The sequence below is a fragment of the Rhinolophus sinicus genome, chromosome 12 (assembly GCF_057876585.1).
Source record: "Rhinolophus sinicus isolate RSI-liver-muscle chromosome 12, RSI-T2T, whole genome shotgun sequence".
NCBI classification, from domain to species: Eukaryota; Metazoa; Chordata; class Mammalia; order Chiroptera; family Rhinolophidae; genus Rhinolophus; species Rhinolophus sinicus.
Window position 1 is genome coordinate 18,288,776 of NC_142512.1, and position 508,324 is coordinate 18,797,099.

General features: G+C 46.3%; 14 protein-coding genes, 2 non-coding genes and 2 pseudogenes across 37 annotated transcripts; 7 read left to right on the forward strand and 11 right to left on the reverse strand.

The window, feature by feature from the left end:
- Positions 1-271: 271 nt before the first annotated feature.
- Positions 272-33,655, reverse strand: SGSM2 (small G protein signaling modulator 2). 4 transcript variants are annotated; one of them, XM_074320898.2, is made up of 24 exons: positions 33,402-33,655; positions 29,221-29,296; positions 17,744-17,906; positions 17,300-17,461; positions 16,956-17,023; positions 16,713-16,858; positions 16,222-16,356; positions 15,571-15,695; positions 15,099-15,166; positions 14,719-14,879; positions 14,442-14,568; positions 12,704-12,838; positions 9,066-9,219; positions 8,185-8,249; positions 7,948-8,093; positions 7,302-7,430; positions 6,894-7,076; positions 4,753-5,139; positions 4,424-4,500; positions 3,846-3,928; positions 3,536-3,645; positions 2,733-2,829; positions 2,062-2,229; positions 272-1,859 (listed from the first exon to the last, which is right to left on the reverse strand). In XM_074320898.2, the coding sequence occupies exons 1-24, from the start codon at positions 33,456-33,458 to the stop codon at positions 1,771-1,773; spliced, it is 3,111 nt and encodes a 1,036-aa protein (XP_074176999.1). In that variant the 5' UTR covers positions 33,459-33,655; the 3' UTR covers positions 272-1,770. The 4 variants fall into 4 exon arrangements, with proteins under 4 accessions (XP_074176999.1, XP_074176998.1, XP_074177000.1 ...); XM_074320897.2 differs by having other exon boundaries at positions 4,376-4,500; positions 33,402-33,648; XM_074320899.2 differs by lacking the exon at positions 12,704-12,838 and having other exon boundaries at positions 4,376-4,500; positions 33,402-33,652.
- Positions 33,656-34,724: 1,069 nt separating this feature from the next.
- On the forward strand, positions 34,725-45,222 carry TSR1 (TSR1 ribosome maturation factor). Its single transcript, XM_019755463.3, has 15 exons — positions 34,725-34,873; positions 35,061-35,164; positions 35,482-35,701; positions 35,817-35,951; positions 36,343-36,767; positions 37,535-37,694; positions 38,464-38,621; positions 38,888-39,084; positions 39,795-39,957; positions 40,302-40,412; positions 41,149-41,281; positions 42,585-42,701; positions 43,071-43,211; positions 43,313-43,387; positions 43,511-45,222. The coding sequence occupies exons 1-15, from the start codon at positions 34,777-34,779 to the stop codon at positions 43,687-43,689; spliced, it is 2,415 nt and encodes an 804-aa protein (XP_019611022.2). The 5' UTR covers positions 34,725-34,776; the 3' UTR covers positions 43,690-45,222.
- Positions 40,558-40,652, forward strand: LOC141569057 (small nucleolar RNA SNORD91 family). The gene has a single exon (XR_012492451.1). It is a non-coding gene; the product is annotated as a small nucleolar RNA SNORD91 family (small nucleolar RNA).
- On the forward strand, positions 41,415-41,509 carry LOC141569058 (small nucleolar RNA SNORD91 family). Its single transcript, XR_012492452.1, has one exon. It is a non-coding gene; the product is annotated as a small nucleolar RNA SNORD91 family (small nucleolar RNA).
- Positions 41,887-56,493, reverse strand: SRR (serine racemase). 3 transcript variants are annotated; one of them, XM_019755465.3, is made up of 9 exons: positions 56,298-56,493; positions 52,851-53,080; positions 48,379-48,550; positions 46,884-47,010; positions 46,603-46,706; positions 45,463-45,582; positions 45,255-45,329; positions 44,569-44,778; positions 41,887-44,238 (listed from the first exon to the last, which is right to left on the reverse strand). In XM_019755465.3, the coding sequence occupies exons 2-9, from the start codon at positions 52,877-52,879 to the stop codon at positions 44,023-44,025; spliced, it is 1,053 nt and encodes a 350-aa protein (XP_019611024.2). In that variant the 5' UTR covers positions 52,880-53,080; positions 56,298-56,493; the 3' UTR covers positions 41,887-44,022. The 3 variants fall into 3 exon arrangements, with proteins under 3 accessions (XP_019611024.2, XP_074177004.1, XP_019611029.2); XM_074320903.2 differs by having other exon boundaries at positions 55,981-56,342; XM_019755470.3 differs by lacking the exon at positions 52,851-53,080 and having other exon boundaries at positions 56,298-56,436.
- Positions 56,494-56,552: 59 nt separating this feature from the next.
- On the forward strand, positions 56,553-245,716 carry SMG6 (SMG6 nonsense mediated mRNA decay factor). Of its 3 annotated transcripts, none has more exons than XM_019755458.3 (19): positions 56,553-56,685; positions 58,813-60,547; positions 61,343-61,535; positions 61,997-62,107; positions 65,145-65,251; positions 65,506-65,584; positions 70,296-70,406; positions 70,790-71,002; positions 97,378-97,439; positions 104,259-104,404; positions 142,922-143,038; positions 144,605-144,773; positions 156,129-156,330; positions 223,669-223,845; positions 227,542-227,688; positions 237,108-237,261; positions 240,225-240,436; positions 240,756-240,837; positions 243,987-245,716. In XM_019755458.3, the coding sequence occupies exons 1-19, from the start codon at positions 56,598-56,600 to the stop codon at positions 244,115-244,117; spliced, it is 4,236 nt and encodes a 1,411-aa protein (XP_019611017.2). In that variant the 5' UTR covers positions 56,553-56,597; the 3' UTR covers positions 244,118-245,716. The 3 variants fall into 3 exon arrangements, with proteins under 3 accessions (XP_019611017.2, XP_019611019.2, XP_019611020.2); XM_019755460.3 differs by lacking the exon at positions 56,553-56,685 and adding an exon at positions 56,798-57,379; XM_019755461.3 differs by lacking the exon at positions 56,553-56,685 and adding an exon at positions 56,816-56,938.
- A 170-nt stretch (positions 245,717-245,886) lies between these two features.
- Positions 245,887-250,493, reverse strand: HIC1 (HIC ZBTB transcriptional repressor 1). Of its 2 annotated transcripts, none has more exons than XM_019755464.3 (2): positions 250,359-250,493; positions 245,887-248,914 (listed from the first exon to the last, which is right to left on the reverse strand). In XM_019755464.3, the coding sequence occupies exon 2, from the start codon at positions 248,892-248,894 to the stop codon at positions 246,750-246,752; it is 2,145 nt and encodes a 714-aa protein (XP_019611023.1). In that variant the 5' UTR covers positions 248,895-248,914; positions 250,359-250,493; the 3' UTR covers positions 245,887-246,749. The 2 variants fall into 2 exon arrangements, with proteins under 2 accessions (XP_019611023.1, XP_074177002.1); XM_074320901.2 differs by lacking the exon at positions 250,359-250,493 and adding an exon at positions 249,249-249,423 and having other exon boundaries at positions 246,614-248,914.
- Positions 250,494-259,752: 9,259 nt separating this feature from the next.
- Positions 259,753-261,301, reverse strand: OVCA2 (OVCA2 serine hydrolase domain containing). The gene is made up of 2 exons (XM_019755531.3): positions 260,951-261,301; positions 259,753-260,605 (listed from the first exon to the last, which is right to left on the reverse strand). Exons 1-2 carry the CDS (start codon positions 261,132-261,134, stop codon positions 260,106-260,108), a joined length of 684 nt encoding a protein of 227 aa, XP_019611090.1. The 5' UTR covers positions 261,135-261,301; the 3' UTR covers positions 259,753-260,105.
- On the reverse strand, positions 260,467-269,682 carry DPH1 (diphthamide biosynthesis 1). Of its 2 annotated transcripts, none has more exons than XM_019755529.3 (13): positions 269,534-269,682; positions 267,630-267,782; positions 267,443-267,506; positions 265,843-265,964; positions 265,219-265,376; positions 264,981-265,102; positions 263,395-263,463; positions 262,833-262,989; positions 262,612-262,712; positions 262,009-262,087; positions 261,585-261,725; positions 261,308-261,412; positions 260,467-260,605 (listed from the first exon to the last, which is right to left on the reverse strand). In XM_019755529.3, exons 1-12 carry the CDS (start codon positions 269,592-269,594, stop codon positions 261,326-261,328), a joined length of 1,314 nt encoding a protein of 437 aa, XP_019611088.3. In that variant the 5' UTR covers positions 269,595-269,682; the 3' UTR covers positions 260,467-260,605; positions 261,308-261,325. The 2 variants fall into 2 exon arrangements, with proteins under 2 accessions (XP_019611088.3, XP_088658137.1); XM_088802011.1 differs by having other exon boundaries at positions 262,833-263,001.
- Positions 269,683-272,762: 3,080 nt separating this feature from the next.
- Positions 272,763-340,555, forward strand: RTN4RL1 (reticulon 4 receptor like 1). 5 transcript variants are annotated; one of them, XM_088802012.1, is made up of 3 exons: positions 273,742-273,873; positions 295,455-295,582; positions 337,430-340,555. In XM_088802012.1, exon 3 carries the CDS (start codon positions 337,522-337,524, stop codon positions 338,752-338,754), a length of 1,233 nt encoding a protein of 410 aa, XP_088658138.1. In that variant the 5' UTR covers positions 273,742-273,873; positions 295,455-295,582; positions 337,430-337,521; the 3' UTR covers positions 338,755-340,555. The 5 variants fall into 5 exon arrangements, with proteins under 5 accessions (XP_074175791.2, XP_019611084.3, XP_088658138.1 ...); XM_088802014.1 differs by lacking the exon at positions 273,742-273,873 and adding an exon at positions 291,943-292,157; XM_074319690.2 differs by lacking the exons at positions 273,742-273,873; positions 295,455-295,582 and adding an exon at positions 272,763-272,896.
- LOC109460276 (small ribosomal subunit protein eS10 pseudogene) lies at positions 316,912-324,275 on the reverse strand (annotated as a pseudogene). The gene is made up of 2 exons (XR_016022849.1): positions 319,458-324,275; positions 316,912-319,289 (listed from the first exon to the last, which is right to left on the reverse strand). The product of XR_016022849.1 is annotated as a small ribosomal subunit protein eS10 pseudogene (transcript).
- A 25,666-nt stretch (positions 340,556-366,221) lies between the features above and the next one.
- RPA1 (replication protein A1) lies at positions 366,222-411,807 on the reverse strand. 2 transcript variants are annotated; one of them, XM_074319587.2, is made up of 18 exons: positions 411,656-411,750; positions 411,191-411,285; positions 401,108-401,155; positions 399,937-400,015; positions 399,035-399,143; positions 392,462-392,550; positions 383,659-383,751; positions 381,606-381,738; positions 380,347-380,449; positions 378,789-378,857; positions 378,440-378,632; positions 378,175-378,314; positions 377,643-377,791; positions 375,242-375,374; positions 373,062-373,238; positions 370,760-370,867; positions 368,675-368,761; positions 366,222-367,219 (listed from the first exon to the last, which is right to left on the reverse strand). In XM_074319587.2, exons 3-18 carry the CDS (start codon positions 401,147-401,149, stop codon positions 367,115-367,117), a joined length of 1,809 nt encoding a protein of 602 aa, XP_074175688.2. In that variant the 5' UTR covers positions 401,150-401,155; positions 411,191-411,285; positions 411,656-411,750; the 3' UTR covers positions 366,222-367,114. The 2 variants fall into 2 exon arrangements, with proteins under 2 accessions (XP_074175688.2, XP_019611086.3); XM_019755527.3 differs by lacking the exon at positions 411,191-411,285 and having other exon boundaries at positions 411,656-411,807.
- Positions 411,808-411,937: 130 nt separating this feature from the next.
- On the forward strand, positions 411,938-449,915 carry SMYD4 (SET and MYND domain containing 4). Of its 2 annotated transcripts, none has more exons than XM_019755524.3 (11): positions 411,938-412,154; positions 413,106-413,251; positions 429,133-429,277; positions 432,879-432,968; positions 434,309-435,473; positions 444,421-444,603; positions 445,058-445,221; positions 446,421-446,553; positions 447,401-447,517; positions 447,724-447,847; positions 449,015-449,767. In XM_019755524.3, the coding sequence occupies exons 2-11, from the start codon at positions 413,118-413,120 to the stop codon at positions 449,166-449,168; spliced, it is 2,409 nt and encodes an 802-aa protein (XP_019611083.3). In that variant the 5' UTR covers positions 411,938-412,154; positions 413,106-413,117; the 3' UTR covers positions 449,169-449,767. The 2 variants fall into 2 exon arrangements, with proteins under 2 accessions (XP_019611083.3, XP_019611081.3); XM_019755522.3 differs by having other exon boundaries at positions 411,969-412,215; positions 449,015-449,915.
- Positions 421,656-422,162, reverse strand: LOC109460274 (large ribosomal subunit protein eL33 pseudogene; annotated as a pseudogene).
- A 1,142-nt stretch (positions 449,916-451,057) lies between the features above and the next one.
- SERPINF1 (serpin family F member 1) lies at positions 451,058-461,586 on the reverse strand. Its single transcript, XM_019755471.3, has 8 exons — positions 461,447-461,586; positions 457,658-457,749; positions 455,765-455,957; positions 454,921-455,076; positions 454,327-454,530; positions 453,107-453,249; positions 451,899-452,109; positions 451,058-451,454 (listed from the first exon to the last, which is right to left on the reverse strand). Exons 2-8 carry the CDS (start codon positions 457,739-457,741, stop codon positions 451,195-451,197), a joined length of 1,251 nt encoding a protein of 416 aa, XP_019611030.1. The 5' UTR covers positions 457,742-457,749; positions 461,447-461,586; the 3' UTR covers positions 451,058-451,194.
- A 5,391-nt stretch (positions 461,587-466,977) lies between these two features.
- SERPINF2 (serpin family F member 2) lies at positions 466,978-474,383 on the reverse strand. Of its 3 annotated transcripts, none has more exons than XM_019755473.3 (10): positions 474,235-474,383; positions 472,950-473,016; positions 472,759-472,797; positions 472,576-472,638; positions 472,086-472,287; positions 471,478-471,621; positions 471,127-471,330; positions 470,558-470,700; positions 468,669-468,873; positions 466,978-468,013 (listed from the first exon to the last, which is right to left on the reverse strand). In XM_019755473.3, exons 2-10 carry the CDS (start codon positions 473,010-473,012, stop codon positions 467,601-467,603), a joined length of 1,476 nt encoding a protein of 491 aa, XP_019611032.3. In that variant the 5' UTR covers positions 473,013-473,016; positions 474,235-474,383; the 3' UTR covers positions 466,978-467,600. The 3 variants fall into 3 exon arrangements, with proteins under 3 accessions (XP_019611032.3, XP_019611033.3, XP_074175689.2); XM_019755474.3 differs by lacking the exon at positions 474,235-474,383 and adding an exon at positions 474,188-474,211; XM_074319588.2 differs by lacking the exon at positions 474,235-474,383 and adding an exon at positions 473,672-473,733.
- Positions 474,384-475,119: 736 nt separating this feature from the next.
- On the reverse strand, positions 475,120-486,233 carry WDR81 (WD repeat domain 81). The gene is made up of 10 exons (XM_019755472.3): positions 482,310-486,233; positions 481,481-481,588; positions 481,024-481,214; positions 480,709-480,899; positions 480,268-480,433; positions 480,024-480,189; positions 478,660-479,349; positions 477,853-477,998; positions 477,390-477,569; positions 475,120-476,355 (listed from the first exon to the last, which is right to left on the reverse strand). Exons 1-10 carry the CDS (start codon positions 485,977-485,979, stop codon positions 476,035-476,037), a joined length of 5,829 nt encoding a protein of 1,942 aa, XP_019611031.3. The 5' UTR covers positions 485,980-486,233; the 3' UTR covers positions 475,120-476,034.
- Positions 486,234-497,518: 11,285 nt separating this feature from the next.
- TLCD2 (TLC domain containing 2) lies at positions 497,519-500,757 on the forward strand. 4 transcript variants are annotated; one of them, XM_019755477.3, is made up of 5 exons: positions 497,519-497,856; positions 498,070-498,152; positions 498,337-498,419; positions 498,976-499,215; positions 499,389-499,619. In XM_019755477.3, the coding sequence occupies exons 1-5, from the start codon at positions 497,681-497,683 to the stop codon at positions 499,392-499,394; spliced, it is 588 nt and encodes a 195-aa protein (XP_019611036.2). In that variant the 5' UTR covers positions 497,519-497,680; the 3' UTR covers positions 499,395-499,619. The 4 variants fall into 4 exon arrangements, with proteins under 4 accessions (XP_019611036.2, XP_019611034.2, XP_019611035.2 ...); XM_019755475.3 differs by having other exon boundaries at positions 498,976-500,757; XM_019755476.3 differs by having other exon boundaries at positions 499,102-499,624.
- Positions 500,758-508,324: the final 7,567 nt, after the last annotated feature.

Sequence of the window (508,324 nt, forward strand, 5' to 3'; positions counted from 1 at the left end):
GCCATTGGTCAATCTGAGATGGGACTGCTGGCTCTCGGATGAGGACCCCCCAAAGGGCCCTCTCTGAGTACCTGGGGCCTGGCTATCACCCCGCACCCCGACCAGCCCATCGCCGAAGTCCCTCTCTCCTGGAAACTTTGCTTCTCTTTTTGCCATCTTTGCCTTGTGGGGTGGACCCTCTTCCAGTTCAGTTGTGGAGCTTACAGAATTCCCCAACACACAGTCACTCGCTGTCCAGTGCCAGCCCACAAACAGCCCCCAGAGCCTCAAGCATTGCCAAATGCTGTGTTTATTGGTCTGTTACACTGAAGAGTATAGTTTCTGAGCCAAAAAACATACACACTCTGCTCCTCAAAAAAAAACAAAAAAACAGTCACTAAGGCAGGCACACAATGGCCACGGTGCTTGTGGAGGCCAAGGACTCATGGACAACAAGGGTGGGCAGTGGGGTGGGCTGGCCCCCAAACAGGTCGTGCAGTGCCCGAGGTTGGGGGCGGGGCGGCCTGGGAAGGCTGTGCTGGATGCAGAAGGGCTGCTGGGCCCTTTTTCGTGTTTCTCAAACGCAGGAAGTCTCCAGACCTTAGTGACTGCTGGGCAGGCCCCAGCCCCTGTGGCAGAGTAGCCGGCCTCCTGGCCCCAGAGCAAGGCCTCGCCCACACGTGTTGGACGGTGGGGACAGGGAGGACGAAGCAAGCAGCGTGCCTTGGCCTGGGATCAGGAGCTGAGCCCTTCCTCGCACCCCACATGAGTGAGGTTCTAACAAGGGGGTTTCTAGGTCCCTAGGCCTCTTGACACCCTCAGAAGCATGTGGAAAACTTGCTTCTCACCAGGGACAAACAAGGGAGATCCAGGCATAACCGCCCTGCCTCAGGTAGTTAGCAGATGCCTGGGATGGGCGATGGGCTGTCCCCAAGCTCCAGGGCCACCTTTGACAAGGCTGTGACAACACTGCCTCCCTAAGGAATCAACCCGGGATTCCTCTTCAGAGGAAGTGCTCCCACCACATTCCAGATCCTCTGGCTGTCAAAGCATCATTTATGCAGTTTTCAGGGATGCATCTAATGCATAAAGCAAGAGCAGGGTGGCAAGAGTGAGACTCCAGATACACGTGGGTGTACTGCATGGGCTGGGGGACTGCGGGGGGTCTCCTCAGGTGGCCAAAGGCAGTGGCGTGCTGCTGAGATGGGCTCCTCCACCCAGGGCCCAACTTCTGACCACCCACAGTCTCAGAGGAGGGCCCAGAAGCGGCCCAGGTTTCCTGTGACCAGGACACATACCCCACCTGGCAGCTGTGGGGTTGGTGTGCCCACATTCACAGGGCCTGCAAAGGGACTCTCAGAAGAAACAGAGCACAGAGGTCCCCTGTCCCACATGACCCTTGCCGGACGGGACCCAGGCAACTACAGCCTGGTAACTTCTGCAGGCCTCAGGAGAGGCTGTGGGGAGTTCAGGCTGAGGCTGCACGTGGCAGTGGGCTATTCTCAGGTTTTGGAGAGGGGAGCAGAGTCGGTGTTCCCCAAGGCAGCTGCTCCCTGAGGCCGACGCTTCCCATCCCGGCCCTGACCTGAGGGCACCCTGGCCCCTGACTCGCCAGCACTGCCCAGAGTCGGATCCCAGGCTCACAAGCACTTTGTTAGGAACAGTGGGGCAGGGAGGGGGGGGCTGGAGGTTGGGGCCGTCTCTGCCTCACCACCCCCGCCCCTCTCCCTGCAGGGGCCCAGGGACCGGGAGCCCAGGCTCTGGCTGGCTGCTGCCTCCTGGCCACAGCCCTCACTTGTTCTCAATGAGCATCTGCACCTTGTGGACGAGGTCCCGGGCAATCCGCAGGATCTCCTGGGCATCGTGACACTCAGCCCGTTCTGGGGGGACAGGGAGAACTGTGGGGGTGCTGGAGCGAGGGCAGTCGCCTTAGAGGAGCCCGGATCGCCCACCCTGCTCTGTTGCTACCTGCTGGACTCCTGACACCCGCTTAAAGGAAGGGACCCGGTATGTCTGAGCCCCTCCCACCCTCCCCAGGACAGAAGTGGAGGCCCCTGCAGCCCTGCCAGGCGCAGCTCCTACCGTTGAAGAACTTGATGACGTCGGTGAAGTCCATGTTGTTGTCGCGGACGATGTCACGGTAGGCCTCCACCAGGGCCAGGGCGATGAACAGCACGAAGTGCTCCGACGAGATGTGCCGGGCGGCCCAGATCACCTCCCACACAGCAAACACGTCCTCATACAGCAGCTCTGGGGACAGCGAGGGCCAAGGCTGAGCCTGGCCACCCGTGGGTCCCCAATAGCGCCACATATGGAGGGAGAGCTTTGGCCCCAGGGCCAAAGTCTTGGGGTCTCCCTACTATACACAGCCCAGTTCCGTGCCCCTGGGCAAGGCCCTGTCCTTCCTGGTAACCCCTGCACACGAGGCTCCTGCAGACCCCACACCACATTCTCTCCAGCTAGAACGGCTCTGCTTTTACAGACCTTCGTGCTCAGGAGATTTGGTTTGAAAACAGTTCCGAAAACCATTGCCTGAGGGTGATTTTTCCACCCGGGCTGCACTTTGGATGCACCCAAGGAGCCTTTAAAATCTCCACACCCAGGTAGCCACACTGGTGGGGCTCAAGGCACTGTTGTTTCTAAAAAGCTCCCCAAGTGGTTCCAAGTGCAATTAGGGTTGAGAACCAGACTCTGGGGACGAGGGATCTCCCAGTGCCCCTGCTCCCAGGCGCACCATCCAATCCGTCACTCACCTCTCTTAAAATCCAGTAGGAACCAGCGGTAACAGAAGTAGAAGTGGGTGTAGTCTCCATTCTGATGCATCAGTTCGAACAGCTCTGAGTCCAGGATCTTGTGTGAGTGGAGAAAGGGAGCCGCACTGAACCCAGGCTGCCTCTCCTGGCCGCCCCCAGCTCCCCGGCCGTGCTGCGTCTCACGCCTGGCAGCTGCGCTCTAGCCCTCTCCCATCTCCTGGAGGCTGCATTCTGCTGCCCTACCTGCTGTCTCTCTGGGTTGTACTCTTTTTGGAGTTACACCATTTTCTGGGTGTTTGACTGCATCCTAGAGGGCACAGCTCACCAGAACTTTCATGAGCACGGGCATTCACCTACTGATGTGCCTCCTCAATTTATAATATTGAAAACAACATGTTTTTCAGAAACAAACTCATAGATACAGAGAACAAAGTGATGGCTGCCAGATGGGATGGAGGTTAGGGGGCTGGGTGAAGAAGGTGAAGGGATTAAGAAGTCCTAATGGGCAGTCATGCAGTGTAAGGTACAGCAGAGCGAATACCGTAGTAACAGTATACAAGCCCGGTGGTGCTAGACTGATGAGGGATCACCTCATAAGTCACGGAAGGGTCTGACCACTATGCTGTACACCTGAAACTAATATGTCAACTGTAATTGGAAAAAGAAAACAATGTGTTTTTAAAATGAAAGAAATTAAGCTTATTCATAAAGGACAATTTGGGAATGCTCCCTGGCCTCCCTGTGGATGATGGACAAGCCCAATGGTGCCTGGTCACGTGCCCCTGGACAGCTACAGACCTCACCTGGATGAGGGAGCGCATGTTAGCAAAGTGGGTGTCCATGGCGCCCCCATTGGGGAAGTTCTGGCTCATCCTCTTCATGAGGTGGCTGAAACAGCTGTAGGCCAGCTGATCTGAGGGGAGACGGGAGTGAGGCCACAGGGTAGGAGACCCCAGCACTTCACAGGGGGTGTCCTGTGGCCCAGAGGACAGAGGTGGCTCACATCCCACCCTTCTAGACCTAATGGTCTTCTTTTCCTTTTTCCCAGCTTACGTCAGTTCAACCCTGATACCACTGTGGGGACACCTACCCCTCCCCAGCCCCATTCCTCACCATTGTCAAGGACGACCAGGAGAGGTGCCAGTAGGTCACACATGCCCTGCACATAGCCCACATCCAGGTGCTCCCACACGTAGCTGAAATGCCAGAGACAGAGTCACTGTGGATGTGTGCCGCCCTCCCCGCCCCTCAGGGATCCCTGGGGAGACGGCCCCTGGAATAGCCTGCTACCCAGAAGTCAGCCTTCTGGTAACCCTAAAGCATTGGGAGTTCAATGGTAAACAACCCACAGGCTCTGTCCTCAAGACACTCGGGTTCTCTGGGGAAGAGACAATGCTGGGGCAGGGGCAGCCCTGGGGTGAGGGAACCCAGATAAGGCTTCCAGAAGGATGGCTGAAGCTGAGATCTGAAAGGCCTCTAAGAATGAAGAGGGATGGGGCAGGGGGCACTGCAGGGGAGAAGTGTTCCAGACAGAGGGAGCCAAGCGTGATCCGGGTGCGAGGGGGGGAGCAGGGTGCCCGTGGGCCTAGCCTTTCAGAGCAGGGTCCCTGCCTCCCGCCCTGCGCCCTGCCCTGTCACGGCACCTGCACATGATGTCTCTGAGCCTCTCGAGGTTGGGGGGTGAGAAGTACCAGTAGTTGCGGTCACATCGCTGTACATCTTTGTCGATGCGGTGCAGGTTTAAGGCCACAGTGTCCAGGAGTTCTATCTGAAAGAGTGGAGAGCCCTCCGGGGTGAGCTGAGGCCACAGGTGACGCCCACATAAAGCAACGCAGCAAAGATAAGGAGCCAAGGGCCTCAGTGAACTGAATCTTCTGAGGATGCAGAGAGACAGGCCCAGGGCCCCTCCAGGACAGTCAGGGCACCCCCACCTTCCACCCGCCAGCCTGCCCCCAGGCCTGGGGATGGCAGGAAGGCTCTGGGGCCAGCTGAGAACAATGTCTGGGTAACGTCCACATACTGTGTAGGCAGCAGCGCACACAGCCGCAAGCTCCTCCCCTGCCTCCAGCTCGCTGGCCTGCGGGGCCTTCTCCTGGCTGGGATCTTGGGGTTCGGAGAAAGCGTGGACTGCAGGTACCGGCCTGTCAGAGCTTTCCTCCCCAACGCCATCCTCCTCCTCGAAGCCCATGCTCGGCCCTTCATCTATGCTCGACTGGATGCCCGACGCCATGGAGTAATTGCGAGAGGAAGGCAGTCCCGAGTCTGGAGAGTCAAACTCCACCGACTGCTGCTGTTCCACCATGGCGGTGCCCGGAGGCTCTGCTCCGGGTTCCTGCTCAGGCTTGGGTCTGGAATCTTCAGGGCCCGGAGGCTTTGGGGGCTCCAGGTCATCCACCGAGATAAACACCTAGTGGGGGTGAACAGATGCTGGGGCTCACACCTGCATTCCAGCACCTTCCCTCAGCTCGCCACTGTCTCTTTCCTGGGGTCAGGATGAGAGGGACGGAGAGAATTCTCTTCACACCCCCTACTCCCACCACATGGCCTCCAACACTGCCTCCCCTGAGCACCGAGCCTCCCCTTCTGACCCAGGCAACCACGTGCAGAGAAATCAGGCTCCGAGCAAACACCAAAATACCATCTTCAGCCCTATCCAGTCCCTGCCTCCGGCTTCTCCCTGGGGCAGGAGGAAAAGTGTGAAGCACTCCAGGCTTCCTGTGGCTGCTACAGGGAAGAAGGGGAACTGGAGGCCTGGACAGTCACTGTCCCTCGATGGCCAGTGTGAGCTGTGTCACTGTACAAATAGCTGAAGTCCTGAGGCGGCCTCAGGTCAGAAGAGCGTCCTTAGTGTCCTGGTGTAGCTGCTGGGACAGCCTGGAGGACAGCAGGCTGGAGGCCGTCAGAAAAACAAGTTCTTCCTTATTGTCAGTACTGAATGTTCAGCAGAACAAGGTAAGGCAGGAGACTTCTCTAGCAAGTACCTAACCAGTTATATTAGCTTCAGACGAGCTGAGGAAAAGTAAGTAAAAGGAAACACATTCTGCTGATTGGAAACAGTCTACCACCATGGACAAGTCACAGGGAAAAGAAGAGAGACACACACACTGTTTTGTTTTTCTATTTGGACTACGTAGGTAAAGGGATGCTAAAAGGAGTTTTCACGTAGGGCAAGAAGCATGAACGAAGTGGTGCTGGGTTACAGTATCTGGTAAGGCTGGGATGCAGGCAATCCAGAGCCTCAGAACTGTGCCAGCAAGGAAGGCTACTGCTGCCCGTAAGCTAAGCGGCTGGGGCACCGGTCTAGACACAGGATTTTGCAAAACCCAAGCCAGAGAGAAAGAGAATAGGGACGAATATGTTCATGGAAGGAGAGTGTGCCTGGTAGTTATATCCCTTTAAGTCTTGCTCCAGCTTGAGCTTTTTGTCAATGTGAGTAAGAATTTAGTAAAGAGAATACACATTATCTAAAGAGGCACTTTTAAAGAAAAAAATATGAAAGTTAGAAAAAGAGTGTCCTTAAAACTGAGACTTCTTATCACTTCTGGTTGGGCCCAGCGGCCACAGCCTGGGACTTGTTCCCAGATGGGCAGGGGTAATGCCACCAGAAGTAGGCAGGCTCTGAACGGGCTTTGCACAGTCGCTTCTGTAAGACGATGAGGACCATGGTGGAGACCCTGCCAGTAGAGACCGATGGGACCACTCTAAGTTCTCTGCTGGTCTCTGGCCAACAGCTCAGTGAAGCCTCTACCATCGAGGGTAGTAGAGCGGCGAGGGGGCACTGAGGCTCAGAGCGGGGAAGACAAGTCACTCATCTCATTAGCAGGGACCTGGGACGAGAACCCAGGGCTGCCTCTTCCTGGCCTTCAGCTCTCTCTGCAGGAGGGAGGGCTTCCCTAAATGCCCAGAAATTCATCTCGCCCTCCTAGTCCGTTAAAACAGAACACAGTGTGCTATCTCGCTGTATTCCTGCAAAACCGAGAAGTGGGCCGTAAAGGGGACAGTTGTCCCATTTTTCAGTGGAAGAAAACAAGATACAGACACATTAAGCCGTCCTCCCAGGGCTCCACCGCCAGTGAGTACTAGGGGTCGGGCTGATGCTCAGGGTCCTGCGTGTGACACTCGGGTGGCCCCCGGCCCCCCCCCAGGGCCCGTCTGGCTCACGTCGTTGCTGATGGTGGAATCCCGGTGGATGAGGCGCTGTACGTGGCTGTCGATGCTGCTGCCCGAGGAGAAGTTGGTGAGTGTGGTGGGGTGAGCCTCCCGCTCCCGCTGCCTCACCACCAACTCGCAGGCCTTCCACTCCGTCAACACCTGCTGGTACCTCGCTGCCACCACGGCGTCCACCTGTACTCAGACCACACCGTGACCATGGGGAGGGGTGCACCAAGCCCTCCTCTGTAGGGGCTGGGACAGCTGGAGACTGGGCTTGGGCAGAGGGGTGAGGACAGGGGTGCCGTTTGGCTACCACGTTCCTCTGCCATGTTTCTTTCTGGCTGGGAAGGGCCCTCCCTGGGGCCTGTTGGCCTGGCTCCCCATCTCCCTGTCCCCATAGGAAAGGGCTCCCCTTACTTGCTCCATCTCCTTCTTGCTCATGCCAAACTTGTAGTGGCCGAGCAGAAAGGGCCAGACGTCCTTGCGGATCTCATGCTCCACGCCTCCGTAGTAAACTTGCCTCAGCAGCTCCAGCTCCTTGTAGTTCTGAGGGACCCAGGCAGTGAAGACTGTGCAGCCCCTACAGTCACTGTGGCCCCACTGGGTGGCCCCAGCCCATGAGGAGCTGGGGCTGGGGACAGTGATTCAGTCACTCTGCTGAAGCCCCACCAAACCCTGCTGTGGGGTCGGTCACATCCTCCCCGCCCCAGGTCAGAGCTGGATGAGATCTACTTCAACACCCCCCTCCTTCCAAGGCAGAAAGAGAGCCCAGAAAGATGCAGAGATTTGCCCAATATTGCGGAGTAATGTGCAAGCAGAACAGACTCCCCATCTAGTTCGCTTCCCATGGAAACCCACAGCCCCAGCCATGAGATTCTACCAGGACCTGGGCCATTCCAAGGACCTCAGTCCTGGCCTGTCAATCCCACCACCTACTGAGTTTTACCTGAATGCCCATTTGGTCCGTGGAAGCTGGTCCCAGAGCAGACTACTCTGCATGCACTGCTGCCCCCCGCCCCGGCCTCTGGCCCCGCCCCTGGCCCCGGCACCCCAGAGTGTATACCTTTTTGTCCTTCTGATACTTGCTCCACACGTCCTTGGTGAGGCCCCCGGAGGCTCCTGGGGGCTGGGCGGGCGGGATGATGTTGTGATGCACCAGTGCTGACAGGTGGGTCCGCACCGTGGACAGGTGGCGGCAGTACGCCAGCCCTGGGGGGAGGACGGGGCACCAGGAGGCCATGACCACAGTGCCTCCCCTGCCCTCACCACCCCCCATGGCCCCACCTCACCCCACACTCACAGCCGTAGAAGGCCCGGGACACGATCTGCCTCCTCATGCTTTCACACAGTAGCCGGAGGGGCAACCTGTGGAATCGACCTGACTCAGAGGGCTATGGGCTCCTCGGGTGGGAGGAGAGTGAGGAGGGACATTCTGGGGGGTGTGGAGTTTGGGGGGCAGCTACAGCACTCAGGGTGGTGCAGGGAACAGGATTCACAGCCTGGCAGCACGTCACTGGGCTCCCCGTTGCTGTCAGCCACCCTGGGTAGAGTTGCTAGGGACCCAGCCTGACCTCCAACCACCCAGGGAACCTTGGGCAAGTAACTTCACGTTAGCGAAGTTTGGCTTCCTTGAGTGAAAAATGGAGAGAACCATCTCAGGGTCATCAGGAGTTAACAGGTAACAAATGAAGTAATAGGTAAAAGCGAGCAGTGGTAAAAGCATCAAGTGCTGGGACATGATCCTTACACAAACACCATTCCCACGCTGTTCCAAGCACATGGCAGATGCCCAGATACCTGTTGTGTGTTCCCAGACATAAAGCCCGACAGGAAATCTATGTCCACACTAGGAAGGGGAGCTCACAAGTATTGAGCACCTACTGCATAGTTCTGGGTACTCACATGGGTTATATACTTCATTCAGTCCTCACAAGAATCTTAGGAAGCAGGTGTTATGATCCCCATTTTACAGATGAGGAAACTGAGACTCAGGAATGTAGAGGCCTATAGAGACTCAGTAACTTGCCAAAGTCACATGGGTAGTAGAAGTGAAATTTGAACCCAGGTCTGTCCAACTTGAGGCCACTCTGTCAGGCGAGTGACACACGGCAGACTGACACATGCACACGGAAGGACAGACACCCTCACAGGGAGCTGATTTCCTGGACCCTGCTCACTCACCGGTCAGGGACACAGCTGCAGTGGCTGGGAGCTGCATATGGGGAGCTGCTGGTGGAGCAGGAGAGGCAGGAGGTGCCCTGGCTGCACAGGGGCTCCAGGTGCCAGGCTGGCAGGCTGGGCCCGAAGCCCTGCATCTCAATCATGTCTCCAGTATCTGAGGGCAGGAAGGGGGCCATGGTCAGGGCCTGGCAGGCTTTCTCCCCCAGGCAGCCTGCAGTGTGCCCACCTCTGTACCCAGAGCTGCAGCAAGAAGTCACCCGTTTGTGAACCACAGTGGTGGTGCCTGCCTGGTTCAGAGCCCTGAGATGACAACGGTGGAGGGGGCGGTGCCTGACACTTCCCAGCCTCGCACTAAAATACTTTGACTAAGTCATGGTTAAATGTGCCTTTTCTCTCTATCTTGCTATTAGCAATAGAATAAACACTTGCTTTTCTGGAGGAAGGAGAAAGAAACAGAAGGAACAACAAAAGCCTGAGCTCCCTATAATGCCACCAGCTAGCTTGGCCTTCGAGGTTTCGGCCTGATCCTCCTGGGTAAATGCTGAGATGCAGGGAAGGAGCCTGGACTTGGAATGCCGCAAACTTCAACCCTTCCTATGCGAGGAGTCTCCCCTGATCAAAGCTCCTGAAGACCACTGAGGTTTCTAGACCTGATGGCCAGTGGCTCCTGCCACCGCTCCCTGCCCAGGCCAGGTGACCCTGCTGCCAGCTCCTGTGGGTCCTTCCTGAGTTCTCCATCCTTGCCTAGACTGGCATCACTCAGCACAGTGGCCTCTTACAAACAGACAGGTGAGCTGGTGGGAAGGGCATTCCCAGGGCTGCCAGGCCACCGCAGGGATGTGGGTGGTGGCTGTGCACACAGTTCCACCATCCAGAAGAATGTCCCCAGGTGCTGCCTCAGAAGACAGCTCCTTGGACACGTCTACACCACCAGCAGATGGAGCCTTCTCAGCCAGCCCAGATGGTCTGAATCAGAACTCAAGACTCCTGAGAGCTTCTAGGGCCCAAGTGGGGCAAGGCAGTGCTCATAGGGGACTCTGGCAGGTCCAGTGAGCCACAAAGATGAAGCAAAGTGAGGGCAGGAAGTGAAAGGACTAGGAGATGATGCCAGGAGGAGGGAAAGAGCAGAGAAGAGTGAAGAACAGGGAAAGAGAGCGCTATATGTGTGTGATGAAGACTTCTTTCAATCAGTATTTCTTTCTGCGAATGGTGGCTTGAGCCCTGGCCTGCTGAGTCTGGAGCAGACCTAGGCCTGGTTTCTGTGGGAGCCAGACTCCCACTGGGTGTGCCTTGGGGGGGAAGGGCTGAGCTGAGCCCCCTCCAGTCCCCTCAGGAGCTGCCATGTCTCGGCCCTGGGGCTGTCTTCCCAGGCCCACGGCTGGGATTTTTTTAGAGATCTGGCCCTTCAGCTCCACCAGGAGGCAAATTAAGGGAACATTCTTGGTGTGGAGGGGCTGCGGCTCTGGGAGTAAGGGATTGCAAGCCATGCCCAAGACTGGGAAGAAGAAGGGGGGACAAATGCAGGTGGGATGGGGCAGGTGAGCCCAGCTCATGGCCCTGCAGCAGGCAGAATGCCAGTCATGGGAGGAGCCAGGGCAGGAGCAAGCCCAGCCAGGCAGGCAGCAGGCAGCAGGCGGGGGTGGGGTGGGGTGGTTGGGGGCTTTGGGGGGGGGCAACAGGTGCAGAGGGCAAAAGGTGGGCACAAAGGGACACGAGCTCATGCCCAGAAAGCAGGGCTCAGCCAAGGCAGGTCTCCTGGGTCAATGCTCTTCACCTTAATTCTCCAGGAAGGAGCTGAACCAGCCAGCATTGAACACTGCATTTCTGAATTAACCCAGTGCAGACAGCTGGAGCTCTGGAGTGACTGGGCAAGGGGCAGCAGGCTGGATGGGGGCTCTGCTGGGCCAGCTTTGACTCTCTCTCCTCTGGGCTTGAGGAAAGTCTGAAGCAAAACAATCAGGGTGCTTGAACCCCACAGCCCCTAAGATTCCGAGTGAAAGGTGCCTGGCCTGGAGCAGAATTAGAGTGAACAGCATCTCTGCTCTGTGGGGAGGAAGCAGGAAGAGAGGGAGGGGAGGGCAAGGAGAGTCTGGACACCCGCCACTTGAGTCACATGCACAAGTCAAGCATGTTGCAGGCCTGAAAAGCAATGGCTAGCAGTGTTGTCATTATGGACTGGAGTGGAGGGGGAAGCTGCCATCCCATCTCCGCAACCACCTGCCGATTCTGCCTCATGGCTCCTCCCCTTTCCCAAGGAGTGGAATCCCAGGGACTGCGTACGGGCACACTGGGTGGGTCTGGCCCCCGAGTTCCCCCAAGAAGATGCCCAGACAAGCCCTGGGTCTCCGGACCTGGTAGGCCGGGAGGTTTCTCTGACCCTGGAGGCCTCAGCATGAAGACTCGTCAGGGATGTGCTTCCTATCACCAAGTCTGTCAAGACAGGGGCTCTTCTGGGACTCAGCCCCCTGCCCGGCCTCCAGCCTGACTACCCTGGAGTGGGGTTAGAACGGTCAGCCCTGGCCTCCTTACTCAGCCTTTCCACACTGCTTAGTCAGTTAACCTGAAAATAAGCATCAGCCCCAAGCTCACTAGGAACCAGGTGGCAGGCTGTGTGCCGGCAATGAACCTCAGAAGTGAGGCCCCCCTGCGTTCCTACCCGGGCTGGCCTGTAGCTCCTACTGGAATGGCTGGGAGGGCGGGTGGACACGAAGGCAGGTATGTGGTGGGTTCTGTGGCGGCAGCTGGCAGGGATGTGCTGAGGGTGTGCCAGGTGTGTGTTCTAGGCCACAGACTTGGTTGCCCAGGGATGGGGAGACTCGTTACTGGCTTGGTGACTGGGCTAAGGAACTGGGCTCTTTGGCAGAACTTTGTGGAAGCATAATGGGACTGTCCCATATTCTTAGACACCCTCTGTAGGGTAAAGAAAGGGGAGAAGAAATTGATTCTGTGGCATGTGATTGAATGGGGATGGGGAAGTTCCCCTAAACGCTGAGAAAGCCGGCCCTCACCCCTTCCTCTGAGCACCCCAGCCTCGCCCCCCAGGTCCCCTGGCTAATCGCTCTCCAGAGTGGGACTCCCCCTCCACCAGCCTAGCTCTGTGCTAAGACGGGTAATGGACAGAGTGGCTATGGGCACTGTCCTGTGTTTACAATGAAGGGACCTCTGCTACCATGTGCTCTGAAGCCCATGAGAGGGCGGATCGCACCTGACATATCCCTGGCACATATTTCTAGATTTCACGCTAGAAATTTCAAGGGCCAGGCAGTGCCTGCTGGAGCACCCAGGTCTGCTGGGTAAACGGAGCCCTGGGTCTCCTTCCATGGTGGCCTCAACCTCTCACCTGACCACAGGTGAGTGCTGTCTACATAAGCTGTCCAGCCCCTAGCCCTGCCCAGGAGGGGCCTGGTTCTACCATCCTGTTTCCCCTGAGCCTGGAGTCAGAGGAACATGGCCCAGAAGCTGGTCTGCCCAGCCAGCAGGGGAGAAAGAAAGCAACACTCTTGGGGTTGCCCAAATGAAAACCACCCTGGGTGCAAGTCCCGGAATGCCAACACTGCCATGCGAGCCCCTGCAATGGGTGGCAGGGGGGCCCAGGGGGGGCGGGGGGGTGAGGGTCAGTGGGGGGGAGGGATAAAAACCTTTCATCGGATTGGGAGCTGTGAGGTTCCGCGAGCAGATCATTGACAGCATCGCATGGAGTTTATCCTCCTCTTCCTCATCATCGTCCACCGAGGCCGCCCGGCTGGCCGCTAGGTGGTGGTAGTTAATAGTGACTGCTCAAAGAGAACGGCGAGAGAGGCGGAGTGTGAGGACCCTAGGCCCGGGCGGGAGGGACCCGACTCCGTCCTCATGGGGAGCAGAGTGGAGTCTGGGTCACCTGGAGCCTGCAGGGCACGGAAGAGGGGAAGGGGGACCTGAGAGTCTTTTGATGATTTCCTGGGGAGAGTAGGGAAGAAAGTTGGGGGGGGGCGGGGAACGGCGGCAGCTACAGAGCTCCACTCATTGGAGGAGGCCCTCTCTAGGAAGAACAGAAAGAGAGAACTGATGGGGGGAGCCAGGGTAGTGAAAGGCGGGAACCAGCTGGGACATGCCGGCAGCTCAGGAGCCCCCAGGCCTGGGCACAACTGCTGGCGGGTGGGGTCGGATCCTACTCCAGCTTGCGTCATGGTCAGGCTGGGCCAAATCTTGAAGATGACCCCAAATTCCCCTCTTCAGACTATAAATCCAACCTCCTCCTCCCAGGGTTTCTCAGAGTTGCTCTCTAGGAGGCTGAGTCACCTCACTGGGTTTCAGCTCCTTGGTGCCCTGGCTTGCCCTCCGGGGAAGTAGTCCTTGAAGTAAAGTGACCAGAAATGGGAAATGCCAAGGATTGAAGACAGCAAGTGCAGACTAAATAATCGAAGCCGAGCAACATCCCGAGACTACATCCAGGTTTGCAAACGTTCTGGCAGAAGGTGTGTCTCCTAGTCAGGCACCTCAGGGAGGGAAGCAGGATCCCCACATCTTGTGCCCGCTGAGCCTGCTGGGACTACTGGGACTGTGGCTATGTGTTTGCAGTCTGGGTAATATGTCTGCTAACACAGAGACAACTTGTTGACGATTTATTGGCATAGGTTAGGAAATTTAGGGAGCAGGTGGTCTGTCTGGCAATAAATGCTCTGGGCTGGCAAATTCCCTGCCCTTCTCCCTCAGATCAGCAAGTGTCGCCCAGAGAAACCCGTGGGGAGCAGAGCACTCTGATTGCTAAGGGAACTCTGGTGTTGGTAGATTCCTATAGACAGGCTCCCTTGGGCCCACCTAGGAGGGGCTGGACCCACGAGGGCCAGGCCACCTGTCAGCCCCTCACCAGCTGGAAGTCTCATCCTCTTCAGATGCAGCCCCTACTCCAGTTACAGCTCCTCTCATCAGTAGCTGGTTTGAGGAGGGTTCTGGCTCTAGCAGAGTCAGTGAACAATTTGTGCCATCCAAAAAGAAACACCGATCCTGCACCCAGGCTGCCTGCACCTGTGGACGTCAGGCAGCGGGCCGAGGAGAAATGGAGAGCTCTCCACCTTCTATTTCTAGTCTTGCCACATTTTTTCCTCCTGGGGCAGGGCATGAAAGCATGACTAAGAGAATATTTTGCAGAGACGCCTGAATCTGTTAAGCCAAGAGTCTTGGGGTGACGAGGTAGGGGGCAAACAGCAGGCAGAAGAGAGGTTATTTCTCAGGGGGATGGTTTGCAGGGAAAAGGTCCAGCGAGAGGCTAAGTACTGAACCACTGCTCTTAACTGGCCTGGTTAGCTGGCTTTGCCTGCTGTCCCCTGGGTGGTGAAGTGCCCCCCCACCGCCCTCAGCATCTTCCTGTCCTCCATGGGAGAAGTGTGGGGCACTCACTGTGCTCGTGCCTGTGGCCGGGGTAAATGATCCGGAACACGTAGTCTGTGGCCCGCCCTGCGCCCACCTCCTCCACGTCCGCAGACCGCATGCTGCTGCGTTTCCGTAGCTTGGGGAACACCTTCCCCTAGGGAGGGAGAGGTGGGTGGTCAGCCTTTCCAGGGCTGAGTCCCACCCGTGGCTGCTCCTAAGAACTCCATGTGGGGAAGGAAGGCAGGTGGGCAGAGAACCCACCTCACACATCCCTCCACCCAGAGCCATCCAAGCCCTGAGGTACCTTCCCCTGCTGGGTCCAGAGCGGGGGCTCTAGCTGTCCTCGAGGCAGAAGCCCGTTCTCCAGGCAGGACAGAAAGGACAGCAGGTGTCCTCCCTGCGGGAAGTGCAGCGGTGGCCTCTGGATGCCATCCTGGCTCACCAGCACGAGTGTGCCACCGTTCTCTGGGGGATGACCATGGGTGAGAGAGGCTGGATCTCCCTGAGACCTCCCAGTCATCACTGCTGCCCCGTCGGCCAGGCCCCCAGGCCGGGTAGGACAGGGGGGCTGGAGTGTGGGGCTGATGAAAGGAGGACCAGACATCGGACGCGCCATGCCCAGTGCATGGCTGGGAGGCAGCAGTCTCTCCCCTCACCCCTGTGCCCAGGGCCAGGGAGGCTCACTTTGCTGGTGGCAGTGGATGCAGACGATCTGACTGAAGGGCACCACCAGGGCATAGTCCCAGTAAACGCTGAAAAGAAACCAGATTGGTGTCATTGTGTCCCAAGACCAGCCATCCTGTCTTTCTCATCTCGTGGCCCCAACACCTGTGAAACTACCCTGAAGACCGGATGACCATAGCCAAGAAGTGACCTCAGCCAGCCAAGTCCCTCGGGGCCCCGTGCTGCCCTCAGGGCACACAGCCTGGCAGTCTCAGCTGCCTAGAGCTTGGCTCAGGCAAACCTCTCCGTGCCCAGGCCTGGCTGAATCTTAGAGAGCTTGGCAATCTCTCCAGGCAGCAGCTCTGCAATTCTTGGCATCGAATGAGGGGTGAGGCCTGCCTCCTGGAGCAGGCTGCGTCTCTCCACCCCCCTGCCTGGGGGCAAGCCCTCACTTCCTTCCCTGGCTCCTGGGAGTGAGTCCCAAAGCCCCCACCTCTTTTCCAGCTCGGAGTCCCCCAGAGTCCCATTCATGAGCTGGTTGGGTGTCCACTTCAGAGTGAGGTTCTCTGCAGACTGGTGCAGGGAGAGGTAGCCAGGGACAGCCTCCATGTCCTCCTTCTACCGGGAGGAGACACACCAGGATAGAGATGATGAGGGGCTGAGCGGCTCCAGGGATGGCCTGTGGAAACCCAGCTCCAGGGGGGAGTGGGGGCGGCCAACCTAATCCAGTCAGGAGGTCCTGGAATGGGGGCTGGGTGGAAGCAGGGGGAAACACGAACCACACCCAGATGGGGGCATCTCCTCTTCCTGGCTGGCCAGGTGCCACTGGCTCTGCCCTGTCAACCTCCTGGATGCCAGGTGTGTCCTGGGCGGGCCATACCCAAGCTGGGAGTTCACCCTGCCTGCTGGCTGCCATTCCTAGCCTTGGATAACCTGGTTCTCAGCTAGCCAGAGCAGATGCCATTGCTGGCTCCTGCCAGCTCAAGGCTGGGCGTGAGGAGTATGAAACAGTGAAGTGGGGGTGGGGCCCTTCTCCCCTTTTCTCTGGTCAAGCCCCTTAGGAAAGGGACAAATGCAGCTGGAAGCTTGTGGTCCTGGGGTCCCTGGAGGAGGGAGATGCGGAACGGGCACTCGACTTCCCTACCGGCTGCACCAGCACATTGTTTTTGCCATAGAGCAGCCGCGTCCTCGAGTTCTGGTGCAGGGATTCCACATACTCCCGGGCGCAGGCCGCCAGCCTGTCTCCTGATGTGCTGCCACTGGAGTGCTGCTTCCGGATCTGCACAGGAAAGCCCAGCTCAGCCCCAGCCCTGGGAAGTCAATCTGGAAGGCTGAGAACCCTCAGCTTCCTTCCGTGGCTTCCTTCCATGCAGACTCTCTAGCTGACCCCGGGGGCCCTTGCTGCCCCTGGTTTGCTCTCTGCCACCCTCTGCTCTCTAGCCACAGACCAGTGGGGTGCTCCTGGCATTTATGTAAGTGCCAGTGTGGGAAAAGGCTTTTCGAAGGTGGCCACCACCTTGGGGCATGTCCAAGGCCCAGCCTGTGTCTGCAAGGAGCGTGGAGGCTGGCTGCCCCTCCCTAATGGCCCGTGGGCACCAGCTGGATGAGCACAGGGATGAGGAGAGGGACACCTACTCCTAGGGCAGGGCGCTTTGCAGGGGAGTCCTGGCGATTAGGGGGACCCCGGATACGGTGCCTCTGGACCAGCTCATCAGCAGAGGGGTCAGTCCAGTAGTGATCAGCTGTCTTGAGCTTGGTGTACTCCAAGGCACAGGGTCCCACTGTGGAGACAGGGACGGCCAGCTCAGAGGGTGCCCCCTCAGCACCTGCCCTCAGCCCCCCCTGGCCCAGCATAGGCCTCTCTGCTCTCATGCTCACCTAGAAGAGAGGCCAAGATGGGGCCAAACACGGGGTCTGCCAGTAACGCCTCCTTCTCGTAGTACTTGCTGCCAGGGGGAGAGACAGAAGTGGGACTGCTAGGGCTCCCAGACTCATTCCAGGGCAGTCAAGCTCACCAAGTAGGGACGTCCCCACAAAGACCAAAGTCATGTCAGTCACCAAGAAGAAATAACCCACAAGGACTGAGCTTTGTGGGGTGCCTGATATGGTCTATACTTTCAGGGTGCTATGGGGAGATGGGTTATGCCTCCAGAGTGTTGTGGACAGCCAAGCATGCTGAGGGGTGGGGCTGCAGGAGGTGGGTCCCAGGGAGGGGCACTCACCTGCAGTTCTCTACCAGGTACTGCACGACCCTATCCAGCACCTTCTCAATAAGTGCTGTGCGTACCCATATGTGTTTCAAGGCCTGTGGGCTGAGGCCTGGGGCCTTCCCACTGGCAGAGCCCTGTCTCCGCAGAGCCTCCTGGTTGCCGGCTGAGGGTTTCCTGCAAAGAGTGGATGGGCTTTAGGAGTGTGACGGGCTGGGGGTAAGCCCCGGACTGGGGGCACTGGGAGTGGAATTTGGTGCCACAAGTCAAGAACCCAGGAGGACTGACCGGGATGGGGTGGGGGGGGCTTAAAGTGGGGGAAAAAGGCCTTGTGCCCACCCTTAGGCAGGTCCTGAGAGGCCCTGCAAGAAATGGGCCCAGGAAGCCAACCTGGGAAGGAGCAAATGCCAAGTGAAAAGAGCAGAAGGGGGTGGTGGGTGGGGCTGGCCCAGGGCTCACCTGCCCTCTACTTGTTGCTGCAGCTCCTGTACCTTGTGGCAAACCTCCCCAGCCACTGGGCACGTCTTCCCCACCTTGGTGAACAGGGCTGCCATCTTGTCACTGCGCAGGAAACCAGCGGCACGGCGCTTCAGCTGATGCAGGAGGCAAGCCTCCACCACACCTGGGCCACAAAGGGAACCAGCACCTGAGCCTGGGCAAGGGGGAGCAGAGACAACACCCCTCTGCCCCATACCTAGGGAGGACAGAGGGCCAAGGGCAGGCCTGACCCATGCTAGGACTATGGGGCGGGGTGCCAGCCTAAGGCAGGCCAGGAAGATACACCGAAATCCCCCTCTGTCTGTCCCTGCCCGGGGTGGACCTGCGGGGGCTTGGACATACCATGCCATGCCGTTCCTCTCCCTCACCTGGTGTGTACATGCCGCCTGTACACCGCATTGCCCCTGGTGCTATGACGACCAAAGCTGCCAGTTGCAGTTGGCATGGGTGGCTCCACCCCCTGCCCTCAAGGGCAATCATGGACAGCATCTGAAGGACTGGGGGTGCAGGCAGCACACAGCCCAGCAGCCCTCCTGGAGTGCGTGGCTGATGTGGTTGCTAAGGAACAAGGCTCTGGAGAAGGAGCTGAAATATTGATGTAGCCATTGCAGAGATGAGACCTGACAGTGGCCCCTGAATTATTGATGAGTCCAGCAGTCGAGAGTGAGAGATTTCTATTTCCTATGCAGGGAGGGCTTCCTTCCATTCATTCATATTTTTAGGGGCTAGGCTTGCGCTCTCTGTCTCAAGCCCGCTTCCTGCAGACAGACCCCACGGGAAAGAAAGAAGGCTTGGTGGAGACTTACCCTGGCCATGTGCAGACTCTAAAAATATTAGGGTGTTATGTGTGGGGGGAGGAGGGGCTTGGTGATTATTGAGGCCAAGCTGACTGTTTTATAAGTGAGGAGGAAGAGTCCAGAAAGGGGAAGGGATTTGATTACAGAAACATGGTGGCAAAGTTGGGACTAGGACCTAGGGCCCCAAACCCTGGCCTGAGCCCCCCTGAGCCCCTTTCACCTCCTCCAGGTGTGTTCAGAGGGCAGGAGGGTGCAGGTGGGAGGAGGCACTCCCTTCACTTCACAGGTGCTCTTTTCACATTTTCACATGGATTGAAAACAGTGCTGTATTGAAGGTGGGGGTGGGGGTCTGAAGCTTGATGCAGCCACTCAAAACTATCTCTGGGGAACTTAAGTCACCTAACGCTCTGAGCCTCAGTGTTATCATCTGTGAAACGGAATACTTCTTAGGATTTGTATGAAATGTCCCAGGAGATGGGGTACCCAAAATCCCTCACACAGGGTCTGGCACTTGACCCCTGTCGGCGCCGGATTCCTCACCTTCTTGTCCAGATCCTGTTCTACAACTAACTTGTAGGGGCAGGGATTTTGCAAGACCTCTCCCTGCCAGGGAGAAGACAGGACGCATTGGAGACAGGATCATAGGCTGCCCCAGATGGGGGTAAAGATGCTGTTCTCTTAGAAAGAGGGGAATTGAGGCCCATCGTTTATTGTGACTAGTGTTAGAATATGAAATCTGGAGTTAGGAAGTCATTACGAAAAACAGAGGTTCTCACCTGTTTTTTACCTTCATTCTTAGTAACTGACAGGTAGTCACTGCTGTTCTATAACAGAGTTTTGTTTGGCCCTCTCTTGTACTGATGTCAAAAAGTTGGACAGTCCCTGGGGCCGACCTGGAGGCTGGCCCCTCGGTAAGAGCAGCCCAGGGGAGGGGAAACAAGGCAGGGCCCCTCCCTCTCCCGAGTGCTTCCTGTTAAAGCTCTTCCCTGTTCCGGCCTCACAGGATTTATTTTACCAGACACAGTCTTTCCTTCACGTGTGTTCACACATCTATGTGCCCATGTGTATACAGACAGATGTATCCACATGTTTGATGTGTGTATGGGGCCTGTGGGGGAGTCTTTGCTTAAAAAGGAGTATGTCCACATACTCCTTTCCATGGCGAGTCCCCTTGGTCCCTGGAGGTCTTGGGTGGCCCTGGGATGGACAGGTGAGTGACCCTTTTGTCCCAGGCTCTTGGTCCTTGAGCTGCACTCCCCAACCAGAGCAGGAGAGAAGCAGCAACTGAACAGGTGGCACCAGTTCTTCAGGGAATCACATGCCTCAGTGGTGTGACTAATGGCTGGGATAATGAGTCATTAGCCTTCCCACCTTCCCAGGCAAGTGACTGCAGCCGGCCAGCCGGGAAGCCTGGGGACAGCAGGCAGCGGCACTCCCATCCCGCCTGGCCTCACCCACCTTCCGAGGCAGCCTCGGAGCCCGGGCAGCAGGGTTCTCCAGGCTGAGCTGAGGCATTCCTTAGTGATGACTATAGGCAGGGAATATTGCAGAAGCCCAAATGTCATGCCCAGTCCCCCTTGCTCATCCTAGGGCTCCTAACTGCCTTCTGTGAAACCCAGGGAAGGTGCCCGGGCAATGTCTGGGGAAGGAGAAACTGCTCTCACCTCTCTACTTTTCAAGCAAAGTAAACAACCCTCTGTGCCAGGTATGGCTACCCCAGGTCCACGGGTCCTTGGCCAGTGATTGTTCAAATCACCCCTGTCCTTCCCCATTCCTACAGCGCTGTCCCCGCAGGCTATGAAAAATATTACTGTATGCAGCATGTAGGCAAAATAGTAATAATAATAACAACAACACTAATAATAAGTGAGACCTACTATTCTAAGAGGGCTTGTGGATGGGCTTCGGGGGCTCTAAGAACCCCCTGAAATCATGTGCAAAATTGCTGATGTGCTCCAGCATACTTAAGGTGAGCGCTTTTTTTCTGGATAGAGGATCCATGGCTTTTAGCTTCCAAAAGGAGTACTTGACCCCCAAAACTTTAAGAATCCTTGCTCTGAGATTTTGGGGTTGAGCAGAAACATAGACATTCCCATCAGTCAAAACTCAGAGATGCGAATATAAAAACTCTCTCTCCTCCTCCAATATCAGAGCTGCAGTTCCAGAGCCACCAGGAACAATGTCCACCTCTCCTCCTGTCCCTGCTCCCCAAGGAGAAGTCCACACAGAGGCCCGCGCTGCTCTCCTCCTGACTGAAGGCCCAGAGCACCAAGCAGGAGCACGCTCGAGTCTTACTCCTCTTCCTGCCCCAGAAAGCAGCTGAACCCATCTTCCTCCTAAATGAGCGGTCTTGGCCCTGGTCACCTAGACGTATGGGTTTCAGGACCTCCTGTCTCAGGGCATGCAGGCACCACCTCCAGCCCCTGTGGACAGGGGTGAGACAGCCCTGACATCATTCAGCTCATTTCTGAAAAATGCATACTAACTAATAAACAATCAACATTGTTTCTGGTCATTGTTTGGGGTGGAAAGGTTTGAATGAATGAGTCAGAACAGAGAAACAGAGACAGGACTCAAGCATGATCCCCTAACTCCCCACCCTGGCCTCCTGGTGGCCTTTGGAATTACGGTGACAGATGAGCCCATCCGTCTTCACATCCCACTGACAGGAAGGCTCACGGAGCTGCAACTCTGGGCAGGAGTGGAACTTGCTGTGGGCATCTCCCCTCCCCTCCCTCAAAAGAGCTGGCACCATCTTCCCAGGAAAAGGCTGGGAACTACAGGCCCAGACTAACCCTGTGATTCTCCTCGCCAGCCTCTGATGTGCCCCGAAAATCTATTAAGTCAGAGGGTTTAATAAATGCTAAATGGGTGGAGACCACAAAGCGCTAATGGATTCCGTTAGGGCCCCCTCCCACAAACCCCTTACACACCAACTTAACCATTCCAAGGAGTCCGATTTAGAATGGAGGGGACACTGGTAGAGATAGAAGGGACTTGGGAAGTTACTCAATCTTCTCATACCTTGCGGGACGGAAGGCTGACGGTAGCACCCCTACGGAGGCCATGCGGCGCCGTCCCTCAGCATTGCAAGTAACCTCTGACCCAGTAACCTTTCATCTGAGAGTCTCGTCTACAGATGTGACGGCAAGGTCACTTAGTTCTAAGAACAAAAGGCTGGAAACCACACACATGTTCATCGCAGAGCGGGTTAAGTCAACGTGGCGCATCCGCACGCTATGCAACTCGGAACAAGAATGAGGCAGCTACGCGGGAGCGAATCATGGCAGGAGCCAGATGCGGAGCTGTATGTAAGACTGAACGACACCCTGATTACAAAAACCGGGTAACCAAGGAATACGGGCTGTTTTTTCTTATTAGTATAAAAAACTTTGGAAGCATGCACAAGAAACGAAAGTGGGAGTGGCGGCCTGTGTGGGAACCAGTAGGTACGTGGAAGAGAAGTGGGCGAATGGGGGCAGGGAGAGGAGTGAGACTTTGCACCATATACCTTTTGTATAGCTTTGATGTTTGAACCAAGTAAACGTATTACCAATTCAAAATAATGATTATAATAATTAAGCAGATGGCCATCCAACCCAAGTACCAGTATTCCATCATGAGATGATGCCAGAGATTCTCTCCAACCTGGAGATGAATCAAAACTCACAAAAGTCAGAAAGGCGGGGTCCGTCCATGGCACCCACTCCTTCACTAGCTCTCTCAGCAGATAGAGTCTCCCGATTGGCTTGGTTTCCCATCCCCACAGAAGCATCTGCTTAGGGCAGCCATAGGTAATCTGAGCTGGGCAGGGACCAGAGAAACAATTCAGGGACAAGCCTAGGTGTCTCAGGAGCCCCCAAGAATGGACAAAAGCGATGGTTGCCCAGGAAACGCAGCAGTGGTTGAGAAGGGTCCTCGATCAGCCCAGGGGGCCTCAGAAACAATCCTGCCTCTCACGTGCATATCTATTATTAAAGCTGTGCTCAGCAGCCACCGGCCTGGACAAGCCCAGACTGGTAATATGGGGACCCACTGAACAGCCTTCAGAGAACCAGGCCAGTTGACTGAGGTGTAGAGACACAGCCCCCAGAGTTAGCACAGCATGACATGGCCCAAGGCTCTGAGCTGGGAGGCTTCGGTAATGGGAGCAGCAGGTGTGGAAGTCTTCCCTGCTCCCCTACCTCTGCCAGCTGCTCTCTGTGTGGCGGAGGAGCTTGGTTGTAGTTGTCATGGAGAACCCCATGAGGAAAGTACTGGGTGGAGCAGCCAGCCACAGGTGGCTGGTTTTGGTCCTGGAATTCTAGGGGACACTACTCAGAGCAGAATTTTTAAAAGCCGAATGCCTTGGATAATGGAACCAAGCCTGCCAGGAAAGGAGTAGGCTCGCTGGCGAGAAAGAAAATGTGGCCTCTTTTTAAGTTAGGAACTTCCTCCAGGCGCTGATGGAGGAAGTCAATGTTTGTCTGCAGCAGAGATGAGGGGGGAGGAGCACAGAGGCCAGGCCAGGCGTCATCCATCATCCGCCTCTCTCCTCCCCACTTCCCTAGCGGGTACTTACACCCAGGGATTTGCAACTGCTGCCTCCACTCGGAACAAGTCTTTTCTATGGTAACTAGAATACATTTTCTCTCAGCCTACACTGGTGATGCTGGCTGTTTGCTTCAGTTTTGGGTTGTTTTGTTTTTTTGGCGGGGGCAGCATTCAGCCTTGTTCAACGCCCTACAACAAGAAAGCACTGCCCCGATATTCCAGAACCAAGCAGGCGAGGGACATGCAATTCCTACCACACATACCCACCTTCCTGGATGTAGGGCTGAGTTTGCATGCACAGTGCCCACAGTGACTTCCCAGGGAGCCAGGCCAGGGCCGGCCTCACCCAGCTTGGCAAGGGACCACTGTCTCCCAGAGTAGCTCTTGGACACCATGAGTCCACTATTTCATCACCCAAGCTATGCCTCCACGAGGGCCAACTCCTCTTCAATGCCCCCCACCCCCAGGCTCCCCTTGTAGGCAGACCTCCTGGGCAGACCCATTCCTGGGCAGCACAGGCTCTGAAGCAAGACAGATGTGGGTTCAAACCCTTTCCTTACTAGCTATTTGACTTTATGCAAATCACTAAATCACTCTTGAGCTTCGGCTGCAATTAGGGAAAAGAACAAGTCTGATTTCAGTGGGTGTCGAGTGACCGAAAGCAACAGCATGTCACAGGTGCAAAAGGTTCCTTGATCTCTACTGCCTCACACCCTGACGGGGATCACGAATGCTGGTGCCTTCCCTCCCTGTGCCTCATCTGCATGCCCTGCTGTCCCTCCTGTACCCAAGACGGTCTGGCTGTGCTCCTCCTAAGGCCACCCCTTCCACCTGCGCACTGGATTCTGGCCCCTTTCTTCTGTCGAGGGCGTTGCTCCAGCAAATGTCCCTTCTCTTGCCTGTATCTTTAATGTTCCCCTATGAGATACAAACATTCTGTAATTTTTCCAACCTAAGAAAAAACCACCCACCACCTCCCTTGGCCCTACGTCCCCATGCCGCTGCTCCGCTTTATGTAAAATTCCTCAGGAAAGTTGTCTATATTCACTGTCTGTATCTCTTCCTTCTACCATCCTCTCCTCCTCCTCATCTCCTTTTTTTAAAAAAATCATTTCATTATGGAAATTCCAAACATAGACACAAGTGGAAAGGACAACATGGCAGCCCCCACGTCCTCATCAGCCAACGTAAGCCACGATCAAGTCATGACCAGTCTTGTTTCAGCTCCACCAACTCCAATCACTTTTTCGCTTTTCCCCACATTATTTTGAAGCAAATTTTAGATTAGACACCATACACTTTTATCCATAAATATTTCTGTATGTATCTCTAAAAGATGACTCTTTCAAAACACATGCATAATACCTTTATTGCACCTACAAAATTAACAGAAATTTATTATTATTAAATTTCCTGATTGAGTTCCTGGAGTTCCAATTTCTGGACTGTCCGGATGCTCCAAACTCCCAGAAACATGGATTCCCAGATGGAATCCTGGAGAAGGTCCCAGGAGGCTTTATGAGAAAGGTTGCAAGATCGCTTTCAAGAACAAAGCAGAATGTCATTGGTGGTGGAGATGACAGCCACATTCCCAAGCCCCTGCTGCCTACCCAGCTCCATGCTGTGTGCCTTACCTACCTCACTCCTTTAGTCCCCAAGTCAAACTTCTAGGGTAGGTTCGGAGTTGCTAAAAAAACTGCTAAAAAAACGGGCACACACACTTAGGGACCTGGTCAGGATGGGAACCCAAGTCTGTCAGACTCCAAAGCCTCAGCCATAGATCACCACCACACACCCTCAGCCACTCCCCAAAACAGGGTGAAGGGAGCCAGTTCCCCAGAAGCCCTTCCTTCTTACTACTTCATTTCCGGATGGAAGGAAGAAGCCAGATATCCTGAGAATGAGCTGTTTATTCAGTGTGGGTGGGAAGAAGAGAAGGAATCCCTTTCACTGGAAAGAGACAGACTGAGAACTGCCTGGAGTCTGAATCTCAGAATGTGCTAAAATCTCCAGCAGCAACATCCCAGGTGGGTGCAATCCTTCCGCAGCACCTGCTTCTCTCCCGGCTCATTAGCATTTCCTTGCCATTCCCCGGAGGGGCTCACCGCCGCCGACCTTCCTAGCTAATGACAGCTGCTTAGCAACAGGGAGCAGGTTGATAAAGCCCTGATGTGGTTCCCAGCTCCACAGACTCCACCCCTGTCTCCCATTACAGCTCATCCCTCAGTGGAAGCAACCCTCAGGTTGGCCGATCTTCTCAGGGAGGGCAGGGAATCTGGTGACTGAGGGGCAGGGATGGCCGCAGCGAGGCCTGGGCCCCGCCCCCAATGCCTGGGGGTAGGCGGGGGCGGGGCAGGGGAAGAAGAGATCCTTAGGAGTCTGAGAACCTGTTATGCCAGGCCAGGAAATTCTCCGTGAAGCTCCAAAACCCACTCCACCACCAAAGGTTAAAATCCAACCTCAGCACCCAATCAGAATAGAGCAAACAGAAATACAGGCACAACTCGTTTTATTGTGCTTTGCTTTATTGCACTTCACAGATGCGTTTTTTTAACAAACTGAAGGCAAGACTTTCCACCAGCAAAAAGATTACGACTTGCTTTATAGCGAGTGGTCTGGAACTGAACCCACACTATCTCTGAGGTCTGCTTATATTGTGGAGGCAGACATTCCCACACCTCCGGGGCGGGGGGGGGGGCGGGGGGGGTGTGGGGGGGTGTGGGGGGGGTGGCGGTCCAGAGCTCCTGGACTCCTGGGCTGAGGCCTAAATTGATTACGCCTCTTAAAGCACATATATTATTACTACAAATGCAGACTTCCCAGGTGAAACTTGGGACAATTTGCTGTTTAACCCTGACCTTGAGTTGCCCACAGCAAAAGTTAAAAGCACCTTACCCTGTCCGGGAGGGGTTAGCAGGAGATTATCAGTCTACATGGGTTGGTGGGGTGGGGGAGGGTGGTTCAAGAGGCCACAGGGAAAACAAGAAGCATTAATTTGATTTGGGAGGAAGTCTTAACATTAAAGTTTCAACGACCATGTTATGAAACAATGCAAACCTGCCATGACTTGACAAACCATACAGGTTTGGGCCTACTCTCCAAGCCCCAGCCTCCACCAGTGGGAGGGGGCAGTCACACAGATTCTGACCCTCTGGCCTGGACATTCAGAGGGAACTGCCTCAGACAGCACCACAGCCATGCTCTGTCATTGGAGAACAACACACGGAGAACCCCCTCCCTGCCAGCCAGGATTTGCCAGCAAAGCTTCCTCATAAGGTTTCTACCTGCAGGGGCCTGACCGGTTTCTGGACAGGCAGGTTTATGAATAACCACAGCAAACACACAACAAATACACATTTCTCACCAATCCTGGGAGTCTCACTCCTCCCCATGGATAAGGAGAACAGGGCTCTGGCACAACTTTCCTGGGTTTTGACCAAGTGTGAGGATTCCCTTTTCCGTGGGTCTCAGGTGCCCAGCTCACCTTAGCGATGCACTGTTGGCAGCCCCTCCTGCTAACGTTCCCCTCCGTGACTATGCACTGAGCCCAAGGCAGAGGCTGCAAACTGGCAGAGGCTTGTTTGGCCCACACAGTTTTTAAAAAACGGGAATTAGTTATCAGCATTTAAAAATTGGGAAATTTCATATAAAAACCCAGACATATGGCTTCTCTTAAAATAAAACAAAGGCCATGGCAAGCATGGGCCATCATTCCTGCAGGATCTGAGTGGTGGTTGCCCGCTTCACACAGGGCAAGCACTGTCCAGCTCAGCCCAGCCCCCATCGCTGCCCGTTGTCTCATACCCAGACAGCTTCCTGGAGGACCTTTCTCATCTGACCCTGTAGGCAACTGAGTTTGCATTCCTGGACCCAGGACACCTCCCAAGATCCAGCAGAACAGAGTTCCTCTGGCTCCAGGGCTGACTTTAGAACCCTGGAGACTTGGGTCTGTTTCATAAACCCTTTTTCTATTTCAGCAACTAAAACTGGCCGAAAGCAGAAGAATCATTTCTTTTGAAGGTGATACCCTGCCTGTTAGAAAGAGCCCTGGGCTTCCAGGCAGGAGAAAAAAGCGAAAGCCCCACTGCTTCCTGGGGGCCCAAGGATTGATTAGAGAGCTGATGGTTTTTTCTCACCCTACTTGGCCTAACGTGGGATGCCCACTGCTTTTCTCCCCACCTCTCCTCCCCCACCCCCCATGGCCACCCATGTGTGGCGCCCATGAACAAGCTGCTTGCACTAATTTATTCTGTTTTGTGTTTGCTCTGGACGAAGCCTAGCACCAAGCCGTGAAAAACTGGGCCGCCAGAAGAGCCCTTCTAGTGACAATAACAGACAGCGGTTGACGTCAGGGGAACAAACCCAGCACAGGTAGAAAGTAGAGTTCTAACACTCTTCCAAGCCACTTATTGCAAAACTAGCATGCTTTTTCCCTGGCACAGGTTCTGCCCAAGAAAAGATGAGGTCAAATTGCTCCTTGTAAACATGGGAATCATTACATCGTCTAAAGAACTGGGGAAACTTACCCAAAAGGGAGGTAGATGGTGGGAACTCAAATCCTGCAAAACTAACTTCAGCCTCAACACCCAAAGGAGAAGGAAAGAGGCATTTTCTGAGCTCTTATGTTAAGAACATTCACGTGCATCACCTCAATCCCCACAAAAATTCCTTGAGGTGGGAACCATCACCCTGTTGTTACAGGAGCAAACTGAGGGTGACAGATGTTAAGAAACTTGTCCAAGTAAGCAGAGCACCAGGATTTGTCTGAATCCTCAGTCTGTCACTCAGGCTCTGCTCACAGGCCGCCTCCCCCAGTCGCCCTCCCACATCTGTTTTATTTTTCTTCATAGCTATTATCATACCTGCCATTGCATGATATATTCATGTGTGCATTTGTTGTCTGTCTGTCTCCCCAAAGAATGTAAGCCCTGGGGCAGAGATTCTGCCCACCTTGTTATTGCTGTTTGCCTACCTGGGGAACAGCATCTGGAACCTGGTGGACCGTCAGTGTCTGTTGCTGGGCTGACGGGAAGGGCAGCTCTACCTGCCTCACCACACTGCTGTCAAAAGTATTCCTTCCCTTATCTGCTCCTTTCATTCCTTCCCCTCAGAAGTGCACAATCTCCCTTCCACGAACCCCAAACACCAATCTCAGAGGCTAAGGAAAACTACATAAAGATGGCAATGGCTCCGTGTCCCTTGGAAAGGGGTTGAAAAGAAGCTCAAATTTCTGGAAATCCAAAATATTCTGCTGTGCGTAGAGGCAGGCTTGCTCCTACAATGGCAGAAGTGTTCACACTGAGGAGAAAGCGATGGCTTATTATGGTCTTTCTCCTTTCTTTCTTTCTTTCCTTTTTTTTTTTTTAGGTATGGGGGCATCTTTATTTTTCTTTCTTTCTTTTTATTCTGTAAGCACAGTTCTTTTTTTTCCCCCTCACTTCCCCTCCCCCCCCTTTTTTTTTAGTTTCAGGTGCAGACTTTCTCCTTTCTAAGGCGGGAAGTCTTTGGCTATCTCTCCTATCCTACACTCATGTCATTTTGCATCCAATCAAGTGCCTGGAGATTTGGGATGCTGAAGCAACACCAATGGGATGAATTAGAAAGTAGGTGTGGCACCAAAAGCATCCCAAAAACACAAACCCTTCCTCAAAGATAAAGTAAGGCTAAGCCAGACCAGTGGCTCCCACACTTGAGTTACCTAGGACAATGGTTCTTAAAGTGGTGTCCCTGGACCAGCAGTATCGGCATCAGCTGTGCATTTGTTAGAAATACAAATCCTCAGGCCCGCCCCAGACCTACTAGAATCAGAAACTCCAATGTTGGGATACAGGAATTTGTTTTAAGAAGCCTTTCAGGTGACTCTAATGTACGATAAAATTTGAACAGTACTGTCTTAGGGGACTAAACATACATAAATTCTTGAGCCCTGGAAATATTCATTCGGTAGGCCTGGGATGGGGTCCCAGGAGATTTCAAAAGCTTCTGAGTTGATTCGGACCTGCAGCCAGATTTAAGAACTACTAACCTGAGGACTCATGTTTCCCTGGCCGCAGGATAGTTTTTTCAGTTTTAAACCCATCTCCCACTATCCCCCAGTCACTCACTCACCACACAGCGCAATGATGTGGCTGCTATCTTCATGCACAAACTTCCTGGTGACAGCCTCCTCCATGATTTGCTTCACCTGTAGACAAATGGGCAGCATAGTCGTTCATTTATTTTTCTGATCAAAGGCCTGTGGGCAAGTAAATAGCTTGACTCTGCCCTCCTGTCTGGGTTCAGATACTTGCACAGTATATGATAGGGATGGGAGGGGTGGGGAAGTTTCTTCAGCACAGACAGCTCCAAGCATCTTAGAAAGGCAACCAGGAAAAGAGATAATATAAACGCACCAACCAATCAGTGCAGACATTCCAGCCCAGGAGGAAGTGCCCTGCTGTGGAGAACAGGGATAGGACGCTGTTTGCACATCTGTACTTAGCTGGAGAAGGGCTTCTGGGCAGACACACTGTCCTTTAGGGACAAACTGTCTCAGTATAGGCTGCAGATAAACAACTTGTCCCTCCTTTTCTCCCCCTTCTCTGAGATTAGGGGTAGGTCCATCCAGGCCTCAGGGACACTCTCCACATGCTCACAAGTCCAGGCTTCTTTCTTGTTTAGGTAAAAACCTGAAGTTTGGGCCGGCCTGGTGGCTCAGGCAGTTGGAGCTCTGTGCTCCTAACTCCAAAGGCTGCCGGTTCGATTCCCACATGGGCCAGTGGGCTCTCAACCACAAGGTTGCAGGTTCAATTCCTCGAGTCCCACAAGGGATGGTGGGCAGCGCCACCTGCAACTAAAGATTGAACACAGCACCTTGAGCTGAGCTGCCGCTGAGCTCCCAGATGGCTCAGTTGGTTGGAGTGCGTCCTCTCAACCACAAGGTTGCCGGTTCGACTCCCAAGGGGATGGTGGGCTACGCCCCCTGCAACTAGAAAACGGCAACTGGACCTGGAGCTGAGCTGCGCCCTCCACAACTAAGATTGAAAGGACAACAGCTTGACTTGGAAAAAAGTCCTGGAAGTACACACTGTTCCCCAATAAAGTCCTGTTCCCTTTCCCCAATAAAATCTTTAAAAACAAAACAAAACCCTGAAGTTTGGGTTCCTACCTGAATGTAAGTTTCTAAATACCTTGTGAGGTAAGCAGTCACATTTCTAAGAAAACAGTTAAACACACACACACACACACACACACACACACCTTTTTTAATTGACATATAGTAAACATACAGAAAAGGGTGTATATCATAATTATACAGCTTGATAAATTTTCAAACTAAACACACCTGTGAAACCAGCATCCAGATCAAGAAATAGAACATGTGACCTGTACCCCAAAGCACCCCCCATTCTGCCAAGTTTCCTTCTAGTCACTAGTGGGTACTCAAGGGTACCCACTCTCCTGACTTTTAACATCAGAGAGTAGTTTTGCAGGTTTTTGTGCTTTTACTAGATGGACTCACTCAGTGTGCAGTGTTTTGTGACTGCGTTTCTCTTGCTCCCCAGTGTGATTGTGAGATTTGTTCACATTGTGTGTAGTTGTGGATTATTCATTTTATAATGTGTGAACACGCCACAACTGACTTGCATTTCGGTAGTTTCCCATTTGGGGCTGTTATGAATAGTACAGCTATGAAATTCTGGACATGTCTTTGGGTGAACACAGGTGTTCATTTCTTTGGATTTATATTTTTAGGCAAGGAATTTCTGATGCATATTTTCCATTTTACTAGATTTTGCCAAATTGTTTCTAGAGTGGTTGTACCAATTTACACACCCATCAGCAGTATGTGAGGTTCTAGTTGCTCCCAACACTTAAACCAAGCACTTTTGATGTCCTGAGGGAACCTGCCAGGAGACAGATATTAATCCTGGAAGTTAGAGGAACGGATTAGCTCAAACCCAGTGTAAAATCTTCCAGATAAAGTAAGCCCTGGGCAGAGCCGGACTTTGCCATTCTTTGGACAAGGCATGCAGTATCCTGGTGCTGCCCTTGCTCCCAAGTCCCTCACCTAGGATTACAGAGTTTGGAGGGTGGTAGAGTCTCTAAAGTCTGGGGTGTAGGGGGAAAGGAGATGAAAGCTCCTCCCTGCTGGAAAGTGCTCATGGTTAGCGGTTAGGTAAAGGGAGTTCAGATCGATCCTGCACTCTAAACTCTAAACTCTTCCTAGATTACTTCCCAAGGAGTGTTTGCATTAAACAGAGCACAACGTCACAACTCAGAGACCTATAGGCATCTGAAGCAGGGCAGAATTTCAGGTTCGGAAAACTTACAGATGCCCCTAGAATTATACCAGAGGTCTTTGTGAAAGGCCAGCCTTGCCTACAATTAATTATCCACACTATCTCTACTTGTAGGAGAAGAAACGATAAAATCTCTTAAAATCAAGCACTCAAGGGGGAAGAGAACTAAGAGTTCAGCACAGGTGGCATATTCTGGACAGTTCTCACATTTGTTTAGGAATCATTCTTGGAGTACAGACAGCCTTCTCAGTACCGAAAAAAGAATCACCGTCTTCTCAAAAATCTTTCCTATCATCCCTGACCAACCCCAAACTTGGATCACATCAACAAACCTAACCCCTCTGTCCATAGTTAGGGGATGGCTACTTTTTCGTTCTTGTTTATACTGTTCATATAAGTCTCTATCACTAGATTGCTTGTTTCCTGAGGATAATCACTGAGACTTGAGACTTCTCTTTTCTTTGGGGAGATGGCAATTGGGGCTTACATTGTAATTTGATATACCCTTGGCCTAAAAAACTCTTTCTTGGCCACTTCACAGCAAAGGCACAATGGAGCTTCCCATACACTGCTAGAAAAGTGATGGCTTCAACCACTTCTTTGCCAACGAGAAGGAAAAGAGCAAGTGTTAGGGTACAATAGCTGGGCCATAATTAATGCATGAAAACCATCTAGAGCCTTCCGAGATTTCATGAGACTCAGTTTTCTCCAATCCTGAAACTCTAGGAGGGGGTAAAGGAACCACTATGGTAAACTTTTATATATGAGGCAGATATCATTATCCCTATCTTATTTTATTTTTAAACTTTTATTTATTTGTGTTTTTCTAGGACCCATCAGCTCCAAGTCAAGTAGTTGTTTCAGTCTAGTTGTGGAGGGTGCAGCTCACAGGGGCCCATCTCAGGATCCAACCGGCAACCTTGTTGTTAAGAGCACTGCGCTCTAACCAACTGAGCTAACTGGCCACTCCATTATCCCTATTTTAGAGATGAAATAATTGAGACTCTGAGAGGTTAAGTAACTTATTCGAGATCACATAGAGCCAGGGGCAGACTATTCTCAAATTTATGCATTCCCACCAGAGCTTGCAGTCTCCAAGATCAGATTTAGTTAATAAATAGCCATTGAGTGCCTACTGTGTGCTAAGCACTGGATACAAAAGTAGTGGACAAAACAGATGGTTTTCCTGCCCTCATGAAGTATACACATCTGGCAGACACAGAGGTAGGGGAGAGTTATTCATGGCCCCAGAAGCCTAATCTATTCTAATCTACTCTGCGGGTTTGAGCTCTCCAGCTCTCATATGGGGGTGAGTCATTCATATGCCCCCGCCCCTCTAACCATGAAATCGAAATGGGTTTAGGGCAGGGTCAAGGTAAAGGACGTTAGTAGAGAAGGACTCATCTCTTTCTGATATGGGGAGGCTCCTCAAAAGCGGGGGAAATCTGAGTCTTTAAAACCATTATCAACCTCGCCCACCGCGTCGCCGGGTAAGGAGGTGGGCGTGGAGCGAGAAGCAGTGAGGTGTACGGCGAACCCTCCTGCAGCCGCCACTCATTTCCCAGAAGGATAACAGAGTGGGGTGTAGGACAAACCGGAGCTAAGACCCGAAATCACCCATTCAGCCGCCCTAGGAGACCCGCGCGGTGCCCCGCCCCCTCCCCACGCAGCGCCGGCAATGAATGGGCAGCTCTGGCTCTCTAGAAATCGCCGCCACCCCTCCCCCGACCTCGGTCTCCCAGCGCTGCTGCCGTCACAGGGCGGGGAGCTGCGGGATCCCGGAGCAAACAAGACCCGGAGCACTGGCCTAGACCCCTCGGGCAGAGAGGGGTGTTGCCCCCTGATCGGGGAGAGGAGCAGGAGCCGCAGCCAGTCCAGAACTCCGCCCCCGCCCGGCCCAGGCCGGGGCCAGCAAGCGCCAGCGCGAGGGTGCGCACGGACCTTTCCGCCCCCGGGGCCGCGCGGGCAGAGACCCGAGCCCCCCGGGGGTCCTTGCCCCGACTTTACCTCCTTTTTCACGTTCCACAGCAGCTTCTCCTTAACTGCGTCCTCCGCGCTGCCCATGGTGCGGCGGGTGGCCAGTAGGCTGTGCCGAGCGGCCCCCCAAGCCCCGCGCTGCCCTCGCCGCCTCCGCGCCTCGGCTCAGCGCCACACGCGCAAGGCGGAGCCCCCGCCTACCGCGGTCCCGGCCCGCCGCCGCCGCCGCAGCCACTGCCCGGTGCTCGGCTCCGCAGCCATCTTCCGAACCCCGCACAGACGTCAGGCGCCTGGCCCGGCCCCTTCCCACAGCCGGGAGCGGGGGGTGCACTCAGCGAAGGGGGGGTCGGGGCGGGGGCAGGCTGCGCGCGCCTGGGGGCGGCCAGCCCGGGAGCGCGCCACGCGGGCCGCTGTCATGGCAACGCGCCGGCTCCACAGCCGAGGGCGCGAACCCGCATTGTGAGCGTCTGCAGCCAGGCTCCCACAGCGACCCGCGGGGAGGCGGGGCGCGCCCTGGGCCCCGCGGCTGAGGGGAAAGTCTTTCGCTCAGGAGCTGGCTTCTATCCAGCTAGACTCCCCCTGATTTCTATCCGCTCGTTTTCCCAACGGGTCTGGCCAAGGGGAAGCCAGGAGTAGCCCCCAGGCTGAGAAAAGCCGGAGCTCCATCGTTGCTCTAAAACCCCTGCAAGCCGGTCGCCCTCGTTGCATAGCTTGTTGGGGAAAACGAATGGGACCGCAGCCGCCCCGGACCTAAAGAGGCTCGGCAAGCTCTTCCTCCTCCGTGGGAATCGTTACGTCCAGTCCTGCTCTTCTTGCAACTATGTGGGAGGTGGGAGCGCCGGTTGGGGTAAAGGAAACCTGCGGGAACTTGTACCGAACCCGTGAAGATGAAAGAACCTTCTCTGCGATTTGCCTTATAGACTTCAGCAGCCCAATAAGGGAATCGAGGGACATATGGTTGCTCAAAGTGATAAAGAACACTTGTTGCTGCAAACTTGAGGGGCGGCACGCAGAAACTAGGTGAGAGGAGGGGCTCAGCCCTCTTCCACAGGAATGGAGAATCCTCCGATTGACATCTTCCTACGTGATGCAACTTGATACCGCAAACAATGAAAATACAGAGGAGAAAACACAGACTCCCCGAGACTTGAGAGTTCAAACCTGGAGTATACATCCGTAGTTCTAAAGCCCCCAACCGCAGACTACGGCGTGGGAAAAGTTTAGTACGCGGTTTTGTAGAGAGGCGGGAGCGTTGCTTTCAGAGGCTGGTGGGAAGGACCCTCGCGAAGGACGGGATCCCTGTCCCGCCCCGCCCCGCCACTGGGAGGGCACGCCCCAAAGAGGGGACCGGAAGCGCTCGGTCCAGCCCGGAAGTAGTGTTGACTTGGTACACGTGAGTCGCAGCATGGCGGCGCACCGCTCCGGCCCGCTCAAGCAGCAGAATAAAGCTCATAAAGGCGGGCGGCATCGGGGTCGGGGGTCTGCGCAGCGGGACGGCAAGGGTAAGAAGATAGGGTTGGAGAAAGAACGGCTGTTTAGTCGACTTTAACTGCTTTTCTCCATGCCCAGACACAGCTCCTACCTCCGGCCTGTACGCCGCGTAAAGGCTCTAAGGTGGGCGAAAAGGGGTCCCCTTTCTTGACCTTCTTGTGAGACCCTGCACAAGAGCCCTTTCTGACCTCCCTCCAGGCCGTCTAGCACCGAAAACCCTAAGCAAGAAGGTGAGGAAGGAGCTCAGCAGAGTAGACCAGAGGCATCGTGCCAGCCAGCTCCGAAAGCAGAAGAAGGAGGCGGTGAGAGAGAACAGGGATTGGGGATGGTGTGGCTTCACAATCGTTCTGGGCTGATAATGCCTCGAACTAGAAAATGTGACCCTGGGAAGGGACCGGAGATGGAGAATAACCCGAGCGCACATGTCAGGTGTGCGGGTCTGGACGCATGCTAGAGCATTCTTTGCTTTGGTCTGAGCTCCTGCCCACTCCCCAATCCCCACCACAAACTTGTCGCTTTTTGCTAGATGCTGGGCGTGGGGCATCTGTACTGTTGGAAATGCAATACTGGAACGAAGTACTGAAACACTGAGATGCTCTCTGATCCTTTCTATTTTCAGGTTCTTGCAGAGAAGAGGCAGCTGGGCAGCAAGGATGGCCCTCCTCATCAGGTACTGGTGGTGCCCCTGCACAACAGGATTTCCCTGCCAGAGGCCTTCCAGAGGCTTCAGGATAGGGATACTGGAACAGTACACTTGAATGATTGGGGAAGCACCCACAGCTTTATGCTGTTATGCCCCCGCTTGAAACATCGGTGGTTTTTCACATCTGCAAGGCCAGGTTAGCGTATACAACAGTATTTTCTATCATTATGTTTTGCATAGTGGTAATATTTTTTCGTATAATGTGCTGGTGCAGACCACCTCTTCCTGCTGACTTTGTTTTCTATTTCCAGAGGATCTGCACACTGTGTTAGACTTGGCTAAAGTGGCTGATACCATCCTGTTCCTCCTTGATCCACTAGAAGGCTGGGACAGCACCGGGGATTACTGCCTTTCCTGCCTCTTCGCTCAGGGCCTTCCCACCTATAGTAAGTGTGTGTGGAATATTGGAGGCCATGAAGGAAGTGAAATAGCATTCATTGCATGTATAATTTGCCAGGCACTGTGCCTGACGCTTGATTCGGGAATATAACTTGTTGTGTTCAGCTGATGGTGGGTTGTACATGTATGGCCTAAATTTGGTCCGTTATTTATAAATTGGCAGGGGGCCTTTTTATTTCTGTACTATCCTTTGCCCAGAGGAAGAAGGGTTGAAGTTTTACTGTGAAATTTCTTTAGCGTAGCTGAGTGTTGAATTTCCCAGTGATCTTTGGGCTCACAACTGTTAGCTTTTTATTGTGAACTTGTTTGTGAATTTGCAGGGGTTATTTTCTTATAGTGAATCAACAGGTCATGAAGCCCTTTCTCTTTTGCTCACAGCATTAGCTATCCAGGGAATTTCTGGCCTCCCACCGAAGAAACAAATAGATGCCAGAAAGAAGCTAAGTAAAGTAGTGGAGAAGCGCTTTCCTGATGACAAACTCCTCCAATTAGACACTCAACAGGAGGCAGGGATGCTGCTCAGGCAGTTGGCTAACCAAAAGCAGCGGCATCTTGCCTTTCGAGATCGGCGGGCCTACCTCTTTGCTTCTGCTGCTGACTTTGTGCCTAATGAAGAGAATAACTTGGTGGGCACCTTGAAAATCTCAGGCTATGTTCGTGGGCAGACTCTGAGTGTAAATAGCTTACTGCATATCATTGGACATGGCGATTTCCAGATGAAACAGATAGATGCCCCTGTGGACCCTTTCCCCTTAAATCCTAGAGTGGTCAAATCCCAAAAGGACCCAGGCATGGCAATGGAGGTAAGATTGATGTTTTTAAAGACTTTGTATTGTAGATTCATGTGTAAGCTGGTGTAGGATGGGAACTAACTTCAGAGAAGGTAGTCTTTGCACACCTAGACAACTACACTGGTCCCTGGGGGCTAGTTCAAAGTAAGGCAATAGTCAACTACAAATATGTTGCTATATTATATATTTATCCAGCATTCTGTAGATGTCTTACACAGCAATTGGCTCTGAGTTTATAGAAGACACAAGATGCAGTCTCTTTCCTCAGACGATTAGGTCAGAAAAAAAATGGCAAGCACCTGTGAAGTAAAGATTGAGAAAGTGGTTGAGGTACAGACCTGCTGTGGAAGTTGAGAAAACAGACTAGCAAGCTTCACAGCAGAGATCAGACTTGAGCCAAGAGTTGAGAAAGATGGATGTCATTTATGAGTTGAAGAGAGGTGAAAGACTATCGTAGAAGATAAGAGACAACATGAAGCTAGCACAATGATGGATCAAAGGGTTTCTTTGAACCCTGAAGAAATCCGCTTGATGTGAGTAAGGTAGGAGTGAGGCCAGATTATGAGAGGCCTCAAGAGCCAAGCAGAGGTGTAGAGTTAAAAGGCTAAGAAATAGAACCATTTGAAAAAACTTGACAAGTTGTGGCTTTCTATTTCATTCTATTTCATTCATCTTCTACCTGAGGACTATGTTTGTTATTTCTGGATCTTTCTGTTTACTATGTTAGATTTAGTAGATTTTTGGTTAATGTTTGACTGTCACGTGCTTTTGGTTTTTAGCTGTGTGATATGGATGCTGTAACTGACATGGAAGAAGACCTTAAGGTCCTAATGAAAGCAGACCCCGATAGACAAGAATCTTTGCAGACAGAGGTTATCCCAGATCCAATGGAGGGCGAGCAAACCTGGCCCACTGAGGAGGAGCTGAATGAGGCAAATGGTTGGTAATGGCAAACTTGTTTGTAATTCACCTGGCCTGGAATTGTGGATTTTGTCTAGCTGCTCACAGTCAGGAACCTATAAGGTAGAGTGGGATGAGGATGTATTTGGAGGTCTGTATCCTCTCACCCCTAAATGCTGTATGTTTGCATTAAGCAAACACTGGACACAGTTTTGCTGTATTTCTCAAAATTACTTGTTATTGTTTTCTAATGAACAAACATCTTTGGATTCATTACAAGGTTTATTAAGTAGTGCTAGATTTTTTTTGTTTTTTCTTTTTTAAATTTTATTGGGTAACTGTTTTTCCCAGGACCCATGAGCTCCAAGTCAAGTTGTCCTTCAATCTAGTTGTGGAGGGCGCAGCTTAGCTCCAAGTCCGGTCGCCATTTTCAATCTAGTTGCGGGGGGTGGGGTGGGGTGGGGGGTGGGGGTGTCATCACAGCACACCATCCCGGCGGGGATCAAACTGGCAACTTTGTTGTTAAGAGCACACGCTTTAACCAACTGAGCCATCCGGCTGCCCCAGTAGTGCTAGTTTTGAGGCAACTGAAGTAGTAGTCTGTTTTGCTCATAGCGACTGCTAGAGTTTTCGGTGTTGGCAGCAGTATATAGTGTCTTGCCTATGTGACAATACCTAAATAAGGGGAAAGGAGGTATATATTAGGTTGGTGCAAAAGTAATTGTGGTTTAAAAGGTTAAAAACAATTGCAAAAAACCACAGTTACTTTTGCACCAACCTGATAATTTACTTGTTTGGGCTTTTACAGACTTCTTGAAGGAAAGTTCCAAGGTGGTAAAGAAGGTTCCTAAAGGAACATCCAGTTACCAAGCTGAATGGATTTTGGATGAGGATGGCGAAAGTGGTGGGGAAGGAGATGAATATGATGATGTAGAACATGAGGATTTTATGGAAGCGGAATCTCAGGTAAGGAAATGGACCCTTACGCCACGTCTGTGTACAGCCCCAAAGGCAAGGCAAAGTGTATTCCTGACCCCAAGGGGTGTGTGGTCACTTTCTTAGGAATGGCTTTGTAGTTGCTGGGACTGAGACTTGTTTTATAACTGAGTCTCTTAGAATTGATACTGGTTTGGACTAGGTGTCCATTAAAGTTATTTTATTCTTAGCTTCATGGCTTTTAGGGTATAGTCAGGTGTGGGTTTCTTCTGAAACTGTAACCCTTGGTTTTACAGGATGAGAGTAGTGAAGAGGAAGAAGAGGAGGAATGTGAAACTATGACTGTAGGAGAGTCCGTGCGTGATGATCTGTATGATGAGAAAGTGGATGAAGAGGCTGAAGAAAAACTGTTGGAGAAATATAAACAAGAAAGATTGGAAGAGATGTTTCCAGATGAAGTAGATACCCCCCGTGACGTGGCTGCTAGAATTCGGTTAGTTAACAAGTCTAAAATCAGTCAACATGTTTTTATTAAACCTTATGTGGTTCACACCTTATCAGTGTGATGCAAAAGAAGGGAAATACATTGTCCCTGCTCCTGAAGGGCTAACATTCTATACAGGAAAATATACAGGAAAATAAGACATACGTACAGGAAACAGGAATGTATAATCAAGTTCCAGACTGTGTGGTATAGACTAATAACGTTACAGTACTTAATGAGAAATAACGAAGGTTAATTAACATATGCTTCCTCTGTGAACTAATACTCAATTGAAGTATATAACGTTTGGAGATTTTGGGGAGTTGGGGTAGAACCACAAGAATAAAAACATGAAGGTGTAGATGATCATTTCTGCTCTGAAGGTGAGTCTGATTAAACCCAGAGAGCTTACGTTGGATATTAGAGACGTAAGGTTTTTATCGAGGACCATGTTTGTCGGGTTAAGAAGATACTCCCTGGTAAGCACCAGGGAGCCACTGTAAATTCTTTGTCCTTTGTCAGTGAGAAGCTTGGATTTGGTTCTGAAGTATCTGTTAAAAACTGTTTTGAACTGTGGTCTTGACCTAGACTACTAGGTTATTTTGAGAGAGAGTGATAAAAGTTCTTGAAGTTAGAGCCATATTATTGACTTGAGTGAAACAGTAAGTAGCACCATATAAATTTAACTATTAACTTCTATAAAATTTCCTATATTCTAGATTTCAGAAATACAGAGGCCTCAAGAGCTTCCGGACATCTCCATGGGATCCTAAGGAAAACCTTCCTCAAGATTATGCTCGGATCTTTCAGTTTCAGAACTTTACTAATACTAGGAAACGCATCTTTAAAGAGATTGAGGAAAAAGAGATTGAAGGAGCAGAGGTATCTGCCTTCCTTTCTCCATCTCTACAGTTTGCTTTCACTGGCCAAGGTGCCCCTCCTTTACTCCTTCTCTTGGCAAGAGTCCCTTAGTTTCGTGCTGTCCATAGCTTAATTAGAGGAGCCACTGAGTCAGTGATAAGAATGACATTGCGAATAAAGACGTATCAGAAATATTAACTGAGAAGGTTTAATGTGGGTAGTTGAGGCATCTGTGAAAGGCAAATTTGAAGGGTGAGGTTTGGCTTTAGGGTCGTATGAGACTTTTAACATAGTTGGAAAAATGCTTCATCGTTATCGAGGCCTAAAGAGTAATTGCATGTTTGTTTTCTGCTTTCTTCTGGCAGGTTGGCTGGTATGTCACACTTCATGTCTCTGCAGTACCTGTGTCTGTGGTTGAGCACTTCAGGCGGGGAGCACCCTTGATTGCGTTTTCTTTACTACCTCATGAACAGAAGGTGAGTTAGTATGTTGTGGGAAACGGGAGTTAGAAAACTTTCCAATCCAACCAGTTTTGTCTGGCAATCTAAATTTTTACTTACGACAGACATTTTGCTCATTGGGATGTGAAAAATCTGCCTGTAGGATTAGGAATCGGGATGATAGAGAAGTCAGTGATGGTTTTACCCAACATGTCTGAACCTGTCTGAAGCATCTCAGTGATGCAAACTCTATGTGGTTCTGAGACTTCTCTGAGATAAGTATGTTTGTCATACCAGATTTTAACCAAGGCTTGCAGTCTTAAAAATAAAGAGGATTTATGCCAATGTGTAGATCTCATTTCTCTTGCCCAGCAGTCATGTAGATTGGAGTGTGTGTGAGAACTTTGGCCTTTGGGCAGTGTAAGGGTTGAGGAAAAAGGGGCTTGAATGAGTGTGGTTTTGAGGTGAGTGATGGGTGAGTGGCTTAAAGGCACTGGCCATCAAGCAGAGGTTAGGCTCTTGCATATTAGACATAGGCCTGTCAACTAGTATAGAAGGGTACATGAAAGCTCTGAAAACCAGCCTGTGTTCGGCTCAAATGCCAGTTGGTGGAGGTAAAGGATGACTGTCCCATCATCTACACTCCACCATATGTTAGCATTGGCAGTTCTTAGAGTGAATCTGAATCTGTTAGTTTGGTTTGCCTTCTTTTGGGTTAAGCTTTTCTACTCCTCGATAATGCAGTTCTGTTTTGCTCTTACTTGGCTCCCAGATGTCAGTACTGAATATGGTGGTGAGCCGGCACCCTGGCAACACGGAACCTGTGAAAGCTAAAGAGGAGCTGATCTTCCACTGTGGGTTCAGGCGCTTCCGAGCCTCGCCTTTATTCTCTCAGCACACTGCAGGTAAGCAGTGGGGAACCTTCTGGATTCTTGTTCATCTTACTGTCTTTTGGGGAACTGTGACTTTTGGTGGGGAAGCGCAGAGTACACAATTTCAAACTCTAGGTCCCTGAGTTAGGCATTTTCAGAATTCCGATTTAGGAACCAATGATGTATTTATTCCAAATGTCTGAACCTGTCTGAAGCATCCCAGGGATGCAGCCCCCGTGTGGTGCTGAGGCTCCTCTGCCATGTGTATGGGTTCCAGAGTAGGTTTTGAATTGGAGTTAGCAGCTTTATAAAAATGATGTGTCAAAGTGTGACACTCTTAGCATCTGACGTGCCAGTGGTAGCATTGCTGAAGGGTAGGGGTAGCCTACAGTTGGATAGAGCAGAGATGTGTGGCTTCTGACATGTTGACACTGGATGAGTTTGGAGAGTGGTGACCAGGGACACTTTTGTGGCAAAAGTTACTGTATTCCTACACATTAGAAGTGGGAATACGTTTTGTACTAACTTGGGGGCTTCTGAACATCACCCAGACACTTTTCAGCTCTCAGCAACGGCCAGAGGAAGACGATGAAGGAAGTATTAATGGGTGCTCGGGATAATTCAGACACCAGCCATGCTGTCTGAATGAGGGATTAACTTTTCTTTCCCTTAAAACATTTTATTTCCCTATAAGTACAGTATTAAAAAAGGAGGAGAGTTTCATCAAAGGTAAAAACACAAGCTGCAGATAGTCCCCATGATCAGAGGTCAGCAGAGTATGGCCCAGGGACCAAATCTTTGCCACTACTTGTTTTTGCTAACGTTTTATTGGAACACAGTTGTACTTTTTTTTTTTTTTAATGTATTATCAATGGCTGTTTTTGTACTACAGTGACAGTTGAGTAATTGGAACAGACTGTATGGCCACAAAGCCTAAAATATTTACTCTCTGGCCCTTTATAGAAAATGTTTGCCAATACTCGCTCAAGACTAAGAGCTATTGATTTAGTGGGCATATTCTCTATAAAGCACTGATTCTCAGAGGAGGTAGGGGTGATGGGTATCAGAATCACCTGGAGAACTTTTTTAAACGCAGAATATAGTCCAGGCTCCAAGATTCTGCCCCTAGTGGAAAAAAAATCACTCTTATAGGATTGGGTTTTATATCTTTCAGTTGTATTGAGACAGGAAAATATTTTGAGAACTAAAGGGGTAAAGAAACACTAGTTGCCTTGGGTTTAAGAGCTGCAGTGCTACAGCTTTTCACAGGTCTCTGGATTACCTATAGTTTCTCAACATGTTTTTGGTTTTTATTTTTTAACTTTCATTATGGCAGCGGATAAACATAAATTTCAGAGATTCATGACTGCTGACACGGCCCAGGTGGTGACAGCATATGCCCCAATCACTTTTCCTCCTGCATCTGTGCTGCTTTTCAAACAGAATAGCAATGGTAAGTTGTGTTACAGAAATAAACAGACCTGTAGGTCCCTAATAGTCTTAACATACTTTTCTGTATTTAGATTTGGGAGCCAAATTGGTATGAAGAGGTAATGATGGTTTTTAGAACATCCCAATCTCAGCCTCACAGTGGGTCTAAGGCAAGGATGACAAATGGGATTTGACCTTGCGTGCAAACTTCAGCTAATTGGTAGTGGCTGCTCAGACTGCTGCATTTAGGATAGATTCTGGGGACTGGCTCAGCAAGAATAGCACTTAGTAATCTTTGCTACGGGCCCAGGAGGGCAGCATAGTGCCACTCCTTTAAGGACTGGAACAATAAATGAAGGCTTTGGCTCTGTAGATTCCTTTTGTTCTTTAGGAATGCACAGCCTCATTGCCACGGGCCATCTATTGTCAGTGGATCCGGACAGAATGGTCATCAAGAGAGTTGTTCTGAGTGGTCATCCTTTCAAAATTTTTACTAAGATGGCAGTAGTGCGTTACATGTTCTTCAGTAGAGGTAGGTGTGAAGGATGGGACCTGATCGCCTTTGTGGGGTGAAGGTTGGGTTTACATTTTGTGGGGAAATATTTCATCTTGGTCTGTGTGTTTCATTCTAAGAGGATGTGCTGTGGTTTAAACCAGTGGAACTGCGAACAAAGTGGGGCCGCAGAGGACACATCAAGGAGCCTTTAGGTAAGAGAACGTGCTGTTTGGAACCTTGTCTGGACTTCCCCAGTGCTACTAAATCTACGGGGGTAGAAGACCACGGCTCAAATTCTGTTTCAATTTGACAAACTTGCTGTGTTTTCTTTCTAGGTACTCATGGCCATATGAAATGCAGTTTTGATGGGAAGCTAAAATCGCAAGACACAGTACTGATGAACCTCTATAAACGAGTTTTCCCCAAATGGACTTATGATCCATATGTACCAGAACCGGTACCTTGGGTGAAAAGTGAGATTTCTTCAACGGTCCCTGAAGTGGACACAGAGTAATGGATTTAATAGATTCCATCTCATTGCTACTCATTAGCACTCGAGGATGGGAACCTACAGGTAGCAATTGGGCAAAGTTTGTGTTGAGCCTAGAGGTCTGCTGCCCCTTTCTGCAAAAGGTTTTTTCTTGTCCTTGACAAGGTGTCTCAGTTAAGTATGGATGTTTTTCTATTGCCACTTAGTCCAAAAAACTACTAAATCTTATTGAAATATCCACTTTCCATTAGGATTTTGAAAACTGTTGAAGAGTAAGATAGGAAGTTGACAGTGACAAGGAAACAAAATTCCCAAGTGTCTAGAGACACTGAATCCCTCTTCTTTCTTATGCATAAATTAAACAGAAACAGACTGATAAGGAGCTGGCCTTTCAGCCTGCTTCATCCAAGTTACAGAGGTTAAGTCTACATTTCCACCACTGAGCACAATACAAATGTTCTTTACTTCTGGGGAAACTCTTTGAAAATGCTGAGACAGCACAGCAGCCACTCCAACACCAGCTGTAGGTTCAATAAGCAGTTTCATCCTCTCCCACACCAACTGGGTTGCATACTGTTGGTATAGAAGGGAGTAACAGTTAGTGAAATGGGAAAAGGGGAAAGAGCCTAGTTGGTTGGCCTTCACAATTAAAGACCAAATGAGGTATGTGTATATATAATATATATACACATACATATATGCTTGCCAGTGAAGAGTAGAGCTTTTTTTTTTTTTAACCTAACTCTGCTTCTATTGAGAGGGTTGTCCTAATATCTAGGACACCCTCCCACATGTCATGAAGTCACCTAGTCAATTCCCAGTGGATGAGTTGCTACTTCATTTTCTTTTGCCTAAAAAGTTGTTCCATTCTTTTTGTTATTTTCTTTCCCGTTGGAGTCTCACCTTAATTTCATCCTCTGTGACAGTGAAGACATCATCTACGAGGTCCCTTATAATAGGCCAGGTGTTTAAGCCAATGCTGGATCTGACACCATCTGCTATGGTTTCTGGAGGATAGGGGTTGGGGGTTAGTTCCCCTTTCAGTTTGGACTGGTAGCAGTCATCTGCATTCAAGGGTTCAGCAGCATACACCTTCACACTGGGTCTCAGAGCCTGGGAAGAGGAATATTAGACACCTTACCACTAACCACAGCTTTTGCCTGCAAGCCTGCAGTAAAATACACTTTTCTGCCCAAGTAAGAGCCTTCTCTGTGATGTAATGAAAATATGACCTTAAAGCACTTTACATTGTATGCCCAATACTGGCCTTTAGTTGCCTCGATCACATTTGGTTCTCTTGGTAACTTGGGAAAAGAGTAGCCCCTGACTTAGATAGTAGGTTGGTGAGATGGAATTCAGGGAAAGAACTGTGAGGGTGCCACTCACTGTAACTGTTTCTGTGCTGTAAAGTTGGCAAATTAAGAAAAGGGTAGTGAGGCAGAGAAGGGCCTTCCATCTCAAGTGTCAAGGAACGATGGGAAGGAAGAGCAATTTGGGGGGAATGTTGAACAAGTACTACAATGTACTATGATGTAAAATAAAGTCCTCTATGCTGAAGTGGGGGAATCCTCCAGAAGCTGTTTTCTCACCTTAACTGTGATTGCTATTCCAGCAACCATTCCTCCTCCTCCTACAGGTACCACCAGTGCGTCTACCAAGGGAACCTTTGGGAGAAAGAATATAAAGTATAAAGAGACCCATAATAACCAGTTTTATATACACATACAAAATAGTTGACTCTATAGATAAACATCAGGTTTACCGGTAGCTCAACAAGAACTGAGTAGGCCTTTTTACCTGGTTTAGCACTTCCATGGCGATGGTCCCTTGCCCAGCTATCACTGCAGGCTCCTGGTTGGGATGTACCATGATGCCTTCCGTTTCTTCCATAATTCTTCTGGTAACATTTTCTCTGGACTGAAAGAATAATGTACTTTATCTGTATTTAACAGAGTTGCCAACAAGTTAGACTCAGTCATTTAACACTTTATTGACCAATTACTTTTTTGAGACTGCGCACTGGGGCTATAACTGAACAAAACAGTCCCTGTGCTCAAGGGAGTTATGTTATAACGTGGGGAGGGGTAGAATAAAGTAAGTAAATATATGTTGTGTTTAAGTGCTATGAAGAAAATTTATATAGGGTACATAGGAAGGGCCTCTGATAAAGTAACATTTTAATAGATTTGAATCAGTCCAACCTCCAAAATATTCCAGGGAAAGAGTAATTCTAAGTGCAAAGACTACAGTGTAAGAGTGTTTGGCCTTTCTGAGAAGCTGCTTAGTGTGGTTAGCGTGGCGTGTTTGAAGGAGAATAATGGAGATGATGTCAGAAGGATAGGAATGGACCAGTTCATCTAGGTCTCAAATACTGGAACTTTGGTTCCACAAGTGTATGAGATGGGAAATCCTTGGAGGATTTTGAGCCGACGAGACAAGTGGATAGCTCTGGTTGCTCTTTGAAAACAGACCAGTGGGGAAAGGGTGGAAGCAGAGACCAGTCAGGAGGCTACTGAATCTAGGTGACAACTGATGTTGGTTTGAATGGTAGAGGCTGTTACAAGTAGTTGGATTATGGAAATATTTTGAAAGTAGGACTAAGATTTGGATGTGGGGTGCAAAAGTTATCAAGATGGCTCCAAAATTCTTCTTGAGCAACTAGGATAAAAGTTGCCATTTACTGAGATGGGGAAGACTGGAAGAGGATTAGTATAGGGGAAATAAGATCAGGAGTTTGGTTTTGGACATAGTAAGTTTGAGATGCCTATTAAGACATCCAGGTGGGAATATTGGGTATCCATTGGATCTACAAATCTGGGTTAAGTGCAAAGGTCAAGGCTAGAGTTAGAGTATAGGTGATATTTTAAACTATGAGATTAATGAGATTATCTGAGTGAGTGTAGACAGAAAAGGTTGGAATATTGCTCTCTCCCTTACCTCATCACTCTGTTCACTGTACACTATAGAGGCTCCATAGGCTTGTATTGCCAATTTTTTACAGTTGGGAGCTGTTTGGGGCACCACAATATAAGCAGGAATCCCTGAGATGGAGAAACACATTTAGTACAAATCATGAGAATTTAGGATAGAAATTTCTATATTCAGTTGCTTGTAATCAGATAGTTTATTTCCCACAGCTATTACCAATCTCAGTGAAAGTAAGGATACTTTTCCACTCTAATGATCCTACCCAGTACCCTAAGAAATTAACCAAGTACCTTCCAATTTGGCAGCATAGGCAAGAGCCTGGCCATGGTTTCCACTGCTGTGAGTAACAACGGCTTTGGGCTTCTCTTCGGAAGTGGTCGGCATCAAGCCTCGGATTGCGTTGATGACACCACGAATCTGGAAAAGAGGGATGGTGAATTTGTGTATTTAAAAGTTTTTTCCAAAACAAACTTTTCTAGATTTTCTCTTCATAACACTGCACATCCAGCCCATTACTAAATCTTACCGATTCTACCTCCTAAATATCTCGTGTGTCTTCTTTGTCACTACCTTAATGAGGCCTCATTTCTCAACTTGTGTGTTATCAAACCTCACAGATCCTACCTCACAGATCATTCTCATCTAATATTTCCACTAGTTTATGAAGGTGATCTTTTAAAAACAAATGTTGTTTCTTTGCCTTTTGTCATAAGTACAAATTCCTTATAAGTTGCAGCCTTTCAACATTATCTACTGCCTCTGTCACTGTTGTAGCCATCATAAATTGCTTCTAGTTTGCCTCCTACCAGTTTAGCTCACACCCCTGAGCATGCTCATACCTCTACCTGTAGTTCTTTCCCCCCAATTCCCTGAGTGGCTACACGCACTCATCCTGTAAAACTTGGAACATCGTCTGGTTCAACTTTCTTGATCTCCCAGGCAAAATTAGTCACTTCATTCTTTATTCTTCCATGGGACTTTGTATGTCTCTTTCTTAAGATACTTCTCATAAACCTTTTTGTTGACCAGCCTGTCTTACCCTGCAAGTATGGATACAGGGCAAGGCCTACTGTATATATGCCTCGTATAGTTAGTGAAAGTGCTTGATGTGTGATGTAAACCATGACTGAAGCAAAGGGCAAAAGAATGGAGAATTTTTTTGTTTTGTTTTAATATAAAAGCTCTCAGTGAATGGGCAGGGAAAAAGGTAGATTCTTACAATCTTAAATTTACTTAGATACTAATAACTCAGTCAACAATACTAAATGCATCTTTCAGATTCTTACCTGAAAGGATCTTAAAGCTCAACAAATGGTCAGAAAATTCTGGTAATGAATCAACATACAGAAGGCTATTTGCATAGGAAAGGCACTGACATATTTTGTAGAAAAAGATTATGAGGATTTAGCTAGGCTTAGGCCTTTTATATTCATAATAAAGTATCAATGACTAGCAAATTCACACAAAGTGAATCCTTTGGTTATACAAGATGATCACACTTGCCCATTTTTGCATTGCAACAGTACAGGGTGGTTTCTATTGTCTCTTTTCATTCTAAAACATGACCTAGTTTGGACAGTAAATTATATCATCACCCTAATTATAAGGAATTTTGAGATTGTGTAAAAGTGGCTCGAAGGAACCAGGATTTGATCAAAGGAAAAGGTCCTCAGCTATGAAAAGATACTAATTTTACCTACCTCACCCTGGGTAGTCAGGAAATCAAATACATTTATATGTGAAAGGGGTTTGAAAAGATATATAACACTCAAGAAGGATTGTTACCTTAAAAGATCCAGTTTTCTGGAAGAGTTCACATTTGAAGAAAAGATTACGCCCTGTTACTTGATTCAAAATGGAGCTTGTTAGCACTGGTGTGAGGTGGATAAAATCTTGAATGTTGTTATGAGCCTTTTCAACATCAGCAAAGGAGATGCAGTACTGAGCACACATGGTTCTGAAACCCAGGAATAAAAAAGGCGTCAAAGTAAAGTCCGAGACAATGTGTTCAATGAACATATTTTGAAAATGCGTAACACAGACCCATGGAATATACACTAAGAGTGAACCATAATGTAAACTATGGACTTTGGGTGGTAATGTGTCAATGAAGGTTTAGTTGTAACACGTACCATTCTGGTGGGAGATGTTGATAATGGGAGAGGCTGTGCATGTGTGGGGGACAGGAAAATTTTGGTAAATCTCTGTACCTTTCCATCAATTTTGCTGTAAGCCTTACTCAAAAAAAAAAAAAAAAAATCTTTAAAGAAAATGCACAACACAGGAAAACAGAACTGGGGCTTGTGTTATTATGGGAAATGTCTCCATTACCAGGGCTCCAGAATCTTTGTACAGAAGGGAACTTGTCTTGAAGCTGAGTTTTATAGTAAATGTAAGATTTTTCCTGGTGAAGCTTTATAGGAATTGGTGGTGATTATGGAAAGCTTAAAACCCACCCCTCACCCATACCATCCATCCCTCGACTGCCACTGGTCTCTACATTTCCATTATTGTAATAAACTAGGTTAAAAATCTGCTATAAATTTTTATTTAAAAAAATTATTTAATGGGGGGAAAATTGTCTACAATCCTACCATCTTAATGAATTGTTCATTTTCTATATTTCCTTCTGTCTTTCAATATACATGACAGTTAAAATCAAAGCAAAGATAACATTTTGTTTACTCCTACTCCATTTAGCCCAGTTTCTTCAAAGTTTTCATAATTATAATTTTCAATAACTGCATTATGCTTCCATTTTTCATTATTTTTATTGTAGCATTTAAACATGAAGTTTCTCTTTACTTTTCCTTATTAATAACAATTCATGTTCAACAGAAAAACAGAATTTAATCTGCTTTCTCCCCAAGATGACTGCTATCTAAGCTCTGGTGTTTATCTTTTCAGGACCACCTATACAGAGGGTGCCAAAAAAATGTATACACATTTTAAGAAAGGAAAAAATTCGAATTGTAATAATGAATACCAATAACAAAAGATGAATCCTAGTCACGTTTGACTTCTGCAATTACAAGAGGTGCTCAAAGTGGTTACCATCAGCATCTAGACACTTCCGATAACGGCGAACCACTGCTTAAGCCATGTTGACCAGTGTCCACTTGTATACATTTTTTTTGGCACCCCGGTATATGCACACAAAACTTTGACAGGTTTGGTAACATGCTTTTTTCAGACTAGAAAGTATAAATATACTTTTCAAAGATTCTTTCAGAATTTTTGCTTATCAATAGGTATAGTTATACAATTTTTAAAATGGTTTAATATTTTTTACAAAAATACTAGTTTTACATATAACTTTGTTGAACATTGAGATTTTTTTTTTTTTGTCTCAAATAATGATGTAATGAACAGCTTTATTGCAAGATCTTTGGGTATCTACATACATGCTTTGGGTAGATTCCACCAATGGCAGTTTTGCATCAAAAGTCATGCACACTGCTAAGACATTTGCTAGCCACTGCCAAACTGATCTCCAGAAGAGTTGTAGATTACTCCAATTTACACTCTCAACAGCAGTTTCTAAGGAATGTCCATTTTCCTTCCCCTTTGCTGTATCATTTTTATCTGTCAATTTAATGAAACGTCTGGTAGTTTGAATTTACATTTCTTTAATAGTGATTGAACATTTTTTCTGTATAGTTATTGGCCACTTATTCTTTAATGAATCTTTGACACACTGTTTACTAATCGAATCATCCTTTTCCTCTGAAATGCCACATTTATCAAAAATTAAATTTCTATTAATGCTTGGGGCTTTTCTGGACTTCTTATTTTGTTACATTGATCAGAGTGCCAATTCTTTTTCCAGTTGTTCATTAATGTTCTTCCCCGATTACTTTTTCTAAAATGTATTGGCTTTTCTCACATAAATTCTTTCAAAGGAACTTTAGAAATTCTTTATCAAGTTTGCAGGAAATTCCACTGTAAAATTTAGAAATGAATTGGGGGCATAATTGACATTTAAAAATAGTCAGTCTTCCTATCCATGAACATGGGTGTATTTCAGTTTAGTAAAGTCTTCTTGTTTTAGGTTTCTCAGTAAAGTTTTCATAGTTTGTATCCTATATAGAGACATTATTATGCCAAAGTACAATATATTTTTGTTGTTTTTAAGATATTTCTTTCCTTAGATTTTTACACTGCTTACTGACAATGTATATGAAAGCTATTGATTTTTGTATATTTATCATGTAATAGGGTACTAGATTACCTTGTTAGATCTAATAGTTTTACAGTTTACTCTCCAAATAATCACGCTATCTCCAAATAAATTTGTCTTTACCTTATAAATATTCCTTTGGTAACTTTTTCAGTGACTTCAGTTATTTGTTTAATGTGGATTTGCCACCTTCTCCTCAATTTCAATAACTTTTATTTTTTGGCAAAATCACCTAATTTCAAATTTCAAATTTAGTAGTATATTATACATATTAATGTTTCTAAGTATTCTTCCTATCTGTGGTATTCATTCATTTATTCAATCATGAAATATTGAGCACCTTCTATGTGTTAGATACTGTTTGGTCTGGGGATATAATGTTAGAAAAAGTCTTGTCCTTGCTCTCAAAGCTTATAATCTAGTGGAGAGATGTATAATAAGTAATCCAAAAATAAATACATTCTTACAAATAGTGATAGGTGTGTTATGATTAGGGAAGTGTGTTATGATAGGATACTATAATGGGGGCCTTATTTAGATCAGGGAAGGCCCTCCATGGAGAAGTGAAATTTAAGTTATGACCCACAGCTTAAGACGAATGAGCAGAGGGGGGAAAAGTGTTTCAGGTAGAGAGAATGTGTGAAAGCCTTCAGGAGGAAAAGATGTTAGCATATTCCAGGAACTGAAAGAAGGGCAATATATCTGAAAATAGTGATCAAAGGGGAGTGTGGTAAAAAATGAGGGTGAAGTTGGCAGGGTCTAAAATCATAAGGGACCATGATTCATTTTTTTTCTTAAGAGCAGTGGAATATCACTGGAGAATTTTGAGCAGGTGAATGACATGTTAGAATTCATGTTTTCAGAAAATCACCTGGCTACATTGTGAATGAAAAGTAAAGAAATAAGAGTGGAATCAGGGAATTCAGTTAAGAAGTATTACAGTTGTCCACATGAAAGACAAGTGGCTTGGATGGTGAAAGTGGAGGTAGAAAAAATCATTCAAGATACATTTTGGAAAAACAAATCTGACTTAAAGCATGGGTAAAGAACTTGAATAGATATTTCTCTAAAAATATACAAATGGCCAACAAGCACATGAAAAGATGCTCAATATCACTAATTATTAGGGAAATGCAAATCAAAACCACAATGAGATACCACCTTACATCTATTAGAATGACTAGTTTAAAAAAAACAAACCAAAAAAACCCAGAAAATAAGTGTTGGCAAGGATGTGGAGAAACTGGAGTCCTTGTACACTATTGATGGAAATGTAAAATGGTGCAGTTGTTAATGGAAAACAGTATGGTAGTTCCTCAAAAAATTAAATGTAGTATTATCGTATGATCTAGCAATTTCAGTTCTAGGTATATACCCAAAATGATTCAAAGACATATTTGTATACCTATGTAGCAGCATTATTTACAATAGCCAAAAGGTGGAAGCAACCCAAATAGCTAGTGACAGATGAATGGATAAACAAAATCTGGTATATACTTACAATGGAATATTATCCTTAAAAGAAGAGAATTTTGACACATGCTACAACATGGATGAATCTTAGTGATACTATGCTAAGTGAAATAAGCCAGTCACAGAAAGACAAATACTTAATGATTACACTTATGTGAGGTACCTAGAGTAGTCAAATTCATAGAAAGTAGAATGGGGGTTGCCAGATCCTGGGTAGATGTGGAAAAAGGGAAGGTGTTTAAAAGGTATAGCTTCATTTTGTAAGACAAAAAGAGTTCTGGAGATTGATTGTACAATGTAAATGTGCACTATCGAACTGTACACTTAAAATGGTTATGAGTTCATGTTATATGTATTTTACCACAATTTAAAAATAAAACAGGAAGAGTTAGTTACATTTTGGAGATTATAATTAGTTAGTTCTCTTGAAGTGATAGAACCCCAATCTGAACTGGCTAAGGCATAAATAAGATGGAGGTGGTGAGATTTACTGGCTCATGGAATCAAAGGAAAAGTTGAACCATGGGGAGGGGCAGAATATGGAGCTTCAGGAACAGTTGGAACCAGGAACTTGAGATTTTCCGAGACTCTCATTGTTTCTCACCTCTGTTGCTTTCTGCATGTCAGCTTCATTCTTTTTCATTGCAGACCAGCTGGTTCCACGTGGCAGGACGCATGGCTGCTGACAGCTCCTGTGTTTTACATTTTATAGCTTGCACATTGGAGAGGGATTTTCTTTCTTAGTTTCAGTTCAAAAGTTCTGGGTAAGGACTGTGATTGGCCCATCTTGGCCCAGGACCAGTGGCCAAGGGTATGAGGTCATTTAAGACAATACTATGCAATAGACAGAAGTATTTGTAGAAACATGAAAAAGAAACAGAGTGATTTCTATCACACAATATCGATTATGTACATTTAAAACATATACATACACAAAACTATGTATTATTCAAACATAAATGTATATCCAAGGACGTACTTCAAACGTGGCGACCTAACCAGGGAGGGTAGGAACATGAGTGGGAACTGGAATGAGGGAAAAGATAAAATGAGAAAGGCCCTGTTGATGATAATGTGAACCAAATAGTATGATTTCTCAAATCTCTGCACCTGAAGGAAAAATAGGAGCAATCGAAGGGAGTGACGGAGGAAAGAAAGAAGGTAAAAAGGAAAGAGAAAGACACACAAAAAAGTACTTCTGAGTGAGAGTGAGGGGCAGTTTTCAAGAGAAAAGGAAGCAGAGAATGTTCAGGTGATGAATTCCATGTCAACTAGAAATAGAAGAGACATACCCTGATACTGAATATGAAGAAAGATGAAATGTCGTGGATAACTCCTGGGTGTTGACTTAGATGGCGGTATAATTTGAAGACAAACAAGTATTTTAGGGGAAAATCAGAGACCTGAAGAGCTAAGTTTGAATTATGAGACATCCCAGAGGATGTCCTTTAGTTTTTTTGCCAGAAATGGGTTTACTTTCATGTCTATTTTATTTCTGAAGAATGAGCTCAGTTTATCAAGTAGTTCTCTTCCCCTTATTTTTTAAAAATTTTATATATATATAATTATTTAAGGAGGGCGCAGCTCACAGTGGCCCATGTGGGGATTGAACAGGCAACCTTGGTGTTATTAGCACCACGCTCTAACCAATCGAGCTGTCTACCCCTCCCTTATTAATTTCTGATTTTATCTTTATTTCTTCTATTTTTCTTTTCTTTTTCTATCCTTGTTGAATTTTCATTTTTAAATTAATAATAAAAGCATCTAAGGCTACAGATTTTCCTCTGAGTACTGCTTTAATAATATACCATAGGTTTTATGTGCAATATTTTCATTAATCTTAATTTCTAAAGAATCCATCATCTTAGTTTTGTTTACTTTTTTGACCCATGGGTTTTTTGTTTTTTAATTTTTATTGAGGAATATTGGGAACAGTGTGTTTTTCCAGGACCCATCACCTCCAAATCAAATCATTGTTTTTTCCCCGCAATCTAGTTGTGGAGGGCGCAGCTCAGCTCCAAGTCAAGTCGTTTTTTTGTGGGGTTTTTTTTCAATCTAGTTGTGGAGGTGTTGTTTTCAATCTATTGGTGGAGGGCACAGCTCACTGGCCCATGTGGGAATCAAACCAGCGATGCTGGTGTTATGAGCACTGCGATCTAACCAACTGAGCCAACCAGCCACCCCAACCCATGAGTTTTTTTAAATTGGTGTTTTTTAAAAATTTCCAAGTGGTTAGAATTTTTTGTTTAATTTGTGGTTATTCATTTCTAGTTTTATTACTTTGTGCTCAGCAATTTTTGGTTTTAGAAATTGAATTCCTCCCTCCCCCATTATCGAAATTTGCTTTGTTGTTTTTTGGATTACTCACATAATATGTGACCAAATCCCTACCGTAAGTATGTAAAACATTATAGAAGTATATAGACCTTTCACTCTCTACTATTAAAGCCACTCTTCTCCAAAGATAACCACTTTAAAAGTTTGATATGTATTCTTCCACACCTTTTCTGATGTATTTACATAGAAATTTACATATACAGTAGACAGTTTTGCTGTTTTCATATAGAACCATACTTTATATACTGTCCCACAACTGACTTTAAATACAAAATTCAACATATTGAAGACTGTTCCATGTCAACATTATTTTAATTTTTTAAACTCAGAAGTGTTCATTGTGATACACTTCTAAATATGGTTGGCTTTTCATTTATTTTTACCTGATATTTCATGAGCCCTTTAAATCTGAGGGTTGAATTGAAATCTTAAATTCAAAATTTTCCACCAGCTTAGTAAATTTTCTTCTATTATTTCTTTGATTATTGCTCCTCCTGAGTCAATTCTGTTACCACCTTCTGGAGTTCATATTTGATTATTATTTTCTGGATCCATTCTCCATGTCTTCTATCCTCATCTTTAACAGTTTTTATCTATTATATTTTCCCTCTGAGTTCTGCTCAATTTTCTTGAGCTGGTTTATTCTTTTGGCATATCTCACCTGCAGTTCACTGGCACTGTTGCATTAATTTGGCAATCATGCTTTTCCTGTTTAAGAAAGTTTTCTTTAGATTATTTTTCCATCTTTAAAAAACATTGATGCAACGTCCTCTCCAACTTCAATGTGAAAACAAATTAGTTTTGAACATTTCTTCCTATTTCTTTCATATCTGTCTTAAAGATTGCCATTTGCTCCCACCGCTCAAATTATTCCCCTTCTTCTGACCCACTGAATCTTTTCATGTATCTACTGACTTTCTCCATCTGTTTAACCTTCTGGTGGCGGAAGTGTCTGTCACATAATAGGAACTGAATGAGTTCTGTCACAGAGATTGTTCAAATCTTTTAGGCCCAGTCTAAGGAATAATTTGTAACTATTCTTTGATGGTGTTGAGGTTCAATAGACTATATGGGATTGGGAAGGAGCAACAGGCAGAGGGAAGCAGACTTGGGGGAGGGAGTTTCACCACAGCTCTGAACAGGGGCTTCTGAACAAAAAGTTAAAAGTACCAGTCTTTTGATCGAGTTACATTTCAAGGATGAAAAAAAATCAACCTGTAATCCAAATAAGTAATTTTTCCAAGAATACACAAATCGACTTATAATACCTCCTGATTTACTTCCACACCCCCGCCTCCCTCAGTAAGAGCCAAGTACACTATTTTTTTAAAGAAAAAGTCGTGAGGCTCGGGGATGTACTTTGCCATAAAGGAAAAGACTGATACTATGGTTCTTACCAACTTGTGTCATCCTAAGTAATTTACTACAATTCTCTGGGATTCAGTTTCCTCTTCTTAAAAAAAAAAAAAATGGGGATAATAATTACTCTCACAAGATCTTTAAGGTCCCAAAGTAAAAGCCTGGGGCACTAGTTTGGGCCTGTGGCGGGAGATCCTGGCCTAAAACGAGTGGAGGGGGCCGGACTGTGGGGTGTCTCGGTCAACCCGAGCCCCAGACCAGCACCAGCGTCCTCGATGGCTACCACAGCAGCAACATCAGCCATCACCGCCAACGCCGGCCTGGCCTGGCCTGGCCTGGCCTGGCCTCACCTCACCTCAGGCGCCGCGCCTCCAACTCCAGCTGCAGCTCACCTTCCCCCGATCACACCTCTGCGCACGCGCGGCGCCCGCCGTCCCCGCCCAGGCTCGCGTCCCGGCTCTTCCTCTCTCTAGCGGCTGAACGTGCGTTCGGCGCTTTTCCTCCCAGCGCGGCCACCGTCGTTTGGGGAGGAGGGCGAGAGGGGGCGGGGAAAAGAGTGGGAGGTGGGTGAGCGCGCGCGCCGCCCGTCCGTCGTGGTTTCCTGGCTGCGCGCGGCGGTGGTGAAGTAGCTGCAGCTCTAGCAGCAGCTGCGAAGATGGCGGAGGGGTTGGAGCGTGTCCGGATCTCCGCGTCGGAGCTGCGAGGGATCCTGACCACTCTGGCTCCGCAGGCCGGGAGCAGAGGTGAATCGCGCCGCCCAGCTCCTGGGCCGGGTTTGCCCGCCCCGCCTCCCTCTCCTCTCCCTCCTCCCCGCTTGGTCCGCGGCGCTTCGGAGCCCCCGCCCCTTCCCTCAGCAGTGGGGGCGGGGGCTGAGGGCGGTCCCTTCGCCGCTTTACCAGCCCCAGGGCCTGTGTGGGGTCCCGCTCTGCCAGCTCTGGCCCCCTTCGGGAGATCCCAACCCGAATCCCTGCCTCCGCCCCCTTTCTTACCGCGAAGGTGACTGTTCCCCATTGCCCCATTCCTCTCAGACCAGCTGGTGGATTCCCAGCCGTCAGGAGACGCGGAAAGGAATGGGCTCTGGGGTCTGGTGGAGGCCTGGGTGTATCGTCCCCAGAGGAATCATCCGCAGGCCTGCTCCGTCATCTCTTTAGCGTTGGAGAGAAGGACCTAGGAAATTGAGGAAGGTTTGACAGCTTGGGACTTCCTTGCTGAACTTTTTTGCCCAAGGCAGGCTTCTGAAGGCTGCGCCACTGGAGGGATCCAGGACCTCAGAGAGTTGACTCTGCTCTGGTTTGGCCTTGGCGTATGTGGGAGCAGTTTTTAATCAGAGAGGATGCTCAACTGGCAAGTTAAAGCCTCCAGCCACACCAGGAAAGCTCCAAGGAAGATTCTAGTGTCTCACCTCTTCTTTGTTAGGCAGTGGAGTTGTGTAAAAAGGTAGCTATGCTTCTGTAGACCTGTGGCCAAAGTCTGTGAAATTGGTTTTCATTGATCTACTGAATTGGATTATTCAGGTTGTTTTCTCTCTCTGCTCTGGAAAGTAGTAGCTCTCCTTCTTCTTTCCTCCACTTCATCTAATTTCAAAGGCTGCTGAGGGTGAGCTATTCTGGAGTTAAACTGCTTTACCTTTATTCATACTTACTGAAGCAGTCTTTTAAACTTCTGATAATATTGAGGCAGTATGTTAAACTTCAGGGTTTTGTTTTTGTTTTCTGTTTTGTTACACCCATGAGTGTAAATGGAGTATATGATCTCTATTATGGGTTTGTTTACAGTGGTGTTTCTAGAACAACATTAGGATTTTCTGTAGCATTCTGTTTTGTGTACTCTGTAATCTCACTAATTCCTGTCACTTTCCCACTGAAATCTTTAGTGGCTCTTTGTAGTAGTTTCTCCGTTTAATAGATAAAGGTAACAGAAACGAAAAATAGATACTTGCTTATCTGTCATTCAGTAAGCTCGTGGAGCCTGGAGGGTGGTTTCTGAAGTCCTGTGCGCTTATTCTTCAGTGCCCCAGGCTTTGGTATTTTGACAGCATGTCACAATACTTCCATCATCTTCTAGGGAAAGCTCCCTTATAGAACTTTTTCCTTCTCATATTCCATCATCATAGTAGCAGTTAGCCTCAGTATTCTAATGATGATAGTCTGAGCAGTATTTCCTTGGAATGACTGCTGGCGTGCTGTTAGAGAGTTGGTGAGCATGAGTGAAATTGAAGATTGTGGAAGAAACTGCTTCCTGTTTGTTTCAATAGGAGGTATATGACTGGGTAATCGGTTTGCTGAAGAAAAGGATTCTCCTGGCCAAGTTCAGAAACTAGAATTGTAATGTTTTTTCTCCAGAGATGTCCCGAGCCATGCATTGTTATGCATACCTTTCTTACGCATACCTTTCTTTGTATGACAAAAGGACTTAGCCACCCTAGAAGAAGAAAAAACTAAGTGGATCCAATGGCTCTATGGTAGAGAACAGTCTAATGCTGAAATGGTTAGAAATCTTTTATTCTGACAGCAATAAGGGTAGTTTAGGGATCCAAATATAACTTGTGTAACACGTGATTTTGTTTTCCTGTTTCCCTATCCCAGGTGGAGATAGCGCTAACAATTAACACGTTGCGTACGGATCACGAGAATCTTCACGAGGGATTTAAACCCCGCTGTACGCAACATGTTAAGTTCTTAGCCATGCCAGTTCCTGAACAAATAATGTAAACTTAGTAGAATTTCTGCTGCAGAAATTTCCTTCCTTGTCCATCAATAATAGCATTTCAATATGTAATTCTTGCTTGACTTTTCTATTACATTACCAGAATGACATTTTTTCTCTTTCCCTCCACCTTTATTCTTTTCTTCTACTTTCCAACATCACAGAAAACATGAAGGAGCCCAGGCAGCGGAAAGATAACAGACGCCCAGATCTGGAAATCTATAAGCCTGGTCTTTCTCGACTAAGGAACAAACCTAAAATTAAGGAACCCTCTGGGAGTGACGAATTTAAGGATGAAATTGTTAATGACAGAGATTCTTCTGCTGTTGGAAATGGTACACAGCCCATTAAAGATATCTGCAAGGAACTGGACAACCAACAACAAAATGGTCCTATAGACCCAGAAAATATTCAGGCACAGGAGTCCTTCCCTAGGAATGTTGGGCAAGAGGATCGAAGTCTAAGAATTATCAAGCGAACAAAGAAACCTGACATGCAGATCTACCAACCCGGAAGGCGTTTGCAGACTGTTACCAAAGAATGCCGGGTAGATGAGGAAGAAATCCTCAACCAGGTAGAACAACTGAGAGTAGAGGAAAATGAGTGTAGGGGACATATGAAAGAGGAGGTTGTGAATAAACCAGACAAAAATGAGGCAGAAAAGAGCCTAAACGGTGACAGAGTAAGGGCTGCAAAGGGAGAAAAAGGAAAGAGGATTGAAAAGGGGGAGGAGATGAAGAAAGTGAACGATGACCTAGCACAGGGGAAGCCGGGTTCTGCAAAGCGCTATTCCCGCTCAGACAAACGAAGGAACCGCTACCGCACTTGCAGTACCAGCTCAGCTGGTAGCAACAACAGTGCTGAGGGGGCTGGCCTGACTGATAATGGATGCCGCCGCCGCCGCCAAGATAGGACCAAGGAGAGGCCACGACTGAAGAAGCAAGTATCTATGTCCTCAACTGATTCCTTAGATGAGGACAGAGTTGATGAGCCCGATGGGCCCAGGAGGAGCTCAGAAAGGAAGAAACATGTAGAAGGAAGTTGGTCTGGCCGTGGAGAGGGAGAGCAGAAAAACAATGGTAAAGAAAATCGAGGCACTCTTCGTGTCACTTTTGACGCAGAAACCATGAACAAAGATTCCCCTACGGTGAGATTAGCCAGGGAGGATGTGGATAGGATAAAGCCTGACAAAGGCTTGAGCATTCGGGGTAAAGGCTCTGAGAAGCAGGAGTCCAAAAACCTGAAGCAAGAACTTCGGGGTCGCGGGCGTGGCATTCTGATTCTGCCTGCCCATACTGCCCTCTCTGTCAATTCAGCCAGTTCTCCAGAGTCTGCACCTTTGGGAACTCGGCTTTTATTTGGATCTGGTAATAAGGGCTCTCGGAGTTGGGGCCGAGGAGGCACCACTCGACGATTGTGGGACCCCAACAATCCTGATCAGAAACCTGCTCTAAAGAGCCAAACTCCCCAGCTACATTTCTTGGACACTGATGATGAAATCAGCCCTACATCTTGGGGTGACTCACGCCAGGCCCAAGCATCTTACTATAAATTTCAAAACTCTGACAACCCCTATTACTACCCCCGGACGCCAGGCCCTGCTTCCCAGTATCCTTATACAGGCTACAGCCCTCTGCAGTACCCAGTGGGCCCTACCAATGGTGTGTACCCAGGGCCTTACTACCCAGGCTACCCGACTCCATCAGGACAGTACGTTTGTAGCCCTCTCCCTGCCAGCACCATGAGTCCTGAGGAGATGGAGCAGCACATGAGGAACATGCAGCAACAGGAATTACATAGGCTTCTCCGGGTGGCTGACAACCAGGAACTGCAGCTCAGCAACCTGCTCTCCAGGGACCGCATCAGTCCTGAGGGCCTGGAGAAGATGGCTCAGCTCAGGTATGGTGTGTTCCATGCAGGCTGGAGGGAAATGGGGATAAACTGGGGGTGTATAGGCTCCTATGGCTGAGGAAGGTAGAATCCTTTTAGGTAAGCCACTGGGTGTTACCTGCCTTTCATATTGATTTTGTGTGAGAGAGGCAGTTGGAAAAAGCAGAACAGAAAATTTTGTTTCTAGTCTTAGAAATGATGACGCTCCCCACTTCTTCTTTAAGAAAAAAAAAAATCTTTAAGAGAACATGGAATCTGGAAATGGAAAAGGAAAGACTTTCCAGAATGCCAAGAAATGAACAACATATAACTTGTGGTGAAGATCTTATTTCAGCTGTTAAATTTAGGTGGAGGCATATGGAGAAAAAACTACTTTCCTCGACATAACTGTCTTCAGAATGACATTCTGCTGTGCAGAATGGAAACTAGAATGAGTACTACCGTGTTTTCCCGAAAATAAGACCTAGCCGGACAATCAGCTCTAATGCATCTTTTGGAGCAAAAATTAATATAACACCGGGTCTTATAAGACCCGGTCTTACAGTAAAATATTATATAAGACACTGTTTTATGTAAGACCGGGTCTTATAGTAAAATGAGATCGGGTCTTTTATTAATTTTTGCTCCAAAAGACACATTAGAGCTGACTGTCCAGCTAGGTCTTATTTTCGGGGAAACACGATATATCTGACAGCATTTTGGATTTCCACCAGGAAGATGTTTCATTTGCAGGTAGCTCAAATCGTGGATTTAGCCTTTTATGTGGTATATTTGGAACTAGAAGTTGCATGTATTTTATTGCAGAGCTGAACTGCTGCAGCTGTATGAACGCTGTATTCTGTTAGATATTGAGTTCTCTGATAATCAGAATGTGGATCAGATCCTGTGGAAGAATGCTTTCTATCAGGTGATTGAGAAGTTCAGGCAGCTTCTCAAGGATCCGAATGTTGAGAACCCAGAACAGATTCGGAACAGACTTTTGGAGCTCTTGGATGAGGTAAACCATTATGTTTTTGCCCTCAGGATAAAGGCTTCAGCATCCTGTAGTTGTGATGGGTTTTTTATTACCCGAGATACCATGTTTTATAACAGAACATTGACAGAAAACTGTATGCTCTTTCTCGGATTTAGGTCTACCCTACCCTTGTTGCTTTCTCGAGACTGTAACTTAAAATTGGAGTTAGTTCTGAGCTTGAATGCTTTCTGAATGTCTTAGCCATGGGTAGGGGGATTGCAGAGGGTGGGGAGAAGAGTGAGCATGTGTTCTTTTCTTTAAAACCATGGAGAGGCTCATGCGATGAATTTCTCGTTAGTTGGTGGCCCCTAAATACTCCCTTTACATCAGATGGCTGAGCATTAGCAGAACTGTGAAAGGATCACTTGCCCCAGTTTCTGGTGGGTAGATTGGATCAGAACAGGCTGATTGAGCTGTATCGTTAATTTTTTTTCTTTTTATAGGGTAGTGACTTCTTTGATAGTTTGCTTCAGAAGCTGCAGGTTACTTACAAGTTCAAACTAGAGGACTACATGGACGGTCTTGCCATTCGCAGCAAGCCATTACGCAAAACAGTAAGCCAGTTTCTTTATCTTAAATTGATTCATCCTTTTAGTAAGCATCTATCTAGTGTTGGTTATGTGCTGGGCACTGTGCAGAGTGTTGAGAATACAAGAATGAAAGGTACAATCCAGTGGGGGAACAGACCCATCAAACCAATAATTATAATGTAATGTCGTAAGTACTACCATTATGGTGTATACAGAGTATTGAAGGGACAGAGGAAAGTGGATCTGATTTAGATTGATGGAGGTCAAGGAAGGCTTCTCAGAGACTGTCAAATTGAGTTTTGAAACATGACTAGGAGCTGAAGGGGCAGTTTCAGTGCAGGGCACAGTGAGAGAGAACCAGGTCTTATTGGAAAGGTGCAAGAAGCTCAGTATGCTGACATCTGTAATGTGGAGTTGGGCTGTATAGGAGGTAGAGCTAATGAAGTAGGAAGGGATAGATCAAAAACTCTTGTATGTCATGCTGAAGTATTCGGAGTTTATTCTGAAAGCAGTGAGGAGCCACTGACTGATATCCAACAAGTGGATATCATAGATTTGGTCTTATAACCAGCCACTCTGGCAAACAGTGAATTTGGGTATCAGTGGAGGTAGGGGAGTCAGGGTGTGGGCCTGAATAAGGTAGAGGTAGTGGAAGTAGAAAAGAGAAGGGATGTTGGAAAGATATAAAGGAAATAGAATTAAATTGCTGGCTGATTTGGTGTGAATGATGAGATTGGAGGCACGAGGAGTTTAGCTCATCTCCCAGTTTATGGCCAGGAGAGTGGCTAGGAAGGAAGAGGTTAGTTCAGTTTTGTCATGAGTAGGTGGAGGAGCTTGAAAATGAACAGATGGATAATCGGTCTGTCTAGAACTCAGAAGAAAGAGCTGGGCTGGTGATACGGATTCAGGTGATAATTGAAGTAGAAGTTGGGATACTGGGAAGGCTGGACAGAGAATGGGGAGGGATCAAATTTCAAGGTGGTGATGGGTAAAATTGTCAAGTGCTATAGAAGCATCACATGCTAAGATTACTGAAAAAGTGTCTACTGGATTGGATGACCTTATCACAAGTTTTTTTCATTGGAGAGGATGGAAGCCAGATTGTAGTAAATGAGAAGTGGGGCAGTAGATATAATGAGAGAGTAATATAGACTATTCTTTAAAGAATCCTGGCTATGAAGGCAAGGAGGGGAGATGGTAGTTAAAAGAGAACATAGTGTCAAGAGAAGTTTCTTTGTTCTTAAGCTGGGAAAGACTTGAGTTTATTAGTATGTTGAAAGGAAAGGGCCAGGGAAAAGGAAGAGGTTAGAAATTCATTGGAGAAAGGAGTGTGATCTATGGAGCAGAGTCTTCCTCTTGCCTTTCATCTCCTTCTGATGAATTGCTGTGCACAAGTTCTTTTACTAATCAAGTATTTATTGAGTCCCTTCTACGTGCCAGGTGCCGTTCTAGGCACGCACAATTCAGTTTGAACAAGAATACCATGATCCCAGCTCTTGGAGTTTCAAGTTTGATTAGGAGTGAGTGTAGATGTTGGATTAGTAATTGCAGATGAAATGACTCCTGCAAAGGATGTTGTTGGGGTATATACTGTGTAGAGACCTAGAGGGTCATGGAGGACTGAAGAAGTCACAGTTAAGCTGAGGTTGAAGACCTGAGACGTTAGCCAGGTGAAGGTGTCTGTGAAGATGCGAGAACTACAACATTCTATGGAGAGGGAGGAGTATATGTGAAGGTCCTAAAATAGAAAAGATCATGGTGTGTTAGGGGAACCAAGAAAAGCCACGTCTGACAGACAGAGAGTGAGGAGGCAAGTGGTGCTGAGGAGGTGAGCAAAGGCCAGGGCATCTAGGACTACGTTCTGCAGAGAGCAATAAGCCTTTGGTGGAATGTTTTTTCCTTCCTTTCATTGAGATAACAAAGTGCCTGTAGTATGGAAACATAACTAGTTTTCTTGATGCTTTATCAGTTAAATACCAAGGGTTCTTGGTGTTCATTCCTAGAGAGAATGTGTAGAATTGTCAGGATTCTGCAGGTGTATGATGTAGTGATATATAAGTTTCCTGAGGTGCACATTTGAGTTATGTGTTAGGAATCTGACGTGCAGGAGCTAGTTATTTAGCTAGTAAGTGAGCCTTCTTGGGGGTCATTATGTACTTCTCTTTGAAGCCTTGTTCTTTATTCAATGACATGGTAATTGTGTGTGGGGTGGAATGGAATATGTTATGAAGTGTTGGGTAAAGGATAACTTACTGTTTTAGGGAATTACTATTGTTTTGCAAAGGGGATATAATGCAGTAACACAGAGCAATGATATTAACAGTTTGAGGAGAGAAAGAGTATGATGGCAGGAAAAGAACAGAGTAAACAATTATCTTAATATATATGTGTCACTTTGTAGCTTGTAAAGAACAGTGGTACCTTGGTTTTTTAACGTAATCCGTTCCGGAAGACCGTTCGAGTTCTGAAACGTTCGAAAACCGAGGCATGGTTTCCCCATAGAAAGTAATGCAAAATGCATTAATCTGTTCCAGACCTTTAAAATCAACCCCTGACGCTGCAAATTTAGTGTGAATTTTACTATCTAATGATACCATAGATCCATAAAATTTACGGCATTCGTAAACCAAAATGTTTGTCATCGGGCATGTTCGAAAACCGAGGTACCACTGTATTTTTATACTTATTCCCTCCATTTACCCTATGGAATAGGTAATTTCACATTTAGATGAAGAAACCGAGTCCCGAAGAATCCCAAAGACCTACTTGAGATCACACAACTATTATATCGAGCATCAGGTCTCCTGACTCTTAGTTTCAGAATGGTATCTTCCATTTGCCTGGGATTCGAAATAAGAATGACATCCCCCTTCCTTCTTTCTCTGCCACTCTTTCTCAACAACTCTTTTTCACCATTGTTGGCTTTGGCTAGTCAAGGTTAGATTGAAAACTTTTTACTTTGTTGAGTAAATCTGCTTTGTCATTTCGACCCCATCCCTGTCCTTTGGGGTTGAAGGTAGCGTTTCTTGGGTGTGCTATTAACTGATTGTTTTTCCTGAAGGTAAAATACGCCTTGATCAGTGCCCAGCGATGTATGATTTGTCAAGGAGATATCGCTAGGTATCGGGAGCAAGCCAATGACACAGCAAACTATGGGAAAGCTCGCAGGTACTTTTGCCTCTTGTTCTCTTCCTTGTGGGTTTAAGCTAAGCCCCATTAAGAGCAGTGTACAACCTGAGCTGTCTCCCATATGGGTGTCCTACAGTTGTCCATGTTGGTCTTTGTAGGCATACTTTACCACTCCGGGGTTACGTCTAACACTCCAGCTTATGTGTTAAGTACTAAGGACTGTCAGGTGATGAATTGAGAAAGAGTTGATATGGTACTAGCATTTTTTTTTCTTACTCTTATTTCTATTCCAGTTGGTACCTGAAGGCCCAGCACATTGCTCCCAAGAATGGGCGCCCCTACAACCAGTTGGCTCTGCTGGCAGTGTATACGGTAAGAAATCCTAAGGACGGGAAGAATTTTGCAAGGCAGTATCTTAGAAATACGGATTTTGATAGCATCAGCTCCTGGAGCTAGATTTCATCCGAATACTGTAATATCCCCTTCTGTCTCCCATCCTTACGCTCCTTTGTTACTGTTACTTTTTGAGGTAAATTGTCAGTGATCCCTCACTTCAGTTGAATCTGCACTTCCTCCATTTTGACTGCACTTAAGTTCCTAGGGGAATGCTCATGCTCCAGCCAACACCACTCTGTTTGACCAAGGCTTCTGCTCTGAATCTTGACTTGCTTCCCTTTCCTATCTCATTGAACTAGGTTACTTGTTTCTAAGAAGAAAGTGAGGCTTCCTTTACCTCTCCCCCTTAAAGTCCTCAACTAGCCCTGAGTGCTCAGATCCTTGTTTCCTTTCTCCTTCCAGATCATCCCCTTATTCCTCTTAAGCTTTTCACCTAAGGAGTCTAGGCAGGAGCACAGTAAATGCCAAATCGTATCTCTCTGGATCTTACCAAGCTCCTCTAAATGTGGCTGTAACAGAGAGCCTTGGGAACTGACAGAGCTCCTAGTGAGGAAGCTGGATTGGAGGGGGAATGGTGAGGGCCAGTGGTAGGTACGAAAGGTTCAAGTTAAGAAGCAGCTAAACATGCTCATTAGCAGGAGAGTTTTCTTCATGCTATAAAATGCCCAAATAAGCAGTGTTTAAGTGAATATTTTATTCCCTTTATTCCACAAAAGATTCAAATAAATACGTAATATTTAATTATGGGTTGAAATTGTTGATTAAGAAACATGGTTTATTGATACACTTCCTTCAGAATATAGAATCTCTCTTCACTTTTTACCTTTGTCCTATTCTCTTCGTGATTTTTTTCACCCGTCTTTGTAGCTATATTTTTCTCTCCCCTTTCTCCTTATCCATCGTCTAGTTTTCCTTCTTTCTCATTTCTTGTCTTCTTTTCTAGTTTTTCTTCTTTATAATTATTGAATGATATGTTTCTTGTCAATTAGAAAATTTAATTTTTTTCCCTCAATGGCTTTAAAAAATTACAGTAAAATTCACATAATATAAAAGTAACCATTAATTATTTGTAGAATCCATTGGCATTTATTACATTAACAGTGTTGTGCAACTAACAACTCTGTCTACTTCCAAGACATTTTCATCATCCTAAAAGGAAACCCTTGTATCCATTACTCTCTATTCCTCTGGAGCCCAGCCTCTGGCAACAACTAGTCTGCTTTCTGTCTCTGGACTTAGCCTATTCTGGATGTTTCATATAAATGGAATCATACAAGATGTGACCTTTTATATCTGGCTTCTTTCATTTAGCATAAAGTTTTTGAGGTTTGTCCATTTTATAGCACATACCAATATTTCATTTTTATGGGTGAATAATATTTCACTATGGATACAACCCATTTTATTTATTCATTCATCAGTTGGATGCTTGAGTTGTTTCTACCTTTTAGCTATTGTAAACAGTGCTTTTGTGAAGTACAAGTATTTTTTGAATATGTTTTCATTTCTTTTCAGTCTGTACCTAGGAGTGGAATTGCTGAGTCATATGGTAATTCTATATTTAACTTTTTGAGAAACCACCAAACAATTATTATTTTTTAATTAAAGTTTATTGGGGTGACAATTGTTAGTAAAGTTACATAGATTTCAGGTGTGCAATTCTGTAACCACCAATCTATTATTGATAGTGGCTGCACCATTTTACATTCCCACCAGCCGTGTACCAGGGTTCTGATTTCTCCACAGTCGCTCCAACATGTTACTTTTTTTTAATGACCAACTTAGTATGAGGTAATGTCTCATTGTGGCCCCCCCCCATTAGGGACATTTTATTTTTCTTTAATTTTTTTTTTAAGTTTTTTGATTTGTTTTAGGTTTATAGAAAAATGGAGCAGAAAGTACAAAATTCCCATGTACTCCTTCAATTCCCTCAATTTTCTCTATTATCATCTTGCATCAGTATAGTACATTTGTTATAACTAATGAGCCAGTATTGATATATTATTATTAAAGTCCCTAGTTTACATTAAGATTCACTTTTACTGTTGTACATTCTGTGGGTTTGAACAAATGTTTAGTGACATGTATGCACCATTATAGTATAAAGAATAATTTCACTGCCCGGAAAATACCGTGTGTGCTACCCTCTTCTCTGTTCATCCTTCTTCCCTCCCTTGAACCTCTTGCAATCACTGCTATTTTTTCTGTCTCTATAGTTTTGCCTTTTCCAGCATGTCATATAATTGGAACCATATAGTATGTGGCCTTTTCATATTGGCTTCTTTCACTTAGCAGTATACATTTAGGGTTGATTTTGTGGCTTGATAGCTCTTTTTATTGTTGAGTAATATTCCATTTTATGGATGTACCACAGTTTGTTTATCCATTCCCCTAATCAAAGGACATCTTGACTGCTCCCAAGTTTAGCAATTATAAATAAAAATGCAGTGAACATTTGTGTGCAGGTGTTTGTGCAGACATTAAGTTTTCAACTCATTTGGGTAAATACCAAGAAGTGTGATTGCTAGGTCATATGGTAAGAGTATATGTATGTAGTTTGGGAAGAAACTGCCAAACTGTTTTCCAAAGTGGCTGTACCATTCTGCATTCCCACCAGTAGTGGATGAGAGCTCCTGTTACTCTCCATCCTTGCCAGCATTTGGTGGTGTCAGCATTTTGGATTTTGGTCATTCTAATAGGTGTGTATCTTGTTTTAATTGAATTTCCCTAATGACATATGATATGGAACATCTTTCCATTTGCTTATTTGCCATCTGTGTGTCTTCTCTGGTGCGGTGTCTGTTTAGATCTTTTGCTCGTTTTTAAATTGCGTTGTTTTCTTGTTGAATTTTAAGATTTCATGTGTTTCGGATACCAGTTCTTTATCAGATATGTGTTTTGCAAATATTTTCTCTGTGGCTTGTCTTTTTATTTTCTTAGCAGTGTTTTTCACACAGCAGAAGTTTTTTAATTTCAATGAAATCTAACTTACCAACTTTTTCTTTTATGGATCGTTCTTTTGCTGTTGAGTTTAAGAAGTCATTGCCAAACCCACGCTTACCTAGATTTTCTCCTGTGTTAGCTTCTAGGAGTTGTATTATTTTGCATTTTACATTTAATTCTGTGTTCCATTTTGAGTTAATTTTTATGGAAGGTGTAAGGTCTTTGTATAGATTCATGGTTTTGTATGTGGGTGTCCAGTTGTTCCAACACCAACTGTTGAAAAGATTATCCTTTCTCCATAGAATTGCCTTTGCTCCTTTGTCAAAGATCTGCTGACTATTTATGTGGGTTTATTTCTGGACTCTCTGTTCTGTTCCATTGATCTATTTGTCTATTTTTAGGCCAGTACAACACTTTCTTAATTACTATAGCTTTACAGTAAGTCTTGAAGTCAGATAGTGTCCGTCTTCCAACTTTGTTCTTCTCCTTCAATGTTGTGTAGGCTGTTCTGGATCTTTTGCCTTTTCTATATAAACTTTAAAATCAGTTTGTTGGTACCTATAAATTTAGTGAGTGTGAGATGGTACCTCATTGTGGTTTTGATTTGTATTTCCCTAGTGACGAATGATGTTGAGCATCTTTTCATATGCTTATTAGCCATTTGGAAAAATGTCTATTCAAGTCCTTTATCCTTTTTTTCTAATTAAATTCTTTGATTGTAAAATACACATAAAATGAAATTTACTATCTTACCCATTTTTCAGTAGTGTTAAGTGTACTCATATTGTCATGTAACCAATCTCCAGAACTTTCCTCGTCTTACAAAACTGAAAGTCTGTACCCATTGAAACAACAATTCTCCATTCTCCCCTTCTTCCAGCCACTGACAACCACCCTTCTACTTTCTGTCTCCACGAATGTGCCTACTCTACATACCTAATATAAGTGGAATCATACAGTGTTTACTTTTTTCTGACTGGCTTATTTTTTCACTTAAAATTATATCTCAAGGTTCATTCATGTTACAGCTTGTATTAGAATTTCCTCCTTCTTAAGGCCAAATGATATTCAATTGTATGTATATACCACATTTTGTTTATCCATTTATCTCTCAGTGGACACGTCCACCTTTAGGCCATTATGCTGCTGTGAGCATGATTGTACAAAAACTTCTTCAAGGTCCTGCTTTCAGTTCTTTTGGGTATATACCCATAAGGGGGATTTCTGGATCATGTGGTAATTCGATTTTCAGTTTTTCTGAGGAGAGCTCCCATTTCTTCATCTTTAAAATGGGACTAATAATTATGGGTGGTATCCTTAGGTTTAGAGATATTATCTATGAAGGGCTTATCACTTTCCTCATATTTAATTATGATTAATCAATGATGTTGACCTTGTTATTTATAATTTTTAAAAATAATTAGTAAGTAAGTTGAACATTTTCTTTCTCTAAAAACAAAACATAATTGGCTTTTATATTTTATGAGGCTCTATATTCTTTTTCCCTCTGGTGAGTACTTGGCTCTTAGAGTATCTCTGTAAGGTATATAGTACTTTGCAAGAAGAGATCTGTGATATAATTGCCATGGTTTCCTCAATGGGTAGCATTCTGGTTTTCTTATGGAATTCCTCACAGCTTGGGGCACTGGTTGGGAGAGATAGTAGGGTTTCTTGGGTCAGCTGACTTAGCCTGGGAGTCAGGAAGAGAATTGGTTGACAGTGTGTGTCTGGCCTCTTTCCACAGAGGAGGAAGCTTGATGCTGTGTATTATTATATGCGCAGTTTAGCTGCCAGCAACCCTATCCTGACTGCCAAGGAGAGTCTCATGAGCTTATTTGAAGAGACCAAACGAAAGGTGAGTGGGAATGCAGGCAGAATCACTCCTTCCCAGAGGAATGTTTCTCGTAGTGCTTCTGTGTCCTTAAGGGAACGACTAATAATGTCCTCAGGGGGTCCCATCAGGCTTGCTGAGGGTAGTCATTCAGTCCCTGTGTAGAACCACTCATTTTTGGGAGAGCTCTCGGGGGCCCTTGAGTGTACATATATGTTCCATAGCATCTAGTTTACAGAATTAATAACTTTTACCAGACAAAGCAGATGATACTCTGCTACCATGTAACTGTGGGAAAGTCTTTATTTTTTACAGTCCTTGGGCAACAAACTCAGTTGAGGTGAGCGCTTCTCTTTATTAACTGAATCCCAGGAGAGTCTGAGCTTTTATGTTTGTATGTTATACAGGCAGAACAGATGGAAAAAAAGCAACATGAAGAATTGGAACTGAGCCCTGACCAATGGCGGAAAGGAAAGAAGTCTACTTTCCGGCATGTTGGAGATGACACTACTCGCCTGGAGATCTGGATTCATCCATCTCATCCCCGGTCCTCTCAGGGCACTGAGTCTGGGAAGGATTCTGAGCAGGAGAATGGGCTGGGCAGCCTGAGCCCCAGTGATGTAAGTTCCTGAGGGTGCTGTTACGAGCAAGACTAGCAAAGTACCTGTGGATACGTGTACAGTGCTCTGGTACATGCAGCTATGAGGCGCGTCATAGTCGTTTCCCAATAATGACAGGGAAGGGAAATCACTCGGGCTCCTGGATGTTCTTCTGGTCCATCCCCTCCACCTACACTTCTTTATCTTCATTGTGCGCTTCCATCTCTCACCACTATGTGGCACTGTAGAATTTAGTAAAAGTAGTTTCTGAATGAAGATTTACTTCGTAAAATAGTGCTGCTTTGGGTTTGGAGTTACCAATATGGTGCTTTAAGATTCTGTGTGGGATTTGGTGAAGCTAGGGAGAGAGAACATAGTATTGGGAGGACTGTAAATGCTGGTTCATTGTGCCTTGAGAGTAAAATTCATAGTGGAGTGAGTGGTGGGATAAGCTAGCACCAGCTCTTGAGGGGTCATGCAATAAATCATTTGATCTTTATGCTGAAAGTAGGAGGGAGCTATTGAATGCTTTAAAGAGTGAAATAACATGTCAGATATGTATTTTAGAAATGTAATTCTGGCTGCTTGTGAAAAATTTGGAGAAGAGTAAGACGAGAAATAAGAAGAGTAGGAGGGTGCTACAGTAATCCAAGATGTAAAAAGCACCTGAACCAGGAAGTGGCTTTGGAGAGGAGGAGAAGTGAACAGATACAAGGTGTTTTAAGGAGGTAGAATCCAAAGGATTCGATTGGACATGGGGAGCTGAGGGAGAAGACAGAGTCAAAAGTAGCACCTGGGTTACTGGCTTAGAAACTGGGTGGATGATGGTCCATTCCCTGAGATAAGGAATAAAGTTGGTTGGTTTTAGTGGAGTTGGTTTTAGGAGAAAGATGATGAGTTTAGTTTTAGACACGTTGGAAATTCTATAGGACATTGAAGTGGAGAGTTTTAGAGGCTAACAGATACCGTAAGCTGAGGAAAGTGGTCTGGGTCAGAGATGAAGATACGTATTTGAAGACATCCTCTTACAGATGATAATGAAGTCACGAGAGTTAATTCAGTTATTCAAGGAGAAAGCACAGAATAATAAACAGGTGAAGAGCTAAGAAAGAAAGGAGATAGATGGCAGGGAAAGGTCCTTGCAGAGGATGGGAATGGAATAGGATCCAGAGCACAAGTGAAGTGATTAGCCTGAACGAGGGTGCATGATCCCTATTTTCTAATGCTTGAGAGAAAGGAGGAATAGGTAATTGGGGATGCAGGGAAGTTTGTGAGTGTTGTAGGAGTACGATGAGGGACGGCCTTTTTGATGTTTTCTATTTTCTCTTTGAAATTGGAGGCATGATTTTCTGCTAAGAATGAGTCAGTGGTGGGATAGGAGAACTTGTCCTATGTGGTTTAATTTAAAATTTCCTTTTATCTTCCTGTATTTTTAGTCTTTAGCTGTTTTCTGAATGACTTATGAAGTAGTTATTGCTTATAAATGAAACTGTCAACTTTCTATGTGCTGTGGTGTGCATGGGGCCCCAACATGTTAAGGTGCTTCTGAGGAGTTGCTGCTGTAGTAGAATCCTTCACTGCTGCCCTCTTCTAGTTTGAGTATTACAGTTGCTGGAAACCTATCTGAAAAAGAGATAAATTGTTCTATTGGATTATCCCCACTATCTAACAATCTTTAAAATGAAAGCAATAATGACAGTGTGAGGAAGCATTTTATTGCTTTCTTTGGCGTTGGCCTTACAGTTGGGGAGTATCCCTCATAAAGGTCCTAACTAATCTTTTATAGATCTCTTTCTTCTATGAGGTGTTTATTTATTTACTTAAGTTCTGGTTTTTTGTTTTTGTTTTTGTTTTTAATTGGGGAACAGTGTGTTTCTCTCCAGGGCCCATCAGCTCCAAGTCGTTGTCCTTCAATCTTAGTTGCAGGGGGCGCAGCCCACCATCCCATGCGGGAATTGAGCCAGCAACCTTGTTGAGAGCTCGCGCTCTAACCAACTGAGCCATCCGGCCGCCCCTATTTATTTTTTAAGTAGTGTGTTCTTAAGTTTGTGTGTTTATTCTTATTTCCATCTCAGAGAAGGCATTTTTAGCATGTGAACTATCATTGGGTCAATTACAATTTTATTAATTATTTTATTTTTAATTATACAAATAACATAGGAATATATGTTTAGTAAAAATTTCAAATAATTACAGATGTATGTAAAGTAAAATGTGGTGATTTTTTTTCTAAACTATTTGTGAAGCTTTTTATATATTTTCAGCCTATACATAATCCTTAGGTAATTCCTTCCCTTCATTTCTTTTAAATTTACATCTGTGAGTTTGGGGTTTAGCTCTAGACTACCAGCACTTGAGGAAGAAGTCTGCAGTTTCATAGCTCTTTGTTTATCCAGTCAGGAAAGCACACTGCCTTTTTTACCTGCTTTCTCAGGCCCAAGTCAGCTTCCCATACATATATATATATATATATATATATATATATATATATATATATATATATATATATGGATATATATGGATATATATGGATATATATGGATATATGGATATATGGATGTATATAGATGTATATATACATACACATATGTGTATGTATATAGATGTATATATATGTATATATGTATATATATATATTTTTTAATAAGAACTCAGCTTGCTTTCTCTGTTCTTGGAACATACAGTTGATGAGAGTGGGGATTTATTCACATATGTTTACGTGATTAGGCGTTGGGGATACAGAGATGAAAACTACAAAAAAATGTTCTTTAACCTCAGGGAGCACTCAGTCATATGGGGAAGACAGAAACATAAATAATGTGATTATAATGCAGTGTGCCACGTGCTGTGATAAAGGTAAACATGAGAGGCTGCGGGAGCACGCAGTTAGCACACCTAATCCAGGCAGAGTTAGGGAAGGCTGGGATGAGGAGGCATTTTGCAGCTGAAGGATGACGTAAGGGCATTTCCATTCCGAGGCATGAAAGTTTGAAAGAGGCGTGAAGGCTTAGGAAACTAGTTCGTATGGCTGGAGGCTAGGATGTGAGAAGTGCTCTTGCTAGAGCCTTGAGTCATCCTTTACCCCTTCCTTCCCTGTACCCCCACATCCAGTCAATACCAAGAGCTGTTGAATCTGCCTCCTGAACATCATTTGACTCCATCTTCTTTTCTGTTTCCACTGCCACCATCCTAGCCCACGCCATCATCATTCAGTAATCCACGGACTATTGAAAGAAGGTCCCAATGGCCTTTGCACATTTATTTCTGCTCCTCATTAGGCCTTTCTTTTTAGACAGTAACCCAAATGAGCTTCAAATTACACATTTCTGATCATGTCACTTCCCTACTTTAAAGTCTTTAGTTGTTTCTGTTGGCTCGTACAGTCAGGTCCAGAATCCTTAACATAGTCTCAGGGCCCCACATGGTTTGGCCCCTGCTACTGCTAACCTTTTATCTCTCTTCCCCTCTTTGTTGTTCTCTGGCTGTACTGGCTTCTTCCTTGAAGGGCCTGGGCTCTTTTCTGGCCGTTTGGCTGTTGCACATTCTCTCTGCTTGCAGTACTCTTCTCTCTTTATCCAGTCCCATTCTTAGCCTTAAATTTTCAACCTAAATCTCACTTGCTTCTTCCCGGGAAACTTCCTGATCCCTGAGCCTGGCTATTTTCCCTCTGTAATATCACATTTCTTATTAAGTAATTTTAGGTGCACTTCTGTTGTAGTTAGTTAAGATCTCTCCTTGCTAGAGTCACAGCTCTGTGAGGGTAGGATTCATATCTAGTTGTTCACTGCTTTACCCCCAGTGCCTGCATATAGAAGATTCTAAATAAATCTTAGTTGAATATATAAATGAGGGGAGGAACAGTGGGGGATGAGGCTGGAGAAGATAGGAGGGGGCCAGAGCCTCATACATATTGAGAAGTTTGCATTCAAGCATTGAAGAGTGTAAGCAGGGGGTTCGCATAATTGTGTAATCACTTTCTAGTCTTTCTAGTATTGGAAAGATTTTTTGTTTTTTTAAATGGAATTTTTTAAATTGCAAAAGTAACCCCAATTCATTATATCTAAATCAAACAAAAATGTACTTAAAGTTTAGAGTGAGAGTTGCTTGTATTCTTGCGTTCAGAGACACCACTGTTAACTATTTGATGGAGGTCCTTGCGGACCTTTTTGTAAGCATTTGTAAGTGTGTATTTATGCATACATGCCTACAGACACATGAAATATATTTTTTAACAAAAATGGGATTATACTATATATACCAATCTGCAGTTTTGCTTTTTTACATTATTAGTTGGACATACAGTCTATATATATGTCTTCTGCTGTAACATAACACATTTCTAAAAATCACTGTGCTATGCAAAATCACACAATAAAAACCACAGAGCTTATGAGAAAAATGGGGTTAGGAGAGCAACACTCAAAAATTTCCACAGTGTCATATTAAAAAAAAAAGCTATGAACCTAATAAAACAGTCGTACAATTTTATACATGTCCATTGGTTAAGAAATAACATAAATACTGTCTTGAAAAAAACATGAAGTTTGCCCGTAGAAGTGGGATTCAGAGGGTTGCAGCTTGTGAGTTATTGTGAAGTGGTGGAAGCACTTCGTTATTATTTGATACTGGATGGGCAGGTTTAATACCAGATGTGGACAGGTGTGGCTCAGGACACGGGTTCACATGTGAACTGTGGTAGCTGGTAAATGAGTGTTTTATGTATTCCTATGCGGCTCAGTTCAGCTGGGTGCAGTTTTCTGTGTTCACCTGGTGTTTCTCATGAACAAAATCATACATAAATGTAAAATTTGTGTTGTGCTCATATTATTCCCTAATATGGTCACAATGGAACAAATTCTCAATTTCAAAACATTATTGTAAAACTGACTGTTTTTCCACTAAGAATACCTTTTCTTAGTACATTCTTAATATGGCTGCATGATATACCATTATAAAGATGTATGTCATTTATTTAACTTATGTGTGTAATTTAAATATTTGCTGTGCATTGCTTGTTCATTTCAGTTGTCCTTTTTGGGTGATTAGCCTTAATAGGAATTGCTCCTTTGACAACTCCCAGAGAGTTTCTAGCACAAACTACTAAAATTCAGATCCATGAATAAGAAACAGAATGTTTGGCTTCAGATGGTTGTTAGTAGTGATAGTAAATTCCCAACTAGTTTGTTCTCCCTTTGCCAAGCATGGGCTTTGGATCTCTCTCTGAATGGCTGCAGGAAGTTAGCTTGTGGGTTGTTGGTTTTCAGCCTTGAGATGTGGTTTGGGTTGAACATGCAACCTGGAGAGGGACTGCCAACCTCAACTGTTAAGTGACCTCCTCTTAAACTGTTAAGACTCCCATTTAAACTCTACCCCTGCCAGATAGGCCACTCAAATTCAATGTCACCAGAGTTCCAGGCATTCTTTATTTCTCCCCCACCCCCATACCCCCCCCACCCCAGTCCAAGCCGTTGTTTCTCAGTCTAGTTGTGTAGGACACAGCTCCCTGGCCCATGCTGGTGTTATGAGCCTTGCGCTCCCCCCTCCCCCCCGGCTGAGGCAGTCGGTTGCCAGTCATTGGTCGGCAGCTCACAACAGCTCATGGCAGCACACAGTAGCCGGCAGCAGCACACAGCAGCCTGCCGGCAGCTCACTCCGACCTCCGGCTGCTCACGGCAGCCCAGCTCCAGGGAGAGCTGTTCACATTCTTAGCTGTAGAGGGCACAGCTCACTGGCCCATGTGGGAATCGAACCAGCAACCTCGGCATTGGGAACATGGGGCTCCCACCACCTGAGCCAGAGGGCCAGCTGCATTCTTTATTTCATGGATGTGCCTTCTGCTATGCTTAGCTCCCTTTAGCAATCAGAAAAGGGTACTGCTTAGCAAATGAATTGTTGCTGGTAGTCAATGAGTTATTTAAGGATATTAAATTATAGCATCAGAAAAATAACTTTCACACTGAAAGGTGAAGGTCTCTGATGGAACTGCTGAGGATTTTTTCAGACTTGATTGCTTTATTAGCATCTTGAATAGAATGTCACACATATCTGTCTATTGGGGAGAAATGAGCAAATGAGAATGGGAGCTGTTGATAAATATTTGTCTCTCCAACTTTAATTAGAGTTCTCATGTTCTGGCATGATTTGATTTAGTATTCCCAGCATTTTCCCCAACTGACTATGACTATTGTACCTTCAATACGCTTGGTGCTATGTGTAGAAAATATATCTTTAGACAAGTGAAATGTCATTGTACATTTGGCCAAGCTCTTGCCAAACCTTCCTTCTTTTTGGCCCTTCTCTGTTTAGGGGTTCATACGAGACTGTACATCACTCAGTAGCTTCTAATATCTATTATTTGGCTTTTCCTTGTTAGAATTTCTCAAACTTTATTTCACCCACCAAATGATATTGTTTGCCTTGGCCTTTTCCTTTTGTTCCTCGTCCTTCTGTCACATTCCATTCTTTATTTCTTTGCATAGTATCTCTTTTCAGGACTTGTTCAGGTCCTGAATTTGGTGCCATTACCCCTGAGTTTTTGGAGTAGAAGTGACCCATGTCCAGTGCTTAACCAGACTAAAGTATAGTTTACCTGTCCTATTGTGCCAGGATTGTAAGGATGAAGATGCCATTGGTATTTCCTTTAAAAACTTAGCGTCTAGTGCATGGGTCAGCAAGCCTTTTATATAAAAGGCCAGATATTAAATATTTTAGGCTTTGCGGGTCACGTGGTCTCTGTCACAAGTGCTCAACTCTGCTGTTGTGGCTGTAAAGTAGCTGTAGACCGTACATAAATGAATGAGTATGGCTGTGTTCCAGTAAAACTATTTACGAAGACAGGTGGCAGGCTGCATTTGGCCCATGGGCCTAGTTTGCGAGTCTCTGGTCTAGTGGAAGGAACAGCTACATAAACAGAATGTTTCAGTATCAAGTTGATTATTGTTATTTGCAGCACTTATGTTCTATAAAGTTGCCACGGACACTGAATTAGTGAATATTGAACCATTGCTCCTAAGGAAAATACAGGGTTAGGTTCCTGTGAGCCTCTGGTTATAAGAATTTCATCAACTGACCAATACATCACCTTGTTTTAGTTTAAAGACACATTATTTAATATTATTGTTAATTAACATTGAACTCATGGCCAACAGCACTCAGTCGTGCCCAAACAAAACTTACCCAACACACGTTTTCTCCATAAGACACATCACAGCCTTCTTGTGCTTAGGAACGCTCGGCAGCTCTTCAGCTCTGCATTTGGGGGCCATTTTAATCAGCGAAATTACCTACACAAAGTACAAAAGTGTGAAAAATGGGGCACCAAATAGACCATGGGAAGGATTCTTGTCTGTTGTGTGAGAGCTTGAACAAGAAGTCGAAGAGGCATCCGTTTGACCTCAGCTGGGAACATGAGTATTGGACAACTCAAACGTTTTTGCCACTCTGCATGTCCACAGATGACTGCAAAAACACCATGCGTATTCATTTTGGTGTTACTATTAAGTTTTAGCGAGGAGGTGAATTCACAGATAGGAAATCCACAAACAATGAGAGTCCTCATTGTTTGTGGATTCCGTATCTGTGAATTCACCTGCATTGTGGAAAATGTTGTGAGGGAGGGATGTGTGGGTACCATGGAAGCACAGAGAAGGGCACTTGGTCCAATCTTGGCCGAGGCGTGGGTTATGAGGAGGAAAAGGAGAACAAATTCAGAAGGCTTCCTGGAAAAGTAAACTGAGCAGAGTGAGAAGAGAGTGTTTCAAGGAGAAGGAACAGCATGAGCAAAGATGGAGGAGGTATGACACAGCAGACGGTTTGCAGGGTGTCTAAACCTGTGGTCATTTGGAGGAGGATGTGAGAAAGTTGGAGTGGTAGAGAGACGGAGCGTCCACAGGAAGAGCTTTCTCATTTGGTGCTTGATATACGTGGGTGATGGTCAGTGGGCTGGCCCATATAATGTACTTCTGGATTCTGGAAATAATGTTTCTGGAATTCCTGATTGTTTATTGTCATGTCTGTATTGTTAATTCAACAAAAGCAATACTGTTCCATTCATTAAATTTGGTAGGGTGGCAGTTGACTGAATTTTTTGCCCCATAGTTTGCTGATTAAAATTTGAGGGCAACTCTTTTAGACAGTGCGTTAGGCATTCTGAACTCAAACGTGTAGAAGATACTAGTATCTCTTTGAGTCTTGGTTGTTGGAGGAAATTGCCAATGGCTTTGATTAAGTAGGGCAAAGCTTTTTTCGTTTTGATATTTTTATGTGCTTCCACGGTAACTTCCTTTAAAAATGTCACCAAAGTGGGTTATTGCAATCCAGTTTTTTAAGAGGTATTGAGTTGTTTCTCAGAGATTCTGTTTAACATTGGCAAGTCCCCCCAAACAGGCCTGACTTTGGGCACAGGGAAGTGTCTTAATCATTGAGCCATAGGTGTTTTGCTGGGATTCATGTCACATTGTCATTGGTATTGACCCAGGGACTAGTTAGCAGTATGTCCTGCTACCAGGCTGGCTCACTCTTTGTGTGCTATCCAATAGTGAGCCTGAGGAATCTGAAGGTATCACTTCTGTTTCCTAATGAAATTTGTGCTTCTGGGAATTGAGATCTACGTACAGAGCTCTGGGACAGATTCTTTCCTTAGCATCTGTTGCAACCAAGCTTGATGGAAAGTGAGAAGTTATACTGCTTACGTGTGTGAACTGAAAAACTTCCGACTATGTTTTGGTAAAGTCTGGATGCCACCCACCAAATCTGTTAGTTAGAAATCAACTTTTCTTGTCTCGTAGTTCTCCCTACCTACCCCTCCCCTCCGGCTTTTTAGTAGGTACCTGAAATCGTTGGCAGAGTGAGAACCTTGTCTCCTTGGATTTGGGAATCATGTTTTCTGCCTGAAATTTTGCATGCTGCCCCTGCCTAAATCTCTCGTGTCCATGTTTCCATGGTTGGTTTTTTTCTTCGAGGCTCTACTATAAGTTGAGAATGATGATTTTCTTTCTGACTCTGAATACTTGGCTCTATGAAGCTGGATAATATATGAGTATAAATTTTTTTCTTGCATTTCATCAAGAGTCCAGCAAAGTAAACATGCCAACAAAGGAGCACAGCTTCACTGTGGGAAACCCAGGTCAGGTGGCCTGTAGCATAGAGCTTACACGTGCTCAACTTGTTTTATTTGCTTGAAGGCTTTTTTTATTTTTAAGTGTGTTATACATGTGGCATTTTCTTCAGACCCATCATTTGTCGTGTGTTTCAATGCCCCTTGCATGGTTTGTGCACCTGAGCTGCTGCTGCTGCCGCCACGACCACTGTGGTGAAAAGAAAGCTGTGAAGTGTGGGTGGTACACAGTTAATGCCTTCACCTTACCCTCGCTCCTTCCCACCCCCTGCCCCGTGAACACAATTATAGGTCAAAGCATGGTTTCACAAGGCCTGTTTCCTTAGGCAAGATGATTTGCCTTGTACTGGAGTGAGTTCCAGTTGCTAGAGTTGTATCAGGAAACTTTAGGTTGGCAGTTGTGGAACTAGTGCCATGATGAAGCTCAAAAAAGCTTTTGACCCAATTTTCTTTGGATGACATAAGCATTGATTTAATCCATGGTGATAGAGAAGAAGTGAGTCTCTGTGCTAGTAGGTAAATGGTTTTTCTGTGGTGAGTCCATTATTTCATTGCCCAATAATTATATAATCATAGCAGAGAAAATGAGCTTAATTTTTTGGCCTGATGAATGTAAAAATTCCGTATCTGTAAGGTGAGTACCATGCAGTTTGTCAGGGTTGCTGTGGGGATTATATTAACTTCGTGTCATTCATATTGCCCGTTGCTTCTGTAAAGTAGTTTGCGGTCTGTACCTTTCATGTCATATTCTTTCACCCTGGAAGCTGTTTGAAAGTATTCTGTGAACTGAGATTTGGCAACGTGTAATGACAGGAGTTCATAATAGCCTCTTTCTATAGGAAGGGGCTACAGATTGGCTTTCTTGTTTCTTAGACCGTTAGAAACAGCTTGGTGAGATTTCTCTCAAAGATAGTCAGGACCAGGCCTGGGTTTTTCAGCTCTTGCTAATGTGAAATGTCGTGTGAGGAGCAGCCCCTAACAGGCAAGGACGGGGCTGCTTGCCAGGATGACTGCTGGACTCTTGGGCTGGTGTCTTTCTTTGTCTCTTTGTGGTTGGCAGTGAGTGGAAGTTCTCAAAGTACATTGGCCCTACCTACAAACCTTAACGCCACACATGACCTCGGTCACCAAACCACTTCAGGGCTTTATTTTTATCCTGGCCGTTTCGTTTCAAGATGTGAGGTTGGTTTCTTTCCTCTAACAGAGCAAATTTCTCTGAGGGAAGAAACAGAGTGCCAGGGTGCAGTTGAGGCTGGTTAAACACCAAAACCACACTCTTCGTCTTTCTGGGCTTGAGACGTGACATAAGCCATGCTACAAACACCAGCTTCCACACTGTGAGGAAACCTTGTCAGATACTCATTTATTTTTTGTGTTTGTATTTTTAGATAAATAAAATGAGGAGGAAGAAGAGACGTACCTGCCCATTCTGCTTTAGCCAGAAATCTAATTCCAAGAATGGACACTTTCTTAAAATCCAGTATTTCCCAGCTTAAGGTTTTTCATCTTCCCCAAGGGTGTTGATGAGAACTCTCACAACTCACCAGGTCTCAGGAAACCAGATTACCAACATATCCTGTTCGCGTGCATGTGTGTACTCTGTGTTACCCACAGGCCACTTTCCACCTCACGTGACCTTTAGTTACCATCCGGAAAGTCAGGACCCAGATACCAGTCAGAATTTCCAGGCTTTGGTTTGATTTAGACATTTTAGAAAATGTTACCAGTAGTAATTTTAAAGAGAGTTTTTGAGTGGCACAAGTGGTGAATAGGAAGTGATCTCCTGAAGGGAGAGGGAAAGACAGTGCCTATGTTCTTTCCAGTAACGGGTTTGAAAATGAACATTCGGAAGAAAATTTGCAACTGGAATGCACTGAGGAAAGGAAATGAGAAAACTATTTAATTGATTAAAAGTCAAGTACATGTCCCAATTCTTAGGTTTTAAGGCTAAATTCTGAAGCTCTTACTGTATTATTTTAAATTGTAGTATACATTATTGGAGTTGTTTATAACATGCTCCATCACATTTAATTTTAATCAACATCTCAATATAAACAGACTGTAATGAGTCAGGTAATACTCTAGAACAGGGGTAGATGAAGTCTGCCAGTGGCCTGTAAGCTAAGAATGGTTTATTACATTCTTACATACGGAGTTGTTTAAAAAGCAGAACATGTGACAGAGATTATATGTGGCCCACAAGGCTTGCACTGTTTACTGCCTGAGCCTTTACAGAAAGCTTACCCACCACTGCTCTAGAAGCTGGGAAGGGTGAAGGCAGTTAACGTGGAGGTCCTTCATTTAGGACATTAATTGTTAACGAGGGTGTTTTGCCTTTTGGGGGGACAGTCCTTCATTTTGTGGACCTGTTACCGCAGGATGTTTAGCATTCCTGGCCCCTCCCACTAGATGCCAGTAGTGGCTCACACATATTTCCAAGCACTTCCTGGGAGGGGCGGTACAATTCTGGTTGAGAAATACCAAATAAGAAACTTGATGAGATCAGAAACACCTTGTTAAGATTTCCTCCTTCATATCCTCTCAGTCGGACAGAGTTGGGATTTGGCTCTTCATGGCGTAGGGATCAACCATAATGAGAGAATTCGAGTAGCTAGTGGCATATGGCAAATTTTCAGTAGGGTAGAATGAAACGCTTTTGAGGAGACCACTTAATGAGCCTGTTTGTTGCTTGTTCCCCCATTTCAGGAATTGTTGAGATTGATGAAAGGTTTGTGTTGATGTTGCCCATGCTTTGAAAAGCATGTTCGTCTCTTTGTGAGAGGAAGAGTGGCCATCTCTGGCCTTAATGTCCAGATGATTTTGAGATCTGTGGGAATCCGTATGGTTTACTTACTTGAGAGACTTGTTCAAAGCCAATGTAAAGATGTAGTTTTGGCATCTCATGAATAACCTGATATCCAGAATTAAGCCAGAACTCTGGGGCTAGAGAATTTTCCAGCCTGGGAGAGTTGACTGAGAAAAGTCCTCCTTTGGCTCCTCACCAAGTTAGACAAGGGAGCAATCAGCTGCTGAGTTCCAGCCAACTGGAATGTATGTAAGGGTGTACTATAATATAAATCGTCCCTTAGGATCCGGCTCCTAGTCTGTGAAGAGCCTTCCAAATCAGAGTGAGCCCCATCCACTGGATCCTTGTTTAATCTGCAGCTGCTATAGGAAGGAGTAGAGTAGTGAGGTGATGTTTCTGTGGGAGCAGCTCACTTTATGTAGTAACGTACTGCCTGTTGTGTGGGGTAAGAGACTGCACCGACCTTTTTGTTTTCCCCATGTTGCCTCTCTCACCAATTTCCTAGACTGGTTTTTGTGTCTGACCGTACTCTTGGGGGAGATGTATTTGTAATTCTATCATTCTGCAATCCCTCTCTACTCTTAAAGGTTCCACAGTTTTATCTGCCTACTTTCACTGTCTTGGATGTGATGTTTGGGCTCAGACAGAGAATATGAAATAGTTGTTTTCTTGGCTCATGATCTTCCCCCAGTCGGCAGACTATTTGTTTGGCTCCAGGGGGAAACTCCGGGTTTTTCCCCATCTTGGAAGCCTTTCATTTTACTCATAAATATTTAATATTGAAGTTACTGCTCAGTTTTGTTTTCCTGAGTATTATTATATAGACGCTCTAGACCAGAAGGAGCTTAAAATACTTTCGAGACGCCTTCTGATGCTTGAGTATAAAATGTATTTACCACACATTTTTATTCTTAAGAGCTTCAGTAATTTTTCCAGTTGTTTGTCTTCCATCTATCCATTGATCCAAAAATTTATTGAGCATGTGCCATAGGAATCACTAGGCATCTCTCCTATTGTTCTTTCCATGTCATTCATGCCTAGAACCATCAGAGAGCTGTGTGGCTAGGTGACATGTCGGTCCCTAGTAATACTGCTTTCACTGAACTGTACTTTTTGGTGTTAGGACATCAGCCTATATTAAGACGAATAATAACAAAGAGCCTAGGGAATCATTGCTATTTGTATTACATGATGTCTTCTTAGTGAAAACTCATGGGAGAAATTTCTACTTTTAGTATCAGAGATAGTCATGCTGTGTTTTGATTTTTCTTTTTTAACTTCTTGCACATTTATGAATTTGTTATTTAGAATAATTCTCTTTTTAATTGTTCCGGAGGTTAGAACTGAACTTGTAACTTCCTTGAATAAGTGTGAAGGACTTCCTGGCATGCATTTGTGTTGTGTCCTTACTACTAGTGACCTCTAATTTTCTTCTCTTTGACTCCTCTTTCTTGTTTTTAATTTATTTTATCTTGTAGTACAGTATATAACTTTGTATATTGCTTTAACTAAGTGGCTTCACAGTTTTATAGGGGCGTTTTCCTCTTTTCTCTTGCTTATTCAGTTGTAAAACCTCTTTCTCAGGTCAGCTAGTAATCTCTGAGGGGATCAAGCTTCCCCCATCCCCATTCGAGTCATTTCCTTAAATATTTAGTGAATACCTTTATATGTTAATAATTATTCTAGGCACTGCATATAGAAAGCTAAATGATATTGGTTCTTCGCTCAAAGTACAGCTCACAGTCTACTAGGAAAAATGGATAAGTAAATAAATACTTGCAACAAAGTGTTCCAAGTGTAATAATAGAAATAATGTACACTGTACAGAGGTAATACAGAGAAAGACATTGACTCACGATGAACAGGGAAAGCTACCTAGAAAGGTGATCTGTCCTTAGTTTTGAAGGATGAAAGAAGTTCTTTAGGTAGATGTGGGTAGCAGACTTTCTAGCAGAAGGAACAACACGTATTAAAAACATGGTGTGGTTAGAAACTGCGAGTGGTTGCTTCTGAGATTCCTAGCCAAGAGTCTGTCATTAGAAGATCTTAGGCCCTGGTACAGATATCCACATTGATGGTGTCTAATCAATCAACTGGAACTGCAGATTCACCACAAAGTAGATACTTCTGGGCTTTTGATTTGGCTCAAGCGTAGAAGTGGATCCTTCAGATGGTCCTTCTCTGCTTTATTTTATGCATTAGCAAAGGTTGAGTCATCCGAAAGTCATGCCTTCCATCATTCTGGGAAGCTTTCTGAGCCAAGCCCCAGCTTGGCTTAGGAATGAGTTATGCTTTGTGTTGTAACCATTGGCAATAAGTCCTGTTCTTGCCTTTCACATGCACAGTAGGGCTGCAACTGCTGAAGCATATGGGAAAGAGGAGTTGGAAGAACATCCTCTGTGGATTTGCATTTTTCTGGATTGTTTCTTTCTTGGGAAAGATGTAAAACCTTATTCTATCTAATGAGATTTTGAGCTGACTTGTGCTACAAATCTCCGACATGCCAGGTCCTAATTTGTAAAGCAAACTATGTGTAGTCAGTTGACATTCTCTCTGAGGAATTTCTTTGGCAGATTTTCCTTTAGACTTCTGGACAGATCTGTAAAACAGTATGGCTTTTAAAGTTCTTTGAAGTGACATGTATCAAAAGGTTGAATAAGGCACTAACAGATGCCCTCTGTCCCTGAGAAGCTGTCCCTTTGTGGCTAATGCAGAATAGGAGTCAGATATTCTGGATTGTATTTCTGATTTTTTTTTTTAATTTCCTTGAACATATTTCTTAATCTCTTTCCTTGGTCCTACATCTATAAAATAGGAATACAGTCTACACCATCAACAGGTCTGGTATTTAACACCATGTAGCTTTCTGCACCTGGATGGAACCCCAAACTTTTAGCACAGTGACCTTCGTTTCTATCACCTCAGAGTTAGACGCTTGCTGCGGTATAGGGCATGTGGGGCAAAGGGCATTGGCTGTGGAATAAAGATTTTTTGTGGAACAGCAGAAAAGATGATGATAATTAACAAAATACCTTTACTATGGTATAATATGCATATAGAAAAGTGCACCTGTCAGAGCCATATGGATTGATAAATTGTCACAAACTAAGCATACTGTGTAACCAGCAGAGTGATTGGTTTTTTGACTTGTGCCACTTTCATTCTTCCTTTTTAACTCTATAAACTCAAATTTTTCTTATGCATTTAATAGTAACAGTGACAGAGATAGAGCATAATAAATAAGTTAAGAAGAAGTAGTGCTCATGATTTTCCTGCTTTTTGGTATGCCTAAGATTGATTTTCACTGTTGAGAGAAGATAAGGAGAATTGGATCGAAGATAAGAAATTTGAAGGTGTTTGCTATGTTTTTTGAACTAGGTATGTTGGGTCTGGGAACCAGCACAGAAAAGATATGACTGACAAAAAACTAGATGGAAGCAGATCTTGCCTCCAGTCACAGTGAAACTGAGTCTCTCACCAAAAGTGCTGTGGTTTTCAGCCTTAATGTTGAACTATCCAGCTGTTGAGGGAAAAGTGACATCATGGCCTGCCTGCTTCTGGCGATGCTTGGGTCCAGCTGGGATGTGGAATTCCACAAGCTCTGCATTGCCATGTTTACGGTCTTGTCTTTGGGGTCCAGGTAAATGCCAGGCTGTACCAGGTCACAGTGTCCAGTGTATTTTAACAGTTTTCTTCTCTTTCTGCTGCGAGCTGCCAGTGAGGTAGAGGTGCCTCTGTTGATAAAGAACAGATACAAAAGTTCACATCCAAACCTGAATAGCCATTTTTAACTTGAAACACTTTTCCTAGGAGTTGATGCGCCAGAATCCTTCCCTTATTTGGTGCCTTGCTTACATCTGAAGCTTGTACGAGGTTGCCAGAGCTCTCTGTATGCTGATTATTTGCTTTTTGGTGCCCACAGCAGAGTGGTTTGTGAAACCTTTGTGACCACATCTTTCTTAAACTTAAGCTTTGTTCTCCTTTGGGTTCTTAGATTAGTTCTTACCCCTCCCTTTCCTGAGAGATTCAGGGGTTTTCCTGTATTGTAGTAGGTGAGGAGGCAGGAGGGTATGTTTGCAGATGTTGTTTTCTGAACTGTGCACAGTCCCTTGGTGGTAGTGTTTGAATGCACATATATTCTTTGACTCTTGAAGAACTGTTTCCTTAATAATAGGCAGATTGTGGATTTCCTAAGAAAAATGTTAGGGATTTTATTTTGTTAGTTTTATTACTACTGTTTTACTGTTATGGAAAACAAGTGTTTGTTCACTTTTCTCACTTTTTTCTCTCTTCTGACTGGCATTATCCTGGGATGCAGGTGTAAAGTGCCTCCACCGACTTGCATGATGGGATCTGGATGGGAAGTTTCTACTTCCCTTAATCTGCAAGACTTCTCAGTTGGTTTGACCTAGTGGTCTCTCCGTGACTGACAGCTGTTACCATCGGTGGGTTTTTGCTTGGGGTTGCTTTAGCTTTTGGCCATTTATAAACATCGTCATGTCTTTCTTGGTTCTGCTAGAAAGGTTGCCTTTTTTAAAGGTTATAAGATGAAGAGCTCAGACTCTGGCGCCAGGTTATCTGGGTTGACCTTGGGCGAGTCACTCAACCTCTCTGCTCAGTTTCCTGATCTGTAATATAGAAATGATAGTAGTACTTACCTCATAGGATTGTTGTGAGATGAAATGAGTTAATAGACATAATGTGCTTAGAATAGTGCCTTACACATGAAAGTGCTGTGGAAGTTTTGACTATTATTATTCAGGTGGTTGAGTATGACACTTGCTTTGTTCAGCAGGGAAAACTTGAGCTTTTAATGTCTGAATTGTGTCTTTGAGCATCTTGGCGTACTGTTAACTTCTAACAGCGCCAGCTCTATAAATTCAGCCTGTCCTTAGTTGGGGGCTGCCCCCAAACTTCTGAAAAGTGCAACCCAGTAGTTAAAATCAGGTGTTAGGCCACACTGCCCACACTGTGTAGATTGTATATCTGAGCAGAAGAGTGGAATACTGATTGATTTTCCCAGTCCTTTGTATTTTAGAGTGTCTTTTGCTCCTACCGTATGGCAAGCTAGAAATTGTAAAAGTATTGATATTGTAATCTTGGGAGCCAACTCTCTCACGTCCATCCATCTCATCGTCCACTCATCCATCACCTATTGATAATTCCTATGTCCTCGGATATTAAAAAGAATCATTCTCACTAAAGGACATCACAGTCTAGAGCTGTGCTGACCAGTATGGTAGTTACTAGCTGTATGTGGCTGTTTAATTAAAATGAAAAATTCAAAAATTCAATTCCTCAGTCACACTAACCACCTTTCAAATACTCATTACCCACATGTGGCAAGTGACTATACTGTATTGGACAGTGAAGATAAAGAACATTTCCATGATCATGGAAAATTTCCATGGGCAGAGCTGGTCTAAAGATAAACATGTATGTATATAATTAAGATGTACTGTGGTGCCTACCATTACGGAAGTGTATGAAATATTTTCTGAGCCTTGAGGATAAAGTATGAGGTTCAGCCTGGAAGTAGAGGGTTAGGAGAGGTTTAAGCAAGGAAAGTAGGACTTGACTGGATATAGAAGGGAGTGCATGAGAAGGCATCAGATGGCGATTGGGCAGTGGAAAGAACGTGGTGAATTCAGGGCACCACGAATAATTTTTTGTTGTCGAAAGGTAGACTGTATCAGCAAGAAGGCAGGGGAACAGCCGAAGACCAGGCTAGAAAGGCTATTTGTTCAAGTATTTGTTGGTTACATTCTCTGCGCCCTCTGTGGTGAACAACAGCCTTGCTCTCAAGGTGTGTGTGTGCGTGCACGTGCACACAAGAGTGTAAAAATGGCTGATAAGTGCTATTAAAAACAGGATAAAGTAGAGCAGTGGTTCTCAGACTTTGCTGCACAGTACAGTCACTGGTAGCTTTTAAAAATCCTGATGCCCAGGTCTCACCCCCATGCCAAGTAAATCAGAATATTTAGCGATGGAAGCCAGGCATATGTATTTTTTAAAGATCTGCAGGCAAATCCAAGAAGCTGTAAAGTTTGAGGATCACTGGGCTAGAGAGTAAATACACAGGCCCCCAAGTGGGAGCATGCTTGGCACATTCAAGGAACAGAAGGCCGCAGGAGTGGACATGATTATTGTATTGGCCTTGTGCAGGCCATTGTAAAGGGTTTGGCTTTATTCTGACGTTAACTGTGGTGTCGTCCTGTCCATTCTCTTGGGCAGATGGAACTGCTGTTACTCAAGAGCCGAGTCCTTAAGTCCTGATAGAACGCTGTCTGCCTTTGAATACCTTTGTCTGGGTTTTGCTAAATTACCCTCCCCAAAGAGATAGACTTAAATTCGTACAATAAGTGATAAGTATGTTATTTTTCTACAGCATTAATATTAGTACTGTACTATTTTTCTTGTTTTTGTGTTTCTTGGATCATATATTTAATCACTATAAAATCTATATATTTGAGTAGGTTTCAACAGTCACTGAATATGTACTAAGTACCAAACACCATGCTAGGCCATTTAAAAATATTATTGAAAGAAAATAAGACATCCATATTACTTCTAAAAATGAAATCAGTGTTTCATTTAGTTTGAGTCTTTTTCTAAAGCCTCATACTTGGTTCTGAACCACTGCTGGTCTCTGTAAATTTAGTTAATTAGAACTGGAACCACTGGTAGGTAGGAACAGGGATCATAATTGTCTGAGTGTGGAATGATCATCTGTCTCCATTGTCATTGGATGATTGCAACAGCTTCTGGGCTGGTCTCCTGGCCTCCACACATTTGACCCCGTCGGCCCCCCACCTCCCCCCCCATAAAAAACCTAAAATTTCTAATTAGTAGCTGGAATGTCCTTTTAAAAATGGATGTTTGCTCACGTCACTTCCCTGGCTTTGATTAAGGTCAAACTCTTTAACAAGGACGTCCACAACTTGGTCCAGCCTATTTCTCCAGCCTGCCTCTTTCAGAATCACTCACTTGGCCTTGCCAGTCTCTCATATACCACTCTTGGAATTGTCACACACACTGTTCCCTTTGTTTATGACACACAAGTATGACTCCATACCCCTCCAAAACCAATTGATTAATTTACCCTACCTTCAGGTTTCAACTCAAGGGTCTCTTCCTCTGGAGATCTCTGATGCTCTTGTGGGAATACCAGCATCCTGTACTTCCCCAGTCACGGTCCTTTATAATTGTGTTACCCACGGAGCAGGGATTATCTCTGCCTTGTTCATAGTTCGCGCACAGTGTCGTGTACATAGAAGGTGGGGAGGAAGTTTTTGTTGAATGCATAAATGAATGGGTGGAAAGTGTGAAAAGGACCTCACCGTCCTCACACTCTGTTGACCCATTCATTTGTAAGGTAGGTTTGAGCTTGTGTGTGTGCCTTTGGAGAACTGTTTTCTGGTTGCCCACCTGCTAGCCGAGTGGGAGGGTCCGCCATTTCCTCTTGTCTCTCACTTGGTGCAGTCCAGACCCAGGGTATAGCGAGGTGGATAGGCTGAGAGTTCCCAGGCACTGAGAAAGATGAGTCAGAGAGAAGAGTCATTCAGAAAGCAACACAGTCAGAGCAGAGTGCTGCCCTTTGGGTGAACTTTCTCTCTTTCTCTGTATACCTGGAGGTACTAAGCCGGTGACATTTCTGAGTTGGTTGCTGTAGGTTGTCAGACTACAGCACAGGATTCGTAAACCTTAAACTGGCACTTTCCCTGGATTAGGGATGTTTGGGGAGATGTCCAGGGGCCCTCAGGCCTAAGTGAAATCTTTTTGGGCTGGTTGTGTTCTTTTTCTACCTGGTCACTTAGTCCCATCGTAGCTTCCAAAGTAAAAACCTGGAGCACCATGTTTATATTTCTCTGTAGCCTTTGGGGCATTTGAGTTCAAAAGCTTTGAGAGCAGCATTTTTGACCTTTGATGGGGGTGTGTGTGTACGTGTACGTGCGCGTGCGCGCACCACATAGAATAAGATGGTGCTTGCTCAGAAGCTGGCAAGAGGGTTAGCTTTAGTTAGAATTAGACGTTTGTGGGCTTTTAGAATTGGAAGGAATAGTGTAGATTGGTGATTCTCCTGAGGCGGTAGGAGGTAGGTAGGTACGTATCAGAATCTCCAAGGAGGTGGGGGTTCTATTAAACCACACTCCTATTCACCACCCCGCCTCACTGCTCAGCTCTTGAGAATCATTGCTGTTTCCATCCTGTGTGTGTGGTGGCCCTCAACTGTTGTGCAGGTACAAACATTTTTGAGACACCAGTGTTATAGATGACCTAGCCCAGAGATCAGACTTTTTCAGTAAAGAGCCAGATAGTGAATATTTTAGTCTTTTGGGCCATCCACTCTCCACTGTAGCTAATTAGCTCTGCCTTTGTAGGGAAAAAATACCTACAGACAATACCAGGGGTGCCAAAAAAATGTATACACGTGACTTGTATTTATCTTTTGTTCTCGGTATATATTGAGTATTACAATTTTAATAGTTTATTCCTTTCTTAAAATGTGAATACGTTTTTTGGCACCCTCTGTATTTAATCAGACAAGTGTGGCTGTGTTTCAATAGGACTTTATTCATGGACACTGAAATTTAAATTTCACATGTCATGAAATAGTCTTTTGATTTTTTTTTTTTAAACCATTAAAAAATATAAAATCCATTCTTAGCTCATGGGCCATACAAAAAGCCAGTTGCAGGCTAGATTTGACTGTTGGGCCACACTTTGCTAACCCCTGATCCAGCCCAGTGGTTCCCAAATTGGCTGTCTTTCAGAATTACCTGGAGACTTAAAAAAAAAAAAATGCTGAGAAGTCCCCTTCCGCCATCCCTGAGGATTCTGATTCTGTAGGGCTAGAGATTCTGTATTTTTAACAGGAGCTCTTGTGATGCACACATACTCAGAGTTATAGCATCACGGATACTGATCTCACTCAACCTTCTCGTTTTATAGTTGAATAAACAGCTTTAGAAAGATACGTGACTTGCTGATAGTTATATAGAAAATAAATGGCATAACCAAAATTTGAACCCAGGTCTTTGACTAAGGTTAGTGGTCTTTGTACCATTCTCTTCTCTTCTCCTCCCAATAAACAAATGAGCAATAAATACAGAACAGTCACAAAATTGTGGTTCCTTCCTTTCTGTATATGTACCGTGTTTTCCCGAAAATAAGACCTAATGGAAAATAAGCCCTAGCATGATTTTTCAGGATGACATCCCCGGAACATAAGCCCTAATGCGTCTTTTGGAGCAAAAATTAATATAAGACCTGGTCTTCTTTCGGGGAAACACTGTAGTGCCAGTTTCCCTCCTGAGAGCCTGCTGGGTTCTCTAAGCTCTGCTGCCCCTCTGCTTGCTGGCTGGGTTTTCTGGAGCTGACTGCTGATTTGACATTTAGCCCAATTTCCCTCCGGTCTGCTGGCTTTAAGTAGGAGAGATAATGAAATAATAGCCAGTAAATTGCTTTAATGTAAGACTTTGTTGAGGCAGCACTAAGCTGCAGTGTGAGGGTGAGAGCCGTTGTTTCAAGGGGTGCATTAGTTGGAAGTGGTGGTTTTAAGAGGCATGTTTTACACTTGAATTCACATGGCTCAGGTCCAGCAGTCTAAGTAGGACATCGCCACATGGAACTTGTGCTTAATTAGAGCTAATTGAGCTGTCATCCTGCCCAGAACAATTCAGGGGTGGAGAAACTAAAGGTGAGGAGTAATCACCATTCCTGCTCCACCTCAGCCTCCGTGTGGTTCTTTATGTCCTAGAAAGAGGAATGCTGAAAGTCTTCATGAAAAAAGTTGTCCTCTGCTACGTGATTATTACATTACTGACTTACTGATAGGGTCCCACATTTTGTGTGCCAGCCCCCCCTTCCTCACTTTCTTTATCACCTCCTTAGATCTCACCTCTCACAAAGTCTCCGGGGCTGAGGGACACTGCCCCCTGGTACCTTTGTAGCCCTCAAGCCTCCTCGTAGGTTTTGGAGCATAAATGAGAAGTTGGCAAACTGGTATGTTATTTATCTTTGTTGGACTACAAGTTCCTTAGCATTGGGGACCCTGTCTTGCTGGTTTGCTCTTGACTGTGCCTGGCGTGGGGATGGAGGTGGCAGTGTCCTCTTTGTGCTCAGATTCTCCTCCACCCTGTGATCGCAGTGTTTTAGGGAGACGAGAAGTGGCCTTTGCGTGCTCTGAAAGTCACGGACATTTGCTAGCAGGTGCCATTGAAATTTGGTCTCCACCTATGTTGTCTCACATCCAAGAGGATAGAGCCCCCTTTTTCAAACACACCAAGTATTTTTATTTTAATACGTGGTATATAAAAGGACCAGATGGACCAATTAAAGAATGATAATTTATGCTCCCTAAAACACTTTAAAAATGCACATTGGCATGTCTTTTAATACTGAGTCCTCTTACTATCTTTAAAATGATTCACTTTTTAGAAATCCAGTTTTCCACACAACTGTTTAGAAGCAGAAGCAACTATTTAGGAATTGAAATTGGGCATATTTTAGAATCTTCTTGTCTTGTATTGTATTTCTGCCTCTAAGCAGCTTCCTTCTCCTTCCTTGCTCCACAGTTTGCAAAGCACTTAGGCAGTTCTGAGTGATAATTACCAGGGCTTGTATAAAACATTTACTCCTCAAAATGCTTTAATTTGTATTATTTATTTTGTCCTTTTCAGCTCTGAGTTAGGTAATGTCAGTGACAGTCAAGGAACAACCCAAACCAGTTTACTCATCATCCCATAGTTAATGGCAGGACGAGGCTTAGCCATCCAGCTATTGCCATTAGTGTCCCTTTGGGTCATTGCTTTCAGATGGTATAATAAAGCTCAGGAGTCCATTGTGACTTGCGTTTGGACTTGAAATAAGGAGCCAGGAACCCTTTAATAATTCTGACACTGTCTCTCAGGGATATACCCAAGAAGCTTTTTTAGTTTCTGGTGAACAATACATAAATGTGCATGAAAGATCTGGAGACGGATAGTCTCCTCATTCCAGGAGCAACGTTTCTTTCTCTACCAGAGGGAGACCATCTGAGTGTATTGTTAAAAAACAAAAAGTTGCAAAAATGAAAGCCATTCCAGAGGCTTTCTGTGTTGCAGAGGGAGGAAGCTCAAACAGACTTTCCTCACCATGGACTTTGTGTCAATTAGCTTTTCCCAAAGTTCTGCCTCAGTTCTAGCGGGACTTCATATTGTTACGTGTGGTATTGCTTAGACCCATATTGATCAACGGGTAACAAACCTACTTGGTAACAAACCTACTTCCTCAATATAAGACGCCTTACCTCTCTAGAATGCATCTACATTTTTAGCTCCTTCCCTCCTTGAAGTGTTGGTGACGATAGAGAGAAACTATAGTTGACCCTTGAACAACGAGGGTATTAGGGGCACCAACCCCCTGCACAGTCAAAAATCCACATGTCACCTTTGACTCCCCCAAAATGTAACTACTAATAGCCGGCTGTTGACTGGAAGTCTTAACCGATGATATAAACAATTGATAATACATACTTTGTATGTTAATGTATTATACTTACATACTGTATTTTTGCAATAAAGCAAGCTAGAGAAAAGAAATTTTACTAATAAAAACATAAGGATGAGAAAATACATTTATAGAATTTATTTAAAAAATCTGTATAAGTGGACCCATGCAGTTCAAATCCATGTTGTTCAAGGGTCAACTACATATGTGTTTAGGGTGACAGATACTTTCAGACTAAAAGTAAAGCAGTGGTTCTCATTAACCAAGGTCAGAGAGAAAGTGTGTATAGTTTGAAAATGTTCCTAAAGATTCCCTTCACTCTCACAAGTAGAAATACAACGCATTGAAATCCACTTTCTACTACATACAGTAAAATATAATAATGGCAAGTGCGTATTCAGGTAATTAAGTGGGCTTCATCTGCTACCCTAAGGAAAGGATCTTTGGGAAGCATAGATGGAACCACAATATTCAGAAACTTGTTGGTGCTCCCACTTTACTGCAGGAGGCATGGTGGGTCACACAGTAGAGTTTCCTACCTAATGGGTAAAGAAAACTTAGAAGTAAAACTGAACTGTTTTTCAGTTGCTCTTACTCCATCAGCCCTTCAGGAATAAAGCTCACTAGTTCTCTTCCTGAGATAGAGGCCTCATAAGAGAAGAACTTCTTGGAATCAGAAGACCTGGGTACAAGTTCTAACTCTGGCATTTACTGATTTAAGTTCCTTAAGTTTCTGAGCTGCCTTAGGGTTTGGGGGATGATAATTGGCTTGAATGAGAGGGGGTAGTTTTCTGTTCCTCCCGGAGTATCCTGTATGTATAAATATAACCAGCTCTGAAGGATTTCTCCTGGTAATGGATGAGTTAACCAGTTTCTGATGGACAGCTGTGGAAAAAGGGATCCTCTAGTTAAAATAGGAATAGAGAGAATATATATATTTTACCTTTTTAGTTTGAAATAATTCCTTACCTGTAGAAAAGTTGTAAGAAGAATACAAAGAACTCACATATAGCCTTCACTAGATTCTCCAGTTGTTAACATTTTATTATCTGCTTTATCATTCATTGGGAGAGAATGTTCAGCTAACAGTTTAGTGTTTACAACATCTCAAGCATGCTTTTACTTGCCTTATCTCATGTACCAACCCATTAACATATGAGTACTGTTATCTCCATGTATAGAAAGAAAAACTTAGGGAGGTTAGGTCAGTTGTCTGAGGTCCCACAGCAGGTTAGTGACAGTGGTTTGACAAGAAAGTCCATGTTTTTCACCACCTTCCTCTACTAGCACCCTGTTCCCCTGAAAATAAGACCTAGCCGGACAGTCAGCTCTAATGCGTCTTTTGGAGCAAAAATTGATATAAGACCTCGTATCATATCATATATCATATCATATATCATATCATATATCAAAGACCCAGTCTTATAGTAAAATAAGACTGGGTCTTATATTAGTTTTTGCTCCTAAAGATACCTTAGAGCTGATTGTCCGGCTAAGGTCTTATTTTCGGGGAAACACGGTAGAGCTAGACGCGTTCTAGCCCAGGTTTTGCCACTAACAGTGGTCTAACCATTGGCAATTTATTTTGCAGCAGTTCCTCATCTTTTGCTTCTGTTCATGGCACCCAGTATCCCTGGCCCTGACTCACCTCACTGTAGAGACAGGTTAACTTCAGCGAAGTATCCTGAGCTTTTTAACTACATAATTTAATGTGTGATGTAGTATTGCTGATTAAATATAATTTGTTTAAGCGAAAGTAAAGGCCAAAGCTTATATGCAGAGTTTGCTGTTGAAGTCATTGTTAGGATGAGCATACGCTGTTTTGCCACACCCAGCTTCCACGTGAAATAGATGGAATGGCCATAATTTGATTGGTGTTCTGTTTTGCAAGGGGATAAACCAGAAAGGTTTTTTTCTGTTGCTCAAAGTATCCAGGAGTGCTGGACTGTTTCTTGCCCTACCCACCCCCTTCAGATCAAGATTCTTGACTGGCTGTAGGGCTCTGAGCATATTGCTTCTAGGAGACCAGGGAAGAGGACAACAAGGTTTGGCCTTTTATTATCTCCACTTTTTTTTCTTTGGAGTTTAATTTTTTCCCCACCCTTGTTTTGCTCAGAAGAATCTCCCCCTCAGTTTTAATAGAATTAAGTTTTTTAGAACATTGAACTGAGATTATAAATTTGTTAGCTCATGGGCCAGATGTGGCTGGCAAATTTGTGTCTTTGACTTGCCTAATGTTTAAATATTTTTCATTAGTAGCCAACATTTAAAAACCAGAGGATTTCACATAAAAACCCAGCTTTCAGCTTTTCTTTAAAAGAAAAAAAAGGAAAGGAAAGAAATGATAATACTGGGTCCACAAAGAACAGAACTGGAGTGGACCAGTCACAGATTGCTATTGTCCCCAGCAGCCAGCCTATTTCAAACCTGGCCCCTTATGGACACTTGAATTTGAGCTTGAACTTGAACTTTAGTCTTAAAAGATGGAGACGTATAATTTGATGAGTGGTGGGTCACCTTACCCTTTTCTACCAAAGACGAGTCCTGCTTTCTTAGGTATATAGAAAAATAGCTCATAACTAATATTAGGGACATATCCAGAGTGAGTATCAGCCCTGTCCTCGTCAGTGTTTCATTTCCATCATTTTGGGGCCAGAGTGACTCCCAGATCTCAGAGAACTGCAGGCATCTTCCTTTCGACTCAACTTAGTTGAGATTCAATGCTTCATTCCCGGCACACAGGCACCGCTGCCAGCAGAGGGTGCTGTTCGTTCACTGAGCCTGCCGTCATTTTGGCTCAGCTAAGCAGCAGCTGTTGGGCATGTGCCCTGGGTCTGTGTGAAAGTTTGGGCATGTCCATTTGGTTCCCATCCCTAGTGCCCACCCCTTAGACCCTGGCCAGGTTATTGTGTCACTAGGGACTCTGTTCAGTAACAGGAAACTGGGGAAAGTTTAATTGTTTTCTCCTCTCTTTTTCCCATGCAGCTGAACAAAAGGTTCATCCTCAGTTTTCTCCATGCCCATGGGAAGCTGTTTACCCGGATTGGGTAAGTGTGCAGGATGTTTATTTTATTTTCCTACATTACAAGTCATTTTGGAATTTAATATTGTTAGCAACTAGACTGTGTTTGTAACTGAGGGCACAGGGTGTGAATTCTGAGAGGCCTCCACCTTCTCTTCCCTTCACTCAGTCTCCTGCTGTGCTCATCAAGTTTGGGGAATGTGACTCTCCATCCGTCTGTGTCTTCTTTCTCTACCTTTACTAAAGCCCCCTTTTAAGCCCAGTCTTTTATCAACCCCCCACTCCTAATCCCTCTGGGTTTCTCTTTCCTCTGCCTTCCAGCTCAACCCCTAGTGAGCTCCTCAGAGAAGTCATGCTCAGTTCCTGGGTGCGCTGTCAGGGGTCCTCCTTGGGGAAAATACTGCCCACTTATTTTCTCTTAAAGAGAAGAATTACGTTTTCTTCCCTCCAACATTTTCTCTTCCTCATGACCCATACCCCTTCCTTCTGCGCTCAGGTTCTTGCATTATATTGCCAAGCTCGGTAAATGCTAAGACTTCTCCATGGTTTCACCATCGATGGTGGATTTACATAAATCTCAGGGAAGGTGATGTGGCAGAAAACAAAACAAAACTGTTACTTCACCCATTCAATCCCTGGAAAGAGATCAACCTTTGAGTGTTCCTTTGTTGGATCAGTGTTTTTCCTCACTGCATAAAACCAGTGACCCTCAAGCCTGACTAGTGGCCGCACACCAGAGCGGACGTGTGCTGAGTGCTGCTTCCGTCTCGGAGCGAACTCGGTGGCTGTGCTCGCAGACAGGCCTTCTGCTGCATTTTAATATTTTCTGAGTTGGAGTTTTATTGTGAGCTACCCTTTGAGGTGATTTGTTTTGTGTTATAGGTCCCCCAGTTGTTAGTGTTCCCCTTTCACTTTCTGTCATAACCTTGTAAGTTTATCTGTAATGCTCTAGAAGGTTGCCTTAGTGGGAGACGCTTTGTCCTGCTTGAAGAAACACTGTGCCATGGATGGTGAACTAGAAAGTGTGCCTGTTACATATTCATTTGTCGTCAGTGTGGGCAAGAGTGACAGTGATGGTCATCACAAGGGTAGTCTTGATTTTTAAATGACTTGGGAAACTTCGAGTAGTGCCAATAGACGCATCTCTATTAGTAGAAATAAGTGTGAAGCAATTCACTTAGGAAAAGTGAACTAGGTGCATCAGTAGCTCCCCTCTTACCACCTCCCTACCCCCGTGTGAGCTCTACTCTGGCAGTTGTCTTTGCCTAACACTGTTGTATCCCTAGAGCCTGGCATGTAGTAGGTGCTCAGTAAGTATTTGCATGAATGGGTGAATCGTTATGGAAATGGATAGACTGTGACAGACTGGAGAGAAGGATCTACAGTCGTATTTTAGTAGGTTACAGTGAACTCAGGCCCATCTTTAGTCATGTAAAGCTGCAGTTACAGGTGGGCAAGATACCAATATCGTTTTATAAAATAACACATCATAGCAAGACATACTGTTGAGCCGCACTTGAAATAGCTACTGTGGTTCTTTTATCTCTTCATCATCTTTCTTAGTTCCCGTTTTTAAAATCTTTCTTTCCATTCTTAGCTTTCCACTCAGTTTTTGTCTCCTTTTTCCCTTTTCCTAAGTGTGTTCTTTACATTTTCATGTGCCATGTTGCTCTGAGTCAGGATTTCTCAACCTCTGTACTGTTGATGTTTTTCTGTGTTGTAGGGAGCTGTCCTGTGCGTTGTAGGATGTTTAACAGCATCCCAGGCTTCTACCCACCACATACATGCCAGTGGCATCCCTTCTCCTCTCCCCTCGTCATGACAATTAAAAATGTCTCCAGACATTGTCAAGTGTTCCCTGGGGGTAAAATTGTTCCTGGTTGAGAACCACTGCTCTAGGTATTTGTTAGCTCTGTTAGAGACGAAAGAAGTTCTAAATCTTGGTCCAGAATATAGGAATATGTAGGATATATAATATTTTTTTATCAAGTTAAGCATTAGTTAGAACCTTATTTTTTCCCCCTTTTAAAATTCTCACATTCAGATACATGTATTTTGGAGAAGGTTTGGGAAAGAACCACAATAATGATTAAAAAGCTAGAACATGATTTCTGAGAGGAAAAATTAATCTTAAGAAAATTAAGGTAAAAGAACAATTATTTAAAGACAGCTGTGGATTCTTCTAACAGTGTTTAAATATAAAAGAGTCATAACCAGATACTTTTGATTTCTGTGGGATGACAGCAAGAGAAAATAGGCTTGTGTTGCAGCTGGAGAAATTTGGGTTCGGTGTAAAAAAAGTCACAGAGGGAAGATGTTCAGGAATTTTCTTCTCTGGAAGCTTGTGAAAAAGAATAGATTATCTCTTTGTAAGAGGTGGTTTGCTGTGGTCCAGATTATTTTTCAGTATCTCTTCCATTTCTACATATGATATGTTCTGTTGGCAAAAAGATAAGGCCAGTCTACTTCACCTTCATAAAAAATGAGTTATAGTGGTGTTCACATGAGGGAAGCGTATGTACGTTCTGGGCACTCCGGCCGCTCCATGAGTGTTCCTCTTATGCTCTCCTGGAGGTAAAAGAGAATCGAGCCCCATATTTATTTTGGAAGGCAGAAACAGCAATAACTTTTCTATTCGAGAAAAAAGAAGTATAGAAGCTGTAAGACTAGAAAAGCAATGAGCCCAAACCACACACAACAACATGGACTGTTGCCTAATTACCAAGAAGATGTGAAATGTGGGAGGCGTTGAAAATGAATTAAGAGTGAGGAGATTGTAATGGGGAGCAGCTGAAGACACATCCACTGTCCCGCCTGCCTTTGGAGAAAAGCCCCAACGTTGCTCTCCCAGTTTTCATCTTGTCTGTGCTGAGTGTTCCAGATTGCATCAGTATATTCTTGAATGCCTACTGTGGGCAGCACAAGTCTCCATACTCTCAGCATCCAGTGAAAAAGAGGCTCGGAGTGTTTGGTGGAATCACGTGCCAAAAAGAATTTGTTTTTCAACATTAACTAGTTACAAGGCCTCAAGGGTGAACAAGGCAAAGCCTCTGTGGGCTTTGGTTTCCTTATCAGTAGTTTAAATAGATGATATCCAAGGTCCATTCCAGTCCTGATGGTCTGTAGCACATACGGGTTTTTTTTTCTCTTTCACTTCTACACTTGTCACACAGATTAGTTGTTTTTTGGGTTTTTTTATTTGTTTGTTTTTTGCTACTGGCTTGCTTCTGTCTTGTTCAGTTTTTAAAAATTTAAGAATTTGAGAAGACTTAGGAAAGCCTGACTCTTCTCTGAGGAGAATGTTGTCTAGCTCAGCTGTGTTGCTCAGCATCTGAGAGGTTGCGTCTTGTGTCGTTAGTCACTGAGTCCCTCCCAGGTTTGGGTCTCAGTGTTGTATGAAAGATTGGTTTCTTGAAACTGCCATTCTAATGAGACAGGGTGTCTCTAGAGATCAATTCAGAAAGTAGTCACTTCAGTCAGTGAAACGCACATCCTGAGAATGATTGTATCTTCTGCAGTTTTAAAGGATAGGGACAGAATCCTCTCAGGAAGAGGAGTCAGTCAGGGGTGCCGAATGGCTCCTGACAGACACTGCCTTTCCTGTTGAGAGGCAGGCAGATCAGACCTGCGCTTGGACTCCACCGAGAGAGGCTGGGAAGCCGGCAGCCTGTCGACTTTTGATTTGTGACAAATAGAATAATTTTGCTTCCCATTTTTACCTCGGTTAAAGTTATTAGTTTAGTTTTTAACTTGCTTGCCTAGTCATGCTATTTGAACAGCTTCAAGGTCTCTTGGAAGTCAAAGACTGATATATTTATTTTGGACTTTGAATTGTTAAAAATATAATGTTTGTGTCTTGACTTACTTTTAAAATTATGTTTTATGTAAAAGCCAGAAGTATTCTTTATAGGGGAAATCTCTTTATTATATGCAGTCCTCATTGTAAAAGATTTAGAAAACCCAGCAAAAAGAAGAAATAAAAAATTACCCATATTCTCACTATCCAGAGGTAACTGTCTGATTAACTGTTAACAGATAACAACACTTGATGTATAATTTTATCTTTTTTTCTATATATCACCACACACACATTTATTTTTGACAAATATATAAAGGGATCACATTAAACTACTTAAAAACTGTTTTCATTTAATGTATGTTAAACATGATTTAAAAATCTGATACAACTTTCAAAAAATAGAATTCAGTTGTATAGATGGACCGTCTGAATCACCTGCTATTAGTGGGCATTTTCGGCTGCTTCCACTTTTTTGCTGTTATAAATTACCGTCCTCTTATGCTTTCTCTCCTCCTCCTCTTCTGTTGCTACTGGTACTCCTGCTTCTTGGCTAAAACTTCTATAATTATTACATAAGTAATATACAAAATCTCCTTATTAAAAATGTAACATTACTGCTGATGCTAAAGTTTCTTTCCACTCTCCCCCATCCTGTGCCCTCCAAAGAGAACACTAGGCATCAGGTTATGTGTTCTTCCAAACCTTCTTACTTGTATGTATCCATAAAAACCATAATTTTATTTTGTGGTTTTTTTCTAAACATAAATTGTATACTGTCATTATCACAGTTTTAGTATAGTTTTTGTTTTTAATATGGGGTGAAGCAAAGAGAAAGACATAAAACTACTTAGAGGTAATTTGAGGCCAAAATCAGACAGCATCTTAGTTACAAAATTGGGAACCAGAAACCCCATTACTGAGCTCTGAGGAAGAGTCTTTTATCTGTGCTGTGAGTTCCTCAGTTATCACCTGACAAAGCTGATTTTGTCTGAGTAGATCCATCTTCCCTCATAATCTCAGAATTTAAGTTATTCTAACTTATATCCTTACGCATTTGGTTTTTTCTTTTGTTTTAATCATATCAAACTAGTTCAAAGGTGAAGGGAGGATTTTTTATTTTTTCAACTTAAAAAAAAAAAGACGGTGGACATTTGGCCTCGTTTGAGACCTCAGTCTGACCTAGGAAGTGTTAATGGATCTATTTCAATTCCCATCCCAGGGAAGAGGCTTCCTCAGACACAGTTTCGAAGCAAGACTGTCCCACATGACATTCTGTCATGTCGTTCTGTGCTGGCTCTCTACCGCCTTTCAACACGGAGACACATGGCTCTGAAACTTGCCCAGTGTGGCTGCTTTTCAAGCAGAGTGAACTCTGCTATTCTCGTAATAAGAATTGCTAACCTCCCTCCCCACCTCCGACCAGAAAGAGTGCTGCACAGTATCAGGATTTAAAATGAAACCTTTGTTACAGCCCATGGGGAAAATGGATCCAGTCCAGCCCCAAACATATCACTCTGCCATTCTAAACCTACCAAGAGTTTTAATGGTTCTGAAACTTTTTAGAGCGAGACAAAAAATAAGAGGGTTTTTCGGGTGTGTGTGTATGTATACATTTTTTTTTTGGCATGTGGGGGGGGGTACTTGAAATGGAGTATGTGAAGGGGGAAGCAAATGCATGGCATGTTTTGTGCCAATGAAAATGAGGGCAGCTCTTCAGAAAATGGAACTGGAATATAAACTGTAACTGACCCATAGCTGTGGCATGACTTCTGGGTACCAGAAGGTCCATAATAGAGTTGACATCCAAGGGCAAGGAATGAAGATTGCCAGGATACTAGAAAGCTCTGGAGTTTTCTAACCGGGGGAGGGTACTACTCAGTGGGGAAAGGGCCATAGTTTGGGTGAAGCCAGAAACACCTTTCTCGGATTTGAAACTGTTTTGTCTCTTTTGAGAAGGATTCCCTTTCCTGTGGCATTTCAGAAGCTATTTATTAATCCAGCCTGAAGTTCTTCCTCACCCCACCTCCAGGCACCACAAGCAGTTTGTTGTGTGTGTGTGTGGGGGGGGAGTTGAAGATGGAGAAAAGATACTTTGCTGACCACGAATTGTTCAGCATGGCCCTAAGGCCCAGTGTGCCTGGTTTCTCTCTCTAGCACCAAGTTTGAATTTGCTTTTATTTCTGAGGACTTCAGCTGTGGTTTGTTCCTATTGCCAAAGGAACTGCAGACATGCACCACTGTTTGGGATCCAGTGGCCACATTTGGCAAGCAGTGGTTTGAATGACCTCTCTTTAGGAGCCCTAGGTCACTGGCTGGATTTCTACCTCCCTACATTACAGGCTCTTCCTGTATTGGGAGTGGCAGTTGGCCAGGGCATTATATTTCCACTGGCCTGAAAACATACAGACCCTGATGAGCAGTCTTGTGTGAGAGAGGGAAGAACAGCGACAGGGGAAAGGCTGAAACTGATCACTGGGGCCCTAGATCTAGGCATTCTTCGAGGGGAAATTTGGGATCCTTGGGTGGAGCACTTAGTGTGATAGTACCTAAGGAGACAACAGCAGAACTAGTTCTGGTTGCCCGAAGTAAAGCCTCAAGTAAAGAATCTTTAGATTAATGAACCTTTTTTAGAATACAGTGCTCATACCAGAATGTTTGGGGAACATGTAGGTCTTAGAGCTTAAAAGAAATTTGTTTGCTGTTTTAAAAAACCGATTGTTTCAGCATGAATCCAGTTATTGCCAGGGGTTAGGAAATAGCATACCAAAGCATAATAACTCATAGCAATTTATCCAAAATTGAGTTGTTTCCATCTCTGAACCCTGCACACTTCTTTCTCTTAAATTTGTTCACAACCTTAGGATACCAGGAAGGTTTGTGAAAGTAGCAAAGAAACGTCCTAGGCCTTAGTTGTCTGCTTGCCAAGAGAGACAGGTGTGTGTGTGTGTGTGTGTGTGTGTGTGTGTGTGTGTGTATGCGCGCGCGCATACGTACACCCAGTATTCTTGGGGATGTGCCTCACTGACGAGCTGGCTCTATTTGTAGGATGGAGACATTCCCTGCAGTGGCTGAGAAAGTCCTCAAGGAGTTTCAGGTGTTGCTGCAGCATAGTCCGTCTCCTATCGGAAGTACCCGCATGCTGCAGCTTATGACCATCAACATGTTTGCTGTACACAACTCCCAGCTGAAAGGTAAGGCATGTCCAGTTTCTTTATCTAGACAGATAAAGATTACTCTAGCTTCTTTCCTTTGCTACCATACGACTACACCCTTCCCAACTCTCTCTCTCTCTCTCTCTCTCTCTCTCTCTCTCTCTCTCTTTCTCTCTTCCCCCCTCCCCCACCCACCATTGCTTCTCAGATCTTTAATTTACTCTCTGAAATCTGTATGACTCTCCAGTGCTTGGGTGGGATGGAAGGAGGGAATCATGGGTATAGAACTTAATTTGCAAACCCAGCGATGCTGTTGCACATCTGGCCGTGCTAAAGGCAGCAGCAAGGCCTCTTGGAGTCTGCAGCCTCAGAGCCTCTCCCAGGGGAGAGGCATTGCTGAAATGTTTCATTGCAGAGACCATACGCTTGGCAGGGATTGGGAATAGCTGTTTCTGGACTCATGTACCCTGTTTGTTCAATATGGAAAAGTCTAGTTTTCCCTGTGGGATATCCCTTGTGGGAGCCTGCCAGGGAGTAAGAACAGAGAATTGATGAGCTTTGGTGACTCAAATCTGGAAGCACAAAAATCACCAGGCCCAGAGTTTGGCTAACATACTGGTGTGCGTTCTGAAATACTTTTCTGAACACGGGAGTTTTTTGATGGAGAGGGGGGCAGGGGAGTGCTGATTGGAAGGATTTTTAAATGTTCTGATGACCAGGTCACAGTCAAAGGATCCCTTCCCTTCCCTTTACCCCGTGTAGGTAAGGATCATGTGGTTTGACTTGATGGAAACATATAGTATAGGGGTGACATTATTTTGTATGTTTGTTTGCAAGAGAGATTTGGTCCATGGTGCCAAAGAATCATTTCCTGGCATTGACCAAGAGTAAAGTTTGGTTTCAGGGCTGAAAGGTTATTGTCTGAAATGCCAAGAAGTGGGAATTGCCCCATGGAGACTCTGTTATGTAACAGACCTGGCATTTCTGGACAGAGTGTCACTAGTTCTCTTGTTGCACCTTTCCTTGGTGCTTTCTCTCACTGTGGAGTTTGTATTTGTATTTGGGAGTTTCTGCATCAGCTTGCTGGAGGAAGGTGGGGGGTAGGTATTACCCCCCGGTGAGTAAGTATGCCACCGTTTCCCTTGGAACTCGGCTCTTCCTGGGATTCTGCAAGGTGCTCTGCTGTTCTGCCTGGGTTTGCAGTCCCATCTGAATCATAGAGGATTTCCTTCTCTCAGGCTGCCTGCTACCCCATTTAGAATTCCCAGCAGAAGGCAAGATGCAGAGGCTTAGGTGCCATTTTGAACTTGGCTAATTATTCCTGAGAACAGCTCTGAGGAAGCGTGCAGTCCTGAGGGGCAGTGGTGGTTTCCAGGAAGGAGGAAATAAAGTTTGTAAAGTGCTGTCCTGGTGAGACTGTGGAGTGTAAAGGGGTGGGAGGTTGATTTCTTCTTCATTACTCGGGTGATTCTGCTGCCACGTGGGAAGCTCACCGGACTCAAGAAATGGGGCCTCCCGAGGTGCCCTCCTGTTGCTTTTCTTGCCTCCCTCTAACAACAGCCACAGAGTTCAGTGAGCTACAGTCTCTGCCAAGGTATTGTTCCAGTGTCAAGTGACTTGTCTTGGGAGGTGTGACTGTAAAGGACCTGCCACTCTTGCCTGTGAAGCATCTGTTGTCAGCAGCTTCTGCTCCATGAAAAGGAATACCTTGGCCTTTTCATAGGCCACCAGTGGCCTTTTCCTGCAACAGTTGTTCGGTAAAGGTTAAGAAAATACGAGTGAAAGGAAGGTGAGATGGTGAGAACAGAGAAAGAAGGGAATAGGTGGTTCCCCCACTTGAGGCCAAGGTACCTTTTCTAGGGCTCCTCTCCATGGTTGGTCATGATGAGGACCCATAGCCAGGAAGGACATGTCAAAGCCTGGGCTTGAGACCCTGCTATTCATTTCTGGCCTCGTCCTGGTGCTCATCTGAGGCAACTGAGGCCCAGCAGAGTCTGAGCTGAGGTGCTCAGAAGCTCCAAGGGTGTTTCAGGGAAAGGCATACTGGGCCACAGGATATAACACTCAACTAGGACAGAGAGCTCTGTGGACATGCTGCCAAGTACCCGGTGTGCAGCTGAGGCGGCCGTCCAGACCCCACTGTGTGGGCTGCCATTGGGAGAGGGGTGAGCAGAGCACTCAGCGGGCTGGTTGGTGGGAAGATGCACTTTTCCATTTCCCAGCACATGAGTCATCTTCTCTGGGCCCCTGTGCTGTGCTTGCACGGACAGTGGCAAGAAGGGGGTGTTGTGGCTGAGGAGCAGCATCTGTGCCGGGGGTGGAGAAGGAAGGGGGCTGGGGAGAGGGTAAAGATTTAAATCCTTCACTAATCAGCAGCAGTTTGAATCACAGTTTTATGAGTAAGGAAGTGATAAATCAGCCCTGAGTGTTGAGCCCCCAAGTCCCGTCAGCCGGTGCCCTTCTAAAGGCTTCTCTCCAGGCCACTCTGCTTGCTGTCAGAGTCGCCACCCAGCCGCGGGACCCTGGCTGTCTGACACCAGGAAGCAAGGGCCTGCTGCTGCCTGGCCTCCCAGGTGCTGGGGTCTGTGGAGATTTGGCAGTCACTGCAAGTTACAGAACATCTGGGCCATCATTTTTCTTTCCATTCCTTCTTGGACATGTCCTTCTGGGTGGGTGTTTGCACATGTCAGTTTCTGGACTCTGTGGCGAAGGAACGTTCCAGCCTGAAGCAGAGGTGATCTGTGGCCCCTAAGGCATTGGATCCTCTCAGTCTGTGCCTGGGCCTTCCCTGTGGATGTGGCCCTAAGGAGTATGATTGGGAGAGCAGCAGGCATGTTCTCACTAAAAATAAAAAGTGATGCCTCTAGTTCATTTTTTGTGTATATTCAGTGCTACCCTTGTATAACTGTCCTCTTTTCAAAATACCAATAGTCCAGGGACGGAAATGATACCGACACTTCAGTGTGATTGTTTTTCAATTGTGCTTTCCTTGTGGTCAGGGGAGACAGAGAACTTTTTAAAAGCTTTGGACACCTCACAAGACAAAATGGAGGAAAAAAACTTAGATGGGAGTGAGAGAAAGGCATCTTTCCCCTTTTCCTAGTTTGTAATTTTCCCCAGAGCTCAGGGAGGCAGAGGTTGTGAGGTCAGATTTGCCCTCCTGCCCACAGGAGAAAATAAGTTGAGTTATGCCACATCGTTTAACCAACTAAATTTTCCAGTCTCAGAGTGATCTTAAAACTCATGGGTTCGGGGCTATTGGTGGGGAGACCTTTATTTCCTCCTCTCATGGGCCCTATACAAAAATCCTACATCAGTGGGAATACAGAGCGTCTGGAATCCTAATACTCTATGCTGAAGTTGTTGGGGACAGATAAATTTGAGGGGTGTTTGGGGTCCTTACCATTGTGCCTGGAATTTATTAGGCACTCAGTAATTATTTATTGAATGCATGGATGAAGAAGGCAAGCCAGCTCTCATTGAATAGTGTGTTCCTTACCTGGCCTGTGTCCAGAATTATCCTTTGGTGAGTGATGGGTTGTGGTGATAGTTGGTTCCCAGAGTGATGTCACAATTGGTAATCTCTATGGCATTCCTGAGCCTGAAGGGAGAAATGGGGCCTTCTCCACGTGCCTCAGCATTTAACACTTCAGTAGCCATCTGATTGGCTGACGTGATGCTGGAGGGTGAACTGCTGATCTAAACCACAAGCACTCCAAGAATTTTAATTTTTTAAAAATTTTGTAATTTAAGGAAATAAAACTCTAGTTTCTTGAAGAGGAATAATTGAAGCAACATTTGTGGTAGGGCATCACTGAAACCCCATTGCATCCCCCATCTGTGCCCAATTTGCTCCAATCTGGCCTTTTTTTCCTTCCTTTTTCTCTTCCCCTCTTGCTCTCTCTCTTTTTAAAAAATATGTTTTATAATTCCTGGAATCAAAACCATCTCAGGCACACACTGTTTTATTTTACTGTATTATTGGATTATACTTCCTATAAATCATTGGATGTTATTCATTGGCCACCACTGGAATAACTTCCCTTTTCTATGCCCTGGCCCCCTCTTTTTCCTCCTCTACCAGCGCACAGGCAGAGTAGGCCTCCATTTCAGCCTTGCAGAAAAGCGCTGGTGGCAGCAAGAGGGCACCCAAGAGACACTTCTTGTGTGTGCAGTTGGTGCTTCCTGCCCTTTGGGAACATTTAGGGGCTCAGATTGAGGCAGAGTTAACCTGGCATTCCTTTCATTATCATCTATGCTTGCTTTTATGGATTGTTAGTAATCCTGAGCTGCAGGAGGTGGAGGGAGTGCCATATGTTCACTTCCAGAGGGACAGAGAATCTTAGCTGTCTATATGGGAATGGTAGAGCTTAATCCAGATGTGTGGGATACTTGAGATGGGGACCTTACACCTTCCTGCCATTGTTGTATATGCAAGTTGACTATAGTTGAGAAGTTCAATTCACAACCAAAATTGCTTTGTCTTCCAGCATACAACCACCTTAGAGATCTTGAGTAAAGCAATTTGCTCCTTTGTGGCAATTCACTTCTGTCGGAGTCTCTTACCCAAGCAGAATGTATGAAGTGCCTAATCCTCTGCTTGTCAGAACAGTTGTACAGGAAATCCACCTTTCATAAGGGGTTAGACTTGAGTTTAGCTGAATAAACTGTCCTTCTCATTCCTCCTTCTGTATCTCTGGTGGTAGAAGCCCTTCAGCTTTTTCTCCTCCAGGGTCCATGGGTAGATTTCTACAGGTAATCAGCACTGCCTGCCCTTCATTTTTAGGACTGCTCATTTTAGAATAAATGAACAAAGAAAGAGCCAGACTGGCCAAGAAATTTTGTGACAAATAGATTCAAATGTCAGAAGAGGCTAGTTAGGCTTTAGAAGGCAGGCCAGAGGATGCATCCTTCAGCTATGCCCTCTGTTCCTTTGGGGGGAAGATAGAACTTATCAACAGGCTGCTTAGCATAGACTTCTTCCCTCAGAATTTCCCAGAAAAGAAGAAAAAGTTAAAGAAGTGAGCTTGTCCAGGGACACCCTGTCTTCCCAACTCTGAAATCCAGGGTCCTTGTTGTTTTCAGAATGAACCTCTTACTTTAGGCTGGGGGAGAAGCAGTTATGAAAAGCTAAAGAAATGAGACAGTTCAGTTATATCAATAAAATTAAGCCTCTTATCATGTCAGTTAAAGAAATGTGTTTTTGCCCCAAGTTAACGGTGTGGCTGCTTTGGTGTGGAGTAAGAATTGCAATAGCCCATCGTTGGCCAGTAGTTAATGTGGGCTAGATACCTCATTTCTTTGGCCATTTTATAGCTTCTCAATTTGATTTCCCCCCCAGATTGGACTTATTCTGCAAAAGAGACATTGGGTGGAGTGTTGGCAGCGGGACACTCAGCTGCCTTTGTGGGGTTCTTTTTAAGCTTTTCCTGAGGAGTAGAGTTTTAAATGGGTAGCTTGGGCGGTGAGGCCGAGAGGCACTGTACTGTTTGCTGAATTAACGGGGAGAAGTGAGTGTGTCTAGGGATAGAAGTTAGGGGCAGTAAGTTGCCCTTTGGACCCTAACCAACTAAATGTTGGTCTGGGGAAGAAGTGTAGCTTTCAGAGGTAGTGGCCAATAATGCCAACACTACGACACTGATAACACCTGGTGACATTTTATAGTTGCTTCATGTGAATTCCCATTTGATCTGTCAGCCCTTTGAGACAGGTGGGATAGATATTTCATGTCCTTTTTTATAGCTGAGAAACATATAAGTAAGGTTAAGTGACGAGCAATGTTGCACAGCTACTGTGCTTCCCTAAAAATAAGACCTAGCCGGACAATCAGCTCTAATGCATCTTTTAGAGCAAACATTAATTTAAGACCCAGTCTTATTTTACTGTAAGACCGGGTCTTATATAATATAATATATAGTATAATATAATGCCAGGTCTTATGTTTGTTTTTGCTCCAAAAGACGCATTGGAGCTGATTGTCCGGCTAGATCTTATTTTCGGGGAAACAGGGTAGTAAGTTACACTCAGGTCTCAAGTGTCCAGCCTTCTATATCAGAAGACACAAAAACTTCTCTGGACTTGAGACAGCTAAACAATGCAAACAATCCCCCCACCCAACCCCAAATCTGAGCAGCTGCCATTCTTTGATGAAAAACTAATCCTTGAATCTGATCTGAGACTAGAAGAGGAACTGAAGTAGAGATGAGGGAGATGGGGGAGTCAAAATTCTCCCAAGTTGCTTGAGGCTAAAGTGGGGGCCACAGGTAATACGCTGGCAGAAGGATGTGGTCTGAGCAAATCAGGGTTGTCCGGGATCCATATTTACTATTGTCATGGGTGGGGGGAATTTCTTTAGGATATGTAGAGTCTTTTAAAAAGGGGGGCAGGGGACTTTTTAAGAATGTTGTGTATTTTCACCATCTTTTCTAGTATCCTTCTTGCTTTTTTAAAAAAAGAGGCTTTCACGTGTCATTCTTAGACAAAATGGGGAGAAGGTGGGTAAAGCATTCATACAGAAAGGAGTATGAGAGTATAAAACATTTGAAAGAATGATTAAGGGAATACACATATAACCACCACCCAGGTTAAGAAATACAATATTGTCAGTACCTCAGAAGCTCCCTGTGTGTTTCATCCCCCTCGGAGCTCTCCCTTGCCCTTACAGGTAATTATCATCCTGACCTGTGGAATTCACTCCTTTGCTTTTCATTATAGTGTTACCATCTAAGTATACACCCCTAAACAAAACATAGTTTGGTTTTGCTTACATATAAATGAAATCATGCTCATCATATTATTTATATTGTTTTCTCTCTGGCTTATTTTGTTCCATGTATTGTTTGTGAGTACTGTCCATGTTGATGTGTGTAGTATTCATTTTCATTGCTACAGCACTACATTTTATTCATTTATTATAGTTTACCCATTCTTTTGTTTATGGACGTTTGAGTTTTCTCTTTGGGGCTATTATGAGCATCGAGTCCATTGACAAGATTGTAATTATTGGTATATTTGGATTATATACTATACCATCCTGTGTTTTCAAATCAGTTTCATTGATGTAAAGTGTGCATACAAGAAAATGCACGCATTTTAAGTGCACGCATTTCAAACACACGCATTTCAAAGAGTTTGGCCACTTTTTACCTAAGTAAGTAATTATTATCACAGTCAAGACACAGAACATTTCCATTATCCCATAGAGTTCTCCCTGTGCCCGTTGCAGTTGATCTTCATCCCGAGCCCTGGCCCCAGGAAACCACTGAGAAACACTGGATATGTCTTTTCTAAAGTTTTATGTAAATAGAATCATACAGTGTAAACCCTTTTGTGTCTGGCTTCTTTTGCTCAGCTAAATGTTTCTGAGATGTGTTCATGTTGTTACATGTTATTAGTATTTCATTCCTTCATATTACTTACGGTATAATATTCTATTGTGTGGATATACTATGATTTTATGTATTGATCTTGTTACCTGTTAGTAAATATTTAGGTTGTTTCCACTTTGGGGGTTTATGAATAAAATTGCCATGAACATTTTTATGAAAATCTTTTTGTGAATTGAACATATGTTTTCATCTCTCTGGGTAAATACCTAGGAATAGATTTCCTGGGTCATCCAGTAAGTGTTTATAAGAAACTGCTAAACTGTTTTTTCCAGTGTTTGAACCATTTTACATTCCCTCCAGCAGTATGTGATATTTCCAGTTTCTTTGCATCCTTGTTAACACGTGGTATTATCCGTCTTTTTTACTTTAGCTATTCTAATGGATGTACAGTGCTTTTTCATTTTAGTTTTAATTTGTGTTTCTTAGATAACTAAGGATGATGAGTGACTTTTCATGTGCTTATTTGCCATTTGTATATCTTTTTTGGCAAGTGTCTGTTCAACTCTTTTCCCCATTTTAAAAATCAAGTTGTTTATCTGTATTAAGCTTTGAGAGTTCTTTATGTAATTTGGATATAAGACCCCTATCAGATAAATGTTTTGTACATATTTTCTCCCCGTGCTTTCCCATTCTCCTACCCATTCTGTTTCTCTTCTGCTCCTTTCTTACTTTCTTTGGGATTTCTTTTTCCCTTCTTCTCTCCCTCCTCATCTGCCCCCCCACTAGATCCTTTTTTTCTTTTAGTGGTTACCCTAGGAATTAAAGCATGCATACTTACCTTGCCAAAAGGCATTCAGCATTTTCACTTTCCTCCTAAATAATACACAGACCATAGAATGCTTAAATTCTATTCATTCTCTTTGCAGTTTATTGGCCCAATTATATGCTGCTGCTGTCATATATTTCAATTCTTCTTTTCCTTTTAAACCCTACAAGACAAAGTAATTGTTTTTGTTTCAGTTGTTGTTGTTATTATTATTTTGATGGTGTTTGTTTAGACTCATGCATATATTTATTACTTTCTTTTCATTCCATTTTGCATTTCAGACCTACCTGGGATCATTTTCTTTCTGCCTTAAGTATATTCCTTAGAATTTATTTAGTGAAATTCTTTTGATAACAAACTTTTATTTTTCACTTGCCTGAAAAAAGGCTTTGTTTTCCCTATTCCTAAAAGATCTTTTATTGGTACACGCTGGTAATAGAACTCTGCGTTAACGGTTCTTTTCCTTTAGCCCATTTAAGATACTTGACTGTCTGTCTTTGGGCTTTCACTGTTGCTGATTAAAAGTTAGTTATGAGTCTAATTGTTTCTCTTTTAAAAGTAATCTATCTTTTTTCTCTGGGTGATTTGTAGGTCTTTTCAAAAACTTTTTGATGTTTTGCAGTTTAATGATTTGTCTGATTTATTTTTTATTTTTTCTGCTAAAGATTTTTTTGACTTCATGTATCTATGAGTTGATTTCAGCAGTTTTGGGAAATTCTTAGCAGCTACATCTTTTTAAAAAAAGATACTACATCTTCCCATGCTTTCTCTTCTCTGTGACTGATTAGACATATATTAGACCTTACTCAGTCTTAATATCTTTTAAACTTCTCTTTCATTTTTCCGACTCTCTGTGTGTGTGTGTGTGTGTGTGTGTGTGTGTGTGTGTGCTGCATTCCAGATAATTTCCATAGCTCTGTCTTTCAGTTCACTGAATCTTTCCTTGGCTATATCTAATCTGCTAAATATGCCCCACTGAGCTTTATATTTTCGTTATAAATTTTTATTTCCAGATGTTCTTTTTCCCCTCAAATCTGCTCCTTCTTTATAGTTTCTTGTTCCCTGAACATATTTGTGAGCTTGTCTTTTAGTTCTTTAAAATATATTAAACATGGTTATTTATTTTAGAGATTGATGAAGGGGTCCTTTTATGTGAGTTTCTGCTAATCTCTTGTTTCTGCTGGTTGTTGCTCATGTGCCTTTTAAATTTTTTCAGGTGTCATTTAAAATTTTTTCAGTAATCGGCTTATTTTCTGTGGGGTTTCATTAGTGAGAATTCCTGGAGACCTAGGGTGAAAATAGGAAAAGGATTTGAGTTTGCTTTTGTCCACAGCCTGGTGTAGCAGTCTGAAATAATTACTCTAACTTAAAATATCTGCTTGAAGCTTTTCAGACCACCGAGGTAATGTGAATTCAGACTATACACCCCTGTGAGGGCTAGTGTATAATCCATATTTTCAGTGCCATATTTTTTCTCTTCCAGTCAGCCCCAGAGTTGGAGGTAGTCAGTTTTCCAGCTGTCTTCTCAAGAGGCTGAGGGATATTTCTGATTCACCCCTATTCTTTGGATTTAGTTCTGTCAGATCCCAGCTTTATGGTAGAGATCTTGGGCATCTTCTGATGTTGGCAGTACCAGGAAGCTTTGGAAACCAAAGCTCACGTTCATCAGGTAGCAAATGTTCTTAGGGTAAAGGCTGGCTACGTTCCACACTTGAATCTCTAGTTTCCCGTCTTTATCCAATCCCTGACCAACAAATTCCTTTTTAATTTACTAACTCATCAATGCTTTTTAAAAACATTTTTAAAATACTTTTTGTAGGATAATTAGTTGTTTCCTTGAGAGAGTAGATCTAGGTACTTAAACTGCCGGCCCTATTACTAGGAGAAATGCTATGATTCCTTTTTTCTTTTTGCCGTCAGACTCGAGCAGTTTTTGAGCTCTGCCTATGAGCGGTGTGACTGGAGCACCTGCATCTAGGGTGGCAAGGGCATGGAAGCTGCTCTTTCAAAGGGTAGCTCCTTTTTCAGCTCCTCCCGCCTAGTTTATGGCAGGCGGTGTTACTGGGCTCATATGTTTTAAAATTTCCAAGAGGTATTCAAGTTATAGACTATTTAGGGGACTAATTGGGCAAAGGGAGGTGGGAGGGAGGCCTGCAGCCGAAATGATAGAAGCTATTTCTTACTAAAAGGGTATGAGCTAGAGATCTGGAAAAGAGCGCTTTCTCATTTCAGCCACATTACATTACATATCTGGTGAACCCTGTTGGCCCATAAAATCCTTTCCATTAGTCAGGGTGCTCTGTGCTTTTGTTCTTGACTACTTCTGTTCTTAGAGCTGTTTGGTTTGCTTGTATGTCTCAGTTTCATTTTTAGAAGGCAGTACTAGCAATTTATTTACTATAATTGGGGTTTTCTGGCTTCTTTAGTCCTCTCTTCAGACATCAGACTCCCATCTTGAAGGTTATTTCAGAAAATGCCCATGTGATCCCTTGCCCCAAGTGCCAACAGCAGATGCAGCAATTGACACGCTGCAGGGAATTTCCAACTGCTGGGCAGGTTTCTGAAATCCAGACACGTGCTGTTCACACTTTGGCTTCTGAAGCAAGGATCAGCGGTTGAAGAGGGGAGGGGCTGGCAGGGGACTGGAGGGAGAAGGATCTTATAATGCCTGCCCAGGGCTTAAGGCTGTGTCAGCTTTCTGCATCCCTTTTCCAGCTGGCGTTGGCAGGGTAGAGTAAATCACTGTAGAATGGTTATGAGCCGAACTCACTGGGGGCTTCTTTGAGGCACACCTGTGACGTCATCCTGTTATCACTCCTTGTTCTGCATAACTTCCTTTCACCTCTCCCCTGAGAGAGGGTGATGCCCAGAACTCGTGTCAGGGCAATGAGCAGAGAGAAATGTTTGGTAATCATTATTTTGAGATGCCTGCTAAGGACACAATTGCAGGCCATTGACACATTCTTCAAGATTCCACATTGGAAGAGAAAACCCTCTTTGCAAACATGGCTTGGATACCCTTTGTGGAGAAAACTTATTTTTAAACATGAAGAGAAAGACAATTCACCAAGACTTGAAAGTCCTAAGTAATCTCTTTGTTACCCCTGTGTCCCCCCCCAAAAAAAACATGTGCTTGCACACACGCACGCACACACTAGCCTGCTCTCTATACAGGAGTGGTTCTTTTAAAAGCATCAGGATCATGTCACTATTCAGAATCCTCTACCAGCTTCCCATTTCACTCAGAGTAAAAGCCACAGTCTTTGTAAGGTCTTCCTATATGAAACACCCCACTCCCCACGTTGCCTCTCTCTGACCTCGTTCCCTACTGTTCTTCTGTCTTACTTTACTTATTCCTTCAGCCACACTGGCCTTGCAGCTCCTCTGATAAGCTAGGGCTTCTCCCACCTTTGGGCCTTTGCATTAGCAGTTTTCTCTACTTGGAATGCTCTGCCTCCAGCTATCTGCATGGCAAATAACCTTACCTCCTATAAGTCTTTGCTTAAATATTACCTCCATGAGGCCTACCCTCAAGATCCTATTAACACTGTTGCACTCCCACCCTGTACTCCCAATCTCTCTTATCCTGCTCTTTAAATTTTTTTTTTGTATTAGGGAATATTGGGGAACAGTGTTTTTCTCCAGGGCCCATCAGCTCCAAGTCGTTGTCCTGCAATCTAGTTGTGGAGGGCGCAGCTCAGCTCCAAGTCCAGTCGCCGTTTTCAATCTTAGTTCCAGGGGGCACAGCCCACCATCCCGTGCAGGAATCGAACCGGCAGCCTTGTTGTTGAGAGCTCGTGCTCTAACCAACTGAGCCATCCAGCCCTCGTTGTCTTCAGTCTAGTTGTGGAGGGCGCAGCTCACTGGCCCATGTGGGACTCGAACTGGCAACCCTGTTATTAAGAGCTCGTGCTCTAACCAAATGAGCCATCTGGCTGCCCTCTACTTTCTTTTTTCATAACCCTTATTTTATAACTGCTAGATAACTTAATTTTGTGCATGTGTTTATTAACCTGTTTTCCCCTACTGCTTCTCTGCAAGAATGTAAGTTCCCTGCAGATAGGGATCCTTGACCTGTTTTATTCGCTGATGTATTGTGAGCATCTAGAACTGCCTAGTGTGCCATAAGTTCTCAATAAGTATGTTTTTAATTGAGTTCAACTCAAGAATAAAGTTTGTCAGCAAGTCAGTCTGGGCAATGAAGATTGAATAGCAAGGCCAGGGATATTTGTTATCTGGGTCATTGCTCATAATCTTGCTGTCTTTCCTTGTTTTTTTGTGTAGATGACATTTCTGAAAGTGTAATTTCTAAATGCATGGTTTGTATCCTGGTATTAAATTAAAATACATTAAATATGCCTTTGTATTTAGTGTTAATCCTGGTGTCAATGTCTTCAGGGCTCTGGAAAGCAAAATTTCTTTGAGAACAGCGTAGGTTCTGGTTTTTTCTGGTCTCCTAAATCTTTCATCATTTATTCTCTGTCCTTTCTTCTTGCCCATAAATATTCTTTTATTTCTCCTTCTGTACTCATTTACCATATTTTTACTCTCACCGTACTAGAGTGACTGTCCTGTTTATGAAAACTAGATTTTTTTTAAAAAGACTTAACATTTTGGGTTTTGTTGAGAGTACTAAAAAATAATAAAAAGGGTGGAAACCACCTGTAAACCAACTTCCCAGCAATGATGTTTCTTCCTGTATCTATGTATGAATATTCAAGTGTTTTTTACATAGTTGAAAGGATACTGAATATAAAATGTTTGATTCTACTGTTTTCACTTACTATAAGTATTCAGTTATAAAATTCTTTGTAAACATGTTTAATGGCTAAATAACATTCTCATGAATATTTTAGCATCATTTAATCATTAGCCTGTTTCCCCACTTTTCTAGTATTGTAAATAATACTATAATTAACATCTTTGTACGTAAAACCTTTGTCTGCATTTCATATTGTTTTACTAGAATATATTTTTAGAAGCTCAGATTTTGGGTTAAAGGATTTGAAGTCTTAACACTTTTCATACGTGATGCTGGATTACTTTCTTAAGAGGTTGTGCCAGTTTATACTCTTAGCAGCAGTGTTTGAGAATACCCAGCCACCACCTCTTGTTAGCAGTGAGTAGTTTTAATGTTTTATAGTCCCTGGCACAATGTAAGTATTCATATATTTGTTGAGTAAATAATGGAATAAAACCTATCATTTTTTCAGTGGGCTTTAATTTTTAGAGAAATTTTAGGTTCATAGCAAAATTGAGTGGAAAGTACAGAGTTACCATGTATCTCCTGCCCCAAACATACTCAACCTTGCCCACTATCAATATCCAGAACTAGAGTGGTACATTTGTTACAATTAATGAACCTATTCTGACACATCATTTTTACTTAAAGTCCATAGTTTACATTGAGGTTCACTTTCGTTGTAAATTCTGTGGGTTTGGACAAATGTGTATTGACATGTATCACCATCATGGTATCGTCCAGAATAGTTTCATTGCCCTAAAAATCCTTGTACTCTGCCTGTTCATTTCTCCCTCCCCCTAATTTCTGGCAACACTGATCTTTTATTGTCTCCATCGTTTTGTCTTTTCCAGAATGTCATATAGCTGGAATCACACAGTATGTAGCTTTTTCAGATTGGCTTCTTTCATTTAGTCATATGCATTTAAGATTCCTCCATGTCTTTTCATGGCTTGATAGCTCATTTCTTTTTAATGCTGAATAATATTTCATTGTTTGAATAATGTTTCATTGTTTATCCATTAACTTGCTGAAGGACATCTTGGTTGCTTCTCAGTTTTGGCAATTATGAATAAAGCGGCTATAAACGTGTGTGCAGGTTTTGTGTGGACATAAGTTTTCAACTCCTTTAGGTAAAAGAGTGCAATTGCTAGATCATACAGTAAGGCTATGTTTAGTTTTGTAAGAAACAGCTAAATCGTCTTCCATCCTATCTTGTTTTAAATAGCATTTCTTTGATTGGTAGTGAGAATGAACATTTTTTCCGATGTTTTATTAACCGTTTATGTGTAGTCTTGCCTCTAGGCTCATTTTTCTATTTCAGCCTAGTATTTTTTTTTTAAATACATTATATTGGGGAACAGTGTATTTCTCCAAGGCCCATCAGCTCCAAGTCATTGTCCTTCAATCTAGTTGTAGAGGGCGCAGCTCAGCTCCAAGTCCAGTTGCTGCCTTCAATCTTTAGTTGCAGGGGGCACAGCCCACCATCCCATGCGGGAATTGAACCGGTAACCTTGTTGTTGAGAGCTCACACTCTAACCAAGTGAGCCATCAGGCCGCCCCTCTGGAAGCTCAGCGGCAGCTCGTTGTCTTCAATCTAGTTGTGGAGGGTGCAGCTCACTGGCCCATGTGGGAATCGAACCAGCAACCCTGTCATTCAGAGCTTGCGCTCTAACCAACTGAGCTACCTGACCGCCCCAGCCTACTGTCTTTTGTATCAATTTATTTGAGCTTTCCAGATAGTACATATAGCAAGTCCTTTCTATACTCATTGGTAATTTATTTGTATTTGATTTTCAATGATGTTTATGTTTTTTAATGTATAAAAGTTTTTTTAATTTTATTTAGTTTAAAATGCCATTTTGTTTTCCTTTGTGATTAATTCCATTGCTCTTGACCTTAAGGTCTTTCCACTGGAGAAATTTTTAACTAGTTCTGCAACTATATTTTCATTTGCTTCAGCTGGAGGGAATTCCAGCACCATTTGTTAGGTAAGAGATGTGAGGAACCCTACATAATTAAATAATGCAGCATGTTGTGAGAGTAAATCTTTTGCATCAGATATAAAAGTTCCCAACCAACAGATCAGTCCATTTCTATGCATTCTTTTGAGTGAGGTACGTACAGTTGGAGTCATCATGGACTGATTGTCAGGGTCAGACCTTTCACCTCATCTTACTATAGGTGAAAACTTGCCAGCTGGGAATAGTTGAAGCTTGGAAAATAACATGGGCATGTAGGTGAGTGGTCGTGTGGTCTTGCCATTTCTGAGAGGAAGGGGCACGGTTGCCTTTGTGGCTCTTCTAGTTTTCACTAACGAATGAATCGTCTGTGCATAACAGAATGCTATGGGGGAAGTCCATATTTATTTTAGAATAAAAGCTCTAGGCTTAAACCATCTATTGAGCTGAACAGCAAGGGAGTAAGGCTGTGGCAATTAGGGGCCCATGAGCCACCAGCTCATGGGACCATACTCAGCCAGAGACATTTGGATACAAGTTTTCCCATAATCTCTGACGGCCTTTTTCATTGGTTAGTCTTGGCTTTGGAAGCACTGTGTATGGAGGGCAGTATTTCTTCTGAGTGAGTCCGCATACCTATCTTGGACTGAAGGATGTACAGGAGGATAGAGTATAATGAGATATCTTTGAAATTTCTTTGCTTTAGGGAACTCAGAGAGAGGTATAGGGATGGAACAGATGGCTGCTGCCTAGTATGGGGAACCAGGTTACGATGTTTCTGTTTTCTAGGTGATTGACTCTTGTGGCGGGGTCAGCGACTAAAAATGTGGTGTCCCCTTTCTCTGAAGGTCATGTGGTTCCATGGTTATAAACTTTGCAGTTGATCACATTTTTATAAAATTATACATATTACACATACATTCATAAATAGGCTGATGGATATTGATCAAAACTTAATCATGAGTCTCTATGATTGTGGAATTATGAGTGTTTTTAATTTTCTTCTGTTTTCTCTGTATTTTTGTAGTTTTCTGTAATGATCACAAAATTTTTATAATAAGAAATGTATTTTTAGAAATTGTAATGACCAAAAACTATTTGAAGTTAGGTAAAACTAGGTTCTAAGTCTGGTTGTGTTATTTGCTGTATCATGCAAATTACTTAACCACTTCTATATCTGTACTTTCTACATCTAGTGTCTTCTACATAAAAATCAATTAATAAATATTTGTTGAATTAAACCTCACCATAGTATGTTTGCTACTGATTGCCAGCATTTCTCTCCTTCCCTTAAGGGAAGATTCTGTTTGCTCTCTTGAACTTGAATTTCAACCAAAACAACTTTGGTTTTGAGGGCTTACCAACTGTTTTGTTTTCTTTTGACATTACTGATTTTTCTCTCTTCTTTCATTCCAGAAGAACAAACAACCTGAGAATTATGCAGCTATTCTAAAAAATGCCATTATTTTAGCTTCATAAAATGCACAGATCCCTCAACTAGAGTATGCACTCCATGAAGACAAGAGACTATGATATTTTATCAAATCCCTAACAGTGTTCAAGACTGACTTCAAAATTAGGTCCTTAATCAGTGATTGATTGATTAACTTAATCAGGGTCTGGGATTGTATAAAATGAGTTTAGGCATATAAGAAAGTAACAAGCTTTATTTCTTTAAAATCTATGTCTTTCTTGCAGCTAAGTAATTGTGCTCGGTAAAATATTAATGTGCTTTTTAAAAAATTCTTTTAAGACTACCTTATGCGAGCTCGCTCCATGAGGATAAAGCCACCAGAACCCCTTTGTGGTGATAATACTACAATCGCCTGCTTTGAGAAACCAGGATTAAAATCTTAGATATACTTTCCCCCCTTTTTTTTCTTAGCCCCAAACTATGGGGGCCTCTTTCTCCCTCTGAAGATAATAGGAAGCCAGACTTGTAAAGAACTTCCTATTAATTAACTAATGGCTCTTTATCCCACGGATGCTCCTTTCCAGAGGAGGCTGGAACAGCTCCTTCAGCCGTGTGGTACCTGCTGTCAGAGTTTCACCCTTGCTTTGAGGCCCTTAAAGGCAAAGAAAGTTGTATTGGGACGTGGTAGAAAGGCCTCCACATATGTGTGCTATTTCTTTAAAAGAAAGTCTAGCGGAAGTGATGCTGTAGGGAACATCTGCACTGGGGCTGAGTGGAGAGAGCTAGATGCGCTGCAGCTGGTGTAAGGCCCTGGCAGGCTGAGGCGCTGCTGTCTATTGGGGTTTACTTCTGTCTGCATTGAAACATGGCTTGGGAGGGGGTTAGTGGCCTGCTGCCAGCCTCAGTTAGCCTGCCCTTCTCTTTCCTCTTTCCTCCTCACCCCCCACCCCCACCCCCACCCCCACCTCCCCTCCCTCATGCTTTAAAGTCACATTTCCAGGCCAGACGTAGAATTAATCTCTGGGCACTTCACATTGCTGGCAGCTGAAAGCAGGATGTGGGATTTTTTTTTCCTCTCTCTCTCTCTCTCTCTCTCCCTCTCTCTCTTTCTCTCTCTCTCTGCGTCTTGGCTGACTTTTTTACCTCTCGAAGAATTTGGAAGGCCGTGAGATCCCCCCCTCCCCGCCCCCAAGTACTGTGGAGTTTTTCAGCACGCTGATCACCCTGCTGCGGCTTCACCCTAATAGACTTCATATGTTGATGCAGTTGACATCAGTATCAAACTATTTTACATGTGATCTGGTGTATTTCCTGAGGAAATCTGCAAGATATTTATTAAGAACTAATAAAATAAACCTCTCCATGAGTTTTTAGGTAGTTTTCAATTTTTCATGTCTCTCTCGTTTCCTCTTATCAATGAGTTGCTATTTTCTCTCTCTACTCTGACCATTGCAAAAGGAAACAAAAATAAATGTTTTAAACTGTTCCTGAAGGGACAGAGAGAATAGTTCTGCCATGATGTATCAGCCGGGGCTGTATTTTTAGTGCAGCATTGTAGAAACTAAAAATATCCTGTTATAGTGGATCCTTTTTATAGGCCTGTGTGTGTGTGTGTATGTGTGTGTTTATAATGTTGTACGCACAAGTGCCTTTGTGCATCAGCAGCCGCTCTTCCCATTACAGCTGGACTCCATTAGTCCTTGAAAATTAATGTAATCCCAGTTAAGAAAAAAATTAATTACTCTACCAGAGCTGCATTTTATCCAAAGCTAGTGTTAGCTCCCTAGCTGGCAGCTTAGTTTGAGAGACTCCAGGGGCCCATGGAATTGTGGCTTTGGTATCACAGCATTTGCTGCTGTGTTTTTCCCGTTGAGAGCATTCCTCAGTTCTTTAGGGTTAAACATGTGGCATGCAGAGAGTAACTGCAGACCTCTGCCTCGGTGAAATGCCATGTTCCAGTCCGGTCATCCCCAAAAAGGGATGTCTCCACAGGTTTAGCTCACCTGCCATAACAGGGTTTCTTAGCAGGATTCTTTAAGAAAGATATTCTTTGGCAATGGTGTTCTCTGGAGGAGAAATACCGTTTGTCCAAGTCCAAGAGATGCATGGGATTTGCTAGGAGGGTTATTCGTGAACAATTAAGAATGACAGTCCTATTTTCTCCTTACGTTGTGCCTAAGGTTGGACTAGTTTGTTTAATACACACCTTTTATTATAAATGAGTGTGTTGGAGTTGACTGCTGGTTCCTAATCAGACTTCTCAGCACCAGCCCTGGATGAGGGGCTGACTGGCTCAGTGTGTGAGTAACGTTTCCAGCGTTAGTAATCAGCGTTCTGGGGTGGGGTGCAGGGCACAGCCCAGAAGTTGCTGCAGTCGGCCTCACCTTCGTGATACAGCTGTTGTGCAGTTGTCTGCATGTGTTGTTGTTGTTGTTTTTCCTCTTTGGGGGCCTGGATTGGGGTGGAAGGAGAGAGTGGGATAGGTGGGAAGGATGGTTGTCTGTTTCCTTACTGGTCAGACTCTCCAGGCTCTGCTGAGAGCCCAGCCGGGATCCATCAGTCTTGGACTGCAAGTACTTTTTTTCTGCTGAGCTGGGGCGTGGGCAGCATGGCCTGTGTAACTCGTGACAGGCCTCCCCAAATGCCATGATGGCCTGGGTCCGCATGGTACTGCTGAGACCAAAAACAGGGTGAGTGCCCTTTTGTTTCTTTTTGGGCACGGGCTCTGAGACTTGTCTGTGGACCTCATGTTCTCTCCCACTGGTGACTCTAGGTCCTCCCCCAACCCCCTCCCCATCATCCCCTAGCTGACAACTGTTTGAGCCCTCGGCTTCCTGTACTTGATCCCCAGGCAGTGTAGTTTAGTAAAAGTAGTAATTAGGCCTTTTACAAATTTATTTTATTAGTGAAGAGAGTTGGTAGGTAATGGGCTGTAATTCTAACACAGCCAGTTTGGAGATTAATAAAAAATTTAAAAAGAGCAGTTTTTACCAGAGGCAGTGGGCCTGTTATTTCCAGTTCTCAGCTGAGCCGAAATCAGAGCAGCGTGAGACCCATGGCGGGCTGTGCTGCTGGGAGGATGCAGAGCCCGGTCCTTGTTGTTACAGCCCGTGCAGTGCCCGTCCTTGAGGGTGTTTTACGCTGGCATTGGAAAAAAGGAAACCTTGTTTTCCAAGAACTCTGCTCTCTCTCAGCTTGATAAGCATTTAAAAATAAAAGCTGCACAATTGAAATTGGCAGTGCATCCTCATTCTTTTGTCTCTCTGTTTATTTTTTTCCCTCATCCCTCAACATGTGTGCGACAGCCCATGGTTATTACACCCTCAAGAATGATGGCCTGGAACTCAGCAAACTTGCACCAAGGTCTGCCCGCCCTTCCCTGTTTGAAGCTGGCCGAGGCATCAGGGCCTAGCGCTGAGAGGCCTGGTGGATCAGCCTCAGCTGCTCCATCTACAGCAGATTTTCCTTCCCCCCTGAAGCTGCTGCCTGGAATTTCTAGCTCCTCCACAATCCTGATTGTCAACTCGGTCTTTCTTGTTAGTTTTGCAGTTAACTTAATTGATTTGTTTACCTCTCCATTGGAGGAGCTCAAAAAGAAAGTGCCTTGGCACTAATCAGGAACAGTCTTGGCTTTTTAAAAAGATTGTTCTGAGCTAAATTTTTATAATCCTGACCCAAGGAGAAGAAAAACTGCTGTGGCTTAGACTAGGGTGAAGGTAAGCCCTGGTTTGCCCAGGGATAGACCCTGTTTATGAGTTACTAATAGCACGCCCTTTCATTCTCACAAGTATTTCAGTTTAGGAGATCAATTTTAGCATCACCCTAGCTTACATGAATTTAGCACACACAAAAAAAACCCAAAGGAAAAAACCTCACTCACTACAACATGTTAATTCTTTGTCTAGAAATGTAATGGCTTTGTAAGTTAGCGCCAAGCCCTGCCCTAAGCGTTGCATGCAGATTCCACTGGAGTCATGCACATGTGACCTGAGGAGGAATTGCTTTATCTCTGGCGCTGGGAGTGAGGACTGGCCTTCTTGTTTGGGTAGGTCCTGGTAAAGCCAACTTTGAAACACCATGTCACTTGTTTTAGCATTTCTAGTTATCATTGCCTAGTTGGTTGAGTCAGAACCTGGAGTTAGTTTTTGGTGGGGTGTGGTTTCAGGTTTGTAGACTTCCCCGTTGATGGCTGTGAAGGGTTGGTGCCTGATGTAACTGAATAGGGTGTTACTTCAGGTTAGTAGTCCTTGTTTTTGCTTGGCTGGTTGGGCTGAACCTGGTATTACTGTTTCCCAAAGAATATTTTTGGTTTGAAAACTGAAGGTCAGCAGTTCGCAACTGCCGAACTTAAAGCCAACTCTGTGGTTTGTCTTGTGCCACTGGGCCAGCAGCACTGCAGCCCTGATCGATTGATCTGCAACAATATGAGACCACGAACAGCAACTGCCAGACAAAACTTCATCTCACCCCATTTCCCTGTCCAACCTGTCTCTCTGCCCAGATCCCCTTTCTTTTTCCTTGTATGTCTGTCTCACTCTTGGTTATGTATTTCACTTTTTTGGGTCTATCTTTTTCCATCTCCCTGTCTCTTTCCATAACAGTTTTTAATAATGTTTTAGTTAGTTCCAGCCTTTTCCCTGAATGGATCCCATTGGAAAATGCATTTGAAAGGAAACAGTTATACACTTCCCTTCCTTTGAAACTCTGTTGGCACCTTTTCCAGTGCAGTAAACCATACAACATGTTATTTTCAAAGTTTCCAAACACAGACACGCTGGCGTTAAATTTATGAAAAAATATTTTATTCAGCTGTATGGTAACTGTGACTTTCAGAGATGCTGATCAGATTTGAAATTGGTGCTGACTTTAGAAACTCTAACAGGTTTTCAGATCTCTGTGGGAAATACAGCCACATTAGGGAGTCTGCGATATTTTGTGCCTTGGCCTTTGATGGCAGGTTGGGCGGGAGGAGTTGGGACAAGAGATGTAGATGTGGGGATCCCCCCGCCACACCCAGAGGAAAACAGGGAAAGTCAATGAGTCATTGAAGAATATTACATAGCTGTGTTGGGCACAGGAGCAGACGATAAATTCCGTCTATTCACGGAAGGTAAATTCTTTTCTGGCTACGCCAGCCAAGGACTGTAGGTCAAATAACTCCTGCTGTGTGGTATGTCACTTACTTTAGGGTGCCATGGCTAACAGTTTGTTTTCAAAGCGTGATGATGTCGGTACTGTCTATAGTGATTACATCACTCCTCCCCTTTTATACCTGTGGTCTGATGCAAATATATGTATTTATCTATATATATCCCGTATGTCCCCAAAAATAAGACCTAGCCGGACAGTCAGCTCTAATGCATCTTTTGGAGCAAACATTAATTTAAGACCCGGTCTTATTTTACTATAATATAAGACTGGGTCTTATATCACATGATATAATAATATAATATAATGTAATATAATACCGGGTCTTATATTAATTTTTGCGTCAAAAGATGCTTTAGAGCTGATTGTCTGGCTAGGTCTTATTTTCGGGAAAACACTGTCTGTGTGTGTGTGTGCGCGCGCGTGCACGTCTGTTTTGGAATCAGTTTTTTGTTTTTGTTTTTTAATTTTTTATTGGGTAACTGTGTGTTTTTCCAGAACCCATCAGCTCCAAGTTGTTGTATTTCAATCTAGTTGTGGAGGGCTCAGCTCAGCTACAAATTGCCGTGTGGTTTTTTTTTTCAATCTAGTTGCAGGGGGCGCAGCCCACCAATCCCATGCGGGAATTGAACCGGCAACCTTGTTGTCAAGAGCAGGCACTCTAACCAACTGAGCCATTCGCCCGCCCCTCCTGCAGCTCAGTGGCAGCTCAGCTCAAGTAATAGTTACAATCTAGTTGTGGACAGTGCAGCTCACTGGCCCATGTGGGAAGCGAACCGTCAAGCTTGTTACGAGCACGCGCTCTAACCAACTGAGCCAACCAGCCGCCCCGGAATCAGTTTTATCTATTTGAACGTCTGTGGGTTTTGACTGAGGTTTGAATGTGCTCAGTAAGGAATGATCCTTCTCAAGGATCCCAGCTGTTTGTTCAGATAATCCCTGGGAATTCTCTTGAAAGAAGCCTTTTAGAAGGGGGTTTCTTCCAAATTGCTCAAGCAGCTGACCTCTGTCTTGGCTCACTTAGGTTTATGTACTGTGCCATTTCAGCTTTTCTTTGCTGAGCAGCCTAGCAGTGGGTCTACTTTAGGGCATTCAGATGGGTTGTGTGCTTGTCCTCTAAGACAGAAGCTGCTGAAGACAACCCAACAAAAGTTGAGTATCCTGCAGGCCACATATCCCACTCAGTTCAGTTAACGGGTTTATTAAGCATTCGTTGGGTGTTTCTTCTTAGCTTTTTGGGTAGCGTTTGCCTTTGCTGACAGCAGACTTGCTAGAAATGCTTTCAGTGATCATAACTCTGTTTTCTCTCTGTTTTCCCCTTCCTCTCCCGTTTCTTGGGTCTTCCCTTCCTTATCCAGTGTCCTAAATATCAGCACTTAACTAAAGATATTACCTTGGCCTTTTTCTCTTCAGTCTTTCCCCATTGGTGTACTGTAAAATCTCATGGTTTTAACTGTCACCTCTCTGGGTCGTTCCCAAATCTCTTTCCTGCCCAGATCTTTTTCCTGAGCTTTAGCCCACATTTCTAACTTCTTGTTGGACATTTTCACCTGGAATCTCAAGCTTATTAAAAATGGACTCATTGTGTTTTTCACATATTGCAAATCAAGTTCCCCAGGATGCAAACTCTTAAAATGGAGATTTGCACACACACACACACACCCCACCCGGAAGTTGGTTGGGGAATGTTCTCAAGCTCAACCTGAAGGGGCATGTGAAGGAAGCAGGATGGGGCAGAGGGCGAAGTTAAACTGCACTGCACCTGTAACAGAGGCCTTAGCCACTTCTGTGAGGAGCTCTGGAACTGGGCTAACCCTTCAGTGTAGTCCCCAGTTGGGCCAAAGGGGCTGAATCTTTATACCACCTCCTGCCCTCCGTCAACCAGTGAATGGATGAGTTACCCTGGGGGGGCGGGGGGGGGCGGGGGCGTGGCGTTGGGGAGATGGTTTTCTTCAACTGAGAGCAAGTCTGGGAGAGGGATCAGCTGGGATCTATTGCCGCCAACACTCTGAGCAGTTGGGAGAATTAGTGCTTTAGTCCTGGAGGTGATCTGGGCCGGGCACCAAATCACCCGCTGCCCCACCAGAACTGTTCCTGCTACATACAGTATCTGTTATTGGTACCAGTGTCCTCCGTATGTTTCAGCCTCACTGGTTCTATTTTTAAGTTGAGGTATAATTTACATAAAACAATAATGCCCAGATTTTAAATGTTCGATTTGATACATTTTGACAAATGCCAACCCCACTTTTTTCCCTTCTTTACCCTGTATGTAAGGGGTATTTGAAAATAACAAGAACCATCTTGAAATATCTGAAACAAGAAAGGAAATGTATTGCAAGGAATGTGAAGACAAGGATATGGCCAGGCCTGCAGAAGGGATTGGAACCAAGAAAGCCTTCTCTGTTGCTCTGCTTGCTGCGTATTGCTTGCCCCGCTTCCCCCTCCCCTTCTTGGCACATAGTGAGAGTTCAGTAGATAGTAGCTTTAATTACTATATCATTTTTACATACATGTATTTTTACAAATAGCATTATCTCACCCTTTTTAATGGCTATCTGTTCCAATGTATGTATGTCCCATAATTTAAGTAGTCTTCTACGCATGGACATTTAGGTTGTTTGCAGGCTTTTCCTGTCCATACGATGTAGCAGTGAATTTCTTTGTTCATATCATTTCAAACATTATCTCTGAAGATATCTTTCACTTTCTTCTTTGATTTATAGTTAACTACATGCATGAATCCTATTAGATTTCAACTCCTTGAGGGTCCAGTTTATACCTGGTTCATCTTTGAACACTAAGTGCCTAGCACAGGTTATGTAGTAACTGTTTAGTAAAGGCTGACTATGTGAATAAGGAAATGAATTGATCCAGCGCTTAGTGAGGTACTACTCAGAATAGACCAACTCTGGTGACCAGGCACATTGGTAAGTGCTTGGTGTTTACTGGAGTCTGCACTGTACACTCTGTTCTGGTGGGATTTCCAGCCTCGTTGGGAAAGCTTGATGGGTTGTAAATCCTGTGCTTTGAGCCACATGCCTGGTGCATGTTATAGATAGAAATACTTCAAGACCAGAGGAAGGAGGCCTATCAGGCAGCACAGTACAGGCTTAAAAAATATATGTCGGGTCTTGAAGGAAGGACTTAGATAATGGAGAGGAAAGAGGTAGGCTTTCCAGAGTGAGGGTGGAAGAATGGCCATTCAGGGCCACAGAGGCAGGCTTGCTATTTTATTTCTTCCTGGCTGTTGTCATTTACTATCTTGTGGTGGGGGCCCTTTTTAAGAAGCAAGGCAGTGCTCTATAAATAAATCTGTTAGGTCTTTTGAACCAGGCAGAAGCAGATCCATTCTGCCCTCCAAATGCAGGAAATCTCACCAAGAAAATGAAGTTGAACTGGTGCTTAAAAACTGTCTGTTTGGCAGGGGGTGCTAATCTCAGAATTGTAGAGCTTTGTTCTCTGTACCAGGGCCCAAATGGAAATTTAGCTTTTAAATCTCTTTGTTTTATAACATGCTGTTGTACTTTTTGTTTTAGAAATAGCCCCAAAATCTTCATAAATTGAATTTTACAGTTTAGACCATTTCCCTTTCATATCCCTACATCTATGTTTATATATGTATATACTTAATAGCATATATATTTTAATATATCTTTTGGCTTTTTTAAATAAGGATCGTATACAGTGTATGTCATTTTCTCATTTATCTAGGATTTTCTTAAGATTTTAGAATGCTTCAGTCTTTAGTAATCAACTGCATATAGATAGCAGTTGCACTTGGTTTTTCTGACCCTTAATCTCTCTGTCACATACTGAATGTTGGGTAAACAAATGCATTACACATCAGGATTCTCTGCTTAAAGAAACCCTTCATGGATCCTTTTGAAATAAGAATTATCATCTAATGTTATTTTAACTTTTAAAGATTTTCTTAAAGTACTGTATACCTATTAATATAGAAAATATTCCTATATCTATGTTACTGGGAAAGTATTCTTAGATTGTGATACATACATATTTTGTCTCACCACACAGATAACTAGGCTATGATTTCTTGGGTATCTTGTAACAATATGTAGTGTAAGGCTATGTGTTATAAAGACCTTTTCAAGATCATTGTTCTTTTTTCCATACAGTATCACTTGCATAGAGTCCATATTTTAAAAAATTATTTTAGAACTCAGTGCTGAGAAAAGATTTGTTTTTCCTGAGGAACTGATATACTTACTCTTTCCAATAATGACAACTATACAATTATTGGTGTTTCCTTTTTTGCTATGACTACCAGGAAAATCAGAGGCAAATTTTAAGTTCGTTCATGGCAGACGACTAACCCCCGTGATTGACATATTTGTGTTTCCCTGTTTCTTGGTCCTGATTTTCTACATGTACTTTAATGTTATTTCATTGTAGGTGGTTTTTGCCTTAGCTGTCAGAAATCTTTTGTGGAATAGGTATAAAAGAATAAATCTAAATTTTAAAATGTAAATCTAGTTTAAAACAACGTATATAAATTTCAATAAGTATTGTTGACAACTGACCAGTCAGCAAATTGAATACAAATTTGGAAGGGCTGTTACTAAAGGGGATATCCTTTGTAAAGCTTCTAAGTCAGGACTGCTCTTGCCTCGCTCACCGGATTTCTACACCTTCATTGAGTCCTACCCTTCGCACTTTCTTCTTTGGCATAATTGCTTTCTTTAGCTATTATTCTGCTGACCTCTTTTCTGCTTTCAAATGACATGTTACATGGTGGGTGGGGTTGGATGAAGTCATTACTTACTCACCCGAGGTTGGGCATTGATCTTGGATTGTGAAGCTTTGAGGAATTTTTAGGGTAAGTTGCTGGGGCAGAGCCAGATGAATGTGCAGATCTGCGTTTTCACAAGGAATCCACCCAAGAATTATGACTTATCATTAGCCTCATTTTTTAGTACTGACTCTTCAAGATTTGTTTGATGGCTCTAATCTTTGCATTCTAGAAGCTTCTGAGGAGTCCAAGAGATGCTTCCTATCCTGGGTACCTCTTTGTCCTACCTATCTCAAAATTGTTTTTATTTGTTTATTTCTTTGGGTTTTTTGTTTTGTTTTGTTTTGTTTTTTGGCGTTGTTTGCAAATTCTGTCAAACTCTTTAAAAAAAATTCTTCAGGAAGCCATAAAGTGAAAACAAATTGATTTAATCTGTCAATGTGGATGCTGAGCGCTTCTCTGCCCCTCTGCCACCCATATCAAAGGCGCTTTCTGTGAATCAGGATGTCTGCAGGCATTCTCTCTCATTAACTTTTACTTTAAGCCCTAGGTGCTCCTGAAACTTCACACCAGTACAGGCGGGTTTCAAGCTGTTTGTCTGCATCAGCTGCCAAATCTCTGCCTGCTCTATCAGAAGGGATGTAGCTGTATTAATTCCTTCTCACTGTTGCAGTAAAAGCTTCCTTCTAGGTTGGCTAATGGTCCTGCCTCTTAGGAAGCCTCTTTCACTTCTATTCTCCTCTGTAACCTTAAGTAACTTCTGTCACAAGACACCCCACATCTGCTGATGGAATTTCATAGGGACTTACCTGCCTGGTGTAATTGATAAGCTGCCATTCTTGTTTACTCTTCCTTTGATTCCCCCAAATATTGGGAGTAAGGCAAGCTTCCCAAAACTCCTGGCAAGCAATGTAGAAGCAGAAACTCTGTCCTACAAGGTCTACTTGTAACTCTTCCAAATGAGATGCTGGAATGCCAGGCTCTCTTCTGCTGGGCCCCATTCCTGAGGGACTCAGCTGCTGCCAGCATGCCATTTTGTTGGCAGCATCTCTGTTTACCCAAGAGAGGACATGTTTTTTGAATAACCGTGGAATGAGGTAGGAAATTCTGAGTGACAAAAATACCAATCCAGGGACACAGCTAAGATGGAAATGGCTAGAGTGTGTTTTGGCTGGTGATTGGTTGATTGATTGACTGGTAGATTGATTTCCCAGGAAATCTATAGCAGCACCATTTCTAAACTGCATGGGTATTTTTCTGGAAAAAGCTAAGCACTCGTTTGCTGTCTGTCTTGCCAAAATGTATTGATAGAGCTTCCAGGACATTTCTTGAGCCTAGAGTGCCATATAAAGGAGAAGGGAAAGCCAAGCTGTCCTGTGGAGAAGGCCTAGTACTTCTGTAGGTCATTTTCTCACCTGCAGAAGGTCGCAGTTGTGTTGTAGTGCTATAAAGAGCTTTGGAATCAACCAGGTCAAGGATCTGAGTTGTCCACTCAGCCATTTATCATCTGTGTGACCTTGACGAAGAAAGTTAACTTACCCTCTTTGAAGCTTAGTTTCCTTATCTATAAAGTGGAGAATGTCACTACCGGTTTGCAGGATGCAAAACACCTTACCCAGGGCAGTATGTATTAGGCACCCAGTAGATGTCTAGTTTTCTTTATAAAGTTAGCCTCTAATATGAACTCTGAAAATCTGAAATGATGAGTCAGAGTAGCCTTTCGAATATCATTCCTCTTTAAAAAAATTTTTTTTACCAGTTTTATTAAGATAAATTGATGTATTTTAGACAACAAGCATTTAAAGAATACAGTGGTGAATTTTGACATGTATGCATTTGTGAGACCATCGCCACCATGGAGATAGTGAACATATCCTTTACCACCAAAAGTTTCCTTGTGTCCCCTTGTAATCCATTCTTCCCTAACCCTCTCCTCCCAGTCCCCAGGCAACAACTGATCTGCTTCCTGGCACTGTAGATTAGTTTGCGTTTTCTAGGATTGTTCTAACCCCCCTGCTTGTCTGTGTGCCCCATAATGATTTTGACATTCAGCCATTTGTTGAATGATTCGGTAATTTCCTTTTTGTTGCTGAGTAGTCTTCCATTGTATAGATACACCACAGTTTGTCTATTCATTCCCTTGTTGATGGACGTTTGGGTTTTTCCCAGTTTTTAGCCGTTATGAATAAAACTTCCATGAACATTCAGGTGTACGTCTTTGTGTGGACACACGCTTTCATTTCTCGTGGGTAACTAACTTACATTTGGTAAATGTGTGTTTTAACTTCTTAAGAAACTTCACAACTGTTTTCTAAAGTGGTTGTATCATTTTATATTCCCAAAGCAGTGTGTGAGAGTTCCAGTTACTTCGCATCCTCACCAACACTTATTATTCTATGTCTTTTTTATTACAGCCGTCCTAGTGGGTGTGGAGTTGTATTTATGGTTTTGATTTCCCTAATGATTAATAGTGTTGAGCATCTTATCATAAGTGCATGTCGAACATGTACTTATTTGCCATCCATATATCTTCTTTGCTCGTTTTTTTATCTTAAGTTGAAAGGGTTCTTTATATATTCTAGGTTAGAGTCCTTTGTCGGACATGTTTTACAACTGTTGATTCCCAGTTAGAAAATTTTCTCTTTTCATTTTTATCTTTTGAAGAGCAAGTGTTTTTTATTTTAATGAAGTCTATTTCTTTTAAAGTTTGATCTTTACATGTAGATTTATTGGCAAAGGGGCAATTTAACGTGGTATTGCAGCTGATGCTGCCAATTTTTAAAACTTCTTAATACCCATCTGATTAATGGTCCAAAGTAATGCAGCACTGAAAATGCATAAGCAATTTCATTTATGAAGAAAACAGTGCTAAGGCTCATGTTTTAAGCAGTTTTTTTTCCCTGACTGCCCTTGTTTAAAGAATGCACATACCATTGGTTTGAGATTTATACCTTTACTTATTTTTTGAGCAGCAAGAACATGTTTAAACAGCTCACTTAGCTTCTGCAATTCGTTCTTCTTGTCATCTTTCTTCACTTTCTCATCACCTTCACTTTGTGCTGCTTGACATGGATTTTACTGATCCGATGAGTCATAGCCTTGATGATGAAGTTCTCTTGTTTTACTTCTTATTCTTTAGGCAGAAGTTTGGTCTTCAGTGAACTTTCCCTTCTTTTTTTAATTTTCCTTTTGGTTGCCCCTGGCAGTATTTCGCTTAGTCCAGATAAGGACCCCACAGCTGGGCATCTCCAGCAGCTCAGGCCAGGCAGAACAAGATGAGAACAAGGGGCTGCAGCATCTGCACGTAGCCATCAACGAACGGAGAAAGTGTCCCCAAAATGTCTTAAGTAGCCCTTTTCTAAGTAAAAAAGTTTCTGGAATCCTGTGTCAGATCTTTTTGGGGTTTGTTTGTTTGTTACTTGTATTTGTTTACGTATTTTAAACTTCTTATTTTGAAATAATTATAGATTCACAAGAAGTTGTAAAAAAAAATGTACTGGTAGGTCCTGTGCACCCTTCATCCCTCCTTCCATAACTTCAGCGTCCTGCTTAACTTCAGTGCAAAGCGACACCATGCAATTGACATTGGCACGATCCACAGACCTTTATTCAGATTTCACCAGTTATGCATGCGCTTGTGTTTGTGTGTGTAGTTTCAACGCAGTTTTATCACACATGTAGCTTCATGTAACTACTACCACAGTCAAGATGCAGAACTGTTCCCATCACTACAAAGCTGCTCATGCTACCCCGTTAGACCCATCCCTACCCCCTCCCATCCCCAAATCCTAACCTTCCTTCTCCACCTTTATAATTACATCATTTCAAGAACCTTATATATGGGCCGGCCCGGTGGCTTAGTCGGTTGGAGCTCTGTGCTCCTAACTCCAAAGGCTGCCGGTTCGATTCCCACATGGGCCAGTGGGCTCTCCACCACAAGGTTGCCGGTTCAACTCCTCGAGTGTCCTGCAAGGGATGGTGGGCTCTGCCCCCTGCAGCTAAGATTGAACACGGCACCTTGAGCTGAGCTTCCGCTGAGCTCCCAGATAGCTCAGTTGGTTGGAGCGCGTCCTTTCAACCACAAGGTTGCCAGTTCAACTCCCGCAAGGGATGGTGGGCTGTGCCCCCAGCAACTAGCAATGGCAACTGGACCTGGAGCTGAGCTGCGCCCTCCACAACTAAGATTGAAAGGACAACAACTTGACTTGGAAAAAAATCCTGGAAATACACACTGTTCCCCAATAAAGTCCTGTTCCTTTTCCCAATAAAATCTTTAAAAAAAATTTTTTTAAAGATTATATAAATGGGATCATGGAGAAAGTGACCTTTTGAAATTGGCTTTTTCATTCAGCATAATAACTTGACAGTCTATCCCATTACTGCACGTGTCAGTAGTTTTTTTCCTTTTTATGGCTGAGTAGTGTTCCATGGTATGATGTTCCATAGTTTATTTAACCATTCACCCATTGAAGGACATTGAGATGTTTCCAGTTTTAGGCTGTTAGGAATAAATCTGCTATGAACATTTGTGTACAGGTTTTTTGGGGGGTTTTTTTGCAAAAATAAGTTTTCATTTCTCTGGAATAAATGTCCAAGAGTGTAACTGCTAAGTCATATCATATGTGCATTTTTAGTGTTAGAAAAAACTGGCAAACTGTTTTCCTGAGGGCTATACCATTTTACATTCAGATCAGCGATGTATGTGTGATCTAATTTCTCTGCATCCTCACCAGCTTTTTGGTGGTACTAGTTTTTATTTTAGCCATTCTGGTAGATGTTTAGTGATTATCTCATTGCAGTTTTAATTTCCATTTCTCTAATAGCTAATGATAGTGAACATCTTTCCATGTGCTTATATTTCATCTTTGTGGTAAAATGTCTGTTCATATCTTGTGTCTATTTTCTAATTGGATTGTTTGTTTTCTTACTGTTGAGTTTTGAGAGTTCTTTATATAGTCTAAACACTAGTCCTTTGTAAGATGTATAATTTGCAAATATATTTTCCCAGTCTGTAATTTCTCTCTCATCCCCTTACAGAGTCTTTTGCAGAGTTTAAGTTTTTAATTTTTATGAGGTCCAGTGTATCAGTTTTCCTTTTATAGTTTGCACTTTTTTCAAATCTAAGAACTCTTTGCTTAGTCCTATGTCCTAAAGATTTTCTTCTATTATTTTCCTAAAAGTTTTATGATCTTATGTTTTACATCTAAGTCTTTGATCCATTTTCAGGTAAGTATTATATCAGATGTGAGAATTAGGTCAAGGTTCAGTTTTTGTTGTTGTTGTTGTTGTTGTTTTTGCCTGTGGGTATCTAATTGCTCCAGCACCATTTGTTAACAAGGCAATCCTTCTTTCTTTGACTTAACCTTGGGAGGAATGATTCTTCCCACTTTGTTCTTTTTCAAAATTGTTTTAGCTGTTCTAGGTCCTTTGCCTTTTTATATAAACTTTAGAATAAGCTTGTCTTTAGGTACAAAAAAAATTTGCTGAGATTTTGGTAGTTATTTCATTAAGCCTATAGAGATCTATGTGGGGAGAACTGCTATCTGTACAATGTTGAGTCTTCCGATCCATGAACATGGTCTCTCCAGTTATTCTGATTTCTTTCATCAGCATTTTTTAATTTTCAGCATAGGGATCCTATACATATTTTGTTAGTTCTATACCTAAGTATTTCATTTTATTTGGCATTATTGTGAATGGTATTGTGTTTTAAGTTTTGGTTTCCACATAGTTGGTATCTCAGAGCTTTTGTGTGGTTGGAGTAGTCTGAGGTTTTCGTGTTCATAGCAAAGGAGAACGGAGCAATTGGAGATTGAAGCTTGAATCGCAGGGATTTGAAAGCTAGGTATAAAAACTGTGGATACAAGAGCAGTCAGTCTCGAATTCAAATCCCAGCTCTTACACCTCCTGGCTCTGTGACCTTGCGCAAGTCATTTAACTTCTCTGAGTCTGTTTCCTCAACTCTCAGAAAGGGAGACTAATACTCCTTTGCAAATCATTTGTAAAGCTTTAAGATAACATGTAACTGTTTTGTGCCTAATGCAGGTCTCAGTGTATGTTGATCATCATTTCTGGCCACAGTAGAATCATGTTGTTTATGGTTAAGATTCACAAATGAGAGAGGCAAGTATACCTACCGTTATAAACAACAGACGTTTCTTGAACCCCTTCATGGTGCTAATTTTCAAGGACATGAAGCCTTGACATAGCTCTTTTCCTTAAGGGGCTTATAATTTTGTTGGGAAACATGTTACATGTATAAAAATTCAAGGAGAAGGTTATCACTTGTTAAGTTCCAAATGCATGGGGCAGACAGTGGGTACATCAAAGAACTTTCTCTTCCTGGGTTTTGTTTGCCCTTTTGTACCCTGTTTAGTGAGGTGGCTTCTGGATGTTGTTGATGAGAGAATGTGTGAGGGTGGGAGGGGGTGTGTACAGCTTTAGGGGAAGGGAATCATGTGGGAATATGTAATTAATTTTTATACTTTCCCCAGTAAACCATCGACCCTTTTTATGATGTCATGAGGGATTCCTTAATTTTGCAGCTGCTTCCTGATTACGTCAGAGAGGAGCCTCTCACCCCACAGCCTGGAGCTGCACTCATACAAGAATTAGAAACAAATGAAGTGCTGAATATCTAATGGCTTCCACAGGGAGAGCCAGTTCAGACTTCCCAGGCCTCCTTATGCAAGGTCTTCCTCGAGTATTTCTGACCCCCTGAAGTGTCTTTGTTCTGGAAAGACAGGACTGGCCCTGAGCCAAGTGGGCAGGAGCCTGGGGACTCCTTGATGCATACCTCCCTCCCTCCAGGTGTTCTGCAGTCCCAAGTTTCTGCCCATTTCCTGAATCTTGTTTGGTGGGTATTACCCTTCTGGAGGTCTCAGGATGCTGTGCAACCTGCCGAGATTAGCAGTGAGAGTCTTTGACCTATTCCAGTTCACCCCTTACCTCCCCCACCTCATCTCCACCTTCTTTTGATTTTCTTTCTGTGGCCTTTCTGACATCTGTGCACTCCTTTCCCATCCTTCTTCCACCTCTTGTAAGAAAGATGTTACATTTATTTGCTATTCTAAGCTTTATGAAGTACTCTACATGTAATTTCTCTTAATTCAAACAAGTTCATGCCCTCTTAGCTTCCCACCTGATCTCTGTCCCTGCTACCTTTTTCTAGTTACCCTAATCTGTCCTAAATGCTTTAACTGGATTAATCTTCATGAAATCCCTCTGCTTCGTTCAGAAACCTTGAGCCGAGTGCCTTCCTCACTGCCTGTGCAGTCCAGTCTGTCTCCCTTGCCGTGGCACCACAGGCCCTGTGCTTTGCAGTCCCCGTACAGAGCAGGCTGAGCACAGTGCTTGCCATCAGGGAACATGTTTGGTGTGTCCCCACCTGCTGCCTCCTGAATACACACAGTCCCTCCTTTATCCTGCCCATCCCATCATTACCTTAGGCGGCCCTGCTCAGAAGTGCTCTCTTTCACGAAACCTCTGATAGACACTAGCTGGGAATGGTTTCCTTTCCCTCTGGTGACAGAAAGCATCTTCCTTCCATCTTCCTTATGGCATGTAAGGCATTGTCATGAATTACAGTTATTTGGGTATCTATTCTTTCTGTCTTCCTCATTCGATTATCATCTTCTCATGGACAGGATCCTATTTTCCTTTATATCCTCCACAGTTGGGCACTCAAATAAATATTTCTGGAAATAATGGGAGCAATCACTTTGTTAGGAGGTTGGGATTTCCTTTGCTCCACATCTGCCCACTAAAAGTTAAGAGTTTTACAATCCTAGAAAATCCAAAGGGAGTAGCAGGCATGACAGTAGGGACTCTTAGGTAAGAGCGTTACCCTTCACATGCCTCTGTCTTGTCTCAGCTGTACCCTGTTTGGGGGTATGTCGTGGCTTGCCTTCCACTCAGCCTGTGTTCTGCCTTTGTGCACAAACAATTTGTTTGGGAGTATTGATGCTTGATTCTTCTGACTCATTTATTCTCCTCAGGGAAGGAAATTATGTCCTGATGGCATGGGCATCTCTGTTTTTGCTCTGAGATTTTGTCTGGTTCCTGTACAATGACTGCCTCCTCCACCTTCTCTTCAGCCAGCAGCTGCCACAGAGCACTCTGGCTCACACAGCAGCAGTCGAAAGGCCTCTCACTGCCCACTTCCTGTAGACAAGGAGGTCCGGGTGGGCTGCTGAGGAGCTGTGCCAGCCCTGTGTCTGACTGGTGACTGACTCATGAGAAAAGCAGTCTTATGTCTGAACGATAAGAGCCAACAAATCGCCTCCAGGTGGTGTTAGTTTGGAGGTGACTGACCATTCATTTCCTCCCTTTGGGAGGAGCCGGTGGGGAGGGAATCAGTGAATAAGTGGTCTTGCCTGCATTTTTCTCCAGCTATTAGTGAAGCAGCCAGGCAAATAGTTGGTTGGTTCTCTCTGCTGGAATGACTGGAGGACCCCAGTGCCCTCTGAATCCCGTCTGCTGCTGTCAGGGTATCAGACTTATGTGTCATCCATCCTGTGTCTTCCCTTCATTACTCTTCTCCTCTTGCCAGGAAGCTGGCTGTGTGCACCCGGGGAACTCTGCTTGTTCCATTACTGCCAGATGTGTGTGTGTGTGTGTGTGTGTGTATTTTTTTTCTTTTTTTGACCGGCCAGACCTCATCCCTACTGATACTGATTTCCTCCAAATCTCTCCCTGACCCAGGAGTTGATCAGAAGCGATGGTTCTGAACCATTGTCCCTTGGCTGGGCTTAAAGTGTCCAAGCAGGTGGGCCTGCCTCTCCCCTCCTCTTCCCTCTCCACCCCTCCTGCCTCACTCCCATTTCCTGCAGGAGGATGCTTTGCCATCCTGGAGCCGTCAAGCACAGCTTTGCTTTGGCAGCACCGTCGCACACACACTGGTGGGAGAGGGGACGTGTTTATCACTTTTCCTGGAGATTATCTGTTTAAGCACTTCTCTGACAGTTACAATAACAAGGGCAGTGTGTTGTGTTTCCCAGCAGAAGGACACTTGCTGTTGAAAGATGTATAGCACTAATTAGAAATACATAACATCCGGCCACATGGCAGCCTTCTCCCGGCCGCTCCATTTCCTGATTTCATACAACTTTGACGACAGTTGGTTTATGTTTTCCATGAATATGTTCTCAGAAAAATGAGAAAGTCTCCCTGTTACATAGGAGCAAGAAGAGTATTTCAGCCTGAGCAGGTATTTGGCCGCAGGAATAGTGGGAGCCATGGTCACCTGCCCATCTGAGAGCATGTGGGAAAGGGCACAACCAAGTTCAGACCTCAGGTGACTTTCTTGGTAAGAAATATTTCCATCTGACTTCCGTAGCCAGAACCATCCCCCTAAACCCTTGAGCAAACCTGCTTTTGGAAAGAAGGGGAAAGGCTGTCTCACAATGTTAATGAGTTCCTCAGCTCATGTCAGCCTCCTGCTACCTGACACAAAGCCAGAGGAACCCAGGCAAATACCAAGGCAAACAATGCTTTTTCCTCCCCCACCCACATCATTTGTTGGCCTGGCCCAGCCCTACTCCAGGGATATATATGGGCATTCATCAGACTGGGCCCCGTTTCCCAGGTCTAGCCCCAAAGTGGGTGGACTCTGGGAACCTGGATACGGTTTTCCTATTTACTTGTAAAAAGTGAATACTTTTCAAAGAATGGCATCATATGGCTTCTAGCCCACAGAAGCACGCGTGAGGGGAAGAGCATCTCCTGAAGCTACTGTAGCACTTAAGATATTTCTTATTGGAGGCACTGGGTCTTTGTTGCCATGGTTACGTGGTTAAATAACTATTTTTTTTCACCTGATTGAAATGTCCCACAGTTATAGGGACCCTGATTTATTTGTAGCCGTGTTCTCCACAGTACCCAGCATAGGGTTGCACATTGTAGATGCACAGGATATGCTTGTGGTACCGTGGAGCCATGGAGAAGAAGGGCAGGCCTTCCAGAAAGGACTCCATATGAAGTGGTCATTCAGAGGGCTGTCTGAAACCTAGGCGTTCTGACCCCCACAGAGCTGAGGTATTGCCACCCACTTGATCAGAGCAGTAAAACTTAGTGGTTTGTACCTCCCCATCAGTCGGACCAGACACCCATCAGGGAGTGCTCTCAGGCCATTCTGAGAAGGTGAGAGGTGGAAAAAGGGCTGAGGTGATCTAACCATGGCCAAAAACCAGCTGTCATGAAGCTGCCTTTCAGCTGCTCCTCTGAGAGGCCACTGAGCTCTTCTAGACCTAACAGCAAAGAGGCGCCAGTTGTTCCCCCACCTGGTCCCCAGGCTCTATTGCAGGAGGCTTAAAAAAGGAGCCAGCCTGGACTCCCCAGAGGCCACAGGTATCATTGTTCTTAAGCAGTTCATGCTTCGCTTTGAGCCCTAGCCCCCACTTTGAATTCTAAGAAATAGTCTAGCCAGAGATTGCTATATGTCATAAAAACAGAAATGGGCTTGGTGAAAGTAATTTCCCCGCCCCATCTTGTCCAGGCCAATAAGTGTCTTGTTGTAGCTTTGGGCTTCTCGATATACCAGTCTCTTGGAGCAAACACCCATTTCTTCTAAGGGCCTTCTGTGTGCAGGTAACTTCTACCTAAGATGCCTAATTGATGAGGGGACACCAGTGTGTACTCGGTGTGTCACCCACCAGGACGTAGCCTCCACTTGTCCTATCACAGCCTCCTCTGTTCCAGACTTATTCCTTCATTGCAGGCTATGTTGGCAGTTAGAGGCAGGCTGCTGGCACTGCTTGGCAGGGGCCTGGGCTGAGTTGGGATGGTACAGACAGTGCTGCCGCCTATCGAAGGGGTGGAGGGGAGACGTTGGCAACTTTTCTTGGGATGATTTACACATCTTCCCTTTCCTACTTTCCATCCTCCTTCCTCTTGGTTCTTAGATGCTTGTTTTCTGTCTCTAACAGAGTTTCAGGGCCTTACCAGAAGAATGAGAGTGGTGATCTAGTCTAATCACATGGATTGTTACCACTTCCTCACTGCCTGCCGCAGTTGAGTTGGAGAGTTAGAGGGTGACATTCGGAACCAGTGGGCATCTGGAAGGCTGGTGGGAAAGCCACAATAGAAGGTGCTATTCATATGTTGGGACCTTCTGAGCAGTAGCCTGCTCCTTCTCACTCCCATGGCTTTCTAAAGTGGTTTGGGGCTGGCTTTGTATACTCCAATCATGTTTGCGCCTGTGGTGAAGATGGTTAGGAATAAATGTGGTTGTGTAGTATCTCCTGGAGTAGAGACCTCAGTTAGGCCCATTGACAAAACTAGTGTCAGTGGAGACTGAGGGAAGAGGGCTCCCCCTTGACTGTCAAGGTTAAAATGCAGTCAGGGACAGAGAGCACAACATGTGGCTAATTATCCTTTTAACACTCAGAGATTTGAGAGTTCTCCTGTATTACAGAGGGAATTAACAGATTAGCTGCTGCCAGAGTAAGTGAGCCTGGCCCCTGATTTCATCTCCTGCGTGTATTGGGTGTCTCCTCCTCTGAGGTTGCAGGTTGGACTGCTGCCTTCTGTTTGTCACTGACTCCTCTCAAGTCTGGAGGAAGTGGCTCCCAGGGAGGGGCACTGACAAGGAGAAGGTGAGGCAGCGGTTTCGGGGTGCACATGTAGCTTTTGCCAAATAAGAGCTCTGGCCAGCACCACGGTGGGTCCTTTCACTGACCTGCAGCCAGAAGGAAGTTAGCCAGGCTGAGAAAGTAAGGAGGCAAGGGTGCTAGTATTAGGAGCCAGATTCATTGCGTAGCCCTAGGAGAAAGAATTTGTGAAAATAAACACTAACACGATTAAGTGCTTGTTGTATACCATGCACTGTCCTATATAATAGTAACTCATTCAGTGAAAATAGATTATTTATAAGTGTCATATGTGTTCTCCTAGGAGAGGAACACAGAGGAGGTTAGGATGGAACCAAAGGATGGTGATTCAAGAAGATACTCTTAACATTTGTATTTTTCTGTTCTTAATTGGTGATTGTACTCCTGCTATCTCTACATTAGAGAAACTGAATTAATTAAATATGAGTTCTTGTTACTATGGCTCCACATTATCAGTAGCTAACTGAAACAGAGAGCCTGCAGCTCCAGCTCAGACAGCACAGCTTGGAGTAACGTGCTGTGGAAGTGATGTGATGCAGAAGGTACACAGTTGATTCCTCTAATAATGTTACCATACACCAGGCATCGGGGTAAGTGCTCTGCGTGCGTTACTGTATTTGGCCCTACGACTATCCTTCGAGAGAGGGAACGTTACTCCCCGCAGTCTAAAGTGAGGAAAAGGAGCTCAGTGAAGTGACCAAGGGTGTGACTTAGGCCAGGAAGAGTAGCCCTGGGCCCCCCAGCGTACTGATGCAGTGTCATTTGCCTCTCCACAGACTGCTTCTCGGAGGAGTGTCGCTCTGTGATCCAAGAGCAAGCCGCAGCCCTGGGCTTGGCCATGTTTTCTCTCCTGGTGCAGCGCTGTACCCACTTACTTAAGGAGTCTGCCAAAGGTAAGCAGATGAGGGCCCCCCTGACTGGCTGGCCTTCCAGCTGCCTCGGCCCTATCCCGACAAGCTCAGAATGTCACGCTACTCTCGGTGTCTTCATCTTCCACTCTCCACTTCCCAATCTACCCTCTTCCTTTGGTCCACCTAACTAATCCCACCTCCTCTTGCAGTCTGATTACCTCTGGGGCCCTCTTTCCTCCTTGTGGAACTATTCCTTCCCTCTTTTCTCCTTTCGTAGTTGGCATTTTTTCTGTATCTATGAGCTGCTGCATGTTCCTGCCACTTTTAAAAAACAGAAAAATGAGTTTCCCTTTTTGTTCATCATGGATGTTTTGGTTTCTCCCCTCTATATACCCCCCTTTGTCTGGTACCTGGTGGGTGTTATAACCGCTGTGGACCAGCTATCTTGGGAGACTCACTGGACCAGAGCAGGGGCTATTTTGATCCCTTGGGTTGAGCAGTGTCTTATGTCCTTCAAGGCTGCCCTTAGAATTCCAAGCCTGATTGCTGAGCTGTGTAAGGCAGGGCTGGGCTGAAGATTGCACCTTCCTTTCAGCTCCTGGATCAGTATTGGTGAATAGTGAAGGCCCTCTTCATCCTCTTGCCACATCAGCTTTGTGAATGCCTCCAGCCTCTGCAGCTGCCTTTTTGGGGAGGGAGGGTCGCGGTAACTTTTAATTTTGAAACAATTTCAAATTTATAGAAAAGTTACAAGAACTATACAAAGAACTCTTTCGTACCCTTCACCCAGATTCCCCAGTTGTTAACATTTGACCATATTTGATTCAAGTTGTCTCTCTTTTTACACACACACTAGACTTACACTTACTATTTTACTTCTGAACCATTTGATTGTAAGTTGCGTACATGGTAGCCCTTTAGCCCCAAATACTTGACTGTGTATTTCCTAATAACAAGGACATTCTCTTACATGACACTACAGTTATCAAATTCAGGAAACCAACACTGATATAGTACTATTATTGAATCTACAGACCTTACTCAGTTTGTACCAATTGTCCTAAAAAAGATGTTTTTGTCTGGTCTAGGATCTACTCCAGGATCACACTTTGCATTTAGATGTCACGTCTCTTTAGTCTCCTTCAATCTGGAGTGGTTTCTCCATCTTTCTTTGTGCTTTACGACCTTGACATTTTTAAGTGTACAGGCCATTTATTTTGTAGAATGTCCCACAATTTGGGTTTCTCTGATCAATTTCCTCATGATTAAATTCAGGTTATGCAGCTGTGGCAGGAACTCTGGTGCCATCTCAGTACTGTGCGGAAAGAAAGCTAAAAGGGGTTGCTAGAGGCCAGAGTAGCAACTTCAGCCAGGCCACAGGTGGAGCAGAAACAGCTGTCTGCAGGGGCAGACCCAGTGCACTGGTTCTCTCTTTGTCCTGCTTTTCAGAATCCTCTTAGGTGCTGGCACTTGTCCTTCGCTTCGGGGCCCAGCTTTCCTGTCGACTTGGTCTCCCTTCCCTCAGAGCTTGCTGCCGTCCCAGCGCCCCAGGCCTCACTCGGGGGCCACAGCAGACATAGGCCCAGTTCTCACCCTTTGCCTCTGCAGCTCAGCTGTCCTCTCCTGAGGACGGGGATGACCAAGATGACATCAAGGTGTCTTCCTTCGTCCCGGACCTGAAGGAACTGCTCCCCAGCGTGAAAGTCTGGTCAGACTGGATGCTCGGCTACCCACACACCTGGAATCCTCCGCCCACATCCCTGGACCTGCCCTCACAGTGAGTCAGCTGCTCATTCCTTCAGCGCTGCCGCTGGCCTTGGCCCTCCTGCGTTCCCGCAGCTCCCTCCCCGTCCTCCTCTTCATTTCCTCTCCTCCACAGCCCCTTGTTTCTCTCTTTCCTCCTCATTTGAACTTTGTTTTTCCCCTTCTCTGAACACTTTCCTTGTCCCTTGATGTTGAAGGTTGTTTTTGCCTGTTCTCTGGTTTGTTCCTCCTCCTCTCTCAGTCTCTTTTTCTCTCCCTAGCGTGCTCTGTTTTGTTCTTTTTTCTTGCTCTTGTTCTCTCATTCACTTATATTGTTCATGTTCACTGTTTCTGCGCTGCCTTTTGACTCTGGATGTATATTAATGTGTGTGAGAGAGACTTTGTCTGTTTCTCTCCCCCCAAAACCCCTAAAACTTGTGGTTTATCTCTATGCATCTTTCAGGCTACTTCTCTCTGCTTCTCGTGCTGTCTTGCGCCCTCTGTCTCCTTGCCTTCCTCCCTCGCACGCACCACGTTGTAGTGTGTGGGGAGTGGGGAGCTCATGCACCTCTTTCCTCATTCACTTCTTTCCCTGTCTCTGTGTTTCAGTGTGGTGTCTGTCCAAGCATTTGTTGGTGTGGCGTGTGTTGGGCTAGGGTACTAGTGTGTATGCCTAGGAGTATCTATGTAGATCTGTTTGCGTGTTTGTGTGACTTTTTTCTTTCTTTTTTTAATCATGGTAAAAATATATATATAACAAAATTTGCCGTCTTACCCATTTTAAGTGTACGGTTCAGTGGCACTTTACATTCACATTGTTGCACAACCACATGCGGCTGCTTCTTGTGTGTATCTGTGGTGCACTGTATCTGTGTGTGTGCTTATTTGGGTCTGGTTGTCTCTGTGTATCTGTCTGTATTTGAGTGTGAGGGTCTGTGTTTCTGTCTCTGGGGGTCTGTCCACCGAAGGGTCTTTCATTTGGACCTGTCCATGCCTGTCGTGTATGTGTCCATAGGCTGTGTTCGTACCTGTCTCTGTCTGTCCTTGACTGTGTGGGTCTATGTGTGGGGTTCATGTGTCCCCATGAGGGGTCTGTTGCAATGTGTGTCTGTGTCTCTATGTCTCTGTGCCCGTATCCATGTCCGTCTGTGTCTGTGTCTGATGCTGGGCCCATGTCAGCCCATGTCTGCTTTGGTCCTTTCCATGTCTCTGTGTGTGTCTGTGTCCTATGGGAGTGTGTGTTTGTATGTGTGCCTTAATGTCTATGTCCAAGACCGCCTGTGTCTATGTTTGTCCATGACTGGGTCTCTCATTTGGAGGGGGGACTTCTGTGTGTGAGGGTCTGCCTGTACCCACCTGCCTCTCCCTGCTGCACCTGTGTCTCTTGCCTGCCTCACCTGTTGCCTTCTTGCCTCTGCCTACCCCTCCTGCCTGGCCCTGCCTGCCTGCCTCTGTCTGCCTCTGCTGTGTTTGTGTGTGTCTATACCAGGGAACGGCGAACTATGGCCCATGAGCCACAAATGGTTTACGTGTTTTTAATGGTTGGGGAAAAAAACTTTAAAAAGAATATTTCATTACTTGTGGAAATGATATGAAAGTCCGATTTCGGTGTTCGTGAAGTCGCATTGGAACAGAGCCATACTTATTTGTTCGTGCTTTGTTTGTGGTTGCTTTCACACCGCACCAAAGAGGAGTCGTAGTGGCGATAGAGACTTTATGGTCTACAAAGCTAAATATTTACTGTTTAGCCCATTACAGAAAAAGTTTGCCAACTCCTGATCTATATCCATGTTCCCATGTGTCCCATTCTTCTCTGTGTTAGTGTCACGGTGTGTGTGTTCATGTTTGCACAGTAGCGTCTTAATGTATTTGCATGTAGGTGCCCCTTTCTGGTCAATTCTGTTGACTGTTCAACTCTCTCCCTCCCTCTTCCTTTCGCTCTCTCTCTTCCTATCTCCGTCTCTCTCTTGGATTCTCTGTGTCTCTCTGTCTTTGCCTCTCTGCTTCTCCTTTCCTTCTACTTTTCTCCCCTCCCTCCCTCTTCCGTTCTCTGTATTGTGGTCTCTGGCAGGTACAGTGCACGCAGAGCTCCTTTCGGCTCTGTGTTGGGTATATGTACGTGTGTTTGGTAACAAGCGTCCATACCCAGCATCTCATCATTCTTCTCTAGTGCTCCTCTGGGAGGGGGAAAACACTGGAGAATACAGTATGAAGACCTAGGCTCCTGCAGACGGCACTTCTTGAGAGTGCAGAGGGGTGCTTCTCTGGGCTGGGGCCTAGTCATGTGAGCCCTGGACTTGGGAGTGCCCCACAGAGGGAATGTTACAGCAGAGATTTCTGGCCAGCAATTACTGAGCTTTCTTGTTCGTCACCCCAAGATGTGCCCCTGGACTGTTTGGCCCTCTTTCCCTCCCCCCCCTCTCCCCCCGGCTCTAACTCGAACCGTGTGAGAGATGTTCACAGCATCAAACAGTTCTCTGCATCCTCCTCTGTAAACTCTCCTAGGTTTCCAAAATGCACTCCAGGCTGAGGCCTGATGAGCCAGGGTTGAGCCCTGAGTAGGCAGCTGGGGCCACACAAAGGAACTGACAGATCTTCTGGCTAGGGGTCAGCTGTTTCCCACCATGTTCCCCAAAGAGTTAACATGTACAGCTTCAAACTTTTCAGGCCGTTAATCTATAATGCCAACTAGGCGATTTGCAGTTGTGGAAGAAAAATGACAAAGAAAGGCTCAGCTCTCCAAATATCTGAAGCCACTGCTTCTGAGCATGTGCGAGAATCACCGAGTGTTCTTCCCTTCCTTTCAGGGGGTGGGGAGGCAGACCATCTGTCCCTGGAGCTTGGGCTTTCCCTGGGTCACCTCACCACAAGTCCCTTAGATACGGTCCATCCAGCCCCTGTTTACCCATATCCTGGGCTATCAGGCCTGTTAACTCTCTTCTGCAGCCGTCTCCCTTCATCCCGCCTCCCTCCCTTGCTCTCTTTGGCTTTTGTTTGGCTGAAGAAATGGAAAGCTCACACAGGAAGTGCTGGGCCTCATTTGCTTGAGGTGCTGAGTCTGATTTCTCTTTGGATGCTGTAGCAAATGGCCCGTTGCCGGCTTATGCGAGCTGCTGCCCATCTTTGGGCAAGGGCTCAATCAGCAGCTGGGCACGTGGTCCCGAGCTACAGCCATCCCCAGCTGGGCTTCACCTCCTGGGCTACAGAGAGGCAGAGGGGGTTGGGACTCTTCAGTCAAATTTGCTTCGTCTTTTTAAATTTCTTCATGGGGGAAGGAAATCTGACCAAATAGTATACTGAATCCTATTGCCCAGTAAACAAGTTTCTATAGCTGTGGGCACCACTTACTCTCTGATGAAGCCTGGACGAGAGACGTCAGTGTGGTAGAGAATCGAGTTCCCTTCTGAGCTGTCCCTCTCTGCCATCAGGAACAGCATCTGGTTGGCTCTGGAATGTAAGTTTAAGCATAAAGGAGGGGCCTTACTGTCCTGGGGCCTGACCACAAGGCCTGGTGGTTTGAGGGCTGGTGCCACTGTTGGACAGAGCAGACCTAACCTGACCACCACTGAGTGTGGTTCTACCTCATAGCTTTCAGATCCAAGCATTGGAAAAGAGGAATATGAATTTATCTCCCTCCTTTCTAGTTTCTCATATAGCTGCCTAGCACTTACTGAGTAAATACTATGGTTGAAAGATTGGCAAGGTGTGGTGGTTCTGTGGGTTTCAAAGTCACATCTTATGCCTACTGATCTTTCATATATTGGAGCCTTTTCTTTAAGGCCATAAGGAATCACATACTGCAGATAGTTCTGTAGGTGTCAGAATAGTAATCCCTCTGACACTCTCAAGGTCCTTGTGTGATCTTCATTTTGGAGGGTTCAGGAATGCTCTCAGGAGAGGAGGAAGGAAATGGCTTCCACTCGGCGCCTCTACATTGTGTGCTTGCGTTGGTCTTTGCCTGCATTTGTTCTCTGTGAAGATAGATTCCTCAGTGATCCCAAGACAAGGTGGCCAGATAGCCTGCTTCTCCTCCAGAAACCCCCACCCCCAGATTGTCTCCCTGACACACTCGTACCCTTATTTAATCTTCTCCCTGTCTCTAGTTTGTTACCTCCCTTCCTTGTACAGTTTGAGAGTCGTTTCACAGCATCCCCTCGTTTCCTAGGGGAATTCCAGCGCTCACCCTCAGTCTCCTTGGTTCTCTCCTCTTGCCCATATTCCTCTTCTTTCTGGTCAGGTCTGCTTTTCTTAGGCAAGAGCCACTTAGGCACCTGTGCGACACTTGGGCTGACGTGACAGAACATCACTGACACTGCAGAGTGATGGGGGCAGGATTTCAGGGCCATTTGTGCCTTCCCACACGATGGTACTTAGTAAGTATTGTGTGCAGGGTCAACATGTAAGTAGGTTAGCTTCCCATTTGTACCTGTTAGGAGCTGTAATGAGATGGCTTTCTATCCCAGGAGATTTTGGTACAGAGGATTGTAGCAGGGTGTGGAAAGTTGCCTTGGGCCACTGTGAGAGACAGTGTCAAGTGCTTTGGTCTATTTAGAACAGACCACAGTGTTTGGAGGGGCCACCTACTTGTGGGGTGTGAGAGAGGAGGGGGGAGCACAGTTTCTGTGCCAGGCCTCCTGTTAGAAGGGAGAGGCAGCCATTCCCCACTTTACTAAGTGCGCATGAGTCAAGTTGTGAATGTCAGGTGATGGAGAGGAGCAGGGCAACAGTCTTCCAAGAGCCTAAGCTCAGTGACCCCTGGCATCCCAGGACCTTTGGCAAGGCAAGGGCAGTAGGACAGCCTACCTCATTTCATAGTCTCTGCTGAAGCCAAATCTTCCCTCATCTTGATCTCTAGTTCTCAGTAAGTGAAAGAGTCAGGGGACTTTGAGAACATCCAAACCTAGCCCAGCTGTGGCAGTTGGTTTATTGCTTTCAGCTGGTACTTGAACCCAGGTCCTGGTCTTGGAGGCTTTCCCAGGTTTAATCCCCAGAGCTTTCTCTGCAGCTGTATGACACTGCGCTGACCCCGAATGAGGATAGGAAAATAGAACCAGTGCCAAGCCAGAGTCTCTTTTTCATTTGGAGTCTGGCTGTCTGCCCATGACCAGGGTTACATAATGGGAAACATAGCTGGGGCTCTGGAGAGCCCGCGTTTCACCAGGCTGCCCAGACCTTCGCATTCTGATGCTATATATCTTCCTAATTGTAGCTCGGATGCATTTATCACACTGTTGGATTGGAGTACTGTAAAAAAAAAAAAAACTCCAGAAATTCCTGGACTTGCTGCTTTTCCATGGCTTGTCTTGTATAGTCTACAGAGCATGCTGGAAAAGACTTGTAGGGAGCCCTCTGAGGTGCTGTTACATAGGGAGACGTAGGGATACATAGGGAGTATGCAGTAAGCTCATTTCCTCAGGGAGCCTACATGTGTTGACCCTATGGATGAGATAGAAATTCTTGAGTTAAAAAACAGCTATTTCACTGGGCAGTTCTGAAATAACCAATCCCAGGTCTAATCGGCACCCCTTCAAGGACGCTTAATACGTCTTCCCAAAAGGGCATTTTAGGAGGTCACTAAGTAATAGTCCATCAGCACTTCCCTGAAGGAAGTGGTGGTGACTGTGGGAAGCCCCTTTGCTACCCTGGCTCCCCACCCAGTCTCCCTGGCTCCGTGTTAGGGCGTCAGCACTACAGCCTGGCACCAGGGGGTTCCTCTTCCTCCAAGTGCTGAGTGTGGGGCACACGTGATTGCTCCCACGGCAGGAGCCTCTGTCCCCTCCCCACTCCTCCCACAGGGCTCCTTGGGAGAGGAAGGGGTGTTGGCCTAAGGCTCCAGTCTGACCCCAGCAGGGTACAGCAGCTGACCCCAGGGAGAGTACTTTCCAGCTCTGGGCTGAGGTTATTTGGGTCCAGTGTGTGCTAAACTAAGAAGACGTGTTGGAGTGGTTACAGCTCAAAATTTAGACAGGCAGGAACCGTGAGAATCCGCACCAGGGAGGCCGCCGAGGGCTCCACTCATGCCGTGGAGATGTCGCGGTCCCCTGGGGGCTGCTCTTTCCCAAACACACAGGGCTGATGGGTTTAACACACCATAGTGATGCGACAGGATATACATATGAGTGCGGCTTGGGAGAACTGCAATCAAATGAGGCGCTGACCTAGATAGAGGTTGAGGGAGGCACAGTAGAGGTACTTGAGAAACCCTGGAATGAGGTTAGCGTGACCTGTTGTTAGCCGTAGAGCTCCAGCCGCACTGCTGAGAACATGGAGAAGTTTATGTTCTTGGAGTGGCGTGGGTAACTGAGCTTCAGAATTTGATTTGCTCCATTGGGCAGAATTAATTTAAGTTGGGCACGCTCCCAAGGGCCCAAGTTGACCTGTTGGAGGCAGGACCATTTTTGCTATTCTGCTTACCTCCTGCAATTTTCTCCAGTGGGATGGGAAGTCCGCCAGGGTTGCAGTGGTCTCATTTTGGCCATTGAACCATATGTCGAGAGTTGTGGGCTCAAGTATAATGGTCCATAGGCAAAGAAGTTTTAAAAAGAGGATATTGTATATCTTAAGACCATTTCTCTTGTTATGGCCTTTTATCTTTTCCCTTAGTGTCTATAGTCCATGGGCTTTCTCTTTCTCAGCTTCATAGTTTCCATGCCATCTTGGCTATATTTCCAGAGCGCCTCACCCCAGGAACCAAAAGACCCAACTCGTTTCCCATCTGTACTACTTCTCTGATCTTCCATAGCTCCGAAACACAATGCAGGGCTTCTTCTCACTCAACTCTTTCCGGGTTTGTTCTGCAGCTGTGGAGTTTGAATGTTAGTGTTTAAACAAGCTGGTATTACACAGGAAATGGCCACCTCCACAGGCCCCTGCAGGCTTGTAACATGGGGTCATTGTACTTGATATTAATCACCAGTCAGCCTGTTCCCCCAGTAAAAATATGAAGGGGTGTGTGAGGGCTCAGTCTTCCTTAGACTTGCCAGAAGGATGGCCGGAGCCTTGGTTGGGCCTGAATACTCCACTCTCCAAACTGTCTCCTCCCTTGGTCCCGCCCTGGATGGAGCTTGCCGAAAGGTTCCTACCTGACCTCTTCCCTATAAAGCTGGCAGATCTGCCCCTTTTTTCTGAGTTCTAGGAAGGAGATAGATTGTTGTGGTATTACTTGCCTCACATATCTCATACCTTTATCTTTCAGAGCATCTTATAGCTGAATAACATCTTGTATGAGAAAACTCCCAAAATTACAGAAACACAGAAATCCACTGGCCCACCGGACACCAGGGCTTCTCAGTTCCTTGGACTAAAGCTGTTTTTCTCATGCTGTTTGCAGAACTAACCCCAGCCTGAAGGGTTAATCTGATTCCCCAAGTCAATATCCCCCAAACAACCAGCAAGAGTGTGTGTTGGTTCATTTCTGTGAAATGTGTTTCCCCAGTCACCTGGGCTGGCCTGGGCTGCATTGTATCGGCCAGCAGCTGCACTGCACTCAAACTGACAGCTACATTAAACCTTGGAATTCTGAGGCAATAAAAAGTAAATTAACTCTTATTTTTTTCCTTTCCTGGTGGAGTAAGTAAATGCATGTCTGTGGGGAAGTGAGTGAGCCTTGGTCCTGAGTGCATACCTCTAACTAGCCACTGCTGGTCTGTCCCAAGCTAGGATCTGGTGTTCAGACTCCAGCCAGGGGTCTGCTTGCCTGGTGTGTGGTGTGTTCTGTGGGGTTGGGCCACTGGGTCACCCTGCAACTGCTGATCCCTGCTCACTAATCACATCACAGCTGCTAAGAGGCTCCCTTGCCACCATTCTGAGAGCCATAAACGGACTCATTGGACACAGTTTCATATTCTCTGGCTGCTTTGTGTCTGCTAGGTGAAGAAGGCACCCTAACTTTAGTGGGATTTCGTGGGCTCTGGGAGCTTCCCCAAAATATGACTTGGGACCAGAACAAGCCCAAGGGACTTGCTTGAGCCCATACCGCTCTGGAGGGTCCATTTAGAACCAAAAGTGGTTTGACATTATCTGAAAAACCTTTTGGGGAGTCATTTCCCAAGCATTTGTAAAACATTGGGAGCTGTTTCAAGTTGCTCATAGCCACCAGAATTTGACTTTGGGTTCCTTAGCCCAGGCCAACCTTGAATCCTTAGTATTCAAGGGCTGCTGTAGGGTGAAGGTTGGAAGGCACTCCTAACTGGGATAAGGAACTAGAGCAGGAAAAAGCTAAGCTTTTCCCCTTCTACTCAGGAAACCTTGTGTTCACCCACGGAACTGACCTCTCGGCCCGGAGGCCTGATTGGGGTAAAGCCGGGTGAAGTTGCCCAAGTTCCAGGAATTACCTCATCCTGTTGCAAATATCTTAACTTTTGAGTTCAGGCATCTCACCTAGTTTTTCAGAGTACCTCTTCCTTTTAGTATTTCTTTCCTAACACTCCCCTCTTCCCCGCCTTCTGGGGAGAGTCACCATACGGGCCATGGGTGCCTAGTTAGCTGTGTTCTTGTCAGTGGTGCTGAGGGAGGAGACAACTGATGATGAAATGTGAAGTGATCTTGGGCAATCCAGAGATACCAGAAGAAAGCAGCTACTCAGAATCAGAGTTCCAACACAAGACCAGTCTGAATGGATCAGGGCAGGAATGATCTATCATTGAAGCATTTTGTGTCTTCCCTTGGTTCTGCTCAGTGTAGCTTTATATTTCGGAGTTGGGAACTCAGGACACATCCTATGTCTTTTGGCACCAGCTGCTGTCTTAAAAATCCACACTGAAGTAGGAACTCTCATCCACCTCATGTTTGCAGTGAGTCTTCAGGTTTTGGCACAAGGTGGGTGGTAATGGGCAAAAGGCAAATGTGGGCAGGGGTCCCTAGTGGTGGCCAGCAATCTCTGGGAGGAGTCAGTTTTGGTTTATCTGAGCCTTAAGGGACAGGGGAGCATGGTAATGAGAACCACATGGTACCACATATTTCTTCATCTTGGATCCAAGATGGTAGGGGTGGGAGGATGAGAGAGGGATGTGGGGCCTCCCACTGTGGCCGCCGTGGGTAATTTTCTGCTGCCTCTCCCTGGCCGGGGATGCTGTTGCCCACACCTCCCACCCCCAACTGCATCCTGAAGCAGGCTTGACCTGCATAGCACCAACCCAGGCCCCCAAGCCAAGAATTCAGCTGGGAGACTTTTCACCTTCTTCCTTCTCACTGTCGTCTTTCCTGTTTATTTTCCAAATTGCTGCTCTGCAGCCGAGCAGTGCCTGTTGGCCAGAGCTCACCAGCGCTGTGGGATCGGACTCAGGCAGTGGGCTCAAGTGGCCAGCAGGGCACTGGGGGAGGAAGTGGGGAGCTGGAAGAGCCTCCCTGCGCGTCTCCCATGGGCAGCGCTAACCTCGGAGGCGGCCCCGAGCAGCCCTATCACATCCGGTGCTTGTCTCTGCAGCCGGACCGGAGGATAAACTATCAGAGCTGTGGGGCAGTGCATCATTCCTCTTATTATTTTCTTCTCTGCAGATGGGGTCGTGGAAAGTTCAGTTCCTTTTAACCCTCGAAGTTCTGTTTATTCTACAGCTGGTAGCCTGAATGCCGCGTTTCCCATTACATCACAAAGGGGCTCAGGCAGATCTCTGCACAGAAACGTGTTGCAACTGTTTATTTTTTTCCATATTTAAACATTTCTGACAGCCAAACCCGGCTGAGCCAAAAGATGGAGCTTTGTGAATGAGTCTGGTTGTTGGTGTCTGTGCAGAGAGAGGCTTTAAAAAACTCTCGTCCCTCAGGTGATTCTTCCCAATCATGTCCTTTTTCCTGGGCAAAGCCTGTGAAGCGAGTTACTTCTGCAGTACACGTGTGTTGATTATGTGCCGTTGTGTGATTAATGGGGCTGTGTTCCGCCTGGTTCCCAGGACACTCTTGAAAACAAGATGTTTCATTTCATTGCCTTTTCCTAGCGCAGTGATTACAGTAAATAAACCAGTGCAGGCTCCTTCCACCTGGAGCCAGTCAGGGAGTCCCCACACCTCTACTCCATTTTCTCCTCCAGCATCACCTTCAGTGGTATGTCCCTTGAATGCCCTCTTTTCTGCCACTTCCCAAAGGTTCCTAGTCTCCAGGAGAAACAAATTGCTTAGGTCTGAGGCCCCTCCCTAGTAGATTTGACTCATGCGCAGTAACTCGTCTGGGAAGATTCCAGGATGTAGGTCGCTCGTATAGCTCCCCTTGCTTCTTGCCTCTTGCCATTCCACCTCTTGAACCTAGTTGTAAAGCTTTTCTTTGTAATTCTTTTATGGGTCTCACTTTTTTTGGAGTACAGCTTAGCATCCATAGGGTACTTCCTGTTCCAAACTCCTTGGTTAGGTGGTCCTCTGGGGAAGACAGCCAAGTCTGTAGACTTGGCAGGCTCTGGATCTGACCACAGTTTGGCTATTTGAGCTACGTATGTCCTGGGCTGGAAAAAAGAAAGCTGTAGGGATCCTTAGTGCCCACCAAAGCAGGGATCTGAACCACAGTAGATTTTTGACAAATGGTGACAGAAAAATGAACCTTCTTTTTATAATTCTCCCCTGGAGTTTGAACGGGGGAGAACTGGCCTTTGCATTTTCAAGGTTTCTTCTCAGTTCAACCAGGACCTGGTGATACGCAGTTAGGATGACCATCCGTCCGGGTTTGCCCAGGCCTGAGGTGTTTCTGGGAATGTGGGGCTTTCGGTGCTAAAACTGGGACAGTCCCAGGCAAACCAGGACGATTACCATGTATCTCACCTTCCACAAGGGAGGGACAGGAGAAGGAACAGGATAGACGAGACGGCACTGATACTGGTTCAGCTGCTGGATGCTTAGGAAGCTTGGCCAGCCAGGGATGAGGTTTTTGTTGGGTGTGTGTGTTTTCCTGCTTATATATAGGAAGAGATTTCTAAAGCATTGGGGTGGGGGGGAGCCCACATGACTCTTTCCACAGCCAGACTCTTCCCTCTGGCTGTGCAAGAGGAGGGGAGATTGGCACTCGCTTGCTGTCTGTGTGGCATATACTTGGCTGAACAGGAGTGGGGGAATTCTGGGAGCTGCCTCAGGCACTGGGTGTCTAGAGTGTTTGAGTAAGTGTCGCAGGCACACTATCTGGAAAGGTGACAGGACCTGCATTAGGCAACTGATTCTCTAAATTCTTTTCCCTCTCTGGTTAGGATTAAAAACTCCTCCTAATCAATTTTGACTTTGCATAGACGGACACATATTCACCAGATTGCTGCCATGGGTGCAATTTTGTATCCTAGCTTTTGGGGTAAGATTTCCTGGCAAATACCTGCAGTAGATAACGTTCGCCACAAGCACCACCCTGCTCACAAGTGCTTAGTATACTTTACTGGTCCCTCTTTAGAGCTGCTCCTCTTTTCTTACCTTATTTCTCACAGGGTTGCTGTGGATGTGTGGTCGATGCTGGCTGATTTCTGTAACATACTGACTGCGGTGAATCAGTCTGAGGTGCCACTGTACAAGGACCCGGACGATGACCTCACCCTTCTCATCCTGGAAGAGGATCGGCTTCTCTCGGGCTTTGTCCCCTTGCTGGCTGCCCCTCAGGACCCCTGCTACGTGGAGAAAACCTCGGATAAGGTCAGCCCCAGGCCAAACATCACTCCCCATTCACCCTTCCTCTTAATTCTCCAGACTTTTTTATTCTTGGGAAGTTTTCTGTGCAAACGGAACATGATTAAGTCATTGAGAAGGGTGTTAAGGGAAAATATCGACCTTTTAGCCGCTGACATCTAGCTCTGTGTCCTGAAAAAAAAGCCTCTCGACTTCCTTTGGTGTGTGTGTGTGCTTGCTGGCATGTTGTATATACGATCATTTCCTCACTTGTTTAAATAGTCCAGCTTGTGTTGGCAGTGCTCTCACTCAACTCCAAATGGTTTGCATCATGCTTAAAGCACCCTCCTTCCTCCCCCCTTTCCTCCTTCCCCCCAGCCACAAAACTCTGCACTAGGAAAACAGCCAGGGCTTTTTCCCTTCTCTAAGGAGGAGAGTGATAAATAGGTGACTAGAGAGAAGCAGACACCATGTGTTAACTTACAAAAAAAGCTTTTAGGAATATGAAGCATTCCCCGCTGCCTGGTTTCTATTTTTCTTCCTCTGAGGACTGTGTTTTAACTTGAACTTTTTTCTTGTCTGTCTGTTTATAGAAAACAAAGCCCATTGCCTGTTGCCCTGGTGGGGACTATGCAACTCTTAGTCTCTGCTTAACAGTTGGGTCTTCGGCCAGGTGCAGAGAGCAAGGCGTTTCATTCTGCCTCGCATTCCCGTGCAGCGGTTGTTAGGCTGGGGAAGTAGCACCCACAGACCCTAGTAGCAGAGTCTCCTGTGCTGAGCAGGGGAACCCTGTGACTGAGCTTTCTGTGGCGTTGTTAGCGTCATGTCCCCTGGGAGAGAGGCTTTGGGGGAAGAACCCACAAATGGCTTCTCAGGAAGAAGTCTTTTGACCTAGATGAAGTATGTGTACAGACATGTAGGTAGATTTTGTTTTTTTAAATCAAGTAGTAAAAACTAAACTTCAAACATAAACTGCAAATATGAGCGGTTTTATATTAAACATAAAAATTTTAAAACTTGTTCGTAGTACACAAACTGACTGTAAGTTCATTGTAGACAAGTGAAAAAAAAATTTAGGTATAATTCCTCTACCCAAAGGTAACACCACTGTTATTTTTTGCTGATCATGTATAATCATATTTAATTTCTAGTATACGCATGCACTTTTTTAAACAAAACTGGGGGTCATATTATACATAATATTTGTAATCTGTTTCTTTTACTCAATACTTTTTAATGTAGTCTCACATGGAATCGTTGCTGATGCTCACTTAGTATTCTTTTATATGCCAAGTCTTTGCTTTATTGAACCAAGGGACTGTTCCCAATTTTTTGCACTATCAACAATGAAGTGATTTCTTGTAGCAGAATTTTGGTATATATTCCCTTTGGATACATTTCTGTAAGTAGGTAAAGGTTCTAGACATTGACATATCAAAATGCACTTAATGGCTAATGGATGCACTTAATGGCTAATGGATCTTGGGAATGTGAGAGCAAGAGGGATACTCATTTATGCTTTTCCAGTGCAAGGTGGAATGAAACCTTGCTCTTCCAGTTTAAGGAGATAAGAATAGGATTAGTATGTGAGGCTGAGGACAGCTAACAGTTTTCACTTTGTAGAAGATGTTCAGTTCAAGAGTTAGAAGAGAAAGTGGAGGACCATGGCTGGAGTCAGGGGATCCTGGTTCTCTTCTTATGTGATCACAAGGTGGTCTTGACTCTTGAGGGTAGTTGTGGGAGTTGGCTTTTGGGTTAGCTGCCTTTTAGTGCAGACCAGCGAAGGAGTCCTAGCCAGTTTCAGATTTCCTAAGCCCTGTGTTCTCATTAGCTCTCCCAGTGTCGGGGTCAGTGTATGATACATGTGTATGAGATAGTACATGATACGATACATGTATATGATAGAACATTATATATGGTAAGTATATGATCTGGCCGAGAAGAACAGAGCCCACAGCCTGTGGTAGTGATTCACCGACTACCCGGGGCAGTTACAGCTCATTGAGACTGAGGTAGGGCTCCACTTCAAGGACTATGAAATCGGTGTGCCAAATATAACATATCTAAATCCAAACTCCTGAATGTCTCCCCCCACCCCCAACCTGATCTTTCTTCAGTCTTCCCATCTTGGTAAATGGCAACTTTGACTTTTGGGTTACTCATGTCAAAATTCTTGGGGTTATTCTTGGTTCTTCTGTTTTTCTCACATCTCCATAACTAATCCATCAGCAATTTATGTCTTCTTCACTCTCAAAATAAATGCAGATACAATTCTTTCTTAATACCACACCCTAGTTCAATTCATCAAAATGCCTTCTGACTGGTTTCTCTCGTTCCTCCCTCCTCTTACTCCCCAGTCTATTTTTAGCACCGCAACTGGAATGATCTTTTTAAAACATCAATAAGATCATGTCACGTCTCTGTTCAAAACCTTCTGACGGCTGTTCCTCTCACTTAGAATAAAAGCCAAAGTTTTCACAACAGCCTACAGTGCCCGCAATGACTTGACGTCACCTATACCCTCTTAACTCTCTGACCTCAGCTCCTACTGCTCTCCTCGTACCCAATAAGCTCTAGGCACATTGGCATCCTTACTGTTCCTCAAATAAGGCACGCACTCCTACGTAAGGGTCTTTGCACTTGCTTTCCTCTCCACCAGGAAGAAACAGTCTGTCCCCAGATGACTATGTGGCTCTCCCATTCCTTCTAAATGTCACCTTGTTAGAGAGGTCTTCCCTAGCTATCCTGTATAAGGTGTTACTTGCCTTTCATTTCCTTTTATTCTGCTTTATTCTCCACGGCAGGGAAAAATTAACATCTCTTGAATATCTAGCACGTATCAGTCCCTGGACTAGCTATTTTATTAAGTCCTTACAATAAGCCTGTCAATTAGGTATGAGTACTTTCATTTTTTAAAAGAGATGACTGAGGCTCAAGAGAAGGGTGAAGAATGATGAGAAACTCATTTCTCCATGACTGACCTAGAAGATTACTATGAATGTGTCAGAGGGAATCTTTAGGAACTCTTGACCTTTTAGAAACAGGAAAAAGATAGACATTTTCTCCAGTTTCTAGTGTTCACTCCTAAGAAATGTAAAATATCTCAAGGACTTGATAGTAGCAGCAACATGAGCAATTTTATTGCTGGTCAAGATTAATCACATGTTCAGTCCAGCCTTGATGATCGTTCAACAGATAATTACTGAGAATGTCTTGCACACACACATGAGAGATCCAGACATATAAGACAAAGATCACCCTAATTTGGGAGGCAGTTTGTGGCATATATAAACGTGAGAAGAAACGTAAGTTAATTTGAACCTATAATTAAGGAGGAACTCTTGAAATTTTGTTGAGTTGATAGTATCCCCCTGAAGGTGTTGCTTAAGGAGTACTGATTTGACGTTAACATAGCACTGTATTTCCCAAGCACGTTCTATGGAATTCTAGTTTTGTAGGTTCTTGACTGTTGGGTGAAAGTTTTATGATCATATAAATTAGAGTAAAGTAGTGTAAAACAGGACCTAGTACTGCAGACTTCGTGGTGTTTTTTTATATAGTGTACATTGTAAGAAGGAGAGGCTTTGCAGTCTTTCCCATATTTGTTTTTACCCTTGATCTTTTTGATTTACTGTGAGTAAAATCTTGCAGGATTAGTGATCTGCCTAAAATAAACAAATCACAGTAGAAAACCCAGGCATGGGATGAGCAAGAGGTGAGAAACCAGGTTGCTATTGGGATTATTCAGAAGTAAGGTAAGGAGTACAGATTCTGGTAAAAGCAATAGAGTGGAGCTGGTTACATTTTGAGAGAAACATCACAGATGTTGAAGCCAATTAGAGCCAACCAGGAAAAAGGAAGTGATCATAGGTTCATTGAGTGGCTGCTAGGCACCTAAATCCAGAGGTTAAGTAGCCCACCCGAGGTCACGTAGCTAGGAAGGAAGCATAAGATTAGAACCCTTGTCTGTATCACTTCGGAACTTCACGCTCTGATGAGTGATTTGATGTCTAGGATTTGCTTCACCGTACCCTGGAGAGGGAAGTGGGCAGATAGGAGTATAACTGAAAAGAAGGCCAAATACTGATCTTTATTAAATATCGATCATTATTATTATTGATTAAATATTGATCGTTATTACTAAATCTGAAAAACGGGTACATTGAGTTCATTATAGTATTCTACTTTTGTATATGTGTGTATTGTTCATAATAACAGTTTTTAAAAGGAGTAATAAATAGCCATCCTGAAAGCAAAATGAATAAAACTTTGTGTCCTTCCTGCCACATTATAGTACATAAGTGATTGAAAAAGTAATCAAACCATAATAATAATAAAATTAAGCTCTTGCAGTCACTAATGATGTTCTAGGCACAGTGCTAAGCTCTTTACGTGCATTTTCTCATCAATACCCCAACAACCCTGTAGGCAGATAGGACAAGTCATAGAAAGGAAACTGTTTTAGAAGAAAGATAATGAATTCATGTTGTGTCTTAGTCAATATAAAAAAAGCTTAATTAATCATCTTCAAAATATATGCGTGTGACTATATAGCTATAGGTGGTACTAAACAAGGATCTATTCAGTGACAGGCCCTTTCCTTAGGCTCTAAAGCACTAGTTATTTAGTGGATACCAAAGCATTTATTTCATAAGCAGATATGAGCAATCCTCATTCTAGCATCCCAAGGTAGATTAATCTGTGTGATGTTCTTTGTCTTCCTCCATATGACAACTAAGTGAAGAACCTCCGAACAGGCTAATGCCAGGGCCACTCTGGCTAGATTAGGGAATACATTACAAGTCATGATATAAAGTCATGTTATAAGTCTCATGTCACATCCCATTTATTTTTATAGTCATCTTTGCTTTCTGTCTGGATATAGGATCCCAGGAAGCTTTGTCATTCATAAAATATATAATTGAGGTTAAAGATGAGGCTTAAATTGTCCAGCCTTTGGAACTACTGGCTTGTCAATTTGTTAAATGACATTTTTGGCATGTTGTTTGTTCATATAATTACCAAAAATGTTTTAAATAAAAAATATAGAAGAGCACAAAAAAATAAAAATCACCTATAAGCTGCCACCTAAAATTAACCAGTGTTAATAGTTTAGTATATGCCCTTCCTGTCTTTTTCCCACCATGCTATATGTGTGTCCTTATTCTTTTCCTTTCTTAAAATTGGGACCATACAATATATGCTTTGTTCTTGTTTTATGTTTTTTATATACCCTTGTTTTATAGTTGCAGTTTGGGGGTAAATGTCTTTGGTATTTGGTGGTCTGGAAAATATTTATTGTAAGTGCTACCAGTGACTAATTTTTTGAAAAGCATATTTGATCCTCTGTTCTCAAAGTATCAACATCAAGAATGAAAAAAAAAAAAAAGCTGTTGACTATCCCATATTTAGGTTGTGAAAATTAGGACAGTTTACAATATGCATTTTCTTTTGCACCCAATTGCATTATGTTTCTAAATTTAATTATTAAGAATTAATTTATATTAAGTGTTTTCAGAGCTTACCATCTGTCTTATTATTCTATGGCTTCCCATTTTTGTGTTTATTTTGATTCATCTGTTCTTCAAATGCAGCATGGAGGAATTTTTTTCAGCAAAGATGTCATGGATGCTTTTTTAAAATTAAGATGACTTGTAAAATACAGTAGTGATACACATATTTATTATGCAAAACAATCAAACAATTCACAAAAATATGTAAAGTCGTCAAAAGCCATCCTCCAGGGATAACCGCTACTAGCAATTTGATATATGTCTGTTTAGACCACTTATGTGCCCATTGAAACATATTTATACACATATATACAGGTGATCAAAGTGATAGTGTGGTGTACATTCTCTTCCTTACTTTGCTCTTTGCGTTAAACAATATATTAAGGACATTCATCATGACTAGTTTTTGAACATTTGTGTCTTGAAATTGTTCCTACTTTGTCCTTCCACATGAAAAGGCCCTTAGCTCAGGTTAACTTTTTCCCCCTTAAAACTATAGATATTATTCCATTGCATTAATAATTAGAAAAAATTGGAGGAAAGTCTGATTTTTCTTGTTTTGTAGGTAAACTATTTTAGCCCAGCATGGGTAACATAATTTTTTCTAACCTTGAATTTCAAATCGTGTGAAGATTTGTTTAATGTTGGGCTCTGTACTTTAATTTTTCATGGTACCTAATGAGCTTTTTTAATTTGCAAATCCAGTTCTGTCTTTGGACCAAAAAAGTTTTCATCTCTTATGTCCTTGATTGCTAATGGTCTGTTTAAGTTCTTTTGTCCTAATAGATTGGATCTCCATTCTTTGTCCTCTACATCTCTTTTTCTGTCATCATTTTCATCACATACTGCTTTGCCTCTACATTCTCAGAGGGCTTTTCAAGTTTGTCTTCTCTATAATTGATTCAGATTTTTATAGTGCTGATTCTACTCTTTAATGCTTCTAATTCAGTGGGGGTTTTTTCCCCTTCTTCCGACTTCCCTCCTCTTCCCCCCCCACCCCCTGACTTTGGTTCAAGTCATTGTTTCTCAGTCTAGTTGTGTAGGACACAGCTCCCTGGTCCATGCTGGTGTTACCAGCCTTGCGCTCCCTCCTGGCTGAGGCAGTCGGTTGGCCACTCACAGCAGCGCACAGCAGCTCTCACCAGCTGCCGTCTGCTCACACTGGCTGCTGGCCACTCACGCTGGCTACCAGCCACTCACGCTGGCCACTGGCAACACATGGTAGCCCATGACCACTCACACTGGCCACTAGCTGCTCTTGGCAGCACACTATAGCCCACGACAGCACACAGCAGCCCGCGGCAGCACACAGCAGCCCGCGGCAGCACACAGCAGCTCACACCCACCTCCAGCTGCTCACGGCAGCCTAGCCCCAGGGAGAGCCATTGTTCACAATCTTTGCTGCAGAGGGCGCAGCTTGCTGGCCCATGTGGGAATCGAACCGTGACCATGGCGTTAGGGGCACAGCGCTCCAACCACCTGAGCCACCGGGCTGGCCCCTAATTCAGTTTTTAAATCTGTTATTACATTATTTGCTCCTTTATATTATTTCTCTCTCTTATCCTGTAACCTTTATACTTTTTGCCTTTCATTCAGATCCCTTTTATCTGTCTTTGTTTTATCATTCATCTTTTAGCATACTTCACAGTTTCTGTGATTTTAAAAATTCAATTGTAAGAATAAGACAGACACTGTCTTCTTCATCTAACATTTTTTTCCTAAAAAAAATATATGTTTTGTCTTTCTGTCTCTTTGCATGCTATGATCTCCCTTTTTTTATGTTGCAAACTCTTTTCATAGGCCCCAACTTGGATTTCTACAATCTGATTCTGGCCATTTATATTTCTTCAAACAAAGAAAGATTTACCCAGGTCTGATAATTGGTCCAGAACAGGTTAAGTAGAGTCTCACTGGATGCCTTCTTTGTCTCCAAATATTATTTAGAATCTCCTTCTCAAGTCTAAAGGTGGTTGATACAAGTTTGAAATACCAAGTCACCACTCTGAAGGGAGTGGGAAGGAGGCCAGGTGGTACAATCTCAATAAATGAATTTAGTTTTTACATTTTCTCTTCTGTTTATAGTGGAGCTGCTATACCAAAGCTAGTTTCCTCTGTCCAGTCTTTGTTTCACATAAATGATAATGGCACTTTCTGACCTCCTTCCTGGAGCTGGCCTACCATTTTCAAGAAGAAATTCTACCCTCTGGCCACTTACCTTGGGCCCTCTCTGATTGTAAGTAGTACTGCTTTGTAGCAGTGAAAAGGCTTCCAAGTAGTGTTCTGCATGTGTCCTCAGACTTTGTGGTAGGTAGACCAAAGGTGGCCCTCGTCTTAATCCCCGAAACCTGTTAAATATGTTACCTTACAATGCAAAAGGAGCTTTGCAGATGTGATTAAATTAAGGATCTTGAGATGGGGAGATGTGCCTGGGATTATCCAGGAGGGCTTAATGTAATCATAAGGGTCCTTATGAGGAGGCAGGAGTGTCAGAGTCAGAAAAGGGAGATGTGATGATAAAACCAGAGGTCACAGAGAGAGAGAGAGAGAGAGAGAGAGAGATTTGGAGATAGCATGCTGCTGGCCTTGAAGATGCAGGAAGGGGCCATTAGCCAAGGAATGCAGATCTCTAAATGCTAGAAAAAGCAAGGAAACAGATTCTTCTATAGAGCCTCCAAAAGGACATAGCCCTGTCAGCACCTTGGTTTTAGGAATTCTGGCCTCCAGAACTGTAAGATAATAAATTGTATTGTTTTAAGCCATTAAATTTGTGGTAATTTGTTACATCAGCAGTAGGAAACTAATACATCCTTCCAAACTGGAGAATTTTGCCAGGCTCTTCATTAACTTCTCCTGCTGCTTTCTTTTTCTCTTTCTTTTTTAACCGTTTTAATTATGAAATACAAATACGGAAATGCATAAATCAAAGACTCATCACAAAGTGAGCAACTGTATAACCACCAAGCAGGTCAAGAAATAGAGCAAGACAAGGGTGATTAATTACCAGTTCTATTCAGCTTTGTTGGAGGTCCTAGCCAGTACAGTAAGACAAGGAAAAGAAACAAAGTCTTAAAAAAGATAATTGGAAAGGAAAAAAAATAAAGCTGTCATTATTTGCAAATAATGTGATACATGCTTAGAAAACCTAAAGAAAATAAGGATAAATTATTAAAATTAATAAGTGAATTTAACAGTTGCTGGATATAAAGTCAGTATACGAAAAATTAATCCATGTCTGCGAACTAACATCAAACAAAATGATGTTTTTTAAAAAGTTGCTTTCCTAGGAAGGGAAGCTGTGAATTGGCTCTTAATGACCTTCTTGCTATCCTCTGTCCATCTGACAGTAATTCTTATGGTTGATGGCAGATGGATGGCATTTCCCAGTAACAGCTATTGACTGTCTGCTATGCATCAGGCACCATTCTGGAGGATACCACAGCCATAGGAGTGAACACAGTAAACAAAGGAGGACTCATGGGGCATGGGGGATATACTCTGTGTATTCAGTTTGGTTATTTCAGTTGGGATATTGAAAGTAGAATTATTTAACTCAGAAGTCAATGCTTTTTACATTTTTTATTATAAAAATAATCTTTCTTTGTATTATGAAATAGATGTTAATTTTAGAAATGCTAGGGAAGTCAAGGTTAGCAATAAGGGAAATAAAGAGTCCTTGATCCTTCTATACTGATCGGATCGCTGGACAGATAGGTGGATAAATGTGAAGTCTTTTTCTTTTTAACAAACAGAATCAAATTGTATATACTGTTTTCTAATCTACTTTGTTCATTTAGCAATAAATATATCCTGAACATATTTCATGTTCACCTATAACATGAAGTTTAATGGCTACGTTATATCAACTTACATGTATATACCATAATGTTTAGTCCCCAGTCATTAAACTTTTTAGGAAATTACTAATTTTTCAGTTTATAAATGATGCTATCTCAAGCAATCTTATACAGAAATCTTTACATAAATCTTTTATTAGTTCACAGGGTAAATTTGCAAAGTGGAATTATTAGGTCAAAGGGGGTATACACATTTTTAACACTTTCAACAAATAATACCAAATAGCCCTCCAAAAAAGTTATAGCCATTTAAACTGCAGAATGTTGAGAATATCTGTTTTCTAGCATTCTCACCAATCCTAAATGGTTTAATTTTTTTGCAGCTTTGCGAGAGATGGACAAAAATGGCATCTCATTGTTTTGATTTTCATTTTTTGATTATTAATAGGGTTGATTTTTTAAAAAGTATTATGCTCATTGGTTATATGTATAATTATATTTATCATGTATTGCCTTAAGTTCTTTGCCCATTTTACCATTGAGATGCTCATCCTGTTTTTCTTTTTTTTTTTAATTAAAGTTTATTGGGGTGACGATTGTTAGTAAAGTTACATAGATTTCAGGTGTACCATTCAGTAATACATCATCTGTGTATCACATTGTGTGCTCACCACCCAGTCAGTTCTCCTTCCATCACTGTGTATTTGACATCCTTTTTTCCTTAATGATTTGTAAAAGCTATTTATAAATAACTTTTGAACTTTCTTCGGTTACCTTTGTACAAGACGTGTTTTATTTTTATATTGAATGAGATGAGAACTTTTGGAATCTTGGAAGGGAAGGGTGTAGCACTCTACTTTTTAGGCAATAAGAATATGTGTGTTCCTCTGTCACATCATGCTAGGTAAGATCTTTTGTTTTCACCCTTTCGTTTAGTTTCTCCTTACACCTCCCTCTATCAGTCCACAGATATCTAAGGAAAAATCATTTCCAGCCAGATATTTAGAAATGAACTATGGACTGTATCTATTTCCTTCTCTATTTTGCTTGCCTAATCGAAGGAGCCCTTAATATGGGTATAAACTTAGTAATAGTTGTCACAGTGTTTTTGGCAAGTCCTCTGGTTTATATTTAGAAAACATTATGAATTTAGATTTTTTCCCCCCTCTTCTCACTTTAGGTGAGTGAATACCTTGATGGGCTACGTTTCTCTCTTCCTATCTCATTGTTGCCCTCCCTCACCTTTTTAGTGCTCTCTCACCTCTTTGTTTATAAATTTATAAAATTGTTTATAAATATATAAAATTACTGATTACCACTTATTCCAATCCCTGATTGTATAAGTTACTGCCTAATGTATAAATCTAATTCCCCAAATGGACCCTGTTGAACTCAGTTATCTTTATGCCCTTGCTGTGGATATAGATCAATCACTAGGGTTCTTTTTGTTCTATGATAGTAATTCTCACACTTTAATAATCATCAAAATCACCTGGAAGATGTGTTAAACAACCGTTCTGGGTCCCACCCCAAGAGTTTCTGATTAGTCAGAAGGAGGAGAGACTAAAAAATTGCATTTCTAACAACTTCCCAGGTGATGCCAGTGGTCTGGGTTCCACACTTTGAGACCCACTGTTTTTAGGAATTTGGGGGCTGCCAGGGTTGCAGCCATCAGACAAAGGTTTTGGCCCAGGTAAAAGTAATAAAGATTTCTGGTATAAGTAATCTTCCTAATTTTATCTTTAACGTTGGAATGTAGAGCATATTACCTGAGAGTTCATATATTTTACCTCCATTTTGCCCAACAGCTTTCTGAGTCCTTCAGAATGAAGTTATGTTCAGAATGCTATAAATACATTTTTTCCTAAATATATATGAAGAGTTACATGTCTGGGTCTCCTTTCCCAAAAAGAGCCTCAGCAAAACAGCAGACTTTTAGTGAGTGCTTATCATCTGGTAGGCACTGGTTTAATGTTTTACATTATCTCATTTAAATTTCACAAAAGCCCTATGGGAATTTGAATTATAGGGCCGAACGTGCCCAGGATGACACAGCTGAGAATAAAGGAATCAAATCTGAGCAATTCAAAATCGAGAGCACACAGCCTTAATTGAATACAAATATAGTGGGGTGGCCGGTTAGCTCAGTTGTTTAGAGCGCGGTGCTCTTAACAAGGTTGCTGGTTCGATCCCTTCATGGGCCACTGTGAGCTGCGCCCTCCACAACTAGATTGAAACAACTACTTGGAGCTGATGAGTCCCGGAAAAACACACTTAAAGTAAATAAAAATTCAATATAAATATAGTAATAGAGTGGCTGAACAAACATATTGCTTAGTACATCCAGTTCTCTTCTCAGCTTTGACAGTTATTTTCACTGGGAGCTTGATTTCTCACCAGGATCTTGGGAGCTGTTGATCTGGTTTAGGTCGTAATTCCTGAGGATGAACAAAGAAGTAAAAGTTTATATGAGGGGAATGGATGATCAGATTGAATTTACCTGCTTCTTTCTCTGGGTTGAATGTTCTTCAACTCTTGGAATACCCTGGGTCCAGATACTCGGTCTAGAATATAAGTCTTTGGAAAAAGAGCTTGATTTATTTTTGACAAACCCATGAAAGTGTTCTAAGAGGGCCTGAGTATATGCACGGGATGATCTACATCACTTTGGAAGTGTGTGTAAGGGCACAGTAGTGGTAGTGTAACTTCCAAGGACCAGAAGATCAGGACAATGCCCTGGACTCTGAACTTTGCAAACAGGATTCCTTAAAGATGATCAGTGACTCTTGGGAGTTGGCTGATGGGGGTAACTGATGCATAAAAACCAGACGGTCAGCACTCTAAGCCTGCCTACCTATCGCCATGCAAACAGTCTTTGGCTCAAGAATTAATAAAATGAGCCATATGAAAAATAAAGTTGAAATTACTAAGAGGAAGATGTGCCTTCTTTAGCAAAAAGACTTAACTATTGACATAAACCTCTACCGGTGGTACTACCTGCACCACCTTTTAAATTTTTCTTTACTAATATAATCCCATGTATATATGAATATGTTATATATAAAAGAATATGCATTATGTTTTTACTTCATAACTTTTAGATATCTGAAAAAATTAATCTTTAGTTTATATCTTTACTTTTATTAATCAACTTGTATGCAATTTACATATAATAAAATCATACATTTGAATGTATTGATGTATGTGTACACCTAGGTAAAGACCACCCCAACCAAGACACAGAGTATTTCCATCTCTCCAATCCCATTCCCTGCCCCAGGCAACCACTGATCTCATTAATTTTGTTATAGATTAGTTTTACCTGTTCTAGAATTTCATATAAATGGAATCATACAGTATGTACTTTTATGTCTTTCTTCTTTCACGCAGTATAATATCTCTGGGATTCATGCGTGTTGTGTTTTTCCAGTAGTTCATTCCCTTTTGTTGATTAGTATTCCATTGCATGGATATTTCACAGTCTGTTTGTCTATTCACTTGATGATGGATATTTGGGTTATTTTAAATTTTGGGCTGTTATGGATAAAGATGCTATGTACATTAATGTACAAGTCTTTTTGTGGATATATGTTTCCATTTCTGTGGAGTAAATAGGAATAGAGTTTCTCAGTCATATAGATAAGTATGTATCTGACTTTAAAGAACCTACCAAACTATTTTCCAAAGTTGTCTTGTTCCCACTAGTAATGTACGAGAGTTCCAGTTGCCAACACTTCGTATTTCTAGTCTTTATAATTTTAGCCATTCTAGTAAGTGTGAAGTGGTATCTCAGTTTTGATTTGCCTTTCCCTGATTGATGAGCATCTTCTCATGTGTTTGTTAGTAATTCATAATATCCTTTCATGTGCCTTGTTTGGAAGGTGTCCATACCTGTCACCCATTTTTTAAAAATTGGGATAGTGATGTTGTCTTATTTAGTTGTAAAAGTTCTTTATATATTCTGGACACAAACCCTTGTCAGATGTATATCCTGTGACTGTTTTCTTGCAGTGTGTGATAAAGTCACAGTGTTTCAAAATTTCCCTGTATGATTAGTGCCTTTCTCTGTCTTAAGAAATCTTTGCTTTTGTCTTCTTAAGAGTGTGTGTGTGTGTGTGTGTGTGTGTACACCCTTTTTAATTTCTTTCCAAGTAGTTTTTCTAGGGCTAACAATCTGTATCCTTAACTTTTCAGAATACATTTAGGGTCAGTATTGTATGTTACACTTTACATCTTATACTTCCTATTTCCTGCTTCACATTTTACAAATGTAGTAACCTTAAAACAATATCATTCCATTTACCCATTCGCTCTTGTTTTGTGCAGTTGTCTTACCTTTTACTTTTTATATGTTATAAACCCTACTGTACGATATTTTTATTGCTACTTAGTTCAAGTAAATTACAAACAAAAAGAAAATACATACTTTTATATTTATCTGTTTACTAGTGCTTTTCATTCTTTTCAGTAGGTCTGAGTTTCCATCTGGTATCCTTTATTTTGAGCCTATAGTACATAAGCAGGTTGGCTGGTGATAAATTCCCATAGCCTTTGTTTATCTAAAAATGTCTCTGTTTCTTTGTATCTTTGGTTTTTAAGGATTTTTTTTTACTAGATACAGAATTCTAGATGGAAGATTTTTTCTTTCAGCATCTTCAAGATGTGGTTCTATTAAGTTGGTGCAAAAGTAATTGCGGTTTTTACAATTGTTTTTAACCTTTTAAACCACAATTACTTTTGCACCAACCTAATATTTTTACCTGGCCCCCACTTCTCATGAGAAACCAGCGTTCTTATGTCTCTCTAAGTAATGTATCATTTTGTAGGGGCTGCTCTGAATATTTTCTTTTTACCTTTGCTTTTCAGAAATTTGATTGGGATGTGCATAGGTGTGGTTCTTTTTACATTTATCCTGCTTGATGTTCACTGATCATTTTGGATTTGTAAGTTGATGTTCTTCATTAAATTTGAGGTGTCTTTCAGACTTGATTCTTTTTTCTGCCCCAGTTACCCTCTCTTCTTTCTGGAATTCCAATTATGTGTATGTGAGATATTTTGATACAATCCCACAGATTTGTGAGGCTCCATTTATCTTAAGTGTTTTTTCTCTCTGGTTTTCAGATTATTTGGTTTCTATTGATCTGTCTGCAAGTTCATTGACTTTTCTGCCATTTCCAATATACTTTTAAATTTATTCTTAAATTTTTTATTTCATTATTTTGCTTTTCAGTTCAAGAATTTCTACTTGGTTCTTTTTTATAATTTTCTTTCCTCTGCTGTCATTTCCTATTTGTTTGCTCATTCAGATCATATTTTCCTATAATTCTTTGAACATCTTTCCCATTAATATTTTGGACATATTTATAATAGCTGCTTAAAGTATTTGCCTGCCAGTTCCAACATCTGGGCCATCTCACATTTGATTTCTACTAAATATGGATTGCATTTTCCTGTTTCGTTGTATCTAGAGATTTTTGTTTAAAATCACTGGACATTGTGGATAATTTGTTAGAGAGACTCTGGAGCTTGTTACCTTCCTCTCTAGAGAGTATTTTTTATTTTATTTTAACAGACAGTTAAATTATTGCTTGATTATCTTGAACTTGTGTAGGCATGGTTTTGGAAATCTAGGATGTTTCCCAAGCCCCAGTAACTTGGTGATAGTCAACCTCCAAGCCCTGTCTCCCCTGCAGATTTTGTTTTGGGTTTTAGGATCTATTAGCGCAGATTTAGATTAGGTCTAACTCTACGGTGTGGCCTCTCTGAGGTCTCAGATTTTAACTCAAGAGGTATTAAAATCTCTTCACTCTGGCAGTGTTGGAACTCCACCTCCCCCAGTCCCTAGGCACCCTGTGCTATACCCCCAGCTCTGCTCTACCTCTGATACTTCTGTGTGCCACTCTCAACCCTTGATGGTCTTGGCCTGCCTATGTTCAGGCCAGCTTTCACCCCCTTATTTCCTGAGGGTTCTTACATGTATCCATGCCCTTCCTTGGCAGTTTCTTCCTGTCCATTTCCTTACTGACAGATTTCAGCCCTTTCAGCTGCCTCAAATTCTGCTGTCTGCCTCCTCAGCTCGGCAGGACCACCATAATTTTCTTGGGATTCAGCTTTCTGTGTCATGGTTGGAAAATGATTGCCAAGCAGAGGACTGTGTGATCACAGGCTCATTGCTGTCAGGGGTCACAGTCTTGCACTGCCTGTTGCGCACCACCTCAAACAGTTGTCTTATGTATTTTAAAGCTGTTTATGGTGGGAGGACTAGTCCTGTACCAGTTACTCCATCATGGTCAGAAACAGAAGGTGGACTTTTTAATTCCAAAAGTAATTTACTTTTTAATTACAAAATTAATGCAGGCTCTCTACAATAATATTAAAATAATATAGAACTATAGAATATAAGAGTACAAGTCCCTCCCTTCCAAAGATGATTTTTGTTATCAGTTTGGTAAACATTCTTGCAGACATATATACACAGAGCATTAATTTTTCTAATAAAATTAAAATGCATGCTATATATACGTTACTTTTTTTTTTTTGCTTGTTATACCTTGGAACTGTTTCTAAATCAGTACATATAAATCTATACCATTCTTTTTCAAGTTACATCATATTCCATTGTACAGACGTAATTTATCCATCTGTCTTTTAGGTGATATTTAGTTATGTCCAATTTTTGTTACTATAAACAGTGCTGAAATGAACTTCCTTGTTCCTACAAGTACTTAAATCTTTGTATACTTACACGACTGTTTCTGTAGAATAGATTCCTACAAGTGGAATTGTTTTGTCAAAAGATATACATGTTTGCTATTTTGACAAATACTGCCAAATTGCCCTCCAAAATGATCATACCAATTACATTCTCATTAATAGTATGTAAGTGTCTGGATCTTTATACTCTCACCAATTCTGTGTATTATTATTGATAGTTTCAATTTCTGCTAATTTTGTGGGTTAAAAAAAATCTCATTTTAAGTTGCATTTGTTTACTAGCAGAATAAAGGATCTTTCTGTATATTTATTGTGTATTTATATTCTTCCTCTCTGACTTGCATATTTATGGCCTTGCCATTTTTATATTGTTATTTATTATTCTTACTGCTATGTAAGCATTCTTTATATACTGTAGATATATTTTATTTTATATGTTGCAGATAGTTTTCTCCTGGTTTGTAGCTTGTTTTATATTCTTGTTTATACTTTTTACAGTGCACAACTTAAGATTTTTGTAGTCAAATCTGTCTTTTCCTATATGACATTTAGGTTTTCTTGTCATACTTTCCTCATCTTTGCATAAACCTATTGTTCTTGCTGATTGTTTAACTTGATTTCTCTAAAAAGAAAGGTATATAATTAACAGGATACACTGTGATTTACCCAGACTTCCACTGGAGTTTTGGCTGTAAAGTCCGGACTGCCACTTTTAAGTGCTCCACATATTCCAAAATTGCAATCATTTGGAACAAAGGCTTTTGAAAGTTTGATGTTTTTGTGGACAATTTTCTGTGATATCATTATTGTCAGTGACAGGAAAAACTAATCTTTAGCTGCCTAAGAGTAAATCCAAATGTTTCTTGACTACTAGTAAACTTAGAAATAACCAGATGAAATAATGGAAAACCTCATTTGTAGTGAATGCTTATCTAGCAATAGATTTTTTTTTCCTCATGCACACAGCCCCCTCTAAAGTGAAGAAGAGAAAAATGAGAAACTGTTCTTAATTCTAGAGTACAGTGGAAAACGTGGTTTGCATATGTGCAGCAAAAAGCTTTGGAAGGTTGGAATTGCACAATGAGTGTAGGTTGAGCAATTGCTTAACAAGGCATACACATGGGGGGGGGGGGGTGTCCTTTGCTCTTGTGCAATTAGGGAACTCCAGAGCTGCCTGAATAGGGGATTTCCTTTTATTCCTTACATGCCGTTTTAAAAATTCACGTTTTCCCTTCTTTTTAATATTTGTTCTTTTTTTTAAATTCCTTTGAATTCTTATTTGTGGTTTTCTTTTTTGCGTGTTGTTTTTTTTTTAAGGAAAGAGATTAATTAGCCAGACAATCACATGTCCCCACCTCTGTGATTGTGATTAGACATGAACCTGGGCCAGGTTCTACAGCGGATGGTTGTTGATGTTTTAAGGATTTCTAGTTCAGCTTCTCATAATTGCAATACTCAGCTGGTTCTGAGTGTTTGAAATATGGATTACTGATCAGCCAGCGTTCCCTGATTTTTTTAGTACAGTACTGGAATTTTGCAGACTTTATAATGAGTTTTTTGAGGTTTTTGCCTGTTTTGCTTTTAATGACGACTGACACCTCCTGATGAAGATCAGCTGCAGACTTTACTAGAAAGTAAAGCCAAACTTTAAGCTGAACGCATAGGAGCCAACCAGTTAGAGCCAGAGCTATACAGTACTTGTTTCTTTCTTGGCAGAAGAAAAGTCCTTGTTTTCTCTCTTCTTCCGTTTAGCCTACGCAGTTGCACTCATATTAGATGGTACTTATTTAGTAAGCATGCTCTGATCCTCATTCTCTTCCCTTTATGCTGGGGGTACTGGAATCTCTTTGCTCTCAACTTTGCTCTGTTCCAGAGGAGCAGGAGAGGTAGATGGGTCAGGGTGCCAAAAAGCAGAAGTTAAGTATGTGGATTTCATAGCTGCTTGTATGAGTGTTTGTGGGGCAGGGAACTTCTAATGGAAAACATTTGTGTTGCATCAAAAACAGAGCAAGGCCTGGTTACAGTCTGTCTGCTCTGTCTGTCAGTCTGTTCCCTACCAGCCCTAGTCATTGTTCTCCTGGGAGTCTCAGGCGTATTGTGGTTTCTTCTGCTGTTGCTATCCCCTAATCTTGCCAGAGTTTTTGTGTCACGGGTGGCCCCATTCGCAGTCCGGAGTGAGACAGCATGGGTGGTGACTAATGGTTTTGAAGGCCCTCAAGCCCACGTACTGGCTTGGAGACCCTTTCTGGGTGAGCCTGAGGAGAGGGGAGGGTCTCCAGCACAGACTGTGGGAGAAGCATGCTTAGACACATACAGACACTTTTTTAGTCCCTACTTTTCCTGCTAGCAAAGCACAAAACAGAAGAATGGAGACCAGAGGCAAAGACTTGCTGTTGGGGCTTGCCATTTCATTTGTAAATGCTCCTAAGGGATGCACCTGGGTGCCCAAGCTTGTCTCTGACAGGCTGATGTCAGTCAGGTTGTGTGGCTGGATCCCTTCTGAGAAACGCGCAGGAGAAAGTGCTAATTTCCCTGAGGATAATGTCACTCCAAGATATGAGGGACCTGTAACTTGAGCTGTTTCTTTTTTCCCCCCTCCAGACCCTCTGAAATTCACATTTGTTCATCATTTTTAAAAAAAGAAGAAAGAAAGAAAACAATAAAAAAGCAGCAGCTCAAAGTTTTCTGGGTCCCCAAGAAGGCACTTCACCAATGTGGTTTTCACATTTTCAGATTTTTGGCTGGTGAATAAGATTGAGCAGAAATGCTCCTTCCCCTGATAACAATACATTCAGATGCAGGATCAGGAGCGTGTGGATTAAAACCAGACGGTGGATGATTAATATTTTTGCTTATAGAGGTAGACATGGCAGCTTCCTCCATTTAAATGAAAAAGCCCTTTCTCTGCATTTGTATGTGTGCATATGCTTACATGCTTGTGCTCTTCGAAGGTAGGAGCTAAGAGTTTCTAGCTTAGTTATAGTTTACAAGTACTATTTCCTTCCTCTCACTTTGAAGCACCCAGGAAGTTCTAGGATTAAGCTGTGAGGCAGAGGTGTGAAGATAAGCCACTAAAATGAGAGTGGGAATATGTTGTCTTTTGGAAGCTAACTGTTTTCACAGCTCTCCAGGTACCGCTGTAACACACTTTTTTATTCATTCGACCTTCTTGCTGCCTCTGGTCCTGTGACCTCATTATAGAAGTATAATTTTTCTTTCAAGATACTACACCTTTGGAGTGCCCATCCCCCATCATTTCATGATTGGATAATAATAATATTAAAAGAAATTTTATTATTACAGGTATACTTTGTTTTTTGACCTCACTCACAGACAACATGATAGAGATTTCGTGGAGAATACTTTTAATTAGATGTCAGCAGGTGTTTGTTTATTATTTTTTTAAATGTTTCCGGATTTAGTTTTATTAGGTTCTGTGCACATTAATCCATTCAAGCCAAGAAGACTCCAGTTAGCCTAGGCCTCTGATTTTCCCCCGTGATGTTTAAACTTGCATACACTTTGCCCTTTGTAGAAACAGAGACTTCTGCCCAAATGAAACAGGAAATGAAAGGGGGAGGAGGAAAACCAGGCTGGGACTTGGTATCTTGTTATCTACGTGAAGAAGGTTGTATTGTCTCCGCAGTAATGAAAAATTTGGGAGACAAAGGGTACAAAGGTTCTTTTATTACAGCAGAAATTTGGGTCTATTTTAATGTTACTTCCAATTTCAGGGAGAAAGTGGGTTCTGTGTCATCCCTGTCTTACTCTAGCTGTATGCCTTCCAAGTGTCCACATTCACAGAATGGAGGGATGTTCCTCCAGTTCATTCCCTTCCCCCGAGACTAAGATTCATTTATTTATTTACATGCATTCACATCTACTTTTTGTTACAGAATTTTGACATTCAGTCACGTAACCATCACCACATTAAGATATAGAGTATTTCTAGCACCCAAAAAAACTCTCATGCAACCAACTCCCCCCGCCCCCCACTCCCAGGCCCTGGCAACCTCTGATCTGTTTTCCCTCCCTGTGACTTCGCCTTTTCCAAAATGTCATATAAATAAAACCATGTAGTAATTAGCTTTTTCAGTCTGGCTTTATTCACATAGCATAATGCATTTGAGATATATCCATATTGTTGCCCATATCAGTAATTCATTCTTTTTTGTTGCAGTGCGGTTAGTACTCCATTGTATGGATATAGCACAATTTTTTTATCCGTTCACCAGTTGATGAATATTTGGGTTGTTGGCAGTTCGGGGTGATTGTGGATAGAACCACTACAGACATTCATGTATAGGTTTTTATGTGAACTTAAGTTTTCATTTCTCTTGTGTAAGTATCTAGGAATGAATGGGTGGGTCATTTGGTTAAGTGTATGTTTCACTTTGTTAGAAACTGCCAATCTGTTTTCCACAGTGGCTGTACCATTTTGCATTCCCACCAGCAGTATATGAGAATTTCCGTTCATCCACATCCTTGCCAGCACTTGGTACTGAAGTTTTTGTTTTTCGTTTTTAAGTCATCCTAATAGGTATCTCATTGCAATTTTAATTTGCATTTCTCTAATAGCTAATGATGTTGAGCATCTTTTCATGTGTTTATTTGCCGTTGTATTATCTTTGGTGACGTGTCTTCAGCTCTTTTGACTGTTTTTGAATTGTATTGTTTTGATTTCTTACTGAGTTTTGAGAGGTCTTTATATATTCTGGATGCAAGTCCTTTGTCAAATATATATGTGTTGCAAATATTTTCTCTCAGTCTGTGACATGTCTTTTTGCTTCAGAGACTAAGTTTTGACTGATTAAATGCTGAGAGCTAGAGGTTTCAGGCTCTCCTGGTAAAGTAAGGAAATTGAGACCTTAGTCAGCAGAAAGATGTGAGGACCACCCCTTTTGAAACTGTTTATTTAAAATAAAAGAGGGAGGAAAGGGGTGGGCCAAGATTGAATTGTGCAGACAGATGTCTGAGGCTTTTTAAAATTTCTCTCTCCTGTCCCCACCTATGATGTGGGTTCTGGGCTCTTACCTTCAGCTGGTTCTTCAGTTTCTGCCATCACTCCAAGCTCATTGAGGCCTCTCCAGCTCTGCAAACTCCAATAGAATACCCAAGAGGGCAGTCCAGCTTTTTGCCCAGAGTATATTCCAGACTGAAGTTGTTTTTGATAAGTAATCATTCCCAAGCCCTGAAGTGATAGCCCCCAAGTTGTCACCCACTTTGAAGATCTTCTTTCATCTCCAGCTGGACTCTTTTGCAAACAAGCATCAGCAGAAGCTAGTCAGGGCTCTGCCACACAGGATTCTGCCATGAGAAGCAAATTGGCAGCAACAGGCAGCCCCCTGAGGCAATGGAATTCAATTTTCAGAACATATATTAAATGTGGATGAGATATTTATTTATCATGGGACGCTTTCATGTTGCATGGAATTCTTTCCACAGGGCAGCCCACTTAAGTACAGGGGAGAAAATGTATCTTGCCTCATTGGACAAAAGTCAAGGAAAGGTAGTATGTGCAATCTTGTCACTTTTTAATTGCTGACACTCTTACCGTGTTTTTCTTAAACAGTATTCGCCACTAGTTAGACACTAGCAGAGTTGCTTTTCTTTCCGCACGTGACATGGATCGCTAGCATTGCATGGGATGGTCAGAGAGGCCTGCCTTCGTCCTAGAGGACCGCGTTTCTCCAGGCGAATGCTCTGGTCAGGCTCTCTGGCTTCTGACCCCAGTACGAGTGATGTGTACAGAGAAGAATTTCTGACCCTTTACTAATCTCAGTTATTTGAATGCCTTTTTTTGTAAACAAAGCATCTTTTAGGCAAGCTTAAAATTTTTCTCTTTCTGCTCATATAGGTACAAAATTCTCACTTTACCAAGGACACATAAAAGCAATTAAAGATAAAACTGTAGTGTGGAATAATAGTTCAGGCTTTCAAAACAAAGGGAGGAGTTAAAAACAAGTTCTGCAATAAATCTGCAAGTGTGGAATCTAAGGGAAATGATCCCATCTGGAAAACTCTGCCAGTGGTGCCGTGGCTGGTCTGTGGAGCACTGTGGATCGTGGAGTGAAAAAAGAGCCTGCAGTCTTGAAAGATGACAGGCTCCTTAATTGATGTCCATTTCAGCTGGTGCTGTGCCAGCTTATGTTGGCTCCAGTCCAGCGTTCCTGTAATTTGGGAGCCAGGTGTGAAGCATTTTTGTTCCATCTTGTTCCCCAGCATCTACAGAAGCCTCACGCATCTCACTTGAGGCAGCAGCACTCTGTAGGAAACAGATGTCCAGGTAAAGGTGGAAGGAAGTGTCACAGCTGGGTTAGGGATGTTTTTGTAAAATCCTCCTCCACACTCGAGTAAGATTTGGGCCTAAGAGTTGGGGAAAGAGTGTTTCACAGCCTAGTGTAAGGTGTGACTACCAAGTACCCTGATTACTCAGATACTCATCTGTGATTTTTAAAAATATGTCTTATTACATTAGAGTTACAGTTACACGTTGTATCAGCAGAGATCTGTGGTGATCTGCTTTCTGACTCTGGAAACAGTAAGTGCGATATAAAGAACGTCTCAAGATGGCCATCAGAATAAGGTCTGATCACTTCCAAAGCATCTAAGAATCAAGAGAGCATAACCTTGTGAGAGGCAGCTACCTCTGACTAAGTGGGGACATAACTGTTTTTTGGGGGCCTTAATGAACACACTGGAAGGACACTAATGTCATCTGTCCCATGCACTGGTCTTATGCCCTTGATGCTCAAGAGTATGGATGCAGTTGGCCCAAGAAGGCCTTCTTCCCAGAATCCAACCTGTATTCGTTTTAGCCCTCAGGCTAAACTGAACACTAAAGAACAGGCAGTTCTGCCTTTCAGGATTACAAAACATGAGCAGGATCCTCCCTGTGGGAACATTCAAGTCCTGTGGACATAGAACTTAAATGTTGGAATTGGTGCTTTGCCGCTGGCTTACATTTTGATATAAGGCAAGTTTTACCCTTGTAGAACTAAGAGTCACCTCTGTTTCCTGGAGGGCCCTGCCCACAAGCAGACAACTGAAGGAAAATACTTTGTTGTTCCTTCCTTTAGCTCAGAATCTCACACAGACAAAGCTGAGGGTAGTTTTTGGCCTTGAGAATCAGACCATGAAGTCAAGGAATTCCTAGGTTGCTTTTTGCACCAAATGTGCCAGGGTCACAGGGCAGCCATTGGTTCACTCATAGTTTTAATCTGTTCTTCCTTATGTTATCAGTACTAGAAGCTGGAAAATGCCTGTATCAGAAAGTGTGGTTTTCCTCTCATGAAAGTTTTATTCTTTAAAACAGGTTCATTCCACTTTTTAAAATTGTAATTGTGGAAATACGCATAACTTTTTACAGTTTTTAAGTGTGCAGTTCTGTGGCATTAAGTATATTCACACTGTTTTGCAACCATCACCACCATCGATCTACACAGTACTTTTCGTCTTCCCCAACTGAAATTCTGTACCCATAAAACACTAACTCCCTGTTTTCTGCCTTCCCCACAGCCTCTGGCAACTACCATTTTACTTTCTGTCTCTGAATTTGACTACTCTATGAACCTCATATGAGTGGAATCATATAATATTTGTCTTGTTGTGACTGGCTTATTTTACTTAGTATAACATCTTAAAGATTCATTCTGTTGTAGTACATGTCAAAATTTTTTTTCTTTTTAAAGTTGAATAATATTCCATTGTGTGTGTGTGTGTGTGTGTGTGTGTGTGTGTGTGTGTATATATATATATATATATATATATATATATATACACACACACACCACATTTTGTTTATCCATTCATCCATAGATGGAGGACACTTGGGTTGCTTCCACCTTTGGCTATTGTGAATAATGCTGCTATGAACGTGGGTGTACAAATATCTGTTCAAGTCCATGCGTTCATTTCTTGGGGATATATATCCAGAAGTGGAATTGCTGGATCATGGGGTAATTCTGTGTTTAATTTTTTAAGGAATTGCCATACTGCTTTGCACAACGGCTGTACCATTTTACTTTCCCACCAGCAATGCACAAGGGCTCTGATTACTCCATATCTTCACCAACACTTGTTGTTTTCTGTGGTGTTTTTTTGTTGTTGTTGTTGTTTTTTAAATAGCCATCCTCATGAGTGTGAAGTGATATCTCATTGTGGTTTAGATTGGCATTTCCCTAGTAACTAATATTAATGTTGAGCATCTTTTCACGTGCTTACTGTACATTTAAAATATATAGTTTTTACTTTTCTATTTGATTGGCTTTAGGATGCCTAAGCATTAACTTTTTCCCTCTGAGGCAAAGGAAGGCAGGATGGAATAAAAGAAAGTGTCAGATGTGCTCTGATCCTGACTCTGGTATATGCTGGTTGTGCTACCTTGGACAATTCATAAGCCGCTCTAGGCTTCAGTTCTTTTCCAATAAAACTAGAAAATTTATAACTGCCCTATCCAACTAAAAGAGCTGTTGTAAAGATAAAAGGAGATCAGGTCTGTGAAACTACTTTGTAAAGATTTTACAAAAGTGGAGAAATGTGTGTTCAGATAGTTTGCCTGTTTAAAAATTGGATTATTTGTCTTTTTATTGTTGAGTTGTAGGAATTCCTTATATATTCTGGTGAAAGTCCATTAACAAATATATGATATGCAGATATTTTCTCCCATTCTGGAGGTTGATAGCTTTTTCATTTTCTTGAATTTTTAATGAAATCCAATTTATCTGTGTGTGTTTTTTCTTTTGTTATTTGTACGTCAGTGTTGCGAAGACATTTTTAAACAGTAGAAACTGGGAAAGTTTATCACCAGGACACCCTTACGAAAGAAGTTCCTTCTACCTGAGGTACCTACATACTTTAGAAAACTATCCCAGATGTAGGAAGGGATTGTTTGTTGTGATAGTAATTATAATTTTGGATCAGATTGATTATGAAAGAATCAAGAAGTTGGGAGGCCCTTAGAAGACATCACAGTTGGTCTTCTACCTAATTACAAAATAGTCTCCCAGTGTCCTCATAGCCTCTGCTTCGGATACTTCCCAGAGTTGACTATGTCATGAAACGGTCACTATTAAACAGTTCTTTCTGAAACTGAACACAGTCTGCCTTTCTGTAATCCCACTTACTGGTTTTAGAGAGATTCTCTAAGAGTCACAAAGTCTTTATTTTTCTTATACCTGACACATCTTAGTATACTTGAAATTCTCCTTAAGTTTACTATTCTCTAAGGTAAACGTTCACCAGCACAATTAAATAGGTTCTTGACCAGTGCTATCAAATAGAACTTTCTTTGATGATGAAAATTTTCTATTTCTATACCATCTTAGATGGCAGCCACATGTGATTGTTGAGTACTTGAAATGTGGCAAGTGTGACTGGGAAACAGAAATTTTAATTTCAATTAAATTTAAATATCCACCTATGGCTAGACGCTACTATATTAGACACTCCAATTCTAGATCATGCTCCTGGCCAGATTCTTCTGTACCACTGGTTCTCACATTGTGGTACTGGGCCCAGCAGATTCACCTGGAAGCATGTTAGGTATGTAATGCCTTCGGCCCTACTCCAGACCTATAAGGGTGGAGCCCAGCAGTCTCTTTTAACAAGCTTTTCTAGTGATTGCAGTGCCCTGGCACTTGAAAGCCAATTCGAGTTCTTCAAGGTTCTGTTAAAAGCAGTGCTCAGACATGGTCTGACGTGCATGGATTTCATCTGAAGAAAGTTTGAATGGCCTTAAAAAAAAGTTTGAATACTGCTACCTAGGTAGCACATTGACTATATTTTATAAAATAAATATGGCTTTGAAGAATTTTTTTTTGTTGTTAAATAAAGTGCCAACCACAGTTCAAAATGAAAAGAGTTAATGAGATCCCCTAAATCTCACATACAGTCTTGTAGTGCTGGAATTAGAACCCTGGGCTTTTGATTCTCAGCCTGGTATGCTTTCCATCCATCAGGCTGTTTCATGAAATAGGCCCCACTGTTTGTTTGATTTCGTGTCTCAGAAGAGAAAAATCTGACATGTATTCCTTGGCATTTATTTTGCCCTACTCACTTTGGGGGGCATTTCTTCCCACTCTTGTACCACTTCCCCATTGTTAGGGTTCCTCCATAGGTGCCCAGAGGACATCTCTACTTTTTAGGGTTTAACAGGCTTCACCTATATAGTTATCTTATTTTAATACGATTTTTGTCTTCTTATGCTTGAAACCTTGGAGAGGAGCTGGCTTGTTCAGTTGCTGGCCTTGAGCCAGATGTCATAACTTCAGGCAGTGCCACGCTACATATCTCCAGCAGCTTGAAATGGAGAACGGAGTTAGAGATAAGATCAGCAGCTTTAGGTGATGGCATTGTTTCAAATAAACCATGCATGACCCAAAGCTTCCACTTCAAATGGGGAATGAAATTGCTTCATCCTTTGACAGCTTGCTCCATGAAAGAAATTTATCTTCACTTAATTGCTTTAGATCCCAAGAGGCTACATACAGTAATTTCTAGGAGATAATTATATCAGATTTTTTAAATATGTGACGGTGAACGTGAATATGCAACTACAGTGGACAAGGAGGGAGAGCAGTGGGGGACCAAAGGTCCTGTTGAACTTGCTGATAAGTTTCTGTTCTCATTGTTGGGGTCCCCCTGGGTCCTAGACCACTTACTCTCTGAATCTGCTGATTGAGATACAGGGTCCTTGGTATAGCCTTGTGTTGCTAGGGTTAAACCATCTTGTCTACTAATGTAGCTGAGTAGCATTTTGCTCAAACTCCTCCCGAAGCTGGGCGGGGTCAGGCTGGCTGACTGACTTCCGGCTGCATGTCTTCATCTAGTCCGGCTGGGCACAGTCTGTCTACACTGCGGGCCAGAGCCACTGGGGGTTCCGGTCAGTGGCAGCTGAAAACCAGCAAACTTGTTGATTTTAAAACATGACTATTTAGATTTTGGGGATAAACTTCCTGTAGTTTGGGACAGGCTCCTTAATCTAGGCATGTTTGAATTTCCAGGCCTCCCTTCCCTGGCCTTTCTATTTGAGAGAGCCCAAAGCTTCCACTCTGTCATTTTCACTAATCCCAACTACTACCTGCCTTTACCCCACATTTTTTCTCTCATTTCTGAAATCACAACGTTTCTATTTCTCTACCCCCTACTAAATAACTCAGTTTCCATGTTGTGATAGAACAACCCCGAGAAAGACCGGAAGTATCTTCTGAGTGTAGATTCAGTTCTCCTGGGTCATCTCTCACACCTTTCTGCCTGTATCTGCCTTTAAGACTACACATGGACCCTTAGATTGTACGCTCCTTGAAGCTACTCTCTTACAAACATTCCCAAGTGTCCAGTGTGGTGGTGCTGATCTCATGAGGACTTGATGAATACTTCCTGTGGGAGTAAGAGCCAGTGGGACATCGCTGATGTCACGGCTTATAGGCACTCCTGACCTGAAAACAAGGGAGATCTGACTTGGTGGTCTAGAGGACTTTTCGATTCTGTACTCAGATCAGGAGGGAGGGGGCTGCTGAAATCAAAGTGGTCCAACTCAAGCAAGAGTCTGCAAAGCCAGAGATTTCCATTTCCCATCAAGTTCTGTCTGGGCCAGTCCTGGGGAGCCTTCTGCCCACAGAGGTCATTCTCCAGGTGTCCTTTGTCCCTCGTTGTCACTTAATCAAGGGCAGCCATCCTCATCAGATCAGTCAGAGGGGAGCATTGCCTTATTTTATAAACTCCTCCCCAAGAAACCTGACAGCTATAATGAGTAAGCCAATTTGCATTTGAAAAAGGTCATACTGGTATGCCTCTAAGGGAAATCTGCAGCAAGTACTGTCAGATCATTTCTTGGATTCACATCAAGGAGTTTTTGAAGGAATTAGACTTTTGCTCACATCTAAAACCTGAGCACCTGAGTAGCAGCTTGGAGGGGTCATCGGGTCAGGGTATTTGTTCTAGAGTGTATTTGGAGCTTGAAAAACATTTGTCTGTATTACCAGCACCTCTGGTACCCTCTTCTTCCTGGAGCTTGTTCTCTGTCCTGCCTGTCAGCCGCATAGAAGACACCTAATGGAAATTGTCCGGTCCTGAGCTGAAATAACCTGCAAGTTCAAGTGTCTGCGGTTGTCCAGGCAGGTGAAGCAGGCCAGTGAATTGATGACTGGTTGTTGAGAGGGTAACATTGTTGAGAGGCACCTGCCTTTCATTGGGGGGTAAATCACCTGCAGTATTATTTTAACCAACCTCCCATCCCCATCATGAAGATACTAATTCCTCAAATTGACAGATTGTTTATTTTGACAGCTTTACTTACTATACCAAGCTTTCCATGGTCAGTAACTTTGCTTCAGGCCATTTCTTTTAGTTTGATCTTCTCTTAATAGCAGAACTTGCCTGTTTCTCCCTGTTTTATTTAATTAAAAGAGCATACTAAACTTACGTTGGATGCATAAGAACTGATCAAGAAGAATAATTGAACTTCTGATGTCTTTAGACCAAAAAGCCAAAAAAGCAGTTGGCCTTTTCAGTGAATTAATCATCTTTGGTGCATTTGTCTGGTGAATTCCATGAATCCAGTTATTCTAGTGTATTCAGTAAAGCTTTGCCCTAAGATTGTCTCACTCAGGACCATGTATGCGTGCTGAACAAATAATGTCTATTCCTCTGGAAAGAAGATAATAAGCCCAAATCCCAAATAGGGAAATGGGGACTCCCCAAGGATTTAGGGCCATATCAGGGGGAGGCTAAGGGAAAGCATTTTAGCATAGCTATTAACAATAAATGGGATAAATCAAATAGGATGAGGAAATGACATACAATTTACTTCTCTTTCCTAGAGCTCACTCGATAGGCCATACTGTCCAATAACAGTAGCAATTAGCTGTGTGTGTCTATTTAAATTAAAATTAAACATAAATTCAGTTCTCAGTCACACTAGCCATATTTCAAGTAATTAATAGCCATATGTGACTAACGGCTACCATATTGTCAAGAGTAGATATAGAAGACTTCCCTCATCGCTAGAAGTTCCGTTGGACAGCTCTACTTTGTGGTAAAGTCAAGAAGTATGACTTGATTTTTAAGGTTGGGGGTAATGACAGGAAGGATGTAGAGAGGGAGACACTGGGATTTGAATGGCAAAAGCCATCTAATTAAGAATGAGTCAACATCAGAGATAGTGGACTCCAAAAAGTGGGAAATTAGGAGATTCTTACTGAGATAATTTAGTAATGTCTTTAAGCAGGATTCAAGATACAGGGTATTTTACCTTGCCTAAGTGATCAATTTTTATGATGTCTGTAAGAAATTTTTCTACTCTTACAAGCACAGCGTCTTTCTCCCGTGCTCTTTTCCTAATCCTTTCTTTGTCTTTATCTTTGTGCCCCTGTCATTATCACCTGCTTTTCCTTTCTGAGTCTCTCGTGTTTTCATTGATAAAAACTGTATTAACATTGATAAAAATTGTAACATTCTACAGAGCTGTTACAAGTTTTTTCACATGATTCCCACAACAATTCTGTGAGGTATTACCCATATTTTTCAGGTGAGAAAACGAAGATTTAGAAAAACTAATTTGTCAGAGATCATATAATAGTAATAGGCTAGACCACATATATTTATATCATTAAGTATTAAGTTTGAGTGAATATGAACCCCAACTACAGAGACCTAACCACAGAAGGTTTTATTCTTTCACATCGGTATCCAGAAGTAGGCAGTCCAAGGCTAGTGTGAGGATTCCACCAAGTTAGTTGGCAGGTACTGCGGCCTCTTTCATCTCACTACTTATACATTCTAGGATGTGGCCCCATCCCAGGACGGCTGCTAGAGCATCAGCAGGCAGCAGAATGGAAGAAGAGGACAGAAAAGGTCCCCCTCGCACTTTTAAAAAGATTTCTTTGAGGTTTTACATAAAACTTCTTACAGTTCAGTCACATGGCTATTCTAGCTGCAGAAAAGTCTAGAAGTACAGTCTCCTAGTTAGACAGTAATGTACCCAGCTAAAAAGTTCTCTTACTAAAGAGGAGACTGGGTATTGGGAGATAACTGGTAATCTCTGCCCAAACAGATGGTTTGATTTTTGGTCTGGTACTTTCCCACTGTTTCATGTTGTCTTTGCTTCATTAGCTAATGATTTAGTCTTCCAAGCCTCCAGGGCTAGCAGTTTCTCCAAAGAATTAAACGTAATTTCTCTCTCTCCCAGATGAATGGTTACAATAAAAGCTACCATTTATTGAGGACTTGCTATATCCTAGGTATTATTCTAAGAGCTTTACATATATTAAAATATTTCATCCTTACAACAACTTTATGCAGTAGGTGCCATTATTAACCTCCATTTTATATTTAAGGAAACTGAGATACAGAACCATTAAGTGACTTGCCCAGTTTACACAGGTAGTAAATAGTTGAGTCAGACAGAGTTCAAGCCCGGGAGGTCTTGCCCCAGATTCCATCCTCTGAACCACTGCTACTTTACACAGACTTGCGGGGAAGTGCTGTGATTGCCTAAATGTTGATGGCCTTTGCCATGGCCCAAGGGAAGAGCTTTTCCAGACATCTCCCTACGGGCATGCCGTTCTCCTCAGGATTATTCAGAAGCTGTGTTAAAGCAATGTATTTGATGTGTCTTCCTGTTTTTCCATCCCCTATGTTCTTGCTTCAATCCTTTTCCCAAACCTGAGGCGCTGGGGAAAAAGTTCTCCCATTCTACAGTTTATCTTTTAAATTTATTTATATATCGTGTTTTCATTTGTATAAAAAATTCTTTCTCTGATAAATTTATCATCTGTTTCCTTTATGCTTTATATTTTATTTAAGAAATGACATGCTTTAGGTTTTTCGAAAGTTCATATCCCAGAACTCATGTTGGAACTTGAATGAGAAGGTTATGCTAGGTAATTAATTAGGTGTAGGTAGAGAATTCCGAGGTTCAAAGTTTCTATATCTTGTTAATAGAAATGTTGTTTCCAAATGTAATTTTTATTTTTTCTTCACTCCCACTCCCCCTGCTCCAGTGTCCCAGTTCTAGCGGTAGCTGGTAAGTGCACCACCCATATATCATTCATTCCCTGCCTCTTTCCCATGGACAACTCACAGAGACTGGTGCTTGAACTTGCAGTCCGTGTGTAGCCTGAGCTCTCCGCACAGGTTAGACTTCACCCCTTAATTTACTCTGGTAGACTTGACTTCTGGCATTCGTTTAACATTACATATTTATTGAGCATTTACTATTTGCAGTGCTAGGAATTCTGCGGTGAGTGAGGCAGACACAGCCTCTTACCTCATGGACCTTATGTTCTAGTTAAAGGGAGACAGGCAGTAAACAAGGAAAGAAATAAGCAAAATAAATTCAACTTGCGTTAAATACCACGAAGGGAAATAAAGAGGGCCATTTGATAAGAAACTAACTGTGGGAGTTGATTTAGTCACATAACCTTGTTCCAGTACCACCTACTTTGAGCTACAGTTTTACCGCCATTAAACTAGAAGACCTGACTGTGAGTGAAGGGTCATAAACGGAGGCTGAACTCCACCCTTGTGCAAATTAGAACAGTCTTGGTAATGATCCTAATCTCTACCCAGTTGTTTGGGGTTTTTTGTTTTGTTTTGTTTTATTTTGTTTTTAAAGAAATGATGCTTACATAAAGAAAAATAGAATAGTTAACAAACACCTGGGTACATTCCACCCAGCATTAAGAGAAGTAATGCATTATAGGTACAGTTGAAACTCCTTCTGTATCCCTGTTGGGGATCCCATTTCTCTTTCTCCTTCCCTAAAGGCAATCACTATCCTGAATTTCTGATTATCTATGTATCTTTTAAACATATATACCCATAAACTACATAGTATTATTTTGCATGTTTACACATGGCATCTCCTTTTCTTAACTCAACGTTACAGTTTTTAGATTTATCCATGTTGGTCTGTATAGTTTTTTTTTGTGTGTGTGTGTGTGTTTTTTTCATTTTTATTGATGTATAATAGTCCATTATATGAATATACCACAATTTTAATGATCTTTTCTCTTATAGATGCACAAATTTTTACCACTACCAACAATGCTACAGTCTCTTGGTATTAATGTGTGAGTTTCTCTAAGATATCTAGAAGCAGAATTGCTGCACTGTAAAGTATAATCACCAGCAGTCTTACTAGCTATTGCCAAATTGCTTTCCAAGGTGATCATACCAGTTTACATTACCTATAAAAATATATGAGTTACATCTTTTCCACATTCTCATCAATACTAGGCATTTCCAAACTTTTGATTTTTGCCAATTTAATGGGATTTAAATCATATCTTGTTTTATTTTTCATTTTCTTTATTACCAGAGGAGTTAAGCATTTCTTCGTATGTTTGTCAGTTGAGTTTCCTCTTCTTTGAATTCCATGTTCATATTCTCTGCTCACTTTCTCTCCTTATTTCTTCTGATGGGTTCTTACGGATTTCTAGGTCTGGATCTGAATCCTTTGTCAGCTGTGTACATTGCAAATCTCCCAATCTATAGTTTACCTTTTAAATTTATTTATATATAGTGTTTTCATTTGTATAAAAATTCTTTTCCTGATAAATTTATCATCTGTTTCCTTTATGCTTTATATTTTATTTAAGAAATTCTTCCTGGATATGCATATAGTGTTGGACATGTATTGCTAATTGTTGAAGCTGGGTCATGGTAGTCAGATTTACTTATTACTAGTCTCTACTTTTATGTGTGTTTGAAATTTTCCATGATAAAATACAGTGTTTAATTAAAACAAGTCCACTGGAATGCATTTGGTAGCAAATGTACTAATTTATTGTATATAAAAAGCAATTGCCCTAATAAGAAGCCAAAGCTCATAATTTGGTGGGTAAAAGGATTTCTTTTATCTCCATGTAAGATTTTATCATTTGCTCTTTTTCTAACCACTTTTTTGTTAGGTGAAAATGTATCAAGAAGACACTGTCAGTCCAGTAAATTTAATGTGAAAAAATTAAAGTTAGAAAACCACACACACAAAACATGTACCAAAAAGAATTGCAGTTCTACCTGAAAAAGAAAAAAAGAAAGCCTTATCTACCCTGAGGTCTCAAGGACCATATACATAATTACCTTTTTTTGTTTTATTCTTCTAAAAGTTTTAGTTTACTTTATACATTTATGTCTTTGATCTGTCTGGAATTTGTTTTTGTAAATCAAAATCCTTATATGTGGGTCAGTTTCTTAGTTCTCTTTTTTCTTCCACTGATCCAGTGGGCCAGCCAGTAACACAATTCTGGTTTGTAAATCGTTAAAACTCGTAGGGCAAGTCTCCCCACCTTATTGTTTTGCAGAAATGGCTTGACTCTTCCTAGTCCTTCTCCCAGATGAGTTCAACTTTTCAAGTTCCACCAAAAACTCTGTGGGGATTTTGTTTATAATTGTACAAACAATTCAAAGATTAATTTGGGGACAATGGCCATATTTGCGATAATTGAGTCTTCCCATCCATGAATGTGATACACTGGTCTTCTTTTATGTCCTTTGAAGATGTTTTGTAATCTTTTCTGTAAAAGCCTTGCACAGCTCTTACTGCTAATTTGAATACTGTGTTTTCTAGTTAACTATTAATGGTATAAATATGAGTACTATTTTATCTATTGATCTTCCATCTACCAACCCTACTATGATTAGTTCTAATACTAGTGATAATAACAGCAGTTCTTACCCTTTTATTTCTTTAACAGCAATGCTTCCAAAGTTGTATCATTAGATCTGTTTGCCATAGATGTCTGATAAATATCTTTTTTCAGGTTAAGGATGGTCCCTTCTATTCTTGGTTTGCTGAATTATTTTTAATCATAAATAAATGAGGGTTAAATTTTATTAAATATTTTTTCTCCATATGTTGATGATCATGTGGTCTTTCTTTTTTGACCTGTTAATATGGAGATATACATTCATAAATTTCTAATGTGGAACTATCATTTCCTTCCTAAAATAGCGCAGTGTGTTTTTATCCTTACTCTCCTACCCCCAAAATGAACATACACGTGTGTGTTCTTGACCATTCTTATTTCATGGGAGATACATCTTGTTTTTCACTTATTTTCTTAAATGTTTTTATTCTGCTGCCTGCATGCCACTTATTCTTTCTGTATATAATATTTGAGCAACAGCTGTGTTTTTACCATTAATTGTGGTGGGGAAATACGGAAGGAGAAACCTGGAATCAGATCTGAGTATGCTATATGCTAAAAGGACAACTGTGGGAAATAAATGTTTAAAGTATTAAAAAATACATTATATTTTTATATGATAAATAAAATGTTAGAGAATAATATGACAGAACTGGAGATACAGAGCACTAATCTGGTGGCTGTGTGTAGGAGGGAAGAAACAGTAAAAACAAGAGCCAATTAGAGAGCAGGGTAATAGCTCAGATTGTGGTGATGAGAATCTAGCTCAGACTAGCAGCAGCAGTAATGAAAAGGAAAGGACGGATTACAGTATGACTTGGTATTTCTTGAAACATAAATTGGGTAAAGGAGGGAAGAACTGAGTGTTTTTACAAATTTTTGAAGACTAAATAGCTAGAAAATTTGAGCTGCTGTTGATTAAAATGGGAAAGTCAGAAAAAAGGAAGCCCTTGGGGATACATGTTTGAGGTTGGAAACATGAAGATTTCCCTATGTTTTCTTCTGAGAGTTTTCTAGTTTGAGCTGTGACATTTAGGTCTTTGATCCATTTTGAAGTTAATTTTTTAATATGTTGAAAGGTAAAGGTCCAACTCCATTCTTTTGCATGGGGATATCCAGTTTTACCAAAACCATTTGTTGAAGACTGTCCTTTCCTCACTAAATGGTCTTGACACCCTTGTTGAATGAGACCATATATGTAAAAGTTTATTTCTGGGTGCTCTGTTCTGTTCTACTAATTTGTATGTCCTTACGCCAATGCCACACTGTTTTGATTACTGTAGCTTTGTATTAAGTTTTAAAATTGGGAAATGGGAGTCCTCCAATTTTATTCTTCTTTTTTCAAGTTTGTCTTGGCTATTTCAGATTTCATTGAATTTTAGGGTCTATTTTCCTGTTTATACAAAAAACGCCATTGGAACTTGGATGAGGATTACGCTGAATCTGTAGATCACTGGGTAATATTGTCATCTTAACAATATTAAGTCTTTCAATCCATGAACATGGGGTGTCTTTCTGTTTATTGGAACTGAATTTTTAATTACATTTAATTTTAGGTAATTGAAGTTTAAATAGTCACATGTCGCTGATGACTGCCGTATTGGACAGCACAGCCCTAGAGAAGCATCCTCAGATTTGCTTTCCTTTCTAAACAATGGACTGTGGTGACATCTGCAGAGGCCTGAATCCTCATTGGTCTCAGGATGACTGCACCGCATGGAAAGTATAGTTAGACAGGCCTGCATACCGGAGGGCTTAAGTCCTCCAGGCGATGTCTCTCTTCCTCTGTGTTTTCTCTCCCCTCTCTCCCTCTCCCTCCTATACCCCCCAAATGAGATGCAAGTCGTGCAGCACCAGACCCTGTTTCCTTTTGGAAATGGCTGGCTTCCTCCAGAACCAAAGAGAACCTATTGCTTTCAAAAGATTAGCAAAAGACAGAGTGCCTCTGGCTGAAATGGACCTCCTTTTGCCTTTTCCGGTTTTTGCATAAGCAGAGACCATGGTGCTCAACATGGGGCAAGTGTTTTAAAAGAAATTCCCTCTCTAACAGAAGATGGAGATTATTTTAAAGCGCTGACACTTTATCGGTCTGATGCTGCTCTCATGGAAATAACAAAACGTGCCCTTAGGTGCCAAGAATTGTTGTACTCCTGATTCCATTTACCTGAGGATCAAGAGTCTGAGAGATCCCTGCACATCAGAAGTGAACAAGTAAAGGAAGCACATTAAGCTTACTTCCTTAATTAATGAATTAAACTAGGAAACTCTCTTTTCATGTCCAGTCTCACTTTCTTAACCAGGTAAAAAGTCATATAGGGCACAGAGCTGTGTCCTTAGTACTGTTCACAGCAGTGTTCCTGCCGCCCCCTTCCCTGGCATCTCTCCAAACACTCCCCAGGGAGATTTGCAGCGCTTCTCAGAGCAAACAGGAAAACTTAATAAATAAGATGGGGAGTTTTAGCGCCTAGAGGCTCACACGCGGCTTTCCAGGAAGAATATGCCGTTCGCCTTGGACAGCCAGGAGCAGTGGGTTTGTGGTGTTTTCTATAAACATTCTGTTACGACGGCCCTGCAGAGGAGCCTTCCAGTCAGCTTCTAGGCCAGAAGTGGGACTTGTATGTCCTGGCCTGCCGTCGCCACTTGACGTCAGCCTCTGCTAAGAAGAAGCTGCAGCCTCCCTTGTATATTCAGAATTGGACTAGCCCAGCAGCTACATAGTTCTCTGAAAACTATTTCTCCACCTTACTGCCCGGTAGCCTACCCCGCCCTCACCCTCACCCTTCTCCTTGTATGGCGATAACTCACTTAGTATATTATGTAGCGTTTGGGTTTACCCACACAAGAGTTGGTCTGTCACCACTCCACCAAAATATCTGTGCTAACCACTTAGGTGTTCTGGTGTCAGAACTTAGAAGTGTCCCAACTGTCACAGCGCCTCCTCAGCTCTCCTGTTTGTCTCCTGGGTTGTTGTGCTGGGATGATATCCCTCTTGGGTTTCAGTGTGTGCAGTCTTACTTGGGTGGAGCATTGAGCTGTTCACAGGACTGCTGGTAATGTCTGGCCGTCAGTGCTGCCAAAGGCAAAAAGCTGGCCTCTTCTCCGTTTAAAACACATAGTTGGATCGCTGGGGCAATGTTAGATGCAGGGTGGGGTGAGCAAATCCCACTCTTCCTACTGTGTTTTCAGGAAATGATTATAAAGCAGCTGTAAGTGCGAATTAAGTCAAAAGAATAGATTGGCATCACCCCATTCCCCCTCCCCCCAAAAACAGATGAAATCTCTCAATCTCTCTCTCTCTCTCTCTCTCTCTCTCTCTCTCTCTCTCTCTCTCTGTGTGTGTGTGTCTCTCTCTCTCTCTCTCTCTCTCTCTCTCTCTCTCTCTGTGTGTCTCTCTCTCTCTCCCCCTCCCTCCCTCCCTCCCTCCCTCCCCCCCTCCCTTCCTCCCTCTCCCCTACACTCCTCTTTTAGGTTCCATCCCAGATTTACACCCTTATTGTTCTGCCGGGCTTCACTTTGGTACTGTTTCAGAGCAAAGAACCTTTGTTAAACTATCTCCATTCTCTTCCCTGGAAGAGAGCTCAGCCCTAGTCTGCTGAACGAGAGCTGAACTTTCCCTTTAGGCAAACTGTGGGTTCTACTTCCCTGTCCTCTCCCCTCCCTAGAGGAATGTGGGCAGAGGCATATAAATGGGAGGGATAACCAGTGCCAAGATTTAATCCTTCAATTAGGGAGTGGGCTTTTCAAAACTAGTAATACAATTATTTGCAGAGACAATTGTCAATGAAAGGAGTTTCTTCCATCAACACACCTCCATTCCTTTCTTCCAGCTGCCTCTTCCCTGTAGAGCCCTTTCACCTGGTACGTCCATGGGGTTTAAGTCGTCTGTCTCTTAGAATCTTGTCTGGAATCTCCTAAAGTGGCAGATTTTGCTGTGCACAGCACCCCTGGGTCTGCCCCTCCCTTCTCAGCAGCTGTTTGCCACTGACTGAGGTGGCGACTGAGCCTGTGTGTGTGGCCGGAGTCAGTGACGAGCCTCCCACCCAGGCCTGGGGAAGCCCTCAGCCAGTGTGGTTCCTGTGGCAGCAGCCAAACACGCCAGAGCTCCTCATACCTTCAGGGCTGTGGTGTAACAGCCAGCTTTATGCGGTGGCATTGTTTAGTGTTGGTTGACTTGACTTCTCTGTCCCCACCCTCTGTGTTTAGGGGAATCTGGCCATCGCCCAGTAGAGAAGAAGCTGGCATTTGCAGAATGGCTTCCTGCTGCCTCTCTTGTATTAGGAGCCAGGACCACCTTCCATCTCTGCCTTCCTACCCGTGTGGCAAAGGGCTCTTCTGTGCTCAGCCTCCTGTGGTGGGGTTTCAAGTTGCCTGAGATCAGGATGTGGCTATCTGCCAGGTTATCTGCCCAGATAAACATTTATTGTTTACAAGGACGTGTTTCAGCTGCTCTGGCTGATCCCACTGGTGAGATCTTCTAGTTTCTTGAGATTTTAAGCCAGTATGTGGGGCTGATGTCCAGACACAGAACTTCTGGAGCTTGAGAGGCTCTCACTGACCAGCCACTTCTAACTGAGCTTAGCTGTGGCCCCGCTCCCACCCAGGGACAGAGCCACATTTTTATCTCTCAGTTCCCAATCCTGCCTCTACATTTGCAAATTTCTAGCTTTAGAATTTTGGAATTTACATAAGAGCCAATATTATGACACAAATGATTGGAGACTTCTTTTAGGTGGCAAAACCAGCATTCTGACAATTACCGTATTTTCCTTAATAGCTAGTAAGACGGCCATTTAGTAAAGGCAAGAGAGATACACATTTCTTTTTTAAATCCAGACAACCTTGTCCACTGCATCCAAATGTACATTTTCTTTTTATTTTTTAGTGATATAATTGATTTCCAACATTTTATTATACTGCAAAGTTTGAAGAATTTTACAGTAAGCTCACTTATCCTCAGCATCTATATTCTCTCATTTTACTGTATTTGCTTTATCATGTATCTATCCATCTCTCTCTCCATCCATCGATTTATTTTTGATCTATGTCATCAATACAATTTCTGTAAATCAGTCTACATACGTATCATTAACTAGAGTTCAGTATGTTTATGGCTTTTTCTTTTGAGGTTAAATTTATGTACAATGAAATGGACAAATATTAATTGTACTTTTGAGATTCCTCTATGTTGTTACATTTATCAGTAGTTTATTCTTTTTTGTTGCTGAGTACTATACCATTTTATGAAAATGTCACAGTTTGTTCATTCTCCAGTTGATCGATTGATGGATATCTAGATTTTTCCAGTGATATATCATTTGGGTTTTAATTTGTATTTTCATGATGACTTAACAATAGAATAATATTAGACTAATATTATTAGACTAGTAATACTTTTTCATGTGCTTACTGGCCGTTTGTATATCTTTATGAAGGGTCTATTCAGCTCTTATGCCCATTTTTTTTGAGTTGTCTGTTTTCTTGTTTTTGGGTTATAAGATTTCTTTATATATCCTGAATATAAGTATTTTGTCAGATATATGTTTTGTGAATATTGTTACTCAGTCCATGGCTCGCCTGTTTATTTTTTTAACAGTCTTGGTGAGCTGAAGTTTTTAATTTTGATGAAATCTAATTCATCCGGTTTTTCTTTTATGGCTATTACTTTAGGAGAGCTGAACAACCCAAGTCATTGCACTCGTCTCCCCCGCCGCCGCCACCCCTGCAGCTTCCCCTACTGTTAACATCTTGCGTTAGTGTGGTACAGTTGTTACAGCTGGTGAGCGGATATGGTACATTATTACACTAACTAAAGTCCATAGTTTACACTGGGGTTCACGCTTTATGTTGTACAGTTCTATTGATTTTGACAAACGTATAATGAGGTGTATGCATCATTATAGTGTCGTACAGAATAGTTTCATTGCCCTAAAAATACCCAGAGCTCCACCACCTGTGCCATCCATGGACATCTTCTCTAGCCCGTGGCAACCACTGATCTTATTACTGTCTATGGTTTTGCCTTTTCCATAATATCATATAGTTGAATCATACAGTATATAGCCTTTTCAGATTGTTTTTTGTTTTCACTTAGCAATATGCATTTAAGATTGTTTTTGTGATTTGATAGCTCCTTTTTATTTTTGAATAATATTCCCTTGCATGGATACACCACAGTTTGTTAATTGAAGGACATCTTGGTTGCTTCCAAGTTTAGGGAATTATGAATAAAGCTGCTATAAACATTTGTGTGCAGATTTTTGTGTGGACATAAGTTTTCAGTTCATTTGGGTAAATACCAATAACTGAAGTTGCTAGATCGTATGGTAAGGCCATGTTTAGCCTTGTATGAAACTGCCAGCCTGCCTTCAAAGTGGCTGTACCATTTTTGCATCCTACGTTCAATGAATGACTGTGTTACTCCACATCCTCACTGGCATTTGGTGGTGTCTGTGTTTTGGATTTTAGCCATTCTAATAGGTGTGTAGTGGTAACTCATTGTTTCAATTTGCAATTCCTTAATGACCTATGATGGTGAGCATTTTTTCATATGCTTATTTGCCACTTGTATATCTAGTTCAGTGAGGTATCTAGATCTTTTGCCCATTTTTTAATTGGATTGTTTGTTTTATTAAGATTTGAATCACTGATTGATTTTTAAATGTTAAAACAACATTGCAGGGTGGGGGGTGGGAGATGAGAGTAAGGGGGATCAAATATATGGTGATGGAAGGAGAACTGACTCTGGGTGGTGAACACACAATGGGATTTATAGATGATGTAATACAGAATTGTACACCTGAAATCTATGTAATTTTACTAACAATTGTCACCCCAATAAATTTAAAAAAAACAACAACAACATTGCATTACTTGAATAAACCCTATTTGCTGTATTAGATTTGCCAATATTTTGGTAAGAATCTTTGTGTTCATGAGGGATATTTATAATTTTATCATTATATCTTGTCAGGTTTTGGCAGTAGAGTAATGCTAACCTCACTAAATGACTTGGGAAGTGTAACCTCTTCCTCCATCTTCTGAATTTGTGTAATATTAATGTTAATTCTTACTTAAATATTTGATAGAATTTACTGGTAAAACCATCTTGGCCTAGAGTTTCTGTGGGGAACTTTTTGATAATGAAATTCAGGTTATTTAATATACTGTGTAGTTATTCATATTTTCTGTTTTTATCTTGTGTGAATTTGGGTAAGCTTTAGTTTTCAAGGAATTTGTTCGTTTCATGTAAGTTGTCAAACTTATTGGCATAAAGTGGTTCATAATAATTTCTTACTATCGTTTTGATGACTGTAGGATTATTTAGAAGTGTGTTTAATTTCCAAATATTTGGGGTTTTCCTAGATAGCTTATTGTTAATTGATTCCTGATTTAATTCCATTGTGATCAGAGAGCATACTCTACACTATTTCAGTCCTTTTAAATGTATTGAGACTTGTTTTGTGGCTTAACACATGTCTGTCTTAAAGATCGTAACTGTATACACTTGAAAAGAATGTATTCTGTAGTTGTTGGGCCTCTCATTTTATAAATATCAACTAGGTCAAAGTGGCCAATGGTGTTGTTCAGGTCTTCTATGCCTTTACTAATATTTTGTCTAGGAGCTTACTTGGTCATATTGGAAGCAGAACTCCTGCACTGGCTAACTTAAGAATTTGTAGACATTTATTTTCTGGACCCATGAGACATTCTTTAGATACCTGTAAGGATGTCAAATCTTGAGACTTTAAGTCTAGCTTTGATTTTTTTTTATAGCCAGAATAACACTTGGAATCCAGAATAGTAAATATATTTTCTACTGAACCATAAATACAGTGAGCAAATTGAATTACTCCTTTTTAGGGTCGAAAATAAATTGGGTCTTTGAAATGAGTATTATCACTATGACTAATAAACTGATTTTGAAAATGTTTAAAAGAGGAGTTTTCAGGCACTTCTGAGCATAGACATTTTGTATATCTTAGTGAATTACCTTCTCATGTCCTTTGCCCATTTTTTATTGGAATATGTTTCACTTGTTTTTTTAAAAGGCCTTTCTATTAATAGTAAGGGTTGTAACCCTTTTCCAATAATTTATATTGAAAATATTTTATACAATTTGTCACTTACCTTCCATTGTCTATGGAATTTTCCCAAATGCAAATGATTTTAAATTTTGTGTAGTCAAGTCTTTCCATTTTCCCTTTATGAAATTTGTTTCTATGCTTAGAAAAGTCTTCCTAACATAAAATCAGATTTTTCTATTATTTGCTATTATTTTGTATATTTTCTGTTATTTTACTTTTTGAAAAATTATTAAAGCTTGCATCTGGAATTTCTTTTGCTGTATGATGTGAGGTAGAGAGCTAATTTAATTTTTCTAAAATAGTTACAAGCAGTCTTAAAATAATTTATTGAATAATTTATTCTGCTCCTATTAACTAAGAGTTAAGTTTTATCTTATACCAGATATACATACAATATATTCATGCTATACTAGAATATATTGTAGATAGATATAGATGCATACTATTATCTGTTTCTGGGCCTTTTTTTTATGTTTGTCTATTCTTGAAACATTGTTTTAGTTACTGTAGCTTTGGGTTATGTTTTAATACTAGTGATGTGAGTTTACACATACCCCTTTATATGTTTTATTGCAACTTACCTGTGACTTTCCCCACCTATTTATGCTTTATGCAAACTTCAAAGTAATTTTAAGTCCCTTTATCTACCCCCCCCCAAAATAAGAAATCCTCCTGGTATTTTTTTATTGAGATGTAATTGACATATAATTTTATATTAGCTTCAAGTAATACAACACAGTGATTTTATAGGTTGATGCAAAAGCAATTGCAGTTTAAAAAGTTAAAAATAATTGCAAAAACCGCAATTACTTTTGCACTAACCTAATATATATGTTGCAAAATGATCAGCCACAATAAGTCTAGTTAACAATTATCACCACACAGTTACAACTTTTTTTCTTTGTGATGAAAACTTTTAAAATCTAACTCTCTTAGCAATTTTCAAATATACAGTAAAAAATATGGGATGTTCACAAATTGTGAGTGTCATACTTGTGTAGCACATTGCTGATTTTCTCGGTATCATTTCCAGTGTTAGTATATGTGCTGCAGAAGTGTCTACTCCTCGTGGTATTTTATTGGAGTTGAATTCATAATGTATTCTCTGCATATCAGTTCTTTTATGTCTCTCACATTTTTTCATTAATTTTCTTGCTATCATTGTAATGGGATTTTTTTCCCATTATACCTTCTAAATAGTACTTGGGAAAAGCTAACTTATTTATTTATATCTAGCCATCACATCAAATTTTCTTGTTAATTCTAAATTTTTTAGCTGATCACTTTGGATTTTCTAAGTATATTTACTTCAATAATGACAGTGTAATCTCTTTTCAATAGTCATACATCTCATTTTCTGATTTCTACCTCATCTCATTAACTGAAACTTTTAAAAGCATTAAATAATAATGCTAAAAGTAGGAATTCTTTTTTATTTTAATAGGAATACTTTAGTATTTTAAACATTTACATAATGTTTCTGTTGTTTAAAAAGGCATAGTTAGCATATTAAGGAACTGTCTATTTTCATTTTCTGAGCTTCTTAGAATAACACATGTTGAAGTTTTAACAGATGTCTTTTCAGCAACTATTAAAATAATTATTTCTTTCTTTGATTTATGTGACGTGTTGAAAAAGTTGACTTAGTGGGATAAACCCTATTTGGACTTAGTCTAGTTGTATTTTAATGGTCTGCTCAATTTGATTTGCTGTTATTTTACTTAGGGTGTTTACATGCATTTCCATAGTGGGCCTGGCCTCTCTTTGCTGTCTTTGCTGTTTTTCCTTTTAGTATTTGAGTATTACGGTGTGCTGACTTTATAAAAAGAAATGGGAAGCAGGTTTTCTTTTTCTGTGACCTGAAAAGTGTCTATCACTTGAAGAGTCATTCTTGACTCTCTCAGACTCTACCTTCAATCTCTCAGCAGTCCTATCACATGAATGGAACATTTCCATCACTTCTTGTGTCAATTTTGTTATATTATCCAGAAGAATCATTAATTTTTCTACAATCTTCACATTTTTAAATCTTTCAACTAACTATAAGTTAGGGATATATTATTACATCTACTTTCCATTCCTAATTTTATTTGGTTTTTGTTTTTTTATGTTTTTCTTAAATTTGTTAGCAACTTGCGTTTTTTAGTTTTCAAAAACTGGCTTTTGTAATTATTGTTTTGTAAATTATTAATTTTTATTTTTAACTTTCTTTTCTTTTTCTTAGGCTTGTTTTGTTCTACTTGTGTTGGATCTTCTGTGTTCATTTGTTTTGATTAGTTTACTTTAAAAACTATGGCTTTGAATATGCCATTACTAATACTTTGGCCACATTCTAATCCATTTATATGTGTATTATTCTGATGATCATTTTCTAAATAGTCTTTGATTATCACTTTGATTCTAATGTTTTTTGGGAGAGTTTTGCTTTTTGAAGTAGAAATTCTTAAACTTTTGTTATTAATTTCTACTTTGGGGTATTTAAAAAAAATTCTATGACCTAATAATTTTTTTTTAAAGTTTGAAGAATTTTGAGAATGTATTTTTGTTGTATACAAAATTCAATATATATAGCTGTTGAACCATCATTATTATACTATTCTTATTGCTTATATTATCATCTTTACCTGCTTGATATATTAAAAGTTAAAATGGTATTATGCCACTACAATTCTGGTTTTGTCAGTTTCTCCTTGTATTTCAAAGGTTTTTACTTTTTATATTTTTATTTCAGTTCATTCTTGACTTGAATCCTACTTTAGTGTTTTGTCTTGTTTTGGTGCTTGTCTTTGCTTGATAGATTTTGGCCTAATACCACCCCTCCAGCTTTTTAAAAAATCTCATTGTCTTAACTATGTCTCTTCTAAACTGTATCTACACATTGCATTTTTAAAAAGTTTTATTAGATATGAAATTAACCATTTAAAGTGAACAATTCAGTGGCATTTAGAACATTCACAATGTTGTGCAATTATCACCGTGATACTCGTTGTATTTTAATTCCACTCATTTATCTTTAATTATTAAAATAAAATACTTTGATTATTTTTCTCTGCTTATCTAGAAGAATTAAACAGACTATAATAGGGTCTCACATTAGTTAAGATTATGTTCAGCTGCTAGAAACAGAAAACCCCAAAATAACAGTAACTAAAATAAGATAGAAATAGATTTCCCTGTCAAACTGAAGAAGCCCAGAGGTTTTCTGGTTTGACACTCCATGGTGTCACAGACCAAGGTTCTCTCTGTTTTGTTGCTCAGCTGTACATGTCTTTCATTTCCAAGGACCACCCCCCACCCCCAATGTGTAAGATGGCTGTTGGAATGCCAGTCATTTTAACCAGCATACAAGCCTGTGGGGAGTAGAAACAGTTAAAACAAGGAATGCAATTAAAAAAAATACATATATGTATTTATTTATTTATTTATTTATTTATTTATTTATTTATTTATTTATTTATTTAAAAGACACCTCTCCCTTTAAGTATCTATCCTGGGAGTTCATACATACTTCCGGTCTATATTTTCTTGGCCAGAACTGAGTCATGTGGCCAAACCTAGCTTCAGTGTAGACTGGGAAATATTTTTATTCTGGGTAGCCATGGACACAGCTAAAATCAAGAGTTCTATTATAGAAGGAGAGAAGAACAGATAATGGGAAACAAGTAGTTTCTGCCACACCTCCCATGCATCATGTAGGATACTCTACTTCCTCTTCTCTCCTCTCCTCCAATTTCTTAGTTTTTATAGCTATCAGTAAGATGTTAGGTAATACCGTGTTTCTCCGAAAATAAGACCGGGTCTTGTATTAAGTTTTGTTCCAAAAGACGCATTAGGGCTTATGTTCAGGGGATGTCATCCTGAAAAATCATGCTAGGGCTTATTTTCCGATTAGGTCTTATTTTCGGGGAAACACAGTAGTAGCTATTTATTAAATGCTTACAACATGCCAGTATTTAATCTTCACAACAACCCTACCTGGGGTAAGTACTATTATCCCCATTTTACAGATAAAGAAACTAAGACCCAGAAAGATTAAGCACTTTAAAGTCACACATCCAGTAATTCAAACCCATGCTGTAGGGTCCATATTAACCACTATACACTCTGACCCCTATTGTCATTAAATGTTTTTTCATTGTGGTGTGTACGTTGTCTGTCTTTTCTTTGAAGAATAATTTTTCACATTGGCACTGTTTCAGAATTCTATTAACATCACTTATATAGAATTAAATATCTTTTACTCCTTTTGCTTTTCGTCATTTAGTTTTTGTTGTTTTTTGTTTTGTTTTTTTAGGTTTTGTATTATTGTTTGTTTTTACTGTTGGAATTTTCAAACATACAAGAAAAGTAAAGAAACTAGTGTAATGAATCACCATGTAGCTTGAGCAGTGATCAACATTTTGCCAATATTTTGTTTCAATCATTATCCTTGTCCCCCAGCCAGATTTTTGTTCTTGGAGGTTTTAAATCAAATTCCATTCGTCATACTGAAAATACTTTAGTAGGTATCTCCTAACTTGTAAGGCTTTTTCCCCTAGCATAACCTCCATAACATGATTACACATGTCAAAATTAATAACTTGTTAATACATATAGTCCATTTTTAAATTTTTCAGACTATCTAAAAAATGCCGTTTCTCAGTGAATTTGTCAGAATTAAGATCTAAGCAAATTCCATACTTTGTATTTGGTTGATGTCTCTTAAGACTCGTTTAATGTATAACAATTTCCACCTCCCTTTTCTTATGCCATTTATTTGTTGAGGATGTTCTTGATTGTTTTTTTTAAACAATGTTCTTGCCCTTTTTGTTTTGTTTTGTTTTTACTAATACCTTGTTCTACTGGGATACATATTTAAGTAATATTTTTTCTGAAAAATATTTTTTATCTTTTTTATCTTTTATTATCTTTCTGAGTCTTAGTTTATCTGAAAATGACTTTTGCCTTTCCACATGAATGGCTACCTAGTTTGGGGGCAGAAAAGTCTGAGGCCAATTGTGTGTGCGTGCGTGTGTGTGTGTGTGTGTGTGTGTGTGTAAATGGTTTATAGGATTATTGTTTCTCATTATCCTGGGAAATTAAAGACTGAACCAAGATAACTGGGTCAAGGACAGCAATTGTCTGGTAGGTAGGTATGCATTCATTCTATGCAAAAGACAATTTATGCATTACTAGATAGGTGTGCATTCATTCTATGCAAAAGACAATCTATGCATTACTAATTGAGTACAGCACTTTTTCCCACTGAATGCAAATGAAGCCTTACTTTCCCTTAAAAAAAAAATAAAACCCTCTCCCCCCAAAAAAAAATAAAAAACAAAACCACACCTTTTTGCTATCCATAATGAAGGTGTTGGTCTCTTGATATTAAGTTTCTTAGCATGCCCTTTGAAAGTTCTGGCTTTAAATCTCTTTTTCACTCAGGAAAGTTTCCCTTTCCTTGTTTTTTCTTCCTTTCTCATTTTTTAAAAATTATTGCTCTTCTATCAGTTTTGATCTTTCTGGAAAAGCTTTTAAAGATAAAGGATTCTATTTTTACATTTCTTTGCTTTTTTAAATTTCATTGTTTTCATCTGTTTTTATTGTGTTGTAGAAGAAGGTCAAGTAAGTCATCTATTTCACTAATTCAGTTGTCTTTTGTATTTAACTGCCGCCTACTGCCTTACCTGTAGTTTTTCTTGATCATTTCCTCATATGACTGCCTAATCGAGATTGAAATGCAATTTACTATGGTTGGGCTTTTTTTTTTTTTTTTTACTTTTTTATTCAGGTTTAATCTTCATAAAGTAATGTAAACTACTGTTTTAAGTAGAGGCAAGGTCAGGGTTTTTTCCCCATATAGATACCCAGTTGATCAAACACTATTCAAAGATCAATTTACCTAATGAACTGCAGTGGTACCTTGTCATAAGGCAGATGATTTATACACGCTTGGGTCTGTTTCTAGACATTTATCTGTCCTTAGGCTATTAATGTTGAATATTAGTTTAAAAGTTTCCAAACTTTTCACAATGACTCTCCCAGAGAAATAGCTACTTATTCCTTAGATTGGTATTCTGAGGTTTAATTGTAATACCTTTTCATATATTAGATGATGTCTTTTCATCCTTATTGGAGCAGTCATACTTGTTCATATTGAGAGCTTAGATGTGTCTGTTAAGATTTTCAGGTGCAGATTAATTGACAAGAGGAACATCTGATTTGTACTGCTGGTGTTAAACTCTCCTAGAGGAGCGTTGAAAGGAAACTAGGAGCTAGAGATAGTCATGGCAAGGCGCTACACCCTCTTTGCTGGAGTAGACCAAGTTTCTCAACTCAGATGTTCTCATTCTGAGGATCTTGCTTCTTTTAGAATCCAGCCTCAGCTTTATCTTTTCTTCTACCATACCAATTGTAAGCCAGCAAACGCTAAGTTTCTTCTGATACCCTGGTGGGAACCCAGGTTGTGCCCTTCTAAGTGTACCACAATCCCCTTTGGCTCTTGTCTTAGTTGCTCCAAGATAAGAGCATTAGTGGGGTACTGCTGCTAAGGTCTCATCTACATACTTACCAGGCAGGCAAAGGATTGAACACGAGTTGTCCTTTTCCTCATTCCGGTCCCATCTGCAGTTTGTCCTGCAGAAAATTCCTTAGTTTCTGGTATGTGATTGCCTAGTACTGGTATATGCTTTCTTCATTTTCCCCCATTCATTTCAGTGGAAAACTGGAAGGGTGGACAGAATAGCTAGAAGCATATACTTAAAGCCATTCTAATTACAAGTCAGTGATAGTTTTTTAAAAATGAGTGTCTAGCCTTCCAAGTTGACTACATTGATGGTCATTGTTCATTTTAATAAACACCTTATTAAGGTGAGCATTGTTCTTAAAATGCACTTTCATGGATTTACACGTGTGCGACTTGTTACTTCCTAACAAGTAGCTCTGCTACTTGCCTGTAAACTCAGGAAGGAACAATCTGTGCTCATGAAATTACCCTCAAGTCTCAACTCTGTAGCTTGGTATCTCTCCCTCCCCAACGCCAGCAGCCTAAATATGAGTAGAACCATGGCCCAAAGGTCCAATAAGCTGCACTGAGAAAGATAAGATAGTAAATGATATCCAGAATGGGGTAGCAATGATTGTTTTGAAACTCACGAGTTTCAGAGATCTGCCTGTATGCCTTTATTTGATAAAAATGCTAAAATGCTACGTGGCTCTCTTGCCACTGGGTAAGAGAAACTGACCCTAGGATTAGGGAGGATTCAGAATTTTATGCCCTTGTTGAGCCAGAGTCCTTTCCCAAGCCAGCTTGTTGAAGACTGAGCTGGGTAACAGGGACTGTTTCTTTGTAACTCCAGTGCTGGTTACAATTCTCAGGAATTGGTAAGGAGTAAATAAGAGTACACATTTAGATGTATGGGGTTTATTACACCTGGCTTTTTAAATTTGTTTTGCTTTCTAATATAGCTAAAGTATGTATATGTACTAAGTTTTATTCTTTGTTCTCTAGTGGGGAAAACACAGAATTTTTAAAATTTTTACATAGTAATTAAAATACAAGAACTTAGAACAGACCCTCAATTGATATTTTTTTAATACGAAATTTAACTAGGAAGACCCCCAAGCTTCAAATGTAAAGATACCTCCTTTCTCTAAGAATTAGCCCTGATCAGGGTTCAGACCCTCTAATACGGAGTGGGAGGGGATAAATCACAACTAAAGACCTTGGCACTTCTGTACGAAATTTAAATAACAGGCAGACATATAGAGATTCGTAAATATGTACTTGGTGCCAGCTAAACCACAGAGAAGATACAGCATTTGTGGTCCAGGGAAGTTAAATATTTGTGGTCAACTTAAAATTCAACATAAAACTCTCAATCTGTGATGGAAACTACCCAGAAACTGAATGGAGGCCATGCAAGCTGCATAAATTCTCAAAGGCCTCTCCTCTCACCCTGCTGGGCTAGAAGAGTCTCTTCTCCTTTCTTCATACTGCATAGCTGGCAGCCCCTTCTAGGAGAGAAGGGACTTCTGGCACTCTGGTTACCCACTGAACAAGCCTGCTCTAAGGCCCTCTCCTTCGTAGCTCACTCTGTCACGTCTGGTCAAACGGCAGCTTATCCAGGAGCCTTTCCCTGTCGATCTTGTATAAAATAGCAATACTCTCCCCACCCTGTTACTCTGTCCCGTTACCCTACTTTATTTTTTTCATAGCACTTCCCACTACTTGTCCTGTATTTATTTGCTTATTTATTCCTCAATCTCACAAGAATGTTAAGCTCCAAGACAGCAGGAACATTGTTGTATTGATTGCTTTATTTTAGTGCCTTAAATAAGGCCTGCCAGACATAGCAGGTGCTTAATAAATATTTGTTGAATGAATTCAACAGAATACCTTAAAATGTTTCAGGAGTACAGGCTAGGATGCAAAGAGTTATACCCCGCCTTAGAATAGAGTGCTGTTACACAGTAGAGCTTCCGACAGTGAGAGAAACCGAAAACGCCTCATGGTAGCTGCATATGGTCCCGGAGAGGGAGACTGGCACTTGTAGGCAGTGCCTAAGCCTTCAGCTGTCCAAGCTGCTGCTTGTGATAACACCTGGCTTACACATAGCAATGGAATTAACACAGTCTAATTTTCACAGTAAAGAAAATGTTGTAGTGTTTGTTTCTGGCCTTCAGATTTGTTGAAGACCCTCTGGTGTGGGAGCTCTTTCTGGGTAGCATGCAGACTGGGGCACATACATACACTTTTCACGTTCTTTTCTGATACGTAAATGCAGTCCCACTTGCCCAGCTTTTTGTCATCTGAGACCCTGCCTGGTTGGGGGGTCTGTTGTTGCTGACCACTCCCAGGTGTGTTGGACTTGATGATGAGGGATGGATTTGACTGATGAACAGGGATTTTCTCCTCTCTGCTTTTCCTGTGAGGCCTTTGCTAGGTCTTCCTGTCCTCCCAGTAAGAGAAACTTGGTTGCAATAAACACATTAGGTTTTCTGGGTCTGTTCCAGAACCTTATTGTTGATGACGTTTAGCATCTGGTATGAGATGTGATTCACAAACCGTGTTGATGATCCCTAAGATGCTCAGGTTTTAAAGAATTGCAAGTGTATCACCATTGATACAAATATGTTTATAAAAGGTCTAGGAGAACCCATGGTGCCCTATATGGCAGTATATGCATGAAGCACTCTGAAGGACACACCATAAACTGGCAGCAAGGCTGGGGATCAGCGGTCCTAGAAACCAGGCGTGGGAAGATTTTGTTCTTAAAATTCAGTCTTCTGTTTATTTGTTTGTTTGTTTGTACCATAGTGCTGTGTGTTTACACTACACATTACTAAGCAGCTTCGGTTTGGCCTGGTGCTTGAAGCCAAGATGCCACCATATACTTCAGTGCCTCCCGGAAGAGATGCTGGCGATTGAACTTTTCTGCTTTGTCAGCAGCAAGAGTGGCTTTAGCCTAAATAACAGAATTCAGTGTCACCTTTTATCTCTGCAGTCAATAAAAAAAAAAGTTTAGGCTGTGTGTAGGCTTCCCTAGTACAGGCAGGTACAGAAGTTTTCTCTCTCTTATCAGTATGAAGCACTGAAACTGTACTTGAAGCTAGTTTATGCAGTGGTCCCCATTATTCGTGGGGGATTCATACAAGAGCCTAGTGGATGACTGAATGTGCACATCGTACTGAATTCTATATATACTATATTTTTTCCTGTACTTACATACCTGTGATCAAGTTTAAACAACTCTTGCACTTGGGGTTATTATTCAGTAAGATAAGGGTTACCACGGTGATACCCAGACAGCTATTGAGTAACGGCAGGTGGAGTGTATGGCAGGGGTGTCCAAAGTTTTTTCAACGGTTTTCACCAAGGGCCACATGCGGTAAAACACACAAACAGCCGGGCCACTCACTCGAGGTGAAGTACGTATTGCCTCACCTGGTTTATTTAAGTAAACTAAATATATATTTGGAATTTGCTGCGGGCCAATTAACAATGGATTGCGGGCCGCAGTTGGCCCGTGGGCCGCAGTTTGGACGCCCCTGGTGTATGGCATGCATATGCTGGGCAAAGGTATGGTTCACGCCCCAGGCGGGCACGCGTGAGATTTCACGTGCTACTCAGAACAACGCACAATTGAAAACTTAGGAATTGCTTATTTGTGGAATTTTCCATTTAATATTTTCGGTCCACGGTTGACCACGGCTAACTGAAACTTCAGGAAGTGAAACCGTGGATAAGGAAGGACTATCACTGTTGCATGTCTTTTACGTGGGTGCTTTGAAAGTAGGGAAACAGCATTTATAGCTACCAACTTGCCATCTCTACATCTGTTTCTAGTCTAATAACATGGAAAGATTTTGCAAACAATCAGAAGTATATTCTAACAGCAGGTTTTTTGTGTTTTTTTCAAATCCTGTGAGGATGTACTTCATAGGCTCAGTGACCAGGAATGGATCAGATGAGATACCAACAACTCTTAATGCCATTTTGCCAAAAAGACCTGCAGAAAAATACATCTCCCTGATCTAAATAAAAGCCATAGTCTTCATTATGCTCTGTTCTGGTCATAAGACAACTCCATATAAATTCTTCGTTCTGTCTGGGCTTGAGTTTACTCTCTGAAATGGGGATGACAGTCGTCCCTTCATAAAATTTCAGTAAGGGTTAAATGAGATAACATAAGTGAAAATGTCTAGATTATAAAAATAAAAGTCTCTCTCAATATATATGTTCTTTATAGTGAGTGGAGGGGGCAGTTACAAAGACTCCAAAGAAACAACCAGTTACCAGTCCAGTCCTGCACCAGATTCCCATATGTCTTCCCAGATTATCCTGTAGTTTCTCTTGCTGTTTTCTGTAATTCATGAGGATTTTCTCAGATTCTCCACCATCTTCATTTTCTGCCCTTTCAGCTGTTACTATTATCTAGTGACTTTAGATGTGGAAAACCTGTTAGATTTACCTTTTAGGCTGAAATTCAGGCCCAACAAGAAATTAGGTAGTTTTTAGGAGGCAAAACAGATGTGCGTATAGTTCCATTATCCCTATAATGGAAACTCTCAAGTGAGGATTTGTGAGCCCTTGAAGGGACACAGTAAAGCACCACTTTGGAAACAAAACCATGCTGTCCTGGGCATCGCAGCGCTTCCCATGTGGGCCTCCTGTCGGCATGCTTCCTTTCTGCAGTCCCATCCCACTCTCCGCCCTGGCATATCGTCCCATGAACATGCCACCTGCCTTCTCTTTCTGGCCCCATCCTTTGACTGCTCAGTTTATTTTTTCCACATCCTCACCCTTTTCCAGTTCCAAGCTAAATAACCTTCACAGATGGCTTGTTCCATCAGAGCTATTTAAGAACACAGGACAGTGAACTGGGGTCCAGAAGGAGCTGCCAAAGCCTAAGGCCGCCCTTCCTACAGAGGCCCAAGACAATTTTGTCATCAGCTCCCTAGAAGTCCACGGACAGTGAGCTTAGAAAGGCTGGCAGATTTGCTGGTGGAATGTCTCTTTAACACTATAATCCTCTAGCAGCTAGCAACTAGTTCTCACTTAGATTTACAAGTCAGAACCTGGAACCGGATACATTGCATACTCCATTTTCCACAGAAGACAGAGCACTTTGTAGTTGGCATTTCTCCCCTACTTTTTTACAGCATGGAAACCCAACAGGAAATGGCAGTCCCATTTGTGTTTTTGATCGTGGTTTGAGTCCTTACTGAACTTCTTTGTGAACTTCTGCAGAGGTCTAGATCCCTGCCCTGCCTGACCTGAAGGGCAGTATTCCCAGCTGTCAGCACATCCTTGGGAAGAGGATGAACTTGAGTCGCCTATTAGAAATCCTGCAGATGAGAGATGACCCAAAATATTACTCTTTCTTCCCTGTCAGCAAGGACGTGTAAGTTTCCTGTCTGCCTCGTCATCGGCTTTGCAATACCTGTCTCTTACATTCCCCCATGTATGCAGTGGTCTGTACGCTTCTGCTCCCAGTCATTAACCCAGGACCCTCCTTCTCTCCGTCATAATCACATGGGTCTGTTTAATTTTGTCCTCGTGACAAGGCGGCCTTTTCCTTGTCCTCACAGTGTTCCTGTGGGACTTTAGACCTCTCTGTTCATGGGCTCCCTCTCTTTCCCTTCCTTCTGTCTCTTCCCTCTCTAACTGTAGCCTTTGTACGTAGATTCCTCTGAGATCACTGAGGAAAGGCAGTGTGTGCCATTTGCTACTATAAGAGTCTCTTTCCCCTTAGTAAGCAGAGTTCCCTTGAGAGACTCCCTCCCTTCCTCCATTAAAGCCTTGTTGGCGGCTTATCTGTTTGAACTCAGGCATAAGGGCAGGGAACAATGGTATGTGTGGAGTGGTCTCGCCAGACCAAGGGAAGTTAATTCTCAGAGAGAGAAGACAGTTGAAGAAGCTTCCTTTGGAGAGAAGAGAAGGAAAGAAAATTCTGTGGCATGGAAGTACTCCCTGAGAACTCAATCAGAAATCAGCATCTCTTCCCTAAGCCTGTCTTCCTACTGAGAAGTAAACTATTGTTCTTTCTCTTCTCTGCTTTCATATCTTCCTCCAAGATCAAGGGTTGCCCGATGAACAACCCACCCGGTTGCTTGCACAGTAAGTTTCTTGGATTGACAGATATGTGTAGCCTTTGTGTGCCAAGTAGGAGGGAGCTTTGATTTCCTTTGTCTTGCCCCCGGACTCTCTGTTGGACCTTCCTCTTTACAGTACACCCAGAAGTCAAGACTGTGTAGTGCAGAGAACTTTCTGAGGATACTCATTGATAGTCTTAAGGGGGCATCCCACAGTGACTAGTTTCCCATATTCATTCAGCTCGTCAGCTGTTCAGCTGATGTCTTGCCCATACTGTGTCCAGGAAAATGAAATTAATCTGAGTGATAGAACTCCTTTTAGGGCAGGTGCTCTGAGAAATTTTTAATTTCATTATCTCTGTTCTTGCCTGTAGCTTAGCCAAGCACCCATTTGGTTTGTGTTCATCTAAACGCAAATTTATCAAAACTCTTTATTTTGTCCTAGAGGCACGCAGGACTTTGGGCTGCTGCTGGGGAGGTAGTACCCTTTCGTGAAAAGGACTTGAAATAGCCCCTTTCTCCAAAAGTACCATTACCTTCCTAAGAGGGTACAGAGTATAATGGACTGAGCACAGACTTTGGAGTAAGACAAATCTGTGTTCAAATCCCAGCTTCACCACTTACTAGACGTTTCTTTCCTCAGAGCTTCGGTTAGTTTCCTCTTCTTCTTTCTATCTCACAGGATTACTGTAAAAATCAAATGAAATAACCTAATGCCTAGCAATCATCACTTAACACTTCATCCCCACCACAGCTTTTCCAGTAAAATGGGATATGTTAGCCCCCAAGAAGCTGTGAGCAGTGAAAACTGCAGAGGAAGTAAATGCTGGCTTGTACGTGTCCCTACCCTCAATCTCCGTAATGGGCTCCTTGCATGCTTGTGAGGTTTTGTGTCTGGAATGTACCCACCCTGAGTTTGTTCAGTATTCGTTTTCACTTGTGAGGATTTCTTTCATGATCACTACCCAAGGGCTTTAGCATGTTTAGGTGATGGCTCTTCTAGAAGGCAAGCCTGTGCCCTTTGTGCCACCACAGAGGTGTTGCCAGCAGACTGGTCTCCAGAGACCACTCCTTACCTCTTTGCACCTTGGCTTTTCTTAAGGAGGCTTTCCTGGCTTCAGATCTGGTGAGAAGTTAGCCAGAAAGCTTGTCCTCAGCCTCCTACGGGACTCACAGGTTTGGCTTATATCCTCCAAGTGGCCTGGAGGGAGCTACAAGGTGTTGGAGATGGCCATGGGAAAGAAACGGCTCACAAAAAGAGCACGGAGCATGAGCCAGCAGCTCCCCACTGCCTGCTGGAGCAGGCTCAGTGAGGCCGCTGACAAGAGTCTTCAGAACACTAAACAGGTGATTAAAACATCAGTACAAGTCTTTCCAAACCTCACAGAAAGCCAAAAACTTAGTTTGGACACCAACAGAAATTTTCCGCTCTGGAGCTTTATAAACTGGTCTGCTGTTTCTTCCTCTGCTCTGTGGCCAGAGGGGAGCTCTGTGCTAATGATTCCATACAAGCCTCCAAGTCTTCCTGAGTGGCTTATCATATGAGAAGAACCTATACCACCTTTTTCCATCAGGAATTATCTCCAGCCTCTCACTGTTAGTTCAGATTCTGAATCATCAGCCCTTCCAAAAACGCCAAGCCCAGCTCTGTGCCCTGTGACAGAGCCGAGCTCCAGCATTAAGGCCAGTGGCAGAACTGAACTGTCTTTCCTCTCCTCCTTTCTAAGATGACTGCTCAGAATCATAGAAACCTTTAAGAATGGTAGGAGACCTTAAGAATCATTGTTGTGCAAACATTTGCCCAAGTAAGGAGAGCATGAAGTGAACTTTCCTCTAGATCCTGCTTTGCCCATAACCATGTCATACCAACTGCCTAAGAGAGGTATACCCAGCCTCGAAGGAGCTCAGGCTTCAGAAATCAGCAGTGAGAGACTGCCACGTCTGAATTTCTGTACCAGATAAGATCTTTCCCCTTGTGGGAATTGTAAGCGTCTCTGCCTGACCCACAGGTAAATGGCCCAGATCCATTGAGAGCTGTGGGCAGTTGGGTACCAATTAAGAGCAAAGGCCCATTCTAGTTCCTCCACTTCTTAGCTGCGTAACCTCAAGCCAGTTACTTCTCTGTGCCTTGATTTCCTCTTCTGTTAAATGGAGATAATGATAATAGCTACTTCATGTGGTGGTTGTCGGATTAGATGACTTGGTACATGTAAAACATTTGGCGGGGCGCCTGGCACGAAGCAGCCATTCACTAAGTGTTATCTGTGACCGCTCGGGGCGCGAGAAGCACAAGGCAGGTTTGTTGTTACACCTTAGAAGGCCCAGGGACGCTCTCCCGGGAAGCTGCTCTGGGGAGTTGGCAAGAACACTGGACGAGGAAGCCATTACACCCGGCTTCAAAGCTCATTTAAATAACTCAAGTTTCCGTTTCCTCACCTATATTCTCATTATCCGAATGTAATAGCAACTGCTTTGTAGGGTGCTGAGAATGTTCTAGATCCTAAAAGTGCCATGACAAATATAAGGTAGTATTTTTTTGTACCTTAACTAAAGTGGAGTTGCATTTTGAAGAATGGACTAAAATTGTGACTACCTTCAGCTAGCCTTGCAACCTTTAAAGCAGTGATTCTCAAACTTTGATGTTCGTAAGTACCTGGAAGACTTGTTTAAAGTGCACTGGCCAAGGCCCGATTCCCAGAAATACTGACTTCCTTAGTACAACGTGGAGTCCAGGAATCTGCATTTTTAACAGGCTCACTATGTGATTCCGACCCAGGTGGTTTGAAAAAAATGCGTTTTAGTGTTCAGAGGTGAAGAAAGGGAACCTCTTCCATGTGGCACGTACTTACCTTACTTACACCTCATCTCAGATTATGAATAGACTTTCATTAGTAGTTAGTTAGCTTTTAATTTGCTGAGGGGATTCTCCAGATAAGGGTGTAATTTTTTCCCAGAGCATGACATCAGTGCTCGAAGAGCCTCAGTGTCGCCTCTTGCTGAGGTGTGTAGGACCTTGCCCTGGAGCAACAGCCTCCACTAAGGCAAGGTGAGACATGCCCAGAGCTTGGCGTCTTGTGGTATTTTGTTTCCAACTAGAAACTGTAGGCAGCTGTCAGAAGGCAGTTCCTGTCCCTTCCTGAGCCTAAACCTCCATGGGTGCACCACCCACAGCAGCAGGAGCATCTGAGTCGCCCAGGGTGTCTGTGTTGCACAATACTAGGAGCATGTGTCACATAGTACGCAATGTGGCTGGCGTCCCCTCCGTGGCCATGATGTCCTCTGGAATTTTCCTAAGGCTGCCACCTGCCTCCCATGATGAATCATCCACGTTGTCCAAGCACCCGTAGTGTATGTTAGATGCTGCAGACAGATTTTTCTGTGTGTGTGTGTGTGTGTGTGTGTGTGTGTGTGTGTACAAATCACAGTGCCTGCCCTCAGGAATCTTACTTAAGAGAGAAAACAGGACAGATTAATGGGAGAAGGACAGTGAGAAGCGTAAACAAGTCAACAGGTCAAATTTATGTATGTCATGAACTTGAGAGGGAATACATTCTCAGATGACGAATTTAAGATCCAAAGAGAACTTGACAGGCTACAATGAAAGAAGTAAATAACAAAATGAAATCAAATAAGTAAGAACAAATGTAAAATCTTACCTTATCCAGAAAGTCAGCTGCACATAGCAGGTGGCCGCAGCACAATACCAGATACTAGGGTTTCTTGGCGGGGTGGCGGGGGGACAGAGACTTAGGTGAAGAAATGTTACAAAAGGCAATCGTTACAGTGCAGGTCTTGCACTCAGTGGGGGGAGATGTTACTTAGCCACATATGTGAAAACAATTCAGGGATTTGTTGATTAAAAGTTCACAGTGTGTCCTCAGTGTAAGGTGGTGAAGAACAAAAGCAGTGCCTTTTGGCCTATTCATAGAATCGAGGTGTCCAGAACGGAACAAGGAGGAGATGTTCCTCTGGGTTCCCTGCTGCCAGATCACACATGGGCACTCACTCTAGGAGACGTAGTATTCTAAGTGAAAGTCTTAGGGAAAGAATAAGCAGGATGTTGAGGAGACAGCTGAAGTGAAGGAACAGTTGAAGGAAGTGGGACTGTTTAGCCTACAGAGGGTATAACACCGCCGACTTCAAATAATTTGAGGCCAGTCATATAGAGGTAGAATTAGAGTTTTTTTATGAGGCCCCAGAGGACAGAATTAGAGGCACTTGGAGGCAGATTTGGGCTTAAAAGGCATAGACATTTCTACCAATTAGAAGAGAAAAAAAATAGAATGGGTTCCCTGGTAGCATATGAGCCCCCTCACAGATCCACGACAGTAACAGACCTCTCACACAGCAGTCAGGACTGAAAGTTAACAGAGAAAATAAATCTATTAAGTAGGTAATAATAAAAAATTACTTATATGTTTCTTAAACATTAAGTAATGATGGTTTTAAAAGCTTCCCCAGGGTCTTGAATACTTTCCACCCAAAATATTCAAGAAAGGTAAAGGTTGGATCACAGGGAGAGGATATTGAGGCGGTCCTAGTGTGGCCGGGAACGAAGGGTGACTCACTTGGTGGCATATAAATAATAAGATGTTGAGGGCTGCTAATGAGCGCAGAGAAGATGAATGAAGTGTGGGCCTAGCCCATAGATGCTGAAGGGACACCTGCGCATTTGGAAGAGGTTAGTGTCAGCCTCTCTGGACTGAAAATTATGTGAAGTCAAGGACTGCCTCTGCCTTGTTCTCTCCTGTGTGCCCAGGGTATCTAGCCTAGTCCCTGTCACGTAGTAGGGCCTTGGGGAAGACTTTGTGGACAGTAGGCTGGCAGGCTGGAAAAAGCCTTCTTGAAAGCAAAGCCTTCTTATCAAACTTAAAGGAAGAGAAAGGAATTGATTGCATAAAGGTAAAGGCACTGTAGGTGGGGAGGATAATCTGTAAAGTCTGAGAGGTGCAGAGGGGAGCAGATAGCCATGCAGGAAAATATGGAACAGGTTGCCTGGGGCTTGGAGTTGAGGACTGGGGAATAATAGCAAGAAGTGGGGGTGGTAATGCACAGTGGGGACAAGTGGGGTGTGGGGGCATAGAGGGCTGGCATGGATCGTTGGAAGCACTAAGAAAGATTGGAATTTCGTTTTGTAGCAGGGCTGAGCACAGGGAATTCTCCTCCTTAGGACCCTCTGCCTAAAAAGTATAAAGATAGAGCAGTGTGCCAGGTCTCCATAAGGAGCTTTTCTTCTCCTCAGGCTGCCTCTTCCTCTTCCCTTGGGGAAAAGGAATGAAAACTGTGCCCCCTGAGTGCTGTAGGTAATGTATGGGGTGGGGGGAGTGGGTATTTCTCTCTTGATACAGGAAGTCTTTGAGGTACCTGATCTAAATGGGACCCACCTCCACTCCCCCCACAGCAGGGACTTGGTTTTGTTCTCTACCGAATCCTCAGTGTCTAGAATAGTGCCTAGTGCACACAGTAGGCGCTTACAAATATTTGTTGAATTGAACGCTGTAGATGTCTCAGAAAGGGTTCTCCCCCCACACACACACACAAAATAAATAAAATTAGGAGCAAATTCGGTAAAGGGGCCTGAACACAAACCTAAGGGGTGGTCTCCTGATCGTGCCTGTCTACAAGGCAAATAAGAGTGTGGCTCAGAGCAACAAGAGCCCCAGATACGTTGCTCCTGGCCCAGAACTAACTGGCAGTGCAGAAGCAGACGGCATGTGGATATTTGCAGACTGAGACAGACGTGAGCACTTGCATCCCCAGGGGCTGAGCTTGTAGCCTCCCCTGCTGGTTCAGTAAGTGAGGGCCTCAGCGCCTGTGTTCCAGGTTTCAGACCAGCTGAAGCCGGCCAGACCCGAAAGGCTCGTGTTGGCAGTGCCAGTATCCGCCCCTAACCCCTGCCAATGTGGGTGGCTGCTCTCAGAGCACTCTGCAGGGGAAGCCGATTGGACTGCAGCCCGAGCTTCCACTGCCTATAGTTTGCTCTGTGACGCACTGACTGTTGAGAGTGCACCTTACTCGTACGGTTGGAGTGCAGAGCTCTAGAATAAAATAGTTTCTTTCCGTGAGGGAACAGTTCAAGAAGAGCAAGTTGTACTCTGCCCAGGAGTGCCCATTCTCCTATCTGGCTTTGTTCAGAATGTTCAAGTTCAGGAAGTGCAGGTGGGTAGAAAATGCCTCATTGGGAGGTTTTTCATCATTTCTTTTCTATTGAGAGACCAGAAACAACGACCCAGCTGGTCTTGTTTGAGGAGGATACCGTTAAGAAAAGCAAAGCCACCACTCACACCCCAGGACGAGGGACCAGATGGGCAAGGCATTTGTGATGTTCACTGCAGGCTTTTTTCCTGATGTGTGTGCACTGGTGGTGTGCTTGTCCTAAAACCAAGGTCCGTGGACCTCGCTAGAGTCCTGTAGAATGCATGCCTGCCTCTGGTTAAGTCCAGGAAGCATTTTGGAGAACAGGACGAGGGCTAGCTAGAGAGAGACTGGGCCTTCCCTCTACCAAGTGACCTGCCCAGCAGCCTGGATCCAGCACCTTAGCTCTGAATAAAATATTTCAGCAGCTTCAACACCCAGGTGAGCATTCCAGGGCCTCTCCCCTCCTCCCTAGGCTGTGTGCCAGCCCCACGTTTCCTTGCTTACCTCTGAGTCTGGCTTCCACACATTGCAGTGGTGTTAGGCAGGGTGCCCTCCTACCTCTGAGCAGAGTGAGACAGCCAGGAAGGAAAAAAGTCACAGCCACTCGTCTGTTGAGCACTTACTGGGCTTAGGCACTTTGCTAAATTTTTGATATGTATTATCTCTTTTAAACCTCACAAACAACTTGAGCCAACAGGCTCAGAGACCTTAAGCAACTTGTCAGAGGACACACAGCTAGGAAGTGACAGTTAACACTTGAACGCAGGTTCCAATCTTAAGATCTCAGGTTCAGGTCTCATAGACTGACTATGAAGCCCAGGTCCTTGAATAACTAACTCCCTATATTGCTTCAACTTGCATCTTCCCAGAATGGACCCGTTTTTCCTGCTGTACTTACCTCCTCCCTGCCAGTGTATGTTCCCCAATGCTCTCCCAACTCTCTCTCCAGTGGGAACATAATCTCCCTCTCAGTAGCCAAGTACCTGCACCTTTTGGAGTTTACAGTAAAACTATTGGAGTAGCCTCTACCCCCACCACCGAGTGTTCCCACCTAACCATTTGCCAGTTCCCACACACCCCTCTCTGAGACTTAAGGCCGGCACACGCGCACGTGCGTGCACACACACACACACACACACACACAGTGGATATGGATGGGGTGAACAGACTGCCATACCGGCTGATTAGTAACGGCCCACGTTGCCTCCGCTAAGAAGGAAACAGCTGTTGGGACAGACACGTGGAATGGTGTGACTGCTATGGGTTGGCTGATGATGTTAGCATTTCATCTTGTGACCTATTGACCCTTCAGCTAGCACAGACCAACCATAGAACTAGGGAGGGCTGGGTCTGGACATTGGGATCAAAAGGGACTGAGGGAGAGACCTATGCTTAGCTGCCTTGCACAGAAATGAGGCTCTCCTGCAGCAGGAACAGGGAAAGAGTGAAATACTGATTGAGTTGCTCCCCTTGGACAGTATGCCCAGGGGCCGGCAGGATATGTATCTGGCACCAGGACCTGGGCCCTGCCTCCCTCTGACCCCTTTGTCAGCCCCTGCACTGGTGCTTCCTTTCTCTGCCCTCTGACCCTTTCTCGCAATTCAGTACAACTTGTTCTGGTTGAGGTAGGCTTCGCATGTCTGTCTCCCCCTCGAAACCGCTGCCTCTGTCTTCAGAGTGATTGTGGATCCTTGTGGCCAGCTTCCCTCCTGCCTCTGGAGTCTGCTCCCTGCCTCGAAGCCCCTCCCCCTAGGAATGTGAATAAACCATTTCCTCCCGCCCTCCCAGCTCCAGAGGATTCCCTGGGTCGGAACTTTCATTGGCAGATCTCTCCTTAGGCTGACCCACCCTTGGCCACTACAGAATTGTCCTACCCACCCTTCAGTCTCCTGTGAGGGTGAGTCGTGCATAACTAGAGGTTCCCAGTTAGTGAAAACAGTTTAGTCTGAGTTCAGTTTCTTGTTGCCAATCCTGTAGGCTGGGCTCATTAAAGATGATAATTAACCCATTGCTAATTGACCTCAGAAGCCAGCCAAGCAGCCTGTATTTTACCAGCCTTGGTGGTGGATTTGTAGGCTATTTTAAGGTTTCTTAATAATCTCAGCAAGACTTCACTTTCCTGTCTGCATCTTATTTGCTCTAAGGACATTCTGTAAAATTAACAAGCTATAAAATTTGATTGAAGGTTTCAACAAATGTGAGAATAATTGACTCCATTTAGAGAAACAAGAAAAAAACCTGTAAACTTGAGTTTGTAGGGGAAAACCCATGTGATTTTTCTCTTTAACCAGAGGAGCAATAGCAAGCAAGACTTTTTAAGACCAGAAAAAATAGAACTGGCTGATAATACAAGTTTAAATTCTTATTCTCCCGAACCAAAAGTGCAGAAAAAAAATTTTGCAAAACCTAACCAGTCAGTATAGTGTTCATGCCTTCCAAGAGGACTGTATGGAGAACTGGGCCCCAAAAGCGATGGAGTGAGTCCCTCATTCCCTGGAGCTGCGTCCAGAGAAGCCTGGTTCAGCTCTCTGACCTTCCTCCTGTTCCCTAGCCAGACTGGGGTTTTTCTCCCTGTCCTGCTCTGAGGTAGGTTAAATCTTACAGCTCAGAGTGTATCAGTCCCTGGCGCCTGGTGCTCAGTTCCTTTTCTCTCTCTCACCCTCCTCTGTCTTCCATAAGGCAGCTTAGATCTCTTTTTCTGTTCCTCCTTTGGCATCTCTGCCCAGGCCAGGCATGTGCCCTGCGGAGTGCCTGTGGAGAGTCACCAGTTTTCAGAGACTTCCATTCTTGATTTATCCACCCCTCTGCTAAGGTGCCCCAGACTGTTAATCAGTCTACATTCCTTCTTCTCTGTTGACCTAGAGGCTTCTTCCTTTTTTCCTCAAGACCTAACCTTCCTCTTAGCTCCAGCCACCACACTCCTGTGCATACTCACATTATCTCTTTCTAAGGAACTGAGCCTGGGACGGCCAGACTCTTGTATCACTTTGCCACATCTCACTTTCAGTTTTCCTTTCCACTGGGTTCTTGCATGTGGACCTGATCTGGGTGATAACGGGAGCCCTGAAGCTAGAGGTTTCAGTTCCCACTGATGGGGCGCGCTGTCTCAGATGGTAGTCAGGGGAAGGGAGAGGGGCTTTCTCTGGGTGCCTTTCTTTGCGGCTCTTCCCTGACCTAAAGCCCCAGTATTCTTTTCATAGCTGACTGGAATGTTTCGTGAGACATTTTGTCCATTCGCTTTGGAGTTCCTGATAATCTCCGCAGTGAGTCTCCCTCCAGGAGGGGCATGACTGCCACTGAGAAGGTGCTGGGTCCCAGGTTCCCTAGGGTATTCCCTGGCCAGCAGCCCTTTTACCCACCTCTAGCCCCAGTTCAACGCAACCGGTTAACAACCCAGGAAGGAAGCCTCTCCTGCCCAGCTTTCTCCTCTAGAGAATCTAGAGTTTGCCCAGAGCTACAATGTACATACCACTTACATTCTCTGTTTTTCATTGATATAGAATGGAAAAATGTACTCATGAACAGAGCTGTTGTGGGGATTATGTCATAGACTTCATCTGGACTCCTTCCTCTCCAAGCAGGGAGCCTAGCTTTAACCCCTCTACTACCAGGAAGTCCTCCGTGGCCAAAGATCACCTCCAACTTGGCTCTTTGTGGGTTGTTTGAAGGGTTTCTTCTGTCATGTTGTCCCTTATTAATCATATTTAAACTGCCCTCCCCCCCCACCCCGACTCAAGTGCTGGAGGCTTCGTCTAGGAGAATATTCCCATAAACCACCCATATAGAACTGTGGTCCTCACCTCACTGGGCTCATTCCTCCTACCTTAAAGCAGAATGCTTTAGCCGTTAGGCCAGCGGGCTAGAGACAGAAGACTGCTCTGTGTCCCTGGGCAAGCCCTCGACTTTCTGCCTCCCAGTTCCCCATCTGCCAAATAGCTAGAACCTCATTTCCCACACCCACAGTACACTTTGGAAACCTAAGGAGACTGTGTGCAACTTTGGTTGTTCTCCCTGCTGGTTGGGTGGCAAAGGAGTGGGGACACTCTTCTTAAAGACTGGGTGACTTTTTCACTTTCCAAACACGTAGAATCCTTTTCAGGCCTCTTAGCACCAGCTCAGAGACCCCATTGGATCAAAGCCCTTTTGAGAATCAGCCAGGAGTGCCCTTGCCCTTGCCCTTGCCCTTGCCCTTGCCCTTGCCCTTGCCCTTGCCCTTGCCCTTGCCCTTGCCCTTGCCCTTGCCCTTGCCCTTGCCCTTGCCCTTGCCCTTGCCCTTGCCCTAGGGAAGAGACTGATGGCCATAGCAGACAAAATCTGCAAGGAAATCAAGTGCCTTCTAAACAGGGTGAAAATGAAAATGGGGACGTGGGGGCACTCCTCTTTGCTTTTGAGTCCCTGTGAATGACACTTCCCACTGATCCTCTAAGGATGTACTGCAGGCAGGGTCAGGATGTCTGCATCCCTGGGTCCCGCTGTGCCCTGGAAATCCCCGTCTCCAGGAGTCCCACGTCCACACATGCAGCCTTTCTCCCTCTTGGCCAGGAATCACACACTTCCTGAGCCACTCGGCATGCCACCCAGCCTGTGCTCTAACAGCGGGAATTTTCCTGCCCTCCTGTCATTGCACACACTCAGGCACACACTCCTCTTCTGGGCAGATTTCTGCTGCACATCGCAGGAATGCCAGCCTACCTCTCACCATCCAGGTGATGCCAAGGCCCATGGCCAGCTTGCTCTCTGTCCTCCTCCCGCCCCTTAGCCCCCACCTCCTTACCATTCAGTAGTAGCAGCCTCCCACCAAAAAGGAAAGTCCTAGACCCATTACATAATTCTCTATGGTGCGAGCAGTAGCTGGGGCATAAGGTCAGAGGTCATAGTGGGGTCAGGTGGCTGACACACACTGTAACGACAAGGTGGTTAAAATTAGACCACAGAGAGGAAACTGGCAGTCTTGTGGAAATGCAGAAGTTTCCTCTGCAAGTGAGAGGCTGGGGATGCAGGGAGGCCACTGTGCGTGCTGCCTGCCAGGCTATTACTCATTTCAGCTCTGTTCTTTAATGCCTCTTAGCCCTGCTTCTGTATTTCTAGCCTTCCTCATCACATGTTTGAATACACGCGATGGAACCCATGGTTACCTGCCCTGGCCCAAGAGAGCTTCCTTCCTCCTTCAAGGAGATAAGCCCAGGACTGGGCATGCCAAGCCCAGGACAGCTATTCTTTCTGAAGCCTTTTCTGGGTAGCTGACCATGTGCTACATCAGCTTCTCAGGTGGAGGTGGTCGAAGTATTTAGCCTGAGATTCAGGCCTATAATGACTCCAGGACCATTGGTGAGGGTGAGCAGGGGCCATTTCTAGGCAGGGAGAGTAGCAGGTTTGCCTGAGAGAGGTGGCAAGAGACTGGTGTGTGCTGCACTTCCCTGTCAGGCAGCTGGCAAAATGTGCTCATTCCCACTGTGTCCCCAGGAGCTGGATCATGCCCGCCTTGTGCGCACGCTGTGGTACCCAGCGGCGTTTCCCTGTGCCTGTCAGCCCTTACTGGGAGCCTCCTGTGTGCCCTGCTGGTCCACAGCGCCCCTTGCCAGAGAAGCGTGAGGTGTAGTCTTTGCTACCAGTGGGTTTGGGGTTGTTGACTAGGTGAGGGAGATAATAAATGCAGGGCACCTATAAAAGTGAGCAAACAATCAGAGGCAGACCCAAGTTAGCACTTCACTGTGTGATACAGACCTAGAAGTCCCTTTTACCTTATAGAGTGGGACAGGACTGCGTGGGAGGAGCACTCCGCATGGGCGAGCTCGTCAGTGATGATAAGGGGCTGCCACCCTGTGGCATTTCTGGCCACTGAAGTGTATTTCCCTGCATGGCTTGGCCTTTACCAGCTTCTGAGTTCCAGATCAAGCAGGGCCCCTCCTTTCCCCTGGTGAGTGCTCTGCCATTACAGAGGAGAGGACCTCAGAGGCTAGAGATGAAGAGAAGGTCATAAGGGGGTGCAAGCAGCGCAGATGGGTTTGCAGGTGAGGCCATGCATGTGTGGTCTCACGTGAGAAGGACCCCAGACAGGGTGACTATGGAAACTTCATCTGAGACACTTACAAATTTGACAATTGTTCAAGATATTGAATTTCATTTCAGCTAAATCAGCCCCAGCTTCTCTGACAGCACTGGTTTATGTGCTGATGTGGCCACATGGGAGCAGGATGGTGTGAACCCCTGGAGGAGCAGAGCTTTGGTGAAACACCCCCCACCTGCTTTGCCTGTCTCCCTTCTCCTGACAACAATTTCCTGCCTGACCCCAGTCTCTTGAGCATGAGAAGCTCTTAGGTGGGGCAGGAACCCGTCAGGGGAAGCCCAAAATGATCTGGCTGAAATGAAACAGCCAAGAAAACCCTCATCATTCATTTTGTACTCAGGCTGAAAGTTCTCCTTTTGGGAGTCTGGAGAGAGGGGAACTGGGAGAAGAATGGAGAGGGGCAGTGAGGGCTACCAGCGCGCTGTGTTCTGTGAGAGCCAGTGGTTCGCACTTCACCCTTCCTTCTATCAGTTGGATCCCAAACTTAGAAGAATTTAGTTGAGTGTTTTTTTGTTGTTGTCGTTGTTTTTTATCAAGACTTCAGTGAAAGAAAGGCAACAGCCCAGAGGATACCTGTCATTGGTCCTGAGGTTGTCTGCTACCCTAGCAATGACCTCAGGAGAGATGGTGGCGACTTGCTTCCCTCAGAAGTCGATCTTGGTCCTCAACCGACTCATGGCCCTTGCTCACCATCTCACACGCTCTGCCTCCCTTGCCCAGTAATTTGGATACGTTTCTCATGTGCCCCTCAGCCAATAAACAGTGTCTCTCATCTTCATCTTCCCTTTCAAAAAATGCTGTTTTTCTTCTTTCCCTCCCACCCTGTAGGTTATTGCAGCCGACTGCAAAAGGGTCACAGTGCTGAAGTATTTTCTGGAAGCCCTTTGTGGACAAGAAGAGCCTCTGCTGGCATTCAAGGGTGGAAAATATGTGTCAGTGGCACCCGTCCCAGACACCATGGGAAAGGAAATGGGAAGCCAAGAGGGAAAACAACTGGAAGATGAGGTACTATGCGGGAAGAGGCCGCTGTGGCAGAGGGAAGGCTCCCCTCCCCCCTCCAGCCCTGCTCTACCCACGGCTTCAGCTTCTACCCCTGGTTATTTATAACCACTCAGGGCAGTGTCAATGTTAACGTGACCAGCCAACTTCTCAAGAGTGCACTCTGCTGGTGCCCCTTCCTGCCAGTCCCACCCCAGTGCCTCCATCTCACTCTGCTACGAGTTCCAGATGCTTCTTTTTAATGTTGCATTGGAGGAGAAGGGAGGGAAAGAAAGAGTTTAATAATGTGCAGCTCTGGAGGCTTAGGAAAGGCATTGGGGGGGGGGGTGTTAGGGTTCAGGCTGAGGATCAAGTTTATAGATGTGTGGAGCTCAGTGCAGCACAGGCCTGAACTCCAGCCTCTAGCACACGTACAGGAAGAGCTGACATTGCTGGCCCCGTGTGGAAAATCACCCCCTCCCCCGGCCTGCCCTCCCTCCCTCGTTCCCTCCCTCCCTCTCTCCTGCACATCCTGATGTGATTAAGGAACTCTCCTCTTGTTTGTTTGCCCTTGGTTGTTCCTGTAGCCCTTGCTTCACTCCAGACCTTGCGCGCTTGTGTGCGCACGCGTGAGCCAGTGTACCCACCCCTGCTAAATCCTGATGGCAGTTGCCCTGCCATGCGTGTATGTATCTGAGGGTGATTGTTGTCATGGGTCTGTATGTGGTGGGTTTGTGTGTCAGTTTAAGTTGAACACTGCTGCCAGCTTCCCTGCTGTCTGTGGGTTCTGAGTGAATGTGAGTGTGGGATGGTGTCGGCGCATATATGTGTTTAACATCACTGCCAGCGGCCCTGCTGTGTGTCTGGGTGTGGGTAACTCTGTCTGGGTGTGTGTGCGCGCACAGCTCACTTTTGCCTGATGGTTGATTCTTTCCTTCTTTTTACCCCAGAGTGTTAAAGACAGAGGGGCCTTAGGTAGGAAGGAACGTGGGACTTAAGGAAGGGACGGAAGCGATTCTAGCCAGAGGCCAGGTCACCCGTAGGCCAACACAGTCATTTGGCCCGCAGCAGTCTCCAGCGCCTGGTGGAGCAGGGTGGGGTGCAGGGATGAAATCAGCAACAGGCCAGGGAAGCCAGATGTCAGCTGGAAGCTGTCGTTTGTGATCTGAAGCAGTGATAGAGTGGCCACCTTCAGTTCAGAGTCTTCAGAGCAGCAAAGTCTTGGACTGGCTTCATTAGAATAACTGGAGAACCCCACCCCACCCCTGATGACATGGGGCTTCGCTTCCAGGACAGAGGTGGTTCCAGGGATAAAGCTGAGCCCATGATTCCAGACTCTCCAGATGAAACCTGGGCTTGGAATAATGGGAAGGAATGAGCTGGCAGCATGGGAGGAGACGGTGGGGTTGCTAAAGCCATCGGTGGGCGTCCAGACTTCAGGCGGGTCAGAGCAGTGCCACCCCAGCCCTGGGTGCTGTGTAGGGAAGCATGGGTGGGGCAGTGCCTCTCGGTTATCTCACCCACACATTAAGGCTGAGGCAGGCGATGGAAGGTCAGCAAGACTAGCTCTCCAGGATTGCCGTAAGAGACGTCCTCTGGCCAGTGGAGCCTGCGATGCCAAATCCAGTTAGGCAGGCGAGGCCCAGAGAGGGCCTCGGTGTGACAGCCAGGGTGGGGCTCCTCCACACTTCCAGAGAGCAGACCAGCTCTCCCATCCCAGATCATGGCTGTGCTACGCCCTCTCTCTCCTTCTAAGTCTTACGGACCAGACAAAGGTTGTGACCCATGCCACACTGCCCACTTCTTCCTTTTCCCACGAGTCTCCTGGGTTCCTTTATGTTAGTGGCCCCTGGGAAACCCTCCGTACCCTGGTCTGTGTAATTTCATAACCCTGCACTTCCTCGTTTGTTGTGAGAGCTGAGCGAACCTCAGACAAGCTTCGCTGACCCTCTTGTGACCTCAGTCAAGCTCATTCCAGGCCCCGTGATAACCCAGTGTGTCCCTGATCAGAGCAGGCAGTGGCAGTGGCCCTCCACAGACCGGCCAGCATCCTGCTCCACTCACTCCAGTCCAGGTTAAGCCCACGAAGAAGGAAGTCAATGTGTCGAGTCTTCCTCCTTCCCATGGCCTGGGCCTCTCTGGAAGTGAACCCTGTGACACTGTCATCTGCAGGTGGTCAGATGAGTGGTGACTGCAGACAGCACCCAGACCCCTGAGATCTCATCTCCCCAAACTGCGAGACTGAGTCACTTAAGCCGATTGGGAGAGAAGAGGGATATGTTTTTTCAGACATTCAGAGTCCCGTTCCTTCGGGATGCTACCAAAACACCTGTCTTCCCACCCCTGTATTCTGCTCCCAAGACACAGCATCACCTCCCACCCACACACTTTACCAGCCACTTCCAGCCAGAGAATCTATGGGAATATCCTCTTCAGATGGACAGTTAGAGGAGAGAGCGGTGTGTATGGAACAGGGCCGGGTGCGCCTGTGGCGGGCTTGGCGAAGCTGAGCCACGAAGGGATGGGTCTGGGCTCACCGTCCAGACTCAGGGCCCCCCACGCTGCTTGGTGTGATCAGTAAGAGCACAGACTTTAGAGCTGGACTCACTAGAGTTCAGATCTCCGCTCTGCCACTTACTAGCTTTGTTACCTTGAGCAAACTGTCTAACTCTAAACCTCAGTTTGTTCATTTATAAAATAGGGATGATAATAGCATCTGTTCCATCGGCTGTTGTGAGTATTAAATGAGTTAATACATAAAAAGCACTTAGCCCAGTCCTTGGCCAATACTCAGCTCTCAGTAAATGGTAACCATTATTGTCATAATCACTGTCATTATTATCATCCAGTTAGAAACACAGGAATCCTCTCCTACTAAATCACTCCCTATTACCCATGCTAACCCTGTCCCTCAAAGGAAGCTCTCTCAGGCAGCTGCATGTTTTCTACTGACCAAGGCCAAAAGGGAGAGAGTGAGGAATGGAGCCTGGGACCACCCGGGGAGCAGTGGCCTCTACAGAGCAGAAGCTGCGAGCAGGGAGGTGCCATCCCCAGGGAAGGCTCCACCAGCCTGGCAGGAGACTCCTTTAGCTAGCCAGCCATCTCCTAACCTGCCCAGGCCCTCGTAGGGCATCTGAGCAAGGTCGTGTCATGCGAGTTCCTATAGGGGGCCCAGCAGCCCTGACACCGCCAAGCTGTGGTCTCACAAAGAAACCAGGGCAAGGTCTGCTGAGCTATAGCGTCTGCTCCCTGACGCTGTCTAGGGCAAGGGCGCTTCCATGCCTGACTCCTAGCTGTTGGCCAGAATTGATTCCTATCCGATCATTAGCATGAATTAGATTTAAATTGGGTTGTTTAACTTTCTCTGTTGATTTTCTTTTGGTGATTTCAAAATGAAAATAGACCCAAAGTTTGACTTCATGAGTGTGTGCAAAGGAGAATGAAGAGCTGCAAGTATAAGCATAGAAGTATATATGTGTGTGCTAGTGACTTACGGTGTGGATCTATGACTGTGGGATTCGAAAAGAGCCCTAGAGTGCAAAAGGGAGTGATTGGTGGGGAGAGGGAGTGACAGCTTGTTTTTACCCCTCACACCTTGGGGCCCTTTCGAGGAATGATCCGAATAGGCCTGCAGTGGGGGTGCCGGGAGGATAGAAGGGTAGGTCTGGTCTCAGTGCCGTCTGTGGGCTCACAGTCTCCTCTCTCCCCCGGCCTGCCCGAAAGGAGGAGGACGTGGTGATTGAAGACTTTGAAGAAGATTCAGAGGCTGAAGGCAGCGGGGGCGAGGATGACATCAGGGAGCTTCGGGCCAAGAAGCTGGCTCTGGCCAGGAAGATAGCCGAGCAGCAGCGTCGCCAGGAAAAGATCCAGGTAGGGCCTGCGGGGGTGGTTGCCATCAGGGTGGTGCTGTACAAGGAGGAAGGAGGTGTGCTGGGAGTCAGGTCAAGCAGCACACTCTGAGGAAGTCAGTGTCCTGCCTGGTTCGACCCTCGTTTTCTTTCTCCGTCACTAAATTCTGGTAGTACATTTGGTGCCTGGAGGCTCCCTCCTCCTGGGCTCCAGGGGGCAGGAGCAGGTTCTTCTCAGAGAATCCAACGAAGGCTTCTTCCCCAGAAATGATCTGTGAATAGACACCACACATACACGATCTCCCACACAATTTCAGGAGTTTCCGAGTTCCCCTGAACCTTATCCAGATACTCCCAGAGAGGCCAGGGATTCTCTGTTGAAAACACCTGTTCTCGGGGGAGAAGAGATTGTGGCCACAGTCTGTTGATCTGGATTCCCAGTGTGATGGCCAATCCCCTCTGCAGGACACTCGTACTCCTCCCAGAGAGACACTGCTTGACCTCCACACAAGGGTTCCTCCACCATTTGCCCTCTCGTGGACCCACACTTCAACTTCCAGCAAGTTTTTCTTTATGGCGCTCCCAGGTCTGCCTTCTTGCACTGTAAGGTCACTTCCTCGTATCTGGGGCTCAGGATAGATAGAGAAGAGCCAGTCACGCTCCTTCATTGAACTATGTGCATAGGGAAGCATCAAGCCTCCTTAGCAATGTCTGTTTCCTTCTCTCTCTCCAGCCACCCCCTCCCTCGCCTTTGGCAGCGGCCTCAGTGCACGTGGTCAGGAGACCTGATCACAGTCTGGGCTCCAGCACTTACTAGCTTTGTGACTTTGGGCAGACTGTTTGATTTCTCAGAGCCTGTTTCCTCTGCTGTAAAATTAAAGTGGTAACAGCACCTTCCTCTTGGAATTGCTGTGAGGCCCACAGAAGCTGGCACACGTAAAGCACTTAGCACAGTGCCTGGCACACAGTATGTGTTCCATAAACGGTCACTGGAGTCTGAGATTAGTCTAATCACCCATCAGACCGAGCCCTGCCCTGGGAAGGGAATACATACCAGTTGGGAGCCATCATTCTTTCGACATACTCATGTCCCCCTGCACACTAGAATCAAGTGTGTGACACCTCTGCCCGCGTCGTCCGCCGCGGTGTGGCTGCCCCCTCAGCCCTCTGTGGTCTGTGTGGGATTCTGGTGCGGCCCACAAAGCAGCTTCATCCTCACACTGTCTTTCCTCCTGTCCTGAGGCTCTTTTTTTCTTACCATCAGTCTTCTCAAAAGTTCTGTCTGTACTCACTACCTCCATTTCTTGACTCAACCCAGCACGTATTAATACCTGTCAGGCTGCGGCCCCCGTCGTAGTTGGTTTCCCGTAGATTTGGACCCTGAAGCTGCCTCCCTCCAGCCTCACGTCAGCACCAGTGGACCCTCATCTTCTCTCTCTCTCTGTTGACCTGGGCTTCCTCACCACCATTCTTTTCTTGGTCTCTTCCTTCCTCTCTGTTGCTTCTTAGTCTCAGCACATAGTTGACACTCGGCACATATTTGTTCAGTGACTTAATAGATGGTAGGAATTAGAGCATCACCTTAAATCCCCACTGGCCTCTAACCCCTCGGGCCTGATTCTTTATCAAACCCATCTGTTCACTCATTCATTCCCTTCTCTCCTCTCTATCCCTGCTGCCACTACTGCTGTTCTAGTCCAGGGACCCACTTGAATTATAGTAGTGGAGGCCTCTGCTTTGCACAACTCCAGGGGTGTCATTGACCTTGGAGTCTGTGAATGGCAGCTCCTAGAATTGTGCAGCACACAGTCTGCGTGGTGGGCCCCCTGCCTCCCCTGCACCTTACATGTTTTCATCGTTCTCTTCCCAAAAGAGCCACTCCCCTGCTCAGAAATCGTCAGTGCCTTTGCTTAGCCGATGTAATAAAGTCTGATTCCTTATGGTGGCATTAAAGGTTTTCTCATGTGTTCCCAACCTCTTCTCCCATCCCCCATGAGCCCTTACTAGCTAGATGACATTGTGCAAATTATTTAACTCTGAGTGTCTTTCCCCACCTATCAAATTAAAGTTGGAACAGCACCGACCTCCTACCTCAGAAAGACAGTGCATGTAAAGTGCCTGTCCAGACCCCGATCCTGCCTGGACCACAGCACGGATCTTCCCCTTCGCTCACTGTCCCCACACGTGCTCTGCCCTTCCCCACTCTCGTGTCTTTGTTCATGCTGTTCCCACAATCCGAGTACCCTTTTTTCTGCTCCACATTTCCTGTTACCTGTTTAAATTCTATTCCTCCTTCAGTCAGTCCCCAGATGAAACTCCATCTCCCCAGTGAAGCCTTCCCTGATTTCCCCCAGGAGGAATTAATCTCTCTCTGCTCAGTGTTCCTGTAGCACTGATTTATACTTCGTGTGTGAAACTTATATCACGTCTCGTATTACGCTTCTTTCTGGGCTTGTTCCCCTGCTGTACTGTGAACTCCTTGGAATCAGGTACCGTGTCTTCAGCTCAGCTGAGTAAGTGGTGGTGAGCATCTACTGTGCTAGTAGTGGTCAGCAGACACAGGCGTAAACAAAGAGTCCCATCCCAGAGGGCAGTGAGCTGGAGAACCCAGTGATGTGACATGTGAGTGAGCGCTGTTATAGGATGCTGTGGGAGCCCGTGCTGCGGGTACATGGCCTTGCCTGGAGCGCCGCGTTTGGCCCAGCCTCTAGCAACAGACAGCACCTTACAAATAGGAGGTCATGCATGAGGCTGGACTCGCCATGCTTGTGGCTGCCCTGTCAAGAAGGCTGATGTCCCCGTCACCTCCTTTAGAGCAGGCTGCTCAGGCCCAGGCACTGAGGGCCTGCTGTGGGCTGGCCGGGGCTTGGGTTGCTGTGGCCCCTTTAAGAACAGGCCCCACATGAACTGCTGCTGGCGGCCCTGCCTCCTGTCAGCCTTCTTCCTCCAGCCTCACAGCCACAGGAGGATTTCTCAGCAGAGGAAAAATTCCCCCCTTCCCTTCTCCCCCCCCCCTTTAATGCCCGGGGCCCTTCACTTCCATAATTCTTCATTTTCCAGCCTTGAACGTAAGCCAGACACATCTGTCTGGCCATATGCGTGAACCCTGGAGTCTGTGCCGAGGTGGCTGTAAAACAGGGCCGGTGAAGGCCCTTCTGGGAGAGCACACACATGTGTGTGCCCTCGGGCCATTGGCTCCTTGCCCAGAACCACGGGGCTGCAGTGCTCCAAGCCTATGTTAACCTTTTCTTATTTTTCCTCTTTTTGTTTAATTTAAGGGGGGAAAATCCCAAGGAAAAGGTATAAATTGTCCTGGGAGTGGGGGAGAGGCTCCTAACTAGAGAGGCCATTATTGTTGGCAGGTACTTGGGTCACACTAATACAATAAGGAAGAGAAGAGCATCGAGTGAATTAAGATCGGAGAGATGGGCTGTAAATTACACTGCTCTGAACTCCATCAGTCTCCAGGGGTGTTAACCGAGAGGTGTAAGGCAAGTCCCCCGCTCCCAGCGCCTTTTACAGATGCAGCAAAACAGGAACCACACATGTTTGGGGAAGGGGATATGAAGATGGGGTTGAAAAAAATCTTCCTGGCCCCCATGATGGCTATAAAGTCCAACTGAGATTTTGAGCTATAGCCACACCCCCACTTTCCTGCTCACACCTAGACCCCTGGGCCCAAGCTCATCTGTGGGGCTGGGGGAGGTGAGGCCTGGCCTCCCTGTGCAGCCTGTCCTTCCCTGTTTCCGGCATTGCACAGGGGCTGGTGAGTGGGGCCGACTGGAGGTCAGAAAAGGGGTGTGGGTAGCTCTCAGGGCCTGTGCAGCTGGAGCCCTGGCTCCCAGGCAGGCCCTTGGATGCTGGGGGGCCAAGTCCGCCCACCCGGGGCTTTGAGGCCACACTCTTCCAGGCTTTGCCTGTTGTTTGAGACAGATGTCTTCATATTGGGTTGGTTCTTCCCACCTTGCTGCTTTCCACCTGAGTTCCTTTCTTTCCCATTGCCATTCTTGGGAGGTGTCCAGAGACCACAGCAGGGTACATGGTTTGTCTGGGAAATTGGTCCGAAGTGTTTCATTCCTAACTAGACCCCCAGGGCAAAGCAGTCACTGAAAATCCTCCTCCAGGCATGAGGCGTGGCCTCTTGGCACCTCGTACTGGCCCTGTGATTCCCCCGCCGCCTCTTGCCTCCACGAGGCTTTGCTGTGATTTGTGCTGCTGTCGGGCGGGGTCAGGTTTCCTGAGCAATTGCAAACATCCCACCTGAAACATAACAGGCTCTTCCTCTGGCCACAGCTATTGTTTCCCTCCGCATTATGGCCACAGTCTTGCTCTGTAGCCAGCAATGACATGTGTTCTGAAAATAGCTTCTCTCCCCTGTCCCCTTCCCGCCCACCCACCCTCCTGAAGATGCAGTCACTCCTTTGTGGTGGCCCCGGGAGTTTCTAAATATAGCTTCAACCCTTTCACACTGCCACCCAGCTGTGGGGGGGAGGCACTGTGGAACAATGGGGCATGTACAGAGCCCCCCACACCTGTATGGAAGCTAGCGGAAGGCAGACTCTCAGCCCTGGCTCCTAGCTGTCGGAGGCAGGGTGGGAGCCAGCGGGCTACCAGGCCAGGGGCACGTTCACGCCAGGGCAGGAAAGCACATCAGCCTACAGAGCCGGGCAACCGCCCTCCCCACACAAACCCGTTCCAGAGCCTGTTCCAGCTTCTCCACAAACTGTGGCGCTGGGTCTCCGGTTTGGTCCAGGCGCTCCCACCTCCCTGGCTCCAGCAGCACACAGAGGGTCCTGTTCTCTGACAGAATGGGCAGGCTGTTGGCCGGGACACCCTTAGGCTGCTGCTCGGTGCTGGTTCAGAGGTGTCATGCCTAGCGCTGCCACTCCTCTCCATCAGGGCATTCTCAGAACAAAAGTTATGAGATAAAATTCAATCAAATTACCTTTAAAGTGCCCTTCAGCCCTGAGATTCTGTGATTTAGCTTATTGAGTTGCTATGATATACCAAACTTGATGCTGAACATTATGAAAGAATCTCTAAGAAAAGGCAGTTCTCCTTGAGCTCCTTAGTCTAGTTTGAAAATGAGATCAATCCTCATAAAACAATAAGAAGTAGCAAGCAAGCCATCATGCTTATGACTTTTAAAAAGAAAGCAAGTATATGCTAAGCTCTGTGGTAGTGACTGGACATCCAGAGAAGGCAGCCTAAGCAGAATCTTTCTCACGAGGACCCCCCAACACAGATGCTAACCATTCTCCCAGGAGAGGCTGGTTGGCTCCACCTGTTTTCTATAGCAAATGCAGTATCTGCTCCCTTTCGTTTCTGTGGCTCAAGAAGGAACTGCCTGCTGTACTCTTGGTGGTTATCTTACCAATTATTCCTATTTTTTATTTCATTTCCGTTTTCCCATTTTTCATTTTCAAAAAATACCCCCAGATAGTTAAAACAACAAGAGTATCATGAGTCTCACAGAAGAAATCACTAGCCCTCTGCCTGGCTCCTCCCCATCTCCAGCTCTGCTCCCTCGTGGTTTCCCCAGATGTTTACCCTCCGGGATATGTAGAAGATGAAAAATGGAGCTGGGCAGGAAAAAAGGAAACTGACATTTGTTAAGTTACTAATATGTGTTTCAGGCACTTAGTTAGATAGATACTTTCACATACAAGGTGAGCGTGGAAATTTTCTGTGTTAACAGAACTCATTTCTGGTGAAGACATTGCTCTGGCCAGAGAGGCCCAAGGATAAAGGATTCTATCACCCTACAGAGGGAAGGGAGCAGCCACACTCTCTGTGGAGCCCTAAGCAGAAGGAAGACCTAAGCAGGCCTTCTTGTGATCTGGCTCTGCTTCGTCATCAGAGTTTTTCAAGTTCCATAACTCCTATGTGAGCTAATTACATTGCCTTTATTTATATTAATAATTCTCAGTATCTCAATGTTCAGTGGTTTTGCATCCCCAAACCATCCCCACTGCCTAGAAGGAGGAATTTAACCTGTAAAAGAGCCCTTCCTGGGGACCCAAGGCTGTCAGCTTCTTCACCAGGTGTTATTGTGGTTTATCTTTCTCAGCACCCCACCAGCTGGCTCAGGTATGCTCCCGTACTTCAGAGAAAATTGGTTCTTTAGCACCTTCCGGAAACAGAATTAAGTTCTTTTTTGCTTCCACACTTTATGACAACTTGGTCCTTATTGCCACTGATCTGATTTCAAAGCGTCTGTGCTTTCCTTGATTTCCCAGTTCACTGTCTGTCCTAGGACCACTGTGGCCCTATCTTAGCTGCAGTGAGAAGGGTTCCTATGAAACTCTCCTTCCGGGTCAGCACACTTGATTCCAGGCCAAGACCAATCTGTCTGAATCACAACATTCCAGTTGCGCCCCCCTCACCCCCACCAGAGGCTTCTGCAGCTTTTTACTCATACAAACAAAAATAAATCTCACTACCGGCCTCTGAACTCCACAGCAGCACGCTTCCCCCTTCTCCCTAAGCGTCCATGGCTGTGAGTGGGGACTTGGCACTCTCCCCACCCACATCACTTTTTCACTCCCTGCGCATCCTGTGTCCTTCTCTCACCGTGCGACCCAGAGATTGGAATGGGACGTGACGGCCGGCACAGGCGCCGTGCACAGCTGCCAGGAATCTGACGGGTAAAATCTGGAAAAGTTGGGAGGGCAAATGCTAAACACACACACGCACACACACAGCGCCACTCAGAGAGGGCCGGAAACACAGACACCCACAGAAGAGGGCCTGCAGACTCCCTGTCCTTCCTCAGTCTGCCATTCTTTTGAAAAGGACTGAGCCGGTCTCGTGACTCAGGTGTGACCCCCGCCCCAGAGGCCCACAGGTACCCGAGGAGTAGAGGGAACAGCTTCATTTAATCCCCAGAGACTCCGTGAGGGCATGGGGGGAACAGGAAGCAGTTGTGTGGTGACTCACTGGGCAGAGCCAGGTTAAGGGAAGTTGTCTGCGGGTGTCCCTGGGACCGGATGATGGCAACACAGTTCTGACCACCCTCATACAGCTTGACACCCCCCACCCCCCACCCGCGGGGAACCAACAAGGCTGCTACCTCCCTAAGAGGCTGTGGCCTCTGTTCACCTTTCTGGCCCTGAGCCAGAGTTCAAGGAACTCAGAGCTTCTCTGGACCCTGCTCGATTTTTCTTCCGTCCTGTCATCAGAGCACACAAGTAGGCTCCCAGCCTCCCGTGGCCGCCTAACTTAAAGCCGTCCTGCCTGCTGCCAGCTGTAAAGGTACAAGTCTGAGGAGGTCGTTCACACGTGGTCAAAAATGGCAGCCAGTTCCACTTCCTTCGAGTCAAACCAGGGCTGGAGTGTCATTTCTGGAGGCAGGAAAATTACGATGTGAAAGGAGTCAGTGGGGCCGTGGTATAGATGCAGTGTCCAGTGAGGACCCTGAGCCCCTGTCACCACAGGTGCCGGGGCCCCCTCTCCTTCCCCGGTCAGTGTCAGTGCTTGTTCTATTCCCTCTCACCCAGAAAGCGATTTTATGCCTATGGTACCAAAACAAATGTTCCTGGGAGTGGAAACGCTGGATAGAGAACACGCAAGAGCAGGGAAAATGAGGACCAGAAATGCTGATGTTCCCTCAGTGTAAAGAGAAATAGGAAAGAGTTGTTACTGAACCTGAGTAGGGACCGTGTCCTGTTCTTACAAAATGTCCAAGCCGTTACGCAATGTTATATGTCAGTTGTATTGCAATAAAAAATAATTTTTTTAAATGCCCGAGTTGAGTTTGGTGGAATGTGTGTCACCCTCTAGTTGGCAGCCCCGTGGGGGAGGGACAGTGACCCAAATTCCCTGGGAAGGTGGCCAGCAGCGGTGGCACTTTCCCCAAATGAGGTGAGAGCAATAGGAAGACTAGCAGACTGGGCCTCTCAGCTGCATTTTCTCATGCCCGCCAGCGTCCTGTGGCCTGTGCCTTCCACCAGCTGTGGTAGCAGTGGCAGCAACGACTTACTCATAGGAAGAGGTCCCCAGCAGGTCACAGAGAAGCCACCCCCAGCATTCAGAGGCATGCCCTTTCAGTTTTACTGTCATTGCCAGTGAAACCTGAGCACCTTCCTCACTGACTGTTGGTGGCCAGGACCCAGCACTGTGGGCCCCCCTCACTTGGCACGCACATGCACTCCTCCTGCCCTGCGCCTGTGTCTGTCCCTGCCAGTTGGTGTGCGGTAGGAGGCCATGAGAGGGCGTGGCAGGGCTGAGACCTGCTCACCTGGCCCTTGCAAGGTTTGTGTCGGTGCCCTCCAGCTCCAGATGCTGGGAGCACGCTGTCTGGGCAGATGCCAGCAAATCAGTTTGCTTCTCGGCCATGGCCCCCAGAAGAGGAAGCAGCACAATTGTGACCTTGCTCTGTAGTGACAGGCATACCCAGAGCTGCTGCCACACATACGGCTGTCAGACTGGAGAAAATCGGGCTTTCCCAGACGTACACGAAGCTTCCCTGAAATGCAAACAGCCGTAAGACTAACAAGCACTAGGCCGTGTGCTTTCCAAGGTGTGGTGTACAGACCTCTGGTGCCGCACGAGGTGGTTTTTTAGTGATGCAGGTGGTCCTTCAACTGACTATTATGGAAGTTTAGTTTGCACTAGTAAACATCACTTGACCGTCAACCCTTGCTCCCATGGATATCATTGCTTAAGAAGAGGCTAACCAAAAAATGAGTTGACCTAAAGTCAATTTACAGGAAAACAGCAAGTAAATAATAGTATAGATTGTACAGAGTTGTGGCAGAGGCGTGCAAGTAGAACACAAAAGACTTAACATTTAGGAAATACTGTGCTGCTAGGGTTGGGGGAAGGTGGTGATTTTGATCAGTCTGAGTATTAACTCTTCGCAAAACTGCGAATTGGTTCCTAATCCATCACACCTATGGACTCCTGCTGCTGCAGGAAACTTTGGTATTAATAGTTGTCAGCGTCACTATTTTTGTATAGCCTTTGAGTTGAACTTTTTTTTTTTTTTTTTTTTTTTTAACTACACAGTGAAGTAAATTGAAATACAAATTCTATTTGGGATATGGTGTCTGGATTGAGAAGTACCTGCCTACATAACATATGTGAAACCACTTTCATATCCAAGGAACCTAACTTGCCCTTGTAGATCTTTAGCCCAAGGTTTTACTTTCAGAGACCTGTTATTTTTAATATCATCAGGTCCTTTCTCAGTCCTAGGCAAGGTTTTAGTCACGCTCCATTCTCTAGGCCATTTGGTCTATGTTGATTTTTATTGCAGTGCTTTGCCCAGCCACTGGGCCTGTCTATCCCTCAGGCCTGACAAGGGCTGGCTGTTCCTCTGGAGGGGGACGAGGTTTGGGGGCAGGATGCTGACACACTGTGGAGTCAGGGCCCTGGCTCACCCACCCGCTCGTCTGCTCACTCTCTGGCTCACTCACCGTTCGTTCTGTGTCCCTGTAGGCTGTCCTGGAGGACCAGAGTCAGATGAGGCAGATGGAGCTCGAGATCAGACCTTTGTTCCTCGTACCAGACACCAATGGCTTCATTGACCACCTGGCCAGTCTGGCACGGCTTCTGGACAGCAGGAAGTACATCCTGGTGGTACCCCTCATCGGTGAGTCAGGCCAGAGCAGCCCTGCACGTGCACCACAGCCCCCTCTACGCACGTCCCCCAGCCCGGGGGCCAGGCAGGCAGAGCCCTGCTGTGTGTGTGAGACAGGATTTGCAGGGAAGTAGGGAATGTGTGGGGCAGGGAAAATTGTTTAATAATCAAAGCAATTCAAATTATTATGGCTGATCCATGGCTTAAACTGCTGGAGCAAATGGACTCCTGTGTCCCAGCAACCAGAGGCTGCATGAGCCCAGCCCTTGTTTTTATCCTTATAAAGCTTGCAGTAAAACAGCAAAGCTGGTTCCCGTTATTGGTAAACACTCAACCCTGGCAGATAACGGCAGTGCTGCTGGGTGGTCTGGCAGGGAGGCTGGGAGGATTTTGAAGTGGTTAGATGCCTTTGGTCTGATTGTCTTGTAGCTTTTCATGATCATTCGAGGTAGCATTCTTCTGGCCAATGTCACCCTAAGGCCAGGCCAACAGAAACCCTCCAGAGCAAGCCCTTGGCTCATGCCCGTGGATTCCTGCCACTTGGGCCCTTCCCACTGTCTGGTCATTGGTGCTGGTACAGGGTCAGCATCTCAGGACCCAGCCAGCTTGCTTCCTCTCTCAGGCCCAAAGAGCCCAGCTGGGCTGTCTCCAGGGGACTGTCTAGGTACTAGTAGTTCTTGGAGCTCTGTGGTGGGTGACCCTCAGGACGGGCTTTGGGCTCTGGGCTCCTGTCTAATCTAGCTGATACGACTACTATAGCTGAGGACTATCCTGTGGAGGGAGAGTCTCTGGGAGATGATTGGGAAGCCCAGGCTTTTTACTGTCCCCTTCTCAGCAGCCACTTGGAGCAATATGGGAGCCCTGTCCTCTGGAAAAGCCGCCAGACTGGCAGTCTGCCTGCCAAGCCACCTCTGACATCCATGCCAAGATGTTCCATTGGGCCTTCCCTCCCAGTCCCAAGTGTCTTAGTGCCAGATGAGGGTGGAAACAAAGGGCAGGAAACATCCGCCCCTGCAGAGGCTATAGAACCCTGGGGGGTTGTGGGAAACACGTTAGCACCACCTGAGAATGTTGGCACTGAAGCAGCCCTCGTCCCGCCTCCACCCTCCCTGTCTTCCTTCCCCCTCCCCATGTGGCCTGGCCAGAACCTCTTAAACCCAGGCTCTTAGACCTAAGGGAAGGTTTTCTGTTCTTCAAAAGTAGAGCAGCCTTTCTCCCCACAGCTGAGCAGCAAGTCCATCAAATTGTCCCAACTTCCCCTCTCCCCTCCCCTGGGTCCTGGGGTGGGGCGGCTTTCAAGATGATTTCTGTGCTTTCCTACCCAGGAGTTTCAGGGGGAAGAAAGTGAATTGGTCTCTTTTTTGTTAGATGGTCAAGAAATGGTGTAACTGAAAGCTATGGCATCTCAGAAGCCCTCTAAGACTCTGAAGGAGCCTCCAACACTATGCTAGGCTAGCAGGGTTCTTGTGCCCCTACTGTGTGCACAGTTCCCTTGTTCCTGGGTATCCAGTGGAAGGTAGAGCTGCAGCCCTTGGTCTTGAGGAGCTTATGTTTCAGTGAAGAAAGCCAAAGGTGGTAGAGAGGAAGCAAATATATGAGAACATCCTGAGGATATGTGCCTAATAAATCGATGACCCCCGAGGGCATTGGGAAATGACAACTGTTAAAGCAGCCTAGGCAGACGCTTTGAACCTTCTTCGGCTGGGCAGGGCCCTTGGCTCCCAGGAGCTGTAGAGAAGCTCCTGTTTAGTGAGGCTCCCTCAGTGCCCTGCCCTGTGTCCAGAGCGCAAACAGTTAAGCCATCAGCTTTCCCTGCTTCTTGTGCTCTTTAACCTGCTCCATGCTCCTTAGGCCTGACCCCAGCATCAAGAAGCCCCGCCTGGTGCAGAAGCACAAACAAGCTTCCCCTTTGAAGCCTGTTTAGTTTGGAAGCAGGAAAGCAGATTTTGGGATGGAATACCAGTTTTTTGTGTTTGATGTTCTGTTTGCTGTACCATGTACCCATCCACCACTACTCTCCAACCTAAGCATACATTGTGTGGACACGGTAGCCCATGGTTGCTGAAAGCATGGGTGTCGTGTGTGCGCACGCTTGTTGTGTGTGTGTGTGTGTGTGTGTGTGTGTGTCCGTTTGTGTTCCCACATGGGCCCTTTCCAGAAAGTGGCTCTGAATACCCAGACAGTGAGTGCCAGGCTCACCATGGAACAGCACGCTCATGCCGATTCCCCAAGCCATGAATCATTGCACTGAGGAGAGGCCTCAGACCCCAAACTCTCCCGGAGCCCCCAAGGAGTGCATATTTCCCACTTGACCTCAGGCTTTTGGCTGGAATTTTGGAAAGAATCTTCACCAGAAAATGAAGCTGTGTCCCAGACACATAGGCAGGCAGACAGGCATACAGGCATCACACACACACACACACACACGTGCAGTATCAGAGGAGGTAGATGTGCCAAGGGCATGGTTTTGGGGAATACCAGGGCTCTTGCAAGTGAGACTGTGACTGCCACTTCCCAGTTGGTAACCTCTCTGCCCTCTGCCAGGGTGTGGGGTATAGAACTTGGCCCCTCTTGGACTGCTGTGGTTGGGAGCCCAAGTAGATGAGGGGGAGCCGCTTTCCCTTTAGCTGCTACAGACCCTGGCCTCTCCTGAGGGACCCTTTCAATTTGATCCTATAACTAAGGAATGCGATAGAGGGGCCAGGTTTCTTCCTCTGAATACAGCAGTTCCAGAAAAATCTCTATAAGTTCCTCCCAGGAGGAGGGCTGGGCCTGGAGGAAGAGGCAGAAAGGAGAGAGCACTGTGGAAAGTCGGGGACACTTCTTGCCCCACAAGGTCCCCTACTTTCACTGGAAGAGTCCTGTGGGGCAGGATGGATTCTGTGGTCTGGTATGGGGCTGACTGGGAATGCGAGGCCTAGGGTGAAGACACATGATTGCTGAGGCTGATACCTTGTGGGGCTGTGTCTCATCAGTGATCAATGAGCTGGACGGCCTGGCCAAGGGACAAGAGACAGACCACCGGGCTGGGGGCTATGCCCGTGTGGTGCAGGAAAAGGCTCGAAAGTCCATCGAATTCCTTGAGCGGCGATTCGAGAGCCGGGACTCCTGTCTACGGGCCCTCACCAGCCGTGGCAATGAACTCGAATCCATCGCCTTCCGCAGTGAGGACATCACTGGCCAGCTGGTGAGACCCCCCCCCCCCAGAAGAAAGGGAGTGCCCACAGCCAGCCTTCAGAACAGGGTCTCTAGGAGGGAGAAGATAAAGGAAGCTCAGTCAACCTGGGCGGCTGAGGGGGCAGCCATGATCAGGGCCCAGGAATGGGCGTTCCCTGTCCCGTAGACTGCTCCTGGCACAGTTGGACTCGGACAGGCAGGGCCAGGGCATGTGTGGGAGGGACTCTGGGGTGTGACCCTCGCCAGGGCCCCAGAGACAGTACACCTGTGCTTCCTCCACATGGTGCCCCCTCCTGCCCGGTAGCACTTCTCACACTGTCTTCCTCCAGGGTAACAACGACGACCTGATCCTCTCCTGCTGCCTCCACTACTGCAAAGACAAGGCTAAGGACTTCATGCCCACCAACAAAGGTACAGCTTTGCCTCTGCCCAGGCTCATTGCCTGCCCTACCTTGCCCTTCCGTCCTCAACCTGAGGCCACCCTGAGGCCAGCCCAGCTTCCTGCCCTCCTAGAACTCAGCCTCCCCTGTCACAGCTCCCCCACTCACAGGGACTGTCAGGTGGACCCTGAGCCAACTAAGGATGGACCTACCCCAGGAAGCCAGGCTGCAAGCAGTGAGCTTTCTCATTCAGCGTGCATCCATTTCCTTTCTTGGGTCTTCAGTGAGTTCTCTGACAGCAAGAATGTCTTTATGATTCAGCCTAGCTTCTTCTGGCCATGGTCTCCTGAGCCCAGCCCCCTGCAGCTCTGAGAGGACAGTCCCAGTGGTCCCTGGAGCCCACCTCCCTGTGCTGGGCCATGCTCACCCTCTTACTTCGTCTCTGAAGTTTACCCTGATTCTTATCCGGTGGGGGGTGGAGGGACTTCCCCAGCAAGTTGTGGGTCTTTTCTGCCTGTCCCTACGGTCATGAGCTCAGCACTTTACAGGCTGGCTGGAGTTAGAGGCAAGTGAGAGCTTGAGGACTGAGCCTTAAGCCCAGTTTTCTGGGACCTTTTCGTGAGCAAAAGCCCATCTTTGGGGCTCTCTTCCAGGTACTAGAGCACCTCACTCAACCTTGAACTTTCCTGCACAGCCCCTCAGAGTCAGCAAAGTTCAGGTATTTTCTGCTCCTGGCTCCCAGGAGTCTGACATTTCATCTTGTGGAAGGAATTCCTAGGACCTCCTACCTCAGCGTCATCTGCAGAGCTGAGCATTCTCACCATTTGGTTTCTGTCTACATATATCTAGTCTCCTGTCATTTTCTTTTAGTTGTTGTCACCCATTCCCCCTGCTCATTTTCCTCGCCCTGGCTTCCAGGCTGGTCTGGGAATCGTCTTCTCTAATGCTCTCCCACCCACGGTAGTGCAGCCCCTCACTCCTGCCTCATTCTCTGTACTGGGGGCTGGTAATGAGTCCACAACTGCTGTTCCTCAGATGGGTCCTGCCACGCAGCTTGCCTGTCCTGTCCCTTAAGGCCAGATCTGGAGCATTTGAATGGTAAAAAGGAGTCCTGGCTGAGCCAAACAGAGGAGCTTGGGCTTGCTCCCAGACAACTTCCTAGAGAGGCACCTTCTGAAGAAGAGGTAGGCAGGAGTGCAGAAGGCCTTGTTGGGAAGTACAGTTCAGATACTGCTGTGACCCCACCCAGTCTCAGAGCTGTTTCTTAGCAGAGACACATTTTGGCTTTGGCCCTACTAGTCTCCCCACCTCACCCCCACTTCACCCCAAACAGCCTACAGGAACCCATTGCCATCCTGGGGACCGCCCCTATCAGAATTACATCAGCAACGGCTGGTGTAATCAAACCCCATTTGTCAGTGTGAATTCTTAGCAGATTAACTTGTCAGATTCACAGAGAAACTGTCACCAAATGTTTATGTGTAAACGATGTTGAATTTTAAAATCATGTGGATTATGGCGGATGGGGCCTGACAAGATGACAGTCTCTGGTTTCTAACAAAGTGAAGTTACCAGTGTCAAAACAGAGGATGTTTATTGTTAAAAATGTCTCAAAGTATCCACAGAAACCCCTGCAGACCCCTGCCAGCAATGCTGGGCCTTAGTTGGCTGACCTAAAGCCTGGGACTCTCCTGGTCTGAGTCCCAGGGCAGGAATGGTGAGGCTGCAGACAGGCTCGGGCAGCCAGCTGGGAGCCCCACACAGCACCGCACACCACCACCCCACCCTGCCCCAGAAAGGCCAGGCCCAGGCAGTTGAGCAGCGGCCTCAGGGCATCCGCTTTCCCCTTGGCCACCTTCCTCTCCCTCTGCCCAGCACAGCCCCTCACCCCCCTTCACACCCGCCTTCCACCTCTCTCCTCTCACCACCATCAACCCCACAAGTCTCTCCCTCCCTCTTCCCCCAAACTCCTCCCGAGGCTGACAGCCAGTTCTCAGCCTCTCTGCCTGGGGCTGGAAGCCTGACAGTGCTCAGGTCCCACATGGACATCTGCAGGCCCCCGGCAGAGCCAGCGCCGGCAGTCAGTCAGCCCCACCGGACGTTCCCGGTGCCTCATTGTGTGCTGGCCTCTGATAGGAGACACCCAGCCTGGGACTGAGGAGTGTACTTGCCACCTCAGGGGCCTTGGGCCAGGGGCGGGGGGGTGGGGGAGGAGGTCTCCTGTGTTAGTACCTGGTCCCAGTTTAAATTCTCCCCAATACATGACAAGTTTAGAGAATTAGGAGAAGAGAGGTGGTAGAAGGCATCCTGCTAAAAGTCATGTAAAAAGAATAAAGGCTATCTGTTTTTAAAAATAAAATTTGAATAAAGTAAGTATGGCTAGTATGATTGTAATGTGTGGGGGGAAGCTTATATAACAAGTATATATACTTGTAAATGTGCATAAAGAAATCTGGAAGCATACACAGATCTACCCTGGGGAACAAGGCAGCCACGCATGAAGGGAGAAAATTGGGAGGCTGAGCCCGATTTTACCTTTCCTTTTTCCTCTTCTGTGCTGTTAGATATTTTCACCATGGATTACTTTTACTTAATAGAGGAAATCATTTGGCTACAGCTTCCGGGCCCCCTTGGCAACAGCTCTGCCAAGGACTCTTGCCCTCGTCCCCTCAGAGCTCCCCTCTCCTCACTTCTGGAAGCCCTGGATACACTCCATATTCCATCTTTCATTTTCTACCTCTTAATACCTGAATGATCAACCTGCTGGCCTTGGAGGGAGAGAGGTTGTGCAGTAAGAGGAGGATTGTGAGTCCAGGACCAGCCATGCAGTCAGAAGGAGTAGAAGGAAAAGGGCTTCTCCTGCTCCCTCAGTTCAGAGTACCAGGAGAGGGCTGCGTGGAGGCCGGTGGTTCTGGCAGCTCTCAGGACAGGAGGCAGCACAGCCCCGTGCGGGAGGCAGGGGTCCAACACAGACCAGCCCCGGCCCAGCACGGCTCTCGCCAGCCAGCAGGGGAGGGGCACCCGCAGCTCATCATCTCCATGAGGGAAAGGAGTTGTGAAGGGCCAGGAGATGTCTGGCCTTGACCCCCCCAGGACCATATTCCCCTCCAGTGAGGAGAGGCGGCCAGTACCTCTGCCTCCTGCCCTCAGTGAAGTCCTCCTGCTCTCTTGTGCCAACAGAGGAGCCAATTCGGCTGCTGCGGGAGGTGGTACTGCTGACGGATGACCGGAACCTGCGTGTGAAGGCGCTGACAAGGAACGTGCCTGTGCGGGACATCCCGGCCTTCCTCACTTGGGCCCAGGTGGGCTGAGGGGGCCACACCGGGGCCCACCCCCGTGGAACCGTTCCTGAGAGGCCACCAGGCACCCAGTGTAGCACGGAGATGCCCACGTGCCTGAGCCACCAATCCTCCCAGACAATAAACCATCCTCTTCCAACCCACGCCGTGGCCGTGCTGTGGGGGAGCTGCTCCTCACAAAGCCCTCCAGAGGGCTGGGCTGAAGCTGCTGGGACCCTCCTGGGCTGCCAAGACTTAGTAGAGAGGTGGCTGGCTGCAGTGACAGCAGGTGGGCAAGCCAGATAGGCTGTCCAGCCTTTCTCCCTCCCCGTCTGTCTAGTTCAAGGGCTGGGGAAGGCTTTCTCAGCACAGGGACTCAGCCACTGAGGTGGAGATGGGGCAGGGTGTTGAGGTTTCCATCAGATGCAGGTGAAATAACGGGTCCCTTTAATCTTCAGAACCCCTGTCCTGAATGTGTCCAAGAAGCTTGGTCATGCCATGAAAGAGTGCCCAGGGTGTGTCTCTCCCTGAGGCCTGGATTCCCCCACGGACCCAAGTTGGGTTCTGGACACCACGTCCCAAACAGCAGTCCTCCGCCTACCCCCCTCATCCTGCTGCTCTTCTTCCTGCCCTTACCACTCTGGGTCCATAGCACTTTGCCACTTGTTTTCCTCTCGGGTGGTCATGGGTCTGGAGGGAAGGGACATCTGGTCTCAGGCCCATGCTTCTGGGATGGCCTTTGCCTGCTTCCTCTCCCCTCTTTGGCCTTTCTTTTGCTCTATTTCCCACTGAAGAAAATTTCCTCAAGACTTTTCTGTTCTCCCCTACCCTCTCCTTGTTCTCCCTCCTCACTGAATCATTCGCCTCACCCTCCTTCCCTTTCTAGTTGGTCCCTCTCACCTCCTTGTTCCCTCCATTTCCTCACCTCAGTTCCTTGCCATGGGGTTTGTCAACTCTCAGACTCCTTCCTCTGGTACCCGTGGCAGGAACCTAATAAAGCTTTCCCGCCCTGACCTTTCCAGGCCCCTGTGCTCTGAGAAACTTGCAGGCTAGTGCCTGGGAGGAGCATGGCCTAGCCTAGAGTTTGCACCCCGTTTTCTAGCTTTGCCCTAGAAGAACTTGACACAGGGCCCTTTGGCCTTTCAGTTTTTTTGTTGTTGCCGCTTTAGCTGGCACCTGTGTTCAAAGCCTCACTCTGGAGGCTTCCTGCTGGGAATGTATTCTCCCAACCCAGGGACAGGGATGAGAGCAATTTAGGGGAAGACAGGGTTTTGAGGAGGAGCCAGGAGTAAATTTTGATGGGACCAATGGGGGAATCCCCCAGAGCCCCTTGTCTAACTGTATAGCTTGTCCAGAGAATGGGAGCAAGTCTGTGCCTTCCCAAGGCCCAAGATTATGCCAGAAGGTGGAGGGACTGTACAAAGAGCCACAGCCAATGATTTGGGGGTGTGAGTTCCCCAGGGCCTCAGAAGACTGGGCTCTTTTAGGGTACAGGGTCCCCAGCCTCTCCTTTGAAATCCTCTCCCCTGGATGAAGGCCAATGACTGGGTGGGTGGGAGACCCATCTCTCCTTTCTGTCCCATTTGCAGCACTGGTTTTGTTTCCTTAATAAATTTTTAGTTATGAAACATATCTGACCTCTTGCTGATCTTTCTCTGAGACTGGGGAGGGAAGGGAGGAAAAAAGGTCCAAGCCTCTGCACCTGTGTAAGGGCGCTGTGTCTGGTCCCTCTGCCTGTCTGGCCCCACCTGTGCCCACCCTAGGTCCTAGGGCAGCGCGGAAGAGAGCCGCAGGGTCCAGGGTCCTTGGTTACTGTTTTATTGCTGTTTGGATCGAGTATAGAAAATGGAAGCGGCTCTAGAAGAGCCTGTGTACAAGGTAGAAAATATACAAATGAGGAGGAGGGAGCTAAAGAGACCACGTTCCGGCCCAGCCCAGCCTGGGCTCGGGGTGTGGGGCTGCCCGGGGCGCATGCAATAAATATGGTCCGGGGCCCCAGGGAAGGAAGGAGGAGACACGGTGGGATGGGAGACCGGGTATGCCAGGGCTGTCTTAGCCCTCTGACTCCAGAGGGAGGGAAGGGTGGGCCCTGGGGTTAGTGCCACTTGTGCAAAATGAGGAACTTCACATTATCAGTCCCCGGGCGGGTGGGAGCGGGGGCAGGGGGCCCTCCGGCCGGCTCAGTCCCCTCCCCGCTCCCCAACTCTGCCCGACGCTCCGACCCCGGCGGGGAGATTCACAGTGAGAATGGGAGTGGTCGCAAGGGCCGGAGGTAGGGCTGGGAGCGCCCCAACAGTGACACCCCTCCCCCAAAAAGCAGCACGGAGCCGGGGGGATGGGGCCAACAAACCACAGGAAGAGGCGGAGAAGGGCCGGGGGTCTCCTTTGGTCAAAGCTGATATCAAAAATATAAATCTCCCTTCCCCCACCCCACCCCCGTCCCGGGGTTTTCCCCTCACCCCCACCCCCGGGCTAAGGCACGAAGCAGTGAGGCCAGGTGAGGCCGCAGAGAGGTGGGGCCGCCGCCATTGCGGTGACGCTGCCGCTGCTACTACAGTTATCCTGGAGCGGTGTGCCGGCTCGCTGCCGCCGCCGCCGCCGCTCCCTGGAGGCGCAGGCCAGGGGCCACGCAGCGGCAATGAGGCGGGCCTCATTGGGGGGCACTCTAGGTCGGGGAGAAACGGTCGATGGTCCGGCCGTCGGGCCCAGCGGCCAGGTGCGCTCCCTGGCTCAGCACCTCCGCCGCCTTGTCCGGGCTGAGGCCCAGTTCCGCGGTGAACTTAGCCAGCGGGTAGAGGCTCTCGAGCGCCACCTTGGGGTCGTGCAGGAAGTGCGTGGTCTGCGCCAGCAGCTCAGCCGCGGCGGCCTTGTCCTGCTGCTTCAGGCTCAGCTGTTCAGCCGTGAGGCGGGCCACAGCAAAGACGCCCTCGGGGAAGTCGAGCTTGCCCTTGCCATCGGGGCCGGGGACGCCAGGCAGCGCCCCAAGCCCCGCCAGTGCCCCGGCTGCGCCGGCCGCGCCACCCACGGCGTGCATCTTCATGTGACTGATGAGGTTGCGTTGCTGTGCGAACTTGCCACCGCACACCTGGCATTCGTAGGGCTTCTCGCCCGAGTGTATGCGCATGTGCTCGGTGAGGCGGTACTGGCGTGTGAATCGCATGCCACACGCGTCGCACGCAAAGGGCTTGAGGCCCAGGTGGCTGCGCATGTGTCGCGTCATGGTACCACGCTGCGTGAACTTCTTCCCGCAGATGGTGCATGGATAGGGCCGGGTCAGCCAGTGCGTCTTCTCGTGCTGCCGCAGCGTGGCCGGGTCCTTGTAGCTCTTGTCGCACGATGCACAGCGGTAGGGCCGCAGCAGCTCGCCCAGGCCACCGGGAGCCCCAGCGACCTTGTCCCCACCGCCTCCAAAAGGGGGCCCGAGGCCCGCGGCCCCAGCAGCTACTTCAGCCGCCTCGGCCCTGCCATACAACGCCTCCTCCTCCTCCACGTGCGCTTCCACGTGCGCATTGAGCTGCTCTGAGCTGGGGAAGCCCTTGCCACACGGGATGCACACGTACAGGTTGTCACCGAAGCTCTCAGGCTCTCCATAAGCCAGATGCGGGCATGGGTAGCCCTCGAGGTGGCCGCCGGGCGGGCTGGGGTCCTCGCTGCTGCCCGTCTCCTCACTGCTGCTCTTGTAGTCGTCGCCGTCGCCGCCCGCTCCAGGCCCGTCCAGGCTGCCCGGGTAGCGCGGTGGTGGAGCCAGGCCGAGCGGGGGGCCCCCGGGCGAGGATGCCGGGTCCCCGCCGCGCTCCTCGCAGCGCTCCCCTGGGGACCCCCGCTCCCGGCCCAGCTCGTCGCCGTAGCTGCCTAGGCCTGGCTCATGCTTCATCCAGCGGTAGAGGAGGCTGGGCCCGTCGGGGCGGCCGGGGGGCTCGGGTCCTGGGCTGCCGCCGCCGCCACGGAACGGGTCCGGAGGTGGTACAGCCTCCTCCAGCTTTTGGAAGGGCAACGGTGGCAGTGGAGGCAGAGAAAGCGGTGGTTCCTTGTAGGCTGCGGGGCCGGCGCTGGGAGGGCTGTCTGGGCGCGGGGGCAGCTCGCGCTCACCGGGCTGCCGCTCCGGAGGCGCGGAGCCCGATGGGCTTTTCTTGGACAGGTCCAGGCCGCAGAGTGGGGAGCAGCGGCGCTCCGAGGCACAGAGTGCGGCCGCCGGGCCGGGACCGGAGGCGTACAGTTCTGCGCAGTGCGTGTTCACTGCGGCTTCGGGGCCCGACGGCGGCTCAACGCTGGGCGGCGGCGGAGGCCCGGCTGGGGACGAGTAGCAGGCCTGGATGACCGGCGTGGCGGCCCGCAGGCCGCGGCCTGGCCGCCCGTAGGGTGCATAACCGCCGCCGCCGCCGCCGCCGCCCCGCAGGTGGCAGTACTTGCCGTGGCGTTTGAGGCGCTTCTTGCACAGCGCCACGAGGTCGGGGATCTGCAGGTAACTGGCCGCAGCCAGCACGGCGCCCAAACTCGGCTCGGTCCCCGGAGCTACTGCCGCCGCAGCAGCAGCCTCTGCGCCATCAGCCAGGCGGCCGGTGTAGATGAAGTCCAACACCAGACGGAACACGGCTGGGCTCACCATGTCATGGTCCAGGTTGAGCAGGTTGTCATGCACCACCAGGGACTTGAGGTAGGCGCTGCTGGCCGCCAGAACGTTCTTGTGCGCGCGGAAGAGGGCGTTCTGCACCACGATGATCACGTCGCACAAGAAGCCCTTGGTGCGCTGGTTGTTGAGCTGCAGCAGCAGCTGCCTCGAGTGGCCGGGAGCCTCCATCGTGTCCAGCATCCTCTGCCCAGCACAATCTCCTGCGGGGACACACACCAGCCGGTTCAGAGCCGCACCGAGCCCTCTCTGCCGGTCCCCAGCCCGGCGCTTCTCCCCTCCACTTTCCCTTCCCCTCAGCTAGGCACGGGCATCGAGCACCGTGGCCTGGGCACTGGCGGAGGATCAGCAGCCTCTGAGTGTGGGAGCCTGGGCCGGAGGCCCAGACCAGAAGAAGGAGCAGGAGAGTGGCTGGTGGAGAGGAGGCCAGGCTGGCCTGCACCCCACGCCCGGAGGTACCGGGCACACAGGCTGGCTTCGGGGGGACTTCCAAGGAGAAAACTGTTCGGGCGAAGTGACCCTTTCGGAGACAGTTACCCGATTTGAGGGAAATGTCCGCTTCAGGAAAAGTCATTCAGGGCCGAGAAGTTTGCCCAAGTGGGATCTAAGGGAGACGAGTGAAAACCGCCTCCCGCCTCGGGAGAAGTTGCCCCAGTTGGGGGAAGTGATCCGGAGGAGGGGAGCGCCGTGGCCGCCGTGGCGCCGCCCTGGCCGGGGGCTGTCAGGCCCTCAGTTGGGGCCCGGGCGGCGGCCGCGGCACCAGGAGCGGAGGCAGCGGCTGCCGTGGCGGGCAGAGCACGAAGGCCGGGCCCCGGCGCGGGGAGGGCGTTATATCGGGGCAGGAGGCTGAGGCAGGAAGCAGGTGGGGGGGAGGGGGGAGCCACGCAGCTCCCAGGGGAGGGAGGGGGCAGCGCCCCGGGCGGGCACGGCGCGCAGCCGGCTGCGGCCCTGACCTCGGCCTGCGCCCCACCCGCGTCCCGGCTGGGCCTCGGCCTTAGGTCTGCATTCGCAGACCGGCGCCACCCTCCCCAGCTCCCCTTCTCCGCGGGAACTCCGCCGCCCCAAACTTGGGGAAAAGTTTCCCAACTTCAGACAGGCCGGGAGGGGCGCACCAGCCCCAGTCCCCTCGGCTCCCAGCTTTTCCTCTCGCCCCCCATTTTGGCAGCCGGGCGACCGCAGGGCCTGAGTCGAGCCTTGAGCTACCCTGCCCGCCCGCTCGCCCGCCCTCCCCTGTTCCCCGCCTGGCCCGCAGGGCCTCGCGGCCCGTTACCTGCGGCCTCAGCCCGACCAGGCTTCCCTCCCCGCGGTGGTGGCAGCTCCTTGCCCGCGCCCCACCCGCCCCGCTGCCAGGCGCCGAGCTGTGCCAGGGCAGCGCCCCTGCCAGCCCCGCCCGCCAGCTCCCCTTCCCTTCCCCTCGCCTCTCCAGCCCATGTGCGGGCAGAGCCGGCCCGGGCCGCTGACCCCGCCGTGAACCCGGAGCAGAGCAGCGACCCTGTGGTCCTGAGTCCTCCAGGGGCGACACTCGGAGCTCCGAACGCCAGCCGCGTTGGGACGCCCGCGCCGGAGGATGCGCCCAAGGCGGTCAGCGCGCGAGGACCGGGCTGTCTAGGTCCCCTGTCCCTCCCGGTCCCCAGCCCGAGGACCCACCTGGGGGGCATGTCGGAAGCCCCGGGCCCGGCTGCCGGCGGATCCAGGGGGGATGTGGCTGCGCTGCGCTGCCCTCCGCCCGCCGGGCCCCCGGTCGGTCTGTCCTGCTGGTCCGTCCTCCCCACGTCCTGGTCGCGTCTCAGCCCCGCCGCGCTTTCCGCACACTCTTATCTGGAGCGGCCCGGGCCGGCGAGTTCTGCTGCAGTTATGGAGCCACCTCGCGGTCGCGCGGAGCTTTGCGCGACACAGCCACGACCTCCCTCTCGCGCACCTGGGCTGGAGGCTCGCAGATGCGGAGTTGGATCTTGCAGGGAGGCCTACTCGCAGATTCACCCTCCCAGATGTGCCCGACTGGCAACCCAAGCTCCGGACCTGTGAGCCCCACAAACCCCGAGGTTTTGAGCTAAACACTCCGGTGTACATATTTGCAGATTCTCACATTGCCCCAATTCGGAGAAGTCCTGCCCTCAAGGAGAAGACTGGTGACAGTAGATGGTGGGAGGATGGTTACGGAAATCCTAAGGAAGAGGAAGATAGACAAGATCTTGGGGGACTCTACTTAGACATTCCTGGATGGGACTGTCCATTTGTACCCACCCCCAAACACACATGTCCTCATTCAGACACATGGGTTAGAATGACACATGCACAGAATAAACCCGTTTGCACCCAGATCCTCTCCAGGTACTGACACCTGCGGGCGCGCAAATCTGCACAGACACACCTGCCCCCTTCCGGAGTCCAAGTCCCGGCTCTCTGGAATACTCTGGGGGCTGCTACGTAGGGCCCTCCGTGAACCTGGATAGACACGTTACCCAAACAGGCCACCCTGAACTTGCAGATCTATAGAGGGGACATAGGCTATTCGACTGGGAATGGCTGGACAGTGTCTTTTGGGGATCCCACAGAAGCGAGCGCAGCCCCCAGATTCCCGAGTGAGCCATTTTGAGGGACCTGCTTGGACGATTTCATCTCCAACACACCGACCCGAGAGAAACGTGACAGGAGGGCCAGCAGCCCGGGATCCCCCCAAGGTCCTGCACCCCGCGTGAAGGCCCTGTTCTTGTAGGTGACACCTCTTGTGGGAGGAAGGGGACCCCGCACTGGCGCACAGGCCAATGCAGGGTTACTCCGGAAGCGTCCCCGCGCAGCCCAGTAGCCCGCATCAAGCTGGTAGCGGCGCGGGGTCTCGCTGCGGCCCACGCTCCTCCTCCTCCCCGCACCTCCTGACCCCCGCCCACACGTGGGGGGTGGGAGTGGGTCCCTGAGAACGCCTGCAGCTTCTGATTGGCTGCGCCTTCCTCAGCTGCCTCGCTAGAGGCTGGGTCGCAGAGTTACCATAGTAACCGTTGAGATTCGCCCAGATCGCGTCTCTCCAAGGCCTTGGAGAACATAACAACCGCTCAGGGCCGCTGGGCGGGTGGGGGCCATGCTCGCCGCCCCCCATGAGGCCCTCCGCCCCGATGCCCCGCTAGAGGTAGTGGCTGAGTCACTCATTGAGGGGACGCCGGCGAGGCCATTCGCGGTCCCTGACGGACACCAAGGGCTCTGGCGCCCCCCAGAGGCTCCCTTTCCTCCACGTGAGACTTCATGGCCTTGGGGCCAGGAGGCGGCTCCTGGTCCCCGCAGGTCCCCATTCCTACCGCGGAGTCCGCCCTCACCCTGTTTCCACTCTGTGTTCTGGATCAATCTTATCCTAATCCTCTTCTGTCTTCCCATGATGGCCTCACTAGGGAAGTAGTAAGGTTCCAAAAATGAAAATGGAATTCCTGAGCTGCAGACCCCTACCGCAGGGGGACGTGCTGTGCGCTGAGATGGAAAAGTGAAAGGAGTGCTGGAAGGAGGTGGGAAGGGTCCTCCGAAGTGCTCTTAGAACTGGGCTTTGATGGATGAAGAGGAGTTCTCCCGCCAGGCAGGAAGGCATTCCTGGAGAAGAGAACCTCTGGGAGGAAGCCTGGAGGCAAAACAAATAAACAAACAAACAAACAGAAAAACTCTAGTCAGCCAGACCCCAAAGAGTATGGAGGACTTCTCTGACCCTGTTTCTGCTGTAATCTTTTATCCTCTTGATGGGGTTAGGGCCTAGCCTCACAAGGAGCCCCTCAGCTCTGTGTCTCTTTTGTGTGGTGGATTCTGTCCACTGTGGACCCATGTGCCCACTATCCTTGTGTTTTTTCTTTTTTCTTTTTTCAGATTTTATTGGGGAAGGGGTAGGGGAATTTATTGGGAAACAGTGTGTACTTCCGGGACTTTTCCAAGTCAAGTTGTTGTCCTTTCAATCTTAGTTGCAGGGGGCGCAGCCCACCATCCCTTACGGGAGTCAAACTGGCAACCTTGTGGTTGAGAGGATGCTCTTTAACCAACTGAGCCATCTGGCACTGGCCCATGTGGGAATCAAACCAGCGGCCTTTGGCATTAGGAGCATGGAGCTCCAACCGCCTGAGCAACTGGGCCGGCCCTCATTGTCTTTTTTCAACACTCTACCTGGATCCCTGCTTTCCAAGTTAGCTCACTGCCCCAGCCCTTGTCCTTACATCTGTATGGGAGGGTCTCACAGACGCCCCCAGCCTAGTTACCTTCCAGTGGGCTTCACTCTTCAGTCTTTGACCTTTCCCTAGTTCCACCTGCCCTGGCCTAGCACTGCCCCCTCCCCATCCCAATCCAGCTCCTCTCTCTCAATGCACTCCCCTTCCCTGATTGAGAGCCCATCTCAATTGATGGAGCTAGGGTGGACCAGGATCATTCATTTTCCTGCTCCGCTCCAGAGGAACACCCCCCCACATAGCATGGGCCCTTCCTGCCAGTTCTGATTTCCAGGAACTTGAACTCCTCTGCCCTGCCAGCCCCTGGAGACCCGTTTCTGCCAAGCTGCTGAGCCCTTCACTCATTATCACCCCCATATGAGCTCTATCAATGCCATCATTCCACAAATGGGTCCTAAACGTGGTCTGCTGCGTGCCAGGGTCTGACACTGACACTAGGGGACCTGACCTCCTCTCCACCTGCTGAGGCTTCCTCTTCCTCTTGCCTCCCTTCTCCTGCCATCTTTTCCCCACCTCCCCCATAAAGGACCCCCTTGCTCATTTCCAGCGAGTCCAAGCCACCCTCCTCAATTTTCTGCCTTCCCTCGGGTCTCCAGCTCCCATCTGATACCTGGACCTCCATTGGGCATTCCTTCCAGGCCCAGCCTTCTCCTACAAAGCCTTCCGAGATCCCTGAGTTTCCCTGCTCTTCCCCCATCCACACCATAGCTCTAGGTGCTGCCCTAGCGTCCTCACCCCTGCCCCCCCCCACACACACACACACTGGAGCTTCCTCTCCTGCCTCACTCCTCAGGATGACAACACCGCAGTGGCCATTGGAGTATAACGCCGCCGTGGGACATCTTGTGACGTCACAGAGCCTTCGGGTCCAGAAACGAAGGAGTAGGATTGGGTACTACCTTGGAAGGCTGGGCTGGAGTAGGGTTGCATCCGAGGTGTCGCAGAGTGAATACATATGTAAGGGACCCGTCAGCCACCCCCCACCCCCCGCATTATCCTCTTGCGGGCCCCCAGCCCGCAGTTCCGGAAAGTTAACCCCCTGTAGACCGGTGCATGGGGCATGTGTTCCTGCCCCCCGTTCCTGCTTCCATGCACCCTCCTCCACCTCCCAGCTCTTCATCCAGCTCCTCATCGCCTCGGTCCCCACCCCCCTAGCCTCTATAAATAGCCCCTCTTCCCGTTTCCTAAATTCCCTGCTGACGTCGGCAACGCGTCAGTGTGTAGGAGCCGCGGCCGCATGAATGAGCCGCCGCACGAGTACTACGCGCGACTATAAAAGCCGCCGCGCCAGCCGGGCTGCAGGAGGCGAGCTGGCGCGGGCGCGACGCGGCCCGGCAGGTAAGCGAGACTGACCCACGGACGGGCGATAGATGGACGGATGTATGGACACGGACGGGAGAGCAAAGAGGAGACCCGCAGGCAGCAGGTTGGAGGGCCCCTACGAGGTAGGGTTGGAGGCAGGGTGGGGGATGAGGGTTCCCTCACAGCTGGTTGAACCGGTACCGGAGGCGTACACAGAAACCCGTGCAGCACCTGCCTGCACCCAGATGGAGACGCAGCCACTTTGGAGGAGCATCGAACAGAAGATGGACCCCCGGAGACCCCGCGGCTTTTCCTGGGGCTTCTGCGCCATTCTCCCAAGAAAGTGGGGAGATGCTGGCGCCTCAAGAGACGCGCCCCCATCTCCCCTCCCCTCATCGCGGTGACTCAGCCTCGCTGTCCCCGGCCAGCTGAGCGGGACGCCGGCGACGGACAGATGCCCACCTGCCCGTTGCCCTGAATTCAGCCGGGGCGCCCCCTCCCCGTCCTGTCCCGTCGGGCTGTCCCTCTGCTCCCCCGACTTCCCGCCTCTGCGCGAGGAGCTGTCCTCTCAGGACCAGGCGGGGGCGGGGCCTCGGCAGGACTGCCCCGCCCCAGCCCCCCAACCTCCCCCCCCACCGCCGGAAGTGCCTCTCCGCAGGGACATCTTTGATGTCACAGGGCTTTGACGTCAAGGGCCGCGTGCCTGTACCCGAGCGCTGGGGCCGAGAAAGGCGGGAGTCGCGGGGGAGGAAGAGCAGCAGCGCCCCCAGCTGCGGGCGACAGAGGCACTCCCCCCCCTCCCCGGGCAGCGCGCCGGCACCTTGGCTCTAGACTGCTTACTGCCCGGGCCGCCCTCAGTAACAGTCTCCAGTCACGGCCACCGACGCCTGGCCCCGCCCCAGGACCGCGGACCCGGCCACCTGCCGCTCCCCTGGCACCTTTGTACCCCCTCCCCCGTCCAGGGTCCCTCAGCCCTGCGCTCACTGCCCGCGCCACCGCTGTCCGCGGTGCTGATTCAGCGCAGGCTCCGCCATCGGGACGTAGCGTCCCTAGTCCCCAGGGGCTGCGGGGGGGCGGCGGGCCCACAAGCACATCGCACAGCCGGGGAGCAGTCCGGCACCGGGTCCCCGCTGTGCGCCCCGCCCCCGACCCCCCACCCCAGCGGTCCTGACGTCAGCCTAACTGGAGCTGCCGCGGTGCCGTCAGCAGCGCGCGCTCCGCCCCCGCGTCTCCAGGGCAACCGTGGCTTTCGATTGTTACTGTGGGAACCGAAGGTAACAGTCTACAGCCATGGTCGCCCCGCAGCACGCCCACGCGCCGCGCCGCGCACTGCCAGCCCTGGCTGAGGGAGACTATGAGCAGGAGGAAGCGGGGGCGACGAGTCAAGATTGGATAAGTCTGAGGGCGGGGGGCGGGGCGGGAGGTTCGATGCTGGCAGGCAGGCTACTCCGGGGTTCGACTGCCGCGCTTCCGAGGAAGAGAAGGAAGGAAGCACGGTGTGCAGAGTATGTCTGACCGTTGGCCGCAGTGACTGAGCTGTCCTCCTAGCCGAGGTATTGCAACCAGGAGATGGCGAGAGAAGGGGTAGTTATGAGATTTAGGTTCTTTTTATCTCCTCAGTGTGAGGGAAGCTGCTGGGACCTGGAAGCAAGAAAAAATGCTTGCCTCCTAGGGACTGAAGGGGGTAGACAAAGGAAAGTTTTCCTAAATACGCCTAACTTCATTCTTCCAGGAACGCTTAGCTGAGGGCGAAGAGTAATCCTTGAACCCATGTTTCTGATGGAGTCACAACCTCCCCTCACTCCTCTCCCCACTCTTTCCTCCTCTGAGCCATCTAGGATAAGTAGGGTCGCCAACCCTCAGGAAGCCAGTGGGCTTGTAAAATCATCCCGGTCCCAAAATCGTTGTCTGAACGTCTCAGCAGTCTATCTCTATGTGCTGGATTCCAATTTCAGACAGTGTCTCAAATTAGCCCTAAAGAGGGGGACTGAATCAGAAGGGACGAAGTCCTGTTGTGCCAGTGAAGTGTGAGCGATGAACTCTTCAAAACATTGTGTATGTCACCTGCTACCACCATCACCCACCACAGGGGCTGTTGGACATTGGCTGCAGGACTTCCCTAGGGGCAGTGTTGAGAATAGTTAATGCCACCCAGCCCTGCCACCAATTAATCAAAATTTTCTTTACTTTTCCATACCCTGTCCTTTTCTAAACTCCTTCTAAGACAATTGGTGCTGGTTTTACAGCTGATCCGTGCCCACATGCTGCCTCCCTCCTACCCAAGGACTCTGAGGTCTTAGATTAAAATGCACTTGATTCTGGAATCCGGTGGACATCCGTGGGTAGACTGTAGTGTGTGCAGGTGGGAGTAGTGCACTGGGAAGCAGGAGGTCCAGCCTGGCTTCACCAACTGGTTGTTATTAATATTTAAGGGACCATGTTGTTTCTGAGCCTTCTGTAAAATGAGATAATAATCCCTCCTTTTGTGTAAGGCTGTTGTGAAGATCAAATAGAATTATGTAAGTAAAAACCTTTAAAAACTGCGGAATGATACTTCACTCTTAAGTACTATTCTATTAGGCTACTATGTCTTTGTGAGGGGTGGTGGTCAGGAGACCCCAGCTCTGGGCACTTAGGCAGAATGAACAAGGGAGGGGGGGCACGTCTTTCTGAGCAGAACCTCTGGGACTGGGGCTTTTGATAGGTTCTTTGCTAAGGGACTCTCTCTCCCAAGAGCTTTATAAATCTAAGGTGGAGTGAGAGATAGAAAAGAAAAATATAAGGATATTCTGAAGGGACCAAGTCTTTTGCAGTTGGAACCCATCTGGAGTAGGTGGGTAGAGGGGGAAAAACCAGAAGACTGATCATACAATATTAGAGTTTTTTAGTATCTTGGAAATCACTTACTGCTCCCAACCCCAACATATTTTATAAATTAGAAAGGTGAGGCCCAGACAGACATGTAGCCCAACAGTAGTGAGTGGTGGCCTCTGCTCACCTGCAGTGGTGCAGCAGCGGAAAGAATGACTAGTAAAGGTCAAGAATATGAGTTCTTGGATCTGAACCAACTTTGGGTAAGTTACATAGCCTCTCTGTGCCTGTTTCCTCAGTTGTAAAATTAGGTTAATAAGAGTATCTACCTCATGAAGTGAGATTAAATTAGGCAACTGTAAAGTTTTTGCTTGTCAAAGTGTCTGGCACACTTAATACATGGTATTCCTCTATCCTCTCGACTTCATTTTCCTTAGTTATAGATTGAAAATGTTAGATCAGTGATTCTTGAGAGCTTGCCTGTTCCCCTTCCCTAGTGGAGTGCAGGAGAATCACATGAGGAGCTTTTTTCAAATAACACATATTAACAGAGACTTATATTCTCCTCTTTAAGCAGTGGTTTTCAAATATTATGCTGCATGGGAATGACCAGGGATGACTTGTCAGAACGCAAATTCCTGGGTCCCAGGGATTCATTGAGTCTGGAGTTGGCCCTAGGAATCTAAGTTTTAACATTATGCTGATGTAAATGGTCCATAGAATCTGTGTGTTTGTGTTGGGGCAGGGGGGCTAAGATTCTCCGTTGTTCCTGGAAGGCATGATGCCAGGTGACACCTCACTTTTAGGGAACTAGTGGACCACGTGATGTTGCCTTCTGGCTTGGACATTTTATGATTCTTGGTGGGAATTCTCCTCACTCCAAGCGAGTACTTCTGCTTCACTTAATATTGCTGTGCTCTACCTTCACCCTTCTAACTTTAGGCCCTGGCTAAAAATTCATTCCCCAATGTATCTTCCCCTCTCTTTTAATCCCCATAATAATCCCAAGCAGCAGCAGCTGTGGTACACAGCCATCATTTTCACCTCTTGGGACCTTGCTAAAGGCGGCAGCCTAGGATTGCCATGAAAGCATGAGCCCTGAACTGCGGGGCCACTGCATCCCATTCTGAACTGTTTATTTCTAGAGAAGCCAAGAATCTGAATTTTTGTGTGAAATTCCTAAAATTTTAAATACCATAAATCCAGTCTTTTCTAAAATTCTATGGGCCAAATTCAACAGGTTTAGGAGTAATTCAGCCCATTTCAGAGTCTCCCCCTTTTGCCAAGGAAGGGATCCTGTGGGGACAGAGCCAGGAGTGCAGTTTCCAGGCTCTCGTCCTCACGTGGAAAGGTGCTCGGGTAGTAAATGGCCATCAACTGTGATTGGATGGCCATCAGCTGTGGCTAGTTGGCTGTCAGCTGTAACCAGTGAGCCATTGGCCACTAATATAACTGCCTATGGCTATGTTTGCAGAAAATGGGGGCTAGCAAAAAGATGGTGGCTGAGCTAGCAAGAGCAGATTGCAGTTAGCACGGCGGATTGCAGTCAGCAAGTGAGGTTGGTTGGCAGAGACGTGGACGGCAGGTAGCGGATAGTGTGGCTCCTGCTTCCTGTGTCTCCAACCCGGCCGCCAGCGAGAATATAGTGGTATGACTCCCCTATCTATGGCTCCGTAGGTGTTCCTTTTTGGCCTCGCCATATCCTGCGTTATGCGGGGAGTGGGACCAGAGACCCCGCATGACACCCTGCATGACAGGTCCCTTTAAAACACCAAGAGCAAGGGAGAGGCCAATTGTAGCAAAGAAGTTTCTCCCCACCCACACTATCTGCTGTAAATGTTCTAAATCCAGTAAACTGGGTCTGTCTGGGTGGGTATTGCCAGCTTTTTTTTTTTTTTTTTTTGACTTGGACAGTTTCTATCTATAGTGAAGAACTCAGAATTTCGCTTAAGAAATATTAGTCTCGTTGTTTCAGGATGGGCTAGGGTATTTGTGCTGTATCTCCTAATCCTAATTCTTGTTTCATTACTAAAGTCCCTAGGGGCAACCATGCTTGAGAGCTATACGGTCTGTTATGATCTTCCAGAAAAGCAACAGGCTGGTGAGCCTGCAGAGACAGTGCCGATGTCATAGTGTGGGGACACTAGAAGTCGGGGAAATGGCTAAAGTGGACAGTCTTTAGAATGCCTAGGAACAACTACACTTCCAAACCAGAGGGGCTGCTTAGGCTTTGTCTGTGATCACTAGACGTAGTATCAATCTCAGAAACTCTAAGTGGGGGCAAATTTGGAAAAGGGTTTCTTCTGTGCTGTCTTTGGCTTTCATCCAAGGTTTAGCATCATCCCACTCTTTAAGCTTATATAGTCCAGAGATGCTAAGGCAGTTATGGAGGAGAAAGCAGAGAACACAAGAAGCCAGGGTTTGACATAAGGCCGGCACACAACTCTCAGGGATCAGGAAAGAGGAAGCCTCAACTCAGAGTGGCCCAGGCAGAGCCCTGCCAGGTGAACTCTTTCCAGAATTTCTCAGATATAAACTCTTCTCTGATTTGGCCACAGAGACCTCCTTTACTTTTGCTTGGGACTTAAGACTTCTACCAAAAATGTGAGTGCATATGCATGAGCTTCTCCTGGGAGCTTGTAAACACCTCCCTGCTTGGTGCTGCTCTGGAGGCTGTGTGGACGGCCAGATTTGTTATACAATGGATTTTTTATGTATCAGGAAAAAGACGCTCAAAATCCAAATCACCACTTTATTGTGTGACAGTAGCAGTACTGCCAGCCCCTGCTTTTTCCATGTCACCCTCTATTCATTCAGGGCTCCACTGTCCTTTTTCATATTTGAGTATTGATCCAAGGTCAACGTCCAGTAAGGCCTCCTCCTCCCCATTTTCTTGAGTGCTGAGCTGGTCTTATGCGTTTTAAGAACTGGTCTTTATCTCTTAATTGGTGATGGTGAGGAGCACTAACAGCAGTGGAGATCCCAGAGTAGGGAAAAGGGGAGGCACGGGGATCACTGAGGCTGACCCAACGTCATGTGTCCCTACTGGGGATGGGGTGGGGGTGTAGGGGCCGAGGCGTTTATTGATCGTTCACTCTGCGAACTGGTCCAAGAACTTGAGGTAGGCCTGGCGCTGCGGTGCAGCTGCTGGAATGAAGTGGCCACCAGAGTGGGTGAGAGTGATTGCTCCAGTGAATCGGCTAGCCAGTTGCATACTCTCCTGAGAGGGGATGACACGGTCAGTGTCCCCGAAAACATGGAGTGAAGGCAGTGACAAGGGGCCCTGCAGGATGGATTCCTGGAGGCCAAGGCCCCGAGGACAGAAACCAGATATCAGAATGATAAATCTTGGCAAGGGGAAGCGGGGATCGCCTGCTTGGCTAAGGGCACACACAACCGCTGCTAGCGCGGCCCCCTGGCTGAAACCAAGAAGCCCATCGAAAGGTCCCAGCTTGTTCAGTGCCTGTGCCACCGTTCCCAGGGCTTCCTCCAGACCTCTGCACACTGTGGGCTCTTTCAGTGCGGAGAAAACGTCTGCATCCTGTTCTGAAAACCACCAGCCTCGAAGCTGCTCCTCCGGAGGGCAGGGCCCTATGGCGATATGGGGGAGAGGATGGGGTTAGGGAAAGGGGGAATCCAGGAGGAAAAGAATGAGAAAGGGAGGGAGGGTTTGACAGGGAGAGAGGAGGCTGACGGGAGAGAAGTCAGTCTGGGGGAAATGAGATGGGGAATCGCCTGGCATAGAGAGAGGAGAAAGACTTATCAAGGTGGAAGCCTGGGAGGCTGGGACAGAAAAAATGAAGGGTATGGGCAGAATGAAGTGTGGGAGCAGGAGGAAAGAGGGAGGATACAGAGTGGGCGGATGCTGAAGGGTGTTATGGGGACGAGGCAAAATAGCGACTTCGGAGCGCATTTCCTGGGCAAACCTCGTCTCACCAGACTCCGGCCCGGCGCCCTCCAGGCCCGCTACGTCCACGATCGGGTGCGGGCCGCTGAGGCACACGAGATCGGCGCGGCCCCGCAGCGCCTTCCTCAGCGCTCCCGTCTTCTCGCGGAAGCCGCGCTCGCTCTGCCGGAAGCCGGCCAAGCACAACACCCGCAAAGGTTGCCGCGCGGCCATAGTGCGGAACAGCGCGCCTCAGGGACCGGAAGCGGCCTTTCCCCGAGCGGAGGTTGAATTACGCAAGGGGGCGGGACCAAACGCTGGCACCACCCTGAAGGCGGGCCTCAGAGCGAGTGGGCATTCCCAGGACAAAGCGGAGGGGTGGGGCGAGGCCAGGGCGGGGCGGATACCTGAGACCCGGGAGCGTCTCAAGGAGTAAGCGGCACCACCTTGTCTCTGCAGCTGCAACCCTCGCAAGTCGCGTCGGAAGAGGGGCGCGTTGATCCCTCCTGCACCTGAAGTCGCACATTTTGGTCAGGATTCCGCTTCTACGACGTCCTCCACCCCGCTATGCTTCTCCCGTAGCGGCCGCACGGTGGCGGCCTCGGCTCACGTCGCTAGGGAGCAGCCAGTGCCAAGGCCGCGCCCAGGAGGGGCCACTCCTCCCTCCTTGGAGTCCCTGCCTACCTTCCCCAGCGCAGGCCGACCTGGGGCCTGGGGGGGGCGGTCCCGTCCGTGGTTCACCGTCCATGGCCCCAAGGAGCTGCCAGCATAAAAGTCCATGGGATAGGGCTGCTGCCAGGAAATGTCCCTCAGGGCCACTGACGCCTAGGGGAGGGAAACAGGACAATAACATCTGCCAACATTTTTTTTGCGCAGGATTATTTAATCCAATCATCACAATGGCCTACAATGGTCCCATTACCCCATACCACAGAGGAAATGAGAGGCCCAGAACCGTTAAGACACTTGCCCAAGGTCACCCAGCTAGGAAGTGGCTCAGCTGTAACTGAATGTTGCCCACCCACCCCACTCTACTTCATATCCCTCCCTTCACAGAACCAGTTGCAAAGGCCACTCTTTCTCAGGGATTTTCAAACCTCTGTGTTACCTCATAGGGTGTCAGCAGCGGCTTGGGGAAGGCTGTGCCCCAGTCAATGGAGAGGCGTGGACATGCCACCTGAACCCACCTGGGAAGGGAAGTCAGGTCAGACCTGGGGGTGGGCAGTGGGGGTGGTGTCCTGCCATTCTCCTGGGCAGCGTGCTGAAGAACATGACTGTGTCCCCAACACACCCAGTGAATGAACACTACACTTCTAAAGACTATCACCTGCTGCTGTTTAGAATAACACTATAGTGTTGCTTGTCTTCAGTTTCCTCCACTGACTACAGCTTTCTGAGGGTAGGGCCTGGGCAGCTCATAGGTGATAGTATCCCCAGAATCAAATTTAGTGCCCGGGACACACAGGTGCCAACCATCCTTCAAACTCATCTCACATAGAACCCCTATGAGGTTGCAGTTGCCTCTGAGCCCCAAGGCAGACAAAGTAGGTGTGATCCATCCCTGCTGGATGAATGCTCTGTCAACATAAAAATCTCATCATCACTGGAGCAATGCCCATTGACTCCAGCCTTCAATATGTGCTGGGCCGGACCTAGATCCTAAGCTTCTTTAGCAGAGTCATAGCTAGGTAAGTAAGGTGGGGAAACTTACACATCCACCTGAGGAAGTAGGCTAAGCTTGCTGGGGAATATCTCAGAGAGCAGCAGCCTCACGAAGGGTAGTCCCAAGGCTTGTAGCCGAGATTCGAGGTGCTGTTGGTAGAGACAGGCAGAGCGGGTATCGCCAGGATCAAGCAGCCAAGACGAAATCCCTTAGCCTACTGATTTTCCCAGCCAGTCCCCTACTCCAGAGGCCATGCTGAGCCCTCTGACCTCCAGAATCTTGGGGCTGCCCTGGCGGCCCAAAGTGCCCAGAATAAGTCCCCAGGATTTGGCAGAGCGGGCGGTGGCTATGGCTTCTTGGCGATTGGCCTGCATGCGCTGGTGGTCATAGTGCTCTCTGGACAGGACTTTGCTGTATGGATCGTATCTGGAAAAGAAACTGTCAGGGTCATGGTGACGGCCATTCAGGGGACTTGGGCTGTGCACACGGCTCCATGACTCAGGCCCTTGGTCTCCTGAACCTTCAGGCTCCAATGCAGGTAATTAGGAACAGAGGCGAGGGCAGAGATTATCATTGAGAAGATCAGTCCCATCGCTGGGTCAGGCAAGAGTGGGAGAGGGCTTTAGGATTTGGTGTGAATCCCAGGGGATGAATGGGTACTGTGCCACAGCAGCCCAGGGTTTGATATCCAGATTCAGGACCCAAATGCCTCAGATCTTTAGGGTAGGGTCTATTAAGTGGCCAGGGAATGAGGAGGTTTCGGCCAACTGAGGGGCTCAGTGGCAGAGAATCCCACCCCTTCCCAGCTGCTCAGCCCAGCTCAGCCCATACCGGTAAGCAGGGACATTGGGGTTGGCAATCATGACAGACTCCAGATGGAAGCGGCCATCTCCAAGATATCTGCAGTGGGATAGAAAGGGGGTGGTAAGTGTGGGATGGGGCAGCAGAAGCAGGTACTGGCTTGGTGGTACAGAGCACTGAGTTCTTGGCTGGCTATGCTACTGATTGTGTATGAACTGGGCCAAATCATTTCACCTCCCAAGGCCTTGGTTTTCTCACATGTAAAGTAAGGAGTTTGAACTGGATGACCGTAAAGCCCTTTCAGCTATGTAATGCGAAATCTAAGACCCCCTCCGCACCCCCGCCAATCCCCAACCTTCTGGGGGAAGAGTAAAGGGGCAGCCAAGGCAAGGAGAGATCCTAACTTGGAGATGGGGAGACAGATTCTCCCTCACCTAGCTCAATACAGACATGGGAAGTAGTGTTCAGGGTGTCACCTATGCTGTAAATGAGGTTTAAGGGTATACTCTGGCTACGCTCTGCCCAAACTAGCTCTTGGGTCCAGCTGCTGAGTCGTAACAACAGCTACTGTTTATTGGACTTGTGTATTCTGTGTATTGGGCCTGGGCTAAGCACCTGGCATGCATGACTTCACTCAGTCCTATCAAATAATCCTCCAAGCTACCTACAGTGTCCCCATTTTACAAGATACAACTGAGGGTCAGGGATGTTAAGAAACTTACCCAAGGCACACAGCTATTAAGCAGTATATCTGGGACTCGACTCTAGGCTTAACCACCAGGCTGTACCCAGCATGCCCTAGGAGATGCTACCTCGAACAGTACCTTCCCAGGCCATGGAGAGGCCAGAGCATGGGAGACGATCTGCCATGGCAGCTCCTTCTCTGGGAGACCACACAGAATTTTGATGAATGGCCAACACTCAGGGTGTTCCTCCCTCCAGCACACACCTTGAAGCCTCCAAGGGTACGTGTCCGTGATCTCAGTTATGCAGGCACAGGCGCAGGGGGACTGTCCCTAGGGAGCAGGACTGCCAGTTCTGGGCTGGGGAAGGCCCTGACGTGGGCCTGGCTATGGGCAGGGGTGTCTGTATGGGTGTAGCAAGGCCTATGGAAGCAGCATCTGCAGCCCCAGACATTGGGCTAAGTCAAGGAGTGTCCCTCTCTCCTTCCCGGCCATTAGCTGGAAATGGGGCTCCCCTCCTCAGCCCCAGCTGGGAGCTGTCAGCTCTGAGGCTGGCTGCATTCACACAACATTAAGCATTTCCATTACCTAAAATAATTAGGCAGCAGGAGACACACTGCTCCTGCTTGTTAGCTGTCCGGATGCTAAATTAATGGGGCTACAGCCTGGGTGTGCCCATCCATCTTCTCCAATTATATTCCCACCATTTCTAGCCCACCCTCATCCCCCATCAGGCCCTCCAATTCCTGCCCCACCTGAGGCATGGCCTTCTGGACAGTGGACAGAGTACTGGAGAGGGAGATAGGAAACCTGAAATCCTATTTGGTCCCCATCTTGCAGGGTGACCTTGAGCAAATGGTTTAGGAGCTTCAGACTCCTAGGATACATTTCTTATTCTCTATGACTGCTCCCCCACCCCCATTTTTCACTTACACAACAGCCTCCGTCTCTTTGGGCAGGTAGGGGGATGTGCAGCCCAGAATCTCCCCAGGGGACAGGGGTTTGCACTGTGGGACGCTCACATGATACTCAGCTTTCAGCTCCTGGGCAGCTGCCTGTAGGAATAACAAGGGAAGGGAAGCAAGTGGATGGGGGAGGGAAAGCCAAGGACAGAGGAGGACCAGCCTGCAGCACCTGGCATGGGGGCCCATGCTGCTGTCTGTCCACTTACTTGCAAGGTTGACACAAACTGGATGGTGCTGACCAGGGCAAGGGCACTGGCTGGGGGAAAGGTGAGGCGGATAGAGTCCAGTAGGTGGGTAGTGTCTATTCGGATATCCACAAAGACATACAGCACCCGGAAGTCTTGGGCCGAGGTGTCCATGGGAACTGGGAGGAGCAAAGAGTTCAGGAGACTTGGTTTTGGAAGGCAGGAGGGGCAGAGGACCTGGCCCGGGCCAAGGTCTCTGAGCAGCCAGGACCAGTGGCTTCAGGCTGGGGTTAGAAGGAAGGGGTGGGGCTGGGGAGGTCACAGGTCCCTTAAAAGCTCTTCCTCTTTCACTCGGCTGGAGGCCTAGCCTGTTCTACCACCAACAGCCTTTCAAACACCCACATCTGGGACAGGAGCATGGTTTCCAAGGCAACCAAATCAAAAGGCAAGATCCACCTGCAGAGCAGTAAGGCTGAGGCCATCCCAGAAACAAGGAGGCCACTGTGATGGAGATCAGTGTACCGTCCTGCCTTCCAACTAGCCCTTGTCCTTCGAGCAGGATAAGAAGCACTGTGATGGAGATCAGCATACAGTCCTGCCTCCCAACCAGCCCTGCCTGCATCCAGGTGTCCTGATCTGCCATACCCAGGCAACTGTGGCCATAGTGCACGAGGAAGTCAGCTCCCAGGGCCCTTGCAGTAAAGTCATCCACACAGCAAGCCCCATAGGTCACATCACCCATCACCATCACTTCAGCCTCTGTGAACCTGTGGGGGTGGGAAATAATGGGACAGCGACACAAGGAGTGAGGTGAGAGTGATACCTGACCCCATGGAGGTATTTCAGGGCCCAGCTCCTCTCTCACTACCTCTTCCAATCCTTTGGGTAGGCAGCTGCCACTTCTGCCAACAAAGAGTAGGAGGGGCCCAGCTGCCACCTCCTCCAGCCCTGGCAGCAGCTCCTGGAACTGTAGCTGTATGAGGATGGTCTCTGCAGCACCCTGATTCTTTTGCCCAGGCTCAGACTGCAAAAGGGACCCCCAACTCTGAGACTGACGTACACAGGTCAAACACAGACCTCCAATGCCGACACATCCCACCCAGAGCAGTGAGCATGTACACATGTGCAAAGGTACCCACCCCCACGCCCTGGTACCATTGGGTGCGTGGGTATGCATGTGTGGGTACACACAGCCTCCCTGACTCCCAGACCCCCTGCTACTTCCTCACCCTTAGTCAGGGCTCTCTGTGCCCAGGAATGGGGGACCCATGCACAGCTCTACAACAACAGCACATGGCACTGCCCACACACCTCATGTGTCAGGAAGAGTGGGCTCTGGCCAGCACATTGCCATGGGATCTGCTGCCAGGCCTGAATCACTATGGGACGGGGGTGGGTAGGGAAGACCCTGCACCCCCTGAACTCACTACCGGAATGGAGCTAGAGGACCAGCTCTTCCCTGAGACCCACCCCTCGGGCATGTCCTGGCTGAGTGATGGGTCTCCCCATTCCTCTCATGGAGGTATGGTGGGGAAAGCTGAGCTGCTGCCTGTCAGCCCCTACTCCCCCCACTTCCCCAAATCAGGTTGTGCACAGAAGCAGATTATTCAATTCCTTAGAATGCAGCCCAGGCATCTGAGTCAGCCTGAGCACTTAATTTTTTATAGATTAAAATGTATGCAAATTGGCCCAAGCCCCAGAGAGCTTCCCCAAGGGGCAAAAGGGAGGCAGCTGATGAGAAGTAGGGTGGGGGAGGGCAGCAGCAGGGAAGTGGGAGTTTCCCATCACGAGATGACCTCCCCTTTCTCCATTCCCCCTCCCTGTCCCTGTGCCCATTCCAGATGGCTAAGTACTCAACCCCCCTCCCAAGGATGGCTCATTGTATTGAAGAAACTTAGACAGAGGGGGCAGAGGAACTGAATACCATCTCTTAAGCACTTCTCCCCCTGCCAAGCCCCTCATTCCCCTATTCCCCGATGGGCCAGAGAAAGGGGTTCCCCTAGCCAGACCTCACACAGACTACTCAGCCCATTCCAGGGTCAGCTCTAAGGATTCTGAGGTCCTCCTTAGGTCCTACCACCTGCTCTGTCTTAATTTGGGGTTTTTCTCATTGTGTGTATATGGTCGTGGGAAGGGGCTGGGTAAGGCAGAGGTAAAGAAGGAAAAAATGATCACAACAGGCAGAGCTGTAATGGGCATGGGGAAGGTCTCGGCTCAGCTCCCTCTCCAGTGCCCCAAGCCTCACCTTTCCAAGATATCCACAATGGTGCAGGCAAAGAGAAGGAGGCCTTCCGGCATTTGCAAAGCCACTGCAAGACAGAGCACAGACATGAGAGCAGAAGGCTGGGAAGAGGCTGGAATGGGGACACTGCCCCTAACTAGGCCAGGCAACCTCTCCACCCCCAAACCAGGTCGAAGTTTGGGGGGCTCACCCTTTTTGGCTTGGGCCTGCTGGATCCTCCAGATGGTCTTGGGGATCTCAAAGTTATAATTGGAAGGCAGGACTTGAATGGCTGCCTGCAGCTGTGGGTTGTTCAGGATCTCAGGGGGGATCTGATTGGCCACGCGGCCCCGAGGGGCTCTACCTAGGAGGAATGTAAGGCCTGAGTCAGTACCCGGCTGAAACCACAGCCAGACCCAGCTAAGGTGTTAACTCCACCCAAGTTTCTGGCCCAGATCCCAGATCCCAGATCCCAAGGGGGTTGGCCCTGCCTTCTTCCCTGAGTTCATCCTGAAGCTGGAAAGACAACTCAGTAAACCAGCAGGAAATATGCATAATTATTTTCCGTGTTGTGAGATTATTGGGAATCAACAACTTGAACCCATGAATGGGGCATGTTTCACCCCTTACCTCAGCAGAGGTGACACCAGGGAACTGAATTGAGGGGCAAACAGCAAAAAGAATGTCTATACAACTGCTCCTTGATAAGAGAACTATCCTAAGGAAAACCCAGGAGCCAAGCCAGCCCAAGAATTCTGGGAAAACATTCCTCCTCCCCCATCCTGAGAACACCTTGAAGTTCTGAGCCCTAGATAAGAGATCTATAAGCAACATGTTATAAGTATTAATTTAAAAGCCTGCCTTCCTTACTTGAGTCCCACTGATTATGTCTACACTGGTTAATTTCTGCACTCTTCCCTCTCATCATTTAAAAGGGAAATAAACACCTTTAATGAATTCCCTCATCTCATTATTCCACCCACCTCCCACCCCAGGAAGGATGGAAAGAACACACTCTAGTCAGGACTGTGGGCTAACAGGTGGACAGAAAAGTGACCTCTCCTATTAGGGGCTAGTAGTCTACTGGGAGCAAATACAATTACAACCCCCTGATTATTGTAGAAAACATTGTAGCCCATTAGCAAAACTGCAGCCCTTAAACTGCATCCTACTCCCCACAATTCAATTTAGCTCAACCCCCAGTTATTTCTTTAGGAGCCAATTTGGAAATGTGACAAGGCAAGAAATTAACTTACTCAACGAATATTTATTGAACTTGTACTATGTGCCAGAACCTCTGCTAGGGTTCCTTACTAGGATAGGTGTAATCCTCTCAGACCTGATCCTTCACCCTGTGTGTGTGTGTGTGTGGGGGGGGGATGGTGGTGGTGAGGGGGTGCAGTGGAGAACTAGCACTCTAGGCTGCGACCCTGATAACAGATTTGAATGTTACCACGGCTACGGTTTTGTTCAGTTGTTTCAAAGGCCTTGGAACAACCAGCCTAGTGTCCTTGGGTCCCTCACAGAAGTTCCTCTGACAGGCCCAAGTCCCTTATGGTTGTTGGGGTGTAGGTGCTGCTAGTCTTAGCAGCTCAATTTGTCCCAAGGGTTAATAGGAGCCTCCTCCTTTACTACATGGCTGTAATCTGTTTATGTCAGTTTTCCCCCCGGGGAGACTGTGAGATCCCTGAGGGCAGGGCTGTAGTTTGGTCCCAGCACCTTGCACAGGCGTGGTATTCAGTGGGCGCTCAGTAAGAGCCTAGTGAGTGAAACCACCTGAAAGCATTCCCTGAGGGCCCACTTGTGGAATGCCCTCTGCAAGGCGCCTGGCTCCTTCCCTCCCCGTCGGCTCCGTCTTTTCCGCGAGTCTTCAGGCATCTGTCAGCGGGCCAAGGCAGGAGGCAGCGTTTCCGGCTTAAGGACTACAAGCACCTAGGAGGGGCTGTAAGGCTACAAAAGACCGGTCCCTCAGGGCTCCGGTGACAGCCGCCCAGAACGAGTGACGGCGGGGCCTTCCGGGTTTGGCGGAGAAAGGGGACTGGCTGGTCTTTTCCCTGACTTGGGGGCCCTACCCCGAGATGCGATGTCCGGAGGCCGCAACGCTGTAGCACCCACCTCTGCCAGGGCCTTTTCGGCCGCCAGGCTCCGCCGCCTCGGATGCAACCAGCGCCGCCATCGCCGTCCTGCCCACGTGGGGACCAAAAAGGCAGCGCTAGAAGAACGCGGAGAGCACAGACCTTGCGATTGATCGCCGATCGGCCAGCGAGGGGCGGGGATTTGCTGGGCGGGGACCGTGAAGGAGAATATAGAGGAGGGGCTATTGGGGGCCCATCTCCGCCCGCAAGGTCGGGGCTCGCGGGAGCCCCTAGTGGTCCCCGACCACCGCGGTTGCACTCTCCCCGCGACCCTGTCCCCACTTCCTCCTCTTCCCCGTGGGCCCGAACCTGACTCTTAGACCAGAGCTCCCCTATCTGCCGACTCCCTATCCGACATCTGTGGGCCGAGTCTTGGGGACACCATCAGGTCTTCCTTCTGCTCCCCTCCCTGTTTCCCCGGGTAAGCAGTGGGTGCGTGTGGGTGGGGCCACATTCTTGACCTCGGAGGACCCCACTGCCCCTACAGGACAGAACTCCGCTCCCACCCGACCTCCGAATTGAGTCTTGGTGCCCATTTCCGGAGCGCCAGGGTGCCCTTATCACCTTTAGAACCGACAATATGGAAGGTTCACCTGTGAAAAACTGCTAACAGGGGAAAGTCCTACACCCGAGCGTGCTTTTCTGTGTGTGGGGGGCAGTCTAAGGACTCAGATTACCTAAACCTTCTGGATTCTGGCCAAGTTTTCCCTGCCAGGCTGCCCCTCAGGCCTAGGATAGCCTTTCTCCTGATCAGTGGCCTGAGCTCCTGGGATCCCAAAGGGAAGGCAGAGCAGCCAGTGAAACAACCTTGACCTTTGGAAGAGCAAAGTACCTGCAGGACTGGCCTTCAGCAAGGTCTGCCCCCAAAGAGCAATGGTCCCCAGGGCCGTTTGCCCACCCATCCCTCTGGCACCATCTTCCTCTCCTTGAGGTGGTGCTGTGAGCACAGCTGGCCCTTTAAGGCATCTCTGTGGCCTCAGGCTCCCCTGGAGGCCCTCCCAGCTTGGAAACTTCTAATTAAGGTGCAGAGAGAAATGAAAAACAAGCAGCCAGGGACTGGTCCTGCCTGGGAGGCTGCCCAGAGCGGAGGGATGGCTAGGCAGGCTGAGAGTGAGCAGCCAAGGGCAGGACCAGAAGGAGTCAGGGCTCTATCCCTCAGGCCACTGACCCATGCTCTTAGGACAGTCACAGCTTTGGACAGGAGTGTGGCCAGCATGGGTCCCAGGAACACCCCTTTCTCCTTGATGAGAGTCCAGCCTGGACTTTCCCGTTTTCTCCACGTTCTCTGGACCCCAGGGTAAAGGATATCAATTCTAGGGATCCACTGAGTCCAGCCCCTGCCCCTTCACAACACTAAGGCCCAGCCTGTGGGCAGCTTTAGCTCCAGCTGCAGCTGTAAGTTCCAAGGGGGAAAGATTGGCTCCAGCAGTGGCTTCTCCCTACCAGCCACTCTGCCCCTTAGGGCCTTTCCCTAGGCAGAGGTGGGGCCCATTGATGATGGAAGGCCCCCATTCTCTTTTAACATTGCCTCACAGCCTCTGTGCTGAATGAGCTGCCCTGGCCCCCTTTAGGAAACCAGGTGATGTCCAGGAGAACTAGATATCAAGGACAGATTTGAGCATGTTCCCCAAAATCATGCAGTGTAAAACTTTGGGGGTTGCCACACAACTTGGTCCAAGAACACCTCCACTTGTCTGTGGGGGTCTCCCTGCCTGAGTTACTCAGCAATCTGAGTAATAACTGCCTGACAAGAAGGTGGGCACAGTGTACCCCCACATTATACTACAAAATCTGCCTACACTCACCCCCACCCCTGGCTGGACTTCAAAGTAGCACCCAGCCCTCCTGACGCCTGAAATAACTCTGCTTTTCACACTCACGCCCAGTTCCAGCCAACTCTGCTTAAAATGCTGGAGTTGGTGGGGCAGGGGATCATGGGGAGGCAGTTTGGGGAGGTGGCAGAAGGAGTAACACCCTGATTCAGGCCCACAGTTTGGCACTGATCTGCTGTATGATATTGAGCAAGTTGTTCAACCTCCCTGGGACTCGATTTACTTGTGGATGGGCCTCTGCAAGCTCTGTGTCATCAAGTTCAACTTTAGTGTCAGCCTGGCAGAGCTCAGGCAGGGTGTGGGGTCAGGAGCCAGCCCAGGCCTGCAGCTGATCAAGGCTAAGAGAAAGAATGTATTACCTTCTGTTTCCACGCCAAAATGGACCAATCTTCTTAAATCTTCAGAACAAACTTACTTTCTCACTTCCAAGCATTTGCACATTCTCTCCTGCCTGGAATGACCTTTCCCCTTCTCAGCCTGTTGAACTCAGTCAGCCCTCAAGACCTAACCCAAATGGTGTCTCTTCTGGGAAGACTTCCTTGATGGTCTTTCATCCCCTACAGAACTATCAGAGACCCTTCCCACACTTTGTATCGCCTCCTGTCACATTCTAAGATGGATTGTGGGTCTTTCTTCTTCATCGATGCCATAAGCTTTTGGAAATCTAAGCCTATATTGTTAGCTCTCAGCCGAACCTCAGTGTACTGAATATATTGAATGATACTGGTCTTCTTTTTGACCTTCCTACCATGCCAAGTTTTTCTGCAAGGAATCACACAACTCGTTCTCTGAACTTCAGCTAGATCTCTGCTTAGATGTCACCTGCTCAGAGCAGCTTCCTGGACCCCCTCATGTCAGCTCCAGAACAAATACCCTGTGTGCTTTTCTTCCAAAAACCATCTTTTCTAGACTATCCACATTGTGTCTCTATCAGACTGTGAATTCCACAAAGGCAGGGACCTTGTCTTTTTCATTGGATGAATCCCCAGGAATAGTAGCGTCCCACACATGACAGGCCCTCAGTAAATGCATGTTGAATGAGTGACTTAGCACACTCTTTTTTCCTCTCCCAGGACCCCTCTAATCCCAGGCCAGTAGGGGGTGCCGGTCTCCACCCAGGATCTGGGCTAGCCTGAACCTTCTCTACCCTCAGCCCAACTTGCCCTCTACGGGACCAGCTTTCTAGGCGGTGCCTCCTCCATTTTCTACAAAGCCCAGGGCGGGACCTGTGTAGACCGAGGGAAATCAGAGGCCCCCCCCAGGTGAAGATAGCCCACCTGAGCCCCCACATTGGTTCTTCCCTCTCTCTAGAATTTGCAACTGGGCCTCCGCAATGCTTGCTGCAAAGGTTTAGACCTGCCTGGGGGCACGCTACACCTCCTCCCCCCAAAAATAATATCCTGGGACGCGGGATGCGAGGCAGCTGGGTCCGCGGGAGCTATCCTGGGCAGGCAGGAGCCGTCGAGCCTCCAAGGAGGAAGCGGAACAGGCCAAAGAAGAGATGGACAGGGGTGCGGACTTGTGATGGGGCGAGGGGGCGGGGGGCGCTCTGGGTGGCAGTCGTCTCGTCTCAGTCGGTTGGCAGAGCGCACGTTTCCAGCCGCCTGGCTGGGTGACCTCCATCCGCGAAGGGCGAGCGGGCGGGGGTTGGGCTGCGGGTGCGAGCTCCGGGAAGCCCAGGGGGCCCGGGAGGGGCTTTCAAGTGGTCCGACGACCCGCCCGGGAGCTAGGGCAGGTACTTGGACGGACGCGGGTCGAGGATCGTCCCCGGGAGCGGGCGCAGCGAAAACACCTTGGGAGGCGGCGCCGCGCGGCTGAGCGCTGCTGCCCTGGGAATAGGACGGCGCTCCGCACCGCGAGCTGAGAGCACTTTCATAAATTTTGTATGGGAGGCGCTCCATGAGCGGGGGCGGGGAGCGGAGCGAGGGGGAGGGAGCTCGCGAGCGAAGGAGGGAGGGAGGAGGAGGAGAGGTGGGAGAAGCCGGGGGGAGGAAGGGAGGCGCCCCGCTCCGCCGATCTCTCGGTCCTGCAAACGCGCGCCGGGCGCTTTCCCCGGAGCTCCGCGGTGCGTGCGAGCGCCCTTTTGCAGCAGCCGCGGCGGCAGCGGTCGGAGGGGGCGGAAAGGAGGGGGTAGCGGCCGGGGGGCGGCGTCCCCCCTCAAAACCGCCTGCAAAGTGCTCTGGGCTGCAGAAGCAGGCCGCCGGCTTCGCGGAGCAATCCGCTCGCCCCGGGGCTGAGCGAGCGCGCGGGGCTGCCCGGCAGCGCCGCGGTTGCTGGTGGGCGCCGGTGCCCTCCGCGCGGGGCTCGGGCTCACCATGCCCGTGCGGGGCCGGGCCGCCGGGCACAAGCGGATTCCCGGCTTGCCCCCACCTCGATGCGCTCGGATTAGCTGCAGCCGGCTCCCAAGAATTTGAATCCAGACCCCGGGAGGGATCGCGCCTAGGCCGACCTCGGAGTGGCGGCCCAGCGGCCAACATGCTTCGCAAAGGTGAGTTGGAGCCGCAGGGGCAAGTTGGAGTTGGATGCGCACGGGGCAGAGCCGCGAGCCCTAGAGCCGCTAGAGATCTGCCCGGCGCCGGACTCCGGCTCGGGAAGCAGCCCCTGGCGAGCTGGCGGGCTTTGCTGGGACGCACCCGCAGAGGGCTTGCTGCTGGAGCTCAGCCCCCGTTGGTGGCCGGTTGCGAGACACGGGATTAGCTCCGTGGATCTAGCAGCCTGGCCTAGGGATATGGCACAGCGAGGCCATTTCGAGACCACATTGAGCTGCCGGTGATGGCAGGGGAACTGGCCTCCTGGGACCTATGCTTTGCCACTATAAAGTTTTGCACTTGCAGGCTCCATCCCCTGCGTGGTCACACGCCGCCAGCTTCTGCCGCTTTGGCGGGGCAGGGTCCAATTTGCGCTCCAGTGCAGCCAGCGGTCAGTCACCGCGCGGCCCGGGCGTTCACTGCGCGCCTTAGCTTCCCAGGTGGGTTCGGGAGGCGGGCACCTTCTCTGCAGCTCTGCTTTGGTCTCGAGGGACGGGCTCTGGGCACCCAGCAGCCGAAGGGGATGGCTAGTGCCTGATGTCCAGTTTCCCAAACTTTCCCTATGCCTGGCGCCAAGGGATGCGAAGGCTGAGGCTGTTCCGGCAGCATGTGCTGCCGATGCCAGGCTCAACTTGAGAGAATCTGGCCCTGCGACCACCTCACCACGACCCTCCGGCAGCCCGGCTCATTGCGGAGCGCTGCAAAGTTGGCGCCGGCGCTTGGGAAGTCCCGCCGCGCCCCCACGTGGCTGCCGCGCGGGGAGCGGTCCCCCGGGCCCAGGGAGGGCAAGTGACCATGCCGATAGCTCGCGGGCCCCATCACCCACTGTCCCGGCCTCTGCGTCGTCCTCTACCCCCTCCCAGGTCCAGGAGGGCTGCGGCGAGCTGCCGGGACCTCCTCATCCCTAGCCCCGGCCCCGCGGCCGGCGAGCCGCGGCGCCTGCGGCGGGCAGCCAAAGCCCTGCGGGAGCAGGTTGAGGCGGGAGCTCAGGTAGCTGAGGGGCCTGATCCCAGCGCTCCGCGCTCCAGCCTTAATCCGCCCCTGTTTCCATGGCAACAGACCGAGGTGTCGTAAGCACAGGATTCTGACCTCACAGTAGCATGGGGAAGGAGAAAACGGGCAGGGGGAGGTGGCAGAGGAGAGGGAAGTGAAGCCCCAAGATGTGTGGAGAGGAGCAGATGTGGGGTGATGGAAGAGACCCCATAGCAGGTCGGACAGGTGGGAGAAGAAACCACGCCTTCGCTGGGAACAGTAAGGGCCCTGGGGTGGTCCCCACTGGCTCGGGCTGACCCAGGAGCCTGGGTTGCCCCATCCTCGTGTCAATAGTCACAAACTTGTGTGTGACTTGTGCCCTCCACGTGGGTCGGTGCGTTCCAGGAAAACGCTGACTGCTTTTCACCATGGTGTGGGAAAAGTCTCTCCCGCTGATCCACCCCAGTTCCTTGTCCCTGCAGAAAGGGACTAAAAGTCCTTTCAGCAACCAGGGGTGCTGGCCATAGTGTTTCTGCACAGAGAGGGTACTTCTTACAGAGCTGAGTACATGCTCAGGTCTGAGAAGCTTGGGCCTGGAGCATGCAGACTTGCTCCAGTGGGGAAGTCTTCTCTGGCAGTTTTAAAAGGCCGCCATGTCTGGCTGCAGGTCTGTGATGGAGATAGTAGAAAGGAACTGACATCTCATTTCCCTTTTGGTCTTTTGTCTTTTGGCAGTTTGCAGTTAAAAATGAGCCATAAGGCAGCCCACGCACTTTGTTTATATGGTTTAGGTGCGCAGAGAGGCTTGAGCAGCCTCCAGGAGTCTTTCTCTCCCATCCTTGCTTAGCCAGAGGCCCAGCTCAGGATGAGCCCAGTGCATTCTGGGGGCCGTTCCCCCAGGGGGAGGCTCCCTTACCCTGCTCAAGAGGTGGCCGCTGGAGGCTTGGCAGTCACGTGTGTTTGCCACTTGGGTTATTTTTCCCTTCCTGCACTGCTTGGTTGGTGGGAGAGGTTCTACCAACAAAGAGTTTTCCACCTGGATTGGCCTGAGGGAAACGAGCAGAGAAGCCTTTTGCTGGGCTGGGCTCGGTGGCCTGGAGCCTGCTGCTGGGACATTGTGTGAGCAAAGGACTTTTATTTTGGTTCTTTCCTGGGCAATTTTCTCTCAGCCCCAGATCTGATCCCTAGGACTTGTCTGTTTTACACACACGCAGGACACTCAGATTCTTTGTGTAGATTCTAGATGTGTGTCCAAAGCCAAAGGTGTGCCTGCGGCTAATGTCAAGGGAGGTGGCCATTGAAGTTTCTGCTTTTGGAATTGTTCCCAAAGGTTCCAAGCAAAAATATTATAGGATGGGTTCAGATAGTTGTTGCAGTTTCCCTGCCTATCAGATGCAGAGCCTTGAGTGGGGTCCTCGCCCTGAAGGAGTTTAGTATTTTAATTATGATATGAAAAAGTGTTTGAAGGAAAAAAAGAGTAGCCCTCCCTAGATCCTGGGGAGAGGGGAGAGGAAAAAAAACCTTTACCTTTCTGCAAAGGGTAGGGCTCATGGTCTTGACAATGGAGTGCTTTGTGGAGTTAGGAGGCTCAGGGGTTTGAAGCCCCAGAAGAGGAAGAAGGCGAGAGTAGGCATTGGACCATGAGGGTCGTCTCTCTGATTTCTGGTTGACCTTTTATAGCAAGCGGGTGCTGTCCCCTGGCAGGATATTTTAGGAACTGGGGGTGCTGCCTTGTATCTCTTAATGAACGGACTCTGCTGGCCGCAGCCGCACCTCGGTGAACCAGAACAACACCGAGTCCTTGGTGATCTTGCTGCTGATGGTGCTGGTAGCTGAAGGCTTTGGCAGCTGCCCTGCAGGCTTTGCCATCTCCTGGCCTATCCTGACAAAACCAGGAATATAAAAAGCAAACCTCTGGTCAGAGATGAGAGACAAGCAGGGCAAACGAGGCCTGAGCCACCCAGTACCATCCAGGAAGGAAGGGTGGCCCGCTGGGGATTTTGCTTTGGCCAGAAGTGGTCTGCTTAAGGTCAGAATCTATTGTTTTGATTTTTAGAGCTACAAAAACAGAATGCAAATCAACAGCTTCTGGGTTAATACAGAACCTTAAAGTTTTTGTCTTGTTAAGCAAGGAAATAGAGTGCCAAATAGGCTTTGTTAAGTGGCAGTCTTTATTAATAATTTAAAATCTTGTAGCTGTCTTTCATTAGAATTTATCTGTACATCAACCACAAAATCAGTCAAACACACTCATTTATAAGTTAATGCTGTCCCTGAATAATTCAGCAAGAGCTAGGTTAAGGCCTGTAACCCAGTGAGATGCATTGTGTCCTTTTGGTTTCCATAACCAGATGGGCTGGCCTGGTGGTTGGATTGGGTCTCCTTTGTGGGAAAAAGGGAAGGCAGAGGGAGGAAGGGACCAGGCTTGTTGGATGCTTGGTTGATTTGAATCCAGAGGTTCCTTAGGTGATCAGAGAGCTTTCGTGTGACCAGGTGTGAGCTATTGGTGACATGGCCCACTTTAACCCCAGGGGAGAGGGGAAGAGTGTTCTTGGACCACCAAGAGACTCTTCTTTCTGCTGCAGAGGAAGTGTAGAGGGGAAATAAAAGAGCCCTGCTTGAGAGAGTAGTTATATGCAGCTTCTTAGCCCAACTCCAGGTGCAGAAGTGGAATTTCAGTCTTCCCAGACCAATTCTGTCCCCCTCAAGGAATGCAGCCTAGTAGAACCAATGTCACCAAAACAGCTTCTTTAATTGGGAGCTTCTGGATTGCTGCTTTCCTCAAAGTGCCTCGTCCTTATGCCAGAAAAGAGAAGCTAAGAGGAGGAACTTTAGGGGAACACCAGGACACCCAAAGAGGAAGGAGAGGCAGAGTGAGTTGCTCACTAAAGCCCATGCATGCATTTTTATCACCAGTAATCAGAGTAAAGGCAAGGAAAGCAGTGCAGTGTTCCCCTTGTGAGCTCAGACAACACAGAATATGTGTTTTGGTTCAGTTCCTGTCATGCCAACACCTGACTGCAGTTCGCAGGTCCATTTTCTACAGAGAAACTGTTCAGGACCCAAACTCCTAGCCTGGGCGCTCTGGTCCCTCCACTGCAGGCACGAACAAATCCCAGAGTTTCTGGTCTCTGTCTCAGACTACCTACCCTGAGCCCTCTGGAGGGTTAAACGGCTCAGTTTATGGAGACCATGTATATAACCAGGAGCAGACAGTGGACTTGATGCCATGAGAGGTTCTTGGCCAAGTTTGAAAAGAGGAAGGCTTGTTAGGACAAGGCAAAGGCAAGGGAAAAGAGGGTAGGTGTTTGCCCCGCGACTTGGAGCAGAATTGACAGCAGATGGGACCGAGGAAGGAGGCTTGTGGGGTGAAACCAACTCCAAGCTTCAGAGTCAAGACCTGAAAAAGGACAGAGCAGAAGTTCACTTGCAGGAGATGAGGAAGGAGGGGGCAGGCGTCATGAAGGATGTCAAGAACGGATCTGTTTGGTACCATCTGCAGTGAAGTAGTGGTTAAGGTTAAAGCAGAGAGGAGATGACAGGGAGGGAACAGATGGCCGAGGAAGCAAAATAGCTGGCGAAACAGGAACAGAGCCTCCAGGGACAGCAGAAGGCAGGACCTCTGAGCGGAGTGCCGGAAACAGCCCTTTCTTCGGGGTGCACTAGCTAGACCACCCTGGGGAGAAGGAGGTAGAGGAGTGGGATGGGGTCCCTAGGGTGAAGGCTTCTCAGAGCTGGCTAGGGGGCCCAGGAGCAGGGACCTTCTGAGAGGTCGTTGACTTGGGAGAGAAAGCATCGCTGACTCAGTGGCCGTCACTAGAGTGAGGCAAAGCCACCTCAGGACGCACAGCATGCCTGGCAAGCCTGCTGGGAGGAGGCATGGATGCTAACAGGCAACGGGCAACCGGGCAACCTGGACTGGACTCTTCCCAACCTGCCTGGGACCCGCTGATGCTAACCCCTGCCCATGTGCTGACAGTAGCTGCTTGTAATTCCCGATGGGCCAAGCTAAGTGTCCTCTGTGCTCTATCTCATGTCAGCTCCACAAGCACCCTTCACAATCAATCTGTGCTTGTCCCTGCTATACAGATAAGGAAACTGAGGCACAGGCAAATGAAGTCTCTCGCCATGGCTCCCCAGCTAGCACGTTGTTGAGTCAGAATGCAATCCCAGGTCTGTCGGCCACCACACTACCTCCTTCGCTCTCTTCACCTCTAAGCTCCACTGTCTCACGTGCCCATCTGCCTTGATTTATGTGACATTTGTTTCTGCAGGGTGTTGGGCAGTGCTGAATCATTTGTATCTTCTCACAGAGTGTCCTGGTAGTTCCCTTGCACTCCCCTCCTGGTGTTCTTCCAGGAGTGTGTCTGGCTGGGCCCTGGGGCTTCTGGGACCCTGAGCCACTGTCTCCCATGTCCTCTTCTCTGCCCCCCTTTATATCTGGGCAGATACATCCCTCATTTGTTGCCTCCTGCTCTGGTTTCTTCATTGCAGACAGAGATGGGACAGTGGGCCAGCACAAGCCTGCCTGCTTTCATGTCCTTGAAAAAGACCAGGCCGTGGTTTATTTGGGGGCTGGGCCCGTCGCAAAGGTTGCTCTCCCTGGTTTCCCCTTTCAGGCTTACCTGGTGGACTTGCTAACACAGCCATACCTGGCGGGTGGTTGTCTGGGGAGCAACAGCCCCAGAACACACTGGCCCAGGTAAGTGGCAGTTGGCAGGCTGGGTGAGGTAGGGCCCCCACACGTACCTGCCCCTCCTCCTTCAGAGTGCTCCCGCACTCTGGGGAGGAGGGTGTCCCCACAGCCCAACCATAGCTGGTAGCCAGATGGTAACTGCAGAACTCAGAGCTGTCCTCCAGAAGGGACTGCTCCTTACCCCCTTCCCACCATGGTTGAGCTCCAGAGACACCAATGGCTTCCTGCAATTTGGAAAAGGAAGATGAAGTAAGGAGGAGCGTCAAGCTGATCTCAGCGTGTGGAAGAGCAGACCCTCCCCCCCAACGAGTGAGGAGCCCCCGCCACGTGGTGAGGTGGGGTGTCTGCTCTAACAGATTCTGCTGCTGCTTCTGAGCCTGGCGACTGTCTAATCAGCCCGTGAAGTTGGGATCCGAAACTTCCCATAGTCCCTGCTCTCTGATTCGGTGCTGGCACAGCAAGAAAGTTGGCACAGCGTTGTGTGTTGTGTGTGTGTGTGTGTGGTGTGTGAGTGTGTGCGTGCGCGCGCGCGCAAACACACCTGGTGCGCTCACAGCAGGCTCTGTGAGTGTGTGTGCCAGCTGTCTGCTATTGCAGCGCGGAGCACCCAGAGTGCAGGTGCCTGGCATGCTGGCTCTGGAGCCCACATGAGCATTCACACCCTGGGTCCGGCGTGGTGTGGTGCCAAGCTGGTGAGCCACTCGGTGGGGGGCCCCCAAGAGTGGGCAGGCCAGTGCTGTGTGCGCCACATGTCGTGAACAAAGTTTGGTGAGCGGGTGTGTGGCTTGCCCGTGCAGGGGTGGGTGAACATGACTCATTACAGATCTTCCAGGAGACAGACCACTGCTGCCCCTGGAGATGGGGCCTCTTGCCAGCTTCTTGGGCTGATTCCAGAGGGCAATGGCACCATGGTTGGCGTGGGTCTACAGGAAACTGAGCAAAAGTCTTCCCCAGGTCAGGAGACAAGCTGGGCTCTCAACTCTCAGCCCACGAAGGTGGCATGAAAGTTTGCTTCTGACTCTAAAACTGTCTCAGCAGAGTTTGCTATCTCTTTCTCTCTGGGCGTCTGAGCCAACACGTAGTGAAAGGGCCTTTACAATATGCTCCTCTATAAGAGATTCACGAGGCCTTAGGGGGGAAATTGGCATTCTTCTTACGATGATTTATTTATAGGGCCATTGGATGATGGGGATATGGAGGCTAAGGTGCCTCCATTAGTAAGACGCACGCAAGGCAGGAAGTCTTGCTCTGTGTTTGACATTTAGTGGGGTGACTCCTACCAGGGAGCTGCCTTTTCTTTTAGAAGGTTTTGCCTTTAATGTTCTATTCATGGGCTTATCTGAGCAGACTGGGAGAAGGAAGGAGCCTGTGGTGTAGTGGGCTTCGGGGCTTCGGCCAGCCAGCCTTGGGGGAGGTCGGGCCTGGTGGGTCACTTGGGGGCCAGTGTGGGGCAGCCTGGGCAAGGTGGACCTCGGGGGAACGCAACTCTGTTCCTGCGCCTCCGGTAGCCAGTCACCCTCTGGCTGCCTCTCCCCTGGGCATGTGCTGCCAGCATCACACACGTGCTGTTTACTCTCCTGTCTGTGTCTGTCTTCACTGGCTGTCAGGCTGTGCCTCTAATAGCCACCCCAGACGACCCTGGCCTTGGCCTGGCCACAGCCTTTTTCTTCCTGGGGACTCGGCAACGAGCAAGTTACCGCTGTGGGCAACCAGAGCTTCATCCCACTGGGGAACTTTGGGACACAGTTCCACACTTTGTGGAAAGAACATCCAACGTGGAGTCCTGGGGCTGTGTTTGGTTCCATCTCTGTGGCTGACTCACTTATACCCTGGACACATTTTCTCCTCTCTGGGCCTCAGTTTCCCCATGTGTAATATGACAAGATGGATGGTTTTCCAAATGTTTTTCAGCAGTAAAAGACTTCCTTAAAATGATATCCAGTGTCAGAGCCCAGAATATAAAATAGATAAGCACAGGTGGCCCTGGTCAGAGCTGGGGCAAGCGGCCTCCTCCTCTGACCTCACTGCCACCCCGCAGCCTCCCCTCTGAGCCCTCCTAGCAAGACAGTGCACCCAGGAAGGCCACTAGGTGTGATGTGTGTTGTGTGCTGACAAGAGGACACCACACTGTCCCCAGGACCTAGATTTGAACTCTGTCCAGAGCCTCCACCCCGGCTTACCCCTGATGCTCCCCGAGCTAGCAGCGAACCTGCTCCTTCCCTATTTCCCCTCCATCTCCGCATCTGGGACCATCATCTTCCCAGGTACCCTCAGCCCAAGAACTGGACCCATGGATGAGCCCCTCACCCCACCCATCCCCATTAGTCCATGTTCTCGCTCTGTGTCCTTCATACCTCCTCCCCTCCCTCCCGCCCTCTGCCCCACCCAGACTGCTGTCCTCTCCCTGACCATACCAGCGGCCTCTCTGCCTCGACTCTTGCCTTCACCGAATCTAGGCTTTACATTGTGGTCAGATTCTACAACGCTACACGGTCTCGTCCCTCCCTTGCTTAAAAACCTTCAGTGGTCCCTTTTTCTCCAGGGGGTAGTGCATACTGCCCCGCTCAGCTGTCTAGTCCTTCCCACTTGCTCCACTGCAGCCCTCCCCTCCCCACTCCCCACTCCCCACTTTGAACTCGCAGACCCAGATCTAATGAACCTCTTTCAGTTCCTCCACTGAATCATGCTCCCACTTCTCGAAGCTTTTGTACAAGCAGCTCCTTCTGCCTAGGACGCTCTTGGCTGCCTCTTCCCCTTCCCTCTTATCCTTCGGGACTCAGCTTACTTTTATATTATCTGCCTTCCCCCACTGGATGGCGAGTTCTATGAGGAGATGGTTACTTTTTATCCTTTGCCCCACCAGACCTGCTCTTCACTCTTCTCCTGCTGTCTGTCCTGGAGGTTGGCTCATCCAACTTCAGCAGCGACTCCCACACCTTCTGGCTTCCAGTTGGGTTCAACCAATGGTGGGTCACCATGGCTCTCTGTGTCCTTCCTCCATCACCAAAAGTTTCCTCCCAGAAGTGCAGCCTGAGACCAGGATTCAAGTGCAAGTCGTTTATTTGGGAGGCATCCTAGGAAATGCCAGTAAATGAGTGGGGGAATTAAGACAGAGATGGGAAGAAGCCAATAATGGGCTTGTCAACGAGCAAGTTACCGCTGTGGGCAACTAGAGCTTCATCCCACTGGGGAACTTTGGGACACGGTCTAGAACATGCACCTCAAAGTTATGTCACCAGAGGGGAGGGAGCTGGGATATTTATATACCCAACTCCCGCTATCATTGGCTGAGTATTGTGCCTATGGGGGGATTAATTCCTGGGCACTTTTGGCCTGCTCTGTGGCTGAGCAAAGCCCGCTCTGCTGCTAGAGAAAGCCCTCAGGCAAAGAAATGCAGGTTCTGGAAGTTGGAAGTCAGGCTGGTGTGTGCTGAAAATGGGTAAAGGCAAGGGATATGGGCAGGCCCTCACAGCATCTGCTACACAGCTCCCCCAGCCAGCGTCTCCACAGCCCTGTCTCCAGGTTCAGTGAGTGCTCCCTCCCCTCATTCAGCCCTGGTTGGGGGACAGTAAACAACATTATCTCTTAGTGTTTCCCTACCCCCTGTTCTCACCTTTATTAGGTACTCATTAAATTACTCAATCTGAGAGTGCTCCCTGTTTTTCGTACCAGGGCCCAACTAAAACAACGTCCTGCACAAAAATGTAGCACATAGTGACATTGAGTAGATAATGTTGAATCAATAACTAATGTCATGTCTTTATGAGTTGATTGGAAAAGTTGATTGAATGATTGTGCGTTCAAGTTGGAACCCAAGGAACTTACTACCAAAACCTAATTTTTAAATTGTTCTGTAATAGTAAGAAAAATTAAGTCATGATTACTTAGGGCTTTAAAAAAAAAAAGGAGAGGAAAAAAAAAGAAACTTAGTGCCAGGAACAAGGAAGAAGTAGATTTTCTTTTTTTAAACTTTTAAAATTTATTTTAAGTGTGTTTTTCCAGGACCCATCAGCTCCAAGTCAAGTAGTTGTTTCAATCTAGTTGTGGAGGGGGCAGCTCACAGTGGCCCACACGGGGACTGAACCCTCAACCTTGGTGTTAAGAGCACCGCGCTCTAACCAACTGAGCCAACCTGCCGCTCCCAGATTTATTTATTTTTTTTTTTTAGTGAGAAAGGATGCAGAAAGGAGTCTCCCAGTTTTCACTGTTTAACAACTCATTAAAAGCAGAAAAGGCAGGTCTTAGGAGCCCCAAGTTACAGACGAGGACACTGAGGCTCAGAGAGGATACATAACTCATCTATGACCCAGGCTGCTGCCTCTGACCCCGGCCGGGCTCTCCTCCTCTGTGGCCCGAGGAAGCTAGCAGGCACAGAAAGACTGGCCGACTGGACCGCAGAGGATGTCTAGTGGGGCAGGAGCTGTGTTGGGAAAAAAACACAGGATTCTCACTCAGAAAAGTTTAGGGTTGTACCTGGCAGATTTTTATGGAACAAAATTTGCACTATTGATTCCATGGCAAATGAAAACCTCTTGTGGGCACTCTGGGCTTCAGAGATCTGAAATGCTTAAATGAGGCTGGACCAAACATGAGGAGATAAAATTGCCAGGTGAAGCTGAGCTCAGATGGTGCCTGGGGTGAGAAGACTCTGCTTCTTGTCTTCTCTCCCATCTGTGAACATGACTTGTGACTTTGAACTGTGGCTGCCAGGTTGTTGTCCAGCCTGAGGATGAAATAGAATCTGAGCAGAGGGAGAGATGTGAAGGCAGTTCACAGGGCCACGTTCAGGAGAAGGCACCAGCCAAAGGGGAAATTTTACCACTAAATCGTGGGGTGGCAATTGGCTCTGGAGCTGCCTTGAGGTAGCAGAGGTTGTCATCCTTCTATAAGTGGCTCACTGCCCCCAGTGGGCTGGCACTTCTGCCTTAATGGACAAATCCAATCGCAGGGACTGGAGGAAGCTTGTTGGAACATGGGGGATTATTGCAAGGAGATGCGTGACCTAGACTCCAGAACCTCTAGAATAGGGGGCGACTCTAGGAAGTGGCAGCCTGTCTGTGGTCCTACTCATGACGTGACCTCTCCTTCCACCTAACCCAGCTGCTCTTGCTTCTGTCCCACTGTCTGCATCTTGAACGAGGCCCCAGATGGCCACCAGGGCTGCTTGCTCTTCAAATTGGCCTTTCACCTCCTCCCCCCGCTGCTAATTGCCCCTCATTCTTGGTATTCCTGGCTTTGTTTCCCAGAAGGGAGACCCCAGTTGAGCCAGCTGTGTTTTTCCATGTCAGACCTGTTATAGATCATGGTCATCTATAGATTATCTATCCATGGATGAGCTGGCCACCTTTTATCCTATCAGCCAAGAGGGATGTGGGAGAACTCTCTCCATTTAACAAACATTGAACCACTATTGAGTGCCTGCCTACTGCTGGCTTGGCACTGAGAATAAAGCAATAAAACATAAAAACTAAGTCCCCTGTTCTTATGGAGCTTACATTCTAGCAGGGAGAATAGACAATAAATGACTAGCTGTATTCTGTCAGGTGGGGGTAGGTGCTTAGAAGAAAATTAACAGAGGGTTAATTAAGGAACAGAGGGTTGTCAGAGAGCTGTTATTTTAGAGAGACTAAGTGGATGAGGGAAGGCTCTCTGCAGGTATCAGAGCTGCTTCTGCTTGGGAAAAGCTCGCCAGATAGAGATAACAGCAGGTGCAAAGGCCCTGAGGCAGGAGTGTGCTTGATCCAATACCTGGCTACCTCTGGGGCTTCAATTATGGTCAGGGCAGGTAATCTGAGGTCATGTTCCTTTGGAGAGGACCAGAGGTTGGGGTCAGCCCCAAGTCCATCAGCCAGTTGGTCAGGAGGAGAAGCTAAAGCACAGACCAAAGCAACAGGTATGATGGGGAGCGGGGAAGGAGTGGTGGATCTAAGGAATCCCCCTTCCCATTGGGGAATCCCCCTCCTCCTTGGGTTGTTAACATGATGGCTCAGGCCTGAGTACAGGGTCAGAGATCAGTTCCCAGAAGGCTTTCCTTTTTACTCCAAAGGATGAAACATAGAACTTAGTTCTGCATACGGTCTTGTCTTTTTCACCAGCTGTCTCATTTATACACATACATCAGCCTTTTCTCCCCAGAGCAAATTTTTTTTTAACTTATCAAGTAATGCATACACAGGACAGAAAACATTGGAAAACCACAGATTGGCAAGAAGAAGAAAATCTCTATAATCCCACAACCCAGAGAGTGGAAAGCTCATCCCTCCCAGGGCATTTGGTACATTGGTGCATCCTTTCTCCTACGCTTCTTACCTACATTCATGCAAATGTGCACTGTCTTGTTGAAATAACAGCATACCTCAAACACCTTTCAAGGTTGGTAATTCTAAACCTGTTTTAATGACTGCAAAATGTCTGTTGTATGACTGCCAGTGCTCTGGGATTGTACATGGAGGCTGTTTCCAGGTTTTTGCTGTTAGAGACCATGCCACAGCCAACACCTGGGTACGTTCCTTGGCCCATGTGCTGTACGGGCTTTTGGTCAGGGGAAGGAGAAGAGGGTGAGAGTTGAAGACCTTCACAGGGAGCCAGGTGGGTGGAAGCCATCCTGGGAGGTCGTGATGCCCTTAGGTAGGCGGGCTTGGCACTACCCCAGGCAGCAGCCAGACAGATCGAAGCCTTCCAGAGGGTCCACAAGTGCGTGCGTGTGTTGGGGCTGTGCACGTGGCCTAGGTCTCCAGGGGAACAGGCTATGGGTGCACCAGAGGGAGGAGATGTACAGAGGCATTGGTTTTCTTTGGGGTTTGGGTAGCTTGTGGCACCCAAAACTCCTGAGGAGGCAGTAGGAGAAAGAGCATGCCCCTCGCTTCTGCTTTGTGTGATTTTGACAGATTTGTAGGCTCTTTGGTGCTAGAAGGGACCTTATAGCTCAGCTGGGAAAACTGAAGCCCAGAGAGCTACGGTGGTTTGCCCAGCATCACACAGCATTAAGAGTGGTTGGCTGTGTTCCATCGACTGTCCAAGGCACACTGGCTGGTAGCATTGGTAACATGCCCCTTATCTGTCCAGGACTCTACCCCCACTAGCCTCTTCCTGCACCTCTATCTCTCTATTCCCACAGAGCCCACATTGTGGCCTCTCTGTCTGTGCTACCGTGTTTTCCCGAAAATAAGACCTAGCCAGACAATCAGCTCTAATGCGTCTTTTGAAGGAAACATTAATATAAGACCCGGTCTTATTTTACTATAAGACCGGGTCTAATATAATATAATATAATATAATATAATATAATATAATATAATCATATCATATCATATCATATCATATCATATAATATCATATAATATGTTATAATAATATAATATAATATTGGGTCTTATATTAATTTTTGCTCCAAAAGACGCATTAGAGCTGATTGTCTGGCTAGGTCTTATTTTCAGGGAAACACGATAGTGGCTGTCCTTGCTCCATGGAGGCTTTCTCCCATAAGTCTGGTAGGGAAATCTCATTCCAGGGATCAGTGGCCAAGCCCTTCTCCTCTGAGTGGGGTGGTTTAGCATGTAGGATTTGGCTAGACCCAGGTTCAAGTCCTGGGAATGACCTTATTTCTCTGCACTTGAGTCACTCCCTCTGTAAAATGGGGCTAATAAGAGTACCTATCTTACAGGGTTGTGAAGATTAAATGAGATGATGCTGATAAAGTTCTTGGCGTTTTACTGTGACCCAGAATAGGAGCTTAATGAATGCCTCCCTCAATAATAGTAACAGTAGCACAGTAGCAGCAGCAGCAGCAGCAGTAGTTAGTAGTAGTAGTAACTTCCTGTGCCGTCCTTCCTGCAGGCCAGACCTGACTGCCCTTTGAAGGTTCGCCTCTCTGTGTGCAGGGCTGAGTCCATGTGCGTGGTCAGACTGACACAGGCCAGCCCTGGCCAGGGGCAAGAGTCTCAGGACCAGCAGGGGAGGGTCACCTTGGGTGGAGGGGCTTCTGGGGAGGATTGACTCTGTCCTGAACCCTCTGCCCCGTCCACTGAGAGGCAGTGCAGGGGGAGCTGGAGCGCATTCCCAAGTGGTTTTCACTGCCTTAGAAAAGTGAGATGAGGTTGAAGGCCTCCCCAGAAAACTGGTGCATCACCCACCAACCCCCAGCCACATCCCTGACCTCTATGCAGCTGCCTCTTCCTTCTCTCCAAAAAAGGGTCTCCCTGACCAGAAAGGAAAACCCAGCCCCAGCCCAGTGCCTTGGGTTCTTGCCCTGGGAAACGGACACTACTTCTTGCCTGGTTCCTCTTATTTCTGGTCTGCTCAGGTTTTCCTGCCACCACTGTATATGGAGCCAAGCAGCTGAGAGCAAGGGCTGTGGAGCCAGCCAGACAGGAATCAGGGCCCGGTTCTGCCACTTACCAGCTGCCTGACCTCGGGCAAATGCTTTTAATTGTTTGGGCCTCAGTTTGGTCATTTGGAAAGTGGGCTAATGCCATCTACCTCCTGGGGTTCTGAGCTTTGTGGCCCATGGATATAAAGTACCTTCCTGGCATATAGCAAGGCCTCAGTGAGAGAGCGATTGCTGTTCAGTCTTCACCATCCTTATTCTTCTTCAATAGCTATGAACTGAGGCCTACTGTGTGCCAGGCTCTGCGGGGACTCCCAAGTACCAGAATGAATGCCACAGTCCTCTTCCTGCTGGCCTGCCTCCCTGGCCTTTTTCCTCATTACAGATCCCTCTATTTTTTTTGTTCTAGGATCCATAACAAAAGAGGCTGAGTGTCACCTGCTTGCCTCCCAGCAGGCCTCAGGGCCCTTTCAGGATGCCTCCCTACCTTTGCACCAAGCTGACAACCCTTTTCAACAGGCTGATACAATCCTGGGAGGAGAAGGGTGTGTCTCAGGAGCTGGTTAGTGCCCCTGGGTGAAGCCCTCAGCAGCCTGGGGTGAGAACTGTCACCTCCCCTACAGAGGAAGCTGGATCAATTTCTCTCTCATTACTCCCTTGAAAAGAGCAGCAACATAGGGAAGGCCTGTTAGTGGTGGCGGGTTTGTCCTGAGAGAGCATGGTGTGGGGGAGAAGCAGCTGGGATACATGTCTGCCATGGGCCCAGACTGTGCAGCCCAAAATGGGGGTACAGACCCGTCCTGCCACAGTCCCTTCCTCCACTGAGATGGGGTCCAGGCTCCCCCACACCATACCTGGGTATGGAAGCTCCCTGGCAGTAGGACTGTTCACCTCTCTAGTGCTCAACGCTTCCACCCTGCTGGGAACTGGCCCGGGCATTTTTTTCTAACGAGCTAGCCACATTACAATCTCAACAGAATTAATCAAAAAAATAAATAAAATAAAAATTTTTTAGAGAGAGAGAGAAGAGGGAAAGAAAAAAAATACTCCTTGCACACATGCCACTGCAGTGTCTGCCAGGACCTAAGATCCGGTACTATCTATTTTTTAATAATTGAGGGTAATAAATATGTATTTCTTTCTCCTCACCCCCCATCCTCCGCAGCTTGTCAGCTCACTGCGTCTCTCCTCTGATCAGACCAAGTCTTCCCCAAGCAAAAAAAAAAATCCTTTAAGCAAAAAGGATTAAAGCCTTGAAAGTAGGTCTGCCTAAGCTCTTCCCGCACCCCCTCCCTTCCCCTTCCCCAGTATTGGTGGAGAGAGGCCCCTCAAGGGAGCTAGGGACAGGGGTGGGTGGGGTGGGCTGATGCAGGAAGTCCCTGGTGGGGGACTCAGGAGCAAGGACCAACCAGCTCCCTCCCTGCAGCCCATCCAGTTCCAGTCCCAGGCTAGCCTGGGGGAGGCAGCTGAGCCCAGCCTTCCACTGGCACCTGAAGAGCGGCTAACCTAAGAACCAGGGGCCCCCAGTCGCCCACAATACAAGAGGTAGGAAGGAGGGCTTTGGTCTCAGTCTCAGCTTGGCTTTGCAACCTGGCTTTGTGCTTTAGGGGCCTGCGTGACCTAGAGTTAAACACTTGAACCTTAGTTTCTCCATCTGTAAAATGGGAGTATAAACAGAACCTATCTCACAGAGGATCAAATAAGCCAAAGATAGTCCAGTGCCTAGTAAATACATGGTAAATACAAAATGAATGCAATTCATTGTTATTTTTATCCAATTCTTAGACACACAGTGCAGTTTGTAATCTCCCCCATCCTATGGCCCTCCACAGTACCCAAGGGCCTGCCAGGCACACCTGCTTTTCTTACAGCATTCCCAACACCCTGTGAAGAAGGTGTTGAACCCAAGGCTGGACGGTGTGGTTAGGAGCCTTGCCCAAAGCTGGTGGATCATTAGGTGATAGAACTGGAACGCAAAGTAGGACTTGTATCTTCTCCCCCCTTTCCTGTCCTCTACCCCATGTGGCTTCCTGACAGGACACCTGATATCCCTGACACTGGGCCCAGAGAAGGGCTGGCTTGGCTGGGAAAGGAGTGCCCAGGGCTGCCGTGGCTGCTGCTTGGCAGCCCCGCCTTCCTCCCCTCACAGCTGCCAGCCTTTGCAGTTCTGCTGAAGCAGCAGCCCTGCCCTAAGTGGGCCTGCTTCCCTCTGAGCTGGGCACACGCATACAGGGCTGGCTGCAGGTGGCTGGCACTATGCCCCTGCTGTGACCCAGGCCCAGAGTTCCCGGCCTGTCCCAGTGGTCAGTGCTTGGCCACATGGCTTCTAGGGCTTTGCAGCTTGCCCCCTGGGGACAGGCCTGCCCTGGCTGCTCTGGGCCTGAGGCAGGAGAGGAGAAGCAAGGCAGTGAGGCCGGAGGGCAGGAAAAGCAGGAGGGAGGTGGCTATTTATAGCTGGCTTTGCTTTTGTTCCTTTTCCAGCAATGCTTCTCTTTAAATAGGAGCAGGGCTCCAGGCTGCAGCTCTTCCCCAGCTGCCTGTAGTCAGTGCGCAAGCGTGTGCGTGTGTGTGTGTGTGTGTGTGTGTGTGTGTATGGGGACACATGTACCAGGATGAGGTGGGGATGGACACCAGTGTATGTATGTGCATGTGTGCACACGTGTGCAGGGATGGGATGAGGGAATTGTTGATTGTGTGTGTGTGTGTGTGTGTGTGTGTGTACACCAGCAGGTACAGAGGTGAAGATGGGTGTTCTTTGTGTGTGAATGTGTGTGCGCCAGAATAGGGATGGGGCAGCTCTTGGTATGTATGTGCGCGTGTTTTTATTAGTGGGCACATCCGTGACAGTGGGTGGGGCAGCCACTCCTTAGATGATGTGTGCATGTACGTGGGCACTTGTACACAAATATATGTAGAGATGAGGTTGGGTGGGCAAGTGTGTGTATCTCCATGTGTAGAGTGTGATGTGAGCAGATCTTTAGGGTGAGTGTACGTCTGTGTAATGTGTAATGGGATTGTTGGAGAGTGGTCACTGCTATGTGTGAGCATGTATTTGAGTGGGGACTGGGGAGGATGGCAGCTCTTACTGGGTGTATCTCAGACCAAATGCTCAGTGAGGGCGGGCCTGTCTCCTCCGTACTCTGCCCCCACAGCTCCTGTTGTGTATGGTGGTGGATGGCTAGCAGTTGTGTGTGTGTGTGTGTGTGTGTGTGTGCACGCGCTGTAAAAGGGACTCCATAGTCCTCTCTGGCTGCCGCAGGAGCAGTAGGAGCGTGTCAGACTCGCCCACCCATCCAGTTTTTGGAACACTCCCAGACTGGGTCCCTGTGTGGCTGAGACCATCCCACTTACCTTTCTCTCCCAACCCGTCCAGCAGGTGGGCAGAGCGGGCCAGTGCATTGGCACCGTGCCAGCGAACCTAGTGAGGAAACCTGGGCTTTGGGGGCAGACCTGTGCCCGCTCTGGCCTCGCATCTATCTTTCTCTTCCTCTTGTTGATTTCACATCTGTAAAATGGGAGCATGAAGCCCTCTCAGGGCTACTGTTGGGATCAGCTGAGATTTGCACTAGCGACGCGGCCTATCGCAGTCTGGGCGCTCGGACGGGGATCGCGTGGCACCGGGCTCGGGCTCCGGGTCTGCGGGCAGGACCCACGACCGGAGGAAGCGGGGTTACAAAGAGCGCGGGGGCCGCGTTAGGGAGTCGTATCCCAGGCAGCAGCGGCTCCCTGCGGCTCAGCACAGTAGCCCAGCGCAGCCCAGAGGCTCAGCAGCGGGCAATCCCCGCCCCGGGAGGGTCGGGCCCGGGAGTGCTGGGTCCGGGCCGGCCCGGGGAGGCTCCGGGGGGCACCGGCCGGGGCACCGCCCTCGCCCCTGGACCCGGCCCGCCCTCTCCGGTAGCTCCGGATCGATGAGACAATCCTCCCCGCCCTTCCCCCGCAAAGGCCAAACAAAACGTAGTAAATATTTAATCCGGGCCAGGGAGCCAATGAGGCTTCCCTGCCCCCTCCGCAGCCGTCTGGCTCCTCTGCCAGCCCCGGCAGCTCTCCTCCGTAATGAGGCCGGAGCGGCAGGGATCGATCGCAGCCCCGGGCAGGGTGGGGATGGGGGGCCTGCGCCCTCGGGTGGCATCGCTTTCTTCCCCCAGGCCTGCGCGCACGCCAGCGCTTGTGCTTTTCCAAGAAGGCCTGCGAAGATCGAGTCGACCCAGCTCCCCCAACACCCCTGCACACCCACATCTTAGAGGCTGCGTGTGAGTTTGGGTGGAGGAGGGGGGCGGGAGCAGTGAAAATGGGAGGAACATCTGAGTCCCCCGCTGGTGCCTGAATTCCTGCCCCCAGGCTAGAACTGACCTTCAAGGCCCAAAGCCTGCAGGGACCTTGGATGAGGCTGGGTGGGGCAGGGACAGCTTGGGAGGCCAAGAGAGAGGCTGTACTTCAGGCCTCCTGGACATTGCCCTGGAGGATACCTAGAGGGGTGATGACATCCTTGCTTTTCATTCATTCATGCAGCAGATAATTATTGAGCACCTACTACGTGCCAGTTACAGGCTGCCAGCAAGGAGACACAATCCGGTCCTGAGGGAGATTACATTCCAAAGGAGGAAACAGTTAATACGGAAACACAAAGTGATTTCAGATAGTGATTGAATTTAGTGTAGAGAATAAACTATAATGTGATACTGTTTTTGGCCAGGGAGAGCAGCAAAACTAGCAGGAGTGGTCAGGGAGATGAACCAAGACAAAGGGTTGCAGCAAAAGCATCCCAGGTAGTTTACAGCAAGTGCAAAGGCCCCGAGGCAGTAAAGAGATTGGCGTTCTAGGACCAGAGGCTGGAGTGTAGTGAGTGGGGGAGAGGTAGGCAGTGGCAGATCCCATAGGGTTTTATAGGCCATGGGAGGAGTTTGCATTTTACTCTAAGTGCAGTGCAAAGGCATTAGAGGTTTTAAGCAAAGGAATGGCATGATCTGATTTACATTTTTAAAAGCTTCTGTTGGCTGCAGTATGGAGAATAGAAGCTAGAAAGTTAAGGGTGGAGGCAGGGAGGCCAGCTTTGGGGGGTGGCAGGCTGCGGTGGCATATGAGAGGGAGTTTGGTGCCCTACCTGGCTTGGGCAGTTACTGTGAAGTGGCCATTTAGACTTATACAGCTGGTAGCCCACCCCCAGCTGCCAGCCTCCTGGGCTCCTGGCTCACAGAGTCCCAGGGCACTCTGAGAGCCGGGGTTGCCCCTGTCCCATCTCCTCCACTCAGACTCCACAGTGGGCAGCCCAGGAAGGTTTTTAAGGAGCATTAGAAAATGTTGACATGTTTTTTGAAACAATTTCAGATCTGATATCTCTGCCAGATTGAGTTTGTAACTAGCTTTATTGTTTAAGCCTGCTGGGATTTCATCAAAGGCGTCTGCTGTTTACCCAGAACCATTTCATTGGAGAAAACAGCAAACAGACCTGCATTTCTATCTGATTTCACTTTTTCCCTTTTCTCATGAATTTAAGTGCTTGTGAAAAGCAAGGCTGATAAGGCAAAGCAGTGAGGATCAAACCCCGAGGAGGGGGCTCAGAAGGATCTTCACTGAGGTCTATTAATAGAGCAGAGGGAAGGTAGGGGTGGCTGGTGGGGGCTCTGGAGGACTGAGAGGTATTCTGGGCCAGTAACTAGCCCTCCACGGGGTGGGGAGGGAATGGGAGGGAGAGAAGGTGCCGTCTACCCCTACCCTAGCCAAGATTTCTAGGCCATCTCCTGGTGTCTGTTGTCTTTATCAGTTCCCAGACCATTTCAGACACTGCCACAATAAAAGACTGAACATCAGCTCCACTTGGAAAGCAGCGGTGACCCAACTCGGGAGGTGGGGTCAGTGAGACAGACCCAAGCTTTCCTGGGAACTGGACAAGTGAGGAAACAAATCAAAAGGCCAATGGGAAGCCAGATCATGAGAGTGCCAGGAATACCTCCTTCCTGCTGTTCCTCCTCTGCCAACACTTGGGATGCAGCCCCTTCTCCTGCCAAGTGATCTGAGCCAGGGCTGGGCAGGGCAGGGCCCAGGGACTCTTGTCACAGGCTCAGCACTTCCTCTGTCTCCCCGAGGAATCTACACTAGTGTTGTCACCATCCGCTTAATAGGATCCGGTGCCTTTAAGCAGGTCTGTTGACCCAGCAAATGTTTTAGCCCAATGGGGGAAACGCTGGCTCTGCAGCCTATCATGAGAAGGTGTTCTGAGAAATTTGGGTTAATGTGCCTTGTTCAGCTGCTTGAGCGACAGCTAGTTAAGTGTACAGGTTGTTTGACATACAGGCCATGTATTACCAGTTGTGCATTAGACCCACTTATAAGGTCAATCGATTTGAACCAATTAGCAAGAGGATAGGGACTGGTTTATCTTGAACTGACTGTAGATCCCGCAGTCAGACATCGAAGAGGGATGATAAAGATTCAGAGGCGTTTTTTTCAGCTCTGCATGTGCGGCATCACTGTGCCCTTCTGCATTCTGGCCAACGGTGCTTCCCTCAACAGCAAGAGTCAGCTCCTTCCTCCCCGGGATGAGCCTGTAAGGAGGAGAGCTAGAGAAGGCCAAAGGTCTTGTCCTCACAGAGCCGTTCTAGGCCTCCCCACTTGTGCCGTCCGCCCAAGCAATGTGATCCCACGCCTGACTGATCTGGAGGGTAGGGTCTTCTCACTCGGCCTCCCTGCCTGCAGCCTTCTCTGAGGTCAGATGGGGCAGGAATTTCTTTCAAATTGTGGGCTTGAGAGGAACAAGTTCACAAGCTGGCAGGGAGAAGACGGAGAGGGCCCTGTGGCATTTTCTGACTTCAGAATATCTGGGGATGAGGGTGAGGACGTTCAGACTGCAGGCAGTCTTTGCCCTGCTGTTGCCCTAGGAAGGGCCAAGGGCATCTCCAGCTGGGAGAGTTGGTGGGTCTGTTGTAACACAGTGGGCACAGACACAGGGGAGACACTGCTCTCTGCTCGCTGAGACATCCCATCTCCCACTCAGAGTCCCTGGGCTCCTTTCTCCGTGTCCCCACAAAAGATGGAGGGAAGACCATTCCATCCTCTCAAACTTGCCCATCACTCACTTTCCTCTCAACGTCTTATCCTGACACCCAGTGCCTACAAATTCCACCTAAGCACACACTTCTCAGAGGCAGCAAAATCTGCTTTCCCCCCAGAGAGAGGGAAATGTGATCCACAGAGTAGGACCACAGAGCAGGGAGGCAGATTTGCCTACAAAGAGGCTTTGAATGTAAGTGTCCTAAGGAATGGGCAGTTCAAAGTCGTCCTGGGGGGTGGGGGCTGGGAGGCTGTGTTAGGCCAGTTCTGTTGTGCTAGCTCCAAACAGTTGATGCATTCTTGGGAAATGGCTTCAGATCTCACAGCATTTTCCTCTTAATAGCCTTGGCTGTTGGGAAATCCTTGACCTTTGAGGGTGGGTTTGACTTTTTTTGGAAAAGGCCAAAAGTAATTTGAAGCTGTGTGTTGTGAATAAAGGAGATGAGCAATCTGAAGAATGTGGTTTGTTTTGTTGTTGGGATTTTTTTTTTTTTTTTTAGGTTAAAAACAAGATGGCACTCAAGAATTGAGGCAGTTTTCTCACAAGGAAGTTCCAGAAGTGTTGCAAGTGATGGCGGCACCTTGAAATGGGGAGCTTGGGTCCAATGGTGACCACTTTGGCAGAAGGGTAGGGGAAGAGAATTGATGCTTTATTGAGCTGCTACTATGTGCCAGGTGCTTTACATACCTTATCTCAATTGCCGGAAATCATTTTTGCAGTAAAGCTGATCCATAAAAAAAATTCAGAAATAATCCATTATCTTGTTTACTCCTAACAGTAATCCTGTTAGAACAAGAGTTTAGCCCATTTCATAGGTGAGGAAATTAAGGCTTAAGGAGATTAAATGACTTCCCAGAGCTTATTAAGTGTTAGGGCTAGGATTCAAACCCAGGATTGGCCCCCAAAGCCAAGGCTAATTCTTTTTTGGGTTTGTAAGTTCTGGTGCACCTACCCTATTCCTCCTTGTCCCCAGTCACACACAAATTTAGTTTCATTATGTCACAGTGACATCATTTGGGCTGTATTCACTACTTAAAAAAGAAAGCAGGTCATGAAGGAGTCGTGTGAAATGTAGATGTCACCAGCAGGCATCAGGGGGATGCGTGGGTGACAATGGCAAGGCATGAAGTATGGTGTTTATTAGGTACTGGCAAAGGCCCAGGAGTTCCAGATGCCAAGCAGTGATAAGTGGGAACTGCCTGTCCCAGCTCTTGCCCAGTTGCAAATGCTGAGCAGGCTCCCAGTTCAGTGCCTTTGACGCAACTGGACTCTTACACAGACCAACCCTGGGAGCTTTCCTGGCCAGACAGGGCTTCCTCTGAATAATAATAATAATAAATAATAATACCAACAATCGTTCATGCTGATGGAGCACTTATTATATACCAGGCATTGTGCTAACTAAATGCCTTACTGTTAAGCTTTGATCCCTCTACATACTCTTAGCTCTTGACTAGAGCAGGTCTTCATACTCATAAATCCCAACTGGGTCCCCAACCACCGAGGTCGGCTCTCTTTGAATCCAGAGGGGGATTCTTTCCCTGCATGCAGTCTAAACCCTTGTTCTGGCCACATGTCCGTGTGAGAACTGGGGGCTTGGGTATGCAAGGAAGGAGAGCAGTTTAGCCTCAGCACACACCATCTCCTTTCCTGGAGACACAGCTCCAACTGGACTTAACAATGATGGTCTCAGTCAGTTATCTAAATATAGCAATTCCACATCGAGGAATTTATCTGACTGATACCCTGGCACCTGGCGGCCTTAAGGCACATACAGGAGCATGTGTGTTATCATTGCCTGTAATCGCAGAAACTGGAACCAACCTAAATGTCCATCAGAAGGGGACCGATTGGGTAGATTACAACACCCCCGTACAATGGGATTCTGCACTTCAAGGAATGAGTGACTCTGTATGTGCTGATATGGGGTGGATGCCAAGATGTATTGCTAAGTGAAAACACAATGGTAATACACTGCACTACCATCTGGGTTTTAAAAAGAAAGATATACTTGTATGTGATAGAATTTTTTGGAAAGACACAAAAGAAACTGCTAACAGTGGGATGCCTCTGAAGAAAGATACTGGGGACTGCAGGTCTGGGAGAGGAAAGGAGACTTATTTTTCATTGTATACCCTTTTGTGTTCTTTGAAAAAAAGTGTGTTTTTACTATGTGCATGCATCATCTTTTTGATTAAAAAGAAAGTTGGGGGAGGTTTAAAAAAAAAAAAAAAAGACAGTCCTCCAGGCTTTATCTGGCTTCTCAGTCTACTTTTTCTTCCCTGTCTGCAGCCAGGTCCTGCTGCCCTGACTCAGGACATTTCTCAGCTCCTCTCCCTCAGCCCCAGCATATGCCCACCCCTCCCCAAGGCATCCATTACTGCCTCTTACAGGTACTTAAAACCTACCTTTTTTCCTTGAAATACAAATAACTCTAATCTGTAGAGAAGGCTGAGCTCCATTGCACTTACAGAACAGACAGAAATCGGCTGGCGCTAAGATGCTCTATAAATGTTTGCTGAATAGAATTGAATCCGTGACTTAGGTGGTTACACCGAGCAAGGTACTCATTGGCCAAGGTCAGACACCATATCCTACCTAGGTCGACTCTCTCTGAATCCAGAGAGGGACTCTTTCCTTGCATGCAGCCCAAACCCCTGCTCCCATGTGGCTGTGTGGCATGAGGGAGTGCGGGCCTGTGTGTACAAGGAAGGAGGGTGAGTGTGGGGCTTGGTGTACACCGTCTCACCTCCTGGAGACATAGCACAGTGTGACTGTAAGAAACAGGACAGAACAACTGTGGGGGTGTGATACATGGGAAGGCCCAGCTCTGGAAAGAGTCTGATTCCAAAGAGCATCGATAGTGGGCTCCAAAAGCTCCATGATGACTTAAAAAGAAAATGTGTTTGATTTTTATTCCAAGAACTTTTCTAACAGAAAGATAAAGAATGGAGTTCTCAGCTAAGCATGGTCGTGAATACCTATTGTTGTCTGTGTTCAACCAGAGGCTGGAAGACAACCTTAGCTGGCATTTTGTAGGAGAAATTAAAGCATGAGGAGGTAGTTGGTGATTTCAGTGGACTCTAGGTGGACTTGTTTATTGTTTACTCTATGTTATAGATAACATAAAACTATTTTGATCATTTTAAGTGTACAGTTCTATGGCATTAAGTGCAGTCACACTGGTGTGCAACCCATGACGACCATTTTGAATGGTACAACTAGCACAGTTGTTAAAAGGTAGAGAAAGCCTGAGAGATGCCTCTCCACGGCCATTTGAGTTCTGCCTAAGGAGGGCGTCCTTTCTCAGACTTGGCCCGTGTTCCATTTACATCTTTCAGATACTAGCTCCTGGAGCCTCCACCGAATAGATGCCTTCTCTGTTCTCCGAAATCATACACAGGCAGTCCAGAAGAATGTGGGTAGTGGTCTTGGAAACCTCTCGAAACAAGAGATGTAGGTAGTATCGTGTGTTGACATTTCTCCTATTCTTTCTTCTTGTCTCAAATATCCACACTAGCCTGGAGGAAAGAGAGAATGTGTAGCCCTTGCCCACGACCGCTTTCTCTTTCTTAAAATGAAATCCCCCTCACAAGTGGTTCTCTGGCCTCAGCCAGTGTGTGACGCCCCGGCATCTTTTTCAAGGCTGTGATCCAGCAACTTGCCATGGGCTCCGGCACTCCAGCTCTCTCGCAGTAGACACTGCTTGTCTCTGTAAGGGTTATTATGATGAGGAAGTGTTTTCCTGCAAGCACAGTGAGTCAGAAAGTTTGATGTGCCTTCCCCCCGAAAAAGCATCTATAATCTTTGGTCACATTAATAGAAGTGTCCAAATCTAGGACGGTGAGGGAGCTGCTTCGCTTTCCGCTGAGCACCCACTGAGTCATGCTCTCTCTCGTCATCTTCCACCAATCCCGTGGATCGCCTGCACGTTGCTTAAATTCAGCCCCTTCTATTTCCCCTGCCTCTACCATCTTAGACCAGCGCTGCACATCTCTCGCTTGGACTGTTGCAATACCCTCCTGATTGGTGCTGTAGCTTCTTGTCTCCAGGCTCCACAGTGCAGACAGGTGATGTAAGGCAACATGATCTGATCATATCACTTTGATTGCTTAAAGTCCCTCACTGGCTTTTCACAGTTCTGGGAATAGAGAACCTGGTTTCTAACAGGGCTTTTAAGCCCTCATGTGAAATGGCTCCTGCCTATCCCTCCAGCCTCACCTTCCACCGCTTACCCCTCATGCTGACTTTCTGTGCTTTACATGAGTCAATCTCCCTCCACTTCGGGGTCCTCCCACAAGCAGATTGTGTTGCCTGTGAAGTAGCCCCCACCTCATCCCCATCAACTGGATGATTCCTTCTCTTTCAGAGCTCAGCTCAAATGCCACTTCCTCAGGAAGTGGTCCTGAGCCCCCAGACTACACCTGGTCTCCCAGTTATATGTGCCTACAGCATTCATTCATTCATTCATTCATTCACTGAGCAAACGTCTAATGACATCAGCTGGGTGCCAGGCCCCTGGGTGCTGAGGGCACAGTGGTGAGCAAGACAGGCACAGACCTGCTGTCATGGAGCTGACACTCCTGGGGGGGTCACGGACAGGAAGTAATGGCAGGGCTGAGGAAGACTGGGGAAGTGAGGGCACAGACAGTGAGTGGGGGTGGTTTGGGGTAAGGTGTTCAAGGAAGCTTCTCGAGGAGGGGACACTGATCAGAGATCGGGTGAGATGAGGGAGGGAGCATGTGGGTCCTGGGCCAAGAGAGGAGCGGGGCTGAGGAAACAACCAATGCAAGGACCCTGAGAGGGCCTGTGCTTGGTGTGTTCCAGGAACAGCAAGACAGCCCCCAGAGGCCTGGGACACAAGGACTGGGAAAGGGGCAAGGGAGGCAGCAGGGTAGATAGATCACACAGCGCCTGTAGGCCATGGTGAGGTTGCTGAGTTATATTCTCGGTGTGATGGTGAGCCATAAGAGGGACTGGGTTACATTTTTAAAAGATGAATATTTTGGAAGTTTGGCCTGATTGCCACGGGGGAAGAGACTTTGGGGAAGAAGAGGGGACGAGGACAGAAGTTAGGAGACACTGCAGTGCCCCAGAGAAGAGTGGCCGCTTGGACTAGGTGGTATCTAGGAGCTGAAAGGCTGTGTTCATTAATTATTTAGTGCTGTAATTAGTAATGCACGTCCATGGACTGTGGGCTGCGTGAGGACAGGGATTACATCTGTCTACTTATTTGCTCTGTATCCGTAGCTCTCACCCCGTGCTTGGTACATGTTCTTAAGTACTCAGTACACGCCTATTGAATGATGGTGAACTATGGAAGTCACGGAGATGCTTAAAAACCAGGTCATGCTAGGAACTCCTGAAGGAGCCATGGGATGGCTGGCCCTGAAGAAGAGATTTGGGGGAAGTGTCTTCAGATGCATAAAGGAGTTAGACTCAGAGTCTCCAGGGTGTTACCTGGAAGTTACCAGGAAAAGTCTGGTGAGGCTTGACCTGGCCCCCCGATGGAACAGCAGCTTCCTAAGGGAGGTGTCAAGCAGTGGAGGTATAATGATCTCTTGTCAGAGATGTTGGAGGGGTCCTGTGAGGAAAGTACACATGCGCAGGCATGTCTGTGAACACACACAGGTGTGCTTTGCAGGCAAACGCACACACTGTGGATTTTCTGGCCCTGAAATTATCTGCTTCAGAGCTAGAAGGACCCTTAGAAACAGTGGTGCCTGGTGACCTGAGGGTTGGGACACTATGGTTATAAACGACAGAAACCCAAACTGTTGGAACAAAAAAGGAACCTCACGGGCTCCTAAAACTTCAAGATTCCTCTTCGGGTACACCTTGATCACACAGTGTCATCGGGATTTGGTTTCTTCACCTGTTTCTTGGCGTTGGATTCATGAGTCGCCATCATGCTCAGAAGGCTCCAGCAGTTCCAGGTTCAGATGGCCCCTCCCCTCAGAAAAAGAGAGCATCTCTTTCCTGGACAGTATGAACAAAAGTTGTGGGCCTGATGCCCAAATTCAGCCCTGAAGCAGGCACTGAGGCCTGGGAGTGTTTGCTGACTTGGTCACCTGACGGAGAGGGCTGAGGTCAGCTTCATCAAGGCACATGGGTACAGAGTTAGAAAGCACCAGTTCTCCCCAAAGAAAATCAGTGTGCTGTGTCCAGGAGGATGGGAACATATTGTGGGGGGCCAGAAAGCCACACGAATTGTAGTCTACAGGTAGTTTGCTAAGGCTTTTTTCTTTTTCACACCTGACTGTGTTACTCAGAACTCCATTTGTCTTTCTCATCACTGTGGCAGCCCCTGAAGGCACCCCATTTATCTTGTCCCATGCCCTCATTTTGCAGATGAGTAGGCTGAGGCTTAGCAACTTTCTCAAGGTCACACAGTTCAGTTCCATTGTGGGAGAGCCATGACGGGCACTCAGGCCCCGGGGCCTGGCAGCATTACCCGGTAGGCAGCGCCTGCGTCTGGGGTCAGCCTGCCAGATTTGAATCCTGGCCCTGCCATTTGTTAGCTGTAAGGCTGTATTCGTACTCGTTTCCCAGGGCTGCTGTAACAAATTGCTACACATTTAGTGGCTAAAACAGTAGAAATTTATTCTCACAGTTCATAAGGCCAAAAATCCGAAATGAAGATGTTGGCAGGGCCGTGCTCCCTTCGAAGGCGCTGGGCACAATCTGTTCCTCACCCCTCCCAGCTTCTGGTGGTGGATGGCATTCCGTGTGTCTGCCTCACTCCAGTCTCTGCCTCTGTCTTCACGAGGCTTCTTCCTTCTCTGTCTTCTGTCTCTTACAAGGACATTTGTTATTAATTTAGGGCCCACTTGGGTAATCCAGGATGGTCTCATTTCAAGGTCCTTAACATCTGTAAAGACCCTTTTTCCAACTAAGGTCACAGTCACAGGTTCCAGGGATTTGGACACGGACGTATCTTTTTTGGAGCCACTATTCAATCCATTCCAGGGACCTTAGGCAAGTCCCTTAACCTCTCTGAGCCTCAGTTTGTCATCTGTAAAATGGGGATAATAATAGTACCTACTTCATAGGGTTGTCATGAGGATGACAACATGAGATAATCCTCATTGAGTCCTTCACCAAGAGCCAAGCACTTAGTACGTGCTGAATACATGTTAGTTATTATTATTCTGACCCCAGATCCAACCTGGTCTTCCTGTGGCCTTTTCCCAGGTGGCTTTTTTCATAGGTAGGCTTAGCTCCCTTCAGCTAGTAGTAGCAGAGACAAGACATGTAGCCGATGTTTTGGTGGAGACAGAGCTGCCAAGGTTACAGCTGAGTGTCTTGCTGCTTGCTTCTCAGCTGGGGCCTGTCCTATTGTCCCGGCAGGCCCCATTCCGGAGGCCTGCTGCTGAGAGGCAGGGCAGCCTGAGGAGGTCTCCTGCCAATCCACCTCTCACCCTGGCTCCTGGAGGCCGGCATCAGAACCCTATGATTTACAGTGATGAAATGTAAATTGCAGAGAGTCCACGCTTCCCGTTCGGCTGAGATCCCATCAGCATCTCATTCAGTTTACCTGGGGCTCCTCCAGGTCTCATTTGGTGGATTTTGTCGGCAGTGTACCTCCTCAGCGACCACGACGGCTTGCTTCCTACATCTATCACACCTGCACTGTGACAATGTAATTTTTATCTCTGGTTGTTTATTTCTCAGATGGAACTACTTGTAAATTCCAAGAAGAAAATATATCCCTGTGTGTGACAGAACCAGCCCAGGGCGATTAATCTGGGTTTTTAAGCTGGGGCTGCAAACCTGGTTGATTCTACTCCGTGCCTAAGTGTCCAGTAATCAGCCACAGCCATTAATTGTCCCCCAACGAAGCAGTGGCCTCAGGAGGGGTCACGCTCTGTAGGATTTCATCCATCTAGGTGGGAATGGGGTTCTCATTTCCCATCTGCCAGGTGCCTAGCAAGCCTTAGGGACAAAGTGGGAGGCAGGTGGCTTGAGGCCAAGAGGTGCAAGAGGTGGAGGGAAAGACCCATATTTCAAGGCAGAGTTGACAGCAGGTGGGAGAAGAAGGAAGGGACTGAGTGTGTTGGTGCAGGCCATGGAAAAGGCACAGGCTTGTGCAGTTCAACAGACCCAAGATTGAATCTGAGCCCTACCACTTACCATACCTTCAGGGGTGTTCCTTTACCCCTTATCCTGACTGAGGGGTCTCTTGATCTGTAAAATAGAGCAAAGAATATTTGCTCCATTGGGTAACTGAGAGAATTAAATTAGCAAAACATGAAAAATTCTGGTTGCATGTAATGGGTGTTTTCTTTCTGAAGGTCTGGGACTGCTCAGGCCTGCAGAAGATGAAAGTCACAGAAACAACCAGAATTCTAGACTTGGAAGGAATGTTGAGAACACCTAATGCAAAAGCTTGTGGAGGTTTGGGGAAGCGAAGAGACTTAGAAGCTGGGATGGAACCCGGTCTCCTTCCTGTCACCCTTGTGCATTGTCACATCATGCTGCCTGCGTCGGAGGGGCCTCAGCTTGGACTTCTCTGCCTCCTGCAGGGCCAACCCATGGGCCTCAGGCATCCATAACCCCCTGAAACAGTGTGCACTGTTTTGTGTACGGGGGGCCATTTAGTGCATCCAGGGCTTTCACATTCTCAGAAGGAAGATTAAGCATTTTTTGGATCCTGTGATATTGTGACTAAATGGGGAGGGTGTGAAAGGAGGGGGACTGCCCACCCCTCCTGCCTGCATTTGGTGTCTACACGGCCTCAATTATGATCAAGATCTGATTGTGATTTGGGGGTTTCCTTGGCCCCAGGGCCCTTGCCAATCCTTCTCATTCTAGTCTGGTTCTTGCTTTTCTTCCTCAGGAAAACCAGTGTACGTGCGCCAGCTGGGAGCAGGGGGAGGGAGTTTCTAGGTTTGGGCATTCTGACCTGGATCCAGATGTTGTGGAGCCTAATACTTACACAATTTGAGGGCCCCCTTCTGTAAAAAAGCGTAACAAGTCATGAATACAGAATTAGGGGAAGGGCCTTGGGAGGGGCTGTGAATGTCATCAGTATCCCTGGAAATCGGCCCCCACTGGTGTCATTACTAGACGTGTCCCCAGGAGAATGTGGGGTCTCAGCATAGCTCACCCACCGAACGGCCTCCCACAGCCTGCTGCCCCCCAGAGGTGTTTGCCCCAGTTCTCTGGTTGCTGCCCTGTTGGGCGCTTGAGCTAGAACTATGAAAAGACCAGCTTGCCCTCAAGGAGCTCCCAGCAAAGAGAGACCCAGTTTCGAATGACTTCTCTGCCCCTCTCCTGCTGTCACTTTGCTGCCTGCTGAGCCACCCCCTTCCTCACCCCTTCAGCTCAGCAAGTTGTTCGGCCCCCCTCACTCACTTTCAGGGGTACCCAACAGACTGGAGATCCAGGGAGCCCTGGCAGTCTATCTCTGTGCAGGACGAGGCAAGGGCTACCTGCAGGGCATCCAGGAGGGGACCCACTGTTTGTGGCACTGTCCCTTCCCTTAGTTTCTGTTGAGATGAGTAGAGCACTCTGCTTTGTCCAGGCCCAGGTTTTGGGCATTTCCATTGGAAGATGGAGGATCGGGGGCATAGACGCTGTGGGCTGCTTCCATCCTTGCCTTAGTCACACAGCTGGTATTTGCTGGGGTATCCACTGTGTGCCAGGCACTGCACTGGGGAGAGGATGGTGAGAACGATGCTGCTGTGAGCAAGAGGCTGACCACAGAGGCCCTGGATTTGACTCTTGCTCTGTCACTTTCTACTTGCGGGTGTTGTGGCAGCCTCTGATCCTCTTTGAGCTTCAAGTTTGTCATCTAGAAAATGGATAATAACACCTACCTTGCTGGAGTGTTGAGAAGGTTAGGGATTTCACACGTGGAGGGCTGAGTGCAGCACCTGCCCTGTGGTCAGCAGCTGTATTCTCACCTACTGTTATTATTTTGGAAGAGCCAGCACTGCCCTTGGGAGTTTACACCCTTTCCTCTCTAGCATTCTGGTGAGGCTCCTTTTCTGCTGGGTCCTAGAGCTTCCTGGGAGCAGAGGTCGAAGGTGAGACATGGACAGAGCTCCCAGGGCAATGCCTCGGGCAGTGTCGCTACATCAGGCTGGAAGCAGGCCGAGCTGGAAGGGGGCAGTGACTCTGCTGGGCTGGGTCAGGATGGGCAGATGAGGCAGCTGCACGGATGAACCACGCCACTCCGACCCCCCAGCCTGTTTCCCTAACATCTCTGGAAATATAGAGATGAGCAAAGGGATGGAGTCAGCGTTGTTTCTAGGCCTCGTCAGAGGGCAGTTTCTGGCTGGTGCCCTGAGCCAGTGACTCCAGAAAGCTGCTGGCCTCTTGCTGCCCACTGTGACCACAGCCATGCCCTGGAGGGGCCACAGGGCTCATCTGGAGCACTTTGTCCCATCAGTATCTCCTGGTCCTTCCTGTCCGTTGTGGCTCCAGGAAGCAGCCTGGAGCCAGGGACAAGGGCCAGTTCTGGTCCCCAGGGAAACCCTGCTGCATTTCCGATAAGCATTTAAGCAGGTTGCTAAGCAGGCCTACTCATTAATCTTTTGTTTTTGTTTATTTTTATTTTTTTACTATAAAAGTAAAACATGCCATCTGTGGAAAATTTGAGAAGTATAGAAAACTATAAAGAAGGGGGTGGGGTGGGGAGAGAGGGAAGCCCAAACACCAAAGCAGAGTCAAGCACAACTTGTTTACATGTTGATATGTTGGCTTTCCACTGAAAAGCAGGAGCTTTTAAAAATCCCATGTAAACATCAATGTCAAAGGCTGCCTGGGATTCCATAGAATTAATCTTTTAAGAAAGCACATCTGAGCCATGTGGGCTTGGAGTGCAGGGATGTAGAGGCACCCCCAGGCTTGGGAGTGTGGGACAAAGTCTGGGTCTTCAGCCTCTGGGCGTCAGCAAGGCTTCTCAGGGGGGCTGGATGGAGTTTGCCTCAGTCACAAAGATTTCTTTCTTCACATGCTTCCCGGCAGGGGCGGCAGCAGAGCTTTCACACTTGGCCTGCCCGCTTGCAGTGAAGGGTAGATGGAAGAAGGGGATGGGTGTGGGGGTGGGGGTGGGGGGAGGCGCTCTCCAAAGAGAAGGGCTTTCCCATCTGGCACAAAGGGCTGGAGTGGGCTGGCCTGCTTCCACCTTTTCTTTCCTGAAGGTGTGTGTGTATATTGTGTGTGTGTGTGTGGGGGGGGGGGGAGTGCCCAGGCCTGCTGAATTGCATTTGAGTGGCCACTGTCCTGGGAAGTCGAGTCCTTAGTGTAGGCTGATGAGGACCCCATGGAGAATGCTACCTTAGAGGGAGAGAGAAAAGGCAGGGCCAGGAAAGGGTGACCCTTGAGTGCTCCCACCGACTGCCCCTTCACTCAGTGTTCCTTTAGGATCATTGTAAATGTGCCAGGAGGCAGCAAATGCAGGGGCTGCACCTTCTGCTGGCTGGGCTTGGCTACCCCATGTGGAGCAGTGTGGCCCACCATCCTTCACTGGGCCCCACCTCTGAGAGGCCACCTGCACAGGTTACTAGGAGGAGGGGTTGGAACCCCATATACTGTGGGTGGGAGCCTCCCCAGCAACTCTGTGACTTGTGCCTGGTGGCAACAGCTTCCAAGCCCTAATGGAACCATTCATTTTTCTGAGAGTGTAGACTAAGAATTTGCCAAGCCCCATGCTAAATGTTCTATGTGTATTACCTAATCCACACAGCAGCCCTATAATGGGGGTTCTGTTTCCCCCATTTTACAGATGTGCAAACTGAGAGGTTACTTGACTTGCTCAAGGTTACACAGCCAGAATCCAACGGCAGGCCTAATTCCAAGCCAGCTGTCTCAGCCACCTGAACCCACCCGCCTGAATGCTTACACTTGGACGGCTATTGCAGGAGTCCACCGAATCCCTCCTCCGAAGGCTTCTGCCCCATTAGCACCGTCTCTGGGGACAGAAGGAAGTGTATTTATGTGTCAAAGGAGAACCCAGATTCCAGAGAGGAAAGTGCCACCTGTCCCCAGTCTTGGATTTCTCTGAAATGCCGGGTTTGGGCTGGAGGGAGGGGGTGGGGGGCGGCGTCTTGCACCAGGTCAGGCAGGACTCATGGCCACTGATTCCGAAGCCGGTGACCCAACACCGGCTACAGATAGCAGTGGAGGCGGGGGAGCACGGGTGCCAGGGCCTGGCAGCCGCTCAAACCTCGACCCCCAGAGGCAATGGCGGTTCGTCTCGGAGGGGGGCAGGAGGAGGGGCAGCAGGACGTCGGTGGGACGTGCGAGCGGATGCGGGTTGCGGTGCGGCTGCGGCTGCAGGCCCTTCTCCCACCCCCCACACCCAGCTCCCACCTGGGCCGGGCCGGCGGGCGCTGGTTGGCTCCCTGGGAGCGCCACTCGCCCTATCACACACCTGCACGGTTGCCAGGCAACTGGGACGGAGTTGTAACACCTCGGCGGCTAGAGCCAGGACGGTGTTTTCCTTTCCTGGCTGCTCCAAGTCTCTCCTTAGAAGTTGTAGAAGCATTTGGTTTCCCTCCTCAAAGGTACCACACCGCACACACTAGCCCCTCTCCAGCCCCCAGCCCAGCGGTCTCCCGCCAGACCTGCCTCGGGTTCACTCCCGGGGCCCAGGCCGGCCTTCTCAGCTCCCTCATTTTGGGAAAGTCATCCTCAGGGGAGCTGGGGACTTCCACCGAGACCAGATGGTGGACCGAGGGGGACCCCCGAACGTGGGGAAGGGAAGGCTCCAAAGTCGATCGCCTCTGGACAACTTTGGGATGGCCACAGGTGGGGTTCGGGGAGAGGTTTGGGCCCGGCTTTTGGCTTTACGCACAGGTGAATTATCTGGGTATTTCCCAAACTTCAGTCTCTGGCTCACACCTTCCCAGTGTCTTGCTCATCTGTGAGCCACTGCACTATTTTTTCACTTCTTTTTTCTTCTTCATATTGACCCACTTTAGCTTAAATAAATATATTTAAAAAGGAAACTCGATAACACTTTTGTAAATGGAGACTCAATATCATTTGCCATAAATAGAAAGTAACTGCAGAAATAAATACAAAGACACAAAATTAAATTTTAGCACATGAAGTCTGATCTGGGAAAGCCATAAAGATAACAAAATAACTGCATATTAAGCACTTACTCAGTGCCAAGCACTAGCTAAGCACTTTAGGTGGATTAGCTCATTTGCTCTGGTATTATTAATGTTCCCATTCTACAGATGGGGAAACTGAGGTTCAAGAGCAAAGGACTTTGGCCAAAGAGCATATGGACACTAAATGATGAGTTAAGATTCAAAACTGAACCCCATTCAAAAGCTGGACTTTCAGCCATGGCCTGTACTGTCTCTCTGCATGGTGGTACCTCTGACTCCCTGGTCTGGTGACTGATGGCCCTTTTCAGGATTGGGACAATGATTTGAGTCCCAGCTGTAGTGGTTTTGCCTGGCTCCAGGGAACATAACCTGCTAGGTGCTTTTACAGATAAGCCGCCACTTATTCTCCCAACAGCCCTGTGAAGTGTCTCATTTTACAGCTCAGGGAAGCCAAGCCACCTGACCAAAGTCATACTGTTACTGAGTGGCAGGGCTGGGATGTGTGTTATGTCTCCCTCTGCAGTGCTGACTCTATCTTATACCTCCTTATAGCTCACTAAACCCACGCAGAAAGAGGAATCTTTAATTCTCTCTCTCTTTTTTAAAAATTTTATTGAGGAAGGGGAACAGGGCTTTATTGGGGAACAGTGTGTTTTTTCCCAGGACCCATCAGCTCCAATTCAAGTTGTTGTCCTTTCAATCTTAGTTGTGGAGGGCGTAGCTTAGCTTGCTGTTTTCAATGTAGTTGCGTGGGGGGGGGGGGGCCGGCGCAGCCCACCATCAAATGCGGGAGTCGAACTGGCAACCCTGTTGCTCAGAGCTCGCGCTCTAACCAACTAAGCTATCTGGCCACCCTAGTAATCTTTAATTCTGAGCAACCCTTACAGCAGAATGAGCCTTCTCCCTTTCACAGGGAATCAAATCTTCACCTGGGGAAGAGGGCATTTGTCAAACCCAACCTCGGCTGTGGATAGATACCCCTGAGAGCCGAGTCTCATCTCTGGAATTGTGGCTTTCTATGAGTGGGTGAAACCCCCCAAGACAGCCCCCAGCCCCTGGGCCTACCCACACCTCAGGAGGACTCCTGCACCAGTGGGCAGGGATGCTTGGCTTCCTTATCTGCCTTCCTGGAAATAGTCCGTGATCCGCTATCAAAATGAGCAACTGCATTTCTCTCTCCAGAGCTGGCTCGTTCTTACCTGGGAAGAACAAGGGAGTCTTTGGAGAGGTCGGAAAATCATGTGTTATTTTTAAAAGGCATTTTGAGTGAGTGCTGAATAGAATTCAAAAAAATTGCCTTAAAGACTTGCTCTCTGCAGGGATGGCATTTCTCATGGCTCTCAATAATTTGGAAACTTAATTGCACGTTTGTATGGGCTACTGTTTTTATTTCTTTCTGGTCTCAGAGGTGGGCTTTGAAGATTGAACTTTCTCTCTAATGGTTTTTTTCTTTTTTCTTTTTTAATCTCAAATTTTGCTCACCTGCAAGGTAGAACCGCTGGAAAGAAACTGTCAGAATTGGCTCTCGATTTAATAAATCTGCAAATGGAGCAGGGTTTGGTGAGATGATGTGGCGTTAGCTTGCCCTGAGCCTCTTGTCACGAGTGCAGGCTAAGTCCGCCCCTCAAGGGGTTGTGCTCTCTTTGGATGCTCTGAACTGCCTCAGCCCACACCTTTGCTGAAATCCTTTCTCTCCCCTAAGCTGGAAGCCAGGCGGCATAGGGGAGACCCAGTGCTGTGTGGGTGTTTGGGGCCTCTTAGGCCAAGATGCTAATAAGAGGCTTTTAGATTAATTGTAGAACCACAGCTCCCCTCTGCTGGGAACTTTCTCAACCCTCCCAGGCCATAATGTCTTAAAGAACTAGAAGGTCCATTTTGGGGTCAGAACTGTGTAGTGAGCAAGGTAGAGATTAGACTGCAATGCTTGGGGTTGACAAGGGTACCAACACTCCAGGCAGTGGGAGACCCCAGACTTGTGTGCAACCCCTTCTGGGCCTCTCTGGCTTCTTCCACCACAGAAATCTGGTCTTGGAAGGCCGGAACGCCTGCCTTTGGAGGCAGACCAGAGTTTGAATGCAGGCTCTGCCACTTTCCAGCCGGTGAAGATGCTAGGGAATTCCACTACCCACAGCCCTCACACCCCCCACCCCTGGCACTGTACCCTAGGGGGGCCTGGAGGTTGACCCGTATGGGCTCCGGCTACTGAGCCTCAGGTTCAGCCAAGGGGAGGCACTGGCAGGTGATCAGGGGGCAGGAGGAGAGTGATTGCTGGGTCTGTATCCCCCTCCTTACGGGCTGGCTCCATCCTTGCCTGAGGTCTCAGCTCTTGTCAAGGGGTCCTTTCCACACAGCTTCTCTGTTATGGTTCTGATTTCCCATCACTTCGCTCCTTCAGGCTAAGGGGTGGTGATGTTGGTGGTGTCTTGCCTGTTAGTTACTATCCCTGTGCATTCCCTGGGCCCTGCCCACATCTTTGTCAATTGTCTCTTTATTAAACTGTCCTCATACCACCTACTGACCCCTGACTGACGTAGTGGTCCTGAGCAAGTCACTGACCTCGTGGAGCTTTGGTTCCTTCACCTGCAAAATGAATCTTACTATTAAACAGTTTGCTTGTGTGGTTGAAAGTGAGTGCACAGTGCTTGAGCCAGGGCCTGGAGGGCAGTGCCCTTAGCCCTCAGGGATAGGAATTGTGTGGGGACTGGTCAGTCACTTCTGTCCTTGGGCTCATGGTGGGCTTACACCCTGCTCTCTGCTTTCCGTCCGCGAGCCAGGCACTGCTTACCGGTGGCACCAGCTCATGAGACTCAAGTTGGTATTTCTTTGGTCCTGTGATCTCCGGCCGATACGTGCACATTCTTTTTTGTCCTTATTTATTGTTATCAGGAAACAGAAGAACCACAGATTTCACACAACATGGTGTCCCCTGAGGATGGGAAAGAAACAGATGATACCGGATATCCCAGGTGGAGCGGCCAGAGTTGGGCGGGGAGGGACGCTGGGCTTGGTTCCGAAACCATTTCAGATGCTGCTTCTTTGTATAAAGCAGACGTGTCCAGTGCCAATCATCCCCTCTCTGGCCTGGCCCACTCCGGAGTTTCATTTAGCTTTTGGGTTTGAGGATCCAGGAACCAAAAGGATAGCAGAGAAAACAAGCCTGGGGAGGAGTCTATGAACTGTTAGTGTTTATGCAAGTGCCTGTCTGGGAAGGTGAGAAACACACAGAGGATGGAGGATGGGTCTCTGCTCTCAAAAGCATTGCAGCTAAGTTGGGAAACTAACACCTATTTAGGAAATGATGAGAGCCCCAAACAGGAGAGGGAAAAAATACGCATTGGTCTGGGGCAGACTGTCAGGGAAACTCCAGCGAGAAGGAGCCTTGAACTTTGGGTGAAGACAGAGGGTAGAGAGCACATTTCAGGAGAGGGACCAGAAGGCAAGAAGGGTCAGCAGTGGCCAGGCTGAAGGGAGCCATAGGTGTGGTCGGGAAGTAGTCAGAAATCCACAGGAGAACATAGGGTGGGGCTGGCTTGTTCAAGGTCTTAGGTCAGAAAGCAGGACTTTGGGAGCCCTTGGAGAAGGAATTCTTAAGCTGGGGTTCACAGGTGGACTCCAGAGCACCCCGGAACCTCCTGAAATTGTATGGTGGGTGCAGTGGCTGGGAGAGTATGGGCTTTACTGTCAGGCCTGCCTGCTCTGAGTCCCAGTTTCACTTTCTAGTTATTCCTGAATCTTTTTGAGCCTCAGCTTTCTTATCTATAAAATGGAACTAAGTGGCAGTATCTACCTCGCAGCATGTTTGGGGTAATAAGTAGGGTAATGGATGTGCTATGCTGTGCAGAGCCACGGACACACAACAAAGACCTCAGTAAGGAGCAGCTGTCATTAAATGCTGCAGAACGGTGAGGGACTGTATACAGTCACACTTGTCTAGAGAGAGGGTCTCTGATAGCTTCATGAGATTCCCTTAGGGGTCCCTGATTCAAAAAATGTTAAGCACCACTCACCGCTTGAGAGGTTTAAAAATAGAGGCGTGTTAAGCAGCTGAGAGCAGTGTTTATGTGAAGGCAATGTGGTGGTGTGGGCCTGGGGGCAGGAAAGCCAGCGTGGAGCCTTTCTGTCCATCTGTCAGACCCACCATGCTTCCATCTACTCACTGGATCATAAAGCCTTGCTGAGCACTGACTCAGTCATGCCCTCTGTAAAATACTGAGGGCCCAGAGACCATGCAGAGGAAGGAAGGACTGAAGGAAGAAAAGAAGGAAGGAAGGAAGGAAGGAAGGAAGGAAGGAAGGAAGGAAGGAAGGACCCCCAGAGAGGGAACTTGTGCCTTCTGCTCTCCTGTCCTTGTGAGGGTCTCTTCCAAAATGAAATTAGGCTGGCCTGAGACTTCATTTAGCCAGTGGGTTGCAGTGGAATTGAGGCTATTCCAGTCCCAAGTCTGGAGAGGGCCAGCAGCCTCCCTTTTGTGGTTTTGGGAGAACTGAGACACCATGTAAAAAGTCTGGCTACGCTGCTAGAGAGACCACGCGCAGAGACCTCATGGAGAGGGAGAGAGGCCCAGGTCTTCCAGAATCTTATCTCAGTTCACCCAGCGCCTGCCACCATCTGACTGCAACCACATGAGAAACCCTAAGCGAGAACGACAGAAGAACCGTCCCACGGAGCCCAGTCAGCCCAACAAGTCATGAGGTCACAAAATGGTTTTGTTTCAAGTCCTCAAGTTTGGAATGGTTGGTTACCCATGTCGAAATAAATGGACACTAACCAAATGAGAACAGGTAAAGGCTACTTATTCGGAACTTACTATTCAAGGGAGTCAGCCATCATCACCTACATGTTGGCAGAGGCTCAAAGGCAGGAGGAGGAGTGGCAAGGTTTACAGTAGAAGTAAAGGAAGGCTTCAGGTCTGCCCTGATTGGAGATCGTTGGCAGTAGGGAGATGGAGGCGGGCCAACTAGCACGGAGGGGACGTCCTCTGTGATTGGTTAGGGGACCATATTTGGTTTTCTTTGCTTGGTCCAAAGTTGAAAGTGAGGACAGAAATTAGGGAAGCTGATCAAGTCCCGGCCATTTAGGGCTGATTGTCACAGGGGTTACTGTTTGGCTTCCTGGATTTTTTTGCTAGAGATGTGGTCTGATTTCCTACAGGTTTACTTCCTACGAGAAGCAGGCTGGCTTCTTGGGATGGTTACTGTAGATAATGGGATGGTTTCCTGGGCTGGATACTGCAAATTGGGGGTCAGAGTTCTTTTTTTCTGTGTGGTCTGGCATTGCCTGTTGTATATTTAGACTCTTACATAACAATAGATACCTGCGTGCAGACTGACAATTATGAGGCCATGTTGAAGGAACATGAAGGTCCAAAGTGGGGAGGATCCCATCCAACCTGTGCCAGTTTGAAGACAGGTGGGAATTAGCAGGAAGATGACGTTAAGGAGGGGCATCCCAGGCAGAGGGCTCAGCATGGTCTGAGGCCTGGAGAGGGAAGAGAACAGGGCTTGTATGAAAGGCTGCAACAGGCTGACCTGGCTGGGCTCCTGGGAGGCGGTGAGTGGTATAACTTAGGGCCCAGGGCCCTAGACAATCAGACATCCTCCTGAAAGAAGGATCACAGATGTCCGGAGTGATACAATCAGAGCTGAGTTTAAGAAAAACTCCTAGATGGAGAAGATGGAGAGGGGCAAGGGGGAGGGCAGGAGATTAGTGAGGGGGCAGCTTTCGCATGGGGCAGTTCCAGAGATGGAAACCATAGGATGTTATGAGCTGGACTGTAGGGAAGAGGAGAGGGGCAGAGTTCAGGTTTGTGCAGACTGGAGAGTTGGTGGTCACCAAGAAGGTGACCCAGGAAGAGGGGAGGCGGTTTGGAGGGGGTGATATTTATTTTGGGAATGCTCAGTGGGAAGAGTCTGGGAAATTCCAGGAAACATGGGTGGGAGTCACTGGAGATTCAGATTTGCAGCTAGGAGAGCTCTAAAAAGAGGATGAATTTGCATGGGTCCTGGTGGCCCCAAGGACCTTGGGCCCCAAGGCCCCAAGGTGGATAAAATGAGGTGAGGAAGAGGTGCCCATGACAGGAGCTGAGAGGGAATGTGGAGTAGACCCACACTGGAGTCCACCCAGGAGAGAGTCGTGTCAAGGAAACTTGAGGAGGAGGAGACTGCAAGGGGCGCTCTGCCCCAAGGGACAGGAGAGTTGAGAGGGACTGGAAGCTGTTGGATTTGGGCATAAGCAGGGCATTTGCCAGTGAGAAGTGGGTAGACTTCCAGGTGCAGGGGCTTGAAGAGAAAAGGAGAGAAGGGAAAGGAAGTGCAGGGAGACAGACCTTTCACGCCGTTTGCCTATGAGGGGAAGAGAGAGGCAGTAGCTGCGGGGAGATTTTGGTTAGGCACCGTTTGGTTTTCAATGGGAGAGACTTGAACATGTCTACAGGCAGAGAGGGAGCAGTCTACAGCAGGGGTGGAGAACTGAAGACGCTGGGGGCGGGGGGCACAGCAGACAGGGAGGCAGCTGTCAGAAACCTCTGCCTCGGGCAGAATCAGACTGCAGGTGGAGCTGTGTTGGCCCACACAGTGGTTTTTTTTTGGTAGACTTTGCTGCCAACCAATTACATGTAAAAATCCTGATTCCCAGCCTCTGGCAAAACCCAAAGACCTAATAACCTAGGGCCCCTCTTTCAGCAGGGGAGCAGTACCCGGAGCCTGGGGCTATCCAGATGGGCCTGGCTTCCAGGTTGCTACCTGCCCCTTCCTACCTGCCCCTCTCACCCTTTGCAGTGTCCTGCTTGGCCCCTGAAGGCACTTAAATGGAAACCTTGGGTTGAGGAGAGAGGAGAGGGTGGGATCAGAGCCAACCTCAGGCAGAGGCTGAATGCGCATGCTGAGAGGTGAGGGGCTTAGTCCTAGAAGCCAAGGGCAGGGATTGAAGGAGAAAGGGACAGGTTGGACTGGCCGCTGAGCAGATGGGAGAGGAAGCCGTGAAGATGAAGAATGACGCTGGGGCGGCCGCAGTGCTGGGACCAGCTAAGACTGAGAGCCAGGGACCTGCAGGGGCTCCAGTTCACACCCCTGGGTGAACAGAACAGGGACTGGAGAGGGTGGAGGGGGCAAAGGAGCCTACTCTGTCTTCCAGGAGCTTCCGCGTCCAACTCAGTGTCCCTTGGCTCTGTTAGTGAGTGTGTGCAGTCCCTGAGACTTGGGGCCACACAGATAGGGCCTCACAGACACGCTGAGAGTCTCCACCTGGCACAGCAAAGCAATCAGTCCAGGGGAGCCTTTGTGAAGTTGACGCGCTTCTGAGACTCCAGCTCCTGTCCTCTGTGGCAGACGGTCAGGAAGCACACTTCCCCCCCCCCCCAGCCCCCAATCTGTCCTCCTTCTAAAGACTCCTCCATCCGCCCCTCTGTGGCTTGGGTCTAGTTCTATTAGTCACCCAGGGTGGGGCTTGCTCCTGAGAGGAGAGGGGTGTCGCTTCCAGGTAACAGCTCTCCAGGCACACCTCAAGATTAAAAACTTTGCATCACACCCTGTGCGGGAATGCTCTCCTCTTGGTCTTCCTGGGAATTGTGTGCGGCTTGGACACGTGTCGCTGTATCACTGAGCCGGAATGTAATTAGGCAATGTTGGGGAAAATTCCGCCTATCTCCCGGGAATGCTGGAATAATGAGCCATCACGAGGACCGAGGAAGCTGGTGGGGGCTGCTGACCTGAGCCAAAGGCTCGGATCACTCATTAGCTCTGGAGGAGCTCCTGATTTGTTCCTCATCCTGGCTGCGCCATTGAGCTGGCCCCATTCTTGGGCAGGAAGTGGAAGCTTTAGCAGAGAGTCTAAAAGGATGCTCTGGGCTTTGAAGCAGGAACACGAACATGTTGTCCCTTTCTGGGGGTGAGGGGGGAGACAGAAGCCACAGTCCTCCATGGTGGTGTGTGTCCCTGAGGCCTGGAGTGGGGGCAGAGTGTGGCAGGGGTCTTCACCAGGAGAGCCAACTGGGAGAGACCCAAGGCCAGCTCTGCCCTGTGCACCCTTGAGGATCAGCTAGACCCACTCAGAAGTGCTCCCAACCCACCCTCCTATTCCGTGGGAAGAGCACTGTGTATCCCTTCAGGGGCTCCTGGCAGGTCTCAGAGAAGAGACAAGAGTGGCCCAAGCCCAGCCTGCCCAGCAGTCCCATGACAGCTCCTTCCTTCTCCATCAAACGCCCAGCCTGTCCCCATGTGGTGCCACCCATGGCTCCCTGTTGCAGGGATGGCATGTTTCCCTGGGCAGCCCCCTACTGCCCCCACCCCCCTTCCCATTCTCAGACAGATTCCTCCGATTGGCTTCTGTGGCCCCATTCTGGCCATCCTTTCACCAGCCACTCAGACCCTTCTCCTAGTGTAACCCTGTCAGTTCCTGGCACCAGAACTCCCTACACTCCTCATAGATGCCTTGCTTCTCTCTCTCTCTCTCTCTCTCTCTCTCTCTCTCTCTCTCTCTCTCTCTCTCTCAGCTCTTCCTTCTTCTGTCTCATTTCTTTCACCTCTTCTCTCTTCCTGTCTCCCTTCTCAGGTCTGTGGCATTTCAGGTTGCGGACCTGCTACACCAACTCTCCCATTGAGTTCTATGTGCTGTCTACTCAGAGCTCTCTGCCTCCTGGGGCTCTCAAATTCCTGGGCATTCCCCCTGCCACTGCCCCTATTCCCCAGGGGCTACAGGGAGCTATGTGTGGGCCTGCTGCTCCTATGAGAGCTTGGGCCACTGGAAGGCAGCCCCCAGGTCCGTCCTGCCCACAGCTGCGTCCACAGGTCCTGTGCTGCACCTGGCACCAGACAGGAGCTCCAGCTGTGCTGTGTTGGAGGAAGGAGTGAATGACAGCGAAGCCCTTCCCCTGCTTCCACCCCAGGCCACACCCCTTCCTAGTGGTGTCTTTAGGACCTTTCAGGGCGCATCCTTCAGTGTGGGAATCACTGGTTTTCTAGCTGCGTTCATTTGGGGGAGCCCTTTGAGGGGTGTCGGGACTGGTTTTCTCCAAGCAGCACCACCCTGTGGAGCGCTCTGCTCTGGCCCTCTTCCTGTTCTCTCCCCCAAAGGCATGGGGCCAAGGAGATGTCCCCACCTGGAGCCCATGCCCATCACTGCAGACAGTTCTGTTCAATAGAAATGTGAGCTGCGTGTCCTTTAAACTTTCTAGTAGCCATTTTAAAAAAGTAAAAAAGCAACAGGTGAAATTCGTTTTAAAATATTTTTATGTAACCCAATATATTCAAAAATATGATCATTCCATCATGTAATCAATATAGCAAGCATTCTTTTTTCATACTAAGTCTTTGAAATCGCCACATTTCCAGTCTCCAGAAGACTTCTTGGGTAGCAGTTGCTACACTGGACAGCGCAGCTCTAGACCACATGCTAGGTACTGAGACCTCAGAATTCTCAGCTCAGAGGCCCCACCTGCTTCCAGGGCTGCTTCCCCGTTAGGACGCCCAAGGGAAATTGTACCCAGAAGCTTGAAGGGTGGGAAGGGCCAAGAACCAGGCTTGCCTCTGAAGAGGGAGCAAATACCCTACAGATTTGTTTTCCTTCTTGGCTCAAAATCCACTCTGATCTAGAGGCAGGGGTCATGGGAGCCACGGGCACAGCTCAGGAGCACAGCAGGGGGCCCTTGGGGTGGTGGGAGGCTGGGGTCCCTCAGAGCAGCCTGGACAGGCCCAGCCGTCCGAGGGGAGAGAGGGCAGGACTAGGTCCACAGACAGGTTAATGGCTCCTGCCTTGCACACAATTGAATTTGCCCTCATGAGCCTCCCAGCTTTGGGGAAGGGCCTCTCCTCCGGGACTCCGAGAGCCACAGGGCGTGGGTCAGTCAAGCCTGATTTGATCAGGAGGAATGAAGGATGCAAGCTCACAGACAGCCCAGTGCCCAGAGGGGCCGGTGGCTCAGCCCAGAAAGATAAGGCCAGGGAGGGCCCATGGGGGCCCTAGGTCCATCCTAGCTCTGGCCCCCCCATCCTCAAAACACAGTTGACCGTTGTCTATAATAAACATCATCATCTCCTCCTACTTTGCCCTCTCTCTCTCTCTCTCTCTCTCTCTCTCTCTCTCTCTCTCTCTCTCTCTCTCTCTTTAAAATTTTATCTTCTGGCCACAAGTTTGATCAACACAAAAGAATCCCTCCAGCTTTACTGAGGTTGTTGACCACGTCCGCAACCAAATCCGCCTCTGAACTGGAATTCCGTTGCTCACCCAGCCCCAGCCTCACCTGGAGGCAGCGCTGGTCTCTGGGTGTCTCCGTCAGCTTCCCCTCCTATGAGTCTTGCAGGTCGATCCCCCTCCAGACCTTTGGGCCTTGGCCTGCCAGCCTCAGGCTGGGTGCAGCGCAAAGTGACAGACGCGATTGGGGGGGGGGGTGCAGGTGGAGGTAGTCACAGAGATACTGGATGCCCCGTTGGTAAGGTGGCGGTAGAAGTGTCCCCAGACAAACTGTTGCTTCACACAGCCTGGTGATGGAGAGACTGGCACATTTTTGTCTACCAGCTCGGGGTGTTTAGGCGTGTGCACGTCCTTCTGGGCCACCATCATTCCCCCCCTTAAAAAGGAGATCATAAATGGCAATCTGGTTCTTCTTGGGTGTCAACATGTGGGTGCGGAATGGCGCGGCTGTATTTTCAGATATGTGGGGAGGGCTCAGATTCGTAACAGGCCACTGACCCCAAACCAAAGGGCTGGGGCCTTCGTACCATCATCTCCTACCACTCTTCCCACAAACTAGAGCTCCAGGGCCAAGCAAGGAGGCAGCTGGGGCTGAGGGGGTTCTTCCCTCAAAGGAAAAGCATGCAAGCAGGGTGCACTACCCCTAACCTCCCCCAGAGGGTCCCTACCATGCAAGGGCTTCATCCTCTGCCCTCTGTCTTTGGGATGCCCATCTTCACCAACAGCGCCCCACTACCCCCCAAAGTGTGTCACCCCTTCCCGGGCACCTCTCAACCTCTCACTGCTCAGAAATGGGCAGCAGGGTGTTGGGGAGACCCCCCCACCCTGGGGAAATGTGGCAAGTAAGCAGGTGAGAACCCTATCTCTCTTAAAGGTGGTTGCAGAATGACTCAAAATCAGAAAACTTGGAACCAGTCTGTTTTCCTTTGTGTCTGTGTGGGTGTTCAGCACGTGCTAGGACCAGGCTGGGGGGAAAGAAACAAACGAAACAGACTCCGTCCTTTCTTCCCTCTCAGTACTTCGCATCTTGTATCAAACCCAATTCCCAGACATATGCTGTGTCTCCCCTCCGAAGGAGTCTGGGGAAACAATTAGGGGACAGATTGCAAACTAGAAGAGAAGACAGCATAGGACTCCAAAGTGGACATGTCCCCTCATGCCTCCAGGCCTTTGGCCATGCCGTTCCTCCCCCTTGCAATCCCTGCCTTCTCCCCCACCCTGCAAATGCCAGAGGAGCTTCTACTCACCCTTGGAGGGGCTGCCTTCCCTCTGTGACTCCTCCACTCCCTGGCAGCACTGCTGCTTCCTCCCTTCCTCAGCCGCGTAGTCGGCTCCATCACAGCGACAGTGCATTTGCTCATTCGATCTGCAAATAATTGCTGAGCGCCTCCCAGGTGCCTGGCACTGTCCTGAGGCCTGGGGACACTGCAGGGAAGAAGCAGAAAGGGGAAAGACAATAAACATGTAAACAAATAATTAAACAAGTACTCTCGGGGAGTGTTAAGTGCTAAAAGGGAAATAGAGCAGAGTGCTTATGTAATCAAGAGTGACTGGTGCTGGTGGGGGGGGCCTCTGCTTTAGTCAGGGAGGTGGTGCTCTAGCTGAGGCTTGAATGCTAAGAAGGAGGTGGTCGTGCGAGGGCCTGGGGCGGAGTGGTTCATGCAGGAACAGTCAATGCAAACATATCATATCCTTCCATTTGTATGAAATATCCAGAATAGGCAACTCCACAGAGACAGAAAGCAGATTAATGGTTGTCAGGGACTGGGGGGTGGGGGGAGGATGGGGAGTGAGTGCTAATGGGTATGGGTTTTCCTTTGGGATGATGGAAATGTTCTAGAACTAGATAGTGGTGATGGTTGCAAAACATTGTGAACGTACTAAATGCCACTGAATTGTATGCTTTAAAATGATTAAAATGGTAATTTTATGTTTAGTGTATTTTTACCATAAAGCAGAGAACTGCCAAGGTAAGAATGAGCTTGCGGTGGTCCAGGAGCAGAAAGGCTCATGGGGCTAGTGACAGGGAGAATGAGAGAGGATGGCGCTGGAGAGGGTGGGGTCTGGGCATGAGGACGTTGTGGATTGGTAAGGAGTTTGCGTTTTATTCTGGTGCAATGAGAAGCCACTGGAAGGTTTCAAGCAGGAAAAGCTACATGATAACACTTACTGTTTTTGAAGATCCTTGGGGCTGTGGTGAGGGCCATTGATGGTGATGGGGCTGAAGTAAAAGCAGGGAGACCAGATAAGCGGGCCATTGCAGTGGCCCAAGGAAGAGATGATGGCAGCTGGGACAGGGTGTGGGCAGTGGGGATAGAGTGACATGGACAGATTTGAGATCTATTTTGAAGGCAGAACCAATAGGTCTTGATGGATTAAAGGGAAAGAGACTAGAGGAAAGGGAGGAATGGAGAATGCCAAGTTCATTTGCAGAAAAGTCTGAGCAACCAAAAGGATCGAGTTGTTTACTGAGAAGGGGAAGTCTGTGTGGCAAACACCTTCAGGACGCATTGAGTTTGTTCACATGGTAATGTCAGGTGGGCAGTTGTGTGGGCTGGTCTGGAATTCAGGACCAAGACACACATGTGATGTTCCTCCCCATGGAGATGGTATTTAACACCTGGGCCTGGGTGAGCTGCCCTGGATGTTGGTATAGTTGTGGAAGAGAGACGGTCCCAGGGCTGAGCCCTGGGGAATCAAGTGTGTAGACATCAAGCAGAGAGGAAGAGCAGCCAGCAAGGCAGGAGAAAACACAGCAGAGCCCCCGTCTCAGAAGTGAAGAAAGTGTTTCCAGAACGGAGGGCCAGCTGTGTCCAGTGCTGCTAAGAGGTGAATAGATGGGGACAAAGGAGCCATTGTCAGAATTTAGCAATATGATTAGAGGTCGTAGTGAGCGCCCAGCACATAGTAGGTGCTTATGAAAAGGTCGGCAGACTTGAAATGATCGTGTTCTGTCTGCACTGTTGTGGCATAGGCTGCCCAGGGCATGAGGGTTTTAGCTAGAAATTGGGTGTCAAGGGGAAGTGGCCAAGGGGCTTGGGCCACCAAAGAGCCTTTGTCGGGAGGAGGCTGGGGGAGTCTGGGGGCCCAAAGGAGCACAGGATTCCAGTTTGCCCACCGGCACATTTTGAGAGGGCCTTCCCTCCACTTTCTTTTCCCTTTTTCCTCTCAGGAGGTGATTCATATTTCAATATATTCCAGCTGAAAAAAAGGATCAGATTTTGAGCAGGTGGTAAGTCAGTACATGGAAATTTGATATATTTTGACTAATGCAGTTTGAAATTTGGAAACTGCAGACAATTTTATTCAAGATCCATTTTTATACCAACTCATTATTGGGGGGAAAAGGCAAGATTTCAGGTTTCTGGGGGAGGACGTGTGAACCCAGGCCTGTCACCACCGAGCCCCGCTAAAGCTTGACCTCGCCGCTGGCCTGCAAGCTGCCTGCCCTGCCTCAGCTGCCAAGCATTCCTGCCGGAAAGGCTTTCTTTAGCAACCTCTTTCAAGTATCCCCCTGGGGTTACTAGTCCAATTTAATGTGACCTTCAGCCCCACCTCTGTCACACCAACTCCAGCAAATCCCTGGGGCTGGCACTTAAGACAAGTTTTGTGATACAGACGATGGTATTACACAGAATTTCCACTTCCTTCCCCATCTGCCTTGTCCATTTTCCCAGTCTCATGAGTGTGAAGCACAAGAGGAGGAAATAAATAATGAACACAGCGAGAGGAATGAAGTTATTGGCAAGGGAGCAAGGATACTGTTCACGGAAGGTGGGGGAGTTGCCTGTTGGGTGCTGGATGGGGAGAGGTTGGGAGAGGGTCTCTGAGGGGGCAGCAGCCTCAAAGGACAGGGAACTCTCCTCCCATTGTTCAAACCAGATCCATCTTGGTTTGAATCTTGGCTCCACCATCTCGGGCAAATCACCACACTCTGTTGAGCCTTATTTTTCTCACCAGCAAAATGGGGATGTGAATACCTTTGCAATAAGTTTTTGGGGGGAGCATTCCATGAATGTATGTGGATGCTCCCAGATGGGTAGGTCTGGCACACGGCAGAGATTCAACACACATCGACCTCCTTCGCTTCTCCACCCCGGAGCTCTCCTCTTCATACCAGGCACGTGGCTCTTGTCTCTTTTGTGCAGCTCACAGTCTAGTTGGGAAGACAAACAGAGGGAAAAGGTCAAGTCTCTCACAGTCCCCACAGTTGGTGATTTTCTGGGTGTTGAACTTAAGACTTTATGGGGGGGCTGGCCTGGTGGCTCAGGCGGTTAGAGCTCCATGCTCCTAACTCCGAAGGCTGCCGGTTCCATTCCTACATGGGCCAGTGGGCTCACAACCACAAGGTTGCCAGTTCAATTCCTCGAGTCCCACAAGGGATGGTGGGCAGTGTCCCCTGCAACTAAGATTGAACACAGCACCTTGAGCTGAGCTGCCGCTGAGCTCCCGGATGGCTCAGTTGGTTGGAGCGTGTCCTCTCAACCACAAGGTTGCCGGCTCGACTCCCGCAAGGGATGGTGGGCTGTGCCCCCTGCAACTAGAAAACGGCAACTGGACCTGGAGCTGAGCTGTGCCCTCCACAACTAAGACTGAAAGGACAACAACTTGACTTGGAAAAAAAAAAAAGTCCTGGAAGTACACACTGTTCCCCAATAAAGTCCTGTTCCCCTTCCCCAATAAAATCTAAAAAAAAAAAAGGCTTTATGGGCTAAAGTTTTCAGAAGGTGACTTGTCATTGTGCATCAAGAGGAGTTTGACTTGGGGCAGCCAGTTAGCTCAGTTGGTTAGAGCACTGTGCTCTTAACAACAAGGTTGCCGGTTCGATCCCCACATGGGCCACTGTGAGCTGCGCCCTCCACAACTAGATTGAAACAACTACTTGAGTTGGAGCTGATGGGTCTTGGAAAAACACACTTAAAGAAAAAAAAAAGTCTGACTCAGTGAATCTCTGATTTAGGGAAAGAGAAATTTGGACAAAGCTTTATGCAGAAATATGTTCATCCCGATATTATTTAACTTTAATTTAACTGACTCTTAAAAGAATGAAAGAATCGATAGATACATTCACAGGGTAGTAAATCAAAAGTTCACCTGTCAGTCCCTGAGCTTCCAGTAACTCTCCTGGGAGGCAACTAATATTACCAATTTTGCCATGATAATTTGTTAATAGTAAAAAAATGAGAAACAATCTAAATATTTCACAGATAAATAAATTATAGTCTGTTTATAGAGTAGGATACCCTGCATTCTCTAAAAATCATGCCTGTTAACCATACCGTTCTTTTGTTACTTAACTGAGTGTTGCCTCTGGCCTCAGACCCTTAGCATATGCTGTTCCCTCTGCCTAGAATCTCCACCCGCCCCAGTGGAGACCTTTTCAATCTTTGAACTCCCACTTTTCCCACCCCCACTGGCCAGAGGAGCCCCACAGTTCTCACAGCTACCTGGATCTCTCTCTCTGTACTCCCTTATGAGGTGCGATTTTATATCGCTGTGGCTATTTGATGAGTGTTTCCCGATCAGACTGTACTCTCCTGGAGTGTGGGGTCACTCTGCCTGCTGGGCGCCCATGGCGGCCTAAGTATAGAGCCTTCAGATGCAGGCACCTGGAGAGCTGCTGAATGAATGAATGAATGTTCTAAGTTAAGCAGAAAACACAAGATACAAAGCTGCCTATATGGCATAATTCCAATTTTTATTGTTTTAAATAAATTTTTTATTTAAATTTTATATATCCCTACATAAATGGAGGACGTATTACAAGAAAGTACAGCATGGCACTGTCAATGGTTGTCAAGGGTAATGGGACTGTGGTGATTTTTCTTCCTTTTTACTTCTATACTTTTTTTTTTTTTTTTTTTACCATTGGCAAGTATTATTTTTAAATTGAAATAAATGATGAAGAGTGACCTTATGGGGGAAAATAGATATTGGGGACCATATTGGGAATGCCATGCTGAGGGCTACCTGGGCCGAAGCCCCCTGGCTTCGGGCCAGAGGCTGTCATGTGCCGGTGGCTGACCATAGGTGGGTCCCTGCAGAGAGTCCAGGGCCCAGACCAGCAGGGAGGAGGAAGCAATTCAAGGCCTGGGACCTGAGATCCTCAAATGGACTCTGCAGGGTTTTGTTTTGGTTTTCTTGCATGACTTATTTCTTGTATTCAATAGTAAATGCATACATCAAAATGTATGTATGTATAAGATATAGAGAGTAAGAAAATGAACATCCCTGAGCCCATTGTTTATTTTAAGACACAGAATATCAGCGATATATTCCCTACAGGGCATCTTAAGTGGCCAGTCAGGAGAGATTCTATAGAGGGGTCAAAAGAGGGGTCTGGGAGGCGAGGCCTGAAATGCCTGGTAAACTCGTTTATTCTCTTAGGCATGAGGTGTCTCCCCTGAGGTGTCCAGTGGGTCCTCTGGCAGCTAAAACTTATTGTACAACTACATTTACTGGCAATAAGGCCCCATCAGCTAACGAAAGCACCAGGTTTCTTTGCTTTTGGTTAGAATCACATCAGCTACTTCATTCATTCACTCATTCATTCATTCACTCATCGACCAGATATGCATGGATGAGCTCTATGTACCAGGCCCCCACTGGACACTTCAGCAGTTCCATATCTCTGAGGGTGGAAACAGGTAATTTTAAGGGAGTGGGCAGTGCTGTGAGAGGAGGGAGCGCTACAAGAAGGGAACACTGATGATGGTGGAGGTGCTAATACGGAAGGCGGAATCTGGTGAGGCTTCCTGGAGCAGGTCCTGTCTGAGCTGAGTCATGCAGTTACCATCTAACATACATTAGACTTCTTTGGTTGCAAGCAAGAGAAATCTAGTCTGGCTAAGCAAAAGAGGAACTCATTGGAAGGTGTGTTATGACAATTTGGGCTGTATGTAGTTGAAAACCCAACTCAAAATGGGTAAAACAAGAAGAGGGCTTATCTTGTCATATACCAAAGAGTTTGCAGATCCCAGGATTGATTGGCTTATTAGCTCAATAAGGTCATTATGGATCCAGGTTCTCTCCATCTTTTTGCTCTGTAGTCCTTGCCAAGCTGGCTTTGGCCTTTCGGTTGGGCCCCTCATGGTCAAAATATGGTGGCTCAGCAGACCATCTTTGTGTCTCATTAGTTAGAATGGAGTCACATGCTCCTGTCTAAACCAATCACTGACAGTGGAGTGAAGACACATTCCCTGGGCTGGGCAGAAGCCCAGATCCTCTAGAGTATATGGCTGCCTGATAAATGAAGGATCCTGATAGCCAGGAAGAAGGGTGTTGAGGGGACCTCTGCAGAAAGAAAATGGGCCCCAAAGGAGAAGCTGAACAGCCCACCACTGGGGAGGGCAGGAAACAGGGTGGTTCTGGGTGGGTGGGTGGGGACTTGGTACAAACAACTCCTGGGGCTGGATCCTCAGAATGGCCACACCTGGGTGCAACAGCTCCAGCCCAATCACTCTACTTCAAGTTCAGGTTCACCTCTTAGGATAGAGTCTCATTGGCTGAGTCTGGCCACTGATTGATAGCCCTGCCTCCTGAATCACCTGCTGAGGGAACTTGGGGAGCTGCTCCCTCAAGAAGGCAGGACAAGAGGAGTGAGAAGCCCCTGAGCAGAGATGAGTGAGGGAGAGTAGATAGAAATGGGGGGGAACAGGGCCAGACCATGATGGGCTCGGACGCCATGCTCAGCTGGAGGGGACCTCACATTAGTAAGGACTCTTATTTGCAAACAATGGACACCAGCCTTGACTAAACAAAAAGCAGATTTATTTAAAGGATATTCGGTAATTCACAGATTTTCCAGAGGGTTGGGGGGTACCCAGGCAGGAGCAGCGCTCCAAATGAAGACAAAGACACCTCCACGCTTGCACGGCCAATGTTCCCACCACAGCCACTGTCCCTGTTGGTTTTGCCACTGCTGCCATCCTTGAAAGCATAGATCCTGCTGGGTCCCTGCTTATTTGCATCACTAACTCCTCATTCTGTGTCTGGGGTAGGTGTGTGGAGTGGTTGAGTCCAGGCTGTGGGTTTTGCCCACGCTGCAAAGGAGGTTTCGAAAGTGAGGGCTTGACCTTTTTAGGTTTGACAGGGAGGGAAAGGCTCACTTACATAAATTGGGAGATCTCCCAAAATACAGGAAGAGAGTTTAGTGGCTAGGTTAAAAAAAAAAAAAAAGGCAGATGTCCCCAACATACAATCCTGAAGTCATCTGGGGAAGACTGTCAGCCCTTGGAAGCCAGAAACTGGGTCTTTTGTCCCCAGAGCCCTCCTGGCATGGTGCCTGGTCCAGAGGAAGGGGTGAAGTAAATATTGGCTGAGCTAATGCCCTGTCAGCATTAGGGGAGCGACATGAGCAGACTTAATTGGAGGGGCCAGATAAGTCTAACCATCCAGCAAGAGGGCAGAGGCCGGAGCAGTGGGCCCTGGAGACCTGTGTTTGTGAACAACTACTTCCTGGTCCCCACAAACCTGTCCTGTGGCTAGGGTAGCTTGATTTCCCAGCACTCGGAATGCCTGATACACTCGTCTTCTCTCTCTGCAAACTCTCACCCTCTTTCCTACCTTCACTCATGGAGGAAACAGGAGCTCTCAGGGGCCAGCTCCACCCTCTCATCTGCACTCGCTGCATTCCCTTCTGTGACAGCTCGGGAGGTGTGCCTTCGGGAGCTCTGGATCTCAGGGTCTTTGGCCCTCTCACTCCTACTGCATCAGGTTTTTGTTGTTGTTGTTGTTGTTTGTTTTCTTTTCTCTCTTTTTCCTCCTGAATCATGCTCATGAGCATGCAAACAGACTCTAGTTTCTTCCATCTTTAAAAATGAACAACCTCCCCAGACTCTGTGCCCCCTTCACAGCCAAGCTTCCTGGACGAGTAGCTTTTGGGTACCCACCAGTGCTGCTCCCTGACTCCCCTGGGAGTTTTCTTCCCTATCCCATTGAGGACAGGCTGGGCCACGTGACTGACTTTGACCAGTGAAACATGAGCAGGAGTGACACGTGTCTCGTGCAACAAAAGCTATAAGAGCCAGTAAGTAGCTGGCCATGTCATGTGTAGCTGGCAGCATTCTGGGTGGAGGATGTGCTCTCCCCCCAGGTCCCTGAGCAGAGCCTCAGCTGTCCTGCCTGCAGAGAAACCAGCCTTTGTTGTCAGCCATTGGGACTCTGGGGTCACATACCCATCAGCATACCATAGCCCGTCCTGACGGATAACAGTGCTGTTTCCTTTTCTTCATATCCCATTCACTTTTTTTTTTTTACATTTAAAAAAAAATTTATTTTTCAATTGTAGTTGACATACAATATTATATTAGTTTCAGGTGTACAACATAGTGATTAGACGTTTATAACTTTATGAAGTGATCACCACGGTAAGTCTAGTACCCATCTGGCACCAAACAGTTATTACAGTATTATTGACTATATTCCCTGTGCTGTACTTTACATCCCTGTGACTGATTTTGTAGCTGGCAATTTGTACTTCTTAATCCTCTTCACCTTTCCCACCCATCCCCCCAGCCCTCCTCCCAGCTGGCAACCATTAGTTTGTTTTCTGTATCTATGAGTTTGTTCCTGTTTTGTTTGTTCATTTATTTTGGTTTTTTAGATTCCACCTATAAGTAAAATCATAGGGTATTTATCTTTCTCTGTCTGACTTACTTCACTTAGCATAATACCTTCTCCCATTCACTCTTCACCAATCGGTGACTTCTGCCCCCACCTTTTTACCTGAAACGAACTTTCCAGCATCACCAATTACCTCCATGGTGCCAAATCAACGGGATACTTCTCTGCCCTCATGTAAACTCTCAGCAGCCCTCATCAGGGCTGATTCCTCCTTCCTTTTTGAAGCACTCTTGGCTTCTGCACATCACACTTCCTGGCTTCCCTCTGATCTCCTTGGCCATTCCTTCTCCTTCACATTCCTTCAGAATTGTTGTGTTGCCAGAGGCCTCAATCTTCTTTCTTCTCTCTCGACTCTCATGGGTGACCTCATCCATTCCCACGAATTGAAATACCATCTCTATGACAATGATTCCCCAGTGTGTGACTCGCCTCTGGGCTCTGGTTTTGTACATTCAGCTGCCACCAAGTAAACATCTCTATAAGGCTCCCCAGAGCTCTTGTTGGCCCCTGTGCCTGCTTGCCGAGGCTCCTTCAGTCTCCCTGTACCCTCATCCTCTCAGAGCCACCCCGTGGACCTCCCATTCCCCCTCCCTCACACTGGTTTATCTGTGTGTCCTGTCAGTTCTATATCCCAGACATTTCTCAATCTGTCCTCTGCCCCACATCTGTCTCCGTGGTCCCTACCCCCTCCAGGTCACCCACATTTCTCACAGATAATAACCACAGCCCTCCCTGCCTCGACCTCTTGCTCCCCCTCAACCCATGTTCCAGTGGCAGTCCCCCAAACCCAATGTTGTCGCTCCTACTTCAGGCTCTTCAGTGGCTTCTTGCTACACCCAGAATTAGATCCAAACTCTTTATTGAGGCTTTTAAGGCCCTGGAAGGCCTGCCTCTTGCATTTCTGACTGCATCTCCTGCCCCTCTTCCTCTTCCACACCAAGTTCAGCTCTGTCCCAGGGCCTTTGCACCTGCTGTTCCCGCTGCCTAGAAAGCTGTTATCGTATCCTTTAGGTTTCAGCTCAGGTGTCACTGCTCAGGGTGGCCCTCCATAAGCACACAAACTAACGTCAGTCCTTCCGCCTCAATCTTAACCCCACTTTGTGTCCCCAGCACCTATCACCCTTTGTCAGTTTGAACTTGTCTGGTATCTTCTGTTTAATCATTCCCCCCTGCCCCCACCCCCAGAATGTAAGTTCCATGAAGGAAGGAGCCGTGTCGCTTACTATTGCAGCACCAAGCATGGAGCTGTTTCTCGCATGAATGAAGGAGCTGGGAGACAGGTTCAGAACAGGGTGATCAACACCCAGATGTGAGTTCTGAATGCCTTTCAATGACAACAAGAAAGGGCTGGCTATTCCAGGGACTAGGAGCAGGCGCTTCTGGTGGGGACTTCTGGACCTGCTTATCAAAGGTTGGGTTTCAGCTCCTGTTTTGTGTTGCCCAATGCGAGGGCTGTCAGGATTTGGTGGAGCCCCCCGGCATGCATCTCAATGGACACTTGCCCCTGAAGACAGTCCCACCCCCACAGAGGTTTCCCTGCCCCACTGAACACACCTAAGATACCTGTGGTTTCAATTGCTGGTGGGTCCACTCTTTGCTGTGGTTTGGGAGGAAGGACGAGGTGGGGCCCAGAGCCTTCTCAAAACCTCCTAGGAAGAGCTGGCTCTAGAGGCCCTTGGCTCTCAGTCTTGGAGTCTGGGGTGCCATAACCCAATTTCTGGGGCCCCCAAACCGAAGAGCAAATTTGGGTAACAGGGAACACATTGGATGAGCCTCATGGTGGGGGCTTCACAAGGTGAAGATAGAGTCCACATGCCCTGAGCTTTCTGCAGACAGCTGGCAGCTCCAGATGGGGATGGATGGACTGGGAGAAAGGACAATATAGGGGAACCCTGTCCCCATCTGCTGTTCCCTGGGGGCAGCTGAGGCCTGGCAGGGAACTTGAATTTGGGGTTGAGCCCCACCTCAGAGTCTAATCTCTCAGGTCCTTCTGCCAAGCTGCTTAGGTTGGAGCACCAGGGTGAGTGGGGCGAAAGCCAGAGTCCCTGGGGGTTGGGAGACCTCAAAGGGGGTGGGTAGCAGCCCCCGTTGATAACAGTAACAGAAAAACAAATCATCACCCTTGGGGAGCCCCTCCTTGTAGCCCCCCTGGGCTAGCAGTTCAGGGGCACAGCCTCACTGCCTCCTTCCAATATCCAGTAAGGCAGGTGCCCTGACCCCAATTCTAGACTAAGAAACTGAAGGCTTGGAGGGTCAGTGACCTGCCCGAGGTGGCCCAGCTGAAATGTGCTCCCTCTGGGCTGTTCGGAAGCCCAGGCAGTTGTGGTACAGAGCTGCCCGAGCTAGCCTCCCACCCCACCCCTCCCTACACAGGGACCCCCTGCAGTGAGGAGGTGGTAGACACGATAGGCACCCGAGGTTGATCCAACAAGACCCCCTGAGAGCTTGGCAGCCCAATTAACCTGGTGTTCCCAGCTGGGCCTGCTCAGGAGACTGGGCACAGCAGATGAAAGCTAAAATGTTATTCCAATAAGGGGCTGCCCACTTGCCAGCTGAGAGAGAACCTGGTGTGCTGAAGGGACTGGAGTGGGTACATAATTTAGCATGTCAGGAGGAGAGTGGGAGCTAAAGGCAAAGCCAGAGTGAGCACTGAGATAAGACAGGGACACCACAGGCCAGGGGTGGTGCACCTCTCTTCAGAAGAGGGCCCTGCCCCCTCGAGGATGGAACTCGGGGATGCTGCAACAAGAAAGGGCCCGGCTGCTAGCCCCCTTGATGGCCTTCAGAGACAGATCTGTGCTTACATATGCCCACGTGTGTACTCAGATCCATGCATGCATGCGTGCACATGGCATGTGCACACACATAGATAAACACACAGAGATGCACGTGTACGCGCATAGACAGCCTCCGTCTGAGCCCAGAACTGCATGCAGGCTGCAGGCACTGGGCCTGAGGTGCTGGTGTCTGGAGAACATTTATGCTTCATATGCTTCATTTATGAAGCTTCATATGCTTCATTTATGCCTGCCTGTTTGTCCCCTCCTCCTATGCCCAGAGATTTTTTTTTTTTTCTTTTGCGGGGTTGGGGACACAGTCCTGGCCCCCAGCTAGGGTGACTAACTTGTCCTGGTTTGTTTGGGACTTCCAGTTTTGACACAACGCCTGCGTCTTGTGAATGCCCTGAGTCCCAGGCAAACCTTCACTGGTCACCCATCCCCCTTTCCGACCTCAGGCAGGCCTGGAGCACGTCCTCCCTCACTGTCTGTCACCTCTGTGATGGCCTAGGGGACCTCTGGAGGGAGCCATCCTGAATCTGCTCTGACCCTGGAGGCCTCAGTACTAATAAGAACCACTATGTTTATGGAGCACCTACTATGAGCCAGGCCCAAGGGTTTTCTTCTTGAGTACCTACTGTGTGCCAGGCACTATTCTAGGCCCTGGAGGTACAGCAGGAAACACACCAGACAAAAATCACTGTTCTGGCAGGAGACAGAAAATAAGAGACATAAATAAATGATATCATTTGTTAGAAGAGGCTGAATGTAATGGGGAAAAGCAAACAGAGAAGGAGCCCATTTAAAATTCTGGGGAAGGGGAGGTGGTGAGAGACCAGAATGGTGAGGTGAGGAGCTCTGCAGATATCCTGGGAAGTGCTCCAGGCAGAGGAAACAACAGCATAGGCACAGGGCTAGAGGCCTCTCCTGTGAGAGAACAGCAAGGAGAAGAATGAGGCTAGGAGAGGCAGCGAGGGGGAGAGAAGGAGGAGAGGCAGCAGCCTGGGGCAGAGGGCTTCTGGGCCATGATAAGGACTTGGAGGTAAGGTAAGGGCTAATTGAGTGTGATGGCGGCCATAGAGGGGCCACATGCTCTGACTCACGCTTTTACTGCTGTGTTAGCAGAGATGTTGGGGTAGAGGTGGGAGTATGGGGACCACTCAGGAGGTGATTGTGCTGGTCCACGGGAGAGATGATGGTGGCCCAGACCCAGATCGAGTTGGTGGCGGGGAGAAACAGATGGATTCTGGGTAAGTTCTGAGGTTGAGCTGACAGGATTTCTGGCAGATTGGGTGTAAGGTGAGAGAGGGAGAGAGAGGAGTCGATATGACTCGGAGGTTCTTGGCCTGAGCATCCAGAATGAAGGAACTGCCTTCTCCTGAGATGGAGGAGGCTTGTGGGGGGGAGAGCAGCAGCTCAGCTTTGGACAGATTGACTTTGACAGATGGAGATATGGAGGAAACAGGTAGATATAGGCATCTACAGACAGAGTAGGCCAGGCTGCAACTTTAAAGGATTATACCCATTTTACAGGTGAGGAAAAATGAGGCTCACATAAGCAAAGGACATGGGACGGACCCAGGCCTCTCTGGCTTCTAAGCCTGTGCTCATCCCACTACCCTGTGCTGTGGGACAGGGAAACACTGGCTGCCCTGCCCAACCCCCCATGTCCAGCAGTGGGTGCCAAGGAGGGAAGTCCAGCTCTGCCCTGGCTGGCTTCCTTGTCTCCAGGGCTGGGCCAGGCTGAGGAGGTGGGGATGCCCACTAGGAAGTGGCCTGTACTTGGGTGCAGCACAGAGGGACAGTGCCAAGTGGCCTGAGGCGCCAGTAGCTCTTGGAGCACAGGCGGCCTGGCCTGAGGCCATTATCTGACCAGCAGAGCCATTCGGTTAGCATCGATTGGCTTAGAGAGGAGCATCTGGCAAGGCTGGGGCGAAGGGGAGCTCTGCCCTTTTCAGGGGGAGGGTGGGCTGCAGAGCCAGAAGAATTGACCACACAGCTGACCAGTCTCTGAGCCCAAGGGAGCTCCGTGGACCGACCCAGGCGCCCATGGGGATGCCAATCCGTCAGGGCTGCCCCTGTGCAGGTGTAGAGAGGAGGACCCCCCTTTGGGGCCACCTGGTATCAGACTCAGGTCAGGAGGAAGCCCGAGACCTTGGGGCCAGGGAGGGCTGACCAGCCGCCAGATGAGGCTGCCCTGCCTGCTCCATGCTGCGTGGAGGTCCTGGATTCAGAGTCAGTTGGGTGAGGCCTGCTCCACTGTCTGGCTCACCAGCTGTGTGGCCTTGGCCAGCCACTTCCCTCTGTGTGCCTCATGTCCTTTCCCATGAAATGGCACAGCACCCACGAAGGTGTTGTAAGGATTCCATGGAAAGAACCTGGCACAGGCTGAGGGCTGGGTTCTCCTTGCTTAGTTCCCTTCCTGCTGCCAGGGGTGGGGAAGAGGTAGGGCCCCTGCCACATTGGTCATCTAGCCTGGGACTGGGGCAGGGCCCTTGTCAGTGCTGGTCCCAGTGGGGAGCTCTCTGGCCTCCCCAGTCCTAGGATCCTCCCTCCAACTGAGATGGTATTACAGCCTCTTTAGGAGCTCTGGCTACTTAGGGGCTGAGAGGGAGGGGCTGCAGTACGGTGGGGGCCTGCCACCTGCTTCCCTACCCCAGTGGCTTTGCACATACATTTCCTCTGCCTTGAATGCCCTTCCCACCCATGCTGCCAGGTCCAGCCCCCATGGGACTATTCATAAACACATCCAATGAATGGGCTGCTGAGTGGACTGGATTACATGCCTGCCCATGCTCAGGACACTCACTCCTGCCCCCTCAGGTCCCTGCCCAGCAGGTGAGGGGTTTGGGGATTTGCAGGAAGGAGGACATGAAAACAATACCTGCTCTCCACTTCTGTGCATCTTCTATGCTGGCAGGGGAGCAGAGGGCTTCATGAAAGAGGTGGCACAGGGGCAGCAGGATCCTTCCCTGAGCTTCCTCCCTTCCCCCACCACACCCCTAGGTACCTACTTTGGGCCCAGCACCTGGACAGACTGCCCAGTATTGTGAAACCCCCCTATCTGCTAGTTCACGAGGACCGCTCAGTTCATCCTGGGCCCCTTCCTGCCCTGGCACCCTGGACACTCCAGGACTCAGGCAACAAGTGTTGAATGGAGGAAGGAATGAATGAGGCTGCAGAGATGCAGGTGAACTCAGATACGTGGGAGGCCAGATTTGGGAGCAGCTGAGCAGAACAGTCAATTGGGTGCATGTCCCTGGGGAAGGAGGAGGAGTAGAGCCTAAGGTAAGCCAGAGAGTGGGGGAGGCCCAGCCTTGCTTTCTTCAGCCCCCTCAGGCAGAGCAACCCCTGTCCCAGCCAGGAGGGAGCCGAGGAGGCTGATGGGAGGGGATGCAAGGCTCCTCCACGGAGATTTGAATCCCTGCTAACTTGTAATCTTAAAATGCACAGCAAAGGCACTGGCCTCCTTATGCATTAATCAGCAATCAGTGGGTCGGGGTTCCCATGGGCCTCCTGGAGGGGGCACAGGAGTCTTGGCAATGCAGTGCCAGGAACTGGGCAGGGTGACGCTCTAGGGCCAGGGCACCGTTGGCTCAGGCGGGGGGTGCCAGAAGTAGGTGGGGTTGGCTGGAAGGGCTGGTCCAGGGCCTTGAAGATGGGACCAATTTCCAGGGTGGAGAAGCAGACTCAGTTGAGACTCACCCCAGTGCCCCGTGGGAGTGGGCAGCTTCCGTGGCATGGGTCCCCTGGCATCTGGGTAGCACTGAAGGATGGAGAGCAGCGCTAAGCATTGGTTGGACTCCCTGCCTCCTTCTGGGCCCCTGTCATAAGAAGGGGATGGTAGTTCCTGGACCAGGTTCCGCCTTCACCCCATCCCCTGTTGTCAGACCCCTCCCACCTGCCGAAGTGTGTTCACTGGCCAGCTGCTAAGCTCATACCTAGATCTTTAGGCAGTTGGCTTTTTCACCCAAAGAGGGTCTTCACCTGGTTTCCCCTGTGCCCCAACCACCCCTGGAAGCACCTGTCTGAGGAAAGGATGTGTCTGTCTGTGCCCCCCCACCACACCCCAGCTTCTCTGGGGATCATTTCAGAGAACCTCATCCCAGAGCCTTAAGAAGACAAAGCCACGACAGCAGGCTCTGTTGTCTGCCCCTGCCCCAGGTCGGGACAGGTGAACCCTTCACTCCCCACCCACAGGGTAGTTCTGAGGATCAGAAGGGCAAGAACAGAAGAGCTTTGTCAACTCCATAAGCTGTACAAAAGTCATTGTCAAGTGGCATTAGTGCTGAGCTTGCCCCAGCTTACCCCCATCCCCATGGTGAGCGGTGAGCATCTCACTGCTGCCACACTTAAGGGAAGGAAATGCCTTTGTCTTTGCAGGACCCTAGAGGTGTCCCACAAGCACAGATTTGTGGCCATGGCCCTGACGCTTCAGCACAGAGAGCACCATGAACTCCTTTGAGCTAGGAGGGGACCCTGGGCTCCCTCAGAGTGGCCAGGTGGAGGCTGCCTCCCTGGGGCAGAGTTCCTGGAAGACAGCAGCCTGGGCAGGGGTGAGGAGTGGAGCTGAGTGAGGGGGAAGGCAGTGTCGGCTCTGGAAGGTGTGGCTAATATGGGTTGGGCCCTCCTCCCAGCCCTGGGTGTTAGAGGTTCAAGGCAGCCCTGCAGGCTCTCCAAGAATCAGCTGGGTTTTGGGATCCAGGCTCCTATTCCCTCATACTCCTGCCTCCCCCTGTGGGGCTGGGGTCCCTGGGCCAGGTTCAGGTGGGCAGTGAGGGGCTGGAGGTCAGATCCAAGCCTCCACGTGGGAAGAAAAGGTGGCATGGTGGTCATCTACTCACATTACAGACACAGACAGCGAAACAGGCCGAGGAGGCACCAGCCTTGTACCTGGCCTGCGGGTTGCAGGCTGTCCAGTGGTCATGACTAAAGGCACTGCAGAGGCTGCATAGAGCATGGCCTGGCCCAGAAAGGGTCCCCACAGCTGCACTGCCACCACCACCAACACTGAGGTCATAATTGCTCTGAGATTGCAACCGAACCCAATTATGCAAAAACCAAATTACGTGCGATGATTTTTATGTGTTGGAAACGTTAGGTCGAAGCGGGGTGATTACAAGGGGACGGGAAACAGCTGCCACTCTCTGGGAGCCCATAACTTCCAACAGCTGGGAGCTGTCACTTATTTACAATACTGTTTCTGCCAGAAACGAGGGGGGTGGCAGTTGTGGCTAGGCCGGCCTGAGCCTGGGCAGGCAGCTGGGGCAACAGCAGACCTGGGAGCCTGGCTAGGCAGCCATCGTGAGGCAGGGAACAGGGCTGGCTGGAGAGCGGCTAGGAGGGTTGGTTCTCTCATGCTGCACACTCTGGGCACAGCTGGCAGCAGGAAGAATCGGCTGAGCTGCCCTATGGCCCCCAGCTCTCGTGAGAAGCCTGGCTGGCCAAGCTGGAAGGGAAGGGCAGGAGGCCAACTCGGGCAGTGACGAGCCTGGAGCCTGTCCCCCCAGCACCGGCGCGCCTGCCAGGCCACCAGGGGCAGCTGCGACCCTGGAAAAAGGCAGGTAATGACTGTCGTCCATAATGAGGCTGCTCCGATAATGAGCATGGGGCTATTATCTGACCACAGGCTGGACACATCCGAAAATAAATTATTTTAAGGATCCATTAACGAATGCCTAATTAATGCCCAATTAGAGGGAAGCTACAGAGGAAATGCTCGGGACAATCACAAGGCAAGGCCTGGTTTGCAGCCACAGCCTGGGAGCTCGAGCCAGTGAGGTGGGGAGAGGGGAGAAGCCAGAGGTGGGCCTGAATGGGGGTGGGGAGAGGGGAGAAGCCAGAGGTGGGCCTGAATGGGGGTGGGGAGAAGGGAGAAGCCAGAGGTGGGCCTGAATGGGGGTGGGAAAGGGAGAAGCCAGAGGTGGGCCTGAATGGGGGTGGGGAGAGGGGAGAAGCCAGAGGTGGGCCTGAATGGGGGTGGGAAGGGGAGAAGCCAGAGGTGGGCCTGAATGGGGGTGGGGAGAGGGGAGAAGCCAGAGGTGGGCCTGAATGGGGGCGTCTGGGGCCTTCATGGGCCCCAGAGCCCATCAGTGCTGGTGCCTCCCCCAGTCCTTTGAACACCTGTGTCCTCTCAGTACATCTTCACAGCTCAGTGAGGGACAGTGATTACTATTTAGAAATGAGGAAACTGAGGCACAGAGGGGTGTCACATATTTGAGGACATGGGAGGCACTGTAAATGAGACATCTTTTGAGATGAACTTTGCTGTCATGCATGCATGCCTCTCTTGTTTGGGAGAATAATTTAAATAAAGAGACTCTGGACCCCATATGAGATACTGACTTGGGTAGGTGTCTGCACCACTATCTATTTACACAGATAACTGTGAGTAAGTGACAGAGCTGGAACAGGACTCAGAACTAGCTGCTTTGTGACCCCCACCCAGCAGGGCTGACAGAGCCTGAGGGGGTGAGACTGGGGTGTTTGGGAGCATACTTGGGGGAATGGCTAGGGCATACTAGGGGGAATCAGAGCCTTCACTCCAAGCTTACCTCACAGCCCAGGCTGGGGATTGAACCCCCAGTAGAGGTGGGGTGCCAGCGTGTGGAGAGCTAGATGGTGGCCTGGCTTGGGTCTGACCCCTGCCTTCCTCCTATCAAGAGCCAAGCCCTAAGGGGACCACCATCCCAGACAACTGAGGGGAGCAGACAAAACAGAGCCCCAGCTGGTCTAGGAGGGTCCCGTGCAGTCTCTGCACGTCTCTATCTCCCGCCTCCTGGGCAGCCCCTGACCTGGCTGTGCTCTCTCCCCACCAGGGTGCTGTGTGGAACTTCTGCTGCTGCTGCTGGCCGGGGAGCTGCCGCTGGGCGGCAGCTGCCCGCGGGACTGCGTGTGCTATCCGGCACCCATGACGGTCAGCTGCCAGGCGCACAACTTCGCCGCCATCCCCGAGGGCATCCCGGAGGACAGCGAGCGGATCTTCCTGCAGAACAACCGCATCAGCGTCCTGCAGCAGGGCCACTTCAGCCCCGCGATGGTGACCCTGTGGATCTACTCCAACAATATCACCTTCATCCACCCCAATACCTTCGAGGGCTTCGTGCACCTGGAGGAGCTGGACCTCGGCGACAACCGGCAGCTGCGGACGCTGGCGCCGGAGACCTTCCAAGGCCTGGTGAAGCTCCACTCCCTCTACCTGTATAAGTGTGGGCTCAGCTCCCTGCCTGAGGGCATCTTCAGTGGCCTGCACAGCCTGCAGTACCTTTTCCTGCAGGACAACCACATTGAGTACCTGCAGGATGACATCTTTGTGGACCTGGTCAACCTCAGCCACCTGTTTCTCCACGGCAACAAGCTGTGGAGCCTGGGCCAGGACACCTTCCGGGGGCTGGTGAACCTGGACCGGCTGCTGCTGCACGAGAACCAGCTGCAGTGGGTCCACCACAAGGCGTTCCACGATCTCCACCGGCTCACCACCCTCTTCCTCTTCAACAACAGTCTCTCCGAGCTGCAGGGAGACTGCCTGGCGCCCCTGGGGGCCCTGGAATTCCTCCGCCTCAACGGGAATGCCTGGGACTGTGGCTGCCGGGCGCGCTCCCTGTGGGAATGGCTTCGGAGGTTCCGTGGCTCCAGCTCTGCTGTGCCCTGCGTGTCCCCCGAGCCGCGGCAGGGCCAGGACCTGAAGCTGCTGAGTGCCGAGGACTTCAGGAACTGCTCGGGGCCAGCGTCCCCGCACCAGATCAAGTCACACACGCTCACCACCACCGACAGGGCTGCCCGCAAGGAACACCATCCACCCCGTGGCCCCGCCAGGGACAAGGGCCACTCGCACGGCCATCTGCCTGGCTCCCGGATAGGCTACAGGAAGCCAGGCAAGAACTGCACCAGCCATAGGAATCGCAACCAGGTCTGGAAGGCGGGGTCCGGGAACCAGGCCCAGGAGCTGCAGGACTACGCCCCTGACTACCAGCACAAGTTCAGCTTTGGTATCATGCCCACAGCACGGCCCAAGAGGAAGGGCAAGTGTGCCCGCAGGACCCCCATCCTTGCCCCCAGTGGGGTGCAGCAGGCCTCCTCAGGCAGTTCTCTGGCGGCCTCCATTCTGGTCTGGATGCTTGGGCTGGCGGTCACACTCCGCTGAGGACCCAGGGCAGCAGCGCCCAGCATTGCCACATGTCCACCAAGGAACAGAATTTCTCTTCTTTTTTTTTTTTTTACCAGTGGAGGATCTGCTGGGTTTCAGGCAGAGGCTGGTAAAGGCTTCGGCTGCTGTCTAGGCCCTGCCCGGTGGATTATAGACCCAAAGTGTACAGCCCCAAGTGGGAGGGGATTAGCACACCTCACCCCGCAGCCCCAGCCAGCCCCCGCCGAGCAGCCATGGACAGCAGCCATCCAGCAAGGCGGTTGACACTCGCAAAGTGAATCCTTCATAAACAACGATGGGACAGTGCCCCACAGGCGCCTGGCTCTGTGGAATCCTGGTCATATGGAGAGGTTTGAAGCGCCTCCATCATTTTTGGAGGAAGCAGTACTCAGAGGAACAGACGAGGCTCACCCCAAAAGGCTGGGTCAACTAGCTGTCTGGGAGCACATATGCAGGCGGCCTTTTGGCTTTTGCCTGAGGCCACTTTGTCAACTTGCCCTGAATCCAACAGTTTGCCACCTTCAGTACCTCCCTCAGGGTGACACCTCTCATTACTGATGTCTCAGGCAACCCTGGCAGACCCAGCCCAGACCTTGGGCTCCAAGAACCAATTACCAAAGGAAAGATCATCAGAGGCTGAAATTCAGAACTTCATCATGTGCAACGAGGCTCTCCCAGGAGGTGCAGTTTTATAACTATGTCCTCTTATATATATATACACACACACTCTACATATATATATATGTATAAATATATACGTACACAAAGGCACAGGTCCCCGCCCCACTCCCTTACCAAACTGTATGTCTTACCATGTTTATAAACTATACAGAAAACTATATCTGCTGAGCTAAGGATTGTATTGGTGATTTCTAGCAAGAAAAGAGTTAGAGAATTTTTGTCTAGGATCCCAACCTGCAGCAATCATCCCTCTGCAACCTGGGCTCACCAGGGGCCTGGGGCAAATGGTTATGGGGAGGTTCAGGGAGAAGGGGAGGCAGCAAGAATCACTTCAGGGGACCAATATTCTTAGATAGTTAGAGCATCACCTCGTTTTTATACGCAGCATAAGCCCATTGCTGCCTGGGAACACCATCACCCCCACCATAGTAGCTGTTGGCATCAGGGTGAGAAGTGAGAAGCATCATGTTGGACCTCATGGAGCCAGGTCCTGGGGACAGGCTAGACGGAGAAGGGGAAGGAAGGAGCTTTGGGTTTCTTCGGCCATTGGGTGAGGCAGCCTTCACAGTGTTAGTTCAACAGGTTGGGCAATGTCGTCAGCCTAGCGTTTGCCAGCGGCAGTCTGGACAGGCCAGGGAGACTCTGGGCGTGATCCCAGGCCTCCATTACGGCTCAGCTGCAGAATTTTTTCTTGAGGCTCTTTGATAGGTGTCCTAGCAAGGGCCCTGGGTAGGGTGGCAGGAGGGAAAGTATCCGGTGGCCTTAGCAGAAGGGGAACAATGAGGGCATTTCAAGAACCATCTCAGGCACTTCTGCATTATGGAGGCCCCATCCCTCTTGGCCCTTCTGAAGATGCCCAGGGATGGGCAGCGGTCAGTGGGCCAGACTCAGGGGTCAGGAGCGGGGATGTGCAGGGAATGGAGCAGGCCAGCCCAGATAGGGCACAGGGGCTCCCGTCCAGGTTGGCCATGCTACTGGCTGGGGCCTGGGGAGGCACAATCTCCTTTACGCTTTGCACAAACCTGAATTCCCCACCAGAGAGGATGTGTGTGAGGAGCAAGAAACACTGAATCAATTAAAGAGAGAAAAATAATAAAAATTTTATCTTGGACAAGAATCCTGTTTCTCATTTCCTAACCCCGCATTCCTAAAGGAGTGGCAGATCCCAGGCTTTTGTAGGGTGGGCGAGCCTGGCAGGGCACAGCTCTGAGAACACAGTATGTTTGTTGGCAGGAGGAGCTTTATGGGGCAGGGGCATGCTGATTCACTGGGCTGCATGTGCACACACACACACACACACACACACACACATTCTCCATTCCGTGGTTCTTCCCTCACCCGCAGAGAACATGACTCACTTTCCACACTGGCAGTCCTAGGTCGGCACCATCTCTGTGACTCTCCCTGGAGCAGGCTAGCTCGCCTGTTCCCAAGGGCCTCACCAACAGCGGCTGAGCTGTTGATTCTTGGGGGCTTGAGGGTGGCTGGAAAGAAACTGTCAGCCCCTGAGGAGTTTCCAGGAGTCCAGGGACCGACCCAGACAGCAGTAGACAGGATCTGGAGGCTACACCTGCCTCTCTGGTCTCAGAAAAAGGAGAAAGTTCCCAGAGAGAGAGGAGGGCTACGTTGTCAGGTTCTGGACAAAGCCACCTCTGTACATGGCTTAAGATGGGCACTCATGGGAATCGGGTGAGGGCAGAACAAATCGTCTTTAGCCTGCAGTTGTTCTCTGATGGCTTTCTGCTCCTACCCAGGCTGGTACCCAGGCCTGGTTCTCCCTTAGAACCTGAGGATGTTGTCTGGTTGTTCATTTCATTTCCAACTTTAGACAGTATAGCCCTCAGTGGAAAAATCAAGAGTCCAAGCACTTTATTAAATTTTTTAAAAAAGACTTAGTAAGTCCTGTAATATGGAAGGGAAATGTCAGAACGAGAAATGCTAATGTTTTATAAATGATCCACTTCTGTCAAGCGCAGTGCAGTCTCTGGTTGCTGACGGTTATTAGAGGCAAAGCAGAGGGGTCCTGGACTCCAGGTGTATTTTTAGCAGCTTTCTCTAAGAGGTGGGGGGGGGGAAAGCAGTTTAATTGTGGATGACATCACTCATCACTCAGCTGCTCACATGCTACCCAGTTACGATGATACCATTGCCAAAAACATCAGATGCAGTTGACAAGTCAGGGGCTAAGGGGAGGCCCCTTTATTCACCTCCTGGGTGGTTCAGGGCCGGGAGATGTGGGTTTCTGCCCCTGGAATCCCGTCTTCCTCCCAGGGCTGAGGCCACTCCTTTGTTCCTGATGCAGTGAGCCCTACTGCCACTTTCATTCAGCACTTTTCCTAGGCCCAGGGAGGGAGTCATCTCTTCTGCCTCTGTCCCCTCGGGCCACACAGCCCTCCACTCTGGAAGGTGGCCTGCAGGAGGGTGGCCATTAGTGGTCTGAGTTTCTCCACACAACCACCTCCCATGATCCCTGAGCATGGCTGGCTCCCTATCTTTATTCAACAAGTGCTGATCAAGGGACTATGTGTGCCAGCCATTGGTCCAGGCTCTGAGGACATCAAGATGAGAAGATATGGCTCTCCTTAAGGAGCTCAGAGCCTACACATGGAAACAAGTATGGGATTGGTGAAACCAGTGTGGGATTGGTGCCTGTGTTAGTGCCCACCCCAACCCCTGCAGTGAGAAATTTGCCTGGGGTGGAGGCAGTCAGGGAGGGCTTCCAGGAGGAGATGACAGTCCATGGCTCTCAGAGGATTAAGTGGCCAGAGAAGAGTGTTAAGAGTATTCCAGGCAAAAGGCTGGAAGCATGCAATAGCACCGCGTTTGGGGTATCAGCAAAGAGCTGTGAGTTGAGGACTGGGAATGCTGTTTGGGAAGGCGTGGGAGGTGAGTCTGGAAAGGGGATGGCCCGGACTTGGACTCCACTCTGGAAGTGGAGGTGTGCCGCCCCTCGGGGCCCTCTTCCCTTCCCCTCACCCTGTGCACCTCTCCAAGCACGTGGTCCGCACCAGTGTCATGCTTGCCAATGTTCCTCAACAGTGGGTTTCATCATCGCAACTTGCCTCTTCTGCTCAGCCAGATCCTTCCCTTGTGCCAGCAAGCTGGAGCGCTCTCTGGAAATCTGCCTGGGCCAGAGTCCCAATTCCAGACACCTGCTGCTTCCAAGCTCGGAAAGTATCCCATAGTCGTTTTGTCTCCTACGCTCCCTGCTTTCCCATCCACGCAGGACTCAGCCCTCAGCCCCTCTCCTTGCTTCCAAGCATGGCTGCACAGCCACTCCCTCAGCCACCTCTACACGTGCCCACTTTAGCTGACTATCAGTGATCCCCAGAACCCTTTAAACTGCACCTCCTCCCTTTTCTCTCCTGCTAGGGCTGTTCATTACCAGGGAGCCAAGAATCCCATTTAGCAAATGTTTACTCGTCACCTAACTAATCACTCAGCACTCTGCCACCATGGCAAATGGGGTTCCAGAAGGCTTGTTGACAGGTTTGAGGGGGCGTGAGGAGGGCAAGAAGGTTTCTTGGAGGCTGAGCTGCAGGCCCCCATGTCAGAGAGAATGCATTTGCTGGGAGGGCTCCCTGGAGCTGGCTGGGAGCCTCGGAGCCTGGGGAGCTCCCAGCAAATCCTTCCTAGCATCGTCACCACCCGCCCAGACTGTCTCCACTTCTGGGACCCAGCTCCTCAGGCCCCTGCTCAACACTGACCAAGAGGATGCCAGCCTTTCTCTGTGCACATTCTTTGATTGACGGGGGTGAGTATACACTCTGACGGGGTGCCGGTCAGCTTCCGCTGTTAAGCCTCCTGACCCAGCTGTGGTCACCTTCTGGTTGATCTCCTTCCAGCTTAGCTCTCTGGCCTCACCTCCTTCTAAGTAGGAGTGTAGCCCATCAGCCATTACTCCATCCCCTGTCACCAATCCCCCATTCTCAGCTCATAATGGGCCAATTTTCTTTTACCTTCTGTCTACTTGGAAAATATCTCAAGAAGCTTTGATTGCGCATTAAAATAGCCTTTACAATTCTATGCTCAATATCTCTTTCTGCTCTTCAAATTGTCCCTTTTAACTCACAACTCTTTCGGTATAAATCTCCCGGTCTCCCCCTTTGCAGGCTGTTAATAAATACAAGCTCTAAAAAAATATACATAAACATCTATTGCTGGCTAAATAACTCACAGCACAATCAAAAAGCCAGGGTTAAAACGGAAGGCTGGGCACGATGCACGCCCACCCGTGCTTTCTTACGCAGGCTATCCTCGCCCGTCTCTTTGAAGGGGGCTGCCAGACTCAGGGCGGTTTATGGCTCTAAGAGTCACTGGGTGAAGGGACCAAGGATGCCCCAAGGGAGGAAGAGAAGAGAGTAGTTATAGTGCTGTGTCGACAGGCTCCCTCCAAGACGAACGAGGGAGGAGTAAGGACACAGGGGACCCCTGTGCAGGCAGTGGCTAATTCAAGTGGCATTTCAGTGGGCTGGTCCACAAGACCCCTTACCTCCAAAAGAAATGAGTCAGCCTTCTCTGAGATCCGGTACCAGCCTGCCCCGAGGGGGCCTGCCCCCCATCTTTCCCCTTTCAGCTCTTATTTCTCATTAGAGCCGTTAGTTTCTAAGCACCAGGAGGGTGGGGAAGGCTGTGCCTTTTGTGTCATGGATTTCTGTGTGGCAGCGTGCACACTAATGGCATGCCTGAACAGCAGAATTTGACATTGCTGCTGCAAAATGTGCTTGGGTCACAGTGCTTTCCAAATTGGCTGAGGCTCCACGTCAACCCCTCCTCATTCACCCAGGCATCTCAGGGGGCTCCTGCCAGCGACAGCTTCTGCTGTTCCCACTCAGGGCCTCAGAAAAGAGAGAGGAAGCGAGAGATGTATTAAACTCTTCAATCTCTGTAAGTACCATTTCCCAGGAGACAGACTCTAAGGAAGAAGGAAATGCAAGTGCTCAGAACCTAAACAGGTGGAAGGCCTCTGAATCAACCGGCTCCATATTCACCCCTCTCCCAGCTTCAGGGACCATGGGGGCAAGACAATGGTGCCCTCTGAATAGCAGCTGACGGGAGATTGAGACGTCCAGTTGGTTGCTCATTGCTCCAGCCAGAAAGCGATGCAAGATACAATCACCACATAAACGTTCTCAGTGATGAGGGGCCACCAAGACAAACCCACAGAGGAAGAGCTGCAAGGGATGGGGTCAGGCGTGGACTGGATGGTCAAGGGAAGGTGGTGTCTGAGTGAAACCCTAGAGGACACACACATACAGTGTCACTCGGAGAGAGGAAGCACAGCCCTACAGTGCAGTCATGTAGCCAGAGAGTCAGAGGCAAGGAAAGATGCAGACAGACAGGAGAACATGATAGGGAGAGAGCCATTGTGCACATATAGGCACACACATCACTCAGGCGCTGCTTCCCGTCACTGTGCCTTGTGCCGCCGAGTGTGGGACACTCCTGCAGTCCACAGATTCGATTGCCCATCATGTGCATGGCCCTGGCCAGGCCCTGGGATACTATGGTGAATGAGAGTGCCCATCCACAAGGAGCTCACCTTTCAGCCGAGAGCTGCCCCTTTATTTGATTACAATGGGGGTGGTCAGGAGAGGGTCAGAAGGGTCTGTCATGCAGACACCCCCCAGGGAGAGTGAAGAGTGGGGTGAGTCTTGCCCTCCCCTCATGCTGGTGACCCTCTGTCAGGGGCACCTGTGTGTGACAAGGGGCAGATTCTGGTCTGAGCCCTGGGCCTCAGCATTTCCTTCTGAGCCTTGCACCTGAAGGGGTTTGTCCAGCTCCCAGTGCAGTGGAGGCTCCAAGAGGCCTCGAACCCTTAATTCTCTGGCACTGGGTCCATGGGCATATGCCTCTTAGCTCTGAGTTCTGGGTCAGCTGGGCCACATTGCCATTCTCCTCCCCCAACCCCCCACCCCTGGCGCTCTGGGTCACATAGGTCTCCAAGGTGTTTTTGTTCTTTATCCCAGCGTCGAGCCTCAGAGGCCCTGAGGTCCCTGACCCTTGCCTTCCACCAGAGTCTCTCCCTGTTTGATCTGTGGCATTTAAAGTGCCATCAAGAGTCTGGCACGTTGCACGTCTAAGGTGCAGGCTCGTCTCAATGTCCATGGCAGCTCCCTGTCCAGGAACCACCCTCAGGCTCACTTCCCTGCCTTTGCCTCTGCCAGCCTTCATTAGTATCCATCAGGAAAGAGGCTCAGACCCACCCTGGCGGGTCCTATTTTGCTCTCAGCTCGATGCCCACAGAGGGAGACAGGTCAAGGACTGGGTGTTCTGGTTGGAGGTTGCTACAGGCACAGCTGCTGTGAACTCCTCATCTCCGAGCCACCCTTGATTCCAGGCCTGTCCTGATATGTCCTCCCCGTCACCCCACAAAACAATGTCCCCTCTTCTCAGCCTCACAAGTAATGTCTACAGAGAAGTTCTCCCTGTAATCACTCCGGCTGCCTTACTAGTCTCTCTCTCCAACCCCACCAACCTCATGCTGGGCCTGACATTGGCCTCAGCTGCCCCAGCGTCCACTGACAGGAGCTGCAGGAACTGCCTCTCTGGCCCACTTCTTGGCCTTCTCGCTCGGAGACAGCTTCATTTCACAGAGTCGCTGACCCACTTCCACCCTTGGGACAGGCTTCAGCCAGCCCACGGCCCTATCTTCTTACAGTTCTTTCTTCCTCATCCATTTCATCTCCTAAGGTCAGTGATGAGTGAAAATGAAACAGCAACTTAGAACTGGGTAGTGTTTCAGATTTTTAAGGTCTCCTCGGAGACACACCTCATATTAAACTGGGAAGTGTCACCTCTGAGGAGATTTTATTACAATTCCCTTTATGCAGTGGAAGACATGGGTCTCCTGGTTATTCAAACCCAAGCTGCTGAATCCAAGATGGGGTTCTTCCCCAACACAGCCCTATGCTTCTATCCCCTGAGGGGGAGGGATCCAAACTCTTTGAACAGGCCCAGGCTCAGGCTGTCACTAGTGGCGACCCCCATCCCATGCAACCCATGCCTAAGAGTAGGACCACCCTGGGTGACCCAACTCTCCCTTCTCACCCCCAGGAATTTCAAGCTTAGAAGAATTGATTCGCAAAAGCCCGAGGGAGGAAGTCAGGAGCTTTTCCTAGAGGGTCTCTTTGCTTTCCTGACCCCCTAAGCTTTCCAAACCAGGTCACTGGAGTCCCCAACCTGGTGACTGAAGGAGCTGGCAGAGCCCCTGATCTCTGCCTTCCTGCCCACCGAGAACAGGTGTGCAGTAATGGGAAACTCACCACTGGCCAGGTTTGTTTCTCCAGTTTCTTGACAGCTGTAGCTGGGTCCTGGTTTCTGAACGGACCCCACATAAAGCACAATAGACTGCAGTGGTAAGGCAGGGAAAGAAGACCTGTTCCCCCCGCCTTACATCTGGCTTACAACTTGCACTTACATCTTGCAGGACACCATGAGGGGGAATTCCTTCCACCATGGGAAAGGGAGGCAGTGGGGCAACAGGCTAGTTGAAGTAAACAATCAGGCCTGTCAGCACATGGGGGTTCCCATGACCAAACATGACACGGGTATCTTCCCAGATGCCCCACTCAAGCAGCTGCATTTTTTTTTTTTTTTGGAATATTGGGGGACAGTGTGTTTCTCGAGGGCCCATCAGCTCCAAGTCGTTGTCCTTCAATCTAGTTGTGGAGGGCGCAGCTCAGCTCCAAGTCCAGTTGCCCTTTTCAATCTTTAGTTGCAGGGGGCGCAGCTCACCATCCCATGCGGGAGTTGAACCGGCGACCTTGTTGTTCAGAGCTCGCGCTTTAACCAACTGAGCCATCTGGTTGCCCCTTCACAACTCTTCCTGCTGCAAGCATTTCTGATCATTGATTTTTGGCCTTGCCTCAGAGCTTCCTGTGAAACTTGGGACTAGGCTGGGAATTTATATTTTCTTTTGGTTGTTTTTGTTCATTTGGAAAACTAACTTAAAACCGTCATAATAATTTTCAGTCAAATATGTCTGCTTTGCTTGTTTGGAGTATTTTCATGGTTTTTTACACTTTGTTTCCAATTTTAAATTGTCTAATAGCAAATTGGCTTTAAAAATGTAACAGACAACCACTTCTTCATGTATTAATTTATCATAAGTAATAGAACTTTTTACAATTTATCTTAGTAACATTTTTTTCCTTTAAAAAAAAATTTACTTGGAAATAATATAGGTTCATAAGAAGTCTGCCCACCGCATACAGACCAAAAAAAGAAAGAAAAAAAAATGGACAGGGAGGTGCCCTATACCCTATACCCCAGTTTTCCCCAGTGGTACCATCATGTTATTGTGCCTTTTCAAGTCTAAATTTATTTTCAGTTAATGGCATTCTCTTTACCTATTTAGGTAGAGTTTTCTTATGTTTAAATAACTTTGATAAGATAAAATAAAGCTTCCAACAGGAACAAAGACATGAATGGTCACACTTTTGCTTGGATATTTCTGAATGAAACATTAGGATTTTGAGTGTAAATTTATCATTGGACTAAGAAATGTTTGCCCAGACTGAGGGTTCTTAACCAGAGTTCATGTCAGAGTTGGGAGGAATAAGGGAGGAGTGTATCCACGAACCTCCCGGAATTTGATGCTTGGCCTTCCAGGAATGTATACGTTTCTAGAGAGAGCTTTCCCTCAGATCCTCAAAAATTTGGGTTAATAACTGCTGATGTAGACAGACTCACACTAATTAAATCCTACGCTTTGCTGCACCTCCCCTCACTGACCCATAGGTGGCGCTCTGTCTTTGGGCTGACACCATTGGCTGTAAGGACAACATAGGCAGGAAAAGCTACAAAATCTGTGGTGGGAATAGTAATTTTTGACCAATTTGCCTGTGACCAAATTGTCGACCCCCACTCTCTCACACAAAAGAAATGGGGGTAAAAAAAGTATTGTCCATTGGCTGTAAGGACAACATAGGCAGGAAAAGCTACAAAATCTATGGTGGGAATAGTAATTTTTGATCAATTTGCCTGTGACCAAATTGTGACCAAATTGTCTACCCCCCACTCTCTCACAAAGGATTGAGAGACTACCAGAAGAAGATGGCAACAGCATTTTATTAATAAACCCAGGCTCTCTGCTTCCTCTTCATTCCAAAATCTATGGCCACTGGCAGAAGCAAAGCTTTCCGGGAACAGTGGTTTCCAAATGCCAGTCTGAAGACCAGGGGAGTCTGTAATTGTGATTTTACTGATTTGCAATGAAACATTAATGTAGGGAGCTTTTCATTAAGCCAAATTTATTCAATGTAAAGATAATCCTTCTGAAATTGCGTCCCTATTTTTGGTTGGGAGAAGGAGACGGGTGCCCTAAAAGATCTTTTTTTTTTTTTTAATGAACTGATATGGGTGCATAACAGCTTGTTGTTTCGCCATAGCTCTAGTTGGCCAGATAAAATGTTGGCCACCCCAGCTCGGCCCTCCAAATTCTTTCTGGAATTTTATTGCTCTGGGGAATCCCAGACTCCTGGGACAGTGGTTTTGGAGGAGTTGGGCAGTGTGGTCCTCGCCTTACATCCTCCTGGCCTCAACCCCACCCCACCCAGGCTGAGGGGCCTACTTACCTATGCCAACCCCTTCACATCTTCATATGGCCTCCTTTCCCTTTATTACCTGATTCTCTGTTACTTGCAGGCAATTATCTGCAATAATTAGCCGATTATTCTTAAAGACAATTATACTTTTCCATCAGCAAACATTGATGTTCTTTTCCTGGGTCTTTTGATGAAGCTGGTATTAAGGAGACACTTTATTTACATAAAACCGAACGGTTCCTTTCGAGGAGTATATGGGTTCAAAATTAAAGTTTTAAAATCTTAACTAAGGGGCTCATGCTTGGGACTGATGGTCAGGGTAGAAAAGGAGTTAAGAGGACTTTTTCCCTCTTGAAACAAGAGGAGATGCTTTAAAAGGTAAGATGCCCTGGGGAACTTGGCACAATGTGCGCCCGCCCTTCCCAACCTAATGAGATCTAAAAGTATCAATGTGATGAGCTCAGCCTTGCAAGTAAAGTCATTCAGAAGTGCTGCCCTCGCTGCTGTGCCAGCCTCTTACTGACCACAGCTTCAACCTCCCCTCCCAGCCACCCCTGGGGACCTCCAGAGCTAATCGCTTTAGGGAGCTTGATTGAAATGTGCTCCTCACCCTCACCTGCTCATAAAAGCTTTATCCTGGGCAAAGTCTGACCCAGGATGAATGGAGGCATCTTGCAAGTCAGGAGGCCAAAGGTGCTGGCTGAAGAAGGATCTAGGCTTACAGACATAACTCCATTATGGTGGTTGTTAAAAAGAGAGGGGAAAATAAAAATAAATAGAGGGGGAAAGCTACAATTTTATCTCCTCGCAAGTGTCCCTCTCTTTATAGTTTGGGCCCTACCTGGTGGCTATTTGTACTTGACTTGTCGTGGGCAAAACAACAGCTAGCGGCAGTTTCTTTCAAAGTTAGAAAAAAAATAAACCCCTAAAGTGTGCTCCTGCTGGGTTTATAAAGAGCTGTTTTCTTCCTGAGCTCTATGGCATGGCGGCTCTAATCTGAAATTTCTTTTTAATCATAGCAGGAGTCCCAATTAGCGTGTTGGGTAATCTTTCAAGTAGAACTGGGAGTTCCATGACCGTAGAGAGCAGAGGAAATATTACGTGTGAAGCCTCCAGGGAAGAGGGCAGAGAAGGCAGAGCCTTGGGCCTGTGCACACATGTGTGTGAATAAACATGTATTTGCAGGCTGGCTTCCCACTTACAAGACTGGGTGTGTGCAGCCGGATCCCTGGAACCCCAACTTTGGACCAGGACCAGAGCCAGAGCAAATGTGTGGAGTGTTACTTGTGGTGCAGGAACCACAACCTTGCCCCATCAGTGAGCCAGTGTGAAAACGCATAGTACACGTCCATGCACATACCTACCCTCTCCCCCTAAGAATATGGGATCGGGGGAACCAAGCTCTATTTCTAAAGCAGCGGGCACAGAATTTGGGGCATCCCTCTGCTCTCTGTGAGATGGGCTGCACCCCGACTCAGCTGGCACCAGGACCCAGCTCCGACCTGGAACTGCCAGTGACCTACTTTCCTTTGTTGTTGTTTTTGGAAGTGCTGATGTCAATGCAGAATTCAGCAGAGAGGCTGAGTGAGAAAAAAAGAGAGAGAAGGGGGAGGAGGAGAAGGGAGAGAATGAAGGGGAGGGATGGAAGTGGGGGCCAAGAGCGAGTCAGACAGTTATAAAGGTGCAGGTACCTGCCACAGTGCTAACCACGTACTATTCTGTGCCCACAGGCCTGCCCAGTGTAGCTGGGATCAGTCTGGGCCCTGCAGCTTTGGGCTGAGTAAACAGGGACCAGGCCTCCTACAGCTTCCTCTCTCCATCTGGGGACAAGTAACAGGCGGAGGTGATGCCCAGGCGGGCATGTCCAGATGTGTCTTCCTTGGGAGAAGGAGCTGCACAGGCTCCCCAGGTGCCTGGAGGTGCTGGGTTTGCACCAATCTGCCCTGCCACTGGTGAGAGACCAAGCCGGCCACCCTGCCGTGTGGGACTTGGTGCTGGCTCTCCACACTGGCTGGGGTTGGAGGAAATTGGCCTTTGGGGATGTGGAAGGCAGTTTCCTCTGTTCACCTGCTCCTTGGTAACGCACACGACAGAGCTCTGCAGGCACTCGCCTGCTGTCACCCCTCATTCTCAGGCACCCCAGGAGACCTGCAGGGTTTGGGATGAGGAGGCCCTGGACAGTCCACTGCAGATAAAGTCCAACGAGCTGCCCTTCTGGGTTCTGAAACTCATGCCTTCTTCATTGCCTGGCTTTCCCATCCTACAGTTAGGGTTGAATTCCAGACCAGGGATGACAAAAGCTCATGTACTTTCCACACCTTTGCAAACCTCACCTGCTGCAGGCTCCACTGCCTCAGCACGGCTGCTGAGCAGAACCCACGGCCGAAGCATCAGGCTACCTGACCTGGGCCGAGCCCTTCCTCATGATGCTCAGTCAACAGATTCCTGATGAGAAAACGATTCCAGATCCACATTTTCATGAAACCTAAGGCCATAAGCCTCATGATTCCACATACATAACGCATTTCCCCTTCCAACTTTTCATCTATGTGCCGAAGGGACTCCATTCAGGTGGGGCTGGGGGCTGGGCTGGGTTAGATCCTCCCATCCTCCCTTGCTCGGCCCCTTGGCCCCCAGATAAGCACGGCACATGATTAAAGCCATTCTTTCCTGCTCCATAAGCTCATACATTTTTCAGGTAAAGAAATATACCGAGGAGACAAAGCCCTCATACGCTGAAATTAGCCCCCGAAAAATAGGTTACCTGACAATTACTTGCTTCTAAGTGGAGCATGATCTAGTGGCAGAAACACTGGATGGGCTGCTGGGACTGGCGCCTTCTACTCCCAACTTACTGCCTCTTAACCTCTCTCAGTCGCTTGGTTTTCAGAGAAGAGATAATAATTCTCTCCACCTCCCGCCCTCAGGAGGCGGGTGGGAGGCATAATGAATCAACTTCTGAGATGCTCTGAAGAGGCCAGGTTCAGGACGCTGTGTAAGTACACAGCCTCACCAGCCACCTCTCGAATCTACATGGAACTGATTTATTTACTTCCCATGAAAGAGACAACAACCATCATATTTACACTTCATGCTGCAGAAGGGACCCTCCCTCTCCCAGCAGCTCTCTTGCGTTAGGGATCACAACCTTCTCCCCTGGGTCACAATCTGTTGCCACAAAATGTGCTGCCCCACACTGTACTCATGAGACCACAGCCGTCTCCATGGGAGAATGAGGAAATGGATTCCATGGGCAGAAGAGGCCTCCTTGGAAGTCAAAGTCTGCTGATAATTAAGACGTGAAGCAGAGGTGCATGGAAGGTAAATGGATGTTGTTTAAATGTGGCATCATTTAAGGAGGACCCTGGTGCGTGAGTTCTTCGTGACCACGCAGGGCCGCAGACTGGTGGCAGTCAGGCTGGCACAGGCACAGCACCTGCTGAGGAGTGGGCACGGGTCATGACCCACCTTACAGCTATCGCTGTTGGGGGAAGCACTGGATTTGCCCCTTCTTTTCTGACTTTTGACAACTCCTTTCATTTTTGGCAGCATTCAGTGCTTGGTCCTTTCACACAGACAGAAAACAATATTAAAAGGAGGCGGTGGAGGGGGGAGGGAGAAAGGAAAAAGGTTTACAAGGTTCTTATTAGTCCCGAGAATTAGAAAGCCTGCTGTTCCTCAAGCATCCGAGCCTGGCTTGCAGAATCGCAATGGCCAGGTTTGACATTCTGTAGCGACAGGGTCCAATGTGAGAGTTCCTTGGTACCACTTGCCAGGAGGCAGGATGAATGTGTCCTGTCTCCTCAGAGCACAGCCCAGGGACCGATTCCCCAATACTGATGTGTGAGGGAGATGTCAACAGAGGTCCCCTAAAGAATGATGTCTCTATTTCCATGCTAATCCTGGCTACACAGAGAAGAAACGTGTCTTTCTGAAAAGCCGGATGGACCACCGTAGCTCAAATAAACATACCCAGGGGTTCAGGGGTTCTCCCAGGAGAGGGCAGGGGGCTGCATTAGGTGGGCTGGAGTAATAGCCTCCTTAATCCTCCAGACCTCTGGCAGGCTGATCTGCAACTTTTGGAAAACAGATGCTGCTTGCCTCATGCTTGTCTCCAAAGGAATGTCACTGCGGGGTCTTCCAGCTTATCTCCCTAGTGCTTTTGATATTAAAACCCCTAAACTCCTTAACTAAAAACTTTGCTGAGGGAATCATACCCACTGAGGTGCAGAAGGTGGTGCCAACTCTCTCATTAAAGTGTTTTTCAACATGAAAACTCACTGCCAACGACAATGGGCATTTGGCCGCTGCCAGTTCAGAATAAGATGCTGAAGAAAGGAGAGGAAAACAAACAACTGTGTCCAGGTCAAAACAGATTAAATTTATGACTGGCAGACTGTGGCGGAAAGCTGTTTATTGCATGCTTGATGCTACTTTTTCTTTTTAGGTGATTTTCGAAAATGTTCTTCCTGTGGGTGATACGGTGTTTTTCTGTTTTTGCGTGGGGCATGGGCTTGTGCTGGTGGCCTGTGTGCCTTTGTGCTGTGGTGCAGATGTTATTAAGAAATAAAACCCCAGCCACTAAGAAGATGACACAATTGTACGTGATGCAGAACAGAGCAGACACCAGGAAGCATTTGGGGACAGAGAAGAGTGAGTACTGTGCTGAGGAGCCTAACAGAACAACCCAGGCGCAAGGGATCCCAGTGGTTCATGGAATACAGTGGAAACAGTGAGCCCATGGCTCCCCTCACTCACCCAGCTGAAAAAGCATGAGAGAATTCAAGATGGCAGAACAGCCGTATTTGTTTCTTAGGGCTGCTGAAACAAATAACCACAACTGGGTGGCTGACAATCACCAACATTTATTCTCTCTGGTTCTGGAAGCCACAAATCTGAAATCACGGCATTGATAGGATTGTTTTCTTCTGGAGGTAGAGACAGAATCTCTTCCACACCTTTCTCTTATTTTCTGGTAGCTAGCCTTGGTGTTCCTTGGTTTGTGAAAGCATCACTCCAATCTCTGCTTCTGTCTTCACAATTAACTTCTCTATGTATCCTCTCCTCTCCACTCTTCTCCCCACCCTACCTTCTCCCCTCCCCTCCCCTCCCCTCTCCTCTCTTCTTTTCTCAGGACACTTGTCATTGGATTTGGGGTCCACCCTAATTCAAGAAGATCTCATCTCAAGATCCTTAACATAATTGCAACTGCAAAGACCTTCTTGCCAAATAAAGTCACATTTACATGTTCTGTTTGACCTTTCTTTTGGGGAGTCACCATTCAACTCACTATGACAGCCAAAACCATCTGGAGAACTGCTCCCAGGGCAATGCCTTCTCCCATTGGACCCTCTGCCTGCCCTTGAGGCACCTGTGATTTTGGCCCTGTAACAAAGCCATGGGGACACTGAACCTTTCCTTAAAGCCAGGCCCACACCTTTCTAAAACATTTCCCCATCTCAGAGTGTCACTCAGCCCTGAGGACCTTCTCTCTGCCGAGCACCTGGCCTACAAGGCATCTCAGGCCAAACACTGAAGCCAGAATGTTCTTCCTCAGGTTGGTCTTCACCCAAAGCTCTGAGCTGCAATGGCCGAGCACAGGGCTCCTCTCCTTCAGGGGCTCTGCAAATGTTTACAAGTCTTTTCTTAATGGAAAAGGGGTGGAAGCTCATTATGTTCTAAAGTGACCTAGTATGTCATTGGTCACGCTGATAATTAGAAAACACTTTCTTGGGTTGGGTCAAAACTGACTTATTTGTAATGCCAGCCACCCACTATCCCAAACTGGCCTTTGAGAGTTCTAGAAATGAAGATCACCACCGGGCTCCCAGAAACTGCCTCATTTTAATAAACTGAGGGGATGAAAATATCCCCCCAGAGGTCACAGGGCACTGGCAGCTGGGCCAGACCAACCAAAGGAATTTCAGTCCTTCCACAAGCTTGGATAGCAAGCATCACTGTGATTTTTTTTTTTTTTTTAAGTGTATAAGAGTCCCAGTTGCTCCATATACTTGGTATGGTCAGCCTTTTTTTTTTGAAGATTTTATTGGGGAAGGAGAACAGGACTTTATTGGGGAACAGTGTGTACTTCCAGGACTTTTTTCCAAGTCAAGTTGTTGTCCTTTCGATCTTAGCTGTGGAGGGCGCAGCTCAGCTCCAGGTCCAGTTGCCATTGCTAGTTGCAGGGCGCGCAGCCCACCATCCCTTGCGGGAGTCAAACCAGCAACTTTGTGGTTGAGAGGATGCGCTCCAACCAACTGAGCCATCTGGGAGTTCAGTGGCAGCTCAGCTCAAGGTGCTGTGTTCAATTTTAGTTTCAGGGGGCGCTGCCCACCATCACTTGCGGGACTTAAGGAGTTGAACTGGCAACCTTGTGGTTGAGAGCCCACTGGCCCATGTGGGAATTGAACCAGCAACTTTCGGAGTTAGGAGCATGGAGCTCTAACCGCCTGAGCCACCGGGCCGGCCCTCCCTGTGATTTTTAAATTAAGCCTACTATATGTTAGATGCTTCATGTATATTATTTCTAATTTTCATAACAGGCCCGAAAGGCATGCATTAACATCTGTGCTTTATACATGAGGGGATGAATTCTGAAGTCAGATAAGTGGAAGATGTGGGATTTGAACCCACATCTGTCTGTCCACAGAGTCCTCACATTGTCTCTCCTCCACACTGACTCTCTCATGGGTGAAGGATCAGTCCGCTTCTTGTGCTTGAGGGCTGGAAAGGATGCAAGTCCTCAAGGGAGGGTGAGGATGAAGCAGAAACTCCAGCTGCACATCTAAACCAAGCAATAATGTTTTATTTCAATTTCCCTGAACACATAGTAGAGTTACACTCAGGAGAAACAAAAACAAAAACAAAAAAACTCAACTGGTGCTCGAGAAATATCAAGTATTGCATTTCAGTGGACATGTACAGAACAATTACAAGGTTGAACATCTCCAAACAGATGCAAACCTTTACCAGAGGCACATCACTAAGATTTGAAAAGAGCAGCTCAGTGCCAGCCCAGCTGATTTTTCTAGAGTATAAGTGCTGTTACCTCCAAAGTCTGGTTCACCCAGAGGAGAACACATAATTATTCCTTGCACACTTATGGAAAGTATGCTTTCTCTTTCCCACATATCATTGCATTTGATTCTTACTTCTACCCTATAATGTGGGGGGCAGATGTTACCCTCACTGCAAAGGTAAGGACAACAGGAGGTGATGTGAGTTGCCCCGTGGGAGACCCCGGGGGGGGGGGAGGCAGGACAGCAATCAGGTCCCCTTTTTCTTTACTATCCTCCTTGTAGGAGCCCTACTGTCCCTTTGCGAGTTTCAGAGTCCCAGGTTAACAATTCAACATCCCACCAAAGAGTTGGGGTAGGGGAAGGAAGGATGGGAGAGGGAGAGAAGGACCAAGGCAAGGCCCAGGAAGAGGAGCTGTGGTCACTAAAACCATGGTGGGGTCCAGTCAGAGACTTGATTACAGCTTCCACTAGGAACTCGGAGATGAGCAAGAATGCCCAAGCTCCTTCAAGGAGATAAGGCCAGAAGTCTTTTGAAATTAAATGTTCTTCCCACTTGCAAGAGCTTTACCTTGGGACCATGAGATTGCCCTAGGCAATGACAGTGTCAGCCCGGGAGAGGCTGGCAGTACCATGTCCCCTCTGGTGTGCCTGTAACCAGAAGAGATCTTAGATGCAGGCGGGTTCTCCAAGGTCATATTGTCTAACGAATGAAGGTGAACAGCCAAACAGAGAAAGAAAGGGCACTGAACTTTACTGTGCTACCACTTAGCTTCTAAGTAAATACTTTGGGGATTGCCTTACTGGGTCTCAAATGCCAGGAGTCCCAGTGACCAACAAGTTGATGGCAGCTGACAGGCCGTCAGAATACATGAGCGGACCCATGCTTCCTTCTGAGGGTCAGACTGGTCTTTGCCTGTGCAAAACCCCAGGACACAGAAAAGCCAAACAGTTACACTTCAAAACATTCTGTTGGCTTAATAATTCCCACCCAGAAGGGCACTGGCTCCTGCAGCAACGGACATCCAGGATTTGCCCTTTCCCCAGGGTCCTGGGACAGCCCTCCTTGCAGACTTCCTTATAGCCCACAGTTCAATTTTTGGGGGGCCATCCTGGTCCTGTACATTGGAGAAAGGAAAAATTGAGCTTTACGTGGTCATTTTTGTTACAGTACTAAAAGCCTTGAAATGATCACAAAAGGAAAATAGAAAAATATGTCTCCTAAAAAGTGCTGAGGCAAATTATTATAGCAACCAAATCCTAAAAAGAATTTTCAAGTAAAAATATGGCTCATGTGAAGTTGTTATGGCAACTGACATTTAAAAGTAACTGGATTTGGGCAAGTTTCTTCCTCCACCCTTCCTGTAAAGTCTTATAGGAACTTCATGCTAAAATTATACTTTAATTTTAATTAGCCAAATAGGTCATAAATATAGCTTATTCCCAAATCCTTACCATTTCTACCCTGCAAGCAGCTGATCTACTAATGAGAAAATATTTCTATAAAAGCCCAGTTACCATTAAAAAATCCTATCTTATATTTTTCTAATATAATTTATCAATTTAAACACATTGCATAATGTGATATTCTGTAGCATTCCATTAAAATGATAAATAGCAGTGAGGGGGGGGAACCCAAGAGATTAAGCGTATTGCAAGCAGTGTAACTGTATTTAAATAACCCGGGCCACTGCTGAGGAAAACCGCACTCCTCCCGTCCTCAAATAGTCTACACTGAGCCGCATATCCCCGACTGAAAGGGTATTAATAGGACAGAAGAAGGGGGGCAATAAGAAATGACAGGGAACTTCAGAAGAAATAAAATTTCTATTAGGCTTTGTTATAAGATTACATCAAAGCAATTCATATGTTTTAATCTGGGGAGAGAAAAAGCAACTACTTGGGGTTTGTGCCTGGGGGCCACCTCTGTGTATTGAACCAGACAGTTTGCATAATGAACAATTTTCATTCAATCAGGATCTTAGCACAGATAGCTCCCCCTCATGGGTCCTTGGCACTGGCTCAGTTTTTATTCTCCTAGCGCCCCCTGCTGGAGACACAGCACTTAATAGGGAGAAAAGGACGCCGGGCAGCTTCTCTAAGCCGCTACTCTAAATTTAGGTCCGCGAAGTTCAAGACATGACGGCACACACCACCACCCCTCAAAGCCCAAAGGTCCTCTGTGAGACCCCGGAGGACACCTCCTTTAACAACTCCAGTAGGAGGCAGGGTGACTCGAGGGGGTGTGACAGAAAAACCTTTGCCCTTTACACTGTTTACTGAATTTGGGATTTTAGAAATTATTGTTTGCATTCTGGGCCAAACATTGAGGAGACTGAAGTTGCTGGAAAGCAGCTTGCTCTGACTGACTGGGGGACATGGTCACTGGTTTAAAATACCACATGGCATTCCTACCTGGCTGATCACCCTTCAAGTTTCCCAGCTGTCCACGTCTTCATGAAATAAAATGGGGGGGGAAAAAAAAAAAAGGTTACCCAGATGAAATTGCATTTTCATGCACAATGAAAAACTTAAAAGCTGAACAAATTGTTTTGAAAAACTGGCATAGCCGACATTGGCTTGGAGGAAGGAAAGTCCTGGGCGAGCTGGCTTTGCCAGGACCCAGGGCTACAGGCTAATCCCCCTTTATCCGAGGGTTTAGTTCGGCTCCCGCTGCTCCTCTCCTCGCTGAAGCCTCCGAACTGACTCCATCCACAGCGGCCCCGCCAGTTGCTTTCCCGTGGGGAGGCCACACTGGGAGGGGGAGTGACGAGAAGCCCTGTGAAACTGTTTTGGAAAACCTGGGATGATCATTTAAATGTTTAAAATATGCACATGGTAATTCAAAACTAATTACCCTGAGCACATTTGAAACATTTATGCCATCATCTCTGGATCCTGCACCGCAGCTCACTCTGGTGTTTCCATAAACTGCTCCAGCGATTTTTAACTTCCAGGCTAAATTAGGCAGCAGCAGGCCCTGCCTCCTGCTCCTGGTTGGTGGAGACACCCCCTTCTCCCCGACTTCCAGGAGAGGAGGCTGCACCCCATTTCCCAGGAGGGCCATTTGTCATGGTCATGTAGTTCTGGCAGCCGAATGAGGCTCTCATTGATGCTCATAATTGTCATTTCCATTATTTAATTTAGGTCAAAATGACCTCTCTCCCCATCTAGTCTTTTTCTCCTAGTCCCTCCCCCCTTCCTCTTCCTGTCTCAGCATGTGGCCTCCATTTCCTAATTCATTCAGATGCATCAAAAAGTTGCCTTGGCATTCCTATCTCACCTGGCTACTTCTCTATTTGGGGGTGAATATGGGATATTTTTAGGAAGGCAGAGAGGATGTAGGGTGGCTACGTCCACCAGTTCTCTTGAGAACAGAACTGAAGTGGGCCAACCTGAATGAAGAGCAGTCATTGCAGAGCATATTATTGTAGCCAAGGGCGTATATATGCATATGGTACACGCATGTGCACACACACACCATACACGTGCACACGCGCCTCACACACGGAGCAAACTCTGCTTACAGACTGGGTTAATTAGACATAGGCCAGTCCTGAAGCAAATTCATTTCCCCACTTTCCAGAATATAATGAGTTCTCTTCCTTTGGGGGTACTAAACCAGCACGCCAATAGCTAAGAGACAGAGAACAGTGATGCTGTGGCCGAAATAACTTCGACTTCCCAAGTTTATCCAAGGACATTGACCTCAGGCTGGGGAGCTGGAATTGGAAGAGACATAATTCTGGAGTCAAGAAATTAGCACTGGCTTATAAATATGCTCCAGGAAACAGAGGAGTGACGGCTGGCTCCTTATTAGCTCCTTGAAGATGCCAGGGGCAGGTTTTAGACGTTTAGGAATACGAAACTGGGTTAGATTCCCACAGCCCGCTGAAGGTTGATAGAGTGATATTACTGGGTTTAACTAGAGCCATTAAGAGACACTTCATTATCCCCACACCACCGCCACCAAAGTTATCACAGGAGCCATAATGCAAGAGAGAATTTTCATTCCATCAACAAGAGAGGGAGCCAGTCTATCTTTGTCCAAAGAAAATGAGCAGCCCAGCATGAAGCTTGTGAGGAATTGAGTGTACAACACTCCAATAACATTCCCTGCAGGATTTCCTCAGCTATTTAGTTGGCTAAGCAGAGCAGGCTGCACTGGAACAATCTGCCCAGGTACCTGACTGGCCAGAATACCAGCTCTAGGAGCAACAGAAAGGTCAATGAAAGACAAAGGACTCTCGCTGGGACCTGCATTCCTAAGGGTTTAAGTAGTAAGCCCCAAGAAAATCAAGATCCAGGCCGCTCTCCTGATGTTTAGCAACCTCATTTATTATTTCTCCACAAAAATCTGCACTTGAACCAGGCCAATTCCCTTGGTATCACCTGCACCGTTTACTTTCTCCCATTCCCCTGCCTAGAGGTGTGCCATCCCTTCAGCTTGAAATGGACTTCCCTGTTCTCCCTGCTGATCCATTTTTATCATCTTTACAGCTCACAAGTTTTGTGGCTGCGTCCACCAGATTCTCCACCCTCATCTCCACCAAACTCCTTTCCCACACCACACACTCCATCTGCTCCGTGTCGCTTTGTTTATGAAGCGTTCTTGCGTCTTGAGGGTCTCGCCCTCTTGGATTAAAATTTAGAGAAGGAACTAAGTCTTTTATTTCCTTTGCATTTCTTGTGGCATCTCAAATAGGGTTTTCACATTAGAGACACCCACGTTAGACACTGACCGACTAGTAGTTTTATAGCTAGAGTAAGATCCGTACATGACCCGGCACGCCCCCCCACACACACACCCAGCAAAAATTGCACCCCTCGTTCAGATGTTCCTGGCATCCTATAACTTGCCCAAAGCCAGATTTATTGCTCCTGCTGAAAAGTGTATCTTCTCTAAGCCTCACTTAAAAGCTACCACTTGGCAGAAGATCAAGTTAGAAGTGCAGGATAGCAGGTGATGGTAAGGGTAGGAGCGGGTGGGGAGGGCGGGGTGGAGCTCCGAGGACTCCCAGCTCAATATTTAACCTAACTGGTAATTTGCTGTGACAATTATGCCACAAACGGAACATGACTACCATGCAAGAATGTTGCTCTCTAATTAAGAGGGCTCTGCTTTTCCTAACCGCCCGCACTTTAATAACACACACAAAATGAGCCTTGGCTCCAGGAGCTAAAGGTTCTGTGAGGGGGCATGTGCGGTATGCAGCGGTGGCATGCATACCCACCCGGCAGTGATGTCGCCTGGGCAAGCCTGCTAACACCTTCAATTCTCCCTCAGACCAGAGGAGGCCATCCAGGCCTCTCACCACACGAGGCTCGTCTGACTGACAGGTACCTTCCCTGAACGCCGGTGCGTGCCTCTACTGCAAATCCACACGGTTTCCCACAGCATCACTCTCCAACCAGGAAGGCTCGGCGTGGGTTTGATCCTTCGAGTACTTTAATAAGGGTTTTCGTAAAAATAAAAGTCCACGGAAACACATCTTCCTCTTAAAGATAGAGAGGAAGACAGGAACAGGAATACACACACACACACACACACACACACACACACACCCTACCCGCTGGCTGAAAGACAAAAGAATATTAAAATCATAGCTATAAAGGATGTTGCCATCTTCTAAATTGACTGCTAGATTCATGGAACGTGGCTAAGCAAGACAAACCGTTTTCTGCTTAATTAGTGGCTCCTTTATGGAAGGTTTGCTGCCTGGAGAGAACCCATTAGAGGAGGAGAGCTCATTTACAGAGATGCACCTTCTAGAGCCATTCGAATTTTAAATAAATAGTGGAGGAAGAAATTGGTGGTGGAGGTGGGAATAGGGGTGCTGTGGAGGCAGAAAAGCTTCTACATGAGACGAGCTTTGCATTCCAAGCGGGGTGCTGGGGAGATCAGCTTTCCTAGGCAAACACAGAAGCCTCTAAAATTTTAGGCCAATAGAAATGACCTCTGCACCATGGCTGACTGAAGATATAAATAAACTTCAACATGAACAGCAGTGTCAACTGTGAGAGGAGAGATGAGAGTCAAATTGGGGCTTATTTTTTAAAAGTCTAGGTTGTTCTGACTCCATTTCAGGGAGGGCATTCATGAGCTCAAAGTTGCTGCTCCCTGCAGTGAGCCCCCGCCCCCCCTTACCAGGCACCAGCCCCTAGGTTACCTAACTATTGAAAGGAAGCTGCACCACACACGTTAAATATAGGCTGAGTTATCTACATTTTACAAGCACCAAGAGTGTTATCTGAGGAAGCTGTCACTTTTAATGACAGCACAATCTTCCAATTACCAACTGGGTAATACACTAGGGAGCAGGGGTGATTTTATAAGGATGGCTCACAATTATTAAAAGTTTACATGATTCCTTTTGCATTGGGTATAAATATTTCTCACAAGGCAGGTGGGATTGTTTTTCACATGGTCTATACTGAAGGCTGAAAAAAATATTTTCTTGAAAGTTATGCATTTTGAGATTTATCAATAGCTAAGTAGGGGATGCAAGGTGACAGCCATTTATTTAAGAGCCTGGCAAAGCTGTAGGAAGGCTGTAAAAATGGCCAGATGGTTGGTTCAAAGTCTCAAGTATACCTGCAAGTCATTGGCAAGTCACAGACTCTTAGGACAAACCCAATGCAAGAGTTAGGGGTCTGGCAATAGAGAATACAAGTAAGCCCTCGTATGCCATCCATGGTCAAACATTCACACCAGGAACCCAGTTTCCTTTGGTACCGTCTACCTCACTTCCATGGTGTCTACACAGCTTCACCCCTCAGTGGTAACCATAGGTTATCAGGTGTTTCACATTCTCCCATTTAGATCAGGCACCCCTTGATCTACGTAAAGGCTACAATTTGTGTGTCTTAACCTTTTCACTGCGTTAACTGATTTCAAGTTTGTTCTCCAAAATGTGTCAAAAATCCACAGAAAATAATTACAGTAATTACATTTTTAAGTAAATACAGTGAAGGTGCTATATTTTATTAAAATAAATGCTTAAAGTATAAAAATGTCCTACTTATTCATTCTTGAAAAACACACAAATATAGAAAAATGTACATCTGCTTTCCTAAACTGCCTTTCTGGAACACTGAGCTCGTGGGGTAAAGTCGAACGCTGCTGTCAGCATCATGGAAATACCATTCGACTATCGACGAATGTCGCAACGAAAATGTTAAATCACCCAACTCTTTGTGAAATGTTTCCTGATGATTCCAGCCTCCGGTGATCTTTTCATTTCTAAATTTTAATTTGACTTGTGATTTTACTACTTAGCTCCGAGCCTTGCTCCAAACAGACCAGTTCTTGGGGACAAGGTATCGTGATTTAAAAATCACCTAGAAAGAGGGTAGAACAGGTCATCAATGAAGACAAATGCTACACACCTGAAACTAATAAAAAAGACAAGTGCTATATACTTTTCTCAACGACTTAACAAACCACTACCACAAATTTAATTAAAAGGTTTAATAATCATTAATACATTTAGATAATCAGGTTGACTTCTAAAGCAAATCAAACATGTTCTCAAGAAGCCATTTCTGCCACACTAGCAGAAAACAAGAGTGTTCAGGCCTCTTCATATGTGGTAGGTGGGATGAACCACTTATGGCTCCAAAGCCTTCTTTTCCCATCTCCTCCTCACATTAGCCAACCTGCTTTTGCTCCAGAGGATTCTAGGGCCTGCTCAAATTACCTGCGAGCCCTTGATGGTGTACAGGATTACAGGGGTCATCGCTAAACTAAAGCAAAGGAAAGCTATCAGAGAATCTAAGAGAACAAGAAAAAAGGGCATACATTTTCACAGTGCCACAAAGAATTCACGCTTGGCCCCATCAAAAGCTGAGCTTAGGATAACAATTAGAAAGTATAAGCATCCAGCAAAAGTCAATACATTTACACATCCATATAGCCAAATACCAATTAAAATTAGGCAGATCTATTTTTATTGAAATAGAAAAGATGTCCACGCTAGCAGAAAAGTATACATAGTGTAATTCCATTTTTTATTGAAACTATAGTTACATGCATAGAAAAAAGTAGTCAGCTACACAAGTGGGTCTTGCTGATTGGTGGGATAGGGGTCATCTGTTTTCTTATCTGCAGGTTACTTTTCTACAAGGGACATGGATTACTCATATAAGAAATAATCAATGATCCAAAGAGTCCCCATTCCTTTCCTTTTTTTTTTTTACAGACATTAATAATACTTAACATCAGCTTAATAATAAAATATACTCACTCAGTAAAAGTGTTTATACAGCCAGAACTCTACCAACAGAGTGGACTATAAATCTAAGAACTAACAAACCACATAAAAAGATGGTGGTAGGGGTGAGGGTAGGGAAGAAATCCTCTCTTTGAGATAAGGAAACAATCAATTTACCGGGGGAGTAGTGGCCTTCTAACAAGTGAAGAGAAGGAGACCGAATACCCTGTTTCGTTTTCTATAAATAAAACCTTGGAAGGCGTAACGGCAAAGAAACACAAGTCAATATAAACCTTTATGTACTGGGCTGCCAAAGTTCACTTTTAGACAGTATATTAATTATGTAGTCAATAACCATGGGTTTCATTAGTGTATTAAATACCACGATCAATATTATTTATCCTTTTTGAAGACAGGCCACTTGGGGGGAGGGAAAATGGGGGAGGGGGAAAGTTTTGACCCCGCAGATCAAAAAAGTCAGAACAGCACCCTAGAGATTCGCAAGGCTTTAACGGAAAGCATAGAACACCCAAAGTATGGACAGAAATCAGATTATTATCCCCCCTTTTTTTTCTTGCCTCCTTCACAATGAGACTGGAGGGAATCCAAGAACCATTTAAAATAAAGGCGACATGATTAGATTTTTTCCTAATTGCTTAATGCTGATGTCATGGAGGACACAAAATAAACATTGATCCCTAAGTGAAAGATGAGAAATAGGACAACATGAACAGCCTTTTTGAGGTACGCTACACTATATCCAAGAGAATTCTAAGAACTATGGGCCAGAATCTATTTAGGCAATCCTCAGGGACCTAAATCTCTTCAAAGCATAACAGTGGAGCCAATTTCTGAGGCTCCTCTACTGGCGATCCAATTTTTAGTAGGGAAATCTGCTAAGCACCCTCCCTCGAGGGAGCCGTCCTCTATCAGAACATCCCTTCCTGCTCCCTCGTGGATTTCTAATCACATCCATGTGGTTGTGCTGGTTCCAGCACATGGTCGTCGAGAACTTACGGTGACTGGTACAGTCCCTTGAGACGAGCGTGTCACAGTAACACTGCTAGTCAGTTTTCCTCGTGGGGTAGACACAGACAGACGTGTGGGGAGAGAGGGACCGCTGGGAGTGGTAGATATAGACTGGTTACTGGACTGGAAGCTAGATGACCACTTCCAACCCACCATTTGTCAATCCAGAGCAGTGTCTGAAGACTGTAATTTCCTAGTCAGTGCTTTACAAGTATAAGCAAGGTCAGACAGAAAAGAACTTCCACAAAAAATCGGTGAGGCCTTAGCTAGAAAATCAAGGGCAGCCCATTGACCATCTTCTGGGATTAGAACGTGTCCAATTAGTGGGCCTGAGAAAAAGATCCTCTATGTCTCTTCCGAGCAGTGGGAGCCATCCTGCCTAGAGCCGGCTGGTTCCTCCCAAAAGAGGGCGGCTCAGGATGAAACGGACAGACCGTGACTCTACAGCTCCACAGGGGGCTTCCACATGCCGCACTTCCGCAAATCAAAACCCAGGTCCTACCGCTGGCGGCTGCCTACAACGCTGCCTGGGCACTTGGAGATGTGCAGCAAATGCCAAGCGGTGGGTTGCAGCAACCGGATAGATAATGAATATGATTAGGAACACTCAGAGCAAGCATGCTCTTGCTGACTGAAAAGCCCAGTAGTATAATTACTGTTTTCTTACCCGCTCACTGTCTGTACACATTTCAAAGCCTGGTTGGTGTGAGACTGCTGTGTAAACATCAATAAAATCCCAATGTGCCAGATCATCAGCATTCTTGGGCACAGCGGCTTTTTGTTTTTAGTGTTTTCATTCTTTTAAAGATGCATTTCAGGGTTGCAAATATTAGGAAGAATGATCTCCATGCCTTGGACTAATCTCCGAGTTTGTAATGAGTTAACATCTCCCCCAAGTGAATATTTATTATGAAGGCTAATTAATTGCTTTCCAGTTACAAGAACCCTCTGCATTCAAAGAAAGTAGGATCCACAAGCAAAGAATAAACTGTTTATTAAGACAAAGCAAGGGAAACAAAAGGCTTCTTCCTTCAAAATCCCTCCTACTTAACAACTTGAATCAGGAAATGCATCACAAATGCAAGGAATATGTACAGGTAGAGTAAGTATACATTCACCAACCAAAATGCAACATTAATTGAAGTGAAAACTAAAGCAATACTTTGTAGTTGCCTGGAAGTCCCTAGGGGACAGCAAGTCAATGCTTATCAGCCTTCCTCAGAAGAGACAATTTTGATTAATATCAGACCCATCTGACTTGGTCTATTAAACCCTGAAGGAAGGATAGTCTTCAGATATAAAAGATATGTCTTTGATTAATCATTCTCCCCTATTGCCATTCCAAGCATGAACAACTATGTGGCACCTCTGGAAAGAGAGCCTTTGAACTCTAGGAAGACTTGCTTACTAAAATACCAGGTTCCACACAACCACTTCTCAGCTCTCTCTCCTGAGAAGGAACCCAAGTTGTGAAGGTGTCACCACTGGAGAAGCAGAAACCCTAGTTACATAATTTATTTTACTGTCTGCAGACTTAGGGTCAATTACTTGTGACATAATTCCTGCTTGAAGATAATGACATCTTAATAAAACTGACAAAAGCCTGAGGACAGAGGGAGTGACTGGCACTACACTACCTGCTGGCTAAGCCCTTCGGTCTGACGGTTTATACCACAGCCATCTGAGTATACTCTCCTTCGCTTACCAATGGGTTCCAAGATGCACATAAGAGAGGAAATTGCTTAGTCCACCATAAAGCGGCACTAGGCACCGTGTAGCTAATGTGAAATTGTCACACAGGGGGTGAGAAGAAATCAGTTTCATTTCAGTTCTTTATTTGCAAACATCTGCCCAATCACCACTGCTCTTCTCACATTACTGCATTTCTCCTGATGCTCATGATCAGCCTTTTGCCATATTCTCTGTAGTTCACAGGCTTCACGTCCATCACAGTGGCCTTAATTCGAGACTCATCCTTTGAGAAAAGAAAAGCAGTTTTGTGAAAACCTATGCATGAAGCAGTGGTGACAACCTCCCATTGCTTCAATGATCCCAGCAGGAGAAAACACAAACACATGCTGGATCCAGAGTTCAGAAATTCTAATAAAGAAACAATTACAAGTGAGAGCCAAGTCCAGACTTTCTGGCACTGGGACAGTGGACAGAAGCCTCCTGCAACACAGGCCCCTTGCATCCTTTTCTCATGCTCCCAAATACACAGAAACCTAGAACCCAAATGGGGGAGTGACCTCCAAGGGCTTATAAAGTTCAATTTATTCTCTTTACAGAGGGACAAATAGGAACCCAGAGAAGATAAGGGACTTGCCTAAAGCCACACAGCTAGTTTTGAAAGCTGGGTGTGGTGTGAAAGAAAAAGCTGCTGTGGCAGAGGAGAAACACCTGGTTTGGGTCCCGTCTCAGCTCCGCAAGAGGCGACCTCTCTGCCATACCATGTCCTTTCCTGTCCATACCACAAGGGGACTGAATGGACCTATAAATCCCTGACTGCACCCTATTCACTTAATGCTTTATAAAAACAAACACATCTATCACCAGGTATGAAGATTAAGGTCTAATAATAAAACAGAATGAGTTAACGCTGAAACAAGTAGAGATGTTCTCAGAATTCTCCCTCCTCACTCATTCATTAAGACTGAATAGTACCTTCGGAGGCAGAATGGGGTGATGCCCAGAAAGGCTGCAGAGTCTAGCTCCAGGGCTCACACACTTGAGCATGCATAGTAATTACTCAACACAGTCATATTTCTAAGCATGGTTAAGCAAAGCTCTGAACTTGGACTGCCTGGGTTGGAATCTTAGCTCTGCCACTTGCTAGCATATGACTTTAGGCAAGTTACTTATTCTCTGGATGGCGACATTTTGCCTTGGTGAAATTGGGATAACATTAGTTCCTACATATAGGATTTCTGTCAGGATCAAGTGAGATGATTTATGAAAAGTAAAGGGTGCAGAACGGTATCTGGCAGATTAGTAAGTGCTCAATAAATACTGTTTTATAATGACTACACAATTAAACGATGTTGTAGGCAATTTAATTCAAGGTAATTTTAACTCCATGTGGTCTTTGTTTCATATTCTGACTTTAGAACCCAAACCTCGTGGAACACGTGAGTCCATCAGACACATTATCAGTCTCTGTCGGTACACGAACTGAAAAGCCATGCAGCATTTTTCCCTCCCCCGAGATGCCCGACCATGGACAAGACACTTAACCTCTAAGTCCATTTCCTCATCTGAAAACGAGGATAATAATGGTATCTCAGTGATGGGAAGATTCAGTAATACATGCAGGGTGCTTAGCATTGGGTCTGTAAGCAATAAACTGACAGCTACTATTGTCATTTGTTGTGGGTGGCACACTGCAGTTTCCCACTGCTAACCCTTCTGCAGCCTGGGTGACCTTACTTACGTTGTAGGTCTCTAGTTTGACCCTGATCCTGAATACGAAAGATCGAAAGTTGGCATTCTGGAAAATTTCCTCAAATGCTTGCTCATTCTGCAAAAAGAAATACAAAACTTTAGGCTTGAATACTACCGAACCATTTCAAAATATCTATTAGACTTTAAAAAAGACTTTGAAAAAAAAATATTTCTGAGAAAATTATCACCCCAGTGGTTTGAAATACTCAGGAATGACTACAGGTGATATTTCATTACATAAAACTGTTTAAGTAGAATTTTATTAAAAATTAAAATACTCCAGCCAGAGCAGTCAAATTTATAGAGACATAAAGTAAAATGGTGGTTGACAGGGATGGGAGTGGTGGGAAAAGGGCATTAGTGTTTCATGGGTATAGAGTTTCAATTTGGAGAGATGAAAAAGTTCTGGAGATGGATGGTGGTGATGGTTGTACAACAATGTGAATGTATTAATGTCACTGAACTTACACTTAAAAATGGTTAAAATAAATTTTGTTATGAATATTTTACCACAATAAAAAATTTGAAACACTTCCAGGAAACACATTTCTAAACTTCAAAAGTTTGAGATGAAACAGATCTGAGACCCAGCATCTTCACTGTAAATTAAGAATTATAAAACCACTCAAAAAAAAGTTCACGTTGCCGTACACATGATTTCAGTCTCACTATTTACAACTACTAATTTGGTGAACAGGTGAAGACGACAGGTAAAGTGGACAAGGTTAGGGCAAGTTAAAAAACCAGTCCTCTTCCTCTTTCCCTCACCCCTCAAATACTACTTGATTAAACTTCTTTGTTAAAACAAAGCCTGGTAAATAGAACGGGATTAGAGAAAGCGTTTTATATAAATATGCAAAAAATGAATTTATAGTAACTTTATATAATTCATATCAGCTAAGTGTTATCTTTGCAAGCCACATGGAACATGAAAATGGCTGTTACATAAAATTCTGTGTAAAGGTTACTTTACACACACAAAACAAGTCCTCTGGGCTTTCAGATATGTAAATAAAACAATGTGTTAAACCTTCAGAAAATTGTATCAGCTGCCATTATTCTTCCAAGATTAGGGAAAGCATGGAGCGCATACTCCAAGAATATCATGGTTCCTGAGGGAAGAATTTCTGTATGTCCTCATTCACCAGCAGTAAAAACAGTCACATGTAATAAAGTCATAAAAAAAAAACATTAAAAAAAAAACACCTGAAAAGGCTGACTCAAGCCTTAAAATCTGATATGAAAATAGAGGACCAGGCAAAACAGACAAAATATACCATCGTACTTTAAAGTCAATTCCAGTTATTTCTATAAAAGGACTTGTTAGGATTATTTCGAGATCTCACAGACAACTTAAAAAAGAAATGGGGACAGAGGGACAGAATTGCAGACAGAAAAGAGTAAGAAAAACAAGCCGAAACAAATGTCAAATCCCCTCTTATACTTTCATAAGTATTCTAAACAGTTTGGAGGAAATGGGGGGAAAATAATCTTTAGATAGATGTCAACTAAAGATAGTGTGGCCAGAAAATCCAGCTTCTATACACATTTTGAGCAACTATCTTCCCTAAATTTAGCATAAGTAGTCATTTATTCCTGGCATTAAATAAACCTAAAATGTAAAAATACAAATTTATAAAAATGAAATGGATAAAGTTAATTTGTGAAAGTTACTTCATTAGAATTGCATCTGACCACCTGAAATAGCAAGTACCTTATATGTGAATTTAAATCAGGATTTGGCTCAATTTTCCGGGAATGTGTTTATTATGTTTAAAAGGCACACTTATACTTCAGATTATTTCAGAAGATACCTTCCATATCAGTCATCACAGGCACACCAACTTTGGTGCGCTCACAGTAATAGGAGAAACCGTGCTGTTTCTAAGGCACTTTTATCTACATTACTTACTTCATTGTTAGCGTAAGATAGACAAAGTCAGACAAAATCAGATGAGCACCTGAAATAATCATCAGACTGAGAAACTACATATACAACACCCAAAAGAAACAAACCAAAAAATATTAAAGAGCAGTGTTACAGCACAAGAACGATTACAGTAATAATACCGACCTTCTCTTTTAACTCCCCAAGGTAAGCGGCGCTTTGTCCAAGGATAGCCTCCGCAGATTCCTGGAAACAAGTGACCCACTGATTCTCTTGAAAATCGGCAATGTTTACCTAAAACACACAACTCTGTATTATTTCAGCAAAGAAATAATAAAAGGATGATACACTCAGGAAATGGGGTGATTAACTTTTTCCACTCATTAAAATAAACGCCAGGGAAAAAACTATTACCACCATATATATTCTTTCCAAAGAACGTGAAAAGTATCATAGAAAAAAAGTTTAAAAGGTAAGTCTGGATCACAGCAGGAACACGATGTGAATTCAGATCTCCATGGAGATATAGCCCAACTAAACTTTTCTTCAGATACAGGATCCAGGCATACCAGACTCAGTTTCTATCCAACGGCCTTTTGACTAACGGTTGGAACCAGCCTTCAATGAGTCAGGGCAGGTTCTCTGCATTTTAACTTGTGCGTCCTTCAGTCACTAAGAGGAGCTCCATGGGATGGTTCTCAGTCACTGCTGAGCATCGCAGACGATTTAAAAGCCTGAGCTAAGGGCTTTCAGCTGGCCACCAAATTTACCTAGCACAGAAATGAGCAATCAACTGTCTCCAACTGGACCATAGTGTACAATTAAACAGGTGAGTCAAGGAAGAAAGCGGATCACAAAGAATTCAGTTACTAAAAAGTAAAAGTAAAAGGTTTAATAGAAATAAGAGGTTTTTTTAAAAAAGGTATCATTTTGATGGTTTGATGTTCACTTTGCATATCCATGGGGCTTTAATATACAAAGTTATGATGAAAAATAAGGGGATGAGAGAAGTTAAAACACTCACAAATGTAAGGGAACATATTGCATACTAGGGCTCACACCTATAGTTCACCCCATGTTATCCTCCTAGAGGCAAAGGGAACCCCCTTTCCAGGTCAAGAACAGCAACGGCAGACACACGGGTGTCACATGAAATCAGTGTGCCGGAGATTCCACTTAGAAGTTTAACAGTAAGGTTGATGCAGTCAACTATCTGAAACAACGTTCTTCATTTCAGTTCATGAAGTTTATAGTTTACAGAAAATAAGAAGCTTAAATATATAACTTTCCTGCTGAACTAACATTTTAAGGGGCAATTAGAATGTAGAAGGGTAGGTGGAATCCTTAACTTTTTTTATCTGAAGAGATTAAAAAAGTTTTTCCTATTATAGGAGTATTCACTGCAGGAAAATAAATAGAAAATGCAGAAAAATATATAGAAGATAAATCAACCAGCAATAACCATTACCAACAGTCTGGTATTCATCCCCCTACTTGGTTTTTTGTCTGTATATACACCTCCAGACTATATAAAACATACCATTTTAAATTTGCTATTTTCAATTAATAAAGCCTGAACATTTATTTGTGTCATTTAGTCATCTGCATTAACAATGGTTTTCAAATATTTTAACTGTGGAAACTATTAAACAGCAAATTCTAATGCCTTCATGGTATTCCATCCTACAGATATTCAGTAAAGGAATTAACCAGTAGAATATTAAGCACATTTAAGTTTTATCCAAGTTTTCAAAATAAATAGCAGGGTAATAGACACCTTCATAGAGACGTAACATCTCTGATTACTTCTTTCCAAGAAATGCCCTCCAAGTGTTCACTGTGTCAGAAAATATAAATATTGTTAAGGCTCCTGATATATTACCGCCAAATCACCATCTAGAAAAATATGAGAGTGCCTGTTTTCTTGTACCTTTATTATCATTTAATGTGGTAACTTTTTAAAAAATGTACACCCTTTATCTTAAAGGTTTTCAAAGCCTTTAAAGAAGCAAGTCTTACAAATGCAAAACAGCCACAATCCCACATCAGCATGCAGTCACATTCCTCTGAAGTCAGCTCTATTGAGGCTAGGGGAACAGATTAGCCACAAGAAAAATAACTACATATAGGCATCAACTGTGTAATTACTGCTCTCCAGAAATGCCATTTCAAATTAATTTATCTTCATAACTGTTACCAGGCAAGTGCCACCAATGCTGTAACTGTACTACATGCACAGCAGACTGAAATCAGCTGGGTATCTAAATGCAACTTTCTGGTATGAAAAAAAGCCTTTAGAAGGAGCAACCAGACTGCTTATTCAATTGGAAGGCCCCTTGCTTTCGTATTTATGGAACAATAATGAGCTCTTTAGCACTTACTCATCGGTGGCTTGGCTTCCTATCACGAGCAATCTTTTCTACGCAGTGCCCGGCCCTCGGTAGGGACTCAAACACCACAGCGGTTCGCATCTACCCATTCTACTTACTGACAGGATCATGCGGTACTTGAAACTGGGAAATTCACGGTCACACTTCTCACAGCGGTACAATCCATTCTGTTGATCAATCACTTTCTTATTGCAGTCCTGAGTCGGGCAGGCCTGATACATACAGTTCTCTTTGCGAAGAAACACCACTGTGGCCACAGAGCTGAAATAGTCCGCCTTCAGGAGAAAAGAGCGACAGGAGACACTGAGCACCAGGCCTGCGTCAGGACTGGACTGATGGACTGAGAGGCAGCCCCAAGCGTGCCCTTACGTAGAACTGGTGAGTGTTGATGTATCCTGACCACAGTAAGTCACTCTATAGTTTTAGAAATCACTCGTGCTAATCACAAAACCCATTAAGGTAATAAACCAAGTTCTAAAATGTCTTATTCCTTTAGAGTTAATTCTAAATTCGACTAAATGAATTAAAGCTGAGAAAGAGTATATGAAAGAGAAAGACTTCAAGTGATAAAGACTCGTTCCTTCTGTTCCTCTGACCCTCCGAAGGTAATAGATGTAGGAAATACAGAGCAATGCAGTAAAATTGAATGCAGCTATGTTCAACCATCCTCCTACATTAAAAGCAATAGCAGTGTTTATCTTTATCTAGGCCAGGGGTCAGCAGACTTTTTCTGTAAAAAGCCAAACAGTAAATACTTCAGGCATTACAAGCCATTCGGTCACAGTCTCTGTTGGAGCTACTCTGCTGCTTGGGACAAAGCACCCAGATAATACGTAAATAACAACAAGTGGCTCTGTTCCAACAAAACGTTATTCACAACAGGCAGCAGGCTGGATCTGGCCTGTGGGCTGGTTTGTCAAGTCCTGGTTTAAGTCATTGAATTCAGCAGGATGCAAAAATAGCTGACTGAGGGCATTCAGAGTGGAGAAATCACTGATAAGTAAATGCAACAAAGACTAAAGGCAAGTGCTGGGGCTTTGTTACTGCTCTTTGTTTTGCTTTAATTCTCCTAGAAAGCGTATGAGGTGGATACTTTTTCGGGGTGAACAGTTCCCTCTTGGTATACCCTGAATTCAGGTTACTTCTAGGGCTTCCTGATGTTTCAGACCAAAAGAGGCAAAATAACCGTGGGGATGTGTGAAGAGCTTGGATGACTCCTCAATCCAGAGGGCTCTACAGAAAATAAGTCTCCCAGGAGAATGCCCAAAGAGTTTCTCTGTATTTCCAGGTAAGGTTCAGATGCAAAGCATGACTTGCAAGTTTGGGTGCAAATAGGTACCCTCTAGGCCTGATTCCTTATTCCATACTGTCTACCTTTAGATCTAAGAGAGATGCTGGGTGACAAGAGAACCTGAAGACTGGTTGTTCCTATGACAGGACAACACACATCTGTCCAACGCGTAGCTCCCAAGGAGCTGTATAACAGCATTATAAGTTGCAGCTGATGACAATGATGGATGAGGGAGTACAGCAAAATGAGACAGTAAGGAATAAAAACCATATTATATAATATGAAAATAATAAAACAGGAATTGCTGTTTTGGGGAAACATAAAAGAGAAATAAATAATTTAAATATTAAACTGCTGACAGAATACAGGTTCAGATCAAGACGGGAGGGTCATTAAATACAAACATTGAAAGGGAAGCTGCAACGGAAGTCAAATGCCAGAGCCAATTCTTGTCAGAGAACACTGGCAACTCTCAGCCCAGGAGGGGTTAATATTCTACCGCCGGCGAAAGTACATGTGAACTGCCTGATGTCTGACACTGAGCCTGCTTAATGCTCGGTGTGAGATATATATATATATATATATATATCCTCAAAAAGCACTGTCTTCTTGGTATGGGGCATTTCAATCTGTAGGAACAATCACAGAAAAGAAATATAGACCCGAAGGCAGTTTATATTCTCATACACAGCTGGGTTAGGACCACTTTGTTACGATCCCTTTAAGAACTAAACAACTCTCTAAGTCAGAGTTCTTAACATTTTTCTGCCTCCACGTACCTGAGGGACACAACATACTCCTATTAGGAAACACGACTCCTCATCCTGGTAGTAATTCCCACCCAGCACGCCATGCTCCGGTCAGAGCCCCGGTTAAGAATCACAGCTTTGAATTAATGCCTGACAGCTTGTACCAGAAATCAAGTTTGAAAATGCATCCTTTTGCACACTTTACATGTCTGTGAAGAACGTTAGGAATGTAGGCTACCTTGTCACCTTGGCCCAGGTTCTCTGATTTAACCTCATACAAAGTTTTCCAGTTGGTGTTGCCCCCTGCCAGTCCTCCACTCTTCAGATCTGAGATGGAAACAGCATCTAAGTTTTGTCCTTCTGAGTCAAACCTGAGAAATAAAGGAAGAATGACGGGCACTTTATATACTTATTGAATATGCTACTTACTTCTTTAGACCAGATACAGGCAGGCTATGCACCCTCACCCAACTAACATAGGTCACGTGGGCTGCAGTTAGTGTCTTCACTGTACCTTAACCCTACCAAAGAAACTCAATAACCCCATTTTATCTCAATTGCTTTGATGCCCCCCAGTGGTCAAGAAAGACAGTACCACAGAACCTTTTCTGAAATTAGCCTTGCATACCAACACTGACCCAAGGGTCTCAGGCCCCTAGGCCTAAAAACAGTAACCTACACAGTCAACAACAGTAGAGGAGTAATGTAGAGCTCTGGTCTAGTTCTTTGGGCTACTGATGCTCATACTCCATAAGCAGCTGCATTTTTATCATCACTGAAATGTATCAGTATAGGAGGTGACATTCGACATATTATAACAGAGGGGCAAAAAAAAAAATGTTCCCATGGTGAGAGATCTTTTAAAGCCCAAAAGCTAATAAAACCCAAAGTAATTTATTAGAAGGTATTATCCATTTTCTTGTAGATTTACCTTTTTAGTAAGATTTTTTTGGTACAGTTACCTTTTTAGTGAGATTTTCGTGTAGATTTACCTTCTTTGTATTTTATGCCAATACTAAATTTAATTTGTACTAAATTGTTATTAAAATTGATTATACTTCTATCACATATCCGCCAATATGAAGGAAAGGGGGGGACCAGGGAGAAAGTGGCTCAGAAACATATTTGTGGCAGGGCACAGTGAGTCTGACATGAAAAACATGCCAATGTCATCCAAAAGGAGGATAACTAAAAGGTAACCACACACAGAACAGGCTCCTTAAAAAGAAACCATCTAATGGAATGGACGCTGCCCTAAGCTGCAGACAATTGCCTTCTCATTCTGTCAGGCAAGCGGCTAAATCCGTCACAGAGGCACAGCAAGGTCCATAAATCTGTTTCGCCACTACTTGCTACACAAGTTTACGGTTTCAAAAACTCCAAGGAGACATTTGCCACCAACAACAGCTCATCAGGAGTCAACAGAGCAAGGAGAGAGGCAGCCCTTCCTACAATAAAAACTCCCCATTGTTATATCCAAGATCTAAACATCTCCAATCCTGGCCTAGGTGGGGTGTGTGCACTGCACCTCTCTTTGATCAATGCCCGGTTACTGTATTTTAGAGACAGCCATGTCTTTTTTATGCTGACCGGGATCACGGTTACTGACAAGTGAAATATGAAGACCTTAATGTGGGCATGCAATCAACCTGAGGTCAAGCTCCAGAGCCTGAAAGAAAACCAAGCAATAAAGACCCAAAGCTATGGTTATTTCTGGTTGGACTGCTCACGGGCCCCCTGCCTTATAAAACAATGCCAGCTACAAAATGTTAAATACAGATACATGTGGACCACACTCATAAGGCTGGTTTAAGTGACATGAACACTCCAGTAGATGTTTCATGAAACTATTCAAATACTAGTAGTACTGGTTCACATTAGACTCGAAACAAAAGTGGGGAGTATATAATATGAGCTAACTCTTTAGTCACTTAAACCCTAAGACATAGATGGAAACCGACCCCCACCCCCATGACCACAGCTATACAAATTATTTAAGCTCAAGCTAACGTGTTTTCCCTGATCACATCAATTCTTGCATACCACGTTTCAGTTTGAAGTGCTCTTTTGAGGCAGAGTTTTAACACCCTAAAAAGATAGATATAGGAGGAGATTTTAACAGGCTCTCCTAAGCTCCAGTGCTTTGGGAATAGCAATAAAATGCCAACAAAAGCCCATTGTTCTCACCGCACTTTGTCAGAGTCCCGTGAATAAGCGCTAGAAGGTGGGATCAGCACCAAAGACTGGACGGAACAAGAAAGCTTTCTCCCCCCACACCACAGTAACCCACAGCTTTACACCTCGGAAAGAGAGATGCCTTTAGCACACAGCTGCTAAAGCCTGGCCTCACCCTGCTTTGGCAGGATTGAGGTCAGCATGCAGCACTTCCATTCTAATTGCCTCCTCCTCCAACTCTCCAGGTTTGTCATGGGATTACAGGTTTGTCAGTTTAAGGGCTTTAACGGGATCCTCTCAGAAGGCATAATGCCGCTGAGAAATAGGGGAACTGCTCCATTTAGTACGAAGCCCTCTGCTCTGCTCGGCAGACAGCTCACATACTGATTGTAACAACCAAAAGAACCATCTCTTCTCAAAGCCCAGGCTTAAATAGCCCCTTTGTTTAGCCCCATAACACCTACCATCCACGAAGCTTATAGGCCTCTGGCATGTCCGGATTCACCATGACTGTGCTAGAAGACAGCACAGAGAGGCTCCGTCCACCAAAATCAGAAACTCGGGCTCCTTTGATAGCCATCACGGGTTGTCTAGAACCATCAAATTTATCAGCCTGCATAACAACAAAAATACCAAATACAAACAAGTGTCACTGGCAGGAAGAACACACAGAACATTTTTACCAAAAACTAGGGAAACGGTCAATAGCAGAGTGAATGCAATAAATGGTACATGGAATCTATACAAGATAACCTCACACGCAAGAATCTGCTGAGATACATCAAAACTAATGTAGAGTTAGGAGAAACAGCTTTTCGCTATGTAACACTTAAGTCATAACACATCTCACGGAAGTAAATAAAAAAAGGATTTCAAATATTCCCCTGACAGCGCAATCCTTCATTAGGATGGGTCGACGTGGGCCAAGTTCCACAACTCCCAGGACAAGTCACTACGTTTCTGCACATGCTCTGGCTGCTCAGTCCAAGTACTTACATCTTCTCCCCACAGAGTAGCAGACACCACTTTCCCTGACATGTCCATCAAATAGATATTTCTCTTAGACACTTCTCTGTTGTTAGACTTCACTGTGATTTTTGTGGCTTCTTCATAGCTCTTGCAGACCCCAATTATGTCTAAAACACAGGCACAATGTTTCAGCAAGAGATGGTCAAGGTTCCCATTACAGCACGACCAGCACGCAGGTAAGTCTCACAACACCGATCATCACCCCTCCCCTTGCTCTGGGAGGCAGACTTACCTACAAGGGAGTCCTTAGGTTTGCTCTCTAGGTCGTCAATCCCTGTGAATTCAAACTTAACTGTAGGTAAATGATGATCATCTTCACAGGGCATGACGGAAGTCTCATTATTGAAGGTCATCTCATAGTCGTTTTTAACAGCTGTGTATTGTTTGTTTGCAATCTTCAGAGTGCCTTTAGAGAAGTAATAGACCTGCAAAAGAGGCCAAGCCAGGGAACATGGGATAGTCCATCAAAGTGGACATGAAAACCCTGTACCACTACACAGCTCGCCAACGGACGGGAGTCCCCTCAGCCTCACTCACCCTACTGCTCACCCGTTTCAGTTCTAGACTCGACACTTCCATACCTTATTCACATCAATAAGAGGAAAGAACTTGTCCACTTGCTCATTGAAAGCAGTAGCTCTGATTTCACCCTGTGGAAGCATGCAAGAGCAGGTTACAATTGTGTTCAAGTTTTGCCAGTGAAAAACAGGACATTTTCTTTTTTCTTTTCACTTTTATTTATTTTAAGTGTGTTTTTCCAGGACCCATCAGCTCCAAGTCAAGTAGTTATTTCAATCTGGTTGTGGAGGGCACAGCTCACAGTGGCCCATGTGGGGATCGAACAGGCAACCTTGTTGTTAAGAGCACCGCGCTCTAACCAACTGAGCTAACTGGCCGCCCCAGGTCACTTTTTTTTTTAAGTGTCAAATGACCTCTTTAAAGCAGTAGCACAAGCAAAAATGAGATCAGTAAGAGGGCTACAGACACCCCAGAAACATATGTTTTATAGTTACACAGTCAAATTATTAATCCTATGAAACAACCTAAGTTTAATTAACTGATGCTGCTATCACACTTTATCAATCTCAAGGTAGAAACCCGGGAAAAAAAGAAACCAACAAACCCAAAAGTGAGTTTAATATTCTGACAACAAAAATAAAACTACTTTGAACACTGAGTGACACGACTAAAGCCCACGGGGAAGTGTGCTAAAATCATAATGATTCACCAGCTTCCCTCACATTTGCACTAAGCAAAGAATTACTTCATATTCATGAGTCATTGCCAAAAATGTTATAACAAGTCATGTTTTCAAGTTGCTTATGATTTGATTTTCACTTTTACTTCTCGTCAGTCAAAATGCTACAGATGGGTAAGAAACTTTAGTAAATGGCTGAAATTTTAGCCAACTGACAGAATAGGACAATAATCTGGTAAAAAAAAAAATTAGGTTCTGATAGGGATTCAAGCATTACCCAGTCAATACATTTGGGGTATTGTTCCATCTTCCAAAAAACCAACCTATTTTTGTCTGCCCTCTTAGAGCTTCGAACAAATAGGAAATATGTGGCAGTTTGAAAAGAATGCTTGAAGTACATATATATTAGGAATTATAGAAACAAAACTACTGGGCAGAAGAGAAACAGCTAACAGGACTGTGGAGATTCCACAACTTGGATTTTTTTGTCTCCTCATCATGGCTTGGTGTTGTTTACGCCAAGCACGTAGAGCGTCTGCATAGTCAGAATTCATCTCCCACAAAACCATTCACTCATCCAGGGAGCTGCCTCGTGCCTCCCGCTGGGGCTCAGAGCTCCACTTCGCTCATAAGCAGACATCACCTCCTACGGCTTCAACTCCGCCCGGCAGCAACGCAGACAGAGCACCTCTGGTTTCTCCTGCCCGTGAGGCTACTTACACATTTAGGAAACTAATGTCCACTGCCACAAATGCTTTCGTTTAAGGTCAAGGATTTTATTTATGACCTTTAACCCAAAAAAAGACTGCCACAGAGGGAAAACAACAGCAACAACCATGTTTCTTGCTGACCTGCTGTTGTTTTTCACCTCACTGGCCTGCACAGTGCCTCCTGTTTCTCAGCGCTGACTACTCCTATTTCCCCACTTGACAAATACTCACACTTTCATCCACTAGTTCTATAGAGAAAAGCTTCCCTTCCCCTCGGGAATTGCTCCAGGTACGGATCTGACTTTTGTTGGTAACACGAGCACAAATAGTCCACCTAAGAACCAAACGGATTATATTAGTGTTCAGAGTCTTGGGAAGGATTGGAAAGGTTCCATAACATCTTCCTATAGCCTTCTTTATCTTCTGCACACTCCATTTTTCTACAAGGTAAGCTATATTTTAATCCACCTAATTAAACCCCCAAGATGACATACAGGTTTGACAGTTTATGGAAGAACCAAATTGTAAAACATACAACGTAATTTAACACTAACTCATTCTCCTGTCAAATAAGTAAATTTATAAACTCTCTCCCTTCTCCAAAAAGCATCACCAAGGCAACAATATCCCCTTAATGACAAGTTCGAAGCTAGAAAATGCAGTAACACCAGCAATTATATTTTGCCACTATTTTCATTATGGGAACTGATATAACTGGTGTCAAATTTCTGTCTCATTTCTAATACACACTGAATAGAAATACAAGGTTATGAAACATGGCATTGGTAAGCCCCCAAAGAAAAATACACTAAAGCAGTATGACCTCAGACAGAAGACACTGAAAAATGAGGACAACTTCCAACTTCCATTCCTGAATGCAGGAGTTGGGTACATCAGTTACCTTACTTACAATTTCACAGGGGAACATATCTTCCCTACATTGTAAAGAGCTAAAGGATAAATAAAAACATATCTGAAAGAATTCTGAAAAGAGAACGTACTCATTTGCAACTGCTAAAATTAACTTTTAACAGAAAAAAGTCATATAAAAGAAATATCTATTCAGGGTATGTTCATGTGGTTACTACAAACAGTACAGATTCTTTAAGTCAACTAAATCAGAGTAACTTTTTTTAGACTAAAAGTTGCCTATTTATATGATGAGAAGATAAAACAAATGCCTTCTGAATTAGAATATTTAGTTTTACTCATAAGGCTACCAACTGATTCTTTAAGCATTAAATATTTTAAATTTCAAAATAAATGAAATTCCACATGCTATGGCAGATTGCTCTTTTCTGCCATTCTTTTCTGATGAGCAAGTTCAAGGCTGCCACAATTTGTACCCTCCTCCCCTTCCAGGAAAATAAAAAGAGGAAACCTATTTTATGTGTGGTTAACAGTGCACACATAAGTAAGTCAAGAGCCCATAATAACCGTTTACACTATTTTGTAAGTATGTTCTAAACTTATTCTATGGAATAACTCACTTGGATTGGTAAGGGGTGAGGCTAGAAATGGGTACCACTTTGGCTTGTGTTCCCCCAGAACTGTTCACCAGGCTGGTTCCTCCAGCTTTTCCAAATATCTTTGCAGCACCATAATCCTTAGATACAGTGGAACCTTTAAAAACAAATGCAAAGAAGGACAATCATAATTTTATTTAAAATTTATAGTTAAGTTTTTATAATAATTCTCCAGTACTGAGGCGTCACTGGTAAAACCATACAAAATGAGAGGTGAAATTTTTCCTTTTTAGTAGTCAAGAGATATGGAGGTCAAACAGAGACCTAAACAGGAGGCTAGAAAAGTGATCTAGGATGAATGCTGGGCACAAAGAAGTTCATTAGATATTTGCTGACTTATGCCCTGAGGTCAAGAAAATAAATAATGGTAATGAACCCAGGCACAGCTCTTTCAAAGGGCCACCCTCCTTAAACTTTTCCTTTATAGCAATGGGCAAGATAATGGGTCAGAGAAAGAAAATCAATCTCCTTGACTGGTAAAACTGATGGCAAGTCACTAGGTGCATGAGAAAAAAAGCAGAAGGAAAGGCTAGTAAGTAAAGGACATAGTGGATGAACCATCCGAGGTGAAGAATACCTGTCACAAATATATCACCTCAAAACATCCCCAGAAAACTCTCAGTCCTCAACTGGTCTACAGGACTGAAAAGTCCAGAATGAAGTTTATGGGTTTGAGTTCAGTTGAGAGCAAAGGGCAAGAATCAGTTGTTGGTTCAAGACAAACAGGTAGCTGGCCACCAGGATTCCTTCTGCTTCTTTTATCCAAGCCTAAGGAGCTGCCTTGCACTTGGAAAGGATAAGTAATTAAAGCCTGTAAGTTCATGAATTCCTCTGTATGTGCATTGTTTCTATAAAGCTTCAACCTCCCAATCAGGTTGCTTCCTCTCAACACACGCCGAGTCTTCCTTCTTTCACTACCAAACTGATTTGTGTTTAGGGAACATTAACTGATCTTTAAAATGAAGTATTAATATAAGCCAAAGACAGACAACTGAAAAAATAAATCTGTGGAAGGAGGGAGAGGAATAATATACTACCATTTGTATTTCAGCCTAAGGAAGTGACTGCTAGATTATTCACCATTTTAGATAATCTGCTCGACCACCTCCCTTCAACAGTACTTTAAGGCTCGTGTATGAATAGATCTGCTTATAAAGGGAGATAGATAGAAAGTAGGTAGATAGATTTTGCCAGGTAGATAAAAGCATCGAAGACCAACAGGGAAAAGTCTTACGTATTAAAAGTTTCACAGAAACATTAGTGACACCCTAACTTTGCTTTTTTATTTTAGAATCTTAGCATTGAAAAATAGAAACTAAAAAAGAAGTAAATAAATAAAAATAGAAACTAATAGTTGAGAGGAGGAGAGGAAGTGGTGTATGTGAAGCTGTGACAGAAAAAAGGACCTCTAAAGATAAATCCAACCAAATTCTACAAATCATAATTTTCAATGGTGGTCCCTAAAGCAACGGCCAGAAAAAAACCAAAATGATCCAGTACAGTCTCTCAGGACTTGCTGCAGAGAAAATTAAAAGAAGAAAGTATTTCTCATCCATGAGACTGAGAAGCAAACCTAGGACCAATATAAATGACACTGTCTTCAAGCAAAGATAAATACCCACGAGAGTCCAGAAAAATGGAAAACTTGGAGAGAGACAAGCCAAATTTAATAAGCGGATCCTAGTTAAAAGGCTAGAATTTAAAAGGTACGTAAGTTCAAAGTCAAGAGGGTGGAAAACCTAAGATGTGAGGAACTACCAGAAAAACTACTGACAGAGAAGAGTATATCATTCTGATACAAAAAAAGGCATATTAAGTACCTTGAAAAGACTGTCTTTAATCATTTTTTTTCAATCACACACTTTGCAGGAATTATTTAATTGGAATTATTCTTTGCAAGAAGCAACTGTCATGAATGGCATTTGGAAAACTCCCTTTAGTCCCAGACTAAATTTCAAAACATTATTCAAAAGCCTGACACGTGTCCTCAGCACCAGTCTCCACACGGCGGGCTTACCCGTTCCTGGGCTCCCATTCTGTTGCTGCGGCTTGCTGGTTGGTGGACTGACTGCTGAGGCTGGAGCAGGAATGACCTGCTGCTGCCCATGTCCTGAGGATCAAAGAGAAAGACCATTTTCGTACAAATAACTTGGGTTAAAAGAGTTAAACTTACGTAGAAGAAATACTCTGAGAAAGCATGAATTTTTGATTTCTGTCAAAGACTCGACAGGGTCACAATTCACGCTGGGGCAGTCAACTGCATGCGGTGAATTTGCTAGGGGTTCACTTTTGTTTTCATGACATAAAAGGTTGGCTCCATTTACCTTTCACCTGCTTATAATTGATAGCTTTCAGTTTTAATGAGGTTCTCCCCTAAAGGCTTGCCCATTTCTCCTGCATGAACCTGAAGGAAAGCCACTGGGCTGAATCTGTGACAATATCACTATTTCCATAGCAACAAATCGATGTCATCAACAGAGCTGTGTGTTCACGGCAGGATCTATTAGAAGAAAAAGCTGGGTGGTAAGAAAAACCTAAAAGCAGTTCAATTGTCTCTGAAGTGCTCTTGGTTCAAAGGAAAGGAGACATTCAGAAAGGATTGTACTCCTTGCCTCCCAAACAAAGCAACCTTATTTTGCAACTGACAGTTGGTGGAAAATAAGAGTTGAAAGAGCCTTAGGTACCCTGAAGTGCTAGTGAACTGTCACAGCAGGAAGAGATGAGAATGGAGTTCAGAAGCAGGTGTGTCAAGGAAACAGGAAGATTAAAAGGAAAAGAGGGGAAATGAACATGTCTCTCAAGCAGAAAATAAGAAACACCATACCATTAGAGTATTTATTTATCCCTCATCCTTTCTACAAATGTTTATGAAGTTGAAAGATGTTAAGATAGAAAAATACACCTAACTGAAAACAAAAACAAAAACAAAAACAAAAAAACCCCAGATTCACAGAATTTGATTATGCCTTTGTAACTGGCACTAAAAGTAGAAGTCAACCTAACCTGTCTGGGCTGTTCACTCAGAGTGCTTGCAGCACACAAGCGCAGCTCAAAAAAAATTTCCTAGTGTGCCCTCAGAACAAAGATGGTGAGTGCTGCTGAAAAAGCTGCCCTCCTGTCACCCTGTCGCTGCCTTCTCCAATCACTGGGTTTATTCCTGCTGGGTTTTCCAAGGCCCTAACTCAAATGGGCATATTACACACCGATGTCATTTCCTTCTGCCAATGTTACTCTTAACTGGTACGACTAAATGAGAGTAAACTGTGCCATTAGAGTAAAATTAATATAGCATAAAATTAAAAAGTTAAACAGAATTGGGTTATTCTTTAGTTCTTCCTATGGAGAGAAAAATTGAGAGACCTTACTTACACAGAAAAAAGAGCCTAGATTCTTGATAGGGAATTTTTGTGTTTACTTTTTAGCTTTTCCACTATCTCTGAATTTACAAAGTATCATATGAAATTGAGAGGGAGAACTGCTTGTCTTTGATAATAACGTGTCTTGTGAAGGAACATTTTGAAATTCTACAATGAATCTTTTTTTTAAATCAGTAGGGAAAAGATGAGTTGCTCAGTAAACAGTATTGGGGCTAAATGGCTAGGAAAAGAATTATTTTTATGTGTTTCATGAAATATATTCAAAAGAACGAAAAGATTTAAACCTTCAAAGATGGTACCACAAAAATACACAGACCCCTGCTATACTCCATTGTAGTTTCTCCCTCTCTTTTTATCTCAAACATGCCCAAGCTCTTGAGTGGCTTCCTCGTTACAATGTCTGCTTCTTCAAGTATCTTGTTGAACAGGACATGGTCAAAGGATCATGCTGATCTTTACTGTTTAATTTCTATCAAAATGTAACCAACATTTATGAGGTACCTGGAGTAAATTCACATAGACAGAAAGTAGAATAGTGGTTACCAGGGGCTGGGGGAGTGGGAAATGGGGAGTTATTGTCTCATGCCTACAGTTTCAGTTTGGGATGATGGACGAGTTCTAAGGGTGATGGTTGCACAACAATGGAATGTACTTAATGCCACTGAACTGTACACTTGAAAAAGGGTAAACTATACATTTTGTTATGCATATTTTACCACAATTTTAAAAAATGTAACTTACCTGTTTACCTATTCAAAGTGAAGATTTTTTTTGACATTTTAACACATGAATTAAAATTAGTGTTATAATTTCTTTTTAGTAGTACATAATGTAATGGTACAGTCTTATAATCATTGGATTCTTAGATTCAATGAAGTACAATATTTAACAAGACACCAATTATGCCCTATAATAGACATTAGTATCAGCTACCATTTTTGAGTGCTTACTATGTACCAGGTACACAGTTAAATGCATTATTCCATTCAATCTTCAACCCTACGATATAGATAGTCTTATTATACCCATTTAACAGATGAGAAAACTGGGTTAAAGAGATCATGTAACTTGCTCAAAGTCACAGAGCTAGGAAAAGGCAAAAGCCTTGTCCTGAACATAGGTTTATCTGACTAGATCCATCCACTTCACCATCTAGTTAATATTTAATTGTAAGCAACCAATTCTAGCAGCCAAACTCTAATTATATAGAACATAACTAATAACCCTCACATCTGGTAGCCAGGAAAAGCTACTAATCCATTTATCAGAACAATCCTTAATTCTGGCTTTGGACCATATTTGCAAATCTAGCATAGGACACAAGAGACTCAAAGTAAATGGACGGTAAGAATCCTGGTGCATTCTAAATAGCAACAATTGCTCTTCAATTTAACGTGCTTCAACACAGATCTGAAAGAAATCAGTCTATAGCTAAATAAAAATCTTCCTAAATTTAAAATTATACCTGAAAGCAGAAATGCAGGGACTTAACTTCTGATAATTTTCTGTTTTGTTCCACCTGTAAATCAAACCATTTCCACAAGAAGGATCAAGGTCATAATTCTTACTCGTTTGCTCTATGCTGGCTTAATATCACTGGCTCTGACCTGGGAGGGAAATAGGATAGTTTAAAGCAGACTCTAGCTCCTCAAGTTACTTGCCCTCACACCAATCTTTTTTATTAAAATCATTATAATGGTAGGTGAGCCACAAGCAGATAAAAATTATCTAACAGATGATGGAAAACAGAATGACAAAATCTCAACTTCTATTAGCAAGTGCTTTCTTAACAACAACTACAAAGAATATAAAGAAGAGTCAATTGAAGTTATAATTTCCTGCTGGCAGAAAATGGACAGAATCAGGGAGAAAAAAAAACCCAACTAATAATGAGTAATAGTACTAAGTATCATATAAGAAATGTAAGTCTAAGAATATCATGATTAGAAATAGTATAGGTACATAGAATTAATATACATATTGACAAAAATATATAGCGGCTAATATGGAAGATTTAAAATCATCCAATCCAGTATTGTATGAAATATGAATTGTAACTTTTATTTCCCACATTTAAAAAATCCTTTAAGTATCTTTATTTAAGGTAGTACTAGTCCCACAAGACAATTTCAATGCACATTCTGGAATACCTCTGCCTATTTCTGGGCTGGGTTTAGTCAATTAATTTTACTGGTCACCTGATATGTCATAGGTTCTGGGAGGATAGACTCTAACTTTAGTTCTCTATCCACTAATAATAGACAATCAGAAACCATTTCTGTGAAATACACCTGTAAAGTAATAGTCATTGTAACAAAGCTATTTCCAGAATGGTCCAAGTAACAATGTGTGATTGATCTAGTTACAATGAAATTCAATGGCACATAACCCTAAACAGCAAAATCTTCTCTCATCCCCTCCGCACTTTAACAGACCCTGAAGAAAGGAAAGAGCCAATGGAACTGGGTATTGAGACCAAGGAGTTCTTCCCATAGTTCCATAGTCTGACCTCAAGCGGTAATTACTTTTTAACCCTTTTATCTCTTTATCTCAAATACTTTTGCCCCTGAAACACAAAATGTCCAAAGGACCATTTAATTAAATACAACATAAACAATATTAGGAATGTGGCCAAAGGTGATAAACCCGGGCACAGTCATCTCTGCCTCACCTCAGTGGCATCCAAAGATTTCATAGAGATGCTAAGCATTGCTTTGTTTTAACTCTCCTTCCTAAAAGCTGAGAATAAAGATAGACTAATGTGCTCATTTTAACAAAACTTCACTATTGCAAAACAAATGTGATGTTTCCATTTAATATTTTAGAACTTTACCTGAATAAACTCCAGCTTTCCCTCTCCAATTTAAAGCACCAAATTACTACTAGTTTGTGTAGTCACAAATTAAAATGTAAAAGGTTCTAATTTCTGGAACAAGCATGGTGATGACCTAGTCCCAAATCTTCCCACTTCTCCTAAAAATTATACAGAGCAACAAAGAGAATATCCAAACCATACCCAAATATTCCACATATAGACTACATGTTTAGTGAAACTAGGGGACAGAGAAAACCCATAAATTCCAAATTATGTGAAAGTGAAGCCCCAAACCACAACAGTAAGACGAAAGCAGCCTGGATGATTTAAATGTAAAAAATAAAATCACACAAGTACTAGAATAAAACATGGGTGAATGCCTTAATAACTTTACAGTGAGGAAAACCTTTCTAACTATGGCTCAAAACCCCGAAGTCATAAAAAAATAATTGGAAAATTCAACTTCATAAAAACCAAAACACTGCTGCATAGCAAAAACACCACAAAGTCAAATAGATTTTGTAAGTCATATCAGAGGAAAAAGATTGATCCCTCCTCACTTTTTAAAGAACTCTTAGAAATTGAGAAGAAAAAGACAACCAACCCAAAAGACAAATGGACAACATAACAGCTCACAGAGAAAAGGCCCTTAAACATTTAAAGGGATGCTCACCTTGCTCAGAATACAATTTAAAACTACCTGGAGATGCCAGTTTTCATCTATCAGATTGGTGAAAATTCAGAACATACTCAGAGTATGTGGTTAATGTTCATATTGGTTCACAAAGCTGTGAAGAAACCAATATTTTCATGCATTGCTCATGGAATGTAAAATTATTCCATCCTATGGAGGGGAATTCAACCATACCTACTGACCGCAGATGCATTTATCCACAGATCCAGCAATCTCACTTCTGGCAATCAAACCCCCTCTGCGCATACCTCTGCATACATATAAAGTTGTTCATTGCAGTAGTGTCTTAATAGCATGGAAACAACCCATGAGTCCATCAGTAAAGGGCTGGTTAAATTACTGAGCAGTCACATAACAGAACACTCCATAACCATTTAAAAAAAAAAAAAGGAAGATCTCTCTCTATATGAAATATCTCTAGGCTGAGAATTTTTTAAAAAGCAGAATAAAAAAGAGGCAAGGTAGTGTACATAGTATCCTTTTTGTACATAGTAAGCAAAGTGAAGTATGGAATGAGAATATAGAATATCTGTACTTGACTATATTTACATATAGAAACACATGAAGGATAAAAAGAAATGACTAAAATTGGTTACCCAAAGTGGGCAGCAGTGAGTAGGAACAGTGTGGGAGGAGGCAGGGGTAGGAGTAAGATTTCTCTAAATACATATTTTATAGTTTTGAGTTTTGAAACATGTAACTATATTATCTTTTCAATAATTGCTTATTTAAAAAGCTCTCTATCTTAATTATATTTCAATTTTTAAAAATTATACAAGTTTTAATGGACAAACATACTATGAAATAGAGATAACTTCCAATTAGTCATGTGTTGGACATTTTGCTTAATGTCTGCATACTTGTATACAGCAATGATCCCATAAGATTATACGAGAGCTGAGAAATGCCTGTTGCCTAGTGACGTCATAATGTCATAGCAAACTGCATTAGTTGTGTGTTGGTGGTGATGCTGGTATAAACAAACATATTATGTTACCAGTTGTATACAAATATAGCACACACAATTATGTACATAATACTTGATAATGATAATAAACAACTATGTTACTGGTTTATATTATTTACTATACTACACTTTTTATTGTTATTTTAGAGTGTATTCCTTCTACTTATAAAAAAATTTGCTGTAAAATACTATGCTGTGTTACACCAGCAGCAGCCATACATTTCGTTTACTTCATCTCTTGATTATATCATGTTCCCTTGAGCTTGATTTAATCTCATGTTGTTTCATACAGTGACATACTGTACAGGCATGTAGCCTGGGAGCAACAGGCTGTACCATAGAGCCCAGGTGGGTAGGAGGCGATACCATCTAGTTTTGTAAGTGCCCTCTGTGATGCTCCACAATGACAAAGTCACCTAACGACGTACTTCTCAGAATGTATCCCTGTCATTAAGTGGCATGTGACTAAATATATAACATTCCTGTAATGGATTCACTCACAATCTATTAACTTAAATACAATTTTCACAATAGGCAAGAATTTTGATATAAAGGCCAATCTCTGAGTGTCTGGGTCCAGTGGCAAGTGGGATAACGACTGGCAATCAGAAACAATGAGTCATTTCTTGAAGCAACTCATCTGCTGTAGGACCGTGAGCAAGTCACTTCGTCACTTCACTCACCTTCATTTTTTACTATGATTAAAACTATCGATCTCTAAAATAGTTCCTTCTTATTGGCAACTAAAAGAGAGACCAGTTTAAAAAGTAACTTTTAAAAATTGAATCAAAAAACTAAAAAATAAGTAAACTATCTCTAACATTCTGTTACTGTGCTCAGTGCTCTCCTAGGGTTTAGGCCTGAGCTCCTCAAACTTTCCTTTCCTTTCTATTACTCCACGCAGGCAAAGGCTAGAACTGAGCTCCAGGTAGGAAGACAGGATGCAGTTTACCTCCAGCACAAGAATTATTGGGATCAACTCTATTTATCCTCAGGCAAAAGCCCAACTAACACCAAAAATAAAGGATAAACTGAAGAACTACATTTGATAAGTTTAAAGTAGGACTGTGAATTAGTATATTTCAATGGAAACCACCAAAGCACCTTTCTCTATTAGGAGCAACAGAGAGAATTTAATTTTCTCTTTGAGTTTAAAAAAACAAATGTACTTACTTTTCTACTGAGAAATAATATGGGAAGGAGGAGGAAATACACAGTGGAAGACTTCAAATAAGTCACATATAAAATTTTGAGCATCTCGACACTGACCTGATGAAAGTCACTTTTAATTTTTTCAATGTCACATATACAATTAAAATAGCCAATATACTCTGTTATTTAGTAATTTTTTCTTATAAAAAAATTCAGTAAATATTAAAGATACAGGCACATCTCGTTTTATTGCACTTCACAGATACAGTGCTTTCATCAACATCAAGGCAAGACCCTCCACCAGCAAAAAGATTATGACTTTTGCTGATGGCTCAGATGAAGGTTAACTTTTTTTAGCAACAAAGTATTTTTTAAGGTTTGTACATTTTTTAGACATAATGTATTGCACACTTAGCAGACTACAGTAGAGAGTAAACATAATTTGTATATGCACTGGGAAACCAAACAATTCGTGACTCATTTTACTGTGCTATTCACTTAATTGTGGAGGTCTGGAACCGCACTTGCAGTATCTGAGGTATGCCTGTATTAACCCTTTGTCAGTCCTATCTTCTGTAACTATTTTATCCTAGATGAAGTTTTACATACTTTGTATTTTTAACATATAAAATTTTATTTCAATATAATCAAATATTCATTGTGAATTACTCCAATACATTTATGTAGCCCCAACCTCTTTTGTAAAATTGTTTGATGGTTTCATTTTCTAACTTTTTAAACAAAGCTGGAATTTATTTTGGTGACAGTGAGGCTATAATTTTATTTTTTAAATTTTATATCATGCATGTATTTTTTTATTTTTTTTTTTGAAGGGGAACAGGACTTTATTGGGGAACAGTGTGTACTTTCCAGTACTTTTTTTCCAAGTTGTTGTCCTTTCACTCTTAGTTGTAGAGGGCGTAGCTCAGCTCCAGGTCCAGTTGCCGTTGCTAGTTGCAGGGGGTGCAGCCCACCATCTCTTGTGGGACTCGAGGAATCAAACTGGCAACCTTGTGGTTAAGAGCCCACTGGCCCATGTGGGAATCGAACCGGCAGCGTTCGGAGTTAGGAGCATGGAGCTCTAACCTCCTGAGCCACCGGGCCAGCCCCGGCTATAATTTTATTTTTATTTGACTTGGTGGAGGGGCAGATAAGCCTCCTCCTTTTAAGGGGTCAGTGATTAAAGATTCTTTGCCTTTTTTCTAAAACTATTATTGTCTCTCTTGTTTAAATTAATTGAATTTTTCTAATTTCATTATGCTTTTCTATGTACTTTCACAAGAAAATCAAAATCATTATTAAGAGACAATCACTGTGGAGAGGATTCTGGGGAAAGGGCAGAATAGGAAGCAGCAGGAATCTATCTCCCAACCTAGACTACAATTGCGCTAGCTGAATCTGTCTGCTGTAACTATTCTGGGGGAGGTGGTCCTGTGGGCCTGAGGCCTTACCCTGTGGGATCTGAGGCTAACTCCAGGTAGGTGGTATCAGGACTGAACTGAATTGTAGACTCCCAGCTGGCACCCACAGAGAATTCGAGACTTACTTAGTGTGGGGAAAACAATCCACACATTTAGTTACAGAAGTGCCAGAAGTGTGAATGTTGAGTAAAGAGAAAAACACAGAAGTTTTTCCTTTATGGACTGTTACCATCATTTCTCCCGTAATGAAAAAAACTGAAAAAAGAACCTGGTTCCTAGACCCCCAAATCACGTTTTATTAAGACTAACAAATCAAACTGAACCCAAAAAGTAGAATTCCAGATCTATAAAAAGGTATTCATTTGAGTGTTACAACCTGTAAAAAGCATCTTACCTTCATTATAGGGCACTGGATTGCCAATCTTTAATCCAACTGCTTCAGCTGATTTCAAAACGTCTAACTCCATCAAAATAACTACTCTCCTACAAAGGCAAATAAATAGAAACAAGTTAGAAAAAATAAATTCAGAAGCCTTATAAATGACAAGCTACTTAAAAAGCTTTCCACCAATAATCATTTTGATAAAATGATTTCCCTTTGTCAGCTGGCTTTCATTATTGAATAACTTGAGAAATATATGATAGCAATTCCTACATAAATATTTCCCTTAATCTTTCACTGCATCATTATCAAGGCTTCTTTCGATCACAGGGTTTTCATTTCCCATCTAGTCCCTTAATTAAAATGCAGTGTCCTTACTACATACCATATCTTCAAGGAGCAAATGACATGATAAGAATTTAGATTATTAAACACAAGAATATGTGGCACAACAAGAGGTGATTTATTTTCAGAAACATAACACTTACCTAAACAATTACCTTTTCCCAGGGAAAATCAGTATGACTATATATATATGTAATTAGTTTCAGGTGTACAAAGCAACGTACTAATTAGATACTTATACCCCTCATAAAGTGATAATCCCCCGCCCCATGACTGTAGATATTTTTTTTTAATGTAATAATTCTCTAAGAACTGAGTTCTTTGACCTACTTTTAACTCTAATTAAAATCTGCAGTAACTGCCCAAGGACCATAGGCCAAAAACTTCCACTTGGCCCACGAGGCTCTGTATGGTCTGGCCTTCTCATCTCACACCAGAGTGGCACTCTAGCCATACTGTTTCCTTCCAGTTACTGGGGTATGTTATATTCTCTTGTGCCGCAAGGCCTGTGCGTAGGCCTCTTTCTGACCGGGATGGCCTCCTCTCATTCTGCCTCATCGAATACTCATTTTTTGGCTCTCGTCTCAAACATCACTTCTTTAAGAGACACTTCCTTAACCTTTAGTTCAGATCAGGTTTCTGTTATAGTCTTTCCTATAGCTACGACTTCTTTCCTTCAGATCACTTCTCTAAGGTTTAATTAATATATAGTTTATATGTTCATTATTTATGTATTCATTCATACATATTTTGATTGTATATTCATCATTTATCTATTTCTCCTACTAGCCTGCACTTTCAATGAGGGCAGGTATCCTCCAGGGCTTAATGCAACAACTGCGCCAGTTTGTATTGTTGCTCAGTACAAACTTGAATGTCATGATCATGTCTGTATTTTAAAGAGAACTACAACACAGAGAAGGAAATTTTAGGGGAACACGACTGGAGGCAGGGAGACCAACAGGAGAGAACTAACGGTAGCCTAAATTAGGGTAGTAGCAATAAAAAAATTTAAAAAAAGTGGAGGGGCAGCCAGATGGCTCAGCTGGTTAGAGTGCAAGCTCTCAACAACAAGGTTGCCGGTTCAATTCCCGCACAGGATGCTGGGCTGTGCCCCACCGCAACTAAAGATTGAGGGCGGCAACTGAACTTGGAGCTGGGCTGCACCCTCCACAGCTAGACTGAAGGACAACGGCTTGGAGCTGATGGGCCCTGGAGAAGCGCACTGTTCCCCAATATCCACCCCTACCAAAAACAACAACAAAAAAAGTGGATGGGTTGGAGCAATATTTAAGGAATAATAAACCCAACTTCATCATGTTGCATTCTTTAAACGATCTGATGGCTGTATTTTGGATTTTTATATACAATTGAAAAGTTTGTGCTACTTTTATCAGGTTTTCATATCAAGGTTATATTTCAATAAAATAAGCTTGAAACTATCTGTTCCTAAAAATTAGATAGATTCCCTATAAAAACTATCCAATAGTTATTTAGTAGTGGATATTTAACTACCTTCCAAAATTACTCCAGAACATAGGAAAATGGAAGGCTTATCAATCATTTAGCATTATCCTAATACCAAAACCTAAGAGAAAACACATTTAAAAAAAAAAAATAGTTTTATATTGTAATATACATACATCCTAAATATTAACAAGATGAATCCAGCAGCATAGCAAAAGAATACACCAATCCCAATCTACAGAAAACAGGTGACAAGGACACATTATGACTCTATAAGGATACAATCAGCAACATCCAGACAGTGGGAAACTGTATGAGGATAAAGAACAGATGACCTGGTTTCTTCAACAAATAAACAGCAAGGGAGGAAAAAAGTTATGAAGGAGGAACCTACAGATTCAAAGAGACTAAAAAAACTGTCAACCTACTTTAGTGTGAACTTTACTTTGGATCCTGATTCAGATAATTTACACACACACACACACACACACACGAATAGATGGAAACTGAACACTGGCAGCATATTTTATATTTTAGGTGTAAAGTGGGATTTTTAAAAACAAGTTCTTTTCCTTCAAAGACATATACTAAGATATTTATGGATAAAATAATACAATGTCTGAAATTTGCTTCAAGATTACAGGGGAAGATAAATGTGGAAGGGATATAGATAAAAACAAGATTGGCTATCAGGTGATAATTTGAAGCTGGATGATGGGACATGGATATTCACATACCATATTCTTCAATGAAAAGACTTACTATCAAGTGCTATATAAATTTAATGCAATTCTTTGCATTCAAACAAGATTTTTGTCTTTTTTGAACTTCACTATATAACTAGAATTCATGTAAGAATAAAACATAGAAGAACTGTCAAGAAAATTTGTGGGGAAAAAGTAAAGGAAGACATCACCTACAAGTTACTAAATATTCTACCTACGATATTAGGTTGGTGCAAAAGTAATTGCAGTTTTTGCAATTGTTTTTAACCTTTTAAACCACAATTACTTTTGCACCAACCTAATACTTTTAATCGCAAACACTATGGTAGATGAAGTTACCTGTGTTGGTAAGGATGCAGAGAAACTAAAACCCTCATACAATTGCTAGTGGGAATGTAAATTGGTATAGCCACTTTGGAAAACAGTCTAGTAGTTCCTCAAAAATTTAATCATAAAGTTACCATCTGACACACAATTCTACTCCAAGGTATATATAAAAATAATGAGACCATGTCCACACAAAAACTTGTATGCAAATGTCCTTAACATTACTCATGATAGCAAAAAGGTGGAAACAATCCAATGTCTAAACAAATGGATAAACAAAATGTGGTAGACCCACACAATGGATTATTATTTGGCCATAAAAAGGAATGAAATTCTGACACACGCTACAACATGGATGAACCTTGAACATTATGCTAAGTGCGCAGAGGTCAGTCACAAGGGACCACACATTATATGAGTTCATTTATGTGAAATGTCCAAAATAAACAAATCTACAGAGACAGAAAGTAGATTAGTGGTTGTCAAGGGCTAGAGAGGATGGGGAATTTGGGGATGATAGCTAAAGGGTTCAGGGTTTATTTAGGGGGTGATAAAATAGTCTAAAATTAATTGTGGTAATGGCTGCATAACTGAATATACTAAATACCATTTCACACTTTAAATAGATGAATTGTATGGTATGTGAATCATATCTCAATACAGTTGTTACCAAAGAAAAGGGGGGAAAGGGACAAAAAAAACCTCTACAGCACTGATACAAGCATAGACAAGCAGATCAACAAAAAAAGATGGCAAACTCAGAATAAATTAGATAAATGGAATACCAGTCTCTCTGTATCTAGTTCTGCCACCAACCATCAATTCTCCACATAGCTATCAGAATAATCTTTTGGAAACTTCTTAAAACTTAGATCATACCACTATTCCCTGGCTCAAAACCCCATGGCTTCCCATCACACTCCGAATAAACCCTAACCTCTTTACTGGGGCCTAGAACCCCTCCATGATATGGGCTATCCATTTGGAAAAAATTAAGCTAAATTCCTCCATCATATCCTATGTAAAAATAAGTCTCAGATGAACTAAAGTCTACTTTAAAAATCCACAGAAGTGTCTGAAGAAACTAAAAGATAATTTTATAACCTGGTCAGAAAGTAATGCATTCCTCTATGACATTCCAAGGGCCATGATGTCACTAGGCAATAGATAGGAATTTTTCAGCTCCATTTTAATCTTATGGGACCACTGTCGTATATGTGCTCCATTATTGACTGAAATATCGTCATGCGGTACATGACTGAATTTACACTATAATTTTACTTTCAAAATTATTTCTGTGTATCCATCAATCAGTGATAAACATGCACTGAGCGATAATGATAATATGGTTATTTCTGGATGTATAAATTTTGGACAATTTTTTCCTTCTTTGTACCCTTTTCTGTATTGTTTGAGTATATTATACTAGGTATCATAATATTTTCTAAAAAAATTGAACACACCTAGAAAGACAGTTACAGATATATTCAAAGAAACACTGGTAAAACTTTTTCAATAATGAAATGCTGTATATACTTTAAATGTTAACTAAATTACGGTAAATTTATACAATGGCATACACTAATATATGACAGAGGTATACCTAGGGAGATGTAAAAATGATCACTATAAAATTAAAAAGGAGTATTATAAAACCATATATATTATGAGGTTTTTCTAAAGGAAATATATATTCATAAGTATTTATATTCAGAGAAAAAATCTGGAAGGCTAGACAACAAAATGTTAATAGGTATTTCTGGGCAGTGGGATTAGAGTTATTTCTCTTTTTGTTTATGTGACTTTTGTAACATATGCATATATTATTTGTATAATAAAAGTTGTTTTACAAAACATAATGACAAGAACACAAAATTCCATCATGCACTTGTTGCTGCTTTTGGGAGTGCTTTTCTCTGGGGGAACAAAAGCATCTTCAGCTCTGTTCCGGCCCCAACGGTTTTTATTCTCTAGCAAGTCTATGCATGAGTCAGTTTGCAGAGTTGCTAAAGCACAACAAATATAATGGAACAAGGAAGAAGAAACCACTACAGTTCTGCCCTTCCACTCGCAGCATGTGCTCCCCGTGTGACTGCTTCCTCTCTTGTAGCTGAGAAAGGAGGAAGTCGGGCAAAGAGGAAGGCTGGCCAGGGGTGAAAACCTGGCACGGAGACTGGTCCTGTGAGAATGGGCAGGGCAGAAGGAAGTCTGGGGTACTTGTTTCCACAGTGGGGAGCAGTGGTTTGTGAGTATTCTTAAGAGAAAAATGGTGACAGACCTCTGACATTTTGATGCCACCCTTTGAAAAGATCTATACTATTTTCCTGGGATGAATTGTAGGTGAAGAGACTACTACATGATATAGAGAAATAAGTAACTGTTAACCTAGAATTCTATACCCAGTTAAACTACTTTAACTGAGAGTCAAATATAGACATTTTTGGATGAGAGTAAACTCTCCCTAGAACTGCTAAAAGATGTTCTTCAGGAAAATGGAAGCTGAGCTATAAAGGAAGGAGTGTGATCAAAGAGGCAAAGGTTGAGCTAATAAACTACGGGTAAATCTAAATAAGCACTGACTATGTAAGAGAATATACTAATTAGAGGGACTAAAAACAAAGTTGAACTAAAACACTGAACATAGATCTTTTTAAGACCTTTGTTTTATTTCGGAGGATGGTAAAAATACTGACCCGTTTTAGCATATTTGTTAACTCAAATATGGATTTTTAAAAACAAATATGAGTAACCACAAAGAAAACATACATAGAATGTATAACTTCCAAACCAGTAGAAGAAAAAAATAATTAAGAAAATCAACCCAAGGCAGGAAAAGAGAAAAAAGTAAAGCAAGAACCCAGTAAAAACACAAAATTTAGGGGGGGGAAAAATTAATAATTAGGCAGAATAAACTCACTAATTAAATATCAAACTGAATTTTAAAACTTATAGTGTTTATATAAGACATCTAAAATTAATAACATAAAGGTTGAAAGTCAGAAGAAGAATAAAGATATAGCAAACAAATAGAAGTCAAAAAAGTTATTTGGAAACATAAAGATAATGATGTAATATACATTGATATATCTTTATTACGATGGGAATACTTGCCATTTTTGCTTCTCATGTGCTTTGGTTGTATTTTGTAATTGAAAATTAAAATCTTGAGAAAAACATGGAATATAAAGCAACGCCCCAACAAAAAAATCCATTTTAGCAATGTTACCCATGAGGGAATAACAGTTCTGTTCACCATTATATCTCTAGCATGTAACATCTGTAGTTATTCAACATTCTCTATATTGGCTGGATAAAGTATTTACTACGAAAGATTCAACATCACAAAAAAGAGGCAGCATTACATAATTAATTATACATTTTTTTTGCTCTAATAAGTGACCCCTTTTTATTAAGATACTTTGAGAGAGAATCTTAAAAATAGTGTTTCTGAAGAGATTAGAAATATGAAGAGTTCTGCATTCTGCTTTAATTCCCTGCTCTGAAATATCCAATTTGTTTCCATATTTCTCTCCTTCTGGTGCCATATTTTAGCCACCTGAGTTCAGAATTCAATAGCTGTAAATTCTACGCTGAATGTTCACCGCTGCTTTTTGGATTTCTAATTAAATTCTGGCATCCAAAGAACTGTTCAAAAATCAGTCCCCATTCTACAACACAATTAAAAAAACAAACAAACAAAAAAAACCAACACACCACATACCTTCCATCTTTCAGTGTGTTAACAATAAATCGGTTAATCTGGCAAATACAGTTGCTAGACAATTTTTCGTCTTCAACAAGAGCGTTTAACTGTGTTGCCAACATGAAAGCTGAAAAGCAGAGATTATTTTAGTCTCCAAAATACTTCAGTCATAACAGTCTAAAAGTTGATCAGACCTGTACTAGCAAAGACAAATAATGCCTTAAATATATTCCTGAAATTAAAACTAGTCAGACTCTGCCTAGTTAAAAACAGTATAATTTGCTGTGCATTAATTAAACATCTGCTGCTACTGTGAAACGTATGTATTTCTTAAAGTGCCCAAAATCGTTTTTTCTGTTTCATGACAAAGACTGAAAAATCTTTTCTAGTTCCTCCCATCTAGGTCCTTGAGATAGCAAGCATATATTCTGCAAATTCTGCTTTCTCCCCTGTAATCATTTTTCTGTTTCAAAACGGAAAATCATTTTTTCCGTTTCATGACAAAGACTGAAAAATCTTTTCTAGGTCCTCCCATCTAGGTCCTTGAGATAGCAAGCATATATTCTGCAAATTCTCTCCTCTCTCCCCTGTAAAGCTTCTAACACAGAAATGAAACCCCATAAAGGCAAGTATAAGACAGCTAACCCATCAAATTCACTAAATGTCAATATTATCCTGAGGGAAATTAATCAAGAAAAACACAAAGCACCAGTTAGAGAAAATTAATTAAGCCAAGTGGTAGCTTTCCACTAGATCCAGTCTATTGTTAGAATGCTCTCTGCCAGCTGCAATCCTGTCTGAGTGAACTACACATCTGAGCAAATGCACACTTCTGGAATGCCCCAAATTATTGCAATACAAGTGTTGGGTGTGCTTTTAGTATTTAAACACAAAATCCCAGGTTTATACATCATACTTACAGGAGAGAGTGTTCAACCCATCACTCATAAGCAGTCGATAACGGGGTGGACTAGTCCCTGTAGTAATGGGACGGATGTTCTAGAACAGAAAACTTGATTCATTAGCCAGGTTGTCTGCCCCATCCCCAAGGATAAGTAATGCTAAGTGGCAGGAGAGTAGGCTTGCCATTAGTTCAACACAGACCGAACTGCTTGCCCATTCTCTTGACACCTAAATCCAACTAAAAGAAAATTAGATTTGATGGTTCTTCTACCAACCTCTCTCCACTAACATTATGAAACACAACATAAATGAGAATAAAATGAGTTGCCAATACTCTTGTGTTCTCTCTCCCCTAATTTGAATTTGGTTGAAAATCAATTCTGGAAAAAAAAAAATATAACAAGGTCCCTAACATATGCAAGGTGCCGTGTAGGAAACATGCTAAAAATACAAAATGAAGAAAGAAAGAAAAAAAAAGTTCTTGCCCTGAAGGGCCTTGCAATTAGGGTAGAGATGGAGGCAGAGACATAAGAGAAGTGTGCATATAATGAATGACATGGAGGCAGAGCTGAGACATTTATCCCAACTTGAAGGAAATCAGAGGCAGCATTAAGCGAAATAGGAAAACAGAGCCTCGAGATGAAATAAGCCTTACGATGACTGGCAGCTAGTTTGAGAATAACAGGGAGACCGTCGGGCCTATGGATTCAGAATCTGCAGGTACGATCCATGATTCTGCTTTTGTTGATTTTTGTAAATTCCCACCTAAATTTGAGAACCTCTTAAAATGATAGAGTTAACGAAGAATTTTAACCAGACAAGTTCTTTTTAGGTAGCTCTCTCTGGAGGCCATCTGTAAGGCAGATTTGAGCAAGATAAACCTCAGGGCAGGAAGACAAGTAAGGAGGCAGGTGTAATGATGTGTAGCACTACAGCATCCAGTAAGGGTGGAACAAAGAGAGGCAAAGCCTCAAACCTGAACCTCCAAAGGCCTACCTCTGGCTAACGTAACCCATTTTTTAAAAAGCCCAGTTCCTTTCTCAGGGTTACAACATGGACTGGCCTATTTTTTCATGATGATGGAGAGAATTTCCTAAAGTAAACAAATCTTTGTGTCCTTCATCAAATGTAATTTATCATTACATATAACTGAAAACTGCTTGGCATAAAACGCATGTAGGTACTTACAATGACTTGGAGGACGGGTTTTATAGCTGTATCTCCCTGCATTATGGCCTAAAAGAGTAAAAACAGATTCTCGTGAGATATACACTCAAATCATGATTAAAATTTGATATATTTGTACAGTTTAGGATTTGGAATAAACTACAGGTAACATTGTTTAAAGAGCACTTTTGGAGCTTATCATTTGAAAATCTAGTTTTATCCCTCTACAAATTATAAAAATATAAAAGTGAGATACATGCTTACCAACAAGGAAATATTACATCTAAAATACTGGCAATCACATATGTACTCATACCTAACAACACAATAACTTCCCTGTAGTGCCCATTAATAGGAAATTAGATAAAGATGGGAAATCCTTAAAACAGAATATTATGCAGGATTAAAGAAAAAATGTTTATATAATACTGGTTGCCTCTTGTGAGAGGAACTGGGTGAGTAGGGGACACATCTGCGAGGCAGACTTTGCAGTGTATCCTCTTTTGCACCTTTAAAAAACTTTTTTTTAATTTTCAAATTGGGGAATATTGGGGAACAGTGTGTTTTTCCAGGGCCCATCAGCTCCAAGTCATTGTCTTTCAATCTAGTTGTGGAGGGCGCAGCTCAGCTCCAAGTCCAGTTGCCCTTTTCAATCTTTGGTTGCAGGGGGCGCAGCCCACCATCCCATGCGGGAATTGAACCAGCAACCTTGTTGTTGAGAGCTCGCGCTGTAAACAACTGAGCCATCCGGCCGCCCCTCCGGGGGGTTTAGCAGCAGCTCATTGTCTTCAGTCTAGTTGTGGAGGGCGCAGCTCACTGGCCCATGTGGGAATCGAACCAGCAACCCTGTTATTCAGAGCTCGCGCTCTAACCAACTGAGCCATCTGGCCACCCTATACCTTTTAAATTTTGAAATCTCCACTCAATTAGCAATTACAAAAATAATTTCTAAAGAAAAACAGAAGAACTATCAATCAGGTTTTTTAAAAGCCATCATTTAAAGGTAAACATCAGGGCCGGCCGGGTCCGGTGGCTCAGGTGGTTAGAGCTCCATGCTCCTAACTCCGAAGGCTGCTGGTTTGATTCCCACATGAGCCAGTGGGCTCTCAACCACAAGGTTACCGGTTCAATTCCTCGAGTCCCGCAAGAGATAGTGGGCAGCGCCCCCTGCAACTAAGATTGAACACGGCACTTTGAGCTGAGCTGCCGCTGAGCTCCCGGATGGCTCAGTTGGTTGGAGTGCATCCTCTCAACCACAAGGTTGTCAGTTCGATTCCTCGACTCCCGCAAGGGATGGTGGGCTGTGCCCCCTGCAACTAGAAAACGGCAACTGGACCTGGAGCTGAGCTGCGCCCTCCACAACTAAGACTGAAAGGACAACAACTTGACTTGGGAAAAAGGCCTGGAAGTACACACTGTTCCCCAATAAAGTCCTGTTCCCTTCCCCAATAAAAATCTTTAAAAAAAAAAAAATAATAAAAGGTAAACATCAGAAAAATCAACAGTAGTTAAAACTGGTTGCCTGACCTGCTTCTACCCATGCTGAAATAAATAATACCAGACTAGCGCTTCCAACCATAACTAAAATCCTGGACAAAAATATATGAACTGTTTTCAAATATTGGACAACAAGTAGAGCAAGACTGAGATCCCTAAAAGATGGAAGACAAATGAGGTGAGCTCCACAATGGTCGTGGCTTTCTGTACTTTCTGGATCACAGTGCAGGGAAGGAAACCCAAGCACATGGCAGCCCTGTTGAGCATAGATCAGGGTTCAGGGAGGGGAGTTCGCTGGATTTCGTGGATACAGAGTACCAGAGAGGAGGGAGCTACACAGAGAAGCTTCAATAACCTACATGGGGCTTCCCTTGAGTCTTTGGCTGAATTCTAAGTTGTGCGTACACAAAATGAGACTCCACAAGGCCAGGCAAAGAGTAAGTATTAAGAGAGCGATAAGCTGAAGATAGCAGAGTAGATAAACACTGTGCCTGCATCCTCCCACGAACACATAAAAATTAAAAGTAAATTATAGAACAATCAACCTGGAGAATCATCTGAAGTCTAGCCAAAAAGAAGTCCTATAACTAAAAGTATAAAGAAGAAACCACATCAAGACTGGTAGGAGGGGCAGATACGTGAACGAGCCCCAAAACTCCATATGACAGTTGAGAATCAGGAGGGATATCTCAGCTGCAAAGGTTTCCTACAAAGGAGCCAGGGACCCCAGCTGCACACCAGGCTCCCCAGCCGTGAGTACTGGTACCGGGAAGAGGCGCCGCCCACAACATCTGGCTGTGAAAAACAGTGGGTATTCCAAACATCCAGGTGGTACGGAAGGCTGCAGGAAACCCAGACACAATCTTAAACAGCCCTCACACAAACTCACTCACTCACAGGCTTTCACCCTAGGCTCCGGTGGAGGGATGGTGACTCGAGGTATTGGAGGGACACAGGGAGCGGGGCAGACTGAAGTGTGTGGCTTCAAAGCGAGGGCTAGAGGAGTCACCATTTTTCCTGTGAAGGGTCCTCCTCCCATGAGGCTGAGGGGTGGGCACCATCTTTCCTGTGTTGAGCCTCCCCAACTAGGCCAAATCTGAAACTCATTGGTCTGGTGAGCTCTGCTGAGACCATGCCCCACCCAACTCCCCCAATGCGCCTGAAGCACTTTCTCCGCCTACATTGCATTCTTTCTTGGAAAACTATTGGAGTCTGGGATCCCCAGGAGGGTAGCAACTGGCCTATGCCCTGAGACTTTTTTTTTTTTTAAGATTTTATTGGGGAAGGGGAACAGGACTTTATTGGGGAACAGTGTGTACTTCCAGGCCTTTTTTCCAAGTCAAGTTGTTGTCCTTTCAATCTTAGTTTTGGAGGGTGCCATTCAGCTTCAAGTTGTTGTCCTTTCAGTCTTAGTTGAGGAGGGCACAGCTCAGCTCCAGGTCCAGTTGCCATTTCTAGTGGGAGTCGAACCGGCACAGCCCACCATCCCTTGTGGGAGTCGAACCGGCAACCTTGTGGTTGAGAGGATGCGCTCCAACCAACTGAGCCATCCGGGAGCTCAGCGGCAGCTCAGCTCAAGGTGCCGTGTTCAATCTTAGTTGCAAAGGGCGGAGCCCACAATACCTTGTGGGACTCGAGGAGTTGAACCGGCAACTTTGTGGTTGAGAGCCCACTGGGAATCGAACCGGCAGCCTTCGGAGTTAGAAGCATGGAGCTCTAACCGCCTGAGCCACCGGGCCGGCCCCTGCCCTGAGAGTTTTGCTGAGTAGCTCCAGGCTCAGCACTGGCACCAAACCAGAATTTACATTAACCTGTTGACAACTCTTCCCACTCTAGTGACTCCAAAACCCTGCCTTACCCAACTTTCATACCATACAAGGCTCTATCAGTGGCTGAACCTTAAGGGAGCTGGCAGGCCTCAGGGTGTCCTGGCTTTTTGCAGAGCTACCCCAGGCTTGGTACTGGTGGCAACTGTCCTTGGTTCCCAGTGTTTCCTCTCCCACATGCCTCCAACTTTAGCACAGGCAGCAAACAATCACAGATAGCTTTGTAGCTCCTACCTGGTGTCCCCAGCCAGTCACAGGCAGTGGGTAACCTGGGCCTGCACCGGAGCCCCTCCCAAGAGGCCCCAGAACCACCATACTTGGAGGATGGCTTCAGACCACAGCAGAGCACCACCCAATTAGCCCCACAAGTGGCACACAAAAAGGGCAGCCTCAACGCACCAGTACTCAATGGGGTGAATCCCACTCAGTGGGTTAAGCCTCCCACACAGCAGCCTATAAGCTGTGGACATGGCCAAACCCCACAGTCAATCAGCCCGAGGGACAATGCCACCCACTGATGTGTCAATAGCAATCAAGGCTCAACTATAACAGGAGGGCACATGCAACCCACACAAGGGACACTCCTGGGGCACCTGGAGCAGGTGACCAGGGAGACTTAGCCAGGGCTCCACAGGGTACCTACTACATAAGACTACCTGCCAAGACTGGGAGACATAGAAGATCTACCTAATACATAGAAACAAACACAGAGAGGCAGCCAAAATGAGGAAACAAAGAAATACATCCCAAATGAAAGAACAGGAGAAAACTCCAGAAAAAGAACTAAACAAAATGGAGGCAAGCAACCCACCACACACCAAGTTCAAAACAATGGTTATAAGGATGCTCAAGGAACTTAGTGAGAACTTCAACAGAGAGATAGCAAGCATAAGAAAGGACATAGAAACCATAAAAAACAACCTGTCAGAAGTGAAGAATAACTGAAATGAAGAATGCACTAGGAGGAATCACCAGCAGACTAGCTGAAGCAGAGGCTCAAATCAACCATTTGGAAGACAAAGTTCTGAATGACCAGAAAGCAGTTGATTAAATGTTTCTTTAACAATCTGCGAAATCTTTGCGTACTGCATGTGTCTCCCTTCATAACGTACGTTTGAAACATATGCTGCCTATGGTTAAGCAACAGGTTCTGCAGGGACAGGAGGAGGACCCGCTGGTTCTAAATTTCTTGGTTCAGGTTCACCCTATTGTAGAAGCTTATCAAGAGTTACTTTTGCTGCACTGGATCTAGACTCCTCTTTATTTTGTTCCAGTCCAGTCTTGTATTGCACACTATCCACTACAGCACAAAAAGCAAATTATGGTCCCATAACATTACCTGCTACTGTTTCCTTAAGGTCAAGCTGAATGTGCTGCACTTGGTGTCAACTGGTACAAGGCTGGTACAAGATTTCTCTCTCCATGTTTATATTTTATTATAAATTCCTTCTATTTTTTATTTTTTTGAGGAAGGACAGGATTTGAAATAGATGAAAGACCTTTGGAAAGCAATGGTTCTGGAAAATTACCCGTCACTTGTGTAACCTTGGATGCCATATTCAACAGCCTGTAACTTTCCGAGGAATGTGCGGTGGGTATAGTTACCGTGCAGGCTGATGGCTGAACTGGCAAGCTCTTTTTCAGCATCTGAGCAAAACTGGGGACTCAGGAGCCCTGAAACCAGTCATGTTGGCAGACATATTCTCACCAAAATCGGCCTTCCTGCCTTGTAGGCCAGACCCAACAGTGGGCTGTAGGCCGAGGGGCTCACCGACAACACCACTGCTTCAGAATACACATTATTTTTAGTACACCTGGAATATTTTCATCAAGATAGCACATGTGCTGGGCAATAAGACAAGATTCATTAAATGTTAAAAGATTGAATTCATACAGAGTACATTATCTGACAACACTGGAATTAAACCAGATATCAATACCAATATATCTAGGAAATCTCCAAATACTTGGAAGTTAAACAGCAAACTTCTAAATAACCCATCTGCTGAAAATGAAATTACAAGAGAAATTAGAAAGTATTAATTGAATGAAAATGAAAATACAATCTATCTAAGTGTGCGGTATGTAGCTAGAACAATGCTTACAGGAAAAACTATAGCTTTAAATGATTATATTCAATTATCTAAGCTTCCACCATAAGAAGCCAGAAAAAGCACCAACTAAACCCAAGTATGTAGGAGGGAAATAACAAAAGAGCAAAAATCAATGAAATAGAAAATGGATAGACAATAGGAAAAAAACAATTGAATCAACGGCTGGTTCTTTGAGCAATAAAATTGATAAATCTCCAGCTAGTATGGTCAAAAAAATATAAAACATATATTGTCAATAGGAGTAATGAAAAAGGCATCGCTAAAAAAAATTTTAAAGAAAAAGGCATCACTATAAATCCTATGTAGATAAGAGAATATTAGAAACAACTTTATGAAACAATTTAGATAAAATGGGTAAGTCCCTTGAAAAACATAAATTACTAAAATTGACATACAGAAAAACAAAAAATCTAGATGGCTCTATATCTAGTAAAGAAACTAAATTTATACTTTAAAATAGCTCAACAAAGAAAACTCTAGGTCAGGATGGATTTACTGACAAATTCTGTATGTCATTTAAGAACAAAAACTACCAACCCTGCATAAATTATTTCAGAAAATGGAAAACATCTTCCAACTCACTTTATGTTAAAAAAATATATGTGATGCTTATATTTAACAAAAGACATATCCAGAAAAAAGAATTCTTACAACTAATTAATAAGAACACGACCCAATTTTCTAAAAGGACAAAAGATCTGAACAGACTTCACAAAAGAAGACATACAAACGGCCAATAATCACATAAAAAGATGCTCAACATTATTAGTCATCAGGAAAACATAAATTAAACCCATGGTGATATACCACTACATATTTATTAGAATAGTTAAACTTTAAAAAACTGACAAAACTGGGGGCCGGCCCGGTGGCTCAGGCGGTTGGAGCTCCGTGCACCTAACCTGGAAGGCTGCCGGTTTGCTTCCCACATGGGCCAATGGGCTCTCAACCACAAGGTTGCCGGTTCGACTCCTCAACTCCTGCAATGGATGATGGGCTGCACCCCCTGCAACTAACACCAGCAACTGGACATGGAGCTGAATTGAGTCCTCCACAACTACGATTGAAAGGACAACTTGACTTGGAAAAAATCCTGGAAGTACACTGTTCCCCAATAAAGTCATTCCCCTTCCCCAATAAAATCTTTAAAAAAAACAAAAACTGACAAAACTAAGTGCTGCCAAAGATATGGAACAACTAGAAGTCCCATAACCACTTTGGAAAACATTTGGCAATTTCTTACAAAAGTTACCATATGCCCCAGCAAGTGCAGTCCTAGGTATTTATCCAAGGGGTATGAAAACATTTCCACAAGACTTGTACATAAATGTTCAAAGTATCTTCATTCATAATAGCCAAACAATGAAAATAACCCAAATGTCCAACAATAAGACAGTGTTTATTCATCAATGGAATACTACTTAGCAATAAAAAGGTACAAATACTGAAACAACATGAATAAACCTCAAAAGCCATTTGCTGAGAGAAGGAAGCCAGACACAAAAGCGTACATATTATTTAGTTCCAATTACATGAAGTTTTAGAACAGTCAAAACTATAGTGATAGAAACCAGAACTCAGAACAGTGGTTGCCTGGGGTAGAGGCAGAAGAGGGGAAGGCAAAGGAGACTGAGGTGGTGTGATGACAGGGGAGTCAACACTTGTCAAAACTCATCAAACTGCATGCTTATAATAAGTGTATTTTAATAGATGAATGTAAATTAAACTTCAATAAAGGTGACTTTTTAAAAAAGTAGTTGTCTGGGTGGTGATCACACAATGTGATATATAGGTGATGTATTACAGAACTGTACCCCTGAAATCTATGTAACTTTACTAACAACAGTCATCCCAATAAACTTTAAAAAAAAAAAGTAGTTATTTCTGGGGAACAAATTGGGGCAAGGTAGGACAGCTCAGTAATTTCATTAAACGCCTTTCTGTTCTATTTTATTTTAAAACCACATGCATGTGTTACTTTATTCTTTTTAATTTAGATACTGACTATAACATTTACTGTTTTCTGGGACATACAGCATGACATATACACTTAAAAGATAAAATTGTCTTAAACTTTCCAAATTAACATTGCTAATAAAAACACAAGGCAACAGAATGCCATAATCAAGGGCACATGTGTTTGAATCCTTGTTCCATGAACAAATTATTTAACTTCTCTACACTTTAAGTTCATCATCTGTAAAACGGGTAATAATAAAAATCTACCTTAGAGGGTTACGGGAAGTACTGGCTATTATAAAGTATCTGGCACATTGGAAATGGTCGAAAACATTAGTTCCTTTGCCTTTCTTTATATTACCCAATTACTTACAATATAAAAGCTATTCGTTCTATTTATCACAGAAGTCCCAAGCATTCTCTCTTACTTTGTGTTAGCTCTTACCCACAATGCCTCTGCTATTTGTGTGTTAGTTGTTTACCCATTAGGGCCTGTGTCTTTTAAACTAAAATGATATTATTTGTTTTAGCTAATAATCAAAGTTGACAAAGGTCCTCTACACTCTGTCACCACAAACATAGGCAAAAATTTTCTTTGTCATTTATGAATAAAACCGAATACTTTATCTGACACTAGAAATATGTTTCTAAAATCTTGAATATAGCAAAAACCTCATAATCATTCATTTTTTTTAAAGTGAAGACCTGTTCCTAATTTTTTTCCTACTACCATAATTTGTCTGAAAAGCAGCTATAAAGTAAATGATGCCAATTTGCAATTACTTCCCAGGTCTAATTATTCCTAATGTATTAAAATATCTACTCATTCCGCCAACTGTTCTTCCCCTTCCCGTTTCCCCCAAGCTCCCTTTCTTCCCCATTCATCTCTGTCCCTTTCTTTCCCCCCGCCTCATATGCAACTAGCAAACATTTATTGGGCACCTAAAACTTGCCAGCACTGCCCCAGGTATTCAAGGTACCATGCTGAGCAAAAAAAAACACACACAAAAAAACAGACATCATTTCAGACCTAAAAGAAATGTAGTCCAGTGGTGGAGACAGAAAGTAACTGATATTAATCAAATCAACAACAAATAAATGTAAGATTACATCTGTGATTATCAATAGGTAACATGCTGAGCATTCACTATGTATCTGGCCTGGGCTAAGCACTTTAAATGTAAGAACTCACTTAATCCTCCCACTACCCAATAGGTATTAGATATCATTACCCTATTTTATAGAACAGGAAAGGCCAAGTTTAGCATCTTGCCCAAAGTCACAGAGCTGATAAGTGAACTCAGAGAAATTTGGGTCTCAAAATAAATGGATTTAACCCAGCATGGGAAGTTAACAACTGAACTGACATGTGAAGATTGTTCGCCTATGAGTGTGAAAAACCACCTGGGCAGTAGGCAGAGGGAAAAGAATGATCAAAACCCTGTGGAAGGCAAGGGCATGGAATAAACCAGGAATTTAAAGAGAAAAAGGACTGGGAAGGAGGAGAGAACAAGTTGAGAATATGCTATAATGGAAATAGCAGGAGGGTATGCTGAGTGGCAGTGAGTGATCCAGGCAAAAAATGATGGTGCCAGCGAGGATGGCGAGAAGTAGATGGAGTTAAGAGATACATGTGCAAGTAAACATGTATCCTGAACATTCAGGGTGACACAGGAAGAATGATTCCTCAATTGCTCAATTTCTGGCTAGCATAACTTAATGGATAATAGTGCGATTCACCCAGACAGAGAATACCAAGCGGCCCAGATTCAGGAAGATAATGGACTTGGGACATGTTGAAATTTAAATGACTTTGAGATATCAGGTAGGCAGATAAATTATAGAGTTTTGTCTTTCAGAGTAAAAGGTGACTCTGGACAAAGAAACTTGTGAGCAAGTAACATAGAGATGGTAATGAGTTTGTCTTGGAAGAGAGCCTTGAGTCAACAAACATTTACGAAGAGGAACCTGTAAATAGGATGTGAAAACCAGCCAAGCTGCACCACAGAAGCCCAAAGAAGAGACTGCCACCAGAAGGAAGCAATGCTCAAGACTCAAATGCTGCTGAGCACTCTGATAAATTGAAGATTGAAGCATCTGTTGGATTTAGCCACTTGGAGGCACTGTTAATTTCAGCCCTATTTATTTCTACAGTGATCCTGGGGGTGACTGATTAAAGTGGGTTAATGCGTTGATGGAGGGCGGTTGTGCAACTCCAGTGGCTCTCAGAAATTGTCCTTTCAGCTGTGCCTGGAACACTCCAAGTCCTGCTGCCACTGTGTACAAGGCTCAGGTTCATTTCTCCAGAATCAACTAAGAAACGCTCTTTTCTGTACCCCTGCTTAGTTCTTTCTCCTAATTGTTTTTAAAATGGCAGATATGGTTTTGGTTTCATTGGAGTGATTTCTCATTGCCTCAGAGAGCGTGGCAAACCCATATGCCCCATATGTACTGCAGTCAGCCACACCCCACAACTCTGTAGCACCTATAGGAAAGTTCTGAAGCAACCAGAGTTCTAAACAGCCATGATTTAGCTAAAAAAGCAATATCCCTTTGCATTTTAGCAGTTTTGCAAGAAGTGTGGTTCTTTAGAATACCCCATCTAGTGTTTATGTTTGGTGAGCGTTGGCTTTCATGAATTCAACATGTGCTGAGTGTCTACTCTGTGCCAAGCACTGGGGATACAGAAAGCAAGACAGGTCTCTGACCTCAATACGCTGACAGCCTAGTGCAGGAGACAGACAAGCAGACCAGGGCACGGGGTCGGATGGACTACCTGGGCTTGAAGGCTCAAACGCTTTCTCTGTGAAATCGGAAATGAAATAGCTGAAAACAGACAGTTCTGGAGAAGTTTGGCTGTGGGTGGGGGGGGGAGGAGGCAGAGAATGGTCTCAGGAGTGAGATGGGGGGGAGTCAACAGTTTATTTTGTTTCGTGTTCTTAAGCAGGAAAACGCAAGCATGTTTAAAAGACGATGGGAAAAATCCTTTCAAGAAAGGGTGATGATTCCAGGGAGTCCACCGGGCGGTTCCCCCCCCCCCCATTCCCGCTATCTCCTCCTCTCGTTTTCTCTTCCCTTTCGCCTCCAGCTCTTCATCCCCTTCTCCACTCCGCACAGCCCCAGAGCCCACAACCACTCCGGCCCTCCGGCCCAGCTCGCAGGCATCTCCTCACCGCTATGGCCCCTTCGCTCAGGTGGCCCACCATGGCTCCGCCGCAACAACTCCCGCGCTCCGGCTGCGCTGCTGCCCAGGCTTCACCCCCGGACTACGGCGCGCTCTAAAGCAATTGGCCCGAAATGCTGAGTACGCCACTTCCGCCTCTCGTCGTTTACCCGGCACAGGGGCGGGCCTAGGGGCTGAGCAGCCACCGCATTGGCCGAGGCGCGGCGGGCGACCACGTGACCCTCCCAAACCTAACTTCAGGCCTAGTCGCCGTTTGGCGGGATCTGAGGGCATAGAGCCAGGATACGGGACGCGCCAAGGTTGACGCGAGCGCCACTAAAAGAAGCGAGTGGAACAGTTCCGGGATCTTTGCGAGCGGGCTCTCGGAAACATACCCGGCTCGACTGGTAGCCCAGAGGAGAGCTAGAGCTGCTCCCTGATAACCCTGCTGCTAAATGTAGTCAAAGCAGTGACGTGATCCTGAGATTAGCACACTGGGGTTTCTGAAGGTAAATAAGACCTGGTTCCTGCCCTCAGAAAAGAACATAGGCTGTCGCGGGAGTTTCCGCTGTAAGTAGCCCTAACTCAAGGTAGGCATGATATGGGCCCCAGGAGAGAGACAAAGTGTGCTGGAATCACACTGATGTAAAATCAGAGAAGGCTTCCCGGAGGAGGTGTCATTTGAACTGTGGAAATTTGCCTGGTGGACTCCAAGTGAGGGCAGGGATGAACCTGGAAAAATGAATAGCCTATGCAAAAAATGGAGTGATGAATAATAGCCTGGCAAGCTGGGGATAGCATTGAATAGCTCAGGATAGTAGTTACCTACGGAGGAGGTGAGACTTTGAACATTAGAAAGTAAGCCAAGGGTCAAATAATGAAGGGTTTCTATGGGGCTTTCCTAAATGCTAGGAGGAGCATTGATGAAGTTAAGGCAGAGTACTGACATCTGTCTGAATGCAGAGGGATTAAATGGGGGGGGGGGGGGACTGAGGGCATGGAGATTAGTTATGACACGCTGGAAAGAATGCCAGACAAGACACGGTGAGGGCTTGAATTAAAAGAATGACCTGGGGATTGAAAAAAACAACGATGTAAGAGATATAAATATTTGTTAATAGTCCCTGGGGAGAGTGAGAAAGAAGAATCTGGGAGGTCTCTCAAGGTTTCTGACTTGAGCAACTAGGGTAGATGGAGTTCTAAGAGAACAAGGATGGTGGCTGTCAATTCACCTAGCGTGGTGCCTGGAACAAAGTAGGTTTTCAATAAATAATTTCTGAATGAAAGAATGTTGAGTGAATTGGAGAAAATATAGATCCTTCTTCAGCATGTAAACAACTATAGAAAAAGAGCACAAGAATTGGTTATGTTGCTTCATGCTTGCTGGAATGAAATCTGGATTTTCAAAAATTGTGCATTTGTAGAAATCTAAATTCCTTACTTTCTTATTCATTTTGTAGACTTAAAGTAGCATGGATCTGCCTGTAGATGAGTGGAAATCATACCTATTTCAGAAGTGGTCTTTGCTCCCAAAGTCCATTCAGGTCACAATTTCTACAGCAGAGACTTTGAGCGATGTCTTTCTTCACACCTCTTCGCTTCTTCAGTAAGTGAATGAAAGCTTTAACCAGGGAAATTTTAATCTGGGAAATGTTCCCTTTTGTCATTTGCTCTCAAGTTATATCTCATTTTGATGGAAAGATTCTAAGTTTATTTTATTTTTTGCATAAAGCATTTTATCATTTTAATTTTTTCGTGTGGTCAAGTAACCCTATTTTATTTTATTTATTTATTTTTACTTATTTACTTTTCATGAGTTTCAGCTGTACAAAACAACATCATGATTAGACATTTATACCCGTCACAAAGTGATAACCCCAACAAGTCTACTACCCCTCTGACATCATACATAGCCATTGCAATACCATTAACTATATTCCCTATGCGGTACTTTACATTCTGTGACTATATGTATATATATTTAATTATAGTTGACATTCAGTATTACTCTACATCAGCTTCAGCTGTACAGTGCAGTGATCAGGCATCTACACAATCTATGAAGTGATCTCCCCGATAACTCCAGTACCCATCTGACACCCTACATAATCTTTACAACATTATTGATTATATTCTCCGTACTGTATTTCACATCCCCGTGACTACTTTGTGACTACCGGTTTGTACTTTCTAATCCCTTCACCTTCTCCCTTGCCCCCCTCCCCCCTCCCATCTAGTAGCAACCATCAGTTTTTTTTCTCTGTATCTCTGAGTCTATTTCTGTTTTGTTTGCTCGTTTATTCTGTTCTTTAGATTCCACGTATGATTGAGATCATATGATGTTTGTCTTTCTCAGTCTGACTTATTTCATTTAGACTAATATCCTCTAGGTCCATCCATGTTGTTGAAATGGGAAGATTTTGTTCTTTTTTATGGTCAAGCAATACTCCATTGTATAAATGTACCACAATTTCTTTATCTAGTCGTCTACTATGGTCATTTTGGTTGTTTCCATACCTTGGCTATTGTGACTAGCACTGCAGTAAACATAGGGGTGCATATATTTTTTTTGAATTAGTGTTTTGGATTTCTTTGGATAAATACCCAGGAGTGGAACTGTGGGGTCATAAGGTAGTTCTAGTTTTAATTTTTTGAGGAACCTCCATACTGTTTTCCATAATGGCTGCACCAATTTGCAATCCCACTAACAGTGCACAGGGTTCCCTTTTCTCCACAACCTCACCAACACTTGTTGTTTGTTGATTTATTGATGATAGCTATTCAGATAGGAGTGAGGTGGTATCTCATTGTGGGTTTTATTTGCACTTCTCTGATGATTAGTTATGTTGAACATCTTTTTATGTGTCTATTGGCCATCTGTATGTCCTCTATGAAGAAATGTCTCTTCATGTCCTTTGCCCATTTTTTAATTGGATTGTTTGGTTTTTTGGTGTTGAATTGTATGAGTTTTTAAAATAAATTTTGGATATTAACCCCTTATCAGATGTATCATTGGCAAATATCTTCCCCCATTCAATAAGATATCTTTTTGTTTTGTTAATGGTTTCCTTTGCTGGGAAAAAACTTTTTAGTTTGATGTAGTCCCATTTGTTTATTTTTTCTTTTGTTTCCCTTGCCCGAGGAGGTATATCAGTAAACTATTACTAAAGGTAATGTCTGACTTCCTGTGTTTTCTTCTAACAGTTTTATGGTTTGGGGTCTTACATTTAAGTCTTGAATCCATTTTGATTTTATTTTTGTATATGGCAGAAGAAGGTGGTCCAGTTTATTTTTTTGCATATATCTGTCCAGGTTCCCCAGTACCATTTATTAAATAGACTGTCTTTACCCCAGTGTAAATTCTTGCTTCCTTTGTCATAGATTAAATGACCATATAGGCATGGATTTATTTCTGGGCTCTCTCTTCTGTTCCATTGATCTATGTGTCTGTTTTTATGCCAATACCAAGCTGTTTTGATTTCTATATATACTTTGATATAGGTAGCATGATACTTCCCACTTTGTTCTTATTTCTCAGGATTGCCGTGGCTATTTGGGGTCTTCTATAGTTTCATATAAATTTTTGGTTTATTTGTTCTAGTTCTGTGAAAAATTTCATTGGTATTTTTATAGGGATTGTGTTGAATCTATATATTGTTTTGGGTAATATGGACATTTTAACTATATTAATTGTTCCTATCCATGAGCATGGTATATGTTTCCATTTATTTGTATCTTCTTTAATGTCTCATAATTTTCTGAGTACAGGTCTTTTACTTCCTTGGTTAAATTTATTCCTAAATATTTTTTGATGCAATTGTAAATGGGATTGTTTTCTTAATTTCTCTTATAATTCGTTATTGGTGTATAAAAATGCAACCGATTTCTGAATATTAATTTTGTGTCCTACTTTACTAAATTTATTTATCAGTTCTAATAGTTTTTTTGGTGGAATCTTTGGGGTTCTCTATATATACTATCATGTCATCTGCATATAATGACTATTTTACTTCCTCCTTTCCAATTTAGATGCCTGTTATTTCTTTTTCTCGTCTGATTGCTGTGGCTAAAACTTCCAGTACTATGTTGAATAAAAGTGGGGAAAGTGGGCATCCTTGTATTGTTCCTGATCTTAAGGAGAATGCGTTTAGCTTTTCCCCATTGGGAATGATGTTAGCTGTGGGTTTGTCATATATGGCCTTTATTGTGTTGAGATGTGTTCTCTCTGTTCCCACTTTGCTGAGAGTTTTTATCATAAATGGATGCTGTGTTTTGTCAAATGCTTTTTCTACATCTATTGAGATGACCAAATGATTTTATTTTTCATTTTGTTTATTTGGTGTATCACGTTAATTGATTTGCGGATATTGAACCACCTTGCATACCAGGAATGTCTCCCACTTGATCGTTGTGTATGATCTTTTTAATGTATTGCCGAATTCAGTTTGCTAATATTTTGTTGAGTATTTTTGCATCTATTTCATTAGGGGTATCAGCCTATAGTTTTCTTTTTTTGGAATGTCTTTTTCTGGTTTTGGGATCAGGGTAATGGTGGCCTCATAAAATGAGCTTGGAAGCCTTCCCTCCTCCTGGATTTTTTAGACCAGTTTGAGAAGAATAGGTGTTAATTCTTTTTTATTTTTGTATTTTATTTTATTTTATTTTTCAATTGGGGAAGGGGAACAGGACTTTATTGAGGAACAGTGTGTACTTCCAGGACATTTTTTTTTTTCCTATGTCAAGTTGTTGTCCTTTCAATCTTAGTTGTGGAGGGTGCCGTTCAGCTTCAAGTTGTTGTCCTTTCAGTCTTAGTTGTGGAGGGCGCAGCTCAGCTCCAGGTCCGGTTGCCTTTGCTAGTTGCAGGGGACACAGCCCACCATCCCTGGCAGGAGTCGAACCGGCAACCCTGTGGTTGAGAGGACGGGCTCCAACCAACTGAGCGGATCCAACCAACTCAAGGTGCCGTGTTCAATCTTAGTTGCAGGGGGCGCTTCCCACCATCCCTTGCGGGAATCGAGGAATTGAACTGGCAACCTTGTAGTTGAGAGCCCACTGGCCCATGTGGGAATCGAACCGGCAGCCTTCGGAGTTAGGAACATGGAGCTCTAACCTCCTGAGCCACCAGGCCGGCCCATGTTCATTCTTCTTTGAATGTTTGGTAAAATTCACCTGTGAAGCCACCTGGTCCAGGACTTTCGTTTGTTAGGAGCTGGTTGATAACTGATTCAATTTTTTTGGTAGTAATTGGTCTGTTCAGATTTTCTGTTTCTTCTTGATTCAGCCTTGGAAGATTGTATACTTTTAGGAATTTATCCATTTCTTTTAGATTGTCTAATTTGTTGGCATATAGTTGCTCGTAGAAAGATTAAGTTTAGATTTTTATATTTTGGGGCATTCAGCAATTCTTACTGTTTCCAGTGTTTTCTAACCTACTATAACAGAAAAGGTAGGGGTGTTATTTAGCTTTTTTGGTGTCAATGTTATATTTCAATAACCAGTGCCTTGCAATAGTCACTAGGCTGTGAACTTTGCCATCTCCCAAAGGTTGTAGTGGAGATTTACTAGCTGCACATAGAAATTCCTAAGTGCTCAAATTTGGAAAGGATCTTAGAGGTCATATAGTCTAACCTCAGTATTTTTCAAACTCTTGACTACATTCATCAGGAAGAAATATTTTATATCACAACCTAGTACACACACACACACACACACACACACACACACACAACTGAAACAAGAATTTTTCTACAACTTCATTCAGTGAATTTTTATTGATCACCTATTTTGTGCCCCAAATTCTCTAAAACTGATAAAAGATGCCAACCCACAGATTCCCTAAGCTCAGCAAATCCCAAGTAGTGTAAACATAAGTAAAATCACACCTAGGGACAGCAGACTCAAACTGCCAAAAACTAAAGAGAAAAAAAAGAGGAAATCTTAAAAACAACCAAAGAAAAAAGACATGCTACCTTTATAGGAATAAAAATAAAACTAATAATGGCTGATTTGTTTCAATGAAACTATGGAAGCCAGGAGATAATTGAATGGCACATTTAAAGGACTGAAAGAAAAATAAAGCAAAACAAACTTGCCAACCTAGAATTCTATTCCTAACGAAAATACCTTGCAAAAGTGAATGCAAACTAAAACATTTAGAAGTAAGACATGACAACAGTAGTACCAAGGGGAAGATGGATAAATGGAGTTCAATTGTTGTTAGGTTCTGGCTGTGTTTGAAAAATGGTAAAAGTACTAACTGAATATGGTAATAAATCAGGGATTCATTTTGTAACCTCTAGGATAACCACCAAATGTATGCAAAAATTTATAATCAAGTCAATTCTCTCTTTCCCCATATGGTAGGCAGAATAATACATTCTAATATGTCCATGGCCTAATCTCTGGAATTTGTGAATATGTTAGGTTACCTGATAAAGGGAAATTAAGGTTGCAAATGGAATTAAGATTGCTGGTCAGCCAATTTTAAGATAGAGAGAGTAGCCTGGATTATCCAGGTGAGCCCAGGGTAAGCACAAGAGTCCTTACAAGAGGAAAAAGGAGAAAGAGGAGAAGAATCAGAGGGAGATGTGACTATGGAAGAATAGTCAGAGAGATGCAACATTGCTGGCTTTGAAGACATAGAAAGGAAGCCCCAAGCCAAAAAATGTAGGCAGCCTCTAGAAACTGGAAAAGGCAAGGAAACAGATTCTCCCCTAGAACATCCAGAAATCAATGCATCCTTACCAACACCTTGATTTTAGCACATTGAAACTCGTGTCAGACTTCTGCCCTTCAAACTGTAAGATAAATTTTTGTTTGTTTTAAGCCATTAATTTTGTGGTGATTGTTACAGCAGCAACAAAAAACCTAATACACTCCCTTTACTTCCCTAATCCAATTACTGTTGGCAGCTAGACCATTACAATAGCTTCCGAACTGGTTTCCCCTCCACCCTTGCCTCCCTCAGAACTATTTTCTATACCACAACAGAAATCATTTTTCAAAACACAGATCAGATTTATTGATCTCACTGAAAACTGTTCAGGAGTTTCTTTTGCTCTTAAATAAAGACTAAAATTCTTACTGCCTATTTCTCCGGCCTCCTCTTTCACCACTCTCCCCTTTCAGACATACTGGGCCTTCTTTCAATTCTTGATATTCACTATGCTTCTTTGTGTCACATGGCCTTCACTTATTGTAGTTCTTCTGCCTGAAATGCTTGTCCTAGTTCCTCTCTACTCCACTATTCCCTAAGAACTAATTAACTTCTCATCCTTCAGGATCAGCCAAATCTTTCCTCAGGAAAGCCTTCCCTGAATCCCAGCTGGGTCATCTTCATTTTTTATACATTTACAATACTACATACCTTTCCTTTTTTACATTTGTGTAATCATTTGGTTAATGTCTGTCTTCACTACTAGTCTGTAAACTCCATGAGGGCAAGGATCTTGTCTGTATTTGTTTGTCTTTCTGTAGACAAGAGCAGTGCAGTGTCAAAAAAACAGGTACTCAATAAATACTAATTGAGGGGCGGCCGGATGACTCAGTTGGTTAGAGGTCGAGCTCTTAACAACAAGGTTGCTGGTTCACTTCCCACATGGGATGGTGGGCTTCGCTGCCTGCAACTGAAAATTGAAAACAGCGACTGGACTTGGAGCTGAGCTGCGCCCTCCACAACTAGATTGAAGGACAACGACTTGACTTGGAGCTGATGGGCCCTCGAGAAACACACTCTTCCCCCACATTCCCCAATTAAAAAAACAAAAAACGGTGTTTAAAAATAATAATAATAATAAAATAAATACTGATTGAATTACCTGAAGCTGAAGTTGACTAATATTTATGTCAACTATAGTTTAATATATATAGTCACAGAATGTGGAGTACAGCATGGGAAATAGAGTCAATGGAATTGTAATAGATATACAATGTCAGAGGGGTAGTAGATTGGGGGAGGGGGGTTATCACTTTGTGAAGGGTGAAATGTCTAACTAGTGCATGGTTTAGTACACCTGAAACTAATTTTAAAAAAGAAAAAAAAATACTGATTGAATGACAGCTTGGTAATGTGTATAAAGCTCTTAGTTCAGTGGCAGGCACATATGACACATAAATGAGAGTCTCATCTATATGCAGATACATAAACACGTACCTTTCACATTCAAGGTTGACATTTTATCTTTATGCCACTAACTATCACAGTGTCTTTCTAGTTCTTTGTATGTAGTCTCATTCATTTGTAGATAAATATACACTTACCTTTTTTTCTCTGTTAGATTATATCGTGTGCTTTGTCCTGTGAGGTGTTTTCTAACATCACATATGATATTGCTAGTGCAATATGCGACAATTTATTCTTTTCCCTATTGATTGATGGGCAATTACATTATTTCTAGGTTTGGTTTGGTTTTTTGTTTGTTTGTTTGTTTGTTTTACTGTTACAAATAATGCTGCAGTGAACAAATGTTATATATTTTTGTACATAGATTTAGAACTTAAGATAGGTTCTTGAAAGAGGAATTGTTACATCAGTAGTTATAAGCATTTTAAATTTAATAAATTTGTCTTCCTAAAAGGCTTTACCAGTTTACCATGAGCAGCATATAAAAACCCTTTCCCATGTCCTCACCAACATTAGAAAGCAACCATCTTTAATTTTGCCAACCATAAGGACAAAACAATCTTGTTTAATTTGCATTTTTCTGATTACTAGTGAAGTAATGGACTATTTCTGACATTACACCATTTATAGTTCTTCTGTGAATTGTTCATGTGTACCCCTTGCCCATTTTTCTAGTGGAGTGTCTATCTTTCTCTTATTAATTTGTAGGAGATCTTTTTCAATCTGGCTGTGTAATTCTCTGCTATATATGTTACTAATTTTTCTCTTAGTCTATTACTTATCTTTTTTACTTTACTAATGGTGTCTTGCATCGTATATAAATTATGTGTATATGTTTTAACTTATACAGCTATGTCTGTCACTTTCTTACAGCTTCTGGATTATGTGTCTTAGGATAGTCTACTCCAAGGTTATAAAAATATTATTTATCTTTTTCTAACATTTTTTGTAATTTTGTGATTTCATTTTAGCTCTCTAATCCATCTGGAACTTATTTTTGTGTGTGATGTGAGGGAGTAGTCTAAGTTTTTTCCAGATAAATTTTCCACAGCATTTATTGACAAGTTCATCATTTCCCCAGTGCTTCAAAATGCTATATTTTTCAAAAATTAAATCCCCACTTTTCCATAAATTTGTTTCTAGACTCTTTTTCATGTCAAAAACCAAAGGTTTTTAATTAGTGACTTTATAGTACAATATTAGAATTCTTTCAATTTCAAGTAACAGATACCCAGTTCAAATTAGGAAATTTATGGCCTTTGAAACTAGGATTTCCAAGGCAGATCTATTTTCAAGCAGGATTGTATCCAGGGGCTCAGATAATGTCATCAGACTCTATCTCTTCATGGGTCAGACTGTCTCCACCTGATGGCACAATAACCATTGGTAGCCCTGGGCACACACTAATAACCACAAAAAAGGTCTAATAACCACAAAAACGGAGACCATCTTTCCTGAGAGTTTTGGCAGAAAAGGTCTGGGTTGGACTCTGATCAACCTAACTTTGATCACATGTGCATCCCTTCAACCAATGCAACCAATGGGGCTGGGCTCCTCTGATTGGCCAGGCCTATATCACATGCCCAACCCTGTTGCGAAATTGGAGTCCACCCCACTTCAACCACAGGGAATGGCTTCCCCTCTGAGATATTATTACCAAATGTATTGAGAAGGGGCTCTCAAAAGCAAGGAAGTCTAGTACATATGTGGCTTTGCTGTCTGGTAAACCAGATTCCCACCCACACATATTAAGGCATTATTTTTCAAGATTTTCAAGAATAGCCTGGCTATTTCGTACACATTTTCCTCATGTAAACTTTAGAATTGGCTGTTAAGTTCCATAAAAAATATTGTTGGTTTTTTTTAATTAGGATTGTGTTGGGTTTATAGGTTCATTTAGGGAGACTTGACATCTTTACAAAATATTAAATTTCTTCACCCAAGTAAATGGTATGTCTTGCCATTTGTTTAGGATTTCTTTTATGCCCTTAAGTAAAATTTTATTGTTTTGTTTGTTTGTTTTACAAGAGAACAAATCCACTTTATTTACTTTTCTGTAAGTTTAAATCCTTGAGGGGTAGAGCATTACCCGGATTCTGTGTCCTATGGCCTTAGCAGGGATGTGGCTTCTGAATTTGGCATGAACCATGCTACTGTTTCCATGAGCACGAGTTACTTTGCCCAAGATTACTCTGGTTTTGTTCGTTTTGCCACCAGGAGTCCCTGTGTTGTTCTTGGCCTTGTACACATAAGCACATCTCTTGCCCAGACAGAATTCAGTTTCATCTCGAGCATAAACACCTTCAATTTTGAGAAGATCTGTGTGCTCTCTCTGGTTCCAGAGACCCCGCTTATAGCCAGAAAAAAAGGCCTGGGACCACTGCCTTCCAGACATATTTGTTGTTTTAGAAATCCAGTTACCAGTAGGCCTCCACAGGCTCCAAGATGGCGGGCGGGTTGGGGGGAAAGCTATCGTTTTCTTTATATAGATCTTATACATTTCCTCTTAGATTTAGTCTTACTTTTGTAAGGTTTCTGTTGCTATTGTAAATAAGACTTTTGCCCCCCTCCAATTACATGCTCTGATAATTGGTGGTATAAATAAAAGCCAGGACTTTTTAAAAATCATCTTATAATTGGTCACCTAACTGTACTTTCACATTAATTCATAATTTTTATGCCAATTCACTTAGAATTTTTAGGTAAGTAGCTAAATATGCAGATAGTAATCCTCCTTTCCAATATTTGTGCCTCTTATTTTGCTCTTTAGTTATCATAGCATTGGTTAGAGCTCAGTGCAATGTTGAATAGTACAGTCTTTTAAGACATTTGCCATAGGTTTATAATACATACCCTTTTACGATTTAAGTAAGTCCTCCTATATTCTATCATAAATAGATGTTGAATTTTACCAATACCTTTTTGATATATTGTGGGAGGAATGATCATTTTCTTTTTCTCTTTTAATCTGTTAATATTGGATTTACATCAGTAGATTTACTGAAGTTGAACTGTTTTGAAGATAAACTATCATCTATCATCTTAACACATGGCTAGATTCAATTTGCTAATGTTATTTTTAGATCTATGTTCATAGGTGATACTAGCCTACATGTTCTTTTTTGTGCTCTGTTTGTCAACTCTTGGTATCAGGGTTATTGTAGCCTCATAGCCTGAATTGGAGAGCTTCCCATCTTTTTCTGTGCTCTGTAATAGTATACATAATGTAGGGAATATTTAATTCTTAAAAGCTGGTAGAAAAATCCTGTAAACCTATGTAGACCTGGTGCCTTATAAAGTTGAAATATTTTCTTTCTTCAGTTTAATTTTTGTCAGATTAATATGCATATAGTGTAAAAAGTCAAATAGTACTTTAAAGCCTGTAAAGAAAAACAGCAACTCTCTTTCTCACTCTTCCCCATTCCTACTCTCCAGAGATTGCTACTTAAAATTGTTTTAATTGTTTCTTCTGGCATTTAATTTCATAGTACTATAAACAGTATGCTAACACTGCTGTTTCTTTCTTCTTCTTTTTTTTTAAGATTTTATTGGGAAAGGGGAACAGGACTTTACTGGGGAACAGTGTGTACTTCCAGGGCTTTTTTCCAAGTCAAGTTGTTGTCCTTTCAATCTTAGTTGTGGAGGGTGCCGTTCAGCTTCAAGTTGTTGTCCTTTCAGTCTTAGTTGTGGAGGGCGCAGCTCAGCTCCAGGTCCAGTTGCCCTTGCTAGTTGCAGGCAGTGCAGCCCACCATCCCTTGCAGGAGTTGAACCGGCATCCTTGTGGTTGAGAGGACACGCTCCAACCAACTGAGCCATCCAGGAGCTCAGTGGCAGCTCAGCTCAAGGTGCCACGTTCAATCTTAGTTGCAGGGAGCGCTGCCCACCATCCCTTGCGGGACTTGAGGAGTTGAACCGGCAACCTTGTGGTTGAGAGCCCACTGGCCCATGTGGGAATCGAACTGGCAGCCTTCGGAGTTAGGAGCATGGAGCTCTAACTGCCTGAGCCACTGGCCAGCCCCAACACTGCTATTTCTTGAATTTTTAGTTTTAGATGTCAAATTTTGCTCTCCTACCCCCACTCACATGTATGTCTGTACTTTGTTTTTCCCTCATTCTCTCATTATAACTATATTATAATTTATAATATAACTAATAGAATATGATATTGGTTAAACCAATATTCAATACATATGTCATTATATCTGTAAATATTGCTCATATGAACCATGAAATATACTTTGAATTACATTTCCTTTATTGTACAACTCTTGTTTTCCCTGGAGTTAATAATTACCTTCATTTTATTTGTTTTTTTGGGGATTTTTTTGTTTGTTTGGTTTTTTATTGGGGAAGGGGAACAGGACTTTATTGGGGAACAGTGTGTACTTCCAGGATTTTTTTTCCAAGTTAGGTTGTTGTCCTTTCAATCGTAGTTGTGGAGGGCGCAGTTCAGCTCCAGGTCCAGTTGCCGTTGTTAGTTGCAGGGGGCACAGCCCACCATCCTTTGCGGGAGTCGAGGAGTCGAACCAGCAACCTTGTGGTTGAGAGCCCACTGGCCCATGTGGGAATCGAACCGGCAGCCTTCGGAGTTAGGAGCACGGAGCTCCAACCACCTAAGCCACCGGGCCAGCTCCATTTTATTTGTTTTGTGTATCCTCAAACTTCTCTACTTCAGAACAAGTCGGGGAGGGATGGCGAAAAAAAATTAGCTCTGAAGAGCTGTTTGTAAAACTATTCAATCATAATCTAAAGTGACCCAAAAAAGATTTAAACTTCTAATCGCCATGTGCATGCCCATTAAATAAAAGTATGACCTGAAACTAATAAAAAATAAGCAGAGAAAAAAATTTTTTAAGTATGAATTGGGCCTTTAAAGCTTAAAACCAGGCATACAGTTTTCTTTCTTGCTGTTTTTAGTCTTTGAGGAATGTTTTACCAAATTTGATGCCTTTCATCGGTATGGAAGACCTTTTGAGACAGATGACTTCCCCCTGCTTGGTAATCTGCAGTGTCCTATGGAATCCTTAAGACTCATTATCCACACTCACTGCCTTACCATTTGTTTCGATTTTGTACTGATTCAACTAGAATACCTCCTGCCAGAAAGAGAAGAGCTCAAAGCCTAATGGATTTATGTAAAAAGGAACATAGAAACCAGTCTGAAGAGGTTCCCACTGGCCAAATTTAGGACAATTTGAGCATCAAAAAATATAATGATGTAATGGTTTATAACAATGAATTTTTTTAAAGGTCATGGTGATACTCAAATAAATATGTAAATAAGTAAAAGAAAGAAAGGGGGAAACACTTATCTTTACAGAAGCATATCAATTAATAAATTTAGAAGTAATGATAGAACTAGAAAATCACCATTTTGTAATCCCTGGTGTAATAACTGATTCTGGCAATGATATTTAATGGATGCTGAAACCATTAGAAGAAAGATCTCTGGGAAACAGTTTATTCACGTGGTCTCAAAGTATGGCCCCAAAGATTACTTAAGTACAATGGGAGAGGTATCTTTATATTGGAGAAATCCAATAGTCACCACTTTAACCAAGTGATCACACTTAGCGTCACCAGTAGTAGAAACTACGTGACATTATATGTCTCCTGATTTGAAACAAGTATACAGATTTAACTATGTACTAATATTCTTGACAAAAGTTGTTTAATCTGAATCTAATCATGAGGAAACAATGAGGTAAAACCAGAATGTGGAACATTTTCTTGGCCTTGAGTCTTCAAAAAAATTGTGGGATTGTCTCAAAAGAGACTGAAGAGAAATAACAACTAAATTTAATACATGGGAATGCTGATCCTGAATCAAGTTAGGGTAAGAAAAAGATATAAAAGGCACTTTAGGAATAATGGGGGAAGTTTAAATGATATTTGGTTTAGTATTAATTTTTTTAAACATGATAATGATATTGTGATATCAAGATATAAAAGAATGTCCTTACTCTTAGCAGGTGAACTCCCAGGATGACTGCACTTACTTTGAAATGCTTCAGGAAATAATGTGTATATATGTATGTGTGTGTGTGAATTATTAAGATATTGTTTCTCAGCTCCAATCTTCTGTGCTCTCTTCTGGGGCTGGGACTTTCTGCTATGCCAATTACTCCAAGAGAGGCTTTGCTTCTCTAGGGCTCCAGAGAGATAAGCAAGGCTGGAAGAAGAAGGAACTTGCTTCTTTCTCTTTGCTTCCGAATTAGAATCTACATGCCAAAGAATGAAGTTGGACCTTTACTTTACACCACATACAAAAACTAACTCAAAATGGCTCAAAGACCTAAACTTAAGAGCTAAAACTATAAAACTCATAGAAGAAAACATAAGGCAAAAACTTATGACGTTGGATTTGGCAATGCTTTCTTAGATATGACACCAAAGGCACAGGCAACGAAAGGAAAAATAGACAAATTGGACTTAATGAAAATTAAAACATTTTGAGCATCAAATGACAATATCAGCAGAGTAATGGGAAAAGAATATTCGCAAATTATATACCTGACAAGGGATTAATATCCAGACTATGTAGAGAACTCCTAAGACTCAACAACAGCAAAAACAAAACAAAAAAAAACCAAAAAGCCCAATTTAAAAATGGGCAAAGGACTTAAATAGGTATTTCTCCAAAGAAAAGATACAAAATGCCAAAGTACACATTACAAGATGCTCTTAGCATTACTAATCATTAGGGAAACGTAAAGCAAAAACTACAATAAAGTATTGTTTCACATTCATTAGGTTGGCTACTATTAAAAAAAGAAAACAGACAATAGTAACAAGTGTTGAGAATGTGGGGAAATTAGAGCCCTTGTGCACGTTGCTGGGAAAGTAAAATGGTACAGCCACTATGGAAAACAGTATGGCGGTTCCTCAAAAAATTAAAAACAGAATTACTATATGATCCAGAAATCCCACTTTTAAGTTTATACTCAAAAGAATTGAAAAACGACCTTGAACAGATATTTTGCACACCCATGTTCATAGCAGTATAATTCACAATAGCCAAAAATGGAAACAACCCAAATGTCCATTGACAGATGGATGGGTAAACAAAATGTGGTGTATACATGCAATAGAATATTATTTAGCTGTCAAACAGAATGAAATTCTGGTACATGCTACAATATGGATGAACCTTGAAAACATGATGCTAAGTGATATAAGCCAGACATAAAAAGACATATATTGTATGAGTTCACTTACATGGAGTACCTAGAATAGACAAATTCATAGAAACAGAAAGTAGAATAGAAGTTACCAGGGGCTGGGGAGAGTGAAGAATGGAGAGTTTAACGAGTCTGTACAAGTTTGGGATGTACAAAGTTCTGGAAATAGATAGTGTTAATGATTGCATAATACTATATATGTACTTAATGCCACTGAACTATATACTTAAAACTGGTTAAAATGATAAATTTTGTATATTTTACCATAATAAAAAATTAATTAGAAAAGTTGTTCCACCTCACTTCCTCAAATTTTTATCATAACATTCCAGGAGAAAATTTAAAATATTAAAAAAAGAAAGAACACCCATTTTCTTTTCAAAACTTTAAATTAATTACTGAGTTAAACTTGGTGCCCAAAGTAAAGAATGAATTATTGCAGCTTAGGTCTTACACCAAACAATTACAAAACATTGAGTTTACCATCATGTTGGATTAAGATGAAAGAATATCCATATGCTGTTATTACTGTTCACCCCAACCTTTTTGTTTGAATAGGTTTTTCAGGTTTAACTTAATTTAAAACAATACAAAAACAAAGAGAACAACGAACAGGCTCTATGGAACACCAGATGTGCATGAGATATTGTCCTCTTATTTTCTGGACTGGAATAAATTTAAAACAGACAAGCACACCTTTTGAATTAAATAAAATCTTTCCCAACTTTTCTTTTTGTGTTACTAATTTTGAGTTTTTTCTACATTGTATTTAAGTACCAATAAAATCCTATTTGATATTAACTTATTATATATAACAAAGTAACGTTTTGTGAAATTCCAACGTATACATACACAGATGTACCATACTGAAACACAATGTAAAAAGGATTTCTGGCCCGGCCCTGTGGCACAGAGGATTAGAGCTCCATGCTCCTAACTCCAAAGGCTGCCGGTTCGATTCCCATATGGGCCAGTGGGCTCTCAACCACAAGGTTGCCAGTTCGATTCCTCGAGTCCCGCAAGGGATGGTGGGCAGCGCCCCCTGCAACTAAGATTGAACATGGCACCTTGAGCTGAGCCACTGAGCTCCCAGATGGCTCAGTTGGTTGGAGCGCATCCTCTCAACCAGAAGGTTTGCGGTTCGACTCCCAAGGGGATGGTGGGCAGCGCCCCCTGCAACTAGCAATGGCAACTGGACCTGGAGCTGAGCTGCGCCCTCCACAGCTAAGACTGAAAGGACAACAACTTGACTTGGAAAAAAAGCCTGGAAGTGCACACTGTACCCCAATAAAGTCCTGTTCCCCTTCCCCAATAAAATCTTTAAAAAAACAACAAAAAAAACAACACAGTATTTCTTATGGTGGGTCTTTGTAAACAAAAATTTGAAAAACAGTTTCTAAACATTCCACAGTTTTTATTTTGATTTCCTCTTTGACCTAGAGTTACTTAAGAGAATTTTTAGTTTCCATGTTAATTCATATTTGCTTCGTAGCCAAACGGTATAATCTAGGTTATTCTGTACTGTTTCTCCTTATTGGAAAAGGGTGCATTCTCTATTGCCAGTGTGTGTGTATGTTTGTGTATTTATATGTTAGATCAACTTTATTAATTTTGTTATATAGAGCATTTGCATACAGTACTTTTTTTTTTTTAATTTTTCAAGTTGAAATTTTAGATTTACTTGCAAAAATAGTACAAAGAATAGCTGTGTAATATCCCTCTTTCAGATTCCCCAAATGTTAACATTTCACTACATTTACTTTATGATTCATTCATCCACCCTTTCTCCCTCTCTCCGTCCTTCACCCCCCACCCCCCAACCTCTCTGCTATGGCAGCCATTCAACTCAGGTATTTTCAACACAGTTTAAGTGGAGAATATGCTTTGGTGCAAAGACTGTGTATTATGTCATTCTCCACACCCATGCTTGTATATGATGTGTTATCCGTTGGCTAGTAATTACGAGATAAAGAATAAAAAATTAACACTCTGTTCTCTAAATAGAAATTCCAGTCCCTGTCTCGGAGACAAGATTTCCCTCCCAGTCACTACGTAATACATAGAACCTTATGTGTCCCAATGTTTTGCAGGCAGTCATTACTGTTTCAAATGCAATGGTAAGGAGCTTTCCTTGAAATAATAAACTTGTGCTTTGTTTGTTTGTTTGTTTGTTTCTCCATGAAGATCTGAGGATGAGATGTTTTTAAAAAGGCTTTCTAGAGGTTACCTTGTGGGAAAGGACCCCAACGCTCCCCTTTTCTACAGAGAAAAAGGAAACAAAAAATTTCAGGAGAAGGATTATATGGGAGCCACAGTGCTGTACTCTAAGGTAAGAAACTCCCAGCCCAGCAGGAGGGGTTATTTCAACAATTTCACAATGTGTATTTCCTCAGAAGATAGAGCCTTATTGCTGAATGATATAGCCAGTGGGAGCTTTGTCTATAATTTGTGGATTGGACTTGAAAAAGAAAACTGGTAGAATTCTGCTGTTGGTTATGTTCTGAAACAAAAGGTAGTTTGTATTATGTGTCCTGAATTCCATCAAGAAACTTCTATTCCCATATTTGTTCAAACACCTTATAGCAATAGGCTTATTGGACCCCTTGTCCCGCCTTGCTCATGTCTGTCAGCTCATTGACGTGTATGCCATTTTTGTCTGAATGACTCATGAGACTATTCATTTGATAGTCCCAATTTAGAGAGCAGCTAGATTTTTGATTATCCAGTGTTAGCTACAACCAGTATGACTTAGATTAAATTATTACTAGAAAGGAAAATAAACTCAATTGCCACCACCCAGTTGAACTCCATTTTGAAGGTTGTCAACAAATAGCTAAAATTATACTAACCATCAAGGAGCTAGATTTTGACGAGGAATAGTGGCTTTTATCAACCTATTGCTCTTGTTGTCCTAATTCCATAGTAGGAACTGGAACCAAGTCCGTGAGAGACTTCCTTCCATAACTTTTTAGAGATAAATATGGGCTTAAAGCAAGAATGCATCACTCCCTTGGACCAGGTCTGTGATCTTGTGTATTAAAAGAATGACTGTAAATTTGAAGGTGGATCCCTACTCTGAGTCTTTAACTGCCTATGCTTAAATTTTGGAATTAGTTTTCTAAAAACTATCAGACCTACAATCGCAACTTCTATAATTAATAAAAGTCCTGCTTGGTAATGTTATAACCAAGTATTTAGCTGAATAATATAAGCATTAGTGATTGCTAAAGAATTGAAATCCATTCGATGCAATAATGATCCACTGATAAATGGCATAATAGTTCTTTTTCATAGCTAATCTCTTCCCCTTTATTCATGTGCATCATAAATGTGATCACATGGGAAGTTGTTTATGGAAAACATGTAAAATAAAAAGTGAAATCAGACAAAAAGTTAAGGTTTGCTCTGGATGAGAAGGGAGATGAGCCTATTTCATGAAGCTAGTATTTTGGTGATTATGGTACTTTGCAATTTTCTATAAAGCTGCTATTTTCTTTCTTTTTTTAAAATAATATTTGTTGTCTTTGATTGCAAATGTAATATATGTTTACATGGAAAATATAGAGAAGCATAAAGAGCAAAAAAAAAATCCCATAACCAATGATAGGTACTGTTAACATTCTTGCTTATATCCATCCAGCCACTTTTTCCTCTGAAAATATGTTTTTCTTTTACAAAATTGGGATAATGCTATACTTAATGTTTTGTAACCTGCTTTTTTTCCCTCGACAATTTATTGTAATCATTTTCTCATGTTATTAAATTTTCCACTAGAACATGATTTTTTATGGCTGGCTTAGTGTTCCATTACAGAGAACTATACTTGATTTAACATCTAATGTTGGCAGATTGTTTTGTATCATAAAGCTGCAAGGAGCATCTTTCTATGTAAATATTTGTACACATCTGCTTATTTCCTTAGGATTAAATTCCTAGAAGAGCAATTGCTGGGTCAATTGAATGTATTCTTTTAAAGCCTTTGATAGTTGATGCTCAATTGTTCTCCGGGGAAGTTAACATCCTTTCTAGCAGAGTATGAGAATGTTCATTTCTCTTTATCCTAAGCTTTACCAATTATTATGGTTTTATTATTATTATTTTATCTATTTATTTTTGAATAGGAAATGTGTTTATACATACATACTTAGAACTCAAAAAGTGCAAGCGTATACAGTGTAGTCTACCTCTTCTGTCCCCTAGCCACCTAGTTTTCCCATACCCAGAAGCTAGCACTGTTAAATGTATGTTTCGAGGTACTTTGCATCTATAAATAAATACAAATAATCTTCCACTCCTGCACACACATACTGTTTTTATATAAATAACATTCTACATGCACTCTTTAGCACTGCATGTTTGTTTTTTTGTTTTTTGTTTTTTTTAAGGAGGGCGAAGCTCACGTTGGCCCATGTGGGGATTGAACCAGCAACCTTGGTGTTACTAGCGCCATACTCTAACCAACTGGCCACCCCCAGCACTGCATGTTTTTTACTTAATATCTTAAGATCATTTTTACATGAGAGCATAAAGTGCTTCCTTATTCTTTTTTTTTATGGCTACATGGTATTCTGTTATATGGATATAATAGTAATTTATTTAATTAATCCTACAGACCAATATTTGTTTCCTATCTTTTGCTATTTCAAACAATTTTGTGATGAGAAACTTTGCATGTATGTTATTTAGCACATACCTATAGGATAAATAATTACATCTGTAGGATATATTCCTGGAAGAGGAATTGCTGGTCAATGGATATATATATATATAGCTAAATTGCCCTCCATAATCATGAGACCAATTTACACTCCCACTAGCAACATACATATGAGAATATTAATTATCCCACTCCTTTGCCACCTCAGTGTCCTATCAATTTTTTTTGCCAAACTATAAGTAAAAAATGGCATCTCAGTAGTTTTAATTTGCATTTTGCCGATTATAAATGATGTTGAGCATTTTTTTTCATATGTTTAAGAGCCATTTATATTTCCTATTAGAATTGTTCATATCATTTGTTTATTTTCCTATGGAATTTTTGGTTTGTCATCTTATTTCATCTTATTGATCTGTAAGAACTGTTCATAAAGTAAAGAAATGAGCCCTTTGCCTGTAATGTGAATTGCAAATATTTTTTCCAGTTCAATGTTTGCCTTTAGATATTGCTTTTATTGGTTTTTGCTGTAAAGAAATGTTTTATTTTTATGTGGTCAAATTTACTGATTTTTATGACTTCTGAATTTCGTATCATAACTAAGAAGGTATTCCTCACTCCAACATGACTTTGGACTATTCCTATAGTTTCTTCTAGTGCTCTTATAGTTTCGTTTTTACATTAAGATTCGGATCTATTTGGACTTTATCCTAATGAAAGTTTTATCATATATAGACAGCCAACTTTATTTTTTCTCATTAGCTACCTACTTGTCCCAATACTTTTATTAAATAATCCCCATCTTTGCTCCAGTGATTTGAGATGCCACTTTTATGATTATTATTAATCCTTGCCAATTTGGTGATAGAAAAAAAGTAGCCCTTTTCTGCATTCGTTTTCATCTATCTGGGTATCTATATGTGAATTAACCATTTGTTTCCTATATATCATAGTGTTTCTTCTTTTGTGAATTTCTTTGTGCCACTCACCCTTTGTTATGTTCCTTGGTTTTCATTCTCCTTTAGTATTGTTTGTGGCTGAAGCCGTGTCTGACGCTGCTGTCTTCAAAGTGCTTTGAATATTTGTTTCCTCACTTGATCTTTGCAGCTTTGCTCTAAGGTAGTTAAAAATGAAGCCGAAGCAGGTGAAGCACAAAGAGATCCAGTAACGTTCCCAATTTCATACAGTCTTTAGCAGTAGAGCCCCTATTATCTGAAAAAATACTTTCAAGATGCTGGTTTCCATTTATACCTTTAACTGGTTCATTGTTTTGCAGGGAGTATCGCACTCGAGGCCTAACACTGAGGACATTTCGCTGTGTTATGCCAATCGCTCCGCAGCCCTCTTCCACCTGGGTCAGTATGAAGTGAGTATCAGGATGCCTGGTGTGACTGGAGAGGGTCTGTACGGGGTTCACTGGAGGACCAGACCTTCGTCTCTTCTTCTACCTTAGGACACTAAAATTGGGCCCATTGGTTGAATTGGAAGCAAATTGATATCCTACCAAATTTGTTCTTTCTCCTGATTCATTTCACCTATTGGAGGTGATTATGTGAAGGTAGTATTTGTTGACAAGAGAGTCATGGCACATTCCACAGGGCAATGGACTATATCAAATGGGTCAGCAGTTCTCAGTGTCTAGATCAGCTGTGAGATAAGGTGCTAATAATACTTCAGGTTCCAAGTGTTTGCAAACTATTTACTTGTTTGGGAGATAGATAGATAGATAGATAGATAGATAGATAGATAGATAGATAGATAGATAGATAGATAGATATCAAGATTATTCCAGCAATAATATAGCTGACCCTCAATATGCATTTTGAGTGGGGAAGTAAAAGTTGCCATGAAATGCCTGTGTATGCCTAACGGGGGGGGGGGGGGGGGGGGCTTTGGATGAGTGGCTTTCTCCTCATCCCCTAATTGGTCTAAGGACAAGCTCTAAAATGCCATTTTGGTACATCCATTTCAGAATTCCACAGAAATTTAAATTATGCCTTAGAATTTAGAACTAGAATAGTCACAAGTTCACCTTTATGTCCTTTGGACTAAAATAAAAGAGCAAGAACCTAACTCTAGGCCCTAAGCAAGAGAGTCCTGGACTACTGAAAACGGTGGTTAGAAGAACTTGTGACTGGAAGAACATTTAACCCTTTTAACTTCCCTATATTGGTTATTTCTACTTCCCTTCTTACAATAATGACTACCATATATTGAACACATACAATGTTCAGGCACTATTTTCAGCGCTTTAGATATATAACTTTATTTTCATCCATATTTCAACCCCGTGACGTATTATTTCCCCTGTTTTCCCATGAGAAAACTAAGACACTGAGAAATTAAGTCACTTGTACAAGGTCATACAGCTAGTAAGAGGCAAAGTCCGTATTGGAATGCAGGTCTGTTTGGCTTCAAAGACTGCCCTTTTAATCCCCACACTATAATTCTTCTATCTGTAAGACTTTTTTCCTCAAAAACAGAAATATTTAATAAGATAGTTAAACCTAATCTCTTTAGCATGGATTTCTTATCACTCAATTAAAAGATCACACAGCAGCATATGATATAAGGAAACAAGCACATGACTGTACTTGCTCCATTTTTAATAATCCTTCACTTTCCTGTAGATTTGTGCTAAGACTTTCAGTAGATATTGAAGAGTAAGGACCGAGGATCATTGTGGGATTTCCTTCCTGTTTTCAGACGTGTCTTAAAGACATCATCAGAGCACAGATGCATCGGTATCCGGAAAGATTGCAACCCAAGCTGATGCTGCGGAAGGCAGACTGTCTGGTGACTCTAGGGAGACTACAGGAGGCAAGCCAGACCATCAGTGATCTCGAAAGGAACCTCGCTGCCAACCCAACCCTAGCAGCTTCCCAGTTTCAGAATCTGCAGAGAACCCTTAGTCATCTGAAAATGAAGGTACAAGAAAGGGAGAATCTCACAGAAACCTTCCCAGAAGCTCTAACCAAAGCCTTTGAGGATATGGACCTAAGGGAAGAGAATGAACGAATTTCCAATGCGTCATCATCTGTCAGTTTATGTACAGACCCTTTAAAAGGCCGCTATCTGATTGCCACAAAAGATATTCTCCCAGGAGAGCTCCTGATGAAGGAGAATGCTTTTGTGAGTGTCCTTAACCCGGGAGAAATGCCTCCACTATGTCATGGCCTGGAGAGCAAGTGGGATACCAGAGTTACCAATGGGGACCTGTACTGTCACAGATGTTTGCAGCACACTTTGGCTCCGGTTCCCTGTGATGGATGCAGCTATGCCAAGTATTGCAGCCAAGAGTGTATGCAGCAGGCCTGGGATCTCTACCATAGTGTAGAATGTTCTCTAGGGGGACTGCTTCTCACACTGGGGGTCTTTTGCCACATTGCCCTGAGGTCAACTCTTTTAGCTAGATTTGAGGATGTTGACAATGTCATAAGGAAGCTTTGTGGTGAGATTAGTAACAAGGACATCTGTTTACCTGAAAGCAAGAATCTGATGCAAACACTCAGTGATGACCTAGGAGGGGAGAGTGAGGAAAATGGTGAGACGGTTGAGACCCCAATTCCTGGATGTGATATTAATGGGAAGTATGAAAATAATTATAATGCTGTCTTCAACCTTTTGCCCCATACTGAAAACCATAGCCCAGAGCACAAATTCCTCTGTGCTCTAAGTGTTTCTGCATTGTGCAGGCAGCTGGAAGCAGCCAGTTTACAGACCCTCACAACAGGTCTGAAATCCTCTCAGCCGAAAGCAGCAATGGCTCCTGCGTTGTGTCAAGAGTTGCATATTTGGGGAGTGGCCATGCTGAGACACGTGTTACAGCTACAATGTAATGCTCAGGCAGTAACTACCATACAGCAAACAGGTAAGAGGGAAACGTTTTTTCTGCCTTACAGTATTGCTTTGGTGTAGCTAATGTTTGGGGAGAAAGACCTGTAAAGGAAGCCATTAGAGTGGTCTCATGGGAAAACACAGCTGTCACATATTATGATTGAGAAGCTTTGTGACCTTTACAAAATATTTGACCCCACTCTGCCTCGGTTTTCTCGTCTGTAAAGTGGGTAGTTTCATCCCACATAACTTTACAGAGTTGTGAAAATGATGTGTTCGTTTGTAAACATACTTTAAAGCTAAAAACCCTATTACCCTCTTAATTTTTTATTGTAAAGGAGAACTGAAGCAATAAAGACTACAGAAAGAACAGGGTCTGTAGAGTGAGCTAAGATTCTGATACCTTAACTACAGACCCAGTTCTTTCTGTAGTCAAGGTATCAGAATCTTAGCTCACTCGTGTGACTCAGGTACTCTCTCTTCTCTTTTCAATAGACAAATTTTTCTCATTTTGCTGTTTAAATTTCCAAGAGAGGAATCTGGCCAAGCATAGCTTTCCACACAATGTTAATGTAAGCTGTGGGCCAGCCTACGTTTGCGCTGTCCACTGTCCACCTCTAGACACAGAACAGCCTCACCCTGCTTTCCTAAACCAGATATCATATTTATATGAGGCTGTTTAAGGTAGATGGGGAGGTTAGATGTGCCCAGCACCATGAGTGACATATCTAATATCATGTACTGACAGCAGACCTATTATTTCAAAAGAAAGGGTGTTTCCTGTATTTCTATCGTACAATTTCCCTTTTAGCAGATAATGTCTTTTGATTCAATCAATTCATTATATTTTTCTCAATTTTCTGATCAACTGTTGAGGGGAGGAATTAGATATTAACCAAACCTAGGATTGCTAAACAGATGAATATTAAATATCCACGCTCAGCTCTTTTGATCTCCTATTCAGTAATGTAGAATTTTGTCAACCTTTTGTTTTATAGATTTTCATCTTTAATTTTAATTCAGCTGCCAAGTTATGCAGTATACACGTATAGGTGTTTCACTAGAGGTGTTTCGGGGCAAAACTCTCTTCCCGGTCCTGAAGCATGTAGAACACCCAGTAATTGCACTGGCTTTGCACTATAAAAGCAAGCTAGTCTCTATTTTCTTCTCTGCTTTCTTTTGTTTCTTTGAGCCGTTGCTACCTTCTAAAATAAATCTGTTGAGTGTTTTTCCAGAATTATGTTTCCCCTTGGGTACATTCACTGGCATTTAAAAAAATATTGTTTTCATTTTGTTTTGCTTTTCTGAATATAAAAAATAGTTTATGGGCTTCCAGATTATAGCGCAGAAACTTACCAACTCTTAATTCTATTGTGTCTTGCCTCGAAAATACTTCATAGAACATACGAAAAAGATTCAAATATCAGGAGCTCTGAAAGCTGGAAACTATTGTCCAGGTAAACAGTAGCAGGGAACACTAACGCAGGCTGACTCCCTGTGGCTGAATGGCAGAACCATATGGACAAAAGAAGATGTTTTCCATTCACTTTTCTCCATTGGTCTACTCCTTACAGCCAAAGAAATGTTTTTGCTCTGTGTATATGACATTTCATTACACTCAAAAAAAAATTTTTTTTAAGGAGGGTGCAGCTCACAGTGGCCCATGTAGGGATTGAACCAGCAACCTTGGTGGTGTTAGTACCACACTCTAACCAAGTGAGCTAACCGGCAACCCCTACACTCAATTTTTTATCTGCATAGCAAATTTTGGGTAAAATTTTTCAGAGGTTGTTAAGAATGAATTTCTGGATAGCAAGAATATAGATAGCCAGGAATACCTGTATTTTTTTGTGGTTAATAAGGACTGGAAAAAATAGATACATAGCGTAATACTGGTTACCTGAGGTGAGAGAAAGAGGATTAGAGACTCTGGCTTCATCTATATGGTTCTAATATTTTATGCATAATTTATTCTTATTCATATGATGTTTTAAAAATATATACATAGAAAAAAACACCCCTCCAAGCAAACGTGCTAAAATCTTAATTAACAGTGATTAATTCTCAAAGTGGAAATATGGGTGATTACTACTTTCTTCTTTGAACTTTTCTATAGTTTTAAAATTAAAAACATTCATACAGTGGTAACATTATTCTAATAAATTTAAAACGGATTGTATACCTTTCCCATCATTCAAGGGAAAAAGAAAAACATTTAAAAAAAAAACAGTTCACAGAGCAAAAGATAAGAAGATGGTAAAAAATGACTATAAATAGTAAGTATAAATGGGTTAAACTCTATTAAACGAATCTTTCAGAATGGGTCAAAAAAATTAAAATCCAACTACATTCTGTTTACAAAAGTGACACCTATAACAAAACACCACCAAGTGTTTGGGCAAGACGTGTCAGGAATCACAAAGCTAATCAGAGTATTAGTATTAATATTTTGGGGGTCACTAATACAACTTTCCTCCCACTTTTCTAAATTTTGGCTCGGCTAATAATCAAATGAGCATGAGACAGATTAACAGGAGAAAATGTCTAAAATACTGTGGACGTCCACTGGGGTACCGTAGAATGTGAGACCCGAGTAAGACCCGTTGTGCAGTCGAGGCTTATTTGCGATTCTGGAGCTAAGGAGAAGGGGGCTTTGTGGTTTGGGACTTTGAAAGGCAGGAAGGCAGTTCACCTGGAGATGGAAAAGCAAATGTTTGGTAAATATTTGCTGGGCATCTTTAACAATGGGACACACATATAACTTTGAACAATAGGCCTTGCTAGGTTCCTCTCTGTCTATCACACACTAGTTCATGTTAATCTATAGCTATCTGTGTTATCTTCCTTCCTGGAGCAGGTCCTCTCTCTCAGTTCCCTTTAGACGGGGGAAAGGTCAACGATTTTTCCTGAGTGCTTTGTTTCTTAAAAATAACCAGTTTAAAATAGTCAATATCCCAAAAGTCATATTTTTGGGGTGCCAAACTCTGCTCCCCTTCAGTATGAAACAGTAGAACCCAAGGTAATACGTCTAATAAAATAAAGAAGGCATTCTATTTTTATAAAAGAAACTCTCCACACTGAAATATATCAGCTCTCAGAAACATAGAGATTGTGTCTATAAAACAAAAATGATTAAGTATACATGAAGAAACCGGCAAAAACTCCATAGTTGTGAGAAACTTTCATATACCACTCTGACTTTGACTGATCAACTATATTAAAAAAAAATAAGAACCTAAAAACCAAGATACCATAAGCTGGGGAATTCAGTAGATATATTTATCAAAACTTGTGTCCTATAGACTAGGAATGGCGAACTTTTTCTGTAAAGGGCCAGGCATGTCCTTTGCGGCTTGGCAGGTCATGTGGTGTCTTTTGCAACTACCCAGCTGCCACTGTAGCATGAAAGCAACCATAGACAATACACAAACAAATGAGCATGGCTGGGTTCCAATAAAACTTTATTATGGACGCTGAAATTTGAATTTCTTATAATTTTTCATGTCATGAGAATTATTTTCATTTTTTCCCAACCACTTAGACATGTAAAAACCATTCTTAGGCCACATCTGTACAAGAACAGACAGCAGGCCGGGTTTCGCCCACAGGCTACAGTTGACAGACTGATATAGACAAAGATTTGACAAATCTAAGAAATCTATTTAGGAAAAAATTTCCCCAAAATTGGGAACAATGAATGGGATATAGCCAATAATATAAATTCACTTTTAAATTTTAAGCAAATATTTAATACAATTTAAAACTATCGAATTTGAAAATACTAAGTAGACAACTTCGCAGAAAAATATAAATGGTCAAAATTTTCCCAGAAGGAGGAAACATTTCAAAAACCTAGTAATTGTAGAAGAAATTGAAAAAGTTACCAAAATATTTCCGTAAAAACAAGCCAGTCCCACTCTTTTCCATGTGAGTTCTTTAAAACTTTTAAGGAACATATTTAGCCACGTTTTTAAAAAAATAAAGAAAGAAAAGAAAAAAATCTTTCAAGGAACACATCGTTTTTATACAATATAAACTATGCCAGGGCTTGGGGGAACCTAGAACCCTTTCCCATTTGTTATGCAAAGCCAACAGTAAAAACTATAGACCAGTCTCACCTGTAAATGTAGGTATAGAAATCCTAAACAAATCACTGCCACATCACATCCAGCAGTTTATCAAAGGAATAATAATATATTACCAAGTACACTTTCTTCCAGAAATGCAGGATATTTTAATTTGGAGGGCTATAAAAGGAGGCTTGGATGAATGTGGAGACATGCCATATTCTTAGATGGAAAAACTGAAGACTGCAAAAAAGGCAGTTTCCTCTCACTAACCTAATCAGTCTGATGCAGTTTCAGATAAAATCACAATTAGATACAATTAGATGTTTTTCTTTTCTTTGTTGTTTTTTTTTAGGGGGGGGATTTGACAATGATTCTAAAGTTCATCTTGAATAAGTGGATGAGAACAGCCTTTTTGTTTCAAAGAGTACTGAAGGGGCTTGGTACTATCAGATTTCATATCAGTATTGAGTTACAATAGTTAAAAACAGTTTGGTACTGATACGATAGCCCCCAAAAGTATTAGATTCTTCCTTCGAATCATTAAAAAGTTCAATGTTTTAAAATCAAACCATACAATATCTAGGAAGAGGTAACTGCACATTTACATGGTCTTAGAAGGAGAGAAGATTTCTAAAGTATAGAATACCAAATGTAGGAAATTTGAAGATAGCTAGATTTAACCTAACCACCAAATATCAAAAATATTATAATCTGTAAAGAAGGTAGAGGATCTGAATGAGATCCTTGAAGGAATGAAAACACTGGACTGGGAGGCAGCAGATGTGAGTCCCCGTTCTGGATGTACTGCTAACCGTCAGTATGAACGTGGTGGGGTTACTTAGCCTCTGTGTGTCTCAGTGTTCTCATACGCAGAGAGGACTGGATGAACCTCCAGGCTTCTGGGGAAAATTATTTGCAAAAATCACCCCCACAATTTCTCCCATCCCTGTCTGTTTGTCCCTTTGCTGCTTGCCTGCTTTTTCTCCCACCAAGGGTGGAGTCTATTTCCCCTTGCCCTTGAATCGGGGCCAGCCCAGCAACTTGCTGTGACCAATGGAATGCACTAGAAGTGACTTTATGTGACTTCTGACTCTGAACCTTAAGAGACCTTGAAGCTTCCGTTGTCAACTTCTTAAATATGGCCATGTGAACAAGCCTGGCTAGCCTCCCTGAGGAAACAAGACCATGTGCCAGATGAATGCAATCGTATGAGTAATCCCAGGCAAAACCAGCAGAAAAAATGTTCAGCTGAGCTCAGGCCTGAGTTGCTGGCACACAGCATTGTAAGCAAATGAAATAATTGTTGTTTTAACACTCCCCACCTCCAAAAACCCATAACCAAAAATTAAAATGTGAATGACAAAATGAGAGAACATTGCTAGCAACTATACAGCTCTTAAAATCCAACTTTTTAAAAGATGCGTAGTGATGGAAATGTTCTAAAATTGGATTGTGATATTGGTTGCTCACCTTAAGTTAATTTCCCCCAAAAACCGATTGAATTCATACACTTAAAATAGGTGAATCTACATAAATTAGATCTCAATAAATATGTTTAAAATATACATAAGCAAGCATTTTAGCAAAGTAGTAATAAAGGGGGTCTGGTCTGACCTCTCTAGTAATTAAAACAAGATACCATTTGGCCCATCAGATTGGCAAAGTTGCTTTGGTTATTTCGATGATGATGATGGTGGTGATGAGCATTTTAGGTTAGGCTGTAAGGAAATGGCCATGCTGTGTTAAGTGAAAAGAAGTAACTTACAGACTGCTGTGTGCACCCTAGTACCAGTTATGTTAAAATTCCGTAAGTAAGGCTAGAAAGAAGACTGCAAGAAAATGCACCCAAATGTTACACCTGGCTTATAGGATTATACTTGACTGTTATTTTCTCTAGAATTTTCAGGTTTAAAATCTTCCTGACTACCATGTGTTCCTTTGTACTTTTAATTAGTTTTTTTAATAAAAAAGCTGGCCTCTCACGCTGGGCAGGAGCCGCTCATGACGGCACATGGTAGCCCACGGCGGCAGCTCACGCCAACCTCTGGCAGCCCAGCTCCAGGGAGAGCTGTTGTTCACAATATTAGCTGTAGAGGGCGCAGCTCACTAGCCCATGTAGGAATCGAACTGGCGATCTGGACCACCAGGCCGGCTCTGTATGAACATTTTCAAGGCACTTGATACATATTACAAAGTTGCCCTCCAGTAAAGTTGTACCAGTTACACGCCCACCAGCAATGTTCACTTTCATTTTTGAATTCAATCTAATTTTGTTTTAGTCTGCTCATATTTTCTAATCTTGTTATATCCTTTTTTATTATTTCTTTGGGGTTCCAACACCTCCCAATTTAGTGTTCTCATTGAATTTCATTAGCAGCTGTTTCATTAGTAGCACAGAAGAAGGATTAAAGTGTTAACTAGAATAGACTTTGACCAAAAAAACCTTTAAAAATGTATGTTAATATTTTTGAATAAATCCTCTTTAATCAAAGTTCCTCAGAAACCTCTCTTTGGTCCTTATCTGAAGGGGCAGAGTTAGCCATTGATGATATTCTAGACCGTGGTATGTGTGGTTCTGTCGCGGTGAGAATGGCTCATGTTGTATCTGGATTCATGTCATAGCAAAGGGCTCCGTGAGGTTCTGTGTAGGTTCAGATCCATTCACTGCCCGTTGCTTTCACTCTTCAACAACCAAGGAATCTACCTTCAGTTTGGGTCCTTGACTATTTGATATACATACAGATTTCTTGTTTTGTAAAATACCTACCAGAATATTCAGGAAGTATTACGAATGAATCTTTTTCTCTTTGCTTGAATCCCATCTTAAATGCATGAGGGATATTAACAAGATACACTTTTGGTAAAATAAAGCATCATTTCCTCTTTTTTTTATGCACAAAATGTCACATGTTAAATTTGGTTGATAAGGTACATACATAGTCTCACTTTCTATTATCTCTACTAATAGATGAGTAATGCGAAATATTGAATTTTTTTTTAAATCAATACTTAATTTTTTCGAAATAATTAGAGAGAGACTCAACGCTGACATAAATACTCACCCCACTCCGTTCCTGGGCCTACTTCTGTTAAAGGATAACCTATAAATAATTCACGAAGCTGACATTACTCACTGTATTGTGATCATTTTTTCTGGGAAAATCTTAGCAGCTGTTCTAATATAGATTGCCAGTTATCAGTAGTTGGGAATGCAAGTCAACTGTTAATTATGCAGAGGCTGATTATTCAGACCACAAACTGTTCATGCCCTGTTCTGCTCCTTCCTGCTGCCTACCTTTTAGCATTTTCACTGCTCATTAGCACGTATACCAGAAGGGACAAAGGGGGTGGGAGGAGAGAAGAACTGAAATCTGTTAAGCACTTAGGAGAAGCTCTGATGAAAGATTTCAATACAATTTGTAGAACTGTTGACTAAAATGGAGTCATTTGGATTCTCTGTGTTATTTATTTGTCCTCCAAAGCAACAGGTAATATTATAGAATGGTCTGCAGAGACACATTATTCCTATATTTCATGTTTTCCCTTCTAGAACATTTTCACTTGCTGGTTCATGATATTTTCTCTATTCATTACGTTTGTACCCAGACTCCAAATTTATTTCTTTGGAGATTGGTGTATCAAGATTCCCGGCATATACAGTGATACCAGAATTATCTGATGTTTTTTTAGTTTTCCAGAAAACTGCAAGTTTCCCTTTGAGTACCAGTATCTTTCATATTAAACCAGTTTTGTTGGAAATACAATTTCCTCTTATAAACCAAGGCCGCTGAACACAATTTAAGCCCTTCTGGATGCCCCAGCTTATCCATATTGTGCGTGCTGCTGAGATATGGGTGGCTGTTACAAAAACCCATGCAGGTATGCTGTCAGTCTAGGAACCTCTGGTTAAAGGAAATGCTGCAGTTGTAGTAAAACTTGAGTGGTACAGTGTTTGCCCTGAGGCAACTGTTATTCTTGTATACATTTTCTGCCTCCTTCTCCAGTCTTTCACCCATCTCTTTGGCCGTTGTCAGAAAACCTGCCTCTTATTAGTTCTGTTTCTGGACTGTTGTGGGCTGAGAAACTGAATAGCCAAGCTCATTAGAACTGTGGCTAAAATAAGAGCAAGTAGGCCTACACCAAGTATACAAAGAACTCACATATAAAGGTAAGAGCAGTGGTGCAGAAATAGCCTGGCTACTTAGAGGGATTTTTCCTTCCTTCCTTCCTTCCTTCCTCCCTCCCTCCCTCCCTTCATTCCTTCCTTTCTTCCTTCCTAATTTTCAATCATGTAGTTAAATTGTTGGTTAATTGTGTTTCAAAGAAGAGATTGTTTGGGACATGAGACTGTCTTGAATAGAGCTAGTCCAGAGTTTTTTTCAAAGAGAACTACTGCTGACTGACTTCCCATAAAATTGGGACAAAGGGCAGAATGAGCAGGAAAGCCTAAGGACCACTGATTTTGTAAAATAGGAGCCTGTTTACTTTGGGGTAGTAATTAGGTTAACTGTTCTGTTAACCAACCAAAGAGCACTTAGACTATAAAAGTCTTTGGGAAATAAGCTGGTTTCTGTGTCCTTATGAACACTATGTCTACCTAGAAAGCTCCCAACTGGTAATTCCTTTTTAATTATGTTTTCTAAGTTCTAATCTTTGGGTGTTTGTGGTATTGAGACACAGTGGTTAGGTTCCAGGATTCAGGTGGACTTTTCATGTGTTCACTTGCTTTGCTTCCTGGGGACCAGAGTTTGCTGTAAGCCATGTTCCATCTGATTCATATCGGCTCCGGCTGTGGAGCTATGACTCAAGCGGGCTTCAGGCCCAACTGCCCCACTCGTCTTCTGAGGCATGGCTGGTGAGGGCAGGACTCATGTCCTGGCCCATTTTCCCTTTTTCTTTGTGCACTTCCAGGATCTAACGACAACGTCGTGACCAACAGCAGGCAGGTCCGCCTCGCCACAGGCATCTTCCCTGTGGTCAGCCTCCTGAACCATTCCTGCAGCCCCAACACCAGTGTGTCCTTCAGGAGCACTGTCGCCAGCATTCGGGCATCAGAGCAGATCGGAAAAGGGCAAGAGATTCTCCACTGCTATGGTGAGGCATCCCTTCTCACTGCTGTCTGCCTGCTCCCGCAGAAAAAGGACAGGGTGAACCAGAAGGAGCAAAGCACCGGGCAGGTGCCGTCACCTGTCCAGTGTTTGTGTCTTGCAAGAGGCAGTGCATCCCTCAGCAAAAAAAAAAAAAAAAAAGAAAGAAAAAAAGGCCTTCTTACTGGGCCCTGTTGTGTCTAAATTATCATGTATGTCACTGCTTAATCCCATAAGCCTCGTATGCTGAAAATGAGCTGGGAACAACTTTTTGGATTCTTTTTCTTCCTGTCTCCTCAACTTGAAAGCTTATTTCTACATCTGGTTCCACAAATATTTGAGTAAAGGGAACCTATCACCGGATGAATAATTGAGCAGACCCTCTGCTAAGCTGAAGTTGTTTTAAGTAGTGCTTGACTCTTTCTTGCTTTAAATACCGGCCAAGTGTGATCTCTCTGCAGGGCCTCACGAAAGCAGGATGGGTGTTGCTGAAAGGCAACAGAAGCTGAGGTCTCAGTATTTCTTTGACTGCAACTGCCCAGCCTGTCAAAATGAGAAGCACAGACCCGCTGCAGGGCCCAGGTGGGAAGCATTCTGTTGTAACCGTTGCAGAGCACTCATGCAGGTGAATCTCTCTTCTCCTTGCTCTTCTTGACTTCTCCTGGAGGTCAGTTATCCAGCCCAAAGGCCATAAATCTTTAGGAGGAAGCCATCTGGGCTTATCTGGGCTGAGAGCAGTGCTCTTTCTTCCCTTTCACCCCATCTTCCCCACACATTGATTACCCCTCTGCAGGAACCGCAGGAAAAGTCAGATTTAATAATCTTTCAAGAAAAAGATTTGCCAGAGCAAATAGAAAATCCTACCTAAACTGGCTTGGCGGGGGGGGGGGGGGGGGGGGACTGGGAATTTGTTTGCACAAGTAAATCACTAAAAGGTCCCAGGGCAGGAGTACTTCAGATACAGCTTGATCCAGGGGCTTGTGATATCACCAAGACCCAGTTTTTCTCTGTGCCTCCCTCAGCTCCATTTTCTGTTAGCCCCATCCTCAGACAGACTTCCCTCTTGTGGTGGCACGATGACCGGAAACATGCACTGGTCTAACTGCAATCCGGGCAAAAATTTTACTGTTTCATTGACCTGATGATACCTATGGCTGGAAGAAAATGAGTCAAATAGTTTTCCTCCAGGCATTTGGGCCAGAGGAATGGGCCATATTTGAGCCACATGAGCTACCCCCTCAGCTACCAGGCTCTGAGTATGGGAGGGTGGGAGCGCATCCTCAGGAGAAATCAGGTTGCTGTTGCCAAATGAGGGCATAGATACTGGTGTCTAAAACCCAGCAGATGTCCACCTCAGAGATTTTCTCCTCTGCCAGAGGACACACTATTCTTAGGGGAACCATAAGTAGAATGTAGGCTAGGTTGTGTTGGAAAGCTGAAGTTACAAACCCAAGGGCAAATGTGGGAAGGCCTCACCTATTGGTTTTCTTATGGCTTTTTCATAACCACCAGAGACATGTCTGTCATCCAAAATCCTGGCCCCAGAGAGAGATGAGAGAAGGGCTCTCGAGAGGGAAAGAAACCGTAGACTGTACCAGTTTAATTTTGGATGTAAAAAATTAAATCTCGGCAGGTAGGGCCACTGCTTTCCTTAGAATTGCTGCTGTCAAACCAGAGTCAGTCAGGCTTTGGTCATAGTGCATTATTGCAGGAGTCTCTTTCCACCATCGGATCAGAAGCTGTGGAGCCATTCTATAATGTAATCACATGCAGTGCTGCTAACTGACTCTGGTATAGGAATAAAGATATAACTGACTTCCACAGGGAGCTGATGTGCTGAGCTGTGACAACACATCTTGTACGGAAGCAGTCAGCAGGGATCACCTAGTCTCTCGGTTACGGGACCTTCAGCAGCAGGTTGGGAAGGCCCGGAAGCTTCTAAGAAATGGTAAACTAGGTGAGACCGGCTCCCAGCTTTAATCCTCTCGCCCCTTCCTTTTTATTCATTCTGAGATCACCTTGGACTCAAGGATACTCAGTAATGATTGAACAATTGAATTTAATTATCCCCATGCCAGCCACAAGATGGCTGTGTAGGCCAAGGAGACCAAACCCTAACCAGCTCAATTTGTGTGGTGTCCTTGGAAAAGGGCCAGGTGATTTGAGCTGTCCTTCTCTTATGCCTCAGACGGCGAAGTTAAAGTAGCCCATGACAACTGACAGGTCATCCCTGACATGCGTGAGTTTTGTAGATATCCAGAAGTTCAGTGTCATTTATTTCAATTCCAGGGCCAAATGACCTAATTTCCTAGAGAGAGTGTGCTGCCCTCAGCAGAGCCTCCTAACTCCTCTAGAGAGCAGTGAGGCCTGTGCCCAATGGATATAAGTATCCTGCCTTTTCCACAGTGGGCGTCGTGGGACTCCTCATTACCCTTGAAAAGCCTGCCTTAGAGCTCGAGGTCATGGGAATGTATTTACCCTACTTTATGATAGTTGACCTTTAGCTTAGATTTCTGAGTCAAGAAAAATAATGACCACAGTGAAATACTTCAAACTGAAATGGAAAGATGACCTGGCCCAGAGTAAATGTGGGGAGGCCTCACCCAGCACCTTTTTCTCTGGAAAGAGAAAACATAAGAACACAGCAGCTTTATTAGAACAAACATTGTGAGTTGGTCACAACTCAAGGAGACAAAGTGAGGCATCCACATTTAGCCCAGCTAATATAGATGTTAAGAGCTGGGTTCTCATTTCTATAGCTGTGTCTGTGTCTATAATGAGGCCACTTTTCTTTGAATTGATAGAGCGAGCCATTCAGCTATTGTTGGGGTGCCAGCGTGATGCTGAGAGCTTCCTGTCAGCGGAACACAGCGTGGTAGGAGAAATTGAAGATGACCTGGCCCAGGCCTATGCCACGTTAGGTATGGCATGTGTCTTCATTTTCTGCTGTGGGGAACAAGTTTGCCTTGTGGGTTTGGTCATGACCCCGGCCTCATCCGGTTGGTTATCTCTTAGTCTTTCAATTGAGGCTGCTCTCCCTTCCAGTTAGCTTTTTCCTCACCCTGAAAATGTTCATCCACAGTTGATTGTGGTTGTTTTCTGGAACCAGATTTTTCTTTCTTTACAGGGGACTGGCAAAAATCAGCTACCCATCTCCAGAAGAGTCTCCAAGTGGTCGAGGTTCGCCACGGGCCATCCAGTGTTGAAATGGGCCATGAGCTCTTCAAACTGGCCCAAATCTTTTTCAATGGGTAAGTCTTTCTCTTGTTCCCTAGCACTTCACCAAGCCACATGCTGTGCCGTCTTTTTTATTAGGCTCTTCTGTGTACTCCTTTTTTTCTATGGAGCTTTTAAGCGTGGTGAAACTTCTTTATTTCCCCTTTAGGAGAGATCCTTTCCTTCTGTTTTGCTGACAAACTTGAAGCGTTAGAGTTTCCTCCTGAGAGATACGGGTAAAGCTCTTAGCTCTGAAGGGAGTTTCCTAGGGAGAACTGCCAGGCAGCCCCACCACCCACGTCATAGCAATTCTTCTCAGTCCTCCCTGCTTACTCACACCTCCCTCGGGCTCTCATTCTCAGCACCCTTAACTCCAGGGGCTCTTCCTTCTCCCTAATCCTATTCCTTTTAAAGCAGTTGTGTTCAGCCAGGAGTAATTTTGCCCCCACCCCACAGGGCTGTTGGCAATATCTGGAGATATTTTTGATTGTCATGAGTCAGCGTAGAGGCCAGAAGGGCTGCTAAACATCCTACAGTGCACAGGACAGCCCTCACAGCTAAAAATTACCCAGCCTTAACTGTCGGTAGTGTCAAGGTTGAGAAACCCTGCTTTAAAGGTTAAAAGGGAAGAGCCGCGCTTTAAAGGTGAAAAGGAAAGGTGAAAAGTGATGAGTTGATGCCTCATCCACTTTTGCAGCCGAGCTCATTTGGAGGCCCTAAGTTCTGGATGGAATACCTCCCGCCTTGATAAAACTGCCATTAGTACATTGGTGAGAGAAAGTGTTTGACGCTTGATCCTAAGATTATGAATCATGGGTGGACCAGACACCTGAGACGTAGAGACAGTCCATTTGGTCGGAGAGAGACACACAAAAGGGCTGCCGAGATAAGTCAATGGTGGACGGGGCTACCGTTAAGATGAAGACTCCTGAGTAAACCTTGGGGTAAATATCACATTAATACTTTGAGATTTGCCTGTTTCTCAAGATCCTGGCATCTTTGTACTTCTTTTTCATAACTTCACTCTCAAAGTCTGCCTTGCACTGTGTTTGTGGAAGTTCTCTTCCCTGCCCTTCTAGACGGTAAGATCCTTGAGGGCCAAAATGACCGACCTTATATGCACACAGGGTGTGAGTAGGCCCTCAGTTAGCGTTTGCCTGATTGAATGAGTGGATTCACTCCCCTTACCTTCTTTGGTTCAGGTTTGCAATACCCGAAGCTCTGAGCACAATACAAGAGGCAGAGAAGGTTCTGTTGGTGCACTATGGCCCTTGGAACGACGAAATCCAGGAGCTCCAAAAGATGAAATCCTACTTATCGGACTTGCCGCCCATCCCTGCGGGGCCTTCAGTGTAGGGTCCTAAGGGGACTTTGACCCACAGGAAAAGAGCCCGTGGAAGATGAGTTAAAGAGGTTCTGTTGCCACTGAGCTGTCACCAGGAAACACAGGACTTGCTTGACAGTCACATGCTTAGTGTCTGAGGGGTGGGAAGGACTTGGATAGCATTGCGGTTGGAGAGACGCTCACCTATTTTGATGACTGTTTCTTGAAATAGTTAACTGCCCTCCAGTAAAAAGTCCAAGTTCCCAGAAAAGACCTAAAACGAGCATCTAGAGAGCCTAAGCCCTTTAAAAGGATCTTAGCTGCTCTGCAGGCATCTGGAGGTTAGCCTGGGGTGTGGGCTAGATGCCACCTCACTGAGTGATGGTAGTCTGTTTCCCTGGAACAGTCCTATGGCTTCTAGTAGTAATGAAATGTTGTGTACCACTCTAGTGGGAACCTAAACTCTGCGTGGTTGTATTGTAATTGAAAAATAATTATAAAGCGAGAAATCAGTAAGGCTCCATTCCTCCAGAGACACAGTTTCATTTATGGTATCTAGCTTCCTCAAATCCTTTGTTATAACTGGTGGAGTACAAATTGTGAATAGAGAAATAAATATGAGGCCATTTTATTGTCAGGCAATTTCTTCCTAGGATGGCAACGCTCCGTTTGTTTGCGACCAGTTTTCCAGTCCTTATTATCTGGCTTTCATTCTATACTCTTGGCAGACTCGACTGACCAAATAATAAAATCAAGCTTGTAGCGGTGACTTTATATCACATGGGCTGTCTGAGTTCTGTTTATTAGCAAGCCTGAAAAGAGAGGACTTTTTTTCTACCAGCCCTCGCCAAGCTGGCAAATGAAATACAGCCAGCATAAGTACTGAGAAGGGGAACAAACATTTCAGAAGGTACTGAGAGGATGGGCATTATTGCTTGTGGTTTCAAACTTCAGAGACCGAGGTAGGGGTGATAACACTCTTCTACTTGGATGTGTAGCAACAGTCTAGACCCCATCCCGGTCAGAAGATGGGGAGACTCTCTGAGTCTAAACCCTGGTGGCCAAGTGGTTCGGATGAGTTAGAGGAAAAGCATGGCCGGTCCACACTGCTTTGAGAGCTTGCCAACCCTGACCATGCCCGCAAAGCGCTCGTTGGTTGCCTCGGCATTATAATCAGGAAATGAATAGCTCTGAAGATTTCTGGCAGAAGCTTTTAGGAAGCTGAGTATTTGGAACACAGTTCATACTTAAACATTTCAATGAAGGGCAGGCAGAATCTCATTTATTTTCCTTTCTACTAATTCACTCGGGCAAGGCAGTGGCCAGTGAGACTTTTTTTTGGTAGCGATAACTTTTTCAAGGAGAAAAATTTAGTCCTGTAGACAATTCTGTAGTTACTCTCTTCTAAACACTTGGCATGTTTCATGTCCCTGACAACGGTCCTGTTTTACTGTGTAAAGTAGGCATACTTCCTTAAAAGACTATGTTTAAAGTTCTTGCATGTCAGGTCCCATTTTCTGTGTACTTGAGAGCTTTCTTTAAATGCTTTATAAAGTAAAGAATTCTTTTCTGAAGGCACAAATTACCTCCCGTATCTGTCCATATGTTGTCCTGTGTTGTCAGGTGACATTAGCGGACTAGGGGATATCTGGGCTTAAATTAAAACCTAAAGTTTAGTGTTGTTAAGATTGTGGACGCAGGAAATGCCCTCCTGGGGGGATTAGTGGTCCTAGTATGTAAACACCCCAGAGCAGAGAATCAGTCCCTGCCTTATACAGTGTAGATAACTAAAAGTCCTCATAAATGGTGACTTACTGCAGCGTTTTGATAGACCCAGGCTGTAAGCACAGGACCAGCAAATCCCTAAAGGGCTATTTATGTTAGTATAGCTCAAAATCGGAGGAGGAACAGGGTGAAAAAGTTAAGGATAAAGCACTTTTATTGCAATTGAAACATTGAGTATACATTGAAACATTATAGGGGCAGCCTTCATGTAATGTATAATCTACTATCCTTCTAGGGTTTTCTTCTAGGGTATTTGAACATTAAACTGGAACATTAAGTGCCCCTGGGGTCCAGGATTTTGCCTATGAAGAGAAGGGCCCCTGTGTCTGTGTCCCTCAGTACAAAGATGAAAGGTTGGTTAAGGTGATAGTCCAGGGGGAAGGTGAGGTGGGCAGGCTGGAGCGCTGGGCTGGGGGTGGTGGCTGCCCCATCCTCATTCCACTCGAAGCCAGCTCTATGTTCCACTTGAGTCAGTTTGATGGGTTTGCCTGTGATCTTGCTAAAGTCTGGTGAATCAAACAAGGATTGCAGCTCTGCAGAGATCGAGAGAGATTGCCGTTAAAACCCTGCCTTATCCAACACCCAAGGAAGAATACAATCCTAATTCTTAAATCCTAATTCAAGGAGGTAAGCAAGTTTTGAGGTACATCGGGCTCCCGGCTGGTTAAGGGTTAAGCGACTTTCCCAGAAGCACACAGCAAGTGAGGTTAAGATTAGAAACGAGGTCAACAGACCAGTTCTTGAGAGGCAGTGATCTGAGTTCCTGCTATAGGATGTACGCTCGCTCGCTCATGGGGATAAGGAATGAGTCTGATAAGGAGGAAACTCAGCCTTCCCCGCCAGCACTATGTATTAGAATTAAAGAATCATCCATGGTCTCCCTGCAAAGTCATGGAGGCCTGGGGTTCTGCTTAGCAAGGTGGAAAGCTCACACACCCAACCCCAGCACCCCAAGAGGAAGGGGCTTGCAGACGTACTCATCTCCTGCAGGGACTTAGTGACTTCTCCTTCATAACTCAGCTTCAGCTTGGGGATGGTCAGCACTGCTTGGACGGTCTTCAGTTCTCGGTCAATGTCATGAATGAACTCAGAGGTGAGGCTCTCTTCTATCAGAGTCAAATTCTGGGTTGCTTTCAGAGGCAGGAAGAAGATGATACTCATGCTTCCGGTCAAGGGCAGCTGGGCAATCTGAAACAACGAGGAGGAAACCACATGGGTTAGTCCTTTGGAGCCCAGGAGTCTAGGGACGGACACACACACACACACACACACACACACACACACACACACACGGCCGCCTTCTCCTCGCCTATGGTGGGGCCCTGGCCCTGCTTTCCCCAGCCCCTAATCTATGTAACAATTGTCCCTCTAAGCTATTGCTTTCCGGCAGCAAGACCTCTACTGAGGTTCCCTCAGAAACTTGACTGTTGTCTTTTCTTACAGTGGCCTAATACCAACTGAAGTGATCTGCTAAAAGAATTTTCTCCTGTGGTTCTAACGAGCTAGAATTGAATTCCAGGTCTGTGGTTTCTCCCAACGTTTGTCTGCCAGCAGTTATGTACAGAGCCCTGGACTAGAAATAGGGGTGTCGGGCACAGCAACACAGAAATAGCAGGGAAATGGATCCTCTGAGCAGAGGTTCTTTACCCAAGGTCCATGGGACAAATGGTGTCAGGGGCCCCAGTGGCTCCTGAAATTATATACAGAAATGCGTGCGTGTGCATACATGGCATTTCTTTCAAGGGTTTCAGGTGCTCCGTCAGATTCCCAAAGAAAAAGTTTGAGAACTCTGACTTAGAATTAAAAGAAGTCGGGTATATGAGAAAGGCTTAGAATTCCAGAAATGAAAGTTCTCCCCCACCGCCACCCTCACCCTTCAAAAAGAGAGAAAGAAAGAAGGAAAGAAAAGACAAAAAAAACCCAACATTTTGAGTGCCCAATCTTGAGAGCCCATGTCACATTACCTGATTAATTCTTACAACAAACCCTGAGAGGATAAGTTGTGATACCAAACCCACCTTTATTTTAAGACAAAAGGCTCAGAGAAGGTGTTAACTTGCTGAAAGTCACACAGCAGGTAAAATGTAGACAGCTGACAGATCTCAAAGGTCATTCTATTTACACACCATCTGTCTGTTTTCATCTCTCCCCCCACCCACCCACCAGTCACCCCTTTCCTACAGACCTTGCAGCTGAGATCAGAATCCAAGCCATAGCGTAAAACAGCCTTGGGGTCTGACATCATGGGGACTCGCACAGTCCTCTCCTCATCCAAGTGGAAATCCTGGAGGGAAGTCTTTTTGGAGTCAAACTTTGTTACCCACTGCCCTGAAATGAAACAAATGAGTGCCCTGAGCCCCAGGAGACGGGAAAGGCATTGGGACCAGGCTGAGGCCAAAGCATAGTGTTGAAAACTGCCTGGCTAAAGGAATCTTTTGTCAGAGGCCCTGACACATCAGGGAATAAGTAAACTCAGAAGGAAATACGTTGATTTTACTGATTTGGCTGTCTGGATTGTACAAATTCCGTGATGGCTGGGACAAAGAGTAAACTCCTATAGTGGTGTGTCTGGGAGACAGAATCGGAGGAGGTCAGAGCTGGAAGGGAACCTGACATATCTCATCACCCCTCTCATCGCTGGAAAAGCACTGAAGCCCAGAGAGGTGAAGTGACTCGCCAATGCTCACACCGCAAGGTGGTGACCCAGCTCACTGACTGTAACGGAGCCTTTTAGCACGCTGCTCTGTAACTGCTGCTTTCACTTCCTAGAGATCAGTGGGGCCTTCTCTAGAGGTTTAGGGGCCCATTCTCGCTACTGCCTGATAGGTGGTTATAAAGCATTTTCAAGGGAGGTTGCCCAAAATCCCACCCAAGACTTATCTGAACGGGACTGGCTTCCCACTGGGCCCGTGGAATAGTCTTGGGCACATCACCACAACCTAGAAGAATGTTGTTAGAGGACTAGCAGTGGTGTGTTGAGTACCTGCCACGTCCTGAGCACCGTGCTGGGCTTGAGGGGAAGGTGGGAGACAACGTAGACAGAGTCCTCTGAAGTACGGGGTATCGTCCCCTCATTATAGGTGAGCACATAGGCCCAGCAAGCCTCTGAAGCTGTGCAGGGCGCTACAGCCAGCAAAGGCAGAGCTGGCCTTTGACCCGGGTCTGACTGCAGCCCACCCCAAACAGGCACAAGAGTGGTAGTGCTTTCTTCTCTCTGCTGGTCTCTCCACAAGCCTCTTATCAAACGTTTGACACAAGTAGATAGCCCTCAGGCAAGTGCATTTCTCAGGTCCTCCTCTGGCTTTGGCTCTGGGTTCTTGGTGAATTAGGTCTTTGACATCCCCTCTTTTCCACCTGACACCCACCATCCACCCTTGGTCAAAAGAGAAGTGAAGGAACCCTCACCCTTGAAGTAAGCCACCCCAAAAAGGAGAATGCTGATTTCACTGGGCATTTCCCTTGTGGACCTAGCAATTTTTCCTTTCATCTGGGCCTGGACCCAGTTGTTAAGCTCCTGAAGGTCCAAGCGAGAGTTGCCGGTCAAGACTCGGGGCCTGGTCCCATATGACTTTTCCAGTGGTGCGACAAAGCTGGATTTGATCCGCAGCTCTGGGAAGAGAGAGAGCAGGGTTACTGTACTCTGCGAGCTGAACCAGCATCCCCTCCCTCTTTGAGCGCGTGCCAGACCTAGGTTTTGGTTTACCACTCAGCAGGCCCTGACTTCCTGCCTGGCGTCTTCCATTGACTCGCCGGGACTTGGTGCCAGCTTCCCCCTGGGACACTGGACAGGGAACTACAGATTTTGCTCATCGCTGTTTCTCTTCATGTTCTTGCCCTCCCCCGACCCTCCCACTGTCTCCCGCAGCCCACTTCCTCTTTCTGATCCTCTTTGGGCTCACAGGGCCCCTTCCTGCCCAGCAGTGCCTAGACAGATATGATTTACTGTTTAGAAAGGAGCGCCCCCCACGTGGAGCAGGCAGCCTGGGCGAGCACACTCACTCCTTTCAAAGATGATCCGGGAAGCGCTCTTGAGGTTCTTCTGGGGGGCAGTGACGGAGGCAAGGAGTTCCTTGTAGGTGCTATGAATGTCTGGATTGGTGATCAGGTCATAGTAGAGGGCCCGGTAAATGCTGGATTCTGTCCGCTGTTCAGCGCCTGCCAGAGAGGCAAAGATGTGGGCCTCGATAACTGTCCAACAGGGCCCGAATCAGGCCAGCTCCCAAGACAGGACAGGGACACTCTAAAAGACTACGGGTAGTCTTTTTGTCTCCTGATACTGAAGGTGTTGTATGTGGGCAAGGAATTGGAAGACAACAGAAGAAACAGAGATTTTCCTAAGGTAGGCTAAGGGCATCAGACTTAGAGAGATACAGGGTGGGAGAGAGGGCTACCCATCCCTGTGCTTCTCCCGTCACAGCACTTACCAAACTGTCCTGTCGTTACCTGTTTATCAATTGACCCCAGGAACTCAACTGGGACCCGAGTGAGGGCAGAAACCATGCCTGCCTGTGTGCGGTTATATCCCTGGAAACTAGCCGAATGGCTGGCACATAGTAGAAGCTCGTTTGAGGAATGAATGCGTGTCAAAGTCACCTTGTCAATAAGTGGCCCCAAGGCCACACACTTGCGTCAGCTGTGCTCATCACCCACCTGGGGAGCAAGGGAATCGTGTGTGCACAGCCCTCGGGCTCCCACTCGCACACGGGGATCCCGCTGGGACCCATCTCAGTGTTTCTTCGCCCCTCCCTGAGGTGAAGTGTCTCTAGGGCTTAGACAGCCATAGATGTGCAGAGGCCGGATGGCAGCTCTAGGATTCTGGGGCTTTCTGCATCAGAGAACTCACCCAGAGAGAGGGCAGACAGGGCCGTGGCCACGCTGAGTGGAGAGAGGAGCACATTGGCCGTGGGGCTCCTGCTGGATCTCACGCGGTACAAGTCATAGCCGAAGTTGGAAACGGCCGCTGCCAGCTTGTTCACAGGGACCTTGAAGAAGGGATCCTCCTCTTCCACTGACACTCCCGTGGGGGCCGGGGAGCCCTGGATTGGGTACAAGGACCAGCGGAGGTGAGTAATGGACGACTGGTCTCCTCAGGGCTTTGAGTGGGATTGTTCTGGCCCTTTGCCTGAGTCTGGTATGTGAAGCCTAATGTGGGAATGAGTTTGTGCTCCCTGATCGTGCAGGAGCTGTCTGCTGGGGAGAGGCAGTTATTAGCACCTTGCTCTAACCAGCTAAGCTAACCGGCCACCCCCTAGCTCACCAGGTTTAAACACTAGTGACCCGTGAGCCTCAGGCCTGTGACACACACACACACAAAGAGGAGCCCCCTCCCCTCCCAAGAAATGCTGTTCTCAGGCCAGACCAGGCTCCCCATCTGCTCACTCTGCTCACTGCTCTCAGGTCTCTAGCTGGAACGTCCTATGAACGTCCCCGTATTTCGTGGTCCTGATCAGCTGTCGCCTCTGCCACCACAGACTTTCCCTGATGATTCCAATCTGAAGGCAGCTTTTTTCACTTGTGTGTTCACCACCTCCCATGTGCTGGGCTCTGTGTTGTTCCTTTCATTTGAGTTACTTCATTTTATTTTATTTATTAGTTTCAGGTGTACAAAGCAACAAAGTGATTAGACATTTATATATCTCACTAAGTGATCACCCCAATAAGTCTATTACCCATCTGACACTGTACATAGTTATTACAATATTATTGACTGTATTCCCTATGCTGTACTATATATCCCCATGATTATTTTTTTATTACAGTTGACATCCAATATTATTTTATATTAGTTTCAGGTGTACAGTGTAGTGGTTAGACATTTATATAATTTAGGAAGCGATTCCCCCGATAAGTCTAATACCCATCTGACACTATACATAGTTTTTACCATATTATTGACTATATTCCCCACACTGTATTTCACACCCCCATGACTGCTTTGTAACTACCAATGTGTCCTTCCTAGTCTCTTCACCTTTCTGACTGACTTCCTTTTATACTTGTTGATATATTTGATACCCCCAAAGTCTAATGTCTCTAAAAACTGAGTTCCTTGAAGGCAGAACTGAGGCTTTTATATTTCCACCCATCCCCAGCACCTATAAAGTAGATTTTCAGTAGGTGAAATATGAATGCCTGGCCACAGTGCCCTGTAAACATGGGTATTTTTAATCCTATTTTATAAATAAGAAAACAGGACTAAGGTAAAAATGACTTTTCTAAGGTCACAAAGCTAGCTAAAGGGTAGAGCCAGAATTCAAACTCAGAACTCGACGACCATGTCCACGGCTCCAGCCCATAAGCCCTGGCTGCTCTGGCCCCTCGTGTGACAGTCAACCCCCATGGTCACATGGATTATGCTTTCATCATTTGCTTTTGCAACCCGGCTATGCTTCGTCTGCACAGGAAAGAGACCTTCCATGCTTTTACATCAGAACAAATGTCTAAGAACACCACCCACTCAGTGAGACCCACAGTCACGCAAGGTAATGAGGAAAGGTCTTCACTGAAGGGACAGCCCTGGTTTGTGAGAGTGCTTTTCCGGATCTTATTTTCATCCCCACTGTGTTCTCTGAAAGGAAGGGCAAGACGTTGTCTCTATTTTGCTGATGGAGAAATCAAGATCCTGTCTAGACATAAAGACCAGAGCCTGGCCTGGAACCTGGGTACCCGCTAAGCACGGGAGGAGCTGGACTTGCTCACGTCCCCACACCCCCACCTCAGCCCACTCCCCACTGACCTCCTCCAGGCTGCCAGCATTGTTCTGGCAGCTGCCGTGCCCGAGGAGGGCTCCAGTCCAAAGGAGCAGCATCAGGACCTGCATCCCGGGGCCTGCAAGAAAGCGAGAGGTGGCAGCCTGCTTCCCTCACCCACCACCCTGCACCACCTGGGCCACCTGGGCCACCCTAGGCAGGGAGCAGGGCCTTGGCAGGACTGGGCACCTTCCCTCCAGCCTCCACAGGCCGGAAGTGGGCCCTCTGTTTGATGATCCCTCTCTCTCAGCAACTCCCCACCCCTCCACCTGCTTCACGGCCCACAGTCCTATGGTGAGCTTGTGCTGTCACCCCATCGTCTATGACAGGAGACCCACCTTCAAACCTAAAACTCCGGGGCAGTGGGCTCCTCTATGTGGATATCGTCTAGCACAAATGCACAATGAAGGCTTTTCGCTGGTGGCACCTGACCAGCTCATTACATAGGATTTGGGGCAATGTCTAGTAACAGAATGGGGGCAGAACCCTGGTCCCGTATGTAGGATCACAGAACACAGAGAATGGAGGCATCTAGTCCAGCCTCAGCTATCCCCAAGAAGTTCTCAAACTCTCCTTAAATTCCTCTGACCTGGAAGCTGTGGCTTCATAAGGGACTCATTCCCTTCTCAGACGGTTCTGTGCCAAGAGCTCTTCCTCTCATGGTTAGGGGTGCTGGGTCTAGGGTTAGACAGCCTGGGCTCAAGTCTCACTTCTGTGTCTTAATAGCTCTGTAAATCATAATGTCTTCTCTTGACAATGGAAATCATTGTGATGAGGATTAAATTAGATAATGCCTTGATAGCACGCACGAGTGCCAGAGGCAGGTGAGCTTTCCAGTAGTCCCTGAGCCAAAATGTATCCCTCCAACTGGAATCCCAGCGCCCCCTTCTCACCTGGGGAGCCAGGTCTTCTTCCCCCTGCCGGCTTGAAAATAGCTTTTATACCCCCAGAGCCTTCTTCAGGTGAAACAACCCCACTTCTCAGTAAGACCATCCCAACCCCTTCACCACCCCAGCCATAGTCTCTTCTGACCCAGCTCTCATCTGGCCCCTTGACCACAAGGGAAAAGGGAAACCTGGGTCCAGGGCTCTGTGTTCTCCGCCATCCCTTACCCTCCTGCCTTCACTGCATCTATGAGCTCACCCCTGGAGTCAGGATATGGGGGCAAAAGGGGATAAGGCAGCTGGGGGCATTCATAGATAATATCATCCAAGAGTCCTTCTGGTTAGAAAGGGGGACAAAGCATCAGCAACCAGGACCTTTGTCTGATCCATGTTCTCCTTCCATTCACACCGCCAGGTGAAGAATTTAGAACACACACACGCGCGCACACGCGGGCGTGCACACCAAGGGTCTCAAGCTCTTTCAGTTCCTTTTATAGACCGATAAACAACCCCTCAGCTCAACACACACACTTTTCTGTCTTCTCAGAACAAATAGGAAAGTGGGTGCAGTGTGTGATTTTTGGCCTGTTTTTAAAATGAAGCTTGATAATCCATTGGACAAGATTGTAGAGCGTGAAAGGCAACAACAGAAAAGACTGCCCCCCGAGCTTACTCAGCTTATGGCTGGACTGCCAGTGGGAACCTGCCCGGTTTCCTCCTTAACCCTCATCTTGAGCTCGTGTCTCAGAGTGAGCTCCATGGGGCCCTGTATTCTTAGCCAGCTGCTCTTCCACATGGCTGCCCCGGCCTCTCAAGGAGAAATCTTCCTTTGAGACAACAACAAAAAACTTTCCCCAGTGCAAAATAAGACCTTAACACCACCCAGGCTTACAGCTGCTCTCTCCCCTCGGCCAGCCCCACCCAGCGCTGGCAGGAGCCTTCTTTGCCTGAGCCTCAGGGGACTGGTTTACTGGAGATTGAACATTCAGTGAGATGCGTCCAAGGCTAGAGGAAAAGTTGCTAGCTCAAGTCTCTCTGGCCAGGGCTGAGAGTTGAGGTAGGAGCAAGGAGGTGGGGGTCATCCTGGCATAGTCTTTAAGCAAACTAAGTTTCCAATTCTAATGCTCTCAAAGGTGGGATCTTCTCTGGGAGTCCCTACAGAGTCTGAGCCCAAGCCCCTGGTCATGTGGTCACCATCACCACACGGGTGAGCTGAAGACTGAAGATGAGGTGAGGGGCCCTAGTGGGGAAAGTCACATAGCACCACAGCTGGCCCAGAGCCAGTCACAGTATGAATGGCACCTCTGAATCCTCCACCTCAAGCCCTAGGAATAAGGGAAGTGGAGAGACTATTGAAAGCCCCCTCCAGGGGTAGTGAGGGGCACATAGTAAGGGTCTGCATGGGAGGCCCTCACTGAGCATAACTCAATGCCCTGTGTAAGGTGATTGTTCCGTGGGCTGGGGCAGGCAGCCATTGCCTGGCCAGGGGCACAGGGACAGCGATGCCATCCTGTCCAAAGGGCAGTATCCCAGCCAGACTCCTGTCCTGTCAGGTGGGGGAGGGCATGGTGAGGAGGTAGATATCCTCTCTGTTGGGCCAAGGTCAGGCCTTACTTTCTGCCACACTGCCCAAATCAAGAGACACAGGAACTGTGATTTTTGTGATCTTGCCTTCAAGCTGGGAGGATAAATTTGAGCCAATACATGTGTTTCAGATTAAACCCAGTTGTGAGACAAACACCATCCCTCCTCCTCCTCCCAGAACCACACAGCCTTCAAGCCACATGGCAGTGGACCTGATGGGCACTGCAAGGAAGGGCACCGCCCTCTCTCCTGGCTCTGGGAGGGAGACTCCAAGGGTTCCTCTCCAGGCCTACCCCACCCATGGTCACCCCACTAGGCTCCCAGGCAATGTTCCTTCTGAAGTCTTGGAACCCGATTGAGTTGGGCCAGGGTGCCTATGAGTGTCACCTCCCCAAACCCCCACAGGACTACCCCAGGAACAGAACTCCCTGGCCCCTTCCTCTCCAACCCTCAGCCTGGGGGCTAAACTCCTGGTGGATGGGCATGGGCCAGACAGTGATGGAGTTTCTGGGAAGCTTGCAGCTTTTCTTTGGCTCTGACCTGGTCCTTGCTGTGACTTGCCCCAGGGAGCAGAAAGGGTGTGGGCAGCCATTCTCTCCAGTTCTGGCAGCTGAGCCCCCCAGCCCCAAACCCCGACTGGGCTAAATAGCGGTTATTGCAAGAGACCAAAACCCCATGGACTTCGCAGCTTTTACTGGCCACTAATTTGGCCAATGAACAAAGGTCGGCACTAGACAGAAGAACCCAGCTATCCACCCCATCCCTCGAGCAGGGCTCAACAGACCGGCTGCTTGGTGGTGCTGGGAAGTTACCTTTGAAATCAGTACCAGTTGACTTTGAAAAAGCAACAAGGAGCTGAGCCCAAGCCAAGGCTGGGCTGCAGGAGGGGCTGCCTCCCCAGCTGCCCTAGTGGAAGCTCAGCTCCCTGACAGCCTCCTACCCTTTGGGCTGCAGAGCTCCTTTGAGGTACTGCTCAGAACTGACCCAGCAGCCGAGCTCTCTGCTTCCTCCCCACCTTTGCCCCCTCCATTGCTTCCCACCCACTTCACTCAAGTCTTTCCAACCTCTCCTCGTGGGACAGTGGGGTATAGAGATAATTGGGTCCTGACCTTCTGACCCCCAACTCCCTGTGCCCTCTCTCATCCACTCACCCTGGTACCCAAGCTGCAGGGGCTACTGTTTCCCCACCTCCTGCCTTGCACCCCTCTTTTCTACTCCCTTGAGTACCCTGCCTCTCCCAGTCCCCCCAACACAGAGAGGACTGTGTGCCTTTCCCTGACACACAGACCAAACAGGGAGCTGCTTTACCTGTGGGTGCACTGCAGCTCCGCGCCCAGCCTAGGTCTGCACACTGAGGGGGCTCCTGCAAGTACAAGAGCTTTTTCTGCTGCCTCCCAATCCAGCGTCCAGTAGGCTTCAGATTACAGTTACTCCTTTCTTAAAGCGACCTGCACTCAATTCAGATTCTGTGATTGCATCATTGTCTGGTGTTAACTTTAACCCACTGTTGCCCTTCCGCCATGCACCCCCAAAACACACACATTCGCACACCCCACTCCTCCACCGGAGCGTCCTTCAGGCCCTGGCCTTCCTCACTGCCTGTGGTCCCACCCCCCAGAGGGCACCCTGGCCAGCCTGGGTGGGAGATGGGACAGAGGAAGAGTCTTGCAGGAAGAGGCCCAGGAGGCAAGCGGGTGGAGTGGGAAAAACACTGGGATTCTGGGCTTTTCCGGGTCCTTGGCTCTGGCACTAACTGGGGTTTGGGATAAGACAACTGTCACGGCTCCTCCCTTTCTCAGCTGAAAAATAAAGGGGTGAAACTGGGATGGCTGGGTGATTTTTTAGCCCCGAAATTCTGTGATTTCTGAAGATCAGAAAGGGCAGTGGGGAAATCATCTGGCCAGAGGAAGACCTGAGACGTATTATAACCACTAGTCCTGAGAGGAGCCCAGTGTCTCACTGGCACCTACTAGGCACGATCGAGGCCACCTGGAGAGGAGAACACCTACGCCCTGAGCACCTTGGGATGTTTAGGAGCTTGCGGTACAATTGTGAAACTGAAATAGTGACATGGGAAGTATTGATAATTAGAGAAAGTAATGAAACGTCTTCTAGGCAGGTATGAATCCTGGCCAGAGGAGGAAAGGAAAGCACTCTGGGGTATTTAATCTGAGGAAGAGAAAATTTAGGGGAACCTCACCTCCTGTGAGACTCCGGGAAGCAGAGCAAGAGCCCCTGGGTAGAACTTTCCAGTGGGTAAAGTTCAGCTTTATATAAGGAAAAGTGTGTCAAAAGTCAGAGTTCAGTCCTTTCAACAAAAAGCTGAGCACCTCAACACAAGAGACTAGCTAGGTATACGGAGAAGGATGAATAAGACTCGTGTCCACCCTCCAGAAACTTACTGGCTAATAACACGGGCTGACATGAGAACAGATCGTTTCAATAGAATGCAACACATTCTGTGATAGCAGTCTCTAGAGCCAGGCTGGCCAATACAATAGCCACCAGCCGAGTGTGACCACGGAGCACTTAAAACATGCTAGTCTAAGCTGCGATCTGCTCTGAGGGTAAAATACATACCAGGCTTTGATACTTAGTGTGAAAAAGTAATGTAAACTATCTCAGTAATTTTACACTGATTACATGTATTGAGTTAAATAAAATATATTATTAAAATTAATTTCGGAGGCGGCCGGATGACTCAATTGGTTAGAGCACAAGCTCTCAACAACAAGGTTGCCAGTTCAATTCCCTCATGGGATGGTGGGCTGCGTCCCCTGCAACTGAAAATTGAAAATGGCAACTGGACTTGGAGCTGAGCTGCACCCTCCACAACTAGATTGAAGGACAACTTGGAGCTGATGGACCCTGGAGAAACACCCTGTTCCCCAATATTCCCCAATTAAAAAAACAAACAAACAAACAAACACAAACACACACGTATTTTTGAAAAAGTTTAGATGAATTCCTTTGTGATCTCTTGGTAGGAGAGATTTTTTTTAAAGACAATACACCAAAAAAAAGCACAACTTATAAAAGACTGATAAACTTGGCACTACAATGAAAAACATGTTCTCATGAAAAGACACCATAAAACAAAACGAAAAGATAAGCCTCACACGGGGAGAAAATATCTGTAACACAGATAACTGACAAAAACGATTGCTAACTGTAATATAGAAAAGAAACTACAAATCAATAAGAAAAACCAAAAAAAATTCAACAGAAAACCAGGCCCAGGTAATTCGCAGACGAATCCTAAACGGCCAATAAACTTAATGAAAAGATGTTTTATCCTCACCAGGAAGCAGGGGAATGCAAATTGACACCATAATTGATGAATGTATTTCAACTCATCAGGTGGGCAAAATGTCAACATCTTACAATAGCAAGTGTTGGAGAGAGTGTGGACAACCAGGATCTCTTAGGCACAGCTGGTGAGAGTGTAAATTGATACAACCATGTTGAAGAACAATCTGGCAACAAATGGCAAAGTTGTATCTATCTGTACGTGGCAAGAGTTACTGTGAGTAAATGCAAGCTCACCACTCAGCAATCTCTCTCCTAAGCACGTGAGCTGAAAAGACTCCACATATGTGCACAAAGTACTATGTACAAGAATATTCGAGAAGCACTGTGTGTAGGGTGGGGGGAAATGGGAGCTCCCTGCATGTCCATCAACAGGAGACTAGATAAAGGGTAGAAATGTCTACAACCCTGAGAAACAATGAAGGGATAACACTTAGATCAACACAGTTATTTCAAGATGGGGAGTGATACAAGTTGCCGGAGAATACAAACAGAATGATACATTTATGGAAGGCTGAAAAACAAAATGATACTATGTCCCACTTACGGATAAAAACTCATGTGGTGAAAGTAAAAGAAACGAATGAAAATAGTAAAAAACCAAATTCAGAATGCTGATTATAGGGGAAAGGTTGGGGAAGGGAATGCAGGCCTGTCACTATCCTGAGAATATATTTTAAGCAGAACAGTGGCGTTATGCAATTCATTATACCTTTTTGCATGTCCTAATTATTTTATAATCACTTATAAAGGAAGAAGATTTCTCTTTCCTCTGATTACCGTGAAAGGAGTGTGTCCGCTCCTGCCAAAGGAGAGGGCGTCCACTGGGCTCTTCAAGGACTGTGCTCGTCCAGGTAGCCCCTCTCCTGAAGAACCATCCCCCAGACTTCAAACATCCTCTATCAGTCTCTTCTTTAAAAACACTTGCTTTGTCCCACATCCCTGAAAGCTACTGCCTAGTCCTCTGTTCTCCCTCACAGCCACGCAGGAAGGAGCGCTTTAGTCTTCTGTCTGCACTGTCTTAGCTTCATTCCCTCCCCAACCTCAGACTTGCTTCGGTGCCCACTTTGAAACTACTGTCCCCAAGTTCACGGTGACCTCTGTGTTGACCACCAAATGGCCATCCCTGTCCTTGGCAGCCAGCAGTAGAGCAGACTATTCCTCTTTCTTGAAACCTTGACTCTCCACACCCTCCTGTTTTTCTCCCACCTCCGCCACATCTTTCCCTCCCCCTTTGCTGGCTTGATCCTGGGACCCTTTTCCTTCTCCATCTACATCTCTTCTTAGGTGGTTTCTGCCAGTTCCATGACTTTAAAAGCATCTGTATGCTCCCAAATATACACTGCCAGCCCCGATCGAGATATCCAATTGCCCATTTGACATATGCACATGGATGCCTAGCGGGCAGCAAGAACATATAACTCATCATCCAAACACAGCTAAGAGCAAAAGCAGGTGCTATTAATTAAGCTGGAACCACAGACATAACTCTAACTGTCCCAGGCAGACTGGGACATATGGTCACCCTCTATTTGTGTTGCATTTCGATCACAACACGTTCAAAATGGAAATCTCCCATCAATCCTAAACTCTGTCCCTCACTCTGATTCCCATCTCAGTAAAACCTGTTTTCTCAAGACAAAACTCCAGGAACTTGAAAAATGAACCCCACCATCCTCGAGCCTTTCGTTTCCCTCATTTCCCATACAGCCTGTCCACAGAGTCTATTAGGTTGCTGCAAAAGTAATTGTGGTTTTTGCAATTATTTTTAACCTTTTAAACTGCAATTACTTTTGCACCAACCTAATGTAACGTCTACCTGCAAAAATATTTCTGACCACTTCCATTTGCACAGCCAGCACCCTGGGCCAAGCCACCTCCGTCTCTTGGGGGACTAAAGGGGGGACTAACCTTCCCGCCTTTAATCCCCCCTATAGTCTGTTCTCCACACAGCAGCCAAGTGGGCCTCCTAGAGCGTGAATCACACTATGGCACGCCCCAACTAAAAGCTTTCCACAACGAATGATCCCTTGCCATCCACAATACCACAGATGAACCTCGCAAACATGAGGTTGAACAGAAGAAGCAAGACACAAGAGAACACGGACTGTGCGATTCCTTTATATAAAGTTCAAAACCAGGAAAAACAAGTCTGTTATTACAAGTCAGGAGAGTGGGTACGGTTTCTTGATCTGGGTTGCAACAGGGGTATTTGGTTCATGAAAAAAAATTCATTTAGCTTATGTACAATTACGACTTGTGTACTTTGCATACTATATTTCAACACAAAATGTTAACTTGTGGATTGTCTGTACCACTCCACCAGCAGATTTAGGCTCTGGGGGTAGGGAGCTTGTCTGCTTGTTCCTTGCTGCTTCCGCAGAGCTGGGTGGGCTGCTGGCCATGTGGGAGGGGCTTGATAAGGGTGCATTAAGGCCGCCAGACCAGCAGGGAGGAGAACCTAGGCAGTGATGCTTGGAGTGATGACTAAATAGATCCAAACCATGACTAGAGCCGGAATGGGGAGGAGGAGAGAGCTGAGAAAGACAGGAGGTAAAGCTAAGGTGTTGGGCTTGCTGATTTAACTTTCCAATTCCTTCTTATCTCTCCTAAGATGAAAACCACAGTCTTTACAGTGGCCCCGTGATCTGTCCCCACTTCTCTGACCCTTTCCTACTCCTCCCCCCTCATTCCCTCCACACCAGCCCTATGGATCTCCTGCTCATCCTGAACCTCCCAACTGGGCTCCCTCCTCAGGAACTCCGTGCAGGACGCTCTTCCCCAGGTTTCCATGGTGCCTGCCCTCACCTCCTTCACATCTCTGCTCCAAGGTCACCTTCTCAGGGAGACCCTCCCTGCTTTATCTCTCATCATAGCTCTTATCACCCTCTGACGTACCATTATATTTCACTTGTTTATTTATTACCTATCTCCTCACACTGCTAGTTTGTGAGAAGCAAGATTCCACCCCAGGTACTTGCTTTTAATCACTGCATTTCAGAGCTGCAGGTGTTTGCTGCTGCAGAGACACCCTGCACTCACAGACAAGGGCCCACCCATGTGGACACCCATGCTGTCCCCAGCTCTGTGCCCCCCACCGCTTTCCCCAAATCCTCAGGCGCTGACAGCCTCCAGCTGGAGCTGGCCCCCCGGCTGGCGGGCGCCAGCTCCTAGCAGAGGGGCCAGCATGTAATTAGAAACTCTTTAAGCTCCCTAATTGCCAGTTCTTCTCCCAAACCCAGAGGCTGGCGCTATTCTGGGCCGCCCTTGTTGCCAGCTGCCTGAGGCTTATAGATAGGAACAGGCTGACAGCAGAGCCAGGCTGACGTGGAGGTGGTCCTGGAGAGGCCAGAGGGGACTGCACAGTGGAGAAGGGCTGGTGAGTGGCCAGAGACCCAACGTGGCACAGAGAGGGGTGCTGCTCCTCAGGGCCCAGCCTGGTTCTCAGTGCAGTCTGCCCTGGGGCCTCCTCCCCGCTTTCCTCCAGCACCCCTGTTCCCTCCCATGCCCAGAACAGTGACATCAAAGCAGCCCATTCATTCTTTATTCAGGAGGCATAAAAATCACTACAAAAACGTTACAAAAGAGCCTTCAGGAATTAATGCCACTCCTCTCAGCCCCTGAGACCCCCGGCAGAGGAGGAAGAGGTGAGAGGAAGAAAAGGGAGTCCTGGCAGTGTCCATATCTCTAAGGACCAGCGGGGAGATGGAAGTGACAGGGCTTGGGGGTGGGCTGGAGGCTGGTGGACCTTGGACAGGTGATGGCAGAGCCATTCACGTGGGACACGCGACCTCCACCCACAGAGCAGGACAAGGCTGCCCCACAGCGTCTAACCCTGGGACAGTGCTCTGCCCGAGGGCCATCCCCCCAACCGGGGTAGCCAATCCTTCCTATCCCCCCTCTCTGGGGACAAACATGGAGGTACCCCAGCAGACTTAAGGAATAACCCACCTCCCTTCCTGACAAAAGTAGGTGCACAGCTGCCCCTCCTCCCCGCCCCAGCCGACCGCAGACGCCCCGAGAGGAGACAGAGAGAATGGCTCCTCTCCTCTCCCAGACTGCCCACCCAGCCCCCACCCCTAATCCACACAGCTGTTTAGAAAGAGTCACATGAGTTGAGGCAGGGACTCAGGATGCTGGAGCCCACAGCGCCTCACTTGGGGCTGCTAAACTGGGGGTAATCCTCCTCCGAGGGGGGTGCCAGTTTCAAGTCAGGGCCAAAGGGCTTGTCTCCATGGGGGAAGGCTTTCAGGTTCTGGAAGGAGTCCCTGCTGTCAGGGGAATCCTGCTGCTCCTTGTACTCCCGCTGCGCTCCAGGGTTGGGGTTCCTCACACTGCCCACAAAGAGGGGCAGGCTCGTGGTGTCCTCAAGGATGAAGAACAGGAAGGGGCGGTTCACGCTGAAGGAGGAGAGGGACATTCGGGACATGGCCGAGCTGGTTGCCGCGGCCGCTTCCACGCCGGCCTCACTGAGTTCCAGAGTGGACTTATGCTGTACGCTGGACACCACCAAGCTCTGGTCAGAGATCCCACGTAGGTCTGGGGTCTGAAACAGCTCCTGCAGACCTGCCCAGGGCAGCAGATGGCTGGTCAGAGCTGCCTTCCGCCCCACAGGTTGCCTGGACCTGCTTGGGAGGGTGTCTGGCATCCTGGCCAGCGAACACTTCGAACCCACAGATCCCTGGTTAACTTCTATTTAACCTTCAAGTTATCAGCTTAAGAGTCACTTCCTCCAGGAAGCCTTCCCTGATCCTCTGCTCCAAAGTTCAGACAGGTGCCTTTTTAATGTTACCCCGAGTGGACTGGAGAGAAGCCCTCCTGTCTTCTCACTTATGCTGAATGATAAGTACCTGATTCCTAATCTGCCCACTTCACTAGACGGAGCTCTCTGTACACAGTGGGCTCCCAGGGCCTAGTACAGTGCCGCTTGCAGGAGAGCCAGCAAGGCTCACGTGCCACCCCAGGCTCTCCACCTGGCATTCTTTGCAATGCTGTCTTGAGCAGAGCAGGTCCTCGTTCCCTGGACCACCCAGCCCCACCCCCCACCCCCCAGGACAGAGGGCCCGGGGCCTCATATCAAACCCTCTCACCTTCCTAAGCCTCAGAAAAGGCCAGGACACAAGATTAGCTTTGTCTTGGGCCTGTTGCTACCTTGAGGCTCCCTCCTCACCCACCATGCCCAGCCTGACCTAGGGGGCTGTCCCACGCCCAGCCTCCTTACCCAACTGGCTGAGGGTGGCCACCAGGTCCAGCTGATATTTCAGACGCAGCTTAGGCAGCTGGACCTTAGTGGGCCTCTCCCGCAGCAAGGGCTGGTGCAGGATGTCCCAGCTCAGGTTGGCCAGCACCTGGGACACATTCCACCCAAAGTAGGTGGGCACAATGACCACGAAGCTCATGTTGTTCTTAAAGGGGAAATGAGCCACCTACAGACAAGGCAAGGAGATGACATGAGGACCAGAAAGCACCCGGACCGAGCTGGGGTCTGGGCCAGCCTGCACTTCTGGGACTGATGGAGCCGGGGTCCAGTCTGTCCTTCTCAGGTGTGAGTTCCACCTCCCTGAGCCTCCAATTCCTCACCTGGGAAGTGGAGTAGCACAACCTGCCCACATTGCAGGTTGACAGGTGACCAAAAGGGGTAACACTTTTGAAGCTTCCAGCAGAATGTCTGCATATAAGCTGCACTCCATAAACGGTGTTTTTCTTTCCTCATCTGCTACCAGCGAGCGCTGTGACTTGGCGTGAGAATTCCCTGCATTCCCCCCTCAGTTTCTCCATGTGTGCAATGGGCTTGGGTTGTTGGTCTTCAAACTGCCCTAGGTTCTGCAGAGCAGCTGCTGCAAAGGGTGGCACTCTCTCAACCCCTCTCACCTTCAACAGTGACTTTGCCCAGCTGTGGATATTTACTGTGATTTGGGAATAAGATGTCATGTGAGCGGGGTTTGTGCAGCTAAAGAAGTGTGCAAACCACTGGGCTCAATGTTTCTTGCAGCGGTGACTCCTCGGGCTCTAGGCAGAGCACCCAGGTGGCAGGACCCCTGCAGGTGGAGGAGGAGTGCCAGCATCTGGCCGCCTGGGCCTGCCTGCAGAGTGCCCGAGGAGAGCAAGGGCAAGGAGGAGAAGGAATGGAGAGAAAGGGGGAAGGAAGAGAGGGAAGGAGCAGCTGCAAGAAAGTCGGTGGGAAGGTAAACCAGACCATCCTCCTTTCAGGGTGAGCTACAGAGAAGCTGGGATGCTGCTCAAAGGAGCTGCCCCACCCACAGCCCCCCTCAGGAGGGCTGCAGAAGTGACTGTGGCCTGTGTCATGGTGGCCTTGTGAAACTACCCAATATTGTCACCTCAGCCACAGCTGACTGGCCCAGGGATCAGTGCCCAAGCCAGGGGACCACATTTCTCTTGTAGAAGCAAGAGAGGCCACAACGGAAATAGCTTGGCACAGCACTGTATCCAATCAGAATGTCCTGTCAGGATGCTGACAAATCCATCCCAATCAGATCCTCCTAAGAAACACTGTGAGAGTTCAGGTCACATCTCCCTGAGGGGCTTGGGGGTGCTGAGGCCCTGAGTGGCTCCATGGCTGCTGGGGTGGGCCCTGTGCTGCCCCACAATCCATGGGTCCTTGTAATAAACCCCCATAACCAGAGATCACCTGGGTCTCAACTCAGTGCCTCCTCCTCAAAGAATGCTCCCTGACCATTTTATCTAAAATACCTTCTCCAGTCACTAATAGATCACCTTTTTAAATGTTTTCCTTCATAGTACTTGTCACTATCTGAAATTATCCTGTCCATTTGTGTGTGCTCATATACGGTGAGTCTTCCTTCCTGAGAACAGGGACCTGGGCTCCCCTTGTGTTCCACCAAATGCCCAGTGCCTAGAACAGTATCTGGCAAATGCCCAATATTGTTTGTTGAATGAATGAACCTCAAAGAGCCTGGAACCTCAGTCCCCTTGGGTGGGCATAGCAGACCTTTCAGAACCATGTGCCCCAGGGACATGACTGCCAGGAAGGCAGAGGCAGACCTGCCCACCCCATGCCTGCTCCACAGCCCCCCTACTCCCTTCCCCACCTCCCAGCACTCAGGCCCAGCCTGGGCAATCAAGGGTGACCTGTATCTCAGACTGCTCCAGCAAGAACCAGCGCAGAGGGTACGAGCGGGCTTGCATCATGTCCACTGGCACCGTGAACTGCTCATCCAGGTGGAAAGCTTGTGTCCGGGTGACGCTCGGGTCAAACTTGCTTCTCCAGAAACCTGCAGCCAGCAGAGGGCAGGGGCCACATAGACTGGGGCCAGAGTGGGTTCTATACCACCAGCCTCTTCCCCATCCCACCCAGTTGATCTGAGGTCTCTTTTCAGTAGCATTTCTGAAATCTGGGCTTGCATTCTCCCATGCCCTGCCATGCTCCCAGCAACCTCCCCCTGGGTTTTTTCAGACTTGGTTTCCTCCTAGGGTACTCTCTCCACAGCAGCCCCATCCAGTTCCTGGGCCTCCTCCCTGCCACACCATAACCTGTCCCCTGTCCTCCCCCAAGTCACAACCAGAGAGCTCCCTGCCTCCTGCCCCAGCCCTGAGGAGGAAGAAGGACCCCCAGAACAAAGCCTGCACAGCCAGCTCAGCCTACAGGGCAGAGGTAGGAGCTGCCAGGGTGGGGGAATCTGAGACGAGAAGGTGCGTACCCTGGAAGTGGATGGCATTGAGGAGAAGCAGCACTGTGTCATCTGACAGCTCTGAGAGGAAATCCTCAATCTTCCCCTCCGTGGCCTCCTTCACCCATTGGTTGATGTTTGCCAGGTCATCCCCATTCTTTCCCATCAGGTTCATGGGCTTTGCACCAAAGAGCTGTTCTGATTGTTTCAGGAAGTCCTCTTTGATGGGAAATCCTACACAGAAGCGAACACAAACTGTTCTCAGGGCGCAGGCTCCACAGTTAGCAATGATTCCAATTGGCTACCTGAGGCCAAGCCCTCCTCCCTCACCCCATTCACCCCAGGGCACTACCTATGGAGCTCCCTGACACCAGCACCTACCTTTTTGCAGGTACATTCTGGCAGCCAATCGGAATGCCCCAGGGTCCAAGTCTTGGCAGAGGCGGCTCAGCAGGTGGGGGAGGCAGGGCCCCGAGTCTGCATGCAGCGCCTGCTGCAACCTCTGCAGTGTTTGGTTCTGAGCACCTGGAGGGGACCACATGAGCTGTGGCCCAGGCTGAGATTCTTTCCCACCCCTACTGCCCACCCAGTCCCTCTTGAGTACCCACGATGAGCATGCCCGTGGAACCCCACACTGCCCTCCCACATCCACTGAACTGGCCTGAGTGACAGGCCCCCAAGTTCTACTTTCATCTCTGCTGCTGACAGTCTCGGTGACCTCATAAAATGATCATCTCTTTCTGGACCTCAGTTTCCCACAGTGAGACCCTCCAGTCCAATGGAGACACTGTAGCTAACAAACTCTTGCATAAAAGTCACCAGAAACAGATCCCCAGGCCTAATCCCCGAGGATTTGATTCACAGAGACTGGAGGTGGGCCTGCATTTTTACCAAACGTCCAAGTGACCCCAGTGGAGGAATAACTCCAGAGTAGTGAGATCCTACTGGCCTCCCAGCTTTGCTGGTCTGGACAGGTGCTGTCACAGTACCTAGTGCCAGGTGAGACAGTGCCAGGGCCACACTCAGAGGCGACAGGATGAGATTGGGGCTGGTAGACCTTTGGGTCACCAGGGAGAAGAGATCTGTGGTGAAGGCCATCAGGGCCTGGGCCAGCCTGCGGGTCTGCTCCGGAGTTGGGGCCTTGCTGCAGTCTCCTGTGGCCTTCTGCAAGGCACTTTGGCCACCAGACTCCTGCAGGGATATATCAGGGGTCAGTGGGGTTCAGGGGTCAGATCCAGGTTCTGTGCTGAATATCTCCTTCATAGCCTTGTGGCTGGGGGCAGCAGGGCCTTTGTCCCAGTTCTGCTACAAGTCACACAGGCAATGGCATTCTGGGGACTCGATCCCTTCCTCTGGTCCCTCTCACCCTCTCCCTTCAGGCCTCAGCCTCACGACCACGCCCCCCGTTCTCTCCTCCCTGCTGATTGGACCTCCTCCCTCGGGCCCCGCCCACTCTTCCCCAGCCCCACCTGGTTGTACCTGGTTGCCCAACTTGAGGAAGCTAAGTAGGGGCAACTTCTCCTGGGTCTGCCCACTCATCGTCTGAAGAAAGGAGAAAACAGATGGAGAGAGACCCTTCCCACAGGTCCCCCACCCTGCAGAAGCCACAGGTGAAGCCCCTCAGGGCCTTCCTCTCCATCATGTCCCCTCACTCCCTATTACCTGCTGGTCCCAGAGTTCCACGGCACTGGCTGGAGAGAACTGTTGAGAAAGGGACGAGGAGAGAAGGGGGAACCCCCTCAGAGCCAAACCCTCCCACCATCCAGCCCTCCTCTTCTTCCCCGTCAGACTTCTAGCCTCTCCCATGCCCACCTCCCCTCCCCACCCAGACCCAGCCCAGCGCCCAGGCTCACCACCAAGTAGGGGCCTTGCAGGCAGGATAAGCTGAGTACCAGGAGCCCCCGGAGCAGCACCATGTTCCTGAGAGGGACAGGCAGTCTCAGCGCCCACCTCGTCCCTCCCTACACACTATCCCCAATTATCTGACTGGCCACCTGAGGCCAAGCCACCACACCCGCCATGGAATTCCACCCACATGATCCCTGGCTGTCAGTCCTGAGCCATCACTGCTGAGGGGACAATGCCAGTTGCAACACACCCGCCCAAACACATTAGCTGTGGCTCTCACTTCTGAAGGGTGGGATTTTCTCTCCTCAATTGTTTTTCCCCCCTTTGTGTTTTCTGGTTTTTCACATTTCATGCACTGAAAATGTTTTGGTTCACAGGGGGAAAATATTATCAAAACAAGAAAAAGTCCTCATTCTTCAAGGCCTGGCATTGTGAGTCAGACCTGGGTTTGAATCCAGATTCTGACTCTTGCCAGAGGAACTCGGACATCTCCCTTAACCCCTCCGGGCTTCTCCTTATCTTGTAAAATGGTGGCACAAGTCCCGACCTCCTCCCACAGGCATTGTGAGGACCAAAATAAGATAGTCTTTGTGAGCCCCAGTACAATGCCTGGCACTCAGTCATGACTGTTGTCAGCCTAGCCCGAGGCCCCTCTTCTGAGAACTCTGCTCTTTCCTGGGACTCCATCCCCAAAATTCATATCCAACCTGCTATCCATCTGGCCCACCTTTTCTGACTGGTCTGGCCCGTCTATGCCAACAAGGGTAGATGGGCCTGTGAGGCCCTGAGGTGTCAGCAGGGGTAGTGGGGTGGCCCGGAGAGCCACCTTGTTGACCTAACAGCAGAACCTAATGAATGACTTTGGCCAGAGCCACCTTTGGACTTATGGGAAACACTCTGCCCCAGGCTGGCTCCGGGAAGCCAGGCTGGCAGGAGGGGATGGGCAGGTCTTGGTCTAGCCTCAGGTAGGTCTCACATCATCCAGCCCCCATCTCGGGGCCAGTCTTTTTGGAGGATCCTTTTAGCACCCCTGGCTGCACCCTCATCATACACAAGGGACTTTTGCCTGGGCCCTGATCCCCAACCTGGGCTTTTGAATCTTCCTGTCAAGAAAATACCTTCAGTTTTTCAAGTCCTAGAGAGACTCTTCTTGGACCCCCCACCTTGGCCCTACATACCCCAGGAGACTGAGAAATAACAGGCCCTCAGCCCAGACCCCCCTAGCCAGGTGGGCAGCTCCTACCTCCTCTCCTGCTCAAGGAGCAGGCTGAGCCACCCCTCCCCTCCTACCTCTGCCGGCTCCTCTCTGCTGAACACAATGTCCCTCTGGCCCCACTTGGGTGCTCCCCACGCTCTGCCCGGGCTCCAGCCAGCCCAGCTGAGCCCTCCCCTCCCACCAGGACCTTTGCTCTCAGCCAACCCCTGTTCAGACAGCTTTCTCCTCTGGTAAATATTGACCGGCACATCCGGTTAAACATTGATATTGGGGCCGGAAGCCCCTTTCCCATCAGGGCATCTAATCCTGAGACCGCCACCTGGAGCCACATGGATTTGGGTCCCACCTGAGCCTGAAGAAAGGAAGTTCAGGAGACAGTGGAGGAGGCTGTCCTCATCTGGAGAGCAGATCCAGGAAGGACAGAGGTGGGGGGTTATCCCTACTTTAGTCAGGCTCAGAGAGGCTATGTGATCTGCCCAAGGACACAGAGCTGCACTCAGAGTTACATCCAGATGCCCATTTCCAATGTCCTTTCCTCTCTCCCACAACTGCCTCCCCATGCTGAGGGGAGGGAAGGGGAAGCTATAGATAGGAGCCTATGTAGGGAACCCAGGATAGGATGCCCATACCAAGCCTTATATGCCCAGTATCCTGGTTGGCTGCCTTCAGCCTGAGTCCAGAAGGCAGGGGATGGGGAGAGATGCTGAGGGACACAGCCTCTCTCAGCATCCTACCTCACCAGGAGCAATGTCTCCTTACCCTCCCCAAGGGTGAGGGTTCTGGAAACTGGCTTGGGGCTACACAAATGAGAAGCCCTGTCCCTGTGCTGCCTGAAGAGCAATGATCAGGCTGCCTCCCCAGCTCCTGCCCCACTCCTCACCCTCTCCTCATTGCCCTGCAAGCTGCAGGATCTCAACTTTTCCCCACCTGACACCACCATCAAGAGAAGCCTCACTCAGTTCCATGGCTCTTCCAAAGGATTTATTGGTCATATTTACATCTATTGCAAATAGTGAGGAGACAGCAGGGGCCCAGTCCCAGACCTCATCTCTGCTCCAGAATGTGAGGACCTGGGGACGGCAGGGTCTTCCTGTCCCTTGGGAGATATCTGAGATGCAGAGATGGAATTCTTCTCACCCCTTCTCTCAGGATCTTGGATTCCCCCTCCCCATGCTCGCAGGGGTTCTGGGCCCAGGGGCTGCCTCCTCGGCTCAAGGCACAAACACTGTGGTTAGGGGTGGGCAGGCAAGGCATGGGTCACTCCTGGCAGGCACCAGCTAGCCTAGTCCATCTTCCCTCCCCTGGTCCTGACCTCTTTTTTGTCCTACTGGTCCCACACTGGACAGGACCTGGCTGGGTGGACACTTAAACCCCAGCCCAAGGCCCTTAACTCCTGAACCATGGCCAGCCCTCCTCAGAGGCTGAAGCCCAAGCACCATGGGGTCCTGGACTGGGGAAGTGCCTCTGTCCTTGGGGGACAGGGATACAGAGAGCCCAGCAAGGGGGGGGGCTTGGCTAGAGACTGGGTGGGCAGGGCCAGTCCCCTTCCCCTTCCCAAGCCTCCCTGTCCCCATGTGGAACCAGAGGGCAGACCTCGGGAGAAGAGAGCACAGCGATGCTTTCCCAGCTCCTCCTCTTGCTCCCTGCTGGCTGGGAGCAGCATCTCCCCAAGCCGTGAATGAGCTGAGCCTCGGTGGCTCTGGGGGTCAGGAACCCAGATCCTTACCCTGCCATAACTGGCAGGCCATGTGGGTGGGCACACAGGGCATGGGGCGTGAGGCTTGCATGAAGGGGGTCAGTGGGGAAACAAGGGTGAGAGGGTGGACGCCCGGAGGGTGTCTGCCCAACAGGGCCTGGCCAGCTCCTGCCTCAGCCTATGCCAGGAGGCGGATGACTCCATTGTCCGAGCCCAGCAGGAGGTGGCGTTTGGTGGGCAGCAAGGCCAGGCTGGTGAGTGTGCCACGGAAGTTCTCAGAGCTGAGCTTAGTGGTGGCCTGGGAGGGCGGCTCCAGCAGGGAGCAGACGCCAATCTTGTTGGCCACGGTTCCGGTGACCACCTCGCTGCCATACAGGTCGAAGGTGTGAATAGGGTCGGACGCCGACTTGTAGTGGTGTGTGGGCTTCTGTTCCAGCTCCTTCCAGACGGTCAAAGAGTGGTCAGAGGAGGAGCTGACCAGGATGCTGCCCTCCACCGCCTGCTCAGGGAGAGGAGAGCCTCAGCAGGGCCTGGGCCTTCCAGGTGCCCACCAAGCCTCAGGGTCTTCCCGTTTCCTCCCAGAAAGACCGGGCATCCTGAGCAGTGGACGAGCTACCACCCTCTCACACTATGTTAATGTTACTTAATATGACTATATTAAAGTGTCACTCACATAGTCATCGCTAGAGTTGGAGTACTTACTATGTTCAGGCATTGTGTTAGACGGGCCATGTTACCACGTTACCTTTCCATCTTTGTAACAACTCTATGAGGTAGATGCTGTCATTGTTCCAGCAGAGAAAAACTAAGGCTCAGAAAAGTTAAGTAAATCATACCAAAGTCACAGAGCCAGTAAGTGGCAGAGCCAGGATTAACACCCAGGCTGACCCCAGGGCCCTCCTGAATAGTCAGGATTGGAAAGTCAGAAATGAGAGGCATCTGGAGCCCAGGGGTTTCTGGGGGGTCCCGGAGGGAGCCCAGGCAGCCTGCCCCCAGCAGTGGCAGTGCACGTCCCCTGGCCTCCACTTAGGATGGGGAGGGAGTCCCAGTTGCCTGGAAAAATTATCCCACAAGTAGCCCTGTGCCTCACCTCCTATGCCTCCCTGAGGTCTGAGAAAGGAGGGGGTGGGGGGAGGCGGGAGGATACCCATGCCCAGTCTGTCCCTGCCCCCACCAGGGCAGCCCAGCAGGGGGCATGGACTCTGCTCAGTGGTCTGGGGGCAGTAAACATCCTCCCAGCGGAGCTTTATTTAACCTGAATTGGGTCACGGACAGGACCCGACCCCTGATCCTCCAAGCAAGACAAATATGGACAAGGGTTACTCATTAGAACATCTCCATGGAGTAGCAGGGTCAGCTCGGCCCCCTGAGGCCCGCCCCCATGGCCTTGCCCCTGCCAAGTCCCCACAGTGCACCTGGTTCCTGACCCTCCCTTACACTTGCCCTTGGGCAGGTGTCAGAGAGATCAGCTTAAGCCTGTCCAGAGGTGGGAGCCCAGAGCAGTGGGGAGGGGAAGGGGATCCGGTCTGTTACCTTGATCTGCAGGATGTCCCCTTCATGGGCAGGCCAGCCACGCAGAACCAGGCCTGTACGGGTGTCCAAGAGCACCATGAAACCCGAGGAGAAGCCAGCCACGACACTGCGGCCACTGGGGCTAACAGCCAGGGAGCGGACCAGCCCAGGGTTCAGCCCGCCGCCCAGGCGGAACTCATGCTGCAGGCAGAGGGAGACAAAGTGAGATGCCACCGCCGGCTGCAACCCGCTTCTCCCTGAGGTCCTGCTCAGCCCCCAAGTCCCCACAGCTGGAAGGCCTGAGCCTCTGTCCCCCATCAAGGGGAGAGCGCCTCCCATCACAGGCCAGAGGCCCATCCCCCAGGGTTTGCTGCTGTGGGTGAGCTCTCTCCAGAAGGAAACTACGCCCTGGCCTTCTCCCTTTGAGGTCTCTCCCCACTGCCAGGCACTTAGGCCAGGGCTCAGGGGACCAGACTCCCCTGACCTGCAGTCCAGGCTTCCTGCAGTCCACAAAGCGCAAGGTCGAGTCGGAGCTGGCCATGGTGATGCTGGTGTGGGGGGCAGGCATGACAGCCACAGCGGTCAGGGGCACCCGGCTGTCCGACGGCTCCACCGTGCGAAGGGTCTTCCCTGGGAAGCAAAGGTACAATGGATCTGAGGTCCCAGCAGCTGACGGAAGAGCCCCGACTCTTCATATCCCCCTAACCTACCCAATATCGGCCTCCCATATCCCAGAGAATCTCAGAAAATGCTTGCTGTTTCTTGACCCTCCCCCCTTCCTGCTTCCATGGCCAGGCCAGGCTCCTGTCCCCAAAGCAACCTCCTCTCTTCACACAGCAGCCTCTGACCAAATTCTATCTCCCTCTGTCTACCTCAGTGCTACTCTATCCCCTCTCCCTTTTCAGTTTTATTTCTCCCTACAATAATGCCAAAAACTAACGGAGCAACAATTTACCAAACATGTACTGCATGCCACCTGTTAAAACAAGCCCCTACATGCATTAGCTCCTAAACCAGTTGCTCTGATTCCCATTTTATAGGAGGGAAAACTTACGCTTCCAGCAGTGACGGGACTTGCTCAAAGTCATTCATCAAGTTAAGGTGGCAGAGCTAATTCAAATGCAAGGTCTAATGGATTCCAAGTTCTAACTGCTCCTCTGTGTGGCCTCACTGGGTCACCCCAAACCACACACCATGATACTCCAACCACCCCAGCCTTGAGCCCCCTTCCCAGAGGCCCGGTGGGGTACAGGATGGCAGTAACAAACAGGCCTCACCTGGGCCCGCTCACCTGTGAAGGGGTCCCACACGTGCACAGCCCCGTCACAGCTCACTACACACTGCGGGGCCTCAAGCTGGCCCACAAAGAAGACACTCTTGCGGTGCTGGGCGTAGATGAGGCGTGGGGCCGTCTCGCTGGTGCCGTCCCCAGAGTTGTAGAGCGGCCAGAGGCGCACGGTGCGGTCCTTGCTGCCACTCAGGAAGAAGTCCTCACTGCTCAGGGGTGCCACACATTTGACGGCCCCCGAGTGGCCCGGGAAGCTTTGCAGGCGGATTTGGTGGAAATGAAAGTGGGCATCCTGCTGGCTCACGCCAATCTCGTACTGCCAGTACGCCAGCCAGTTCCCGCTCAGCCCGTGGGCACTCCGTGGCAGCTCCCGCTTCAGGGCATTGTCCTCGCCCTCACTGCCAAGGCCCCCACTGCCCACCCCAGAAATGGGGCCCAGCGGGCCCGGGCTCTCAGGCTGAGAGTCATCGGGGATCTGGATGCGGTTCCCGACCAGGACGCTCCCAAAGGTCCCTGAGTGGCTGTCATCCTGAGGGCAGCCCCCACCCTGGGGGTCTGACTCAGGGCCTGTGGTTGGCACGTTGGGCTCCACGCTGGCAGGGTTGCGACAGCTCGGGCTGATGCTCTCCAAATACAGCCCTGCCAGCTCCCCCACCAGTTCGTGGTTAGGGATTATTTTCCGGATGATGTCACCTGGGTGGGAATGGAAGTGGTCCTAAGATTAGAAAAGATGGCAGACGGCAGCCACCACCCGTGCAAGGACTTGGGAACCACAGAAGACAGGGCAGGTACTGGCTGTGCAACTCTGAGCAAGTAACTCTTCGTCTCCAAGCCTCAGTTTCCTCCCCAGTAAAACATGGTCTCATTCATTCATTATGTATACATGAGCATCTTCTATATGTGCTGGGTACCATGCTGGGTATCAGAAACAGAACAGTGAACACGACAGAGCTTAGATTTCAGTGGGGGGATGACCACTAATCTGACCACAGAGGCTGTTCATCCTATTCAGGGAGAGGACACGTGGTAATGCTCAGCATAGTGTCTGGCCTGCACAGGAAGCTCCATAAATGTTGGGCTGACCACTCCTCTCAGACAGCTCCTAGAGTCTCAGCATGCCAGCCTGACTCCCCCACCTTCCCCAGGGACATGCTAGGTCACTCTTGTGCCTCTTGGCTGGCTAACGCTCAGTCTCTCGTATTATGTCACCTTGGGACTCAAGGTCTGAGGCCAAATCTCTTTGCTCTGGCCCAGAGAACTATGCTTAACACCCACTACTGACTCTAAGTGCAAGGGGAGCATGGGGCCCTCCCAGGGGAAGAGACATAGCCGCAGAGTCTGCGTGAGGGAACATGAGGGGGCAGTACCCAACAGGCAGGAGAAGGGCACGTAGATTGTGTATGCCATCTCCAAGGTGAACACCTTCTGCAGCTCATCCAGCAAGGTGGGGTCCACCAGCCGCTGCTGCCCATCAGAGAAGGTCACTTCTGGCAGCTGGCCCTCACTGCGGCCCACGGGATCCAGCTTCAGATCCTGGGGGAAGGAAGCCCAGGGAGTCAGCTGGGTCCACAGTCCCTACCCCGCCCATCCTAGCGAGGTCGGTCTGCCCACCTGATGCCGAAGCTCGTGCAGCTGAGAGAAGACTTGAAAGAAAGTGGCCACGGGCTCACTCAAATGCTGCTGGACCATCTCCTGTCCAATACGCAGGCAGATAAGGGCAATGAGGCTGATGGTTTTCATACACAGGACAGTCCGGGCCTGGGCTCCACTTGGGAACCTGGAAACAGAGCCTATAAACTCCAGCTCCCCACTCTGTGGGACTTGCCCAGAATCTATCAAAAGCTGTAAGTGAAAAGAGCTACAAGACCAGCTGGTCCAAACCAGATGAGGAAACTGAGGCACAGAAAGGTGTGGCTTGCTCAGGGTCACACAGCCGGGATCAGAACCAGGACCCAGTGCAGTGTCACCGGACTCTCCAAGCTTCCCAGCCCCCCAACCCTCATAACCCCCTCAGCCGGGCTGCTCCCCACACAGGATGCGGCAGGGGCCTACCCTGTGACAAGGGACGTCAGGAAGCTGAGAACAGGCAGCAAGACCTCGTGGCTGATACGGGGCAGAATGTCCATGAGGGTGGTGTCTGAGAGGTACACGATGATCTTCTGAGTGAGAGTCACGGCTGCCAGCAGCCCCGCTTCCTTACGGCTGTTCAGTCGACTGGGGCTTGAGGTGCTACCCGGGGCCACCTAGGGCCATAGAGTTGATGAGAGCCAGACTGCCCTACAGACCCCCTGGCACCCCCAGAGAGCCCAGGTCGGCCCTCAGGCTCCTCAGATCCCCAGCCCCCAGCCTGCCACATGGGGGACTCACCAGGTAGCTGATGTAGGGCAGGTACTGGTAGGTGAGAACGGGCTCCCCATACAGATGCGCGATGTGGAGGAGGCAGCTGAGCACAGGCCCCGATACTATATCACCCAGGACCGGTCTCTTCTGGTAAATGTTACCAGCACTCAGCGGGGGGCTCTCATCACTGCTCACCATGAACTGCTGCCGAGTAGACCCTGCCGAGAAAGGGCCAGCAGCCTTGAGTGCTAGCAGAGGGCAGGAGGGCAGCTTTTCCAGGGACTGTGGTAGCCGCTCCTGCTCACTCTAGCCAGGGGTCTGCCCTATGCCCTACCTAAGGAAGGAAGGGATTTTTACAGACTGGGACCCAGGACTTAGCTGCAAATGGTCTGCAGTAGGCGTGGGAAGGATCCCCTAGAGAGGACTGAAGATGAGCAGAGAGACTGGGAGAAGCTTCATCTCCAGCACTGACCACAGGCCTTACCAACATAACATGATGTCAGCAGGCGGAGCAGGTTCCGGGCCACGTGGCGAGAGGCCACTGTGGGGCCGAGCTTGGCGGACAACCAGCGGACCATCTTGCAGGCTGTATCTGCAGGATGGGAGCAGGCCCTGAGCTCTTCAGATAATCGTGGCTCACCACTCCTCCCACTCCACCCAACCCAGCACCCCACCCAGCCAACCCTGACTACAACTCTGCCCAAGAGCCCAGACTGAGCCTGGTCACCCCATACCACCTGCAGGACTCTGGCTTTGGGGCTGCTCCAGGTTACCTCTCCGGTGAATCTTCTCCAGTTCATAAATGAGGCCCTGGCTGCACCCTAGCTACCTCCTCCTCTGACCTCTGCTCCCTGCTCTTCCCTCCGCTCTCAGTCTAACTGTGCTGGCCTTTCACTGATTCTTTAATGGAACGACAGCCTTAGAGCCTTGCACATGCGCTGTTCCCTCTTGATGGACTGCTCTTCCCATTGCAGACCCTGCCATTTTTGCCTACCTACTACTCATTGAAGCTCACCTGGCCCTACTTTCAAGGAAGCCTTCTCTGACCCCTGAAAATAGATCCAAGCCCCATTTTATATTCCCTCGTAGTCCCCAGCTGTGTTCTTTATAGCACTACCACAATTTGTACTTACGTAGGATTATCTACAACATGGCATCTCCTCTGCTAGATGTGAGCCCCAGCAGGGCAGGCCCACATGGATGCTGCATGTGGGTATGCTCAACCTACTGCTTGGTGCAAAGTAGGTGCTTGGGAAATGTTGAGTGAAAACCAGACGACTGTTTGACCAACACCTCCAGACCTGAGAACTCACCAAGAAGGATCTTCTGTTCTTTGCCCTCTGACTGCTCGGTCAGCGGCTCCTCCTCTTCCTCCCCATCTGCCCCGCCGCCATCAGCCACAACAGTATCCATGGACAGGACCGTGTCGGAGAGAGTGAGCTCAGATGCCCCAGTGACCTCATCTTGCTCCCCCTCCTCCTCCTCCAACACCACACTGCCGTCTTCTTCCTCCTCTTCGTCCTCTGAGCCTTCACTTTGCTTCAAGTCTTGGCAGCTGTCACCTGACTTAAGGCTACTCTTGTCCACAGGGGCACCCCCCTCATCTGCAGCCCGCTCCTCGCCCAGGGAGGTCTCGCTGGTGCTGCTCTTATCACTCAGCCGGCCCAGGCTCACGGCTTCAGCTTCCTCGGGCTGTGGGGACTCAGCCACGTAGAGCCCGGCTTGGAAGTCCTCTGTCTCGGGGAGGTCAGCCTGGTCATGGAAGCTGACGCCAGATGTATAGTCTGGGAGCTCGAGGCCCGAGGAGGTAGCAGGCTCCCCATCCATCTGTATCTCCTCCCCAAAGGCACAGGAGCTGGGCCTGGCCCCTGGGAGACCACTTTCCTCATCTTCAGCAGCCCCTGCCAGGCCCTTGCTTTCCTCCTGGGAGGCCTCCACACCAGCCAGCACCTGCAGGACGTGGGGCAGCAGGTGGACGAGAAAGGCCTGCAGGCCCAGTCGCACCATCAGCTGGGCCACAAAGCAGTCGGTGTACAGGTAGAAGCGGCCGTGGAGCCGGCAGGGGCTCTCGTAGGCACCAATGAGAGGCTTCAGCAGGTACTTATTAGCATTTTTAGGGCCCAGAGCCTTGGCTACAGGTTCAAAAAGGTACCAGGCCGTATACACTGCTGTGTGCTCCTCAGACATGAGTGACAGCACAAAGGGCAGCAGGATCTCCAGGCCCTCTGGGGTGATGTCACTGAGCACTGCACCCAGTTGCTGCCACAGAGCAAAGACCAGTTCCCGTCCCTGAGCTTCATCTTCCACATGCCTCGCCTGGTACAGAAGGATGAACTTGTGCAGTGCTGGGAAGTACGGAGGAAAGGGAACCACGGAGCTGAAGGGGCTGAGGAGCTGGGCTGGGCACGGGGGAGGCAATCCCTGGGAAATGGGCCTGTACTCAAACAGTGGGCCCAGCTTGCCCCTCCCTGCCACCACGGGGCCCTCATGTCCACTCAGCTGCAGGAGCATGTCCAGCACGGGCTGCAGAGACACAGGGACCTCCTTGAGATGGCGTGTGCAGAGCCCCCGGACAGCCTCGAAGCGTACCCACAAAGGCGCATCGGGCTGCAGTGTTCGGACCCTGGTGGCAAACACCATCTCAGCCAATAGGACACCCAGTGCCTGCATGTCCCGATGGAAGAGGTCCTGCAGCTGCACAGGTGGCTGGACCTGGGGCTGCTCAGGCACCTCCAGCTGGCCCCCTAGGCCTTTGGTCAGGAAGTTGCCTAATTTCTCCAGCTCTTCCAGAGCCTGCACAGGATTGAAGCCCTCTGGGAGAAGAATCTTCCCCTCCTCACCTTCCCCAGGGTCTGCCCCTGCAGCTTTGTTCTTGCGACCTGATCGAGAGGCTGAGGCCACTGAGAAAGACAGGAGCCCTGGAGGGGCTTGACTGGAGGAAGAAGAGGGGGGTCCCAGCTGGTCACCTGTTTTCCCAGCAAGGGAGATGGAATCCAGAGCTTCCGTGGCCTGCTCCAAGTCATCTTCCCCTGCCACAGGCCTGTCTCGGGCCCAGCCAGCTTCACAAGGAGTGGCCTCCAAAACTGGCCTTCCCATCCCATTTGTAAGGTGCCCCGGGAAGTCCTCCCGACCTGTGCTCTCTTGGATGGTCTGGAACATCAGCCTAGGGATGAGTGGAGGCTCAGGGGCAAGGGCGGGAGCCCCGGCCAGGCGCTGGGGATGTGGCTGATCAAAGAGCTGCACCACACCGTAGCTGGTGAGGTGCGTGTGGGCATCCACCAGGTGCAGGCACACATTCTTCTCTTTCACAGCCTCCTTTCCCTGGAGTTTGTAGCCGAAGGTGAGGTCAATCCAGTGGTGAAGGTCCTGAGACACCTCGCGGCTCTCCAGCAGTGCCCGGTGGGCATCCACGAACTCCTCGCTGGAGCCACACCAGGCTGGCACGTCCAGGTCAGGCATGTCAGGGTGGATGGAACAGAAGATAGAGGGATCAGTGTAAAATTCGGGGATACATTCATCAGGTGTCCAGTTCTGCATACGCTCCATGCTAGCGGGGTACTCATGGGGCTCCCATTGCGCCCGCACATGTCCACAGAGCACCGACCGGGGTGTGCGCCGAGCCTTATATACATAGTATGTGATGTCGGAGAGCACATCTGAGATGTGGTGAGGAACATGAGGCGGCTCGCCACCACCTGCTCCACCTGCCACAAACGCCTGCCGCGTCATCTCATACGTGAAGTCCAGCTGCTTATCCCCCTTGTTGAGGCGGAACTTGGACTTGCGCAGGTCTCGGAAGCGCCCGTGGGGTGTGGTGAAGTCCACCACCCAGGGTAACACTGGGTGGTAGTTGGGATCCCCCTGCCGCCGACCTGCCAACCGATTCAGCTGCATGAGGTAGTGGAAGTTGCTGATGCGGCCATGGACCCAGTCTATCACAAGGCCCCTAAGTTCCTCCTGACAGGTGGGACATCCGGGTCCCCCTCCTCCCTCCTCTCCAGGTTCACCGTCTGTCCCACCCCTTGCTACAGGGGTCTCCTCATTCTCATCCTTCTCGGGCCTCTCATAAGCACTCAGGTCCAGCCGGAGTTCGCTGCAAAGCTTCTCATCCACAGCGATGTGGTGCAAAGACAGGGCTCCACACGCTAGTCCCTGGTGGTGACAGACATCCATGGCTCTCAGCACACGGAAGAGAATGAAAAGCACTTTGGCTTGGCTGTTGGTCAGCTTGGCAGGGCTGAAGGTGACCACATCATGCAGGGAGAACTGCATATAAGGATGTACCACATAGAGCATCTCCTGAGATTCCAGCAGGGCCTCAGCTCTCAAAAGACTAGGACAGGCTGGGCTGCCCGGAGTGGGACAGGGTCCATCTCTGGCATGAGGTGGGCCTTGGGTAGTTTCACCCACTGGCAGGAAGTGGCAACCATACACCCTCTGCAGAGCTTGTCTTACTGAGTCCAGGGCAGGGACAGATGAAGGGGCAAGGCTAAGACTATAGGGCTGCGCATAACTATGATATGCATGGTGCCACAGGTTGCGATAATTCTGAGCAGCCACATCCTGCATGAAGCGATTGAGGGTTTCAGGGCTGCAGGACCCCTCCTCAAAGGGCAGGCCACCGCCCAGCGGGTAGGACAGCCTCCGTTTCCGCAGCCCGTGCACCTCTATGCGCGTCCAGCCGGGGGGCAGCCTCTGCACCGAGCGTTGCAGTAGAGTCCTGACTTCCGCTTCGCCCAGGCCCTCTGCCCGGGGGCAGGGTCCCGGGGGCAGCCGATGCTCGCGGAGGTTGGCCAGCCAGCGCGCGGGCACTAGGGCCACCACGTGGGTGCCCCCTGGGGCTGGAGCCAGCTGCCGGGCATCGATGTTCAGGTCCCTCTCCACGCTCTGGAGTAGCTCCTCCATGTCAGGGCTTGGGGACCGGGACCAGCCCTCCAGCCCGATGGTAAGAGCGACTTCCCGCCCCTTATTCCCCAGGGCCATCCCTTCCTGGCCGCCTGGGGGCAGCGCGGGGTACAGCCCGGCCACAGCCCTCCTAGCGATGGCTTCCGGGGTGCCAGACCGGCGGGGTAGGGAGGGGCAAGGCACAGGGGCTGGGGCGGAGGCGGTGGGGGTGGGCCGGGGACTGGAGCGGAGGGCGGGGACGACCTTACCCCTCCGCAGGGTCCTGCGCTCCGGGCGCGGCAGGGCGGGCGCTGCGGGGTGCCAGCGCCCCGCTCTACGGTGACCGGTCAGCTGATGCTGTTCACGTGATCGCCCCGGCACGGAAACAACCGCACGTGGCTCAAACCCGCGGGCAGGACCCGCCTCCGGCCCGCGCCACCGCCATGCGGGCCTCCGTGCCCTCCTGCCAGCGCTCCACTCTGGGCTGGTAGCGGTTTCACTTCCTCCCCGGCTGGAAGGGGTTCCAGCCGGCGCTGCAGGTGGAAGGGAGAGGGATGCTGCACCGCCCACGAGACTTGCCCTCCCACCCCTGTTTCCTCCTGCTCCAGAACGCTGATCTAGGGAGGTTTTTCCCAGAGATCCCTGCCTTTAGCGGGCTGGTCCCCCCTCAGCCCTCTGGTTTTGCAGATAAGAAATCAAAGGCAGAGCTGGGACTTTTGACATCAAGTCCCTTCAGCGCTGCCTTCCAAAAGGAGCTTTTAACTTTCCAAAACATTTCATCAGTAACATTCCATTTGGCCCTCATTACACTCCGTGAGGCAGGGAGGACAGTTATTACTGTTGATATTTTACAGGTGATAACCAAGAGCCGCCAAAGAGGCTTATCCAGGTGACAGAATGGAGACTTTCTGCCCTGGAGTCCTCTCACAGCCCGCTTACAGCCTGCTTTTTTTTTTTTTTTTTTTTTTTTTAAATTCTGGGCGATCTGAGGGAGAAAAGTGGCCCAGGCCCAGAGGCCTGGAGTTTTTGGAAGGATATGTTCCCCCAAGACTTCCTTTTGAAGCTCAGCTTCTGCAGTGCCACACAGCCTGCCTACTGTGGTCAGAGTCTTGCAGATGCCACGGTGGCTGGGGGGGAGGGTGCAGCACGGGATAGGGAGCGGAAACCAGAGACTTGGCACCAAAACCATGTAACTCCTTCAAGGGGTCTCAATTCTGACTCATTTTCAGGACAGATGGGCCATTGTCTGCAGTGAAACCACTGGCTCTGTTTTTCTGAGTCTCACTCCTAGGAGAGTTTGCCTCCTGTAGGAGTTTGGTGTTAGAGGTGTGATGGTTCCATAAAGGCACTTAAGAAAAACTAAAATCCAAATTAGAGAGGATACAGGCATGGCTCTGCTGCCATGATCTGATTCCATCTGTATCCTCTTTCTTCTTCTTCCTTTTTTCTTTTTTTTTTTTAATGTTTGGGTGTGCTTACTTTATTTTTCAATTTACTTTTTTCTATTTTGTATTAGTTTTAGGTGCACAAAACAATGTAATAGTTAGACATTTATCATTTATATTCCTGACACAGTGACAACCCCCTCCCCCCTGTATCCTCTTTCTTGAAGGTGCAGCTGTCGCCCCTAATGTGCTTGGTCACAGGACCTTGGGTAGTCATTACGTAAAACCACCATTTATGGAGCACTGGTTAGGATCTAGGCACCATGGGACGCACTTTGCATATCTTGTTTAATCCTCACCACAACACTTTTAGGGAGAAATTTTTATACCCATTTTAGGATGAGGAAGCTGACCACCTTAGGTTAACTTGCCCAATGTCACATAGCTAAGAAGTGGTAGAGCCGGGATTCAAACCCAAGCCTATTTCATTCTAAAACCAATGTCTTTGTACTATTTGGCTATGCACTATTGTTTTTTTCACCTCGGAAATTAGGGGTTCCTTTACAATATTTTATCCTCAGGTACCTTGGTCTGAATACATGAGACCAGAGGACAGGTTTTGATGATCAGGAGAAATCTTAATAACTGCCCAATTCCCATTATCCTTAGCATACATGTCCCATCCCTTTCCCACCCAAGGCCCTTGGGGTAGACCCTTCTCCATTTTTGTTCTGCTAAGTATGGCTAAGGCCCTGCTCAGTTTCTCCTGACCTTGCCAAATCAGTACCTGCTTCTTAGTACCAATAAAATTGGGTCCACCTGGTCTCTGCTCTGGTCTCAGTTTACCTAGACTGAGCTGGCATTCCTTTTTCTGCAAGTCTGCATGTGCCCTGCCCTCTAGTGGTTTTCGCTTGCAATGCAACAATGACAGTGGGTTTAACAAATCTTTCCTCTTAGAATTCTTTCCTTCCCTTGAGTAAGAAAGTTCTTGCCATGCTGGGAACTGGTGCACTAAGATTTATGGGTCTATGACATCTTCCCCAATCTGAGCCCTGAAACAGTGGTTTTCAAACTTTCTGATGTACTTCTGATTGAGTAGTCTGGGGTGAGACCCAGGAATCTGAATTTTTAACAAGCATTTCAGGTAATTCTGGTGCAGGCAGTCTGCAGGCCACATCTTGAGATATCAACTGTAGTCCCAAATTTCCCCTGAATCCCAACCCAAGCACCCTTGAGCTTTGGGTAATCTGGGGCCAAATTAGACACTCCCCTTCACTAACCTCAATATTGAGTTTCCTGGAGGTCATGGCTTGGATAGTCAGGCAGGCTGCAGCTGCCCTGGCAGTCAGCCCATACCGAGTGAGGTTAGCCTTTACCGATCTGACAGGGAGAAAAGCGAAGGAAGCTAACATTTAGTGCTTGTGGGCCAGTGGACCAGGCACAGGGCTAGGTGTTTTCAAACATAGTCCTTTTTTAATCCCTGCAATAAACCATAAACTTATTATTCACTCTGTTTTGTAGATGAGGAAATTGAGGCTCGGAGATGTTAAGTATATTCGTAAGCTCACAGCTGGTAAGAGCTGGAATTTGAATCTAAGTTTGTCTAACTCAGTGGTTCTAAACTGGGGGCGATTTTGGCTCCCAGGGACCATTTGGTAATGTCTGGAGAGGCTTTTGGTTGTTGTGGGGGGCAGGGTATGTTGCTAATGGCATCTAGTGGGCCAGTGATGCTGGCCCCCACAATAATTATCCAATCCAAAATGTCAATAGTGCTGAGGTTGAGAAACGCTGGACCTAAACACTGTGCTTTTGCCCGATAGGGTAGGATAGTGAGGGGATGGAGATTTAGCAGAACAAAATGGAGAAAGGCCTACCCCAAGGGCCTTGGGTGGGAAGGGATTGGGACATCTATGCGAAGGATAATGGGAATGGGTCAGCTGGTAAGATTTCTCTTCCTTCCAAGCTTGGCCAAGGCCCTGCTCAGTTTCTCCCAACCTTGCCAAGTCAGTCCTGGGAATTCACACTGAGCTTGTCCTGGAGTGACCCTGACTCCCAGCTCAGGGTTGGGGCAAAATATTTACCTAGGTCTTCCTGAAGGACTTCCCAACCAAAGCCCCTGGTTCCTGGGGCTTTGCATTCCACCTTCAGCCCCTGGGAAGTTCCTCATTAGCTCCCTTGCTGTGGAGGGTGAGAATGTAAAAACTGGAGCAGCCAAGGACCAGGTGGCATCTAAGAACAATTAGAAGTGGAATGAATGAGCAAAGCCATGAGGTCCCTTAGCAGGCCCCTGTCTGGGGAATAGGGCAACTTGAGCAGGGAGTAGGGGCCAGCGGGCCTGGGAAGCAGGGTTCTGATCCCAAGAGGCTTGCTTTCCACAGCTATTCCTCTCCCCTAGGCTTGGTCCGCAGCTTCACTGGACTTTCCCCAGTACTTCTTCCTGGAGCCCCCACATACCCTCCAGCCTCCATTCTGGGCCTCCCCAATACTGGCCTCCCTTACTAGACCAGGGAAGGCGGGTGGGAGCTGACTGCTGACAGGAAATACCTCTCGTTCCAAGCTCAGAACCTCTGGAGAACTAATCAGTAGAATGGGGGTGGTGGATTGGGGTGGGGGGGGTGGGGGGGGCAGGTGGAGACAGTCTTGGAGTGACAGGGGAAAGTACATACAAGCAGGTCCCCATATTTGGGGTTCCATCTCTTTCCTTCCCTCCCCACCCATGGGGGGTGGGGGAATAAGGGGATGGAGTAGGGCAGGCCAGGAGGAAGATGTGGTAACAGCTGATTCGTCCCTTGAGGTCACACTTTCCACAATCAGCTGTTACTGGGGTGGAAGGCAGGAAGTTTCCTTAAAGGCACAATGTTCTGAACACAAGTTCAGAATTCAGGAGCTCCTAGGAACCACAGCAATCATTTAGCGGAGCCAGTATTTAATACAGAAGGAATTATCTCACCCTCCAGGCTAATCTTTCTGGCTCATAAATTACCCTTACCCCCAATTTGGAGCCTATGGAAAAGTCATGGATCCCTGTGTACGTGTATCTCTTCGGTGCAGGATGGGGGGGAGTGACGAGGTGGCGTGGATCCTAGACTTGCCCCTTTAAATAAGCAGTCCAGCTGCTTTTGCCAAGTCATTGGGTTCCTCTCAGATTTTTGCCCATCCCCCGCCCCTCTAGACTCTGATTGGACCCCAGGAAAGGAGCCGCCTCCTCATTGGTCTCTACCTGTGAAATCTCTTCCCTAAGTAGGCCTGAGTCCGTGAAAAAATTCTGGAGGGCGGGACAGAATGGGGGTATTAGGTATTGGATGGGGTTGCCGACCACTTGTACTTTGACACGGCCCATCCCCTAGTTTCTGACCTCAAGTCTTCCTTCTATCCTCAGGTGAAGACTGTGCCATGAATCTTTTGTTAGGAAGCGCCTCTGTCTGCGACTGGGACGAGACATCTCCGAGAAAAGAAAAGCCTCCTGATCAGGAAGCTCCCCCAACCCCAGGACAGGTGGACTAGATCTCTCCAGTGAAAGCTGGGGCTTGGCGAGATGGGCAGTCCTCCCTCCCCCGAAAGCTCTCAGGAGTTCTCATTCTATGGCAGAGTCGGCTGCCCTGTGGGCTGATTCAGTTCTGCTCACTCCTGCTGCTTCGCCTGTTCCACCTTTCCTTACGGAGTTATCGCCTCCTGTAGAAGTTAGCAAATCCGTTTGGGGGTTGTCTAAAAGAAGCACTCAAGGCTTCCAAAAGGAGGGGCTGTAGCCCTTTAAGGACTTCGCCGGGAGGGTTTCAGAGATGAGTTTAAAAATGCCAACTCACAGAGCGCGCTGGATTCTGGGAACAAGGTGTCAGATGGAGAACTACATTGACCAGTATGCACTGCAAACACACTCGCCTTTACTTCCTTCTGCCCTTTAGGACTCTGGTTTGACGTAGAGCTTTTCCAAGCAAGTAGCCTAAGTGGAAGGCTGAGCCACACCTTTTCACCTATTGGCCAGCTCGTGAGGTGGTAGGCGTGGCTTAGTGCCACTCCACTAAGCAAAGGGGTGGCCTCCTTGCCAATCAGAACTAGGACGGCCGGAGAGGCGGGACCAGGGTGAAGAGCTGGCGCCCCCGAGTGGGTGTGGTCACGCTGCCCACCAGTTGGCGGTGATTGGCCCTGGGAGGTGCAATCGCAACTTGTGCGTCACGACGCCGCCAGCTGATCGGAGACTGGAGCCGGTGTGTGCTGGGCGCTGGGAAGAGACCGCTGCCGGCCTTGGGGAACGGACGCACTGATTTGGTCTCCTACCCTCAGCATCCCCCCATGCACACACCCAGCACCAGGTGGGTGTGAGCTGGAGTCCTGACGGCACAGCAGAGAAGCATGCTAACTGGGTAATGGGGGCAAGTAGGGTCCTGGCGGCCACACCCTGCCCTTCCGGGGGAGGGGAGAAGGGGCGGTGGGGGGCAGGAGCACTCTAGGGGAGAGGGGCCTGGCCTGGCTGGAGTAGTGTGTCAGGAGGTTTTAAAAGAGTCCAAGACAGGAGTCGTGGCGGAAGGTCTTGCGGAGTGGCTGGGAGGAAGATGAGGGGCCGGAGGGCTTGGGGCGGCTAACCTCGGTGCCCCCTGGTCTGTGGATACGGGAGCCGGCCACCCAAACGGGAGGATTTGGACAGGGCTGGTAGCGGTAGAGGTGCTTTGACTACTGGCACTCACTAGGTCAGGGCCAGCTGAACGCCCTGGCAGGGAAGGGGTCTCTGGGCGGGCCGGCCCTTCCTCTCATTCCCTCCAGGGGATGTTATGTAAGGGGGGAGGGGAGGGGAGTAGGGGGCGGCGGTGCGGGGGCCTTATGCAACGCAGAGGTTAGGATTTCACCGCGGTTGGTGGAGGGAGCGGGCAGGAGGAGGGCCTGGAAACTCTACCCCCCCCCCCAGCCTAACTAACCGTCTTGGGCCGAGAGAAGGTCACCTCTGCACCTCCCCCAAGCTTGTCCGGTTGTGGGGCCCCTAGCCCAAACCTGGCCCTGACCGCCTGGGAAGCCGGCTGGCTGGGTGGGGCGCCTGGGTTAGTCATCACTGGGCTCCTTCTCTCCCCACCTCTCGGCCAACTCTTAGCCCCTCCCCGTGGCCTCGGCTAGGCTATCGCCCCCACCTCTCTTCGGCCCTAGTTGCAGCCTCCAACTCATTTGGCCTGTCATCCTGGCTGTCAGACTGGGCTGAAAGCTGTCAGGGTGCCAAAGGGTTGATGGAGCAGCTGGTCAGAGGGTCAGTGCCCTGGACCCACCCCGCCTCACAGCCAAGGGCACCTGCTTGGCACAGACTCTCAGCAGCCGCTGAGTGACCAGAGCCGGCTCAGACAGAGGGGAATAGGAGGGAGTTGGGACTGGTCACCTGGGAGAAGGAAGGTACCATAAAGTTCATGCTTCCCTAGAGGGTTTTGTAGTTTGAAAACCTCCCACCCCGACCCTAATCTTTCTTACTCTCTGAGTATAGAAATCTGAAGGCAAGACCTCCTCGGCCCCTCCCATTGTCATGGGCCTGCCCTGGGCCTGAGTGTCAGCACAGACCCGCCCTCCCCAAGCTTATAGCCCCCAAGCCTGCCACGCCCCCAGCCCCCTCCCTGGGCCATGCTGCAGGGCCCGGCTTTTCCTGCTGATTCATGCGTTGGAACTGTGGAGGCGGGGCTTGGAACTTGGAACAAAGTTCAGACATGGAGGGGCAGGCAGACAGCCTGGAATTCATACCAGATGTACCCGGAATGCTCAAGCGGAATGCCTGGCATTTGAGAATCCTGGGGAGGCTGCCCAACCACCCTGCCCAATCTCTCCCCCCTCCAGCCTCTGGTCCCCGTCCTCTTCTCACAGTCTCAGGAGCCTCTGCTGACCTTCCAAACTCTAGACCTCCTCCCTTCCTCACTCTTCCCCAGATGCAGGCCCCCGAAACCTTTCTTCCAGCTGAACTCCTTGGGAACAAGTCAGTTGGGCTGATCCCTGAACTCATATTTCCAGACCTAAGATACAACTCACCTAGTATATGGGCGACAGATGGGGTGTATTCAGCGTCCCAGGTCCTGCCTTCTCTGAATGCTGAGTAGGCTGCTCACTCCCTGCCCTCACCGGGGTAGCTGGGGCAAGGAGGGTAAGAGCAGGCCTGGGTTTCTACAGCATTCAGCTCTGGAAAGAGGAGCAAGGGAAGTATGTTTAGAGCTGCCTCTTGTCACTGAAGTTAACAGCTCCTGCAGGCTCAGGTCAGAGCCAAGAACCCTTCATTAGAAGACTGAGTATCTGCTGGGGCTGGACTTAGATGGCCAGTGGGACAGTGTCCCTGTGACATGGCCCTGCTCAGGTCTTTCCCATTTTTCTTCCCTTTCCCTTTAGGATCCTGTGCCTCCCACACTCTCACCTGGCTGAGCCGCAGTAGTTCTTCAGTGGCAAGCTTTATGTCCTGACCCAGCTAAAGCTGCCAGTTGAAGAACTGTTGCCCTCTGCCCCTGGCTTCGAGGGGGAGGAAGAAGAGGAAGAAGAGAAGGAGGTGCTTTCCCCCTCATCTTGAAGGTGACAGAACTGGGGCTGGGAAGGTCTGAACAGCAGGAGTAATGATACCTTTTCGGGAATGGGAGCCCTGTTCAGTTGGAGAGCCTTCCCCCCCATTGGACCAGCAAGAGAGAACAATTTTAGATTAGAAAACTTGGCTGAACTAGGGGGTAGATGGCTCTGACTAGCCAAGGTTAGTTGGTCTTTGTATGACAATGGGAACAAGTAGAGCAAAGAAAACCCTGTCTACTCCTTTACCCAGATGTCTTTTTTGACCCTCCTTCCTTGTCCCCCATTCTTTCCACTCGCCTTTCCAGATGAGGTCCAGAAGTAAGTTTCCTCTCAGCAAAAAGGTCAGACTGAAATGCTCATCTGAGTAGTCATCCCTCTGCTCTTACCTTTCCCTGCATTTTCTTAGACTGGCTCAGACTCTAGATTCAGGGATACTCATCCGTATGTGAAACCCTCATAGACCTCCCGTCTCAGCTTTCTCCACCTACCTGTGCGATTGGGAAGCGCCCAGTTGAGTATGCATGAGGGAATCAGAAACCCACTTTGCAGACTCAGAGCTTGAGATGGGAACAAAACAGCTTTTCACATAAGCTATTGCCCAACCCCATCCCTGACCATAACCCTAGGAGCTGGAGGTGGGGGGGGGGGGGCTGGAGGGAGAGGCTAATAGGAATTCAGTCTGATTTCCCACCATGCAAAGGTGGCCCCAGGCTTCCCCTGCCACCCAAAATAGGACTGCGGCTCCTGATGGGGTTCCAGCTACCATTGCTCTCTTTATTTCCTCACTTTACTTTCTAGGATAGTGTGTGAGACTCAGCTCAGGCCTGTGCAGGCAGGAAATTCTCCCCTCCAGCAACCAGGAGAGCTAAATTGTGGGATATAGTCCCCACTGGGGGATCAGGCAGTGTATACCTGCCACTCCCAGCTCTTGATCCAACCTCACTCTTGGGCTCAGGCTCTGGTGTGGTTCAGCCTTGGTCCAGTCTGTCTGCCTGAGAAGGTGGCCACGTTCAGGGACTACAAGAAGCTGTTTGTTCTATTTTGGTGGAGGAGGTATACAGGGAGCTGGGTCTTACTCCCCATTTATGAGAAACTGAAAGATTCAGAAGAGAGAAGACCATTGAACCCAGCTTTTCTGCAGCCTAAGCTGAATGTGTGTGGGACTGCGTTCAAAGGGGGAGGGTAGACTGAGTCCACTCATAGGCCACAACAAAGACCACTCTGTCCCTGGATATTGCTTCCATCCTTTCTTCCCCTCCTCGCTTCACTGGCCAGTGTCTCCCTCCAGCCCTGGGTGTGTGGCTCTGTCATCCTCACCTATCATGGAGCAGAGATGAGGAAGAGCAGCCTGGGAACACAGGCTGGCAGAAGACCAGTGAAGGACAAGGCCTGGAGAGCACAGGGCCCTGTCTGGGCACCTTGCAGAGGAGGCCCATAAAGGCCAGGAGCACCCCAGGAGGAGAGAGGACAGCCAGCCTTCATCAAGAACAAGCTTCCAGCCATCTTCTTCATTCATCATTTCTCTCCAGTCTTTCCGTCTCCCTCAGAGATGTGGGACCATATTAAAGTGTCCTGTGGCCTCATCCTCCTACTTCCACCTCTCATGCACCCTGCAATTTTTATATAAGCTGCTTCAAGGAGCAAGAGCCAGCTGTGAAAGGACATATACAGGAAATTCATAAAATAAATTCAAATGGATAAAACCATGAAAAATGTGCTTCATTAGTAATTAAAAAGAGTCAAATACAGGGGGGCGGCTGGTTAGCTCAGTTAGTTAGAGCGCAATGCTTGTAACCCCAGGGTTGCTGGCTCGATCCCCACGTGGGGCCAGTGTGAGCTGCACCGTTAACAACTAGATTGAAACAACTTGATTTGGAGCTGATGGGTCCTGGAAAAATACACTTAAAAAATAAAAGTTAAAAAAGCATTAAAAAAAAAAGTCAAATACAACTACGCATTTTTCCCAAAGCAAGCTATAACGGAAAAAATAAGACCCAGTTACTGGCAAAGAAATACTAAAATACAGTGCATATGCACATAGAAATTGGTACAGCCTTCCTGGAAGTCAGTTTGGTAATATGTGTCAAACATTACCTTGACCTTTGACCTAGTAATTCTACATTTGGGAATTTATCCTAAGAGAATAATGAAAGATTTAGTTATAAGATGTTCATGTCAGCATTGCGATAGAGAAAAAGAGAAAAATAGAAGCAACTCGATGATTGGGAATTCATTTCTGCTATAAGGAAAATTTGCAACGGGATTGCTTATGTAAATTATTATATATCCAGCCAGAGGGTGGAGTACTGCACAGCCATTCAAAGTCATGTAGAAGAACATTTGACTGGAAAGAAAAATGCTCTTTGAATATTAAAAATTATAAAAATAGTGTATGTGATCTCAATGTTGTTTTTTAAGATATAGGTATATATGACTTGTAGTTGTATACATAAAACAGATAAAGACTGAGGACATACTCCAAAATGTTGATAATAGTGGTTATCTTGGAATAAGGTGGTGGGATAAGGTAATTGTAATTTTCCTCAAGTTTCTTTTCGTGTAATTTGCAAGTGTTCTACATTTATTGTGCATGACTTTCACATAACAAAATTTAAAAGAATCGGTATAATGTTTTTTAAAACCGTTTGGAGAGGTGGGTGTGAAAGAATGAAGGAATGCCCCTAGCCCCTTGGACTTCATGGGGTTTTGGTGGAGAAAGGGGGTTGTGAGAGTGTTCGGTGGAACACTTAGTGGTTATGAAGTTCATTCTTTGGAAGTAGCTGAAATCCACCCTCTGCATGTTCAGGAAATGGCAGTCTGAATTGCTGGCTGTCAGCCAGCGAAAGAGGTATGGAGAGGAGTAAGACAAGGAAAACAGTAAAAACCAATCACTCTTCAGGAAATGGGTTGGGGGAAATATTTGCCTCTCCAGGATGAAAGATTCTAGAATCCTAACAGTCACGCTGCTGAAAGCATGATGGGTCTTTGTTTTTCTCTTTGATTTTGGTCCAACCTTGAGGTGACCCTGTGTGTCCTCTCCTGGTCTCCTCAAGTTGGAAGGGATACCCCACAGGTACCATGGTGGGGGCGGAGGATGCTTTGCAAGACTAGTGCTGAGTGGGTACCTTTGCCTCCCCTTCCTAATAATGAGGCAGTAATCCCCAGTGGGTCGCTTCTCCGAAATGGAGCTGTTCCGTTTGAGAGGTATTATATATGGGGGTAGGACTCCTGGAATTACGTGGTTGCTGGGATGTGTTAAAGGTCTGGAAAACTCGGGAGGTCGAAGGGGTGGCTCCAAAGAAGTGAGGTGCCCTCTCTCCCACAACTGAGACGAGGTGGGGGGAGGTGAGCAGCAGTGCGTTGGCGAGGTTTAAGCAAGTAGGCAAGGGTTTGCCCTGGCCTCTAACTTCAGGTCTGTGTGGGTGTGGTGGGAGGGATGACCAGCAGGTGAGAGGTTAGAGTAGGGAAAGTGGTGAAAGTTAGTGGGGCGGGGCCTCTGGGAATGTCAGGTGAGATTAGTGACCTATTTCTGGAGCTCCGAGGGGTTCAGGACAGGTAGTTGAGGTAGACCCCTATCGACCTGAGCTGCACTGCATTACCTGGTCGTCGGGAACTCCCAATTCTCCGTCCGTCGCTAAGGCGGGACGCGATCGGTTGCTGTGGCTCCAGGGGCGGTGGCCACACGGATGCTCCAATCACCGCCCAGCCAAGGGATGGGGGCGTGGACGATCCCTGCAAAAGTTACTGCAGATTCCAGAGGCGGCGCCGGCGAAGTATCCCAGAGACCCAGTCCTGCAGGGAAACGGGTTCCCAGTCTCCGTCCGCAACGTGCGTTGGATGCGTCGGGACCGCGAGCAGCGTAGGGGCCCAAGGGACCCATCCGGACCTAGCCCGCCAGCCAAGCCATGGCGCCCTCCGGGCTCCTCGTGACCGGAGCCTCCTTCGCCGCCTTCCGGGGGATGCACTGGGGGCTGCAGCTGCTGCCCACGCCAAGATCCGCTGCTCAGGACCGTTGGAAGTGGCGGAACAGTTGTGTCTCCCTGGTGCACAGCCTGCTCACAGGGCCCGGGGCGCTGCTCGGGTGCGGGGCTTAGAGGTTCCGGAGGTGTTGTGGGTGAGGGTGAGGGGTGGAAGGCTAACATTTGAAGACCTGGCAGACACCTTTAAGATTGATGCGAGACCTTGAGAGTCAGAGGCTGAGGTGAGGGTGTGGGTGGGTGGGTGGGCGTTCACAGCAAGAGAGTGGGCTCCCCGTCTGCATAACGCTGACCGTGGCTCCCCCCATCTCCTCCAGGCTGTTGCTGTACCCTCAGATGGCCGCCGACCTCATTCATGGCCACCCGCCCTGGGCCCTGGTGCTGGTGGCTATATCTGTGGGTGAGTCTGCAGGGAAGGCTGGGCCGGTTTGTGGGTGAGGGGTAACCTTCCAACAGTAATTACAGGTCCCCTTCTGGCAGTTTTACTGAGGGAAACTACAGAACTGGAAAGGGGATGGAGATTCTCCTCCAGGCTGTATATCAGCTTGAGGGAAGCCTACCGTCCCCCTACCCCTTGCCCACAGGTTATTTCCTGGCTGATGGAGCTGACATGCTGTGGAACCAGTCCTTGGGCCAGGCCTGGGAACTTCTCTGTCACCATTTGGTGGTGAGACTCAGGGAGAGGGGAGACAGGAAAGAATGTGTCCCAGTCTCTCATCAGCTTTCTGTCCTGTGACTTCCCAGAGTGTGTCTGATTCCCCTGGCACTTGATCCTCCCAACCTTGGGCTGAACTGGGGGGAGGGGATTGCCTGCTGGTCACACTGGGAGTCTGAGCACGGCCTCAGGAATTTGGATTCCCACAGGTGTGTCCAGTCAATTGCAGAAACGTTGAATATGGAGCTTTCTGAGAAGGAGGAGCCACAGTATTGGGAATGGGGATGGGGCATGAAAGGCCAGGAATAGAAGTTAAGGGGGTACTATGCAGATGCTGCAGCTCCAGAGGAAACAGCTTCTGGGGCAAAGGCTGTTTCCATCCTAGGGAAGGATTGTTTCAAAGCCATTCAGGCCCCTGACGTAAGGGTAAGCATAGTGGTTGGGTGTTTTTTGGGAGGGAGGCGTGCCAGAAAATATTTGGGAGCCCCTCTCTTAAGGACCAGGATATTGGGACATGATGGGTAGTAGGTCTTAGAAGGTCCTCTGACTTTTGACCCTGGCTCCCCAGGTAGTGAGCTGCCTCAGCACTGCCATTCTGTCCAACCACTATGTGGGCTTCGCTGTGGTGTCTCTGCTCCTGGAGCTGAACTCCATCTGCTTGAGCCTAAGAAAGTTGCTGCTGCTGTCTCGACAGGCCCCGTCCTTGGCCTTCAGTGTAGCCAGCTGGTCCACCCTGGCCACCCTGGCCCTCTTCCGCCTGGTACCACTGGGGTGGCTGAGTCTCTGGTTGATCCGGCAGCATCACCAGGTGCCTCCGGCTCTGGTTGTTCTCGGGGGAACTGGGCTGGTCACTGTGGGTACCCTGAGTGTCATACAGGGGGTCCGTATTTTGGTTAGTGATGTCCTGCGGTCTCAGCCCCACTCACCTCTCCCTGGTCACAAGGAAACCAGGACATGTAGTGATGGTGAGCCTGTCCTTAGGGATGATCCCACTCTCAGCTTGAAAGACTAGAGAGAAGCCTCAGGTTCCTCTTCTGTCCGTCTTGAAGGAGGTAAGACCAGGAAAAGAAGATGGTGGTCTTCAACGCACAACCCCCAACTAGTGGAAGGACTGGACTGGATTTTCAGGATCTCAGTTCTTCTTCCAGCTAACTCACACCTCTCCCCCATTCCTAGGATCTGAGAATAAATGCTGATGTTCATCAGCAGGAATCTGGGCTATTGTTCACTGAATTTAATCATCAGATGACTATCCTTTGCAGCAAACTAACTCAAAAGATATGGCCAGTAAGCTACCAGTAAGGGTGGCAGAAGGCATGAAACTGGACAAAACTGCCAATGGAAACAGAAACCCTTTGCTTTAGATGAGGAAAGGTGAAGTCTTACTAGGATCCAAGAAATCTGGTATGGAGTGGGTTAGGTCAGAGAAACGTCACCTATGACCAAATCCTGGCAGTGAGAGGAGAATACAACAAGTGCTTTCTATAGCCAGTTGATATGTAGACATAACAGTTGCCAAGAGACCGAGGAACCTGGGCCACAGTGATTGTTTCTACCTGGTTCTCATAGCCCCACTGTTGTGTTTGTACTTAACTCTAATCCTTCTGTGTCCATCATCTGCCTTTTTATATTTTTTAGTATCTTCTGACCTTGTTAAAGAAAATGCATGTTCTTAGAGACATAAACATGGAGATAGGTCTGTCTTCTAGGACAGTACTGAAGTCCAGAGCCATAATAAGGACTCACACACCCATTCTGGATGTGCAGTGTAGGGTCTTCCCAGGCTCAGGTTTTCATGGAAGAATGAAGCAGAGGCAGAAGCATTTAAGGGAAGGCTTCCATTTGGCTACAGAGGGATTAAGGAATATCTGACTCTCTTCTGGGAGTCATTCACAAGCTCTCCTTTCTCCCCTGCTGCTTCTGCTGATTTTGTTTTCCTATTGCACAAGACCCCCTCCCTTCTTCAGACAGACCATCCAGGTTATGGGAAGTATAGAATGGATTAAGGTTGCTATTCTACTAAACAGTTGACAGAGAGAGGTAACCCATAGTGACCCACAGAAAAGATACATGAGCAAAAGGAAGAGACAGCAAGATTTTTTTTCTTATCCTGCCAAAAAGCTGAGCTAGAGAAAGGCAAAGGGGGTGTTAGAGACAGACATGCATAGATTGAGGGACAGATAGAAAGAGAAGGATTAGTTGCGTAGAAGAGACAGAGGCAAAGAGAGATGGAGTGCGAGACAGACTCCTTGGCAGAAATATCAAGAAAGATGGTTATAGAAGCTGAGAGAAATCAAAATCATAGAATTGGGAAAATGGTCATAAAGAGGACAAAAAAAAAGAAATAAAATCTGACAGAAAGGGACCCCAAGGGTGGAAGGCACAGATAGTCTAGACAGTGATTTAGTGAGAGTGAGTGACAAGGAAGAACAACCAGACTCACGAGAGAGGGAGGTAATAAGGGGCAGACTGAGAGACTATCAGAGAAAGAGAAAAGAGAGGTGGAAAGAGAGATGGGGGTGGGGGGGATTCATCAGGGGAGCCGATAAGCAGAAGAGCAGAAGGTGGAGGAGGCAGTCAACGGAAAGATTTATTGACAGAAAAAGAAAGCAGGAAATATGTGGAGTTGGAGACAGGCAAAAACACAAAGGACAAGCAGCTAAAGAGCAAAACACAGAAACAGAGACTGACAGGAACTGATAGGCAGAGACTGGTAGGAAAATGACGAAAAGTCAGAATGAGGGATGTACATTGAGATAGAAGAATGGACAAAGGGACTGTGGGGAATCACAGAGAGGGGGTGGAGAGAATGAGTAAATAAACATCCAAAGGAAGGTACAAGAAAAAGAAGGTAACGCAGAGAAGGAGAGAGAAAAATAATAAATATAGGGGGGGGGAAATGAGAAAGGGATTGTGAGAGATCCCCATCATAGAGTCATTAACAACCAAGGTGTAAATGGGGAAAATAACAAATAGAAAGTGAGGAGAAACTGTGACAGTTGGAAGTAAACACAGGCAGAAAATAAGAGCAGAGGGTTTAAACATAATCAGACCAAAAGCAGATGCAAAGGTGTGGAAGTTCAGATATAGAAACAAAGTAGAATTCTGTCAGCGTGTTTGTCCTTCATAGAAATAGTATCTTCAAAACTCTTCACTGAATGCCTTGATTAATAAAAATCTTACCTTGAGTTTTCAAAGAAAAGAAAATATGACAAACCCAGGGGAGGAATCTGTTCCCTAAGTAATTTTTAATGTCAATATTGAATCATCCCAAACTTTAAACCTTTTCTTCTGCCGCTGTCATAAATTCATGCTCCGAGGGAGTACCCCTCTTGGTCATACTTGATAGTATTTATGAAGGGTGCCAGAGAACTTGACCATCCAGGAAATCTGGCTGTTTCTGTGAGTTAACTATTAAAACCCATACAGGAAGGGTCAGATTAGCTACTGATGAGGGTAAGACATAAGTGGATACCTGAAGAGTTTGGAATCACACCCAAATTTCCATTGTGGTGAACCAGTGAAACTTCAAGAAAGCAAGACTGGATAGTGGTTATAATTGACTAAGTAACATCTCATCAACTAGACCAGTTGTAGTGTGGACCAAATATAAATGATGGGAATCAGAGAAGCATGGTCAATTAGGACCTTAGAAAACAGAAGCTAAAAAATACAGAGGTTGACAGATGCTACGTTTGGTTCAATAAGTTGGGTCACCATGGCAGTGCCTTGTCATACCTCACCCCTCAGTAAAGCAGTCCTCAAGACTGATTCCACGCCTACCAAGCTACTGGCGGATGAATGAGCACAGAGGAGGGGCTTTCCTGGATGGGGGAACATATCTTACGGTCTCAGAACACTATCCTGATCATAAATTAATAAATTGCTATGCAAATAATTGCATCAGTCTTCTGTGAGTGTTGTTTACATTGAGTCATTTTTCTTGGCTACATTGGTGTCCTGATTTATAATGCAGTGCTGGGTTGTGGAAGCTTTGCTATGGGAAGATCACTTGGCACTAACTTTCGACCTACAAAGCCCTAAAGTGTTCTAAGATCCTCTGCTATCAAAAAGCAAGCCCAGGGGGTGGTCGGTTAGCTCAGTTGGTTGGAGCGTGGTGCTGGTGGCACCAAAGTTGCTGGTTTGATCCCCGCTGAAAAAAAAAAGCAAGCCCAGTTTATTCAGTAAAATGGACTTAGAGCAAGAGAATGGATTCAGACAATTTAGAGTGATTCTCAATGCCAAGGGTTGAAACCAAAAGAAGCTTTTAGCCAAATTAATCTTGAGTTAACAAGAAAAGTAAATCTCCATAACTGAGTTGTCAAGGTTTTATTGTATATAAAATCTGGATTTGTCAGGCTGGAAATTAGGAGCCCTCACTTTGCAAGAGATTATATAAGGGAAATGATTCTTTAAAGAGTTGCTCCTGTATTGAAATGAGGTGTTTGTTTAGAATCATTAACTGAAAGTCATAGCGTCCCAGGCTGAACATTTGTTGCACTCCTACCATGTCAGTCACCTCTCCTACCTTACCCCACTTAATCCCACACCATAGAGACTCATCCCATTTTTAAAACGAATAAACCAATTTACTCAGGGTTACCTAGCTAGTTAGTGACAGGGCCTGGACTCAAACTCATATGTATATTTTTTCTATTATACCACCTACAGCCAACATCTGCTATGGTTGCCTGCCTAGCAGTGTAGGGATTTTCCTTTGAAAAAACACTCATCTCTCATCCCCTCAATGGGCAGGTGACCTAGGACTATCTTACCAGAACACCATATCCTCTTTCCCAGAAATGAGCTCATGACATAAGCAGAGCACAGCTTCTGAGCCTCAGCACCTTGATTTCTGCTAGAACTTTTGGCTAACGATGCACTATGTGTGCTAACATCGCTAAGCCAGTAGGACGTTAGAGAGCTTCCCTGAACATGAAGCCAACACAGAAAAAGAGGGCTCAAAAGATGGAGAGAGATTTCTAGCATTTGAGTATCTGGATCAAGCTCTGCCTAAAGCCAGACCTTCCCCTGAACCAGTTAATGAGCCAAAAAATCCCAGGTTTGCTTAAGTGATTATGAGTTGAGTTTTTTCACTTTTAACAGTGAGTCTTTATTAATACACCACCTTCAAGGTTATCTAGTCTTATCATTCCATTTTGCAGAACATTGAAACCTAGAAAGATTAAGTGATTTATTCAGGCCCACCCAGCTAGTTTGTGGCATGGTCAGAATTAGAATCCAGGTCTTTGATTTGGTTCAGGGTTCCTTATAAATTATTTTGTCTCCTCCTTTATAGGAAGGTTGAGGAGTGGAGAAACTTTAAGGTAGAAAGATAGGAGCCAGCTGACAACGGAAGATCAATCAAGTCAGATAAATTGCCTCTGAAGTATTTATAAGGCAGGATGCTTCAGTTTGAAAGCCAGACTTCTATTCACCAAGTATTGATTTCTGCACTTTTCAGGAATGCAGCAACTGTGCAGGGCAGAGATCCATTTCAGCTTTCCCCTGCAGTCATGAGCACCACTTAACAGTGTTGTGAGCACATTATTTCCCTGCCTTTAACCTGATAGGAGACAAACCCTCACTTGCCACATCTTCTGCAGGAACTGGACACAAGTGATTCTCAGACTGAGTGAACTCTTTCAACTGAGATAAGGATGCGAGCATGTGGGCTTTAGGAGTAGAAGAATGGGAGTTCGGTCCTGTAGTGAGGTATGAGGGTCCCTGCAAAAGGCCCTCTGCCTACCACCACCCAACCCCTAAAACAGACTCTGGGGTAGTAGCTGACATTCCAGAGATAGTAAATTATTAACTTGGGTTAAGCTTTGTCCCCTCACTCTGGCTTCCCTGTCTATGCCCTTGAAAGGACTCTCTTACCTCCTTGAACTTCTCTGGTTGGCATTGCTAATCCCAGTGGCTCTCTCTGCCCCAGATCCCAGGTCAAGTGGCTCTCTCTGCCCCAGATCCCAGGTCAGGGCACCATTAGAGGAGGACAGAGAAGCCTGAAGAACTGGGGTGCCACAAATTCCTAGTGCTGCACTCACTGATCTAAAACAACACTGCTACTCAACAATTCACTTGCTTCCCTTCCTAGCTCATCCAAACATAGTTTTCAAGTTCCTGCTCTTCCTTCCCCTAACCCCAGCTCTTCTTCATAGAATCCAAATGTTTTCACCCTGGCGGCAAGCACGGGTGAAAGGCTGGGGAGATAGAGATGGGGGGGAAGGAAATAACGGGCACAGCCTAGGGCAGCTGTAGCAGCATTTCCTTGACATATATTGAATTTTAAAAATTCATATTCATATATGTATATGAGAAGCTAACGGAAGAGTTGGGTCTCCATTCTCTATAGTGGGAAGTGAGTAGATAATGCCTAAAAGTAAAAAGTCAAGAAATAGCAATGCAAGCTTATTACTTGGAGATATTGCAGTAAATGCCAAAATCATCCGCTAAAATTGGTGAAAGTGGTTTTTTGGGGGGAGAGAAAAATGGTCACAGGGAGCATAAGTGACTGTTTTTTGTAACGAATTTTTGTGTCAAATTCTGCAAGACCGTATAACTTTGTAAAAGCTAAAACTAAAAACATTACAGTTGGCCCTCCTTTGCCGGCCCCCTCCATATCCCTGCGTTCCCCATCAGCAGATTCAACCAACCTCAGAGAAAAATTGGTATGTTGTAGCTGATATGTACTGTGTACTTAGACCTGTGATCGTTGCCTCTGTACTGAACATGTACAGACTTCTTTTCTTGTCGTTCCCTGAGCGATATAACAACGATTTACACAGCATTTACATTGTATTAAGCATTATAAGTGATCTAGAAATGATTTAAAGTATATAGGAAAGTTTACATAGGTTATATGCAAGTACTGCATACTTTTACAAAAGGGACTTGACTGAGCATCTTTGGATTTTGGTAACACAGGAGGTCCTGGAATGGATCCCCCAGGGATAATGAGGGATGACTATAATTGTATAACTAGCTGTTTAATGTCCATCTCCACATCTAGAATGCAAGCTCCCAGCAGGCATAGCCGTGGTCTAGTCTGCTCTCCTTTGTATCCTGGCACCCTGGCAAGGACTGCACCTGGAGGTGTACATTAAACGTTTGTAGATCTTTAAGAACATACTTGCTTTGGAAAGACTTCCTGCATTGAACAGGAGTTTCGGCGAGATAATCTATGATGTACCTGCCAATAATATGATTTTAATCTACTTTCCTACTCATCTCGATTTCTCTTCATCCTCTTGCTCCAGTCCAAATGCTTGTCTTTCTTTTATGCCTAAACGTTCAAAGGATTGGTCAATTCCCATCGCTTCTGTTTGCTCATGATCTTCCTTGGCAACCAGGAAACTTCTTCTGCCATTAGCTTTCTGAAACCGCTCTCCTAGGTCACAGAATTCTTCCTTTCTCAGTCTGCCTCTACCTCTTGAATTATCTAACATGACAGAGGGCTTTTCTTTTTTTTCTCTCTCAATCTTTGTTTTCCGTTCCTTGCTATTATCCAGATGGGCTTCCTTTTCTTGAAGCTCTCCCTCCCTGTGGGCCTCGCCTGACCTTTCCAGCTGTTCTTGCTCTGGCTTTTTCTGGCATCCTCTTATCCTAGACTGTGTGTATCTCAAGCCTTCCTCATCTGCTTTTCTGTTATTCTTCTTCTGTGAACTGACTCTTTCTCATGGCTTTAGTGTCAAATTTAGTCTGATGATTCAAGCCCTCACCTCAGGTCCTAGACTGCCACTTCTTTATTTCTAGCCAGAGGACTCCTTCATTTTTATTTTTTTATAAGATTTTTTATTGGGGAAGGGGAACAGGACTTTATTGGGGAACAGTGTGTACTTCCAGGCCTTTTTTCCAAGTCAAGATTTTGTCCTTTCAATCTTAGCTGTGGAGGGTACCATTCAGCTTCAAGTTGTCCTTTCACTCTTAGTTGTGGAGGGCACAGCTCAGCTCCAGGTCCAGTTGCCATTGCTAGTTGCAGGGCACACAGCCCACCATCCCTTGCGGGAGTCAAACCAGCAACTTTGTGGTTGAGAGGATGTGCTCCAACCAACTGAGCCATCTGGGAGTTCAGTGGCAGCTCAGCTCAAGGTGCCGTGTTCAATCTTAGTTGCAGGGAGCACAGCCCACCATCCCTTGCGGGAGTCCAACTGGCAACCTTGTGGTTGAGAGCCCGCGCTCCAACCAACTGAGCCATCTGGGAGCTCAGCAGCAGCTCAGCTCAAGGTGCCCTGTTCAATCTTAGTTTCAGGGGGCAGAGCCCACCATCCCTTGCAGGACTGGAGGAGTTGAACTGGCAACCTTGTGGTTGAGAGCCCACTGGCCCATGTGGGAATCGAACCGGCAGCCTTCAGAATTAGGAGCATGGAGCTCTAACTGCCTGAGCCACTGGGCCGGCCCCTGACTCCTTCATTTTTATGACCCACAGTCACCTCCACACTCAGTTTTAAACTCCTCGAACAATGAGGAGACTGGTTTGACTGCAGTGAATGGTCCATAATAATGGCAGCTAATGTTTTCTGTTCAGATATTTTCCTGGCTTGGTCACTTTTCCTCCTCAATTGAGCTTCGTCAGACTAACTCATACAGACTGTGTTTGACCAGTTAAGGCACCGTAAGAGAAGTACTTAATTTCTTTATGTTTTAGTTTCTTGATTTGTAAATTATTTCATTTGTACGTGTGTTTCCTAGCTTTAAAAGAAAAAGTTTGGAAATAATTGTCAAGTAGGTCAAATCATTGGCAAAATATCAAAATTCTGCTTGGAATTCAAGACCAGCTTTAATTTGGCTCAAATTTTGCCCTCCAACATCATTTATGCTTCTTAGCATGAACATAGAAGATGATATGGCAGTAATGGTTAAAAACATAAGCTCCAGAGCCATTTTTTACTGTTTCCAGTATTTACCGTCTGTGGGGCTTTGAGCAAGTGGCTCAATTTCTCTGAGCTTCAGTTTTTTTACCTATAAAGTGAGGTTAACAATAGCACCTAACTCATTGGATCATTGTGACAATTAAATGAACTAATACATATAAAGTTGTTAGAGAGAACCTGACACATGGGTCATGCAATTAATCATGTGACCCAAGGCAGGTTACTCCACCTTTCTGAGCCTGGGTTTCTCATCAGTACAATGGGGATCGTAATAATAATAACTCTCTTGTTAGATTGCTTTGAGGATTAAATTAGCTTATTTATTTATTTATTAACTTTTTATTGTGAAATAACTTTAGGCTCACATGAAAGTTACAAAATAGCACAGGTAGCATAAAGATAAACCTATAGATCAATGGGATAGAATTGAGAATCCAGAAACAAATGATCAGTTTATTTTTTGACAAAGGAGCCAAGACAATTCAAAGGGGAAAACATTGGTCTTTTTAATAAATGATGCTGGGACAACTGAATATCCACATGCAAAAGAAAGTATTTGGACCCCTATCTCATATTATGTACAAAAATTGACTCAAGGTGAATCATAGACCTACGTGTAGGAGCTAAAACTATAAAACTCTTAGAAGAAAACATAGGATTGCGTCTTTGTGACTTGGATTAAGCAATGATTTCTAAGATTTGACACTAAAATCATAAACAATAGAAGAGAAAATTTTAAAAGTTGGGTTTTATACAAATTAAAAACTTTTGTCTTTCAAAGAACACTGTCAAGAAAGTGAAAAGATAACTCAAAGAATGGGAGAACAAATTTCCATATCATATGTATGACAGGGGACTTGTATCTAGAATATATAAAGAACTCCTACAACTCAATAATTTAAAAAAACAACTCAATTTTAAAATGAGTAAAGGATCTGGAAAGACATTTCTCCAAAGAAGTTATATGAGTATATATACTACACAAGGATGAACTTCAAGAACATTATACTAAGTAAAAAAAGCCAGTCACAAAAGACCACTATT

Bases quoted from the DNA above. Each gene is read 5' to 3' on its own strand.
- SGSM2 (XM_074320897.2), bottom strand. From the start codon at position 33,458: ATGGGCAGCGCGGAGGACGCAGTTAAGGAGAAGCTGCTGTGGAACGTG. The intron at 29,297-33,401 runs GTAAAGTCGGGG...ATTTGTCTACAG, and splicing joins TGTGGAACGTGAAAAAGGAG to GTGAAGCAAATCATGGAGGA. The intron at 17,024-17,299 runs GTGAGTGCCCCT...TCCCCCTGGCAG, and splicing joins TACCTGGTAGAGAACTGCAG to CAAGTACTACGAGAAGGAGG.
- TSR1 (XM_019755463.3), top strand. From the start codon at position 34,777: ATGGCGGCGCACCGCTCCGGCCCGCTCAAGCAGCAGAATAAAGCTCAT. The intron at 39,085-39,794 runs GTTAGTTAACAA...CCTATATTCTAG, and splicing joins GACGTGGCTGCTAGAATTCG to ATTTCAGAAATACAGAGGCC. The intron at 42,702-43,070 runs GTAAGTTGTGTT...TTTGTTCTTTAG, and splicing joins TTTCAAACAGAATAGCAATG to GAATGCACAGCCTCATTGCC.
- SRR (XM_019755465.3), bottom strand. From the start codon at position 52,879: ATGAAGCTGACATGCAGAAAGCAACAGAG. The intron at 46,707-46,883 runs GTACTTGGTTAA...TCTCCATCTCAG, and splicing joins CTATGCTGCCAAATTGGAAG to GGATTCCTGCTTATATTGTG. The intron at 44,779-45,254 runs GTGAGAAAACAG...TCCTCTTCCCAG, and splicing joins GAATAGCAATCACAGTTAAG to GCTCTGAGACCCAGTGTGAA.
- SMG6 (XM_019755458.3), top strand. From the start codon at position 56,598: ATGGCGGAGGGGTTGGAGCGTGTCCGGATCTCCGCGTCGGAGCTGCGA. The intron at 65,252-65,505 runs GTACTTTTGCCT...TTTCTATTCCAG, and splicing joins AACTATGGGAAAGCTCGCAG to TTGGTACCTGAAGGCCCAGC. The intron at 240,838-243,986 runs GTACAGCTTTGC...TTGTGCCAACAG, and splicing joins CTTCATGCCCACCAACAAAG to AGGAGCCAATTCGGCTGCTG.
- HIC1 (XM_074320901.2), bottom strand. From the start codon at position 249,285: ATGACTTTTCCTGAAGCGGACATTTCCCTCAAATCGG. The intron at 248,915-249,248 runs GTAACTGTCTCC...GTGTCCCCGCAG, and splicing joins GGACATTTCCCTCAAATCGG to GAGATTGTGCTGGGCAGAGG.
- OVCA2 (XM_019755531.3), bottom strand. From the start codon at position 261,134: ATGGCCGCGCGGCAACCTTTGCGGGTGTTGTGCTTGGCCGGCTTCCGG. The intron at 260,606-260,950 runs GTGAGACGAGGT...ATATCGCCATAG, and splicing joins GGGCGCCGGGCCGGAGTCTG to GGCCCTGCCCTCCGGAGGAG.
- DPH1 (XM_088802011.1), bottom strand. From the start codon at position 269,594: ATGGCGGCGCTGGTTGCATCCGAGGCGGCGGAGCCTGGCGGCCGAAAA. The intron at 267,783-269,533 runs GTGGGTGCTACA...CATTCCTCCTAG, and splicing joins CCGAAAAGGCCCTGGCAGAG to GTAGAGCCCCTCGGGGCCGC. The intron at 261,413-261,584 runs GTAGGCAGGGAC...GTGCGACTTCAG, and splicing joins GTCGGCCTGCGCTGGGGAAG to GTGCAGGAGGGATCAACGCG.
- RPA1 (XM_019755527.3), bottom strand. From the start codon at position 411,688: ATGGTGGGCCACCTGAGCGAAGGGGCCATAGCG. The intron at 368,762-370,759 runs GTCGGTATTATT...TTCTTTTTGCAG, and splicing joins TTGGGGAGTTAAAAGAGAAG to AATGAGCAAGCATTTGAGGA. The intron at 367,220-368,674 runs GTAAGTAAGGTC...CTTTTCTCAAAG, and splicing joins TCAAACTAGAGACCTACAAC to GATGAGTCTCGAATTAAGGC.
- SMYD4 (XM_019755524.3), top strand. From the start codon at position 413,118: ATGGATCTGCCTGTAGATGAGTGGAAATCATACCTATTTCAGAAGTGG. The intron at 413,252-429,132 runs GTAAGTGAATGA...TTCTCCATGAAG, and splicing joins CACACCTCTTCGCTTCTTCA to ATCTGAGGATGAGATGTTTT. The intron at 447,518-447,723 runs GTATGGCATGTG...CTTTCTTTACAG, and splicing joins CCAGGCCTATGCCACGTTAG to GGGACTGGCAAAAATCAGCT.
- SERPINF1 (XM_019755471.3), bottom strand. From the start codon at position 457,741: ATGCAGGTCCTGATGCTGCTCCTTTGGACTGGAGCCCTCCTCGGGCAC. The intron at 452,110-453,106 runs GTCTGTAGGAAA...TCGTTGTTTCAG, and splicing joins ATTCTGATCTCAGCTGCAAG to ATTGCCCAGCTGCCCTTGAC. The intron at 451,455-451,898 runs GTACGTCTGCAA...CGATCTCTGCAG, and splicing joins TAAGTCCCTGCAGGAGATGA to AGCTGCAATCCTTGTTTGAT.
- SERPINF2 (XM_019755473.3), bottom strand. From the start codon at position 473,012: ATGGTGCTGCTCCGGGGGCTCCTGGTACTCAGCTTATCCTGCCTGCAA. The intron at 472,798-472,949 runs GTGAGCCTGGGC...CTTTCTCAACAG, and splicing joins TGCAAGGCCCCTACTTGGTG to TTCTCTCCAGCCAGTGCCGT. The intron at 468,874-470,557 runs GTCACCCTTGAT...CCTTGTCTGTAG, and splicing joins TGGAGCAGTCTGAGATACAG to GTGGCTCATTTCCCCTTTAA.
- WDR81 (XM_019755472.3), bottom strand. From the start codon at position 485,979: ATGGCCCTGGGGAATAAGGGGCGGGAAGTCGCTCTTACCATCGGGCTG. The intron at 480,900-481,023 runs GTGAGTCCCCCA...CTATGGCCCTAG, and splicing joins TGCCCTACATCAGCTACCTG to GTGGCCCCGGGTAGCACCTC. The intron at 476,356-477,389 runs GTAACAGACCGG...CTCCCTGAGCAG, and splicing joins GGGACATCCTGCAGATCAAG to GCGGTGGAGGGCAGCATCCT.
- TLCD2 (XM_019755475.3), top strand. From the start codon at position 497,681: ATGGCGCCCTCCGGGCTCCTCGTGACCGGAGCCTCCTTCGCCGCCTTC. The intron at 498,153-498,336 runs GTGAGTCTGCAG...CCTTGCCCACAG, and splicing joins GCTGGTGGCTATATCTGTGG to GTTATTTCCTGGCTGATGGA. The intron at 498,420-498,975 runs GTGAGACTCAGG...CTGGCTCCCCAG, and splicing joins TTCTCTGTCACCATTTGGTG to GTAGTGAGCTGCCTCAGCAC.